This window comes from Barbus barbus (genome assembly GCF_936440315.1).
Source record: "Barbus barbus genome assembly, chromosome: 41".
Lineage (NCBI taxonomy): Eukaryota > Metazoa > Chordata > Actinopteri > Cypriniformes > Cyprinidae > Barbus > Barbus barbus.
The window spans coordinates 13,838,494-14,415,209 of NC_136719.1; the positions used below are offsets into that span (position 1 = coordinate 13,838,494).

Here is a 576,716-nt window from a genome sequence, read left to right on the forward strand (position 1 = left end):
AAACAATTGTGATTTAAAAAAAAAACTAATATTTATTACAACAAAATTTTTTCACATACAGGAAAAAGTAAAGATTTTATTACTTTTATTCAGCAACATCGCACCCAGGGTGAAAGATCATGTGACACTGAAGACCGGACTAATGGTTGCTAAATTTGGCATTGCCATTACTGGAAAAATTACATTTTAAAATATACTGAAATAGAAAACAATTATTTTAAATTGTGACCCCCCCCCCCCCCCCCCCCCTCTTTTTACATTTTATTTAAATGTCTTTTTTTTTCATTTTATAGAACATCACCCACCTCAGCTTTGAACCACTTACAGAAAATAAGAAAAGAAAACAAACAAAAAAACACATTGTAATCACAGTCATCACAAGAAGGACATTTGCAACCAAATACCATGAGTAGGTGGCACATTGACAAAACAGCATTTTACAGAATTTTTAAATAAAATAAATGCATATATACAAATACACATATAGTTGTAATAGTTGTACAAGTCCTTGAAAGCCTTTCTTTTAATTTTCCAATTACATTGCAAGTTCTAACAAAACATTCAATTGTGCAATAAAAAAATTAAATAAAAATCAAGACATACAAAACACATACTATACAAAACTTTTACAGTATACACACGTGGTCAGAATTGTTGGTACCCCTGGTAAATATGATCAAAGAAGGCTGTGAAAATAAATCTGCATTGTTAAACCTTTTGATCTATTATTTGAAAAATTCACAAAAATCTAACCTTACATTGAACTAACATAAAAAATGGGGAAAAATCTCATTATGAAATAAATGTTTTTCTCAAATACACGTTGGACACAATTATTGGTACCCCTAGAAATTCTTATGAGTAAAATATCTGTGAAGTATATTCCCATTAATATTTATAATTTTGAGCACACCAGGGTGATTATGAACATGAAATTATCCAGCCATGGCTTCCTGTTTCACAGAAATATAAATAGGAGGGAAAACAAAGGCCAAATTCCCTTAATCATCCATCACAATGAGAAAAAACAAAGAATATATTTCTGATGTGCAGCAAAAGATAATTAAGCTACATAAATTAGTGAAGTGGCTTTAAGAAAAAAGCCAGAGCAGTGAAAATTCCCATTTCCACCATCAGGGCAATAATCAAGAATTTCCAATCAACAGAAAATGTTGCAAATCTGCCTGTAAGAGGACGTGTGTCAATATTGTCCTAATTCAAGGTGAGGAGGAGAGTTTGAGTGGCTAAAGACTCTCCAAGGACCACATCTGGAGAATTTCAGAAAATAGTTGAGTCTCAGGGTCAGAAAACCTAAAAAAACAGCACCTGCATCACCACATGTTGTTTGAGAAGGTTTCAAGAAAAAAAATTCAAGAAAAGAAAATGCTCTCATCCAGACACAATCCTCAGCAGATTCAGTTATCAGACACGACTGGAACTTCAAATGGGTCTGGCTTCTATGGTCAGATGAAACTAAAAAATGAGCTTTTTAGCAGCAAACACTTGAGATGGGTTTGGTGAACACAGGGATAAAAAGTACCCCATGTGTACAATGAAATATGCTGCTCTGCTGTATTTTTGATGTTGTGGGCCTATATTTCTGCTGGAGATCCTGGACATCTTGTTTAGACACATGGCATCATGGATTCTATCAAATACCAACAGATAAAAAATCAACAAGTGACTGACTCTGTTAGAAATCTTACAATGGGCCATGTTTGTATCTTCCAACCGGACAATAATCCAAACACAAACCTCAAAAACAACACAAAAATGGGTCACTGGGCACAAAACCAAGCTTCTGCTATGGCCATTCCAGTCCTCTGACCTGAACCCTGTAGAAAATGAGTGAGGTGAACTGAAGAGAAGAAGCACCGTCATGGAGCTGGGAATCTGAAGGATCTGGAGATATTCTGGATGAAGGAATGGTCTCTGATCTCTTGTCAGGTGTTCTCTAACCTCATCAGGCATTATAGGAGAAAACTCAGAGCTGTTATTTTGGCAAATGGAGGTTTCAAAAAGTATTTAATAAAAGGGTGCCGTTAATTGTGTACAATGTGTTTTAGAGAAAAACATTTATTTCATAATGATATTTACCGCCATTTTAAATTCTTATTCTCCAATGAAAGGTTAGATTTTTGTGAAGTTTTAAAATAAAAGATCAAAAGGATTAACAATGCAGATTTATTTTCACAGCCTTCTATGATCATATTTATCATGGGTACCAACAATTCTAACCACGTGTGTATATACTGTAGGTACATTGTAGCCTTTCATTTCAGCTCCCAATGACATACCATTTGACAGCTATGTTTCGGCGCATGTTTAGTGAGGAAGGCAAAGGATTGTATTGCCTGCAATCAAAAAGATTCCATCAGCTGACACCATGGAGGACTCTCTAACGAAAGGTCATATGATTGTGTCTGTTGCCAGATTTCTAATGTGATATCATATGTATATATGTAGGGTCTTCTTTCCAACTCTTAGAAACAAGTCATGGCAAATGCCACTCAAGGTATTAATGTCACAGTCAGAACACATTCACATTTTGGTCATTTGACACAGCCGTGATGATCTGACACGTCTCTTCAGCACAGTGCTTAAAACACATGCTGCATATTACACAAGGACGTCGAAAGACAAAGACACTAGGAAACCAGATCATGAATCATAATTTTACAAAGCTAAATTGTAACTTTCCTGAATTTTAACTCGAACAGTATACTGCTTGGCAGTTAGGTCATGGGTTCGATTCCCAAAGAAAGCAAGAAATGACTAAATGTAAATGTCAACTTTGAATACAATGTAAGTTGCTTTGGATAGTATCTGGCAATTGCATAAATGTAATTTTTCAACAAATTAATCAAGAACTAACATATATTACAATGATTTCAAACTGAGCAAATAAATGGGGTCCGAGGGCATGTTTAGAGATATCAAGATTATAAATGTAGACAGTAGGATTAACTAATCTGGCCTATTTGCGAATTGCCATTAAATCATTATGATATTAAGATAACAAATCTCTCTTTATCCCATTATCTACAGAGATCTAAGCGGTGTCTCGTGCCTTCTGCTCTTCCTTCCTTCACAAGTGTCTGAACTCCATAGAGAATCAGAGGACAATCTGTAGCATATTAAATGTGAGAACCAAAGACTATGTATCAAATAACAAGTCAGTAGCACTTGGAGTCCCTTTTCTTTCACAGAAGGAATGTTATTTTAAGTCTTTCTGAATTGAGAAGTTTGCTTGACATTCAGACCAACAAAATCCACTTTGCATTCACTCTTTTAATTATTCATGACCTTTATACATTTGATTCTGGCTTCTGTGGGAAAACATTACCCCCACCAATTAACCATCACAGACCGGGCATGTTGCCCAGCGAGGTCCTACGCTATCAATTCATCAGAGCTTTTCTGAGACAGAGGGGGAAAGGCCTTGTCTAGTGAGTTTACTGCACCTGGGGCAGTGGGCTGTTTGAACGCGGGTGGGATTCTGTTTTCATCAACCAGATTAAGCCCAATAAATCCGTTTCTGGGATTAAGATTGGGATCTGTTTGGACTACTTAGCAGTAGCTAATACAGTGGTGTTTCTTCTCTAATTGTACTGCTGTTTCAGCTGCAACTATTCATTGCCTGACTTTACAATCCCTTGTAAATAGAAACGCCCAGGTCAAGTGACAGTTTTTCAACAAAGCATGGTGGCATGGCATCTCCTTTTTAGTTTTGCATGTAACAAAAGACACTGTTACAGCATTTCTTTGAGAAAAAGATCATTCAATTCACGCTTGTCTGCTCTGAAACCTTATTAAGTTTTAAAGAATGGTGCCACTATTGCTACAAATGCTAAAATGTCTTAAGTTTAAATGAAATATTTGGGCATCATGGTCTGTATGTCCAATAGTTTATTGAAAAACTATATAATCTCATCTGAGGTTTGAACACAGGACTCCTTCAGGTTATAGCAATTTTATTTTTGAGTTGTTCAATAGTGTCTTTGCAATGTAATGGCTATTTAAGACACTATCCCCCGGTTTCAGAGACAAGGCTTAAACCTAGTCCCAGACTAAAATGTAAATCTGAGCTGTTTTAACTGAAAGAAACTTGCATTGATTGATCTTAAAATATATCACTGCCTTTGTTTTGTCTCAAGATGCACACCAGTAATGTTTTTTCTAAGGCATGAAAATAAAAATTACTTGAAATAAAAAAATAATGATGTCCTAATTGAACTATGGCCTAATCCTGGTTTAATCTAGGCCCTGTCTGTGAAACTGGGCCTAAATAGTAAAAAAATCAACGCTTATAGTTGACTAACTAGGTAAGATCCTGGTCCATCTCTGCATATAAGATAAAAAAAGTAGTTCTCAACTTTTTTTACTCCCCTTTTTTCAAGACAATATTCAATTCAATGTATGATAAAAAAAAAATTCTTAGCATTTTAATTAATATTATGTTAATATAACTACATTTAAATAATTTTAATCATTTAAATTTAAATAATTTGTCCACCTGACAAAAGTGGAGGTCTGTTTTAATAATTTCTATAAAACAAAAAACAAACATCTTGTCTCTTTAATAATATAATTATTCTGCTGTGTTACACATATATATCTGACAAGCAGTGCAACATCATATATCAGCAAATGAAATAACACCAATAGTGCAAAAAGTTAATCAGAAATATACATTTACACACAAACCAACTACCAAACGCAACTTTCAGACGCCATCTTTATTTTTGTAGCTCAACCGTCACGGAATGGAACGCACAGGATTGTGGGATATCAAAGGCAGCGAAGGATACATCTATGCTGCCTTCAAAAATCTATCAGATGAAGGTATCTCATGAGACAGGAAGTGAAGCTAACTTTGGATTCGGACGTGCCTTGATGCCTTCAGTTTTCGGATGCAGCCTCGGCTTTCTCTGGGGTTGTGTAGGCTACTTCCAGAAGACCAGCTGAACAATTACCAATAACTTCCGCCAGGTATTATAGATGTCCTCCATAGATGTTTAAACCATACATTAGGCCTATGTTGCAGTTCCTAGTAAAGTCAACAACAACCATTAACTGCAAAAAATTGAGTAATATTCTGCCTGCACAGTGTAGTTGATGTCATCACATCAGTTGTGTGTAACTTACACAACCAACAGTAGCCTACATTTTTCTGTAAATACTAGGTTAAGAGACAAGTTACCTCAGGCGGGCCTACTCTTCATCCTCAGTTAGCTGACCTAAAAAGTTAGCGTACACGTCGACAGATTCTGTCAACATAGGTAAGTATTGTGAGAATGCGCCCCACTTTGTCCTGTCGTTATCTTTACCTGTGACCCAGAGGCACTAAAAAGCATTTACTGACTGCAGACAATGAGGGAATCATGACGGGCCGGTGCTCGGAGCTCATCGCTGCACGCGGGAGCAGATGACACAACAATTGTGCATTGTCTTGTGAAAGCACCTGAGCGCGCTGCGATAGCGGTCACTAGGACCTCAGCCGCTTTACTCAATCCCATTATTTACAAAAGCTTGAATGTCCTTTAAGGAGGATAGGAACTGCTCATTTCAGATTCTCAGAGGGTTTCAGTTATAGGCTTACTTGTTGATTGACTGAATTTGTGACACGAGTGTCAGGTTCCAACAAAACGTACACACAGGCTACTCAAACAAACTAAATAAATCAATTACTATTATTAATGTAAATAATGAGTAGCGTTTTCTGTTTTATTTTTCAAGTCAGGGCCTTCAACGTCTTAAAGCGAACACTTAAAAGACACACATATATATATATATATATATATATATATATATATATATATTTTTTTTTTTTTTTTTTTTTTTTTTAAATGGCAAAATACTGTTTTTCTTGAATAATTAAACATTTAATACATTTATGTGAAGTCAACTTCACCAGAAAGATCTTTGAATCTATGCATACAATCGCTCTGCAAATGTTGTTCACTGCTGGCCACAAGGTGGCAGTCGAGATTAATATTACAGCAGAAGAGACAGTGTTCACAAAGTTTCGCATTATCTGTTCCCAGTTAACATTCATCGTGTAAAATGCATTTGTAGGCTGCATGTAATAATACCACCGTGTACGTTAACCGATGTAATTCTTTGTTTTTATCAAGTTATGCATTTCGTGTAGACATTACCGTTTACTCTTAGTTCGATTACTTTAATTCCAATTACACTGAATTACATTATATATTGTTACATTAAATAAACTAATTTGATATTTTATTGTCAGCAGGCCAGAGGTGTTGCATGTCAGTTGATTTTTTTTTTTTTCCTTTTAAGTTTAGGCCTATGGCATCAGTCTTGCAAAACTCGTAGACTCACACAGAGTCTAGTTACCTATAAATCTAGTCTAGGCATTAATTTTGTGTATATACACAAAGCTCTGTGTCTTTACATTAAGTTTAAAATACAAAAAAAATAAATCCAGCCGACTTTCTCTGACTCATAAGTCTGGCTGTGGTCCACAATGTATCTCATTCAGCAGAGGGCAGACTGTGCTCCCCACTTCCAGGCCTGGGACGGATCATCAGGGAAGGGTCTCAGACCACAGCCTTCCTCTTCATGATGAGTCATTTCTGAAGCATTAAAGGTCATACAGGCAGGAATAGGATGAGTGTTATTTTTAGTTTAATAACCCACCTCCATTGTCCTATCCTGTTACAAAGATTTTGGATGACTGTGTAATATAATCCCATTTATTCTTATCAGGGACTCAGCTTTTACTACAAATTATGCTTTTGGATAAAGTACATATGGAAATTTCACAGCAGTTTAGGATTAGTGTTGAATAAACACTAAATTATATCTGTCTGAAAGGCTGTGTCTCTTTTTTGGCCTCACACATCAGTTTAGTCCCTTATCAGCTTTTCAGACAGACATGTGGCCTCCATATGTCACAAAATGTGCGGAAGCTTGTCAATTAGTAAAGTTAACAACACACAGTCATTTTTAACCCTTATAATTACTTTGGTGTGAGGTCAGGATGGTTCACTCAGGTTCTGATAATAGTTTTTACTTTAATAAAACCAGTTAATGCATATGGTACTGCACAAAAATGAATTATTATGAGATCCCACAAAGCATTTTTTTACAGACCGATGACTTATTATAACAGAAAGAATGGATGCATTAATATCAGGCAAGCCCAGGTGGGGGGCTGACAGGAAATGTGATTAAAATCCTTCCAGACAGACACACTGCATCCTCTCAACCTCCTGCATGGCTTGTGTGTTTGCTCTGAGTTAAACATACCAAGAATGATCACAGATCCATTCTCCGCTGTGGAAGTGTTTGTTAATGAGTGATCTGATGACAAAGGTCTGACAGGCCCTCTACCACACACAGACTGATGGTTCAACCTGTTTCCCTGAGGTCAACCGGGTTATCAGTGGCCACGAAACAATGGGAACCGGCAGGGCCAGGCACTGGCCAGCTCTGGCATTGACATGCTGCATGCCTACAGAACTATACAAACCAGCACTGGACACGCAGCCCTCTTCACTCACCCCGTCACTCATCATGGCTGATAACAAGAGCAGGGCTGTCACTACTCATTCATTTAGCCACGCCGTGAATGGACTTAGAGTTGCCCTCTGACCTCTCAGGTCTGCAACTATTACTCCTCACAGCCCAATCAGCTCTGGACAGAGAAACAATGACCTCTGTAAGTGCTGAATAGCACTGATGAAAGATATTACTTGGTATTCAAGATTAGCAAAGTATATTCTTATAACCAGGCCTAGATTTTGCAGATGAAGATTGTTTAGCATTTTCAGGACTGATTTTATTGGAACAGTTGTTGAATACTTTGGAAGTGATTTATAATTATACATTGTCAAATCTTGAAATATGCTTTATCAGTGGATAGTTTCTTTGTAACGACTTAATTTAAGTGAGTCTCAAGACTTCTTTGCAGTATAGGTTGATCCCTGAATGAAAACATTTCTAATGATGACAACTTTATTTATTAATGATATGAATCAATAATAATAATAAACAATATGTAAAAATGTGTAACACATTCAATTCCCCCCAAAATCTGAGAAATTTTAGAATAAATAAATAATTCTAAATATTATATATGTACATGCAGTACACGCACACATTAATAAATGACATATATAATAAATATGTAAATATATGTTTAATTTTTTATTGGCCTGTGCAGATGGATGGAAATAATTTTAATTAATTTTTATATTATACAAACGCTTTTGTAGGTTGAAAGACAGCTTGCAATAAATATAGAATATTATTCTTATGTAAGATATATCAGATACCTACTGCAAACTTTCAACTATATATGTATTCTGCTACTTTTTTTATGTCTATACAGGGCTTTTTACTCACAACTTTGTGAAACAGATTTGCACACTGATGTACATACAAAATCAAAATCACTGATGTGTTTTCCTGTTGTTGAGTGAAATGTTTAGAAATAAAGCTTTTGTAGTGCTTTCACACAGTTATAAGCCATTATGCTTTGACAGGCACTTTTGACATCATCTCTGATTCTCTTTCATGTACCTCCACAAACACACAGTCTTTAGATGGTTAAATCCCATTCTTAGACTCATCTGGGTGTGTCTTCATCCCACGCTCCACGGCTCGCACACTGCTTCTTCTGTTCTCTCCAGCCCACTGAGCATGTACAGTAGAGCCGGGTCCTGGCAGAGCAATCAGGCGAGCAGAGCATTGAGACATTACTGCTTTAGGGAGTGTTTCGTGTGCCTGTGTGCTCGGCTCTGCAGGAGTAGAGAGCAGATGACGTCAAGGCTGGAGTGGAGTCAGGATCAGACAGTAAATCACAGGGCATCCGCTCTCTCACCGCAAACACACCCGGCTCGGCCTGGGGAGGACACGTCTGGACTCACTCCTAACCCCCTTTCTCGGTTCACTCCCTTACTATGTGGCTCACAGATTGGCTGGACAGACAGAGTAATAGCCTGCTGCTGAGAGGAGTGAGTTCCGGTGCTTTCCCTGGACTTCCCCTGCAATATGCCAGGCTTCAGTCTGGGGCCTGAATAGCAACTGAGATGCTATTTGTGCTCGTGGGCTTCCAATAAATCATACTAGACGCGCCTTTTATCATTTATATGGTTTGAAATGTTTTTGGCGGCTGATGCTGTTTGAAAAATGTGCCTCTGCTGGAGCCTGAGCGAGGGGGAATTTAGAAAGTAGAACTTTCCAAACTTGTAATTGCTGTGACGGGATCATTACAGAAGGTAGAGTGTTTAACATCCAATTAAATCGCTGAATTATCAACACTCACCCTCCTCGCTTCAGTCTTCAGAATGGGACCTACAGGAGTCCAGTGTCTCAGAGGAGTTAGGGCTAAATCTTATCTTATTTGTCAGGTAAATGGCCCCAGAGCGTACAAACGCTTCCTTCTCCGGAGGAGTCTGTTTGTGTCCTTCTGATTTGGATCAGCAATTCTCTCCAATTTAGGTAAGCATCACTAGCTAATCAGTCACTGGTGACATCAGCCTAACTCCTTGCTCTTTCATAGGAAAGCAAAATTTAAGGAATAAAAAAAAAAAATCAGTCAGGAAATTTAATTGAATTATCAGCTGTGCCATATAGTATATTTGTACCACTTAATATTTCTAACAGTTTGGAAAGGAAATTTTGGCCTTATAATCAACCTCACTATTCTAAACAACAGGCTAACCAACATACTTGTTTGTTGTAAAATATTCTTTCTTTCTTTCTTTCTTTCTTTCTTTCTTTCTTTCTTTCTTTCTTTTTTTATTTAAATAATATTCTGTTGTGAATGTGTATTATGAATGATTCGATGTAACCTCAGTATAATGAGAGAGTCAGTTATGAGCTAAGTAGTGACTCTGCATGATTCACTGACTTTATGAGTCTCTGACCACTAAAGGCCTGTTCACACCACCAACTATAACAATAACGATTATAATAAACCTGAGGTGTCCTGCTATAAACACCTTACCGGACTACTCAAGGTCTTAAGTAGAGTTACAAACGACCTGCTTTTATCATCTGATTGTGGTTGTATCTCTCTATTAGTGCTACTGGATCTTAGTGCTGCGTTTGACACTATCGACCACAACATTCTTTTAAATACACTAGAAAATTATGTTGCCATTAGAGGAAGTGCACTGGCATGGTTCAAATCGTGCTTATCTGACCGCCATCAATTCCTGGCAGTAAATGAAGAATTGTCATACCAATCACAAGTGCAGTATGGAGTACCTCAAGGCTCAGTACTTGGCTCCTTACTTTTCACGCTTTACATGTTACCCTTGGGAGATATCATTAGGATACATGGTGTTAGCTTTCACTGTTATGCTGATGATACCCAGCTCTATATTTATTCGCGACCTGATGAAACTTACCAATTTGCAAAACTAACGGAATGTATAGTTGATATCAAAAACTGGATGACTAGCAATTTCTTACTGCTAAATTGAAAAACAGAGGTGTTAATTATTGGGCCAAAAACTTTTGCATGTAATAACATAGATCACTGTCTAATACTTGATGGCTGCTCTGTATATTCTTTGTCATCAGCTAGGAACCTAGGCGTACTTTTTGATAGCAATCTTTCCTTCGAAAAACATGTTTCTAGCATTTGTAAAACTGCATTTTTCCATCTTAAAAATATATCTAAATTACTACCTATGCTCTCAATGTCAAATGCAGAAACATTAATTCATACGTTCATGACCTCAAGGTTAGATTATTGTAATGCTTTATTGGGTGGTTGCTCTGCATGTTTAATAAACAAACTCCAGCTGGTTCAAAATGCAGCAGCTAGAGTTCTTATTAGAACCAGGAAGTATGACCACATTAGCCCGGTTCTGTCAACACTGCACTGGCTCCCTATTAAACATTGTATACATTTTAAGATCTTGCTAATTACCTATAAAGCCCTGAATGGTTTGGCACCTCAGTATTTGAGTGAGCTCTTATCGCATTATAGTCCTTCACGTCCGCTGCGATCTCAAATCTCTGGCCATTTGATAATACGTATAATATCAAAATCAACTGCGGGCGGGAGATCGTTTTCCTATTTAGTGCCCAAACTCTGGAACAATCTACCTAACACTGTTCGGCAAGCAGACACACTCTGTCAGTTTAAATCTAGATTAAAGACCCGTCTCTTTAACCTGGTTTACACATAATACACTATCGCATTTCTATAATTCAAATCCGTTAAAGGATTGTTAGGCTGCATTAATTAGGTCAACCGCAACTGGGAACACTTCCCAAAACACCTGATGTCTTGTTACATTGTTAGAAGAATGGCCTCTACGCTAATATTAGTCTGTTTCTTTTTTATTCCGAGGTCACCGTAGCCAACCAGATCCAGATTGTATCCAGACCAGATGGTGGATCAGCACCTAGAGATGACCTCTACATCCCTGAATGTCAGCGGAGACCAGGACAACTAGATGAGCCCCAGAGACTAATCCCCAGTGAAGACCCTGTCTCCTAGACGGCCATCGGGACAAGACCACAGGAACCAGATGAGTCCTTTGCAAAATCTGACTCTACTTTAGCCTAGATTTAAACTGGTGATTTTGTCTGGCCAGAGGAGAATGACACTATTTTGACAAACTATTTCCCCGTCTAAATACTGTAAAGCTGATATAAAGCCACCCAGCTTTATATCAAGCTGATGTAAAGCTGCTTTGACACAATTTGCATTGTTAAAAGCGCTATACAAATAATAGTGACTTGACTTGACTTCCATGCAGAGTGTTGTCCGTTTGATGTGGACACTAATATACTTATCATTCTTGATGTGAATGGACCGTAACTTACAATTCTGTGAATCTTTGAGACAGACTTTGAGATTACTGCAGGGCTTTTTCTCTTGAGAAACATCTGAGAATTAGAAGAAAAAATCTCCATTTGCTGTTGTGTAGAAGAAACAACTGAGGACTTGTTTCTTTCCTGTAGAAATCCCAGTAAACCTTTGAGCCCTACAAACCTATTCATCCAAATTAAGAAGCCTGTAAGAGGTCCTATAAAACGATATATTATTGCATGTAACTATTGAAAGATTTTTTAAAAACACCTCTGAATGTTCTAAGTTTTCTATTAGCACTAACTCTTTTCTATTGTGAGTTTGTTTGTACTTGTAAATTAAGCTTTTGAAGAGTCCTGATGTTTAGTTCTCTTGTTGAATGGCAACATTCTTCACCAGTGCTGTCAAATTACCCAGAGTTAAATGAGACCAGCAAGGTTGTAGATAAGATTTGGAGGTAAAAACAACTACATTAACATAACCAATGAGTCAATTCTTTCTTTCTCATTAAGAGCGTGGAAGAATTTGTGTCCGGGCAGCCCCATTCTCTGGACAATGAGGTGTATTCCAAGCAAGTGCTGCTGACAGGACCCTGTTCTGGAGGAGTGCTGCTCTCTGAAGGGTAATAGCCCTTATGTAGATGACGACACGGTCTGAGGCAAGAGGTTGGAGCTTATTTGCTTGAATGTTGCCATAACAGTAGGATAACAAGTAGTTGCAACCGATGTGTTGCCTTGTTTAATGAGGCACGGAAATAGGGGATAGGTCAAAGGTCAGACAGGGCTTTAAGCACTTTTCAGCCCTTTAAAGGCCACGAACATCACTCTGAGACTTTAATATACTTTAATACATGTCTCGAAACCTCTCAAGGTTATCACACCATGGTGTTCCAGACTTATGTTGGTGAATAAAAGTCCACATAGCCCTCAGAGCTGTTAATCTATGGTGTACCTCTCCAACAAGAGACAAGAACTTTTTTATACCTCTCCGCAGGAGCTCCCTGCCCCTCTCTCCCACAGCTCAATGTGGAGCTGCCCTGCTCTTTGAAGTGATATTTACTCTCTCATTCATCGCATGAGAAGAAAAAAAAAAAACAAATAGGTAAAATAAAGAGAAAGAAACACCTGCCAGACAGCAAACAGCTCCCAAGGTCCACAGCTCCTCGATAGCGATCCCCATGATGTCATCGCAGTCACATGAAGTTTTCAGCCTCTACTTCGTGATTGGCAGGCTCTTTTAGAGCAGTGCGGCTTTTGTGTAAAACTGGCTGATGGCTGTCTGTCTGTGGCTCTCAAGATTGCTGTTCGGACAAGTCATTTTTTTTTATTGCTTTAAAGGTGCCAATAATAATTTTTGATGAAGCACAAACTTGCTTTTCATCACCCAGACCTTCTCAGTCCAAACCATCTCGGATTTCTTACTAGAAGTGTGATAAATAATGTCATGTGCTTATATAAAACTCAAAATATGACTTTGCTTAAGCTTCAAAGAGATGAGAGCGAGAGTCGGTCGAAAACACAAGCTGTTAGCTTTCCACGATAGTCTCAGTTTTAATCAAACAGGGTGAGCTGCATGCTGGGATTGAAGTTTCACTCTTAGCCACCAAGAACAACACGGGCCTGCCTAAACAATGGGAAACTCAAAATAAACCTCGGCTCCTTCACTCCCTCTCCAAGCTCCCACTGAGGCCAATATGATAAGAGAGGCAGGAGCAGGACTTCAAGACATTTAGGCCTTTAATGCATTATGAGGTTCACACAGCGAAATCACATTAAATACTTTAATTCTTACTGTTGGGGTGGGGTTGCTGAGGTGAACACATAGAGGGAGGGCACTTCGCCGTTCCGCTGTGTGGTGTTCATGAACACTTTTGGTGGTGTGAGGCCCCACAATATCCGTTTATTACTCTGAAAATGACTTTCAACAGGGTTATGTCAGATTTTTTTACTTTTGAGATGATGAGGAAGATAAGAGGTGTACCTGTAGTGAACCCATAAGACTGATTTGTACATATACACATCAGTTTTGAGGGCAGCAGAGAACGGATCATGAACATCAAAGTCATACTGAATGATGTTACTAATTTGATAAAGATTTGGAATATGCACTGTGGCATTAATTAATAACCTTTATAGTATTTTGCTTTACTGTGATGGTCTGGCCTACAACATCCTTGTGACCCTACAAAGGACAAGTAGTTTCGAAAATGGTTTTATTGTTTGGTGACTCAAACTTTTATTGTTTGTACTAGCTACTAACTACTAATTGTATCAGCTGTTGTGTAGATGTGTGGTGGCCTTCAGTACTGTTTTTTACTTTTATGGTGTGGTTTTTGATTGGTGTGCTGCTATTGAGGTTAATATGTTAATTGTTTGGTGTTTATTTCTTGTTCAATGCCTACAATCATCTAACTGTCTCAAGATGTTCTTTCTTTTAGAGGTAAATTAACAAATGAAGATGTTCTTCTCACTCTATAAGACAAAACAGTGAAATACCCCTTTCATGATAAAGTTAAAAGGTGGCAAATCCAAGTTTGATACAGTGAAGCTAAATGATACTAAGACTTTTTGTTTTGCAGGCTTTAAATATTGTTCATTGATGTGCTTTATTACTCATGTAGTAGTGTTGTATTTTTTAGTCCTGCTCCTGCCAAAAATGTTTATATTTTGTCCCACTTCTGGGACAAAATACAATCCTACAATCAAAAACATTGAGAATATCCAATAATGAGCCTGTAAACCATTAATTTTCTGCAACACTTTCTGCAGCCTAAAACATCAAATACATTAGCAGTTTTTAGTTTATCTTGAGATACTTAGCCCCTGAGTCACTTATTTCACCCATTTCCTGCGCACACATCAATATCTTCCTTCTCATATCTGTTCTCAGCAAGTCAACATTTGTCCCATGATGCATTCTATTGCATCAGGTCCTGTTGATCTTTTACAGACATCATGCAGCCAGACTCTTTCCTGATCCCATTCCCACATCATTTCCTGTCCTCTCTCCACTATCTTGTCAATAAGCGTTTACATGTACAACAAAGCACTGATAACTGCCAAGCATCAGCTTGTTATAACAACCTGACAATGCAAGATTTTAAGATTTTGAAATTCTTTTCTATTTCTAATTTTAGATGTCAAAATGTGAACAGAAATGTGCACATTGAATATGTTGCCAAAATAATAGTAAAATATTTTCTGATTTCTGAAATCATGTGAAACCTTTAGCTGTAATGTTTTGTTGTTAAGCATAATCTATGGAAGGTAAAATAAACAAACTGATTAGAAGTTGGCAAAAGGCCAAAAATAATTTAAAAATACAACATAATTAAAGATCTCTGATCAATGCTGACAATAGTTTACCATCAGATGTCCCTCCCCCTCAGCTGTGAAGGACCTTGCGATTTGAGAGCCCTCCTGTGCAGTCATTCTGAGGGCCCCGGGGCCGCGTTACCCCCAAATACACAACACTCTCTCTGTCGGACCCCCTGTGAGCTCAAACCTGCTGAAACGGCTGCTGGCCATGTATGTAAATGCTATAAACTCGCGGCCTCGAGGCTCTCTGTTTGCTCTCTTCACATAACCCATGTGTCACCTCACTGCCTGTGACATCTATAGTACATTCATCCAGAGCTGCGCTAAATGAATGGATTTTATTGAGCGAGATTTGTTCCTTTTGTTCGCCTTACCATTAGTGTCTTCTCCATTTAGAGGAGCGAGTCTATGTGTATGTGTTTTCCTGAGCAGAAGCAGACACCTCCACACACGCCTCACTTCCCCGCTGCGTCACTCTTCCAGTCCGAAGCTATTTTGGAGCATATTGATGTGTCGTCCAGCTGTGCCACTGAGACTCTGCTAAATACTGACCCTAAGCCACAGGTTACAAGTCCAAATCCTGCTCATTAGAGCCCTAATTGATTGTAATGTGGCCTTTGAGAAGCACTCCCTGCTATGGGGTGGTACTACACTTACGGGTTCCCCCGCTGTCCCTTTCCTGTTGTCTGCATCGGGCGCCAGCGGGGTCTACGGTTCGGCTACAGTCGGCCTTCGCAGACGGAATCATTAAAGTGGGGGGGTGGCACGAAGCCTTTCATTGTGGCTGTTTCTGTGTACCAGCTTGAGCCCAGGACAGTGTCCACTCTGCCTTCCCAGCAGGAGAACCCCATCCTGGGCAGGACATTGTTGGGCTCTCCCCTTGACTTGCTGCCTGCTGCTTGAGATGCATGGGTTTGATTTTAATGCCAAGTCCTTGGACTAAAGCCCACCTTGCAGGGGAGCTAGGTCAATATTGGTTTTGAGAGCATGTGGAAAAATGTCAAAATGTTAAGTTCTATTCACTTTCCCCAGCGCTGTTTGTTTCTGCAGTGAAAGGCCTAGTGGGCCATTAGTGTAAACAGCGCTTTGTCTCACAGCTCAGTCTCCAGCAGGAGGGGACAGAACAAAACACAGATATAGAGATTAAAGTCTAGCCTTAAAATGGCAAAACAGCAGGACTTACAGAGACCTTAAAATGACAAAAAAAAGAGAGATAAAGAAAACAAGCTGTAATCATCCCGCTGTCAGGTGAATGAAATGCAATGCATCTTTAGAATCACTCTCCCTGTCTGAGGTCGGAGAGCATTAGGCTCTGAAAACTGAAAGAGAAAATGAAAGGCTTTGTTTGAAATGCAGGATGAATTCATTTACATTTAACACATTAGCCACGAATAATAGAATGATGTTTCAATTATGGGCACATTTAAAATGAGGACGTAAATATAAACCCTCTTAAACCTTAAAATGCACTTTTGACACTCTCACTGACACTCTTTATTTCATACAGTATAACATTGTTTTCTATACATTCTCTTAACTATCACTCATAACCAGCATTTTTTGTATTAGTGTTAAATTGTTGGAATGATGCAATACCTGTCAGACAGTCATAATCTGCAATTTATATTTTATAATGGATTCTCATATTTTAAAATTGAAAGTCTGGATTTGGGTTAAGGAGAAATGTTTCTAAGACTCATGTATATCTGATAATGTTTTTGTGGGAAAGGTCATTCAGTGGACAGGAGAGATTCGTTTCACAACAGCCCGGAGTTCATTTATATCTTAAGCCAAGCACTTGAATGACCAATGATAAAATTTCTTGACAAGTAAAAGACCAATGAACTGAGATGAACAAGACTGCAGACTGATGATCAGACAGGTTATAGTTAAGACACTACAGAGACTGTAAATAATGTGAACCACAATGTATGATTTAACATGCAGTAATTCATCATATTCTGAGTCCACTTCCCACATACTGAGTGGACAAATGACCAAACGGTGCCACCAGCACTTCTTCACAACGACAGAAATGTTTTAAACATTAAATTTACTTCCACTCAATCCAAATGACATGTTTAAGCACAAAAATCCAACATAAACAACAACTCTCAAGCTAGCCAGAGTTTCCATTTATCACGTTATTTCACTCATTTATTCATCTTCTTCTTCAAAAGCGGTATTTTGACCAATAGCTTCAATCTGTTTATGATAGACAGCAAATTGGCAGAAGAATCCTGTTTTCCATGATTCGGTCAAAACCTTATTTCTGCATTTGGGATTGTCTTTTGAAACCAGTGGACGTAAAGCTTAAAGATGGTATTTTACACATTTCGCAGAGGAATTGCAGTGACCAGTTTGGGACATTGACAATGTTGTTTAAAATCTGACATATTTCTGTATATATTCTCCAGACTGATAAACAATAGTGTTTAGGACATCCGGGCTGAAAAATACCCAACAGACCCCTTTATTACCATGAAAATCTGACTCTGCAATATAACTTTCTACTGGAAATGGATGACACTGTGAGAAAGCAGCTGTTTTACTGCAGTCCAGCCCCTTCCTCTTGCTTTGAGCTGTCCTTTCTCCTCACGGCCCTGAGGGAACGTGCCACTCTCCCTCAATGACTTCAATTAAACACGCAGCAGTAAAACTGTTCCCTCTCCACCTCCTCTTCTATTTGCTTTCACCACATTCTTCTCTTTTATTTGTCTCCTCTGCCTTTTATTGCCCAGGTAGCCTTTGTCTCATCTAGATGACATTTCTTAAAGAAATAAGGAAGAAAACAGTTGCATTTTAAAGAGAAGTGAGATGGAAAAACATGGATAACTACAACGATAAAACATTGATAACATTGACAGCAATCCTCAAGCATAAATCCTTAAATCCTTAAATTTATTGATAGCATATAGTTTTATTTCTTGTGTTTGACATATTCTGTATTGAAAAAGGAATTTTGACAACCATGGATCATGATTTAACCAGATGCAGAAGATATTGGGGGCGGGCCTTTTTCTTTCTAGAGAGTATATGATTGGACAAAAATCTGTGTGGTGCAGGATGAGTCATCAATATTTTGGTTAATTTTGGTTAAAGAAAGAATGTACTTTTCAAAATAGAAATATCTGCAAAATTTTGTCAGTGTTTAGAAGTACACTAGCATACACTTACCCTCACATCTAATAGTTTTTTAGTTATTTTGTATTTTGAAATAAAATATGCATTTAGATACAGCATTTGTTTTACAATGATTAGTATAGCTTTGTAGGTTGTAGTCAGACATCAACTAAACCATGGACAACATTAGCTGCTTCATCTCTGAGCTTCACAGTTGCTAATGGGATAATTGAGGACCCTCACACCTTGAGGAGGTGACTCTCAGACTGCGTTCACACGTTGTTGTTATTTATGGCCATGTGCGATTAGGTCTCCCACACTTCAGGTGTCGGGCATGGGCCAAGCTGACGCCTCTGTATAAACTGCCCCATACATCAGCATTACAAGGTTTACTCACACTGGCCATCCACAAACAAATAATATTTACATGGGAAGCCGTTCCACTGAGGTCTTGTTAACCACACATACTGCCTTCAGTGGTCTGTACAGACTCTTAAAGCATCTCTGCATCTGTTGGGGAGCAGGAGAGAGACAGATTTGATTTAGGCATCCAATCAACTTATGATTGGATTCACATTACCTTTGTAGGTAAATGTATTAAAGGATTAGTACACTTCCTGATAGTTTGCTCACCCCCATGTCATCCAAGATGTTCATGCAGTGGTGTAGTCTACGTGATAAGCAGGTATACGACGTATACCCAGTAGCAAAGGTCAAGGATTTCCTTACCCACTTAAAAAAGCGCGAGATACGTAACAACATCTTGTGACAGAACTTTCACACGTTCATTCATAAATTCACCCCATATGTGTTGTGATCGAAAATCACGTTGTGAGAGAGATGAGAACTCCTGGGCAGCCTTGTGGACTGAAGGTCAGGCTAGGGAAGTTAAAACAAGCACTCTTAAATGTGCATTGAAAATTGCCAGCTGATAAAACCTGTGCTCCAGGGACCATACTCAGGAAAAATTTAGCTCTTAACTGGCAGAGTTAGATGATTAACACAGTAGAAAATCAGTCCAGCCTCCCCAGCTGTAAATGTCATTGGCTGTCTTGTGTTACTTATAATAAATTGTCATGTTGATATCGCAGAAGCAGTCTTTCAGAATGCTGTCACTTACATGTAGATGCATACTGTACACATTAGTGAGTAGTGCTTATGCGTCGCTTTGGGACGGGGAAAAAAAATTACAGTATGCTCACTACAAAAAACTAGACTACATTACTGTGTTCATGTCTTTCTTTCTTCATTCGAAAATAAATTAAGGTTTTTGAGGAAAACATTGCAGGATTTTTTTCGCCATATAGTGGACTTCAAAGGACCCAATGGGTTAACGGTTCAAATTGCAGTTTCAATGCAGCTTCAAAGGGCTCTACACGATCCCAGCCCAGAAAAAGGGTTTTATGTAGTGAAATGATCGGCCATTTTCTAAAAAATAAAAAAAAATTATATACTTTTTAACCACAAATGCTTGTCTTGCACTAGCTCGACTTCAGGCATTATGTAGCCATGTTGGAAAGGTCATGTAGGTAGAAGTACCGTGCGAATGTGCAAAGAAAGTCAAACGCCCTTTACAAGAAAAGGTAAAACAAAAATGTCGGATGATTTTGAAGTTGGGGAAAAAAATGAGATGGGGTTTTTTTGCCCTACCCTACCTTTTTGAACCCTAATAATTATCTTGGATGACATGGGAGTGAGTAAATTATCAGGAATTTTTTATTCTGGAAGTGAACTTGATCCTTTAATGTGATTTTATTCAAATCATATTATTTGTCATTTACTGTATATTATTATGACATGACATGACATTATGTACAACATGGCATGCCATGTTTTTAGATATGTTTTTATAAAATATCCCAGAACAACATCTAAAGAACTGCAAGCCTCACTTGCCTCAATTAAGGTCAGTGTTCATGATTCAACAATAAGAAAGAGACAGGGCAAAAACGACATCCATGGGAAAGTTCCAAGGCAAGCGTCAATGCTGACCAAAAAACAAAAACAAAAAAAAAACACAGACTCATCTCACATTTGCCAAAAAATATCTTGATTATCCCCAAGACTTTTGGGCAAATATTCTGTGGATTGATAAGACAAAAGTTGAACTTTTTGGAAGGTGTGTGCCCCCGTTACATCTGGCGTAAAACCAAGAAAGCATTTCATAAAAAGAACGTTATACCAACAGTCAAACATGGTGGTGGTAGTGTGATGGTCTGGGGCTGCTTTGCAGCTTCAGGATCTGGATGACTTGCTATAATTGATGGAACCATGAATTCTGCTCTCTATCAGAAAATCCTGAAGGAGAATGTCCGACCGTCAGTTTGTGACCTCAAGCTCAGGCACACTTGGGTTATGCAGCAGGACAATGATCCAAAACACACCAGCAAGTCCACCTCTGAATTGCTCAAGAAAAACAAAATTAAGGTTTTGGAGTGGCCAAGTCAAAGTCCGGACTTAAATCTGATTGAGATGCTGTGGCATGACCTTAAACAGTCCATTTATGCTCGAAAACACTCCAATGTAGCTGAATTAAAGCAATTCTGCAAAGAAGAGTGGGCCAAAATTCCTCCACATCGATGTGAAAGACTCATTGCCAGTTATTGCAAACGCTTGATTGCAGTTGTTGCTGCAAAGGGTGGCACAACCAGTTATTAGATTTAGGGGCAATTACTTTTTCACGTAGGGTCAGGCAGGTTTGGACAGTTTTTTCCCTTAATAAATGAAATCCTCCATCCATTCATCCGCTATAGTCAGACCATCAGTCATGCAGTTTGATTTAAACCATTACAGTTCTCAAAAGTTACTGTTCAGCTGGCTTTGTTGTTTTATTTTCTCGCCAATGGTAATTTTACATTTGGTGCTTGGCATGTGTGAATTTTGGACCCTTATTTGGAGCCTTTTTTAATTTCAAATCTAGACAACACTCATTGTATTGCATGGCAGAGACATACAGAATACTAAAGCATACATTGCTTTGATCTCTGCTGCTCCGGCTACAGGTTTGGGTTCAGTAACTTCAGACACAGAGTCGGGTTTAGCACCACCTGCTTTCTCACGTCGGTTCTGCTCTCTCCTTGCCTTCCTCTCTCACCTTTGTCCATGGTTCATGGGAAATAAGGCCTCACAATGGGACGCAGGGCCTGTGTCTCATGTCGGTTTTGTGTGTGCTGTAGAAGCGATCAGATTACGTTGCAGACGGTTGACAATAACAACATGTAAATGAGTCTGGTTGGAGAGAGAGGGGGGCTGTCCAGTCGTGTGGAGAGAACAGATCCGTATTGGTGGAATTGATCCTGGGCTGCACTCTGGGGACGGGGCTCAGTGACTGGACACTGTTCATTCAGCTCTGCTCTGGTTTCCCACCGGGGTCAGAAACGACAGATTTTGGTGACTAACGTGCGTTTGAGAAAAAGTCCTAAACTGGATTTGTCTGGAGCATTTCTATCTATTTAGTAGCTCATCAGAAGACTGCTTTGCTGACTGGACAGTTTGCTGTGGTGCTGAGTTTGCCCTGCATAAGTGTCTTTGAAATACATCTTTGAACTATAGTTGTAAGATTACATCACTGTAATTTTTACCATTAGCATGTCTGTCAAAAGCAGACACTCCTTTGTGTAGGTAGTGCTTTTCAAGAGAAACTTACAGGTGACATGAGTCAGCCAAATCCAGTTTGACATGTGTCTGGGTGTTCTTGCAGTGACCATAAAATAGATTTGAGCTCGTGCTTGTCCGTCTGAGATGGAGCTGGTGCAGACAGACTAACTACACAGACTAGTATGTTTACATGTGCAGTTATAATCAAACCATAGAGGGTTTTTGCATAGTCTGTCTCTCTGAACTGTTAAACACGACAGTAATAGAACCTGTATGTACACATTCATTCTACAGTTCAAAAATTTTGGGTTAGTAAAATTTAAAATAACTTTTTTAAATTTTTAATTTTGTCAAAAACATAACATAATGCATAATTCAAAATATGGTAAAACGGAAAATTCTTTCATATTATCACAGTACATTGGGCCATATTTTTACAGGCTTTTCTTAGAAGTGTATATGTAATATGTATATATGTGTGTCTGTGTGTGTATGTTCTGCATATATATGCATGTATACAACTACCCATGTGCACATGTTTGTTTACGTTTGACGTCAAAACCAGAGAAAAGCACAATAATTTCAAATTTCGTCCTGTTTTCTTGCATTGTCAGGTTTTTTATAATGAGCTGCTTTTTGATGGTTATCAGAGTATTGTTGTGCATGTAAACGCTCTCAGTGTTTTACAGAGTCTCTCAACAGCACTTTTGTCCACACCTCCAGCCTTCCTGCTCTTAATCAACTGCCAGAACAACACACTCTACACATTCAAAACAATCCTTCACTGACTGTGTGCGATGCATCAATGCAAAACACAGGAAGTGTAATGAGGTTTGTAGTATAAAAAGTGCATTTCAACATTTCAAGCCTAAACTGTAAAAGGGGGAAAAACAGTCATGACCAAAGTAATGCACTGAAGTATACTGAGTTAGCTTAACAAAACTGGAAAATTGAATTTAAGACCCTCAAACAAAGCCCTGCTTCACAATAGTGACAGTGTCCGGCCTCTTCACATTTACAGGCATTGAGATACATTTGGGCAACAGAAAGAGAGAAGTGTTGTAAAATGTAGGCAATGATGAGCAGTTTTCACACTGAGGTGTCATGGATAGATACAGTACTTGTCTTTTCCATTCATACTCAACCCACGCACACACATCATCTTATCCACACACACACATCAGTTTTAAACCTTAACCGTTTGTGCACATCAAACGCATACACACCTTAATTTATTTGTCATATTATGTGTGATGTCTGTGTTTCTGATGCATATACTGAATCTAATAATGTCAGTAGTGTAGTGTCCATCAGTAACAGTTAAGTTTGAGACATTGCAGAGGTCACTTAAGACACACACAGCAAACCAATAAAAATGTAATGGGTTTTGTGGTCTCTCAGGGGAAAAATACATTTCTGGAGACCTTGACTGTGAACCAAAGGCTTTTTTTTTTTTTTTTAACTCAACATATATTTTAATACCTTCTATGACCTAATGGTGGCAGTATAGGATTTACCCCAGTGTTTGTGTAAAACCATAATTCTTGCAGTGCAAATGAATATAGCTCTAACTGTGATGCCTTGAGAAATCAAGATGTAAAATCTAGACTTCAAACAAATAAATAAAATCAAACAGAAAAATAAACTTTAAACGATATATAACATGTTGAAAATGCACAAGACATGTTTTGTACAATAAGTTAAATTGAGTTTATTTTTCTTATTCCAAGGTTTTATCTGTCTAAAAATCTATTTTTAGTAATATTTTATAACCCAACTACTTTTAATTACTGCATTAACTAACATTAACAAACGATGAGCAATACATTTGTTACAGTATTTATTCATCTTTGTTAACATTAGTTAAGAAATATAAAAATGTTCATATGTCCTTGAACTAATATTAACAACTAAAGCTTTTGATTTTATTAATGTATCAGAAAATACTGAAATTAACATTAAATTAAATTAATAAATGCTTAATAAAATATAATAAATTAATAAAAAATATTTTTAATTGTTAGTTCATGATAGCAAATATAATAAACTAATGTAAATAAATAGAACATATTGTCAAGTGATAACTTTATTTACTTTATTTACTTTTTTTTTTTTTTTTTAGGTTTATGCTTAAAACAAGAATCAATCAATCTATGAAACATAATCAGCAATATTCTTAAAACAGAAAAGAAAGAAAGAAAGAATCTGAACAGATATTTACATATAAATTCACATGAGAAATGTAGAATATGCCACAATGTTGTCGTGCCGAAATGCCACAGGTGCACTCCAACCAGCATCTACAGGGTTAACAACAATGAAACCACTCAGATTGGAATAAAGGAAGGAGGAAAAGTTCCCACACTTTGGCTCTATTTTGTTTCTCTCTTTCTTTTCTTTCTTTTCTGAATAGTGCCAAGATTGGCTGATGTAAAGCCCAATGCCATGAATGAAATAAGGGGAAGAAAAAAAGGAGTAAATTGAACACACTTGACTTCTGTAACTCACCTGTTGGTAAAAGGTTTTGTTTTGTATTCATTAGGTGGGCAGGTTGCTGGCCCCTCCCTTAACTTGTGTGAGTTTCCCAGGTAAGGCCGTGTAAAGCCGTCAGAGCGGAGATAGAGGAAGAGAGCGAGAGAAAGAGAAAGAAGGGAGGAGAGTTCCCACCACCTTCATTCGTCGTTCTCACAGGAGCCGATTGGCCAGATCTTGCCTCATCATTGTAACCTGACCTACCCAGCCATGAAGGCAGGTGTCTGCAGCCCGGAGACAAGAGGAGCAGCGTACATGTAGAGGTGGGAAAGTTAAAACAAGTTTTACCTTATATTGTTCCTTCTGTCACTCTAAAACAAACTCTACATGACCCAGTAAATACCGAATATAATACAGCTAAGCCCAACGTTACAATAGTTTGTTATATGTGCTCTTCAGATCTTCAGTAATGACCTCCTTTCCTATAGTGATTTGGCCATTCATATGATGAAATTTATATTACAACGTAAGATTGAATCTGCTTTTATATCAGCTAGCAACGTGACATTCAACCTGCCCTGAGCCATCAGACACCACAGGCTTCCTGCTTTGGGTTTCGACCAGACACGTTTCTCATGCTTAACAAAAAGTTGCACGTATGGAATTGCTACTCGATGACAAGTAGTAGACAAATATTTAACCATTTGAAGACTCCTTTGAACTGCAATACTTTGAGTCTGTTGACTGTGGCTATCTTTGCAATGGACTTTGATCTGAAGTGGTGACCATCTGAAGACCTCAGATGTTGTAACATTGATGTATGCTATCTATCTATCTATCTATCTATCTATCTATCTATCTATCTATCTATCTATCTATCTATCTATCTATCTATCTATCTATCTATCTATCTATCTATCTATCTATCTATCTATCTGTCTATCTGTCTATCTGTCTATCTGTCCATCTGTCTGTCCGTCCGTCCGTTATCCTTAAAACATCCATCCATCCATCCATCCATCCATCCATCCATCCATTATCCTTAAAACAAAATTTTCTAGGTTTTAGTTTTAAGCATAAAGATAACAAAGTTAAAGAAAAAATAAAAATATATAGATAGAAAGACAGGACCTAAATACATATTTACATTTAAATTCATATTAGAAACAAATCAATCAATCCATCCATCCATCCATCCATCCATCCATCCATCCTTAAAACAAAACATTTTCTAGTTTTTTAGTTTTCCATTGGATATCAAACAAACCATTTCTGGGGGATCTTTATAGTGGAAAAAGTATTTTTTTTAAATGGATTTATTTATTTTTAATTTTTAAAATGTTCTTCACACTATTAAAAATGGATCACTGATCACTGAAGGTTCTTTGGGCAATCAAAAAATGGTTCTTGTATGGCATAACAAACCCCCTTCGACAACCTTCATTTTTAAGAGTATAGAAAAATGTTTTATTTAAAAAAAATCTAATAAAATGTAATGAGGTTTATGCTTAAAAGTAGAAGAAAAAACTATTCACCAATACACACAATCACACACACACACACACACACACACACACACACATAGTATCAAACAAACACTCATGAGACGGCTTGTGGACACTCCTACTCCGGCAGCATGTGAGAGTGTTTACTGCAGTCTGAAGAGCTTTATCACCATTCACTGTCAGCTGCTGTGTCCCAACCACACCCATCCCACTATATACCTCACACAAAACACAATGCGTTCAGCCATTAACTAAATGACAGGGAGCAGAGGACGCTCAGCATTCAGTCCTTTAATAATATCTCCTTAATATGACCTCAGCCATGGCATGAGCTGGAGTGGATGAAAAATAGCCGAAATCGCCAACCCTCGAGTTTGTCCTTGATCATACGTGATTTGCATGTATTGTACGTGTATTGTTAACCAATCTGGACAGTTACAAAAAAGTGTATTGTAAAAATGTATATCTTTTGAAGGATGAGAGAGGTCTTTGTATTGTGTGTTTTATTAAGTGTGTGTGTTTGTCTGTGGGTGCCTCGGGCTTCCTCATCTGACTGTTAAAGTGTGTCAGCGCGAGAGGGAGGTGGAAAGCTGGCCTGTGTGCCGCTGGGAGCGTGTGTGCGTGTGCTTATGTGTGTGTGTGTGTGTGCGTAAGGCTGCTGACGGGACTTGTTACTATCAGTCCCACAAATCTCTGGCACTGGGTATGTTGACACTCTGCCCGAGGGGGAAGGAGCCGGCAGAGGTTGAGGAGAGCAGCGGTTTCCCACGGCTGAAGCTCGCCCGCCTCGGCCCTGCCTCTGCATTCCTAGGCTGCCAGCACTCTGTAAATGTTTGGACAGCCTTGAACAAATAACACACCTTGAAAGGCACAAGTACAGGCTCTTTTTCCCTTTTCTTATTCTCTCTCACACACTCCCTCTCTCCCACCTCTCCCTCGCTTACTGTTTAACTCTCCTCTGCCCACCTCCCGACCACAGACGCTGCCTCCTGCTTCTCTTTAAACTTGTCTGTCAAAGATATGACGTATAAACACGAGTCTAACATACAGGCGCACGTAAGCACGGATACACATGATACACATCACCAAGTCTGCCTTACAGAGGGTCTCTCTGTCTCTCACATACAACACATCATCATTTTGTACATTTTAAAGGGACTTTTCACCCTAAATGAAAATTCAGTCATTTATTCACCCTCATGTCGCTCTAAACCTGTGTTACATTTTTTCTTCTTCAATGGAACACAAAAGAATATGTTTTGAAAAATTTTGCAGTTTTTTTTTAATTGTATTATTTATTTATTTGCCCATACAATGGAAGTCAGTGGGGTCCAGTGTTGTTTTTGACTACCATTGTATGAAATTGTGTATGTGTGTTCTGAAAAAAAATAAAAAATAAAAATATAAATGAATGAATGAATGTTTGGAACAATATGAGGGTGATTTTTTGGGGAAACTGTTCAAGTACAGAAACTTCGGACAAAATCACAGAGCTGTGTAATGTGTCTGTGATTATGATTCTACTTTTGTTTTTTTGTTTTTTTTTACAAAATTACAAAATACAGTCTGAAAATACCTAGACAAAAATCAGTGTGTAATATGCTTATTATTTTTAAAACAATATCTTAATATGGTTATTTTAGGGTAGCAGAACGTAAATAAAATAAAATAAAAAATAATAGTAGATTCCAAAATATAGCATGAAAAGCATTAATACTAAATGAAGGTAGCAACTAATACATATCTTAACTAACTAAATAAATAAATAAATAATAGTAGATTCCAAAATATTACATGAAATGCATTAAAACTACATGAAGGTAGCAACTAAACTAAACTAAAATTACAAAATATAACTTGTGCTTTGAAAACATTAAGGTAGCAAGTTAAACTGTTTTTTAAAAAGGCTATTAAGTTGGTACATTTGTATCATTTTAATGGATCTAAATAAGTATTAGTCATCACCCTGTTGTTTTGTGTTCGATCTTTTCAGGTTTTGTTTTCAGTCACAACAAATTGTGACTAACAGTGCAGCTCTTTGCTTAAAACTGACATAAATAAGGGGAAATCTGAAGCTGCCATGATCTAAGCATAACGTGCACACTTCAAAGTCAGGCCCCTATGGGGAAAATGCAGAGCACTGAGTATGACAATCTGATGATTGGTAAGTAAGAAACTGGGAGGTAAAACACAACTAAGCATGTTGTAGTACATTTGATATGAGTGGGCGTGAAATGCGTTATGTGGGCTAACAAGAAAAGCAGCTGATAACCGAGAACTATTTATTCATGGTTTAGGCTTGTTCTGTAGAAAAGGGACTCTGGTTTAAAATGTCATGTATTTATTTTTACGTGCAAGGACAATTTGAGAAACCATGGAATTTTTCTGCTTTAAGATAAGACATGAGATTTCGTGAAATTCTAAACTGAAATGCATGGAAAACAAGTAGCATTCTGTCAACGTGATACCTCTGTGATGGAAGATTTGTATGAGAAAAAACAGGACGAACGAATGAATAACTAAATAACTAAATAAATAAATAAACATTAGATTACAAAATTACCACGTATTAATATTACAAAATAGGGCCTGCAACAGAAATATAGAGAAAATGAGGTTAAAGGTGAAATAAGGTGCTTAAAAATACAATATTAGATTACAAAATAGGGCCTGCAACAAAAAAGGAAGAAAAAAGAAATGATTAAAAATAATAATGAATTAAAAGGCCTGCAAAAACTAAGGAGGTGCTTAACCTTTAAAAAATGCTGATTGTCAAACTTTGGAGGTTTCATATGAGCTTTGTTATTATCTAATTTCTATTAAAAAAAAAATGTTTAAAATGCTATTTTTCTAGCAATAAACATTAAATACAAATTTATAAAATTACACACACACACACATATATATATATATATATATGAAGTGGAATATGTTCATTTCACACTGTTACTCATTAGGGTCTAGGTAGTAGCTAGTTTATGTAACTTTAAATATACCTACAATTATTAAATTTTCTTCTCATGTTGAAGTTTTAAGGAAAAGAAACCCAACGCCACAAACACACCCACGCACGCGCGGGTTGATGTCAGACGGCAGCTGTGGAATCCTGGAGCTCTCTCACGTCACTGATCGGAGGACACATTACACTACCGCTCTCTGGCAGAGGCCAGTCAAACGCCGCTCTGTTTTCACTGTCGGGAGGCCTCCGGCTGCATATTTCTGTAATTAGGCTTTTATGCTCAGCAGTTCTGCAGCTGTGCTGACATTTGGGTGTCGCCCCCCGGTTTCTCACGGTCCTGCTGCCAGTGCTGCTCAACCGCTGGTCACCGGCCAAGACTGAGGTCCATGTGTCAGAATGAAGGTGCTTTTTCAAAATATATTCCCGGCAATTTGATGCCATGTCAAGGTCACCTCGCAAAACAGCAGCTCGCAGAGGTGCTTTAAACAAGACGTGCTTGTAACTGTATGTGGACAAGACCATGTCAAACTGACTGTGCAAAACTCATCACCAGAATTTTGGAGTTTGTTCCAAGTCAAAAGACCCCACTTCTAAGTTTCCACAATGTTCCAGTGCCAAGACATGGCTGGGCCCTTTGCTGTGCATTTGCTATAGGGTTGCTTACTGGTCCAAATACAAAAAAGCCTATAGAAATATACCTAAATATATATAGCTCGGCTTTTCAATGTAAATCGCACACTGTGTCCTAAATGATGCAATGCAAGCAATTTGTCATTTCAAACTGCATTCTGAAACTGATGCTTGACTTAACAAAATCACATCTACTAAATATAAGATTAATGAGTCATAATTACGCCACCACAAAGTAGTAATTATGAGTCAGAAACTCAAAACTTGGCAAAATGAATTAAATCTTTTTTTTTATTTTTACACTTTACAATTACTGTAAGTTCCAATTGCTAATGTTAGTTAACTGCATTGTAGTAACACTTCTAAAATATTTCTAAAATATTTATTAATCTTATTGTTAATTTAAACATTTATTAATTGATTAAAAAAATTGAATCTGTTAATATTTCATGGAACTGCACTAACGTGAACTACAATAGATGTATTTATATTTACTAATTTTAACAAAGACGAATAAATATTATAACAAATGTATTGCTCATAATTAGTTAATGCACTGAATAATGATTCTGTTTATGGCACCTTTAATAAATTGAGGGAAAAAACACCTAATGCACATTCTTCATTCATCATTTAGAAGTAGAGTAGAGAAAAATCTTGCTGTGCTTTTTGTTTAAAATATACATTGCCATCTCGAAAAAAAGTAATCTGAATGCATTTTACATTCCAAGTTTTTTCTGGTATAAAAACAAGAAGCATGAGAACAAAAAAAAGCATGCACTGCTAGCAATCACTGCCTCGTTACAAACTTTTAATACTTATGTTTACAAGTAGCAAAAAAAAAAAAGCCATTTGAGTAACATAAACACTTCTCCTCTTTAGCTGCATGCTGACAGCTTTCTAAAATGTCCTAATAAGCCATTCCCATTGAGAGTTTACTCATTAGAGTGTAATCGCAGGACTTTAGCTGAATGACCTTTTGTGTCCCCAGAGAGCTGTTAAGCAGCAAAGCAGCACGTTGAAATGTATGTTCAGTGCACTATAATGGCACCATATGTTGCTACTTCAGGACCTGACAAAAGAGTGAAAAGCACTGCTTCCAACACAAGGCAGTTCATAAACCAAGAAAATATGTTTTAATTTCTGAAGTTATGTATAATATTGGACGTAATAGCATGCAATTATAAGACAGAAGGTTATGGGTATGAAATAAAGTGCAATTTAACCACAATAGCTGCAAAACTTGGATGAGTCAATACGGAGGTCGGGAAGGTCGGGGTGTCCCTCTGTGTCCGCAAGCGCTCAGCTGTCCTCCCGGAAACCCCGGTCCAGCTGCTGCCCATTACAGCAGGAATGTATCCTTGGGTCGGATGCCAGCAGTGTAGTAGCATATTATTAATGTGGTGACCACCAGCCTCGGCCACTTGTGAGATATTAACATTTCACACACAGATCCTTCCTATGAACACCCACCCACCCATGCCAATGTCAGAAACACCCGCAGCAACTGCTGTGCATCTCAAACTCCACCAGGGGCATCTACACAGATAATGGGAAGTGTCAACAAGTAGGATTTACTATGGAGACAGGAGACTATTTGAGTACTCTAATACATTTTTTAGGCTTTGGGCTCAGGGGTTCATTTTTATTTAGATTTTATTCTGCTCACAAGTTTGTTCAAAAGTTATAAAAACATTCTAAACTTTGAGTACTTCGTGTATCTACCAATGAGCAAACATGTCGGTGAAGAGCTTGAGATGAAATAAGATTTGTAATGTGTAAGTATTTACAATATAGGTTCCATTGTTAACTACATTAGTTAACATGAAAAATATTCCTAAAGCGATTATTAGTTAATGCTAAATTCAACATTTTATAATACATTATTGAATGTGAATACAGAAATATATAAATAAAATAATAATACAAATAATTTTTTTTATTTGTTAATATTATTTAATGGACCTGAGCTAATGTGAACTAATAATGAACAGTTGTATGTTTATTATCAAAGATCAATAAATACTGTAACAAATATATTGCTCATTATTAGTTAGTGTTTATTAATGCAACTAATGGGACCTTATTATAAAGTGTTAGAAATGTGTGAAGAAAACAAACAAAAATCATTGTAAGTCAACAATATTTTTATTGTCTAATTTTCAGTTTAGCTATAATTTGGAAAATTATGCAAGAAGTGTGAAAATACTATTAACTGAATGTATTCAAGATGCATAAAATGCAAGTTATAAATTTTGCCTTAAAAAGGGAAAAATCTGCCATTTTGTTTAAAAAATGTCAGTGTTGTCATTTCCCACAAAAATGCTTAATTTTATCATTTGAGAGATGGTGGAAATGACACTATAGCAGGAATATTCATAATTTTAAAAACTCTCTTGGGGTGCATACAGTATATGCCCGTTGTGGGTCATTGTTTGTGGACAAATTCAACAAATGAGAGTGTGAACACGTGTTGTCTGTGTGCTCTTAAAATCAACAGGTCCAAAAATGGCTATAGTTGAAGAAATGGATAATACTGTATAGTGTTGTATTACACTTTCAGGTTGCTCTTTGAGTGTGGATGTTTGAAATGTGTCTCTCTTATTTTAAAACTAACTAAATAAATAAATACATTGTTGGAAGGATAAGAGACTAAATGACAAACTAAAAGGCTTATATTTATGGTATGGTCCCCTACATGTACTAAGAAGTACAAAACAGAAGGTCTGGCCTCTTTAAACTACATTTTCAACTCCTTTAGAGACCAAGGAGCTAGACCTATATGTATAACAAGGCAAAACAGCACACCAACAATATATAACAAGCGCTGAGCAATACAGAGTTCCGCTTTAAACAATACTAAGCCATAGAGCACCTGGGCAGGGCATGCCATTTGGCCTAATGATACATTAAACAAAAAATTAATCTAGTAGACTCTTTAAATATTTTAAAGCTGCCTCCTAATTACAGCGACTGAAAAGCAAAATCAAAACGCTCGGTGCAGTAATTGGGCTCTTTTCTTTGATGCTTCTATAGATGCCATTGAATGTAGGGACCAAGCCAAACAAAACCAGTGCTTTCACTGACCCAAACCTTTCCCCCAATTACAACAGCTTTGTATAATACAGCTGTGCACCCCTTCCCCTTAGGGTCGCATCTACACACTCTCAAAATGAGGAGCGTTTCAAAGGATTTCTCCAGACGCACAGGAAGGTAGTTTGCACGCAGCCGACTATCAGAGATGACCTGATTAAATAGAGTGGCCAGTATCTGAGCAAGGCATTCTCTGGATCACAAATGAGGAACAGATTTTGCTTGTGCAATATACAAATTTGCAACAATTATTTAATGGTTTGGCCTGTTTGATTACAAGGCATTTGTTATGTTTATTTGTAATCTTTTTTTAAGTGCAGAGGTCTGTGGGGGTGGGGGGATAAGGACTGTGGGATGCACTCCAGTGAAAGTGTACTTGCATATTCACACTTGTTCTACAGGGCACATTGCAGACATGTGCCAGAACGATGGCCAGCCTTGCAGGCGACTGAACAGACAGAACAGCTCAGTCTGCGGTGATCTGGCAGTGAGTATCATGGAAACATCTCAGACAGAGTGATAACACCGCAGCAATGGGAGAAAAGACTTTAGAACAACGACCTTTCAGTTTTGTAGTTACTGTCAGGACAGATTTATATACATGTGTTACCATTAAACTAATTTATAAAAAAGTTGGCAATATTTATATTGTAAGTTATATTTATTTTATTTGTATGTTTATCATTATATTTCTATCAATAATGATTGAATTTTTAATAAAAGAATCGTTACTTTGTAAAATGATTTATTTAACACGGCTAATATTTATATTGTGATTTATATTTATATTTTAGCATTATATTTTAGTTTGTTTTACATAAAAATAATAGTTACACAAATATTCCTGTTTTCAATAATTTCGTAGTTTTCAGTAATATTTTCAGCTGATTTTATTATATATGTAATGTGTGTGTGTGTATATAATATAGTAACTTTACTAATAGCTATACTGTGAGATATTTTACAGCTAAATATCAGCTATATATTCAGTTTATAATAAAATAATAAATTTATATATATGCTGTCAATCGATTAAAACATTTAATCACATTAATCACAGTCATGGACTGTGATTAATCACAATTAATCGCAAATTTAAAATACTAGGATTTACCTGTAAATGTGCTGAAATAAAGAAATGCATGACAAACTAGTTTAAGGAAACAGAACCTTTCACACCTCCGCCAGGTATGAGACATAATCCTAACTATTCTTTTGTTTTTATTCAGTCATTATCAGCCTTTATACTGGCAATAAAACATTTACCAAGCCACATCGCTTCAATCCCAGTATACATTTACACAACTATTATCAAATATATTTCTAATTAAATACAACAAAACATTTTCTTGCGAACTTACGTGAAGTATTATGACAAAATGCATTTTGAAGAAGAATTAGACCTGTTCTGCAGGTGCATTAGAGCTAACATTAGCATCATGTTAAGTTACATAAGATCATTTATGAGATTAACAGTGCAGTTTTACTCAAACCTCACTTTAAACCACCATTGAGTGTTTGTAATAACTTCCTTTTGCTATCACATGTGGAATTTGGTCATTTACTGTTGTTAAAATATACTATTTATAGCCTCTTTTTTTAATCGCTGTACAAATGAGCATTTCAGATGTACACATTCATTATTGGTATGAAAATATCCAAATCTCAAGAAAATAACATGCAAACCATATTTGTCTGTGTTTATTATTTTATATAATCTATAGTGGCTGTTGTCATGTTTAGTTCTGCTGTGTAAAAGTCTTAACATGTATGATCTGGCTGAAAATCACATTGTTTGTGATGTTCAACCGCCTCTCAGTTTTTAAGTTGCCAGGTATACTTTCCAAGTATAATACACCATTAGTAAAAGGAGCTATTTTCATTTTTATTTATACCCAGCCTTTAATGCAGCCAATTCCAATTGTTGCTTGTTTTGGGGAGTTTCGGCCTTTACTCTCCTCTCCAGCTGGTGAAATTCATGTTCAATCAGATTTAAATCTGGAGATTGACTTGGGCAATCTAAGACTTTCCATTTCTTTGCCCTTATAAATTCCTTGGCTGAACTGGAAGGGTATTTTGGGTCATTGTCCTGATGCAATATGAAGCACTTCCCAATGAATCTGGTGGCATTTTCTTGAATATTGGTAGGCAAGATGGTTTTGTACCCTTCCAAATTCATTCTGCTACTGTCATCATACATTAAGTCATCAGTAAAGTTGAGAGGCCTGTTCCAGAGGCAGCCATGCATGCCCATGCCATGACACCACCTCCACCATGCTTTACAGATGAGGCTGTATGCTTGGGATCATTTGCAGTTCCTTTTTTTCTCCACATTTTTGCTTTCTCATCACTTAGATTAAGGTTCATCTTTGTCTCATCGGTCCATAAACACAGTTCCAAAACTCTTCTGGCTCACCTTTGTGCTTTTTTGCAAACTCTAATCTTGCCTTTCTATTTTTGGTGCTGGTCAGAGGTTTGCATCTTGCTGTGTAGCATCTGTAATTCTGTGTCAAAGTCTCCTGAGGACAGTAAATTGTCAGAGCATCACCCCAGCTTTCTGGAAGTTGTTGGTGATTTTACAGACATGTCTTTTAGGATTCATTTTCACAGCTTTTATGATTTGTCTGTCATCAACTACTGTTGTTTTCTCAGCCAATCAGGTCGTTGTTGGTTGCTGGTGGTTTCCAAACTCTTGATTTCTCCATGCCCTTTGTTTTTGCTATAGCTCTAACTGACTTCCTCTTTTCTTTTAGCATCCAAATTGCTTGCTATTTTCTCAAAGTCAGCTCCCTTGTCTTCATCCTGGTTTGTGTGTGTCATCATCGAATGCAAGATTCAGAATGCAGAAGTAATGGATATAACTGATACGACGCATTCCCTGCTTTTAATATCTGAAGAATTAATGCAACAGGACACAGCTGATCACTTAGAAAGACCTGTGAGGCAACTGTTCCAATACTTATGCTCACATCAGATAAAGGAATGAAACTCTAAAAGTGCTGAACACATAGATGTAAAAACATCTATGTGTTGAATCACCCAATAATAAAATGTGACATTCTGTAGTTTTGTCTCATATTCATCTTTTAATTATATTTGTAAATGTCTTGATTCCACAGCCAACAGAGCAATTTTGTCTTTACTGTTCCAATACTTTTGGAGGGCACTGTATATATATACATACGTGTGTGTGTTTAAAAAAATTAGAGATATAAATTATAATGTCTATTTGTCATTTAGGATGTTTTTAAGCAATTACTTTATATTTTTAGTCACAATTTAACCCCCCCCCCCCCCCAGTATTTTTCCCACCTTTTTTTATAAGGGACGCACTGAAACCATACTTTACTTTCTTATACTTTAGAATGAGGTTTCAAGACACTGCATTTTGCCCACATCCACATTTAGGATGCCACTTCCTTTAGAAAAAAGAGGAAATGGTTTAACAGTCCAGTGCAATAGCTGCTCAGTGAGAATATAGTGTGTATTCACTTTCATGAGATGAAGAGTCCAGTCATATAAGCTATTTATTTACATGGAGTGGGTCGCATCATCGGGGACGCCATGTTCAGATCACATGACCAGCCAAATTCGGTGGCCCTGCTGAAATTCAAATGACAGGATGCACCTTAAAATTTAAGATGAATGTGCACAGAAAAAGTACAAAAATGCACACAATTTCCGAGCGCACAGTGCAGCCGCACAAACTGCTTCTGTGAACAGGCCAGCTCTGTTGAAAGGCAGAGAAGTGAAGCAAATGTGCTGGTGTGTGAAGCCGGCAGAGAGGTCTAGCTGAATGTGGCTCTGCCAAACCTCTCTCAGAGGCCACGAACGGCCCCTTTCAGAGCCGGCCCAATCGCCTCTAATCTCTGACCCCATCAATAAGATGTATTCAGACTCCATCAAACAGCCGAGCTGCTGTGCAGGCGGGCAGAAACCGCTGGGGGAGAACCATGGGAAACACTCCTTTAATTGTCCCTCGACCTTTTTAAAGAATATTAAGCTGAATTAGTTGTCTATGAGCCTTTCTTTCCTGGCCTTTCTTTTGGAGAGGGCTACAGCAGCCCACTCAGCCAACAGGCCATTAAACGTGACAAGTCTTTGTGGAGAGAGGGGAAACACACGGCGGAGATGAGGCTCGGCTGCTGTGCACGAGGAGGGCAGCGAGAGGCTCTGGTTTACATCAATCCTCTCAGCCCACACGGAGGACTCCATATCTACCATGAATAATTCTGTCTGCCATAGGCTCCCGCTCAGCTGCCGCCAACACTGCGCTTCTATGCGTATCCTGAACGAGATGGACGCTAAAGAGCGTAATTGCTGTATAATGGTTACATTTCCCAGTCGCATTCTCCATGGTGAGCGTTATCGCTATTATGGATATTGCTAGAAACCTACAGCCCACTCGAGTTATTCCCCAGCGGGAGATAGGACTGTTTAAGAGAGGAATGTGATGAAGGGGTTTTTGATAGTTGCAGGATGTAGGATCTAACCTGTGGAATGCAAGCTTATTAAGAGACTAGAGTCTTAGCATGCATCACTTATTAATACTTACAAAACTAACCTGTATGATTCCTTCTCTGCTAAGTTTCTGAATGAAAATGAATAGTGCTTATGACTTCATATAAGAGCGCAATTGTATTTCTAATAATTGCAGCTTCATAATTGCAACTTAATTTCCTCATTTCAACTTTATTTCTTATAACTGTGGCTTTACACAGTATCTCAGAACTTAATTTCAACTTTCATGATTTTGGTTCTATATCTTACAGTTGTGAATATATATATTTCATTTACAACATATCAGATATGCAACATTTTATCTCACAATACAGTATATTACAACTGACACATCTCTCATAATTGCGACTGCCCCACTGTTATATCTTAGAATTCTGACTTTATATATTTCAGCTGCTCCTATACTGTATATCTAACAATGGCAACTGTTTATTTCAGTTGCAACTTTAAAACATTCCATTTAAATGTTAAATTTAAATGTAATTTAACTCATCTGCAGCTTTATATAATTTATTTTAATAACTGAATATTTCTCACAATTGCAACTTTTTTCTCACAATTATGACTTTATAACTCACAGCTGACATATTTCTCATAATTGTGACTATATCTCTTAGTTGCATCTATAGCTTATCGCAATTATAATTTCATACACTGTAAAAAATGATCGTGATTTTAACGGTAAAAAACTGTGAAAATGCTACGGTAAAAACCTGTTACATGGTTAACGGAAAGTTCCTGTAAAATTTACAGGGAAAACCTGTAAACTGACGTTCCCAGAATTCCCTGCATTCCATTTCAAATTCTGTTTAAATTTGAGTTTTTTTTCTTTGAATTAACTGTTTCTTCTTAGTTTTTTCTTATCGGTTATGTTTATTAGGGTTGTATGTTACATCTAATGTTGTTAAATTAATGTTTATAGCATATTTCAGTTTAATGAGTCTCACCATGATGGTGTTTAGTGCTTGTGTGAATGACACTGTGCACCTTCTGTATATTCTATTGTTTAAAAAGTTGCTTGTGATGGGCTTTGGCTCATCATGTAACTTTCTCATCATCACCTGCATTTGGTGGTTATCAGTGTATTTCAAAGGTACAAAACAGATTTCAGTACTTTAATAGATTGATATATTAAGATTATATCAGTTAAAGAAATTACGGTATTTAACTGTAAATTTAAGTTAAAACCGTAAAACCTAAAACATTGCTACCGTATTTTTTACGGTAGAATTCTGGTAACCACAGCTGCCAGTTTTTTTCCGTAAATTTTCCGTATTTTTTTTTTACAGTGTATGTCACAATTGTGACTTTTTATGTACAGCTGCAACCATATATCTTATAAAGGCATTTGTTTATTCCAATTGCAACTTTATATATCTCACTTGCATGACTACAAAAAATAGATTTTATTGTGAAATCTCATAACTTTATATAATTTGATTGCCACTTTATTTTTCACAATAGCAAGTTAATATTTCACAGCTGCAACTGAATATTTCTGAATTCAGAACTGAATATATCTCAGAATTGCTATTGTTTATTTCAGTTGCACATTTATATATCTCATTTGCAACAATCTCTTACAATACATGTTAAATCTCAGAATTGCAAATTTGTTCTGTACAGTTGCGACTTTTTATATCCCTATCACAACATTACAGCTCTTAATGTCAGTGTTAGATCTCACAATTGCAAATTTCTATCTATCTCCATAGCAACAGCACATCTCTCATTTTCAACATTAAATCCAACAAATGCATCTTTAAATTGTATATCTCACTTTATATCTTTATATCTTTTCACAATAATTTATAATTTTCTTATTGTACACTGTATTTTCTGCTCTGAAGCTTCCATAGCTTAGTTTAGCTCTCTTTGTCACAAAACACGCAATGATTTTTTCAATGCACATTGCTCTTTTCTGCAATTCCTGCAAAGCAGGCAATGATGAAAGGATAATTTAATGCGAAAGGACAGCAGACTCATGGGCAGATGCACCTGACAAGCATTTTGAGAGGTTAAAATTATGTTTTGCAACCTTCCTTAGTTTGGGGGGAAATTGTTATTGTGAGCTTAAACCACCCAATGAATAGCTGCATTCTGAGTAAATTATGCATCACCTCCTTTTCACGTGTAGTGTGTTAAAAAGCTTGCCTTGACCTTGTGACACCAAGCATAGAAATTCAACATAAAGCTCTTATAGAATCCCAAAATGGCATATGTTCCATTGAATGGAGGGTCCATTAATCAACAACCATTAAGCTCTAAATAGGCAGATTTTGAAGGGGACATGGCAAGAATAGCCTGTAGACACTTCTTCTTCTCTAAAGTGTTCATATGATAAAAAAAATCACCTTGTCATCTTTTAAATGACCACAGAAATGAGAGCAGAACGATGCCAGAGATGGACGGAAGGGGGGAGGGAACGAGCGAGGGTCTTTGGTGAGGTTGGGTGGGGCTCTATTTTAGCCATGACACAAAGGCGTTGCTGTGCAATCAGCTCTGTGTAAAATTGGTGCTCAATGGGGCACAAAGGCAGGGGGCTGGTGGCCCAGTCGGGAGTGCAAGGACACAGCTGTGAACAGAGCCTGCACAGCCCCGCTCAATATGGGCCCTCATCACATCTGTAGTGGTCTGGCCGCGGCTTCCGCAAGTCCGCTGCACAATGAGAGCCCTCAGCAAATCCTTTGTTGTGACTTTCAAGGCCCTTTTTAGCCAAAATCTTAAATATTTCATTAGGCCCCCTTCGCCCGCTCCCATTCTTCAGGTCTATTATGGAGAGGCGAGCTGCGCTTTACCCTGAAATCCATTCCTCTGAGGGTCAACAAAAGACTTCTTCAAATCTGTTTGAGTTCTGATGCAGTCCTGTTGCTCCTCAAACATGCCAATGTTTAAGTTTCAAACTGTGAAAAAAAGAAGCTAAACTTACATTTATCTCTTTTATGTGTTCACGTCGACTGTTCATATTGTGAATATATATGAATGAATCTTAATCAAGCTGTGACTTAAAGTTGATATTAAGAAAATATCTGCAATTTGAGATCCAAAATTGCTTTTTGATCCTAATTTGTGCTTAAAATGTACAATTATTGTTTGATTAATGTCTGAATTAACATTTACATTTTTAATAGATGACTTGAGCAAGACATAGATTTGGACAAAAGTTAACTGGATGAATCTGAATAAACTTTATATATCTCCGCTGCAACATTATATCTGTTAATTTCAACATTTAATATAAATTGTAACTTGAATTCTCCTTTATTTGTGTTTAAAATAAATTTGGTCAATAGTTAATTGGATGGATCTGAATCCTTTTCATTATTATTTTTGCAAAGAAATAAATGATTATACTTTTTAAAATAAAAAATTCAATTAAAAACATATCACTAAATTAATCAAATTATTAGGACTCAATTGTTAATAATTTTAATAATTAATTTTTACAAACAACTTGAAGACTTTGACTTAAACTGGTTTCTAAATTGAAAAAAACAACAACTTTAAATGACATACGTAATTATTAAAATTTCATAATTAATTAAACAATTACGTACTAAATCATATTCTCAGTTATTCAATAATAAAGTGTTTTTGCTGATAGTTATCATTTGCCAGCTTCGCAATCATAGACTACCAGCAGAAGATGATAAACCACTCCCATACAAATATTAAACACTTGTTAATAACTTTTGCCTCTGTGGCGCAAAGAGCTCTGTCAGCCTCGCTAAACAGGTCTGAAAAGGATTTGCCTTTATGTGAGGCCTTAAACTGCCGTGCTGATTTGGCCGATAACAATGAGCAGGCTTTTGTCGGGGTTGAGGGGGCCTTGATTTATCCAACACTTTAAGCAGCCCTAATGAATAATTCAATGTTATCATTCAACTTGCCGCTCAGTTATTATGTTTTGATTCTTTTTTTCACACGTGAGGGAACAGACTGGACAGGGGGTATCGTGCAGGGGCACCTAGGGGGAAGTAATGCACAGCATGGGACAAAACAAGAAAGGCCCCGGTGCAGGACTCTGGCTGTCAGCTTGATAAATATAATGTGTCACCAATTAAAAACTCATTGCCATTCTCTAATTCAGCCAGCGCCTTGTTAACCGCTCCCTGGCAGGGAGGCTCCCGCTCTGTCCCGGCCCCTGCTACCAGCACCCTCCATAATAGAGGGCCTGCTTTTCCCATCCTTTAAAACCACATCCCCTTTCCATTGGCATGTAAATAAGACATTCATTCAGCACCACTTTTTCCATCTGAGGCAGAAAAAAAATGACCATCAATGTCTTTGATTCAAATCTTTTTTTCTCCGGAAAACAAAGAATTCTATAGTTTCAGATTTTTTTACGACGAAAAAAACTTTTCTTGCCTTTCTTTTAGGGCATTCTCATGTTAATGGTGTTGACACAACTTTGGGCAGCGTGGGTATACAACGCATATGAACCCTAGCAGGAGTCCATTACAGAAATGCCATTTAGCAAGCTGTTTCTGTGAGAAAGTCAAACGTTTAAGAGGCTTTTTTGAAAGCGCCTAAGAATCAGTGCTTCACAGGAGCAGCGGGAGGCCTTTTCTGAGAGTTTTCCTGAAACTAAAGGCTGTCCAGGTCCCTGATGTTTGCTAACCGGAGTCAAAAGTGCCGGAATGCATAAGAATGCTGTTTATTCTAAGCGATGTGTAATGGTTTGTCCTCTAGGACTTTTGCACTCCACCGCTCCTTTCTTTTATCGCTTAGTGTTCATTCAAAGTATTCCTTTGGTCTCTGCTTTTGCCTTGAAGTGTTAGAGTCTTGTTTGTTTATTTATTTATTCATGCATTTGTTTATTTATTGTTATTAAAATTATGCCAAAGGGTTCCTAACATACAAATTAGAACAGTCAGGTTAAAGGTCAGAGGACTAATCGCAGCGATGGATCAGTTGAGTCAACGAGGTGTCAGTTTGTCAGCATTACTGCCTAAGAGAGGAAAAAAGTCTGGTTGGGGAGATTTTATCAATTCAGACAAACCAGAGAACAAACTCATCTGTAATTATTTAAGTAAACAAAAGTATTTATCAACTTATTTTAAAGCATGTCTTTGTTCTCCGATCATGAGACAATGGGATGAGATTCATATAAATATAATTTCCACATTAATTATTATCAATCGAGCTTCATTGACAAAATTTTGCTACCCATCACTGTAAACTATTTTGTTTTCATAGACTAAATGAATGCCTGTAGTAATCAACAGCTTGCAGCAGATACTTTTAACAACAGCTGAATTTGTATTTTATTCAGATTTGTCTTAAATGAAATATCATATTAAAATAATAATAAAAATGCATTGCAAAAAGTGAAAATGTGTTTTTACCTAAACCCTATAAAGCCTGACATATGAAATAACGGGAAGGGAAAAAAAAGAAAAAGAAAAAAAAGAGAAAATATGCATATATGTATGTAAATATAAGTTCATCAGTCTATCTACTAATAATATGTCTAAGATTATATTTTAATGCTTATTTTTATGATCAAAGCTTATTATTAAATATATATATTTATATATAATAATTAATAATAAATAAATATATTATATTTATATATAATATATAATGTAATGCAATATAATAATGATTGAGAGATGTACACATAATTCCTTACACGCATGATGTATCATATCTATTAAGAATTTACATAGCAAATATGTCACAGTAGGCTTTAAGGAGATATTTCCACCTGACCTGATCCAAAAACTGTTTGTTGGTGTAACCCAAAACAGGCAAAATGATTCAATCATATTGAATAACATTTTGATTTAAAACCAGTTACAATTTTCAAGGTATTCCTTTAATGCTAATCATTAACAACTTAAATAATCAATAATCATACAAAATGAAGTCTAAATGCAGTTAAATGTATTGTCTGTGCTAATCAACAACATGCCTCAGACACTCTCAAAAGAGCTTACATTTTCCCATTTTATTTTGTTGTTAATTATTATGCATAGTTTTTTTCCCATTTTATTGAATTATTTTATTTGTTAATTACTTATTATTATATTTTATTTTATTATTTTCCCAGATTATCAATTTAATATCATCTTTCTTATCAAAAGTATTGATCCAGGCTACTTTGTGTGCTATATTCGGATTGTGTGTAATATATATATATATGAAGAGTTCAGATGCAAAAGCCTTTAAGTACCATCTGAAATTTTCTTCTAAAATTAGCATTTTTATAAGGCTCCTATATTTATGTTCAGTTATTTAACTTTAATCGCATAGAAAAGGACCTATACATTGTCATTAGAGTAGAATTACTGAATGTAAACATAGGAGTCTGATAAAAATGCTAATTTTAGATGAAAATTTCAGAAGGCACTTAGAGGCTTTTACATCTGAACTCTTCATATATATATATATATATATATATATAACAGAAATGCACATAAGCACAGTGCAAAGCCTTCCGCAACAATCCCTGTTCTCCATTGATGTGTCTTCAAAGAAACTTTCACAGATTATGAGCCACTGTTTTTCACATCCGCTCTGAATCAGCATGGCCCCTGGCATGCAAAGATGAGGGGCCAGCTGTTTTTGTGCCACACAGTGCAAAGAAAGAGAGAGAGAATCACAGTGCAATATACAATGCCTGCTTGTGTCTCTTCTCAAGCCTCTCTCATACAGTCGTACAGGAATGCGGAATATTCCATTTAAAAGAGCCTAAATAAGTGTTTCCAAGCTGTTTTCAGCATTTCAAAGACTGTCTGCCAGAAGCCTTGAATTAAGGAGAGCGTGCCCCCCTCCCCAACCAAAGCCCACCCCACCTACACACCCCCCGCCCCACCAGCAGCACGGCTCAAAGCCCAGGCTCATTACTACTGTCACACCGGCAGTGAAGAGGCTTGGCACAGCCTCGTGTACTTAATTGAATTAGACATACCCGCTTGTTTAGGCATTGTGCGATGGCATGAGAATCCTGCAGCCTTTTTCCATGATAAAAACGAGAGGCCTCAGCAACACTTGTCAGCAGATCTAAGCGTTCCGAACAGAGAGCGTGAAACTCTAGAGCCAGAGGGAAGGTAGCACAACTTTCCCTGTAGACACACAAGAGCATCTTTTCACAACCTGGAGAAGTGCCCGCCAAGGAATGCTGGGAGCAGCATGTTAGGGCACTGTATCCACGCTCCGTATAATCACGCAGCAATCAGTGTCTAACTAAGATATGACCACATGTTAAGGGCCTGGGTCAATTATAATTATGTATGGAATCTGTTGCCAAAAGCATTTATTGCAGCCTTTTCTATAAAGATCATCCAATTTTAGCAGATAGATTTACGGGAATCCTGTAGGGATAAAACAATATGAATTATTCTGCAAGATAACGATAAGCCAATTATTTTAATGTTATGATTAATAAATTGTCAATATAAAATGCATATTATTTTGTCTAAAAAGATTGAACAAAAGAAAATCCATTAAACTATTTTTAAAATAATTTGTTGCTTTTGAGAAGCTGCTAAATTTATGATTACTTTTTAGTGAGCATTAAATGACAGCAAAGGTAATCTACGTGTAAAAATAGAGAAAATGAGCATACACAGAAAAGAAAATCTGATATTAGTCTATATACTACAATTGAAAAGTTTGGGGTGGGTAGGATTTATTTCTTGTTTTTGAAAGCAGTGTCTTATGCTCACCAAGGCTGCATTTATTTATAATATCAAAAACACAGTAGAAACTGTAATATTCTGAAATATAATTACAATCTAAAATAACTGTTTCTATTTTAATATATTTTAAAGGGCTCATCGGATGCCCATTTTACATAAGTTGATATGATTCTTTATGGTCTTAATGAAAAGTCTATAACATACTTTGATTAAAATTTCTCAGTGTTAGTGTAAAAAACATCTTCTTTATCCTGTCAAAATCAGCTCTGTTTTCAGAACGCTGTTCTAGTCCATATATGCTAGTGAGCTCTGCTAACTCCTCCCCTTCTCTTCCGTGGAGTGACGAGCAGACTATAGATAAGTGTAGTTTTTCATCATTATAGGATGGATGTGTACACACACATTTATGCTCAAACAACTTGTAAAGTGAATTTTGCACCCGATGACCCCTTTAAAATGTCATTTATTTCTGTGATGCAAAGTGGAATTTTCAGCATCATTACTTCAGTCTTCAGTGTCACATCAAAAATCAAACAGGAATCATTATAATGTGTTGAGTTGGTTCTACACAAATATTTTTTTATTATTATCATCAGTGTTGAAAACAGTTGTGCTGCTTAATATATATGTGGAACCGATGATACAATTTTTCAGGATTAGAAATCTTTTATTAGATTATAAATGTCAATTGTCACTTTTGATCAATTTAATGCACCCTTGCTAAATTAAAAGTATTCAGTTCTTTCAAAAAAATTAATAAAATAAAAACAAAATTTACTGACTCCAAACCTTTCTAAACTGACTATTAATAACATAAATATTTTTTTTTTTAAAGAAAAATCCTGTAATATTGACCGACAGCCAGTATGGCTCTGATATCTCTAGGATTCTCATTTTGTAAGAAAACAAAACTGTGGCTACATGATTATCTTTGTACTTTTTGTCTGAATTCACAAGTGAGGACGGATATAAAAGAAGCAAAAACGTCACTGCTAGATGACATCAGAAGCCTGAGCTCGGCCTCATGACCCACATCTCTTAACCTAACTTTAAAAGACAACAGCCTGCGTGCACTTTAGGATTTTGGAGTTTTGCTTTAAAATTCAAGGCGAAAGAGGGTGAGCAAAAGAGATAGAAAGAGCTGCCTAATGTGATTGCCCTCTGCATTTATCCCACCAGCTTTGAAGAGAGCTAAGAGGAGATGCCTCAGTGCTGTCACTACATAATGTCACCTCACTAACCTCCAGGGTCAGACCCAGACTAACGCTGTAACCCGGGGCCCTGATCCGCCTCCAGCCCCTTTAGTGGTGCATCCAGCTGTCAGTAATGCAGCCCAAACTTTATTCAATTCGAGATCAGTCAACGTGAAAGGATAATCTCTGAATAATTGGAGCCTATGGACCCTGGAGAATCTTATGCCTTTTCTTAACTTTCCCTCAATACCCCTGACTTATTTCCAAGAGGACACCCTTGTTACCCTCAATGAACAACCAGATGGGCAATTATAATTTTGCAATAATTGTTGAGAGGGTTTTCAGCGGCCATGGAGGGTTGTCAGTCAGGCTGAGAGGGCGTAAACATGGCTTCTTCTGGGCCACCAGCACTCTACAAGTGAAAGAACAGCGAACACCAGACATGCCAATGGTCTACCATCCAAATCCATTTCTCTTTCCTCTTCACATGAATAAAACACAGACAATTAAATGACTGAGACGGTCACATTCCTTCGCTTTAGCATTGAAGGGTCGCGACATTCCTGAGATGTTTCCTATTATGACCTACGGACTGTAGAGCTTTTGAAATGTCACAGACAATGCATGACATTTGGATGAAAACTTCTTCACAAACATCTAATAAATCTTCATTTCGCTCTCTCTCTGGGAAATCTGTCACTGAGATGATTTATAACGATGCAAAACCAGTTGCTATGAAGTGTTTATATTCATAATTTCACTGAGAATCAATGTCACATTCACATGCTAACACTAGTAGCATCGATAAATGAATCTGATCAAAAGAGAATGATAAAGCAACACTGTTTACAATTGAAAAGTGACCTTTCCATCAACTAAATCACACAGTGCATGAATGGATGACACAGAGAGAGCAAGCGAGCATCGGATCCTTCGTACCGTTGTGCTTTGCGTGTCTGTCTCTCTGCGGTATGGATGATCCGCTAATGGAAGCCTCTGTCACACTGGGAGGGCTAATGCAGAACACAATAAGATATGAAAATTAGCAACGCTGGTGCTGCTGCTACTATAATCAGTCATCAGACTGTCAAATTCACATCGGTTGAGCTCCATCTGGAACAAGCCAGAGGTGGTGGGATACTAGTGGAGATGGCAACCCGCCAGACCACACCTGTGAGAGCTTTCCAAAACATTTTCAGCCATATACGTCCATTATATAAGTCCATTTTTGCGTATCAATACCACGTGTTTTCGTTTTCATTTGGCGTACTATTGATACGCATTTTCATGAGACCGGGTTGTAAATAAATAAAAATGTAACTAAAAACACAAAGATGAAATGTTATATGCGTTATACATTTTTACATTGGTGGATTTATCCTCAGTGTGTGAAATCCCACCACAATTTATCTGTGGTTTCTGCGAATCCTAAAAAGTCTAAGTCCTAAAAAGGTCTTAAAAGGTCTAAAATTGAAGCAGAAATATGTTAAATGTTGCATGCACTGCAAAATGGAATTTGTCATTTTTTGTCTTGTGTACAATATATAAACATTCTTCAATAAAGATACATTTACCTAAGAGGCAAAATGGAGATATGAAGTCTTGTTTTCTGAGAAATTTAACCAAATTGAGTAAATTAATGCTTAAAACATGAACACATATCTGTCCCTTTGAATTAAGTTGAGTTCATTGGTACTTACTGGTCCCATTTTTATCATAAATTCAATGTATTTTGATAAATATATCAGAAAACAAGACTTCTTATCATATTTTTAAAAACAAATATCTATCTAGATTGATCATTTTAGATATTTGCACAGCAAAACAAGACAAAATACTGAGGAAGACCATAATTTTGTTGTGGCATGAAGTTTATTTTTTTTAATTCAAATGAATTAAAAAACAAAAGAGATCAGTTGGAAGTTGAATTTTCAAACTTTCAAGTGCTACTAATAAACGTATGAAGTTGTTTGTTCCTTAGACATTTACCTTTACAGAGCATATTGACATATTATGTTTCCTTCGATTTACAATCTAAATTATCTTATATTGGTCTTGAAAAAGCCTTTTGAAAGTCTTTAATTCCTTCATGAAACTTGCAGAAACTTATCTCAATTTCTATTCATACAATAAAATAAATGTTAAAATATAACAAAATGGCCTTTGTGCAACATGTTTTGACTTTGCTAAAGTTAAAACATGTTGACTAAAAATGATTATGACTGATTATTTTAATAGCTTGAGAGCCAGATCAGATATAAAGAGCGAATGCCGTCCTGTAAGCTGACGCAACACCAGCGACCTCATCTCATCACAGGATAAACCTTCTTGTTTAATGAAATTAATGATTATAACAACAAGAGGAAAGAGAAAGTGCACTGGGCCCAAGACAAACAGACACGCAGTACAGCCCGGCGTACTTTAACAAATCTACCGCCAACAAGTCAAGCAAAATATTTTCTCTGCTCAATCAGAGTGGCACATCACTTCCTCTTCTAGAGGAGCCATCAACCAGTGGCTCAGAACTGCCTGTTTTCCATGCCACAACTTCCTGACTGCCATCCACAAAAGGGGAAACAGAAAACAGAAAAGCTGCCCATTGTGAGAGTGATCTCAGGGCAGTCAGGGGATGGGAAACGTCTCTTTAGCAACAGCAGAGAAACTAGCACACAGACGGCTGTAAAATCAGCCAGTTTTGTGAGGTTGAAAAAATGCTGCCCAGATCTCAACTCATTAATGAGACACTGAAGAGATCAGGATTTATGGCCTAGAAGCACAGACAAGAGCACTATAAATCTGTGTCAAACTAAACATCACTATGAAATCTAACACACACACACACATGACATCTTGAAGTACAAATGTTGGATTTTGGAAGTAGGATGATTTCACAAGATGTTCAAAGGTTCAAAACATCTGACATTATTTCCCCTTGGTTGTTAGCGTTGTTATTTTTTTATGTTTCAAAGTTAAAAAGTATATATATATATATATATATATATATATATATATATATATATATATATATATATATATATATATATATATATATATATATATAAAATGTATATAATGTAATGCAATTATTATATATTTTTAGTGTTTTGTATATTTTTGTTTTAAATTATTAATTTTCTACACATTTATTTTATAATTATGCTTATTTATGTATGTATTTATTTATTTTGAAGATAAATACAAAATGACACAAAAATGACACTTCAGCAATGGTCCTCCCAAATATTTTGACATTTATGTGACAATTATACATGATTATATTCAGCCTTAGAGTAAAATGTATCTATAAATGACAAGTATCTGAATGAAAGGCTCTGTTTGCACCTCTAATCCTCTTTAATTATCCTGTTAGTGTGAAAGCCCTTGAACAGACCCTTTTAAGTGGCTAGAAATTATAAATCAATGACGGTTTGTTATTCTGTTCATTTAAACAAAGGGGGGACGCATAAAAAGCCATTAAAATGACACGTGAATTGGCAAACAAACTGTTTAATTTGTGTCTGTCCTGCGAAGGGGGCTGCGAGACAGTGACGTTGGGGCAAAGGAAATTTACATCTGATTTGAGTTTAATGGGCCGTAGCGGGCTGGTCGCCTGGTCTCCACGGAAACCAATCTTTTCTCAAGATTTTCAACAGGCCAAAATGTTCCTTTTTTGTTCATTTCAAATGTGTCATGTGATCCCAATGGGGCAGGAGCTTGTATGTATCAATTTGTTTCTGTTGCAGGGCCTGCAATAGCCCAGCAATGAATATATGGGCTATTGAGTCCAGCCACACAATGGCCACAGCTGATGCGGTTGCCACAGAGACACGCCCACACAAAGCCCAGGAATGATGACATATGGTCTCAACCTGCCTGGTCAGAAGACCCCCAATAGCCCTGACTGCATTGGATGACAAAACCCTCGAGCAGGCCATTTATCTGTGCCTACTCATTTCATGCTAAAATAAACTTTTTATAAAGTTTTTACAAAGCCACCATGTAAAGTGAAGAATTCATCATTAAGTGATTAACAAAGGCTTCGTTACCACCTGCTCCTACATTTATACGGACATTACTGACAGCTTGTTCCTTTTTAGAGTATATAGCAATAGTAATGCAAAGATTGAAAGTCTGAAATGCAACGAATGTGCTATATTTTTTACGTCATTTATTTTATAAATCTTACATAGCCATTAGTCTGGAATTCAATTTCCACCAGGGAATTTTTTTTCAGAATTGTGAGAAATAAACTCAGAATTTAAAGGGAAAAAAGTCAGAATTCTGAGTTTATATCTTGCAATTCTGTTTTTATATCTCACAATTGGTACTTTTGTCTCAGAATTGTAAGAAAAAACGGACAACTGTGAGATGTAAAAACAGAATTGCAAAAAAGTCAGAATTCCAAGTTTACATTTTATGATTCTCAGAATTACAAGAAAAAGTCAGAATTGCAAGAGACAAACTCAGATTTATGAGATTTAAACTCAGAATGCAGAGGAAAAAAGTGTATTTTAGTGTAATTGTATTTATATCTCGCAATTCTGACTTTGTTTTTCCTCAGCATTGCGAGTAATTCTGTTTTTTATATCTCACAATTCAGAATTCAGAGAGAAAAGTCAGAACTGTGAGATATAAACTCAAAATTGTAAGATGTAAACTCTGAATTGCAAGAAAAAAGTCAGAATTCTGAGATTATGTCTTAAAATTCTGTTTTTATATATATATCTTACAATTATAAGAAAAAAGTCAAGAGACAAAAAGTAGCAAATACCTTTATTTATTTATTTTTCTGTGGTGGAAACAAACTTCCATATATTTGACTGAAACTGTGACCATGTATTAAGAAACTATTCTCTGCTCCAGAAATAAACTTCTCAGATTCCTGAAACATGTCTTCTTCTGTTTCAATTCAGTCCTATACGAGTAAGTGCAGCTTGGGCAGATCAATCACAGTTATGCCAGTCTTTCCCATGGAATGATAAGACAATTGCTCAGAGACCATTAAATGCAGTGGGTGCCAAGCATCTGAATTCTTTGGATGGTTAAAGTGGAACGGTTCACCCCCTGGAGTTTGTGCAGAAACTCAATACTTTAATGGTCGCAGAGAGAGAGTGAACATACTTGTAAAAGGAAACGAGCATAACAACAACTAAAATTAGAAAATACATGTTAAAACATGGATGTGGTTACTTACTGAACTATATATATATATATATATATATATATATATATATATATATGCCATTAAATTTCTGACCCCCCAAAACACAGCTCTCTCTTGAGAACAACTGTTTACTGAATCATGACATCCTATTAGTAAAAATGCCATCGCTCAAATATAAGCTAATCAATCAAATGTACTGAGGAAGATGAGAAGTGAAACACTGATCACTTTAACAACTTCAAAATAACCTTAAGAAAAGCCAAAAGGATTTAAACGCTGTTTAAATTGACTTTGCTACTTAATTATCAATTTTAAAGTTACATTTTATTTTAGTAGTATGTGTCTGGTGATCCACAAACTTTTTAGCAAAACGAACAGTCTTACTTTCACTTTTAATATAATTTTCAAAAGAAAGTTATTTAATCTGAAACAACAAGTCACATAGATTATTTATAATTTTGTTTCCTCTTTTTGCATGGAATGGGTGCATACTCATTAATACTTGCTAGTCCTTTCAGTATTGTCGAACTTTTCAGCAGCCCCTTACCTTATTAGACTTTTAAAAAATAATTGATGTAGTATTTTTCTGTGAACTGCTCCTTTAAGGGCTCACGTGTGGCATTAACTTTGATTAGCATAATTAATCCTCTGAATTGGACAAGCAAATGAATGAGTGACAAGGTAACTGTGGTTGCACACTGACCCAGAGCTGAATGTGAAAACAACAATGGCTGAATAAATTAGCTGGCTCAAAGACAAACAGCCAAAAAGCGGATGCAGTTAATAGTTATTGACCAAAAAGGTATTTGCATTTTGCAACATTTTTTCCCAAAGACACAAACAGCAACTAGAGAAAAACACATATGAAAAGAAGAAAAAGGATGGAAATGAAGGAAAAGTAAAAGTATTGTGAGGAAGTGGCACAGTTTCGCTGCTAACTGGATTTGCGGAGATAATCTGAGTTTGAATAAGACATCTCATGAGCTGTCCCTGTGGATTACTCATTGAGAAAACTAGGTGATGTCATCACAGACTTTTGTCTCATGGGGGGCTGGGAGTGAACACTGAATAGGGATAAGAGCCCTCTTCTTAAACTCCACATGACACAATGGATAAAAAATGAATGAATGAAAAGGAAAGAAAAAAATACTGACACGCAGACTAACTATTTTTTCTCTATACATCTTCTTAAACCAAAAGTAACGTAATATTCATCACAAATTAATAAACCAATAAATGAAATTAAATGAATGTAAGTTTACAATTTTCATTGAATGTGCTTTTGTCTGTTGTTCTGGTGGGCTCCAAACATAAACAACCATACAACTTGATCAGTGTAGTGCAGGGGCCTGTTTCATAAAACACGTTTACCAAATAAACCAGGTTTATTTGGTTCAAAATAAGTCAGACGAACTGAAACAAGACTAACTTATTTGGAAAACTTGTTTTATGAAACAGGCCCCAGTTCACGAACAAATAACTATTATGAGCCGGTTCATTAAAATGAATCAAAACATAGCGCAAACAGTGTGGTCTGTTCACAAATAAATAATTTTCATGAACCGGTTCTTTTTAATGAATCATCATACAGGCCTACCAGTGTTATTTGATTTCCAACGAATTACTCTAATACGATGATTCTTTTTAGTGAATCAAAAACACAGCATGATCCAGCGTAGTCTTATTTTGAAATCTGTTACTCTAATGAGTCGATTATTTCTAGTGAATCAAATCTGCCTAGTTCTGAAACACATTCTGTTTAAGGGACTTAGAGAAAGAGATTTAGCACACTTCGATTTCTGCCTTATAACGATCATTTACAGTGCCGTGAAAAGGTTTTTGACCCCTTCCTGTTTTTTTTGTTTTTTTCTCATTTTTTGCATATTTGTCACACTTAAAAGATTCAGGTCATCAAACAAATTTTAATATTACACAAAGATAACCCGAGTAAATACAAAATACAGTTTTGAAATAATTTAAGGGAAAAAAGCTGTCCAAACCTGCCTGGCCCTGCGTGAAAAAGTAACTGCCCCTAAATCTAAGAACTGGCTGTGCCAACCTTTGCTGCAACAACTGCAATCAAGCATTTGGGATAACTGGCAATGAGTCTTTCGCATCGCAGTGGAGGAAATTTGGCCCACTCTTCTTTGCAGAATTGTTTTAATTCAGCCACATTGGAGGGTTTTCGAGCATAAATGGACTGTTTAAGGTCATGCCACAGCATCTCAATTGGATTTAAGTCCGGACTTTAACTTGGCCACTCCAAAACCTTAATTTTGTTTTTCTTGAGCCATTCAGAGGTGGACTTGCTGGTGTGTTTGGGATCATTGTCCTGCTGCATAACCCAAGTGCGCTTGAGCATCAGGTCACAAACTCTCCTTCAGGATTTTCTGATAGAGAGCAGAATTCATGGTTCCATCAATTATGGCAAGTCGTCCAGGTCCTGAAGCTGCAAAGCAGCCCCAGCCCATCACACTACCACCACCATATTTATATACTTTACTTTATATATTTTATGTATATAATGTACTTTTTATGAAATCCTGTGTTGGTTTTATGCCAGATGTAACGGGACATACACCTTCCAAAAAGTTAAACTTTTGTCTCATCAGTCTACAGAATATTTACCCAAAAGTCTCTGGAAGTCTCCCATGGATAGCGTTTTTGCCCAGTCTCTTTCTTGTTGTTGAATCATGAACACTGACCTTAATTGAGGCAAGTGTGGCCTGCTGTTCATTAGATGTTGTTCTGGGTTATTTTATGACCTCCTGGATGAGTCGTCATTGTGCTCTTGGAGTAATTTTGGTAGGCCACCCACTCTTGGGAAGGTTCACCACTGTTCCAAGTTTTCCCCATTTGTGGATAATGGCTCTGACCCTGGTTCGCTGGAGTCCCAAAGCCTTTGAAATGGCTTAATAACCCTTTCCAGACTGATACATGTTAACTATTTTGTTTCTCATCTGTTCTTGAATTTCTTTGGATTGCGGCATGATGTGTTGCTCTTTAAGCATACTTTACTTTGTCAGACAGGTTCTATTTAAGTGATTTCTTGATTCAACAGGTCTGGCAGTAATCAGGCCTGGGTTTGGCTAGTGAAATTTAACTCTTTCATGATTTAACAAGAGGGGGCAATTCATTTTTCACATAGGACCAGGTAGGGTTGGACAGCTTTTTTCCCTTAATAAATTAAATCACCATTTAAAAACTGCATTTTGTATTTACTTGCATTATCTTTGTGTAATATTAAGATTTGTTTGATGATCTGAATATTTTAAGTGTGACAAATATGCAAAAAATTAAAAACAGGAAGGGGGCAAAAACCTTTTCAAGACACTTAATCTATGCATTTTTGCACGTCCTCTATAAGCACAGTTTTTGAAGAGTGTGCATGTACAAAAATATCGAACCCTGGAGTGTGACATAAGAGGGAACCCGTGATGAAACAAACATCAACTAAAGCAATATGACAGGGAACAATAAACATTAAATTAGTCATCAGGTGTCATGTTCAATACAGCAGCAGAGGTGTCTAATTGGTTAAATAGCAGTTTAAATAGAAGTTATTCCTCCACCACATGGTTGTGACATCATTAACAATGGCCCTATATTGTTGAACTAATGTGGTTCAAACGATGGAGATGCAACCGTGTTCGGGAAACAGTCATGACTTGCTAGTTCGTTTCCACAACAATGCATCGTATTATGGTGGTTAATCAGAGAGTTATGTCGTTGTATGGGAAACGCACTCCAGAACGGTTAATGAATCAACATCTGACTCGCTCACTAAAGTGCAAATTATTATTACTTTTCCTGATGTCCCTATCAGAATTAAGCAAGTTTTGTGTTTGATAGATAGACGTAAATAAAATCTGAAGTAAGTTTTAATATAATCAGACCTGTGAGCGTAAGAAATCTTAATTCAGCAGACACAAGAACGGAAAACTGAGGTGAAGCAGAATAGCTGGGGGCCTCTTCTGCTTATTCACACTCATTCTTTATTGTCTATCCCCAGATGTTTCCTCTGCTGGACAGAAAGTCAAAGTTTCTCTAGGTTTCATGGTGTGAGGCTGAAAGAAGCGTCTTCCAAGATTTCTTTTTTTAAAGTCCACTCATTCACCAGAAATGACAATGCTCTCTAAATATGTCTTGTTAACCCTGTTCCATCCCTTTGGTTATCAGTGCTCCTGTCTACTGGATGGCCGCCTCCATTGATGGCTTCTCAATGGCCCCAGTCCCAGTCGACTCTCAACCAGCCTAAATAAGCAGGGTCAGGGACCCCAAAATGCCCTCACTGTCCCCTTGCCACACACCCCACTGGGAGCAAACAGTCCCTCAGGAAGTGACCCAATGCTGCCGTCTGACAGTTTATGTATTGATTTGTCATAAAATGTCATGGAAGACAATAGGCTGTTCAAACACGCTTTTGTCTGCATCTAAATCACACCTTTTGAAAAAATAAAAGTGCATCTAAGACTGTCTTGAATTTAATGTCCAGTCTAAAAATATTCCACAGGAAGTGCGACATTCCAGACTGATAGGCCCAGCGGTACAAAGCAGCATGCGAACAATAAACTTTCCCTAAATCGGAATCACCTCAGACATTATAGGAAGTGAGAGGCTGCAGAGGGCTGTCTTCCTCTGCTGAACTGTTGTGTCTAAGCTCGTTTGGAGCTGGCCATGAAAACATGGAGGCCGTGGCAAATGGCCACATCAAAAGAATAGGATGTTAAATGTGATAAACAGATACTGGAGAGCTGGACCCGTGAAAGATATAACAAGTGCTGATGTCAATGGACGGAAGCCATAGATCTACCAAGCAAGAGTGAGGCCAGGCAGACAGTGGATGTACTGGTCCACCTCCAAAACAGCACTTAGAGGAAGTAATCTCACATTTAAACCCAAGATTGGATCAGATACTGTAGTTTAGAGAGAGGAAAATCAACTTTATGCTGATAAAGACCCCTAAATGCGTCCCAACCGTGAACAATGAGTGTGTGTTAAAAGCAAAGCAATTCAATTGTCAAATGAGGAAAAGACGAAGTCATACCTTCGCTTTGACTGACAGCAGCACAATAAAGCATTTGACCTGAGTGATTTGTCGATGGACACAAAGAGGTATTGATTGGCTGGGGAGAAAAGGGAGGACACAATGTGGTAGTCTGCAGGATAGGTGAAACAATCAATACGGTGGTTCTGCTCCAGGGATTGTCGTCATCAGAGCATAGCTACATTGACGCAGGAACCAACAAGCAGTGCACGAATACTGATGCTCAGAGCGGAAACCCTGAGTGGTAACTCGTGTTCTCATACCCACATCCACTCCCATGCAACGCAAACAAACTGTCTCCTAACCACAAACGCAAACAAGCTTTCGCACAAGCCTTTTTCAATTCTAAGAGCACTATTGTGCCTCAAAATCTCACATTTTCACTCATGTTTTATGCTCTCATTTGGTGCTTTCTCAGTTATGACTAACACCATGCAGTTCATGCCCTTTGGTGAAGAAACTGACTGCAAGTGAAAACAAGTATCTTTAGCTTGCTAAATGTTGAGTTATTCTAGGAGTAAATGAGATACTTTAAAAAGATCTACCTTTTCGTGGAGATGCCTTCATTAATGGATGTTGCTATGTTTGTTTAGATTAATCTTGTTACTTTTATCATGGGTTTGTCCTATAATTTTGCAATATTGAAGTTCAGGCAGATACACAATAGTTAAGAGATTATTATAACATGCTTGAAGTAGATCATCAACTACACACACACACACACATACAAATATATACATATACATACATACTGTACATACACTGTAAAAAAAAAAAAAAGAAAGTTGACCCAACTTAAAATTTTAAGGCAACAAACCTCAGCAGATTCTTGAGTTTTCTCAACTTTTTGTTTTAAGTTTATACAACAAAAAGTTGAGAATCTCCTACAAAAATAAATTGAGAGAACTCAACAATTTGCAAAAAGTTGGTTGCTGTAAATTTTAAGTTGGCTCAACGTTTTTAATTTTTTTTACAGTGTACATACATAATAAAATAATATTCATATTAATAAAATAAATAAATATAATAATAATAATAATACATTTTTATTTTATTGTTTGTGCTTTTCTGTGTTTTGACTTTTTTTTTAAAAGTATAGAAATACATTTCTATCAATGACAACTCTCAGAAGATTTTAGCATGGTTATGACATTGTTGTTGTTTTTGGTCTTGGATCAATCCAAGGATCGGAATAGATCTGCAACTCTGCTGCTGCTGTTGTTTATTGCTGTGGTTGTAGATTATTGCAAAAGTGTCTGCTAAATGACTAAATGTAAATGTAAACAAGTACAGGAACTTGCTACTGCCAATACATACGGCAATGCAGTGCTGTGAGTATTTAAGACATACTGCTGCTGCACAAATATATATATATATATATATATATATATATATATATATATATATATATATATATACATACACTGAACAAAATTATAAACGCAACACTTTTGTTTTTGCCCCCATATTTCATGAGCTGAACTCAAAGATCTAAGACTTTTTCTATGTACACAAAAGGCCTATTTCTCTCAAATATTGTTCACACATCTGTCTAAATCTGTGTTAGTGAGCACTTCTCCTTTGCAGAGATAATCCATCCACCTCACAGGTGTGGCATATCAAGATGCTGATTAGACAGCATAATTATTGCACAGGTGTGCCTTAGGCTGGTCACAATAAAAGGCCACTCTAAAATGTGCCGTTTTATCACACAGCACAATGCCACAGATGTCGTAAGTTTTGAGGGAGCGTGCAATTGGCATGCTGACTGCAGGAATGTCCACCAGAGCTGTTGCCCATGAATTGAATGTTAATTTCTCTACCATAAGCCGTCTCCAAAGGTGTTTATTTTATTTAATTCACATGTGTTTCATAAACACATAATCCTTTCTGGATCACAATCCGCCATCAAAATGATACATTTAATTATTCTAGCTGCTGTGAGAAAAGGCTAAAAACTACGCATCACCAGCAGGATCCTCACATGCGATAGCCCAGTAGCCGGGAAAACTTCTTTATGTTTACAGACGTGACGTGATGGCGCAGTGCCATGCTCGAATCTCCCACGAAAACCTACCCGTACCACTCAAATTAAAAAACATTATTATAAACTAAACGTTGTGGATCAGGCTAAAGTAAGGTGATAGTTTTGAACACTGGCTGGTTATGTACTTGCTCAAATATTGATTTTGGATCATTTTTAATCAAAAAAAGTTACGGACTGCAGCTTTAAAAGTTTAAGGCAACCAGCTTCGGCAGATTTTTGCGTTTTCTCAGATTAATTTTTAGGAGATTTTTGAGTTTTCTGAAAACTCAAAGATCCACTGAAGCTGGTTGCCTTAAACTTTTTAAGTTTGCACAACTCTTCATTTTTATTTTATTTTTACAGTGCTGTAAAAAAATCTAAAATTGAGAGAACTTAAAGGGGTAATATGATGCGATTTCAAGTTTTCCTTTCTCTTTTGAGTGCTACAAGCTGTTTGTGCATATAAGATCCCTGAAGTTGCAAAGACTAAAGTCTCAAAACCAAAGAGATATTCTTTATCAGAGTTAAGACTCTGCCAAGCCCCCCTAAAACGTCTCGTTCAAACACACCCCCACATGTCTACGTCAAGATGTGGAAATATTTGCATAATGGTTTCAGTAACCACAGTAGTGTTGAAGCAGCCATGTCAGGGAGCACTGTGTGTTTCTATGTGAACGCAAAAGCACTTTATTTGGCCTTCCGAAAGTAAATGCATTTAGGAATAATTAAGATTACAACAGAACAGCAACGCATTTTCAACGCATTACCTTTGAGCCCTCTGGCATCTTGTGCCACTAGATGGCGATTTAACCCTAAATTGTTATAGGATGAAAACTTTTGCAGTCAATTCAGAAATAAATTTGCTGAATTTATTGAAATTAACCAAGGTTCAGTGGTTGATCCTCGAACACTTTAGAATGCAGTTATAAGGAATAACTCAATTTCATATGCCTCTTTCCTTCAGAAAAACCGGCACAAAAAGATAGTTGAACTGGAATCACAGCTCCAGAATCTGACTAGAGATAATCAGTTTCTCAGACAATACACTCAGTAAAATCATAGCGGTTAGGTCCGAATTCAATTCATTACTGAGATCCAGGGCAGAATTCCTGATCCAAAGATCCAGGCAGAATTCTTATTTTCAAGGGAGTAGACCAAGCCACCTTTTAGCCCTAAGATTACGCAACAATGAAAAGTTTGTTAATATTTCAGCAGTGAAATCCCAATCTGGGCTCATTATGACAGACCCAAAAGACATTAATATCGCCTTTCAGTCTTTTTACTCTAACCTCTATACTTCTTCTGCTGATGGTGACCCTGACTCTTTTGCATCTTTTCTGTCTTTTACCTAGGCTGTCAGATTCGGAGTCGGAATACCTGGCTGAACCGATCACTCTTCAGGAGCTGGAGTCAGCAATTCGATCTATGAACAAGGTGAAATTCCCAGGCATAGATGGCATTCCAATCGAATAGTATACTACTTTTTGGTCGGATTTAGGCCCCCTCATGTTAGATATGATACATTTTTCAGTTACTCAAGGCTAATTTCACCCATCCATTAATATAGCTGTTCTCTCTTGTTAAAAAAAGATAAAGATCCGACTTCCTGTTCTAGTTACCGGCCACTTTCTTTAATAGGGAGATTAGGGACTGATGTTAAATTATATGCTAAATTACTATCTCGTCGTCTAGAGAAATGTATGAATAGGCTAGTTCATCATGACCAAACAGGATTCATTAAATCTCGCTCAGCTTCGAATAACTTACACAGCTTACAGTATATAATATTATTAATTCAAATAATAGTTTGTCCTCCCCTTGCGCATTATTATCTCTAGATGCGATGAAAGCTTTTGACCAGCTAGAATGGAACTATTTATGTGCGGTTCTACAGCATCTGGGTCTAGGATCGAGTTTCATAAATATGATAAAAGTTCTGTATGCCAATCCAGCAGCCACTGTTCTCACAGGTGCTGTTAACTCTAACCCATTCTTTATACATCTAGGTACCCTTAGCTCAAGTGGTCCGACAATCTGAAATTATTTCTCCCATAAATATACGGAATACTCATCATCATATTTCTTTGTTTGCTGATGATATCTCATTGTTTTTGGAGAAGCCGTCACATTCTGTTCCTCATGTGTTGAATTTATTTGACCATTTTGGATCTCTCTCTGGGTTTAAAATTAATTGGAGTAAGTCATGTTTACTTCCCCCTCAATTCTTAAATTGATTCCATGTCCCTTTCTATATCTATTCCATTGGTTTAAAACTTTAAGTACTTGGGGATAGATGTTTTTCCTTCCCTGCAGGAAATCGTCTCAAAAAACTATAATGGTATTCTAGCCAATGTATCCTCAGATTTGGAAAATTGGTCTTGTCTTCCTACTACTTTTCAGGTCTGTATATCGGTGATTAAAATGAATGTTCTCCCACGTATCAATTTCTTTTCTTCCATGATTCCTCTCGCTCCACCGGTTGGCTACTGGAACAAACTAGATGCATGAGTTTCACGGTATATGGGATGGGAAGCGTCCTCGTATTAAACTGACTATACCTTACAATGATGTAGATTATATGGAGCTCTTTCTTTCCCTAATTTTACACTGTATGCTCAAGCCTTTTCCCTCCGCCCTTTAGCAGTTTGGTTTGATCCTGACACGCCTGTGTCTTGGAGAGCAATTGAGGAATCTATTGTTTATCCGTATAAATTGATGTATCTTGTTTTTTTGGGAGTTCCGCTTAGGCAGTGTAAATCTCGGTTTGGTCCCATTGTAACCCACCTCCTCTCCACATGGAGGGATGTTAAAAGACGTTCACAACTAGCTACAAAATGGCACAGGCATTCACCTATTTTCCACAATAATAACCTTTTGTCAGGCAGTACTCCATTTCATTGTCCGCAATGGACTCATGATAAAGTAAACACTCTGGGAGATATCTATGATGATAGTGGTTTAAAATCCTTCCAGAATCTTAAAACTGAATATAATCTGCCAGACACCTCCTTTTTTATGTATTTGCGTATTAGATTGGCCCTACGGGCATATGGGGTGCCTTGGAACTCTCAACTGCCTGTTCACCCTTTGTACAAACTAATCCTTCCTTCTGAGGAATCTCCCTCCTCTGCTTCAGTCATCTATCTCTTTCTTCTTGAGCATTTATACAAACCTTTATCTATATCTAACTGTTTGGGCTAAGGATCTTAATGAGGATGTGCATGTTTTATTTTCCAGTCAGTTATGGGGTGTTTAAATTGTCTTCTAAAAACCCTAATCACCAAATGATTCATTGGAAATTGCTGCATAGGGTTTACTTGACTCCAATTAAACATTTTTATATGAATCTGTTGTCTTCTCCTAAGTGTAATCTCTGTTCCCAAGGAGTTTTAGGCACGTTTTTGCATTTTTTTTGGGAGTGCCCCTCTCTCTCACCTTTTTGGACTCAGTTCTCACTGGACCTATCATATTTGTTGGGTACTGAGATATCTTTGACTCCTCACCATTTTTTCATGAATGACTTTTGGGCAGGGCCTGAAGTTAACTTTTTTGACCACCTGCCACAGTAACTTTTTACCAGCCAGTTTTTTTGTTTTGTTTTTTTGCCTCATAAAGGTGAAAAATAGAAATCACACAAACATTATTCTTTTACTTGTAAGAATACACATTTAAGTGCTGTCAAGTTATTAACGAAATCATTATAAGTAATAATAATTCTTAGACTATATATTTTTTAATCTTTTTATTCATTGATTTGCTGTGTCACAGACATAGTCATATGTCATAGTCACACCGGGACAGAAAAACAGGTATACACACACACACACACCGTGCTAACTCAACAGATATAAGTTAGACCTAAGTTACCGCAGCTCGTATGTAAACAAATCACACACACTGTGTTGATGGCTGATTTAGTCAGTAGACAGTTCCTGGCAACTGTTAATTACAGCCTTCAGGAACCGTTAAGCAAAACTAAATGAATATTACTGGTAAAGTTACCGGGTACCGGGCATTTTCTCACTGGTTCCCAACTCCCAACATTAATTGCTTCTAAGTTTTTAGTCCCGATTACAAAAGGATTTGACTTCGCTTTCTCTGAGCCATACATACGGCAGTCACTGCAGTACATTTCATCTGTACTGCGGTCATAAATCAGCCACTCACGAACCTTGCCGTTGTCGCCAATTGTCCACTTTGTATTAAAACGTCATCTTTTACTTTTCTTTGACTCATCCTCATCTTTTTGTTGGTTGTTCGTTTCAGCTGGCCTCTTTACCCCAGTAATGTGCCACCACATTTTGAGCTAAAATCCAACGAAATGGCAGACTTAAAAAAAAACAAAAAAACAACAACTAATGAATCACTCAATTCTCATTGGCTACCCGCCAATGTGGCAGGTAGATTGACAGTTTTACCCGCCAATTGCAAAATTCACCCGCATTTGGCGCGTGGTCGGGTGTTAATTTCAGGCCCTGCTTTTGGGACTTCACCTTGTTCCTCCAACAAAGATCTTTATTGTTAGCTGCTCTCAAAGCAGCAAAAAAATTGTTGGTCAACCGTTGGAATCCTCCTCACACAATGGACAGATGAACCTGGACTGTGTATTTGTTGGACATTATCTCGATGGATAATCTACTTCTCATATACATCTAACGTGAAAACTGTTCATTCATGGCATTCAGCTTTTAATGTTGTGTCTTCTTTTCTAAAATCTTTATTGTTATTTGTTTATCTATTAATTAATATATTTTTATTATTATTATTTATTTATTTTATTTATTTATTTATTTTTAAGTCTACCAAGGGGTGGGTTCTAAATTTGTACAGCTGCTTTTTGTTTTGTACTACTGTTCCACAGAATAAAATTCAATAAACAGTTGTTATCAAAAAAAAAAAAAAACATTTTATTTGCGTTAGAAATAACATTAGAAGTGCAAAAAGTTAGTTAGAAATATACATTTACAAACTGACCACCAAACGCCACTTTCAGGTGCCATCTTTATTTTTTTTAGCTCAACCATCTCGGGATGGAATGCACAGGCATGTGGGATCTCAAAGGCAGCAAAGGATACATCTATGCTGCCTTCAAAAATCAATCAGATGAAGGTATCATGAGACAGGAAGTGAAGCTAACTTTAGATTTGAATGTGCCTTAATGCCCTCCTACCCTGAAATGTGTTTTGGATGCAGCACAAATGTCTGAGAGTGACAGTGTGTAATAGTAGCCAATCATCTGCCTGAATTCAGTCACATCACTTTTGAAGCACATGTAGGAAAGCATTTTATGAACATGTTAAATACTAAAAATGTATCAACCTTGAACCAGTTTTTTAATATACATTTTGAAAATTTTACTCACAAGCCAGCATTCTTCAATAAATGTAACATCTCAAAATTTGCATGACAATATATATGAAAAAAAAAACTTAAGAGCTGAATCAACATTCACTAGGTCACTAGTAAGGATTAATTCACCAAGGAAACATGATGTGGAGAGTATCACCCTGTATTGTTTGTGTGTATGTGTGCCCAGCTGTGCTCTCATTTCACCCTGCCATTCACTAGCTGCTTTTGTTTGGAGTGAAGCCTTTCTCTTATTGACACTTGACTCGACTGTTTCATGCATGAGAATCAACACCATAAAATCTCCAAGTGGAAAGCACACTGCTCTGCATTTACCATAAGAAGTGAAAGGCAAACAAGATGAGTAAACTTTACCTTCCCGTCCGAATAAAAGAGAGAACAGAGATAAAAAAAAAAGAAGACAAGCACTCATAACTGTGAGCCGTCTCATCCGGACAGAGACCTGTCACAGTCTGAGTCAAGAGCCTTTAACAAGGCAGATCCACATGAGGCTGCATGATAAAGAGACGAAGAAAAACAATTTGATCTTTTGACAAGATGAGGGGAGGGAAAGTGCAGGACGAGAAAGCTCCCAGGCACCTTTTCAAAAGCTGGTAACATCTGGTGAGAGGATTTGTCTTGTAGTTTCTCTTTTATTTTTTTTTGTCACACGCACCCTAGCAACCCTGCGCCTGATAGTGCCCTGCCAGATACCAGGACATCCTGTATGAGGACAATGAGCCACACGACTGGATAAGTGGAAAGATTAGACTGCCTGTCAGTGATCTATCATAAACACACACCTAATCCTTGTGATCTGAACACAGAGAACATCAACAGATGGGTCTTTGGAGGAGAAGTGTGTCATTTTTGTGCTACTAGCGAACCTTTCAAAGAAAATATATAAAAAATAATGGGTTCGTATAAGGTATTCCTATGGAATACATACGTCATGTTTATATACTGTATATATATATATATATGCCAATTTATTGCTCCCAAAAATGTTGATTTATTATTTTATTACAAATATATTTTTAAATAACAAAAAAACAAACAAACAAAACAATAAATGCACACATCACTTTAAAAAAATAAATAAAAAGATAATGGCTATTTTTTTTAAATGTATGAATAAATAAATAAATACTTTCTTCCAAAAAGGTGGCCGATAAATGAATGAATGCATGAATGAATGAATGTGTCCCACCAAGAAATAATGAAAAACCCACACATCTTAAACCCATAAATGAATGAATGAGTGAGTGAGTGAGTGAGTGAGTGAGTGAGTGAGTGAGTGAGTGAGTGAGTGAGTGAATGAATGAATGAATGAATGAATGATGGTGTCCCACCAAGAAATAATAACAAACCTCCACACATTAAACCCATGAATGAATGAATGAATACTTTTTCCAAAAAGGTGGCCCATAAATGAATGCATGAATGAATGAATGTATCCCACCAATGAATAATAATAAAAAAAATCCAGACTTCTTAAACTTACCAGTGAGTGAGTGAATGAATGAATGAATGTGTCACAGCAAGAAATAATAAAAATCCTACATATCTGAATGAATGAAGGAAGGAAGGAAGGAAGGAAGGTGTCTCACCAAGAAATAATAAAAACACATCTCCGTAAATAAATAAATAACCCTTAAAAATGCATAAGACTTTTAAATAGGGAAGAAAAAAAACAAACAAACAACCAAAAAAATAAATAACTACAAAAAAAAAAAAAAAAAAAAATTTGTATTTATCAGGTTATCATCAAACCACCCAACAGGAAACGTACTATGCCATTAGCATTAACGTATTGTTCTGCCTTTTGTTGTTTTGTTTCTTGGCTGTGCATTAAAAGGGCAGTGAAGATCCTGTGTTTGACATGAGCACACACCACACATTCTCACAGATGGTTTGAAAGGGCTGACATGAGTCAGAGCAGTGAGCAGTTACTCTCAGGTGTCTATCTAGGGCATGTCTGGGCTTGTGGTGAGACAGCGGCTGATTCACCACCCATGCAAAGGGCAGATTTCCCACTCCCACTAACTGTGCCCTTACTGTGACCCTTACGGACACGTTACCAGCCTGGCAAAAACACGAGAACAACATTTTTCTCAAACATTAAGAGGATGTGAAAATGTATAGCAACATCTCAATCATCAACAAAGTTCAGTTAAAAATGAGCTGAAACTAAAACGCCGTTCATTGCAAAAAGTACAACTGGGACAAACAAGTGAATAAAAAACTAGACCCCACGGTTACCATTCAGCACGTAAACACCTAATGTGAACATGACTCACTGTGCTTCCTGAAACTCAACAGCAATAAAGAGTTTGCCCTAATGTATCACAGAGTTAAAGAGCACAGGAAATGCCATGCTGAGAGGACTGATTTCACTACCTCAGAACTGCATCCCACAGACATGCAAGTCTTCAGTGCACTCATTGCGAGAGAACCCACAGATCATGCCCTCTGTTTGACTTTTCAGTTCACCACCTGCCATCCACAATAATCAGAAATTAGAGTTATGTATAGGTTTGTGCCAAAATGTTTATAAAATAATGTCGAAGGATCTACTCAAAACATGTAGTCAAACAAGTAAAAGTTTCCTAGATATTGAAAAATTACACTGCATTTTGTTCAGAAATAAATATCCTAAAATCCTTTACCTGAAATTGTTAAATATTAAATATTGAGGCAGGCGAATGCAATTGTCATAGTTATTTGACAATTTAATTATACAGCGATTTTATTTATTTATTTGAGAAAATGGTTGATGATCACAGTATAATTAACAATATTAAAGTGTTATATAAAGGATCCAGCTCTGCCATATAAAATATATCCAAATAGAAAACTTGTATTTTAAAGTGTATTAGCTAATATTCCACAGTATTCAGTGCAATATACCACCTGAGAACCAAAACTAATTATTAAAAATAAAATAAAAATAAAACTTTGATTTGAAACCCAATAACATTTTCCTGATATGTTTATGACAAACAATTTGAAAATTAGTCAGATTTAAATAAAAATTGAATATTATATTTCCATAAGAGTGCTACATTTGATCAGTCATATATATATATATATATATATATATATATATATATATATATATATGCCACAGTTTTATATATGCCTTTAAGTGTCGTTTGAAATTTTCTTCTAAAATTAGCATTCTCAGGCTCCTATGTTTGTTATTTCACTTTAATGGCAATGAAAAAAACCTATTCATTGCCATTAAAGTGAAATTACTGAACTTACACATAGGAGCTTATAGGAGCATATTGTCAGTCCTTGTCTTGTGGTTCCCCTCCTCTCGTGCCCATATTTGGCCTTCCTGTTCCTGTCCTCGTTTGTCATCATTGTTTAATTAGTCCCTAGCCCTGTGTTTGATTAGTCCACACCTGTTCCTTATTTCCCTGTGTTCTTAAACCCTGTGTTTCCCTGCCTCTGTGTCCAGTCTGACCGTCAAACCCCTCTCTTCAGTTGATGTCTCCACGGTTCCTGTGATTCCTAAGTTTGCTTCATTAAAGTCTGTGTTGAAGAGAAGTTGCTCGCCTCTGCCTTTCCCTGCTCCCAGAGGGAGCGTGACACATATACAGTGCCCTCCAAAAGTATTGGAACAGATAGACTTAACAGATTAAAATGAAAAAGACTTAATATTTAGTTACAAATCCTTTGCTTTCACTAACTGCATCAAGCCTGTGACCCATTGACATCACCAAACTTTTGCATTCTTCTTTTGTGATGCTTTTCCAGGCTTTCACCGCAGCCTCTTTCGGTTTTGGGGGGTTACTCCCTTCAGTCTCTTCTTTAGCAGGTAAAATAGGGGAAGTCGTGGCCTAATGGTTAGAGAGTCGGACTAGTAATCGAAAGGTTGCGAGTTCGAGCCCCCGGCCGGCAGGAATTGTAGGTGGCGGGAGGGAATGTCCAGCGCTCTCTCCACCCTCAATACCACGACTGAGGTGCCCTTGAGCAAGACACCGAACCCCCAATTGCTCCCCGGGCGCTGCAGCATGGCTGCCCACTGCTCCGGGTGTGTGTGTGTGTGTGTGTGTGTGTGGATTTGTTCACTACTCACTGCTGTGTGTGTGCACTTGGATGGGTTAAACGCAGAGCACCAATTTCGAGTATGGGTCACCATACTTGACAATACGTCACGACTAAACGACTAAAATGCATACTCTACAGGGTTTAAGTGTGGAGATTGACTTGGCCAGTCTAAATCCTTCCACTTCTTGCCCCTGATGAACTCCTTTGTTGTTTTGGCTCTATGTTTTGAGTCATTATCTTGCTGCATTATGAAGGATCTCCCAATCAGTTTGGTTGCATCTTTCTGTAAATTGTCAGACAAAATATTTCTGTAGACTTCTGAGTTAATTTTGCTGCTGCCATCATGTGTTACATCATTAATGAAGATTAATGAGCCTGTCCCAGAAGAAGCGATGAAAGCCCAATCCATTACATTACTTGTGTAATGTGTACTATAATGTACACCTGTGTACACTGTGTTTCAGATGAGCTTGTATGTTTGGGATCATAAGCAGATCCTTTCTTTCTCCAAACTTTAGCCTTTCCATCATTTGGTCCATAAAATCAGTCCATAAAACCTTTTCCCAGAATTTTTGAGGCTCGTCTCCTATTCTTCTTGTTAATGAGTGGTTTGCATCTTCTGGTGTAGCCTCTGTTTTTTTGTTCATGAAGTCTTCTGCGAACAGTAGATTGTGATACCTTCACTCCTGCCCTCTGGAGGTTATTGCTGATGTCACTAACAGCTGACAGTTGACACGGATCTGAAACTGAGTGCAGACATTCAGTGCTATTTATTGTTTGAATAATCAATTAATAGAACACACCAGGGCAACAAAACACACCTGTCAGTCACATGTTCCAATACTTTTGGTAACATGAAAAATGGGTGGGTTCAAACAAAAGGTGCTATCTTCTAAGTTGTGTATCAGATCCAGATGAAAATATCTGTAAATAAAAGCTGAAATGTTAATCTCTCATCTCATATTCATCTTTTGATGTCAAACCCAAATGTTTACAGTCTACAGCAAAAATAAAGGAATTGGCCTTACTGTTCCAATACTTTTGGAGGGCACTGTATGTGTGTGTGTGTGTGTGTGTGTGTGTATAATCATTAACTACATAAAATCTTGAAAAAAACAATCTCTTCTCTGAAGTCTGTTTGTAATATAAAAACTTCACTCAAAATAGCCCAACAGCTGACCAGTCAGATCCTCATAAATAAATGGTCCTCAAGATGCATAAAAACATAAATAAAAAGCATGTCCAAATTTAAAGTCGGTCTTCTTCAAAGCCACCAAGGAGATGGGATTATAAATACTTGGAATGACCTCCTGACTGTCGGGGGGTGGTCCTTAACTTTCTCCAGTGGCATCTATACTATTCGCAAAGGCTTCAAAGACTGCCAAGACACCATGACTTGAAACCATAGATTGTGCTGAAAAGCAAAACCTGGACTCAGAAATATGTCCTGCAGACAAGTGACAAGGATCTGCGGACCTTGCGGCTCCTTGAGCTGTGATATCTGATAAGGGCCGGCAGTGCGTCCCTACGAGTGTCCACCCTCCCCACCACACGACTCCTGCTACTAGGGAAAGATGGTGTGTTTGCTATAAATATCAGTGGAAGAACAGATAATCCCTGTAAAAAAATAAATAAATAATAATTTAATAATAACTGTGAAAATTTCTTGATTGACATAGGTCCAGGAGATGTTTTTCATGGGATAGTTCACCCAAAGGTTTTACTAAACCTCATGTTGTTCCAAACCTGTCTGACTTTATTTCCTCTGCAGAACACATAAATGTTTTATTGATTTTCAATGTATGGTCAAAAAACTTTTTCAAAAATATTTTCTTTTGAGTTCCACTAACGAAAGTAAGTCATACAGGATTGGAATGGCATTAAAGGTGATTAAATGATAACCAAATTTAAATTTTTGGGTGAACTGTTCCGTTAAAGTCTTCCTAAATGGGTTCATGACATTCACGTGTGGAGATGTTCTGGGATGAGGATCTAAGTCTTGGTCTCCAGCACAATTTTGCTGATGACTGTCTTTCATGACTTCTTGGGCAACAGGTGCTGAAGGAGAAAGGAGTGTCAGCCTCATTTGGTTCTTTTCTGGACCACAGTGCTTCTTGCCCCCCACCTTTCTCTCACAGCGTCCATATCCAAGCATGCTGAGCTTTTCCCCCTTGTCCTCGTGAGTGTGACTTTGAACCAGAATAGATTTAGGCAGGGTTACTTATGTGTGTTAGCTTGTTTTGTTGTGAACGCAAAGGAAGAAAAAAACATACGCACACACACGTGCATTAAAATAGGCTAGATGGAATATATGGATTAAAAATGAATGTGTTCTCTATGATCCCAACATCTCTTACACATAAACCTAATTTCAAATCATTAAATTACGTGAGTAGATCTGTAGGACAACACAAGACGTTATGTTCCTCCTTGTGGTCAAAAAGGACACTACATTTGGACGCTACATTCACCACTTTGTTGACTTGTACTCTCTAGTCATAGAATCGTAATGCTAAAGTATTCTGTTGGTATAAAATATGTTAGGTGTTTGAGAAATTTCTTCTAAATTAACAGATACAAAAACTTACAGTCCACAAAAACATTCCATGAATGGAGCTGGTCGAAAGAGCCATTTTCTGCTTTATAAAATGTGTCACTCGTGTTTTTAACACTTTTATTGTGGTAGTAGTGCATCCTTTCAGATACTTTTTGAATACATTCAGAATACACTCTTTGCTCATTTTCCTTTCTTTGGTGAATGTGCAAACTGTCCAGTTTGATTTTAGGACCTGAAATATAAGAGCTGATCGTATTTCTCTGTAAGCTGATTAAAAAGAGGAGGAGTCATTCATTGTTATTTCTATATGTTAGATTGGGGTATTTTATCTTGAGACCCAAAACCGAGAGGAATGCTTGTTATGGCTGTTAATATAAACAGTCAGAAGCTAATCTTCAACTCTCAACTCTATATCAGTAGAACAACCTCTGTACCTCGTGTGTGTACCGTTTTGACTATAGAGGCAAATTTAAAACATTAGACCTATGTTTTGTAGAACAAAACAGGTCATTTGAACTTAAATCATTTTATTTTAACAGTAAATTGACACTATTGTTTTTAGTGTGCCATAGCAACACCATAAATATATTTAATTAAATAGAAAGTTGAATATTTAATTAAACAATGCAATTAAAAATGAACTGTGGTGTGTGTTTCTGTGCATTGGTGTCTTTTGTGTGCATGTATGTGTGCATGCTTGTATTTCTTTTTTTAAAGACTGTTAAGATTTTGTATGGATACATATCTACAGTAGGCCTATAAACCTATTTTCACCCTCAATTTCTGTGTAAAAGTGTGTGCAGCCCTTTCTCTTCTCTTCTCTTCTCTTCTCTTCTCTTCTCTTCTCTTCTCTTCTCTTCTCTTCTCTTCTCTTCTCTTCTCTTCTCTTCTCTTCTCTCCGTTTCCTTTCTTTGCTTGTCCTCCTACCATACTGTCTGCAATGCAATTTTTTTAAAGACTGTTAAGATTTTGTATGGATACATATCTAGGCCTATAAACCTATTTTCACCCTCAATTTCTGTCTAAAAGTGTGTGTGTATGCAGCCCATTTTAGCTGAAAATTGTGGCCCATTTTAGCTTAACCAGCCATTTTTACCTAAAATGACCTTTTTCACAAAAATCAAAGTTTCTTTTATAACTTATTTTTTTTATTTTATTTGAAAGAGCATGTCAAAACATTGTTCATAAACCTTTGCTTTGTTGGTAAGCTTAGCTACATGTAATTGCTTTAGTACCCTTATAAGTGATTAATGAAATTTTCTGTCAGGCTCAATTACCTTACAATTTCTCTGACAAGCTTCATGTAACACTCTGCCCTGCCCTCCTTAAAAAACTCAGACCAATAAAAATTGTTACATGTCAACAAGTGTTGAAGCAACAATGCAAGATCAGTTATTGTGATTTTCTGTAAAAATTTAAAGAGGTATGATGCTACAAACTTATTTGGTCCATTTTAGCTGACTTCACCCTAAAATAATAAAATATTACATAAAATGTATAATTTAGGCTATATAAAACAAATATAAATAGCTGTCCTAAACCCCACAGAAAACATGTCCTCAATATTCGAAATAGCCTACTAATAAATCAGCCAAATCATCTTTTTGCTTCAAACGCGATAATTTCAACAAGTTTATGGATTTATAAATAACACTTTTTTGTATATTTTAACAATTGCATCTAGGCCTATGAGAAGTAGCCTTCTTCCTGTTGCTTCAAAAGTCTCCGTGTTGTGGATCTGGCCAGTGCCTCTTGTAATTATTATAGTCTGGCTCAAAACTCGCATCTTGGCGGCCACGCGTGTGCGCCTCTTCACCTCCAGAGAGCTGTGCGGCCAAAGCACGACCCGGCCTGCCAGCGGGGATTTACGGATTGGCGCTCTGCCCGGCCGCAGGCAGTCTAGTTCGCTCGGTTCTCACGACCTCAGCACCACAACGGCATCTCTGAACTATTAACTCAGACACGCAGGCAGAGAGAGAAGCCGCGGAGCCCACACACTGCCAACTAGTGTTTCAGCAATGCACATGTGCGAAAACAAGCTTTTCTGTGCGATTTAGATTAGCCCCGAGGGTTTTGAACAGAGTACGAATCTTTCAATGACTTTCAGGGGGGTCTACTTTTTTCTTTTCCCCCCCCCTGTGAACAATTCTTTCACTAATTTTGTGTTTAGATTCAAACTCTGCGTAAAGATTTTTCATATCAGCCTACCTGGCCAAACGCTACTTGTGTATGATGTAGGCCTAAAAATATCACAAACTTTCTGTTTAGGCTTCCTTTTGGATTTCGTGATTTAAAAAAAAAATCCCACTTAGCGGCGAACCCTCGATGAATTGGAGTGAATTGGGTAAATCATAAAATTAAGCAGAAGCATTTATAGAATATTGAAATTACTTAGTGACGTGTTAATAAATAACTTTCCAAGCCCGTAGGTCTCAGTATTGGGTTTAACACGATGGAGTTGTTAAGTGGGAAACCCTGTGGCCGTCGGTCACCAGGGTGTGTAACCTAATCCGAAAACGAAGTGGGTCTCTGACTGCAAGTGGCAGACACACGGCCGACAGTCCGCGCAACACGTCTCGCAGTTCCGGAGCTCGCGCGCAAAGGGAAGATAAGTTTACATCCAGGGATAACATAAACGACACGGGTGGAGTTAGGCTATAGCTACTCGCCTGGGAAAGGCCTGCATGTCAAGAGAAATATATTATTTATTATTATTTTTATAGTTCTATTACATTTGAATTAGGAAAGAGGTTTGATGTTGAGGTAACTCATCAGTTTAGTCAGAAAAGAGGCGCGAAAGCACCCCACGCGCTATTCAGGTACAGCTATACAACTAAAGCGACTGGTACACAAAAGGAAGAGAGGATTCTTCCATATTCTCTTTTCACTGAGGTAATCTGTTAGTGACATTAACCCAAAGCGTATTTCTCAGACCAATGAATGGGGGTTTAGGACTTCTTAAGGATCCCGCTGCATACAGGATGAGACCCTTTTCATATGTTTAATTACCTTTTTGCAAAAGAAAAGAAAAAACCCTCTCATTGCCTTTGTCATTTCGACCTGTGACACTTAGAGTGATCTGAAAGATGATTTGTCCCTTGGCTACTCTATCCATTATAGGTGTTATAGATTTACATCAAGTAACTGATCTTAATAGAAAAAGAGATTGAACACGATAGATTTCGTTATTTTGATTTATTCAGCATCAAACATAAAACACTCATCATGAAAAAAACAAGGAAGCTTTGGCATAATACAATCTTTTACAAACTTTGTACAAAACTAAATTCTTTTATTTAAAAAAAGTACTTTATAAACATTAAGTGTTGAATTAACAACAGCATATTCATGAACAACATCCAAATATTGGAATCAGCTAACAAACATATATGCCTTGTCCAACAGAAGGTCAACAAAGTCCCTTAAAACGGAACTGAATGTATTTTCTTCATCGTGAAAAACTGTTTTAAAAGTTCGTATGGGATGAGCAAGTCTACCAAGGTCTCCACACATGTTCATTGCTATCTGCTCCGGCACTAACACCAACGGGACTGACGGCCTGTGAAACGCCCGCGAAGGAGGTCATTCCCTGCACAGGAGATGCCACCGTGGGAGCCGAGCTGGCCTGGATGGGACTGGGGTTGACAGTCACTGGGACACTTGCGTTTGCGTACAAGGGAATGACCGGGGTTGTAGCAGAAGCGAAAGCTGGGTTGGGGATAAGAAAAGCAAACTGTCCGTCGGTGGCTGGCACGAGCTGGAATCCTCCAAAAACTTTGGGTGAGACCGCTTCTGATGGACTGAGTTTGGGGCCCATTGAGGCGCTGTTGATGGGCAAAGTTGAAGGAAGCTGCACGTGAAGAGGCTGAGCCAGATGCGCCTGTTGAGCTGGGGCAGACTGAGGGTAGTTCATGGCCATCATCTGTCCCAAACAACCGGACAGGTGGTTGAGAAGTCGCGACCTAACCTCCGTATTCACTCCCTCGCAAGTAGAGAGAAACCGAGTCACCTCGTTCATGCACTCGTTGAATCCCGCGCGATACTTGCTGAGGACGTTTGTGTCAGCTGACAGGGCTGCTGCAAAGCAAAAGTAACGTTCATTAATACTGTGTACCTAGGAAATTAAATAACGTTTTTAAATGATATGCCTAAAATTAAGCATTTTAATAAATCTGACTTATAACTTACCAGTCATCTGAACACGCTGCAAATTGCGCAGGTGTTTGACAGTCATCTCAAGAATATCAGCTTTCTCCAGTTTAGAGTGTCTGGAGCTCTGTAAATGAGAAGCACAGATTAGTAATTTGTTTTAAAAATGAAGATTATTAGATTATTGACACATAAAAACAATAGCCAGATTCGTAGCTACAACTTACGTCTTTTTTAAGAGCATCAAGAATCAGGGTCTTCAGCTGTCCGAGGCTCTCGTTTATTCTCGCTCTGCGGCGTTTCTCCATGATTGGCTTTGAAGACTGCAGATGAAATGCAAAGATAATTAATTTCTATAATAAAGACGCTACTTAAAAAAATTAAAATAAAAGTTGCAAATGACAACTGACATTTATCTAAAACGAAACAAACGCAAAAAGTGCCAAAACACTAAATGATTTTACCTTTCTGTGCTCGCTGGCATTCTTTGGTTTGTCCGGAGTATGAGATCCACTGGCAGGGGCACCAGCAATAGGTGATGCGGTCTGCTTCTCCATGTTATCGGCTGGCATGATCAAAACCAAAGCTGGGTCCGGTATAAGCCAAGAAAAGTGTTTATATTCCGTGTGTGGATTTTTAAAAACAGAGACGGGTTGTTAGGATTAGATGCGGAGCGTAGCCAATATCTCTGGATGGTCACGAGAGAGAGCGTGAGTCCCTCTTATCAGCTATATGACTTATAGTCGACAGGCTGTCATATGAGGAAACGAGCGTGTGTGGCGTAGCGCTTCAGAGGGCAAGTCGAATCTCCCACTGCCACACGCCAGCGGTATTTATAGATAGATCGCATGCTCCCAGTTCGTGTGAAACCCTCTCTGCATTCTTTCCCACACTCGCTTCAGCCAATAGGCGCGCGGACTCACCCATTGGGCGCGGGCAGACTGCTGATTGGACAACACCCCCGCGGGCTGTCAGTCACGCGCTGCTCAATCAGCCCTGGAGGGACAAACAACAAAGAGGCGAGTGCAGTCGGCCTGGCTGTGAAGTGATAAGGGGAATTGGGGAAATACTCTTGCTGTTTGCCACCAACGTTTTTTCATAGCCGAATCACGTATTTCTGCATTCATGCACTGCGCGACCAGCATTCCTGTACACTTGATGTTGGAATGGTTCAGCTGACAAATAATGACATTGTATCAACATGGCAAAAACTGTCATTTTATACTAGGAAAAATAACGTATTTTATCAGGATGCGTTTTCCTCGAATTTCTATAATTTCACTAGCATTAACAGTAGGCTATTACCTGCATATTATCTTGCGAACTATCATTAAGATTATATTTAATTGCTCTGGATTTTGTTGGAAAGTTGCATTGGACATACTTGCACACTGACTCTTGCAATCTTGCACTTTTTACAGCCTACTATTTAGGGACTTGGCTATATGCATGATTCTTCGTCTTCAAATTTTTAACCCTTATTACTTTTCTGTATTTTTTTATTTTATGTTCTCTATAAAACGCATTAGACAACACATTCTACCGACTTTGTAGCACCGTGTGACATTGTGCATATGACAAATAAAAGTTGTCAGTGTCAGCATTTTATATGTATTTGTTTAACTGCGCGTGAGAATAAGTTCATATTATATAAGAAATACGACGATCCAGTCCTTTCAGAAAGAAAATAAAAGCGAAAAAACTTCGACGATCTGGTTGCGCTTCAAAGAAGAAAACAGCTGTACAGGCACGCGAGGCGGTTCGAAGCAGCACGCAGGAAACCAATGGGAAGCTGGCCGCTTTATGCAAATTAAGCGGAGTCTCGTCTTATTGGCTGGGTGAACATCTTACGCGTCAATCATTCCAGCAGTGCAAGAGGCAGAGAGCGCGCGGGGGAGGTGTTGCTACATCTGTCCGCGTGCCAACCAGTCTGCGCGCCCGCTCACTGCACCGCTGCGTCCCCTGAGCACGTGCCGCTGTTAAACTCGCAGGCTGCGGGGTTTAGAGAGCAAGTCTCGCGGCTGCTTTTTATTGCTGCTGAATTATTAACTCGTGTTTTTTTCTTGGCCGGGCTGTTTTTAAACTTGTTGGAGTTTTGTTAATGTTTGTCGGTGCGTTGCAAGAGGATAATGAAAATGCAAGAAAGTTTTAGAATTGCATCTATAAACAAATGTTTGCAGAATCAATGCAATGAACGAAATGGCAAGAAACACCAAATGCATCCCTCAACTATAAGTCTGCATATTTAAGTAAATTACTTTTTTGGAGTTCTTCAATAGGCTACTTTTATTAAAATGGATAAGACAGTAAAATGATAAAGGGAATTGGCCCACATTAATTGCAACCACTTTAAACACAAACACTAAAATCTAAATTATTTAGTGTAATTAGTTGGTGAAAATATAATTTAGCAAGAGCAATGAAGATCTAAGAGGGATGTTTCCGATGGGATACCGAGTGGGAGAATTAATTTATAGGTTTCGCGCGCCATCTATCGTCTATCTATAAAGTTTTACTAGAACTTTAAACAGTCGAGCGCGATATCATATCTGACCACGAGGCGGAGCACAGAGGTAACACAATCTATACCTCAATTCAAATGACAAAAAATTACATCAAATAATTTGCAAGTTTGAAATCTCATATTATTCACTTTTGGAGAGTCGATATATTGAGAAAGAGGAAATACTTCCTATAGTAATTACAACATTGCCAGAGTTTTGCATCCCAAAACTGTATTTATAAAACAGCAATTTTGCAATATTGCAGTGAGAATTAATAACACAGATTAATAATAATAATAATAATGACATCACCACCACTTAAATATACATTTCTTTAATTACACCAATTTAAATTAACATGAAACAGGACTGCCAGTGTAAGCAGTGCTACAAAAACGCATCTAGTTTAAGTCTGTTTTATGTATCTAATAAGGTAGAGAAATCCCATAGCAATGAGAATTTATTAAGTCTTGCTTGGCTGCTTGTTGACCATTGTTTAGGGACTCTTGTCATTTGTTGCCAAGACTAGCTGGGACATGCTTGAAGCTTGTTTGTCCAGGATCCTGAGGTCTCAGGGGCCAGCTGTGCACTCACCCCTTCATATTTGCCCTGTTTGCTTTGGGATTGAGGTATATTATATAGCCCTTAATCCTGTTTTCTGTATGTGTTATACCTCCATAATAGAGCTTCAGAGAATTATTTAGATGGCCAGGACACACATTTTATAGACTCTTTGTCCAAACATTTCTTACATATGTATTTTAGTGTTAAAATATATACACTAGCAGTCAAAAGTTTTTAACAGTAAGATTTTTTGTGTTTTTTTAAAGAAGTCTCTTCTGCTCAATAAGAGTGCATTTATTTGATCCAAAGTACAGCAAAACAGTAAAATTCTGAAATATTTTCACTATTTAAATTAAGTGTTTTCTATTTGAATATATTTTAAAATGTAATTTATTCCTGTGATTTCAAAGCATCGTTACTCCAGTCACATGATCCTTCAGAAATCATTCTAATATTCTGATTTGCTGCTCAAAAACCATTTATAATTATTATGTTGAAAACATAATGTGTATATATTTTTTCAGGCTTCTTTGATGAATAGAAAATTCAGTACAGCAGCATGTATCTGAAATAGAAATCTTTTGTAACATTATAAATGCCTTTGTCATAACTTTTGATCAATTTAGAGCATTCTAGCTAAACAAAAGTGTAAATTTCTATAATTTCTTTAAAATAAAAACATACTGACTTTAAGCTTATTAATGGTATAGTGTATAATGTTACAAAAGCTTTTTATTTCAGATAAATGTTGATCTTTGGATCTTTATATTCAAAGAATCCTGAAAAAATGTACTCAACTGTTTTAAATATTGATAATAATAATAATAATAAAAGTCTCTTGAACAGGAGGATCATGTGACACTGAGGACTGGAGTAATGATGCTGAAATTTTAGATTTGATCACAGGAATAAATTGATTACATTTTAAAATATATTCAAACAGAAAGCAGTTATTTTAAATAGTAAAAATATTTCACAATATTACTGCTTTTGCTGTATTTTGGATGAAATAAACGCAGGCTTGGTGAGCAGAAGAGAGTTATTTACTATAAAAAAAGTAATATTAAAAATATGGTTCTTGGAATTCAGATCACTGGATTAAATCCAAAATAATAAGCAGTCCAGCACATGATTGTGGGACGTGTTTTGACTTCAGCGTACAGGAGAAACTTTTAGGCTTAAAAGGAAAGCGAGATGAAAAAGATCAAGGCATTGTGTGTTTTGTAATTAGACTTAACACTGACCAGCACACTGTTGTCCAAGATCAGAGCATGCACAGTAGTTTCTTTGCACTGAAGAAACGTTCATTTGTTGTTGGGTAATGAGTCTCGGTCCCTATCCAAATCTGTTCACAGAATGCCGAAAACACAGTCAATTATGTCTGCATTAGCTGCTGTTGTCGGGCCAATCCCTTTACACGCTCTTTGATCACACTGCCCCTTGGCTCGATTCTGGTCTTGAGTTTTGCAAAGAGTCCTAAAAACAGACTGGAAGACTTTATACATTTTTGATGCAAAGAATTAAATGTTAGCCCCTGAATATTGTCATGCATGTTATGATGAAAACAGTGCATTAGATTGTAAAGTCACGTGGTCGGCATCTGGCTTAAAGCATAAAAACAAATAAGCATTTGACTTGAGTATTTTTTAATGTACTTTTTTTAAACTTTTGACTTCAATTTAGTATTTTGACTTCTAAACTTCTATTATGAGCCACGCAATACCTAAGAATTCAAAGTCACACTGACCTCAGTTTTTCCATGATGAGTTCTTTCATAATCTGAGATGCTGAAAATAAAGATGAGAATAACTAGAGACCAGTCTTCGGTCAGGTTTTTTATTTTTTTATTGGCCTCAAAAAACTACCTACGTGAATCATGAATCAAGAAAAGAAAAAAAAACAAGAAATAAAAACAGAAATACAGAAGCATTTAAAATCGGGCTTACAATATGTTTTATTGATGAAACATCCTGAAACAATCCACATTTATAAATAAAATTGCTACATTGCTTCAAGTTCCTTGGCTTCTTATTTTACTTCTGTAAGTTGTTCTTCTGGTGGAACTTTGTATCTCTCTTGGTAGCATTTCAATTTATGTCACGTAATAAAAAAAAAACATACAGGGCTTGTGCTAAGCAATAATAGATCCTGTTTTCAGTACTGACTGAGCACCTCTCAACTTTGTGTTTATACAGTTATAGAATAAGATTCTGTTCACTTATTATTTGGTGCTATAGGTTTCAGAACGTATTCTGACACTTCAGTTGACCATATCCACAATTAGAGAAAATATTGGCAAAAGATCTAAAGAGTTAGTCTTGGCAGGGAAGATATCTTAAACACACTGTTGCTAAGGATTTCTATAAACCAAACATTGTTGTATTAAAATGCTCCAATACATCTGTGTGTCAGATAATGTTGTCTGAGTCTTTCATCTTTATTACTGGCCCTGTGGGGAGTTTTGAGGTGGAATCCCACATTAATTAATTAAAATATTGATATGTCTTCCAGCATGTTTGAGGGTGGCTGCATTTAGTCCTCAGTGCTTCAAAGTAAAGTTTTAGCAGTGGTGTGATATAAAGTGTAGCATTTTTTGGATTTTTTACTTCTTTCAATTTCATTGTTCATATACCTGCAAAAACCTTGGATCAATTCAGTTTGCTTCGCCTTTCAAATGGGTCGTTGTCATTTTACCATCTGCGGACCAGCATGTCTTTTACAATGTGTGGCATTCACTGAGACTCTTTGGTGCTCTTAGCACAAGCGAGAGCATCCCCCATCCCCTAGCTTTTCTGACCAATTCATGGCTTTCTTCTCTTTTTTAAGAGGCCGTTGATGAGGTTAGCCTAATCAGATTAAGTCAACTCACATTGGTCGGTTTAGTTTGTTTTCCCTCAGAGAGCCTGCTGATATCGCCAAATACTATTTCTTTGAGCACTTTTCATCGTGGCTTCCCCCCAAAAATCTTTTGAGAGTGAGTTCCAATAGACTCTTTCATAAGCCTCAGTTCCAGACTGATATGGGTTACTTGGAATGGGTCACTTCACTGCAATGCCGGGACCAAATGCGTAAAAGCTGTGCAATGACACTTTTGATCATTCTTGCTGATGTCAATGTAAAAGGGTGGACCGAGACAGATTGTGCAAACACAAAACAGCAAATTGAATTCTGAGAATCACTGGAACCTCTAATTTAATTCCTAAATAAATGTTTGGAGGAGTTTACGGGGAGTACAATGCTAATGCAATCTTCTCTCATTTTAAAACAATGATATGGCTTCATTGCCTTTATGGCTGCTTGTAGCTCAGTTCGGCTACAATCAAGACGCTAATGTTCTATTAAACAGCGAGATGTTGATTATAAGCTCATTTAGGTTGATTAGAATTCTAAAGTTGCTATAGAATTGCTGGCAGAAGAAACCAAGACACAAGAAATGCTTGAAAAGTTTTTGTAGATAGACATGGTTGGTGGATAACATTTTTGAGGTTTCCAAAATTCTAATATTTAAGTTTCTAATATCCTGTTCAAAGCTTTGGGGTCAGTAAGACTTTATTTTTATTTTTTTATACTTTTGTTCAGAAAAGATGCATTAAGTTGATCAAGATAAAGATTAAATATGTTAAATACATTTTTACAAAAACAACTCAATTTAACATTCAATTTAATAAATTTCATTTGATTCTGTTTAATAAATGAATGCTCTTCTTTTTTACTTTCTATTCAGAAAAATGACTGTTTTGTATTACTGTTTCCACAAAACTATGAAGCAGCACAACTGCTTTCAACATTGATAAATAATGATAATACATATTTCTTGAGCAGCAAATCAGCTTATTAGAATTATTTCTGAAGGATCATATGACACTAAAGACTGGAGTAATGGCTGCTGAAAAATGAACTTTGCTATCACAGGAATAAATTACATTTTAAACGTAATAATACAAAAATACAAAACAGTTATTTGAAATAGTAATAATATATCACAATATTACTGTTTACTGTATTTTTAATCAAATAATTAGCAGCCCTGCTGAGTAAAAGAGACACGTGCACACACACAAACAAAAAAAGGCAGTATGTATGAATAAATCACACACACACACACACACACACACACATACAGAATGCAGAATATTCTCTCACATTATTTTAGGACATTTGCAATGAGCTCACGCTACTTATAAAGGAATTTAGGAGCATGAAAGCCTAGGTGAGCCCTCTTGGATCTGTTCCTGTTAAGAACTGATCTGAGATAAATACTGGTGTTACCCGGCACACCCATAGTACATAATTATTAACTTTAACAGGACTGTCATTTTGGTGCCATTAAACAAGCTCAAGAACAGTGTCTTTAGGAGAAGCTTATAATTACATCTCATTTTAAGTTGATCTGGATCCAACTCACACCCCTAACAGTCCTGCTGTCTCCCACCGCTACGTCCATTCAATCATACAGTATGAAATGTAGGCAGATATCCAATTAAGAACAGATCTTACACCTGTAAGTTCTCTGATGTCCTCATCAGCAGCTCAACATCATTTGACTCCCTGCACTAATAACAGGCTTTAGAGACAATGAGCACAATGAGTAAAGAAGAGCCCTTTTCAGAAGGTTTTAAGAAGCCTCCCTTCACATAAGGAGGCATGCTGCTTAAATAGGGACAACGGGGACATGGCAAGCTCGTAGATCTTGGGACCTGCTGCCATTATGAGGAATCGGCTGTGATTTGGGTCCCGCACACTAAGCTGTGACACACTTTCTTTCATATCTCAGTTTTAAACTGCAAATTTGTGCTAACAGATAAGGCCTTCCCCACTGCTGAGGGACATTCCACTGCTGTATGGACCCTCCCCATCCCATCTGCAAATTCCTGGAAGAGTGACGCAGATAAAACAATGCATCAAAGAGGATGGAAAAACATATGCAAGATCTAATTATTTCCAAGGCAGGTGTGCAGTGTTGTGCATGGTGCTTCTGCTTAAAATATCTCACGAGGGAGATGTGAAGTGCACTGATGGAAGAAAAAAAAAGAAAAGGAAGAAAGTAACAAGATAACGGATGCAAGACTGCAAAAGAGTAGTAAAGTTTTAGGTAAGCTTAGTTTTCAAAGGTCTAGCTGAAAGATTTCTACATAGATTATTTTTCCCAACACTAAAAAAAGTTACCTTTAACTGAGAAATGTGGACATATAATATCAGCACTGAATTAATTTATCTGATTAAATAAAATAAAACAACATAAATTTGATTTAAATTGACAAAAAATGCAAATCTGTACTTTATTTTCTAGTTTCTATGCTATTTAAATAAAAACTATATATAAATTGTTTCTTTGGGAAAATAGAAATGTCTCTTTAAAATATATTTGTGCAATCAGATAAATATACTGAATAGTGTACGGTTCTTTTATTGAAATTGTAAATAAAGCCATCAAGCACAAATGATTCATGTAAGCGAATAAGCAAGATTGTGTTGAATCCATTCTGCTTCTACACAAAACAACAAGCAAGACAAATCATTGAAACGCTTTGGTTAATGCATTTGGAAGAGTTAAAAGCTTAAAATGGACCAGAAAAAATAGCATTTGTCACTGCTTTAACATTTTGAATGCTATCATCAATCCTCTGATTTTACCGAAATCTTGCATTGTGAACGTAACAAACGGAATTATTTAAATTCATCTGGTTTTCTCTTGTGCTAAAGCACACACATTTCTCTAAAGGATTCGGCGCAAACTTTGGACACGGACAATGCACAGAATGCACAAAACCAATATTGTTCAAAGGGCCCGTTTCCAGGTTTTGGTCATTGATAACCATGCTAAAAGTGCCATTGATCTTTTTGTTCCATTCGGTTGGTTGGAGAAAATGGCCTGCATTCTGGTTCTTGAGTCCATAAAACGACTCTCTTTGTCAGGAAGCAAAATCAATGCAAATTAATCTTTTATCTATTTCCCTGTGAATAATTAAACGTCTTTCTACTTTTGTCTGCGCCAACTTGCCAAAACAAAATAAAAAAGGTAGAGAATGTGGGCATTTATTAGTTGGCTGGAGGAGTGAGCTGACCCTTCTCTCCAGTCACAAAGAAGCCTTTATGGAGGCAGCACATTGTATGGAGTGAGTTTATTCCCTTTTGACTGACCAGCACTGCGGGACACCCACCATGTGTTATCGGTGCCTCAGCCAAACCAGGACTATTTACCCCCATGAAAGGCAGGCTAAACAAACCACGAAATCCATGGACATGACCCATTCTCCTCTGGTGCTCTCTAAGACACCATGATAGACAAGATAGCAGAAGACACTGAACTTAAGAAGCCATTATTGAAGGACTAAGCATTTATATTATTCATTGACAGTACCTGAGTTTGGTACTGTCATCTTATTTTGGGCCAAACAGTGGTGGAGGAGATGGGCTGTTTCTCTCAAAACACCATGAACCCATAGGATAAAATAAACTCCTGTAAGATCAGAGCAACAAAGGCTCGGCTGGATAGAAGAGACAAAATACTCCCATTAGTCGTTCCTCTCTCCTTTTGAGGGGCTTCAGCGCAGAGATCACTGCTGTAGTGTTTACACTGGGAATACTGCGGGACTGTAAAGCCTGAGGGGTGGGGGTAACGACGAGAAGACAATTCAACACTGTTTCCGTAAACACATCGACAATCAGCATTGGAGAACATATAGACGGCACATGCACAAAATAAGCCTTTTTGCTGACAAATTGTCACTCCATCCCCCTCCACGCGGCCTTACAGTCTGCATCCCAAATCTAAATGGACTCTGTCATCTACGTTGACTCTCCCCCGGCTTAAGCCCCCTGCGAATGGCTTGACCCCGCACCCCTCGGCCTCTGGCCCCTCCTGCCTAGGGAGGCTGCAGTCGAGCTGGGGCCTTGGCTCATTAGTGTGCCCACCTGGAGGCCAGCGGGCAGCCTACGGGGTCCAGGCCCTTGATCTGTGGGCTATGAGTAACACTGGAGCCAACAGACCAGCCAAGACAACACAACACAAAACCCAGAGGCAAGTTAACATTTTAGCACTTCCAGTTCCATCATCCTTAAGTCAGTGGGGGTTTTTAAATGGGTTTTTGGTTAAATGCCTGAAAAAAGGTCTGTGGCTAACACAAGCTCGACATATTTTCACATTTTATTCATCAACATAAAAATATCTGAAATATCAGTAATACCCTTGTGATTTTTGAAGTTTTTTCTTGTCTTGGCTTTAGCACCTCTTCTTACTTTGAGATCGTTCTGAGGTTAAATACAGATTTAAAATCATAAGATGTAGTTTAATAGTTATGATACTGTTTTTTTAAATAAAATCTTTTCATAGCTATGACAGGAAATACTGGCATCTAACAATGCATTGGAGAAAATAAAGCATACACATAAATCCAAATAGGAAATAAAATGGTCATTGAATAGTCATGTGTCCTAAACTCCTGAAACATTGGTGTCTCATATTGGGAAAAGAATCAATTAAATCTGTACATGTGTGTGTGAAAATATTCAAGTGTAACCCCCTCTGTAATTGTTAACAGTTTACAAGTACAAATAAATATATTTAACAAGTAACTGTAATTTAATTACACATTTTATCTCAGTAACTGTAACAATTTAATTACAAAATAAATGTAACTGTAATCTATGTAATTCCGTAACGTGTAACTAGTTACTCCCCAACACTGTTCATAAGTAATGCTTCAAAGCATAGCTTGCCTTAGACCTTCACGGACGGAACTGTAACTTTCTAAGGATATGTAATCAATAAGTGAATAAAGGTATAAGTTAGTCAATAAAATCAACATGTTTCATTTTCATTTATAAGAGTTTCTTGCAAACTATTTTAACTCATTTTTTTTCAGGCAAGTGTTTTTTTTTTTCTTTCTTTAAGTAAAGAGTTGTTTAATGGTGGTGCTGAAGTCATGTGGTGTTGTTTGTTTATAGCCAACATTTCGATTTTTCCTTCTGCTAATCATATTGAGGCTTAAGATTATGAAGTTGTAATTCTAAAGTAGTGTTTGTTTCTGAATATTTTCATGATGAACAAAAAGTCTAAGACGTTTTGTGCATAACTTTTGTTGGACACAGAGTTTAATTTCTACAATAAGTGAAGTGACATTCAGCCAAGTATGGTGGCCCATACTCGGAATTCGTGCTCTGCATTTAACCCATCCAACGTGCACACACACAGCAGTGAATACACACACACACCGTGAACACACACCCGAGCAGTGGGCAGCCATTTATGCTGCAGCGCCCGGGAGCAGTTGGGGGTTCAGTGCCTTGCTCAAGGGCACCTCAGTCGTGGTATTGAGGGTGGAGAGAGCGCTGGACATTCACTCCCCCCACCTACAATTCCTGCTGGCCGGGGACTCGAACCCACAACCTTTTGATTACAAGGCCGACTCTCTAACCATTAGGCCACGACTTCCCAGGGGAGTCAATAATCCAAAAGCAATAATCCAATAATCCAAAAGTAACAATAATCCAAAAGCAAATGGAAAAATACTATTGGGTTTCTGTGGATAGAACCAGGATGATGCTAACTTCTGGGTTGGCCATCAAAAATATATAATCACTGCAGCACTCTGTTGAAGGATAATTTTGATACTAACAGCAATTTTAAGAATATTGTAGTTTTCTATTTATCAAATTGAAACGTTTGAGGCAAAAATGTACAAATACCATGAAACAAATAAAAAATGCATTCAAAGAATTCATAAAATTCTTTGTTAACTAATGCTGTTACCAAGATTTCCATTTTTTTATCATCTACAAAATAGCAGAGTAGAGGACTCAAGAAAATATTTTATGGTCATTTTGATGGTCTCCTTTAGTAACTTATGCACATATGCACATATATATATATAATTTTTGTAAAATTTCTGGAAAATCCAAACTTACGTTCATTTATGATTTTGTGATAAAAAAAAACTAAGTAATATGATACCCATCTTTTATTTTATTTTTTTATATCAAGATATATGATAGGGACATTAAAATGCATGGAATAACATAATTACCTATATCCTGCAGACATATATTATATCCAAATTAGGTCTTCAAAATATATAATACTTACGGTGGCCGAAAGAGCTCAACTTGCTGCAAATAGAATAACACCTGCAAATTAAGAAAACAACTTCGTCAATTTGACAACACATGCGCTGCAAATGCTCACAACACAACCAAATAAAGAAACGCACTGCATAGAAAAAAACACCTGCAAATTAAGAAAACAACTTCATCAATTTGACAGCAGGTGCTGCAAATGCGCACAACACAAACAAATAAAGAAATGCACTGCAAATACTCACAACACAACCAAACAAAGAAACACGCTGTAAATACCATTCTTTATTTGGTTGTGTTGTGAGTATTTGCAGTGCGTTTCTTTATTTGTTTGTGTTGTGAGCATTTGCAGCACCTGCTGTCAAATTGATGAAGTTGTTTTCTTGATTTGCTGGCGCTTTTTCTTTTTGCATGTGTTTTCTGAAGTTGCAGGGCGTTGAGCTCTCTCGGCCACCGTAAATACTGCTAAAACATTGCAAAAAGTGCCAGCACACTAAATCAACAAGGCCTTTAATAAAGACAAATTGTATGGATCTAACGTGGAAACTGTAAATTCATGGCATTCAGCTTTTAATGTTTTGTCTTCTTTTCTAAAATCTTTGTAAAAATTATTTTATTGTTATTTGTTTATCTATTAATATGAATTAATATGTGTTTATTATTATTATTATTATTTATTTGTATTTTTTTAAGTCTACCAAGGGGTGGGATGGGTTGGGGTAGGTTTTAAATTTGTACAGCTGCTTTTTGTTTTGTACTACTGTTCCACAAAATAAAACTCAAACAGTTGTTAACAAAAAAAATAAAGACAAATTGTTGCTTCAGTGTTCGCCATCAACTCTACATCTGCTATAAAAGGTTCTGTTTACACATTTTATCCACTTCATAAGCTACAGCTGTGCTACTTATACAAGCAGTGCATATCTATTCCATCCACTGCACTCAAAATCAGCGCTTACTATCTGGTTTTACCCTAGTTAACCTCTCAACAGGAAAACATCTCCTCAGAACAGGGTAGGCACTTTTATGAACAGATGCTAACAGTAGCTCTACACTCTCTCCTCCGAACTAACTGCATGATGACAGATTTGAATTGAAAGTAACAGCGGGCAGGAGACAATGGTGCATTTAGAAGAGCTCATGAAGCTCTCGGCCTGTTTGATGACTAAGCACGGCCTCAGGTGAAGCTCCCCGTCGACACCTCTGGGCCGTGTGCTCTCTTAGCCTCTCCCCACTGAGACAGGAGCACAACGCCTAGCTAACACTGATCAGCAATAAGTGATCCTTCAATATAGCCTAGACCTGCACAGACAAAACTGTAATCAAGTTAGAAAATAAAATGAATGTGTTTTCATTTGGGCTTTAAATATTTAACATTCACGGGTTTGAGCGTCCAGAAAAGCTATGCTAATCAAAATTATAATGAGAGGAAAGCCTTCTTATTCAGCTAAGCCAACAGTTCAAAGGAATTTAGCCGAATTTACCTTCAGGTACCTGCCACGGCCCAGCAGATCACAAAGTGGTCCATCAAAAATCCCACTGACATCACTTACTTACATACACACTCGTCACACTCATACCTGAAGTGATGGTATTTTTCAGCTTTTAAAACAATTCAAATAGATCTTCCGACTCAATGGTTCTCTCTCAATGGGTCATCTCTAGTTCAGTGATTTTCTCCATTGTTTCAAAACGGCTGAAGAAGCCTTCGGGGTAGTCTTCACGCTCCTTTAGCTAGATTAATGCTAATAATCTTTAAATAACGAGAATTTCCCATCAGTTTATACATTTGCTGCAGCCATATTTTTTTTGCATCACTATTTATTTTGATTTGTAATATATATCTTTTTTTGTGCCAACAGAAGACAAATAAAAGTGTCTTGTTTATCATTTTTGTATAGATTTGGTTTATTTAGATTTTTTGCAGTTCTTTCAAAACATGATGCACATTTAGTTCGACAAAAACTGAAAATTCTTTCATCATTTACTCACCCTCATGTCATTCCAAACCAAACATCTGACGGTAGCCATTGACTTCCATGGCATTGGAAAAAAGTACTATAAAAAAAATCAATGGCTAGCGTCAACTATTTGGTTACCTACATTCTTCAAAAATATCTTCTTTTGCATTCATCAGAAGAAAGAAATTTATAAAGGTTTGGAACAACAAGATGGATGACAGAATTTTCATGAAATAATGTGACAGTTGTTTCACTGAATTCTCATGTACGGGGCTGTGCAGGTCTCTCCTGGCTCAGTGATATTGTTGGAAGATGCTGGTGAAAGTGTCTAATGTCTGAATTGATTTAACACTGTGCGGTTGGAAAGCAGTTCTAGAACACAGCAGGTTTTCAGGCTTCTAGCGGCTCCACTCCTAATTGCGCTCAGTCAAATGTCTGACTAAGCCTAAATCATCCTGGGTAATCATTTCCTTTGGGATACAGGGCCAAGAGAATGGTTGTTTCTCATATGCACTGAATTTAAAGTGCACAAAAACAATGTGCGCTATAAACTGACCTATGATTTTCTTATAGCCTGTAAAAGATAAACGACAACTTAAAAATCCCATAGCAGCTGGATTCTGAAGATACAAATGTAGAGAAATATATTGATTAAAAAAGGTGCAAAGGTCTTCACTGTCAGCGTGGGGATATTTAATTAAAAAGAAGAGAGTTACACTACTGTGGCGGGCTTAGGTCCCTGTTGTTGAGTATATTAAAGTAAAGGGTAGGAGACCTGCCTACCTTCCTGGGAAAGTGTGCAAACCAATAATGTGTTGCTTTACCTCCTGCTGCATGAGTGATTTGGGAGATTCCTGTGCTAGAGCGGCGCATCAGGTCCCTAGCGTGCTTTGATGGCCTTTGGCTACTCTGTAACAAAATACAATATGCACACATACACACTCTCATATATACTTTGGTGCTGTTTCATTTGTTTCAGGGCTGACGCGCTTGTGGCTTTGATAGAGCACAATAGATTTTGGCACTTCTGACTTGCAGTGAGGGCCAATTGAAGATCTGACGAGATGATATCAAAAGCCTTTTGTGATGCTGGAAGACCCCAGAGTAGATATAACAGTTAGAGTTTGTAACATCCAAATAAAACAGAAAAAAAAGTGTATTAAACAACTGTTGAGCTCTGACTCTTAATACACGGAACAAAACAAGCTTCACAAGTGAAAAATAAATGTTTAGAGTTATTCATTTATTAGTATTTCTTTTTTTTTCGCCTCACAAAATGTATTATCGACAACCTGTCAGATGCAAACATTAATCGATAATGTCACATCAAATATTCATAATTATTTTATTTATAAAAGATGTTACTTGCAAATACAGCACTTGATTATGATTTGAAATGACTATCAGATGGTTTCAAACTCATTTTCAGCTTTAAATGTCACCACCACCAACAAGAAACAACATTTACCAAATAACCACACATGGATCAATTTTAGCTATCATTATCTCTAGTATTGCTAACTATGAACACTAACTACTTGAAATATTAAAATATCTAAATATCCAAGATAATTTGTCAAATTTATGAGACAGAGCTAAAAAAAATGAGAAAAAAAACAATTATTTAAAATACATACATACATATAGACAAATTACATATAAACACACTCTAAAAAATTCAGTTGCTTCCTTAATTTAAGTATAATCACACTGCTTGTTCATTTCAACATATTTAAAAAAATCTCATCTTGATAAATCTCATAACTTACAAAATGAAGTTTGTTTCCCAAGTATCATTAAGTTGCTTCAACACTAGGATTTTGTCTTGTGTTTGGGTGATTATAAATGGAATCCAGCACTTGCCAGGACACATGGATACACTTACTCATTTACTGGCAGACTACTGTTAATACATCACTTTTCCATGTCAGGCTAAACAGAGTGCACAGCACGAACATCCAAAGATTTGCAAAGCACCATCTTTAAATGTTCTATTTTATGTATATGCATTATTATTTAGATTTTTCTCTCGTGTTGGTGCACATGACCACACTATGTCACTAGCTTCATAACAACTTTTAAATACGTGCAATAAATAATTACAGATAATCTGCATGAATCATACTAATTATGTGTGTGTGTGGGAAAAAATGTAAGAGAAAGAGAGACTGTTAGAGTGTGTGAGGAAGGGCTGATCTCACCGTGACCCTATAGGGCATCAGAACACTGTGAGTAGAATTCACACCAGCTAAACAGCAAACACAGGCTGTGAGAACCCATCTCTCACTGTACAGGATGAATTCTTCACCTGCAGAATATACCCGCCATGACAAGCAGCTGTCAATTGAAACGTTGCCCCTGCATTCCTTTCAGAATGTTTACACTATATTAGCAACAATGTATACTGGATTCGTGGAAAACTGAGAAACGGTAAATCAGTGCATGCAAGTCAACGTGGGAGAGATTTTTTCCAAAAACATGTTATAGTAACAAACATTTTGGATGTTATTTTAAAAAATATCACTAAGGGAACAGGTCAGGAAAAACAATGGCATTCCAGTGAAGGTCGCACATGTGCTTTCACGCCAGGAGAAACATCCCAACACAATCAGTGATGAGTACACCAGTCCTCCATGCCTGATGCAGCACAGACGACTGGAAATGCCAGGAATGCTAGACTCCAGCCCCATGGGAGACCATGTTCCACTTATTGGCTACCAGTGTCCGCATCCACAGGAACAATGTCTGAGATGAGTTCCCACACAATAGGAAACAGGACATTTATGATGCCGATACGGTGAAAAAATAAAAGGGGTCTCATTCCCGAGCCATAGAGCTCCCTGTATCTCCGTCTGACACCCCGGGATCGGGTTGCTCAGTTAGACACCTCTAAATTTTTGAGAGGTGGACATGGAGAGAGTTTAAAGGGAGACTCCTCCTGTCCCATTTGGTTGATTTAAATGGTATGTTATTAGCTTTCCCAGGCATTGTCTCTAAAATGTGGTCACTTTCTCTGCATGAGAAAGTGACCACGGGGGTGGTGGTGGTGCAGTGGATAAGACACATGCCTTTGGTGTGAGAGACCCGGGTTCGAATCCACTGTGAGACACCAATGTGTCCCTGAGCAAGACACTTAACCCCCTAGTTGCTCCAGAGGCGTGCGACCTCTGACATATATAGCAATTGTAAGTCGCAAGCGTCAGCTAAATGAATAAATGTAAATGCATGAATGTCTGCATCGTTACTGACCACCAGTCTCAATGAAACAAGGGTTCCTATGTGGTAATATAGTAGCAATTCCACAAATGACAGATTTAAGATAGTTGCATCTCATATTTGGAAATATTTGATTGATATTCATTAATAAACAGGCTCATTTATCTGAAAGTGTTAACTGATACAGCTTAGAAATAGGTATTTTGTGAGATTCAATGCAATGCAAACAAATCACTTACTTGAGATTGACTGAATTTCTGGGTCATACTCAGAACATACTGTGTTTGCAATGCAGAAAACCATGGTAATCCAAACGTACGGTTGCACTGAAATATCAGTTGCATTGTGTGTTAGATACAAACATGTATTAACATTTCTTTAAAGGGATAGTTCACCAAAAACTGTGGAACACAAAAGAAGAAGTCATTTTGAAATTGGTTTTTATATGAAAGACAAAGGGGCTAGTTTTGTTTTTTGCAAAAATTTACAGTTTTTCTAGATCTCTTAGGTTCTAGTAAGAACAAAAATATCAAAGGGCCTGATAACATTGCAATTAATAACCAACAGACTAATAGTTAAAATAGCCGCAACCTGTAGAAAATTAAGTCCTTCCAATGAAACCATCAATTCTGGTTTATTAAAAGAAAAAGAAAAAAAAGAGAAACTAAAAGATTGTTCAATACTATGATTAATATTAATTAATACTAGACCTAAATTAGCTTGTTTTGTTTTAAAAGATTGATTATTTGGTGTCAAGCTAACTAAAATGTAATTTAGCATCATGCGTAATATTTTTTTAAATGGCCAATTATAGTGATTCACTTTGCACAAAAGCTCATTTGTCAAATAAGAACGATTAAGTCCACAAAATGTAGCAATGTTATGTTATTTATTTTAGATTTGTATTTAGTGTTTACACTTCCCATGCATCTTTATGTTATTAATCAACAATCATTACTATTTATATCCACTGATATTTAAAGTTTGACAAAATCAAAATACTTTCCAAGTATCCCCTGGAACTAAACCTAAGTGCACCTTGGGTATGTGGCCCTGGACGGGATTCACTAGGAATGATTTGGTGTAGATTGCCACCTTCTGGTAGCTAATGTTAAGTGCTGCAGTGAGAGAAACAGAGATGCCAGTGCATTGCAAAGTCCTGCCAAAGCACACACCTGCGATAAGTCCCCAAAAACCAGAAAAAAGGCTGAAATTAAGCAGAAACTAACTTAGTAACTGTGCATTAACTGGTTATTTATTCTAATAATATTTGTACTTAATTTCCAAAGAAACTAAGTAAAAGGAAATGAAACACTTTTTGTAATCAGTTTGAACTGTTATTTTAGCCTTGATTTTGTTAGGCGATGATCCTTGCTAATTAAGTTATGCAGTTTTCCTTTTTAGACATCCTTTCATACTCGTCATTCACTCAGGCCGCTAGTTAGTGCCGGCAACTCTAATCAGCTGAATATATCTGTCATCTTGGCATAGCCTTTGTGCTTGAAACCCAAATTCTAATTAGAACCATCTTCCACTTCTCTTTGGAGTTTTCTTTAAATAACGAGGGGGAAAACACCCATTTAACAAGTGTGCAGCATTCTCTAGATCTCTGGAAGTTTACCCACATCTGCACCGCTCCCTAACCCTCGCAATAGAGCAGGTCAACCAGAGGGTTAGGGGTCAGCACTTCTCCTATTGTGTGGCAGAGCCAACATGAACCTCAGTGCGACACCGTAGGAACGGGGCGGTTCAGGTTCAGGAATGAGAAATGAACAAGAGCGCTTCTTCGACACGGTTTGCCACTCGGAACGCTGAAAGGAGGAATTCTAATTAGGAGGAAAACGTATAGTCGCAAAGCTTTGCCGGCCTTTTATGTGTTATCAATGATGGGGAACAAAACAAGAATACAAGCAGAGGCCGGGACTTCACAGGTGCGCAAAGACCAATGCGAAACCGGATGAAAGGTACGCCGGGGATCGTCAGCAGGAAGAGGTCGGATCTGTCGGGAACATCACAACGGGGCTGGTTAAACAAGGAGTGGGTCAGGCCAAGGGTCTGCTCGATTATCTTAAAACGCCTCTCTCCTACTCGCGCTCATCAGTGAACGCCCCGGCCTCTCTAATTAACCTGATTCCCACAATCCACTGCCCTGTGACCACCCTTGCTGCTGAAAAATGGGCAGCATAGGTGACAGAACACTGCCCGAGCCAAAGGAGTGCCAAAGAATGTATTCTTCTAATGGTTCTGAATAGCAGCAAAACAGGCAGATCAGCATAATGGTCATGCACCCCTCCCACACATTCAGTCACACACTCTCTCCCCTCCTCCTCATCCAAACCTTGATTAACCGCCTCTTTCCCTCCCATGCACATTCACACAGGCACAATGTGCCTCAGAGGCCCTGACAGATGGGGCCAGGGCTGTTTCATGGGGGTTTCTCTGTGCAAACGGCAACCTGGTTTGGTGCTGTGTTGTCAGGCCAATGAATTGATTCCGACCACTATAGAAGATTCTCTCTGCCAGTGTGTCACAATGGCGATGAGTGTGGGGAGCTGGGAGCAAGCTTGTGGAGGCATGGAGCCCTCACTCATGAATGATGGCCCTGCGAATGACGCTCCTTTTATTGGCATTCATACCTACTTTGCTCTCATGCCGCCCATCTTAAAACATAAAGTAGTCTTTCCCCGAGACCTGCTTATTTTCTCGCATTTCCTGTCTCAGCCATTCCTAAATATATCACAGGCTTCGTGTTAGTGCCAGCTTTATAAATCAAAGGCCATTTTGGTGACTTTTCACCATCCCATCCTTAAATTAATCTGGGTGTTACGCCCACGGTGACCTCTGAGGTGACCCCAGAAAACCGAGCCGGAGCTGAGAACAATCCTTGCTCAGACTGGACAACGGGACCATCACACTCCTGCCTCATTCCATCAGTGTCAGCCACCACAACCTGGTTAATGTTTCACCAACCCTCCATTTTGTTCTCTCGCCTTGGAAAAGAAAAGGAAAGGAGAGCAGGGGAGGGCTGGTTAATCACGGAGAAAATGGAAGGCAATCGATCGACAAACAAACAGGTTGGAGGGACAATGCAAAGAGACTGAGGAGATTCTTTCCTCTGTGTATCTGCAGCACATTAATTTATCACAGTCCATTAGAACTGCAGCAAAGCATGAGGGCGCTGGATGTTTGGAGTTAAATGGTCTGTGGACAAACTGCACGCAAGGAAATTAATCAGTTGAATTCATTAATGAAATAGTTCATCAGAATCGAGCATTCAGTCACAATAGTGATGGTAAAAAAGGTTTTCATTTATAAAGCTCTAAAAACCTTACTGACTTGTGTTTTAGTGCACTTCCTGCAAATATGGAAAAAATAAAGGGTCTCAATTAAATATGTGCAGTTTCACATGATTAGTGCAAATTGTCACATGACCACAGCAGTTTATTTCCTGTTTGCACCTTGAGAAGATGATAACTGCATAAAAGCTCCAAAACAAAAGGCTAGTAAAGTATGTTAACATAAAGATATGATTTTGGTACACATTATCTTTAAGGTGTCTAGTATTAATATATGAATTCACATATATTCAGTTTTGTTAAGTGTGGTCATAGAATGAGTAAACATGTTGATGGTCAAAATAGTGACCGGTGGGATAACAGTGAACTTAGGTATACAATATAAATCCAATTGTAGTTGTTAGTGAAAATTAAACAAAAATGTTGCAATGATAAAATATTGCACTAAATTAAAAAATTCAAATGTTACAAAACAATTACAATATTGATGTTGTAATACTGGTAGCACTAAAAATTTGATGTTATATTTTACAAACAAGTAACTATTTTTAAATGTGTTGATGGTTTAATTTTTTGTCTTTTATCTCAGCGTTCCTATAAAAGTTGCATAAGGGTTTTTTATGCATAATAGTAACCTGTGATCAAACAGTTTAAAATAGCTGGGCTAAGACATAATAATTTTTATGACTGCAGAAAAATGTTAATTCAGTACACACAATATCCCACCGGTCACAATTGTGACCGACCAAAAAACACAATTTTTCACTCACTTTTCCAAAAAAAAGAAAAAAAAAATTATTGATTATTTCAAAGAGTTATGATGACACATCATTTGGATATTTTCAGGTCTGGGAAAAATTTGGGATTAAACGGGTTAAGTCACTTACTCAACTTCATGTTCATTTAAACCAAAAGTAGAAATATTAAATAATGTTCTGGTTGATTTTTTTTCCATTCAACTGAACTGAAAGCTTCAAAAAGTAAGCAAAAAGCACCATAAAAGTGACTCAAACGTCTAATCCCAAGTTTTCAGAACCCATATGATAGCTTTGTGTGAGTAACAGACTGAAAACAGTCCTTATTCAATGCTAAAATGCTTTTCAGTTGAATTCAAGTCCAATTCATGAATAAATTATTCAGACCAGTTATGTGAACAAGATTCACTGAAACGATCGGTCAAAAGAATGGACTGAAGATGATTTTTTGTGAGTAACAACTTAACTTTCATTCTGTTCCTCACAGAAAATTGACAAAGATGATTTTAGAAGACTAGAAATATAACACGCAAGTCATATACACTATTTTACGATATATTTAAAGTGCTTTTATGTCATTTTGGAGCTTGACAACCCCAGTCTTTGTTCAGTTTCATTATACTGAGTGTCAATTATATAATGACAAAAAAGTCAAGTTTAAGTTAGTTTTAGAACAACATGGTGAGCAAATAATGACATTTTAAAAGATTTTTTGGGTGAAATCCCTGGGTTTTGCATTCAGTTGAGAACTTTCCCGTCCATTTTTGCAAGACGTCATGAGATGAGAAAGGCTTCACGAGGAACCTTTATAAAAGAAGCTTCTACTCTATTGGTTCAAAAACGTAATTTGAATCTTTTATACTTGACAACAGTTTGTCGACAGTGTGACCGCAAATGATTCATAGACATAACGGAATTCGTTTTTGTTTCACTGTTATCCATATTAAGTGGTCCCATCAGGACACCATGGACTACGCATTGTGACCGAAGACCAACCCACAGAGTTTCACATTCTGTCACCCAGAACTGTACTCCTCACAGCATGTTAGCATACACAAAAGGGAATCTGAAGAACCTACAGGTAGGGCTTTGCTAACCAAAGGGCGACACACATACATAACCAACTGACAAGACGCTGTATTTGCTCGGCTCGCTCTCTTTTGTACCTCTGGAGTCTGCGTAGCAATGGCAAGTACATTTACATGCTTTAGAATGCGTTGGGGAGAAGGCTGCGGTGTGTATTGTTGAGTGGCCAGGTCCAAAAAGAAAGAGCACACGGTGGAGAAAACAGGGAGCTGACAAAAGACTTGAATGAGAATCAATTAATTTTCATTTAGCGCAATAATCAAAGGGCTGGCATTAGCATGTGTGAGGCTCATTTGATGGTGGCAGGAGGCAAGGCGGGAGAGCTCAGGCCCACATTAAGGTAATGACAGGGTCAGGCCTGCCCGGCCTCTCTTCCATTAGCACCCCAGTGTTCGCAAGCGTAATCACAAAACCCCAGTGTGGCAGGGCAGATGATTAACCATTAGTAGATTCCAGTGCCACTGAAGTCATTGTGTACATGACAGGGAAAATGAATATACGGGTAAGATTCGGAGGGATTGCACACTGTGTAAGACACTTGCAGTGTTTGAGATATGAGGTATGTTTGTATTAGAGCATTTTGGAGTACAGTGGACTCTTGCAAGGGCATTTATGGGATAAAGCGTGTTTTTAAGGTTTGTAAGTAAAATCTAATTTAGCCTTAAATGCAATAACCATTCAGACTTAAAGTTACATGTAAATCAGATTACTTTTGTTTCTGTTTAGAGCAATCACTTTTGTTGGTATGTGCCATAGTAACAACAAATGTACATAGAATCCCCAAACTTTAGCAATAGAGTGCTGCAGAAATTACATCAAATCCTAAAAAAAGAATTCGCTATGAGATTTTCCTGTGGGGTTTTCTAATATAGTTTTTAAATTTAGGAGTAAAATAAGGTCTGCGGTAAGCATAACTTGACAATACTTCAACGATTTGCTCTACAATGTAAATTACACACACTGTATGTTTGTAATAAGTTACAACATAAGAACATTTAGGGTGCAAGTGTGTGCAGTTTACATTGTAGAACAAAATATTCAAGTATCGTCAAATTATGTTTACCACAAACCTTGTTTTACTCACAAATTGAAAAACTCCATTATAAAATTCCATGGGAAAATGGGAAAAAACCCATGGCAAATTAGTCTTCCAGGTTTTGATGTCATCTCTGCGGCACTCTATGGATGTTTTCACCACTAAGGACAAAATCCAACACATTTAATCACAGAACAGCATAAAACAAATGTTTGTATCAGGACTGTAAAAACTGAATTTTATTTGTTTTATGAATGTCCAAACTACAAAATTGTGTATTTTTGTCTTTTTTTTTCAGAAGTTCAAGACAACAATAGTTGTCAATATACAAATTTGTGTAAGAGCTGCTAGCGATGTTTTGCAAAAAGACCTAATACTGGACATTTTTACACATTTTCGTTATTTTGTATGAAGCAGTGGTATTCATTTTCAAATTGGATAATATTTGGTTAATCTAAAATCAAAGAAAACCTGGGTGCCTTAGGGGTCAACCACTGTGGCAATGGGTGCACTTATACACGTGTGTGTGTGTGTGTGTGTGTGTGTGTGTGTGTGTGGTGAGAGGGTGTGTCACAGACAGGTGAAATGGGGCGGAAAGTATTTGTGAAGAAAAGAGTGTAAAGAACAGTGTGGTTACGATTGCAGACAGGGTCACATCTGTGACACTCCAGACATAGAACTATAAAGAAGTAAAAGTGTGCAGACATGCCATATTGTGAAAAGCAGCCAGCCAGCTGTTTTGGATTTCAGTCAATTAAATGGGAATGTATTTCATTCCTCACAGGGCCAGGGACAGCTTTATAGGCCCAACAAGACAGAAAGCTTTAAAGGGGATGGGTCACCTCACATTCAGCAGTAAATCAGTACCTTTATAATATTTGTAATTTTTCCAAACAGCTGACCTCTGAGTAATATAATGACAAGATTGGGATGTGTAGTGCTTTTGTCTATTTAAAATGCAAATGAAAATTCAGGAGTAAAGAAGGCTTCTTTATGAATATTTAGATCTGAATTATCGCCATTGTTAGGTAGACCAAAAAGTAGAAAGCAAAGTATCTTTTAGAATTTTGGTGGCTTTTTAAAAATTAATTCATTAAATGTGCTCATAATTTTTTATGTTCCTATGCACTGCAAAAGCAAAAGTTTTCAGTTAATTAAACCACTGTTAAAGTGAACTATTAGCAGTCACTTATTAATGTAAAGTGATAATAGTGACAAAATACTGAGTGCACTTTTAAACAGTTAATAGACATTAATGGAAATCTAAGGCTAGGTACTGATACAGTTTCCACGATTCCATTTAAGTTCACAAGCTCTTGATTTGATTCTGACTCATTCTGAAATTATAATTTCAGTTATAATGTCCAATTAGTTTACAGAAATTTTCGTCAGGCTTTTATTGTAAATTATAGAAAATATTTGATAAATTATGGAGACTTCCAAATGGCTACAAAAATCTCTTAAAAATTAATAAAATAGCTCAAACCATGAAGTTAAATTGCTATTTAGATAAATACAAAAAGAAACCAAAAACTACTCTAAACCTATTAATTCTATTAAATCAATATTTTTAACCAACCCTAATGAAATCTCATCCTAGCGTAGGTATTTGCCTTGACAGACCACAATTCCTAAGGACAACAACTATTTTAGGTTCCATAACTGATAAAGAGGCTGCAGGACTGAGATTTTTGGTGTTTTACGGGACTATCCTACAAATTTACAGACACATGGCTAAGACAATGCAGAAATGGAAATCAGTTCACTTAGTTCCTCTCTGGTCATCAGTCAGTAGAACATTTCAAATTGGACAAAAAGGTCAAAAGGAAGCAGAGAGGTGATTTGACGAAAAAGAATGGGATAAAAGAGAAGCACTAAAACACCTACTGAGCAAAAGAAAGTGAGAGAGGGTCTCTATTCATGGGTGTCCACACACTAAAGACAGGCAGCACTTGACAATACTGTACAATGCTGTTTTGCACGATTAAGTGGTGTGGAGGGCAGGGCCGAAGACAAAGCCTCCTGTGGTCTCTGGAGCTGCCAGCCCCAGTAGGTCTCTCTTTCAGCCCATATGTTTCTGCCCACTCACAGACCCCTCACGGACCGCTCTCAGTCTGCTTCTGCTGTACAGCCTCATTTTCAGCATCTGGACACACGAGAGGACAGCACTATGGTCACCTCGACAACCAGCTGTCTTAGGGTGGGGTTGGCATCCTTGGAAACTGCAATAGGATCGGGATAGAGCCCGGTGAATACAGGATCCTCGAATGAAATCCTATTCAAGAATGCATATTCTTAGACTAATAGAAGTCTAAGACCTTTTTTCTTTTAGTATTTGAAAAATTTATAAAAAAGAAATGTGATATAAAATGAAAAAAAGAAATGAGATTCTTATTTCTATATCATTAATAAATATACAAACTTAGAGTTCATTTTGAGTGGTGCTGTCGAAAGAAATGAAAGCAAAAGTTTAATTAATTTATTAAACTAACTTTATACTTAAATTGTTACATTAATTAAATAATTTGTAAAGAAAATATTACATCTGAATGGTAGTGTTTCAGCAGATTGGACAATCCATTGCACTTTTTCTGTCTCATGTCAGTGTCAAACCCAACTGCATCAAACTTCAAAATTACCTCACAATTATTATTCCGCAATCTTTTATTATTATTATTATTTTGTGTGTGTGTTAACACTGCTGTATTCTATTTTGTCAGTTCTTAAATACACAAAATTTATTTTTTGCTCTTTGTAGAAAATAAAGCAAGGCAAAAGATCTGACAGTTTCCACAGTCGTAAATACATATAGTTACTAAGTGTGTGTGTTCTGTGACTGATGGACATTGTGTTTGTGACAGTGATGGACTGTCAGGATGCTGCCAAAAGAGAGGACCTGCCTTAACTTCTTTAACACATGGACACAAAAGAACCAAAGAGACAGAAAGAGGAGAGAGAAAAAAAGGAGATGGGGGGAGTGCAAGGATGAAGGAGAAGAAGAATCACTTCTTAACAAGTGTTTACTCTCATTCTGTTCCTGAGCTGCAGAGCAGTAACCAACCATGGAGAAAGGCAGCTCCTGATCCAGGAAGAAATCTCAAAGCCCTTGAGGTCAGGGGTCACTAACTCTGCCATTGTTCCTGACAGGGCAAGCACACTCCAGCTTTCAAAGGCCTGGGTTGGGGGAGCAAAGATATGCCAAGAACAACTGGGTCAGGACCAGGGGCTTTGTGGCTACTAGGGAAGAAATAATCAGTCAGAAAAGGTTAAATGAAGAGCGAAAGGACCCTTCTGTCCAATTATGGAGGGACAAACGCTCTCTGTGACCCAGTAGGGTCAAAGTTCACTACAGCCTTTGGCAGCGGCACACTCGTGCCCTTTGTAGCTCAGATAAGATGAACCTCCACTGTGTTTATATATGTCACTCGCTGTCCAGTTTTAGGGATATAAATATTCCAAACATGAAAGCTGTCACTTAGCAGTATAATTTTATTGGTGACCATACTAGGTCGGTCAAGCCGGCCATCGTAGTAGACATACCCAACACCACTTTAAACACTCTGAAGTGGATTCCTTTTTAATTTGATGGCTTACACGACAAAAAAAAAAAAAAAAAAAGACTCTCAAACAGTGTTTCTAAACTTGCTTTGAGAGAATGGGCTTCATTGAGAATCAGAACAGCAAATAGTCTGACTCCTTAGATTCAGATGCCGTCTGATATAAAGAGGCACAAAAGCCACTCTGAAACCCAGACTCTTTCATGTCCACTGTAAGCGGATAGAAAATGCAAGCCTAGCAAATAAAAAGGAGAAACTCTTGATGAGACTGGCCTCCTACCGCCCCTCCCACTCCAAGGTCTTTGAGGTAGGCCTCCTCTCAAACCCACAACTATTGCAGGCCAGACCTGCACTTGTTGGCTAATACCTGTCCAACACAAAGGGCCTTGCTGAGTAGCACAGTGAGTGTCTTGGGCCAAGCCTGGGTGGATTAGGCCACCGGAGGTATTTCCTCCTGAATTGGGTACCACAAGATTATCTCCTAGAAGTTAGGTTAACAAGCAAGGTGCAATCATGTTACTGTGCTTAACCCTGCCTTCCTTCATCTCTTGACTCTGAAAGCACCTGTAATGCTACTGCAAAGTTGAGTTGGGCAAGCTGTCTGAGTGCTGCATGCTCTTGTCATTATCTCGGTAGTGCTGGGGATAGGGTGAGGTGGTGGCACTTTATTAAGCCCTGTGATGGATTTAACCACTCTCTGGATCAAGGCAATGGATCTGAAGTCACATTCCTACGGCTCTTTTAAGTTCTCAGACAGTGCATTCTTGAAGTTCATCAAAAAATTCAGGATTAGACATAGAGACGGGGTACCACTTAGACTGGCTCTTGAAAGTCTCACATTAATATTCTAAACCTGACTCCCAGACTTCAATGCACTGAAATGAGTTTTCCGATATTCTGGAATGAAATACCCTATGTTTCCAGTCAAGTTAGCTTACATTAAAAGTTATTCCTATAATTTTCTTCCTGGCACCACCACACTTTGGTACACTGATACATTGATTTCAAAAAGTCAAACGTGTTGTATAACACCCCCATTAATTTGAAGAGCAGGAACTTAAAACAGGAAGACTTAAAGGTCCATCGGGCCTTCCTTGAGAAATCCATTCTCCATGCATGCACCCGAATTCCTTGCGTTAGAGCCTGGAAGCAAGCCAGGCGTGGTGGGGAGGAAAGAGCTGATGGAAGGGGGTGGTAGTGGTGGATTTTCCTCTCCCTTGGATTCCTCTCTGCAGGCATCCTCCATCCCTCATGAGCCGCCCTAAGCCTGTTGGACACACATCAGGGTTAGTGTGAGCGGACTCAGCTGGAGCATGCCAGGCTTAGCTTTTCTTACCAGATGACCTATAATCATGGGATCAGGGGCCATGCATGCAGCTGGACATATCCAGGATCCTGATAACACACAAGGTCACACTTTCACAGTTGGGTCACTGTCACATGGGGCCAGGTCCGATTTATATGACGGGGTGCTTAACACAGTCAGAGTCCCACGTCTCGGTCTGTTACAAGATTTAACTATGTTAAACCGGTGCGAGGAGCCGTACTCAATGTCACTGTGGTTTAAGCATATCAGTCTTCACGTTGCACAGGACTTTGCTACTCCTTTCAGTCCAATTTTACCTCACAGAATCTCATTTACATGCCTACCAACAATTCACCAAAGACCTAAAACGTGAGACCTTGGCAGGTCTGCAAGATTTGCTTTGATGTCTGTTGTTTTATCAATGAAACTCTGTCTAGCTTGGGAACAGGTGCAACAAGTGTGAAGGTTACTTCACTGTTGTACCCATTCAAGACGTAAGGCCTGCGAGAGGGGCCTCGCTGTGTGGTAAATAAACAGTTGATCTAACAAACACTTGAAAAGATCAAAAAGGTGCTCAGTGCTCTTCAGCATCTTGAGATTCCCAGCATGGTGTCCGTACAGCACACAAACGACTGATTAGCACAGCGGCATCTATCTTGCGGACTGTTTTAAGACGCGGTGTGGGCTGACACCAGACTATGCGGAGCTCCCAGGGTGCGAATGGGGGATTTCTCTGAGGTGCTGTCAGCGGTGCTGAAAGGCCTCTCTGTCAGCCAGAGGCAGCGGGGAGCCCGAATGAGTTGACCAAATCATTGCTCAGCCACATGGCCTCACTCTGAACAGCAGTTTGTCTTGTGCTGGCATAGACTGGCTTTCTCAGTGCACGGGTTCCTCATCTCGCCTGGGATAAGGGACAACCCTCAACCCTTGCCTTTTCGGCACACAACATATGCAAACTCTCGAATGGTCTTGCTTGCTATCTCCCTTACTTTTTTCTTCTTATTTCTCATCCACCTCCCCCCTGACAAACCCTCCCTCTTACTCATACCACCAGCAAGGCGCACCCTCGTTTCTGCTTCCCACTCTTAGGCAGAAGAGGAGAAGGATGAAGAGCCAAGGTCTTTTCATCAAGAACAATCTGCCAGGGAGCTGGAAAATGAGCGGGCACTCAATTAAGAACTGCCCATTGAGGCGGTGGAGTGAGTCTGAATGAGGGCCCCTCCAAAGGAATGAAGTCCAATGAATAGATTGTGGGGCTTCATGAAATATTAAAGAGTGGACGGATTTCCCACAATATTTGTACACCTCTCTTTGTGGGGATTTCTCCCTCCATTGAGCCTGAAACTGTTAACACATCCGCTCAGAAACACGGTTCAGCCACTGTGCTAAAGGACCTGGGGGCCCAGCATCAAACACTACCCTTCTCTCTCTCGCCCTCTCTCTCTGCAGTACTGCTCATGCATAGCTTTCCTCACAGTGAGAGAAACCGTGATCTATTCATGAAGGGGATTACAGCAGTTTTAATGTCCACCTGGCCTTTCTGCTGCTCTACATTGAGAGAGTGTAAAACTCTCTGCCGGGTTCCCACTTCCTACGGCACTTGGCTGCACATGGTTGTCATGCTTTCCATCCATAATGTTACTTACTCCCATAATTACAAGCATACATGCAGCATACTTACTGACCACCAGTTTCTTTAAGATTCACAAAGGCAAAGTAAAGAAACAAACTTGCTTGTGCCTGTGCTTTGACAATACTCCAATGTTTTACACACTCCACTTTTTGTTACCTCGCTTTCTCGCTCTTTCTCTCTCTTTTATTCACCTCACCTCCCTGTTCTCTTTTTCTCTGCTCGCTTTTCCCAGCAGATCAAGTTGAACAGAGGCTCAGACACTGAGGATAAGGAGCTGGTTAAATCTACCATTAGCATTAGAATGGCTGCATATTCCTGCAGTGAACCAACATTAGTTAATGTCAGAGCTGAAGGGCTGAGGGCAGGCCAAGAAGCACAGCTCTCCTGAGTAAAGTGTGCTTGGTTGTACAGATTGTGTTGGGACTTTTGTGTTGGGACGGCGTGTGTGGCCCATTTTGTGGTGCCATTAACCAATGCATTACAGTTACAGTGAAATTCTTCAAATGGTCACTTGAAGCTAGTTTAGAGACAGCTGTTGACTGCAAAAGGTATTTTGAGTGATACTAGATCCTGACAGGACCCCACTTCATCTCTGCCCCCTGGTTTCTTATTTTGCAGAATCTCAAGTTAAATCTTGATAGACATAAAAATATTTTCAAATGTTTTTACATTTTTTGGGATGCACTGACATTAACAATGTGGCAGATACATTTAAATTTAAATGGAATATTTAGCTTTCACAAAAATAATAAAGAATAAACTGGATTAAATGGGCCATTAATACCATTTTGTTTTAGGTTTTTCAGGCTCTGATTATTTTAATTTACATTGTTTAACAACTTTAAATAACATGGGGCTGCATTATACACGTGGCCTATATTACTTATCAGACCAGTTCTTAGAAAGCCACATTTATCTGATGATACTGCTTTGACCACTGATATATTGTGCATCCATACTTATTTTACATTTTGCATCTCCATAAAAAAACAACAACAACAACAACAAAACGTAAAAACAGAAGTTTTTTTTCATTTTTAATTCACATCAGGAGTTGTGTAAATAGAAGCTTAATAACAGGTAGGGGGGCAATTTGATGGTGTTTCTTGTCGTCCTCGACAGTTTGACAGTCCAAACTAGACCCCCGGTCTTCAGTAAAATGAGAGCCGAATATATTTCATGTTTCTTTCACTCTTCATGCTGTCTTTGACAACGGTTTTAGTGTGCCTTTGCAGTAAAGCACCGACCCTTGCAGTAAGATCTCATGTCCGGCACTCTAGGAGTAGGCTCCACATTGCTGCCAGACAGTGTAGCTGCTGCTGGGGGTCCACAGTGGAGAGCAACCCCCTCAGTCTGGCCTCCATATGCTGGGGTTCTGGAGCCAGGCTGGGAATACTCTCCTAGTGCAGCAAGGGCAGTCAGGGGGCAGGGGGCCTCGGCAGGCCCCACATTGTGATGGGGGACAGGAGCCGAGCTGGGCCCAGCAGGAGAGAGAAGGCTTTTTCTTTAGAGGAGCCAACCGGAGCGTTTTCTCACAACCTGCTTTCTCTTCCTCAGCCTCTCACGTCATTCAGACCTCTGCACTCCCTCTTTCTTGGGCTCCTTACAGGCAGATTGATACATTTGTTGAAATGTGCTCTTTTTGTCATTCTCTGTGAACTGACTTTTTTATAAAACTGCCTCCTCCCCTCACCACTCACCCATTTCCAACCATTCTCTGGCAAATTAAATCAAACCATGCCTCCCATCTCTCAATCATCTTGTGTGACATCAAAGTCTTTTGCAGAAGTATGCAGCGCTTTTCCTTTTGACGACCCAGACAAATTTCCCCCGTTTTCTTGCCTCAAATCCTTCTCTTTTCAGCTTCCCATATAAAGTTGATTGCTCGCATGAATGGCGACTCTGATGGAGTGCCATCTCTATGGGTTTACGCATAAATTCCAGGCTTATGGATGCCACTCCCTCTTTGTTTTTGTGGCATCAAAGATGTCTGAGACTGGGTAAGATGGAAGGTCAACAGGTCCAAGATCTGTTTCCCTTCCACTCATGTTCACACGAGGGCCTGCAGATTAGCATGACGAAGAACATAAAGCATTTCTAAAAGTTGTTGTTTTGTTTGTGCCCCCTAAATGCAGTGAATCATTGGGACTTTTCAGGGATGTTGAAAGTAGAATGCTTATTTGTGCTCTCAAGACGTAACCGATTTATGCGTTAACAGGAAACAAATCCTTCTTGCTTAATTCGAAAATAAAGCATTCAAAGAGTTCAATTTTAGACAAATATTTAATTAAAGAGACTGTTCACTATAAAATTCTGCAATTAGGCTACTCACCCTCATGTTGTTCCATACCTGTATGACTATATATTTCTTCTATGGACCAAATTTTTTCATGGTTTTTCATAACATTCTAAAATTGTTTTAAGCACAATAAAAGTCCACATGACTTGTGCAATATACACCAAGTATTCTGAAGTAAGTTTTGTTTGTTTGTTGATGTCAAAGATAGCGATACAAATCCAATGTATTGCTTCACAAAACTTGAAATATAGCAAAGTTGGTATGGACCATTTTTTTATACCTTTGTCTCATTGCTATAATTTAAAATGGTCACTTTTTGAAATCTATTGATAATTTAGCTACTAATATGATGATCTGATTGTCATTTGAAAGTTAGAATCCATTACAAAGCTCAGAAACAGGTCAAATGACTTGAAGAAAAAAATACATTGACTAAAAAAAGGTTTTATTGAAATATCTTTTCAAGAATACTTTTGCTTCAGTCCCATCTGTTCTCATAATTAACCCTGTAAAGCCTAATGTATCATTTGATACATTTCTAAGGCCTTTACTTTATCAACATGATCTTTTCTTTTTTTCTTAAGTTGAAATACCTGTTGTTAAGAAACTAACAATAAAAAAAAAATTATTTATTTAAATAAATATTTTTTTTAATAAGTATTTTATCTAAAAGTTCAATAAATGGTTCAATAAAAAAAAAAAAAAAAAACAAAAAAAAAACTGACTATTCCTTGTCAGTGTTTACAGGGTTAAGTTTCCCAAAGAGAAATTCCAGAACAAAACAAGTGTTTTTGTTGGCAGTTCTGGTCAAGCTGGCCTGTGAATTTACACAAACACGCATCTCTGCTGCCCTCTTCTGATCTTTTGAAATGGAAAGTTGTTGACAAGTAAAACAGCAGTTACCAGGTTTTCCCAAAGAAATGGGCAACAAATCACTGCCTTTAATTGTAACAAACTTTTTACTTTACAAAATGCAAACTTTAGGTTAATTGTTTAAATCTTTAAGGAAATTATTACACCAACTTGAGTGTAAACATTTAAATTTTTAGAGACAACTAGAAAAATTTACATTGACTAAAGAAATTTAGACTTTTTATAATGTTTGTTCATTTACAGTACATGACCTTTCTAGGCATGGAAATCAACTATTCATTGACATTTTTAGGTTTTGTATGACCATGGGGAAACTTGTACATATACTAAATAATGTGTTAATGGCATGGAAATGAGGTTTTGCTTTCTGTGCTGAATCCAAAATACATATTTTGTGTACTGATGTCAGTCACATGTCATAAAACTCACACTTCATCTCTGAACTCTGATACTTTGAACTTCCCATTACTAGACCACATTTCACAAGCTCCGCTCTGGGTCTTTCAAAAAGCTGTTTAATATGCAAAGAGCACATGAGCAGGCAGACAAATCAAAACCACAATGTAAAAAGGATTTTTGAACGGCTTGTCATTTTTCTATCTGCTTTCAGGTCACTGTCAGCTTTGGCACCTTGCCACTGGTTGTCATTTTTGCCCTCACTTGAGCGTTTCACTCCCTTAATGTTAAATGACATCAGCTTGATATAAAGCTCCTATATAATTTGAGCCTGCTGCCAAGATTAGAGGACAGCCATTCAATCCATCATGCTGGAGCTAGGGTGAATGAACTCTCAGACACACTGGCAGAAGTGGAGAAGTGGCTTTATCTGACAATGTAACATTGTAAGCAAATAAACTGATTAAGGAACTGATGATTACACCATGTAAGGTTTTACTCTAAATGTACAAAGCAATCTACACTAAATGAGAATTCCTTTATGTCAAATAGTTGAAACCTCCAGTGATTGAACTATTTATTTATTTGGCTCTATATTTAATTAGCCAGTCAGCCTTTCTGAACAAGATTTTATACATATTTGCATATTCAAAATGTACTTTCATTAGCACTTGTTATTTATCAAATAATTGGATCAACTTTCCAAGCTATTTTTCTTTTCTTACAAGTAACGTTCTCTAAGTGACCACTGAAGGGCAGTGTTGCTGTCCATATTACTGAGTTTCTTAAAGGTATATTTAATCAGAATTCAAAGGTGAATTCAACAAAAGGTGAATTTTGTGAAATATTTTTTGTTTGTTTTAATAAAAGGGACACTTTTCAGCATAAAGGTAAGTAAAGGTAAAAGAGAACTAGGACTGTACAAAATAAATAAATAACATTTTATAGACAAATTTGAATTTGTTACTCAATGAAAATATTGATACATCCATAAAATATTCATATATCAACTTTTTTTTTTATATATCCAGAGATAATGTCCAATTTGTAAACAAACTGTTTGATTAAATCAAGTCTTTCTGATGAAATAATTGACCCATTACAAAACTGGTCTGAATGATTTGATCAGTTCAACTCAATGCAGTGGGAGAGTTTAACAGCTCACTGAAGGGGAAGATTAACACTGTAAAAGAGGTTAAGTTTCATTTAGTTTCTCATGCAAAGCTGTAGGACTTCAGAAGACCCGTGCAATTTGAAAAGCTTGTAATTAACCTGTTTGACCAGCAAGTGGAAGCAAAGAATGTTAAGATGTTGAACAGCCAGGCAGATAATGTGTTCAGAAGAACCTAAAGATGTTTCTTATGTTTAAGGTTTTACTCTGAGAACTCCCTTAGCTGCCATGTTTATATTCTGCCGTTCATAAGAAGCCCTAAACAAGTGTGCTCCTGCGGTCACTGATTCAAGATTTTTATTTGTCACATACTGCCAGACAGGTTTGTGATATATATAAGTGCACTGTGGCATACAGTGCAGTGTGAAAGTTGAATTAAAGATCCTCATTTTACCTGGCACTCAGACTGCCAAATTACTGCCTTACTCTTGTTCTCAGCGGTGTATAATCTCTGATTGCCTGTCTATCATTCAGAATTCTCAGAACACAATCACGACATAAATAATGACAGCACAGGGAGCATCCAGGGAGCTTTTTCTCACTGAAAACCACATCTGGACAATGAAAGCTGAAATTATTGTGCATTCCATTTAACATTTTTGTATGGCTGAACCAACAACGATTTCTCACCCTTTCATTTATGTCTTTTTTTTTTAAACTGATGACCGGGAAGTGCCAGTTCAGTCTGTGAGGTGCTGTTTGCATGGGTGCTATAAACTTAACATTGACCATCCAGTACCAACTTTTACGATGTTAGTATTTTTTCCACACAAAAATAAACCCCCAGATTTTAATTTCCTTTTTAAATAAATGATCAAATACATTCCTTGTAATAGCCTTAAGTGTGTTATTGTGTTTTAAAATACATGCGATTAATTATTACAGTGGTATAGCAGAAGAAGAAAAAAATGAATTGGAATGAAACAGAATCAATAGTGAAATAGAATTAGGGAGCAAGTAATTTAGTATCCCTTCCAGTGTTTTCCATCAGAATCTTTGTAATAGCTGAAAAGGCTTATTACTTTGATAAAGGGCAGGGACAAATAAACATGGCATGTTCATTTACTCTTTTGCTTCCCTTTCTTCAGTCACCATAAATTGTTTCATTATTTACCAATGATAATAATGCGATTATGAAAAAAAAGTAATAATCCATGAATGTTAGATTTAATAGGGTCTGTGCTAACTTTAAACGTAACCTTTTTTTGGAACCAAATGCAGGTTAATGTTTATTCTTGGCATCTCTGTTCATGTATTTTGTATTTAACGCAATAACTTTGCCGCACCGAAGATCATAAATATGGCAAATGGAGTCTTATACTTTTAATGATGATAAAGACTATTGATTTCAATGTTATCACTTGTTATCGCTATAAGGTTCTGTTGTAGAATTTCCTATTCTCATAGAATTAGAACAATTATTAAAAATATAGTTCAACCTTGGTGTGACTGTCTCAAAAGCTACAATGTACATCAGAATTTACATTTAAAAAAAAAATGGCACTACAGTGTATAGAATCCATTGGTAGGTGAATGACAACTATTGTTTCCCCTAAAATCATTTGAACAACCAGTCGGTAGCTACACTTTATTTCCATGATGCTTTGCATGTTTTAGAATCTTTGAATTAGTGCTGTTAAACAATTAATCGCATCCAAAATAAAGGTTTGTTTACATAATATATGTATGTGTACTGTGTTTATTTATTATGTATATACAAATACACACATTCAGTGCATATTTTGAAAATATTTACATGTATATATACATTTATATATTTATATTATTATATTTTATATTCTATGTAAATATATTTAATATATAAACATGACATTTGTCTTAAATATATACATAAATGCATGTGTTTGTATTTATATATACATAATACATATACACAGTACACACTTATATATTATGTAAACAAAAACTTTGTTTTGGATGTGATTAATCGCAATGAATCATTTGACAGCACTACTTGGAATGCATTTCTTTATTATCATTTTTATGCACTTTTAAGTTGTACTGTAGTTCACCGCAAAATGAAAATTCTGTTATTAGTTACTCAAGCTCATGTCATTCCAGACCTGTGTGACATTATTTCTCCTATGAAACACAAAAGATTATATTTTGAAAAATGTTGGTAACAAAACATTTTAGGTGTCATTGACTTCCAATGTATGGACAAAAAAACAAAGCAAAACAAAACAACAAACAAAATACATCAACATTTCTCAAAATATATTTTTTTAACCCTTTTCATTTTCAGTTTTGAGAGAAATTCCCATTCAGTTGGTGGTTCCATTCACTAAAAGGTGACCGTATGGTCAAACACTTTTAAACACTTTTTATGTCCTCTAAGATTTAGCACTTAAAAGTATGCATTTATATCTGCATCCCAGAACACTCACCCAGATGATAAAGAGGCAGCCATAATTCTTTTCCATACTCTGACGTGGGTGCACCGAGGGAATGTCTATAACACCTGAATGTGTGCACTGATTGACAGATTGTGGGTTAGGTGCACTGGAGCTGATGCATGGAGGGTATAGAAGTGGAATAAAGATAAGAAAAAGGGATTATTAAGAGGGAGGAACATTGCCAACTTTCCTCTTCTAGGCCTTTCGTGCGCCGAGGTGCTGAGAGAAATAGCTGGCGGCTCACTGACGCTGAGTAAGGAAATTAGAAGGCAAGAGCAAGAGGTGAAACAGCCGCTTTTTGAGCGCCGGCCATGCTGTGGCACAGGCCCCGGATACAGCTGAGGCATTTTTTACTGCTGAGACATTCAGGGCTGCAGGCGTTGTGGTCTGGCCACTGTGTGTCATTCAGAGAGCACTGCAGTGGCAGACTCGTGGAGAGAACATGCCATAACTGGCTGCTACTGCTGCTATTCTGATGGACAGACAGATGCACTGCAAAAACCATTCTCTTATTTCTTTATCTTGTTTTCCAGTGGGATAAAAAAAAACTTTTAAAACATACTTCATAACAATATTAGATTCTTGAAGAAAAACTGTACAAGACAATTAGACGTTTTAATGTATTCAACATAAAAGCTTAGTTCAAGATACAGAAAAATTCAATCTGAATATTTTGTGTCAACTTTACTCCTCCTCAGGTCATTCAACATGTAGATGAGTTTGTTTCATCATCAGAACAGATTTGGAAAAAATTAACATTACGCTCGCCAACAGATCCTCTGCAGTGAATGGGTGCCATCAGAATGAGAGTTCAAACAGCTGATAAAAACATCACAAAAGTTCACACAACTCCAGTCCATCAATTAATGTCTTGTGAGGTGAAAAGCTGTTTTTGTAATACACCAATTCATCAAGGCTTTTAAACTTTAAACCTTTGATTCTGACCACAATACAAGCCCATAATGTTTCCTGCAGTGATAATATTTATTCCCTGTTGTCCTCTCACATCAAAATCCATTCACATTTGTTTAGAATATGTAAACAGCACTTGTAAACAGTGCTTGATCTGTGCATATTTCTCTCCTGATTCAGACGAGACAATTTTTTCACTGGAGAGAACAATATTACGCATATTTTAGCTAGAAGCAAGGGTTAAAAACATCTTAATGATGAAGCTTTTCTCTTCACAAGACGTTATGATGGACTAGAGTCAATTAGAGATCCATTGGTTGCTTTTTATTGAATTATCGTAATTCTTTTATTAGCTGTTTGGACTCTCATTCTGACGGCACCCATTCACTGCAGAGGATCCACTGGTGAGCAAGTGATGTAATGCAAAATTTCTCCAAATCTGTGTCAATGAACATTTTTGATGGTTTGAGGTTAAGTAAATGTTCAGGAAATTTTCATTTTTGTGCGAACTGTCATTAAATTAATTATCAACAAGTAGACAACTGGATTAATTGAAGACAGACTCTTTGTGTTGCTCTTTTATTGAAAACAAGTCTTATTATCTTGCTCTATTTGCTTTAAGTAAATTAGTGTTTCAATAATTTTACTGCAAACAAGACAAAAATACTTATGTTCTTCAGATTCGTCTTTATTTGAGAGTTGTGTGCTAATGATAAGTACTGACATGATTCACTGTTTCCTGAGATTCATAAACATGTTGCAACAGCTGTATCTCTGTTATGGGGGAAACATATATTTGGGCAGTGCACTCCATATGATCACCTCTCTGATTTCTGCCACACCATTTCTGTCACTGCATGATGCAGCAAATCATCTGTCTACTTCACAGAAGTCTGAGAAGGACATCTGCTTCATCACAGGGCCAGCTGGTGTCAGTAGTAATCAGTCAGAAAAATCATTTCCAGCAGGCCGCATCTCTGCAATTACCTAATGAAGCACAATGGCCCATTAGCGGAGTGGGCTGTGTGGAGCTCTCAAGTTCCTCTGTCCTATTCTGACCCCACCGATTTTATTGAAGTCTCTGTCTAGTCATGCTGTTCACCCTTACAGTGATTCATGAACGACTAAAGCTAGAAGACATAAAAAGTGCAATGCTACAGCTGCTTTGACAATGTTTCACCATGTTTTTGCTTATTTTAAAATCCTGGAGTTACAGCAAACAAATGTATTTGTATATAATTGCAGTGTTTAATGGATGAATAAATTATTTCTATATGCTACAGCCTACTCCTAATTTAACCAATGTGGATTAACAGATTATTTAAGTGATCCTTTCTGCTCCTTAAATGGACTAGGTGTTGTTCGTCGACTGAAAAAGGAAGACAGGAGCAGGTCTTATCTTATCACTAATGAAGACAGTCTTTAAAAGACCAGCACTGATAACCTACAGCATTGACACTGGCCAAACTCACCGTCAAAACCAGCTGAATCATCCGAAGTGATTCCAAGATCCTTCCCAGAGCAAATCATGGTTTATGTCTTGTCTCTGTTCCCATACAGCACTATTTGTAATTGTTGAGTCAGACTATCAGAGTGCACATCATTATTTACAAGATTACACTGTGTATTAAGCACAACCTTTGTCATAGTAAAACGAACAGAGATTTTTCCCTGAGTCAATGCCTGCAGAGGCTATATGTCCATGTCTCCTGAGAGGTTTGCAGAAAGCACAAGGAGAAGAGTAGACATGATTTAGAGCTCAGATCGGTTTTATGGGGCAATTTATTAATGGAGTGTTCAAGCCGGCAGAACGTGTGCACTCAATTAGGAAATGAGTCCACTGGGGCCACTCCACTCTCTCACGCCACTGTAAATTAGCTCTAATCAAAACGTCTCCCCCTGCTGATAGTACGCTGAAAAAATGGTGCCCTTTCAGAGACATAGAAGCATAACTACAGCAGGTTTTCAGAAACTAATGCAATATAAGGATGAGCATTTTTTTTTCATTGAGAAATAAGGCGGCCCTTGTTAAAATATAGCCTACTTTTCAAACTTTCAATTATTTACTTTGCCTAGAGCAGCATCCATCAATGAAAACACAGCATTCAACTTTAATAAAATGACTGAGATTTTGTCTTGATAAGCATTTATCCAGCATTTAATGTAATGCATTCTAAATACAATTAAAAAGCATTTATGTACAATTTGACATTACAGTTTGATTGGATGTAAAATTCAAATATTGTTCATGAGATATTTTTTGATTAATCTTTGTTTTTATGTATTTCACCACAGCTCTTCGCTGACTCTGTTGTCTCCTTGATAACCAAGAATAGGCCTACTAAATGTTTTTTATTCTTATACAAATTTAAACAAATAATTTTCTTAAAATATTTAATATTAAACATTATTTATATTTAATAGGCTATTTAAATGCTCTTATTCAAATGATTAATTTACAGTTGGATTAGAAAATCAAGTATGGTCTGGGACAAATGGAAAATTAATAATAATAATAAAAACAAACAAGCAAAAAGAAAATCTCTTTAAAAAAAACTTTTCTACATAACGATAATGAAGATAATGGGCCTATGAGTCTAAACATATAGAAATAGTAAATATAAAAATCCATCATTCTGCTTTTTACATAACAAGGACTACACCCTACAAATGCTGAGAATTATTGCATTGACAAGAAAAATGGCCAGCATCATTAAACACATGGGGGAAACAAAAACACCAGTTAGCACAAATCACCATGCGCACCATAGCCTACATTACACCTACACCATAAGCATAGACATATTTTAGGAAGCTTAATGAACACGTTAACAGCAAAGAACACATTTTAAAAATGCCTTTGCTCAAGACCATTTAGTTCGCTCAGCCTGCCGCCTATAGAAAACCACACAAATCAATACAATCTCCAGTCCATCTGGTAGATTACAGTAGATGTGTATGATTATGCTCCTTTACACAGATGATCTCTTCTTGATAATCAAATAGTTTAGATTAACGACGCGTTATGATCAATAACCCAACACTAACGGAAGAAATCTACACCAGTACAAATAAATGAATGGACATCTCCAAAATCCACTCCTTCACTTGTTTTCCAGATTCTCTGGATTTCACCTGTTGCATAGCGTTAACTTCAAACAGGCTTACTAAAGTGATATTTTAAAGATGATTGGCTTGAAAAACTACCATTGATGATGACTGGTAACAAATCCGGAAGCGGGGCGATTTTAACGGAAGCAAATGACATTGTGTCATCTTCACCACTGGTGTTATTTAAAAAAGTTTCACTTTCGATACGACTGTAATCAGAACCCCATATATGGAATGCCCAGCATTGTGGAAAATGCTATCCGAGTTCAGCAATGTATTGAAATGACTATTTCACAACTGTTATTTTAGTCATCGTATGTATGTATGTTTTTTTTTTTTTTTTACACTGTGTTGTTTCCAATAATATTTAATAATGCATCAATATCATTGTAGTAATATCTAAACATCCTTGAAGTGTATTTTGGAATTGCATGTTTATGCTTAATTATTAATAATTTGTCAGTGGAATGATGACAATAAACTTAACTCATGTTTCAATACATTGCAATAGCCTAATACATTGCTTGTCAAGCACATTTGTAGTGTTTAAGGATGTTTAGATATTTTCTAGTCTAAACAAGACAATGATGTTGATTACAAAAATGGGTTTAGCAGTATTGTATTTCTCTTATAGGCATATCTGTCATTACTGTCAGTTTTATCCAGTGTTTTTCTTGTTTCATGTTCCCGTAATTTGGAAATATCATGCTTCTGGATGACAATATTTGAAAATTGCATGTGGATAAGTTTATTCATAAGATGAAACGCTCATATACAGCGGGTAAAATAAGTATTGAACACGTCACCATTTTTCCCAGTAAATATATTTCTAAAGGTGCTGTTGACATGACATTTTCACCAGATGTCAGCAACAACCAAAGTAATCCATACATACAAATAAAACAAAACAAACAATAAAATGGACACAGGGAAAAAGTATTGAACTACTGAAATGTATTTAATACTTTGTACAAAAGCCTTTGTTGGTAATGACAGCTTCAAGACACCTCCTGAATGAAGAAACTAGTCGCATGCATAGCTCAGGTGTGATTTTGTCCCATTCTTCCACAGAATCTTTAAATCTTGAAAGCTCTGTGGGCCTCTTCAATGAATCTTTAGTTCTTATTTTCTATTGGATTCAAGTCAGGTGATTGGCTGGGCCATTCTAGCAGCTGAATTTTCTTTTTCTGAAACCAATTGAGAGTTTTCTTGGCTGTGTTTGGGATCATTGCCTTGGTGAAATGTCCACCCTTGTTTCCTTCTTCATCATCCTGGTACTGTATGTGTTGGGACTGAATCCACTGACTAGGGGCAGGATTGCTTTCTAATTACTGACACATTTCAGCTGGTGTCTTGGCTTTCCATGCCTTTTTGCACCTCCCATTCTTCATGTTCAATACTTTTTCCCTGTGTCATTCCATTTTATTACAAATAACTTAATTTTTGAATTTATTTGTTTTGTTTTCTTTGTATGTATGGATTATTGGATTGTTACCGACATCTGGTGAAAATTTCAAGTCTACAGCACGTTTAGAAATATATTTACTGAGAAAAATGGTGACGTTCAATACTTATTTAACTCTCTCTCTCTCTCTCTCTCTATATACAGTATATATATATATATGGTTAGTTAAGGGAGGCAACTGGGTATGTTGTGATACATGAAGTTTTACGTATACTTTCTCAAAGTTTAATATGTGAGGTCCCAGGTTGGTTCAAAATCCCAGCCATATATGGTCTACAGTGGAGAGCCGTATTGAAGATCTCTATACGTGCACATTATATTATGGAGACTGATACTAATCAATGTGTTTATTTTGTGAAACTCTGGCTTAGCCTGACACTTTACAAGAAAATGTTACAAGGTTCAGTGGATGGCAATACATCAAGTTTGTGTTGAAGTAATGCAGGCGTGTTTACATGAGGTTGGTAAAATGTATGTGTAATGGAGTCTGAAACATGTTGGGAATGTTTTATATATATATATATAGGATGCACACAGTAAAATTTTCTGTATTGCATGGAATGCAAATCTTCTGCATGCATGAAATACCTGGATGACCTACAGTACACTACATTTGGCAAAATCATCAGTATGCAGTACAACAGAGCACACAATATTGTAGAACGGTAAGCCATACATACCATTTTATTCTAAAAGAAAACTCGGGAATGCAGTAGTGTGCTAGTACTTAATTGGCTCATTGATTTGACTTGTTTCGTGCATGCCACATGGTCAGTCTGGCCCAAACGCCCTCCAGACCACAATGCATCCAGATGGCCTGTGTTTGTCAGTTTGTTTACTGCCCTGAGAGACCACAGAAAATACTGCATCTCTACTCAAACCAATCAAACACAGAAGACCTGAGCTGGGCTTTTTGTTTTTTTGATGCACTGAATGCAGTAATTTGCTAGGGAAATAATTGCAGGAGAAATTTCTGCCAAGCAAACAACCTTACACCAGGTGTGAGAAACTGCTTCCTGTTTAGACTTGACACCTCCATGCACAACAACATCTGGCCATAAGCTGCCATCATTGTGTGTTTTGTTCTGTTCCCTCTTGGTGTTTGGCTTGCAGTACTTGGCTTTGTGTGACACAATGAAGGATTGAAACACAGCTATTTTTTCAATGATCTGTGGCTTTATTTATCACAATAAAAGTGGTCAACTTTAGCCCATGCTTTGATTCCTGTTCAGCACATTGTGTTGCTAGGCTGGAATACAACTTTTGGCCATAATTATTTACAGTCAGGAGCTAGCTGCAGAAAATCAAAGGCAGTTGACAGATTTTACAGAATGTTTTATAGTGGTACTTAAGGTTGAAAAGGGCTCTTTTAAGGTTCTTCACACTAAGAAAAAAACTGTTCTTTTAAAAGCTATTCAGGTTCTATGAGGAGCCAAAAAAGTTCCTCTGTGGCATTTGTGACCTTTATTTTTAAGAGTGTGTGTCTGATCTCTCTTGGTCATTTTGATTCAGTCCAGACTACCTGGACTTAGTTTTATTGAAAGCTGTCCTTTGTGAATATCCATGTAAGTTTACATATGGCTTTCAATCAGTGACATATAGTGCCATTGGCAGGCATATTGCTGTGATCCAGATGTCACATGTCTTCTAAGTGAGCTGTTGACTGGCATTATCACGGCGTTGGCACTGCGGGGTTGTTTTTCTGTGGCACGTCAAAGAGATTCAGGGTCGCTCACAGCTTGTTGTCAGAATGGTCAAAATATCATGTTTCACTGTCAGCTGACAGACAGTGTGTTGCTGAGATGTTTGGAGAGAACTGAAAGGATTCAAATGAAAAATAAGGATGTGATTTTATTGTCTGTACAAGGCAGTTGCGTGCAGAGAGAATAATCAGAGACTTGCATGGGAGCAATCATGTGCTTGGCCAAAACTCTTTATGGCTTACACTATTCTTCACAAAAATACACAATGTTTGAAATACTTAGGAGTTGAAAGCAAAGAGTGGCATTAAAATAGAACCCACAAAGCTTTTAAAAATCCCTAAATGAAATAAATAGACATCTGACAGACATTAATGCAGGTGCAACACACACAAGGAACAAACTATAGGCAATGTTGGAAATTAGACTGAAGAGTTTCACATTTTATTTTTTTTACATTAATAGAACTATAAATACCAAAATAATCAGAGAAAATATATATTAAAATATATAGTATTTTAGAAGATAGATTTAATTCTGTAAATGTGTAGACAATGTATTAATTTATCCTGTTGCTTTTTAAACCATTTGGTCAATTTATTGTTCTTTTATTTCATTTTCCTATATTTTTTCATTCCTTCAACAGTTTTTAAATCCTTCACAGTCATGTTAATAAATCGATGCAGACTCATTAATTATTATGCTTTCTATTGCAAAAATAACAGCAAAACAGAAAGCTCTTCTGAGTAACCCTGTTTATGCATGTATGTTTTGTAAGAACTGTTTGAATGAAGAGGCCTTTGGTAATAAAATGCGTTTTCAATAGCCCGTAGTCCAAACGCTGCAGCTGTACGTGATTCAGCAAGATCTACTGCATCTCCAGCATCACAAGCCATGAATTGTTTTCATTTTTTGCACATTAACCCACATTACAATCAATCACCGCTCTGTGAATAAAGTAAAAATCCCCCATCTTAGTGTAGCGACAAGTGGGAATGCCACCAGGGAGCTTAGGAAGCAAAATCCAAATAATAAATGACTAAAGGGAATATCGCTAAACTGAATTTAAAACAATAACTGCATCCGTCAAGTCGATTATGCTTTGACTGGAACAGTGCTGAAGAAAATGTCTCCTCTGGGTGAGCTTGTTAATACTTTTTTTTGTTTTGTTTTTTTTCGAAACCTTTTGTGGTGACATATTTGTGGGCAGGAGTGAGCTGTTGTTGTGCTGTTAAAAGCTCTCGAGCTGAGACAGAGACGCCGATGGTTTATGTTACCTGAATTTCAACAGTGGTGTCTGCGGATTACGGTGCGAGTCTTTTGCTTTCACATCAATCCACAGGCAGTATTACTCTCTTCACATTGTGAAGTGCAGCAATAGTTTTCCAAAAATGTTGAACTCCTACGCTTGTTTCAAAGTAGATGGAGTGATTTCACTGGGGTGATTTTTCAGTTTGAATGATATTTCTCAAATGAGCTTGACTGTAATGGGGTTTATGTGGGCTGACTTCATTATGTTACAGGAAAGTGAACGAGCGAGCGAGTGGGTGGTATATAGGACTCCAGTCTTAGCTGAATAGGATGAGATTTGTTTTATTGGTTGTATAAAACTTCATAGCCACCTAAAAATATAGTTCACTCAAAAATGAAAATTTGCTGAAAAGTTACTCACCCTCAGGCCATCCAAGATGTAGATGGGTTTGTTTCTTCATCAGTTTGGAGAAATTTAGCATCACTTGCTCACCATGGATCCTCTGCAGTGAATGGGTGCCATCAGAATGAGAGTTCAAACAGTTGATAAAAACATACAAATAGCCATCATTTGATGTCTTGTGAAGTGAACATATGTGTGTTTGTAAGAAATAAATTCATCATTAACACATTTTTAACTTCAAACCATTGCTTCCAGCTAAAATATGAGTCCCCTGTTCATAATATTGCTTTCTCCAGTGAAAAAGCAATCTGATCTTAGGACCATGCAACTGTTTGAACACGGAAAAAAGGTGGTTATATATCAGCTTGAAGAGCCTGTGAAGTTGATTACATTAATAATGTATTAAAATGTTAAGTTACCTACAGTGTATAAAAATATCCTTCACAGAGCAGCTGTCTGAAGTAATAATTCACACCTATTTCAAGCACTGGCAATAACAGAACCATTTCTCAAATCACAAACCTGTATTTGAAATAATATTTTAAAAACTATTGGTATTGTGGTGTAAGAATTAAGGTCCAGGACATGGTGCCATTAAAATGAGCATATTCCTACAAATATATCAATGTAACCACAGATTCCACACCCTGTCATTTTCCAGGAATAGATGGACGGGTAGTGAAATTACAGCTTTTGAAAGGGTGGAAATTTATGCACTGTCAGTTTAGAACTGGGAGCGACTGTAAGGGGTTTATCGGCTGTGTGTGTCAGAATGATGTTCGTAATAGCAACATCGTTACCCCTCGCCCTCTCTAGATGTTAAGAGGAAAGTTGGTACAACTGTTTGTGTTAAGGTTAAATGCTTTTGTTTGTTTGGTTATGCTGTCCTTTACAGTGCATTTTGCAATTGCATGAGTAAGTACCAAGTAATTTTAATGAACAACATGAGCTTAATATGTAATTATTGGCTGGGACTGCTTGTAATTGCATAGTTCTTATTAAAACGCTTGAAAGGAAAACCCACTTAACCTAGAATGCTGGCCAAATTTGACCTCATAACGCTTATTTCAATTTTTCTTACAACAAAATATGGAGGAAAAATATAAGACTTGAAGTATATAAAGTATAATATATGTAGCATGTATATATTGTGTATATATTTTATATATGTATGTTTTATACAGGTTTTTACCTTATTATATGTTTTATACAGGTTTTTACCTTATTAACTGTTAATAAGCAGCAAATTAGGAGTTCATTGAGGCAAAAGTCGTAGTTGGTTTGTTAATAGCCAGAATTGAACCTTAAAATATAATTTGACCCTCCTTCTTTTGGAAAATTGTAAATTGCTAATAGGTTTCTACATATGGACTACAACTACCATAATAATGTGAGTTTACATGCATGATAAATCCGAGTGCAGTTGTAGTCTTAATAGCGTTTTGTTAGCAATAATATTATTCTCAGAATTAAATCTTGATTAGCCTAACTCATAAATCTGGTGAAAATCCAACCAGTGGCTTTAAAATGCTAATTCTTTTAGAGGTTTTAAGACTACAAACTGAACTTCTCTGTATGTTCGAGTCTAAATGAAAGATTATTAATAGTTGAACGTTTTTTTTCTCTCACTCTATCTGTAATCCTCTGGACCGGTTCATTTGTCCGAATTGGCACAATCTCTCCAAAGGGTGGCGTTTTACACCCGCTTCTCTCCAGTGCGCTTGAAATCACCCCTCCGTCGCTCTTATCAGCAATTCAGATTGCATGCAAATGCCCTGAGAAAGGCGCGTCATTCTGAAAGGACAGCGAGTGTGCGCACGAGGGGGGTGAGCAGAGGCATTCCTCGTTCCTCTCACTATTCTTCTCTGTCTGCCGGCTGATGCTCGCGCGTTCACTCAGCGCAGATATGAGCGCAGATCGCAGTGAAGTTTGAAGAAGACAGAGAGCAGCGCGCGGTCGGATTATTATTCACATCAAACTTGCTGCAGAACTCGTCCGGCGTTTGCATTGAGAGTTCTTAACTTTCTCTAATCCGTTTGGTTTGACCATGGGCTCTTTTCGCAAAAAGGCGTTTTATTGGCCCGTTTGGTCGTTTGCTGTTGTTTTTGTGCTTTTCGGTAAGCGTTGTCATGGAAGTTGTTCAGAAAAGGAGCTGGAAAAACGAGAAGACGAGGCGAATATAGTTTTAACCGGGACTGTAGAGGAGATCTTGAACATGGATCCGGTGCACAACACTTATTCCTGCAAGGTAAGACTTTGCGCACCAGACACTCTTCAAATGCATCAAAGTGAAAGTAAAAAAGGTCAATTTGTACTTCATAACACATTGTATTACAAGTCTAAGTTTATACTTTAATGGTTACTGTGCAACTATGTTGCAATGTACATCACCTGTTAGACATAGACAAAAGCTACCAGCCCAGTATTTGAGTTGTCCTGGTCTGAAACTCGCAGCATATTTAAATGGGCAACGCAATGGGATTTGAGTCTAATAAATCATGAACACCAAGTAGCTGCAACCACATAAAAATGCATATAATTGTAAATAAAAGGACTTGTTTAAATCTCTTTCTGATGGGTTTTTGTAATGTGTGGACATTGGTTTTGCTCAGTTGATGAAAAATGTCCACAATCCCACTTTGATCCACCTGTAATTTGATATTTCATACACAAGGAACCTGAACAGCCTTTGCAGTGACTTGATGTCCTTTCAAGCTCTATTAGTGCTTCGGGTTCAATTATCTGCAATTATCATGTAATCATGGGCATACTTTGTTAGAAGTAACTGAATGCGGTCACATATATCAAAGTCTTGAAGAAACTAATCACTAGGACATAAAATGTGTGAAAAGAAGTGTAATCTGAAATTGCAGCTCTTCCTACCATCGTTTCATTGTGTTATAGAAGAGAAATGACACTGCAAAGCTTAGTCGGTAAAGTCTGATACTAATGAAAAATGCTTCTTTTTTCTTTTTCTTTTTTGTTTTGCATTTTAAACATTTACAAATATAAACATAGCAATTTGACATCTGACCAGTTCACAAGAGTCACATATTTACATAAATTTTATATGTGACCTAGGAATAGCTTAGAATCATATCTTTCCTATTCATTTTACATCATAGGTTTTAAAAAAAATATATTATCAATGTGGTCTCATGCTTTTGGACCACCACTGAGGCATATATGAATCAGAAACGCATTGTAAGTGTAGTGCAGAGTTAGATTGCAGAGTCTTATGCAGCTGGCAGTAGGTGGCTGCTTTGGAATGTGCAAGAAATTGATCTTGAGCTGCAGGAAATTATGTTTTCTTAATCTCATGTTGTCTTTCCCCTGTCTGAAGGTAAGGGTATGGCGTTACCTAAAAGGCAAGACCATGGTGAACGGAGAGGTGCTGCTGGACGGAGGAAACAAGGTGATGATCGGCGGTTTCGGAGACCCCCATATTTGTGACAATCAGGTGGCCACCGGAGATACGCGCATTTTCTTTGTCAACCTGTCCCCTGAGTACATATGGCCGAGCCACAAGAACGAATTGATGCTCAACTCGAGCCTGATGAGGATTACTCTCCGTAACTTGGAGGAGGTGGAGCACTGCGTTGAAGGTAAAAAAAACACTTTCCTGATTCAGCATAAAGCTGTAACTCACATCTTCTGGCCGTGTAGAGATTTAAGAGTTAGAAAGCTCCCGTGGTGGTGACGGAGGTCCTTATTGCAAAAGCAGGTGGTGTTTTCTGCTCTAACTGCATCTTTATTCTACCTAATGAAGCGGCTCGCATTTTGTGACATTACATTAACCATTTACATTATATTAATACAGAAATCATAGCGTTCCTAATTAAACTTTTTACCAGTTTTTTTTTGTTCTTCTCTCAACTTTTTTGTTAGGTGGCAACACTTATTGAATTTCTTGGGCCCCGGGGCCTTAAAAGCAAAGCATATCATGTGCACTGTCACTAGCAATCAGCCACTGACAGTCAGTGCTCTCGAAGGAGGGTGTGTCTGTTCGCTAACTGAGCACCTCCAGGGCCTTTGACTAACTTGAGTGAAAGTCCAAACCTCTACCTTTCCTTGAGGGAAATCATTTGTAGAGTTAGAGTGGAGATACTAAAACATAACCGCATAGCTTTAAGCTATAGGTCCCCTCACAAGGGCCCCTGTATCTGTATTATGATGGCAGTCACTGCTTATTTCCACCTTCTCAAAGCCAGACCATCAGAGCAAAGTTCGTCTCTGTGGGAAAGAACAGTTGAATGAATGAAGGCCAGACTGATGTCCAAACTTCTGTGCCTTTTCAAAGTGCTTTTGGCTTATTAATGGAAATGCGAAATAGTGTTTGTCCTTCTACTATAAATGGTGAGTTCCTTTTTCCATTTTGTAAATCAGCAGTGTTTGTAGTTTAATCCTGTTTAGTGTTCTACAATGCTGGCAGCCGTACAAGCAGAGAAAATACCCATTAGTCTGGAATACAACAGAGCATTTGAAGCTAACATCACTCTTATAGGTCTAATCGATTCTGTAAATTGGCACTCTACATCCTCTCTGTTTGGCAGGTTGAATTGTCTAGACTTTTGAATATTGACATCAACTCTGGTCCAGTTTTCAGCTTTTTCTGGCTGAGAATCAACCACTTTAATAGGAAGAGATAGCTTGATTGACTTTTAAAAGTTTGAAACCATGGTTTTTGGTGTTTTAATGTGTCATTTAGGGACAAACATCTGAAGTAGTTTACATTTATTCAATTAACAACACTAAAGTGTTGGTTAAACTCTTTGAAAATACTCTAAAACTTAGCAGAAGTGTATTTAGATGCTGTGATCTGAATAAAAAGTATGAAGTGTTGATTATTTTGCACACATAACTCTGAAATCATAAAATATACAGTTTTGTTTGAGAAGATTTTTTTGAGTAGATTCAGTTTACTTCCTGGTTAGTGTTAATGCATAATTATGTCCCTCCATTGAAATTCCATTACACCAAAATTTTAAGGTTTCAAAAAGCTCGTAGACATAGACCACAGATTTAATTTAGGCTTTTATTCACATGGACATTGACCAGCTCACTGTTGAGTGACAACTGTTGAGCTTCTGTTTCTTTTAGAATTCGTATTTTTTGGTGAACTACACCTTCAAGTAAACCAAACTGATTGGTCCTTGATATATGAAGCACGTACCAGCCATATTTGTGTCCAACATGAGACTGAGACTACATGGCAGGTGACTCACGAGCCCTCATTGGTTTCTAGTGTTCGATAGAATCAAGCACAAATCAGAACAATTTTCCTTCAGGGCACAAAACGTCCATTTTCTCTTTCTTTTTTTTTCTTCATTCTCTACTTGTTAGTGCTGTGCTTTTTGGCACAAGCCACTGCTGAGGAGAGACTGTTTTTTTGAGGCTGCTAAAATCTTAAAAGGTTTGATGAGGGGGCAATTTATTCGCACGTGGAGAGCTATGTGTAAGGCCACTAAAATAAACACTGCTCTGGCTAATGAGAGGCCATGTGCTTCATTTAACAAATGTGATTCGTTTTATATTGTTATAGGATTGGATCTTGTTTTGCACACAGGATGCTAAAGTATATGCTACAAATAGCAAACAGCTGTGCTCAGCTTGCGAATTCTAGTTCTGAGTCTATAAACAGAGACTGTGTTCAAAACATTTAGAAACAGTGGTTCTGACCTTGCTTTTGACATGGTTAGACAAGTACACTATAAACCAGGCCTTGAATAAAAAAAGTACTGCCCTGAAGGCTGAGTGACTTGGAATGGTGCCTAATGGTGTTCGTTTTGTGTTGGCTCAACTGATTTGGGAATTTGATGTTATCCATCAATTATTTAATAAAGCATGACCTTTTAGTGAAGTTTATTTTTTCTCTCCTTTGTCACTGCTTAGTATTAGACCTACAGCAAAAAAAGAGCGTGTGAGGTAGAAAGAACAAGATTGTACCTGCCAGCCTGTTGAGTGTATCCTCTCCTCTCTCCTCACCTCTGACAGTTTAGATAGCACTGAGAAATGAAGAGATTCCTAGCTGAAGTTTAGAATACTGCCGTCAAAGCCAAAGGTTTCTTAAGGGGGGGGAAAGCACTGTTTATAATGACAAGATTGGGAGGGTGAAATGTGGTAACAAGAGAGCGCAACAAGAAATTCTTGATTCAAGTGTAGACTGGAACGCTTATAGGAGAGGCCTAGAGGCATCAAGTTCTCACTCCCACCCCGTTTGCTCTTTGCTGAAACAGACCACTTGTGTTGTTATGTGAAAAAGCACTTGGGTTAATGCGTTCATTTGACAAAAATACACCAAATGCATCTGTGGAACTTGAAATGAGATGTTTAGAAGAATGTTTAGGGAATGCTGTCAAGCGAGACTTCTGAGTTCCTCACACAAACTATCTTGGAATATAGCCCACAAGTCATATTGACCACTTATGATAGTGTGACGAGTCTCCTACTCTTCCTGCAATTGCCGGCTGGTGGGAGTGGCTAGGAGACTCACCAAGAGAACGATGTCCACCTGTTCTTCCCTCTATAAAAACCTTGGCCTTGTTGGTGTGGTTATTGCTTGTTTGCTTCCGATTGGTTTTGTGTTGTTTATTTGGATTTGTTTATTAGTTGTGATACTTGTTCTGTCTGGCTTTATACCATCTTGTGTCAGACAGAAATTGTATTTATTTTTCGTTGCTTTTATATACTTTTTCTTTTTTTATGTTAATAAATATTTCTGTTGCAACCTCACCAACTCCAGTGGTTGAATCTGGAAATCTGCAAGCAGAGATACTGGCATTGTTTGTTAAATCAATGTGCGTGCGAACATGCTGCTTTTTAGTGTTTCTATGACTTTGTTTGCGTATGTGGATGCTAATTAATTAAATGCTAAACTACACAATAGTGGAAGCTTGTGTTGGACTGGAGGATAATCGTTTAAACCAAAGTGGTCCTGTTTCAAACCGTTGTGATCCTTGCAGTTCTGAACTCTGAATAGAGTGAATTAAGCTAGACTAACTATGAAAAAGAACAGCTGGAAAGCAAAAGATGTTTATCTAGAAAAATGTTATGGCTTCATGTGTTAAGCATTGCAGCAGCTTTTGAACTTGAGGAAGAAGTGATGAAACGTAAGCAAAGAGAGTGAAAGCATGAAGAAGCTTGATTTATAGTTGCAATGAGAAGTCAGATTCCTTTTGGTGAATCTGTTCTTTGCAGCGAACCTGTTCTAAAATTCTTTTGAGGTGTTACTCAAAAGTGTTTCCAATAGTCATTAAATGAAGCATTGTGGCTTCATATGTTGAGTTCATTACTGATATTATTACAAAAATCATTGTTATCATTCTTGTTCCCAAAATTATTGATACAGTAATGTTTAATTATTCAAATTCATAATTTATATTTTCAATGATAATCTCACAACCAAATCCACCCTTTACAAACCAAATCACTAAAAAAATGGTTCAAAAGAATGATTGATTTATGAATAGGTTAATGTTAATAAACTTATGTTAGAATCTCTTACCTGCAGTCATTTTTATTAAGTGTGTTTATTTCACATCAACACTGGATGCTCAAACAAATCCCTCCTCAATTTGCTTCAATATACTGTATATGTTTACATGCACTCATTTTTCTAAATTGGAATTAATCCAATGTGGTTTCAGATTCTGAAAGTTTACATGCTTCATTTATTTTTCTATTGATCAGATTATTTCAGTTCTACACCATCCCTTTCAATCCAATTAAAATTTCATTTGATCAGCCGGATCATTTGAGGTGTTTACATAAAGAGTTTTTAGTCTGATTACTATCAGTCATATTATAAACAGATTTGGGTGCCTGTTAATGTAGCTAATGAACTGCAACGTTGTCAATTTTCTTGTCTTTTTCTTTTTGTAACTTCTCCGAACTGTCCCTCTGTTTTCTGCCTGTTACGAGGGCAACGTGGTTCAAGGGGCCCAGTTCAAGTTGAGCTTTAGCCTGAGGACAGAGAGTCCAGTGCTGGTGGTCTGTCTAATAATGAGTGCAGGTCATCCATTCTAATTCTCTGGATTGCGTGTGTGTGTGTGGCAGGTTTGGGAATGAGAGTAGCAGGTCTTTGGGCACACTTCCCTTTTATTCTGGCTGTTTGTGTAAGGAGGAGGCCTGGCATGCCTCTGATTCCACATTGCACGAAGGCCAGCCTTCCTGCACTCAGCCCCGAGCAGGTAATGATTAATAGATTGAGCATAATTGAGGTGAAGGACTTCCTCCACCCCTTGTTAATGGTCTGGAATCATTGGAGAAGGGCCCTCTCAGAAAGGGGCTTTATTAAAAAAATCACCCCTGTGTTATTTCAGGCTGATCTCCCTGAGCCCAGGGATTTCCAAATGTGTTTTATGAGATTTGGGAGACCAGCCATCAGTGAATGGAGCTGAAAGCCTGTCGGCACCATAACACAAGTATCCAGGGGCCGGATGATCTATAGGAAATGGCTGTGATGCGTCACCGAATGGCTGTTTGTAATAGAGCCATTCTAGCTACGCGTGTAGATGACTAGTCTGAACAGGAAGCGGATTAAGGTTTGTAGATGCCAGAATTAGTATCTCATTTTTCTCTCAAGTTATTTAGTCTGTAATTATAGCTTTGAAGTTTTCTTAAATGCAAAGAGAACTTTGGTCTCCATTGAGGCCTTGTATAGGCTCATCACTTTATTTTATCTGTCTGTGCACAAGCACTTCTTTGTCTGGGTAGTCATGGGAAGGTGTTTTTTGCTAGGATGATTTCCAGCATGTTGTGTCACTGGGACTTTCTCTGTGCAACATGATTAGAAAATGGATTGACTGAGAGGCTAGAGAAACTGACAGCGCAAAGATAAATCAAGTAAGGAAGAGGGACCGAAGACTGAGAATTATACCTGTTAGAGTTTCCCAAGTTATTACATTTTAAGATTTTAATTAAACCCTGAAACCTCCACACTTGCTCGGAATACTAATTAAGCTTTGGGAATGAGAAAGCTGTGAAACAAAGGGATAAGAGTGTTTTGCAGCCCTCTGCTCACCTCTCTTTTCACTTTAAATTCTCCTTCTTCCTGTAGAAAGGACAATACTTTGTCTTGGCACCAAGTTTGAGTCTGTGTCTGGTTTAATCTCTTCAGCAGACATCATTGTTTAAGCAACACATGTCGACAGTCTCAAAGTCAGATTGATTTCATTACGCAGAGTTCGAAAATGTGAGGAATTCAATGTTAGATCTGTTAGATTTAAGGAAATAGAGTCAGAATGGGGCAACTGCATTTTTATTGACTGTTAAGTAATATTTTTGACATGTTACCTCTACAGGTATACAGGATGTGTTTTTTAATTATTATTTTTTTTAAGTAACATTTACATAAATTTATAGTAATATAGTAATAGTATAGTATAGTTTTTTTACCAGGCAGTTTTGCACATTTTTTACTTCCAAAAATCTTTCTTTATTTTAAAATATTTAATTTTGAGTCTTTTTTAACCTAAGATCTTGGTAGTGAGTAAATAAAAAAAAAAAAAATGGCAGTTGTTTGACATCTACTCATCCATCACTAAATGAAATGTAAAGAGTCTGTACCTTCTACTTCTGTCCTGTGCGGTAGAGGTTTGTTAATACTTTTTTAGAAACATGGTTGAGTGCTTGTTGTGAGGAGGAAACACTCAGTTGGTCACTGTGTTCTCAGGAGTTAGATGGGCCATAGACTGGAAAACCCCTCGCATTCCAAACACAATGGGTAGAATGGATAGGGAGACTTCACATGTTATGGATTCCTTGAGATCTGTGGCAACGTTTCAGACTGGTCTAAATGTGAAGCGATAGACAGCTGCTGCGGTTAATGTGGCTAATCCACCACCATTCACTGTTACAGCTAGAGATTCATCTGGCACCAGTGAGACGTGTTATCATTTAGTTACGTTTAGTCATTGGACATTGTTGTTAAACTTGTTTGAATTGACCGTTCTATATGACCTTATGATCTCAAGAGAGTAAAGAAAGTTTCTTCACCTTCTTATTTCAGGCATTAGCACTGTTTAAATGAAATTTAAGCAAGTGCTGAGGTTGAGGAAAACTTAAATTCCTTTCTCATTAGACACTGGAACCTGCTACAGACTATGATTCCTATTTAAGCTTGACTTTAATGTCAGGGTCCAGTGAAAATGAGTTCTGTGCTTGCCGGTGTGAAAAACGCATTGCTAATTGAATGGTCATGGTGTCAAACTTTTGGAAGAAAAAAAGCCTTCCAGTAGGTAGATGAAAGCAGGACTGTCATGGATGAGACATTTTGTTGAACCAGATATTGTCTCTCTGAAATTATTTTCTATAGGCAAATTAAGATTTTTGAAAAGAAAACATTAGCTGTGTTTCCATTACCCTTCAAATTGAGCAAATTGAAATTGCGAATTGAAAATATGCCCAATGGAAACATGCCAATATCGCAAAAACTCCCATATATCGCAAAAAGTTTATGGTCGCATGAGGTCATTTCACAGTAGTTTTTTTAATCAACATTTATAAAATATCGCAAAAGTTTTGCGCATATTTGTAATAGAAACGCACCTATTGTTTTGCAACACCCTGGTCATTTCTCAAACTCAGTATATTTTTAAATTAAACAAATAAAAAAAAAAGAAAACACCCAAAAGAAACCAAGCAAATTGTTTAATTTTCGATGTTTTGAGGACATCCACTTGTAGTTGATTTCTTGTTGGCCATAGATGGTGCTAGCTGATCATTAGCTGCTTCAAACTGGATATAACCATTTTAGACTAGCTATTAACAATTTTGGACCAGATTTGACTAGCTGTCTGATGTTAGATAGTCTTGGACCACCATGTTCCAAAATCTAGTTTGACTCTTTTAAGATGGTAGCTGGTTGGTTGCTGATTCAAGATCTGCCATTCTGGCCCAGCTAGAGATTCCAGTTTAAGCTTGATTTTCCATCAGAATTTGAAGCTATAGCACACAGGACAACCTCCTGTCCAGCTAAATGGTGGTCAAGAGTTCACTCAGGGCTATACAATCCACTTTTACAGTTTGTTTGCTGAGTGAAGTAACCGTGACGGAGGGGGTTCGGTACCGTTTCGTTTGCCCCTGCTGGAATGTCAGTAGTTGTAAGGTGTAAAGCACAAAGAGCACACAAAAGCCCAAATAACACATGCTAATGGAGTGCGTGCAATGTGTGCCTTCCTTGAAAAGGAAGAATCCATTCATATGGGCCAGCATCAGCATGAAATTGTCCTGCACTGACCTTGCATTGGTAAATCATTAAACTGGAGCTGCATTGCTGGTTTTCTGTCCTTCCAAGTGTACTTGAAAGGTCACAGAGGAACCTGTGCTGCTTAAATCCACAGCTGATCCTCCCGCATGCCCCCCCCACACACCCCCACAGTTCTAATAACAATTTAGCCTTTCTAGTTTTTGTTGTGTCCTATTAGCTGGCTTCAAGTTATCCCAGACTTGGCTATCACAGGATGTTAATGTCTTTTTGTTTGTTATCGCATGGTCACTTCCATGGGGATGCTGGGATACAAGCCTTTCCTGTTCTCTTTTACCTCCTCTTCGTCATTCTCGTCTAGATTGTTTCCTGCTGCTAGCATCTTGTTCTATTTTCAGCTCATTTGGTTCTCATAACGGGTTCCTCTCATCATCTGCCCAACATCAGGGCCATCCATAGCTGAATGACTTTGATGTGTTTGACCATTAAAGAAAAATGTTTAATACGTGTGAAATGGTAGCTCTTGGAAAGTGAGGTAGATGAGCCCCTAGCTTTCCCACAGTCCTCCGTATTACAGAGCCCTGTAGAGCATACCTGTAATTACACTGGAATCTGGCCTGTAAAGCTGCCAGTGTAATAACCACCAGGTGCAGACCCGAGACCTGCTGCTGAGGTGCAGCAGACCCGACCTAATTCTCTACTCAAACATGTACTTATTAAACCCAACATGGAGCGTGAGAGGGAGTAGATATGTCAGTGTACACATCCTGTAATCTAAGATCTCCTCCAAACATTTAGGTTTTTATGTGGGTCAGTGACTTTTTTTTTTTTTTTGTCTAAATCATTTTATTTATTTTTACAAATAGATTTAAAGGGATAGTTCACCCAACAATGAAAATTCTGCCATCATTTACTCTACCTCAAGTAGTTCGACCTGTACGAATGTCTTTGTTCTGCTGAACACAAAGGAAGATATTCTGAAGAAAGTTTGTTCCAAGGCTTTGGGGCACCATTGACTTCCATAGTGTTTTTTTTTTTTCTTCTACTAAGAAAGTCAATGGTGCCCCAAAGCCTTGGAACAAACTTTCTTCAGAATATCTTCCTTTGTGTTCGGCAGAACAAAGAAATTCAAACAGGTTTGGAACTAATTGAGGGTGAGTAAATGATGACAGAATTTTCATTTTTGGGTGAACTATCCCTTTAATTCATGCATAGAATAATATTATGTCTGCTATGTTGTGTATGTTGTTAAATTAAAATGGGATCAGGTGATGCAACAGTTGTGATATCATAATGAAGAAAAGAAAATATAATCTGGCATAATCTTTTTTTGTGTTATTTCTTAGAAAAAAAATCAATGGCTATTAATATTTGAATAGTATTATGAATTAAAAATTCATTATACACTACTATTCAGAAGTTTGGGGTTAATAAGAAATGAATGCTTCTATTCAGCAATATTGCATTAAATTGATCAAAAGTGATAGTAGAGATATTAAAAATGTTACAAATTATTTATATTTTAAAAAATGCTGTTATTTTCAACTTTAAAAAATAAAAATGTAAAAAATATATATTAATCGTTTTCAACATTGATAATAATAATACATATTTCTTGAGCATCAAATCGGCATATTAGAATGATTTCTGAAGGATCATGTGACATTGAAGCCTGGAGTAATGATGCTGGAAATTCAGCTTTGCCATTACAGAAATAAATTATGTTTTAAAATATATTAAAATTGTAATAATATTTCATATTATAATTTTTACTGTATATTTTGATTAAATAAATGCAGTCTTGGTGAGCACAAGATGCTTTTCAAAGACATTAAAAATCTTACCAACTCCAAACTTTCGAATGGTAAATTTATATTTAATTTTTTTATAATCACATGCATTAATGGTTCATGTTGTTTATAAGTACTTGATGATTGCACCACATGACATTACTTTTCTTGAAATCAATGTATCAATGTTTTACATAAACATGTGCGATCCGACTTTAATACAAATTAGTTTGAACTGTGCACGTTAATCTCTTGAAAGATTTTTCACTTTAGTCGTCATTGACCTCTATGTATTTTTAACATAAATTTAGCCACCTTGACTGAGCATATGTGAAAATCTCCAGGCTCCAGATCTCTTTGTTGTGAAGCAGTGTGCCACCCTGTTCGAGCGTTCTGGTCATCTGTACTCTGCTGAAGGTCGCTTAAGTCAAGATATCTGTCTGGCTCAAATGAAGTCGGCTGGTAATCCTGTTGTTTTAGCTAACAGTTGCAAGGAAGTGCTGGCTTTCAGAGGCAAACAGAGATATCTGACACTGGGCATCTCGGTTACGCACACACACAACTGCTAGCAGATATTTAAGACTCTGACACACAGTTTTAGGGACATTCACATCCACATCTCTTTCTTCCTCACTGTCCTTCTGGCTTTCCCACTCGCTTTCTCACACATGCCCATGAGAATGGCAGCCTGCTGTGCAGAGCTGTCAGTATCTGTAAACCAGTGGCCATGTGGAAAGAAAGGGCCTCATTACTACTCTGTCATTATGGAGCTGAGCATGCTGGAATGCTGCACGCTTCAAGTAAGACAGGTCTTGTAAAGAAGTTTTGGCCTTTGAAATAAATAATTTGCTTATTGTAACACCCTTGTTCATAGTTTGCAGCTTGGCAGTTATAAATGGCAGGGTTTTGGGAACTGTCAATCACACAGAGGAAATGGTGCTGTGGAAATGTGGTTTTACTCAACAACATGAAATCAGAAATGACTGCTTTTTTTAGGCTACATGTTCCCATGTTTTACTGTGAACGATTCATCTGTAAAAAATAATGATGTATTCAAAAGTAAAATAATGTGTATCCATAATGTTTCATCAGTTTAATTCCTTGCATTTTCCCTTTTGTCTGATGTCTCCAATTCTTATTTTTCAACCCCTCAGCCATTTATTTGTTTGTTTATTTGAAAAAAATAAGGAAAATATGCATTAACCAAAAATACAATATAACTTGAACATAGATAAAATTAAAAAACTTAAATTCGGCTAAATGTTTCACTGTCCCTCGTGTTATAAATTCTTAAGTAAAATCTAATGGATTTATTTACTTTCATGGAATTATAATTTTTTTGTTTATTTATTTATTGCTTCATTTTTATTTATTTCCTTATTATTGTTATTTATTTCTGTTTTTTAATATTTTGGCTGTAGTGCTTTAGTTTGTTTCACAGTAAAGTTTCTCTTATAAAAAAGTTTTAATAAAATATAAACTTTAATAAATATAAATATGAACAAACATACAAACAAACATATAACAAATATATATATTTTTTATTTACATAAATTGATCTGCTTTAAAAAGGCTTCTTTAGCTGTTATGACTTGTTTAGCTTTATGACTCATTGTAGTTCTAGTTTAGTTTCTAATTAAAACAATTCCACAAGAGTGCAGAGATCTCGAAGCATTTGCATTTCATATGGATGTTAAAGCAATATTTAAATGACCCTAAAATAATCCTGATTGTGTCTAGTTATCCTGATAGCAGCCTAAATTTTCCAGTTTCTTAGACCAGTTAGTCTAAGAATTATCCTATTGAATAGATGCTATTTCTTAGCAATGATTGTTCCATGTAGCGCATTCTCCTCTTCAAGCCATATTAGCCCAGTTTAGATTGACATGGCAGTGAGAATATAGGATAAAGAGTGGGAAGGAGGATGGGAAAGGAGGATAAAGGGTAAGGGGACAGAGAAACTGGAGCAAGGGAATGGGGCCAGCTCTTCTGCTGTGGTTTTTCGGCTCATGTTATGCACGCTGGGATTGAAGTCATGGTGAGAGCAGCCAGAGACCTTTGCTTTGCTCTGCTCTGCTCCCCATGGCTAGTGTTTTCTTTCCCTGCTTCTCTCACACACACACCATCTGGCCAGCTGGAAGGAAGTGGTTTCTACAGGTGGGATATTCCTTTATCTCTCGCTTGCTCTGTGTCTTTTCCCTTGAGAGAGAGAGCAGGGAGGCCCTCAGACTCTCTGTGTTTGTATGTACACACTAACCACACACAGACAGAACTAGCACATACACTCACCGGCACATTTATTTATTATTTTAAGCCCAGACGTTGACAGCCAAGAACAATGACTCCGATTGTCTTTCCTGAAATGAGTTTCTTCACGTCAGATTCAATCAGATTAAAAGCTTATCGGTTTGAACTACATCTGAAGTGTGAAAGTGAAGTGTCAGTGGCCTACCCTGAGGGAATAGTTTTCTAAAAACATACCAGCAGATGCTCATAAACCAGTGGTTCACTGTTTAAGTTTAAAATTCTGACAATTCTGTCATTAATTACTCACCCTAATGTCATTCCAAACCTGTAAGACCTTCGTTTATCTTCAGAACACAGATTGTTGAAAGAAGAATTGTTGAATAAAGTTGTTATTTTTGTTTTCTTTGCACACAAAAAATATTCTCGTACCTTCATATTACGTTGATCCACTGATGTCACATAGACTATTTTAATGATGTCCTTACTACCTTTCTGAGCCTTGAATGTGGTAGTTCCATTGCTTTCTATGGAATGTCAGAAAATTCTCGGATTTTATCAAAAATCTCTTTATTTGTGTTCTGAAGATGAACGAAGGCCTGAAGGGTTTGGGACGACATGAGGGTGAGTAATTAATGACAGAATTTTCATTTTGGGTGAACTATCTCTTAAAGTGCCCCTATTATGGGTTATGAAAGGTTTATATTTTGGTTTTGGGAGTCCCCAACAACGGGTTGACATGCATGCAAGGTCAAAAAACACTTTCATTGTCTGCCAAACAATTCGCACAATGATTCGTTTTTCCAAACCCCTCCTTTGCGTGACGCTAGTCTGCGGTGATTGGTCGATTTAATTTCCATTTCATCATGCCTGTAATGCCTGATAAAGCAATGTTTGTGAGCAGTGCTGCTTTGTGTACTGCCATTACCGGGGAAACAGCTATTTTACTACTCCAAAAGCAGCATCTAGTGGCAAAGAAGGAATTTGCATTTTCATTCAGACCTATGCGAAAATCTACTGATGGTCAAGTTTTCCCAGGTCTGCGTCTACAACAAGTGGCCGGGCAATATGCTAGTGTTTCATGTTAATGTCAACACGAAACGGCTTGTGATTCATTTTAAAAACGACTCGTTAAAATGATTCAGAGTCGACTCTTTCTTTTGAGAGACAATAACTTTATGATGCACTTTCAGATTTAAAACTGTGCAGGATGTTTTCATTCACTTAGAGCTGTGTTACACACTGCATGAAAGGTAATTTTCAAAAATCCATAATAGGGGCATTTTAAATTTTAAGGGGATAGTTCAACCAAAAAATTGCATTCTGTCATCATTTACTCACCTTCATGTTGTTCCTAATCCTTGACTTTTAAATTTCATACTTACTTTTTTCCATGCAATTAGGTTTCAAGCTTCAAAAATGACTTAAAAGTACCATAAATATGCATTTAGTAGTCAATATTATTTCAAGAAGGCAATTGAATTTCAAGTAGATTCAAAACTGTATTATTTGTAATTATTTGTGAAACACAAAAATACATATTTTGGAGAATTTGTAAAATCCAAATGTCAATATTGTATTGAATTTCATTGTATGAGTAAAAACAGAAGATACAGTTGATATGTTATTTCATGGAAATGGCATGAATTAACATTTTTTGGGGGGGTGATCTATTGCTTTAAAGCGTCATTTGAGTATACAGGCACTGTATAAAACGGCTGGCTCAGTCTTATTTCCAGAATGAAGCTTCATAAATGTTTTTGTTTCTCTGGGGTGCAAATGCATGAATCAGAATTTAATTGTGCAGAAAGATGAAACCAACTGGAATGAGCTCAGAGGGAAAAGTGAGATGAGTAGGAGAAGGCGAGTCATTTGCTGACTCACGTGTTGAATGGTCTGAGTCATTTCATTAACTTCAAGGGGTGAAATGTGTTAAAAAGTGGCATTTGACAATATGCAATTTGGAGTATGCTAAAATATGACTCATATGAATAAACAGGATGCTTTCATATATTGCATTTTCAAATATTTATAATTTTACATGAAGCTTAAAGGCCATGCCTGATAGGAAAGCATTTGTGCATTTATGTGAGGCAAAGCTGTGAAACGAGCTGTTAAGTATGATTTTGTGAAGTGTTTGGTAAGTGGAGGTCCAACTGGAATTTCTGTGGAATTCTCCTACTTCCCCTCTGGGCTTTAGGTGAGGTGGATAGAGCTTGTCCAGACCAATGCTATCTTTTACATCAACGTTTTTGTGTGGCTACGTGCATGTTAAGGACGCTGAAGTGTTTTCTGAGAGTTTTTAAATTGTGGCTGGAGTGCAGGTCAGATCCAGGACAGGCGAGGGAATGCGTCCATTGTTTAATGCTTATTTCCCAAAGTAGCAGCCCACCTGAGAGAGAGTGGAATTTGCTCTTGTCCTCGACTGACTACATTTTTCATTCAATTCAGCTGACAGATCAATTCTAACATCTTTGCCTAATATTTTGTATTTTTTATTTTATTTTATTTTTTCATTTAATTTGGGTCTAGTTCTACCTTGCAAATCCATGGTATTCATTCATTCATTCATTCAACAAACCTCATGATTTAAGGTATGATGCTTTATGCTATATTTTGAAAGAAGTCATAATGTAGTCATGTCAAAATTCAACTGTAGCGTTTAAAATGACAGACTTTAATTTTTAATTTGTGTATTCAAAATACTGTACACTTCCAATGTCAACCATTTATCTGTCAGAATTTTTAATATCGGTGCATCGCTAGTTAAGACTCTGTATACTTGGACTTCTAAGGAATTTTAGCACCTTATGAATTGCTGTGGTTTCTGTTTTCTCTTGTTTTCCTTCTGTCCCTCATTCCCTCTTCGGCTTTTTGTTCTCGGGGTGGCAGAAGGAATGTGCTGGGTTCATGGTTTCAATGTGAGATGGATGACCAGTCTGAGGGACTACAGGCTGACCTCATGGGGGAGGGGTGTGAAGAAACTGGCAGAGAAACCGTAAAAAAAAGTCAAATTGGTTCCCAGAACCTAGCTCTCAGAAGTTTGGAAATTATGCCGCAGTGTGCCAGCACCTGTTTCATAAAGAGTGTCCTTTTGAAGATCACTTGTTTTGTACTACAGACATCTACTGACATGTTTGAGAGATACATGTGGTGTAACGTTCATCAAACGTTTCTTTTAGTGAAAGGATGGATTGTAGATGTAAGAAGTGTGGCATTCACTTCTTTGTGGTTTCCCTAACAGAGCTCCATTTTTCCTGTTTCAACTCCCCCTCGAACTCCTTGTTTTCCGTCTTTTAGCTGGATTGTGCCTGTTGCTAGCAGAGTGCTAGTGGAATCTTGATCAGGGTGTATTTACATGGAGACAATGGAGCATGCTGAAGTGATTTCTCCCTCCTATCCCCTTTTCCCTCCCCATCCCCTCGCTTTCTTAAGATGTGATCTCTTTCCTAGGATTGCTGTGCCTTTAGAGAAAAGCATAATTGACCCTGCCTGGAGCACCCGTCTGTCTACAGTAGGGTGTCGTGAATGGAGCCCAGACTTCTTATCTGCTCGCGAGCAGCAGCCTTCTTTCGACGCCCCCTGCACATAATCATCTCCTCCACGTTCGCCCCACTGTCACTTCATCCTTCTATTCAGCGCCGGCCTGACGTGGCACACCCCATCTGTTCCCAACCACAACGTTATTCAAATGAAAAATGACCTTGCTAAATGGGGTGGCGACTGCGGCCACCTCCATGCGTCCTCGGAGCGTGCGAGGGCTGCGGAGCACGGTTGCATGATTGTGGTTGAAGTGAGGAGTGGGATTTTTGAAATTCAAAAACAAAAAGCTTTTTTCGTCTTGCTCCATATGTTGCTTCAAACACACTGAACCTCCAAATCAATGCAGAAGAGAAATTAATAATAATAATATAATTATTCTTAGTAGAATTATTTTATAGAATAGAATAAAACATTTATATAAATTATAATTATTAATAACTTATAACAAACAAAATATTTGTATTATAAATCATAACATAATAATAGAATAAATATTTTGAATAATTCTTAATAAATAACTTTTTTATATTTAAATGATAATTTATAATTAGTTGTGTGTGTATAAATGAATTATAATTATTAATTTAATACAATATAATTTATTTAATTCTTATATAAATAAATGTACTTGATATATATTTATTTAATTTTATTATTATTATTGTTTTGAATTATATATTTTAGAATTGTTTATTTATAGTTATAGTATTGTTTAAATAATTCTTAATAGATTTTTATAACAAGGAAAAATTATAAATTATTAAAACATTACATATGTATCTCTATATATATATGTGTGTGTGTGTGTGTGTGTGTGTGTGTATACAGTGCTGCTTGAAAGTTTGTGAACCCTTTAGAATTTTCTATATTTCTACATAAATATGACCCAAAACATCATCAGATTTTCATATAAGTCCTGAAAGTAGACAAAGAGAACGAATCATACAATATATGCTTTTGGTATCTGGTGTGACCCCCTTTTGCTGCAGTAACTGAAGGTAAAGTTTCTTGTAAATGCTGATCAGTCCTGCACAATAACATGTAGGAGTTTAAGCCCATTCCTTAGTGCAGAACCACTTAAACTCTGTGATGTTGGTGGGTTTCCTCCTATGAACTCCTATGAGGTCCTTCCACAACATTTTAATTGGATTAAGGTCTGGACTTTGACTCAGCCATTCCAAAACATTTACTCTGTTCTTCTTTAACCATTCTTTGGTAGAATGACTTGTGTGCTTGGGGTTGTTGTCTTGCTGCATGGCCCACGTTCTCTTGAGACTCTGTTCTTAAACAGGTGTCCTGACGTTTTCCTTTAGAATTTGCTGGTATAATTCAGAATTCATTGTTCCATCAATGATGGCAGGCTGTCCTGGCCTAGATGTAGCAAATCAGGCCCAAGCCATGATACTACCACCACCATGTTTCACAGATGGGATAAGATTCTTAAGCTGGAATGCAGTGTGTTCTTTTCTCTGAACATAATAGCTTCTTATTTGAACCAATAAGTTCTATTTTGGTTTCATCCATCCATTAAACCTTACTCCAATAGTCCTCTGGCTTGTCCACATGATCCTTAGCAAGCAATCTTCTTTTTGAAGATCTAAGCATAATGAGATTTTCCCCCATTTTCAATTTTTTTAGTTCAATGAAAGGTTAGATTTTTTTTTTTTTTTTTAAATAAAAGATCAAGAGGATTAATAATGCAGGTTTATTTTCAGAGCCTTCTTTGATCATATTTACCAAGGGAGCCAATAATTCTGACCACGACTAATATATATATATATATATATATATATATATATATATATATATTATAATCACACACACACATACATATATATATATATATATATATACACACTCACCTAAAGGATTATTAGGAACACCATACTAATACTGTGTTTGACCCCCTTTCGCCTTCAGAACTGCCTTAATTCTACGTGGCATTGATTCAACAAGGTGCTGAAAGCATTCTTTAGAAATGTTGGCCCATATTGATAGGATAGCATCTTGCAGTTGATGGAGATTTGTGGGATGCACATCCAGGGCACGAAGCTCCCGTTCCACCACATCCCAAAGATGCTCTATTGGGATGAGATCTGGTGACTGTGGGGGCCATTCTAGTACAGTGAACTCATTGTCATGTTCAAGAGACCAATTTGAAATGATTCGAGCTTTGTGACATGGTGCATTATCCTGCTGGAAGTAGCCATCAGAGGATGGGTACATGGTGGTCATAAAGGGATGGACATGGTCAGAAACAATGCTCAGGTAGGCCGTGGCATTTAAACGATGCCCAATTGGCACTAAGGGGCCTAAAGTGTGCCAAGAAAACATCCCCCACACCATTACACCACCACCACCAGCCTGCACAGTGGTAACAAGGCATGATGGATCCATGTTCTCATTCTGTTTACGCCAAATTCTGACTCTACCATCTGAATGTCTCAACAGAAATCGAGACTCATCAGACCAGGCAACATTTTTCCAGTCTTCAACCGTCCAATTTTGGTGAGCTCGTGCAAATTGTAGTCTTTTTCCTATTTGTAGTGGAGATGAGTGGTACCCGGTGGGGTCTTCTGCTGTTGTAGCCCATCCGCCTCAAGGTTGTGCGTGTTGTGGCTTCACAAATGCTTTACTGCATACCTCGGTTGTAACGAGTGGTTGTTTCAGTCAAAGTTGCTCTTCTATCAGCTTGAATCAGTCGGCCCATTCTCCTCTGACCTCTAGCATCAACAAGGCATTTTCGCTCACAGGACTGCCGCATACTGGATGTTTTTCCCTTTTCACACCATTCTTTGTAAACCCTAGAAATGATTGTGCGTGAAAATCCCAGTAACTGAGCAGATTGTGAAATACTCAGACCGGCCCGTCTGGCACCAACAACCATGCCACGCTCAAAATTGCATAAATCACCTTTCTTTCCCATTCTGACATTCAGTTTGGACTTCAGGAGATTGTCTTGACCAGGACCACACCCCTAAATGCATTGAAGCAACTGCCATGTGATTGGTTGATTAGATAATTGCATTAATGAGAAATTGAACAGGTGTTCCTAATAATCCTTTAGGTGAGTGTATATATATATATATATATATATATATATATATATATATATATATATATATGTATGTGTGTGTATGTGTGTGTGTGATTTATAAATGATCATGTATACACGATTTATGATTCGTTACATGATTTATGTATATACATTTATTTAAAAATGTAGGCTATTGAATTAATAATTGAATTATAATTCAATTTTATCAAGTATAAATTTTAGATTTATTATATTTGGTTTTCACATCCATTCTTATCTTATATCCGACCATTTTATTCAACGGATTGGTGCACAAGTATAAGTTTACACTTGCTGGATTAAATGCAGTCAGTCAGAACCAGAGAATGACGCCAAATTTATCTTTCAAATCAGATGCTGTCTGTATAAAAGCCCCACAGCCATTATTAAAAGTGGCCTTTTTTTTTACCTGACAATGACCTTTATTAGTGTTCTTCTTTGAGTATTTAATTCTGCCATTTTTTTATAAGAATGAGTGGTAAAAGGTGAGATATAAGTGCCTCTTTAGTGCCTTGTTTTGTTGAGTGAAATACAGGAATTGAAACATTGCAACAAGTTTCCCCCGGGCAAAAAGCGGATTATTTTTAGGAGTTTGATTTTGTGCCTTCTTTTTATCCTGTGACATTTACGCCATTGTTCGTGCATGACTTGGTGCGACTTGATTTTCCGCATTTACTCATCAGTGGTGGTCTGAGATGCCTTTACCTGGTTTTCTAGCAACAGAAAAAGGAAATGCGAATGCTCACAGTTTTTACGCAACCACCTAAGGGTTCCCAACAGGGCCAGAGAGCTAAGATAAAGGCCCTGCTTTGCTCCCCCTGGGCCCCTCGGTAAAGGAGGGGGGATAGTGTTGACCGTGTTCGGCAATGATGGCAGGAAGAGTGGGCTGGGAGGATTAGCTTTGGCTCCCTAGTGTAGAAACCCCAAGTTCACTTGAGGAGGTGGGTTATGGGACAGGATTAAGAGGAGGGCCTGTGGTGCTGTGGAAGAATTGGACTATTGTTGCAGCCTGTTCATCAAAGTGTGATGTGAGTCTGTGAAGCTGGAAGAGAGGAAGAAGAAGCTAGGAAGGAGTGCGAGAAATATAGGAAAAGTGTTTGGTTGCACAGGTCTTTTGGTTTGGGAAGCTCAAGCTAGACAGGCCGAAGTGACATTTATCAAGTCACTCCCACACGCTTTATTGCAAGGCCACATATCTGCTGATTATTCACAGAGATTTCCTCCTTAGTGTTTGAGGTTATTGTTCCCAAAACCTTCTAGAAATAGAATTCCTAACCAGTCTTTAAGGTTTCTTTACGTTGCTTTACATACCTTGGACTAAGAAGAGAAAATATATAATGAGGAAATCTGAAGTGGGGTATTTATTTTGTAGGTTTGATTTTATTATTATTATTAACACCATAAAAAATAAAAGCACTGCAAAAATAATAATTATTTTGTCTGTTTTTCCAGTAAAAATATCTGAACATGAACATATTTGAAACTAAATTGTATATGAGAACATAAAGTGAGATTTGTGAGTATTGCAGATATATTCCCATAAAAATAATAACACATGCACACTCTCATTTTTTTTGTCATTTATTAATAAGGTATTTCAGTGTTCAAGGTACTCATTGTATTACTTTTTTATTTACTTATTAATGATTTATATTTAGATGCTCATTTTACCTAAAGGTAGCCTATCAGTAAAGGTTTCAGTGAAATTTATTGCAGATATGGTAGGAATAATCATTAAATTAAAATATTAAACATTCTTATTTTGTGATCAGTCACTTCTCTCCACCTGTTGTCCATTCATATGAGCTGTGGATGATGAAGTCTTGTGTGTACAGATTGGGGCTGTAAATGCTTGGATATGCTGACTGTAGGGGTGGGCGATATGGAAAAAATATCATATCACAATTTTTTTTTTAGAAATATCATGATTCACGATTTTATCACGATTCTTTGTCATGTTGGTTTTACTATTTTGGTTTTACAAGTTGTCTGAGCATTACAGCCAAACTAGAAAGACAAAGCCTTTCAAGACAAAAAACAAAAAAAGACATGGCAGATATTTAGGCCAAAGTGGGCGAAGATAAAAATCTTTGTCATTATTTTATCTTTCTTATTAAAAAATAAGAACAAAGATACACATTTCAAATACACATATACAAATAAAACAAACAGTGCTTTATTTTCAGGTACAATAGGTAATCAGTAATCAGGCGCTGTTAGACAGGCTTTTTAGTGCGCGTGCTTCAAGTGTATGCGATCAGAAAAAGTGCACATCAGACCAGCGCGCGAATGAAACATTTAACCGGCAAGGCTTGTATGCAAATAATGTACTTTTGCGATCGCGAATAAGTGCAGTGTCCTGTCAGAGTAACTCTACTGCTGTATGTCGTGTTGTACAGTATATAGAGACAGAGGCGCCAGAACTGTATTTGACATAATGTGCGCTGTAGCACGATACTAGCTGACTGTCAGGCCTTCGATGTGGGCCGCACAGTTGCCCTGCGTTTAGTGGGAAAGGCAGCTCAGTGCCTGTCACCACTGACCCTTTATTTGGCTTTGTCCTGCACTGGGGATTCCATTAACATGCCTCTCTGAGACCCTGTTTGTGTTTGTTTGACTCCTATTTGAGAGATTCCAATAAGAATTGTTTGGGAAACACATCAAAGATCCTTCAAGAAGTGGTTTGTTTTTGTAATATCTTTTGATTGGGGTCCATTCTTGGCTACCCAGCAAAATACTTACAGTAGGTGCACCACTGCTATTTTCCTACTGGGAAGTATGGAAACTACACAAAAGGTTGGTGTTCTTTGATCTGTATGTTTAGTCACCTACAATTTTGGAAGGATTTGGTCTTGGATTCAGTTTGGTGTGGATAGGGACAGTTTAAACTCTACAGAAGTCACTTTAAACTGTGTAAACAGTCAAACCTTCTATTGACAATTGTTGCACCTCCGGCTGTATTTTCTCACAGGGCCCCCAGGGGTGATGGGGACAAAAGCCCCTTTAAGTGACATTTGCCCCTCCCCCTTGAACTGCTGAGAGAAGGGGCAAAAGATGGCAAACACATCCTTTTCAGATATTTGCCAGTAGTCTTTTTCATTTGATTGGTCAACAGAAAGGTGTTGTATGGAAACCATTGTGTGTGTAATTTTTGAAAGGAACAGTTCACCCCAAAATGAACATTTGCTGAAAATGTAGGCCTACTCATCCTCAGGTCATCTGAGATGTAGAGTTTTTTTCTTCTTCATCAGAACAGATTTGGAGAAACTGAGCATTACATCACTTGCAGTGAATGTAGTGAATGGGTGCCATCAGAATAAAAGTTCAAACAGCTGATAAAAGCACAATAAACCACAAATCAACACAACTTCAGTTCATCAATTTAACATCAATTAACAAAAAAGTCCTCTATTCATATTGCTTTCTCGAATAAAAAAGTCCTCTGTTCTGAATCAGGAGGGAAATATGCACAGATCAAGCACCGTTTACAAGCAAAAACAGTTCTAAACAAATATGTTGGTGGATTTTGATGTGGGAGGACAACTGGGGATGCACTTTTTCATTATTCTAGATTAATGGACTCCTATTTTGACGAGAAGCAACGGTTTAAAGTTAATGATGGATTTGTTTCTTTCTAACACAGAGCTTTTCACTTAACAAGCCATTAATTGATCAAATCGTATGAATTACTTGTGGATTATTGTGATGTTTTTATCAACTGTTTGGACTCTCATTCTGACGGCACCCATTCATTGCAAGAGGATCCATTGGTGAGCAAGTGATGTAATGCTAAATTCCTCCAATATGTTCTGATGAACAAGCTAGCCCATGTACATTTTGGATAGCCTGAGGGTGAGTACATTATGAACAAGTTTTAATTTTTGGTTGAACTATTTCTTTCATGGCAAGGCTAATTTCCAGCCCAGTGGTCTCATAGCAGCTGAACAATTTTTGACTCATTAAAACTTAACTTAAACTCAATCACCAAATTTGACACATTAATTCTTTTAAATTAGACCGGTGGAGTACTTTCCAGTGCTGAAATGAGATCGAAAAGAGTCAATGGTGTGGTAGAGAGAGAGAGAGAGAGAGAGAGAGGGAGCGAGTCAGGAAGTGTGCCTGAGACCCCTTGTGTGTTTATCTATGCTTCTTCAAAGAACCTCATCTAAGTGCTCAGTTCCTCTAAGCTGCAGATATCTACACAGAGGGAAGCATCATCCTTTTCCTCCCGACATATGCGCTGGAAGCACACTATTTAAAGCCTACATCCATACCCTGTCAGAGTTTGACGATGGGCCTGAAAATGCTCAGCCTTTTTACTGTCCGATCCTCCCCAGTGAAAAGCTTGCTTTCAGACAGGCAGCTCAAAGGCTGCCATAACAGTGACTTGGAGATGAGTGCCCTTATCGGTTTGCAGTAATCTGATTACTCTGACATCTGTGGGACAAAAGAAACACTACTCCTGCAAAATGGTGCTTGCCGAACCCTGGCAGAAAGGGATAATAAAATTCCTTTAGGTGGGCATCAATGTGAATGGATTGTGCCCTGACTCACGCCTACACGTTACCGGAGGCATATGGGCAGAAAGCTTTGTTGCAGATTCTGAAAAAAAACTGGACATTGGCAATTGGGACGTCTAGCAATTTATTGTACAACTGCAGATGCCAATGAAATGTGGGGAGGGAAGCCAAATTCAAGCACTCGATGCAGTGGTAAGAGAATGATCTGTCATTCTGCATAAATAAAACTTGAAAAATGCAAACTTCAGTGTCAGTACTAGAAAATAATTTCTAATTAAACATGAACTTTCCATAAATAACAGAGATTAAATGTATACTTTTATGTGTTTATTGAACACATACAGCATGTTTTGAAAATATAATTTGAACCTACAGATAAAAGGAATGGAATCTCCCAGCATTATTTCATTTTGTTATGCTCCATGAAGCTGGTTTTTAATACAAAAACTCTCAAACACCCCTGAAAAACACATCCAATTCGAAGACAACCAACTAATGAGTCTATTTTGAATAGACATCATTTTGCACATCCTTAGTAGATAATAAGCTCATACAAAAAGAAATCACACCCTGGACACAGAGATTTCTGACGATCTAAAAAAAAATAAAAAAAAATGGAAAAGCTGTTGAAATCATTTCCAAAGACTTTTCCATGCAGATAAATTGGAGCGAATGCAAAACCCTTGTTACTTCATCTAGGTGTGGCTCTCACTAAAATTCCAAACGTAAGGCAGATTCAATTTTACGAGGTCAAGAAGAACTAACAGCTATGGATCTGCAGGTGTCCTTTTTGTGGCTCATGTTGATTTCTATGAATGCATCATAAGAGACAAGAAGAAAACACTAAACCTAACAGAATATCTCAGGTGTATAAAGAAGCACTTTAATGATTTCTACTAGCATATTGTGCATAAACGTGAGAGAAAAGTCACAAACCTATCAATAATTATAATCAAAAATAGTCTAATATATTTTATTTTTAAACTAAAGAAGCTTATCTCAATTGTTGCTCAAGTAGACAGGAGTTTAGGCTAGTTGTTTGGGACTGTTTTGCAGACTTGATAGCAAGTAGTCACTGAGGGATTAGAACCGCACACACTTTTATTAACTAAAAGTTCATTAGTCATTATACAATGCTTAAATATGAAGTATGTAATTTGTTGTGGTTAATGGCATGAATTTGGGGATGAAATATCTTTTTGGCCGACCAATGGAAACTTTGTTATTTTGCAATTCCATTTCATGACACTAACGGCAAAGAAATTACTCACTTCACCCTTAACAAATGGGTAGTTCTTGTACATTTATATGTGATTGCATATGAAAATACGAATGAATGTTTCAAGACATGCATAACTAATGAATGTGAATTAACATTTTATTATGGATGAAATCATTTGAAATTAATTCAGGATTCCCAGGTTTCCTCTCATCACTACTTATGTATAGATGTGTATATTTGAATCTGGTTGTTCAACCATTTTTTTCTGTCCATATCCCTTTAGTCCTTCCTGTCTTGTTTCACATATTCAGTTGTCACTGTCCAGTAGCCCCACCCTGCATAAATCACAGCAGTCTGCAGGTGTGCTTCTGTTTGTGACCATCAATGGAAATCATTTTCTCTGTCTGGTTCCTTTAACAACCCCAGCATGACCTCTGGATTCACCTTTCAACCTTCCCTTGGATTCATCTTTCAACTCACTAGCTCCACCCTGGTATTAATGTCACCCTTGAGTAACCAACATCTGAAGGAAAACACTTCATAGCATCATCTCTTCTTGCATTAGCTGATATTTGCATCTTACTTCATGGTCGTGGAGGAATTCATTCTCTAGATAGTCAAATTAAACTTAATAAATCGGATTCGTAAGGCTATTTTATTTTAATTTAAATTCTTCTCTATTCAGTCCTCTGTGCTTGATGGACGTTTGGTGGAAGCTCTGAAAGAGCAGGTGTTCGTTTTTTTTTTTTGTGGTCTCCACTTCTTTATCAAAAACGAGAGATTTCATTCACCCTCTTTACCACAGAAATTCAAAGATAACTGTGTTTGTACAGTTTACTGTTAGCCTGCCTTGTTTGATGGAGTCTGTGTACTCTGAAGGTGGAATGTTAGGTGCCGAGAGGAGAGGAACCGCAAAAAGACGGCAGCAAAGTCATTTTCGCCTTTCATTCATGAGGGCTTTAAGCCTGTCCTCCACTAATGGGACTGGATCTTTTCTTCTTTCAGTCACGAGTTCAAACAAAGATTGCTGAAAGGAGTCATACAGGGACTGCATTAATTGCTACCTGCATCACAAAAGGCTTTGCAAAACATGGTGGTGTGGACACAGGTGTTTTAAGAGAATACAGAGTGGAGATAGACAGGGAAAGGGAGTGTTTTTATTTATGTCCAAGCTCAGTTTTGAGTTGTTGTGCTTATGTTCTCTTATTCCTCTGTGTCTGTCTTTTTTCTGTCTGTTGTAGCTGACAGGTCATATGCAAAGGTAAACTCTTGGCCAACAGTTCAGTGAATGGTTTGTTGAGTGTGTGATGGAGAAACTAACAAAAAAAGAGACAGCTGAAAATAACAGGGAGCTCAAACAACGCGCATGGAGGCTTTCTGCTGTTATAAACTTCCCTCGGTGTTTAGATAATTTGTTGTAGCCTGAGCCGCTGAACCAGCCTTTGTAAATGTGGAGTAGAGCATATTGCAGAATTGAACAGAAGTGCTTTTTTCTTCTGTGGATAAAAGAAACACTGTGTGTAATGAGGGAACTTGCTGTCAAAACTTTAAAGATGTTGTGGTGCTGCTCAGTGGGCTTTTACAAATCAAGGCTAATTGGTATTTGAGAGGAAATATCATGCTAGAACTGTTTTCCAATGCATTCGTAAATGCTTTTGACCTATTTGCTTTTCCTATATTGCAGCCTAGGCCTAACTGTTAAAAAAAACAAAAAAACAATCATATCAATCAGCTTTAGACACTGGTGCAATCAGACCAAAAATAAATAAACAAACAAACAAACAAATAAATACTGATCTGTTTATATAAATATAAATGATAGGCTTAATAATATAGTTTAATTGCTGCAAATCAACATCTTAAGGAAATGTGTTTTTCTTTCAGACTCGTGAGGGACGCTTTGTTGGCCAAGTACAGTGTTTAAAAGCAGACTACTCTTTATAAGAGAGTGTGATTGAGGTCGCAAGTTAGAGGTTAGTGAGTCAGTGTTTACGTGATGGGTTAGTCACCATTCGAATTCGTGAAGATGAACTTTGATTAGGGAAATGCCGGGTGAAGAAGTCATCAAGACATGCTGTTTGCAGGGAAGGGAGGGATAGGATAAATAAAATGTGCTGTCACAGGGCAAAATACAATACAGACACACTATAAGGAGTTTGGTGGTAGGCTACATACAGCATATCTACAGCAGCCAAGCATCTCATTTAGTGTATTAAGGTGTTAAGCTATCGGACAGTCTTATAGATAAGATATAGCTGTATGTACATATGTTTAAACTGTATTATCTGTATTTGAACGTGTTTAATGTTTACTGTATGCACCAAGGGTCTGAGAGTAACGCAATTTCAATTCTCTGTATGTATGCGCCGTACATGTGGAAGAATTGACAATAAAGCAGACTTGACTTGATAAGAAGCCTTGCTTGCTATTTGACTAGAACAAGTTCTCTGCAAGTTCTTTGCTCAGTCCACAAAGAACGAAGTACATGACCACATAACCATCTCATATTTCATTTATAATGTGAAGATTTTCCTGTGTCATGCTTTTTCTGTAATAATGTAGTCTGTGGGTATGAAATACTTTCAAGGCTGTTTCCCCTCTGCCGATTTGCCTAATTTAAAGTGTTTTGTTCCCCCTGTCTGTCAAGTACAGACAATGACCATATGCTTGCTCTGAAGGCCACAGATTCCTTTCTCCTGCTGAGTTCAGCTGGCTGCTCCCCTGAGAGCCCTGTAAAATAAACCATGCAAAGTGGCCCTTTCAAAACTGATCTCTTATCAGCATGCCTCTCATTTGTGAGGTGTTAAAGGTTCAGTAAGTATTTTTTTTTCCCACATCGGAAGTGTTCACGCTGAAAGAAATCAATAGTACATTGACTAATATGCTGTAATGTTGTATTCTCACATAAATTCTCACACAGGTTAGTACGATTTAGAATTTTTAATTTACATTTATTTTTATTCCATTTTCGTTTATTGTTTCTCTTATATTGTTAGTTATTCATACTTTTATGTGAAATCAAAGATTTGAGCACCCCCATGTTTCCAAAATGGCATGATCATAACACCTCTGCGAATATTCGACTGTGAGATTGGGAGTCGAATCAGGCTCCTCATATCAAAGCATCGAATCGTCGACTATTCGGGGTCACTCCTAATGCTGTAGCTATGCAGTTGCAAGTAGGGATGGGCGATATCTTATCGTTTGCGATATACCGGTAAAAATTCTCCCCACGATAAGAATTAGTCTTCCCACGATAATAATGATAAAGTCTAGTTGTTGACATAGTTCTGTGCGCGACAGTGCGGAGCGAAGGCTGGATGTGAAATTGAGGAGGAGTAAATCGCTAAATGAGGAGCTCGAGCTCCTTTTACAATCTGTAACTATTTGGTTAGGCCTGTACAGTGCACAAAAAATTTATCTGCATAAATGTAGTACAGTAGCATGTGTGTGATACAGTTTTGCATGTGTTTGAGCCTGTTTACAAACTTATTGTCCAACAAAGATATCATTTATTGATGTGCTTTTTCTCCAAATTAGCTTAATAACATAGTCGAGTGTTTGATATATTTTTTGACCAGACAGATTTTCATATTACAGAATGATAGTTTTATATACAGTGATAAAGGCAATATCGATTAGCATTGTGTTATAAAAATACTCAAGATTGAAGAACACAAATAAAAAATATATTTTGTGTAATCGTATGTTTATTGTCTTCAAGTTTCATCAGTTAAAAGTTCTCTATCTCCGTTGTGCGTTTTATTCAGCGATAACTGGATACCTTCATGGAGCTGTCAGTAGTATTAAGTCTACTATGGATATGTGGAGTTTCTGCGCAAGGGCGCCCTCCGGCTTCCAGTATGAATTAAACTGTGTACTCAGCAATGCTCCCAACACCCTATTTTGGGTAAAAATAGGAAAGATAATACTTTGCTCTAACGAAACAGGATTCCTTGAATTATCGTCATTGTTATCGTTATTACAATAAATACCAGAAATATCGTGATACATTTGTAAGCCCATATCGCCCATCCCTAGTTGCAAGTAGTAGTAGGATTAACTAGGGCCCTATGATTTCCACAATGCAGAAAATGCTGAAAAAAAATGAATTTGCTGTATAACGCGGAATTTGCTGTATAATGCGTAATTTTTAAGGTTGTTCCGATTCCGATACTAGTATCGGAAATTCCACCGATACCACAAACAATTCTGGCTTCGGTATCGGCTAGTATTTGAACCCATGTACCGATCCGATACTATTTTCTTAAACAAGACCTATAGTTATGCCCGGTAGCTTTGCTTAACGCTGCAAATCGGAAATCAATTCTTCTTCGCTGCTCAGAATGCAAACACAGGAAGTTGTACTGTGTTGCCGCAAGCAACCACTATTTAGAGCAGTGAAGAAGAAATACAAATGTGCTAGCACTTTGCAAGTAAATCACTCGCATATGCGACTAAATCTTCACCCTGTGTGACTAAATGATGTCTAATATTAGCCACTAGCTAATAAATAATCCGATTTTACTCGCCAGTGTGTGAGTTGGAGGCTATGTTTAAGTTTTGCACAGACATATTTTCACTCTCCGAACACTCTGACTAAGCGCTTGAGAGTTTCACTCTCCGTCAAGCGATCTGTGCTATTTTTCATATCATCTGAATGGATGCGCAGCGCACTAGGGATGGCTCGATACCATCATTTTGGCTTCGGTACGATACCAGAATGTAATACCTCGGTATCGATATTAAATCGATACCATAGGTGACAAATAACCAGCCTCAAAAGATTAGTCAATTTAAAACAATTTTAATAATAATAATAACAGATTCATATCTTAATACCTATGTATCAAACTGTAACAAAAAACCTACAGTGAACATAAGTTACAAAAATAGGACAAAAAAGAAAAAAAAATAGGCTAACTGAAGTAATAAGATGAAAATATATTCAAATCTTCTTATCTTTTCAGTGCAAACACATAGTGCAAACAAAATGTCTCAAAATGTAACAAATAACCTACCGGGAACATAGCTTACATTTTGACTGAAGTAACGCAGTTATTACAACAAATGTTGCTTTATTGTAAAGTGTTATTCTAACAGTCAAAGTAATATTCAAAATTACGTTATTATTTGTCTCTCTTTCAGATTGTTTTCAGATTTCAGACTCAGACAAAGAAAAAGCATTAAATCTAGTTTGAGCGACGAATGGAGCTCAAGCGTAGTTCAGGCAGACCATGGCGTGACTGCAGCATCACTCCTCCCACTACAATTAATGAGATATATAAGATCATCCGTACTCACAATTGCTATTGTCTGGCGCGCAGACATGTGCTTACCCTCCTCCATCCCCAACTCTTCCTCGTGCAGAACCATGATCACTTAACTGCTCACCCACGGAGATATATCACCTATCCTGCTCATGTTGCTCAATAGTTCAATATCATTCACAGTACAGAGTTACTCTACTCTGTTACTCTATTTTTTTAAGAAATAATCACACATTTCTTGCATGTTTTAATTTTAATAATAATAGTATTCCTTTGTTTGCTAAAAAATAAAAGTTTGTTTAATTTTCATTTGATTAAAAGATTAATGAATCAAATTAAATGAATGTTTTATGCCTTCATATGATCAATGAACCACAATATGATGAAATAAACAACACAGATTTTCAACACAGAAAAAAATTAAGGCTATTGTAAAAATATTTTTTTATAAATTAAGTTGTTTTTATGCATTCAAATAATTAGACATGCTTAAAAACAAAATTTGTAAAAAAAAAAAATGTATGAAATGTATGAAAAATAATTTCATACATTGTCAGAATGTATGAAAAATAAAAATTTTACAGGGCCCTAAATATGTAATTTTTGTTAAACCTTTAATACATTTATGTTAAATTGTATGAGTTTCATGATTTTAATTAATTAGACATGCTTTTTGATTAATACAATTTAATTTAAGGAGTCCAGAAAGATTAAAACGGGATCTAGAAAAATGAAAACAAAACAATAATTTGAAAAAATTAAATAAAACTGGATTTGGGAAAAAATATGACAGATTTCATAGGGCCCTATATTAACATATACCACTTGTGCTTGATGCCAGAAGTTTCTGCACTAATTAATTCCCGTCACACCGCAGTCAAAAACTGAATTTCAAAAACTAAGTGGAAATTCTAGTATTTCAATATTGGCAATAACAACTGAGAAATATTGCTTTTGTATCCACACCAATATGTGGCTGTATAATCATCAAGACCTCTGTAAATTTGGTTCTTTATGATGACCAAAAATGCACCTTTTAACCAACATGTGGCGTGAGTATTGAAACCTGGCTATCCCTAAATATAGCGGCAGTCTACCTTTTGCGCTTGGAGCTGAACCACTCCAGTTGACCTTGATAACTCACTAATTTCCCCACTACTGCTATTCATTACTCATTATGGTCACCCAGGGTCTTCTCAACATCGGCAACTGTGCTGTTAATGAAATGTCTACCCGTTAGCTCAGCTTCTGGGCTCTGTTCCCACCACAGTCCACTGTTAGCCTCCATGTGGCAGGAAATGCTAACTGATTGCAGTCCAAATTAGCTACCTAAACCACATACACACACTCGGCACATGCTGCGGTAGCCACCCTTCCCACTAGTTGCCTGGTAACCCTGGAAAATATCAATGCAAGATACCCCGCTAGGCACTGTTAACCTCTGTTGCCAAATATGCTACTTTTGACAACTCTGATCCGCAACCGATCCAGGAAGCAGAGCTTTCGTGGAGATGGTCTGAGGAAGACCTCGGCTCACCCCTTGCGGTCAGAATAAAAGAAAAGGAAGCCGGCTGGTTGTACATCTGGTGTCAATCACTAGATCCAGCCAGAGCTGGTACAAGTCCAAGTTCAGTGTGCAACAGGCTGGTGGTTAACTGGAAGTAATGGAAAGCAGACGTCTCCAACATATGGTCTGAATTGATAAGGCATGTCAGGAGATTTTGCATTTCCAACGAATGACAAAAAGCCTGGTGCACCTGTCACATCATTAGCTTTAAAAAAAAGATTCAATTATAACCTTATGTGGGCTGTACAGCTGGTTTTCATTTTCAGTCAACCATCACCAGTTCTTCCACCCTGTTGCGAATGATTCTTTTTCATGTCCAGAAGTGAATTATGTGGTTTGGTGGTAATAATTTTACCTTGTTACTCTAAACTGACCACTTGAATCATGAAAAGTCTCAAATTATGATACATCCTTAAAGGAATAATCCAGGTTTCATTCAAGTTAAATCAAGTTAAATTAAAAAAGGCATAAAGGTGTAGTCACATTCTGCGAATTTCACTGAGCGAAACCGAGTCATTTCAATGGGAATCAACATGACTCGTAATTGCAGCCTTAGCAACTGGTTCAAGGTTGTTACATGAATTTGTCACGCTGACCAACAGAAACTTGGTTTGGTTTGGTTTAAAGTGACTTCTATGTGAGCTGTTGTTCATATTTTGCTACACTCTTGATTATCAACCTTTTTTGCCCATTTAACCCAAATTTACACATAACCTTAATGCTTAATTACTGCAAAAAATGACTTAAACTCATGCCTTTTATTTTTTAAAAGGAGAAAAAAATTATTTTGAGTCATTATAATGTAAGTGAATGGGGCTAATTTTAGAGTATTTAAAAGCATAAACATGAAGCTTGTATTTATATAAAAGCACTTATGTTAATTACTTCATTAAAATGTGTGTATTATTTAAGCAATACGGCTGTTTAAATGATCCTTTTCATGGTGTTCCATTGTTATGAGCATTAAAATCGTGGTACCACACGTTGTTTATGTCTTGTGGCTATACTATTGAAACAGTATTTTAATGCTTACAACTTGGCTTCATTCACTTTCATTGTAACCCAGAATTTGGTAGAGAAAGTAGGGACAAGTGGACATTTTGATGGTAATTGTCATTGACACGAATGCTGTCGATTGAGATTAACTTGTACTAAACCAGGAGTATTCCTTTAAAAGCCTGTTTAAGGTGTCAGGAAACAATAAAACGCCTGCAGCGGCTCTGGCAGATGCCTGGGGTTGCAAAGAAACTGCTTTCCAGTGGCTTAGTCTGGAGGGAGATATTGCAGAATAATAAATAGCCAGGGAAAAGCTTTGCTCATGTTCACAGAAAGCTCTGTCTTTCTCTTGGGTCTCTCGACTCCTCATATCTGAACTCGGGCATATCTTCAAACGGCGTGGCCCCCGGCCAGATAAGAGAAGACAGGATGTGGAATATTACAGATTTGTCCTCCCTCTCCTTTTGTTCCCACTTTGTTTTTGAATTCTTACTTAGATTCTTTGAGAGAAGCCCTGTGTGTTGTCCTTCTCTTCTCTTCTGTCTCAGAGCTCTGGGAGGATGTGACCCTGCCGGCTGATGTCATTAGACTGGGGTGGACTGATGGGCTGTTGAGATAGACTAAGTGGGCTGCTCTCATCTTCATTCCCACAAATGATTTTACAGCTGCCGCTATGGTTTTAATTAACCTTAATCTCTTAAATGGTGAGGATATTCCCTGTACAAGAATGACTCTCACAGTACACTCTTTTGTTCCTCAATTTTCCAGGTTCATTACAAGCTAAGCTCAATCAACAGCATGTTTGACATAATAATGACTATTACAAAATAAATTAGTTTTCTTCCAAAATTTAGGTAAATCCGAGTTAAATCGAGTTAAATAGTCAAGTCAAGATTTTAACATTTTTGAGTGGGCTATTCTGTTCCAAAACATGATGCTATCGTTATGCTTCTCTGTCTACCATTTCCAAACACTGAAAACAAATTGTGCTTATACAGCCAGGGTGGAATTATGATTTCCTTCCTTTTATTGCTGTTTGATTATGGGAACAGGAAGGCTACCTCAGTGCAATAATAAAGCCTCATTAGCAAAGACAAGCACACATTATGCTAATGGAATTAGCTATTAGCTGTAATTTAAGATGTAAACTAAGGTGTTGAAAAGAGTTGAACTTTGTCTTTTCCTGTTAGACTTTGAGTTAGATCTGATTTTAAAAGAGAAAATGTGGTTCTATACATCTGAACACTAAGTTTTTTGGCACTTTTTGGAGGTAGGCATTGAAAATGGCCGATGGTGATATCCTGAATAGCATTTTGGACATATTCGAGATGATGTGTGATAGATACAGGTGGTACAGCAGTGTGTTGCAGCCACAAAATAGGATTAGGACATCAAGGAGGACTGATTTATCTATATAATATAAGGCTCTCACTCTTCCAAAGAGACAGTATCATAATTCAGAATTGCACCCAGGTAATTGTACCTTTATCTTCTGTTACACTACATTAGCCTTTGATGGAAGCAGCTGTCAAATTATATAGTATTCTGTGACAGGATGTGATAAGCATCTCAGAGAATTGACAGCTCTGTCTCCGTGGATATGAACTTAGCCTTCCCTGCTAACGGTGGATTCTGGGAGCTCACATCCCTCCAGTTTCACAAAGCTGTCTGCGGAACAATGAGGTGAGCGTCGACTGCTCCGTCTGACTCTTTCCTCTCCCTGTAAAAAAAAACAACAACCCAGAGCTGTTGGAATGAGCTAAAAACTTAAAGTTCTCTTAAAATGTTAACTAATTACTGGTAATGACATGAATCACAACAGTAGTTTGAGCTTTTACTTGGAAAATTTTTAGTGGATAACAAAGAAGGTCCCCAGTTATTTATTATTTATTCTGTCAGTGCAGAATTAATATATATAGTGTGGTATTTCAGATGTTGGCATAAAATACATTTATTTATTTATTTAAGATATACCATAATAATAATAATTATTTTATTAATTAATTTTATATTGGTAGGGATGTGCAATATATTGGTTACTGGCCAACAACAATAATAATAATAATAAGCCAATAATAATTCAGCCATCAGGGCTGGAAAAGGGGGACAACTTCATCTTCCTTCCCGTAATTAGATCACAGTGGTCACTCGCAGTCAACAGAGAATAGCATGCCTGCATACACCACGCTGCCACACAATGGATGAATGCAACTGTATCTCTCCTGGCCGGCCCTGGGAGGAGACGAGCACAAAAAGGGCTTGAAATGGAAACGCCGAGCAAATGTTGGGTGGGGGCTGGAAGTTATGCGAATGGCCCCGCTGGGAGTCCTTACACCTTTTCATAGTTGTGGTGTCTGACTATCATAAAAGAAAAAAAGAACAGAGAAAGGGAGAGTGTTGATCTCCACTTATTTTCTTTACTATGGACAGCAGATTGTGGGATAAATAGTTTGACATGGGTCAATGCGAATGTGAGTTTATAAGAACAAAGAATGGGAATAGAGAGATAGTGTAAGATAGTGTCACATCCTCCTCTTCTCTGCTTTCACACACAAACATCTCTCTGGAATGGTAAATAAAATAGTTGTGTCCTAAAATGCATTGTGAAATGTTGAAGGAATCTTGTCTAGTTTTGAAGTCATTTTAAATCCCAACTGTTGGTCGGCTCTAACAGGTGTTTGTATGTTGTAGTTTTTCCATGCTAGCCAGTACAATGCCGTCCTTATTTTCTGAATACCTGTGTCAGATTGACTCTACAGTCACTTCTCCAGAACAATGAACTCCTTTCTCATTACTCTGCCTCCCTGTACTCCTCAGTCCCGCTGGTATTTCCCTCACTTTTCTCTTGAAAGGGAAAATCTAGTGTGTTTTTGTGTGAGAAGACTCATTCGTTCTCTTTAAGTTGTGGGAGTGCAGACCTTTTTACTTCCAAGTACAAATTTCTTTTCTTCTCCTAAATCAAAGTGGATGGTGTGCCAAAGTAGAACAGAATTTCTCTCTCTCTCTTTCGCTCTCATATATAAGATGAATCGTATTATAAATTTAAACCCATAAACACATAACAATAGGGGGGTTGTTACTTTTTTGACTCACTATGTGACTGAGAGAGGGTAGAATGTTCCCAGTGCCAAAGACTTTAGTATTTATGGAGCATCTGATGTACTTCAACATTTTCTGCCCTGAATAATTAGTGCTGAAATGTATGCTCGCTCAGGCCATAACTGGCTCCAGCCCTGCATTATTAAACTGATTTATTTTAGCAGACTGCCTTCCATTGATCTTGCCTTAATAAAACTAATGGAATTGGGAGGACATATTTAGGAAGCTTTGACTTTACTTTTCATGAATAACACAGATTTGTCCTCACTTGAGGCAAGGATACTTTTAAAAAATATTGTTAAAAATGTATTAATTAAAATTAAGAAGAATTCTGGATTTAAGTTTATTCCAATTCTAATTATTTTAATAATATTTATGCATAAAATGACATGACTTCTTAGTCTTAAATAAATAAGGATCATTATTTTATGATCATTATTTATTATTTTTGCAGTTTAGGTATTCTAGTTATATTCTAGTTAACTAAAACTACAACTGAAACTACATAATTCAAAAAAATTAAATAAAAGTTTTTTATTTTAGCCAGTTGCAAGGCAACATTTGTCATTTTAATGTACTTTAAGTTGATGTACTAAAGTAACAAAAAATTAAATTGAAATAAAAATGAATAAGTACTATACTGAACACACAAAAAACCTACTAAAAATGAAAAAACATCAAAATTACAAACATTTTAACTGAAATTAATGCAAATCCAGGGCACTCGGTCTCCATGTGAGCTAAGGTTGGCATGATTGATGGTGTATTCCTGCACGTATAGTTTCCACAGGAAATCAATTAGGCCGAGGCCTTGACCCGTGCTAGAGCGTTTTGACAGGCTTCTGCTGTTCTTCGGAGATCTGCCTAAACCATCTGTGAGATGTTTCAACAGGTATCTCACAAAACCCCTTGTTGAGGTTGCCGCTGCAAGTTCTTACACATTTCCCTTTTGTGTCTCTGTTATGCCAGTGTAAACTTTGCATGTTGCAGTGCTTGCCAGTTCTTTCCATGGAGGATTTTTTTTTTTTTTTTGAAGTGCCACAAGTGAAAAAGTAACAGTTGCTGCAGATACCGTAGATGCTGACATGTGTTAGAGGGTTAACTGAAGTGATAAACACGTCTCTGTTTTCTTCAACACAACACATTCTAGATTCAGGAGAAGATAGTTGATATGTGATACAATCAGCATTTCTTTTTTTATTATTGTTTACCACTTTTAAGGTATCTGGAATAGTTGCGAGTCAGATTCGATCTTAAAATACCAACATTAGCACCACATTGGTTTGAAATGCAAGTAGTAACATTTACAGTATTTTAAATATTAGTCTCAATGTTATTTTGCTGCATTTTAGTTCTTTATTCATCTGGACTAATGTTTCTTTGTGCTGGGTGGTCTACAGTATCAAAGAATATCAATACATCACAGGGGGAAAAAAAAGAAGAAGTGAGTTGGTGAACAATGGTGTCTTTTACAGCGCCACTTCCTTTGTTTTGGCACTAGATAGCAGACTAAGTGTCTGTCTGGGTTTCATTTTTGCTGTAATGCTTAATGTCATCCTATTGTTTGTTTGCTGGATAATTGAAAATGTGAGTGCAATCTCAGAACGTTTCTGTCCTGAAGTGACCCATATTTGTTGGTCATGTGACCTGCGGCTGACTTTCTGAATGGCTGGGCAGAAACAGAGGCTATACTGTAAGGGTGTGAAAGCATGTTTGCCATGTGTGTCTTTATTGTCTGGAGTTTTTAATTTAGAAGTAACCATGGTCATATGTTGTGCCAAATGCGTCCAGAGAGGATGATTTTCATTAAGATGTTATTTAGTGTTACAGTACAGTAATTTGTTATTACTATTTTTTAAAGTACTATATAATAATAATAATGCTATATTTTATTAGAAATTTGTAATGTACTTTTCATTTTCATTTACAGTTTTTTTTTAAACATATGTCTGTTTTTTAATATACATTTGTATTCAGTTTTAGTTATTTTAGTACTTGAAGTTAAGCTAATTAAAATGAGAAATATTGGTTTGGTAACTATTTTAATTTTTTACTATATTTAAAAATATATTTTATTTTGGTTAACATTTATTTCATTAGTAATATTTTAATATTTTATTTATTTTTAGGTTTTAGTTTAGTCCCCTTCTTAGGTTAGAGCCCCCTTCTTTGTCCCTCTGCTTCCTTTCCTTACACCTTGCACTTGTTTCCAGTGCACTGGGAGGATTGTTTGGCTGAACGAGTATGGCAGTATGGGGCTCATTAGAGACAGAAGGAGATTACAGGCCTCTGTTCTCGTGACTGGGGTCAAAGGGCACACTTGAAGTAAGGGGTGGCAGGTTGTGTGGGAATATTCATTCAGACGCCCAGTGTGCAGTTGTGCAAAAGGAAGGAATAAGAGTGTAGGAAATACCTTGGTATTTTGGAATAATAAAAACAATACATCTTTCAGCGTTTGACATGTTATCACTACAACCTGCTATTCTTTGCCTTGTGACTTGTGAGAGGAAATGAGGCAAGCGTTGGAACCTGGTGTTTTGTAGACGTGACTTGGAAATGAGTCACTCGCACATAAACACTGGACCAACCGCAACTTTGTTTGGATTGTGGCATTGTGGTGCTTTACGTCAACGTAACACTCTGTTCATTGTAAATATGACACAGGATACATAAGATTACACCTGAGATTTAGTTCATTTTCTTCTCAAATAGTTCAAGGGCTGTATTGCCTTCTAACGTAAGGTAAGATGTGACAAATTCAAGTTTCCTAAAATCACCATGTTATTAAACAGCTGTGATTCTTGATTTATGATGTTTTTGCAATATGTCCCTAGGCTATCAAAACTTACACTTGCAAGCATATGGTTATAAGAACTTGCTAACAAACAGACAGACTCAGCAACTTTACGATTTTGATCATATCACTTTCTCGCTCCTATCTAAGAATAAAGTGATTGCTTTAGGAAATTGTCTCCCATATCAAAAGGCTACAGTAAAAGCTGCAATATTGATCTGGCTAGACTGTCTACTCTTAGATACGCTGACATAAATGCTACATTTATACTGCTGATATGAGTTTTTGTTGGTTTAAATCTCTGGAATAAACCTTGGATATTTTTTTTTTTTTACAATTTCGATTAAATCTTTAAATTTTGTAGAAATTCTTTTGGCTTATATACAGTCTCTGCAGATATCATGGAACCGGAGACCCACCTGACTATCCATTTCAAAGTTGTTCCTGGAAGTCAATACTGATCTTGAGAGATTACTTTAATAAATAACAGCTATCCAAAGGAAGATTACAGGTCTTTACAGACATCAGATTCTCATCTGTTTTTTTCCCCAGTCGATGTCGATATTTTCCGGTGACAGATGAATGAAAATTTTATCAACCGAAGTGAGAGTCAGAGGAGAGGAATGTCCATTCCTCAGGGTGGTAGAGATAAAGAGGTAGAGGTAGAGATAAGGGGAGGGGTGTGTGGCCAAGTATGGTGACCCATACTCAGAATTTGTGCTCTGCATTTAACCTATCCAAGTGTACACACAGTAGTGAGCATACTCCCAGAGCAGTGGGCAGCCTTTGCTGCGGCGCCCAGGGAGCAGTTGGGGGTTCGGTGCCTTGCTCAAGGGTCTCACCTCAGTCGTGGTATTGCGGGTGGAGAGAGTGTTGGTTATTTACTCCCCCACCTACAATCCCTGCCGGACCTGAGACTCAAACCCACGACCTTCGGGTTACAAGTCCAACTCTTTAACCATTAGGCCACAACTGCCCTAAGGCGCTGATGTGGACGAGGGTTTAGACAGTGACAGATTCAAATGACTCACTCGTGATTTATGAAAACACAGATGAATTGCCCCTGTCAGCCATGCAAACATAACCCTGCTCACTCAGTAAACTCATACAGTCGGTTTCTTGAATCTCTGACTCTTATTTTATCCCTGTGGTTAACTTTGGTTCAAATTCATATGTGTAATATAGTAAGCATGTCTGAAGAAGTAGATGGGGCAGGGATAAAGATGACTCTGGTAGGGGTGTAAAGGGGGCACCAGAGGTGTGAGGCTGAGGCCGGAACAGCTGGCGTGAACAGAAACACATGGCTCCTTCTGATGGATCACAGCAGCAGGGCAGTCCTAGACCATTTATTTATTTTCATTGCTCTGTCCTCAAGAAAGATGCAGCAGCTGCTGTTTAGAAACGGTAGATTAGGATATGAAACACGCAAAGGGCATTAGTGTGTATTTCACGTTTGAATATCCCCACGGGGTTCCTGTAAATTAATTTACGCTAAGCCCCATACATCATTCCTTTCTGAGTGTTATAGATCGTGACTAATGCTATGTTTTGATCCTTTCTCAGAATGTTGCATAGAATGGATTATTATAGAAAATACAAATGGATCATTCAGCTTCATGTTTTTTTTTTTTATTGTTTGGACAGTAATTATCTAGTTATCTGGTTATGTGATCACCTTCCTTATTGCAGGTCTGCCATTGATACCGTTATTGACGAGTCACTTGATACTGCTCCATTTCATCAGGACGCTGTACATCAACCTGTTTTATCTTCACTCCACACAGACCTGCACAGTCTGCTAAAGCAGACTTTTTTTTTATTAAAAAAAGGCATTTGGTTTGGTTCTTGCACATGCTTTTTATCTCCAGTGGGAAGAGAATACCATATTGAGTTTCTTGTACTACTTATTCAGCAGTGCTGCAATACAGCTGTTATTTATAGTGTGAAACAAATTGCATGAACAGTGTAGAATAAGCTGGCTCTTTTTAGTGAATCAGAAATGCACAGCGCAACCAGTGTGGCCACATTTCTGAACAAATGACTTATTAATTGGTTCTTTTAGTGAATCATACAGTATAACCAGTGTAATCTGATTCCTGAACATATACAGTGCCCTCCAAAAGTATTGGAACAGTAAAGACAAAATTGCTCTGTTGGCTGTGGAGTCAAGACATTTACAAATATGATTAAAAGATGAATATGAGGCAAAACTACAGAATGTCACATTTTATTATTGGGTGATTCAACATAGATGTTTTTACATCTATGTGTTCAGCACTTTTAGAGTTCATCCCTCTATCTGATGTGAGCATATGTATTGGAACAGTTGCCTCACAGGTCTTTCTAAGTGATCAGCTGTGTCCTGTTGCATTAATTCTTCAGATATTAAAAGCAGGGAATGTGTCGTATCAGTTATATCCATTACTTCTGCATTCTGAATCTTGTATTCGATGATGACACACACAAACCAGGATGAAGACGAGGGAGCTGACTTTGAGAGAAAAGCAATTTGGATGCTAAAAGAAAAGAGGAAGTCAGTTAGAGCTCTAGCAAAAACAAAGGGCATGGAGAAATCAAGAGTTTGGAAACCACCAGCGACCAACAACGACCTGATCGGCTGAGAAAACAACAGTAGTTGATGACAGACACATCATAAAAGCTGTGAAAATGAATCCTAAAAGACATGTCTGTAAAATCACCAATAACTTCCAGAAAGCTGGGGTGATGCTCTGACAATTTACTGTCCTCAGGAGACTTTGACACAGAATTACAGATGCTACACAGCAAGATGCAAACCTCTGACCAGCACCAAAAATAGAAAGGCAAGATTAGAGTTTGCAAAAAAGCACAAAGCTGAGCCAGAAGAGTTTTGGAACTGTGTTTATGGACCGATGAGACAAAGATGAACCTTTATCTTTAACAAGAGTCTGGTGATGTCTATGGGTCACAGACTCACTGCTGTGATTGTGCGCAAGGGATCGGCAACTAAATAATAGCTTTTAATCTTTTATATCTGCCTTATGTTCAACTGTCCAAATACATATGCTCACATCAATGAGTGGGATGAAATCTAAAAGTGCTGTTCTTTTTATTTGGTAAAACATGTATGTGTTGAAACGGCTAATAATAAAATGTGACATTCTGTAGTTTTGTCTCATATTCATCTTTTAATCATATTTGCAAATGTCTTGACTCCACAGCCAACAGAGCAATTTTGTCTTTACTGTTCCAATACTTATGGAGGGGACTGTAACTGTAATGAACCAGTTATTTTTAGTGAATCAAACATATTATGCGTCTTTTAGTGAATCAAAATCATACAGCACAGCCAGTGTTATCTGAATGTCGAATGAATAACTCAAATGAACTTGTTCTTTTTAGTGTAATCTAAATCCTTAATGAATAACTAAAACAAACTGCTTCTTTTTAGTGAATCAAATATATAGTTTTTTTTCAGTAGTATTTGATAAATATAAAAAAAAATAATTATACTTTTTTAAATACTGTTAGGATTTAGTGACATTTACAGTTGTACTGCAGAATTTCGGAGGTGATATACAGTCATTTCAATAGGAATCCTCATGATCAAGTGTTTCGTTAAGGCCGATTTTGCTCAAACAAATTTGCTGTTGACCAACAGAAAGCAGCTTACTCTGAAAGTGAGCTGTGCCTAATGCATCACTACACGTTTTCTGGCCAAATTTTGCCAATGTTTCACTAATGTGACCATAACTTCAGTATTTTTGTGTCTTGAATAGCCAGTTATTGAATTGCATTTGTTCCTCCTCTAAAAAGACTGTAAAAAGTCATTAAAAAGTCTGGTATACAAACCATTTGTAAGAATTTTGTGAAAATTATTTATTATTGGAATTATCTTGTAAGTTGGTAGTGGAATTATTACTATTTTAAATTATAGATTCTATACTGAAAGAATCATTAATGGAACCATTAAGCTGAATCTTAACAGTAATTGTAAAATTCTTTACGAATTGCATGCTGCAGATCAATGCTGCAGAAAATGCTGTTTTCTTCTGTGGACTCACCTTCCATTAAGACTGCAGCCATATGGTATATAATGCAGTACAGAGGCCGAGATCCATCCCTGGCCAGGGTATATGGCCCATTCTTCTTTTGACCAACCAAAATGGGCCGGGGGTGGATGATGAAGTTGCATTGGAACCTGCATACTTATTGCATTAAGTGCAATCAATAAATTCCTCCTTTGTGCACTGTGCTGGCACATCCCCTCCTCTGAATCTCAATAAAGTAGAGTGCTCTCCTTGTAATGAAGATTGCTGTGCAACTTGATTACTTTTAGTGCATTCAAAGTGAGCCGCCCTGCACTGCAATTTCCCTGATGGCTCAGGCTCGGTCCCCGGTTTTAAATCGCCACCTTAAAGCCACCTCGCCTTGGAAAGGATTGTGACTGGCAGACCCTTATTTTTCACAGGGGAACGAAAGTCGATTCTGTTTTTTGCAGTGAGTGTTTTTATGAGATAAACCCAGATCTTGCAACTTTGATTGATAAGCCAGTAGCAACTAAAACAAGAGATTTGAGTGATTTCCAAGATCGTTTTCCCCACTTATTTGTTTAGGCGAAAGAGTGGGCGGCAGTCTGGGAGGAAAAACACTTAAGCTATCTTAACTCTACTTTATTGCAGTCTGTCTCATATAGTGAGCTTGTTAAGATGACTTTGTACTTTTCTAGAACTACATGATCATTTAGCTTTATTTACTGTCCAATTTGGTCCCTTTTCAGACTCCTGGATGACACAAACCCTAGTTTGAAGATCTTTGAAGGACGCTTTTTGTCTGCCATCCTCACTATGTTTTGGCCACATACAAAAAAGTGCACATGCAGACCAGACATGACAAGAGTCATATTTTGTCTTGCATCTTGCTTCAACGCAGGTTATCTCTGCATCACGGCACCAGCAGCCTGATAAAGGAAGAGCATCAACCCCCTCGTTCCTCCTCCCCTTGCCCCTTCTCTCACATCGTTACACACAAAAACAGATCTTTAAACCCTCTGAAGGAGTGCTGCCCTCATGTGTGTGATCCAGTGCAAAGTACTAGTAGGCGCCTTTCAATACGTCCCCCGCAGGACTTTCTCAATTTCTCACACTTTCTCTCAGAAGAGCCCTAAGCACCTGAGTCCATTATTAACTTCCCTTTAAGCACATCGATATGCTTTGTGTTTCAGGTCAGCCCGTGCTTTACACAGGGTCAGCTTTGATGCTTAGGAGCTAAATTGCTTATTTGGCAGGGTTCCTCATCCAGAGTTTTCAAGTCAATGTGAAATTGAAATCCACTCAAATTAGTTTCATAATTCGCTGTTTTGGTGCAATTTTCCATTGTATGGTATTCCAAAGATTAAAAATGTCTTTTGTAGTCTTTCTTTAAAGACTTTCCTTTCCTAATGACATCACTAAGGCCTTGTGAGCTATTGGTTAATTTCGACCAATAGTCAAATAGCTATGTAGATTTATTTTATTAAAACTTTAGGGTTAACATTATACAGTAGATCTTACGCCTGTTTCACACTGCACGCGTAAGCAGAGCGTACCGAGTGTATTTTTGCTGCGCCTCTTACACTGAATTAAAGCCACAGTGTTGTGATCACAGTTCTTGATCAAAATTGACCCGATTAACATGAAAAATTACAAATTTCACCATAATATCATGTGATGTATTTCGTGTTTCACAATCACCATATCAAAAAATTTAATTCATGAAAACACATCACTTCCACGAGTTTTTGTCCAAACTTCAAAGGTCTATTAAATTAATAAAAGTAGAGGCATTTGTTAGCTTTAAGATTACTTTTTCAATTCAAGTATTCAATCCAATTACACTTTATTTTTGCAATTCTTTCCAAAATTTGTCTTGGATCTCACAGCTTGTACTGTCTCACATCAATTCACATCGATAATTACTAAACAAACAATACAATAGGTGCACCTTAATACAAAAAACAACAACAGTATGTACATAAACACACGGCTACAGTGCAGAAAAGTGAGTCCTTTCTATTTTCCAGCCCAGAGGACTATTTGAACCCCCAATTCTGATTTATTAATTTTACAGACTGAAATACAAAAGATCATATTCAAACTAGCATATGCAACTCTAAGCCTTCTGTTAGATGGCAAAAATGAATATTCCTCATATAAAATGTGAGAAGGGTCAGACTCGGACATAATTTTTTTTTCGTATACACATCTTGAAAACTTGGCTCAAGTTTATAGTGTAAACTACATATATATAATATAGCATGTTATTTACGTATGTGACCCTGGACCACAAAACCAGTCTTAAGTAACTGGGGTAAATTTGTAGCAATAGCCAAATATACATTGTATGGGTCAAAATGATAGATTTTTCTTTTATGCCAAAAATCATTAGGATGTTCCATGAAGATATTTTGTAAATTTCCTAATATAAATATATCAAAACTTAATATTTGATATGTAATATGCATTGCTAAGAACTTCATTTTGACAACTTTAAAGGCGATTTTCTCAATATTTTTATTTATTTGTACCATCAGATTCCAGATTTTCAAGTATCGGGCAAATATTGTCCGATCCTAACAAACCATACATCAATGGAAAGCTTATTTATCCAACTTTCAGATGATGTATAAATCTCAATTTCGAAAAATATCACATATGTGCGTGAGACAGAGGGGAGGGGGACATGGTCGCATCACAGAGTATGCTGTGTATCGTACATCAAAGCACATGGCCCAGAGTGTTCGGAGGAGAACGCTGGGAATTGGAAAATATGACAGAGATGACGATACTCATCTGGATTGCAGTACAGCTCCTGCTCTGCATACGCACCGCTTCTGCGCTGCCTCCGCACTCCTTGCGCATCCAGTGTGAAACTGCCGTTAGTGTGAGTGGATCTTTATTCAATTCCCAATTAATAAAATGTATTAAAATATCCAGTTTTACTCAAATATGTCTGCCTAGTTTTATTGCTAATGGGTTTATGAGTTTAGTATTCCTTTTTCTTTCAAAAGCAGATCATCCTTACCATTCTGGGTTTCATGTCAAGGATTTGCGAGGGAGTGTTAGTCAGGATTTGTTCCTTTATAATTTCTCTGCTTATTTTCTTCATTTCTTCTCCATTTCCTGTTTTAGAAACTATTGTAATTTGTCATGAAGCCATTCGTTTATATTCCAAGCGGGGAGCTCAAGTGTATCTCAATCTGCTTTTAAATATGCATGACAGTAAAAGGCGACTGTCCTGGTTACTGGATATTGGCTCGCGGTAGAGCCGGCTGGGGAAATTATACATGTGTCTGGTCTTGCTGTAAATATTTCAGAGAGTGTCAGAGAGTTGAAAGATGTCAGCTGAGGAAAGGATGGAGCTTGGCAGACCTCAATACACTACTATATTGAAGACATAAACTGTCAGCTGTTCAACGTTACTGTGCGGATGTATAGTTGTGCTTTTAAGCACTCTTTGTTTGATGTTGCAGCTGTGTTGCATTGCATATTCCTTCAGGGATAAAGAAAGTATCTACCTTCCCATCTACCTACATCTGAAGGAAAATTAATCTATACATCTTGATACTCCTGAGAGGTCTTGTCTGGAAGCAGCTTTGAATATTTAGCATATTATCTTAGACACTCCAAACTGGCTTGTAGAATATGACTTGTAGAATATGAAATTGAAACTGTAAAGTTTGTAAAGTTGATAATAAGAAGAAATGCTTCTTGAGTTCCATTAGAATGACTTCTGAAGGATCATGTGACACTGAATACTGGAGTAATGGCTGCTGAAAATTCAGCTTTGCCATCACAGGAAAAATTATTTTAAAATATATTAAAATATAACACTTTCTTGGAATTCATTGAGAGTTGTGTTTGTTGTAAGGGGTACTTTCGAATCCTTGCCGGTGTTGTGTTACAAAAAATTCACTTGTTGGTACCATTATGGTTAGCATACTGCTTATGTAGGCTACAGACCTCAAGGCAGCTCGCTAGGTTTTGGCACAGAGATAATAAGTTGGTTGCCAGATTTTTCTGTACTCTAACGTGACTCTTTTTTTCTCTCCTTCTCTTTCATGTTCCATCACTGGCCTTGCGGACTGCCATTTCAGGTAAGACACTTGCTGACTTTCATCATTCCTCAATAAGCCGTCATCTCTCTCGACATCACTCCTTTTTTCTTCTCTCCACATACCCGGTGCTTTCTCACATCTCCATCAGCTGTAATTGCAGCCCTCATGCTTTTCCTTCAGTCTTTCTTCCAAGACTGATCATGTTGGGGCAGGAAGTAAATATAAACAACAGTCCATGTTGTCAGACAGCAACATTATGCACGAACATGCAGTGCTAAACATGTTCATTATTCTCATTAGTGGCGCAGTCCGTTATTAATATTTATAGGTATTTCAATAGATCTTCAGTTTCATTGAGAGCAAACATTTCCCTTCTTAAAGGTACTACTATACACTACTTCTATACACTTTTTAAATTTTTTTTTTTTTTTTGAAGTCGTAAATAAAAGATAGATAGATTACTGGAGTACGTTTTACAAGAAAACACTTTCAGCTATTTTATTTCAAATTTCACATGTAATTCAGTGTTTTACGTCACATTATGATTGTTTGTGTAATTTAGCAGCTTCTGAGAGAAAATTGTTTCTGAGAAAATTTTTTGTGGATGTAGTTAGCAACATCAGAGCAAGGTGATCAAATTTCAGTTTATGTTGTTATTTCATTGTATAATTTTTCATGAAAAATGTACACTTTAAATTGGCAGCCCTAATATTTGTTATTGTGCCATTTTCTTTCCTCTGCTCTTTTCTCTCATTAGCTTACCAGCATGCCAATTATCTATGCTAATATCATAGTGTCAGTTGTGGGCTTCTCGTGTGCGCTATTTGTGTCGTTCTTGAAGTTGTTGACTATGTAGAGTTTCAAATCATTTATGTTGTTAGTTGGTTGTCATGTTTTTTGTTATTGTTTACCTCAGTAGACAGTTGTCTATACAGGCTGTAGACAGTAAGGCAGCTTACTAGCTTTTGGAACAGAGCTAATAATTTGGTTGCCAGATTTACCAGGCTGCTCCTCTCTTGAAGATGATAAGAATTATTACAGAATTTACATACAGGTCAGAGGGTGTAATTGGATGCATTTGTATTATGTTATTTGTTATTGAATATTGATAGCCACCATTTCCTTTCTTCTGTTTTCTTCAGCAGTACTTCCTTTATCCCAACCCTGTTGTAAACTGGTGTCTGCACCTGTCACGCCTTGACAGAGAAAGACAATGAGAGAATGGGATGGAATAGCAATGTGTGTGTCTGTTCTCAAGTGCTTTCATATGCAGTGTTGGCCAGTGTACAGCAGTCCTGCTGTGAACAAACAGCCCCCTCTACACCTCTCAGCCAAGCGTTTGTAACATTTGTTCAGTGTCTGCTGGGTGGATGAATCAATGCACATAAAAATGTGTCCAATGAGAGAAAACAACTGAAGAAGCCATTCAATTCCAAACAGACGCATACTAACAATATTTCACTCCAAGACACATTTTTTCCATTTGTTTCATGTAACAGAGTAGAGGCCCACCGTTTCTGGAGCATCCTGTCTTTTTTGTACTTATCCAGGAAGTTTCACATGAAAAGCAGTGCTGAGACACACACAATCGTCATTGTGAGGAAGCCGTGTGCTTTTTTTGTCAGTGGTGGGCCTGTGCTTTTAAGCCATCCTTTCTAAGGACGTCCTTTATCATGTATATTAAAAGCCGGGAGACAGTCAAAACAAGTCCTCTGTCTCATAAAGCGGACGTGAGGGAGAGGCCCTTTCATCTGCTGAAGCCCGTCCCTTCCTGTAAACCTACTAGCGCCCTTTCCAGCACCTCACTCCCCTATTTAAATGGCTCCTTTATTGGGTCCTATCTCATGGGATTGGGTGCTCGTCCAGTTACTGAGCATGTAACCCTGCTGGCATTGCACTGGCTTAGCTCATAATGAAACAATGCAGAGGGGGCAGTACAACAGAATGCTAATATTTGTCTTTGTGAATTCTTCAAAGTGAACGATGCAGTTTTTATTCTCAATCAGCTGTTTATTTTATTTGTTTTATCTTGACGTGGTGCTGCTAACTCAGCGCTAACGGGCCACTTCATTAAAGCTGAGTGCTGTAGTGTCAGATCCAAACACTGCGGCCTTTGTATTGGTTAATAGGATTTTTATGCTCCCTCTGCCCTCTGTGGTTTCGAAATGTTTTAACTACTAATTTTCCCAGAATTGTTGAAGAGCTGTGGCTGGGAAAGTTCACCTAACTGCTTTAAGTATTGCTACTGTGGGGGTATGTGTGCGTGTGTGTTAAAAATTTATATTTTACGAAGTAATAGAAAAACACGGTTATAGTGACAAAAGATGTCTTCGTTGTTCAAATTTCCAAAATGATGCATCATTAAAGACAAATAGAGTAATTTCTGCGCTGCTCAGTCAACTTATGAAAAGCCTACCTATTGTTGTTTCTGTATGTTAATTTATTTTTTTTGACAATGACAGAGACGGTCACCTTTACCAAACCGACAGACTCACCCAGACCAATGACACAGACACAGAGCCTGTAACATTTTCAGAGGACACGTCTGAAGCAGTGCTCACCTTTAAATCATGCTGATTAGGTTGTTTATTTAGGTTTCACCCTTGCATTTAACCTTGACATTTGATATTTAGCATGCTACGGTTCTGTACACCCTTTCTATGATATAGTTTGTGTAGATTGATCTTTTCTAGCATATGCCCATAAATTAACTGTGGGTATTTTATTTTTTTTATTTTATTTTATTTAAATGGTTTCAATTCTGTTTTCACTCTCACTTCATACGTATTGCTCATTACACTCACAACTCACATTCTCATGAATTCTTGCTCTCTTGGGATTGCTAGCAGGTCATGCTAAAGCGGGTCAGTTTGAACTTGTCTCCTGTCAATGGAAGACAAAACATAGTGTCAGTCTTGACACGCCGCTGACTGAAAAAACACATTCAGTCAGAGCTGACAGATATAGAAATTCTTTCCAGTCCATTTTGCAGCTTTAAAAAGCGCTTTATCTTATCCAGCTGGTGTCATTATACGCATGTTTCTCTTTGCCTGTAGTGATAGGCCATGTGTTTGACAGGTCATCCTGATCACTGGTGAAGATGCTCGTCCTCTATAGATTACAGATGAGTGGCTTCTCTTTTTCCCGTTTCTCTCGAGACTCATTCAAGAGTCTTTTGAAGTGTCCGCTGTCATAGCGAGAGAGAGGGAGAGACTAAGTGGACCAGGCCCGGGAGGGGAGGTGAAGTGGTGCAGGAATGCAGATTTCATACTCATTCAGATAATGAAGTTAGAGACGTGCCGTCTGAGGCAGGAATTCCAGAGATTCTGTTTCCACCAACAGGCCTCGGCTGATCTGCCAAGGTGCCCTGTTCTTTTTATCTCAACTTCCTCACCTCTTACCATACTTTTTCTTTCTTATTAAGGGTCTAGAAATTGTGCGAGGACAAAATAAATTTATTTTAACCCAAATGATTTGATTTCTTGACACTGCAGGTGTGCAGCCTGAAGATTGCTGGGTGTACACTTTTTAAAATGTTTTAATGATGAATGTACCCATGATTCTTGGCCTTAACGCTTGCCATAGGAATAGTTCACCAAAAGAATAAAAAAATGGTATTTACTCACCCTCATGTCATTCTGACCTTGAATTGTTTTCTCTCATTTACAATTAAAAACTGCAAAAAGGACAAAAAATATAAATAAATAAATAAATCAAAAAGTTGTACAATCTGTGAAGTTATTGCGACCAATCACACAATTGTCATGCACACATACACACACACACACACACACACACAAAGTGTAAAATGTCATGCATACACACACAAAATAAATATGGTGCATTTTATTGTTATTGTGTGACTGTAATGAGACTGTGACCAATCACACATGGTACTTTTTTTTCTTTTTTTTTGAGGCATAAATTGTCATGCTCAAAAGAGAAAAGGAATATACGACTTATTGTTATTGGCAGTATTTATTTATTTATTTTCATTCAATTCATTCATTCATTCATTTTATTTATGTATTTATTTAATTTAAATGTATTAATTTATTTTAATTGTATTTTTAAAATTCAGATATAAGTATAGAATTCTGGATATTGATTTGTTGGTGAATAGGCATTATTAAAAAAACAAAAATAACTCTTGCTTATTAGTATCAGCCAGAATCATAATGTATTGGTATATTCCTAGACATGAGGGTGCATAAATGATAAACATTTCATTTTTATGTGAACAGTTCCTTGGATGAAATTAAAAAGATATAAAAATGAATTAATTTGGGCAACACTGCAGTCGGTGATAGACTTCTTAGTAATTTTAATTTGCACATAATGACCCAACCATCTAGCTAGTGTCTGTGTGTTAGTGTGCCTGTCTTTGTATATCAGGTACACATCTTTCTCTTTGTGTGTTTAATGGCTGTGTGTCGTCTGGTGACTCTGGTAGCAGGTGGGTGTTTTTGTCTAGTACAGGTAACATGAGCGTTTTGGGTGACGGGGCTCAGCCAATCCATCCATTCACCCATAATGGAAGTTGACAAGATCCATTGTCCCACCCATTTTCCACAGCAAGGGGAAATAATATATGGAGAATGTGTCCCTTTGCCATCCAGAATGGCATCTACAAAAGCCGGAACGCACTGTTAGAATTCCTCTCCCTCATGGATGACTTCCGGCACTTTAGGTTTTCTCCTTTTTGTAACGTTAGCTCACTTTTGTCTTTTTCATCTTGTCAGCGCAAGGTGGTCAGTTACTTCACAGTCACTTCAAAAGGCGTTGCACAAAGACTAAATGTCAGCTGGGAAGGTGCTGTCTTTGTGTGGGAGTAAATGTATAGAGGAAGGGGACCTGTGTAGACGTGTCTGAGTGTTCTTGTGTTAACCTGCTCAGCATTCCTCTCAGAGGAGCTGTATGGAGGGGGAAAAGAATCCACAGCTCTGAGCTATACATTTCCAGCACTCGCACTTTATTAGCCTGTTATGTGAGAACGGGCACTGGATAAACCAGATGTCTGCCACTTTTTCCTGAATTCCTGTTGTCATTATGTAGGTAGATGTTCTCGGGTTTCGCTCTGCTTTATGTCAGACCTCGCAGAGCTATAAATAAGAATTTGTAGCTCTTCCGTTTTGTAATCTAATCAGATTTGCACCATTTGCCGCATTTTGAAATAGATTATGTCTTCATGCTTTTGAAAAAAATATGGTGGGATTCAGAATTTAGGGATGAAGTGATTTCAAAATTCCATCTGATAAGTGAATAATTATTTAATCAATATTAAAAGTCTGTATTGTAAATATAGTCAATATTACTTTTTAATTAATTAATTAATTTAGTTAGTTGTTAGTTAGTATTAAATATGCTTCCAGGGAAAATAACAATTGAAAGTATTAAATATGATTTAGATTTTCATCTGTTTTATAAATATTTTATTCAGATGTAGTCCATAATAATATTATATATATAGATTAATTGTTAACTAAATAATTGCGAACAGTAGATTGTGATACCTTCACTCCTGCCCTCTGGAGGTTGTTGTTGATGTCACTAACAGTTGTTTTAGGGTCTTTCTTTACAGCTGTCACAATGTTTCTGTCATCAACTGCAGATGTTTTCCTTGATCTACCCGTTTGAGGTGTGTTACTTAGTACACCAGTGGTTTCTTTCTTCCTCAGGAGATTCCAAATGGTTGTACTTGCTATCGCCAGTGTTTGTGCAATGGTTTGATTGATTTTTTATCTTCTCTCAGCTTCACGATTGCTTGTTTTTCACCCATAGACACCTCTCTGGTTTTCATGTTGGTTACAAGTCTAACTAACTATAAATGCAGTCTGCACGGATCTGAAACTGAACTGCTATTTATTGTTTAAATAATCAATTAATAGAACACACCAGGGCAACAAAACACACCTGTCAGTCACATGTTCCAATACTTTTGGTAACATGAAAAATGGGTGGGTTCAAACAAAAGGTGCTATCTTCTAAGTTGTGTATCAGATCCAGATGAAAATACCTGTAAATAAAAGCTGAAATGTTAATCTCTCATCTCATATTCATCTTTTGATGTCAAACCCAAATGTTTACTGTCTACAGCAAAAATAAAGGAATTGGCCTTACTGTTCCAATACTTTTGGAGGGCACTGTATATATAATATTTTTAAATGTCTAAGTAAAATTATGTATTATATAAAATATATAAGTCAGTGCGGCATGTTTCTCTGATTTGTACACTGCACCATGTTGTATGGAGCTTTTCAGCACTTTAATGAGCCTCTCTTGAGCAGAGAGAGTCAAGCCTACCCATAAGCTCCAGTCCCTATGGAAACATAAGTGGCCATTGTTTGCAGAGGGTGCGTTTGCCGAATGCAAACCAGAGACGAGCTCGAAATTCTGGGGCTAGCTGACCATGCTTGCACAGCAGGAGAGCACCCTCTTCCTCGCTCTCTTTCCATTGCTTGTTACCTCCCAACCCTTCTCTTTTTCCTGTATCCCAGTCCCAGTCTCAGCATCACTATTAAATGGATTAGCCTGGCTTTGGGATCAAGCTTCTGTGTGGGAAGAATAAATTGCATTGTTTTCTTATATATATATATATATATATATACACAATTGTGCTCATAAGTTTACATACCCCTTGCAGAATGTGCAAAATGTTAATAGTTGAAACAAAATAAGAGGGATCATGAAAATTGCATGTTATTTTTTATTTAGTACTGTCCTGAATTAGTTATTTCACATAACAGATGTTTACATATACTCCACAAGGCAAAGTAATGACTGAATTTATGAAAATTGCCCCATTTAAAAGTTTACATACCCTTGAATCTTAATACTATGTGTCATTTCCTGGATGATCCACAACTGCTTTTATGTTTTGTGATAGTTGTTCACGAGTCCCTCGTTGATCCTGAGCAGTTCAACTGCCTGCTGTTCTTCAGAAAAATCCTCCAACTCCTGCACACTCCAGCATCTTCTGCATATTTGAACCCTTTCCATCATTGACTGTATGATTTTCAAATCCATCTTTTAACACTGCGGACCATTGAGGGACTCATGCATAACTCTCAAGAAGGCCACACAATGCATTAAGAGACGGGGGGTGTAAACTTTTTAAATTGGATGATCAGGGTAAATTGTACTTATTATGTCTTCTGGGAAAAATGTCTACATAAATAATCCTGTTCAAAAGTTTACATCATCCGGCTCTTAATGCCTTGTGTTGCCTTCGTTTTTCATTTTATTTTTCATATTATTTTATATAACTATATTTAAAATTTACGTTTATCTATAGTATATTATGTGATTTGCTACTGACTTAAAGGGTTAGTTCACCCTAAAATGAAAATTTGTCCATCTTTTACTCACCCTCAAGGCATCCTAGGTGCATATGACTTTCTTCTTTCAGATGAATCCAATCGGAGTTATATTCAAAATTGTCCTGGCTCTTTCAAGCTCTATAATAACATGGGCGGGTGGTAGTGTTCAGCAGTGCAAATGTAGTCAAAAAAAGTGCACGCGTTCATATTAATATGTGGATCATATGGCTCCAGGGGTGAATAAATCAATGCGTTTTGGTAAAAAATCCATATTTAAAACAATATAAACAGTTTTGTGTAACTTCCACTATCTGTCGTACGCGTGTTCATGAGAGACTGTGGCCTCTTGAAACAAGATGTTTGTGGGAATGAAGATAAAACTTCAGTATTATTGTGTCATCATGAGTGGGTGTTGTTCTTAGATAATTTATAAGAGATTTTGCCTTGCAGGTGCTTTTGTACATAGGTTTTTTCTAATCTTGTCTGTGACACTGAAGCCCAGAACTTCTTAAATGGATATTGTCTTGGCTTCTCACAGATGTGCTATTTGTTTGTGTCCAAAGTACTTGTGTTTCCATAAATGGAAGTGCATTTGTGCTAGAAGAGTGAAACATTTCTCAGCGGTGACATCCAGGGAGAGGTTGTCCACATTCATTTTGAAAACAAATGAAGAGAAATAATTGGATCGGCTAGTCTCTTACAGGTACATTTGATACTTGTTACTTGATGTTCTGCCCTCTGAACTGGTTTGCAGACGAGCAAAAACAAATGTTTTATTGTCAAGCAATAGATTCCCTTGAATGGTCAGATGAGTACAAGGCCTCATATGGGCCAAAAAAGCTTTTCATTGTCTCAGTCTTAATGCTTCACTGCAGCAGTTAATACAAAATATGGCCCTCTGAAGTTGATGAACTCTGGCAGAGTTTAATTCATGGTCATCCTGTAGGTTCACGAAGGATGAATATTTCTAAAACTTCCAGAATTGTTGATGAAACCCAAGTTTGATATCCTCATTCCTATAGTGCATGGCCTGAAAACACAAACACACACATGTATGAATCATCTGACTCGTATGGAACAAGTGGAATTTAGTCTAGTGCTGATTCCACTGAGATAATGATACACAACTCTGTAACGTCTGTTTTCTGCCCCAGTGAACATGTTAATTGCATGCTTGTATGCTGAAATTTAATTTAGAAACCATTAAGAAGCTGATACGATTAACATTGGAGAGGGACATCTGTTTGCACGACCTTTAATATTGAAACCCAGTCATTTTCTACTTCTAGTTTTGTGTTATTCCCTGCATTATTAATAGCACAATCTATTTAGTCATTTGAAAGAAACACGCTCTGCTCAAGCAGCATCACTGAAACAAATCAAAACAGCTCTATTAACAGCACTGAGGTAAAAAAAACAAAGAATAATTTATTATATATTTACTTATTTTAATTTATTTACAAAGACCTTTTTTAAATGTGCTATTGGAGCACAATGGTATTCTTTGAAATACCCATATTTAATTTAATTTAATTTATTGTATTTAATTTATACAATTTTTTTTTTAGAAAGTTAAGATACGTTAAGTTACCTTAAATTGCGTTAAGTTACATTACGTTAATTATTATTTAATTTTAAGGACGTTTGATCAGTCTTTGCTGTAATGTGAATGCAAAGATTTCTAGTTCTTTGTAAAGGATGGATAATCATAGTTTTGATAATCATATTCATATTTCAGCAAGAAAGCAATGCCTTTCATCTTTCAAACACTATTTGTATGTTGTCAGCAAGGTTTAGGTGGGTTGAAGTCTGTGTGATTACCTACTTAGCAGAGTGACAATTCTTCTTCGGTCATTACTCAGTCTTTTAGTCCAGTCACTAAGCTTGGTGCTTTTCATGATGTTCAGTCCTTCACTCCTCTAGTATTACTGTCTAATGCTGTCATTTATTGGCGATCTTTCTTTCTCCCAGGTATGTGAAATGGCACTTTGCTGCCCTCTAAAAAGCAGCTGTATTATGCTCTGTAAAGCTGGCACTGCTTTCAGATGCCTCAGACCTTCCACTTAATCAGAGCTGAATTGACAAAGTCAGACGCAAAGAGGAAAAGTAAGCAAGTTTGTATGCAGTGCAGGTGCCAAAAAGACTATGGATTATGGACTACCGTTATCCGCTTCTTTTTGAACTTCTAAGCAGTAATGCTGACCTCAGTGGGGAGACACGGAAAGAGCAGTGCATCTTGGGAAGCTTTTCATGAGTCACTGCTTTCATTAGGTTAATGCGATGCTGAAACTGCATTACTTATAATGACCCTTAGATCTGTCAGCGGGTCGAGGGTCTTACTTTGGATTATGTCAATAAAACGGAGGGAATACACTGAAGGAAGAAGAGATACCAAGTAACAATCTCTGACAGTGCAGAAGCCCAAGCTGTTTTTGCTTGATTGGTTTTCTGTCTTCTGTCCAGTGACTGAAGCTAAAGCCCGTGTTTAATCTCCTTCTTTATTGCTAGTGAGAACACTTAGAGAGATTGCTTCTGTGGTGACTTCTATCAGAATGCTGGTGCACCTCTGGGTTTTCAATACTGTAGCGCCTCTAATGGCGCCTCTACTGGATAATGACAATTGTTTTACATGTTACATCATATCTTCACGTTATTTTCTTTTCCTATTGCGATGCAGATGATCCACCATTCTGAAAGGGGATGGAAGAGTTGGATTTTCCAATTAATGCCGCTGTATGATGGGTAAAGGTGGCTTAACCCCATTAAGCTGAACGTCATTTTACACTGTTTTCTTTAGCAGAAAATAAATAAGGTGCAGACTCCATTAATTATCATCGAAATACAAGACAAGACAAAATGATAAAGATTGATTGCAGCCTTTTTCGAGGGGCTATTTGTAGGCAGAGGAGAGAGAGACAGGAGGAGACCTCAGCTCTAATCAGGTCTGATGAACAGTGAGGCCGTTTAATCATCCTTACCTGACCTCATGCTTATGTATGCTTGGGATCTGCTGGAGATTGAGTGTTTTTTTTTTCAACTTTGATGGGCACTTTCAGCATGGCTTATTACTCAGACGATTGCAATCTTGCAATCTAGAAAAACGATATCAAAAGTTAGGTTGAAAACTTTTATTTTTAATTATATGCATTGGATTTGTGTTATCATTTATGTAGTGTGTATGCATTCAGAAGTTTAAGATGAATGTTTATTTAGCAAGAACATTAAATATAACTGTTCTTTGAACTTTCTATGTTTAACAAAAAAAATATATATATATAAATCACAATTTCCACAAAAATATTAAGTGGCATTAATATTAGCATTTTCAACATTAATAATAAGAAGAAATGTTTCTTGAGCACTAAATAAGCATATAACAATGATTTTCGAAGCATCATATATACAATATTATACATAATATTGTATCATATATACATAGATACACACACACACATATACAGTCATGGCCAAAAATTTTGGCACCCTTGGTAAATATGATCAAAGAAGGCTGTGAAAATTAATCTGCATTGTTAATCCTTTTGATTTTTTATTTTAAAAATTCACAAAAATCTAACCTTTCATTGGATAATAAGAATTTAAAATGGGGGGAAATCTCATTATGAAATAAATGTTTTTCTCAAATACACGTTGATCACAATTATTGGCACCCCTAGAAATTCTTATGAGTAAAATATCTCTGAAGTATATTCCCATTCATATTTACAATTTAGAGCAATTCAGGGTGATTATGAACATGAAATTATCCAGCCATGGCTTCCTGTTTCACAGAAATATAAATAGGAGGGAAAACAAAGCCCAAATTCCCTTAATCATCCATCACAATGAGAAAAACCAAAGAATATATTTCTGATGTGCAGCAAAATATAACTGAGCTTCACAAAATAGTGAAGTTGCTTTAACAAAAGAGCTAGAGCAGTGAAAATTACCATTTCCACCATCAGGGCAATAATTAAGAATTTTCATTCAACATTAAATGTTATGAAACTGCCTGGAAGAGGACGTGTGTCTATATCGTCCTAATGCAGGTGAGAAAGGTGAGAAGGACAGTTTGAGTGGCTAAAGACTCTCCAAGGACCACAGCTGGAGAATTGCAGAAAATAGTTGAGTCTCTGGGTCAGAAAACCTTAAAAAAAAATAGTCAAACAGCACCTACATCACCACATGTTGTTTGGGAGGGTTTCAAGAAAAAATATCCTAGCTAATGGGCCATGTTTGGATCTTCCAACCGGACAATAATCCAAACACAAACCTCAAAAGCAACACAAAAATGGGTCACTGAGCACAAAACCAAGCTTCTGCTGGCCATTCCAGTCCTCTGACCTGAATCCTATAGAACACGAGTAAGGTGAACTGAAGAGAAGCAGCACCGTCATGGAGCTGTGAATCTGAAGGATCTGGAGATATTCTGGATGAAGGAATGGTCTCTGATCTCTTGTCAGGTGTTCTCTAACCTCATCAGGCATTATAGGAGAAAATTTAGAGCTGTTAAACTGGCAAATGGAGGTTTCAAAAAGTATTGAATTAAAGGGTGCCATTAATTGTGTGTAATATGTGTATTAGAGAAAATCATTTATTTCATAATGACATTTCCCCCCATTTAAAATTTTTATTATCCAATGAAAGGTTACATTTTTGTGTTTTTTTTTTTTTTAAATAAAAGATCAAAAGGATTTACTATACAGATTAATTTTCACAGCCTTCTTTGATCATATTTATCAAGGGTGCCGATATTTTTGACCATGACTGTATATATATATATATATATATATATATATATGTATGTATGTGTATATATCATTTGTCTGTCTGTGTATATATCATATATACATATTATACAGTGTGCATACTGTAATAATTGCATTGATAATGCTAATAATCCATGATAATGCAAGTACATTGTTCAATTGGAACAGACAGTTTGAACTTAATGATGAAAATTCAATCAATATTTAAATGAGAGACACTATTAAAACATCTCTACCATTTTGCTTTTGTATTTGTGATAAAAGGCAGAATCCTGATACTAGTATAATGACACCTCTTTAGAAAACCTAAGTGGCAAATAAAAAATGCATTAAAGTTAGTCCACCAAAAATTGAAAATTGTCAATAGGTACTCTACCTCATGTCGTTCCAAACCCGTACGACATTTGATCATCTTAAAGCTGCAGTCTTAAAGTACATAAGCAGCCAGTGCTCAAAACTGTCGCCTTACTTTAGCCCGATTCACAACGGTTATCTTATAATAATATTTTATAATTTGAGTGGTACAGGTAGGTTTTCACGGGGAAATTTGAGCATGGCACTGCGTCATTACGTCACATCTGTAAACATGAAGAAGTTGTTCCGGCTACTAGGCTATCGCATGTGAGGATCCTGCAGGTGACGCATAGTTTTTAGCCTTTTCTCATACCAGCTAGAATAATTAAATGTATCATTTTGATGGCGGATTTTGTATTTTTGATTTTGTAATCCAGAAAGGATTATGTGTTTATGAAACACATGTGAATGAAATTAAATTATATTCCAGTTTTAAATGTGCTTCTGATTACAGATAGCCTGGGATTACACAATATTTGTATTTTAAAGAAAACCAGTTCAAAGGGAGCATAATTTGCTTTATGGGTTAAAATAATTTCTTAATATGAAATTCGAATGGCATGACAACTAGATTAGACTGTACAGAAATTGAAATCTACACGCTAATACACACTATACTCATAGGCACGCAATGCTGATGTTGTTAACATTAATAATTTGAGAATAAAGTATAGCAATAATAATAATTTTCACAGTTTGATATGATCTAACCGATCTTTAGATTAAATCACCATTGGTAGCGCAATTTATTTTAATGCTTTTTTTCCTCAGTTGGTCAGAACAAACGTGGCAGACTTGTTACTTACTTGTCCAGATGGCAATATACGGTGAAAATTCTTATTTGGGTCATATATTCCAAGACGTAGGCTAGAATCTGTGATTGCGAAGTACAGTAAACATCCACACCGGTGCGGTGACTGACTGCCACACATTCACCTCAAAACATTAGATTCATCCGTGCTGGAGCCGTGCCGGCGCAGAACCCACGCAAGAAAGATAATTCCACACACAGCTACAATTCCAGGTTTTCAAACAGAGATGGCGACAAAGAGGCAAAACTTACGGACTGCAGCTTTAAGTACACAAATTAAGATATTTTTGATGGTACTCTTGCAAATGTGTGTCAAAGACTGACATGAAAGAGAATAAATTGTTGAATAAAGTCATTATTTTAGATTTCTTTGCACACAGAAAGTATTTCTCGTAGCTTCAAAAAATTACGGTTGAACCACTGATGTCACGTGGACTATTTTAGCGATGTCCTTACTACCTTTCTGGGTCTTGAATGTGTCAGTTTCGTTGCTGTCTATGCAGGGTCAGAAAGTACTCGGATTTCATCAAAAATATCTTAATTTGTGTTCTGAACGAAGGTTTTACAAGTTTAGAACGACATGAGGGTGAGTAATTAATCACAGAATTGTGACCCTGGACCACAAAACCAGTCTTCAGTCGCTCGGGTATATTTGTAGCAATAGCCAAAAATACATTGTATAGGTCAATTTTTTTTTTTTATGCCAAAAATCATTAGGATATTAAGTAAAGATCATGTTCCATGAAGATATTTTGTAAATTTCCTACTGTAAATATATCAAAACTTAATTTTTGATTAGTAATATGCATTGCTAAGAACTTCATTTGGACAACTTTAAAGGCAATTTTCTCAGTATTTAGATTTTTTTTGCACCCTCAGATTCCAGATTTTCAAATAGTTGTATCTCTGCCAAATATTGTTCTATCCTAACAAACCATACGTGAATGGACAGCTTCTTTATTCAGCTTTCAGATGATGTATAAATCTCAATTCCGAAAAAATTTACCCTTATGACTGGTTTTGTGGTCTAGGCTCACAATTTTAATTTTTGGGTGAGCTTTAAATTATTGAATTTCCTAACAATTTTACATAAATGCAGCATAATAAATGTGTATGCTAAAAACATAATAGATCATAAATATTTGTTATAGCACCTACCTATAATATTGCATTTACATTTAGCAGATACTTTTGTTATCTAATGCAAAACTCGAACAGTGCAAATCAGGCCAGACATTCTTCCAGAGGTGAAAGTTTTATTGCTCCAGATGTGTTGTTAAACAGAAATGTGGCATAACTAACCATTTCCAACCTGTTCCTACATGCAATGAGAGCTACGTTAACATCCCAAAAACTCAATCTAGTTACGATCCCCAATAAGCCAGTCATCCTCAGGCTGGTGTGTGTGTGGCTGCGTTTGTATATCGCCTAGGGTCGTGCTGATTCATGCTAATACTGGGTCATGCTATGATGGCTGCTTGGACACCGAGCAGAGCTGACAGATTTGTGTGCCATTTGATTGGGAAGATTAAAAGCAGTTTGCTGGAATAGCAGGGATTTTAGTGCCATTAAATGAGTCTATTTGGTTGGAGGCATGGAGCTGCTCTCTCACAAGTGGATTCACCCTCGTTAGCGCAGCGCATTAAAAATGATTAGCGTTATAAAATCCTGCCAGGAGGCGGGGGAGAGGGAGGTCCAGGAAGAATGCAGTGTCATTGTGGGCACCTTCATTTGAGAAGGTTTAATGCTAGTGTACCCTATTGAAAACATGTCATGCAGAAAGAGGGACATTTTGTTTAAGTTGTTCAGCTTTAATTCCTCTAATTTGTGGATGTTTTTGTAGGTTTATTTGGGATTATGTCTGATTCATGCCTTAGAGGAAGTCTCACTGCTCAGTCAGCTAGTGCAGCGTGCCAATGAGAGAAATGCCCTTTAACCTTTACCTCTCATTTGACTCTGCCTCATTACCATAAAACGGAAGCTTTCAAACTTTAAAATGTTCCCAATATGATGTTCTGCTAGTGATGACTAAAATATTATGGTAACTATATATTGTCATGTATAAAGACCCATTTATTTGTAACTTAGAGTGTGTATGTATGTATGTGTGTGTGTATATATTGGTCATGTCACAATATTGGAAATATTTCTGTTTTAAACCATGAAGGCGAGCAAATGGATGTCACACAAACTTTGCGCAATATTTATGCCGGTGAACATCTTAATCTCATTAAGATAGTCAATTCACTATAACGAGAAAGTGAAAGTAAAAACGGAATGACGGAAATGGCGAAGCTTTCGACATCTGATGCGATGAGAGACGAGTCTACATCAACATATGCTTATAACGATAGGCTATAGCTGTTTTAATTTATTCCCTTAATATTTATCTTGTTGTGGCCCGTACATTAAAAAAAAAAATTAGAAGAAACGTATTTCGTGTTAAACAGGTTGTTTTTGAAAGTCAGTGCTTGAAATAAAAGTTTTTTATTTAATTGATTTTTTTATTGATGACTGCAGTGTTAATGTTTTAATTATAGGACTATAATTTATTGTATAGCTAATAGACCTGTTTTAAAATACCTTTTTTAAAAACATTTTAACTGAGGAGTAAATAGCCTAATCTTATCCTCGCAGCACGTCAGTTATGTGGTAATTATTGCGGGGCAAATAAATTGTCATTTTAATTTAATAATAAAAGTAACTTAATAATAATAGGTCTGATAAAAAATAAGAATGTAACAGGCCTACATTAATTGGAAATGCCAAATACTCTTAATATTGGCAATAATAGATGTTTTTGACAATATCTCTGGCTATCGTTGATACAAGATCATCGTCTTTCGACGCACCCCAGCAAGGGGAGGTTATCGCGGGGCAGACAGCACGATGCCTGTTACGTCGTTTGGGCTGCCTTGTTGAGTGCAGTGGCACTGAAAACATTATATTTCACACACTTTAAGCTCTTTTATTTTCCAAACGTAATAGGATTAGTCCAACGAATCGTTCAGTTTGTAATGCATACCGAACCGAAAACCTCGTACTGAACAGTTCAATACAAATACGCGTATCATTACACCCCTAATATGGTATATATATATAATTATATATATATAATTTTTTTAAACTTCATCTTATATTTGTTTCTATGTATTTTTATGTAACAATATAATATAATATAATTGCTATATAACATTATATAATACAGCAGTGGTCAGCAACAGGCGGCCCGCGGGCCAAAACTGGCCCGCCAGCAATAATAAGGCCGCAGCCAGATTATTTTAATAGCGGCTGGTTCTGAAATAGATCTGTCATGACAGCAACAGTTACTCACAATCAGAGTATGTGAGTGGAGCGGAGCGCAGAGTGGAGCAGTGTGATTTTGACTGCAACGAGGAGCGTCGTGGTTTTCACTCGCTCCAAGAGCACTCCACCACCACTCCATCCCGAGTACAATTCATGCCAACAGCCCGTAATGTATCTGCATATTTAGCAAGAATTCACATTAAACATATTTAGCTAGCTAGATAGAAAAGGATCAGTCAAATCAGAAAGAATGTGAAGGCTATGATGACTGCAGTGGATATGAGCGGGAAGTTATAGTTCTCAAGGAATTTATTTGTTCCTTCTGAATATTTTCAGCTGACAGCTGACTTTTTTTCTCTCAGAACTGCATGATATAAACTCGCAATTGTGAGGTAAAAAGTCAATTCTGAGTTATAAACTCGCAATTCTGAGAAATAAAGTCAGAACTGAAATATAAACTCGCAATTGTGACTTTTTTATTCTCTTTATTCTGAGAACATATCAGTCTTTTTCCCCCCTCAAAACTGGACTTTAACTCGCAATTCTGACTTTATAACTCTCAATTGCGAGTTTATATCTCACAATTCTGTGAAAAGAAGAATAGTCGCAATAAATAATAATAAAAAGTCGCAATGGCGGAAACGGGCTTCCATAGAAGTGTGATATTTCAAACATAGCCTGCTGAAATACTTTAGATGCGGAGCAGTGTTTCTGATATCAGTGAGAGCGGAGTGGAGTACAAATTACACTGTAACAGTCAGTCACAGGCAATTCTGGTTGCATTTTTCATTAATTAATATTTTAAATTATCCTTTGACTATGTCCATCTAGTGGTGAAATATTTTTTTGGCCTTATGCCAAACTTATTTGCCGACCCCTGTAATACAGTATAATACAACTGCCCAATATAGGTAATTTTATTTTTTATGTAATATTTCAAGTATATACTGTATTTTTACTGTGCTAATGCCAAAGCATTTTTTTTTTACAGATTTATCGATAACTTTGATGGCCCTGGAAAAAAGATAGATAGATAGATAGATAGATAGATAGATAGATAGATAGATAGATAGATAGATAGATAGATAGATAGATAGATAGATAGATAGATAGATCCTGAATGAGGAGGATCCTGGGAAATGTGTAAGCTGTCTGTCTTAACTGACTTTCCCACTGACTATAAAGAGAACAGACTCTCTCTGGCTTGTCTGTGTGTGGCATATCTATCATCACTCACAGAGGGTCAGGCTGTAGGAATCCGCCCCATGAAGCTGCCAATAACCCCGCATGATGTGCTGTGATGTGGGGAGGTTTTCACTGGAGGGCTTTAAGATGCTCCGTGTCATGACCACTGTTTGAATCTGTGTGTCTAACTCAAAATAAGTCACCCCTGGTCCTTGCTCTAGCTACTTTTAATGAGCCGAGTGTCTTGCACCAATTTATAGCTTAGAGTAAATCGAATTTGTGTTGTAGCCTCACTGAATCGATCACTTAAATTTGTATGCTGCCAGTGAGTGGGCAACTTGTCACAAAGTTAGAATTTGTGCCCAAATGCACTGATTTATGAGGATATGAAACCTCTCACATATTTAAACTGATTAAAGGCCAAGATTTTGTCTTCATGGCGCCGTGTAGACACTCATGATGCATTATTTAATCTGATCACTCTCACTAAATGAAACAAGACAGTCCTATAATGATTGCGAATTAGAGCTGTATAGCGTGAAATTACAGTATTGTGAGTATGTTCTCTGAGTGAAACAGGTCCTTTTGCGTTTCCATCCATATCATGTAGTTATACCCCCTGTTGGCTGCGAATGCAAATGAAGACGGACCTTAGAAGCAATACGCACTTTAACACTTTAGAAAACTGAGTCGGGGCCGAGTACCAAAACAAACTTGTAGCCAATCAGCAGTAAGGGGCGTGTCTACTCATGATGTGGAGGAGAGAGCGTTCGGTGCACAGGACGGACATTAGCTGAGCCGAGAGACAGAAAGATGGAGATGGCGGATAAAAAACAAAAGAGGAAAACGTCTGCGGAACGATAAGGCAAGAAGTAGGACCCATGTAAATATCAGATCAGCTTTCCAGCGCTGGAGAGAACTCAAGGAGCGGAAGGCCTGCGATCGGACGCCGAGTTTGCTTTGGTTCTTCTCGATAGTAACACCGTGTCTACACCAGACACAGCGCGTCGCAACAGCTAAAGTCTGCCTACACTGGACGCGATAAAGTGACCACTGAAAATCATTTGAAATTTGTGTCAGCACGTCATAAATAGAACGCGGCAGCAGTTTTCTGTTGGAGATTTATCACGCCGTGCAGCATCCAGTGTTGACAGCATCATTGATTATAATGACTTCTATTATAGAAGTTAAGACAACAATAGTGTTTTGGCGCGCCCCTCGCGTCCGGTGTAGACACGGTGTAACATTGGTTTTGCTTTGTTTCACAGAACTAATCATTGCCTGGTTTGCGTAGGCTATGCATGTGTGGGGTGGAGCTATGGAAATAGGGGCGAGACCCTTTTGGGCTAGGGGCGTGTTTGTTTTGGTGATTTCAAATATCAACATTGGCTACCAGAAATCGCTTACCCCACCTTTAACTCTTTATTTAAACTCAAGGCCAGATTTTCACTTTCCTTAAGTTCCAAGTATGTATGTAAATGAATTATCTTTCTATCTATCTATCTTTCTGTCTTATTTTATTTTTCTAAATTTAATATTTAGGCTTGATATTGTAATTTTTATTATCTTTCATCTGTTTATCCATCTGTCTATCCATCCGTCAGTCTGTTATTTTTCTAAATGTAATATTTGGGTCTTATATTGTCATATATATATATATATATATATATATATCATCTATGCTTCTATCCATTTGCCTGTCTGTCTGTTATCTGTCTCTCTCTGTGTCTGTCTGTCTTATTTTTATTTTTAGAAATATAATATTTGAGTTTTATATTCATTTATATTATCTTTTTGTCTATCCGTCTGGTTCTGTCTTATTTTATTATTCTAATTGTAATATTTGGGTTTTCAATTGTCATTGATGTCTGTCTGTCTGTCTTTCTGTCCATCTGTCTGTCTGTCTGTCTATCTGTCCGTCTGTCTACCTATCTCTCTGTTTGTCTATCTGTCTGTCTGTCGGTCTATCCGGCTATCTGTCTGTGTGTCTGTCTGTCCAGCTATCTGTCTATCCGCCTATATATCTGTCTGTCCATCTGTCTTTCCGTCTATCTATCTTTCTGCCAGTCTGTCTGATCTGTCTGTCTGTCTATATGTCTTTCTTATTTTTGAAATTTGATATTTAAGTTTAATATTGTCATTTATATTATCTAACTGTCTTTCTGTCTGTCTGTCTATAATTATGTCCATCTATCTGTCTGTCCACCTGTCAAACCGCTTGATCTATCAATTGTATTTGTATAGCTCTAGTCTGATGTAGTTGTTGTGTAAGAAGTATGTGTTTAAAAAGGCTGTGGCTTGTTCTTGATGTACCCATATTATGCTACCTGCTTATTCTCAAGGCCTGTTTGAGTTTAAGAGGATTTAACGGGATTGTTTGGTCACAATTACATAACGAATTTTTGCCAAGTCTGCCCCACTTGAACATAGTTGAATGGTGAATAGCTAAGCCACATGACTTCACGGCTCCGCTTAACTCAGTTATGTGATGTCAAGCCAAAAAATTAGCTGATTTACATAGAGGAAAGTCTGAAAAGTCTTAAATGCCAAGGAAATCTTATGTAGAGGGCACTTAATGTAGAATAGTTTCAGAAGTTCTCTCAAATGCAAATAAGGGTCCATGACCTTTAGCTCTGGAGTTAAGTAGTGTCAAGGCTACTGCAGGCAGAGGAGGGTCTGAAATGCATAGATAGCCCAAGTAGCATTTGAGAGTTAGCTGTGTCACAGGAAAGGGTAATTGATCCACGGTCTGTATAAATTACAGAGTTGTCTTCTCTTGTGACAGCGAGCTAATGATGTTGTTTTTGGTTCTTTCGGAAGTGAAACTTTAAGACCCCACTTGAAAAGGATTGACACTGGAAGTCTGGTTTTGGGGCATATCAAAGGTGCAGTCTTTTTTAAATTGTCATGATTTACTATTTACTAGCCCTCCGAAATTGCATGCTGTATGTACAACATTTGGTTTGAAACTTACTTTGCAATGTAAAAAAAAGTTCTATAAAGTATGAATATCATATATAAAATTCAGACCTCTGGCATATTGTCACAGTCACGTCACCTTCTGTCAGCTGTCGCTTCACTGCCATTCACAGCTCAGCAGATGTACACTTCAGAATCTCAGCGGAAGTAATACGTCATCCGGGTCATTTCACACACTATATATTGGGACATACTAATTGTCTCGCATACTGTTTTTTTTTTTATATATATATTAGAGAAGTAGGTATATTTGGATGCAGGGACTTTCTCATTTTAGAGATCATTTGCCTGGAGTGCATTTACAAAAATCTGTGTAGTTCAGGATGATTCCATCAATAATTTTGGTCTATGAAGAGGAAGACTAAATTTTAAATGTGTACATGCTCTTGAGGCTAACTTTTAGACATACACTTGCATGTAGATGACCACATGGAATAAAAGCCGCAAAACTACTATATTGTTTGCTGTAAAAAAATATTCAGATATATCCAGTTATTTCTTACTGTGGCTTTGCCAGTGTAAAAACATGGATGCAGTTGATGTTTCCAGAACATGTTTTTAGATTCCTCTGCCTCCTCCCCCTCTGTCCATGCACTCGTGTCCCTGGTCGGACCTCAGTGTTTGGGGGCCTGTTCAGGGGAAACTGGAGTTGTACTGCTCTGCGGTGATACAAATGCCCCCCTGCAAGTTCAATAAGCTCTTTGTTTTCTGTATTAATGCTGCAGTGGAGTTCAAGTGCCCTCTCTACTGTGACTCCCAAGCAACTTTTAGACTCTTTCACTTTTATTGTGACCTGCCAAACCCACTGGGCCCAGAATATTTGCCACAGACTAATTTTGATAGATGTGGGTTTGTGTTCAAAATAGCCCAAAGAAGTTCATACAGGATTCATTACAGTTTTTGAATGAGTTTACCAATCAGTATTTAAAATTAAACAGTAATAATGTTAAATTTGGTCAATTTCAACTTTATTTATTTAATTTACACTATTTCTCTCTGAATATTTCCCCAGACCTCTAGTGCTCCTTCTTTGTGGTCTAGTTTAAAAGCTTCTGGTCCACAAAAGAAGTATACAGATGCAATAAGGTTCTTCCACCGATTACGCGCACCATGTCTGCGATCTGTGACGAAAGCAGCATGCAGTGTGGAACAACGCACCCCACCTTCCTGTCTGATGGGAAGCCCCCTGCTGCGAACATATTGAAAGCTCATGTACTGTACTTATAAAGTTGCCGGATTAGAGAAGTTATAATAGTCAAGATGTTCATAAATGAGTCATTGTTTTCTTCTCCATCATTTCCTGTCAGCTCAGACTCAAGCTTACCGCTGTCTGGAAGCCTAGTGAGTCATAAACTCGACATTTCATTTGCTTATTTTCTTTTAAAAAAGTGCATTTTTTACAAACATCCTGGTCTGTCTTACACATATAATAGATTTTGTTTAGCTGAGACCTGAGATGAAACGGTGATATGAATGCAACTGTCACAGGTGTAGGTTTAAGTGAAGATTTAGTGCGTCAGAACTTGTTGTTAAAGGCTTTGTCTATGGCAGGTTCAGTAATGGCCTGTTGTGGAGTGGCGGTCTGCTTTATTTTGCGTAGGTAAATTCATTCTCGCACACACGCTCATGCTTAATAGATGAGACCTGGTTTGCAGTCGGTGTCAGTTACCCACAATCTGCATCAGAGTGGAGGTTGATATGGCGACAGCATAAATGCATGGAACAAGTATTTGTGCCTGTGTGTCAGCCAGGTGCTTCACTCACCTATTGTAGTGATCTTAAGCTGCTGGAACGTGATGATTTAGCTAGTCTTTTGTCTGGACGAGCAGCAGTGATTATCTTAAAATAAAGGATGTGTGAAAAATAATTTGATACAACATTTTGTATTTATGTATTTATTTTTATTTTGTAGTGACCTTGACATAGTTTTAATTAGATTCATTTTTTAAATTTACATTAGTTACTGATTTATTATACATTTTCTTGAATTTCTGATTGTAATCTTAGAGTTTATTAAATACTATGCAGTCAAAGATAGTAGGTATTCTGCAGATGAGAAACGTGATGGCTCAGCTTCATCAGATATTGCCTCTATCTTGAGCTTTTATGTCCCACTTCGTTCTGTCCCATTTTCATGAATCCCATGATTCTTCAGTCTCCCCAATGTTTGCTGCTTTGTCACTAACCAATGCTAACCAGTGTTTTTCTTATCTTTCTCCCTCCTTTTTGCCTCGTGAAGATCATAGAATGATTAATGCAGGTAAGCACAGCTTTTACTAACTTCTTGAATGCTTAATCTCTGGCTTGCTTAGATGTTTTACTCTTAAATCCCTTTTTTGCTGCTCTACATAGCCTGAAACTTATCTACAGCTCTATCGGTGGGATTGCTTTATAAACTTCCTCTCTTAGTGGGGCGAACAGCCAAAGATGTGTTTTGAACTTGTGTTTGCATTCCATGATGCTTTTGAATCATTCCTCCCACCCAGCATTGTTGTCACCCGTATAAAGTGAACGGTGTTATCCGCCGCTGTCCTATCTGAGGGAAAAGGCCAGGATAGAGAGCCTCTTTGAGTAGGTGGCTTGGGAGGAATCTGAAAGCCTGTGAAGAATGAGCAGGGCCTCTTTTTTTCAAAAAGTGGCTGATAGCTGTGCCAGGCTCTAATTGAAAATGGCGGTAATGAGTGTGTGAAAGATCAATGTGGTCTCTGCGCACACAATCTGCAGCCAAACCCCTGGAGTGTGGTTAAAAGATGGAAGGCCCTTCTCCGTTCACCCTGTGCACTAATAGTCCCCACTTTAGTAAACGGGAACTGGGGAATTTTTCTCTCCCAGGAGACTGAATGAGAAGAATCAATGAGTGTGTGCCATGTCCGAAAGTCAGCGCGATGAGAGGAAATAGAGATGGATAAAGGGAGAAAAAAAGAAGCCAGTGTTGAAAAGGAATGGACTCCTGTTCAAGGAGAGAGAAGTTATTCAATGAAACATAATAGCCCCTCCATAGGGTCTCACACTTTTTCTTTTTAAATGTTTGTGCGGCTATAGACAAACTACATCTGAAACAGAGCAATGTGCGACAGATATTTTTATCTATTTTTCTCAGATTTTGAAAAATATATATTTTATCAGATCAGTTTTACAATTAATTACAATTACAAAAAATTTGATTTCTATTTGTCAGATATAAATCAACTTACAAATGAGGAATGCCACAGCAAATATGATTCATGATGCATATATATAATAACAGAAAATATACTGGTCATTTTTTACCAGGAAATTCATAGTTTTTCTACTGATTTGCATTTTTAATTTGATTTTATTTTATTTTACAGTGTAATTTTGCAGATTCATTTTGCTTTAGTTTGCCGTAAAGCAAAAAGGTTATAAAAGTTTTTTTCCCCCTTTATTCTAAATGTATTTTTAATGTCACAGATAATCTATATATCAAATTCAGATGGGTTGTTTAATTCACTTAGTTCACTCTTTATATGGTGAAATTTAATTCTCTTCGAAGGTCAACAAATGAAATGCTGTATTTTTGAAGAAAATTTTTAATTTGTATAAGATATAGTATTAACATCAGGTACTGGAGTTAATATGGTTCCAAAGCCATAATTTTAATACAAAGTTCTAGAATTACTATTACAGGCTAGAACAAAGATATATTTACTGCACAGAGAAATAACGGATAATAGTATTTTTTATTTATTAATTTTAAGAATTAGTGCCTTGCTATGGGAGATTTTTTTTCTAGGCATTTTGTTAACGTCAAGAGAAATAATCTGTTAGGATAGAATTGTTAAGATCATTATGCTGCACTGAATGTGGAGGTTTGGGAAAGTGATTTTTGTGTCCGTTTCACTGATACTCCTGCGCACCCCTGAGCTGACTTTTTTGTGAACCTCTGAATTTACTGTATGTGTAAATACTCTGCTCTCACCCTGCTATCTTAATAAACTCAACAGTGTCCAGTTTATAAGTCACAGAGTCTTCGATTTAATTTGGCTTTGTAGGTTTGGTTTAGGGTGACATGAGTCTGTGTATACGTGTGGTGCCCCATATGGCGGCAGCTGTTGCCTGGAGAGCTCATTAACTGCAGAGATGTGACTTCTCTCTTCCTTCCATTACAGATATGCAAACACATAAACAACCACCTGCAGGGAGCAGCCCTGATGATGGCGCCCGGCACCTAGACACACACACACACACACACACACACACACACAAGCACACACACACATCTCAGCCACAGGCATGCTAGTGAATTACTGTTAGTTCTACAGAACAACATCCTGAATTCTCATCATTATCTGCTAGTAGCTCTTTTGTTTACTGGCTGTGATTGCTGCTCCACACATCCCATAATCCTCTAGGAGATAAAGAGACACGGTTATTAAGATTTTACTTTGAACAAAGCAAAGTTTTTATTGTTCTCCAGCAGCAGACAGGCAGTCATTTAGCCATCATTGACAGAACATGCTGTTCCTCTTAGAATGGAGGATAAAACTTTCTGAAACGCTTGTATTTTAAAAAAAAATTTTATTTTTATAATAGTTGTTTAATTGATTATTAATACATAGCTATTTTCTCATCTCTGTGATCATCTTCTTATTCTTATGATTTATCTAATCATTTATATTAGTTACATTAGTTAGATTTATATTAGTTGTTTTTCTTTTTATATGTATACATCCTGAATTATAAATTATGATTATTATTACCAAAATACTAGATGTTTTATTTTATATTACAATATTATTGTTGCAATAGCAATATATTTAGTGATGTTTCATTTTTATAATTTAAATAATAAATGAAAAATATTTATTTTCATAATAATACTAATACTAATCATTATTATTATTATTATTATTATTACTATTATTATCCTTGAAATTATTTTAAAAAATAACAAATCAATACATTTACATATTTCTATTGCAAGAGAAAATAAATGAATATTGTTTAGTCATATTGAATTGAACATTAGTGGCATCTATTTTAGTTACTGTTTTATAAATATATCTTGTTGGAGTGATTTTATTAATTGTCAAAATTAGTTGAACTTTTTTCCCATTCCCCATGTTGAAATCACTGTAGCACACAACTTCAAGTGGCTTTTCCTTTATTCTACCAACACTCTTAAAAATAAAGGTGCTTCAAAAGGTTCTTCAAGCGATGCCATAGAAGAACCATTTTTGGTTCCACAAAGAACCATTCAGTCAAAGGTTCTTTAAAGAACCATCTCTTCCTTACTTTTTTATAATCTGAAGAACCTTCTTACACCACAAAGAACCTTTTGTGAAACAGAAAAGGTTCTTCAGATGTGAAACCATTTAGAGAAAAAGGTTCTTCTATGGCATCGTGAAGCACCTTTATTTTTAAGAGTGAAGCTCACAGTGTAGTGAGTTGCTGATGGTGCCTGTAACTTCAGCGGCTTCTGAGGTTAAATGAGGCTGTTTGTTACCCAGCTCTCTCTGAGGTGTGAAAAACCCTGCCCCATTTCTTTTGTCGCCATGGCAGGGCCACATATAAACACCATCCAATAAACACTCCACCAAAGCACAGTGTGTGCCTTCAGTGACTATTGTCCCATTAGATAGATCCTCCTATTAGATAGACCCTTCCCCCCTCCAAATTTGATGTGCGTTTTCTTCTTCTTCCATCTGTCAGCCAGAATTTTTGTGTCTCACACTGAACCTCACCTAGCCTTTTGTTGCAGCCAAATGAGAAATCTCTTTTTTCCAAAGCCACAAATTTGCTGACAGACAAGTTCCTTTTTAGTAATCCCCATGTTTTTCTATCCCTCCTTCATTGCTGAGCAGCCATTCAGTCATTTCTAAGAAGCTCCATTAAAAATGCATGCAAAGGAAAATTGCATGTTTTGTCGGCAGGGCCTGCGTTAGATCGAATGCGTTCCTCAGGTAGGAGAGGAAGTCATGTACAGAACAATGTCAGATTCATTGTGCTCTTTATCTCACAGCGAGAACAGCGATAATATGTTTAATGTTGTCTCAGGCACCTGGGAGATTGCAATTATGCGCTAGTGAGGAGTGAGTCCCGTCAAGCAGCGCTTGGGCTTTGGCGCAGCCGGCAGCTAAATGTTTAGATTCATTAGTGGCTCACTGCTGTCTGTCACAATGACTGATGCTGTTTTCACTGATTCACTTGGCACTGAATCACTAAACAAATTGGAGTGTTCAGGAGTTCCTGCTGAATGCAGATTTAGGTAATTATCATGTTCTGTTGTGAGTTATTTTTTCTTATTGGAAATGGTTTGACAAAGCATTAGGTTTGTTTCAAAACCATCAAGTTTGCAAGATCTATTTTTCCCCAGTATCCTCTACGGTCCTCTTCATCCAGTCTGTCATTGCTAGGCTTTCCTTTTCCTCCCATGACCCCCCCCCCCCCCATGTTAAAGGAATTGTTAATGTAAATATGAAAATTCTGTCATCATTTGCTCATCCTCCTGTCAATTTATGCAATGATATTCTGTGGAACACAGAAGGAGATGTTATAAGGAAAAATTTAAATCATACAGGTATATGTTATTGTTCTGTAATAACATGTATTTATATTTCATTTTCAGTTGTTATTTTCTAATGAGTTCACTAGCATTTTTAGATTAAGCTTAATTTTAGTTATTAGTTAGTTATGAATTTATTTAGTTATTAGTTAGTTATTATTATTTATTAATATTTTTATATTTTCCTAGAATCGTGAAATGTGTTATCTGGAGACACTTTTATGTTTAGTACATACAGGTAATTTTTTTTTTGTTGTTGTTAGAATAAACCACTTACATCACCCCCTCGCCATCAATTATGTACTATTTGTACTACAATTGTATTTTTTTTTTCATTATAGTTTATGTTAGAAATAATAAACTTAATACAGGTTTGAAATGACATGAGAGTGAGTAAATACTAATGTAAAAATAAAATAAATATCTTTGACATAACTCTTCAGCCTATAGCTAGGCCCTATAGGTGTCTTGAGATAAGCTGTCATTGCGTGTTTCTGGCATATCAGTTAGAACTGGGCTGCGTTTTGCACACGACAGCTGCCCCAGCACACAGAGCTGAACGGGATCCCAGCGGCCCCATATCTATGCTACAGAACCTGTCGCAAACGCGCCGCATGCTTTAATTGGCTGTTTACTATTCCACACACAGTAAGTGAAAGTCTCTGGATGTGCGTGTGAGACTGGTGTATGTGGTTTAGCAGGGTATAAGAGTAATACTAAATCTAGATTGTAACTGAATATGGTGGTAAAAAAATGGAAAACTTTGACATGCCAGGACTTTCCATCCACGCAGATGATGGGTGGTGATCATAGCCTGTCAAAGCGAAACACCTGGAAAGAGGATGTGTGTAACATTATATTAGTAGATCCACATAAAAGAATGCAACAAGATATGCCTTTAGGGATCACAAAAATATTCAGTCAGAATGCTGCTTAGCTTTTTGCCTGTTTTATAATGATGTTTTCCAGCTATTGCATTTTCTGCATTATCATTACCATCTGCTGAATTGCAAACAGATGTCATATAAAATTCCATTTGTATTTTAAAGGTATAGGCCACACAAATACAAGAATCATCTTCATTTGCTTGTCATGCCAAACATGTATAAATGTCCTCCAGTTCTTAAACGAGTCGTTCAGCCTGGTTTTACTAAATGATTCAGTTGATTCATTAAAAATATTTGATTTCAAAGAACAATTTGTTCTGAGATCAGGCATTTCGGCTTTTAGAAATGATAATATGTACTCTCATGAATTTTAGTGCATCAGTTTGCATCAGGTTCTCACACAAAACTATCATATGACTTGATAAGACACAATTGATATTAAGAACTCATGATACTTTTATTGTACTTTTGTGAAGCTTTAAAGCTCCAGTAACCATTGTAATTCCACAAAAGAAAGTCAGTCATACAGGTTAGAAATGGCATGAAGGTGGATAAATAATTCAATATTGTAAACATCTTAATATTAAACTATCCCTTTAAATATTTGGCTAATTTGAAAATGCTTACAGCTGCCAGTAAAAGTATAGTTTAAGGGCTCCTTTTAACACATTATTTTTTGTGCAAATCAATTTCACCTGTGATTTTCCCCTTAAAATCAGCACAAAAATGCATTACAGAAGACATCAACACATTCCCTCTGGGCTTTCTCATTACTCAAAAGTTGCTTCCACTCATTCTCCATGTTTTCTTTAGCACCGTTCATCTGAAGGCATGCCTTATTCGGTCAAGGCCATGAAATTTAGGCTCCGGTTCTAGTTTAACGTAATTCTAAACCCAAATCTAAAAAACACCTCTCTTTTTCTCATTCACCCTCTTTTCCACACCTTTCACCATGTTTCACCATGTCTTACTGGCACTCAAATTGAAGTTTTGTAGCAGTTGTTGTCGTGGCTTGTTTAATTGGCTGAGGGCCATCCGTGAGGATCAGCATGCACTTACCAGCAGCTCCTCCTGGGGCAGCAGAGGAACGTTTAGCAGCTTACTATCTGTCAGTGTTTAGCCAAGTCTGGCTACGTTCTTAGTGTAGTGTGCAATACAAACATCCTACTGGCCTTATTGGCCTCCGCCTGTTCCACATGGTGGTTTTTCTTTTGTGAAGACCTCAAGGCTTGTTTCAGCAGGAGATAAACCATACTAGTCTGTTTTATTGTCTGTGTTGAATGTTCACTCTTGGTAATTACTGTTGTTTTGATCTTCAGGGTGAGTCAGTCAGGTTAGCAATGAAAACTCATAGGTTCTGGTATGTTTTGAAAGGCATGAGGACTTCTGCCCTACAAAAACAAAACGCAGTAATTGTAAGTAAAATTATTAGTTGTAATAATATTAATAGCAATTTAATATTTATTGCAATAATAAAAACTATTATTATTGTAGTTGTTTTAAAGCTATAATAATTTTTATATAACATGTATTATTATTATTATTATTAATGTTAATTACAATAACAATATTATAATAATTTTTGTGATATGAATTTTTTTGTTATTATTACAAAATTATTATTTAATAATAATTTTCACATTTTCTCAATCTCTGAGATTGTATAGTTACCGTTTTTGTCTTTGTAGGGCAAGTTAGATTGTTTTGTTGTTCTGTACAGAGCTCAGGGCAATAAAGTAATGCTTTAGGAATTGAATCAGTTACGTATTCCTCATTCCTGGTCATCAGAATTGCTAAATTGGCAGCATTATGATGACTACTTGGTGTTGATGTTCACCACTAAGCCTTTTGAGACCTTGCCAACCTGCCTCTTCTCGTAAGGAGTCACCACAGATTTCTCTGATTACCCACTTTTGATTAGACTAAGGCGTGATTGATTACACAAGGAGACAGATCACGTTATTAACATCCATAAATAAAGATGAGACATAAAGGTACAGGAAAATGTTAAAGGTAGCAGGTAGCTGTTTTTTTTACTCTTCTTTTTCTGATGGCATGTGTGGAGGAAACATGGCAGAATAGCCCTTACCTACTTGCACAGAACACCTTATGCCATCTGGTGGCCATTAAATGTATTGCTTCTCTTGCATGTGCACCATTTACAATCATGCTATCCTCTTTGCCATGAAGCAACTGAGATGGAACACAGTTCAGTTCAGGTTAGGCCTCTGCTAGTAGGCCTCTGCATACCTCGGATGCACTGAAATAGGATACGTGTGGACTAAACTGTGCCAAAAACCTTAAACCAGATAAATTAGAGTTTAGTGAAAGATGCATTATTAAACTGAATTGTTTATTATTGTTGACTTTATATGATTGTTAACAGATATTCCTGAGTGACATATGACAAAGCAGGCAATTTTCCTAGTAATACATAGCAAAATATTGCTAAAAAATGCTAAATTGTTTATTATTGTTGACTTTATATGATTGTTAACAGATATTCCTGAGTGACATATGACAAAGCAGGCAATTTTCCTAGTAATACATAGCAAAATATCGCTAAAAAATGCTAAAAAATGTAAGGTGGTGTTAGACATGTTGTTTTGACAAGGTGAGTGTGAGCTATACCATCTTCACACCTCCGGTTTACATACACCAAAGATTTTTTGTTGGTACTGATGGTTCCATCATGAAGGACTGTAATGGAAAGTTTCTGATGCACAAAACGCTCTTTATAGTGTTTTTTGTTTGTTTTTTTTTTAAATGTTCTTTACACTATGTAAAAATGTCTGTTCACTGAAACGTTCTGTGGCATTATCACTATAATTTTCCATGAGGTAAACTGTATTTTTAGGTGTAGGCACAAGGGGGCGCAGCTGCACCAACATCGACATTCACCGCTTATTAGCAGCTGTATTGATTTCATAGCTGTTGTAGGTACATAACAACCAGATCCTAAATCCTGTAGATGTCAACCTACAGATCCCCCTTGCACATCATAATCTATATTCCTGCCTACACTCTCAGAAAGATCATTATGTAGATGGATAACTGAATGCAATTGCTTTATGTAGCAAATGCCTCATTGATTTCATGTCTCTTTATGGTTGACGAATGGAACAATACCGTACATGGCTGTTAGAAGATGAGGCTGATTGTGTTGAGCGGATGATGAGCGATGACCCTAGAGGTCACCGTGGCTGAAATATGAATATGAGCTCAGTCTCAGTAAAAGACTGTTTAGCATTCAGGCAAGAGGCTTGAGGTTCACCCCCACCCGGTTTGGTGTTAAGTGGGGGGTCCATCTGGTGTGCAGACATCTATGATCCCCAGTGCTGTACATTAATAGAAAATCCTGGCTCCTGTCCATAATTTGCCCCCTTGATTTCTTTCCACCCTCCCTCTACTCTCATATCTGCTCCCCTGCTTAAATGTACACATTGCCAGTGTTTCCTCTGATGTGTGAGGGGAGGCTCCAGGGGGTCTGCTCAAATGGGGCTGAGGTCTCCATTAGGCTGCCTGACGGAGCCGGTCTTTCGGCAGCAGACAGGCGTGTGGGAATTGCTCACCCTGACCCTGATCCATCAGCCCCCCACCACCAGTTTGTAGCCAAAAACCAACGCCCAGTTCATCCATTCGGCCCAGCTACAAAAGACAGTGTAATAGATGCACCCAGCTAGCCCATTTTTTGTGATAAAGTTTTTATCAGACATACTGCTTTTTAACATATTTATTTGTGCCATAAAGGATATCCTGTTGTTAGCTTGTGTTTTTGTGATGTTTGTTACACGTCCTCATGCAACCTGGCACTATATTTGGCATTGCCAGCACTTTTTCTTCACGTACACTGTTTACCGATGTTTTAAAAGTGGTGTTACTGAGTGATAGATTTCAGTTATGAATTATGTTGTCTTTTTGTATTTGTATTTGTTCTGATTGCGAGCTAAAAGTCATGTATATCTTCTAAACTGGTATATGGCTGTATCAACGTTGTATTAACAACGGTTAAACATTACTGTTTCGTCTGGGTTAATTTTGTAGTAAAAACATAACAGTTACAAAAACAAAACAAACCAGACCAGACACAAAAATAAATGAGATCAAACGTTTGTTGCATTTGTATTTGTTCTGACTGCAAGCTGAAAGTCATTTAAATCCAGACAAACTATACGGTTGTATTAACAACAGTTAAACATTGCTGTTTCATCTGGGTTGTTTTTGTAGTAATAAATAACAGTTTACTACAAAAACCAAACCACTACAAAAAAACATGTTTTTATTACATAAATAAAGGCAAATACAAAAGTTTATTTTATTGCTTTTGTTTCAAGTCTATTTCAAGGTTTTTGTTTATTTGTTTGTTTTACAATGCTTTTAATTAGTAGTATAATATTAAGATGATTATACAACAGAAACAGCTTTTCTCAACATTGCTGTTTGGTTCGGATAATTTTTGGCATGTATATTGCACATCATATTTTGTTACGTTTCATTGAATGTGTTGTTGCTAGGACCTTAAATTATTGTTCTGCATTGTAACCTAACATCAACCAAAACGTAACACTGAGAAATGTGTTTTGTGCAGCAGAGCGTAGACAGCTGGGTCAAAGCTCTTCAGATTACACATTCTGTTTCTATTGTGAAGCCACTGTTAGGTAGTATTTCAATGAGTATGACTAATACTGAGGCTGCTGTTATTTTGCCCACATTTCTTTTGTGACACTGTAAATGTGTAAAAGATATCATCACTTCACAATCGCAGCATTTAAAAGAAGGAGCCCTGCCGTGAGAGAGCGTACTGTAAAAATAGGAGAGGCGTGTGGAGTTGCTGCTTAAGGATCCCGTTAGTTACCCCCCCACACACCCCTGCTTACACTTCATAATCTCAATCAGCATTTTGACACTGATTAATTCTGCTGTTGACACATTTCTGGCTGTCATGCTGACTTACCCATCATAGTTTTTAATGCTAGCACTCTTGTAAGTGTCAAAACGGAGAATGAATAGGAATCGTGACAGATATGAATAGTGAAACGCTTGAATCACTTGCTCTATTGGAATTAGGTCTTTACATATTAGCCTCATATTCCTCATGCCATTCTAAACCTTTTTGAATTTTAACACAAAAGAAAATTAAGGATATCCAGTTAGCGTTTTTCTTGTTCAAGAAGCCATTTCACTGGGATATATGTCACAGTTGAGGAAGAAAAGACAATAGTTACTTTCATTTCATGCCGACTTTAACTGTTGTAACCAAATCATTGAGTCGAGAGTTGATTTGTGAATGAATCATTTTGTGAACAACTTCATCTGATTCACTTGAATAGAGCTGGCTCTAAAAAATGTCTTGTTCATGAATCAGATGTTGCTACTTCAGTGAAATTATCTCATGTAAAGCTACGAACTAGGAACATAGTGAAAAAAAAGTATACTTTTCGGATATTTTTGAAGCTTGAAAGCTTCAGCCCCCATTCATTGTAATATAAGCATTGGAAACAGTCTTCTAAATTTCTCCTTATGTGTGCCAGAGAAGAAAAAGAAAGTAATATGAATGACATGAGGAAAATAAGCAAATGATGAAAAACTTTTTAGGTCAGCTATGCCTTTAAACATCTATATATATACACATCTTTTTTTCGAGCTCATGTGTGGAAAGTGGTTTAGAGAAGGTGCTAGCATACATATTGGAAACATTATAAACCTAATGCCAACAATAAGCAAGTTTCAAATTGAGAATCCAGGCTGCAGCCTTGTTCATTGTGTTCATTATTAATCCAGCATGCTAATATTATGGCTGAAACAATGGCTGTTATAGACAATAAACAAAAGCTGTTTGTTTGGAAAATCACTTTTGACTATTTTTTGATTTTGTAAGGAACGTGAAATCTGCGCATTCTACATCTGATTCAGCAAATTCTCCCATTATCATACAAATCAAGCCCTAATCCATTGTGAAACAAATTGGATAAATTGGTTTGGGGGTTTTATTTTTTTCAAATATACATATATAATAGATGATGCTACTGTCCCTCACGGCATGCAGTAGCACATTAAAAATCGAGGGAGAAAAAATGTCTGGATAATTGATAAGAAATGGGTGCAACAAACTATTAGCATTCCAACAAAAAGCTCAGAACTGAACAAGAGGGCTTCACTCTTAATTTATCTATCACTTAATTTAATTTTTAATTCTTTAATAGAATGAGATGTAACAAAGCAATACTGTTATCACACTCTCTCATTAATTATGTGCACTCCAGGCTAAACAATTATGTGCACTCACCACATACTGTTCTGTTCCTGCAGTGAGAATAATAAAAAGAGCCTTTCGGGGTGGTTATGACACGCTGGTCTCATAAGACGAAGGAAAATAGTGGATGAGGAAGACTGAATTTAACAGTATGTCCATTAAGAGGCTGTTTTGATATGCGTTTAGGAGCGGGGACTGATGGAGTTAATTGGTACTTTTGAATGTGTTGTCATACGGCGCTGTAATTGACTTCCTGAGGACGGAGCCGAGCTGAAGGGGGAGGCGGTGGGCCGCTGGGTGGGCATTTAACACTGCACTGCCCCTCTGAGGGCTTGAGAGAAAGAAGGTTCATCAGCACAACGCATTAAACATTTACACTAACCCTTCAACACTGGCTGGCCTCATTACTGCTGTCAGTACAGGCAAGTCCTGAACACACAGCCGCATCATCATCGTCATCATCATCTGAGCGCTATGGTGGGCTGCAGACAAAGACGAGCTGGTCTCGGGATGATTCGGGGCATCGCGGTTGTTTTCATCAGTGCTCCTTCTGGAATGAGACTACTCGACTTTTGTCACAAAGCATAGTCTCAAGGGCCACACTTTTAGTTTTAAATGAATTTTGTTTATTTCAATTAAATATGTACTGTATACTGCGGTTCAAATGTTTGGTGTCTATTATATGTTTTTGAAAAAGTCGCCTGTATTTAGGCTGCATTTATTTGATCAAAAATACCACTAAACAGTAATATTGTGATAAATTATTACAATTTAAAAATAAAAATATTACAATAGTAAAATAAAATTTAGATTTTATTTAAATTTAATATATATTTTATACTGCTGTTCAAAAGTTTGGTGTTTTTTTTTATTATTTTTCATGTTTTTTTTTAAAGTCGCCTGCATTTAGGCTGCATTTATTTGATCAAAAATACCATAAAACAGTCATATTGTTAAAAATTATTACAATTTTAAATTAAACATTATTAGAATAGTAAAATAAAATTTATATTTCATTTATTTAAATTAATTATATATAATATATATATATATACACTCACCTAAATGATTATTAGGAACACCTGTTCAATTTCTCATTAATGCAATTATCTAATCAACCAATCACATGGCAGTTGCTTCAATGCATTTAGGGGTGTGGTCCTGGTCAAGACAATCTCCTGAAGTCCAAACTGAATGTCAGAATGGGAAAGAAAGGTGATTTAAGCAATTTTGAGCGTGGCATGGTTGTTGGTGCCAGACGGGCCGGTCTGAGTATTTCACAATCTGCTCAGTTACTGGGATTTTCACGCACAACCATTTCTAGGGTTTACAAAGAATGGTGTGAAAAGGGAAAAACATCCAGTATGCGGCAGTCCTGTGGGCGAAAATGCCTTGTTGATGCTAGAGGTCAGAAGAGAATGGGCCGACTGATTCAGGCTGATAGAAGAGCAACTTTGACTGAAATAACCACTCGTTACAACCGAGGTATGCAGCAAAGGATTTTGTGAAGCCACAACACGCACAACCTTGAGGCGGATGGGCTACAACAGCAGAAGACCCCACCGGGTACCACTCATCTCCACTACAAATAGGAAAAAGAGGCTACAATTTGCACGAGTTCACCAAAATTGGACGGTTGAAGACTGGAAAAATGTTGCCTGGTCTGATGAGTCTCGATTTCTGTTGAGACATTCAGATGGTAGAGTCAGAATTTGGCGTAAACAGAATGAGAACATGGATCCATCATGCCTTGTTACCACTGTGCAGGCTGGTGGTGGTGGTGTAATGGTGTGGGGGATGTTTTCTTGGCACACTTTAGGCCCCTTAGGGCCAATTGGGCATAGTTTAAATGCCACGGCCTACCTGAGCATTGTTTCTGACCATGTCCATCCCTTTATGACCACCATGTACCCATCCTCTGATGGCTACTTCCAGCAGGATAATGCACCATGTTACAAAGCTCGAATCATTTCAAATTGGTTTCTTGAACATGACAATGAGTTCACTGTACTAAAATGGCCCCCACAGTCACCAGATCTCATCCCAATAGAGCATCTTTGGGATGTGGTGGAACGGGAGCTTCGTGCCCTGGATATGCATCCCACAAATCTCCATCAACTGCAAGATGCTATCCTATCAATATGGGCCAACATTTCTAAAGAATGCTTTCAGCACCTTGTTGAATCCTTGTTGAATGCCACGTAGAATTAAGGCAGTTCTGAAGGCGAAAGGGGGTCAAACACAGTATTAGTATGGTGTTCCTAATAATCCTTTAGGTGAGTGTATGTGTGTGTATATACTGTATATATTTATATACTGTATATATATATATATATATATATATACAGTATATAAGTTAATTAAATGAAATTTAAATGTTATTTTATTATATTATATGTCACAATTACCTACGGAGCTGAGCAAGGAAAGGGGAGACGAGGAGTAAATACAAGTCACAGTTTTTTAATCCTTCGAACAAGTCACCTTTATTTATATAGCGCTTTTAACAATACAGATTGTGTCAAAGCACTTAGAGTTAGAGTATAGAGTGTCCGTAATGTATAATAATAAGTTTAAACACTCAATTTTCAGTTAAAGGCATTTCATTATTGAATTCAGAGATGTCATTGTCTAGCTCAGTTTAGTTTAAATAATATCGGTGAAATCAAATTGACGATAATCGCTAGAAATCAAGTGTCCCCAACTGAGCAAGCCAGAGGCGACAGCGGCAAGGAACCAAAACTTCCTCTGTGACAGAATGGAGAAAAAAAACCTTGGGAGAAACCAGGCTCAGTCGGGGGGGGGCCAGTTCTCCTCTGACCAGGATATTATTCTTTACTTATTGATTTAATAAAAATTTTAAATGTATAAATGTATTATATTTCTATTTTTATATTGTTGAAATTTCTAACAATAATAGTATTATGTAGTTAAGTATTTTATTATATTTCTAGTTATTTTGTTTTATTTTTATTGTATTTTTAGTCTAGGAAATCGTCCATTGTAGATCATGGACGATAGTGACCCGACAAACACTAACTGAAAGGATAGGCTTTTATACACAGGTTAATCATTGAATTAACAATCAACATGAGGGAGAAACTGGGTCACATGGGGAGCAAAAACACAACAAAAACAGTCCACAATTCTGGCATTATACTGTATTATACTGCTTTTCAAAAGTTTGGTGTCTGTTATTATTTTTCATGTTTTCATGTCGTCTCATTATTTGTCATGTTTTGTCAAAGTCACCAAGGCTGCATTTATTTGATTAAAAATACCATAAAACAGTAATATTGTGATAATGTATCATAAATTTAAATTTACAATAAAATATTTTTACAATAGTAAAATGAAATTTATGTGATGGCAAAGATGAATTTTCACCAGCCACAATCCTTCTATCCATCTATGTATCTACAGTATATATAAACATTCTCTAATGTCATTCTTAAAGCTGTAGTCCGTAACTTTTTTTTGGTTAAAAATGATCCGAAATCAATATTTGAGCAATTACATAACCAGCCAGTGTTCAAAACTATCGCCTTACTTTAGCCCGATTCACAACGGTTAGCTTATAATAATGTTTTCTAATTTGACTGGTACAGGTAGGTTTTCACGGGAAATTCGAGCATGCTGCTGCGTCATTACGTCACGTCTGTAAACATAAAGAAGTTGTCCAGGCTAGGGCTAGTAAGCTATCGCATGTGAGGATCCTGCAGGTGGAGGATCATTTAGCATTTTCTCACAGCAGCTAGAATAATTATTAATAATTAAACTTATCATTTTGATGGCGGATTGTAAGAAAGAAAGAATTATGTGTTTATGAAACGCATGTGAATGAAATGTAATTATATTCCAGTTTTAAATGCCTCTGATTACAGATAGCCTTATTACACAAGATTTGTATTCTAAAGAAAACCAGTTCAAAGGGAGCATAGTTTGCCTTTTTGGTTAAAAGAATTTAATAATATGAAATTCGAATGGCATGACAATATTAGACTGTACAGAAATTGAAATATACACGCTAATACACACTTTACCCATAGTCACGCAATGCTGATGCTGTTAACATTAATAATTTGAGAATAAAGTATAACAATAATAATGCTTTGCACGGTTTGATGTGATATGAGCTAACCGATCTTTAGATTTAATCACCATTGGTAGCGTGATTTATGGTATTGCTTTTTTTCTCAGTTGGTCAGAACAAATGTGGCAGACTTGTTACTTACTTGTTCAAATGGCAATATACGGTGAAAATTCTTATTTACGTCATATTTCAAAGACATAGGCTAGAATCTGTGATGTGAAGTACAGTAAACATCCACACCGGTGCGGTGACTGTCAACCACGCATTCACCTCAAAACATTAGATTCAGCCGTGCCGACTCACAACCCCACGCAAGCAAGATAATTCCGCACCCAGCTACAATTCCAGGTTTTCAAACAGAGATGGCGACAAAGAGGCAAAACTTACGGACTGACTGCAGCTTTAAGTAGTTATAAATATATAATTTAGATGTAAGCCAAAATATAAAATTATTCATGAGAAATGAACCATAAGTTTCACATAAATGGTAAAAGGAAAAAGAAAAAGAATAGAAAAGAAAAGAAAAAAAAACCTTTACACTATGCAACTTTTGAGTTAAAAACAGACTCTGAAACCTAATGCATTATAAATATGTTTGGGTAAGCTGTGTTTGAAGCCAGTGTAAAGTAAGCACACCTGGGACTTCATATATGATGAATTTTATGTTTTCATCAAATTGTGATGTTGCTGTGCAACGTTAAAAACACTTACAGTGTGTTAACATCAGCCACAAGTGGAACATCAAAACATAATAGTTTCCATTCTTATCAACTAAGCTGTTTATACTGGAAGTGCTCCTCATGACACCATTTGAAGAGTAAATTATATTTTTCTTTTCAGGGATCTCAAAAATATGCATCACATATATACCATGGTATATATAAAGGGAAAAAATAACTCAAGGCCTGAATGTCTAGAACACACGGATGAGTTTTCTACCCCCAATCACATTGAACCTCATTGCAGTGTCACTTTGTATCTTGTGTTAACAAGGATTAGCATGTGTCCGGTTCTTTGTCATCCTGAGGTATTTAGAACGGGTCAGTTCATCTACAGGTTAATTCGTTTTTTCGGAACGAGCCAGAACGAAGCGCCGGAGCTGATATGAAAGCGAGGAAAATGAAAATGGGGGTCAGTGCGAAATATGCGTGAGAAAAAAAGCCAAGAAGGAGAAAAAAAATCTGACAAAGAGGAAACGAGAGAAGGTGGTAGTTTTTCTCCCACAGTCCATCATGGTCCGCTAATGTATGAATGGTGAGATGAAAACTGATTTCCAAGTGAATTATTCCAGGCTCTCAGCCTTTTTATAAGACAATAACCTTTACTAAAGTGCCACTGTCTTGAGTAAGATGAGTTCACTTGTTCAATTCACTATGCATTTTCTGTCTTTCCTGCTTTCTTCCTCTTGCATTTCACTCTCTGACGGAGTCGCTAAATAGACCTAGCAATTATAGACAGACTGTTTTGATCGATAGCGGTGGAAATGATACTGGAGTGAAGGGAGGATTATGAAATATGAGGAGCATTTGATTGTGGGCTGGAGGAAAAGGGGGCGACTATTTTCTCAGAGAATGAGTTGTTGCTGGCAGGTGGTAGACTGAGCGTCAGGTCATCTTTATTGATCCGCGTATTTGGCCAGCAGACGGGTCAGAGACAGCCGCGGTGGTCTCCCAGTTGGCCGTCCTCTGGCTGGAATGCCAGTGCTTCATCACTGTCAAACTCAGCTTGGTATTTTGACCTGGCGATGGTAAACCTCTTCCCCGAAATGTGCCACTGTGTGTGTGCTTTGTCTCGTCTTCATGTGGGCATGTTTGCGAGTATTTTGGCTCTAACCCCTGGTTCTCCCTCACTTCATTTAAGCCCAGTGGAGGATTGGTTTTGGATGGGTCACTGGCTGGCTACAGATGCATTCTGGCTGGTGTCCACAGTCAGCAGTCTGTGGTCAGCGGTCATCGTGCACAATGGAGACAGGCCGTCCCCTGTGGCTGTCAGACGGAAACGTACACATGGATCCTACCAGCTGGACTGATGGCTTGTGGGGCTCAGTTTCTTTCTGCACTTTTTCTCTCAGTCCCCCTCTGTTTCTTTTAAGTTATCTGTCAGTCTCTTTCAAATCTAGTTTGGGTTTCAATTCTTTGTAATTTCACCCTTCTGTTCCTCACTCTGCCTCGCTTTCCTGTCTGATTCACCTCTTCTTCTCTCCCCACTCACTCTAATTTTCTCTCGAGAGACTATTTTTTTTATCTGTCTGTTTTGTTCTTCCACTCCACTCTTTTGATCTCATCTTCACCTCGCACACATTCTCAGCTGTCTCCGCTTCTGTCCAGCCCAAGTGTGATTTCTACCACCGGCTCACTGGTGTACAGATGCCCCCGGCCCTCTATGGGGGGCCCCTCACGGCTATGAGCCAAAATATTGTGTTTTTTTACACTGCATATTAGCTGAATTACACCGCTGTGCACCCGATGCACGCTAATTACATTAATTACGTGTACATTAGTTTTGGATAGAACCCAAAGTCTTCAGCTTTGGTATGATACAATCTCTGATAGCTTGGTATGAACGCCAAATCAATACCAATATAGAACAATATGCATGGAAAATGTAACAATTATATCCACATATATTGTTCAAATATTCCAAAACACAAACATTTTGCAATTGAGCTGCAAAATAACAACAGTTGACTGACTTTGAAAATGTCTTGATTTAAAGAGTGATCTTTTACTTACATGCTCTGCATCTGTTGTGAAATGGTTTTGTATTGTACTGTTTTAGTAATGATCGATTATAAAATTCATAATCAGTGCATTACTTTTTCATTCTAAATTTAGGCAATCAATGCATACATTTGAATGTTAAATATCGCTTTAATGTTTAACATCCCTCTCTCTGAACTGCTAAATTGTAATTAAATGTAATTAAATCTGTGGCACTGCAGCGCTTTATTATTATGATGACTACTATCATTACTGTGGCACATTTTACCTCAATTCACACCATATTATACTGTAAATGACTATACTATTATTATTATTTTACTGTTAATATTGTTAATGTAATTGATCCACTAATAATAATAATAATAATAGTTCAACTTCTAAAATAAATAAGCTAAATGTCAATTAGCTAAAAGTGTCAAATAAGCTGAAATGTCTATATAGAGCAAATACATCCCCTTTTTTCAGTATTTCTTCCCATATCCTTTTTTTCGCTCTGTTTAGCACTGCGTCTATATTAGGGTTGTGACGGTGAGGAAATTTTTACCACCAGTCAATCGACGTGTGACAACACCAGTAATGTCAGCGGGGGCGGGGTGTTCGTGGGGGTAGTTCGCTAGATTTTTCCCTCTTTCCCGCTCTTTTCTCACTTTTAAATAGCTTGGAAATGCCAGTGCGTATTTTACTTTCACTTATACGAATTAGCGGCAATTCGGAGTCAATAGACTGTAATGGACAACAACAAAACACAATGACCACCTCACTTATATGAAACATGTTTAATTTATTTAACAAAACAAATAAAAATACGCCATGCTATAGGCCTCATATGAAATAACAAATAACCTACACAAAGTTTAAATATGAAAAAAAACCCTGAAAATTAGTCAACACGGGGGAACCAAATAAATAAAAAACGAATGTTGATAAACGGCAAAAGTCAACAGGTTTATCAAAATTCAAAATATTTTTAATACAGAAGCTTTTGCATTTCATTTCGAAACAAAATCTTCTGCCATCGTCTACCTCTCCTAACGTGATAAATGAAATCTGACTCCTCCTGCTGATGTGTGATCATGTGACTGTCGTTCAGCATGCCGCATTGAGCAGCCTCGTCCAGTTTTTAATTGTGGTGTCTGTTCTCCAACTGAACAAAATTATTAATACATTTTTTATTACTATAAAAAAAAACCCATCAAAACGACGATGGGGGACGGTGGCCAATTGACATAACTGGTATTGCGGCTTAAAACCAGTAACACTGTCAACACCAACTATCGCAGCAAGCCTAGTCTTTATATGTGCTGTATTTGTGGGCCAGTGTTATCAGCAGCATCTAGAATGCTAGTTCAGACACATGACCCCAAAAGCCTATTGAGTGAATGAAAAATGGACCTGCAATTCGCAACCAGTGTGAAAGAGTTCCTAGGGATACACTGTTTTGTTTTAAGATAGTGTTCAATGTAAATAGGTCTTCCTAGTTGGAAAGCCATCTTACACTGCTGTGGTATAAAGATGGGTCCAGGGTTGTGTATAGAGCTCCAGAGGAAACCCAAGGCTACCGAACACCTCTAATTCACCATTCCGTAATGAGTTTAATGATCTTCTTCAGTGTGCGGTTGATCGATATCCCTCTTTTCTTGTGCTTCTCTTTTTGATTCAAGCCATCCGTGCGATCAGCATGTAATTCTATTTCTCAGAGCCTCCGAGATTGTGTGTCACAAACAACCTCGGAATGAATGAGATCATCCAGTGTTCCATGTGTGTGACAGTGGATATTTCTGAGGAGTGTCACATGGCAACGGCCCTCCGGAACATGGAGCCAATTTGTTGCCTGGTGAGGGGAGTCACATGACCCCTGCGCTATCCTGAGGGAGCTGGGGGTGGGGTGGTACTTGGGTCAGATAGCCAAATGAAGGAATGATTGTCAGAAAGGGGGTTTGTAGATTATCAGAGCCGAGGAGGGGGGAGATCTTGAGTATCCTCAATCCAGCCACACGTTCACAATGTTCCCTCTAATCAGAAAATGCAATGAAGTCATCACACAGGACAGCAGCAGATGTAATTGGGAGGAAATAGGCAAGGCTGTTTTGGTGAATGGATGCCTGGGAGGGGGGCCGTGTTGTTGCGGCTGACCCGTGGCCCCTGAGTTGCTCATTAAAACACAGAGGCTTCGGTCAAAGGAAGAAGATGCGCTCTTCCTCCATCCGTGCAATGCCCTTATCACGAGCACGGACCTGTGAACACATTGGACAGGTCAGAGAAGGCAAAATTGACTTGCTTGCACAAACCAAGCCTGGTTTTTCCTTAGAACAGTGACGGAACGGACACGCTATCTAAAGGGAAGCTGTTGCAGAGCATTGGCATAAGGCTATTGTGAGGCAGAGCATTGTGGGGTCGACGCACGTCTGCGTGAGACTGTCAGACACAATGTCTGATGAGCTTAGCCTACTGTTGCAGTGTTTCACACTTGGTTTGATTACTTGGTCCAAATTTTGCTCCCCTGTTAGTGTTTAGTTGACATTGTATATTGTTCATGCTCATCTCCTATATTTTAACATAAGATTACATTTGCCCTTGTCCGAAGCACAATTAAAATCTTCTTTAACAATCTTTAAAACCATAATAGTTTAATAATATGGGAGATTTGCTAAAGATTACAATGAGTATCCATTTTCCTTATTGTGCTTTAGTATGTTTTAATGCTTTTAATTGACCTAAACATTTAAAATTTGTCATTTTAGTTTTTAATATTTTATTTTTAATTAATTTGGTCATGATAGTATTGAATTTGAATTAAGGCTCTTCCTCTTCCATCTTTTCTCACATACCCATTACTGTCATAAATAAAGGAAAAGGATAAATTCTGGTAAATTGGACCATTTTGTGTCATTGAGATGAATAATAAGTGGCACAGTTTACTTTAATTCAATTATTATTATTAATATTAACTAAATAATAATAATACTCATTGTGAATAATTAGAAGTGGCACAGTTTACTTTAATTCTATTATTATTATTGTTATTATGTTAATAATGTTAATAACCATGTTAATAATAATAATAATAATAGTAATTTAGACCTTGGACCCATAATTAAAAATGTATTTATTTGTAAAAAATAAATATATTTATCATTCGTATTCATATTGTACATATTGCATATATTACTGTGAATAATTAGAAGTGGCACAGTTTACCTTAATGAATCAGTTTACCTTTTTAATGAATCAGTTAAACCTGTTAAAACAAAAACAAAAAAAACCCGGGTCATTAGTGAATTATTGAATCATTCGGTATGATTCATCATGAAGTATAGTGCGAAATCACCCTTTGTTTCTTCCCACCGTGCTGTGTTTTTCCTTCAGTCAGTTTCTTTGGCAGCATGCTTACGTTTGCTGATTACATGCAGAACAAATGTTTGCATTGGCCAAGTCTGAGGTCATGTCCACGCCAGGCGCAGAGCATTGTTATCTTTCTCTCTTACAATCTCTCCTCCTTGTCTTCCCTCACTATCTCCCTCTTTCCTCAGGGTCCGGATAGAATCTTGGAGGAAATTCTTCGTCCACGGTTGTTATTGTGGCCGCTCTTTGTTGGTTTGCAGGTGAATAATGGATGAGGCATCTGTTATGTTTAAACGCACAGCAATCATTGGTGTACGCTTCCAAAAAACAGCTGTGTGGGTGTATTTTTGTCTCCTTTTTTCATAGTAGAGTTCGTTCTCAGATGATTGAGTCTGTTGTGTTTCATAAAGTGTAGAATTAAAGGCAAGGGAAATGCACACAACAACGGTCCGAGCAGATTTATTTAACATGCAAGGCTTTTATCAATCGGCAGCCACTAAGCATTTTTTTTTTCTTCTTCTCAAAAAGTGTAGAACTAGCTGTAGTTAGCTTTTAACGAGTTCTGGAAGAGAGAAGAAAAGAGCAGGCAGTCTCAAGGTGAGAAGAATCTATCTTGTCTTCCTGTGTTGAGTGTCTGACAGATTGTATCAGCTGATGGCACAACCCCGTTTCCCATGTCTATGGAACACCTGTGTCAAAATGACCCTGTGAGCTCCGGGACCCCAGTGCCTCCAGTGATTCAACAGGGGATTCAATGCCGCTATAGTACTAAAAAAACAGTACAATCCTGTCCTGTGTTCTCATACACACAGCGCCTGATTGCAGATACACAGCTGCATAAAGCTTCTCCCACTTTTGACAGTTACTCTCTGAAATCTGTCTGATTGATGTGAGAAGGGCTGAAAAGGCTGTTTTGTGGAAGCCGGTTTTGCAAGGCTCTTGATTTGAAATATAAATAATTGAAGCTCCTTTTTTCTTCTCGGATGGCTTGCGAGAAATGAGGCTGTATGCCAATTAAGATTCCCTTCTGCCCTCCAAGACGATCTGGCACGTTGGAGAACGAGCCGAAAGACGGAAGTATGAAAGGGTGAAGAGAAAGAGTTCATTACTGTAAATGCAAATGGAACGGTCCCTGCGTATAATAGCTTGTCACTGTCAGAATTGATAAGAGAAAAAGCTCTGTTTTGTGCGTGTGCATAATTTTGAGTGGAGTGTGTTCGGAAATGGAGCTATATAATGGTAGAACATAAGCAGTAGAGGTTATATAGTATTATTCGTATGCCTTAATGGCAATACTTCATAATAGCTGGTCTCCATATAGCATGATTTTTATTTTGTTAAGCCTCCACAAGGAAATGTAATATTCATAAAAGCGGACTGTGAAGTATTCTGCAAACATAAAACACTGGAGATATTCTTTCCTCGGTTAAACCCAAAAAAATTTGAAATATTGTAATGCTTTTGAGAATAGATTGCCCATTGCTAGGTTGAGTTTGGGTGTGGATGTTCATGTGTATGTGTGTGGAAACAGCAATCATAATAATCTGTAGATAGGAAAAAAAATGTCCAGATGGGTTGAAGAAGCGCTCCCTTTGGTCCCCAAGCACTTGCTGCTTTGCAGTGGTTGATTCATTGGAATATGCTGAGGAGCAGCTGGGTTTTGTCTATACTGTATGCGAAACAATTTCCATTTGGTCCTCCAGTGTGTTTGCTCTTCTAAAATGGGATGCTCTGCATGTCATCCAATCACTGCATCCTCTCCACCTCTGCTTAATTTATAGGTAGATGGAAAACAGGCTGAATTTGGCCTCTATTCTGCAGAGGTTAATTGTGTGAGGCGAATCTGTGCCACTATTGATAGTGAAGGATGAACCGAAAACAAGCATTGTCTCAAACGAAGATTTGCAGATAAATGGACCAGAAGTTTCCATGATGAAACTGAGCACCAGGCAGATGTTGGTGAAGGTGCTTGTTTGGAGACAGAAGCTCAGAACAGCATGCCGTTATTTTATTTTTTTCATGCGTTGAACTACTTAATGACATTTAAACGCAAAGTGCATCCTTTTATATACATTTAATAACAGCACTCGCTTATCTGTCTGACACTTACAAGTTTTGTAGCTGGAGAAGTGGTCATCTGTTCTCTATAGTGTGATGTAGGCGAGATGTAGTTCTGGTGCATCTAAAGTCTATTCAGCAGGGGAAAAATAATGCCAATGGAGTTCTTTGGAGCATTTTTTATTACAATGTTTAGAACCATAAAGTTTACAACTAACTAACTAATTAATTTAATAATAATAATAATATATGCAGTATATACATATAATTATGCATGATATATCAGTACTATAATGTTTTCAGTTGTTATTGGCTATGCAAATCCATCAAAATTGGATTTTTTAATATTTTAATAAAAAAATAAAAAACCATATTCTAACAATTATTTAACTTGCATAGTTTTTTATTATTTAATTTTTTACCTATTTTGACGAAATAGTATCGATTTTTATATTCGGCAGTTATGGGTTATAGGCCATAACATGAAAAAAAATTTTTTTATATCAGTGCATCCATAAATAATCATTATCACTTGTTATTGAAAGGAAAGGAAAGGAAAGGAAAGGAAAGGAAAGGAAAGGAAAGGAAAGGAAAGGATGTGACGTGTGGCCTAGTATGGTGGCCCATACTCACAATTTGTGCTCTGCATTTAACCCATCCAAGTGCACACACACAGCAGTGAGTAGTGAACAACCACACACACACACACCCGGAGCAGTGTATAAATATAAATATTAAATATTAATATTAAAATAAAAATATTTTGATTATTTCAAAAATATTTTAAAACATTTTAAATATTTTTATGATCTTGCATATATATTTTTTCTATTTATTATATTTTTATTTATTTTGACCAAATAGTATAGATTTTTATATTTGGCATCAGTTATAGGCCTTGATAATTATCATCATCCTATTGGTTTTTGTATTAGTGCATCCCTAAATAATCATTATCAGTTCTCATTGGATATACATATTGGCAGATATTGGATTTCTACGTATTTTAATTATTTAAAAAATGTTTTTAAAAACTTTATTTTAATGAACTTGCATAGTTTTAAATTTATTTATTTGGACAAAATAGTATAGATATTTATATTTACCATTAATCAGTAATAGGCCTTATAACTAAAATAATCATTATCATCATCTTATTGTTTTTTTAATTACATCCCTAAGTAATCATTATCAGTTCTCATTGGATGTACATATTGGCAGAAATGGGATTTTTAAGTATTTTAATAAAAAAATATAAAAAAAAACTATTAAAAAAACATGTATACTTTATTTTAATAATCTTGCATAGTTTAAATTTGTATTTTTTATTTTAACAAAATAGTGTAGATTTTTATAGTTGGCATTTATCAGTTATAGTCCATATGAAATTGCTCATCAGCTCATTGCTTTTGTAATATTGGGGCATCCTTAATCAAATCCAGTTGAGAAGCACTGCTGTGTGTTGCTCTATTTGGACCAAGCTTGCCATAGTCCTCAAGTTTAGTTCCACAGCTGCTGCTGCCACCTGCATTACCTGCAAGTTCAATCACACAGCCCCTGTCTGTCATGGATGCCAGCTCCCATGAAGCCCAGTGTCAAACACAGCCAAAGTCAAGCAAGTTTCCAAAAAACAGTCCCTCTCTGCTGGTTGTGCAGTCTCTGTTTTGGCTCATTGCTTCAGCAGCCCTTCAAAGAACCCCACCACGGTTCCAGCTCAATTGCCCCCATGAGGACCATTAAGAAAGCATCGTGGGAAATAAAGAACGAATAAAGAGTGGGGAGCCGGAGCATGGCAAGTATTAAATGCTGCAATCATTATTGTAGTTACCATGATGAGAGGGGAAAACAGCATGCTGATGAATGAGTGGCTGTAAATGCTGTTGCTGGTTAGTTCTTCTCCATTGGTACGAGAACTGCGCTCCTGCCTGTGTTCAGCAGCTTGGTCCCGGAGTGAGGAGCAGTCTGAGTGGGAGGGTAATGAGTTCGCTCTACCCAGAGCTGAACATCCAGCTGTGGGAGAAGAATCGTCCTTGCATGCACATCTTTGCTTAGGCAGGTGGTTTCGTGATGGGGAGGGAAACCGTTGGGGAATCTGGATATACATGTGATGGTCTCTTTAAATATCTCATATGTTCTCCTAGACAATCGTGAGATTAAATGGAGAGCAAATTGGCTTGAGGCTGTTTCTCAAATTTTTCTCATGAGAAAACCAACTACATAATCTCAAATAGTCTCTTCTGGAGTTTGGAATGAGATTTCAACAGTGTTTCAAACTGTGTTCACATTTGCAGGATATCAGAGTCTAAAATTTCAGTTTGAACTTCTTGTTTCTCGTCAGTTGGAGAAATTATATTCTATTCTACTCTATTCTATTCTAGAGTTGTCTCATTTGTTTATCTTTTTATTTTATTTATATTACTAATTATTAAGTTGAATTCTATACTAATTTATCGAAAAATCATTAAAATGTTAAATAAATCAAATTTATAATTTTAAATGATAAAAATTACAATATACAGATTGAATTTTTTTTTATTAATTTGAAATCTGCTAAAGTTTACATTGTTCTTATTTATTAAATTATAAGTGTTTAAATGTAAAAGTGTAAAGCTTAACTTTACCCAAAAATGAAATGTACCCATTTACTCACCCTCCACTTGTTCCAAACCTGTATGAGTTTCTTTCTTCTGGTGAACACAAAAAAAGGTAATTTGAAGAATGTTGTAATGTTTGATTACCAATGTTTTTCAGAATATCATCTTTTGTGCTCAGCAGAAAAAATAAACCCATACAGGTTTGGAACAACTTGGAGGGTGAGTAAATGATGACAGAATTTTCATTTTTGGATGAACTATCCCTTTTAATGTGTTAAATGATGGTAAAGTTAATCTAAATGTAAAAATAAGCATAAAATATTTTCATTATTGGCTGATACCGATAAATGAAATCCGTCAATATCCCATATGGAATTGATATATTGTGCATCGCTAGACAACATAACTAAAGAACCTAATTAACTTTCCTGAGCAATGAAAGAGAAACGTCTGAGTAATAAAATCTTCCTCTGGAAATGATTTATTCATTGTTTCCTTGATATATGGGAGAAGGCTGGATTTATGTGATGGTGGTTTTCATCAGTCCTAAAGCACTTAACCTGAGTGGCGGTGGGTATCCTCAACCAAAATCAATATGTGATGTACGGTATACAGCCGTGTGCTGAGCACACATCGACTAATAGGTATTAGGGTGAGGACTGGGTAAGGAAAGAAGGATTAGGGTAATTGTGTTTTATCTGCCGTGGTCTTTAGTGGATTGCACTGAGGACACACACACACACATACACATACATACACACAATAGATAGAGAGATAGAGAGACTTCTCCAGTGACCTCTACAATGTAGATAGCAGTGAAATGGAGTGGAACAGGCTCTTGCACTGTGCTAACAGATAAAGATCAGATTTGAAAATCGCATTTATGGAGCAGAACTCCTTTTGAATTATTCAAATAGAAGAATGGTCCTAAAACATCATAAAAGAGACTTTTAAATGTATTTTTTTTAGTAAAACGAAAATTAATTTTTCATACTGTACATTTATAGCAATGTGACGCCTATGTTTATTTAAACAAATGAAGTTATAATAAAATGTCAGCTGGTTGACACATTTCCCCAGTCGCATGATATCGCCTATTGTATTGCCCAGCATTAATTGCTGTCGTTTCATCAAGGTAGTATTAAACCACAGTTAAGGTAAACATAAGCTTTGAATAATAACTATCCATCCATTTCCTCCGACTTGTCTGGATTAGGATCAGTTATAGCAGAGCAGCAAAATGGACAGTTTGAATCTGGCAGATTGACAGTGATTTGATTTGGACATCTGTCAGATGAAGCCCATGGGCTGTAGGAAACCAAAAAGAACCATATGAGAGCATCTCAAAACTCGAGTTGCTGGATTGATTAACATTCAGTGGAAATCAGGATTGAAATCTCGCCATATGGTTTTTGGGTAGCCGAGTCTGTAAAAATTGACTGTAGATATTGAACGAACAGCTTCATCTGTGTGATAGCTCACACCTGGATGCATTGTCGACAGGCGGTGTGCCTCACCAAGCAGCAGGCCAGTCGGCAGATGTGTTCTCACGTTAAATTACACTGATGTCATTTCCCATGGGTAATGTCTCTGTTACAGTTACATCGGCACTCGGCAGACAGCATGAAGGAAAAATCCCCCTTTTTTGGCGGGGTGGCGTTGCTTTCTATTCTTGCGAGCGCGGTGGAGTAAGGAACTCCCAGCTGTAGGAAACCAGAGCAGATCTGGCTGGAGGTGCAGTTAGCTCATTCTCACTCATAGACTGCTGGCAGTCTCCACCTCCCTCTTTATCTCCTGCGCTGTCTCGTGTCTATTTTTCCTAACAGATTTTTTTTTTTGACTGCTTGTGCAGTGTAATGTAATGAGTTGAGCACTTGGGGGATCTGCTCATAATCAAAACAGGGTTTATTGATGATAGTCTATACAATAAGACATTCAGCCAGCTGCTGTGAAAGAAGCTCAATGTCCTAAGAGTTATTATGAGGGTTGGAGGAAACTGTTTCTCGTTTGGTTAAACCATTGTTGGTCGTCTTCACTGGGGTGCCACCTTAAGATAGTTTTGGAGATGGATGGTTGGATTCTGGGGTCGACAATATAATTGGCCCGGTGGCCCGGACGTACTTTTAAAACCGTCAGGGCCACCAGATCGCTCCAACTACTAGCCCGGTGGGGCCAGTAAAAATAATGCCTCGATTAAAAAAAAGTCTAATTTCACATTAATTACCTGTGGTTCTGTGTTTTGATTTCTGTTTAATCGTCTCGGTAACCACCGCTAACACGTTACGTGATCCCGACAGCCTTACGCTCCGTCTGCACCGCCTTGCTCGCTCCCGCCAAACGCCGGGTAAAAAAGAGAAGGCAAGGAAGAGAAAATCACCAGAGGAATTGAGGGAAAGCGAAAGGGAATACGAAAAGAAAAGGCAGAGAAAGTTTCAGCCCCAGTGGCGAGACCGCTGGAATTGGCTGGGCTTAGGGGTGTGCGATATGACGATTTTTGATCGTGGACGATAAAAATGTCTCCACGATCTGCTTTTGAAGAAATATGGTAGTATCGTGCTACAGCACACATTCTGTCAAATACAGTTCTGGTGCCTCCGTCTCTATGTACTGTACAACACGACATACAGCGGCAGAGTTACTCTGACAGGACACTGCACTTATTCGCGATCGCAAAAGTACATTATTTGCACACAAGCCTTGCTGGTTAAATGTTTAATTCGCGCGCTGGTCTGCGCTTTTTCTGAGCACATACACCTGAAGCACGCGTGCTAAAAAGCCTGTCTAACAGCTCCTGATTACTCAACTAACTTATCTTTTGCGCTAATACTGTCAAAACACACAAGGTTTACATACAGACTCAGTTGGTTATCTCTAAAATGAAAGTAAATAGTTAAGAGAGAAACGGATGCGTGCCTGTACTGTATATTAGATGCGTGCAGCTCTTAAAGGGACAGGACAATAAACATGCTGTCGACTGTCATTAAAGGGATAGTTCACCCTAAAATTTAATTTCTGTCATTATTTACTCACTCACATGTTGTCCCAAACCTCTAATAATTTCTTGTGCTGAACCCAAAATAAGATATTTTGAAGAATGAGGGTAACCAAACAGTTGCTGGTCCACATTGGCTTTGATAGGAAAGAAAAATCCTATGGAAGTCACTGTGGACCAGCAACTGTTTGGTTTTCCACCTTCTTCAAAATAGCATTTATGTTCAGCAGAAGAAAGAAACTCATTCAGGTTTAAAACAATTTGAGTAAATGATGGTATAAAAATAAAACATTATGACAGAATTGACAGACAGATGACAGAATATTTATTTTTGGGGGAACTATTCATTTAACGTTAACAAAACAACAAAACACAGAGAAAAATCACTCACTATTCTTGACTGAAAAACTTTAATACATTTGCTTTAGGAATCAGTCTATCTAGTGTTTTATTTTTATATTTGTTCATTCAATTTCATTGAATTCTCCTGCTAAATACACCTATTGTACCTGAAAATAAAGCACTGTTTGTTTTATTTGTATATTATGTGTATTTGTAATGTGTATCTTTGTTCTTATTAAAAAATAAGAAAGATAGAATGATGACAAAGATTTTTATCTTCGCCCACTTTGACCTAAATATCTGTCATGTCTTTTTTTTGTTTTTTGTTACCTTGAAAGGCTTTGTCTTTCTAGTTTGGCTGTAATGCTCAGACAACTTGTAAAACCAACATGACAAAGAATCGTCATAAAATCGTGAATCGTGATATTTCTAAAAAAAAATTGTGATATGATATTTTTCCCGTATCGCCCACCCCTAGCTGGGCTACGATCAAGAAAAAAAAGAGGTTTACTGTGAGCTCTGCAGATCAATGCCCACATATGCAGACAAGTAAGTTAGAGAAAAGTTAACGTGTATGAAACCTATGGTATGAACATAATATAATGAATTGCTGTGTGACTACGGAGAATGAATCCTATGCAATAGGTTTATTTGCACTTGTTTCATGTTTTTGCACAGTTTTGCTGCACTTTGCACTAAACCTACCTTAAAAAAAATAAATGTTATTCATGTTGTTAAAGCAAACTGTTCTTTTTCGTGATTATTGGGATCAATACCCGACGCGTTGACCTGGGCCAGTGAACTTCAAAAGACACTGGCCCGGAGGGCCAGTGGCAAATTTCCCTTATTGTCTACCCCTGGGATTGATTGGTAAGTGGAGAGAGATGGATGTTTGAATGGTTGAATGAATGAAGAGTTGAATGGATAGATGGATGTTTGAATAGTTGGATGCACAGGGAAATGTACGGGCAAGGAGATGGGTATTTGAATGAATCGATAGATAGATAGATAGATAGATAGATAGATAGATAGATAGATAGATAGATAGATAGATAGATAGATAGATAGATAGATAGATAGATAGATGGATGGATGGATGGATGGATGGATGGATGGATGGATGGATGGATGGATGGATGGATGGATTGACTTATTTTGTTCTCTGGCAAAATTTGAATCCGAAACTTCACTGAAGACACTTTAAAGTGAATATCTTTTGAATTTCTCATATCTTCCACTTTAATAACCACCACTCTTTTAAAATACATGAAGTGCCCCTCTATGATTTACTCCTATCCCTACAATCCTGAAATGAGCACACATGCGTCATACCAGAATCATGGCACAAGGAACAAGCAGAAGTCGATGAAAAGCCTTGAGGCTGCTCGTCATGAAAGTGCGGGAAGTGCAGAGTTTGTGGTTGTTTCTTAATGGAAGTTGCCAGCTGAGAGAGCACACTGAGAGAGATGTTAACCTTCTGAGATAGCATGCACATTAAAGATGCATTACAGAGCGCTTTGAAGTCAAATTAGGTCTTACTCGAGTAATGACAGAGGGTGTGTAGAATCGACCGGATGTGGCGCCCTCTTCTGTCTCCTTATTATTTGATGGGGGTTTCAGGTCATTGTAGCCCGCATGAATGTCACTAGATGCCCAGTTGTCTTTGCTAAATGCATTTCTTAGTCTACATGTCAGGCTGAAGGGAGATTAATGGCCCTGGTGGAGTGTGGGTGTTGTTTAGGGGTGCAACACCACAGCTGGTGAGTGAACCTAGAGCCCTGTGCTGGAGGCCCGGCTGACCCCGTGTTCTCTGCTATGTACATCAGGGGCTCGATTCCATGGCCCCCCTATAAAGTCAACAAATAGGCTTGTGCCCAAAGAGATAAAAGGCCCTTGTTGCGGAACAAAGTATAACCTTGTAAAAATATATATGTGACCCTGGACCACAAAACCAGTCTTAAGTCGCTGGGGTATATTTGTAGCAATAGCCAAAAATACATTGTATGGGTCAAAATAATCAATTTTTCTTTTATGCCAAAAATCATTAGGATATTAAGTAAAGATCATGTTCCATGAAGATATTTTGTAAATTTCTTACCGTAAATATATCAAAACTTCATTTTTGATTAGTAATATGCATTGCTAAGAACTTCATTTGGACAGCTTTAAAGGCGATTTTCTCAATATTTAGATTTTTTTGCACCCTCAGATTCCAGGTTTTTAAATAGTTGTATCTCGGCCAAATATTGTCCGATACTAACAAACCATACATCAATGGAAAGCTTATTTATTCAGCTTTCAGATGATGTATAAATCCCAATTTCGAAAAATTGACACTTAAGACTGGTTTTGTGGTCCAGGGTCATATATATATATGTGTGTGTGTGTGTGTGTGTGTGTGTGTGTGTGTGTGTGTGTGTGTGTGTGTGTGTGTGTGCGCGCATGGCGGGTATCCAGCGAGGGGTGGGTTAAGAAACAGAGCGTATAAATAATTGATCATATGTACTGGCTTCTTTGTGACGATGAACATCCATTGTGTATATGCCAGTCAGAATTGAAGGTGGGGTCTTTTAAAAAGAAGCAATAGCTCTGTGCTGTTGACCTCATTATGTGGCTTAGAGCATAAAATAAACATTCATAGGTGAGAAACCTAGTGAAATAATGCTATGGATTAAAAACACATTTCCCACTGATCTTGTGCCAGTATATTCATTTTCACTTCTACTGAATATTCATTTTTGCTAATTTTTGCTTTTATTTGTCACAGTGTGACAGATGAATAAAAGCATGGCATGGTGTCACGAGAAGATGAATCTTTTTCTTTTTTTTTATGTTTTTGCCTGTTGCTTCCAATTTCATTTATTTTAATTTTTTTTGGAACCATTGTTCATTCCAGTTCTGTGTTTTCTATTACTGTTGTTGTTATATATATATATATATATATATATATATATATATATATATGAAGAGTTTATTTGCAAAAACAGATAAATCTGTTTTTTAACATTTCAAAAATCATGTATTTTATTATGTTATCATGTTCTTATTGTTTTATTGTGTTAGTTAGCTGTTTTTTGTTGTTTGTTTGTTTTTACCTAGTCAAAATAACCCAACTGCAGTTTGATTGAGATTAATTGGAATGCACAATGAAAAAACATGATTTCTGAGAACTCTTAAAAACGGAGTTATCTGTTTTTGCAAATTAACTCTTCATATAGAGAGAGAGGATTTACTGTAGATGTGTGTATATGTGTGTATTTATGCATATATCCTTTTAAATGCATCAAAGTCCTATATATATATATATATATATATATATATATATATATATATATATATATATATATATATATATATATACATACATACACACACACACACACACACACACACACACACAGTATATATATGCATATATCATTTTAAATGCATCAAAGTCCTTTCCTTCAAATTGTCCTTTAAGTTTAAATTGTCTGTTTTCCTTAATAGCTCATAAAAAAATAACCAAAACCAAGAGTAAATATGTAAGATTCTGTTTTACTCACATTTTTTCCTTTCCCATTTAAACCACAAAGTTTGCAATTACAATTTAGCACAATTGTTTGCAACACTCTCCTTTAAATCACTATCAACTCAAAAGGCTTGACATGTTTTTGGTCCAATTGCCCTTTTGTGTTTTCGCTGTCGTTCCAGCCAACCCCCCCCCACACACACAAAAAAAAACACTCCCAAGTATTCCCAAAAGCTTTTATTCTCGTTTTCCCCCTCCCTCCCTCACTGCCTCCCTCTTCTCACCCCTCCCAACCCTTTGTAAGAGACAGCCCCTCATCCACTCCCCCTCTCACTGTCTTCTCCTTCATTCGAGGCAGAGAGAGGGAGTCATGAGCATCCGTGCTGTAAGGATGCAGAAAACACGCTCCGTGCATTGTTTAACCTAACGGAGAGGTGGACTAAGTGTAATCGGCCAGTTTGTTTTCTTGTTTCCTGCTTTTTTCTTCTCAGGCTCCACTCATCTGTGCATGCCGCTCCCTGGCTCTTTGGCTGAGAAGCGCTGGCTGAACGCAAGCTTGCACTCACGGAGTACCTGCAGCCTGGGGAATTTTCTGACATGAATAGCGGCGATCAGAGTATATGTTTTGGCTGGCAGTGAACACTTCCTCTGAGGCTCAGCTGGAGCGAGTTTAAGCCCAGGACACAAGGAGGTAAACCAGAAGAGGAATGGATGCTTGAGAGAGCTAAACGGACAGAGAAATAGCTTCTGACTCCAATGAAAACAAATGAGAACGGAAGAGCCACTTTTTCCAGAGCGACAAACAACTTGGCTGAGTCCACAACAGGGGCTTGTCTTGTCTCAGGAGTTATCCACTAAAAAGGACTGAGGACTAACAGCACTGTCCGAAGCAGTTGTCTAGTTTGCTTTGCGTGCTTTGCTGTGGCAATCTCAGCTGTTCCTCGTATCTAGTTTCCAGCTGCCCTGATCAAGTAGCGCGCCTCTACGCTGACAAGGAGCATCTGGGGGAAGAGTGCTCATCAGACACCACAACTTTTGACTGTACGCTTCATCCAGAGTGCTTTCCAAAAAAGAGAGGAGGTCGCTAGAGAGGACCAGTGTTGAAGGATAGAGGGGGGGGTTGAGGAAAAAGACCCTGCTGCTCTCCAGGGCATATGGTCGAGCTTGCCAAAGACAGCTGCTGACTCTCTGTGGGCTAATTATTCATTCATTCAGCCTGGGGCGAGGGGAGAAAGGTTTTGACTTTTACGACCGAATACGAGCCTAGTGTTGCAGTTCTCCGGAGGATGTGGGAAGGGGTCACTCTCCAAAAGTTTGTGCGTTTGTGTGTGTGAGAGAGAGGCTAATGACTCCAATTCCAGCTTGTGGGCAACCGAGCGTTTCCCTGGACAGACGGCTAGCATGATGCCTAGCCACACCCGCAGTGCATCCTGACACATGCCACAACTAGAGCAGCCTGGCATCTTAATGCTGCTGTCGGGCACAGACAGGTGGCAGCACGTCCTGAAAGAACGGAATTCATTGTGCCATAAAAAATTACAAGCACCCCTTAAGACAAATCAAGAGCCAATTCATTACTAATTCGCCAAGCCGTGGAGTTCTGCGCTTGCGGATTTAAAGTACAAAGTGCAGCGGGGATTGTTTGCACTCACTTGTCGTGTTGCCAATCTAGTTCAGAGGTCCAGTGGAGTTTTTTGTCAGATCCACTCGAGAGAACTCGCACTCTAACCTTTCATGACAAACCACCCCTGTGCTTTGGAGACAAATGGAGGGATTGCCGGAGGGTTGGGGACTGTAGGACCTGTACCCTTCCAGAGCGGCTGTAATTTGGGAAGAAAATGCGTTGCTTGGAGACTGGAGAAAGTATTTGTCTACGTTTTTCAGGAAGGAACTGTGATAAGAAGCACCACTGGAGTTTAAGCTGAAGTCATTTTTGGTTTTCTTTTGTCTATCCTTCTTCTGAGTCTGTTCAGAACGCTTGCAGACTTGGCGTACTTTAGGGACGGCGCGGAGTGGAGTATGACCAGTTGTCAGTACCCCACACCGCCCCCGGAGCGGGACCGCATGTACCAGCACAAAGTGTCGCTGGTCGTGCGGTACTTCATGATTCCTTGCAACATCTGTCTCATACTGCTGGCCACTTCCACGCTCGGCTTCGCTGTACTCCTCTTCCTCAATAACTGTAGGTCACAGTTAGTGAAACATGACTTGCAGCGTATGTATATATAATGTGTTTGTGTGTTCGTGATTGTGCATGACCCCGTATAGTTTTTGTGGCTTGATAAGTTACATATTAGTGGTCCTTTCCCTTGTGTGCTCTGTAGAGTTTTCTTACAGTGATGCTCAGGGAGGCAGAGAGGAGACACTTTGACGGATAGATGGTTCAATAAGGATCGATGGCAATCAAAAACTAATCCCTAATGCGTTGGCTTCGATCCCCTGCCTGACAGTGAAATGATTAAGGATGACACAGATAAACTGTCCTCATCCTACAAAGTGCTTGAACGCTTGTGTCTAAAAACACTGCTCGGTGGCGCTCTGTCATCCCTGAAGCAGTGGTATTTAGACTGCACAGTGGGATAAAGGGGGCAGATTAAATGCCTTTGGATGCGAAAGCTTGGCATTAGCATCAGTGCTTACTGTATCTGCTTGAGTGAATCTGCAAATGCTTTGGTGTCTTAGGGTGCCCCGCCAGCCGGTGTGTGTTGCCAGATAGTTTTGGCACTGTGCTTACAAAGAAAAGATTGGAGACGAAACATGAGCTCCAGAGCATGTCATAGTGCGCTTTGATGACATGGAGCAGCAGGTAATGCTGCTCTTTTCCTGTTTTAGATGTATTACTATCTCTGTCCTGTTTTATCTGCCTTTTCGCACCGTTGCATCTCAGGTTTTCTTATTCTGTGAATTCTCAGTTACATAGAAATGCATTATCTAAGACTACAGTATGATTTCGGTGCTTTTGTAAGATTTTATTAGTACGCTCTGCTAGAGAAATAAGTTTAATTGATTAGAAAATGGTCTTGCTATGCATCAGTGCTGATGTCTCATTAAATTCTTAATGATATTGAAATTTAGATGACTTTTTAACAGGAAGCTTGTGCAGCGGTTGTCAGACACACACGCATATGTATATGGTCTGTTTACACTTGAGTTCAGCGGCTGTCTTTGGCCGTTCTCCAGCATTAAGCTTGTAAGATGCCATGTGAAATTACACTCCAGACACCGGTGTATTGTTAATGGAAATATTTGACAAATTGGGTCACAAAGTACCCAACAAAATTTAAATTAGCCCTTTGGTTGGGCCTCAGGCCATCTGAATAGATATTAAAACACTGTTAAATAGTTACATAGAAGAATATATGTGACTTTGTTCTGTATAGAGACAATAATTTACTCCTTTTTAGATAGGAATTGTTTAGTATTTTTTTATTTTTTTAAAGAAAGGCCCTGGAAAGTAGAAAATAGTAAAAAAAAAAAAGAAAGAGCATTCAGCTCCATGCACCCTCTGTAAACCATTACCTATCTCATTTCTCATAATCTTGCCTGTGCCCTCACTTAAAGAGATCCACGGTGCCTCTGCATTAGATCTATATTAAAAGACCAAAAAGGGCCCTTCATGAAATTCTAAAAATGTGCCCTCTCCATCCCTCAATAAAGGAGTCTGAGTGTGAGGTTCATTTATAAGCCGACCATGTCGCAAAATCGATTTAATCCAGACAGATTCCATTAGATTTAAACATAAACTCAGTTAAAGCACTCCATCCCTGCTCCTCAAAGAAGAGTAAAAAACAGGACGGAGTGAAAGAAGTACCATTAACATGGAGAGGTGCATCATAGCGTTTGAAAGCTTGTTGGAGTGGGATACAGACCAAAGGTTAGTCATTTCCACTTTCATTTAGCAGGCACAGAGAAGAGAGGCCACACAGGACTAGAGCTGCTCAGCTCCACAACCAAATCCGTCAGCCTATACATACACATCTGCAAACTAGATAATACTGAATGAAAACATATGGCTGGCATACATATGTGCACAGATATGATAGCCTGCCTGACAGTTCAAGTTGAGATCTATTTGGGGCCACAAACTGCAGAGTGTATCTGCCTTACCATGCTTTTTACATGACTATTTAACAAATAAATGATTAATCACATGTTTGAAATGACAGTATTGATTTGAATTTACATTAAAGTGATATGTGAGACATGAATTCGCTTGATTCTATGATATTCTGATTTATGTTTAGTTATTTTGCAATCATTAACTCACTCACTTCTTTATCATGTATTCTTAATTACTTCAGTACTTGTGCAATTATATTCTTGGCTCGTTCTCAGTTAGAATTTTGGTTGAATAGAAATAATAGAGTCTGTATTGATCTAATGCTACAGTACATTTAGTCTACCAAGAACGTGGTTAATCTCCCTTTTCACAAAAATATTGCGAATTCTTGGTGTGAGAATATTAGTATTGTATAAAAAATATTACAATACTTTTCTCCTTCCTATTTTTAACAATATTTAACATTTACAGTTTTGCAAATTATAATTTAACGGAAATCATAGTGTTCATTGACTTATTGCAATTTCACCTATTTAGATTTCTCCGATTTAAATTGTGGTTAATCAGTTAATCTCCATTTTCTTGAAAATATTGTCAATTCTTGGCATGAAAATATCGCTGTAGTATCATGTATTAAAATGTTGCTTTTTTAAATCAGTATTTAACATTTGCATTTTTAAATACTAATTGACCAACTTTTTGTATAACAACCTTTAAACTGTAAAATTGTCAACTGACCCTGGCAACAATTTCCTACATAGCTGTGCTAGCATATACAACAGCTTTGAATAATTTAACATAAAGAATTGCAATATTATTGCAGTGTGACCCAAGTATCAATATAATATTGTACCACCAGGTCCCTGCCGATTCCCTTAAAGGAAAAGTTCACCCAAAAGAGATATTTCAAAGTCAGTGGAGTCCAAACAGCATTGGACTCCTTTGATTTTCATTGTATGAACTTAGACATAAACATCTTATTTTGTAAGAAAACCACAGGTTTACAACAACATAATAAATGAACAGAGATTACACAATTTTCATCTCTTTAAGTAAAGAAAATGTGCTTGAGGTGAACCTTGCGTTGAATTTCTCAGCCGCGTATCATTTACATGTGAAACAAACGTTTCCATGAGACCTGCGCAGACAGTTGTTTTGTCCTCTACTGCAACTGGACATATAAGAAAGTCGAGCTGTGCTTGGGGGCGTCACAGGGTTATGCATTACAGTGTATGAGCAGTATGTGTTTTATCTCTATGATACGCATCTGTGTGTGTGTTATTCACCCTCAGCTCTGGCGATGTTTCCCAGAGGATGAAACGGTGTAACTGTCATGATTGACTCTCGGACCAGTTCAACAGACACTTCATTATTCAAGGAGAGAAGCACAGCAAGCCGTTTCCCCCCTCTCTCTCGCTTCCTTGTTCCCCCACACTTCTGTTTTTCTGTCTCTCTCTCTCTCTCCCTCTCTCCAGTGCCGGCTCTCCAATCTTCCTAGCGCTCAGTTGTTGACAAGCAATTTGAAGTGAGCCTAAAATTAAACTCTATCCTGGCAGTTGGTGGTGCTGGTGAAGAGAGGAGCAGAGATTCCAGCTTCGGCCCTGTGTGTGGGAGAGTGTGTGTGTATAAGTGCAACCGGCTGGCTGGGCAATTGATGTGATAGTTTTGTGGAGTTGGTTTTTCCCGCCTGCAGAAGCAGGGTGTTGTAGCTGCACTTTAGCTAGATGGCTTCATGCGCGTGTTGTTGAAATGCCGGTTCTGTCAAGAGTAATAAGGTACGCGAGTTCAGTGTTTTCAAAATCACTTCGGTTTGGAGGAAAGTTAGACTGAGTGGGGTCGCTTCTAACTTCTGTGGCAGTTCTCGCTTTCAGTCGGTGCTGATTTTAATGAGTTTCAGCCCAACACTTAGGCTGGTTTTGTAGTTTGAATATTTTAGCATTTATTAGTGTAACAGCTTAAACTGATAGTTCACCCAAAAATGTAAATTCTGTCATAATTTGCTCACACTTGTGTCGTTCCAAACCTCTATGACTTTCTTCTATTGTGGAACACAAAAGAAAATATTTTGAAAAATCAATTATCCTTACTATGAAAGTCAAAGGGATTCAGTGTTGTTTTGAACCACATTGACTTTCATTGGGTCTAAAACCAGTTCAAACATTCTTCAAAGTATCTTCTTTTATAATGGACGTTTTTTGCTTATGTACGATGTATGTACAGAAGGCCTGAAGTGACAAGCATTAATGTTTTCCTGTCTTGTTTTCTTGCGATCTGTAATTTTCTTGTGACCTCAACATAAGTTGTTTTTGTGATGTTGAGTTCTCAAGCATTTTTCTATTTCCATGCAGATGTTCCATTCCCTTGAATTGGCTCAAAATGAAAATTAAAAAACACATGTTCAGAGTCTCTACAGTGTTTTAAACTATAAAGTTGTAGCTTCCTTCACGATGTCATTTAGTCAGTTAGACAGTAGAGTGCTCTATCACTGACAGACATAAAAACGTTTCAGCTTCAACGAGTTGCTGAAATAAACTCAATTTTTCTTATCCATGTTGCACATAGAACATAGAAATGCTCACGAAAAAGCAACAGAAATATTTTTTTAAGTTATTTAAATCTGAATAAAATAGTTATAATTTAAAAAATAATAAAATAATGAATAAAATAATTTTTAAAATGATGAAAGAATTAAGTTGAAATCTTGAGAAAACAACTTTTGTTGTCAAGATCTCAAGAGAATCAAGTCAATATCTCCAGAAAACAAATGTTTCATTTGTTTGTTGTTTTTTGGTATGTTTGGTGATTCATCTGTCCAACAAGACATTTGAATGTCTGACCAAGAACATTTGGTTTAGTCTAGTCTTTTTGATGCACAGCCTGTGAATGCAATTCCATATTACTAGTTCAAAAGTTTGGGGTCAGTAGTTTTATGATGTTTACAAAGACTGAATTTATTTATTTATCAAATATACAATAACATCAATATTATGAAATATTTTTAGAATTTCAGCAAGCTTTCCATTGGTGTATGGTTCGTTAGGATAGGACAATATTTGGCCGAGATACAACTATTTGAAAATGCAAAAAAAATCTAAATGTTGAGAAAATCGCCTTTAAAGCTGTCCACATGAAGTTCTTAGCAATGCATATTACTAATTAAAAATTAAGTTTTGATATATTTACAGTAGGAAATTTACAAAATATCTCAAATGGAACATGATCTGTACTTAATATCCTAATGATTTTTGGCATAAAAGAAAAATTTATCATTTTGACCCATACAATGTATTGTTGACTATTGCTACAAATATACCTGTGCTACTTATGACTGGTTTTGTGGTGCAGGGTCACATATAAAACATTGTAAATCACTTGATCACTTTTTGATATTATGTGCTCTTACTGAATAAAAAGTATTAAATTCTTTAAAAAAAAAATAATAATAATCTTACTTTATTGAAAAATTATGTTTTTAACATTTATTTCAGTGCTGTAAGTGCATTACTGCAAACAAATTTGACAGCATGCCATGCAACAGATGCTGTCGATAGAGCTCAAGTTGTATTTAACCCGCAATATTCTTTTAATCTCATATTCCAACTGATCTCTCTTAATCTATTCTTTTTGAGATTTAACCTCTCTGAAAGAGTCATGTAGTCCACTGTCCACCCACTCATTCGAAACGACTGCTGACCGCCTGAGACCGTCCGGATGTCTTCCTTTAACTAATGAGCTTCTCTCTCTCTCTCTTCTTCCTCCGCAGATAAACCTGTTCACTTCACACCGGCTCCTCCTCCTGATGGTAAGTCCCATAAGAATTCCCCTGACCGGAGTGTTTTCAACCTGCCCAGATAATGATCTCAGCTCAGGCCCGTTTGCTGTTGAAGTGGGCGTCCTCGCTGTGTCGCTTCTCACCGGCTTGTGTGTAGCCTGTTAACATGGTCAGCGAGAAGCAGGGAGGGACATCTGTTTTGATGTAGAAATCTCTTGACATCTTGATTTATCTAGACTGGTGGGATGCAGGGTAGCTGACTTCTTGGGCATGCGGCTAAAGTTTTCCCACATCCCCTTGGGACGCAGCTTCGTTTATTACTCAAGCTGATTAGCTGATTGCTTTTGCCAAGTTTATGAATATAAATCTCAATATTAAATGAGGTATTGTTTCTCTAGTTGTCACCATGCTCTGTGAGTCATTAATTATACAACAACAATTTATTGGCAAATGGCATATCTCTGCACAGATTAATTGGGAGAAACAGCTGGTTTCCCAATTCTGTTAATGAATATTTATATGCGACAACATGAAATGGGCTTTGGAGGTTACTCCTGAGTTGCTGGCAGTGGAGATGTTTCTCTTTATGAGCTGGAGGGAGCTTCATTATGGACACCGTCGTAAATACTCCAACAAAATAGCTGCGTGTGTGTGGGTGTAGTCGGTATTAATGCGCTGAAATTACATGTGGTATAATTAACTCTAGTTCACACGTGCAAACATTTTGAAAGTTTTCAGCGTGGTTGTTAGCACCGAACCAGACCTGAATGACCAAAGGAGCAGCAAACAAACGGTAATAATGCTCTGAGAACAATGCTGTGTTCATTTTTACACATTTTTATGATTTGATTATGGCTTTTGGTGAAAATGTTCTTTAAAATTAGTCAATATTTAGTCATATTTTATTGACCATTTTAGTCTGATTATGACATTTAATTTGATAGATAATCAGGGTTATTTTAGTATTATTTAATAGTTTTTAGTATTTTGAATTAGCTTTTAGATTTATATTTTTAGTTTACTTTTTAGATTTAGTAATTTGCCCTTTTGTATTTTTTTCTTTAAAAGGGTCATATAATGCTACATGCACTTTTACAAGTTGTTTGAACTGAAATGTGTGTTGGCAGTGTGTGTACACAACCACCCTATAATGATAAAAATCCACCCAGTGTTTTTTTTTTTTTATCTACTAAAATCTTTACCCCTTTCTCAAATCGAGCCGATCTCAGATGCCGGTCTGTGTGACGTCACACAGACGAAGGCCGCTCCCACGATAGTTTGATTGACAGTAGCATTTCAGCACAGACTGCACTGGTGTCTTATTTCCAGTGTTGGGGAGTAGTTAACTACAAGTAGCGACGCTACTAACTTAACTACATTTTTCAGTAGCTTGGCAGTAGCTCAGTTGCTTTTTAAACAGTGTAGCTTTTCCAGTAGCTAACTACTTTTTGCAGCAAGTAGCGGTGTAGCGCGAGCAAAAGCTACATTGCGTTTTGTCGAGCCTGCGCGAATCAGCGCGATGCAAGGATATTCTTCTTGTTAGATTACAAACTCATTTTTTGCCATTACCGCCACCTGTTGTTTAATCACGCATCTTGCGGCTAACGGTTCACTGACGTACAGAAGTGGGTTGACACACCCATATTATCCATGATGGAGCAAGACGTGGCGGCAGATTTGGAGGATGGAGAAACAACTAACGTTAATTACCCATGGCCTTATTTGTCCAAGTTCATGTCTCTCAAAGAAACGACAAGTAAAGGTTACACTTTTTGTAACAGTCTGAGATATTTGAGTGTTGTGTGTAATAAAACCATAATTAAACAGAATTGTATTGCATTGTTTTAAACACTAAATATTTTACTTAAAACATTCCTCAGACACTTATTCAGTTATTTATAATATACGTTGTTCAAAAAAATAAAAAGTAGTTTCAATGTAGCTAGCTACTTTTTGATAGTAACTTGTAGTGTAGCTAACTACTTTTCCAAAAGGGTAGCTTGACTGTAGTTTAACTACTTTAACTTACGAGTAGCTTGTAGCTTGTCAAACTACAGTTTCAGAGTAGCTTCCCCAACACTGCTTATTTCAGACCCGCCCTGAGTGAGCTGTCATCAGTTGTTTCACCGCCAGAGCAGATGTAGACAAGAATGACTCCTAAGCGACTGAGGCGTTCTGTTGTTGGATGTTATAATGAACATAGCAGTCGTCATTTACTCTCGTCATCTGCACGGCTGAAGAGGATTACGTTAGGTTCAGAAGGGAATGCACCCTCAATCTACCTAAGTGCGTCTATGTTCGCGCGAATCATTCATGATCCAGCTTCACCTCCAGAAAAAGTGAGTACAAGGTTTTTTAAATGAATCTTTGCAAATCACCTTTCCTAATAATGTGCTAATTAGCAAGTTTCACGATAAATGCGGCTAAAGTAAACAGTCCCTTAGAGAGTGGCTCGGAAGAGAGGGGCGGGGTCAGCAGAGCTCATTAACATTTAAAGGAGAATGACACAATACGGCTTGCTCTGAAAAGGTGTTTTTTACACTACCAATGAGAAATTTTAACCAAACTATGTTACAGACTTTTCATTAAAACCCTAATGAATAATATCTAATAATAGTAGACACGCCCCTTACTGCTGATTGGCTACAAGTTTGTTTTGGTACTCGGCCCCAACTCGTTTTCTAAAGCATTTTTGAAAAAATGCATACCCCACCTTTAATCATTTTAGTTAACAATATCAACACTGAACAACAATGACGAGACTAAATAAATGCAAAATTAAGCCAAATATTCAAGTATAAATATAATATATAATATGTGTATATATATTATTTGTATATATTTGTGATTAATATATATGTAATTGTGATATATATATATATATATATAAAATTGTTGACAAAAAAAAACTTTAGTAATATTTTCGAGATCACAACTGCATTTGAAGAAACGGCTCTGCTGGGTCTAGGCTCGATTTGCACAATAATTGCCCAATCACCTGCTTCATAGGATGTTCTGTCTGAGGGCTTGAGAAAAGGCTTGTGTTGAAAATCCGGGCTTTGAGATGAATTTTATTCCCCTGCAGCTACAAGACAATAGTTATTATCTCCTTGAAACACTGTCCATGCGGCACTGCTGGGTAATTATGTCTGATTGATGTTTTGATTAACCTTACTCCTTACCAAGAGATCGGAAACTCGTATAAATTTTACTTAAAATGCATACATCTGACTCGTAGAGAAATAGAGGCTTCTAACTGCTTTTTAATAGAAGTTTAATGACATTAGAGATTGCTTTGAAAACCTGCAGTTCTGAGAGATATTGCGAGGCGTCGAGTGAAGTTGCAAAACTCCATTCCCCCTTTGATGCTTTCTGAACTGTGGGCTATTGATCACACTGCACATTTTCGATACATGGATGTTTCTTCTTCCTCGCCTGTTTGTTTCCGCTCTAGCCGAGCATTTAAAAGCCGCAGCCAGCTCTTAATTACATTTCCGATTGTTCTGCGAGTTCTCAGACGGACAGTTCTTTATGTGCCAGACCTACATAAGCCTGCAGAAAAGCTCTTCTCCCGGCTATCTCATCCCCTGCCCCGCGGCCGCTGTTTTCAGAGGCCATTAAGCGTCAAGGGAGATCAGTTGTCCGAATACACTTCCTTCCCCGATCCTTCATTGCCATATTAATTCGTTACAAGACTGAGATGTACTTATATAAAAGCCTGTGCATTAGGAAAATGAGCATGAGAGGGAAAACATGTCCCCCTTTCCAAGGACGCAATGACATTCCCAGACCAAATTATCCACAGATATTTAATTAAACGGAATCACATCACAGACATCTAAGTATCCCGCTATTACAAGCACAATTGAAGTATTTCCCCTTCAAATGACAGAAACCAATCAATATTGAAGTTTCCCCCACTTTTGAAGCGTATTTGTATGTGTATCTGCCCGTTCCAACTCAATAAAAGATGTTTAATCATTAGCTGAAACTGGAAAAAGCAACAAAGCAACCTTTAATTAGCATCGTTTTGTAGGCTGTTTAAGTGGATGTCCTTCAGAGTTTTAGCCGCTTGAGTCGGCAAACCAAACGCTGCCAGATTCTCAAACTTAGGGCCGTGTTGCCCACACAAAGGTCATTCGTGTAAGATTTGGCAGAGCTTTGTCCCGTTAATTATCTCTGTGGCGGTTTAGAAAGTTGGCTTTAGGAAAACGTCTTGCTTTCGGTAAAACAAATGTTCGTTTGTTTGTAACCGGCCCACTTACGATGTTGTGTGCGCCAAGCGATAAACTTGAGGGGATTCTGTACTTGGAATGCCCTTGGTTTGGTCGCATGTTAATGTTATTTTTAGAAGGAGTCAAAGAAACAATGACTGGATTGTGTCGGGTAGTTTATAGCCATCAGATCAAATGTTTTTGACCGGTTTGAGAGTTACGTATGAGAAGATGTCGCCTGTAGCAATAGGTCACCTAGGATTCCTGCTTAAATTTGGGTCATGTTGGAAATGAGATGGCAAGATACGGACAAACCACTCCTACACATCTCGACGTGTGGTAATGAATGCACGCCATCTGAATGCAGCCTTCCGTTCGGTGTTTGTCACAGCGAGTTTCCCCCCCTCGGGGCCGAGCTGTACCTGCAAAAAAATAATAGCAGATTGAATCGAGTAGGTGGTGGGCTGTAGGACTGAGATGTTTATGTGGGCCCGAGCTGTGGACTATCTTTCAGAGACCCTGCCCTGCCAAACTTTCTTTAGCTTTGAAAAGCTCAAACGGCGTCTTCGGAAAGGGGAAACGATAATAAATAAAAGGCAGGGCTTGTGTAATTTATTCAGCCATTGCTGTGTTCTTGACAGAAGGAAGCAGAATTAATTATTACCAGTCTCTTATCTTAATTAAATCTTTTCATGTCATGGATTTCACACAAAAGAGGCCGAAAAATCATGTTCATCTCCTCTCTTTTTTTGGTTTGCAGAGAACGGCGCGTATCACGATATCAAATATGTGGCATAAATTCATCTGGGGATTAACTGTTATACCTAACTCAAGTGCTCACCGAAGTTTTCGAGTTTGACATTACGCCTGGAAGTTTTGTTGCCCTCTGTGCTGTCTGAACATAAATACAACTGTGAGAAATTCTCAAGAATGGCTCTTTGTAGTTCTGTAGAATCAGCAGTTGCTTGCATAAGCAACAAACAGAAGAGCTTGTCATGGAGAGGAAATCGGGGAGATGTGGGCAAAGCTTGTTTTGATATTAATCTGTCTAACATATTCTTGACACAACTCAGCAGTGTACAACACAGAAATGGAAGCTATTGATTTCTGGAGGAGAGAGATGGAAAGTTTACGCATCGAGGGTAAGAAAGTAGAAGTAAGATGTGGCCGGTTTGTTCCAGAGAATTGTAAGGAAAGCAATTCATATTGACATTGCATCAGTGAGGTTTTGTAACGCCTCTGGTTTTACCTGGGCTTCAGATTGAAAATATACACTCACAGTCTTTTGTGTTGAATTGGCATTTGGGTCAATGACAAGTAAGAGTGTCCACGATAAAGACAAGGAAAACGCTTAGATAGTTCCTAGAGATGTGCTCTTTGTATTTGTGTTGGTTTCATATGGTTTTAAAGAACATTTATACAATTTTCAAGATAATTTTCAATGTAATGATACTAAAACTGTCATATTGTGTAACTTTCAAGTAAATGTAGCAGGGCTCTGAACTGGTTCAGGGAATGAAAACGAAAACCGGAAACGAATGAAATTTTGACTGGAACAGAACCAGAAACAGAAACAAAATCAGATTCAGAGTCTGCAGGGATTCTTTCTGATTTAGTCTTTTCTGCTTGTTGGTTGGACAAAAATACTCCAGAAATGCCATTCATAAATCATAAATGACTTGATTTAAAAAAAATAAAAAATAAAAATGTTATATAGGCCTATCATTTATTATATAAATCAATTTTGAAGTATTTTACATTATTTATGTTATTTATTTATTCATAGGAATTTCATTCTCAGGACAGTTGTATCAACCTGACACATATTTGTTTTATATTTAATTTATGAATTTTATATTATTTACTTATACAAATTCCATTCTCAGAACATTTGAATCACCCTGATAAGTCGCGGGTTCGAATCTCAGGTCCGGCAGGGATTGTTGGTGGGGGAGTGAATGTCCAGCGCTCTCTTCCATCTTCAATACCACGACTGAGTTGAGACCCTTGAGCAAGGCACCGAACCCCCAACTGCTCCCCGGGCGCCGCAGCATAAATGGCTGCCCACTGCTCCGGGTGTGTGTTCACGGTGTGTGTGTGTTCACTGCTGTGTGTGTGCACGTTGGATGGGTTGAATGCAGAGCACGAATTCCATTTATGGGTCACCATACTTGGCCACATGTCACGTCCTTTCCTTTTCCTTTCCTATATTTTACAACTCCCTTGAATAGTAACATGAACCAAAACGGCGGCAGAATGCAGTGCACTAAAACAGTCTTTGTGAGAGGAAGACGTCTACTGATGTAGTTTTGGATTTAATAATAATAATTACAATGCATAGCAGTAATGCATTTGGGATGATGATGAAACATTGAGTACTATTTCTGAAGCATTCACAGATGCATTAGTGAGGCAGGAATACCTTGAGATGTTGTGTTGTATGATTAATGTGATCATTTGGCACATAGATCCAGGGTTCAGATGTTGTTGACAGGCTTACAAGGAAATGCGAAACGACTTGATGGGACCGTAATGCGGGGGCAATCCCTATCGGTTTTTTAATTGTTAATCGCACCCGTTAAAATTAGAACGCTCTCTAGTCTCATTATGAAACCAGTTTTTATTACACAGACTTTGACTTGTCTTTCTATTAGTATAATTTTTCAAGACTTGAGTTATGTAACAGATCCTGCAAACCATTTATCATTGTTTTATGGACGTTATACTATTATAGTGCATGAGCAAACAGTATCATTCTAAATGCCATCGTACTTGAATATAGTAATTATTTAGTGCCATAGTATATATCTAGGTACCGTCTGTTACCTTCAATATATGACATAGCCACATTTATTTGTTTGTTGGCCTTCACTTGGGCTTTTAATGGCAGCAAAAAGCATTTCTCTGCATTAATTTATAAATATAGTCTTATTATCATTACCGTTTTGTTTTATTTTTTTTTTATTTTACCGTATAGTATTCCGAGGAACATGCACTATAAATATCTAATATAATATAAAGAAATATCTGTGACTTAAAGCAATTAAAAAAGTCTGCAATACATGGACATTTCTCAATAACCATGAATTGAAAAAGAGGTTTTTATCCCTCAGAGTAAGAGGTTACAACATCTACAAATACAGGCCCATTGTTGCTATGCTAACCAGCTTATTTCTGACCCTCAATAGTACATATTTATTACGTGTTGTGCCCTATAATAGCGCCTCTCTTTTCTTAATGAAGAGACTCACTATATGTCTTGCTAGTCAGATTTTGCACAGCATTATTTTTTGATTGTCATCATAAAAGCAAATCCTCACAGCGCGAGTGCCACTGTCCTCTAAATTGTGTGTTCTCTGGCTTCTCTGTCCAGTCTAGTGTAACTGTAAGGCGAAACTGCTTTGTAATTCTATTCAAATGTTCCAGCGGCAGTAGGAGCGGCACAGTCAGTGTTTGTGCCTGGACTGCTCCTGACATGATGGAGTAGGTCTGCATGAAGAGTGCAGGAAACCATAAATCTCCCTGTTTAAACCCCCAAAACACGATCTTTCCCCTTCTCTCTCTCGCGTGCCTTCTAACAAAAACAGACAAGGTCTTTGCACCCATGGAAGCAGACCAGTCCCTTTTCCCTGTTATGCAAGACCCGATATCGCACTGGACAGTTGTTTGTGCCCAGTTGTGTGTATTTGTGCTCATCCATTGCCTCCGGTCACATATACCCAAAAGGAGTCTAACTCATTCTCATCTAATTTGTATTGTTTCCCAGACTTCCCCTTAATGGCTTGTTTGACATGTGTGCTCCGCGCCACTGCACACAATTATGACAAGGTGCTTAGACAGCCCGGCGAGGCTGGAGGCCAACATTTCTATTGACACTCACTCTTTTTACGGCAGTGGCCTGCCGAGAACCGAGAGCCAGCCGTCGCCTTGAGTGATCGTGATAGATGTGGCTATCTGTGTAGGTGTGAGCATGTGTTCATGTGCATGTAAAATAGCGTCGCTTTCCATCAAGAAGCGCATTGTTGAGTATATTGCATGCAGACACTGCTTTTGTATACTGGAAGGATATCAGTTTCAACTTCAGAAGATGAAAGGGTGAAAATGAGAGACTTTGACTGTCGTTTTGATTCTCAGTTGGGTGAATTCAGTTGAGTAGAGTCCATTGGCTGAAAGAACTTTTAATGGATATTGGACACAGCGGCTCAATAGAAATCTTTCAGAATCTCTTTACAACATCTGAAATGTTATTACCGCCATTTATGTTTTTGAAATTGTTACATATAATCATGTATATAATCATTGCTCATAATCATTAGTTTATTATTCTCACATGGCTTTACATTAAAGTTCATCAAGGTGTCAAACTACAAACACACTGCATTTAAACAATCAATGCATCACATGACAGTCACCTAAGTGTAAAAACAACACAAAGATAATTATTTTCATAAATATAATTAATAATATATTAAATATAATACATTGTAATAATATATTAAACCCAATAAATTCGAATTATTATTGTTTGGATTTACAAAGAAGGGAAAAACATATACATTAATACATATACACATCTGTATATACAAAAAACACCTTTAAATCTTAAGATAATATCATAAATTAAAACATAGATCCATAAAACAATCAAGTCAGTTACAAAAAAGGTGAAAAATCTAATTCACCATTTAAACCTGTAAACTGAGTTGCCTTCAATGTATAGATCCAGAAAGACTCTCTCTGCCTTTGTCACCATAAATAAAATAATAAATAAAAATTCCCCAAATGAAAGTGAATATGTATATTTGCATGTCATGTGTGGGGCTCCGTACGAAATGTATATTTACCTTTAAAAAAATGTATATAGTAATTGTATTTATTTATTGTTTTACATTTTGTTCTCTACATTTTAAACACATACCAACATGAATCATAATTTCTGCATGAAAATATTTTCACAGTTTTTATTGCCAAATTGTTCTTCATGTTGGGAAAGAATTGGAAGATGCCTGTAAGGAGGACGTGTTTTACCCTTCTGTTTGCTTTTAATGATACATCTTGGAATCCTTAATTGAAAGAGGACAAATAAAGGCTGTTTTGTATGCAGCCATTTGCAACTCTGCCATGCAACTCTGGAGAAGCCTGCATCGAGATCATTTGCATAATGAAAGTGATTGTATGTGTCACAGAAGGAAAAGCCAGGCAGCTGGAAAGGTGGTGATTTGGGAAGGAATTTTAACACACCTCTCTGACAGAAAGAGAGCTGGGGCAAAAAGAATCTGGAAAAAAGACAGAAGGGTAGAAAAGTCATCTGGTGCATAAACAAAGATGTGTGCAAGACCCCTTTGGTGATCTGGGAGATGCATTATGAATACATAATCAAAATACTTTGTATATATGGCAGGAAATATGCTCAAGTTACACAGCAATGCTTTTGCTTATTATTCAACCACGTCTTGAAGCATTAATCATCTTTAATCAGTCAAAAGCATTTCTTGGGCCAAAATGAGAATGCTGAAGTCATTCTAGAGTAACAAAACTAACTTTAGGTTATGCTCACATCGTTTTCCTCATATGCAACCCATTAAGCATGACGTTCCGCCCTGCAGGAGCCTGGCGAGATCTCTTCCAGCTGTTATCCTCTACTGTTTCCCAGCATGCCTCATTCTGAGGCCGTGTCTATCATGATAGGATCTGATTTGCCTCAATTAGTTCAGCCTGGACATTCAGCTCAGACTGTAGGAATGCTGGTTTTGCGGCTCCTGAAATTAATGAGCCCGTCTGAGAGGCCCTCCCAGAATCAAACCAGGCTCCAAGACTACCTACCGACCCCGGGGCTCCAACGCATCGAGGCTCCTTCAGGACCCTGCCGTGAGGACATACTCATGGCAAAGCATAATGTTCTATAAGAAGAAATGTTCTTGCGTTTTCAAGCTGCTTTTGAGAAGAGCTAGTTAGGCATCGCAGTGATGGAAACCTCATCATTAGATTCGTATCAATATTTCGGTCACACTTTGCATCGTGGGGAGATGCCAGCAGGAGGGGCGTTTCAGATGCTGCATCTTATCCCAACATGAGAAAGCATGCAGATGTCATTTGCATTTCTCTTCATGCACTGCTTGCGTCTGTGTCTAAACCATCTCACTCATAGTCATCTTCTCGAAGGGCTGCATACATCTCCCTTTCTATCAGCCAGTCTATTGCTTTGCTATTTCTTGAGAATGTCTGCCGTAGGCTCAGCTGGATGAGATTGAGGTGTCTGTCATTGATGCCTGAGGAAGGGAAGGGGGCACACACTCTGGATCGGGCCCAGCTGAGGTGAGAGCACGTCTGGATGTGCAGCAGAAATCCCTGCAGCCAGTCTTTGCTTTTTCTGAACTGTCAGTGCTCCAGTTTGGTTGTTAAAATGCAAGATGTCAGGGTCACTGTGGTCAGAAACTTTCTGTTTTTGGAAGAAGTCGTATTTCAGTTTAGTGACTCAGTTTATAGAATGGCTTTTTATGAAGATTGCACTTCTTACTGTCAAATAAATCCAGTGTCTTCAAACTTCAAATGCAAGTTAAATTTAGCTGGATTACAAAGTCTGTTCTTTTTCTATTTAAAGGATAGGGATATCACTGTCATATTGTTCCATTCCATATGAAATTAAGCAGAATGTTCACGCTGCACTTTTCCATACAGTCCCAGTGTCAAAAAAATAAATCTTGTCCATGTAGACTTGTCCATGTGATACAGCATTATGTGAGAAACAGACTGAAATACTATTATAACAACAACAAATATAATAATTATTATTATTTATTTATTATTGTTGTTATTGTCATATTGATATATAATCACAAAACTTTAGGCTAAATTGTGCAGCCGTACTGCAAACCGGTATTAATACATAAATTAAAAATAAATAAATAAATAAAGGTTTAAAAATAAATGAATATTTAATAATAATAATAACAATTTATTTATTTTTATTTAATAATTTAATAATATTTAATAACAATAAATGTGTGAATATTTATTATTTGTATCATTAAAATAAAAAATAAAAATCAGTATATAATGAGATTTTGAAAATGAATGAAAAAGCTGTTCAGTGGCTTAAGAAGCTTCTTTTTTGTGCTTTTCTGGAATTTGACAGTGTATGTCCCCCATTCACTTCCATTATGTGGAAAAGAGCACCTAGGAAATTCTGTGTAATATCTCATTTTGTTTTCCTTAGAAAAAAAGAACTCTTTCAGGAAACGACATGAGGGTAAATAGAATGATGACAGATTTGTATTTTTTGGGTAAAATGGCCCGTTCTTGTCAGCTTTCAGCCCAGCCGTCGATACATTTAACTGTATTTTATGTGGACCATTTCAGAAATGCTTAATTGTTGGTATGTTGTTTCCACTGCATTGAACGTAATATCTCACACAGGTGTTGAATATTTCAGAATGAATTTCTCTAAAGAGGCACCTATTACTATTCTTTAAAGTACCGTTTGTGCATCAATTCTTGTGTGATTAGAAACCCATAAAGCATCGCCGGTCTTTGTTTGGAAGCTCGCACGACAATCCATACTCCTTTATGCGGTGTAATTGCGCAGATCTGAGAGCTCAAGTAATCATAATCAGTTATGGATAATTTTCAGCACGATGGCTGTTGTTTGTGAAGTTTTCCTCTATTTTGTCTCCAGCAGAACACAAGTGAGCGACAGCAAACTCAAGCTCCTGTGATCCATTATACCGTCTTTGCGGTTATCCTGTAAAGCTCTCTCTGCTGCATAGTCCTTCAGACTTTTTTTATAAGATTACAGATGATGCTCAGAAATGAATTTGAGGGGTCAGTGCAGATCTATTTTCCAATCAGACAGCAGCACCTGGAAACACTGCAGTCTTATCCATCACAGAAGAGAAACAGCCACCCTCAGACAGCTGAAAAGGAAACAAGCAGTGCGTGGAAGCAGATATGGCTAGTTTAGCCCCGGCCTGTTGCGATATTGGCCATGCAGGTCTCAGCAGGAGATAGCAGATCTGGAGATCTGAGGTCTATTTCACATCACCTGGCACCTTCTAGTTTACAGTCATAATTCTAGACCACAGCGTCCTGCCGAATACATGCGGCAGGCTGTCAGATACTCGCGATTGAGGCCTCCGTCTGAGAAGAAATAACAGTCTTTGATGCAATGCCTAACAACCCGCTGCTATATCGGATCGCCTGTGCCACCTTTAGTTTAGGCTGCTTTGCTCAATGCCGAAATTGAAGTCAAGTGTTCGTTGCTCCTGGCACCTCTCGCTGCACTTTTTCCCATCAGCCAACACATCTCCGCTCATGCATACGAGATGGAACGGCCATCGCGGAGGCGTCTGGCTTTCGATGACATCATTGGGAAGGGGTGATTGTGTTGCATGTGGAAGCCTCCCAGAAAAAGAGATTATGTGCTAGAGTCGCCATATGCTCCTCTACCCCAGGTGACTACCGGCAAAACAGGAAGTGCCACCTTTTTAATAAGCGGCGCAATGCCTGCCAGCATCGTATCAGTCACCAGGGTATAACCGTCAACTGTGCGTGTCCGTTTCACTCGTCATTATTAAGTCGTTGTGTTGAGGAAAAGAACAGATTTCTTATTTTAGACCTCTGGTTTTGGCGAAGACTTTAAATGTGAATTTAAAATGGCTGTTTTTTTTCGTTTGATAAGCAGCAGAAGCTTTGGTGCTTTTTTTCTGTGTCTATCAGACTATTTTTAGAGGTGGTTAAGATTCATTATTGACATCCAGAGTTGAGGAAGATTTCAGTGAGGCTGATTGGGTGTGTGTGTGTGTGTGTGTGTGTGTATGTGTGTGAATTAGGATGAATAATTAAAAGATGATGTAATGCACTGAAGGAGAGGGGGAAGGAAAAAAATAAGTGATACAGAGTCAGTGAGAACTCATTTCGCTAATGCTATCGGAACATGCAAGTTCAAACGTACAAGCCATTTGTTTGACAGCAAGGTTTTTGCAACGTATTTTGGGATTTGTCAGTCCTCACAAGTCTACTGTGTATGTGTGTGTGTATATATGTGTGTGTGCTGTCACACCTGAGTGCAGCTCTGCTCAGATTGTCCAGCTTCTTCTAAAAGCTTTTTATGTCTGACTGAAAACACTCCATCTGTTTACCCATTTAATTAGTGACAGATGAATCAGATGATGCTTTCTGCAGTTAATGTCATTCATTTGTTCTGAGAGCATTTGGCTATCCTGTTCCTATATGGAGTGTAGGAATGTGCAAAGCGACTTGTTTTTGATACTGATTAGTCTCTAGTTTGCCTAGATGACTAATCGAGATTATAGAAATCACAAATTCGTGTCGTAAACAATTAACTAGGCTATGTTTGCATTCACCAAAACTTAATCTGACACATTTCTTAAAGGGGTAGTCCACCTAAAAATGGAAATTGTCATCATTTACTCACCCTCATGTCAATCCAATTGTCTATGACTTACTTTCTTGTCCATTACAAGATGTTATTTAAAAATATTTTAGAATGTTTTTTTTTTTTTTCTCAATACAAAGTAATAAACATAAAATGGTTCCTGTTGGCTTTCATTTTGTGGACAAAATGTTAAATATTCGTAAAAATAATGCACAGGTCAATTAAAAGAATTTTAACAATGTATTAAATGTCGGGTGAACTATCCCTTTAAGGATAACAATATAAATATATATGGGGTGAGAGAAAAAATCGATTCACCTAACTATCGTGATTCTTTTTAAAACGATTTAAAAATCGATTGGTTTACCTCAGAATCAATTTATATTTAATTATTTTACTTTTCCTAAGAGGTGGTGGGGAGAAGTTAGCACTTTGTAATTCCAACAGAGGGCGAACTGTATAGATGTGTTCGACTTGGAGCAGCACTGCGCAGACGATCAGCTTATGACATCAAAGTACCGCGAGAGCGATTCGAAAGCATGCGGAGCCATAGATATGTATACATATCTATGTGCGGAGCCGTCTGTTCTCTGTAGCTCTCGCGGTACTTTGATAACGTCATACAACGATCGTACATCAGTGCCGCTGCATTAGATGACATATACGTTTCAAGCCGGCGCGAGAAAGCAAAACCATGACAGAGGCAGAGGATCAAACCTCTTCCAGAATTCAGAATCAGAATCAGAATGAGCTTTATTGGCCAGGTATGTTTACACATACAAGGAATTTGTTGTAGTGACAGAAGCTCCACAGTGCAACAGAAAGACAGCAACAGGATAATAAAAGAATAATATACAAATATCCAAATAGGCAATGTACAAAACAGCAAAAACACAATATATAATATAGACAACAATGTATGTACAGGTCAAGTATGTGCAAATTAGAAATGAGAAAATAAAAATAAAATAAGTGAGTGTAGTGAATGGATAATGTATTATAGTTGTGTGTTCCAAGTTTATTGTTGAGTGTTCATGAGATGGATTGCCTGAGGGAAGAAACTGTTCCTGTGTCTGGTCGTTCTTGTGCTCAGAGCTCTGTAGTAGAGGGCTGCATTGGGATTGGGACCTGCCGGGTCCCGCGGGACCCAACGCAAATCTCGCGGGAGCGGGCGGTTTAAACTTTGCTGCGGGCGGGAATGGGCGGCTAAAAAAAAACACTGCGGGATCGGGAGGTAGCCTAGCGACATGATGTCATTGTCAACAAAATCAAAGTACTTGAAGTCTAAAGAAACGCGCGGTAGCCTAAGCGTTTTAGATGTCCCCGATAGCCCAGGCTATATTCATCTTCCCTACCAGTGCATCAGAATACATGCTGGTCAGGGAAAGAAACAAACACGAATCTCTTTAATAATAGCAATACAATACGTTTTTTTTTTTTTTCCTGCGGGACGGGAGAAGACACAAAATCAATGCATCTCTATTATCGTGCGGGAATAAATTCTCAGAGTTTTGCGGGTGCGGGCGGGAGTGGACATACATATTGCGGGAGCGGGTGGGAGTGTAACTCCCAATTTTAAACCATCAATTTTTTTATTTTTTTTTGTGGAAAAGTGCAAGTCCTTAGAGCTTTCTTTTGGTGGCCAAATGCACATAAGTGACCCAAACTCACAGCACAAGCAGAAATGAGATTGTGTGGAGCAGCATTTACTGCAATCCAAACAACTCTGAGACTCTGAAAACATTTGATAATGAGCCGCTCACGTATAAAGAACACAGCACCACATTTAACTCTGAAACATGCAGTACATGTAGGCTATTTAATTAAATCACAGCTTTGGTGATTTTATAATTGCAATAACCCATATTGCAATTTTGGATTTGCTTCTATTGAATCATGCAGACTTAGCAGCCATGTAAGGTTTTTAGCATGCTAACCGTCTATAGAAGCATTCAGCATTCTTATGTAGTACATGCTTGTAAAATGAATGTGTATTGTCAACCTCAATTATTGACTAATTGGATGACCGGTCAACTAGTCAGGCAGTGTATTTCACACTTTGTATTCACACAAAAAAGATTTAAATTATGATTAGCATTAATTTTCTGCTTTGAATAAGCCACTCACAGCTCACAGTTCTTATTCAGTTCTCTTGAATCACTGTAGATTACAGTCAGCAGTGTTCATACAAGACCATAGCCTTTTACCTCAGTAGTAATCAGGTGGTCTTGAACTCTTAGCATTGCTTCACTGTCCTTTTCCTTCTAAAGTGCACCATTAACCTCTCAAATAACCCTACGGGAGGTACGCAGGTGATTTCTGCTACCATATTACACTGGTAACCACGGTGACAAAAGGTTTTTGTTGTGAAACTACCTTCATGGCAGCCATTTTGGACTGCTTTATTTGTTTATGTCCCAGATTACACCGATTATACCTAATAGGCTGTGTTAACTGCTTAAACTGTGTTATTTTATCCAAGGTAAAGTCATAAAACGTTTAGGCGGAACCTGAATGTAAACACCTTTAAAAATAGGGCTTATTTTGTGTTGATTTTGATATTTATCAATGTTTTATTGTACACCTACACAGCTCAGCCTCCAAATTGCCCTTCTCAGACACCTCAGATACTGCTATACTTGCTCACCATGCCACTGTGTGCAGGACTGTTGACTGCATTAGCATGTTGTTAGAATTCTGTCATCGACTGGAGCACAAATGGATGTCATCTTCCTCAGCTTCTGCTGTGAGACTTATGTCGTGTGTTGTTCAGCTGCGAGATCTCAGTATTCCTAGGCTGCTCTCGATCATTGTTACCGTTTCTAGCATTAAGTATTTACGTTATCGATTTTAGCTTTAGATTGGTAAAATGTAATAAATACCCACATTGACTTTCAAATCAATGCATTGACAACAGAGACACATTGTGGAGGCAGTAGTCTAAGCCAGTCTCTGGAAGAGATTTGTGGGAAGAGATTAATGCAAGTGGCAAAATATGCTTAACCTTTAACAACAGAATGAGTAGCGCTTTTTAGCTAATGCCAGAAAATGCAATTATGTTGCAGCAGACGACCTTAGACAATGTCTGTGTATCAAATACAATGTGTGCTTGCACACTCAGCATGAGCGCTACCTAGCAGACGCGATTTCATTACGTTTCCGAAGTCATTTGACTTCACACACTGGTGCTTGCTTGCTAATTTAACTCGCTTCCACCTGCTGTTGGCAAAAGTATGTGTAATTGCTTTAGTTTAGAGCTGTATTTTATGATAAACACAAATGTGAGGCGGATGAATATGCATGTCCTGTTCGGGTGTCTCCAATCCATCGAGTCAGCTCACTGATGAGGCCCAGCTGGAGCTAGGAAAGACCCAGACCGGTCGGCATGGCAACCTCAGCACCAAACTGCTCATGCAACATTCATGCTGACCTTTTATTTGTCTGGCTTTGGCCCTCTCATGGCCCCTGCGCATCGCCCTCCGGCCCTGTGCAAAGTCTTAGGGCCTCATACAGGTCTGTCTCCTCTCACCTTGTCTCTCCATTCAAACCCGACTCAGCCACACACTGCCTTGTTCAGCTTTAATAAGTGTCAACATGCTACCGGCAGCAGTGCGGGGGAGGGAGAGAGAAATATGATCTGCTTTAGAGAGAGACGTATGGAGAAAATGACCTCACTGTGGAGGAAAAGAGGCTGTGTTTGTGTGTCTGACTTTGAGATGGTGGAGGAGATAATTATATCAAATCACACCTGTTACGCTAATGCTGTCACACCATTAACTGTTGTTTCTCATTCTTTTACTTTATCCTAGTTTTGTACAATAAGGTCTAAAAGTCTATATTATTTACCTGTGTATATATATATATATATATATATATATATATATACTGTATATATATATATATATATATATATATATATATATATATATATATATATGTATATATATCAGGGCTGTCAATATGGATGCTTTATGCAAATGTATGTTTATTATTATTGAAACTATAGTCAACATAGAGCATGAAGAGTAGATATGTTTCAAAGGTCATAGATGTTTTTCAAAGAATTTGTTCATGTCTATCATGACACATGAAAAAATAAATTCCAGGTTCCCATTACTTCTCTTTCTTTGCACTGAGCAATTTACTTACAAACCTGTTTACATTTTTGCAGGACAGAGCAGCTCACTTCTTCTGAACATGCAAAAGAGAGAGAGAGAGAGAGAGCGAGGTGTGTGTGCGCGCGCTGGGACAGCAAGACCTCGCGCTCGCGTGGCAGGCTCAGCGAGTCTCAGAAACTAAATAAGGTTTGGGCAAATCCTAAAGATTTGTCGCTAGGTGCTTTTTTGAAGAGAGGGGGAAAAATGTCACTAAAGGGGTCTGCAAAGTCGCTAAGTTGGCAGCTGTGCATCTCCATTTCTCCAACCACGGGCAAGGCCACGGGTCAAACAGAAAATGCGCGCTGCGTTAATCGCGCGTTAATAAAATTAGTGCCGTTAAAATGAATTTGCATTAAAGCGTTATTAACGCCAGCATCGTGGTTCCTTCCCCCCACCCCCTCTCATACGTGTACTACGGAACCCCTAAAAGGAATAAATACGAGACGGGAGGAAAAATATATATATATTTCAATACATTCTCACACAGTTATATCGTTGGGTAATTATAATGTATATAAATTTTGGGCATCAGGGAGCCGCTATTAATATGCAGGGCATTGAAACCGCTTTTGAATGTGCGCTCTCTACATTCACTTTCAAGATTCGCGATCACATGTACTCTATACTACAGATCAGCATTACATACCATACATTTTACAAGATTAGATTGCTTGTCAGTTTTACTCAGGATCTGCAAATCATTCACTATCATCCTCAGTCAACTGTTTTCCATGCCTCTCTGAATACGGATTCATGCTTCGGGCACACCCCTTACCCCGCATCCCCACACCCACCCCTGATGTCACCGTCCATCGCGATGTTTCACTGTAGACAATGTCCGATGCCAATTTGGAAGACATCACCCAACCCTAGAATAATACTGTTTGTGTCACAGAATGTAGTTTTAAGAATCTTTTGTGCGAGAATGTAGCTGTTCAGACTTCAAATATGCCGTTTTTTAATAACGATAACGTCTATTTGAACATTTTCGGAGATGTGAGCTCAGGGCATCAGCGGCCTTTCAGCGCTCATGAAGAGCAGCCTCACCTAAATAAACACACACGGGTTTTGCCTAAAACACAAGTTGTTGTTTTGCTCAATACAAACAAAAGTACTGCATTGAATATCAGCATGTCTGTGATCAGCTGCTGGCAGCTGTGAAATTGAGTTTAAGAGCACTCTTGCTTGTGTGATATGGCTTAAGTAATAATCTTTCAAGATGGTGAATGATAGTTAATTGTTCAAATTTATTAGATAACCACTGATTTCCCTGATAGCCTTTTTCTGCCACATGGAGCCATTCATCATTCAAAATGCTCAAATTTGAAAGGTCCCCACATTCAGTTCGCTTTCATCTATTTCAACATTAGCATCTATCACAAGCAATTGCTGAATGGCCATTCACTTTACCTGACTGCTAGTCTCATTAATCAATAAAAAAAGGGTAATACATTCAGTTCAAGTGCACTTAATGCAGATCACCTCAAATTATTGAATATGTGACATTTGCTGCCTAAAACAGCCCTTAACTATCTTTGCTCTGGAGTCAGCCTTTGTGGGACTGCTCACAAGCAGGATATTTTTGTACCTAATTCGCTTCAACATTATCTCTACTGGTAACTTCCCTTAATATGGCACCCTAATCAACCAAGCATATATTTAATTTTGCATAATTACTTCATCGTGCCATTGGGGAGAGGTGGGGCATGAGGAGGAGAGATCCGCCAGGATTTTTGTGACTCAGAGCACAATCCTATCTGTCATCCTTCACTACACATGCTACAAATCAGAGAGCATTTTTATACAGGCCAGGAGAAAAGAGACGAAACTGAGAGTGAAAGATGAACAAAAGGAGGGGACATTTTGAAAATTGGTTCTTTGTGTATAATTACTTTACAATTGTGTCTAAAGTCAAGCCTTGGGTTTGTGGCCCTTAGTCTGATTGCTACTCCTGAAGTACTAGAATCAAGTGAAATAAAGAAAGAGGGAGTAAACACTTCACCACAGGTGTGCTGGAATTAAACTTGATTAGGGGACCACAAACTTTTTGGTCCACAATCAGTTTTTTAGGTTCCAAAATTCTTGGGACCCCACAAATCACTATTAAGTAGTACATGAATATTACAGGTATTACACAACCTACAAATTACATTAGCACCACAAGAGTAACACCACATTTTTCATTCTACTCTTTATTAATTTTATGGTTATTGACTCTGTGACAAGTACTATAACAAATCATTTCATTGGCACTCACCCTTTCTAATGAAATGATTTGGCTTGTGTGTCGTTGCTTAGAATGACATTTGGATCAGTATTTGGTCTTCATGCAAATTTAGTTTTTGTAAAATGTAATATCAGTTTAAATGTGATTTATTTTTAGCATTTTTAATCTTTAGAGTTTTTAAATAATTATAATTATTTTAGTAATTCATTGTAATAATTTAATTTTGAAAGTATTTTTTAAAATATGTTTTACAATTATTAATTTACATTATTATAAGTAATTAAAATAAATAAAGTTATATTATTAATATAACCTAATATGATCATCAAAGCTGAATGTTTCTTTAAATAAGTCCTAAAAATTATGCCATTATTTAGATATATATACATATATTAGTCATAAGTAGAAAACGGTAGAATTAGGTGGGGTTGTTAGAATCAGAGATTGTAAACCTCTAACCTAGATTTAATGTTAAAGACAATGCCAGTATTTCTTGCACTCTGAGGGACAAGGACTTGCTTGCCGAAAGCTTTCAGGTGTGAAGTGTCTTTGGTATTAGTCCAGCAAGTTGTTTGATTGCTCAAGCTGGATTAGGGTGAAAACAGAGTGCCTGTTACCTGTTCCAGTGTCTGCACATGCCATCACATTAATGCCTGAGCTCTTGGAAAAGTCAGTTACACTATTGAACTCTGGACAATGAAGTCTGCAATGGTTTTGGCATTTGTTTTAGCTCAGTGCAAGATTTGTTCCTTCCTGTTGGATCTATTTCAGGACTAGCGTAAATCCTCCGGCAGTCCTCTTGGCCTCTTTAAACGAGTGCATGTAGGGGAGAATTTTGTGATGTAAAACCCGCTCAGTAGATGGAGGCCCAGGGGCCGACATTACGCTGGGTGGTTTGAAGCGTCAGTACCTGTTACAAGAGCCAACATTGATTCTACAGAGACCCTCGAGACCTTGTCAATCACCACCTGCCCATTCAACCTCCAGTCAATCTTCTGGAGAACTCTCCATTGGGTTTCTCTCAAAAGCTGGAGCGCTCAAGACCTCAGTCGGTCTCCTTCTCTTTCCACTCCATGTTGTCCAAACCTGTATTACTTTTATTTTTTTCTGCTGAACACAAAAGATGTTATTTTGAAGATTTTTTACTCCATATAATGAGAGTCCAAAACATGATTAGACCACTCATTATATTGATGAAAAAAACGAAAGTCATACAGATTGACACGAGGGTGAGTACAGTATCGTGAAACAATTTTCATTTTTGGTTGAACTGTCCCTTTAAGAAATGCAGTAGCTTTCACGCTGGCAACCATGAATGATGGGAGAAGCCTTGTAGTAGCATTCGCTTTATTTTGGGTGAACAAATCCATGGCTTCAGTTGCAGCGGAAGCGCATATGTTGAGCGAAAATCAGCGTCAAGAAGAGGCTTTTTAAAGCAAAGTCAGATTTTGTGGCGATGGGGTGGGTGTTAGTCTTCTCCTACTCTCGCTTTCTCTCAATCTCACTCTCTCTCACAAGTAGAGGAGAGAGAATTGCTAGTGTAACTGGTGTGATGGGGGTGTAGAACTCCATCTGTTCACTACATGATGGAAACCTGTCAGGGAATTGAGACACCACCATTCGCAGCTGCCACCGAGCCACGGACAGTGCAGTAACGTGCTGCCAAGAGCTAACGAAGGGTTGAGTTTAGGGGATGGATGCACTATGGGGTGGACGGTGAACGGGCAGTGTTTCTTCACCATAGTAATTGGCTTTAATATGCCCTGCTGGGATGTCTGCATCAAAGATCGAGCCGAGCTCTGATCTGGAGCTCATGACGCACTGGCCTTCGCCTGATGGTCTTGTTTGTCACCCTCGCTCCATTTCTTTTGCTAACAGTCGCTCAGATCGTAGCTTCTCTCCCACACTTTCACATCACAGGCACTCTTTTTTTAATGATATCATTAGCTAAATCCCCCTTCTTTTGGCAGATCCCACTCAGCAGTCCCCAGTAAAAGTGATATATGCGGGGACATTCGATGAGATGTAAGTCACGCCGGGTGGAGGAGGCAGACAAGGATTATATTAACCCTTCAAACCATGCGGGGAGCTAGGAATGGTGGACAAGTTCCCCACCTTCTCCTTTTACAATAGTTTTGGTTATATTTGTGACTCCAGACACACCAACAGACAGCTTTATCGATGCAAGGATAAATAATGGCACATAGCTATTTCAGCGTTATAAATCACGCTGCATTTATGCCTCATCATGCGGTCGTCATTGGAGGGGAAGAATTTAGCAAATTTGAGAGGAATGCAATTCAATCAGCAGATGCTGAAAATGCTTTACAGGAAAGCGGCAAGATGTATGTGACAGTTGCTACCATGCTTTTTTGTGTGGTTTTCATAGCCTCATTATCTTTTGTAAAGAGCACAGACGATCACAGAATTTCTCAGAATTCTCATCTATAATGATATGAGAATGCATTGAGTGCACAATGAGTTGGATTGAATCTCTTGAAAGAATGTGAACCAGAGTCATTGGAAACTCAAAAAGGAAATGCAGAATAGTTTCCCCTGCTCTCCATTTGGCAAAAACATACTTTTGAGGCTTAGATAAGCCACAGAACAACATAATAACAAACTGAAGGAGCAGTAATAAAAATTAGACGACTTAAAAGCTAGCAGGGGCTTTGATGATGATTCATTTCATTCTTGTTTTTATAAGGTAAAACTCTTGACCGTTGGGTTTATTCTGTGTTTTTAATGTATATTTGCCTTTTTCTAACTGTGGAGAATTATTATGTATTTAATTATTTTTCTTATAGAACAGAAGACGGGTTGAGTTTGATGAATGCGCATTACAGTTCGCTTTGATTTCAGGAAAGTAGCCCGATCGTATTCTGCACTTACCTTTTAGAGTTATAAAGTAAGAAAGGAAGAGGGAGAAGGGGAATAAAAAAGGAAAAACAATGACAGCAGCTAAAACGAGCTCTCTTATTGTGAAATACTGGGTGGCTTTTAATGGGTTTTATTTTGCACTTACTTGTTCTTTGGTTTGGAGGGCAGGTCACATTTTACCTAGGCAGCCTGCTCGTTTTCTTTCTCTCTTTCTCACCTGCCACGGCCAGCTGTAAGTGCTAGAGAAAGAAAAAGAGAAAATTAAGTGATTTGTGGAGTTATTGATCGGCAGCGAGGTTATTGATCAGGGTGTTGCGCGAGATGGAGAAGGGTGGGGTTTCGGGGGGCCGAGCAGCACTTTGTCTGGCTGGCCAGCTGGCATAGATGGGCACTCGCCAGCCCTGCTGTTAGACCAACCTCCCCTCCAGCAGGCCACAGCTTCTGACCTCCACCGTGACACAAGGGTGTGGTTATGTCCCAGCTCTGTTTATCTAAATTATGCTGATGACAAGTGGGGTTTTCAGGAATAAATTGCAGATAGACTGGCTCGGATTTGTTTAGCATTATAAAAAACAAACAAAGTGAAATCCTAATTGAAGCAATACAACATTCTAAATGGGCAGTTTTCCTCAATCAGGGGCTAAAATTGGAAGCATCTCAAACTGAGAAAAGAAAATCTCTTCCAAGAAGAAAATTATACAATGGCAGGATTTGAGGTTGATGACGATTGGCATCTGTTAAAAAATCTTATTTGAAATGGCTAAATGTATTGCAAAACATGGATGAGGAATTTACTCTAAATTAATTGTGCCTACTGATTCATTTGCACACACAGTCTGCTTTGTTAAAGCACCAGATTAAATAAAGGAATTTATGCTGTTTCAGATCAGTTTGAGTGCTAAATTGTGGAGGATGCCGTCCACCATGATCTAGCATACTTTGCCGGGACTATACAACGTTATGATCCATACAACAAATCTGCTTTTCAAAATGCAGAAAATGTGCTTGACTATACTGTGTTTGGATGAATGCCCATTATAACAAATAATATATTGCCACCATATTAGTTATTAGCCGATGTTAGTGATTTTATTTGCATTTTATGATATTTATTAATTTATTATTTATTATTTTAATGGTAATCGACCATTATAGGAATTTTCTACAATTAGGATATTTAATTAAATTTCTATGTATTTTAAAATTTTTAGTAAATTGTAATAATAATATATATTTTTTGTACGCATTAGCATAACATTTTACAGATTTTTACAAATTTTAACATCAAAATATGTTAAAAGAGGCTTGTCATTTTTATACAGAATTGATATTGGTGCATCCTTAATTTCATGAATTACTGCAGCCTTGATCAATTAAACATGTTCACAAGCATCTCATTTAAATGAAATTCTGGTTTCTGCAGGCGGTAATAGTGCAGTGTTAATTGCACTGTGCTATTTCAGTGCATTAACACCTAGTTAAACTGGATTGCCGGTGGTTAGTCAAATAAAAACAGTTTTTGCGTGTTGAAATGCCATGTTTAGTGAATTTGCCCAGATTTGTGTATAGATACTGGAGCTCTTTTGGTGTTCCTGGGGGTGCAGCATGAAGCCATCTGGCTATGGCTTGGATTTAGTCCAGAAGAGATGCCACAGACCCCCATCCCTCTCCATTATTGAACACTTCCTATGCCGCCCCCTTCACCAAGTGCAATATCTCAATGGATTTCCGGAAACATGTACTTTCACTCTTCATTTTACCCCATTTCAATATTACTTCACTCTCATCTTTTCAGTGGAAAAAAAAAGTTCCATAAGGCTGATGAGAGAGAGAGGTGGAAGAAAAGGCTGAGTGAGGGGAAAAGGGATAAATTAAGTGAATCGTTTGAACAAAAGCACATAATGTGGATGGACTGCAGGGCAGATCAGAAGGAGCACGGGGAATATGGGTACACACGGTGCAAAGGAGGATGTGCATGAAAGCATGTTCAGATGGAGAGAGAGAGGAAGACACGCTCCTCAACACACTCGCTCCGGATGACTTTAAATAATAGAATCTTGCGTACCATTACTGCCAGGCACCAGTGACTTATTCATGTATATTTCAGGAAGTTGTAATAATTTCAATGCTTGTCTGCTTTCTTTTGTGCCAGATATGAGATTGTGACAGAGTTGGTCCTGCTCTTTAATATTTCGACTTGAGAAGTGCTAGTTTTTGCCCAGACTTTTGATTACTCACTACAATCTATTGAGATTAAAAACTGCCCACTTAATGTCTGACATATGAACCGACTAACCAGTGTATCTTGTTTTTATGTGTCGTTTAGAGACAGGCGTGTATGATTCTGGTTTGGAAATATCTAGTTTACTTGCTTTTAGTTTACTTACTAACCTTTGGAGTGTTTATTCTTTAAGAAAAGGGGCCTTCCATCTATATCCTTGACCACCTTGTCATCATAGATTTAGCTGTCCAGGGCTACAGTGCCCTTTGGTAGTCCAGTGGGCTTTCCCTCCTAAAAGTGGTTGCCATAAACATGCCTGAAGAAAAACAAAATCACATTTCTGTGTATCTTCTTTTCATGTGCAGCATTTCTTCATTCTGGCTCTTTTCTCTGTCCCTTGCCCTTTGTCTGTGATGTGTGGGAGAGTTTTAACCAAGAGTCGACGCTGGTAAATAAGTTCAGCGAGGTTAAGCCGGGATCAAGGCCTCGAGCTGCGGGAATGAGCACAGAGAGAGAGGGGAATTGATTGGGCTTTTATATGTGGAAATTGAGAAAATAGAGGGTGTCTTTGGCGTGACCTGCCCTTGCCCAGTCTACTATCTATAGCTACAGAGAAACAAAATAATACCAGCTTTTATATTTGTTTTTCTTTTCCCCGACCCTTCATTTTAGTTTTTAATAAAACGTAATGAAATGGAAGGACATGGAGGAAGTGGGTGAAAGTGGATAAAATAAACAGAGTGAGAGGGAAGCCCAGCTAAGGGAAAAAAAGTTTTAAACCAGTCTAAGAAGATTTGTTGGTCTCCCACGTTGATCTGGTTTGCTGGTTTTAGAGGAGCTTTAGAGTCCCTTCAGCTGGACAGTCTGCAAAGACCTGCAAAACCAGCGGAACACCAGATAGCCAGGTTGGGAGACCAGCTAGACTAACTTAAGCCAGTTTCAGGCATGCTAGGGGAGCAGTGGTACCTCCTTAAACGAGTTTTGAGCAGGCTAGAAGAGCTTGACCAGGCTGGGGGACCAAATAGACCATTTTAAACCATCTTTGGGCAGGCTGAGAGACCAGTTATACCTTCTTAAACCAGCATTGTGGATGCTAGGAGATCTTGACTAGAAAAAGAGATAATTTAGGCCAGTTTAAACAGCTTTAGGCATGCTTGGAGACCAGTTAGTCTTGCATAAACCAGTTTTGGCCAGTTGGGAGGTCAATTATACCATCTTTTACCAGCTTTATGCAGGCTAAACAGTTATTTGCTTAAACAACCAAGGAGACCAGATATACCAGATTATATAAGCTTTGCTTAGGCTTGACCAGGATGGGGTACCAGTTAAACCACCGTAAACCAGCAGAATGGGAGACCAGCTGGACATGCTTAAACCATTTCAGGCAGGATCAGTTGTAGCATCTTAAACCAGCTTTGTAGAAACTAGGATAACTTGACCAGAATGGGAAACCAATTAGACCAGCTTAAACCATCTTTGGGCTGGCTGAGAGACCAGTTATACCTTCTTAAACCAGCATTGTGGATGCTAGGAGATCTTGACTAGAAAGAGAGATCAGTTAGACCAGTTTAAAACAGCTTTGGACATGCTGGGAGACCAGTTAGACTTGCATTAACCAAGTCTAACTGGTCTATACCAGCAGAATGAGAGACCAACTGGACATGCTTAAACCATTTTCAGGCAGGTTCAAAATGGGAGACCAGGTTGAACCATCTTTGTGTAGACTTTGAGACCAGATTTGTGCAGGCTAAGAGAGATTGAGATTGGGTTAGGAGAACAATTAGACAATCTTTGGACAAGCTGTAAGGGCAGTTAGACTAGTTTCTACCAGAAAACAGTCTGAGTTTAGATTGCAGAAAACTTAAGTCCTTAGTTCCGAACTTGCACACATATTCTCACACAGTGAATATCTGCTGAAACTCCAGTCAAATAACTACTGTTTATAACTGCAGTGCAGAGTAGTCGATAACTTTATCAGACAGTAAACAGTGAGAAATCTGTAAAGGAAGCCTCTGGGATTTACGTACACCCTGTTATACTGAAGTCTGCTTATTCTACTAGACACCAATCACTCGCTCCCTCAGTCTGTTTTTGCTATTGTAGAGCAAAACTGATGCTGTGTTTGCCTCACCGTGAGTAAATGGTCAAAGTCTCCAGAGTCTTTCTCCATTACTCATGCACAGAGCAGAGGTGTATCACACGTACCGCTGGTGGTCTTGATATAAATGAGATTTTTAGAATAATATCTCAGAAAATGGATGTCTCCCAGGAGATGAACGTGTCCTCACTGACACAAACAGGCCATTATTCCTCAGCCATTTATTTAGCAACCCAATAATGTGTTTTAATATGTGTTTTAGTATAACTTTTTGTCTTATGTACCTCCACTGGACCATCATTTTGCATTTTGCAACCAATAATGGGTCTCTTCTTCTCAAACCGAAGCAGTTGAACAAAACACAAAACCGACATTTTATGCAATGAACAAGAGACATTTATTATTGTATTTATAGAACTATAGGCTAGATATTTAGAGATTCAGTATATAGTTTCCAATTTAAGTTAATTCATAAAAAAATCCCATCCGGAAAGCACAAATATACTGTATCTGAAGCCTTGAGCTTCCATTCGCACAACTTAACGCACATCTATATGTGCGAATGGGGCCCATTGTAAAACCAACAACGTCTTTTCCCCATTGATTCTAGGGCTGTTGTCATGGCAACATGTTCCAGCGCTCATGGCTGTGGCACCACATGGCTGGAAAATGAGCGTGAAACTCAAAATGCCTAGGCTGACATCATGGCAGAAATGTGCAGCCACAGGAAGATTCTACTCGCAGTTCTACATAATGCAGGTTGTGAAAGACATGAGTACCTAATGCATATATAATGAGCAATATGTGCTGAAGGACTAGGTTTTCACTCCACACAGAATGCATAATTGCTACACTTTCAGCCAATCAGAACTAGAGATGCTTCAATAATCAAATTTTGCCTGATAATAAGCCGATATTTCTTTTTATAGTTAATAACTGATAAATTGGTGATGGTAAAATTCTATACTGTTTTCAATCAATCAATGTGAAATTAGGCATTACAACATTATAATATATAGTATGAAAAATATATTCTAATTCTAAAATAGTTTATAATTGCTTTAATTAAAGTTATGTAAATTAATTTGATGGAAATACTATTATGTGGGCTCACATAATAATCATAAAAATGGGAACCGTTTTCCAATGTTGGTGTAATGTTGGTGTATGGCATTTTAATTATTTTATTTTATTTTTACATTTTTTAAATTTTTTTAATTTTCAGGATTATTTTAGGAATAAAATTTTTTAAAGAATAGCATTTGTTTAAAATGGAAATCTTTGTAAAAATGAGCAGAAATGAGCATAAACTTATTTTGAGTATGCTGTTGTATAGTGAATATACAAAAGAGATTTACAGAAGATTTTTTCACTTATGTATTGTGTTATTTCTGGTTAGGACAAAAGTCTGGATGGAGCATCTGTGTAGATTTTGGCTGCTCGTTCATTGTGCTACAAATAAAAGAGTACTGAATATGAATTTCAACAAAGTCGCAGGTGTTGCGGGACGAATTGAACACTTGACGTGAAGTCATACAGAATGCAAAATGATTAAATGATTGATAAACTACACATATGGATGAAAATCTGTGTGGTCCGTCTCACTGGAGAATCGCATGCCATGGAAAAGCTTTACGCGTGATGGAATGGACTTCAAATTCCCTCCCCCCTTTCAAAAAGCGTTAAGAAGTAGATGTTTCATATGCATTATTAAAACATGAATATGCATCGCTTCGACACTCAGCACCTGTCACGCTCACAGCCTTTATTTAGTACGGTTGCTGCACTGTAGTGTGTTTCTCTAGGGCTCAGAGTCACAGACCGTTCAAGCGCTGACCCTAGATCCAGGTGGTCTACTCTATTATTACATCTATATTTGATAATGCTCAGCAGCCACTAGGTTTAAATGCTTGATTTCTCTGTGCAAAGCACACAGTCCACAGCCATTGATACAGAGATTTTGTGGGGAAATGTGAGTCACCGTGAGTCAACACTAACGTCTTATTTGTGGCTGTTAATATCAACACAATTAAAAGTGTTTGCATCTAAAGTTTCTAATTGCTTTAATTAAAGTTCTGTAAATTAATGAATTTGATGGAAATACTATTACGGGGCTCACATAGTAATCAGAAAGATGGGAATCGTTTTGCAAAACGATTTTGGAGGTGTAATATTGGTGTAAGGTATGTATTTTAATAAAACACTACCATAATGGTTTTCAGCCAGTAAAATATATTTTATTATTGCAATTTAAAATAGTGTTTTTCTATTTTAATATACTTTAAAATTTAATTTATTCCTGTGATGCAATGCTGTCTTCAGTGTCACATGATTCTTCAGAAGTCATTCTAATATGCTGATTTATTATCAGTGTTGGAAACAGTTTAGCTGCTTATTTTATTTATTTATTATTTTAAATTTTTCAGGATTCTTTGATGAAAAAAAGCATTTATTTAAAATTTATTTATTTTTATTTATTTTATTTATTTATTTATTTTACACAATTATCATACATAACATTAAAACATATATCTGTATTGGCCAGAATTTTAATATTACAACATTCCTAATACATATAGTAGAAATTTTCAATTTCTTTCTTGTTTTCTGAACATTAATTTATACAGTGTAGGATAATAGGAATAACACCAGCCTCTTTAATTAGTCTCAAGATACGCGACTGAAGAGCATGCCTCCAGGAAGTGCTGTCCTTTGCAGCCCAGTCCCACCGAGATCCGCAGGCTTTCACGCAGTCTCTATGACTGTGTCCTCAAGTTGTTGGTTTTGACCTGATTTACTCAGAATCAACAAAGGGCCAGGCCGCCACAGCACTGCGATGAATCTCAAACAGGCACAGAGGTGACAAGCACTGTGTAAGGAGACAACTGTGGGCAGGTGTGCATGTCGGATTGACAGCGTTTAAATGCAACTCTCCTCATGCCTCAAGCTCATGTGTGCACGCTCACGTTCCACATGTGTGATTCTGTGCAGGTAGCTGGTCACTGATTTAAAAAAAAAGAAAAAAAAAGCCCATTGCGGTTACCTGATGGCTGTCAATCAGTTTGTGGCAGCTCCATAGTGGACCTTGCCTGGGGGAATTATGGAAGTTTGTGTTTTGATGGCAGTTGTGAGACAGGAAAGCAATAGAACGAAACCGTCTCAGAGGAGTTAACACAGATGCTCACCTGTCAGTATCAGAAACGAGGAAAAGTTGTGTGTAAGTGTGTGTGTTTTCTGTGTTTGTGTGTTCTTTTATGAAGTGAAGTCAGTGATCAGGAACAGCTAGACAGATCCTGGAGCATTTCGAGTGGTCATGCCACCCTGTCTGGACCTGTTCTGGTAGTCTGTGATAAGAAAAAGTGAAAGAGCGAGTGTGTGTGTGTATTTTAAAGATCACTCATCAAAGACCAGGTCTTCTCAGCATAAACTTGTGCTTGCTTTGATTTAGAATAAGAAAATAACTGTAATGCTGTACATCTCCTTAGATCCCAAAAATGAAAATTCTTTAATATACTGGAAATCTTTTATTTCCACACACACACACACACATACATACACGTACATACACGCGCACACAAATATGCACATGTATGTATTTCCGTACATTACGGAAACTGGCTGCATGAGTGTTTCAAATACAATGACTGAGGGAGGGATGGCAGATTTGTCATCCTTCTCTCTTCTGACCAATGTAATCAATCTCTCAATATTTTTTCTTCTTTTGGAAAGTCATAGAAACGCTATTGCGGATTTTTGTGGATAGGGGCAAATGGGAAGGCAAAATTATATTTGCTGTTATTTCCATTCACCACTATAGGGGTTTAGCCAACTATGATGACTTCCAGTTCTGAGAACCCCAGAAATATGAAAATGGTCTCTGAACAAGGACTAGTTCTTCAAAATGAACATATAAGCACAATGAAAGTATTATAAATGTGGTCCATACAACTCATGCTCTATATTCTATATATAGTTGTTTGAAATAATATAATAGTGTGAGAGACAGACTGACATTTCTGAACTCAAGATCATGATTTGTGATTGAATCATTCAAACTGATTTTGTGAAAAGGAACTGATTCATTAAAAAGTTTTTACTCAAAAGAAGTCAAATTTGTGTACAAATTGGACATCGAAGCTTCTCTCATGAACTTTCATTAATGTTCCAAGGAAAACTAGAGAGCTGGTCAAGACTTTCAGTGTGTAATGAGTCAAATTCTAATCTGTTTATATGGCTTCAGAAGACTTGAGTGGCATGGGCCTCTTTTATGATGCTTTTGTGTCCTTTTTGAAGCTTGAAAGTTTGCATTCTGTGTTCCACAAAAGAATGTCATGCAGGTATAGAATGTTAAATTATGTCCGTTTGAATTTTTTGAATGAACTGTCTAAAATCAGGTCTTCCTAGCAGAGTGCTTGTGTTGAGACTGAAAAAGAAAGCAACGATAATAATGTCGTACACGTCTCTTCAGACAGGAACTCTAAAGGTCATGTGTTAACTAAAAGAGTTTTTAAACTGAGTGCTGGTTTGCATGAGCTGTTTTACAAGGGTCTTTTGTTCCGCCCTCATATGACTGTAGTCTTTTAGAACGGTGAACTTGTCACATGATTGTGGCTTTCTAAAATTGATTCTTATGTCTGTGTCTCTTTATAGGTTGCAGAGGAAAGCTGTGTGGATTTGGAGCGATGTGTGAGAGAGACCAGACTGACCCCTCTAAAGGAGAGTGTGTTTGTAAGAAGATTGTATGCACGTCTGTGGTGGCACCGGTGTGTGGATCTGACTCCTCTACCTATTCCAATGAGTGTGAGCTGGAGAAGGCCCAGTGCAATACACAGAGACGCATCAAGGTGATGCGCAAAGGCCCCTGTGGTGAGTCTAGTCATAAGCAACAATCAGTATCTATACTTGTGAGACCGCCTGGCTATTATTTTCAAATTAAAGGGAACATTCACAAAAAAAAATCATCCTTGTGTCATTCCGAACTCTCTTTTTTACTGTGGAACACAAAGAAGTTTTCTAGAAAAATATTTGGTTGCTCTTACAGTGCATTTAAACAGTGAAACAGTATTTTTCTTACACCAGAACGTTTTTTTATGCCAAGGACCCCAAAATATGATGAGGACAGCCTTCGTCAAATGTAAAGGCAGCTATACATTTTTATGTGTAAACATTATATACTGTGTAAGAAAAATGGTAAGCATGATATTATAAATACAATTTATTGTGTGTAAAATTAATAATTTAATAAAATATAAAAATTTAGCACATTCTTTTTGTCAATGAATGTGCTAAAGCAACAATTAAAATATTCATTAGTAAAATAAAAATAAAACATTATTGAAATATTCATAAACCCCCACATGGATAGATGGTCTATGGAGTGGAGAATATGAGTTTTGTGTTTTCTACACTGTTCATCATGTATATTCCAATCAGTTTCATTACATGAATGATAACTAATATGTGAAATGTGGCTCGTCATTAAGCGGGCTCTGTGGCAGTGGGCTTGGGCAGCGTGAGCCATAATTACGTGATTCGGTGGAACATGCCGTACAAAGCCTTCAAAGGGCTCTAATTAGCCACCTCGCATGCTGTCTAGCAGGAAATTATCAGTCCTGAGGAATGAGAGCTCCAGCCTACCAGTGCACTCCAGCCTCCATTGAGAAACGCATTAAAGATCACACTGTCCCGGTGTGTTAATGCAGTGGAAGTTCGGCTCCATGCTAATCGGCGCTGGCTCCGCGGCAGGGCTTTAATGGGCAGTAGCCTCCCTGCTATTGCGCTAATGAAATTGACAGTGTGGCTATCAGGGGTCATATCTCTCTCGTTCAAATGGGATCAGTGGCCATAGATAACGGACGGTTCAGTGTTTCTCCTGGGCAGAGAGGTTGAGATGGGAGATGAGAGTCAGGTTAGTCTTTTTGCCAAGTTCTACTCCAGTGGTATCCAAAATTAACCCTTGGCCTTTTTTGTTGCAATAAATATGTAATATTTTTTAGATTACATACAGTGATGGCCAAAATGATTAGAACAGAAACCTTCAAGAAACCTCCCTGCAAAGCTACCTGAAAAACTATGCACCTAGCTGCTTTAAACGCAAAGGACGGTCACACCAAATGTTGATTTAATTTAGTTAATAGAAGTTAATTGATAAAGAAAATCTGTTTATGATATTATTTTTGACAGCATCCTCATTTTACAGCATTTTTACACAAGTGCCTAAAACTTTTAACAGTACTGTAGCTTTGCAGGGAGGTTTATTTATGCATCTTGGAGACATTGCCATAGTTCTTCTGGATTTAGTCTGTCTCAGTTCTGTTCTGTTTCTTCATGTCATTCCAGACAGACTGGATGATGATCAGATCAGATCTCTGTGTGGAGCACTGGCTGCTGTCAGACTTCTTGTGCAAACAAATCTCACTGGATTATTACAATATGAATGTTTGGAAATGTCAACTGATATTTCCTACAGACACACTACAGCAAAAGATAGAAATAACTGACTTAAAACCATTCACCTGGTGAAAATACTAGCGTTCTAATCTTTTTGGCCAGCACTATTTTAGTCAATTGTGTTCTTAATATGTCATACCAGTAAATATAAAAGTTTAATGTTTTTGAAAAGTCTGTATGCTCACCAAAGCTGCATTTATTCAATCAAAAATACAGTAAAATTGTAAAATTCCACTGCCATTTAAAATACATGGTTTCTATTATAATATTTTTTTTGTTATTACTCCTGTCTTCAGTGTCACATGATCCTTCAGAAAGCATTCTAATGTGCGGATTTGCTGCTCAAGAAACATTTCATATAATCAGTATCAATGTTAAAAATGTCTGTGCTGATTGATAATTAATATTTGGAAACTGAATCAAAAGTGGCCAAAAGAAAAATGTTTATAGCTGGTAGGTTTTTTCAGTTCACACTGCATTGGCAGGTGTGGCAAAGGGTTAATTCACACCCCGGCCACAGGATAAGAGGTGATACAGAAAAAGAAATACAGAGAGGTGCCCTGTTTCTAAAGATGAGCAGGGGAGCGTGGGTGCTTGTTGAACTCCGGCGGGTAAACACATCTCCAGCTGTTTGAGTGAGTCAGTCAGTCATTCAGAGAGTCAGCGAGCAGAGGAAAGGAATGGAGTGTGTGTGGAGCTCATTTCAGAAGGGCCGTATGCTGGAACTCATCTAGATTGGCAGTGGCGCAGCTGAGCATTGGGCCAGAGTGATTGATCAATGAAAGGATTGATCATATGTGTGCAGAGCACGTCTGGAATTACTGTGATTGCCAGGAGCGCTCTCTTTTCTCACTCTGTCTTTTTTTTTTTTTTTTTACACCTTAACGTTTCTTCACCTCCAGCCTGACTCGGCTGATGAAAACCGCTTTTGAGTACCCACAGCACGGAGGAGGTAAAATCTGGGCATCAAATATTCACTCCCTAAACCAGGCCTACAACTTAAACTAGCCGCAGAGGCTGAAACTGTTGGCTTCTGTTGTCTAAATGAGGTTATTCTGCTGTACAGAAGAGCGGGGGAGGAAAAGCCTTAACCTCAGGGTATCATGGGAAGCTGCTTAATGGAGGAATCAATATGTTTGTCCCGTTATTGACGGCTGAAACTGTGTTCCTTCACTTTGGAAGTATGGCTCATTTCTCTCAGATCCTTTACCTGCTATAACTCCAGGTGTTGATACTGTTGGACACATATGGGCCGTTTTTCTCCCTCGGTTGCTTCTCACACTCTCTGTCAACTGATTCTCACGTCATGGCGCGCTACATGCGTGTTTTACTGCCCTTTAATAATGTCAAAGCTGACGTTCATCCAAGCACGTAACAGTTGCAGCAGCAGCCATGAGAGACTGTTGATTTATGATCTTTCAGCAAACACATCTTAGTCAATATTAAAGAAACTCTCTGAGTTTACCCCGAGGCTAAGTAGCATAGGGATATACTGTTTGAACGCATCATAGTAGTGATCCATCTCAGAAGAAAAGGACAGAATGTGTTCAAAGAAATGATTGATTAATAATGCTTGGATGTATATATATATATATATATATATATATATGTGTGTGTGTGTGTGTGTGTGTATGTATATATGTATATACATACACACACACACACTCATATATATATATATCCTCTAAATGCCATCTGAAATTTTCATCTAAAATTAGGATTTTTAGCAGGCTCCTATGTTTATGTTCAGTTATTTCACTTTAATCGCTTAGAAAAGGACCTATACAATGCCATTAGAGTAAAATTACTGAATCGAAACAGGAGCCTGCTAAAAATGCTCATTTTAGATGAAAATTTCAGAAGGCACTTTTGCATCTGAACTCTTTATATATATATATATATCTTTACTTTTTTACTTTACTTTATATATATATGTGTGTGTGTGTATGTATGTATGTCGCATTAGTGTCACAGAAAGTGTCATCATAGTGTCAGTTTCAGCAAAGCTTTCATATATATTTCTTATATATTTAATTATTTATTCTGAAATTATTATTTTGTTGAAGCTTGATGCTAAAAGGTGTGATGTATTGTGAGTGTTGCTTTGCAGTTTCTAGGGTTTTCTGGATGGTTGTTAGGTGATAGAGCCTGTACCTTGTATAATATTCAGGCCTATGCCTTGAACTTGTCTATGGGAATTTTTCACATTTTGTTTTATTTAATTTGTTTTATTTATATAATTTTTTGTTGTTGTTTTGTATTTTGTTTTGGTCTATGCTTTGATTTGATTTGCTTTATGTATTGCTTTATGTTTGCTTTATTTTGTTTTCAGTGCAAAAATTCAAGTTATATCACTTAAAATATATTAGTACACCTCTCTTCAACACGTGACTTGATTTTAAGAAAAGTTTATGCCTTGTCAATCTACGATCGTGCTGTTTATAGGTTTGTCTGTATTGATATTAGATGAAGTCAATGTTTAACAATGATAGATTACACTCATCAACTTTAAGGATTTGTTAATGGTTTAGGTGTGCGTAAATGCACTTTTGTCTAGAGACGCGGTGTGAAAACTAACGTCCTGTTTGGCTGATTGTTCCCCATGATGTCTCGTTATTCAGGCACAGCTCCGGTCCTGGTGTCACCTCCACGGCCACTGAGCTCGGCAGCCGCCGCCGATGGCACGTAGCCAGTCTTGCCTCGTGCAAATGAGTTTTTCGCTCACCCTGTTCCACCCCTACGTCGGCTCCCGTGCTTATGAGTGGGGACGCTCGCCACAACACATTCACCTGTCTCCGTGACAGGAGACTCAATTCACACTCATCAGCGGCTTCTCGGCTTCCTTACTCCATCTGCAGAAAAAAACCCTGCGGTTCCTCACTCTCAGACTAAATTTAGCTTGGGTTATGTCTGCTACACAGTCTGGGCCTGTCCACTGGCAAACAATTATAGCAAGATCGACAGTCTCCTTCAATAATGGAGTTCTCTAAATGAATTCTGGAAGCAGATACTCTGTGATCTAGCAACATCCATCATAGAGATGTTTTTTTTGAAAACCTCATTCAGCTAAAAACCATAGTCTTCTCATCTGTTGCAAATGTTGCTAATATGATCCAGCATGCTTCTGGTAAATAGTATTAGGAGTCTATGTGGATCTGCACAGGGCAATAAAACCTAAACATGCTCTGCAAATGTGATGCTTTGACCCAAAACAACTTTGCATTGTAATACTATTTGATTTTAAATCCTAAGTTATTGTGTTCTCAAACTTTCGGACCCCCATATTGGGTTCCATCAGGCTCAAATCTGGTATATCACATGCAGCTTTTCTTATACCAACACTTCCACAGAGCTATTCTATATTGGCTCACACAAAAACACCCAGATGTCGACGAGAATATGATCAATGCCATCACCAGAGCTTCACTCTGCTGCTTATACCCTGGAGAATGAGGATGCTTCTTATACAAATCTGTTTCTCTTGCTCTCCTCCTCTGTCTCTCTCTCTCTCTCTCTCTCTCTGCTGTCCTGCTCACTTCCGAAGGGGGAGGATGTAGTGTTGAAGTGAGATAAGGCAGATTACAGCAGGACGGGCCCATTAAAAGGCACATTTTCCACGCTCTCGCTTCTAATACCAGATGGGAGACGCTTTTTACAACTTATTCATGTATTCATGCATTTGACTGGCCTGAATAATGCATTGTTATTTTTAACCCCTACCACAATCGAGTATTGAGTGCAATAATCAGGGACTTACCAACCGTTAGAACATTTCCCTGTCCAATTTTTGGACAATAATAATTGTATTTTAAGAGCTTAATTTGCTTGACCAGAGTGCACTGAATAAAAATGTAAGAGGCTGCATAAAAATGTCTGTTTTTTAACCCAACATTTTCATCAGCTGTCGATCGATTAATTGTATTCTGTGTGGTCATGATATGGCTACTTTAATCTAATTAATATTCAAGAGCCAAGCTGATCATTGGAGCAGTAAAAATCCCATTGACTCTCTCTATAGAAAAACTTATTTCAGCAAAAACAAAATTTGAATCTCTCCTGTATATTTGTCTATTTAGTTATAAACTTCAACTTTATAGCATTTTGTACTTTGTACGTCTACGAGTAGATCTGATTCATAGACATCTGATTCTACGAATTCAGTTATGTCATTTACAAAGCTTCATGGGCTATGTAGTTCATTTACCTCTTAAAAGACGTACACAGACTTTGGCTTTTTCTCTGATTTTCAATTGTATTTTTGCTTCAAAAAGTTTGTAATGTTGTGATTCATCTCAGAGCTGGTTGGTTTGGTTCATGGCTTTTTTTATTGAAGTTTTTTTTAATCCCTATGGAGAAAATGGGAAAAATTCTGGAATCATGGCTGCTGACGAAGTGAGTGATCATTATTGCACTAATTTGAATTAAATAATATGGACACAACTAAAATATTATTTGCCCTTAAACAAGGTCCACGATCACTGGAGAACCATATTCGAGAGTTTTTAGCCATTGCTCACTATTCACTATTCAGATATAGTATATATTACCCTGTATTTACCACGTCTGTAGAGTATGTCTACCATGCGCCTTGATATTTGATGGCCGCAGTATGCTTCAGGACTTTTGAAAGTAAATCATAAAGGCATCTTAAAGAAACAATTGCAGCTGATTGGGTATGATTATATTTTACCTTTGAAAACAACGTTTGAATGCACTCCCGTACTTAAATACATGCGCTCGCTGTGCCAGATAATGATTATTGACTGTTACATTCAGCTTCCTGTTTGTGTAGCACACAGTCAGACACGCCGCCACACGCCAACAGCACAACCACTACCTTTCCCATCGTCTTCATGATAATAAGCTGCTATTTGTCCTCTTTCTTACCCTTTCCTTTTTCTACTTTCCTCACAAGACATCCTCTTCCAAACGACTAGTACCTCTAAACAAGATGAGTTCATTTCGGCCCATAATTGCATTTCCCTCCAACGATGTCCTTCTCTTCCACGACCTTTCCTGAATCACGTACACAGACCCACGCCACTTTACACTCTTGCACATTCAAGCGCGCAAGAGTACAAAGCCATTCATGAATACCTGTCTGTGTCCACTCAAGGCCATTTGCAGTAATCACAGAGGTGTCTGCCCGACCTCTCTCAGTTTAATGCAGGAGAGAGCAACCCTTCCCATCAGCCAGCAGGGTTTTGGTGACAAAGAGATTCTTCACGTGACCCTCTCTAGAGCTCTTTATGTTTCTTAGAGTCTCCACGGAGCACACAAGCGCAGGAGAGGCCAGCCACTTTGAGAGAGATTTCTTTTAAATGCTGTTCTCATTTCTTCATGATGTTGTAGAGATCAAATACTAGTCAAATTCTAATTAGTTGTTTATACAGTAAAACAAGTTGGGTAACACTTTAGAATAGGGAACACTTATTCACTATTAACTACGACTTTTCCCTCAATAAATTCCTAATTTATTAATAGTTAGTAATGCATACTAATAAGCAACTAGTTAAGAGACCCTAAAATAAAGTGTTACCACAAGTTGATCTATCTATTGCTCTGTTAGAAAATGTATTCTGAGTACTTTTTGATTACTTTTAGATTGCCTCACTCATAGAAAATACTTTCCATTCTTTGTTATCCACCTCCAGAAGTGTATTGAACATTACATTACACCAAGGTTTCCCAAACTGGGGTTCAAGATTTGATGAAAAGCTAATACTTAAATCATAAAAATGTCAAATTAAACTAGTTGTGTGCCCATTCCATTTTATGTATAATTATAGTAACCTAAATAGTGGCTGGTGTGTGCAGTTCCATAAAACTGGAAGACGTTCCAAATGTACTGCATAAGCAGTAGGATTTTTAGAAAGGAACATTTAAGAGAAATAAATAATTAGTGTGAATCAATACATAATGAATAGTTTACTGCCATTGTGTAAACATGTAATCATGTAATCTGTAAAAAAAAAAGTAACTGTAATTTGATTATGAGCTATTTAAAATGTAATATAATTAAATTACAAGTACAAAATTTTTGGAATCTGATTATGTTAACCAGATTACATGCAATCAGTTACTACCCAGCACCAAAGCTTCACGGTACGGACGTCACAATTCGGTTCATGCAGTCAGATGATGAACAGGAAAGAGCAGAAGAGGAGACGATCTACGCACCAACCATAAACAAGAACGGCGAGTTCAGATAGCACACCTGCTTGTTTTAAATCAGCAGTGTGGGAAAGTTTCAGATTCTAGAGATGCACTGGTCAACCAGCTATAAATCGGAACCGGTTTTTAGTTTTATTATGGCTGATCTCTATTCCAGAATTGCACACAAACTGCATTGCAATCATTTCCTAAAATGTAATTTGTGTGGAATTTTTATGACGTCTGTAAAGGGACCTCATAAACTGTGACCCCAAAACCAAAGTGTGTACCGAAAGTGGCACTCCTAAAATAAATAAATAAATATATATATATATATGTATATTTGCTGTTTTAATGTTTTTTTGGGTATCCACATTTTGTTGTATGGAGCTGCTAAACCACTTGAAAATCTAATTCCATCTCTCCTGACAGACTGTATATTATCAACTTGCAGAATGCATGAATACCAGCTGATAAATGTGTGTGTGTGTGTTTTAAAGGGCTTGCTTGAAGGAAAAGATAATGCTTAGCGTCAAATGTGCTTGCTGATTGTACTCAAAATTAGTTTGAAAGAAAAAAAAAAAAGCAGATACTTTTTTTTTTTTGGATATTGCTTTTAGCCAAAACAAACAATTCCATCTTTGTCATTATGTTTGAGTACTGCAGTAACAGGGAACAGTGTGGGGAAAGATCAATATGTAAGCTCTATGTAGCCTACTGTAACAGGGAGAATGAGACGTGAGACGTGTGGATCCATGTGCAAGCTTTTATTAATAAACATAGTCAAATAACAGGCAGAATTATAAAACAACAGCAAACAGGTATGGCTCGGGCAAGACACAAGAGTATTCCTAGAACAAGCGTGGGTCTTTGATCAGCGAACAATATCCAACAGGGTGAGGCAGAGAGATAATCCAGGTAAACGAGCAGTGGTCCAAGAGAGGTGCAAACAGAGTCCGAACGGCAAGGCAAAGGGTTAATCCAGAAAACGCGGGCAAGAATCAAAACACTAGAAAACACACAAGGCAAGGCAAGACTAAGACAACAAAGAGGGTTCCGTATAGCAGCTAAAACTAGGAGAGTTATAAATGCAGAACAATACTGGAACTAAACAGAAAAACACAGAATGGCTCGGTAAGGCAGCTAACACTAGGGGAGTGCTATACGCAGAACAATACTCTGCAATGACAGAGAGGAAGTCCAAGGCTTATAAAGCGTGTGTGATTGTGTGATCAGCTGTGTAATCAGAGCAATGTGAGATTGGTGACAGCTGTGTGTCGTCAGTGCAATGGAGGATGAGAAATGCAGTCCAGAGGTGACGTGTAACAGTAGTGTAGTGCAAGAGTCAATGTGGTGAGCGAGTGACCTCTGGTGGGGGAGGGACGGAGGGCAAGGTCCATGTGGAAGTGGAGAGACTGGAGACTGCCAGGGCGGAGCAGAAGATCTCCACGGCAGAGCAGGCGGAGCAGGAAAACACCATACCTGAACAGAAGACCACCAGACCTTAGCAGTAGACCACCACGTCGGAGCAGATGACCACCAGAGCCAGACAGGGCACGACAAGGATTCGCAGACGGCCTCCATAGCCGTAACAGGGCAGGACAAGGATTCGCAGACGGCCCCCATAGCCGTAACATGGCAGGACAAAGATTCACAGACGGCCTCCATAGCCGTGACAGGGCACGACAAGGATTCGCAGACGACCTCCATAGCCGTGACAGGGCAGGACGAGGATTCATAGGAGGGTACCACTGACACCTCTGGAGGTTCTGCAGCAGACGCCGCCACCTCTGGAGGTTCTGTAGTGGTAACATCAGAAAACAGGTAGAGTTCAGTAACAGGACAGGTACAGTGCTCATCAACGGTTCCTTTGACCGTGACATGACAGGCATAGAGAGTACATTGCTGGGCGCCACCACCATACAATGATCTGAAACGAGCACCGCCGCTTCGGGAGGTTCTGCAGCATGTGCCGCCACCTTTGGAGAAGCTGCAGCGGGTGCCACAGCCTGGGGCAGTTCCGAGGTGGTGTACGCAGCCCAAACGCAACATAAAGTGATCCCCATCATGGGAAGCGCTTCGGACAGGGGAATTAGTGCAGGAACAGAAGGGTTAAAGTGAGCTGGTTTGGGGATACCAGCTGCACGTGCAGACACCAGTGGTGCATCCCTCACACTGCATACCAGATTAGGATACTGAAGGACTGACCTTGAATATCTGAGTGTGACAGACAGGACGTGACAAGACTCTGGTTGATCAGCTGTGACGTGGTTCTGGATGGTTAGCAGTGACATGAAGAGTCTCTGGAAGATCCGCTGAGACGTGGTGAGACTCTGGCAGATCAGCAGAGACGTGTTGAGACTCTGGCAGATCAGCGGCAACGTGGTGAGACTCTGGCAGATCAGCGGAGACGTGGTGAGACTCTGCCAGATCAGCGGAGACGTGGTGAGACTCTGGCAGATCAGAGGATACTTGACTTGACTCATGAAGATTATCTGTGACTTGGTTGGACTCATGAATGGCAGCTGTGACATGACGGAGCGTCGTTGTGGCCGCCATTTTGTGAACGGATTCCGCTGTCGCTGCCATTATGTGAGTGCGCTTGGGTACGTCCGCCATTTCACGAGCGGGTTTAATCACTGGAGTTGTGGTCAATAAACTCGAATGTCCCAGAGCTGGTGATTGACTAAACACCGCGGCCGCCATTATCGGCATGGACGCGATGTTGCGTTCCTCCTCCGCGACACCCACGGTGAATGAGGAACCGACTGATAACAGAGCATAGTCCAGAAACTGACTGAATGTCGAGCGCGGACCCTCGTGTCTAAGCTTAGACTTGAGAGGTGGGTTAATGCCATCGCAGAAAATCTCTATCAAAATAAGGTCCGGTATTTCTGAATAGTGAGCAATGGCTAAAAACTCTCGAATATGGTTCTCCAGTGATCGTGGACCTTGTTTAAGGGCAAATAATATTTTAGTTGTGTCCATACCTGGCCAATGTCCATCTGAAAAGTTGCTGGATCCTAGTGTGGCCGAGTATTCTGTAACGGGGAGAACTAGACGTGAGACGTGCGGATCCATCGGCAAGCTTTTATTAATAAACATAGCAAATAACAGGCAGGTTTATAAAACAACAGCAAACAGGTATGGCACGGGCAAGACACAAGAGTATTCCTAGAACAAGCATGGGTCTTTGATCAGCAAACAATATCCAACAGGGTGAGGCAGAGAGATAATCCAGGTAAACGAGCAGTGGTCCAAGAGAGGTGCAAACAGAGTCCGAACGGCAAGGCAAAGGGTTAATCCAGGAAACACGGGCAAGAATCGAAACACTAGAAAACACACAAGGCAAGGCAAGACTAAAGACAACAAAGAGGGTTCCGTATAGCAGCTACGGAACTATGTATTATCGACCCACATTGTTTGTGCTACGGAAATGAATGATAAATTACACCTCCAATCTTGCAACTTTATAAGGTGTGCTGTTACTTCTGTAAGCAGCCAGATTTATGATTTTCACCTGGCATATGGAACAACAGGCAAGAATATACTATAGACTTGAACTGTTAGAGAAACCAGAGATTCGATTTAAAGATCAGAAAATGATAGAGACTGGGAATGTGCTCTTTCGACCTGATGCCACCAAGCAATGGTCTAGCAACTACCCAGAACATCCTAGCAGCTACCTACAACATCCGAGCAATACCTAACAACCAGTGCTAGACAGATTACATGTAATCTGGATTATGTAATCAGAGTCTAAAAATTAAGTACTTGTAATTAGATTATATTACATTTTAAAGTGCTCATAATCAGATTACAGTTAATTTTTTATAGATTGCATGATTACATATTATTTACTCAGTGGAAGTAAATTAATCATAATGTATTGATTCGCCCTAATTCTGTTTTTTTCCTCTTAAATTTTCCTTTCTGAAAGTTCCTTGTCTAAAGTTCCAGTACTACTTATATAAATTTGGAAACTCTTTCAGTTTTCTGGAACTGCACACACCAGCCACTAGTCAGGTCACTAAAATTACATAGAAAATGGAAAGGCCACACGGCTAGTTTAATTTGACATTTTATGATTTAATTATTAGCTTTTCACCACCTCACGAACCCCAGTTTAGGAAACCTTGGTGTAATGTAATGTTTAATGCACTTCTTGATGTTGATAACAAAGAACGAAAAGTATTTTCATATGAGTTAGGTCAAAAGTAATCTAAAAGTCATCAGAAAGTACTCAGAATACATTACCATATGTGTAATCCAACAGATTATTACTAACTACACTTTCTGTTATGTAATTTGTGATCAGTAATGGACTACAATTTGTAAGTAATCTGTCCAGCACTGCTAACATTTTTTTTCTTCTGTATACCATGTGCCACCAGTTTTCAGCTTTTTAACATTATTGTATATCACTTTTTAGCAGGCTATAGAAGCAGGGATTATGTTTGAATTCATCTTGATTGTCGTCCAGTCGTGCAGATGCATAGATTTGTGTTTTGCATACTGAATGCACACGTGCTGAATTAAATCCAGTCTTAAACTGCGATTTGAAGCCTGTGCTAGTGTTTGCACTGAATCGGGTTAATGCTCAATAAAGCTCACAGGAGATAAACCTTGCTTCTGATAGAGGTGTTTGGTAGTGTATTAAACCCGTGAGCTAACGTCGTCCTGCTGGTCTTGCCCGTGATGTTACCTCTGTGTCTTCACAGGCCTGAGGTCAGGAGTGGCTCACCTCGGTAATACTACACAAGTATGCGCACTGACAGATATCGCAGGAGAACAGGAGTGCCTGGCCTTTGAATCCAACCACAAAAAGATGTGTATTATCCATTTTTGTGCCTAATTTTCTTTATCCAAGGGCAACACTGAGGCGTGCAAAAAAAGGAAGACAGCTGCAGTCAAATAAGCCCTTTGAAGAAATACATCAAAAGAACAAATCATTTCGCCGTGTGAGGGATGACAACAGCAGAGGGTGGGACACTGGGTTTGGAGGTCATCTGTGGAGGTTCAGCTTTATTTTTTTGGTACTCTTCCAGTTTTTGCTATTGATGCATCACAGCAAATATGGCAAAAAAACACGAATGCTTGAGAATACTAATGGATAGTTTTCTCCAGGCTTTGTAGACCTTATTCTGGGTTAAGTACAAGTTAAGCTCAGCATTTGTGACATAATATTTACAGTGGTGTGAAAAAGTGTTGGCCCCCTTCCTGATTTGTTATTTTTTTGCATGTTTGTCACACTTTAATGTTTCAGATCATCACACAAATTTAAATATTAATCAAAGATAACTTCAAAATCAGAAAGGGGGCCAACACTTTTTCACACCACTGTATTATGGAAAAAAAATTACATTTAAAAACAAAATCAGTGTTAAACCGTGTGACAATAAAAGCAAATGTAGCCAATCTGTAAATGTTAAAATACTTAGTGTTTTAACTGCACAGCAACAAAATTAAGTCAAATTAAGTAGCTACAAATTATTTTCCAAATTGTGATTAGTAAGGAAAGAAAACATGTTGGTGGAGACTTGGTTTAGTTCATTGGTTATTGATTGGATGGAAGCAAATTTGAATGTGAGCTTGAGGTTGATTGTAAAAAGAGGTGGAGTTTATCTGGACAAAATCATTGGAGAACTTCAGCGTACCTCACCTGAGAGAACTGTTGTTTCGTTTGATGATCAAGCTCTATCATGACAACTCTCGGTTGATTCTCAGATTTTATCATGGTAACGGATATGACAATGTTAATGTATTTGGTCTTGGCAGAGTAGATCTGCTACGCTGCTGAATTGCAGCTGTTGTTGTTTATTGCTGTTGTTGGAGATTATTGCTGCTGCTGCTGCAAAGCAAGTACAGGAATTTGCTACTGCCAATACATATGCCGTTACAGTACTGTGAGTATTTAAGACATACTGCTGCTGCACAAGTAACATATATAATAACCCGCTGCAGATCTATACAGGTGGAGCTGGGGAAGCTGGAGGGTTTCAGAGTAACTCTGAAAGTGTGCTGCGAAATGCTCTAGTGAATGCTAACCAGCCATTTAAACATAAAGCACCAAGCTTATTGCCTGCGAATGCAACATGAACCAATCAGCTTGTGCCAACTTGTTTAACACTGTGAATATCATCAGTTTGCATTAACGATTCATCAGCCTGTGCCATCTAGAGTTTCATGACAGAACTTGGTATTTATGACATTGCTCCCAATCACTTCTGTTGTAATTGCCAAACTGTAACCTCAATTTTTGTATTTTTTTTTTCGGTGCTATTATGCCACCAAATACTGTTTATTGTGGTTCATTTGTGTTGAATCCATAATATTCAAAGGAAATGAGAGTGACACCACCCGCAGCTGTTCTCAAGCCTCTTTAACACATACGCATTCTTATATATACACATACATCTTCTGTCACGCTGGAGAGGGCGCCCGGGGCTCGCGGTGCAGGGCGGATTGTGCTGAGCCGATCCCATCAGGATCACGTAGTGGCCGTTGACAGCTCCCTGCATGCATTACATATTAATATATCCAGCACTAAAACATTATCACAGCACTGTCTGAAAGGCGGATCAGTGGATCATCCTCGCTGTCTCGACTTCCTCTCACTCTGTTTATGCCTTATTAGTTCATTGTGTAGGTCCTATTATTTCCTACTTTTCTTCCTGTCCTAACCTCTTCAGTGATAGAGGAGAGCAGTTAATTGACTGCGAGAGACATTTCCAGTTCATCAATAGGTAACTATAGACTCCTGCTCTTTCCTCAGGATACTGTATTTCTATCCTTGAAAATGAGCACTAAATCATAAGGAGGAAACGGCTCATCTCTGTTGCTACCCCAATGGTTCATAGTCTCTCGGCTTGTGACGCCAGTCACATTCTAACAGGCAATTTGCCTGCTTGTCTCAGTCTGAGAGGGCAGCTTATCTGTGCTAACACAGTGGAGAGCCGCGTACGCACCTTATACCGGAGTGGCCTTTTGCATTTTAATCAGCTCATCCTTTTCCTCGACGCTCATCAATTCTCGGCGACAATAGGTGGAAAAGCGTCGACTGTTATTTAATGGGTTCGCAGAGGCAATTCTGCGTACTGTCACAAAACAAACAGAGCGCCACTGAGAAGGAAGCTGTTTATACGGATCGTCGGACTCTTCTCAATGTGTACTTCCTGACAGAAACATCAGAACTGATTTAAAGAACCGCTTTACATCAGACTGATGAAATCAGATGTCTTAGAGGCAGGCTTTTGGGGGTGAGGCCAATCTGTCAAAGCAGAAGTAATGATTCAGAGCTCAGCTGCCATTAGTTATGACTGTGAGGATGAGGAAAGTACCGGAATGCGTCAGCCCGTCTCAAAGGCCATCATAGACTGAACAGACTTGTTTATCATTTTAGGGAAAAAATAAAACTGCATAGGCGAGAGAGGGGTTGCAATTTGCAACATGTTAGGGATGAATCATATGGCAATAAATAAATGATTTTCTAATTAAAATATATATATATATATATATTTTTTATTATATAATGCATTCAAATATTATTATATAAAATATTATAAATAGTTTTTTACATTTTTTATTTATATTTATACTAGTAGTTTTTAGCATAAAAATGTGTGTGACTTTTCTCATGTATATCTCTCAATCGCAGTCAGCTGTTTGGGACCCACTGACCCATTGACCCATTTTACCCCATTCCCCCATATTAGGTTGGTTGTCAACAATTAAGGGCCTGGGTCCATTTGGAGCCCTAATAAATCTTGAATTATTAAAATAGTATTATATTAATGGTCACACTTTATTTTAAGGTCCAATTCTCTCTATTATCAAACCATTAATTACGACTTTTGCCTCAGTAAACTTCTAATTTGCTGCTTATTAATAGTTAGTTAGGTAGTTGTTAAGTTTACGTATTAGGTAGGATTAAGGATGTAGAATATGGTCATCCAGAATACTGTATGTGCTTTATAAGTACTAATAAACAGCCAATATGTTAATAATAGGCATGCTAATAAGAAACTAGTTAATAGTGAGATTTGATCCCTATACTAAAGTGTTACCATATTAAAGCGGTCATATGACGTTGCTAAAAAGAACATTATTTTGTGTATTTGGTGCAATGCAATGTGTTTATGCGGTTTAAGGTTCAAAAAACACATTATTTTCTACATACTGTACTGTGTTTCTCCTCTATGCTCCGCCTTTCTGAAACGCATCGATTTTTACAAAGCTCATCGTTCTGCGAAGCGAGGCGTGCTCTGATTGGCCAGGTATCCAGTGCATTGTGATTGACTGAATACCTCAAGTGTGTGACGGAAATGTTACGCCCCTTACCGTATTGTTGTGCCGTGTCCCGGCACGATGACACAAAAACATAAAAACCCATTATAAACAAGGCATTTGTTGCATCCAATGGGGACATAATTAATGATTATAATGACTTCTGAGTAAATACTGTCTTTTTACACGTTACATCGCTCCACGGAAACATTACCATGTCTGCATTTGTGATCGGAGAAACAACAAACAACAAGCACTACCCTACACTGCTCAAAACTCGCATTTGAATAGTCAGTGGCAACATTTTTAAATAAGAAAACATACTTACAGGCTGTGAGTCAGAAGCGCCAGACTGTCCTTGCAAAGTTGGAATTGCCCCACTTTATAGAAACAGCCTTTGAGCAAGCCAGCAGGTTCAGGAAATAGTCCTCCGTAAAATGCGCTGCACACACTCTAATATTTGGGTTGAAGTGTTCTGAAACAGTGTTGTAAATACAACTTAAACACTGATTTCTAGTTGTGTCCTCCTTTGAAAGCCCAAACAAAGTAGTTTCGCTTTCACACCAAAACACAGCTGCTCCAGGACGTGGCGCCGGCGGCAGCAACAATACTACAGCGAGAACAAAAATCACGCCCTCTTTCTTTGCGTATACAAGGAAATGAAGGAGACGTTTTAGGTGGGCGTGGTCGAGTCTTAACTTTTATAAAGAATATCTCTTTGGTTTTGAGACTTTAGTCTTTGCAACTTCAGGGATCTTATCTATGCACAATCAGCTTGTAACACTCCAAAGAGAAAGGAAAACGTGAAATCGCATCATATGACCCCTTTAACATACTTGTAATTAAAAGGAAATTAAGTTATAAGCCTAATTTAAAACACTAAACATAGAGATGTACAGCATTTAACTGCCATTGTATGTTTGAGTTTATTTATTTTTATTACAAAAGAAGTGAAGATATGAGGACTTTTGACTGTTGTCTATTCTAGATTTTTGTATAGCAATGTATCTCTCAACTTTCCTTAATTCAGCATCGCTACAAAGTGTAAAACAGGACCTGCATGTGGCTGTTGTCTGCAGTATCAGAGGGCGTGTATTAGCACTTCCTCCACACAAACATTCACAATGAGTTTTTTGGAAGTGCGAGTGGTTGGTTAGTTAGCGAGCCCAGGCTGATGAAGTGTGAGGTTCAGACGTGCAAAGACGAGGGAGGCACAGTCATCTTTTTTTAGAGAGAGAGAGGAGGAAAAGAGAATGAACACTTTGGTCACACAACACACGGAAGCGCCACTGATCTCATCCTTACGATGCCGCTTGCCAGGTTTATCACATGCGTGTGAGTGGGTTTGTGTGTGCGTAAGTGGAGCATGGTCCTTAGAGACAGGCACAAACCTTTAATTAAACAAGTGGGTTCTCTTAACAGGTTTACACAAAGTAAAACCCACAAATGATAGAGGAAACTGGAGGCTGATATGACGCACAGCAGAGGTGAAAACAGGGACGGAGATAGTGTGAATGAATTAGAGTGAGTGGGGACAGTCGGAAATGAAACTAGCCCTCTCTGAAGCGACACAGTCCGTTCACTCTTCAGCATCTCTGTGTTTGTCAATGCCTCATGAATATGTATAATCTAAATAATAATGATAATAATCAGATGGTTCCTGTGAGTATCAGAAACAGATATGTATTCATTCCAGTTAAATCGCCCTGGTGTATTGCAAATTAAAACTTCCACCTTTCTCATTTATGTAGAATTAAGGGATTAGTTCATCATTTACTCACCCTTATGTCATTCCAAACCTGTATTTTTCTTTGTAGCATAATCAAACAGGAGAAATTTTGAAGAGTACGCTGGTCGTGGTTTTCTATGCAATTACAGTGAGTGGTAACTGAAGCTTTTAAGCTTCAAAAAGGACACTAATGAATCCAAAAAAATGGTAAAAATGGTTCAAGTCTCGTGCGTTATATTCAGAATTTCATGCGATAGCTTTCTGATGAACAGACTGAAATTTAAGTTCTTGTTAACTGTATTTTTCATCTAGTGTGGTGTTAACTGTCACTAAAATGGATTTGAGATCCAGAGTTTGTGACCAAATCATCCGTTGGTTTTGTCAGTGGCATGAACTGATTTGTCGCGGTGCTATTATTTACTAAAACAAATACAATAGTTTTTAGTTAATTGAAATCAAGCTGGAATAATACAATAAAAATATTATTATAATAAAAAAATATTAGATTAAAAACTTAAAAATTACAAATGCCAAATAAATTAAATCAAATAAGTTCAAGTAGAAGTTAAAACAAAAAATAGAAAAAAACAAAAATTATTGTTTTATTATATTATATTATTTATTACTAAAAATTAATGAACATGGCAAAAGCACAGTACTAAACTTAACATGCCAAATGAAAATATTAAAATAAAAGATGTTTAAAAAATATGATTAATTACAATATATAAGTATATAAATAAAGCTAAAATTATACAGATTCACTGGCAAAATCTGATTCAAATATTTGATTTGTTCATGCTTATAAATGTTAGTCTATTTTTCTCACAAACTTATCATATGGCTTCAATGGACTTGCACTTTAAATATAATGCATGAGTCAAATGGACCACTTATGATACTTTAAAGACACTTTTTGTCATTTTTGTCATCTTGACAGCCCCAATTCACTTTCACTATATAAAAGAGAGCAGGCAGGATTTAAGATCTATTTGTGTCAGGTTTTGAATGGCAAAAGTAAATGATGACAGAAATTTCATTTTTGCGTAAATCATTTCTTCAACTTCATTCCTGAGTGGTGGAATGTTTAATAAGAAATAGACAAAGTCTTTTTCAAAAAAAAAAAAAAAAAAGTGGCTTTCTTATTTTCAGAGTGAAAAAAGCTGATTAGGTCCCTCCAGCATAAGGACGGGTACGCTGAAGCATAGCAATTGAGAATGTTTTGTGAATGCAAAGCTTGCTTGAAATGGTCCATGGTGAATTAGAGTGACTTGTTTGTACACCCACCCAGCTGTGACCGAATATTCAAGTCTGGGGCACTGAGCTGTTCTTCATCCTGGGTTAAGCCACTTCACTCTGCCATCTGTATCGACACGGGGCACATCTGAGCCGTGTGGAGGTGCTGGGAGACCGTGCCTCATTTTAACCCAATCTTATCTCAGTAATAGCATTCATGTTTGGAGCTCACCCATGAACTCCCACCTTAAACAGACTTTATAGTTTGAACATGACAAGCAGCCAACCAATTATCCGAACACGACCAACAGTACATCATGTAATTTGTGCTAACATTAATATTAAACTTTGGCACGTAACTCTTCCTGTACCATGTGTGCTAGATGCATGAATAGGTACGAGCATACTTTATAAAACTTAAAAACCAAGCAACCATATAGCAACAAACTAAGAGCCACTTCATCTCAGATTATGTTGTCAAATGTTATTCAGGCATTTTCTACACTCACTTTCTCTTTTCCTTGTTTTCCAGCCCTGAAGGACCCATGCAGTGAGGTGACCTGTAGCTTTGGCAGCACCTGCATCCAGTCATCCGACGGTCTGTCCACCAAGTGCATGTGTCCTCTGAGTTGTGAGAACGTCCCCAAGCACGTGGTGTGCGGCAGCGACGGCCTGGACTACCAAAGTGAATGTGAGCTCAACATGAAAGCCTGCGCCACTCAGAAGAACATCCGCGTGCATCACCAAGGCCGCTGCGGTGAGTCTGTGCAGCCTTTAAATAGTCATAAGCATTACATTTATGTGATTATCACGTGTAGTTCTGTTACCATCTTGCCATTCTTCCATTGCAAATTCCTTCAAAGTGATCACAGGTCGTTTTAGCTGCTTTTAGAATGCAATTGTGGTCAGTTTTAGGGAATGTTACTTTTAAAATCCAAGTGATCCCCTTTCTAAAACAAAAATATGTATATGTGTGTGTTTTTTTATATATATATATATATATATATATGTGTGTGTGTGTGTGTGTGTGTGTGTGTGTGTGTGTGTGTGTGTGTGTGTGTGTATATATATATATATATCGCATATATTTTTGTTTAAAATAATATATATATTATTATTACTATATTACTATATTATTACTATTATTATTACAGGTTATAATAATATATGTGTATGCTGTTGATATTTTTATGTATATATAAATGCATACTCATACAGTATATATTTTGAAATTATTTCCATGTATTTCCATATATATATTCATATGAATATAATTAATATTATATATAAATATTGTATTGTATTGTATTGTACATAACATTTTTCTTGAATATATACATGCATGTGTGTGTATTTATATAATAAATATATACAGTACACACACATATATTATGTAAACAAAAACATTTATTTTGGATGCATATATATATATATATATATACAGTATATACCTGCCTATTTTATAATTATCATAATTATTAATAAGAATATAAAATAATATAATAAATTACTGTATATTTATGTGTATATGTTTGTGCATGAATATATATATATACAAAAATAAATACATTAATATTTATTAATACATTAATAATATAATTATTTTATATTATTATTAAGGAGTATTATATATTAATTATTACGTATTATTTACATAATGCTAAAACCATTACTTTACTTACTTTACTTTTACTTTTGTCATTTAGCAGACGCTTTTGTCCAAAGCGACTTACAAATAAGAAAAAGTAACTAAAACTAAAAAGTTACAACTCTATAAATACTATCTACCCACATAGTTAAGAAAATAAAGAAATTAAATAAAATTGACACATGCATATAACAACAACATTTCAATAATAAACATATCAATGAAAGAAATTAAATAAAAAGCTACTACTATCCCTTGCCGGTGTCCCTGCCCGGTGGAGTCGCACGGTAGAGTCGATGGTCTTTACACTCTTTGGTCTTCACACTAAGAGGGCTTCACACGACGACTGCCGCGACCGCTGCCGCGGTATAATAACCTTTATTATACCAAACCAACAAATGATCATTTCAATTCAGCTGGACCCACTTTCCTGTTTATCAACTACAAATGGCCAAGCAAGTGCACACACTGACAAGATACACGATGCAGTACGAGACCAAACGCGATTTATTACCATTATTAAATGATAATGATGATAATAAAATTAACAAAATAATGTATTAAATTTACATTTTTAGACTGTTTTTACTTTTTTCCCCCATGATTTGAAGCGGGTCGAAAGAAGAAAAATAACTTTTACATAATGTATTTGTAAAAAGTAATGAATAAAATAACATTTTATTAAATTAAATGTCTTGTTATATTACTTGAAAGAATTCAGAATCAGAAAGTGCTTTACTGCCAGGGAAGGGATTTTTCTTGGTAATGAAGCTTCCAGTGTATACACAAAAATACAACAACAAGAACATAATATAAAATTAGAGGATAATTAAAAAAAAAAGTATCTGATTATGCAACACATCAATTGTATTGCGTGATTTTGGGTTCTGAATGCTTGTTAAAGAGTATTATGGATGAATTTTGAGTAAAAAATTCAACAGATCAATTATTCTGCTGAAAGCTCCCGTCACATCACACTTCTCCATGCTAACTGTCTGGATTTTTGAGCTCTTCTTTGATTAAATCCTGGCTGTTTCATGTTAGTGGGGAGTTTGAGTCATGAGGACAGAGTGTCGTTCATGAAAAGCCCCCTTCCCACCCTGCACTGCCTAATGACATTTCCCTTCCATGCTGCCTGACGAGCTGTCAGATTCTTTTTTCAGCTTATTCCGCCCCTCTCTGACATTTCAGAGTTTTATTTTGATCTCTTTTATTCATCTTTGCTCCGTGATGAAGTCTGGACACATTCACATTTTTAAGAGAAGTCAATAAAGATCCCCACAGACCAGCATGTTTGGAAAGTTCCAGCAGGTTAAGCCCTGCTATCTGTCTCCGTATATTTGCTCTAGCATACCCTGCACTCTCAGAGGATGATCATTAGATCATTTTCAGTTGTTTCCTTCCGTATTTAACCTTGCCATTTTTTACCAAACATTTCTGTACTCTTGTTAAAAATGTAGGATGGTTAGATGATCAACAGCCTCTAGTCTGCAGTGCAAAAGAATCATTTTCTTAATCTGTATTTTTGTCTTGTTTTTGAGCTAAAAAGATCAAATTACTTGGAGCAAAAATGCATAAAATAGTGAGACTTGTTTTCAGAGAGTTCCTCTTAAAATTAAGTATATTTTTCTTACTTCATTGCCGTTGGAATTGTTCCAATGCACAAATCTAACAAAAGTTAGAGAGGTTTTTGCCCATGGGGCTAGAAACATAAATGTAATTGAAAATATTTTCTCTGAAAACAAGTTTCATTATCCTGTGCAGTTTCGCTTCTCAAGAGTTTTATGAATGTTGAGTTATTTTTTTTACTAAGACACAAGACAAAAATACCATTACAGAAGAGGATTTTGGCTGTATTTTTTAGACACTTTCTGAAAGCAAGTCTTGTGTCTTGTCTGGGGTGTGTGACATTGTGGTGTTTCCTGCGGCAGAGCGAGGCAGACAGACTCAGAGGGAAGTCACCTCTTGTAAATGATGGCTCTCTGGGCGGCAGGGCTGGATGAATGCCTCGGGTCCCAGAGGACGAGTGGAGTATGTTTCTCCGTGGCTCTTGGGAGAGTGTCTTTCATTTTAACCCCCTTGAGAGTGCAAAGCACCAAGGAGGACAGACAGCAACTCTAAATCTAACTTAGAGACACCATCCTTGCGGTTACTGACTCTGATTCAGTCAGCACATACAAATGGTATTTTTTATCACTGAGGGACACTCCATTGAAAATAAGAAAAAGGAAATTAAATAAGACAGAATAAGAAATCTGACCTCTAAACTGTCTATACAACAAAGGTTAAATCATGTTTCACTTCATAATCAGTTTCTTAAACTGTATTTTTGCCTTGTTTTCCAGGAAAAATATTTAAACATCCTTAAACAAGAACATTTTAACATACATTTATTTGAGAAACAGAACCACTATTTTTGTTTTGTCTTGTTTAACATCCTTAAAAGTGGATCAGTTTACTTGTGAAGCAAAAATAAACAGTATGTTATGTCTGTTTTCCTAGAAAACATTTATAAAGTTCCTTTTAAAAAGGATAAAGGGATGGTGCCTCTGCTTGGTGTTTTTTGTTGTTGTTTTTTCCAGGAAATATTTGAATATCCTAAAAACAATAACAAACAAAATTGTTTAAATAATTATTATTTTTGTCTTGTTTTCAGGAAAACATGTTTTAATATCCTTAAAATAAGACCAGTTTACTTAAGTAGCAACAGTTTACTTTTTGTTTATTTGTTTTTCAAAGAAAATATCAAAACATCCTTAAAAGAAGATCAATTTACTTAATAATCCTTATTTTTATTTATTTTATTATTATTATTATTATATTTTTAGGAAAACATTTGTAAACATGCCTAATATAGGATCAAATTTACGTTAGAAACAAAAATCATTCATTTTTATTTTGTCTTGTTTTCCAAGAAAACATCTAAACAACCTTAGAAGACAGTGTGTTTGCTAGAAAAGCAAAATATAAACACATAATCATTTTATGTAATTTTGTCTTGTGAAAACTAATCTAAACATCCTAAAAACATCATTTTGGCATCTCAAGTAAATATATTGTGCATATTTTTTCCATGAAAAATAAATGTATTATTATTTTATTTATTTATTAAATCCTGCAGTGTTGCAACACATTTTGTTTTACACAGAGAACTGAGGAACAAAACAAACAAACCCACAATCAATCGTACAGCAGGACATGGGCCACTGTTATTTCAAAGCACACTTAGACACATTTTTGGCCGGCCCTGTATACACATTCATTCCTGTAAACCACGGCTACAGCTACTGTTCCTCCAACACATGCATTAAGGTCTTGGCCAGCAACTGTCAGGCACCTAGATACAGGGTCTGGTCTAATGGAGCGGCCTCATACATACTCCCTGCTGGAGCGGGGCTCAGTGTGCCTGGCTAATTACAGCCACCCCTGCATGGCACTGTTAGGCAGCAATACACTGAATGCTGGCTCCAGCCGGCCTCTCTTAATGGGAGCTAATGGTTTCTCCAGCTGTAATGGCCGGCTTGTGTGGCGAGATGTTGTTGGAGGCGCTGCCCGCATTGCGCTGGACCCTTTTGGTCGAGCTCCATACTCCCCTCCTCTGAGAGCCGTCCTATTATTGTGTTAGTATACATCAGTCCCTGACCTGGCAGCAACACTTTCTGTCGGCCCACCTCTCTCCCTGGGCTTTTATGCTTAATGCTTGTATATTTGTTTTTTAATTCAGAGCCTTAGAACTATTGAGTTTGATTTGTGTGCAGTTAGGATGCGTTGACTTAACTTTGGCATATTTACATTTGAAACCAGACAATAAGAAATATGACTTCCAAAATCTCTATACATGTTCTAAATGCCACGTTGTACGATCTGTCACTGCAAATAATAATTTTCTAAATCTGCTCTTTTTTTCCCCCCGGGAAAATTATTTTAACATCCTAAACATAAGGTAAATTTATGTGAGGGGAAATATTATTATTATTATTGTTGTTGTCTGGTTTCAAAAATAATCATTATTGTTGTCTTGTTTCTCAGAAAACATAAAAAACATAAACATCTTTTAAAGAGTAAATAAATACTTGAGAAACAAAAATAATCTAATTTTGTTTTGTCTTGATTTAAAAGATTATTCATTTATTTATTTATTTATTTATTTATTTATTTATTTATTTATTTATTTATGCTATAACTATTGGGTGTGCATTTAGGATGGGTTAACTTAACTAACTGTAACCTTATATTATTATTTGAGATTATTAATGTTTGAGAAACAAAAATAGGCTTAATCCTTTTTTGTTTTATTTTTTATGAAAAAAACATATCTAAACATGCTTACAAGAGGATGAATTTACTTGAAAAACAACAATCATTATTTTTGATAAGTACATTTATTTTGTTGTAAAGATGCTTAGATTTTTTTCTTTTTCTTTATGTTAAACAAGACAAAAATACTAAGAATTTATTAATTAATTAATTTATTGCTGGAAGTATTGGATTTGATTTGTGTGAATTTAAGGCTGGGTTGGTAGCTGACTAGTCAATTTCTAGCCTAATTAGTTGACTAGTCATTCAGGAAAAAGCCACTGACTAGCGGATTCTGAAATATGTCGTTTTATACATCCCTAGTGTGCATGTGTCCATCTGTGTGTTATTTGCTTTCATGATGTCTCTCTATCTCTGTGGCTTTGTCTTCATTTCCCGCTTATTTGTTCTCATTTTCTTGTTCTCTTTATTCGTCTGTGTTCTTCCTCTCCTCTCATACTTTGTTTTGTTTACGTGTTTTGTCTTTCCTGTCTAATTTCCTCTGTCCTTTCTGTCTCTCTTGTCTTTTTTTCTCTCTGTCTCCATGCTTCTTTCTCTTCCACGCTTTCGAGATTGTGCGACTCGCTTGCGGCTCGGCATTGTCTTAGCATGACACCGGCTGATAAGTCCTTTGTGTCGTCTTGTTTCTGAAAAGTGTGGAGGCTGGCGAAACTGTCACACTTATTTCAATAACCATCATGGCATTTCTATTACAATTATGATCTTGTCATACAGGGCCAGGGCCTGGAGCCCCCTGCAGCCACAAAGACCCATCAGCTCCCACATCCTCATCACTCCCGTCCCGTCAGCTGTCACCCTTATCTTTTCACTTTTCAGTATTTCTTCTCAATAAATGACACGCCTCTGACAACAGCTCCATCAATAGAGCCTAGAAGATGCTTAGAAAAAGAAGAACATTCAAGTCCAAAAATGGCGTTGTTGCTGTAGGGTAGTGGATAGGGCATGTGCTCACATACCAGAAACTCTGGTCCTGGAGGTGTGCTGTCCTTAAGAGTTTAAATCCAACATTTATCAAAAAAAGTTAATCAATATTTACAGGGAAAATATACATGTACTGCTGTTCAAAACTTTGAGGTTGGTAAATGTAATGTAATACATTAATGGTTTTAATGTAATAATTACTCTTTACCCTCATGTCATCCCAAACCCGTAAGGCCTTTGTTCATCTTCAGAACACAAATATCAAAAGATATTTTTGATCAAATCTGAGATCTTTCTGACACTGCATAGACAGCAACGCAACTACATGTACCACATTCAAGGCCCAGAAAGATAGTAAGGACATTGTTAAAATAGTCCATGTGACAGCAGTGGTTCAACCGTAATGTTATGAAGCTACGAGAATACTTTTTGTGCGCAAAGAAAACAAAAATATCAACTTTATTCAACAATTCTTCTATTCTGTGTCAGTCTAGCTTCATAACATTATGGTTTCACCTTTTCTTCAAGTTTGAATCCCGGCTCAAGGACCTTTGCTAATCCCTCCCCCCTCTCCCTCTCCCACTTTGCTTCCTGTCTCATCTACACTGTCCTGTAACAATAAAGGCAAAAACGCCCAAAAAAAAGACTTTACTAAAAATAATAGTGACAAAAAGGCACAATAAATGTAATTGTGAGGTAAAAGAATGGATGCCGGTATTGTGCAAGACTGTATCCACCTTCCAAAGTATGGTATTGCATATTTAAAAAGAACATTGCTATGCTAATAGGCTAAGCTGTTAGTATGCTAACTGACGCCTAAATGAAAACACAAAGAAAGCTTTGGTGGTATTTGGTAACATTTTGGCAATATTTAGATTCAGATTATCAACATTATATCAACAAAATGCAATGAAAGTCATGAATTGCCATCTCGGTCTGACACATTTTTTCAACTCTTGTCCTCAGATCCTTGCAGTGACACTCTGAACAGCTTGAGTGTGGCCTGTCGAGTGAACCCAAAGACCTACAAGCAGTTTACCTTTGCCCCAGCCGATTCCTGCCCACCCGACAGTACGCCCATCTGCGCCAGCGACGGCCACACTTACGATAGTGAGTGTCGGATGGAGCGAACAGCCCTGCAGAACAACCTGGAGCTCAAGAAGATTTCTTTAGGCCGCTGCAAGGAGAAAGGTGAGTTCCTCCTAAAGCAGAGATGTCACAGACTCCCAGCAGCTCATGCTCGTGTCTGATAAAGGAGCCCTACGGCCGCATTTGATTTATTTTGTCATGGCTGCGGTGAGGAGGCTCTGGACAAATTAAGTCAGGTTAGCAGTACTGTCATGCCTACACGATACCAATCTCCACAAATCCAATTTGCCTGTCGGGCTCTGGCAGGTGTATTGTGGCAAGACTGTATCTTCACGGGTGATGAAAAGATCGTCCCTGCTACGCTCTGAAGCCCTGTGGCAAAGCGCAGAGAGAATGTGTGTTTAGCTGTGATAGTGCGCGAACAGTGGCTTAGTGTGTGCCTGTGTCTGAACTGTGTTTGTGCCGTGAGCGATAGCTGTGTTATTTGTGGGCCACTGTTGTCCCAGTACAGAGCAACTGTCTCTGTGTCAGTGTAACTCAAGAAATGATAGCATTTGTCTCCGATGAAAGTCTTACTTTGTTAAATACATGTCTAGCATGTTAACATGTGTTTGGGATCTGCTCTCAATACGTAAATCAAAATGTATCATTCACATCATTAGTGTTAGTGTAATGCATATTATTTGCTATTATTACCATAATTTTCTATTTCCATTTATCAAAACCTCCTCAAAGTAGATGCCAGTTGTTCTAGATGCTTCCGATCCTGATCAAATGGGTATCATGTTATTGCTAATCAAAAGAGTCTTTCTTAAACAGTTAGTAATATGATGTGCTGGTAGGCTTAGCTGCTAACCGTAGGCTAAATGAAAACAAAGAAGGATATATTTAGTCACCATTTTTAACTTTGTTAATATTTTCTTTAGCATAGCCTACTATCTTAACACAGAGCTAACTGGCTAAAAAAGGCTATATTTTTATTAGTTAGAACAAGATATTGTGATAATATGCTACATTTTTGACCAGACATTACGAAGACTTCCAGAGGGGATATGATTATGTGGGGTGGATTGATATTTACACCAGCAGCTTTTCAAGAGAGAGTACTCTATAATAAACTGAAAACTCTCTTTTAGGTCTGTTCCTGTATGAAGCACCCAGTTTTCACAGTGATTCTAGATGGAGCATGTTGTTGTTAATCAAAAGAGCATTTTAGTGCAGGTTAGCACTATGCTACGCTATAACACTAAGCTGTTAGCTTGCTAATTAAAGGATAAATGAAGCCACAAAAAAGTGGCATGTTTCCATTCAGAAATCTGGTCACCTTACATTTTTTAGCTTTGGTAAGATGTTGTTTACTAGCTACAGCTTAGCCTACTAGGATAGCACAATGCTAACTAGCTAATAAAGGCTTTTTTTGATTAGTTAGTACAAAATATTGTGATAGCTTGCTACACCTTTGATCTGACATTACAAAGTGTCACAGAGCAGGGTTATAGATATTTCACAACACCAGCAGTGTTTCAGGAGTGAAATTCTCCTCAGCAATCTTTCATAGGTCCGTTCTTATGTGGAACTCCCAGTTTTCGCAATCCAAACGATTCCCGGTGGATTAAATCTAGTCTTGCCCTAGATTTTATCTCATTAAATATTCTTTTTACTCACAAATACGTCACACTGTGGAAGCAATAGGGTTGTGAAAGCTGTTTCATGTAGTTCACGAAATTCCACTTCCATTCCTATAGCTTCTTTTGAGTCCACTTTCATCAGCATGTATGTCACATCTTTAAAGATAGGTTGGATAATGCAATCAAACATAAATCAAGCTCAGATTGTACAATAACATAATAGGTCAATTAATTTTCTCAAACAGAGGAAAGGCTGCTGTAATTACACACTGCCACGGCCCGTCTGTGACAGCTTAACACAACTCGGAGTGGAAAAAAACACCCCAAATCAATCTGAATGGAATTAGATAATTGATTAAATAATCAGGCACGGTAATTAATTCAAAACCCCTGAGTGAGTCAATATCCGATGTCTGATTGAGCGAGAGAGAAAGAGACTGGATGCCTCCAGTCAATGTTGATTAGCACTAGGATGGTTACTGCAATTCTTCACATTGTTGACGCATGTACTGTATACGTGTGTCTCTGGTCTCCAGGCGGCTGCCCAAACAGTTGTAAGTTCAATGCCATGTGTTTGCTGGAAAACGGAGAGTTTCGTTGTTCCTGCGACCCCATACAATGTGATGGCACGTACAAGCCCCTGTGCGGAATGGACGGAAAGACATACCCCAACGACTGCGAGAGGAAACTCGAAGAGTGCCGGACCAAAACAGACATCCCCGTTAAGCAACAAGGGCCCTGTGGTGAGTGTGGAGAATTGTGCAATGCGTTTCTATGTTCTTGTAATTTTATGTTAGCTAAATAGATGTTGTTTAATTAGCATTGTATGTGTGCTTGTGTTTGGTTGTGTCTTGCGGGAAATTCTTGTGGAAGGTGCTCATTCTCTTTCATTTCCATGCCGTTCTCATTCTGCCATCAGCTCTGATGATACATGAAACGCTGACTTCATGTTTCATTCATGTCCTCACCCCTCCAGTGCCAGTCGTCCACGCCAGTCCTTCCATGTTCAAATGTCTAGTCATTTCCCCCTTTGTCGTTTTATGTCCTTTTTTGGCTGTCTTTAAACTGTTTTTTCTGTTCCAGTGTGTCTCTCTGTCTGTCTTTGTCTGTGTGACGTCTGCTCAGGGCCGCCGCCGGACACACCACTCATTGCGAGCGGGGAAGAGTTCAACCTCTGACCTTTCTTATTGGAATTCTGACCTGTGGGTCTCCTTCAGGGGGGCCCTCAAAGGGCTGGTTTGATGTCTTTTTTTTCTACCTGTACCTTTTTGTCTCTGTCTCTTGTGTTTGTTTGCGTGATGGAGGATGGTTGGAGTGGCCCTCCCTGCAGCTCCAGTCCTCATGGCACTATTTGGAAGGGAAGTGAGGTCATGGAGCTTTTCTTTTTTCCGAGTGCTGTGTTTGTCTGGATGAATCACTTCCCAATCATTCTGACCCTGTTGTTGCCCCACTACTGGTTTGCATGGATGCATGCATGTAGCCTCCTTGATCGGAGCTATGTTAGTTTCTCTGTTATGCTTATGCATAGAAACAGAATCTACTCAATTACGCAGACGTAAAAACTCTGTCAAAATGTGGAAGCGAGCATTCCCGTATTTAAAGTGTCCTGGCATCACTCTGGCAGCAGAAAACCTTTGCTAGAGGGCAAGAGGGTTACTGTCAAATGTCTTGACTTTAAACTATATGCTGCCATTCAAAAATGACAATGAAAAGTACGATAGTGAAGTCGCTCAGTGAAGATTGAAGTCTGGCCATAGAAGAAGATTTTTCGGCTTGCATTGCTTGAAACGTTTGCGCACTTGTGTGGCACATCCCTTTGGCATTCTCCCTTGAGTTCTAGTGTGTACTTCGCTCCTATACAGTATATAAAAAGCAGTGTAGCGCAGGATGTCCGAATATTCAGGTGAGCAATACCTGCATGACCCACTGCATCTGCAAAGTGTGCTACCATTGATCATTTGGACACCCCATTTGGACATCCCATAAGGCCATAGGAGCTGAATATCCATGAGATTCAAAATATATATATATAAAAAAAAAAAAATGAGTCAGACATTGCTTTTTATGGCTAAATTGTACTTGTTTAACAACACAATAGTATATTTGATGCTTTTTGGTTAGTAATAGCTGAAAATCTATTCTCGTTTTTAGAGAATATCTTAAAGCTGCAGTCCGTAAGGTTTGCCTCTTTGTCGCCACCTCTGTTGAAAACCTGGTATTGCAGCCAGGTGTGGAATTATTTTTATTACGTGGGCTGTACTCTGGCACGGCTTCAGCGTGGATGAATCTAATGTTTTGAGGTGAATGAGTAGCTGTCAGTCACCGCACCGGTGTGAATCAAACACTTATTAATCACAAATTCTAGCCTACGTCTTAGAATATATGACCCAAATCAGAATTGTCATCGTATATTGCCATCTGAACAAGTAAGTAACAAGTCTGCCACGTTTGTTCTGACCAACTGAGGAAATAAATCGTGCTAACAATGGTGATTAAATCTAACAATCGGTTAGCTCATATCACATCAAACCATTCAAATTATTATTATTGTTATACTTTATTCTCAAATTATTAATGTTAACAACATCAGCATCGCGTGACTATTGGTATAGTGTGTATATTAAGCGTCTAGATTTCAATTTCTGTACAGTCTAATCTAATTGTCATGCCATTCAAATTTCATATTAAGAAATTCTTTTAACCCCAAAAAGCAAACTATGAACTATTGTACTATTGAATACAAATCTTGCGTAATAAGTCTATCTGTAATCAGAAGCATATTTAAAACTGGAATATAATTTAATTTCATTCACACGTGTTTCATTAACATATAATCCTTTCTGGATCACAATCCGCCATCAAAGTGATACATTTAATTATTCTAGCTGCTGTGAGAAGAGGCTATAAACCAGCCGTCAACTGCAGGATCCTCACATGTGATAGCCCAGTAGCCGGGAAAACTTCTTTATGTTTACAGATGTGACGTAATGACGCAGCAGCATGCTCGAATTTCCCTCAAAAACCTACCCGTACCACTCAAATTAGAAAACATTATTATAAGCTAACCGTTGTGAATCGTGCTAAAGTAAGGTGATGGTTTTGAACACTGGCTGGTTATGTACTTGCTGAAATACTGATTTCGGATCATTTTTAACCAAAAAAAGCTTTAATTCTCTTAGAAAAATAAATATATAATATCTTAAAGGTGTTTATGAATATTACATGTTTTACTTGCAAACCAGACAAAAATATGAAATGATTTTTTTGGAGTGCACACCTGGCATATCCTCCAAATGTACTGCATTAAATATCAAGAAATAAATTATATTCAATTACAGTAATTCAGAGGTAGCCTGTTTCGTGCGCCACTCTCCACTTCATACTAAAATGCATTAAACACCTCAAAATTATTGCAGCAGTTACTAAAAAAAAAAAGCTTGAAAGGGAAAAAACAGGATCTGGACAGTGTGTTAATTATGGGACGTGTATCCAGGGCTGTTTTGGCAAGGTTCAGATTTTGAGCGCATTTTAACGGTACAGAAATATCCCTATCATTTATTCTGAATGCTATGTGTGTCCTACTCCTGGCAGCACATATGTGGCAACTATAATGCTGGGATGAATCTTTCCCTTTTTTCCCTTCTTCTCTCTTCTTTATTCTCTTCCCCATCAGCCTCTATGACTCATTAGGATTGTTTTCCAGTCTTCAGCGAAAAGATGCATAAATTAGCATGTAAAGAGGTGTAGTGCTTGTGTCTTTGGCTTTATTTCATTATTTCTGACAAATTAAATGTTTTGGTCCTTTCAGGCTTTCGCTGGTGGCAAGTTACAGTATGTTTTTTCAATACATTTATTTACATTTGCATATTCCACAAACAGAACATTAATTAAACATCAAAAGCTCCATGGCGGACCTGAGCCAGGCTGACTGCCTTTCATGTCGAGGAAGATATGGAGCATTGATGAGCGAAAGTCTTGTGCTTTGGACACCTGCTCTCAGTTTGATGTAAAAATGCAGAAGAAAGTTGCTTTGCTTGGTCGTCTTGTTTTGCTTTTGTCACATTCTTTGTGTTTTCTCTGTCTCTTTTTCTGTTAAATCCATCCAGACTTTTTTAAAGGTTTTGCTTTTTAACATGTTACCATTAGATGTTGTCAATAGGAATGCTAACAGCTACAGTAGCTTCCTGCGGGTATTATAGGCCGCCTTCATACTGACAAGGGCCCAAGTGAAGTCTATGTGTTACTAAAGTGCGTTTTGTTTCTTTAGAAGACACTCAAGCGTGACAAAGCTCACCTTTCCCGCAGTGGAAAACCTCTAAATGGACCTCTTGTCACACGCAAATCAATAGCAGAGAAGCTGTGTGTGTACAAGAGTCATTTCAAACGCTGAGCATGTCAGTACTTTTTTCAGTGTCTGACATGGTTGTCTTTGGAGACAAGCAGAGCTGGGTCATTGTGTCAGCAGCTCTCGTCGAGAGACGATTCGCTCTAAAATCAAAGAAATGTGTAGTACTGAGAAAGGTCAACAAGAAACTGTAGCTCCTAAAGAAAACAGAAAACACTGTGAAAGTAGAAAGATTGAGAACAAAGGATTGAAGATACACAAGACCAGACTGTGGTTCTTCAGCTGAAAGTCTACCTACATTCTGTTGATTGAGCTTTAAAATATGGTGTTGTATAGAGAGTTCAGGTCCTATTAATGTCAGCATGGGTTTTTCAGTCTGTTGTTTGGATGTTTGAGATGAGTCTAAGAACACCTGTGTCAAGTCATTTTACGAGTGACAAAAGGAAAGAGGTACCAGACAGGAATGGGTGATTATATTGAATATTCATATTTAGTTTGCAGGGTTTTTGATGCTGATGTAAATTTGAGCAGTATTGTGATGAATGTGCTTTTTATTTAGTCATAAAGTTCATGAAGAGCATGCCATTAGTCTCCACATGGCAATTTTCATGCAAAAAATTAAAAATTAATTCTTTACATTCATTGTAACCATATTTTAATTTAATTTTTTTTAAACCTACTTATTGCATTAAACATTTCTCATTTATTTTGCAACAATGTTTTTATTCAAGTCATAGTTGTTCTGATAAAAAAAACATAAGTAGCAAGATTATTTTTTTATTTAGTTAAATCTTAATTGTTCTGATTATTATTTTCTGATTGTATTTTTTGTTTTTTTATTTATATTTTACTTTTTGTGTTATTTTATATTTTATTTTATTTTAGCCTGGCCCTTTATATATATTCTGCTGTATGTTAGCATTGTCTTAAGAGGGCAGTCACAGGAAGTTGCAGATGGTATAGTTATGGTATCACATGGTAATACCATAACATTCATATGTATATCCATATTTAAATACAGTCTATTCAGTATATGTGACCCAGGACCACAAAACCAGTCATAAGGGTCAATTTTTTAAAATGGGATTTATACATCAAGAATAAATAAGCTTTCCATTGATGTATGGTTTGTTAGGATATGACAATATTTGGCCGAGATACAGCTATTAAAAAATCTGGAATTTGAGGGTGCAAAAAAAAAAAAAAAATCCAAATACTGAGAAAATCGCCTTGAAAGTTGTGCAAATTAAGTTCTTAGTAATGCATATTACTAATTAAAAATTAAGTTTTTATATATTTACTGTAGGAAATTTACTAAATATCTTCATGGAACATATTCTTTACTTAATATCCTAATGATGTTTGGCATAAAAGAAAATGCAATAATTTTGACCTATACTATACTATTTTTGGCTATTGCTACAAATACCTGTATACCCATGCTTGGTTTTGGTTTTGTGGTCCAGGGTCACATATGGTACTGTGATGACCATGGTACTATACAGTAGAATATGGTAGTACTATGGTTCTGCGCTCGTCTTCACAATTTCCACCACACTTGTGTTATATTCTGTTTTCCAGGTTTCAATGGTTGAACGAACTCTATCCAGGTATAGGCCAGCACAATATATTTAACGGGCTATTTCTGTCCTTCACAGCCTCATTTTCGTTTACATTAAATTAAATACAGCGTCTGCTCTGACTGAAGTCTATGAGACCTTGAATGATGATCTTTGTGCATTATCATGGCTCAGCTCCATCCAATGTAATTTCAGAACTCCATAACTCGGTGGGTGTGCCAGCCGTAATGGACTCCTAATGATAAGGAAAGAAAGCAGCCCGTTTCTCTAAGCAGAGCCAGATGGATCCTGCAAATGAAGCTGACCTAAATACACAGCTGTCATTATAGCCCGTAGGATGTTTCATAGCTTGTGTGAAGTGAACAGACCCTCAGAATATACCAGCTTTCTGTCTCTGCCTGTCTGTCTCTCTGTTCCCATGGCAGTAACTCATAAAGACTAACAATGGGCTCAGACTTACTGACAATGTCATTGAGCAAGAGCTCCGTGAAAAGAGGTGCCTGGGTATCAAGGCCCCAGGTGACAAACCACTTTGATTAATATTTATCATTTGCATATTTATTTGATTAGCATCTCTTGCTGAAAACGACATAAACTTTGATTTTTTTTCCCTAATTTAAAAAAAAAAGAAACGATAACAAGTTAAGCACCCGTTGAACTTTGGAGGGCCTAGTGAGATGTGCGTAATGAATCCAATTAGACGAGTAGATTGAAGAGCCAGGGTAGCATGATTATAATTAGCATGAACCTTTGCACCTCGCTGTGTGAGGAAGGGTTGTATCTGGGTCGCTGTTGTAAGTTGGAAAGCCCTCGCCGGATTCTGTTATGTGTGTTTGTTAGGAGGCTCTTTGCAGAGCATGCTTCTGTAATGCACGTCTGCCTTCCCCCTCGTTTTCCCTCATTCCCTCGTCCTCCTCTGCTTCCCTTTCTTCTGTCATTCAGAACTGAATTATGAATGATTTCAAATTTCCAGTTCAATTCCTGAATTTGAATTGAGGTAGCAAACTGGGTGCAGAATTGTAATTTGAATTTTAAAAAAGTACAATCAAATTTTTTTTCGGTATTATTAGGATATAGGATAAAAAATCGTCATTTTATTATTATTGGTAGTAGTAGTATTAGTAGTAATTTTGTTTGTAGTAAAAAATTAGTAGTTTTGTTTGATAAAATTTTACATATAACATGATTTATATTTTATATATATATATATATGTTATTATATAATATATAATATTATATATATATTTGTTATATATCAAATATAATATTTGTAATTATTCTGTTAATATATTGTATTTATAAAATGCTGATTTATTTGTTTATCAATAATTATTTTAATGAATTGTCTCAACTGTATTTGCCATGGTGTTGGAATAAATATTTGTAATTTATAATATTTATAAATCTAATTTAAATTATATACATTTATAAATAACTATTTATCATAAAATAAATAATAATTGATCATAAATATAATTGGTAACAATGATATATTTTATATTAAAAATTAGTCAATTATTAGCTATTTTAGTAATGATGTGATTTGTTTGTTGATTTTCTTTGAATTGCAGTTAAAGCAAGTCCTTTCATTCTGAGTCAATTTCATTTGATTGCGATGCAGCCAGTTCAATTCAAATTCACACTCATAAACTGAAAGCCAATTCCTTAGTTCAGAATTTCACCAACCCTCTCTATTTTCAGTGTGTCCAACATTAGATAGCAAGCTAATCTAATTTGTTTGGCTTATTTTGTCCTCCCTTCTCTCTCCCTCTCTTTGTCTCTTGTTCTCTCGCTTCCGCTCCTCTTGCTTGTCCAGTTTCACGGTGTCTCACCTCATCCGTTTCCTCCCTTGCGGTGCGGGGAGGGCAACAGAATTAGTACCTTGGTTAAATTCTTAATGCGTGGGGAGAAAGTTTCTATGCCCTTGAAGCCATTGTTTGGTGATAAGTACTCCTTCAGAAACCAAACACCGCCTCTGGGGGGATTTCTGCTTGTGTCATGCTAATATTTTCTTCTCTCCCTTTTCCTTGCACCTTCTCCTACATGCTTATAAGCCACGGCCATATCACCCTGCAGCCCAAGACTGGTTGCCCACTGAAGCTAAGCAGGGTTGAGCCTGGTCAGTACCTGGATGGGAGACCTCCTGGGAAATTAGGTTGCTGTTGGAAGAGGTATTAGTGAGGCCAGCAGGGGGTGCTCACCCTGTGGTCTGTGTGGGTCCTAACACCCCAATATAGTGACGGGGACACTATATGTATTGGAGAGTTGTGTGTATAGTTATGTTTTATTTGTGTTTAGGTGTACATCCCAGTTTAGTTAGTGGGGGGGTTTTTGTTGGGTATTTTTTTTTGTTTTTTTTTTGTTTTGGGTGGTAATCCTGAGTGGGGGTACACTTCAGTATTCTATAGCAGTCCTGGTTATGGGATTGTTGTGGATGCTGAGTTTAGTGTTTAAAAGCCGCCCTGAGCTTGGCAAGCCACTGAAGACTAGATAGGTGTAAGGGAGTGAGTGATGTTAGTTAGGAGGTTGGGATGTACACTATTTTGAATTATATTTGTTTTGATGATTTTATGAGGGTTTTTTTAGGGGGGGGGGGATGTGACATGCTCCTGGGTCCGTTCTGCTCTAGCCGGGAAAAAAGCACCGTCTTTTGGATGAGACGCTAAACCGAGGTCCTGACTCTCTGTGGTCACTAAAAATCCCATGGCACTTCTCGTAAAGAGTAGGGGTGTAACCCCGGTGTCCTGGCCAAATTCCCTCCACTGGCCCTTATCAATCATGGCCTCCTAGTAATCCCCATCCACTTGATTGGCTCAATCACTCTCTCCTCTCCACCTGTAGCTGGTGTGTGGTGAGTGTACTGGCGCCGTTGTACTGTGGCTGCCGTCGCATCATCCAAGTGGATGCTGTACACTGGTGGTGGTTGAGGAGAGACGCCCACATGATTGTAAAGCACTTTGGGTGTACGGAAATACACAATAAAAGTGCTATATAAATGCATCATTCATTCATTCAAATAAATGTTTCCCCTCAAGCTGAAGGAGAAGGTAGGGAACGAAAGAGAGAAAGACAGAACCGAGGGGGACGTGGTGGGGGAAGTTGTTGCTTCTGATATGCAGACACACAATAAGTGAGACACGCACAGCTTGCCGAAACTTGCAAACTCCTCTCATATTGGCAAGATGCGAGGGAGTGGAGAGTTGGAGGAGACTGTTTGTATCACGATTCGCACACACCCTGTAATCCCGATACGAGGGCTGGAGATCTCCATATGCATGAGCGTGCATACAGCAGATCGTAGGAATAATTCTCAGCGTTCGCACTGTGCTAAACTCACTAACTTTGCGCCAGAGCTGAGCTGAAGGAGCTTACCGGACCCCCTGAAGTGAGTGTTGGCTGGCTGTCTGCGTTCTGACAACCCTGCAAACCAAGTTAAAGAAATATTCATTGGCTTGAGACCTGCACTTTAAATAGCACGTAACGGTGGCGAGATGTGAGTGGGAGTGTCCCTTGGGTGGGCTACGTGTCAGGATAATGGAAGCCGGCTCAATAGGAGAATCTCGTACTATGTGCTAATAGTCCATAACATCATGTTTCAGTGGCAGCAGTAATTAAACGCTACTAGAACGAATGCATAATGTAATGTAAAATTTGCAGTGTGGATGTAGAGCAGGAAGCGGAGCCACATCACACATATTATATAACACTGCAGGGGTCGGAGGTGTGCGGAGATTCTCAGGCCTGATCGCAGCAATTACTCAGCTCTTCCGAGTCCCGCTATTTCTTCACACCTTCTCATTATTAGACCCGCTTTTCCACACTCACGCTCTCACACAGGCTCCTAATTAACATCCTCCACTGCTTTCCAATGTTGCTAACGCAGCGTTCCTTTCTTTTACATACGTTAACCTCTGAAAAAAAACTTCAAATGTGCTCCTTTTTACGTGCATTGCGTCCCAGTGGCAGTCCCGTCGAGGCATATGGCTGTCATCCAGCTTACAGGAGTCCTTGAAGACTGGCACTGCAGCACAGGCCTCGGGGATGGCAGCCCACTATTTCAAAGAGGCTCTGAAAAGGGCTCATTTTTTACTGAGAGAATATGCAAGCCATCTCAATAACCAAAGTCAGGCTGCTTTTTTTTATGAAGTATGTAATTGTGGCTGCATGTAACATTATTTCTCAGAGAACTTTCTCTTCCTTGACTTATTAAATCTGCAAGTTTTTTTTCCCCTTCCCCTAGAGACGAAAAACTGAAAATGAGAAACTGAACAAGTGAACGTTTCTTTTCATATCTACTTTTTTCGTATTCTTCTTTTTTTTTTTTTTAAAGGAGCGCGATTCTTTCATCTTTGTAAGGAAACAAAGGGTGGCTTGGGACAAAGCATTATCGAAGGCTGCGGTTCGGGTTTTAGGATCCGTGCCTTTGGAAACGGGTCACTGAAGCGTTTTGAAGGCCATGAGGGCTTTACTGATGAGCCTGATCTCGTTGTCCTCCAGCCGGGCGCTTAGAAGGCACAGATGGAGAGGCGCTGAGAGAGAAGATCTGGAGGAAAAGCCCGCTTTCAAGGCCTGCAAAATTAGGCACCGATCCACTGTTTACACAGTTACGTGCCAGTTCAAGACGTATTTTAAGCTCTCGTTCTCAGCAGAGAAATCAATAGCCGGAAACGATCTCTTAGAGGAGCTTCTACTGTAGGACACTTTTAGATTGGCACAGGAACACAGCAAGTCGGGAAAGTAGCCTGCTTACTTCCCACTTCTGTTTTTATTTTCATTGGCTTAGCCGAGCAGTTGCATGTGTGGGTTTAAAAGAGATGTGTGTGGCACTGCTTGATTTCTGTCATGAAAAACATGCTTTGGAGTACTAATCATGGTCTTTTGATGCACGCTGTGCTTCATGTGTGTTTGATATGTGCTTCTCCCTGGTTGCCGCCTTCAGATGTGAGGTGGGATTATAGGTGAGCGCCAGGAAGAGGTTAGAGAAGGGTTACGTTCAAATCGTTTCCCCAGGTCTCTTGCAGTTTACTAAAGCCATGAGACTGTCTGAGGGTCTCACTCTTGCTAAGTAATATTTAAGGCACAGGCTAAGTCTTTATCTCTGTTTGTTAGTGCTATATCTAGTGAGCTGCTTTCTGTCTACATAGTCAGCTGTCTTCTAAGACAACGTCTTAACTGCCATGGAATCTTGTTATTAACCAGTTTAGAGCTTTCTATGTAGTGTACACCATAGCAATAGCACTGCACGATAATTTCAATACCGCTTTTGTTAGCATGCTGCTAAGCTAACACTGTGTAAAAATGCTTAGCACTCACAAATTTACAGCCAAATTGTTGATTTTTATTTATACTGAACTATTTTTATTTAGATTTATCAGCATTGACTTAAAATTAAGTTTATTATCAACATTCAACATCATCATATTTATTTTATTTTTACTTAGCTTGTTGAAATGCGTTCTAGGATTAACTTCTTTAGAATTTCACTGAAACTAGGTATCTAACTAGTCTTTCTCTATTACTCTTCATTAATAATAAAAAAATATATATATATTTTTGGTCAAATTATGCAGCCCTACAAACAAATCTAATGAAAATTAACCATTTTCTACATATAAACTAAAAAAAACATGGTTGCTAGTTAAACTATTGTAACTACAAATTAACCACGGTTTTACTACATAAAAATCCATGGTTATATTCATTAAACCTTGATAACCACAAATTAACAATGGTTTACTCTAACCATAGTTTAATCATGGAATTTGTAGTAAAACCGTTGTTATACAAATTGTAGTCAATACACCAAAAAGCCATGGTTACTACACTTTTACTATAATAAAACCATGGTTAATTTTCAGAAGAGACACTTAGCAAACCTGGCACATTTTTTTTGTTTGTTTGTTTTAATTGCATTTTAAATTTCATATCCCCCCCAAATTATATTGCCCTAACTAGCATTCTTGAAAATGCTGCCTCTTTAAGCAGCTCAGTGTGTTTTGGAACACAGGAAATCTCTTCTCCCTTCAAGAAGCTCAGTGATGTTAATTTTGTTTCTCATTATTTTGTTCTTATTTGTTCATATCATATTGGAAAAGAAAGTTATTTTTACTGAGAGGGACGTATTTGATTTATCTGAAGGCAGTATGATAGCTGTTTGTGTGCGATATTAAATGTATCTGAGTGTCTGTAATATTATTTGGAAACGATAGCATCTAATCCAGGAATAAATTACTGCGGTGACAACACCTTGTGTAGCATGGGTAGGGGCGCACAGACACACACACATTCTTAAAACAAACACTAAAGATGGAGGGGTTCTCATTTATATCTACATACATGTCCAAAGGCATACTCACAAAAAAACAGTCAAAAACAAGTAATCTTCTATACACACACACTCACATACACCGACCAGCATGCACCTGCAAACATTTGCCGTCACCCTGTCATTTTACCTCTCACACAATACTGAGTGTGCCTGAAGGGCTGCCCTTTATTTTGACATGTCTTTAATCTTAGTGTGAAAGTGCAAACACATCACGTTTACTCCTCTAGCATTTCTCAACCCTCAGCTATGGAGACCAAGCATACAAATGTGAAGCATGTTGTGCATTTGTTTATAAAAACAGTTAAACTAAAAACATATTTTGATTATATCAACATTTACTCATTCTCATGTCATGCCAAATCCGTTTGACTTTCTGTAGAACACAAAAAAAGATTTTAGGCACAGTGTTCACAGGTGCATTGTTCAAACTCCATTGTATGGAAAAGAGCAGTGTGAACACTCTGCTTAACATCTGCTTTTTTATATACAGAAGAAAGAACGTCACTCAGGTTTGGAATGAAAAGGATTGTCATTGCTTTTACAGAATCTCCCCTAGAAACCTCCTCCATCTTTTTTGTGCATTAATGTTTTACCTTTTCTATAAATATTCCTCCTGATTGGGCAAAATTAAGCCTTATTTGACAAAAGGTTCTCCTCTAGAGGACGGTGAGCTGTGCTGGTTCACCGCTGACCCACTTCTTCTTTCTCGCTCTCCTCTTTCTCTTTCCCTCTATGTTGGCATCAAAAACAGGGCTTGTGCTCAGTCCCACTGTCCCTCGGCCCTCTGTCTACTAACTGCAGCAGTTAATGAACTTACTGTGGAACTACTGTGGCACCACTGAGAGTCTCAGCTTCTCTCTTTCATGTTCATATTTCATATCTGTGCTGTAGCCCAGCACACTGAATTATTAACTAGAGCTCTCCCTTTTCTGAGATGATGCTTTGTGTTTTACTTGTCTGTCTTTTTTTTGCCTTCTGTCTGTTGTTGAGGGAGGCTTGGTTAGTGATGCATGAAATGAGATGTGAGTAGTTAGTGTTCTGATTGGATGCTCTAATGGGCTGCATGTTTACAACTGCAAAGTCAGAGTGCATATCTGTTTAGCAAGCAGTTCATAGAACATTTTCTCAGACCATCAGATGTTATTGGTTGGGGAAAAAGATTGTGTTTTGTGTCCAAAATAAACTTTTTCTAATAAAACATAGGTCACATACCCACTGCAGTGGTTATGGGTGTGAAATCCACATTTAAATGCAGGAGTGGATCTATTAAAATATTCTATCGTATGTGAACAGAAAACTGGAGTCACTTAAAAACCTGAAATTTTTGATATAGAGATAATCATAGCAACGGGTTGGTATCTCACAGGTGTAAAAGAGGAATGATATTTCACATGAATACTGCAGTGGTTATGGATGTGAAAACTGCAATTAAATGCAAGAGTGAATCCATTAAACTAATGTACCGTGTGTGAAAAGAAAACTGGAGTCACTCCAGATCCTGAAATGTTTGATATAGAGATAATCATAGCAGCATTTTGGTGTCTCACATGTGTAAACGCGGAACATGGATGGTGGTGGCAATTTAAATGGAGGATCCGGATGTCACTCTTTAAATAGTTAAAACACCATGTGTGGAGAATCCTGATTAAGCACTGGGAAGTGGAATGACATCTGGATTTATCAACCTTTACTCTTTCACTTCCTCCTTGTCTTTCCCATCTTCATCTGAGTAGAATGATGACTTGTTTCTCTGCTTTTTGGGGCAGATCTTAACCTGGAGAGCCCCTGCCTGAAGAAGACCTGCGAGTTCGGAGCCATTTGCGTGGTTAAGAACAGCGAGCCTGTTTGCGAATGCTCAGACGCTTGTCCGCAGGACCAAGACCCTGTTTGCGGCAGCGACGAGCACACTTACAGCAGCTCATGCCAAATGAAGGCCATGGGATGTGCCCTTCAGAAACAGATACAGATGCAGCACAAAGGACCATGTGGTGAGTCCACACACATACACACACACGCATTGATGCCACTCACTCCCTCACTGCCTTTTATCCCCGTCCACCCCCTGCACTTAAGCACTCCACCGATATTTCGAGAGAGGACTGTAATTTTCTTCCTCCGCAACATTTTTTTTGAAACTATGCACTTAAGTTAGAATTAAAGAGGGCAGCATCCTTCACAGTAATTGTTTGCATGAGTCATGGGTTTTTTGTCTGGCTTTTGTAAGCACGCTCCAGATAAGTCTGAAGAGGTCTGTTCGCCCTCCAAACAAACGCATGTTTATGTGTGTTCTTCACAAAAGGCTTGTAAATAATTTTCGATGGCTGTCTTTATGCTTGGGAGGGGAATATTAAAGGTGCTTTTTCTGCTAAACTTGGAGCCCTTTGTAAAGCCAGTCCCTTTCAGTGTCAGCTTAAGTTCAGAGAGAGTGAGGTGGAGCTATTGTGTCGACAGAAGTGTCATGTGTTTGCAGTTTATACATGTGTGTGTATTGGCTCTGCCTCCAGTGAAGAGTTAGAAATGGATGCATTTGGTAGCAGCAGAATTCATCTCAGATTGCTATAGGCCACGGTTGCCCTTTATTGCAGTGCCGCCTATCATGCTATATATGTTGCCAGATAGCAAATGACAAATGAGAGTGATATCTCTCTCCTCACAGGCTTCTAGAACATAAGCTTAACTACCCACAGATATTTAATCCACAGAAACAGGTGTGGTTGGGGCCAAACAAGTCAGTTGTCATGCATACATGGTGAAATCTTAAAACTGATGATTCAGGACTAGAAATAGAGGATTTTAGAAATGCTTGAGCTTGACAGATTTGTTTTGAAATGGCAAGCTTGATGTTCTATGTGTAGAAGGTAATAATAGGCTTGACACAATCATAGAAAACCTGTAAATAAAAGATAATGGTAACAGTTTAGTATAGGGACCAGTTCTCACTATTAACTAGTTGCTTATTTGCATGCCTGTTATTAACATATTGGCTCTTTATTATACTTATAAAGCACATATTCTGCATAACCATATTCTGCATTCCTAATCCTACCCAATAAAACTTAACAACAACCTTACTAACTATTAACTATTAATAAGCAGCACATTAGCAGTTTATTGAGGCAAAAGTCATAGTTAACAATGGTTAGTTAATAGCAAGAATCTGACCTTAAAATAAAGTGTGTCCAGGATCATTTGACCCCCCCCCCCCCCCCCCCCCCCAAAAAAAAATATATATATATATATATATATATATATATCGAAAGCAATAAACTTAAAAATATATATTTAGATAAAAAATTATTTGCTTTATATACTTTATATTTATAATTACATAAGGTCAATCATGGGAACCCCTTATATTATATATATATAATTAGAAATATGTAATTAGAAAGTAATTTTTTTTTAAATATTGAATTTATTTTATTTTATTTTACAAGCTTTATCAAATGTATTAAAATGTTTACAGTTTCATTCATTCATTGAGAAAAAACTGAAAACTAATCCAGTAAAAATTGTGGTGGTTGGTAGATGGTCCAGTTTTGTTTGGTCCAGTCTAGATGGTTAATCAGCTGAACTGCGAAATTGTGTGACTGGTTTAGACCTGCTAGATCATGCTGGACAAGCAATTTAGAGATATAGACCATCTTTTATCCAGCTGTTGTATTCTATAAACAAGCTTAACCACCCTGAACAGGATTGACCTGGTTTTTCCAGCTGGAAATAATCATTGTAGTTTGAAATTAATCCACCCATTACAGCATAACAGCAGTGTTGATGGGTCCGGCCCCTCTCTGGAGCAGGTGTCAATGGAAAGGGGCAATAAAAAGCGGCTGCAAACAGCTAACCACACAGAAGGAAATGTTGTTCATTTAGTGCTGTGTACACAGCCACACTCTCCACCACAAGTGAATTCTATTATTATCACCGTTAATTATCCAGGCCCATTCAGACCACAGCCTCTGCCTCACTAAGACCCCAGCTGTGTTTGTGTGTATTTGTTCGTGAAAGCTTGTATGTGAGTCGCTGTTGGTAGCAATGCACCCACATGAGTGGGTGTATTATGTGCTCATGGACAAATTTCATTTCATTTTCTTCACTCCGCATAGAGGGGAGACTCATAAATGCCCTTATCTTTATAGTTCAGGTGAAGTCTGATAGAGATATGACTGACGTTGTTTATTATTCTGATTTTTCCCTCACATCTGAGTGGCGGCTGACCTTGTCGCACAGCTACAGGTAAGCGTGCGGTTGTAATGGAGTATTTGATATCTGCTCCTCTGAGAACCAATACGTATATGTTTATATGCAAGGAAATGAAAGAACAGCCAACGAGTCAGCAGCAAATAAGCACTTTTTGCTGGTGATTGAAATGTTACTGGCCACAGTTGGGGAATATAGGTTGCCTGCAAGACACTGAGCTGGAAGCGGAAGAAAAATCATCAGGCTGTGGAAGGAGAGAGAGGGCAGTAAATAAAAAATAGGAGATGGAGCAGACTGATAGAGCCGGTGCCCTTGCCCAAGCACCAATCGCCAGGGAGTTTTTACGGCTATTCACAAAAACTGCTGTTCTGTACCTGACATTAACAATGTTCCTTCCTTTCTCTGGGCAAAAGAAAGCAGTTTACCACTTACCTTTAAAGGAATTGTTCACCCAAAAATGAAACTTTTGTCATCACAAAACCTGTATGACTTTTTCCTTAGAATGAAACTGAATTCTGAACATTTAAACCATTATGAATAAGTTCTGAAAACACCCATTCTAGCTTTCCTGCACTGAAAAAAGTTTGACGTAGAAACAATTTTCACGCAGAAATTGTTAGTATTTCTCAATTAATGACAAATGCAAGTAACACATTGGGTTAAAGTTGAAATTTTAAAGTAGAAAGACCTAAATGGTATTTTCTTGAAAATCATACTCCAATAATTTCCAAATCTTTTTCTTCCCCTACAAAATCTACATTACATTACTATACAAAATGTACATCTATTTTTCTACAAAATCTACATTTTTATTATAATGGAATTTAATTCTGAACATTTGAACCATTATTCACCCAAAAAATTATGAAAACATTCGTTCTAGCTTTCCCAAACGGAAAAAAGTTAATGTACAAACAATTTTCACTGAGAAATTGGTAGTATTTCACAATTAATGACAATAAGCAAATAACATATTGAATTAAAGTTAAAAAAAATATTACTAAAAAAATAAATTACAGAAATAGTGATGATGTTCTGAATTGATTGATCCAAACCGAATGATTCGTTTGCATATCAGGCTGATTCAGTTCTCAATGACTCAATGACTCAGCTCAACAATGCCTTAAATTTCAGTCTTTTTCAACACAAAGCTGTCGTATGAAGACATGTATTTGACACCCAAATGGTACAAACCTTTTTTATACCTTTATGATACTTTTGTGGTGATTTTGTGCTCTTCTTGAAGACGTAGACATGTGGAGGCGTGTTTGAATGAGCCGTTTTAGTGGGGTTTGGCCGAGTCTTAACTTATATAAAGAATATCTCTTTGGTTTTGAGACTTTAGTCTTTGCAACTTCAGGGATCTTATCTATGCACAAACAGCTTGTAACACTCAAAAGAGAAAGGAAAACTTGAAATCTCATCATATGACCCCTTTAGTAAGTTTTATGTATAATATATAATTTATTATAAAATATTAAAATGCAATTATTATATGTAATATAATTGTTTAATAATATGTGATTTTCATTACATGAAATTAACAATTATATATATATATATATATATATATATATACTGTATACTGTATGTAATTTTTTTTTTTTTTTTTTATAATACTTTATAATAGGGAACACTTATTCACTATTAACTACGACTTTTCCCTCAATAAATTCCTAATTTTCTGCTTATTAATAGTTAGTAAGGTAGTTGTTAAGTTTAGGCATTGGGTAGGATTAGGGATGTAGAATAAGGTCATGTAGAATAAGGCATTAACCCTCTGGGCCCTGAGGGTGTTTTGGGGGCCTGGAGAACTTTCGACATGCCCTGACATTTGTGCTTTTTTCAGTTGCTTATAAAAATATAAATGGCTAAAGTCTAATAACACTGTAAACAGCACAAACTGGGCTACAATGTTATGTTAGCAGCATTTGTGTACATGATTGTGTTTTTGAGAAAACAACGTTTATGCGTGGTTAGTGAAAAACTAAAATTTTGAAGTCACTGAAATAAGACCATAAAACACATACAGAACAATTGTTTACAAGACTTTTGAGAACCAGATCTTGTAGGCTAGAATATTTACTTCACAATTATGTGAAAATTATTCAGCTTACTCATTCACAGAAAACAATATATTGATTTAAATGTTTAAAGACATGTTTTGTGATCTAAAGCCAAAATGCGAGGGAGTGGTAATGGGCTTGAATATTAAGTGGTTCTCACCTGAGAGACAAAGGGCCCTCCCCTAAAGCTGCTAATGGGCCATCAGTGTGACTGTGACTGAGGCAGGTAAGAGAGTGTGAGGAGACTAAAAAAATGGGGTTTTTAAATGATTTTTATTTTATTTACAACACAGTATAATCAAAACATACATAATGAGGGTCAAAGACACATTATTGTGCACACTGATCTAACCACAGAGATGTGAACAGACTTTGAGTCGTTCCTGCAACAGATTCTGTTCAACAAGTGAAACAGATAAATCATACCTGATATTTACGTGTTATTTAAGTGTTTCTGCTACTTTCCATGGATTCAAGTAGAAACTGTTGAACTTCTGATGTTGGTGAAGCGCTCTCAGAGGAAAACAGTTGGAAGAGACTGTAAGTCAGCAGGATTCATCATCTGTGGTGCAGGTGTCTGATTCAATAAAATACAAACAACCAAAAAAAGAGAAAAAACATTTGTGAGCATGTTTATATCAGGAGCATCTATATATATATATATATATATATATATATATATATATATATATATATATATATATATATATAGGTTTTGTAGTCATAGACTCATTCATGCTTTGTATTATCGTAAAAAAAAGAGACATTTTATTTTTGAGAAACTAATTATTGTTTAGCATGCAATTATACTCTATTTTTGAACAGAGTAGGCTATTAATCATAAACATGTTCTAAACATACTTAGACTCGTAGCATTCATCATGTTACAGTGTACTCTCATATTACTTTTATTGTTTTATATGGAGCAAGAAAACATACTAGCGCCGTAAGAAATTTAAATACAATGAATTGCCCATCATATTCACAATGTTTTACTGGATTTCAAACATTTTAGTCAGGAATTATAGTTTGGGGAAAACCCAACTATGATTTTGTAGTTATATAGCCATCCTGAACATCATGTATGATTTTATAGTATAGAGGATATGATTCTGCAGTCATAGACTCACTCATGCTTTATACTATAAAAGGATGAACTTTGCACTATAAAAAATATATTTTATATCTGAGAACTAATTAGGCCACGTGGGGAAGTCGTGGCCTAATGGTTAGAGAGTTGGACTCGTGATCCAAAGGTTGCGGGTTCGAGTCTCCGGCCGGCAGGAATTGTAGGTGGGGGGAGTGAATGTCCAGCGCTCTCTCTACCCTCAATACCACGACTGAGGTGCCCTTGAGCAAGGCACCGAACCCCCAACTGCTCCCCGGGCGCTGCAGCATAAAATGGCTGCCCACTGCTCTGGGTGTATGTTCACGGTGTGTGTGTGTTCACTGCTGTGTGTGTGCACGTTGGATGGGTTAAATGCAGAGCACGAATTCCGAGTATGGGTCACCATACTTGGCTGAATGTCACTTCACTAATGTCACTAATTGTTATCGTTTAGCACGCTATTAAAATATATTTGTGAACAGATATTATTAATAATAAACATGGTCTAAACATTCTGAGATGCGTAGCATTTATCGTGTTGTAATTTAGGAACAACCCATCTAGTAATGTGTTCAAGTTTATGTCACAATAACACGTTAACTAATGCAAAACATAAACATTACTTACTTATTCATCAAACTCTTGAGGAAATCCAGCCTTTACTCAGCGTGTCTTCTTCCAGAAAGTAACAGTAGCAGCGATGAACTCTTCACTGACGCTTTGTTTATGCTCCGCGCGCGCGGGTCACGTGGTTATTTGCATGTGAACGCGAGGGGGCGGGATCTCATTAAAAATAATGAGTTAGACGGGACAGACTGAACATTGTGTTGGTTTCATACGGATTACTTCATCACAGAATATTTGTTTTCGATATGACTTACTTCATTTGAAAGTGGACACTTCAAGCTTTCTATAGAGATAACTCTCATGTCTGTGTGTTGAGTATTCGCTGAGTTTCACTTCATTTTAGTGACGCATTTCTGAAAACAGATCGCGGAGACGGAGAAGACAGAGAGCGCACCCTGTTTGTTTTCTTTATTCTTCAAAAGCACAACGTTTAGTTGTTATTATGAGTGTATACAAATAAAAGAAGACCCCTTACAGATTCGAATGGTGTATTGCTCTTATCTGAACGATCAAAAATGGCAGAGTAACTCAAGCTCATTTCTGCCTTATCAGGAAAATCTGCCCCAAAACGCGTATTCGCGTTTGTCGGGCTCAGAGGGTTAATATGTGCTTAATTACTACTAATAAATGGCTAATACCTGTATTCTAGTAATATGCATACTAATAAGCAACTAGTTAAGAGACCCTAAAATAGTGGGGGGGGTTTTTACACACACAATATATATATGCCACAGCATCTCAATAGGATTCAGGTCAGGACTTTGACTAGGCCACTCCAAAGTCTTCATTTTGTTTTTCTTCAGCCATTCAGAGGTGGATTTGCTGGTGTGTTTTGGATCACTGTCCTGCTGCAGAACCCAAGTTCGCTTCAGCTTGAGGTCACGAACAGATGGCCGGACATTGTCCTTCAGGATTTTTTGGTAGACAGCTGAATTTATGGTTCCATTTATCACAGCAAGTCTTCCAGGTCCTGAAGCAGCAAAACAGCCCCAGACCATCACACTACCACCACCATATTTTACTGTTGGTATGATGCTCTTTTTCTGAAATGCTGTGTTACTTTTACGCCAGATGTAATGGGACACACACCTTCCAAAAAGTTCAACTTTTGTCTCGTCAGTCCACAGAGTATTTTCCCAAAAGTCTTGGGGATCATCAAGATGTTTTCTGGCAAAACTGAGACGAGCCTTTATGTTCTTTTTGCTCAGCAGCGGTTTTCGTCTTGGAACTCTGCCATGCAGGCCATTTTTTCCCAGTCTCTTTCTTATGGTGGAGTCATGAACACTGACCTTAACTGAGGCAAGTGAGGCCTGCAATTCTTTAGATGTTGTTGTGGGGTCTTTTGTGACCTCTTGGATGAGTCGTCGCTGAACTCTTGGGGTAATTTTGGTCGGCCGGCCACTCCTGGGAAGGTTCACCACTGTTCCATGTTTTCGACATGATGTGTAGCTTTTGAGGATCTTTTGGTCTACTTCACTTTGTCAGGCAGGTCCTATTTAAGTGATTTCTTGATTGCGAACAGGTGTGGCAGTAATCAGGCCTGGGTGTGGCTAGAGAACTGAACTCAGGAGTTGTGTTTTAATGGAGGGGGCGGCAAACTCTTTTTCACACAGGGCCATGTGGGTTTGGATTTTGTTTTCCCTTCATAAAAAAACCCTTCATTTATAAACTGCAGGTTGTGTTTACTTGTGTTATCTTTGATTAATATTTAAATTTGTTTGGTGATCTGAAACATTAAAGTGTGACAAACATGCAAAAAAAATAAAAATCAGGAAACACAAGTGAAAACACTTTTTCACACCACTGTATATATATATATATATATAATATGTTTCTTTTTTATTTATTTTTTTAAATCATGTATTTAATTCCATATTTTTATATTAACATGAGTTGCATGCTTTTAATATATATATATATATATATATATATATATATATATATATATGTATATTCTATCATATTAATATTAGAATTAATTACTTTGTATAAAATAGCTTAATTTGGGGGTTTTCCTCAGTAAATATTGACATGTGGTTAATTAAATGCAATGTCATGTCAGGGGGGCTGTAACTGTGTCTGAAGGCACAACATCAGTTGAAATGGATGACGTTATAAGATGATCTGCTGTGCCTGCATGTAAACAGAGCAGTGTTGCTCCCATCTGCACAATGGAAGGATGCTTTAGCCCAGACTTTGCAGAGAGATTTTAATAAAGCGGACAGGCGGCCGGGCAGCTGAGGCTGATCCTATTGAGCGATGGTATGAATCTGTAGCCTGAATCTCTCCGTTGACGTCACACTTCCTTTTCAGCAGATGAGTCCTGCACCAACTGCTCGTTTGGCGCGATTTGCGATGCTCAGACTGGCCGGTGCGTGTGCCCCAAAGGGTGTTTGGAAACACTGCAGCCCGTGTGCGGCAGCGACGGGGTGACGTACGAGAACGAGTGCAAGCTGAATGTGGAAGCCTGCACTAAGCAGCTGGATCTCAGAGTGGTGGCCCATGGAGAATGTAGTGAGTACAGAAAAACACCAATCAATTCATCCATCACCTTCATACATGTTCACTCATCAGTCTGCGTTTGCTGCAAAAAAAATCATTTTCTGTAGTATTTTTGTTTTGATTTCCTGTAAAAGTTTCTTTAATTTACAATATTGTGACAAATATTACTTTTTTCTGATGTATATTGAACTAAGGTTATCTGTTTTGTTTGTTTATGCATAAATCCCATGTTTTTTAGAATTATGCTTTAAGCAAGAAAATTTACAATTTAGGAAGAAAAATAAACTTAATTCAAGATAAATTTTCTCTGAAAAACTCTTATGCAGTTTTACTTTTCAAGCAAATTATGTTTTGTTTTGTTTGTTTTTTTAAATTGTTGAATTATGTGGTACTAGAAAACAAGACAAAATACTGATGAAGAAAATGTTTTGCAGTGCCGTTTTCTTGTCAAAACACAAGAAACTGTTTTAGCACTGATTCCAAATCATGCATGCTACATGATTTTACGTGGTGCTTTTTTACATAGCAGAATCCCATGTGAATGCCTTTGGAGTTTCAGGAGGACGTTTATTGAGGTGTCAGCATGTTTCTTGCATCTCTTTGTGTCTCAACTATCCTATCCTGTGATTTGTGCGTGTTGCGTGTGTGTGATCAGAAACCTGTGGCAGCACTGTGTGTAGCTGGGGAGCGCGGTGCGTGCAGAACAAGTGTGAGTGTCAGCAGTGCACAGGTCAGCCGGTGAAACTCATGTGCGGCAGCGACGGCAACACTTACAACAACGACTGTGAGCTGCGGCTGGCCTCCTGCAAGAAACAGAGGAAGATTGAGGTGGCCAAACTTGGCGTCTGTGATGAAGGTGGGTTTATGTGTTCATGTATGCGATAAGATAAGTGAGCAGTTGAACTCCCTGTTATTTGCTGATTTTCACAGTTGTATTCAGGGCTAGCTAAGTTAATGCATTCACTCCAAACAGTTTATTGCGGCCAATTTAACCTCCTTGCATCGACTGCACTTAGTGACCCGTCATATTTGAAGCATGAAATGCAGGCATCAGTATGCGCCTTGTGTTCTCTATCTTTTCGCCGTAGGTCCCTGTTGTGTCAGTGTTTGAGATTCGGCTTTATTCTAAGCTGTTTTGATGCAGTTATAGATGGTACCATGCTTTCTACTTGTACTAACATTTAAAAGTACATATGTATATATGTAATATTCACAATATATGCGCAATAAAACACACACACACATGAATATGCTAATGAGGCGCATTGGAGTGATGTCAACTCCCCTCTTGTTGACTGATTGGCTAGAGATGGAGCTGTCAATCTAGAACTAGTGGACCAATGATGATGCTTAAACCCACCTTTACATGAAACTGCAACATTTGGAAAAGCAAGCACTAAAGGTGGAAGCAAAAGCAAAGTGAACATTATCATAAGAATACAAAAATTCAAATATGAGCAGAAAATGTCAGAGCACAAAAAACTGAAAAATATAAAAGGAAAACATGATTTTGTGTGCAAGTCAAATAATTTTGCATTAATATTTCAGTTTTGTTCAATATGTTTTAAATGTTTAAAGTTTTGATTTATGCTTATAATTTTTTTTAAATGCGTTACATTTTTTATTTTTGCTTATTAGTTTTTCGATCTATGACCATTGTTTTCTATTCTGAAAACGTTGCTTTAGTTTTTACATTTTGTGCAATATATTTTTACTTTTATTTTTACATTTTGGTTTCACGCTTATAATTGTTTTATGCGTGACTGCAATGCTTTTGGCAGAAAATTGATCCCATAAAGAATCACTGAGATTTTAAAATAAATATTTAATATATTTATTTAATATTAATTAAGTATCATTTTTGCATGTTCATGGTTCTCTGACATTGGTTAATGGTCACATGACATGCAGGTAAACAAATAACATATTTCATTTTTTTTTGTGAAAAAGTGTTTTATTTTGATTTATGTCATTTTAAAATGATTTATTTTAATTTTACATTTTTATGATTTAATTAATTATTAGCTTTTCATTAAACTCACAAACCCACTGCAGTTCCTTTACGATCCCCAGTTTGGGAAACCTTGATGTAATTAAATGTTTAATGCACTTCATGTTGTTAATTACAACAAACAATATATTTTTTTTTACTCTTTGTATTTTTACATCAATGTGGTACAAGATGATAAATGAGAAGTAATCTAAATGTAATCAAACAGTAGTCTTATTATATTACCTAAAATGTGTAATGCAGTGCATTACGTTACAAACTACAATTTTTGTCATGTAAATTGAAATCATTAACAGACATACAACTTAATCTAGAAAGTACTCTACCCAGCTCTGTATATACAACCTGAATTTCAGAAATGTTGGGACGTTTTTTAAATTTGAATAAAAATGTAATTTTTTTCACAAAAAACATAGATAACATAACAAATGTTTAAACATTTCAAATTTGATGCCTGCTACAGGTCTCAAAATAGTTGGGACTGGGGCATGTTTACCATGGTGTAGCATCTCCTCTTCTTTTCAAAACAGTTTGATGACATCTGGCCATCGAGGTTATAAGTTTCTGTAGTTTTGGTGTTGGAATTTGGTCCCATTCTTGCCTGATATAGGTTTCCAGCTGTTGAAGAATTTGTGGTCATCTTGGACGTATTTGTCGTTTAATGATGTGCCAAATGTTCTCTATATGTGAAAGATCTGGACTGCAGGCAGGCCAATTCAGCACACGGACTCTTCTACTACGAAGCCATGCTGTTCTAATAGCTGCCGTATGTGGTTTTGCATTGTCCTGCTGAAATACACGTTGTCTGGAGGGGAGCATATGTTGCTCTAAAACCTTTATATACCTTTCAGCATTCATAGTGCCTTCCAAAACATGCAAGCTACCCATAACACATGCACTTATGCACCCCATACTATCAGATATGCTGGCTTTTGAACTGAACGCTGATGACACGCTGGAAGGTCAAGTCAAGTCACTATTATTTGTATAGCGCTTTTAACAATGCAAATTGTGTCAAAGCAGCTTTACATCAGCTTGATATAAAGTTGGGTGGCTTTACGTCAGCTTTACAGTTTTTAGACGGGGAAATAGTGTATCGAAATGTGTCATTTTCCTCTGGCCAGACAAAATCACCAGGTTAAATCTAGGCTGCAACAGAGTCAGATTGTGCAAAGGACTCATCTGGTTCCTGTGGTCTTGTCCCGATGGCCGTCTAGGAGACAGGGTCTTCACTGGGGATCAGTATCTGGGGCTCATCTAGTTGTCCTGGTCTCCGCTGGCGTTCAGGGCTGTATAGGTCATCTCTAGGTGCTGATCCACCATCTGATCTGGATACAATCTGGATCTGGGTGGCTACGGTGACCTCGGTATAAGAAAGAAACAGACTAATATTAGCGTAGATGCCATTCTTCTAACGATGTAACAAGTACATCGGGTGTTTTGGGAAGTGTTCTCGCTTCTGGTTGACCTAATTAATGCAGCCTAACAATCCTTTAACAGATTTGAATTATAGAAATGCGATAGTGTATTATGTGTAAACCAGGTTAAAGAGATGGGTCTTTAATCTAGATTTAAACAATGTTAGGTAGATTGTTCCAGAGTTTGGGCACTAAATAGGAAAACGATCTCTCTCCTGCTACAGGTCTCAAAATAGACTCCCTCCTCTTTAAAAAAAGGTCTCCCTCCTCTTTAGCTCGGAGGACATGGCGTCCGTGATTTCCAACAAGAATGTCAAATTGGGACTCGCCAGACCAGAGAACACTTTTCCACTTTGAAACAGTATCCAACAAAGGTCTTCGGCCTTGTCCCTTACGCACAAAGATTTCTCCAGTTTCTCTGAATCTTTTGATGATGTTATGCACTGTAGATGATGAGATTTGCAAAGCCTTTGCAATTTGACATTGAGGAACGTTGTTTTTAAAGTATTCCACAATCTTTTTATTTCAAAGATTGGAGAGCCTCTGCCCATCTTTACTTCTGAGAGACATCCCTTTAATAGCTAATCATGTTACAGACCTGATGCCAATTAACTTAATTAGTTGCTAGATGTTCTCCTAGCTGAATCTTTTCAAAATTTCTTGATTTTTCATCCCTTTTTTGCCCCCGTGCCAACTTTTTTGAGACCTGTAGCAGGCATCAAATTTTAAATGAATAATTTTTCATTTAGTGAATAAAAGTGTAAAATGTAGAGTTTAAACATTTGTTATGTTCTCTATGCTCTATTGTGAATAAAATATTGGCTCATGTGATTTGAAAGTCTTTTAGTTTTCATTTTATTCAAATTTCAAAAATGTCCAAACTGAAATTTCCTGGCTTTTTTCATGATAACAGAGGTCTAGGGACTATGTAACTACCATATAAGTTTCAAATCAGTCAGTCCACAGTAAAGTGCACACAGCCTGCATAAAGTAGCTGTGTTTTTTCACGATCCCTTGTGACTTCCGTAAAAATGTGACATCCGATCTACTCAGTCACCATCCTGAGCACCGCCCACCCTCTTTTTGCCAAACCCCCAGACAACATCACGTCCATACCATTGCTGAGCAACAACACGGAAACATGTCAAAAAGGTTAACTTTAACGGACGAAACCAGATCGGCTGACCTGTAACGTTACACTCACTCAAAGAATGGACGATCTAACAGGATTGTTACTATGAGTGGATCACAGCTAACATGTATAGTAAAGACAAACTCACCCATGTCTATCTAGTAATGATGAAGCTGTAAATACATTTCAATTTCAACGGGCAACTATTTTTACAGCTACGTTATTATTCCAGCCACAATTAATCACAACAATGTATATACAATTACAAATGATTATATATAAATCGTCAGATTGTTGTTTTACACACATGCGCACAGACATTATTTCATACACGACAGTCGTGAGATGCTAGAAATCTTCAGCAAAAGACAAAAAACAACAAAAGACAACACTTTATTGAACCTTTTCTGATAAGAAGCGGGTGCTGCAAATGCGAGCATTTTTGACAATGGTTTCCGTCCAGACCGCTCGTTTTATCGCGTTTAACCACAGCTGTAGTCAGTTTTTTGTCTGGCAGTTGCAGCAGGTATGTGATCAAATTTCTATTTTGAGGTTGTATTACATCGATTCTGGCACCCAACATCACAACAAGATGATATTTTAAGCTCCTTATGAAGTTGAATCTGCGCTGGTTTGTTTTGCTTCCAGCATAGCGCGGTGACGTAATTGTGACGTTGGCCCTACATGACCCTACTTATCTGTGGCTGACCTAGCCGTGCGTCACTCAGGAAACAGAAGAGAGGCTCATGAATATTAATTAGACAGGCCAAATCAACCTGTTTTTACCAAAGCTCATGAGAGAAGAGCTGTAAAAATATATTGAGATGTTTTTTGGTACTTATACCGCGAATATATATTCTTAAGGACATTAAAATCTAAAATAAAACTCCAGAAAGGTGTACAATATGGGACCTTTAAAGGAATTCGGGTTGTAATAAATAGGGCTGTATACCTTAGAGAACCTGGCGATACGATACATACCTCGATACACAGGTCACGATTCGATACGTACCTCGATACAGAGCTGTCTCGATACGATTTGATACAATGTGACACGATTCGATACGATTCAATAAAAATACATGGGCCAGAGCCAATTAGTTAATGCTGAACACATTTACTCAACAAACAGAACTCTGCATTTTTCTTCAATTTATTGAAGACAAAAGTGCATTATAACAAAGTGCATTTTGCTTAAATATTTGCAACTTTAAGTGCTCTGATTAATTGTACACAAATTGTATTAATCTGGAAATTACCACAAGTCAACATTTAACTTTCCAAGGGTACAGTCTGAGCTCACACAAGTACAAAATCTTCTTCTTATTATTCTTAACTTCTTATTAAATCTTCTTATAGTTCTTTTTTGTGACACCATGTACTGCCATAACATATTTCACTATGAAATCACTTAAATGCTACATCTTGCTTTAACATTTTCCATGAGTTTTTTTAAACTCCCAAAGCCCCTAATGGCTGGGCGGAGTATCGATACTAAGGGCTAGAATATCGATACTGTATCTTTTTTTATTATATCGGTATGTATCTAAGAATCGATATTTTGAGCACACCCCTAGTAATAAACTATAATGTACCCTACCACTTTTCTGTATAGTCCTGATGTAATATCTCACTTAAGTCATTCCCAGCAGGCAGTTTGGCAGTAAAAAACAAAAAGTCACACAAGTCTCATCAGACCTTTCTTTCCAGCTCTGTAATCTGTGGAGGAGTTGCTGTTAAAGGCTGCAGGACCTGGGTCTGGTCAATAGATCCTGCCCAGAGGCCAGTGACACCTGCTGTGTCAATTTATTCTCTAGACTAGTCAACACGGCAGCGGCTAAAACACATCAGCCGGCAGGTCTTTGTATTTAGAAGAATAGTGAACGGGGTTTTAAGTTGACGAAAACTGAGCTGTTTTGTCTACCTTACATTTAGCTTTCAAACACCGCACTCCATTTGTGTGATGCCTGGTATGATTTTGCAGTTGTGGGCACAAAATATAGTGTCAAAATAAAAAATTTTCTCAGAGGGGCCAAAAGGGCTGTTTATTTACACAGAGTTGGTTTATTCATTTGTTTAGATCTGGCTTCAATACGCATGTTCATTAGTCATAAGAAAGAAATGGCAGTGTTCTCTCACTCTTTTATTTGGAGGTAATGAAAAATGACAGTGTTCCCTGCGTCTGGCCATAGCGGTGAATTTATCACCTGTTTAATTTCACACTCTGCTAGTCTGAAGTCAGCCTCATTGTAGACACAGACAAAGCGATATGAGAGAACCAAGCATCACCTTGGGGCTGAGGCCCACTTTTAATTGAATATACGTTTACTAAATAGGATTATGCACTGGAAATAGCAACATAATAGCATATGAAGCATCAGTACACGCTCCGGATCACCCACAGGAAGAGAGTTTGGGAGAGGGCAAAAAGGAGAGAGTGTGCAGTCATCCGTTACACACAAGTATCTTCTCATAAAGAACTTCTGCGGGCTGTCAGGATGCCCTATTGCTCTTTATGTTGGCAGCATTACAATTACTCTTAGCTACTGTCCAGGTCTTTCAGTAATGCCTATCTACAGGAGACAAATCACAAGTAAACAGAAAACAACCAACTAGAGCTGGGATTTATAGCTTAAAAAAGGTAACTTTTTTTAGTCAATAAATATGTTGAGATAAAGTTTTTTTTTTTTTTTTTGTTAAATGTTTTGTTCATTTAGAAAAGAAAACAAGCTATTGTAGCCAACTGAATTATTGTTATTATTTTTTGTAAATAATTCTAAAACACAGTAAACATCTAGTAAATGTATCTACACATACATAAAATATGTGAATATCTAATTAATATTATGTAGGCATATTTTCCACAGTATTCTTCATAAAAATTAACACAAAAAACCGAATATTTTATATTTTTATTAATGTTCCCCTCTATAACAATACATAGTATTAATAAGCAATATTTATCTACATGTATTTAAAATAAAAAAAAATCTGAGCACTGAATCAATTGTTGAATCAGTTTTGAATCGAATCAGTTTGAACTGATTTACATGAAATGAATCAAACTTTTTACTACTGAAGTTTAAATCTGAAGAGACTCATGAAAATTTAATCACAATTTAATCAACCTCATGTCCATCCAAACCTTTGACTTTCTTTTTTTTTGTAGAGCATGAAAGACAATATTTTTAGGAAGAATATTTTAGAAATGCCCACACAATGAATGTAAATGGCATCCAAAACTACATTAGACATCACTGACTTTTATTGGGCGTGCAAAAAACATGGAGATATTAATCAATGTATCCTTTTTTGTGTTCTGCAGAAGAAAAAAAAGAAAGTCATACAACATGAGAATGAGTAAACAAGGGTGACTTTTGTTTTTTTGGAGTAAATTATGTTTTTAATGTTCTCAGAGTCATTAAAAGGCATGTGATGCCTTTTATCAAATCAAATCAAATGTCCCAAAAAAGTCACGATATTCACAGTTTTCCTTAATTTTATCACCAGTAAAGTCATTGCACGTACAGTATATTGTGAATATTTTAGTTATTGCCCAATCCTACAACTAACCATCTAGCCGATCTTGAAGGCCAAAGGTTGTGTTTGTGTGTGTGTGTGTGTGTGTGTGTGTATGTATGTATGTGTAGATGTATACCCATAGTTTGAGATACAGAGGTCAACAACTTGTGATGAATGTGAATGTTGACTCTTGAGGGGAGAAATGAAAAAGAGTGAGGAAGAGAGAGGTAGACAAGGTGTGTGTTTGTGTGTGCGTGCCAAAGTGAAGTGTGACATTTAGAAGGTTTGTGTGTGTGTGTGTGTGTGTGTGTGTATGTGTGTGTTTTCATGGGAGTTATGCATTCACAGTAAGGCATCCCAGCCACCTGCAACAAACTAGCAGTTAAGTCTGAAGGTCACTGTCCTTGCTGCGCTCCCGCTTGACATTTTTTTCTCCCCGTTCTTCCCATATCTCTCTCCTCTCCCCGTCATCTATCTCCTCATCGGCCAGAAAAACCTTTCACCTCTTGATGGTACCATCTGTTTTTTTTCTACTGGAGTTATTCTGTGTCTGTTTATGCACTTTTCTTTCACTCTAGCTCACTTTTTATTCCTTCAGCTCTCCGTCTTAATGGAAAATGCATCGCTAAATGGACCCCGTAAGTACCTGATTGAGTTAAAGAGACGGGAAAGGGCTTTGAGGACAGTTGATATGTACATCTTGTTGTTCGCTAATTGAAAGGTTCGCATGCGGCGCGGGTGTCAGTGACATCAAAGGACCGAAACTAATTAGTACCTCCACCCCCACCCGTATCCACTCACTCCACCAGGTTTTTTTATTCACCTTTTTACGGTGCGTTTTTTTTTTCTTCTGCTAACGCACAACAGAACCGGGACCGTAAACGCTTTCATCTTGTGCTTAGCTAGCACAATTTGGCTTAGGTGGCCCGGAGAGCCTCGTATATGGAAATGATTGCTGCTGCTGCTCAGTGGTCAGGTTTATCAGAGTCAGAGTTTAGAAACCTTAATTTAAGCGTATTATTTACTGTATCGCTGATGAGAGCGTGCGTTGAATCTGTAATGGGTCTTTGGAGTGCAAAACTGCTTTGTGGCTTTGGAATTGCTTGTGGTATCAGGTCTGTTTCATACGCAAACGCAAGCAGCACATTTATTTATATGCTTAAATCACAGTTCATAGTATTTACACTGTGTATAAGCAGCACACTGCTGTGTAGAAGAAGCTCTGCTGCAAGATGAGGTTTTTTTTTTGTGCTGAGCTGATTTTTACTGTGCAAAGTGTGCTTGACTTAGCAGAAAACACTTGAAAGTGCACTATAAATTTATCAACAATCTTTTATTATCAATATAGGCTTTTATGAAGCAACATAACAATTATGCAAACTCCCTCAGAAATTGTTTTAATATGCTGATTTGGTGTTCAAGAAACATTTCTTCTTATGATATATGTTAAAAACAGTTGTGCTACTTAATATTTTTGCAGAAACTTTGACACATTGTTTTCAAGGTTCTTTAATAAATAGACATTTTAATGAAATTAATACTTTTATTCATCAGGAGTGCATTAAATTGGTCAATAATGACAGTAAAGACATTTATAATGTTGCTAAAGAGTTTTCAAATAAGATTATCATAGATCAGTCAGTTAAAATATTTCAAAAACATGTATATGTATATATATATATACACTCACTGGCCACTTTATTAGGTACACCTTGCTAGTACCCCCCTTTTGCCAAGATGGTATTCTGTATACCTTGATTGTAACGAGTGGTTATTTGAGTTACTGTTGCCTTTCTATCATCTCTAACCAGTCTGCCCATTCTCCTCTGACATCAACATGGCATTTTCGTCCACACAACAGCCACTCTGGATATTTTCTCTTTTTCAGACCATTCTCTGTAAACCCTAGAGATGGTTGTGCATGAAAATCCCAGTAGATCAGCAGTTTTTGAAATACTCAGACCAGCCCGTCTGGCACCAACAACCATTCCACGTTCAAGGTCACTTAAATCCCCTTTCTTCCCCATTGTGATGCTCGGTTTGAACTTCAGCAAGTCGTCTTCACCACATCTAGATGCCTAAATGCATTGAGTTGCTGCCATGTGATTGGCTGATTAGCAATTTGTGTTACCAAGCAATTGAACAGGTGCACCTAATAAAGTGGCCGGTGAGTGTATATATATATATATATATATATATATATTGTATATTGTTCTTATTATTGTTCTTATTATTGAGTTATTACATGTATTTGTTGTGAAAGTATGTGCAGCATGAAGCACTTTGTGCTTCAGACAGTTTGTAACTGTTTTGGCAATTGGTGTGAAAAAAAGAGAGAAAGGTTGTAATAATCATTGTCAAATTCTACATTCTTTCCCCTTGGAGTCTCTTGGCTGATTGTAACAAGACTCTGCCCTAAGGCATAAATTCAGCTGAGCTCACATTAAGCAAAATACAGAATCTCTTCATCACAGCGTCGGATCGCTAATGCTCTGAAGCAGAAACCTGATGTCTACACAGTGAGTGCATTTGCTCTCTGTATCACTGTGGCCAGGGCTTCAGGCTTGAGTGCTTTCATTGTTTCCAGGCTGGGGCTAATGAATTGAATGGCCTCCACGAGTATCGACCCTGCAAGGCTGTCAGTGTGAATTTTTGATAAGACGTATCAGTGCTGGCCAACCCCTAGCCTTTACTGTGACCGGCTTCATAAGCTGTTTAAGGAGATTTTTATGCTAAGTGGCATTTCCACCTATACGCAATCGATTTTCCCATCAGGGTGCACGAGGTTGTCCTACCCAGCTTTGCATGTGAAGAAAATAATGTGTTTAACTCACAATGGAGATGTGGGAAAGAGCATCCACAGGCATTTGGTTTTTCATCATTAATCAAATCTATCGACATACGGATTTACTGTACTTGACTACTATATATATATAGTAGTCAACATTTGAAGTGGATCAAAAAAGTTAATCAAAGTTGTCCTAAGACAAGAACGCATTTTAGTTTTACGTTTTAGGACAACTTTGATGAAAGGTCCACTTCAAATGTTGACAAGTATATATATGTATTGTGGCGGGAGGAGCAAACGACAGACACAGTGGGTGTGGCGTCAGGCCTTGGAGAGGTTTTTATTAAACAAAATAATCAAATAACGTGTCCAAAAGGGGGTAAAAGTGTCCAAAATAAACAGGGGGTCTGGTGTCCTCGTCGTGCTGCGGGGTTTATGACGGAGGGCAGTGTTCGGAAAGGAAGGGTAAGGGGCGGAGCGCGAGTGGCGACGGCTTCTTATCAGCGGCTTCGTCCATCCTCTGTCCGCGGCACTTCCGTGGGATTCGACGGCCCGGCATCCTGGCCCGTCAGCCGTCTCACGTGTGCGGTGGTCATTCCACTCTCGACTCTCTCTTCGTGGACCCACGAGGACACCAGCGTGCATGCACGGGGAAGAGACCGGTCTCCGGAGGAGAGGCGTGCTCGGCATTTAAACAGCGGCGGTGATGAGGCTCTGTTCACATCAGGTGCGCCTCATTACACGCCGCCAGCCCTAGCTATTCAGCGCCCCTCCTCTCTCACACACCCACTCCCGTCGGGAGCCTAGTGAAGGGCGGCGAATACGGGATGTGGTGGTGATGATAATAAGGGGGGAGGCAGCCGACTCCTCTCCGGGCAACTCTCCCTCTCGCACTGCGCCGGAACCGGGACAGAGAAACCAGGTATCAGTCTTCAGCCTCAACCAACCACAGGGTAAATGACAAATAGCAGGAACGTCACTTACCCCTTTGGTGGCTGGGTGGCTGTCCCCGTCGTTCCTCCATCCCCGTGCGGGTTCCACGACTTTTGCGAGCGAGAGGGGATGACGTCGTCTGGTGTTGCCCAACTGCGCTGTCTAGGCTCCGCCTTGCCCGCATTCTCCACCACTGTGACGGGAGGAGCAAACGACAGACACAGTGAATACGGGACGGGGTAGTGATGATAATAAGGGGGGAGGCAGCCGACTTGTCACAGTATATATATATATGCATATATATATATATATAGGCATAGATACAGATGCATAGATATAGAATTTTTTTCTCAGCAAATACATTTTTTCTTTCCTTAATGAAGGTAAAAACGCAGTTATGAACTGCAGCAAGTTTTACACTCTTTTTATTAGAGCTGCTCGGCAACTTTCATTAAAAATAACAAACGGTAATGCTCTGTTACAAAGAGTGGTGCTTTATATCTCCAGCAAGTCAGCTTTGTTGACTAATGAACTTTAATTCTAATTAAATAGGCTAGATAAGAGTGTGTTTAATGAGGCGACTCATCTGAAGAAAAACCCTCACGATTTCCTCACCCATAATCCCCAAAGTTTGGATCCTGGAGAGAATCGAGATTTATCCGCCAGGGTTTCACACAGAGAAACTAACCATGAACTCGCACCGAGACTAATTGCACACGACATAATGTAGTGTGATTACTGACGTCATGCAAGATGGCCGTGAAACACCCGTTTACAATGATTTCCTGTGTTAAATAACAGATTGTCAGTTATTTCACTTCTAATCGAAATGTGAGAGACACTTTGCTGGTGGCACACTGGTGTCTTGTTTAATTTATTTCGTTAGTTGCTGGGTAATTCCATTGCTGGTCATTGTCTTGTTCTTCCGGCAGTGCCTTTGCTTCAATCTTCACTCCAACGTGAAGAAAATCTCAATATTCACTGCTCCATATGCGCTGAATGTCTGAATACTTTGCCAAGCACTGTCCATTAATTCTTGGCAGCAAAAGTTAAAACAAAATGCTTGAGTACCTGGGAATATTTTTATCTTATTAGAAGACAATTTGCAGCATACTGATATGCAAATATGTGTTTGCATGAGGTCCCCAGTGCCTGCGTGTCTTATTTGTCTTTGCTTTTTGTGACTTCTAAAGTACTTACCCACTGTTATGCTCAGATCGCAGGTCTCGTGTGAGTTTGCTTGTTTGTCTCCCTGCAATCAGTGTTAGTGATTTTATTTGTTCTTTTATATTGTGTAAATTGAGGTTGTGCATGGGTTATTGCTCTTTGTGTGGACAAAGCTACATTTGGGGACCAGCCTTGTGTTTCTTATGAGGAAAACAACTGTGTATGGGTGTTTGTAAGACACAATGTGTCGGTACCTCATCATTTTTACATTTAGATTACTTTTGCTATTATCTAATGGTCATCAAAGTTCATTTTTAAAAACAGTAATAATTTAAGAACGCCTTTAAATGTAATGTTTATCAAATCTGAAAAGAAATGCAATATTTTGTTTTGATTAGCATTGAACAATTGATTTTAGTTTAGTGTTTTATTTAATTTTAAGTCAGTTAAACTAAATTAAAGTGTTAGAGTGTTTTCTTTATATTTAGACAAAATATTATAGAATTGGATGTGGCCATTTATTGGTTATAGATTATAACATAAAAAAATATTGTTTTTTTAATGTCTCAAAATTAATATCCATTTTTCATACAAAACATTATAATAATACAATTGTAATTATTAGTATTAATTTTGTTTTATTGATTTTTGCATTTATTTAGACATGGTTTGGTTATCTAATATGTTTTTTTAAACATATTTTGCATGTTGTTTATGAATATGTCAATTAAGAGATTGATTGAATATTTGTATTTTTAAAAATGTATTAATATCAGTGAAGACAAAAAATAATTAAAATGGTGAAAAACTTTTAATGTAGACAAAGATATTATGCATCAACCACCTATGAATGGACTATATAATGTTATTTTGCATTTAAAAATGCCAGACAACTAATGGTTTTGGGATAGAATTAAAAATGTATTTATCAGAGGATTTATTTAACAAACTAATGGAGAAAAAAATGTTTACATAGTTATGCCTCAGCCCCCCATAAATAGACTAAATAATCTCATTTCATACTTAAAAGTGTTTGCATTAAGGGTTTGAGTCAGAATTAGTATAATGATTGATTTACTTTATGGACAGTTCAAATCAATAAAGGGTCTATGAAGTAAACAAAGGTATTTGTGTGTGTTCCAACAGACTGTGGTTCAGGAGGCTCAGGTTCAGGATCTGAAACCTGCGAGCAGGATCGTTGTCGACGATACGGCGGATCATGGGATGACGACATGGAGGATGACCGCTGCGTGTGTGACTTCAACTGTCAGACAGTGCTGCGCAGCCCAGTATGTCCATTCACGCGCCTCGCCATTTCCATTTGAAGAGAATGCCAAAGCATTTGACTTGTTAAAATTAGTGCTACATCTTGTGGAATCCATTAATCGCGCCTAGTTAACCTCTCTGTGAACATTTGCAGGTGTGTGGCTCTGATGGGAACACATACACCAGCGAGTGTGAGCTGAAGAAGGCCAGGTGCGAGAAGCAAATGGACTTGCTGCTCCAGAGCCAAGGTCCTTGCCCAGGTAAGAGAGCACCTTTTCTTTCCTCTAATATTTATGTTTTCCTCAGTCATCTGAAGAATAACACTCCAGGAGCTCTGACAGGATGGTTGTTGGAGTCACTGCAGCAGAATGCAGTGTTTCTTTGAGCTTGTGTAGTCCAGACCTGAGCGTCTACCACAGAGAGAGGAAGAGCGTGGCTCTGTGATCAGAGCAGTGTGAGATTCCCTCAGGCTTCAAGCCTAGCTTGACTCCACTTGCATGCGCACATGCGTGCTCTTTTCTCTCTCTCTCTCTCTCTCTCTCTCTCTCTCTCTCTCTCTCTCTCTCTCTCTCTCTCTCTCTCTCTCTCTCTCTCTCTCTCCCTCTCCCTCGCTCGCTGCATCCCTCATCCTTTATCTATGGTTTTCTCGAACTCTGAGTTTTCTGCTTCAGAGCCTCATAGGCCCTCTAGCCAGATCAGTCATGCTCCTTCAATGGCTGTGGAAAATAAATCCTTTTGGAGAACTTTCAACCGGTGTGGGGAGCTGCTTCCCATTGGCTCAGCTCAGATCAATGGAAATCTCATCGGGCCCTGCATTTGACATGCACGCTGCAGTCTCTCCTTCCCCAGTTTCTGACCCGTGCCTTTGAGAGCTGACGGGCCTCCAGAGCACCTTGCTGCTTTTTGCTAATTGGAAATTAGGTTTCGGTGACCTCTAGACAACCTTGCAATGAAGATCAGAGGATGCTGTAAGCTACCTCTTGCAATTTGTTGGCTAATTGTGATGCTCAGAGGAGATACTGAGCTGGGCTAAGCAAAAAAGCTACTAAATTGATATTTATAATATTTATACTTTTGCCGTTTTCAATATGTATTTCAATATTCATGTACTTTATTTTTTTAAAGTCAGAATAACCAGCATTTCTACCAAAAAGAACCTTTGTGCCTGATTAATTTAAAAATCTTTTAATGTAAAAATGAAAAACAAGTCAAATCTAGTAATATTTATTTAGATATTTAATGTATGTAATTTGATATATAATATTATTTAATTTTATAACGTTTACCGTTTTGATTGAAGACTCAAAATAACTAGTGTTATTTTAATATTATTAATGTATTACCATAGTATTTAGCAATATTTTGAATTATCTTTTATTTTTATATTTTCAGTTTTCCTTTTAATTGTAGTCTTTTAGTAAATTTCTTCCACTTTTAGTAATTCTAATGGGCTTTTGTCATTTTTTCTTATCTTTATCTTATCAATTTTTTTTATCTATGTTACTATTTTAATTTAAGGGTGTGTTCACACTTGTAGTTCGGTTTGTTTGGTTTATTTGGTCCGGACCAAAAAGGAAAATGACACATTTGGTCCTGGGCCGCTCAACATTCACATTGGCATTTTTGACAGCGAACCTAAAGATACCGAACCTAAAAGCATAGTGATATGTTCACAACCTGACTGGTCGGGTTGAATGACGTATTCGTGACCCATCTTTTTAGCGGTCTCGGTCTGCTTGTTTGGTGCGAATCAGGGTTTGGATGGCAGCTTTCACACTTTCTCAAACGAATCGCACAAACAGAGCAATCGCACCAGAGTTTGTTTTAATCGAACCAAACATGACAAGTGTGAACACACCCTTAGTTTTAGTAATTTTAGTACTTAAACTTCAACTTATTTTATTTCATAGTATTTCCAAGATGAGTTTTAAGTGTACAATTTTTTACAATATTTGTATTTTATGTAGCTTTTTTCCAATTAACAAAATTTTGTAATAGTTTTAGTTTAACTGAAACAAAGCATTGAGTTGTTTGAGTTTGTTGAGAATTTTTTAATCTCTCATAAATTCTGAGACAATGATTTATTGAAACAAATTGTTTAAATCAGCATCAAACACATGAAAACATATGATATACAGGCAGAGGTGGGTAGAGTACCCAATGAGCTGTAAGCTCTAATCATCAAAATTAAAACAAAAAAACTTTTGAAATGTCTTACTTTACATGTTATGAATGTAAAATATATATGAAAGTTTCACTTTTTGAAATGTTACAAAAAAATGAAACGTTTTTCACGATATTCCAATTTTTTTAGATGTACCTGTATATTCAATATATCATCCAGCCCTAATATTCAGATGTTCCTCGTCTGTCTTCATTTCAATATAATGTGGTGTCGTGATTTCAATTTAGTACGGAGAAACAAACATTCCATTTTCCATAATATTGACATTGTGTTGTTCCCACAGTTTGGTAGGTGATCTTCACCCCATCTATGCCATTACTATCACCAATAACCTACGATACTTCAATAAAAATATGCTTCTAAGATGATCGGTCTCCCTTTTAGCAGCACCTTGCTGGTGTTCGAAAGGATTGTGTTGTAGAACAAACGAGTGTAGAAAGAGGATGGTGAAGAATCGCAGTGAGACGAGAAGAAAGGATCTAATTAAAAGCACCTTTGTCATAATGGACTCAGTGCAGAGAGGAGAAGTTTAATGAGGTATGGGCAGAACCCATCTCTGGAGCCACAAAATGCTGTGAAAAGCACAGTGACACATCACTATTATACCCCAGGACGTGTACGCTAACGCCGACGGCCCCCTGATTTACGACAGCCTAGTCCTTCTAGCTCCGAACTCGAAACCACAAACCTGCCACCTTGCAGCCATTCAGTTCAATGGCCTAGAGAAGAAGTGCTCGAACAGAACAAGTGTGGAAAGACTGGGAAAAAAAATTACAGCACAGATAAGACAAATAGGCACCTGCCATCTGCCTCCGGCACAACGTTATAGTTAAACACTGCAACAAACGTCCCCCCTATGTGAGCCAGGAATGCTAAAATAGTATAATTAGGTTATAGCGAGAGTGGACTGACATCAGCGCATCCTGATTTGCGCTCTTGTGCATTTGCGTCCATAAACCCGGAGTCCATAAATCTTTGTTTGACATTGCAGCGTAGGTGTAAACGGTGCTATCTGAGACGAGAACAAATGGAGAAAACAGGCCCCTGAGAATGTGTCAAATGTCACCCACCAGACATTCGACTAGAGGTCTATTGTTTGTTTTCACGGCTGGTAATAGCATAATTTTTTCCTGATTTTGAATTGGTGTCAGGAATTGTAAATAGAATTGTTATCTGGCAGCCAGATGCAGGCTCTCCCACCTCTGCTCCTTAAGCGATTCTTATTGTGCTGTACTAAATTGCATTTCAGCTTGGATTGTTTAGTTTAATTTGTCTTAAGAACGCTGTGGATCTCAATATGTCTCTCTCTCTCACCCCTGGTTGCTCTGTATCTTCTCTCTAGCTATCATATCAGCTCCTCCAGAGCTCGTCGCCTCCCAGCACTGTAGCAAAACTGTTTACGGATGTTGCCAAGACAATAAGACCGCTGCCCTTGGTGTTGGACTGGCTGGGTGTCCTAGTACGTATAACCACCATGAACCCTTATCTATCATCTATTCAGTGGCAGCTTAATTTAGTCATGTTAAATATTAGACATAAGCTAGGCCAAACACACTTCTTTAAAGAAATGACACTTTTTATTCAGCAAGGACATATTAAATTGATTAAAAGTGACAGTAAAGACCTTTATAATTTTACTAAAGATTTCTATTTTAAATAAATGTTGTTCTTTTGAACTTTTTTCTTTTGAAAAAGAAATGCATCGGAGATTCCAAAAAACTGCAACACAACTGTTTTCAACATTGATAATAGTAATAAATATTTATTGAGCTGCAAATCAGCGTATTAAAATGATTTCAGAAGGATCATGTGACACTGAAGACTGGAGTAATGACTTTGCCATCAAAGTCATCAGCTTTGCCATCACAGGAATAAATGACATTTAATATATATTACAATAGAAAATAGTTATTACAATAAATATTTCACAATCTTACTTCATTATATTATTAAATGTTTAATGTTTGTAGAGGTCTCAAACACTGTCTTAAACACATTAAATGATAAAAGCATGGACATAGGAATGATCTGACATAGGGAAAAGGAATGTTATAGGCTCATTAATATTAATAAGATGACATAACATTTCTACAATATTTGCTGAATGAAATAAGTGTGTACTGGGCATTCATTCATTTGATCCAGGCAGAGGCTTCTGCTTGATCCTGACATGTTATACAAATTTTTATCTCCACAATGCCAATTAAAACACATCTCTTGAACTATAAGCATAACAATAATAAATATTCAAAAGTAATTATTTTTAATTATGCAAAATGTGAGTGGATGAACTTTTACTTTTTCAAGTTGGGATTAACCAGTTTTAAAATTCTGGCCAATTCCAAATGCTTATTTTCTTATTATGGCCAATTATAGATAAATGGGCAATGTGCTGTTGCGGTTTGCAACCCTGACAATAGTGCTGTCAAACAATGAATTGTGATTAATCGCATCTAAAATAAAAGTTTTTGTTTACATAATATATGAGTGTGTACTGTGTATATTTATTATGTATATAAATACACACATGCATACTTATTTAAGAAAAATATTTTTGTTTATATAATATATTTATATATAATATAACTATATAAATGTATGTAAATATTTTGTATAAACATGTATAAACGTAAAAAATATATACTGCATGTGTGTGTATTTATATATACATAATAAATAAACACAGTACACATACATATATTATGTAAACGAAAACTTTTTGTATGTGATTAATCACGATTAATCGTTTGACAGCACTACCTGACAACAGTCCAAAACGTCACTTAACGTAAACTATGTTCCGACTGATTGCAATTGTTCACGATTTCTTGTCGCATCCCACATGCTGTCAATTTATAGATTGTGTCCGCTTCTTCTTTAGGTGTGTGTCAGTGTAATCATTACGGCTCATACGGAGGCACCTGCGACCCGACCACCGTCCAGTGCTCCTGTAAACCCGGCGTCGGGGGACTCAAGTGCGATCGCTGCGAGCCCGGGTTTTGGAACTTCCGAGGCATCGTTACAGAGAACATGAGTGGCTGCACACGTAAGCGTTTCTCTTATTCCTGGTGATTTGCTTTCAGGGCATTTTCTGTTAAATGTGTTAAATGTTCCTTTCTAATCCGAAATCCGAAGTGACAACCTACTCGTGTAACGTGCACTATCCTTCCGGCCTCAAATGCAATTTCTGTCAAAACAAGCGTTTCGAGTTAAGCCTCCGAGCCACCGTGGGTAATGGGAACTGCACGAGAGTGCAACGTGACTTGACCTATAAGTTCTGCCTACAGACCAATAAAGCTTTGACGCACGTATTTGTGTGTTTGTACACCGCTACAAAGCCAAGGATAGAAAAACAAACATGATTGAAACAGTTTGTGCTCTGTCCCAGGGGTCCTCGGAGCATTAGCACATTCTGTAGCCACGTTCGTTCTCACCCCAGGGCTTCTTGACCCCACTTTGAACTCTTACCAGGCTGCGGTCACTGACACAGAGTGAGCGCTATTGCTGTAGCTGTGGGGTCACAGATTGGAGCAGCTTCAGATTGCCTGCATGCATTTGGCGGATGTGTGGATGTTAGATTGTCAGAGTGAAATTGAAGAGAAAGAGACAAGGAATCTAATCAAAACTGTTCAAGCAGATAAGGCTGACACCCCTCTCTCTCTCTCCCTCTCTCTCCTCATCAGCGTGTAACTGTGATGGAGTGGGTTCGGTTCGTGACGACTGTGAGCAGATGTCAGGGCTGTGCTCATGTAAGCCTGGAGTTAAGGGCATGAAATGCAACGTGTGCCCCGACGGCAGCAAGATGGGAGCCAACGGCTGTGACAAAGGTAACGCCGGGATTTTAATTAGCACAAAACTCAGACGATCTCTCCAGGATTGCAGTTCTGTTGCAGCTAGGTTGTGACTTTATGACTTATAATAAGGTCTGTTTTTTACAATGTTGGGCATGTGTAGAAATAATAAAAAAAATTGCGGCACTGGTTAATTAATAGTCTTTGTTAATTAAAAGTGTTCTGACAAATAAGGCTTTTAGTGTCATGTCAGAACCATGTCATAGTAGTAAGATCTCAGAAGGATGTGGGTTTGAATCCGGCAGTATGATTGAGATGGTCTGGGGTATCAATTAACAATATATCTGTACCAGTTATTAATAATAATATTATTTATATTCTGTTGATACTGTAGAGTGGCCAATTTTGGATGATTATATCTGTAGAGTGGCCAATTTTGGATGATTATATGCCCAGTTTTTTATATTTTTAATCCTTAAGAACACTATAATGTAATAGCAATATTAAATGTAATATTTTGCAAGCCTAAAAATAAATATCCATTTTTATACATTATCACGTGTAGCATTAAAACTATTAATTTTAGTTTTTAATATTTATTTATTTATTTATTCAGACAAAATATTATATAAAATAATAATAATATAATTCAAACAAAATTTTATAATATATAATATTGACCATTTATCATTTATAGTGGTCGACCGATATATCGCCTTGGTATATCGCAGATATTTGCCATTTTTCAAATATCGGCATTGGCTGTTGCGTTCGGACAGTTCGGATAGACTTTTTTTTTTTGACGGTGCTGATAACGGCAGCGCCTGAGCACACAGTGCTCACATTCTCCCTCTTGTTCGCCGTCGTTGTTAACAGTTTTGTCTAATACGGATAGAAGTCTGTCTAATAATCAGATAGAACTGCTAAACAAAGGGATTAAAATGGATACAAAAACGTATTATAACGTTTGCTTTTATATTATTAGTAATAGAAAGTAAAATATTATAATAATTTCTCGTTTGCCATCAGCATTCAGCAAATACGCATTTATATCATTTAAACAAATCTTTGAATGGCTAATGAACATTTAATTTCACAAACCTTGCAAACTTAGTCGAATCCAATTGTGAGATCTTGTGAAGTGTGCATGTGTGTCCTGCATGATCGTGTGTTCTCTGCGTGACTTTCGGTGCAAATTGAATGCTTTAAACATTAAATTCATGATTTCAAATTATTTTGCGCTTTATGCATTTGCCCACTGTCATATACCTGCCATTTTCACTGTGTGCTGTATGTAAAATGAGTGTTACCTTGGCTTTATTTAAAAAAAAAAAAAAAATTGTTCCCAATGCACACAAACTTCCCAGGATACTGAGTTGGTTACAGTGTTACTTCCTTTTTAATTATATTTTTATTAAATATTTATTTATTTGTGAAAAATGCTTTGTCATCTAAAGTATAAGTATGTTTATTTTACTAATTTATTACAAATTATTTCAAATTTCTTAAATATTAATTAAAATAAATACAATTATATCAGCTTCATATCGGCCATCGGCCACCCTGCTTTCCAAGATATCGGCACCGGCTGTCAAAAAAACAATATCGGTCGACCACTAATCATTTACCATTTTCATTATGTGAAAATAACAGTTTTTTTATCTTATTTAAATATCTATTAGTATCTAATAAGATATTTTATTTAGTATCTATCATGCTAAAATAATAATTTTATTTGAATAATTGATTTCATTTTAATGATGAATTATTCATTATTATAATTATCTTAAAAGGCTGAGACTACAGTATGCTATTATATGCATTAAAAGTAGAAAGCCCATTAAAAAAAATGATTAAATTCCAAATAATTAGCTACTTTATACTAAATATTGTGGCATCAAGTATTTTCTGGTATCATTAACAAATGATTGTAAAACTATGTATTAATTTGTTCTACATTCAACTATATGCTATAATGTAATTAAATCAATGAGTTCAAAGTTGAATCTTCAAATGCCACACCAGGGGTGACAGTGAAATGCTATCCTGATGTCACCCCCTGTGTTGGCATAGTGAGTAGAATGAAGTTACCATCAGCTATTGACAGCAAGTGAAGAGCTTAATGAACTCAACAGTCCCAGCATAGAAGTGTCCATGCAGCGTTCCTGCCAGATAAAAGCTGCCACATGAAAGTGCAGAAGAGGAAGCCAGTCAATGCTGCAGGCCAGGCAGTGCAGCCCAGTGCTCTGATGTCAGAGTAAAGAGTAGACTTCTGTGGCAGGCAAGGTCCCGGCTCTGCTACTGATGCAAGTCCATCTTTATGATGAATATCTGTGGAGGAGGTTGCAGGGTTTTTATCAGAAGTGGATTAACAAGTAGCCCACAATGAAATGACCAGCATATATTGTGTTTTGTGATGCTGGTTTCCCACATGTTTGTCCATGTGTGTTAGCTTTCAGAAACCCTTAAAAGTTCAAATATCAGTTATGAATTAGCCAGAGGTCAATCTGTTCCACAGGACCTGAGGCACCCAAGTCCTGTGATGAGCTTGAGTGCCACTTTGGGGCATCATGTGTGGAGGTGAACGGACAGGCTCACTGTGAGTGCCCGTCGCCAGATTGTGATAAGAAAAACAAGACCAAGGTGAGCTTGCATAAGCCATAGATCCACACTCTACACCTACTTTAGTGATGAAGATTTCTTTTCTAATAATAGACATGGACATGTTTGTGGACAGGTATGTGGTTCTGATGGGGTCACCTATGCAGACCAATGCCAGCTGAGGACCATCGCATGCAGACAAGATAAAGAGATCACTGTGGAGCATTTAGGCCAGTGCAAAGGTGAGATTAGCCTCTAGAAATCAGATTTGTTATCTATTTTTTTGCACTAACGCATACAGACATCTAAGAAAGTGTGAGTGATAAATTATGACCCTGGACAACAAAACCAGTCATAAGTAGCACGGGTATATTTGTAGCAATAGCCAACAAAACATTGTATGGGTCAAAATTATCATATTTTTTATGCCAAAAATCATTAGGATATTAAGTAAAGATCATGTTCCATGAAGATATTTTGTAAATTTCCTACCATAAATATATCAAAACTTTTGTTTAGTAATATGCATTGCTAAAGACAACTTTAAAGGTGTTTTTCTCAGTATTTAGATTGTTTTGCTCGCTCAGATTCCAGATTTTCAAATAGTGGCCAAATATTGTCCTATCCTAACCATACATCAATGGAAAGCTTATTTATTCAGCTTTCAGATGATGCTTAAATCTTAATAATAAAAAAAAGACCTTTATGACTGGTTTTGTTGTCCAGGGTCACAATTAAGAAAGTCGTTGGCTCATGAACCTCTCTTGATTGAATTATTGTCTTTTTTCCAGTAGAATATTATAAACATGAATAAACCAAGATAAATAGGCTATTTGACAAATAAAAAGGTGTAGTATAATCTTAGATAAAAATGTTTTCAGAGAATGCATTTTGTATTTTTACTCTATTATTTTGTCCATTTCAACATATTTTTTTTCAGAGAATGTATATTTAATGTATTTTCTAAATGTCATTGTATTTCTAACATAAGTCATTGGATTTTTTCATTTTAATGTGTTTCTTAATTATTAATTTTTATTGTATTTTTTATCAAATTTAAGTTCAAGTTTAAGTTTATTATCCTTTCGGAAATTATTTTTGTTTAGTCAGAAAATTTATTTTTAAATTTATTTTAAATGTGTTTGTAACAAAATTGTGTGAGGAGATGAACAATACAATAAAAATTTAAATAAATAAAAAAAATTCCCACAATATTCTCTGAAAAAAAGAGAATCCTTAATGTAAAGCGATATTACACAAAATCGCTTTACATTAAGGATGTTTAGGTGCTTAAACTGGAAAACAAGAGAAAAATACAGATTAAGGACATTAATTTTTGCAGTTTTACAAGGTTTGTTGGGGCAAACTGCATTGCCCATATTTAGGAATGGGGTCACTGTGTGTGGGATGGGTATGGGTATGGGGGGTTTTGATGCAGGTGTTCAAGGGGACAGGAAAGCTGCCTGACAGATGCTCCCCTGTAGATAGAGCCATGCTGCTTGGCTTCAGGCTGGAGTCTTTGAATCCCCTGGAACTGGGCGACAGTTGAGCTGTTTGATTTGCATCACCCCCGTGTGGATTAGGGAGAGTTAACTGCACAGTCTGAAGGAAGCACCTTCAGTCGGGCTGCTGATGCTGTCGGGAGGCCTGCTTTGGGTAGAGCAGGCTGTGTATAGAGTTGGGCATCATTCTCTTTCTCTCTTAAATCATTCATCGGTCGCTGTGTACATGCATGGGCAAAGGGACCTGGTAGAAGGCCAAGGTTAAGACTTTCATGTCGGCTGTATGTAAGAAGCACTATGTCAGCTCACGTCAGAGCTGCTCTGAGATGGACATGGCACGTGGTGGACATCGCCAGCTGCCGAATCCTGGATCAGGGCCAATGGCAGGTGCCAGACATTTTCAGCAGCAGCCCATGCAGCCACTCTGTCAGACCTGTTAATGCCACATAAGTGCAGCTTGATCTAGCATGACTCTGTGTTGCATTGTTTTTCATAGCTATAACCAGGTCCTTATGGATTCTCTGCCAACAGAATATTAAAAAGTTCAGCACATCGCTCATTCTTTGCCTTCAACATAAAATCATTTCACATCCCTGGTGTAATTCTGAACAGTTCCTTAGTGTTATTTTAAAGAAAAAAATTGTCTTTGTTATTTTTAACCAAAATGTGAACTTGCTTTTCCTATAAAACGCTGTTCCATTTCCTCTGATGTCACTGAGGTCATTCAGGCTATTGGATAATGTTAAACAATTCTGTTTAGCCACTGTTTTTTCAAATTCCCACTTTTCTTTTTCAAATTCTCACTAGTGAAAAAACTAATTTTTCACTAGCAACAAAACAACCCTAGTAAAAAAGTAAAATACATTTATTTCATAGTAAGTATAGTTCAAATCTATTAATATATTTACTGAAATATCGCTCGAGACTTACTGATATAAAAAGTACAATTAAACTTATACTTCTACTATTTTTTAATATTAAGGCTTAAATGTATTTTAATGTCACTATTGATGAGGATTGAATGATCTTTGAATAATATCACTCTTTAAATGCAAGATATTTAAAGTGTACTTGCAATAGTTCCACTTTAGCACAATCAAATATAATTCAGCATATCTTTAGTTGAACTTCAGCCCTACTTCTGCACAATTAAAGTGCATTAAGTACAAAATTAGTTGTTACAATTTAGCAGACTTCAAGTATACCAGTTTAGTATACCAGAAGTACAATTGCAGGGTATTTATTAAGCACATAAATATGTTAATGTATTTGTAGTATATTTAGCATGAAATAAATTTAATTCAAATGTAATTTTCACTAGGGAATATATCAGCCAGGAAAATTCATATTTGGACATTTTGATGAGGCATCAGACAATAAACAATTGAGTACATACATCTGTGTGTGTGTGTGTGTGTGTATGTGTGATATATATATACTAACATTCAGATTATAGCAAGTTATCATCATCATCTGCATTTGTAGAATTTGGCAGCAGCCATTTAAACTCCATATCGTTCATATTAGTTGAATAATTTTCACCATCGAGTCAATTCTTTTTGAGAACAGCAATTCACGTTGACCGATATTTTAGTTATTTGATTACAGCTCACATTTGGCAAATTTATTCTGGACCTGGTTATGACACAACACACCGCAAACTGATGTTTAGAGATGATGATTGGACCATCATCCCTGTAGTCATTAACCAGAGCACCTCTCTGTCTTGCTCTGTTTCTTGGCATTACCTGCCTGTATGACAAGAATCCAGCTGCTCTTCTGGGTTTATTCAGGGATCTGGTAGGAAGTAAAGAGCGGGCTTAGGTTGGATCTTCACCAGCCTAGGGCGGAACTGGCAACAGCAGGACCATTTATTAATTTCTTCTCCGACATGTGGTATAAAGCGGGGCTTCAGACTGCTCGGCAGCCCTTAGGTGGAGGGTTTAGATCACAAGCTCATTTCATGTGTGACTGGATGTGAATTAGCCGAAAGCCTGCCTTTCTCTCTATATTTCTCCCGCTGATCTCTTGATGGTCTCTCATCATCAGCTCTTCTTGATGACAAACGGTGCTATGAAACGCCACACGGAGCGAGTTACTCCTCGTGTTGCCATAGCAGGCAGCAGATGAGGCAATCAGTGGCACATCTTGGTACATGACGCAGGGCGTTCAGGGTCTTGAATGGCTGAGAAACTTTTGGCTCATCAAGAGTCCAAGACTTGGCAGTTCCTTACTCTCACATATGGTGTCATCACCTGTACGATTGCTACAAATTGGCAGTCTATGCATTAGCATATGGGACGGGCAGCTTTCGCCGTAGATGTTAGTTTTGGTTATCATTTTTGTTCTAAACAATATTTTTCGGTTTCAAAACCCGTTTATCTCTGTCATACCACAGAAAAGCATTTCAAATCATCCCTCAGTGTTTAAAAATAAAAAATGTAAAATGGAACTCTACAGGGCAAGGCATAGATGTTAAAATACACAGTAGGGGAAGTCTGTTCTGATAAAATTGCTTACTAACCTTGTCTGTGCAGAGTTACATCCAATTTTTCAACTTTTCTCATTACCATGTAAAGGCGGTAAACCCTGCAAGGTACTATTTACATAGGGAAAAATCCTCCCACAAGAATTATGTCGTATAACCTGGAGTTTATCCGTCTACTACAACAGTAGTACCACTGCTATAAGGGCGTTTAAAACATACATTTTGTATGTAAGCATATTTATGTTTTAATAACAATATGAAATGAGCATTAGTGTTAATTTAATTTGATTTACCCAGTGCTTCTCAACCAGGTAGCCAGGACCCACTAGAGGCCTCAGCAAACTTCCAAGGGCAAAAACAACTCAAATCAAGATATTTCCTGTTTTAATTCATTCCCTCAAGACATTTTTTCTTTAAAGAAACAGGGTTCCTTGTAGCCTAATTTTAAGCATGATTTCTAGCATGATTTCTAGACCTTGATCCTTATCCAGTAAATCATGAACAACTGGAACAACTGCAGCTTCAAATATCGTTGTGGACATTGGGGGGACCACTGCTGTACAAAGTGATGAAGTAACATGTAAATCTTGAGATTGGATATTTTGTCAATGGCTTGGCTTCTAATTCAAAGACATTGCACTGCTATATTGCAAATAGCCCCGCCCCCATGAAATCTCATTGGTCCAAAATTCTGCTTCACATAGCTAAATATTAAGCCCCGTTCACACCAAGGACGATAACGATAAACATATAGTTGAAAAAATCTTTCTCAATCTTAAAGAATAGCAGAGTCCACACCACAACTATAAGGATAAAGGCACAGAGAAACGATATTGTTGTAATCACTTTCAGAACGATTTTTTTCCAGCAGATGAATGATACAAACATTGACATCCAATCAGAATCCATCCTGCTATAAGGAGCTAGAGAATTGTAAGTGGCAGACGCGCGTGCGCTTAGAATAAACAGATGATATTGTTCGCTGGTGTGCACGCAAATATCGTTATCTTTGTAGTTATCGTTCTTGGTGGGCTTTACACTTCAAAAATGCTGTCAGTGTGGACAGACTTGAGTCTGGAATCATAGTTATTTTCGTTAGTACAAGAGTTACAAACTGAAATGATTTTCTGTGGTGCTCTATTTGCATTAAACACATTGTTTATAAAGCTTAACTTACATTCAATCCGGAACAATCTTCTTTACCTCTTTCACTTCCTAGATTCTCTGCTTTTCTCTCACTCTTTTCTCTCTCTGCCTCTTTCAACTTCACTTCCGCCTAAAATACACACGCGAGTACAATGTTGTATGAAAAGACAGAAAGCCATCTTAATAACAGCCTTTCAAGAGTAAGTATACGGCTATGGCGACTGAAGATGACAATGATTTTTTCGTCTTCTAATTGTGCACCCTGCTTCTCTAAAAACCAAATGGAGCATTAAACTTGATTAATGCGAACTGACTGCTCCCATTGCCAGTTGTTCTCTTTCAGCATGCGTATTTGTCACAAAACCCAAAGCTGAGGCAAGCGACTCGTAGCCCACACCCCAGATCTCTCTTTCCCTCAGAGCGAACGCTATGCTGAGCTCCTGAATGACAGGTGCAGCTGAGTCGAAATAAGAAAACGCATGCCGTGACACACGGCGATAGCATCGGTGCTCTCCCGCACAAAGCTAGCGTATCTACACACTCGCTCCCTCTCGCCCAGGCTGTGACAGCCGGTCTGATAGAAGTAGTATTTCTGTAAGGTATCGTATTTCACACCTCGTCAGCTCCTCGCTGTTCAAATGCGAGATGATTAGCATGTAATTAAGAGCCTGTGCTAGCATGTTATCAGGTTCCCGACCAAGTGCAGCTAGCCTGTACACGAGGGATCCGTTAAAGTTGAGCACAAAACCACAGATGATTGGGCGTTTGGATCCCTTGGTCCCTATTGTGGTGAAATCTTCGCACCACGGTTATTATAGTCCTCTGAATCTTTTTAAATATACATATCAGAGAATATGTATCTTGAAGAAGACTCTTGCATTGGTAATGTCTTTTTTAAGTTTGAGCTCAGCTGCTGCATTGGAGAGGTTTGCGAGAGTGTTGACAAGGCTGCGGTGGTTGGAGCGTCGACGGATGCCTGCATGAAGTGAGGGCTTCCTTTGAAGCTGCAGCTAAACCCTGCTTTTCTGCCCTATTTATATCAATCATTCATCACTAGAGGCTCTGGCTGTCTGTGATTAAAGCCTCCCTACAGGAGGGCAACATCTGAATATGTATATATAATTCATATCTACAGGCACTCTCTCACATGCACAAGTGCACTCTTTCACAGATCAACCATATTCTGCAGTCTCAAACACAGAAGCGTATAAACACTTCTGGTCAAGAGTTTGTGTGATCGGGTTGAGCTTGCAGAAAACCTAGCTTTTAAAAACCTCAAAGAATCACATCAGAAAGATGCGGTGAAGCAACCTGGGTCTTCTACATGTGCAGTTCATTAAATTTGTGGGTAATTTGAAGGGATAGTGCTCTCAAAAAATGGAGATTCTGACATTTTTTTTCACTCTCTTGTCATTCCAAACCTGTGTGACTTTTAAAAGGTAAAGTTTAAAGAATGGCTGCTATTCTTCAATGTAATAATAGTGAATGAGTATTCAAACTGTGTAGCTTCAAAATGACAAAAAAAAGCATCATGAAAGTGGTTCTTCTGAAGTGAAGTCTTCTGAAGCCATAAAATAGCTTTGTGTACTGGATAAACCAAAATGTAATGAAGCTTAAGTGATATGATGGAAACACAATGCTTTTTGCAGGCAGGAGTGGGTTTATTTTCCTGGTGTTTCAATGCATCTGATTTTGATATGAATCTGTGAGGCATACAAAGCATTGCTCGGGCTAAGGACGCCCCGCTGAAACCATGCTGAGGCTTTTTTTGTTTGTTTTAATGGCAAAGAGAAATGGGTGGGAGGGTGTAGGTAGAATTAAAAGGTGAGAAAGAAGGCTTACAGAAACATTTCCATCTATGCTTACCCATCATTCCATTCCTGCTTTCTCCCAGAATCCATTGAGCTGACGGCCAAACACACCCCCTTCCCAACCACCCACCGCACCACCCCTCCCACCGCTCACGTCAAGATCACCAAACAGCGCCATGGCCACACCACCACCACCACTACTTCAAGCATTCTCGAGGATTTGGACAGCTTCGTGGTGGCGGCACTGCCTCCACCGAAGGTGGTCGAGGCAGGAAAGTACTCCAGCTCTTTCACCACCCACCGCCCCACTACACTCAACAAACCACCCCGCACCTCATCCCCACCCCTGGACTCCAGCCCTGACTTTGATGAATCGGGCAGTGGAGAGCCCAGTGGGGACGATGAGATGGTGAGCGGAATGGAGGAGAGCGGAGAAGAGCCACTTGGTAATGCATTCACCATAATCTTTCAGTCATAAAGGGTTTAGGCATAATTGTCAAGAACAGATGATAAGAGATGATGAAATTCTCCCTTGTATGGAGTGACCTTGCGTGTGAGATGACCTCGACTCGAATTGTAATGGCATATCAATTTAGCACTGCCCATTATCTCAGCGCCCATTATTATTTGAGAGGTTTTGACACCTGACATCCAACTGCTAAGTGAGCGGTTTCATTTGGAATCACTTTGGTGAATAATTCACCAAAATTACTAGTCAGTTTTTAACGTGGCCTAACCTTATGAGTAAGCCTCTTCTAAAGGCCATTTCAGATGAAGTCGATGTAACCACTGTTCCTTTCTCTCCTTGCACAGTCTGTGTTTGTCAGGAACCGAGCTCAAGACATAGACCCCATGAAATGAATCGACAGTTTTCTTTCCTATGTTAACATTTTTGCTATTGAGATTTTATTATATCCTATTTATATATATTGTAACTATTTTTGATTATATTACTGGTTGCATTTTATTATTGCCAGACCAGTTGAGAACCACAGCTACTGTAGTTATTTTCTGCTTATACCATGGAAGAAAGGAACAAAGACACTTTCAAAATGAATAATTTCCGGCTGCTACCTACAGTTCACAAGTATATTATGTTGGTTAATAAAAAAAAAAGCTATGTTAACAGACTTAAATAATCTTTAGTTGCATTACTTGCCTCTAGCAACAACAAAAAAAATAGCAATTGCAATTCTAAAATTAATTCTAAAAATGTATTTTGTTTGGCCCATTTTGCCATTTAAAAACAATGTGGATCTGTTCTTTTTGTCAATCTTCTGCACACTTCTGCAAACTAATGGACATCGACTCTAAGAGCCACAAAACTCAATTTTGTTCTCCAATAACACCGTCTCTAAAATGATAACCTCTTGGTTGACATACAAGTGACAAATCCCTCAATCCCTTTACTTGTTTTGTGTCCTTCAACACCACGATACATAAAGTAGACCAGCTATTTTTACTCAGCTAATGCTAGCTTTACAGTTTAACTGCCTGAACTGGTATAAGAGAGAGCAGCAGGGCCTCAGATTTATTCTCTTGTCACTGTTGGACCAGAGCGCTCTTTGACACAGGACACATGAAGTCTGTCTGACATCGGAGTGGGAGGCATCTCTTGGGACTCTCTGATGACTTTCTGCCTCCCAGTGAACCAATAGCCTGTAAGGCTGAAGCAGTGTGGCGGCCAGCGTGCACCTCAGGGGCAGCAGCTCATAAATTTGCCCACAGACGCGATGAAAAGATGTCCAGGGATGCTTTCCAGCTCTACGCCAAAAGTCATTTTCCACCACTCACTATTTTCACACGCTGCCTCTCTCATACTCACAGAGCCCTTGAACATCTGACGGTTTTATGGCTTGTTTGGCAAGTAGGAGATATTTTGCTCCAACCCACAGTGCTAATCTTCTGTATATATCCTTGTAGGTGTGAGGCTGGCTCTGTAGCTAAGACAGTTTTAACAAGCTATTGTTAGGGTTTGACTAAATGTGAGTTTAAAAAGTAGGAATACATCAAGAAAGATGTAAAAGTCATTTCGCAGCTACTCGCAGATTGTTTACTGCAAATCAAAGAGTCAACCATAGAGCCATCTGCCTCTGTAATTATTTACACCATAATTTTCCTTCTCTACAACTTCACATGTAATTTTTTTTTTGCAATTATACAAACATAGAGACATCAGTTTAAACTAATTGCTGCCTAGAAGCATCAAATTCTAGAAATCCTGCTCGTGTGACATCTTCATCTCTCTCTTCAGGTACAACAATAGCAACTACCACTCTTCCTACAGCCGAAGAACGGTCTTCCTGTGACAACACACCTTTCGGCTGCTGTCCCGATGGGAAGACGGCCGCCATCAGCTCTGAGAATACAAACTGCCCCTGTAAGTTCCCGCCAATCACTCTTAGATAACAGCACGTGTTCGTTATTAACTGTATGACCGGCTCTATGACTAAGCCGCCAACAGCGATTATTCTTTTTATCCTGGAAGATTGAGAGGATGGTGAGGAGGAGGGGGCCAGAGTTGTTAATGACAGGGGAAACTACTGTCTATGAGCATGTATTATAACATGCCGTATGGATGTTTATTTTGTGTGCCCAGGGTCCAAAATTAGTACTTGTCAAGCATCAAATGCTTGTAAACATTGCTTGCTACTCACCAGTTGGCTGGTGACTTTATCAGAAACTGATATATTATACATTGTTGAATTGAATTGTCTTAACTTAGTCAATTGAGTATTCCTTTCAAAAGGGAAAAAAGGTCTTACTAACCACAAACTTTTTTATGGTAGTGTATATAAACAGTTAATTTTGGACCCTGAGTATGCCAGATGCAGGGGAGCAGGTTCAGGGTCAGTAGCCGTAGCCGTAGCAAATGGAGACCAATTCTCCAAAATGTGTTCTGACTGGCATTAGACCAGATGTGTCCATACACACAAACCCTTTTCTCACACCAACCCCACCTGTTTTATAAGAGCAGAAATTACACACAATGGAGACTAATCAATACAGGACAGACAGCCAGTAGCAGGCAGATGTTTTGTGTTCTCTGTATGGGAACACTAGGTCAAGTGCTCACGTCTCTTCTCATATCCGTCAGCCGGGTCTTGTAACTCCCCACCGTTTATTGGCGATGTGTCACAGCGGCCGAGAGCGAGGGCCCTAATGTCCATTGCATTCAGTCTCTGCTGTCAGCTCGAGCTCTCCCCATGTCTCTCAAGCACTAAGGAGAACTCCCCCTCGTATTAAACTGTTTTATTGAAAGGCTGAAATTAGCAAACAGTGCAGTTTACCCCTGCTGCCTGAATGCGATTGTTATCTGGTTTTCCAATCCTCAGATTATAAACTGTAATTATACAATTAATTGTAATTATACAAAATATATATATATATATATATGAACAAATACTTATTTAAAATATATATTTCTATGCATGTATGTGTTTTTATATGTACCATATTTTTAAATATACTACAAAATACATTATCATGCTAAGTGAGAAATATTTATTTAAATTTATGTAATATTTAAAAAAATCATTTTGGACCCTGGAAAAAAAGTATTTAAAGAATAAAAGTCTTACTCTTTTACTACTGGAATCATGCTACTGTTATAGTCGCTGTTTATTGTCCTCTATTGATCTGTCTATGGATCAATTCTGAGCCTATGATTTAAACTTTGGAGTCTTAGATGCCTCTGCCCTACCCCTCTTCTTAAAAGTTAAAATGTTAGTTAAGAATGAATTTACATATCTAGTGTAAATTAAAATGATATAGCTCATTGTAGTACAGGAAGCCATCTGGACTCTTTGTAACCAAAGATAAGGACAGTTTTAATGAGTAGACGCTAGAAATGATGGACCATAGCCATATTGTGGTGGAGAATTTGGGACTTTAATTTGAATCCACATCTAAAGCCTGATTTCTCCACATGTCTTTGCGCTCCATGGGAAATTCCTGTCCTCAGATGTTTCCGATTTAGAATCTGATCGCTGTTTCCCTCCATCTCTCTTCACATTCAAATCTCCCCCATTTGCTCCTTTTTGAATGTCCCATCAGATACGAGGTGATGTGTGTCTGTGCAAAAAGACCCTTATCATGCAGTTTTAACCAGCTTCTGTCACTCACCCGTTCCTGGGATTAGAAGACAATTACGGCTATCTTTCACGATAATCATACAAGTGCTTATCCCAGTCCCAGCCAAGCTGGAGCCTGGCCGGCATGATTGATTTGGGCAATTTGTTCAGCTGATTACATGCTGCACAGAACCCAGCATCGGGCCCGCTCCCCGCTCTCCTTCAGTCGTTTATTCATTATTTATTTCTCTCCGTCATGCAAAAACGGGCCTCTGATCCTCTCTCGCTCGTTCCGCTTATTAGTGTCAATGAGAAAGGTCAGCAATAACATTAAAGGAATGTTTAATGATGACCCGGACCCTAGTCGGGACATATGAAAGTGTCTTTTAAGCTATTATCTGTGATATATTGTGTAATGTATGTCAGTGTCGCTGTCTAACCGATCTCTCTCCACTCAGTCCTCCATGCCAGCTTTTGGGAAGAGTCTCGGTCTGGTAAACTCCAGTCCATCCTTCCTTCCAGACCTTCTCCCTTTATCCATATTCTCACATACTTCCCTATACCTCCACCTCCACTGCAAACAAATCTCTCTTTCTTCACTCAGTGAACCCCACGACTAACCTCACAGAAGCTCCATCACTAACTTACAGACTGGCATTGCACCAACCACAAGTGTGTGTAGCTAAGAGTAGACTGGCATTGTGTTTCATCGAAGTGTCTTTTATATAACCATATGTGCTTCCCTGCCTTGCTCCACAGCCACCATGCGTTTCAGCGGCTTCCTTCACCTGGATAAGGTAGACGGTCAGGAGGTCATCTACACGCTTGAGATGGAAGACCCCAAGTCAGAGCTGTTTGGCGAAACGGCCCGAAGCATCGAAAGTGCTGTGAGTTATGCAGCTCAAACTTATGCTTGAGTTCACTTTCAGTTCAGCTTTGAAAAGAAGTTCAGATTTCGGTTACAGTTTCATTTTATAAAAAACTACAAAACTTTATGCTGCTTTAGTGATGCTTTATTTTTCTGTTGTGTGGCAGCTCAGTTGTTTCAAAACACTGTAGCTGTTCTAAAAAGTAGCAGAATAACTGAAACTTGATTGAAGATTAGCTTATTGTTTATTACAGATTCTTTCTTGTTTGTTTCAACCCTTTACTTCTCCATCCAGTCTCTTTTCTCTTGAGGTTGGCCCCTTGGGAATAAATGTGGAATGCATTGTGATAATTAGTGGAATTATCCAACGAAATAGGTTGAATATGCCTTTTGAAAAATATGTGTCTGGTGATCTGTCAATGTCTGGAAAGCAGTGCAGGAACATAAAAATAAAATACAGGCACTTTGTTTTGAAGTTTGTGATCAACACAAATCCCATTTTAGCAACCAGTGCTCAAAACTGTCCAGATGCTAAATATAGTCTGCTAGCACTAGTCACGATACCAACGTTTTAGTAGCACATACCGATTCTTGTGAAATTTCACATTATTTGATTCTAATTTTAAGAGTGCAGCAAAAACTAATATGCTGTTTAATTTTCAATGTGGAATATTAGTTAAATATAAACAAATTAAATCAATTAAACATTGCTTCAAATTTTAACAGTTAAATTCAGACAGTTTTTCTTTTTTTCTTGTTAATATTAGTGCTGTCAAATGATTAATTGTATCCAAAATAAAATATTTGTTTACATACTATATGTGTGTGTACTGTGTATATTTATTATGTATATATAAATACACACACATGTATGTATATATTTCAGAAAAATATGTTGTTTATATATTAAATAGATTTATATATAATATAAATTATATTAATATAAATATATACATGTAAATATTTTCCAAATATATACTGTATGTTTTTGTGTTTACATATACATAATAAAAATACACAGTACACACATATATTATGTAAACAAAAACTTTTATTTTGGATGCGATTAATCCCGATTAATCGTTTGACAGCACTAGTTAATATATATTTTTTAAATATCTATTTTTCTTGTTAATACTTTGCCAAAAATTACCTTTTGTTTTTCTCTTATTCAGTTATAATTTTTTATTCAAAGTTTTTTAAGGTACATTACAAAGACAAAAAAAAGCAGGAACGGAATATAGGAACAATACAATCAAATAGAACAATAACAACAACAAAAAACACAGTAAGATAATAATAGTAATAGTGAACAATTACAAAGAAGTTAGTTAAATAAACAAACATTTGGACCAAGAAGTGCATTTGATACATCACTGCTAGTTTAATAACCTTTTTGTCAGTATTATTCATTTATATATTTAGTTTGTTAGTTTATTTTGGTTTAGTTTTATTTCATTTCCAAAAAGCGATTATTTATCATTTTAGTTGTATTTCACGGTTTCAACACTGGCTGGTATCTTAGCCTCAATGCACCAATACTTTTGACATACTGATAGCCTAGCTTCCTTCACTGAGTTTTTCTTGCACTCTTCAGCCAAAACTGCAAACTACCTGCCGGCATCTGCCGAAGAAGCTGGCGATTTATTCTCGGCTTGTTAACCCATTTTGGGGCGTGTCTGGGAATGAAGAGCAATACTATAATGAGTTCCACTTATCACTCTAATGTTAGCTAGTGCTGTGACCGAGATTCCCGACAGGGACTAAGCGAGGATGTAATCAGCCTTTCTCTAGGAGCGCTCTACCTGACACAGAAAGCTAATCCCCCATACTTCACTCTCTCGCTCGGTGAGGTCCAAATCTCAAATGGGGCCATGGGCAGTACAGAGCCAGCAATTGAAATGGTTTCACTTGCCTTGAGCGTGCCTAATCCCGCTTCTTCATGATGTTCATGATGCCCCCAGGTTCAGCAGAGCACCCCCTCCCCTTCACGCCTCGATATCTCTACCCTGTCTTTCCCTTCACTTAATTTCAACACTGTCCGCTAGACTCTGTGTAAGCGGCTTCTGAGGATAGAGACCAGTTTCTGGGTCAGCATTTCTATCTGGCTATGCTGGGCAGCCTGGTTTTGTTGGGGGTCTCACCAGTGAGGCCGGAAGGAAGGGAGGAAGCGTCTCCTTTCAATTCTTGCCCAGCATAAAGTACAAAAGTACAATGAACTCACACAGGGTCAGCCTAGAGGCTAAAGCCATTATGTCTGCGACAACTGTGCGCTTTTCCAAATTCAAGTGCAGCTGTGAATGAAAAGAGTGAAGAAGGAAAACACAAGGCCCTTGGGTGACTTGAATGGGGTACTCGATGGACCTCCTGCTGAGTCACTCTTACAGAATGTGCACACACGTCAGAAAGCGCTAGAACCACTCACAAAGCGGTTTGTGAGTCGATCGAGTGCATCCTAATTGGAAACCACTTCCCGTTTTCTCTAGGTTTGACCTATTAGGTGCACTGAAATTAATTTGGTTTTGGTGAAATGGTCTTTGTATTCAGGGAACCAGCTGCAACTAAGCTCGTCTTACGTAATACCAAATCGGTGACAGAACTCTCCTATGTGTATCGAGGTGGAAACCGAGCCGATTCTAAACAGGCAGTATTGTAGTCTGACATTTACCACTGACTTCGAAATGTGTTCATGTAATTACTTCTGCGCTGTAGTTAAATGTCAATTTGTGCACCGAGACCCGATGGGGTTCAGTAGAGTTTTTCCTCTGACACACTTTCTCATCCTGTGGAGGAATTTGGTGTTAACAAGAACTAGATCAGCATATCAAGCTTATTACCAGTTCACACACTGCACTTGGGGCATTTACTTCTTTGTTTTTTTCTGTCTTACTTTCTTTCTGCTTTTATTTTCTCCAGCTGAATGAGTTGTTTCACAAGTCAGATGTCCGGAAAGACTTCCAGAGTGTCCGTGTGAAGAATCTGGCCCCCAGCAACTCCATAATTGTCTTTATCGAGGTTCACTTTGACCCAGGTAAAGTTACACCAAAGGTTTTCTTAAAGATTTTTTTACTCAAAAAGATCTGAATTGAAAAAAAGATCCCAATGATAATGTTTTATATTTTAATGTTTTTATACATGCTGTTTGTATCATTTCAGTGGCCAATTCACTATTACCAAATAATCTAACGCAGGGGTGCCAAATTGATCTCCTTGAGGGCCAAAGTCCTACAGAGTTTAGTTCCAACCCTGCTCCAACATACCTGTAGTTTTCAAATCGTCCTGAAGGACTTCATTAGCTAGATCATGTGCGTTTAATTAGGATTGAAGCTAAACTCAGCAGGACTGTAGCCCTTCAGGAACTGAGTTTGGCACCCTGATCTAACTGTTCAAACTCCCCCACTAAATTAACTTGTGTAACAGAGGCCAGCTAGTGGCTGTGAAGAGGTGAAAACATGCCTGCCTCCCATGCCGGTTGACGTTGGTTTGAGTCCCACTCCAAGCAGTGCGCACTGGACCAGTTACGTTGGTGCCGTGACCCGGATGGTAGTGAGGTTTAGGCGGGTGCATGTTACAAAGGCCAGCTAGTAGGTGGTGTACAGAAACCTCATTCCTCTGGCCTCAAGAAGCACATTAGTGACTGGTGCTAGGGCCTGCTGTTTTGAGTGTCCTTGTTAGCACACTTGCCTCCCATGCCGATTGACACTGGTTCAAATCTCGCAGTAGGACCGGTAACACTTGACTTGAAATTTTCAACTGAGCCTAACTAACTGCATGATTTTTACTGTACATTTCTGTCATTGTCACCACTAATAACCTACTCGTAAATATAATGTAGAAACTAACATTTTCTGTAAAGCTGCTTTGCAATGATTTGCATTGTGAAAATCGCTGTACAAACAAACTTGAATTGAATGTATAGCATGCTGCGCCACAATAGTTCCAGGCTCTTTAAAATGCAGAAAGTGTACTTAACTACAATGCACATTTGGACATATGCCTAATTATAATGCTTTTCTTCATCATTTGATCACCATTGATTAATAACTGTTGCCATTACAACAGACATCTCTTACATAAAATTGCATTTACCACCAACTTTCCATGAAAGTGCAACGTTTAATAAAATTGAAAATGAAATTAGCCTAATTTGCATAGACAATGAGGTGTGTTGCACTAACAAGAATATTTGTAAGTTAATATGAATATTTCAGTGCATTTATTTGGATTAAACTGCATTGCATGTGCTTAGTGCTTAGTTAAGACTTTTTTGTGCTACAATACAGCACAGTTTAGTGAATTTGCCCCTCAATGTTCTTTATTATCTGTCTCCCCCAGTCGTTCTGTTTTTCGTTATCCTGTTTTTATTTATTTTCTTTTTTCAAGCTGCTTCTAATTTATTTCTAAAGCAGCTCTTGTACACAAAGCACACAGTCCGACTTAAACAGTCCTCTCACATTCCCCCAGTCTGCGCTCCTTTAGAAACGTGCCTGCAGCAAGAAATAAAAAGCACATAAAAACTCCCTTGTATGTTTGAAGAAAATAATAATTCAACACAGCAGAATGAGGCATATAAGTTAAGTAAAAGAATCCCTGAAGATACGGCTCTCGTCTTTTCTGTCTGCCAGAGCAGTCAGAGAGCGTGGCCTTTTTAGCGAAGTAATTTATCAGCTTGGGCTTCTGAAAAAGCTCCTTTATTTCAGTCTCCATTGCTTCTCGTGCTTTTAAGACCCTGAGCATCACACTAGCTGATAAAAATCTCCTTCTCTATTTTCTTTTTATTGGTCCCCTTCAGTGGCACAAGAGCACAATTCTAGCACAAGCGCCTGTCATAAAGGCGGTCTGTGGTGGCCAGTAACAGGGCCATCTGTGGAAGCGTTATTAGAGTGTTTCATCCCAATGTCCCTGAAATGCATGGTGGTTCAAGAACACATTCTCCCAAGGGCCTATTACATACAGGCTTTTCTGTATATATTTGCAGTAAGTTATGTCAAGTGTGAGGGTGGTGGGGATGGTTAGTGCCAGTTCTTCACACTCTGCTGTGCAATACGTTCACCTCTGGCTCTGTTTAATGTTGTGTTCTCGTGCTACAGACACAAGGTTCAGTGTGGAGGATATTGAGGGAGCCCTTCTCAAACAGCTCAAGGCATCTAAAGACACTGGTATCGTTGTGAAGAAACCTGAGGAAGAGAACATCCGCATCGCCACCTATGGTAACCTGCTTGAAATTGCTTTTCCGTCCTTTTTCTTTTTCTCTTGTTGCCTTTTGTTGAATGTGATTGCTCTTCAAGCTGGCATTTGATAATCACGAGTGCCCACAGGACTCAAATAACTCAAAAAGATCCAGCTTATTGAACGTGAGACTGTATGTCTCAGCCTTGGTTTCATTTGTCAAGAATTATATATGTCTTCCCTGACTAAGGCCTGTTGACCTACTTTTTCCTGCTCCCCATTTTTTAGGCCTTTCAGCTGTTCCTTTCTTCACCACCACCACGACCACTGTAGCGTCAGTCACAACTCCCACTACCACTACGCTCTCTCCCACTTCTGCATTTACCACGCTCCGCCCAACCACCACCAGACGGCCCTTCACCAGCCACAGGACCACCACAGCCACACCAGCCACCACCACTCCATCCAAGGCCCCCATAACCACAGTCTCGCTGAAGAACAGACTGGCGGTCCACGGCAACAGGCCGTGTGACTCCCAGCCCTGCCGTCACGGTGGAACCTGCGAGGAGGAGGACAATGACTTTACCTGCATCTGTCCTGCAGGAAGAGGAGGAGCTGTGTGCGAGAAAAGTGAGGAGAACTACAAAAACTCGGAAAAAAAATACTACACTACACGGAAAAAATACAACACTAAAGGCTGTACAACAAATACTGCCATGAATACTTTACAGTTTTAAACATTTTAATAAATCAGTGTTTTAATAGAATTTATAATATATATTATGTATTTAAATAAAATAAATATATACTTTTTTGCATTATGCTAATGTAACTTTTTTATCATAATGAAAATAATGTCATAATGCATAAAAACTAGCATTTTGTTTTATTATAATCTTTTATTCAAGCAAACTATTGTTTCCTATTTCTTTGAATCTTTCTTTTGGTGTGAAATAAAAACCACAACAGAAGTACACTTGAATATTTCAGATATGTTTGAATATTAATTATTATTAATAATTGATTGCAATTAAATTAATTAATGAAAATTTATATTTCGGCATATTTTAATCCTTTGGAGAAAAAAAAAAGTGTTCAATGAGGATTGAATTTAAAATTGTAGCCCTGCTGTTACCCTGAAGAAATTTTAGCTCAATTCATTTTCTCTGTTGGTGGTATTGGGATATGAAACTATCTTTTGCAGCTGTGTCAGGTTATAATTGACACTAATTACATCGATGAACTTTAGTTTGTATCAAACCGCTGTGAGGTGAAAAAAGCCACTAATTAAAGGCTTGTAAGCAGCCCTCAAACACTTCCTCTGATCAATCGGGCCATTAAAGAGTGATGAAGAGAGAAGGCTTCATCAGCCTTGCATTCTCCCGAGAAAAGGATGAGAGACAGCCGAGAGAGAAAGAGAGAGAGAGGTGTTGATACATTTCTGAGCTTGGGGATTCTCTGTCTGGAATGTAAATGTCTAGCGGAGAAAGGTCCAGAGAGAACTACAGTACTCACCATTGCAGGTCTATGTTTTTTCACCCTTGGGAATATAGCAAACACAACATGAACTGCACATTACTGTAGTACTAATAGGGGTATCGGCGTTATCTGAGGGAGACACACTTAAGCACAGTTTTGTTTGTCACTCTATCAGTGGAGAGCAGACTATTAAGGGATTGAATGCCTGGTTGAGAGCCTCTGATGACCTGTTTTATCTGTCTTCTACCTTCTGCCCTACTCAGTTATAAAGTACTTCATACCATCCTTCGGTGGCAAGTCTTACCTGGCTTTCGGAACCATGAAGGCCTACCACACTGTGCGAATTGCCATGGAGTTCAGGGCTTCAGAAATGACAGGGATATTGCTGTACAATGGCCAAAAGGGCAAAAAGGACTTCTTGTCTCTGGCACTGGTTGAAGGACATGTGGAGCTCAGGTTAGTTACCCCAATTTGTTGTATACTCTAGCAGTTCTTATTCAGAGTGATTTTCATGACCATTACAGATCCACTAACCATTTTCTTTTGTGATTTTCCTCCATGAAGGTTTAACACTGGTTCTGGGACGGCTTCAGTGATCAGTAAGGTCCTGGTAAGACCGGGTCGCTGGCATCAGCTCGTAGTAATGCGTAACAGGCGTAATGCCATGCTGAGCGTGGACAATGAGCCGAGTGTTGAAGGACAAAGTCCCCCAGGAACAGATGGACTCAACCTGGACACAGACCTTTTCATCGGAGGAGTGCTTGAAGACATGATACCAGAGTAAGAGAAGCTCCAGAATGCCTCCAAATAACACTAACAAGAGCCTCTTTAGTCTTGTTAGAAGCCATAATGAAACAATATGTAGAGTAATAACCTAAACCACTGACTGTCTGAGATTGTCTGCGCATGCTTGCAGAAACCTGCCAGAACAGCTAATATGACTTAATAAGATTGAGCAGAAATAGCCAAATCAAATTAGCATCAATCAGAGATGTTGTGAAACACCACTTAAGTTCTTGTGGGTCTAATTTAATGTTTTTCCATCTGTTCTCAGTCAGGCAAAGAGTGTCTTTTCTTAATTGAGAAGAAGATGTCTTTGTTTTTTATTTAATCATTTCATGCTTTTGTTACATTTTCCATGTCATTTGCGAGTTAAGACGAGCATTAAGGAACTGACAAGAACTGATTTGTTCTTGCAGTGTAAAGGAGAGGACGTCAGTTTCAACAGGCCTGGTGGGCTGCATCCGAATGCTGGATGTCAACAACTTGTTCTATAACCTGCAAGAGAATGGCAACAGCGTTTTGTACGGCTCAGGCGTGGGCGAGTGTGGCAACAATCCGTGCATGCCAAACCCCTGCAAGAATGGAGCCTCCTGCCAGGTCAAAGAAGCCGAGATGTTCCACTGCAAATGTGTCAATGGTTTCTCTGGTAAGTGCACCTTTTGACTTTAACATATTTTCTTTGAACTCTTTCAGTGGTTACACTAGTGTTATCTCAAAAAAACAGATTGCTGTTCTGTTTGGTGCCAATGGTGGTGCAGAAATGACAACCTTCACCTTTAACTATACACTATTGAATTATAAAAGCTTCTGCAGTCACTCTCTGTTGAGTTCTGAATATCTCGACTTGACTGTATTGATGAAAGATTCAGCAGGCCAGAGGATGCTTGTCTAATCAGTTTTTGCCTTATGGGTATGTAAGAAAGATGAGTGTTTACCCAATAATATGAAGGCAGCAAGGGCAAACATGCACCGAATACAAAAAACTTCACCAGTCCTGAATATACACACCATGGATAGAAAGTGAATAGGAAAACCGTCAATGTTTTCAGAACAACAGACACAAGCTATATTTCTCACAGTTCAATAATAATAATAAAAAAAAATTGTATAAAACAAAATCAAATATTATTCAGTTAATTCAGAGCCATTTTTGAAGCACCAAACTTCAAACTGAATCTGATCTAGTCTCTCATGGACAGGCATGGTTTCTCTTGTGTCTTTGTTTATTTATTTATTTTTAATAAATGTGTTTAAATGAAATAATATGTAATAATTTGTTATATTATTATATATAAAATATTTGTAAAATTATAATATAAATAAATATACAATAATATAAAATATCTTTTTGGGAGATAAATGAAATAGGATTCATATTCTTTAAGCAAAGTATTTGGCACATCCATTAAGGCAGTTCTTAATATTTCTAGTACCAATTTATTGCTAGTATGTAATGCCAATGTGATGATGAGCATTTTCCAACGTCTGCCACACAAAGTTTGTTCAATCTTGTTCAAACAAAATTGGCTCAGGTCATCTTTAGACCAAGACTGAAAAAATGTGGATTTTTGATTTTCAAAACCACAACAAATTTGATGGTGATTATGCCAAATAGAAAGTTAAGCGGTATCTTTACTGGGCAATGTTTTTATATATATTTTTTTTATGTTACAAAGCAAAATTTATAATATTACAAAAAATTATATTACGAATAATAACAATAGTTTACAACATTACAGTTTTTATTGTATTTTTGAACAAATAAATTCAGCCTTGGTGAGCATAAAAGAAGTCTTCTTTCAAAACATCAAGAAACCATTCTAGCTGCGAACTTGGGAACAGTATATATTCCACTGGTGTGCTTGGCCCTGTAATTACTGCTTGCAGCTGTATGTTGAACTGTTTCTGGCTTTCTCCTGTATGTCCATCTTTGCTTTCTCACAGCATAAGGAACGGTAGGAATCATCCACACTGTAGAAGTTACTGTATTCTCTTTGTTCACTTTGAAGAAGCTTCTTTTTCTCTCCATCTTGCAGTGTTGCTCCAGACATTTTAAATATTGCCCGGAGTAAATTGCTCTGTTGTTCTGCTCACAAGCCTTTATTGAACAACCTTTATAATAATACAGTTCAATATCTTCCACTTTATTTCAGTGCTGCAGAATGGCTGCAATGAGGTGTGTAGGAAAATGAAGACCCTTTGAAGTAGAAGTGTACACAAAGAAATTGGCTTGAGGGATAAATATGTGGGATAACCTTTAATGTTTAAAGAGCAGGATTGTAAGTTGGAGGGTTGCTGCACTGTCTCCATGATAGAGTGGCCTTATAGTTTGAGAGCAAAAGAGAGAGACACCAAGCAGAGCATCTCAGAACGCGGCGGGGGCTTTCATTACAGCAAGCAGCAGCTGCCGTCCGTGGTGTGATCTCCTACTATGTTCTTTGTGATGATGGGAGTGTTCTGATGAGGCTAGAAGCGCTGACCTGAAGAAGCTTCAGTCTCAAACCAGGAGGGCACACAAGCACACCATACGGCATGGTGGCTTAATCTAAATTTGTAATAATTCAAAACAAAATCATATTAGAAATCCTTTACGCTCTTAAAAATAAAGCTTCTTTATTAGAATCTATGGTTCAATGAAGAACCTTTAACATCCATGGAATCTTTCCAATGAACAAAAAGTTTTTATAGTGGAAAAAAGGTTCTTATTAAAAACATGTTTCACTAAGAAAAAATTGTTAATTTAGGAACTGAAATGTTCTTTGGGGAACCAAAAATTGTTCTTCTATTGCGTCACTACGAAACCTCACTTTTGGAACCTCTATTTTTAAGAGTGTGTTTAAGTGGAAATTCAAGTCAGCTCACTCAAAGGCCATCTTTGTAACACTTCTAGGTGTCACGAATCCGGTTCATGGTCTTCCGTACACTCACCATCAGAGGTCGCCCTTCCATCATATTGACTCTTGCACCACACTACTGTTGCTCTTCACCCACTGACTACAATTCCCTTCATCCATTGCACTGTCACCAATCTCACATTGCTCTGATCACACAGCTGATTGCACTGATTACACACGCTTTATAAGCCTTGAACTTCCTCTGTCTTTGCCGAGTATGGTTTTGCGTATAACACTCGTATAAGTTTAGTTTGTTTATAGTCTCGTTTCATGTTTCCCGCCCTTGTATAGTGGATTTACCCTTGTCTCGCCATTTCGGACTCTGTGTATACCTCGTTTGGATTATTGCTCAGGTTATCGGACTACCCCTCTTCTCAAGCCCTCTGGATATTGTTCGCAGATCGAGGTCCCACACATGCCCTAGGATTACTCTTGTGTCTTGTCCGTGCCATACTCGTTTGCTGGTGATTTGACCCTGCCTGTTATTTGACTGTTTATTAATAAAAGCTTCCAAATGGATCCTCATGTCTCTCGTTTCGTCTGCTCTGTTACACTAGGCTGCTCGATTTCAATTTGTCTTCTTTAGCTCAAATCATTCTTAAAAACTGTATTTATTACAGTAATGCTATCTTTCAGCTAATGGCTAGTAAACAGACTTCATCAAAAAGGTGATTTACTTTTTTTGATTTGTAAGGCAATGCTGATTGCCGCATTATTAATTTCTCTCATTCGTTTCAGTGCAAGTAGTTCATCTCTTCCTCCTTACACTGTGATTTAACTAGTCAGTTTGTATGAGGATTGACAGGAAGTTGTTGGATTCCTCTCCAAGTGGCTGTTTTATCATCTTTTGTTTCACAGAAATATACATTTCTGTTAACAGGTCCAACCTGCGCTGACGCCCACAACCCTTGCGACCCCAATAAATGCCACCCGTCATCGCGGTGCCAGGTCCTTCCAGAGGGAGGTTACAAATGTGAATGTCCAATGGGACGTGAAGGCAAGCACTGTGAAAAAGGTACAGTACTACATCATTGTAAAAATACAGTAAATGAGAGTATCGACTGAAATAACTGCTACATCTCAGTTGTAATTTCGGTATTGATTTGTCAGGATCGATTGGTCTGACTTGGATATTGGCTGTAGAATTATCAAGGGGGAAAAAGGGCCGAGGTTATGGTGGGGTGGTAAAAGTGAGATTCTCCAGTTGGCGTCTCCAGTACTATAAAATAGGTTTTACCAGCTAGTGTAATGGAGAGTCAGCATCTGGGAGGTGATTTGAAATTATTTTCCATTTTACACTATGTCTGAGCTGCCATCCTGAACTGGAAGATCAAACATATGGTGGGTTGAGGGGGGGGGGGGGGGGGGGGGGGGGGGGGGGGGGATTACTCTCCTATGGGAGCTGGACCCTAACCAGGGAAGAGATGCTTCGTTCTTCTGCAATTTCAAAGCTTTCATTAGTACTCTCACTCTGTTGTCATTAAAAAGTTATAAACCATGAACCAAACCAAGCAGCTACGGAGTCAATCACAACATTGCATACTTTGATTTGAAGCAAAAAAGTATTTGAGAATTAGACAAAAAGACACAGGCACATGACTGTGTACTTAATGTCTTAAAGGGATAGTTTTGAAGAATGCTAGAAATACTATGGAGGTCAATAATGGGGACCATCAACTCTCCCCATTGGCTTCCATAGTATTCCTTTCCCTACAATGAAAGTCAATGGGGGCCAACAACTTTTTGGTTCATCAAAATTCTTCAAAATATGTTCTTTTGTGTTCAACATAAGAGAGAAACTTATACAGGTTTGGAATGACATGAGGGTGAATAAATGATGAACTGTTCCTTTAATGAGGAAAAGAATGATTGGTGGAGATTTGTTACAGAATTATGGGTAAAGTAGTCTCTCATAAGGATTCCCGCTGTTAAATTTATTTCAAAATAAATTTAAATACTGTGGGCTTATTCAACAAAAGCATATACAGCCGATTACTAGGGGTGAAACGATTCATCGATATGGATCGATACGATGTCTGACGATACGATACATTGATCCTACGCATAAAATATCGATATCTGTAGTATAAATAGGCACATTTATTTTGGCACTGTCCACATTTTCACATAATGTCTGTCTAAGCATTATCGCCAATGCATGCGTTCTCGTTCAAACTCACGTATCAGGACTCGATATAAGAACTGCCCGAAGGCACAAGGTGAGCATAAAAGACGCTCAGGATTGTTGACGGAACAGTCGAGCGCTGTGTGAGAAGTTTTCTGTGCATAAATCTGAAGTGCATGCACATAGACAGCTGCGTCTACACCGCGCATATACTAAATTGAGCTCTCTTCCGCTTTTTTGTGCATGGATGAATAAATACAGACAAAATTACATCAAAATATGCGTTTTGGCGAATATCCTAGTAAACACAGTCAGTTAGGCATATGTATTAACGTAAACAGTTGAGAAAGAAATTGCATGTGTATCAGTAGGCTATATTAAATCTGTGCTTTCGTGAAAGTGAAAGCAAATTAATAATAAATCTAATGCTGTCAAACAAAAATGCAAGTGCTCACTGCTCCTCCTGACTAAATAATCTTTGTAACATCAAAAATGTTTTATTTACTTTTAATTTATACAGTGAAGACTATGCAATTATTTTACATTTGATTATTACATTTCTGTAGCATACCTGGAAATTGTTTTTAGACTGAGCTGCAAAGCATTATTTATTGAACTTTGTTCTATTATATTTATTTTCTGTTATTGCTTGTAATTTGGTTATCTGTAGAAAGCATTTTTAGCCCATAATAGCAGCCAGAATTGTTTTTCCAATTGTTTATTTTCTTCATTATTAAAAAAAAAAGTGTATAGTCCTATTCTTTTGTTGTGAATGTCACAATTGAGGTATGTGAAAATTTCAGATAAAGGTTCATGTTATGCAGTATATTTTGGTTGCATTTGTGAGTTAATAAAAATGTAAATGGTTTTTAAAATAGGTAGACCTATCTAATATCGAAATATCTATCGATATACTCCTGTATCGAATTTTAATCGCATCGTAGAATTTGAGGTATCAGCAAATATCGTATCGCTGGGTACCCCTACCGATTACCAACCTTGTAGCTCACAGTAGGGTTGCCTTTAAAGGTTTATAAGTTAGTGTAAATGGAAAGGACTTTTACTTTTGGAACCCAATTGTTGCACATTGTACGGCTTCCAGCTCATTTCTGTCACCGTCAAATCTTTACTGCATTGGTCTCAAACTCAATTCCTGGAGGGCCACAGCTCTGCACAGTTTGGCTCCAACCCTAATCAAACACACCTGATTCAGCTAATCAAGGTCTTCAGGATCACTAGAAACTTCCAAGCAGGTGTGATTTGGAGCTGGTTGGAGCGAAATTCTGCAGAGCTGTGACACCTCCAGGAATTGAGTTTGAGACCACTGCTACTGATTGGTTAACTTCATTTTCAGGACTATCAGGACTCCCGGTATCAGCGATACTATTTCAGTATTTTTATTAACAATATGAAGTCACTAATAGTGGACGGGCCAATTTTTATCATTCACAAGGTACCCCAGGATTGTAGTATGTTGTTGCACACGCATGCAAGCACCTGTTCAACCCAGAACTGTCAAACGAGAGGGGCCATAGAGTCACCTTTTCTTCTAAGAAAGTCTCCATTAGCGAGTGATTAAAATAAATTGAGGTGAACCAGAATCAATGAGTTGAGCACATCCATCAGACGTGTTTTTTTTTTTTATCACTTGAATCAATGAGATGAGTAATTCTATCAGTCAGCTGCACATCATGATTAATGGGGAGTCAGTTGGGCAAAGTGTCCAGGGAGAGTGGCTCTCTCAGATAAGAGACTGTCCAGCACCGTTTGGCTCTTCTGAAATGAGTAAGTTAGAAGCAGGAGAGCGCTCCCTTCTGGACGAGGCCAGAAGATAAATACATGCAGCGTGCTGAAAGAAGGACATTTACATTACGTAACAGTCTTGTCAGGAAACACTTGACTCAGGAGATACAATATGCTTTTGTCTCTAAAGCACTGCTGGCCTAAAGAACAAAGTAATGCGTGATTCATTCATTAGCTGCCATTTTGAAATGAAGATTTTTATAATCGGTGAATATAATAGTGTTTGAAAATCAATGTGGTGTATTTTAGAGTAATAAATATATGTACTTATAATAAATATATATTTAATAAGAAAAAAGCATCCTAGGTTGCTAAACAAATGTTTAATTCTAATGCTAATTTACAATGTTTGTGCATTACAAAAGGGTCAATACTTTACACTTTTTTTTCTGCTAGTTTTGTGAAAGTGGGATGTTTAAATGTAAAATGTTGTAGTTTAATGGAATATTTCAAAATAATTTACCAAACAACAGGCCTGTCCTGCAGTCCTAAGCTGATTGCAGTACAGAAATAGAGGCCTCTCCTTCGTCACTTTCCATTTTGACTCCTCACTTCCTTGTGGTGTCTGCAAGTGTTGTGTCTTCTTATACAATAGCGACGCTGCCGCTGTGTTAAACAATAGCTAATTAGCTTCTTAATCTCAGTCTACCATCCCGGACTGAGCATGCGCTCATCCTGTGTAATTACTGCGGGATGCATGCTGGGCTGAGTGGCAGTGCTATGTGTTGATGGGTGTGAGTGTATGTGTGATCGGGTAAGCTATACACTGTCACTGTCTGGTCTCATAATTGGAGGAACATCTCAAACACATTAAGTTATCTGCAAAGCATAATGGACTTTTTCGTATTTCTCAGTGTCAGACAAGGGAGGCGCTTTCATTCCTTACTTTACTGGAGATTCTTTCCTGGAGCTCAAGGGCCTTCATCTCTACGGCCAGGATCTGAGGTATTGCATTCTATATTGGCTATTGTTTTTTGTATTTATTATTATGATGCACATAGTTGTGTTCCGTTTGTGTTTTTAATTCATTCATGTTAGTTATATTTAATGTTTTTGGGTTAAAGGCATGCTATATGTAAGGATTATTATTAAGAGGAAGAATTATATTTTATTTGAAAGTGTCTTGTATCTGTATATCAATATTGTGTTGCATATTAATAATATAATATTCATCATCATACAATAAATAATTAAATGAACAAACATATTTTGTGTATTTGTTACTGCTAACTATTGTTATTAATAATAATGTAACAGTTACTAAATATCTTTCAGACTATTCTTTTCAGACTAAATATCTTATTAATACTTGGTAAACACCACTGGTTTAATTATGCTTAATCTCACTCTTATTATTTAATGTCTCAAGTCATTTCAAGTTTATTTAGAATCAGACATGTTGAATTTGATGCATAAATTATGTTCAGTTGGTTGAGCTGTTAACTCAGTAATTAGTCCATCCATTTCCACCAATATCGATGCATATTTGCTGACTGAATGTGAACATTGTTTCTCACAATACTTTTTGCCTGTATCGAGGAAGAAAACCTCTTTTATGTATCTAATCGAGCTAAACTAATTTGTTCATAGGCAAAAGTTCAGCATGACTGTGGTTCTGTTGGCCAATGACTCCAAAGGCATGATCTTCTACAACGGTCAAAAGACTGACGGCAAAGGAGATTTCATCTCTCTCTCCCTGAATGATGGTATCTTGGAGTTTAGATATGACCTGGGCAAAGGACCAGCTGTCATTAGGTAAACACCACTGTCTATAATTATATTCAAATGGAATTAAATTCAAATTACTAGGCTGTGTTGTGTTCTATTTCAATTTATCTAACTGTAGCTTTTGGGTTTATTTTCATATTGCTATTAAGAGGGGCAAAGAAACATTTTGCCCATCTTTTTGTGTGTGTGCAACAGGAGTAAAGGAAAAATCAAGCTGAACGAATGGAGCACAGTGAATCTGGAGAGGGCCAACAGAAAAGGAGAGATCAGTATTAATGGCAAAGACCCTGTCAGAGGAGAAGCGCCGGTATGAAAACCCTCTTATGCTTCTTATCTCGCCCTATAAAGGCCACAAACATCACCCTTCTTTACAAGAACAAGTCAAACTAGCTGTTCCGCCCCTTGCCAAAAAGTACTGTGATGGTACTTCGATATACAGTGGAGTCCAAAAGCACAAATAGTTTTTGGGATATTGGAAATTTTGGATTTTATGTCACTAATCAAATAATTTGTGACACTGATAATGTGACTCTGTACAGACTGTCAGATGTTCTTCCATTCAAGCTCAAAATGTTTTTTGAATCATCTCAAATCGTGCTGGAGAACATATCATTTTTGAGGAGTTCATACAGATCCGGTGCTGCTGTCAGTAAAGCAAAAGAGTGTCAAACAAATACCAAGTTCTAAAATGTAATTTTTTTCCGAATCAACTTTTTACTCAAACTGTTATGCTAATAATGTCAACTGTTGAAATATATATTAAATTAAGATTGTAAAATACAAGCATTTTCAAAAGACTTTTAGACCCCACTGTACAACATGGTATTGCATGATTACCATATTCATGTACTATGATATTAAGATTTCAGATAATACTATGGTATTATCATGGTATATTTCAAAGAAACCATGATATTACCATGCTAAATGATATTGTCCAGAAAGTCATGCTTTGTTTGGCGCATTCTTTGAAGTTTAGTTGGCTGCTTTTCATGCAGGGCCTGGGGTGCATGTGTGGGAAGCTTTCGAAACTTCCCTCTTTTACGTCTCGTACATGTGGTCTTTTGTCTGTGCCCTCCGTTTGCTTTTAATTGCCATGTGGAAATGACTCTGTCTGTTGTGCTACGGATTCGCACCCACTCAGATCAATCCCAGCAGCCTCGTGTCAAAGCCGAAGTACGACAGCAGAACAATCGGGACGCTCTCGTACACAAATCAAGTCCGTGTAATAATCTCGAAACTCTCTCACCCTCCAGTTATTCTAAATAGTGTAATTTGTGATTAGCTTGATGTAGTCTTGCGCGTAGGTACTTAAGTGTGCCTTTTTTCGTCATTAAACCTTCCTACGTATGATAATTGTGCTTCATTTCAGCAGTAGAGGCAGGAAAATCTTATTAAAGCGAAAGCGTGAGAGGATGAGAGAGTAAAAAATGTGAAGAAACCAGAAGGGTTTTGTTCCAAAGGGGCCGTCTGCAGTGAAACCCCAAGAGAAATACTTTAATATTGCTTCGATGGCCTCAGCCGTTCCACTGAACAGACTCTAACTACACTGCCGTATCACAAAGCAAATATAAATAATGTAGGTGCAGTAGTGTAAAACATAGCGCAACTTTAATGTCATTTCTGATTTACTCTGAACATTTGCTTTCGAGGCACTGTACACACACACATATTTATTTGCTTGCGACCTGCATGCTAAGTGTCTTGCTTGAGCTACGCGTGTGAATATTTTATTCCTCAGGCTTACAGTTTACTGCATGCAGTTCTGTGTGTACTGACATCCTCTGTGTTTTCTACACTGGTAACATTTTTTTTCTTCCTTCCCCTGTGCTCTTTTTGTGTGCTGTCTGGATATAAGAAATCACGCAAGGTAATGACTGAAGTCTGAAATCGCTTTCTCGAATCAACATTCTCATTCCCACCAAAAACAACTGTCCATTTCAGCTTCATTGTCCATTAGTCAAGATCTGGTAGAGGATCAAACAAAATGAAGGGGAGGGTTTTTTTTCCCCTCTTCAAACCATTCCATATGCTGAAAGGAACGAGGCAGAGAGAGATTTGGCTTTCACCTCAGACCAGCTGGTATGGGGGCGACGAGGGAGAGAGTTATCATTTGACCACCATTGTTTCATCACCCTTCCAACAACAATGAAATGTCTTCATTAGTCTAGCGTGGGAGGGCCATTAAACCGCCTCACTGTGGATGTAGACTGCGAAAGAAATGCTGCTAGCGTGGGAGAGAAAGGGAGTGTTATCAAGAGAAGAGATGTGAGAGGAAGAGTGCGTGGTACAGAGCTAGGAGTTGTTCTTTTGGCACATTTGTTTTTGGACCCTTCAAGGGTTACTTTTTTTCTTTTTTTTTCTTTTTTGAGGTGGTACCAATGACAGTCCTGGCTCACTTGCTGCCCTAGGCAACACAAGACATGACCAAAGAGAGAGACATTCTATAAATAAGTGCGAGACATGATAGTCTAGTAAGAGAGTTTCTTTTAAGGATCCAGGGCGACTTAGATGTTCAGATGTGTAACTTTTGAACCCAAAACTTTTTGAACTTTGGGGTTAGGGTTATAGAAGTGTTCATGTTCACAAATTCTGCATTTATTTGATCAAAAATACAGTAAAAACAGTAATATTGTCAATTATTATAGCAATATAAAATAACTCTATACTATATCTATTTGAATATAGTATTATATCTACTTTTTCATACATATGCAGTCAAACCAAAATTTATTCAGACATCTTCAACCGTTTATTTGCGAGCGTTTAGAAAATGGTAATAAAATATGACAAGAACTCAAGAGTTAAACAGTGTCAGAACAAATTCATCTTGATAATGTCAGATAACTTTGATAGAAAGGTGTGTAATAAATTAGGTTGAATAGCTGTCAGCTGTTAAATTTAAGTATACAATTGGATAATACCTATTTAGGTCAACCAGTTACCAAGCAATGCTTCATTTTGTTCAGTCTGTGGTATAAAAAGGTTGCTTTAGCAATTAAAGAAAAAACTCTTAAGCAAAACATGGTCAGGTCAAAGTGTCTGAATAATTTTTGTTCCCAAATTGTTATCAGTTTTACTGGTAGTCCGAATTTTTGGGTATAATTATGTCACAGTTTACTTTATTTTGCTATCCTCACTTACATAAATGAACTATAGTGTCCTGCACCCACTAGTAAAAAAATATCAACAATTATATCTGGTTGTAACGTTATAAATGTCTTTACTGTCACTTTTGATCAATTGAATTAATTCTAGCTTAATAACATTATTCCTTTTCTCCCGACCCTGAACTTTAGAATGTTAGCATATCATTAATAAAGATACATTTTATAATTTTTTTTATTAATGTATAATATTATTGGTGATTATACGACAGCTAGTGATGATTTTCATCAACTTTGACATTTTTAAAATAATGTCATTTTAAAGTAAATGATTGACAAGGTGCAACTGTCCGCATTTCTACCAATGTGTTTTAAACAAACACCTTTTTGTATTTACCTACAACAATCATGCAGCTTAATTATCGAAGATTCTCATTTTTCTTGGAAATTGCATTCAAATTCTTGGCTCAGAAATCGGAGAGGGCACGTGCCAGTTTGAGTGGGCATGATGCTTCAAGGGCCCTTGGGGAAACTTCCTAAATAACACTGGCAGTTAGCTATTCACTTCACCCGCTCAATCTCAGTCTCAGCTCGTGTTGGCAGGGAACGGGAGAGTGAAAATGTCTCTCCCAGCCTGTGGCTGTTGGTGCATTGCAGCTTTGTGTCAAGACTTCTCATTGCACACATCTCTGACCACATGAAACAGCAGCTGGGTGAAAGCATTCCTGGCTATGCCGTCTTGGCCCAACCGCATGCTTGGACTGGCCTCCGGGTCCGTAGCCAGAGCTTTTGAAGCATTCGCCTGTATCCGTTCTTAGCTATTCTTCTTTTTATATCGCTGGAACGAGAGCTGGACCACATGTCAGAAATTGGCATTGCTGTTGATGTCCCATCTTTTTTTTTCTCCGGCAATTAACTTGCTTTTCCCCCAAGGCAATTATTGGCCTACATAAAATAAAGATTTTTAATTCTTTTTAAGTAGAGCCTCATGCAGAAAAATCCCACTGTAACTAAAGCGATTTTCACACAGGTTGGAGAAACGCTCATTTCATGGTCATCTGCGTTGTGAGCGATACACCAATTAGAGTTTACAGCTCAAGATTTTAAAGGTCTGAGGAACAATCAGGCATCCATTACATTCTTTCATTAAAAACCCATCCATATCAATCGTCCTCATTTCAATCGCTGCAATTTTCTCTCTCTTTTTTCCTACCTCTTTTCCTCCTGTCTTATACGTTAGAGTCATTTACCATTCAGGGAACTGAGCTTAAATCAATTATTTTGTAATACAACACTCACATTGATGTGGATAAGGATTAGGTGTAAAAGTTGAATCAATAAGCCTACTGATGAACAGTAAACATCCACTCTTATACTGATTGCTTTTACTGCAGTTGCTCTGCTAGATGACCCTTAAAAGTTTATAGCCATTTTGTTTGCATTAAATGATGTGACTTTTATTAAGTTTGAAGAGAAAATAGAGGACAAGGAACAGTTTGTGTGGTTTTTCACGCTCATTTTTTTTTACTCTCCAGAATCAGCACACAGATCTTAATCTGAAGGAGTCTCTATTTGTGGGCGGAGCCCCTGATTTCCGCAAAGTAGCCAGAGCTGCTGCGATCAAAGATGGCTTCAAAGGGGCCATTCAGAAGGTGAGCGCTATTACAGATGCATTAAACATCCCATTTTACTTCCATGATATTCAGTTAGAATAATCCTGAATTTACCCATTGGGAATTAAATGGATAGTAAAAAAGGGATGTTACTTACTAGAATAAAGCCAGAACTAAATGTGATTTGCTAAAACACCGCCTATATAGCTGTTTGGCTATTGGTTAACGTTGTCCTATAGCCTGTAAGGCCTTCATGACATCATCGGAAAAGCAAAGTTGTTTCAGAAGAAGCACAAGTTATTATATTTGGGTACAAAATCGCAAAGAGAACACATTTTTCCTGTTTTCTACTTTAAAATAGGAATACGGCTAAAAACATGCATTAAAAATGAAATAGTTTTGACTTAAGAAAATAATTTTGAACTAATAATTTTGACTTTAAACATCTGTTTCCCTAGATTACACTCATGGGAATTCCAATCCTGAAATCTGATAACGCCCTTCACTCCAGTGATGTGTCCATTTATCCCTACCACCCCTGCTCCAAAGATGTTTGTGAGAACGGACACCGCTGCAACCCTCTGTTGGACAGCTACGTGTGCGTCTGCCGCCATGGATTCACTGGACAGCACTGCCAGGACGGTTAGTGCCTTATTTCATCACCTTTTTTTTTTATGTAGAATCGTATTACTCAGTATGGCCTCTCCTCCAACTCCCTCACACTCCTTTAAGGCAAGATTTGCATATGTCTTTTGCATACATCAACAAATGACTTAAAAGGAAACGCTCATGGCAGCTTTAGCCAATCATATGCTCCATATGCAGATTTAGCTAAATCCACACCTCCAAACTTTCACAAATAACACCAGCCATCGTCCTTCGTTCCATTTGTATGCTTATCACAAACGCACATTGGCACAGTTGCAAGAAACCCAAGAACTTTTGCTCACCTTATTAACCTTGCTGGGTCCTACTGTTGTATCTTTAACCTTAATTAAGCCACACAAGCATGAAGCCTGTGATATATCACGCTTTCCTTCTTTGTTTTAATTAAACAGTGCTGTGTCTCACATCGATTGGTGTAATTTCACTCCATCTTCTCTCCTCCCTTCCAGCAATAATCGAGAAATCCGCTGGGGACACTGAGGCCATTGCATTCGATGGTCATACATTCATTGAATATCACAACGGAGTCACCAAGAGGTAATGTCAATGGCCTCCCCGATGATCACGATCCACCCTGAGCATCCCATCTCTATATTAGTGGTCAATGAGGGGTGATGACAAGCTAGATTACCTCCTGCCCCATTTAAGGTCCACGTGCTTCCTCGTTTTAGCTAATGCTTTGATCTTATCAATTACCACTTCCACTGGCCTGTCTCTTTGGTTTTCCGTGAACCCTGCCTGGTTCTAATTAGCGTAGCACCCGAAGGAGTCTCATGACTCAACTACGACGTACCACACTTATGCGCTGTAATGAATCTTCCTCCACCATCACTGGGATCTCAAAACCACACGTCTCCACTACCACACATATCCTAAAGCACCATGGATGGTCATGTCTTGATAATTGCTTCCTTCACTTATCAGATAATTTCTCTTCCTTTGGTTGGTCTGATGTCTCAGCGGTCCAGCAAGCACCAATTATGTGAACATTTTCTCGGTTTCTAGGAGAAAGATTGAATTTTGAAGCCCAACACAAGTGTTGTAAAAAAAGCTACTCAAATTTTAAATGAGTTAAATTACAGTGAAAATACCCTATTGAAGGTGCAGATATCTACACTAAAGATTACTAAAAGTATTTCACTACAGTGAAGCTATTTGTAAAGGCCATATATTTTAAAATAGAATACATTTGGAATGTCAATTAGGGTGACCATATTTACATTTTAATTAAAAACACTGTAATTTACACATCCTGATTCAAAAACATGATGAACAGCAGAACTTAGCTAAATATTTGACTACATTAACTCTAAATCGTTTTCTTGAACAGATTAATTTACATGAGCCATCCATTTAAAATGAATTGGTCCGTCCAGTACTTCACGGAAGGACTTTTTTAACTAGATGAACTGATTCACATGAGAGTTCACATTAGAAAAATATTAATACAACTGAGAAATGCACCTCGTACCACTTATTTCACAAACTAGCGTTCTGAAACGGGGTGAATCTCAATGTAGGACATACAGCGGCACTCATCTCTGTTATGTGTTGTGTGTGTGTGTGTGTGTGTCAATCTCTCTGTCTCTGTACACCGCTTTTGTTGTCTTTGCTCTTGTCTGTCTGTCTCATGTGAGTGTACTCTGTTGTCTTCTTTCTTCTCTCAAGCCAACTGACCAATGAGATCCCAGAGTAAGTAACCCGGAGACATTCTGGGATGGATTTGATTGAGCGAAACTAACATTTATTTAAGACAAACCTTAGACTTAACCCAACATAAGACATTAGTCTTTTCCTTAAATTTTCATTTACATCACATTCAGGAAAACATTTTTGAAAAATACAGGGCTCATCTATTATACATAAATATATATTTTTACAGAAAAGGTTGCATTTTCATCAGCTGCATCAGAAACCAATTTCAGGAATGCATGCTTGGCATGAATGATAATGAGCATTGTGATACTCTGATAGATTCCCACAGGAATCAATGCATGGAAATAAACTGACTTTGGAAATATGTCTGTATATATTCTTATGTTAAAGAAAAGAATGAAGCACCTTTTAACTGCAAGTATTATTTGACTTTTTAAAGCATGATATACATCGATACTTAGTTGGTATTTACAGCTGGGTTTAAATGGCATTTTGCCGCCCCATTAGGGAAATGTTCAATCTGTTATAGTGTTCCTTTTAGTGATTCTTATTTTAAATTATTTGTTTCCTTCTGAATGTAATTAAGTGTCTAAGTGGCTGCACTGAGCCCTTAAAAAGCTGGCAGCTTGATTAAATGGGATTATGTTATGTATTATGCTCATGAAAAGTTCCTGCCCGGCTTTTAAGACACGTCACTTTGTTTGTCAAATCGCTCCCAGTGATTTCTAATAATTGTGCCCAAGGATGAAAGCGAAAGTGGCACATTAATCAAGGATTTGTCTCTCAGAAAACTGGACACAATTAAAGAGGCTCCGTCCAGTAGAGAGAGCGAGCCACTGCTGACATCAATAACAGTTAGGGACAAGGCCCTCTTCATTGACTTTCACTCTTCTTGGGGTTTAATACGTGTCACTTCCTGTACAAATGAAGTGCCAGATTAAAATTAATCTCAACCAAGAAAGCTGACCGGCCCTTCAAAATGAGTGTCATCAATTTAACTTGATCTGGTTTTGAACAGAGCCCTTAAAGTTAATGAATTCCTCAGAGGACGCCGGCATAGTGGCGCCGTATCTGTGGGAGTAGAGTAATAGTTCTGTTAGTATTTACTGTGCTCTTCATCTGTCTTTATTCTCTCTCTTTAGCTCAGCAGCCTTGGATCAATTTACCCATTTTTAACATTTAAGAGTCCTGTTCCTTAATGCCCTTTTTTATATAATTGGCTTTTTGACAAAAAGAAGCATCTTGTATTTAGCTTATTCAAAACCTAGTGAGCTATCTTGCTGGCTCCTTAGGAAGCATAATAACTCTCATTGAACCCTTTAAATGACCAGTTTGTAATGCTTTACACAAGCAGAAAATCACACCATGTAAATAGAATCTTGACTTGCAGTTGATTTTGATGTTAGCATATTGCTAATCTAACAACACACTACTAGCATAACAACATAAAACACAGCATACTCAAATATTGTTTTTTACTACAAATACCATGGTTAAACTAGTGTAGCAAAACCATGGTTCATTTGGGGTTACCATAGTTTAACAATAGTTTGTTTTATTTATGGTTAGTTTTCATAAGGGTAGCAAACTGAGGAATTAAGTTATGATGCCTTAAAATGCTGGCTCCATAGGCAGCTCACTAGGTTTTGGAATTTGATCGAAAACGACCAGTCTTTCAAACATATACTCACTTGCTCTTTTTCTCACTTTCTTGCTCTCTTGACTGGTTGAGAATGATGGAATTGTTGAGAAATTGCAGTAACTCAACCATGTGACAGCGCAGAACAATAAAACAGCATGTCAGTACCACTGGTACCACCAATACAGTCTTCCAGTGTTATTTCTTTGCCTAGGCTGGCATAACAACTGAAAGACTAGAATAATTTAGTGAGGTCACTCCAGCTTCTTGGTGCAGGTCTTCTTGTCTGTATGTTATGCGATCCCTGTTCTTCCCCTCCACCCTTTTGCGCTTATTGCATGCCTATCATTTCTTCCCTTGCTCCTCTAAGCCCTGAGTCACTGGAGAACCCATCTGACCAGAGGTGAGTCCTCTCTGCCTGAACTTTCCAATGGCATGCCGTCTTCCCACACTCAGCCACCCTGCAGAGGCTAAAGGCCAGGGCTTTTGTCAGGTAGCACGTCGCAGCTTGTACTCTGAAATCATTTGTAATACACAAGCCTTGATAGAATATTTGGAGTTTTTGCATTTTCTAGGCTGATTTAGGGGCAAAACATGCGGAAATCTGCAGGATTATTTTTAATATGTGACATGCTCTATCATTTTGAGTTGGAGGTTGCACCTAAAATCCTAAAAAAGGAGTAGTTTTGACAGAAATATTAAACAGCACAACTGTTTTCAACATTGATGAATAAGAACCTTTTTGAGCAACAAATCAGCATATTAGAATGATTTCTGAATGATCATGTGACACTGAAGACTGGTCATTAATGGCTGTTTCAAATTGCATTTCTGTTTTTACTGTATTTTTGCTCAAATTAATGCAGCGTTGGTGAGCATGAGACGTAATAATGATAATAATAAACGACCCAGAAGGATGGAGCAGATTGCATGTGTGACCCTGGACCACAAAACCAGTCATAAGGGTAAATTTTTTTAAATTGAGATTTATACATAAAATATTGAGAAAATCGCATTTAAAGTTGTCCAAATTAAGTTCTTAGCAATGCATATTACTAATCAAATTCATTTTTGATATATTTATGGTAGGACATTTACAAAATATCTTCATTGAACATGATCTTTGCTTAATATCCTAATGATTTTTGCCATAAAAAATATTTAATTTTGACCCATGCAATGTATTTTTGGCTATTGCTGCAAATATACCCGTGCGATTCGAGACTGGTTTTGTGGTCCAGTGTCACATATGGTAACATATTAAGCATAACAAATGTGGTAATACAAAAAAAAAGCATCTAGCTTGAGTTCTGTGACTGCAGATTCTTTGTGGGTCTGCTAAGATGTTATAAACATGTACAGTATTAAATGGCTATTCCCATGTGAGCCACTGCCCCCTATAGGTGGACAGCATAAACCACTCTAATCATTTAAAAATTATTAAAAAAGAAGGCACCACCAAGATTTTTTAAAAGCAAAATACTCCAAATAGATCTGTTTCTTTGTAAATGGAATACAGCTTTAATGGGTTAAGCCCTACTTCTCTTTAGAATGTTCTAGATGCTTGAGATCCTAATGGGACGTGAGCAATAATGAGCTCAGCAGAGTGGTGTATAATCACAGTTAGCTGCCCTGATGCCGAAGCTCTGGTCTGGGGCCGTGCAAAGGGAAGGCCTGTGGAAAGAGTCCAGTCAGCACATTACACGTGTCTCATCGGGAAAGAATTCAATTACAGCGAATAATTATTCAGCTTTACGCCGTCACAGGCTCATCAACAGCATTAGCATAATGAAATTCTGTCTTTTTAATCAAACAAATTAAGATATGTTATTTCCAATTCTCAAGTCGTAAGTAAAGCTGCTAATATTGTGATTTGAAATTTGACTTGTCAGTCAGGCATAGGATCTGATTTTACGCCCGTCTTCAGATGAATCGTTCCACGAGACAACACGTATTTGTGGACTGAACTCTTTCTAGGTTAAATTCTCGAATAAAAAAATGCATCTGCGACAATCTTCACTTTGATAGGAAACACAAATACAAACAAATTCACAAATACCATCGGTGATATCACCGTTTGCACACCGTGGAGAAAGTGTTTCTATTTGCCGCGATGTGGTGTGAAGATGCGAGCACAGTCGCCATCTGCTTTCTTTTCTTCTGTGTATCGTGTCCGTTGTCTTGTTCCTCTCCGTTTTGTCTTTGTCTTGTCTGTGTCTTTATTCGTGTTGTCGGTTGTCTTACTCCTGTTTACACGTTACCTGATTTAGCAAACAAGCCCCCACACACTCGCTATTCTGTCTAACAAATAATGGCTCTCTTGATGTCACGACTGCAGGAACACCACAGAGAATGGAATTTGAACGGAAAGGAATTGTTGTAAAAATAGCGGCGTATCTGTGTGTACTTGCAAAGGGGGCAGAACGCGAGTTGTGTTGGTTTCAATCGGCTCCCCGATGACCTGAACAATAGCTCGCTCCGAGTGACACTGTCCTCCCTGAGGACAGGCAGATGTCACCTTCTATATGCCTTACAAGAAGGGAGGGCTGCATCCAGGGAACCAGATCAAAACACACATCAGACGGCAGCTGATATGGGCATCCTTCCTTAGCGCTCCCTGCACAGGAAGAGAAAATCTAGAGCTTGAAGGCAAAATAGGAAGTGTTAAAAAAGTGTCACACATACGCTCTTCCCCCATCAGTGTGGCCTAGTTTACCTAGTTTCACAGAGACCCACAACTGTTCAGTCTGCTCATTAGTTTTCAAACCCTCAGTGGGTTTTTGACTGTATCGAAGTTATGTTTTCCCCATAATTCCATCACTGTTGTTGTTAAAGTAAGTCAGGGCTTCATGCACGGCCTGCAGTTTACACGGCGTCTCTGAAACTGCAATGGATTTGTGATAGCATTTCCTGTCTCTCTTTGATCTAGTGAGAAGGCCCTGCTGGTGAATAAATTTGAACTGAGCATCAGGACTGAGGCTACTCATGGTCTGATTTTGTGGAGTGGCAAGGGAGTGGAGCGATCAGATTACATCGCCCTCGCCATTGTGGACGGCCGTGTGCAGATGACCTATGACCTCGGCTCCAAGCCTGTGGTGCTGCGCTCCTCTGTACGGGTCAACACCAACCGCTGGATACGAATCAAGGCCAGCAGGTAAAACACAGAGTTATTTCATCAATTATAACAATTATACATTTTAGATCCAAATACATTCTAAAATTGTTCATGGGTAATTTAGATTGTTTGTGATTTTATAAATTTTCAAATTTAAAATGTATGTTTTTTTATATTTAATATTTATTATAAAACAATTTTTAAGAATATAGAGTACCATTCAGAAAATTTGGTGTTGGTGGGAGTTTTTAATGTTTTTGAAAGTTTTTTTTTATTCTCACTAGGGCTGCATTTATTAAAAGCTGTAAAATTGGGAAATACTGCTACAGTTTAAAATAACTTAATTTTCTGTTTTAATATATTTTAAAATGTAATTCTTGTGATGGCAAAGCTGAATTTTCAGCAGTTATTACTCCAGTCGTGGTGTCATATGATCCTTCAAAAATGATTCTGATATACTGATTTGATGTTCAAGAAACATTTCTTATAATTGTCAATGTTGAAAGCAGTTTCTGCTTTATATTTTTTTGTAGAAATTGTGATACACTTCAGGATGCTTTTATAAACAGAAATAAAAAAAACAGCATTTATTTGAAATAGACTGTCACTGTTTAATGCATTTAATGCACTGTTTAATGCATCTTTGCTGAGTAAAAGTTTTATTTCTTTAAAAAAAAAATCTTACTTTTTAATTAAATGTTTAGTTTTCTTTGGTTAAATTTAAATCAAATTTAGAAATGCTTGAAAAATGCTGCATAACAATGCATAGAAAAACATACTGAATGGTATCATTTTCAACCAATTCCAAGTGACACTACAGTACAATGTCTATCAATCTTAAATTTCAGCAAAGCCTCCTTTATAAACAATAGTTTTACTTATAAAAATTTATTACAATTTGGAAGTTTTGTCAACTTTCCCTAAACCCTTTTACACCGACCCTGGAACAGCTGGCTATCCTTATTATTCAGCCCTTATTTACAGTATATATGACACAGTTTGCCATAGAACTGTTTGCTAGCAATGATGAACATTTTATATTTATCACAGTTTTGCGATAGAAATGTTTACCAGCAGTGGCAGTCATTCATATTTGCCTCAGGTGTGCCAGACAATTATATTTGCCACAAATTTGCTGTAGATATTTCCCAATGGCATGTTATTCAAAGCTTGCTGCAGGTTTATGACTGCAAGTGAAAAGCTGCAATCTTTTTTTTTCCACATTACTACAATTTCATTTGCCACAAATTTAGTACATATTAACCGCAAGCTTGCCAGAAGGCCAATCTTCCAGAAATGTGAGGGAAAATCACATTTTCAATGTTAATGCTGGGCTGTGACTCACTATCTTGCTTTACTTCTCTACTCTCCACAGAGCTCTCAGAGACGGCTCACTGCAGGTTGGTAATGAGGCAGCTGTCACTGGGTCATCACCCTTGGCTGCCACACAGCTGGACACAGATGGCGCTCTCTGGTTGGGTAAGTCCATCTTACGCCACTTTGCTCAATCGTAGCTCATTTACAAACCGACTACGTACCCCTGCTCCGACACACCAAATATCAACAGTCCCCACTTAGCTTGTAACATCTAATTGGATCTTCCCCCACAGTGAGTGCTTTTGAAGAGCGCTTCTCTTGTTACCCCTGAGCATCTCTCAAAAACGTCCATGTTAAGACACAATATTACTTTATTATGGTTAATTAATAATTCTAGGGTGAGTCTTTACTATAGGGTGTTTTAAAAAGTGTCTGCCTTCTCTTTCTCTTTTGACAAAGCTATAAAGATTCAATTTTAAGGGTGCAAAATCTTCTTATAAGGTTGTGAAAAGTATTTCAGCACAGGCCAACCAGTTGAACAGGTGCTGTGGATGCCCGGTGGCTAGAATACATTATCCTCAGACAGCCAGAACATCAAGAGCTCCCTCCGAAAATCCCTTCTTTCAAATGTCATTATTTATTTACTTATTCAGATGTAATTCACTTGAAATTAGCCCTGTCAATCCTCCCGTCACAAAGCATACAATCCGATTAAAGGGGAAACACGCGGGGAGGCGAAAGGAAGAGCGAAACGTGAGTGAATTGCAACAGGGGGAGACATTTTCCACCGTGCTCAAAGAGCAGGAGACGGAGCTGGATTTTCGACAGTGTCAGATCCCCGAGGGAGGCGAGCGTAATTCTCACTCGGAAAGCTGTCAGGGAACGTCCCCAGAGCCTGGCCTCCCAAAAACACTGTTTGATCTTCTCACCTGTTCCTGAGTGTTGTGTCTCTATCTTTCTTCATTCTGACACCCCCACGTTACACCTTCAGAGTCTCAGGCGTGATTAAGTTTTTAACAGTCTTCTACACAGAGTTTCCATAAGCCACAGACTGTTCATCGGCCTTTAATAATATATAGTGCTGTAGCTCGCCTGCTTGGTGGGTAAAATCTCAGGTTACATGAAAATGTGTGTTTAAACTAGGGGTCAGTGACATATATATATTATATATACTATATATATATATATATATATAGTACAGTACGAGTGTCCGTGGTTTTAAAAAAAGTACAAATTATTGTAATTGTACAACAATTGGGAGTTCTTAAGTTTCATGAAGTTTTAAGAAATGTTTATATAATGTTAAAAAAAAAACATATACACAAATATTTTCAGCACACTGAATGCATTTGAGCATACCCATCTTTAAAAATCAATATGAAAAGCATTACTTATAAATATGATAAATAAATTATAAATATAGTATAAAATATATACCATTTCACCTTTTGCCATTCAAAAATGTCCAAATTAAATGATAATAATAATTCAGAAATGGAAATCCTGCTTATCATAGAAGTCATGTATTTATGGGGAAAGAATTATCTTCATCTCATACGCAATGTGATGGCATGCATTTCTGACAACCTCTGAGTATGTTTTAAGTGATTGGATGGCTTTTTAAATCAATTTTATGCACTTGTGCTTGAATCAGTTGAAATGGTTTAAATCTGTCTATTGTGTGAACATGAAGTGCTGTGCAGTTTATCATGTACACTTGATCTGATCTTGTCCGTTCTTATCTTCAGGTGGTCTGGAGGAGCTGTCCGTAACTCGCCGGTTGCCCAAGGCTTACAGCACAGGCTTTGTTGGCTGCGTAAAAGACGTGATAGTTGACGGGGTGGAACTACATCTGGTTGAGGACGCCTTAAACAGTCCCAAAATATTACACTGTTCTGCCAAATAGTCTGGCACCACGTTCCGCCCAACACCATGTCTACTGCTGTAATTATTTTTCTATTTTTTTGTATACTTTCCTTTGCCTTTTATATTGGAAATATTACATTGTTTTAATTATAATTTTGTTTTCTGGTTTGTTTGTTTCTTTCCCCATCATTGCGTCCAACCATAATCAAGTCACCAGTCAGCGAACATGGTGTCACAAGACAAGCAAAAAGTCGTATTACATCTGTCCTGTTTCTGTAACAAACAACAGAACATGTACTTGCTCATTACTTGAACAGTGGCAGATGAGGTTGGTGCTGTTTGTGCCATCTGGATTATCTTCTCTCGGTGCCATAGCCTGCTGTCCAGAATTCACCATACATTCCTCTGAGCTGTTGCTGTGGTCCATTACTACGTTTAAAAAGGTCTAAAAATGACTCTCCACTTTATCGACACGACAGCAACTGTTAAAAACACTGAGCAAGACAATATATACGATATTCCTCATTTATGATACCATTAGCAAGGACGAAAGCTCGAAACTTGGAGTACTGATAGTAGCTGACGTAACATTTAGCATTCCTCAAAATTCGCTTTTTTTTTTTGCCCCATGCAAACATCATTGACCTGTGAGATGTAATAAATAGTAACGAAATACATGAGACTGTGAATTTTGAAGATGCTTTTTTTTTGTTGCAATCATTCGTCTCGTGTTGTGCATATCTAAAGAGCAATTATATATATAAATATACTATATGACCACTTGTTGCATGCATCTTTTTAAGCGTTGCGTTGATTTTGCCTTGGTTTTCTTGATCTTCATCATTCCATTCAGGGCAGAAATGTAGCTGACTACATTGCAATCTTGACATCTGATCATTCAAGTTGGGAGATGACTTGTGTGTGTGTGTGTGCGTGCTTGGAAGAAATGGTTGTTGCAACAACTCAACATTTGGAGGCGCTGTAACACAGGAAGAGATGAGAGACTTAAAACACATCAGGTGGACAAAAACAGCATTGACATTCTTAGCATGTTCCATCATCGAACAAAAATCATGTATTCACTGCATTTTTTTTCTCTCGTATATCAAATGAAAATGTCGCTTTAAAATGCTGCCAGCATTTGCTATAAAAAAGGGATGCTGTATGTAGAGCCCTTGCATCCTATGATTGTGGCCCCATAACAGCTGTTTATGTTCAACGGTAACCAGTGAAATAGTAATGCATGGGTTTGTCAAGTCAAAATGGTTTTTGTAACCTGTTCCAAGACAAATGCAATGCTGTGGTTCTGTTCGGTGTAAGAAGTATGAATTTGATACCAGATGCTTTGCAATATTCAATTACAAATATGCCTGTTCAGGGTAAAGTCTCATATCTTTTTTTTTTTTTTTTTTTTTTTTTTACAAACCCTGGAACATGCAGGATCGTAATTGTCATTGTGTAGGCTACAGCCCTGTGATTTTTTTTTCAAGTGTAAATTTGTTACTGAGGTTTTGTTTTAGTATTATACACTGGAAGCGAGTCTGACTTGTCTACACATGGCATATCCTGAACACAGGGTGGGATCCGGGGGAAATCGATCATTTATGTGTCTAGGGTTTGATCGGCCGTCCAGACCGAGACCGGGAGCCCTTCGTTACTGCACAAACTGTATGGACCATCCGCCCTTTTTAGTATAGCGCCCTCAACTTCACTTTCCCAGCGGACTGGATTTTTGATCACTTTTGTATTAATGGGAGTTATTTTTTGACATCCTCCTCCAGTAGCTTTGCTCTCAAGGGACGAGGCTCATGGTGAGAACCGCCATGGAAATCTGCTGTGTGAATGGAAACTGAGAAATGCCTTAAAAATCATTCACCGTTCATGGGTGACAAAAGTTCATGTCCATATTGTTCTGTGCTCTCACCTTAGCCAGTATAGTAGCCTCATTCCCATCATGTAAATTAATTCATAAATGTTAATAATTATATTAATAATGCTTATGAGAATTTCCAGAAGGCCTCAATAATAGTGGTTCTGGACAAAAATACTATTTACTGTACAAATACTATTTTCAGTATATTATTTATGTCTTAAAAGGATTCTCAGTCTGGCATTTGTAAACTACTGTTTTGATTGAACTAGATCTGATGGGCAGTGCACAGAATGAGAGGCATGATGTTACCATTACTAACTTTATTACTTGTGTCTTGTGTTCCAACCACCATAAAATAAAATGTAAAACAAACTGACCTGACTTTCTGTAATATTTACTTCTGATAATGTCTGTGAATAAATCCCTCCAGTTCCCAAATTGTCTAATCCAGAGTCTCCCTATAGTGTTATATTATATTACAAAAGTTTGGGTTTGGTAAGGTTTTTTTTTTAAGAAGTCTCATGATCACCACTGCTGCATTTATGTAATAAAAATACTGTAAAAGCAGCACCATTGTGAAATATTACAGTTTAAGATAACTGATTTATTCTATTTTATTATTTATTCTATTGATCCATTTTAATACATTTTCAATTGAAATTTGTTCCCGTGGTGACAAAATGGCTTTACTGTGTATTTTTATCCACTTTTTATCCATTTAATGCATCCTTGCTGAAAAAAGTATTTAACTATATATACATATGTATATACAGTTACATATATAACTATATGTATAGTTAAATATATATATTGAATGCACAGCCTTTTATGTCAGCAACATGGAATGTTTCTAAAGTGTTTCTCATTCTTAAACGTTTTTAAGACTATTTATTTTGTTATCTTTACTATATATTGTTATAATATTGAAGTGTCCTGAAATAACACTAAATAAGAATATTTTATGGTGTTCTTACACTAATGTCTTAATTTCTAAGAGAGATAGTGTATTATTCAGTTATGTAACAGTCATTCTCTTAAGGGGATATAAAATGTCAAGAGGCCTGACATGCTCGGGGTTGCCTGGAGACGTTGGAGAAATAGATCTTGTCAAAGAACTCTGGCGCTAGGGGTAAAAATGGTCAATGGAAAAATCCATTGGATTCCTCTGCATATAAGCATATGAAATGATCCATGCTAGATGAGCAGAGGGTTCCTTCAGTACACATGCTCACAGCAGAGCAATAAAGAGGCTTTTACTGCATGTAACAAGGCTTCAGCTGTCTGGCTACATCAGGGGATCTGTGGCTCCCATTGTTCCTCCTCATGGGGTTTTAGTTTGGACTGAAGAGTCCTCGGGCTGTAAGGTCAAGGGGCATCTTGGAACAGAGCTTGTCAGCAGCACTGGTTCTTCCTTTAGTGAATGATTTCCTTAAACCGTAATTTTCAACAGCATTATCATCAACCATTATGTCTCATTTTGTTACTAAATGCATCCCAGTTTTGAATGAATCGTTAAGTGACTGAATCAACGACTCACTCATGAATACAGTCACTTGTTTCATTCCAGTGTTTTTGAATGAGCTGAGGAATTGATTCAATAAATATATAGTGTAATTATGAATTTGAAATATATATAATTACATATATAGATACATTATGGAAGTCCATTTTCAAAAAAAAAAAATAATAAATTATATATATATATATATATATCAATCATGCTTTGGTAAATCATAATTATGACATGAAAAGTTGACTTAGTTTTTGTTAATATTTCGAATTATACAGTTTTCATTTTTATATTTCTGTTTTCATTTGATTTTTGTCTATGTACGTTTAAGTTTTAGATTTAATTTATTTAGTTCTATTTATTTTAGTAATTCAACTTAAATTAAATGAACATGAGAAATAAAATAACATTTATATTTTATGTTAATTCAGCTAATGTTTATTTTATATTACAGTACTGAAAATGTCTTTTTTCTTTTAGTTAATTTATCGTAACTCTGATACTAAGTTATAATTATGATAAAAGTCAAAATACCAAGTCATAATTGACATGCTGAGTGATAATTATGAGAGTAAAAGTTACAATTCTGACATATATGACTTAAAAAGTTGAAATCATGAGATGAGGATTAATAATTATGACATAACATATTTTAGGGGAAGTCGTGGCCTAATGGTTAGAGAGTCGGACTTGTAATCCAAAGGTTGCGGGTTCGAGTCTCCGGCCGGCAGGAATTGTAGGTGGGGGGAGTGAATGTCCAGCGCTCTCTCCACCCTCAATACCACGACTGAGGTGCCCTTGAGCAAGGCACCGAACCCCCAACTGCTCCCCGGGCGCTGCAGCATAAAATGGCTGCCCACTGCTCCGGGTGTGTGTTCACAGTGTGTGTGTGTTCACTGCTGTGTGTGTGCACGTTGGATGGGTTAAATGCAGAGCACGAATTCCGAGTATGGGTCACCATACTTGGCTGAATGTCACTTCACTTTAGAGTTAATTTGACTTTTTATATCATAATTAATCTCATAATTAAGATTGACCAAAACATACTTTTTACTAATGTGGCAGACGTAATATATAACATATAAAACATTATGAATATTGTAGTGTCATTGATATTTCCCAGTAGGCCTTCATTTGGGTGAAACGTATGAAAACAGTTACACACTGTCCTTGAGTATGAAATTACAGACACATTGTTTGCATTGGCTCTTACACTGCATAGAGAACACTCGGTCAGACTCTCTGTCTAGAGAGAGAAATCCATAGATAAAGCTCTGCATTTCAGAAAATTGCATAACCACGTCCTCGGCAGATTAATCTTCCTCAGGGCCAGTGATGTCATGGCAGCCATGGCACTGCTGCGGTGCCCACAGCTGCCACCTTCAAATCACCCCAATGCAAATGTGGTCAGGCCCAAATGGAAACTGCTGAAATGAAAGCAGAGTCAACATTGCTGTTGTGCATCTTCTATCTCCTAACAAAAATAGCAGCATTGCAGCTAACAGAGTAATAATAAACATGGCTGGAAATGAAATAAAGGTGATAATTCCATAGAAGGAACTGCTAAAATAAGACTGGAGGAAATGAAGTCAATGTACTGTGTATGTACATCACTTCATTATTTATGGGCCTTTCAGAGGTGTGTATACCTCTAAATGTCTGAAATCTCCAGGTGCCAATAGGGGCTAAAATATCTCTTACATAAAATCACATTATAATGTTTATGTAATCACATTAAATCATACACATTCTTAGTTTTCATATATTTGGTTTTAGTTATTTTAGTACTTTAACTGAAAATAACATTTTTAGTCAACTTTTTACAGTTACTAGTTATATTAGCCTACAGTAATGATTTTTAATTAATGATAATAACTGACATTAAGTCATAATTATGATATACAGTCATAATTATGAGAGTAAAAAGTATGACATATACATCATATTACTTAAAAGGTGTAAATTGTGAGATAAAAATTATATTTATGACATAAAAATAACATTGACTTGACTTTTTATGTCATAACTCATAATTATGATTTACCAATGTGTGGCAGAAATTGGCTTCCATTATATAATACATTGTTTTGTCAAGTGACCTACAAATTTTGAGAGAGATTTTTCCTGGACTGTAATTTTTAGTGCGTATATCTGCTAAATTTTTATTTTAATGTACATTTTGTTAATATTTAAGAGCGCCATTTACTGTACCAATGTTTTAGATAGATAGATAGATAGATAGATAGATAGATAGATAGATAGATAGATAGATAGATAGATAGATAGATAGATAGATAGATAGATAGATAGATGGATAGATGGATGGATGGATGGATGGATGGATGGATGGTTGGATGGATGGATGGATGGTTGGATGGATGGTTAGATGGATGGATGGTTGGATGGATGGATGGATGGATGGTTGGATGGTTGGATGGATGGTTGGATGGATGGATGGATGGATGGTTGGATGGATGGTTAGATGGATGGATAGATAGATAGATAGATAGATAGATAGATAGATAGATAGATAGATAGATAGATAGATAGATAGATAGATAGATAGATAGATAGATAGATAGATAGATAGATAGATAGATAGATAGATAGAAATGGTTAAACTAACGGTGTTGTAGCCCAACCCGTCCCCGGTCTTTATATACTGAGAAAACAAAATGAGTCTTTGTGTCAACTTCTGGCTGGTTAATCCTGTCATATGGTCCAGGGAAATGGAACGAGCTTTATAATAATTGAGTCGATTTGAACCTGCTGGATAAAGTTTTTCCAGTCAGTTGTGAGCGGTGTGTCAGTGAGAGGCGGAGAGAGTGAGTGAGAGCTGGGCGCTGTGTGACGCCCCTCGCTCGCGCTCAGCTCTGCTGCAGTGACTCGGCGAAGGCAGGATCGTTTTATTACTCTTTCCCCCTCAGTCCGCTCACACACTTTTGACATCTGACAGCTCCCAGGACGGCCATGACGTCTCGAAGGTAAGCTGAAGGCTACATTAAAACTGCAAGAGCGGGTGCTGAGGGTTACTGTTACTGTGTGAATGAATCGAGCACGACACGCAGCTCAATGAGTCGGACTCGGTCTTTACCCCAGGCTCCTGATCCTGTCTGGCCCATTATACTGTTCGCTTCGCTCATCAATTTTATACCATAGACTATTTAGGAATAGTTTCAGTCTTTTTTTCTTCTTTTTGATTTCAGTAGCATGTAGATTGTAGCCTGTGTCGCTCTCGCTACCGGATGTTGAATATGAATAATCAGCGCAAAGTCACTGTAACAGTTCTCCCTCTCTAATGCAGTATTTAAACTGTGCTTCATTAGTTTATTAGGAGACTTATGGTAATGACCTCCTACTGTATTTACAACGTCGTGTGCTAAAATGATAACTTAAAATATTAAAGGCATATTAAAGGAGAAATGTGCACACAAGCTCTAATATAGCCTAAATCTGTAGGATAAATGTAGCTGCAAAGAAAGTATTACATTAAAATTTCACTTTTGAAATAGTTTTTTTATCTTGTGACATGTTTCATATTATTCACACTTTATCCTGGGTTAGTCATTATTTATAGATTTCTATGTGTGTGTGAAACTTCAGGTTAACATCCTTATTTGCATATGAGGTTAGTAAAATTGATTGGACAAATACAGAAAGCGAACTGTTTTAATAACTGTTTGTCCAGAAATGCCGCTTTGTAGATTCTCTGGCCATCTTATGTCTTCTAATACTCAACAAAACAACTGTGGACTACTGTACAATGCACATGAATATGTAGTAAGGCATTTTATAAGTGAATGTTGGAGCAGGGTTTTAAATTTAGCCAGGGTTAAAAGTGAACAGGCCTTTAGCCTGTGTCTAAAAGACATTAACCCAAGGATAAGTGTGGTGTGAGGCTGTTTTGTTTCCTAAAGTTGGACATATGATTTATATTTCATTCTGAGTGTCATATCTGCATAAACAGAGATCTAGAGATTCCCTGGGTTAATGCACCTACACAAAGAGCTGAAGCACACATCAGTTATTGTGAGAGTTTGCACAGGTGGCCTTGGGTAAATAACATACAGCATGGGAACAACACTCAGTGTTGCTTTAAGCTTGCACTATCTACTGTGTGCACTAACTGTTAACACAATATGTTTCAGGATTCAGTGCTGGACTGCTGGTTATGTCTTTACCAGCAGCTTTCATTTGTCAGAGTAATAGTCTGTGATCCTTTGGCCTTTACTGTGCCTTTACATCATCTGTTATATAAATAGTTCTGCTGCCAACAATTACCATTGACTATTATTAGCATCATTAGATTATCATTATTGATGTCCTTCTCATCTCATTAAAGGAATAGTTCACCCAAACATGTAAACTGTCATCCTTTACTATTCCAGACTTGTGTGACTGTTTCTTCAGTTGAGCACAAAAAGAGATGTTATGGACTGGCAGCCTTAGAAACCTCACTTTCATTGCATCTTTTTCCATACAATGTAAGTGAATGTTGACCGAGACCATCATCTCCTTTTGTGCATGTTCCACTGAAGAAAAAAAGTCGTACAGGTTTAGAAGAACAGGAGCCTGAGTAAATGTTGACATGTCTCTTTAACTGTTGTGAAAACTGATTTCTCTTAACAGTACATAACAGAGGATGATCTGTCTAATATGCAAAAGTGCAGGGAGCTATACTCTACATTTAGCAGATTTGCAGTTATCTGTGCTATACGAACAGGAAACTGAAAAAAATATTTCAATATAGGATATGCATACAAATGATTTATTGTTCACAAGAGGTAAAGGATGCATAAAGGAGGATAACAGAGTTACTTAGCTCAGTGTTCATGCATATTTAACACATTGCCGTAATGAACATTTACACTGCTCCTAGTTCTGGGAAGGCCAAAAGAGATTTATTTTTATTATCTTTATGTAATGTAGAATAATTTTTCTTGGTCACTTATACCACCTGCTACTTTTTTGTTTTAATTTGGCATTATTGTTATTTCTTTCTCTCTAGATCATAAAGCATATTTTGTGTGCATGTGAGTAAGCGTGTACAGGAAAGAGGAAAAAGGAAGAGATGGCTCATTGCCAGGTTATTTTTGTGGGGTCATGAAAATATGGTGTCATGAATATTTTGGTTGCATGAAAAGTGTCACATGTTGTCACACATTTAAAAACAACCATGAGTTGACCAAAGTGCTATTCTTAAAATAACATTAAAGGCATTAAAAACAAACAAATTTGTAAACAATGCTATAAAACACTAAGTTTGTGATTCACTCATATTTTCCCTACATTTACATCCATACTAATAGGGCTGTCGCGATTCGTTGCTACTAGTCGATTATTAAAAATCGTCGACTTCATTTCATTTCGACTAACCGGCAAAATACCGGAAGTGGCGCATTTCACGGACAATAATCCATAAAACACATTTTTAGACTGTTTTCCAAGGCTGCATGATATATTAAACCCATTTAAAAATCATTATTAAGCATAATTGTGAATTCACAAACGCTATGATTTAATTAAATAATTATATGCGACGCAGTTCACACAGTATATGCGCTTTAATTATTTCCATGCGTGTAGGTTAAGCACGTGACGCACGTTCACAGCGGCTCCTTCACAGTAGCTCCTCAGAAACTGTTATCATTTATCATCATCATGTGGAGCGAATCAAACTCATCTCTGCATGCTGTTGTGAGTGTGGGTTTATTATAACCTTCATCTGGGAACGAAACGCGCGCCATTTCATCAGGTTTGTGAGGTAAATCATTTATAAATCTACACAAACAGGAGAATACATCACGATTTGAAAATAAAAGCTCAAACCCTCACTCTGAGTTTACACGGTTTGATGTCCACATATTCATTTAATTACAGCGGCTGTAGCATTTCTGTCATAAAGAAATGGCCAAATATTAAAGATTAAGTGTACGTTTGAATTAAATGGTGCTTGGTCAATATTAAACGGTAATGTGTAAAAATAATCGTCAGGCAGCTGGCGCCTCCTGCAGGCCTTTGTTGTTATGAGTAATGTACATTAGCTCTATTGTTTATAATACATTATGTATTTTAACAGTTTTGTTCAATAAAACCATATGATTTCTTGCTTTTGATACTTTAATTGAACTAATTATTATTGCATCATTGCTATTATATATGTACTTTAAGTCATTTTAAAAGCTATTGTTCACTTAAATCCATTTTTATTACCACAAAAAAAAAAAAAAAAAAAAAAAAAAAAAAAAAATATATATATATATATATATATATAATTATAGGGCACTATGAAATCCGTTTTATTTCCAAATTCAGTTTTTTTAATTTTATCAAAAAGCCTGTCTAATTAATTGAGTTTTACAGTTTTATCTGTACCAAATTCTGTTTTCCATTATTTTTTGGATTCCATTTTAATTGTTCCATTAAATTTTAATAATAAAAAGCATCTCCAATTAATTGATTTTATATATAATAAAAGTATTTTTTCAGAAATACTGCACCTAAATAAATGCACCTAAATAAATTCTGGTAAATAATATTTCTGGTAAATACTTCTAAAAAGTGTTTTTTGGTTATAATTGTATTATTATTAGACTAGAACACGTGGATATGTTGTCATTCTCACACTATAATACTGAACTGTGATTTCAGTGATTTGGACTATGAGATGGACACTTGCTTCTTGTACTCTGTTGCACTTCACGTTTGCTTTAAAAAAGGATTTCATAGAAATTTGGATTTCATTTGGTTTAATAAAATATTTGTAAGTAAAATTGTTGATTTTTTGTGGGAAATTAGTCGTTTAGATTAATCGATTAATCAAAAAATTAGTCGTTAGATTAATCAAAATAAAAATAGTCGTTAGTGGCAGCCCTACATACTAATGCTCAAAAGTTTGGTGTCAGTAAGATGTTTTTAATGTTTTTGAAAGAAGTCTTTTATGGCAACCCAAGGCAAAAATACAGTAAAGACAGTAATATTGTGAAATGGTATTTCAATTTAAAATAAGTTTTCTGTTTTCATATACAGTATTTTAAAATGTATTTTATTTCTGTGAAGAAACACTGCATTTTTAGCAGCTCTTAACCCAGTTTCAGTGTCACGTGATCCTTCAGAAATCATTCTAATATGCTAATTTGCTGCTCAAGAAACATTTCTTATCATTATCAATGTTAAAAACAATTATCTATCACAGTCATCCATTTTTAATCCTACTAAAGCACTGGGATCGTCGTAGTTTACTTTACATTTTCCTTGTGCTATTGACATTTATGTTAAAAATAAAATCAAAAGTGTGACATTTGCATAATTTTTGGGTAGTTCACATCATGACTGGCTTGAATGATTATCATTTATCATATTATAAATTAACCCTTAAAATCAGGCCAGCAGACTCACAGCATGACTCTAAAGCCACAGTATTTATTATTTAAGGAATTATTTTAAGGGATTATTATCAGATCAAATGAAGCATAGATTATACAGATTAATGTCTCCATAATCATGTATAGTTTATGGAGTCAATGTGTTGAAGTATATAGATGTTGTGCATTTCATTGTTCATATCATAAATCATCACTTTTTTTATTTTTCTCCTTGACTCCTTTAAGGATGCAAAGCCAGGTCTTGATCCCATTCCAGGAGGCTATTTCTATTGGAAGGCTTGTAATCAGCTGTCGAGAATTTGAATATGATCGTTGACGTTAGATTTTGTTTCACATGTCCTTGGGCTGTCTAACCCAGGGCGAGTTCAAAAATGGTAGCATATTTCTCCCTCAGTAAGGAGAGAGAGAGCCTGCCACCGTGTCTAGCCTTGAATGTACCATTAGTTATATGAATTGATTTGACATTACATGTATGTGCTTGGGGACTTGGGGTTAATCAGTTAACTTGGGGTTGGGGGTTAATCAATTAACTCACACTTTCAGATTCGCTGGCATAATGTCCCGTAGCTGGGCAGCACCCATACCCATATCTGACACTCTCTCTATATATATATATATATATATATATATATATATATATATATATATATATATATACATACATACATACATACATACATACATATACATATAGATACACACACACACACATACACACTGTGCTCCTGGGTCCGTTCTGCTTTAGCCGGCTGTGGGGCGGGACTTTGGGGGTAATTATCATGGGAAACACCTGCAAAGTTTTTTGGACCTCTGTCCAGCGGACAGCGTGACAACACACACACATATATGAATAAATATATGTATATTTGAATATATACTGTATGTGTGTGTGTATACAGTCAGGTCCATAAATATTGGGACATCGACACAATTCTAACATTTTTGGCTCTATACACCACCACAATGGATTTCAAATGAAATGAACAAGATGTGCTTTAACTGCAGACTGTCAGCTTTAATTTAATGAGGGTATTTACATCCAAATCAGGTGAACGGTGTAGGAATCACAACAGTTTGCATATGTGCCTCCCACTTGTTAAGGGATCAAAAGTAATGGGACAATTGGCTTCTCAGCTGTTCCATGGCCAGGTGTGTGTTATTCCCTCATTATCCCAATTACAATGAGCAGATAAAAGGTCCAGAGTTAATTTCAAGTGTGCTATTTGCATTTGGAATCTGTTGCTGTCAACTGTCAAGATGAGATCCAAAGAGCTGTCACTATCAGTGAAGCAAGCCATCATTAGGCTGAAAAAACAAAACAAACCATCAGAGAGATAGCAAAAACATTAGGCGTGGCTAAAACAACTGTTTGGAACATTCTTAAAAAGAAGGAAAGCACCAGTGAGCTCAGCAACACCAAAAGACCCGGAAGACCACGGAAAACAACTGTGGTGGATGACCGAAGAATTCTTTCCCTGGTGAAGAAAACACCCTTCACAACAGTTGGCCAGATCAAGAACACTCTCCAGGAGGTAGGTGTATGTGTGTCAAAGTCAACAATCAAGAGAAGACTTCACCAGAGTGAATACAGAGGCTTCACCACAAGATGTAAACCATTGGTGAGCCTCAAAAACAGGAAGGCCAGATTAGAGTTTGCCAAACGACATCTAAAAAAGCCTTCACAGTTCTGGAACAACATCCTATGGACAGATGAGACCAAGATCAACTTGTATCAGAGTGATGGGAAGAGAAGAGTATGGAGAAGGAAAGGAACTGCTCATGATCCTAAGCATACCACCTCATCAGTGAAGCATGGTGGTGGTAGTGTCATGGCGTGGGCATGTATGGCTGCCAGTGGAACTGGTTCTCTTGTATTTATTGATGATGTGACTGCTGACAAAAGCAGCAGGATGAATTCTGAAGTGTTTTGGGCAATATTATCTGCTCATATTCAGCCAAATGCTTCAGAACTCACTGGACGGCGCTTCACAGTGCAGATGGACAATGACCCAAAGCATACTGCAAAAGCAACCAAAGAGTTTTTGAAGGGAAAGAAGTGGACTGTTATGCAATGGCCAAGTCAATCACCTGACCTGAATCCGATTGAGCATGCATTTCACTTGCTGAAGACAAAACTGAAGGGAAAATGCCCCAAGAACAAGCAGGAACTGAAGACGGTTGCAGTAGAGGCCTGGCAGAGCATCACCAGGGATGAAACCCAGCGTCTGGTGATGTCTATGCATTCCAAACTTCAGGCTGTAATTGACTGCAAAAGATTTGCAACCAAGTAAAAAGTGAAAGTTTGATTTATGATTATTATTCTGTCCCATTACTTTTGGTTCCTTAACAAGTGGGAGGCACATATGCAAACTGTTGTAATTCCTACACCGTTCACCTGATTTGGATGTAAATACCCTCAAATTAAAGCTGACAGTCTGCAGTCTGCAGCACATCTTGTTCGTTTCATTTTAAATCCATTGTGGTGGTGTATAGAGCCAAAAATGTTAGAATTGTCGATGTCCCAATATTTATGGACCTGACTGTATATATATACATATGTTGCTATATATATATATATATATATATATATATATATATATATATATATATATATATATATATACACATACAGGTCCTTCTCAAAAAATTAGCATATTGTGATAAAGTTCATTATTTTCTGTAATGTACTGATAAACATTAGACTTTCATATATTTTAGATTCATTACAACACAACTGAAGTAGTTCAAGCCTTTTATTGTTTTAATATTGATGATTTTGGCATACAGCTCATGAAAACCCAAAATTCCTATCTCAAAAAATTAGCATATCATGAAAAGGTTCTCTAAACGAGCTATTAACCTAATCATCTGAATCAACTAATTAACTCTAAACACCTGCAAAAGATTCCTGAGGCTTTTAAAAACTCCCAGCCTGGTTCATTACTCAAAACCGCAATCATGGGTAAGACTGCCGACCTGACTGCTGTCCAGAAGGCCATCATTGACACCCTCAAGCAAGAGGGTAAGACACAGAAAGAAATTTCTGAACGAATAGGCTGTTCCCAGAGTGCTGTATCAAGGCACCTCAGTGGGAAGTCTGTGGGAAGGAAAAAGTGTGGCAGAAAACGCAGCACAACGAGAAGAGGTGACCGGACCCTGAGGAAGATTGTGGAGAAGGACCGATTCCAGACCTTGGGGGACCTGCGGAAGCAGTGGACTGAGTCTGGAGTAGAAACATCCAGAGCCACCGTGTACAGGCGTGTGCAGGAAATGGGCTACAGGTGCCGCATTCCCCAGGTCAAGCCACTTTTGAACCAGAAACCGCGGCAGAAGCGCCTGACCTGGGCTACAGAGAAGCAGCACTGGACTGTTGCTCAGTGGTCCAAAGTACTTTTTTCGGATGAAAGCAAATTTTGCATGTCATTCGGAAATCAAGGTGCCAGAGTCTGGAGGAAGACTGGGGAGAGGGAAATGCCAAAATGTCTGAAGTCCAGTGTCAAGTACCCACAGTCAGTGATGCTGGTGTTGGTCCACTGTGTTTTATCAAGGGCAGGGTCAATGCAGCTAGCTATCAGGAGATTTTGGAGCACTTCATGCTTCCATCTGCTGAAAAGCTTTATGGAGATGATTTCATTTTTCAGCACGACCTGGCACCTGCTCACAGTGCCAAAACCACTGGTAAATGGTTTACTGACCATGGTATTACTGTGCTCAATTGGCCTGCCAACTCTCCTGACCTGAACCCCATAGAGAATCTGTGGGATATTGTGAAGAGAAAGTCGAGAGACGCAAGACCCAACACTCTGGATGAGCTTAAGGCCGCTATCGAAGCATCCTGGGCCTCCATAACACCTCAGCAGTGCCACAGGCTGATTGCCTCCATGCCACGCCGCATTGAAGCAGTCATTTCTGCAAAAGGATTCCCGACCAAGTATTGAGTGCATAACTGAACATAATTATTTGAAGGTTGACTTTTTTTGTATTAAAAACACTTTTCTTTTATTGGTCGGATGAAATATGCTAATTTTTTGAGATGAGTTTTTTAAATGAGCCTTGGCCCACCGGACACGACAGCGCTTCTGGACCATGTTCACATATGGCTTCCTTTTTGCATGATAGAGCTTTAGCTGGCATCTGCAGATGGCACGGTGGCTTGTGTTTACCGACAGGGGTTTCTGGAAGTATTCCTGGGCCCATTTAGTAATGTCAATGACAGATTCATGCCAATGAGTGATGCAGTGTTGTCTGAGGACCCGAAGACCACGGGCATCCAACAAGTTTTTCTCCAGTTTTTCTAAATCTTTTGATGATATTATGCACTGTAGATGATGAGATTTGCGAAGCCTTTGCAATTTGACGTTGATAAACGTTGTTTTTGAAGTATTCCACAATCTTTTTACGCACATTTTCACAGATTGGAGAGCCTCTGCCCATATTTACTTCTGAGATACTCTGCCTCTTTAAGACATCCCTTTTATAGCTAATCATGTTACAGACCTGATGTCAATGAACTTAATTAGTTGCTAGATGTTCTCCCAGCTGAATCTTTTCAAAATCTCTTGCTTTTTCAGCCCTTTGTTGCCCCCGTGCCAACTTTTTTGAGACCTGTAGTAGGCATCAAATTTGAATTGAGCTCATTTGGTGGATAAAAGTGTAAAATTTCTCAGTTTAAACATTTGTTATGTTCTCTATGTTCTATTGTGAATAAAATGTTGGCTCGTGATTTTAAGTTTTTTAGTTTTCATTTTATTCAAATTTAAAAAATGACCCAACATTTCTGGAATTCGGGTTGTGTGTATATATATATATATATATATATATATATATATATATGGCACCAACAACCATTCCACGTTCAAAGTCACTTAAATCCCCTTTCTTCCCCATTGTGATGCTCGGTTTGAACTTCAGCAGGTCGTCTTCACCGCATCTTGGCTGATTAGCTATGTGTGTATATATATATATATATATATATATATATATTTATTTATTTTGTTTTAAAAAGTAGTAATCCTTCACAATATTACTGTTTTTACTGTACTTTTGATCAAATAAATGTAGCAATAGTAAACATAAGAGAAAATATTAAAAATAAGTTTATTATTCCAACCTTTTTTGACCAGTAGTGTGTAGATATATATATATATATATATATATATATATATATATATATATATATATATATATATATATATATATATATATATATATATATATATATATATATACTACTGCTACTATTTTACAATGAAATTTCATGTGATGAAAAATCTACATTTTCATCAGCTGTTATTACAGCATTCAGCATCATGTGGTGCTTCATCATTCAATTATTCAATCATATAAATTATTTTCAGTTGTAGGAATTTAAGAAAAAAAACTACGTAGCTAGGATGCATTAAATTGAGAAAAAGTGACAGGAAAGATATTTATATATATATATATATATATATATATATATATATATATATATATATATATATATATACAGTGTTGTGCAAGTTACTGCCAATCTGTAATACATTACAGATTACTTGTTACTGTTATTTAAAAGTAATCCCTTACCTTACAATATTACTGTCTCAGAATTGTAATGCGTTACATGACTCCTGTATTACTTTTGAGTTACTTTCACCAAAATATCTACAGAAGTAGAACTTAACATTCTAAAATGACAAAATGTACTAGAGCCCTGCCCTATTGACAAAGTGTTTATATTTCGTTCCGGCTTTTTATTAAGTTCATTTAGAAAAAACATTTGGAGCATTTTTTGTTCATCAAATAAGTTTTTTCTTTCTTAAAGTAACGACCAAGTGGTCAGCAACAGACCGGCAGGCTGATCATAGCTTATGTTTTATAAATTTAGCCTTCTCAAATCATCATGACTTGCCTAAAATAAAATCTATAGATATATTAAAACAGTTCAAGCATATAACAATGTTTAAACCTTTAAACTAAATGTGCGCTGCATCCAGTAGTTTGTGCAGAGAGTGGAAGCTAAAGCGCAGGACATGAGGCACCAGCGCAATCAATTACAATTTTTTTTTCAATGGAAACAACTTATGCCATAATTTTTGCTCATAAGAGTAATACATAATTTGTAACTGTAAAGGGTCTACTTTTATTTGTGTGCACTCACAATATTAAAAAAACGTTGTGCTTTTATCTTGAACAGGAGCGCTTCACAAAAATGAACCGAAAGACAGCGAATACATGCCTCACAGACATGATAAATATCTATATCGAAAGCTTTAAATTACTACTTAACGAAATAAATAAAAACAAAAACTATTTAATATAATCGTTATCCGTGAAGATGCACTTCTCTCTAAAGGCGCGTCTAACGAGGAGATGGCGAATCCTTACTATTTCCCCAGACACATTCATGGTAATTACTTTTGCTTTATTGTGTGTATTTGAAGGCATTTCTGTCTTCAGCTGTGCTGACGGCTCGCTGCGGGACACTAAACACTGCCAAGTCGGTCTTGACAGTCGCTGCAGCACGGACTCATGTTGCTTCCATGATGGATGTCTAAAATATAAAGAGAAGGAGAAGCCTAAAACAGCCGCGTCTGAACTATGACGTGAATATTGGCCCGAAGCCCGGCTCTATGGATATAAAAAAGTCAGAGACTGACTTTAAATTAAATAAAATAAAATCGGGGGCTAAAAGTGTGTTGTAACGCAAGCGTTACTGAACATGTACCGAGTAAAATATTACTGAAAATTGATTAGTAATGCCTTACACTACTACGTTACAGCAAAAAGTAATACGTTACTGTAATGCATTACTTTTGTAACGCGTTACTCCCAACACTGTATATATATATATATATATATATATATATGTATGTATGTATGTATGTATGTTTTAAACAAAATAAAAACTTTTTCATTATTACTTTAAAAAACAAATCCTGAAAAAATTACCAGAATTATATAAAATCATTAAACAAAATTAAGCTACTGAACAGATAAGGTAAAATGAGACAAACTACAAAACCGTGTGTGTTTGAACTGACTCACCATGTCACCGCTAGACTGACATGTGGCAGCATAATCAGCTTTTCTAAAAATATCAGTAACGGTACCAAAATCCAGCCACAGGGACCCGTCTGCCCCCAATATAGATGCGAGAGGGTCTTTGAAGCTGAGTTGGTGGTACTATGTATATCGCTTTTTGTCACCGAGCCTGCCGCTTTAAATAGCCAACTGTATTGAACTTGAGACATTATGTAAGAGGGAAGAGGCAGCTCACTGTGTGCACTTGGGCCTGTGTGTTTCCCCTGTCAGAACACTGCTGCAGCACTTTCCGCCTGATATCGCTCTCTCTCTCTCTCTCGCTCTCTCTCTCTCTCTCTCTCTCTCTCTCTCTCTCTCTATGACCCTCACTGTAAAACCCATTTGTGTCCCCGAGTTATCATAAGCAAGAGAGTCTCTGGTGTCACTCAACAGTATGTGCCAATATGTATGCGACAACAGAGGATTGTGTGGCCATTCCTGTTTTATTTATTTTGAATCTTATTTGCATGTTGGTTTCATTATTACTAAAATTGTTATATTATTTTTAAAATACATTCACTGTCTTTTGAGTTTCGTTCATCTTGTTTTTTTGTTTTGTTTTTTTGCCAGTTCATTGCTGTTTATATCAGGCTGTTTGCTGGACAATGGTTGTTAATTATTAAACCAGGGGAGAAAGTCATGCATTTATTTTATTGAAGAGGTAGCTAAAAGAACAGAAGCGCTCTTCCTTTGCATTCATTAATCTGACCATTATAGCACTAATGGCTTCAGATTACATTTATTATGTCCTTATGAGATTTTATAAGGTTTAAAGAGAAGTTACAGAGCAATATTACTTCCATGATGAAGCATTAAAGATAAATGATAAGACTTAAAGCTGAAGTGTATCATTTTTTGACCTTAAAATACTTTGTGCCCCAGTTTAAGATGTGGAGATGGCCAGAAGTGAGGCATTTGTAGGTTAATTCCTTGAAAGTCTAAACACTGACTCTTTGGCAGAAAACACTGGTGTTTTTCTGAGTACCCTGGCATAGCAACATTGGCTCAAACAGTGATGTATATTTGGAGCGCCTGAACTGTCTGTTTGTCCAACCAATGGTAGATGGCAGGGAAACCGGTCAATATTATTTTTTGCAATTATGAAAAGACAAACTTCAGCTTTAACTAAAGCTTAGGATTTAAACTCTTAATATTTTGGACTCATTATATTGTATCCAGCTCCGTTCTGGGGAAATCCGGGTGTTTTCCTGGTGATCAGTTCTGTCCTAATTCTCTCTGTCCCATAGTGACTCATGCCTAAGTTTGTCTGTAATTAGAAAAAGCTTTGTAAGCCTGAGCAGTACAATTTATTCACATGTATACCCTGTCTCTTTTAAAATCAATTACTTCATTACTTGGCAAGCATTTTTCACTTATGCAACCTACAGTAGCAGAGCATACTGTTTGCATAAGCTGGCAAGTGCATGCTAAAAGTGCTTGAGCGCAGGCACAAACCATTCTTCAAACTTCCACGTTTAAAAAAACAGTTACTGTTGTATTATAGGAGCATTATTTACTAATAAAAAGAAAAAATATATTATCTTTGTTTTGTTTACCAGTAAAAATATTGAACCATACTTAAAACACGATAACTTTACTTGAGAAGCAAAATTGTGTAAGATGCTTGAATTAAGTTTATTTTTATTAGTCAATTGCTAAATGTTTAAGCATAATTCTTATTAAATTTTGTAAGATGCATGCATAAAACAAGAAAAAAAGTTGTGACAATATGTGGGATAATAGTTAAGAAAATAGGTGAATTTAACCTTTTTTACTTTTTCTAGGAAACAGATGCTTTTATTCAAAAGTACACATTCAATTGGTCAAAAATGCCAATATAGATATTTATCATGTTGCAAAATCTTTCTATTTCAAATAAAGGCTGTTCTTTAAGCTATTTTTCATCAAAGAATCTTGGGGGGAAAACACTTCCACACTTTCCACGCCTCTTTAAACAGCACAACCATGTTCAGCTAATAATAATAATAATAATACAAATAAATTTTTCTCAAGCACCAAATTCCCAGTAAGTGATATATATATATATATATATATATATATATATATATATATATATATATATATATATATATATATATATATTAAAATTATGTAATTTGTAAAAAATATTTCAAAAATATTTACTGTATTTTTGATCAAATAAACATAGCCTTCCTGAGCATAAGAATCGTCTTTCAAAAGCATATACGCTTTTACTGATCCCAAACTTTTAAAAGTGTATTCTAATAATGCAAGAGTATATGTGCCTTGTTTTTAAGCATAGTATTTTTACTGGAAAATAAGACCAAAAGTCCTATTATCTGATGCCATAAAACAATACAAATATGAACATTTCTGTAGTTTGTCAGCTTTAGTACTCAAGCTGCTTTGAATATAATCTTGCACTGTACAATTTCATTATAATTTTTCATTTTCTTTTGCTGCCTTCATCGGTGAGTGCAGTGCTGTTTTTTTTCCCAAAAGCTGCCACTCTCCATTTAAACCTAATGGTAGCACAGATAAAGATAAGGGGTGTAAGAGTGTGTCAGGCAGCATGGCAATGCTGCGTCACGTTCAGAGAGAGAGAGAGAGAGAGGGGGGGGGGGGGGGGGGGGCAAGAGGGGATGGACAGTTGCTCAAAAGCTGATTGTACTGGCTGACTTTCCTATCAGGGCAGCTCACACGCATCCAAATCCCAGATTAAACACCCCCACCTCTCTTTCCAACCAGCAGCACTCCAACAAGTCCCTGCCCCCTCTCTTCCTCCTTGTGTAACTGTACTGAGCGTGGATTACCAAACTCTGAAGCAAAGCAGGGGCTCTGACAGGCTCCGAACAGAATGGTGAGGTAGGAACATGAGGCATTAGTTGCTGTTATCATTTTGTATCCGGACTATGCCTTTTTAACGGCCGAATTCACATGCAATAGTGCTGCGCATTTCTTTCGGTGCCGCTGCTTGTGCAGGAGTGTGTGCACACCTTGCAGGATGGTTTGTGGTTTGTTGTGGCTATGTGTGCTGTGCTGGAGGAAAGCTCCTGGAGAGCTGCTGGGAGCTCAGTGAGGCTTAGAAGTGACCTGGAGCTGTTTGTTCCTGGGTGCAGATCCTTTCCTGAATGTCTGCATCTGCAGACCTGTTCAAGTAAAGGACCTGACGGTCTCCATCACAAGAGAAACACATCCAGTTGCTGTTTTTTTGCTACATGCAATATTTATTTTTTATTATCAAGAAGCTGGGAAGTTATTGTTATCTGTTCCTATAGTTTCAGAGAACATTTTTTGTGAAGAGCTGAGAGCAGATTTGGGAACTGAAAAGAAAGGTTAAGGGGTCAGACTAAGCCCACTATCATTGTTTTATGAAAATACATAACAGTTTAGCTGGGATTAGTGTCACCTGCTGTTTTACAGAATGCAAAATGAAGATTTCATATATGTATTTTCTGATGACCCCTAAATCCCACAATTATCTACTAAGATGTTTATCAAACATGGACATAAGGAGCAGTATTAATCATATTTTGGATTTCTTTTAGTCTTTGATGTTCCAGAAATATTTTATATATATATATATATATATATATATATATATATATATATATATATATATATATATATATATATATATATATATAGTGGGTTGCATATTTTTCCATATCCTAATGAATTATTTGAAGTCTCAGTTAAATATAATAAATATTCTAAAACAGAATATTCTGGTCTTTTGCTTTAATGTTGCAGAAATGATGTAGAGTCCATGTATAATCAGCTAATGTATGATGGCATGTTTATCTATACAGCACAGACCTCATTTAATGCTATATCTTTCTTTCTGTTCTTCATTACATATAGGGCATGTTATAGATATATAAAAATATCTATTTTTTTTGTATGTCCTGTACACTGTTAAAAAAAGAAAAGAAAAAAAAAAGTCAGCTGAATTTATCAGAAATTCCCTCAAAAAATAAACTCATACAGGGTGGCAATAAATGTCATAAGGTACCCTAGTAAAAAATAAATGTACTAAAATTTATTTGAAATACATTTATTTAATGCTAAGTATACTACAAATACATTTACATAGTTATGTGTTTAATAAAAATACCCTGCAATTGTACTTTTGGCGTACTAAACTGGTATACTTAATGCCTGCTAAATTGGAACACCTTTTGTACTTAATGCACTTTAATTGTGTGGAAGTAGGGCTGAAGTCCAACTAAAGATATGCTGAAGTATATTTGGTTGTACTAAAGTGGAACTATTGCAAGCACACTTCAGCTACACTTTAAATATCTTGCATTTAAAGAGTGATATTATTGAAAGGTCATACAATCCTCATCAATAGTGACACTAAAACACACAAGTCTCGAGCAATATGTCAGTAAATATGCTAATAGATTTGAACTATACTTAGTATGAATAAATGTATATAAATGTATTACTTTTTTACTAGGGATATCATTGTGGTAATTTCATTTTTTCATCTTAAACAACTACTGTAAAACAGTGTCATTTCCAAAAACAAGAATAAACATGTATAGAAAGTGCACATTGTCATACACACACAAAATGACCAAATTACTTTACCAAAAAAAACATAACTGGTAATATTTTAATGCAAACATTCATATCTTGTCTTGATGAATATTATACATATTTTAGCATAATTTATAAGGTAATTTATCAGACAAACCCATAGTTCATTCAGTGTTTTACAGTATAATTATGTGTATTTTCTTATTAAATTGTGTTAAATATTAATATATATTGTTATTTTCACTGTATATGGTATGGTAAATCAGTTAAGTGTTTTTACATTCTTTTCTTTTACAATTACAAACCTGTACATACATTTGTGTACAAATTTGTTTCTAGGATATAGTTGCTTGGACTTCTGAAAATCACTGTCAGGAGGAAAAGTGCTGACAGAAATGTCAATGAATTATTAATCCACATACGTTTTAATATTTTTTCTTTAGTGGCAAACTTTACAAAAGATACGGAAGTTAGGAGGGGGGAATATAGACCTTCTGACAAACATAGAATCATAAGCAGTGAGTCATGACGAGGAGGAGAGAGATTCAGAACTCTCAACATCCCCTCTGACCAGTGAAACAGTGATTACTAATGCTCATAGGTAGCCTCCACGATAAGATACAACGTCAAGGGTGCTACAACACTTCCTCTGCAGTGAAGAACTGGAGGAAGTGAGTGATGCTTATTTGCTTTGCATGGAAAGATGGAGGGAGAATAATGAGTTAGAGTTTAAACTCACAGTATCAGGGTAAGATGCAATACGTTCAGTAAGGCCGTGTTCACACTTGGCGTCTTTTTCGAAGCTGCCGGCGTCTGTTTTACATTATAATCCTATGGAGTAAACCGTGTTTTCAAAAAAGTCCTGAGCGCTTTTTAAAACGCCACCGCCGGCGTCTTTTTCTGCAGCTCAGAGCGTTTTTTCGAGTTGAAAAAATTTCAACTTTTCTGAAAAAAACGCCCTACGTTAAGCGCCTTTTTGACAGCTGACCAATGACAAGCGAGTAGCGAGATCTGTCGTTTCCATAACAACAAGAAGAAAAATGGAGAAGGTGCCGGTAGATAGACTGCTCGTACTAGTTTCGGAGCACAAGGAGCTGTATGATATGAGCACAAAACTCTATCATAATATTGGTTCCTTCCCCGTATAATGTCGTGCACCTACAAACGTCGTTGTGAATCGACATTTTCTTTCCCGTTAACTTCAAAAGCCAACGCAAGAGCCAACTTTTTACTCTTTCTTGACATTTCTGCAGTACACAGCGCTAGGCTACTGTTACAGCTGTTGCTATGACAACAAAAGACGCTCTCAGCTGCTATTTGTAACAGAAGCTGCCAGCTTTGTTTTTCATTAAAAAAAACGCTCTTGTCAACTTTTTCTAGTCAAAAAAGACGCCAAGTGTGAACACGGCCTAAGACCTCAATTGCCGTTTTGTTGCCCCTTTCTGATTTCAATGTCGCCAAGGTATCTAGCTAGCTAACATATAAATAAATTTTTGAGAATTTTTTTCTGTACTGAGAGCCAGATTCTGCTTTACTTGTATTGAATCTTGAATATTCCTGTAATTCATACATACTGTAACAGAATTCACTTAAAACAATATAGATTTATATATTATTTTATTATATTCAACACTTGAGAATTAAAGGCAGATTTTTTGACAAATTATATGTTCATTATACCATTCAAAAGTTTGAAGTCAGTAAGATTTAAAAAAAAAAATTGATACTTTTGCTCAAGGACACATTCAATTTATGGAAAGTGACAGTAAAGCCATTTATAATGATACAAAAGATACAATGAAAGTAAGTGGCCCGTGTGTGGTCACTTAAAGTGAGATTAAGACATGAGGCCCCTAGCAGGCAGCCACGCTTAGAAACACAGATAAAATTACTCCTGACCCCTGGACGGCCATTCACAAAGCCTTCTCACGTGAGGGAGCCGGTGTATGAACAGACGGGCTGCAGGCAGCCAGACAGCTGGGGCCCAACACTAGCCCAGATTACACATGACCTCTCGTCCCCTTCCACCCCCGTCAACCCCAAAGGATTAGGAAATAACATTTCAAATACAGCAATCGACACAGATTAGAACTGGCATTCGCCATGAAATTGGACACAAATTTACATATGGATAATCTTACTTGATGACATCACTAAACGGGTTGGCCAAACTGCCACGGGATGCAGAAATACATATATATATATGTGCGTGTGTGTGTATGTATGTATGTGTATATATATATATATATATATATATATATATATATATATATATATATATATATATATATATATATATATATATATATATACACACACACACACACATATATATATATATATATATATATATATATATATATATATATATATATATATATATATATATATATATATATATATATATATATATATATATATACACACACATATACACCAGTAGTGTTCTAAAATGAGGAGGCAAAGTTTTTTTTTTTATCAAATGTAAAATCATGTCCCAGTCACATTTTCTTGGTTAAACAAAATTAATTACACTTTCAGAATAAAGGAATATATATATTATATATATATACAGTATTATATATATATATATATATATATATATATATATTTTTTTTTTTTTACATTAACAATGTAATATTCTTTTAATTAAATCCAAGTATGAATCTCATCACGTTTAGCGTTTTACATTCTTTCCACAATAATAACTCAAGGCAGTAACATTTTAATTTTGAACTTATGTTCAGCTATTCTTTATGGTTAACTTCTATCTATTTTTGAAATTTTCAGATCATCAGTCCTCAAAACCCAGTAAATATTGGTCACAGACACAGAGATTTACTTTAAATTTCACCAAGCTGATTATTCACTAAAAACTCCCACAGATCATGTGTTCAGGATGATTCAAGTCTTATTTTGACGTAACAAAGTGGTTATCTAAGTGTGTGAGTTGTTTACATACTTTTTTAATTAGTCTTCCCATTAACGCCATTATATTGTTCATTCAGACTGATTCGTGAATGCGGAATGTGCACAGACACAAGAGGCGGGATTTAAAGCATGAACCAATCACAGCTGATCATAACAAATCATAATCCAATCATATCGCAATGGAGGCGTTGCCTCCTCTCATGTGACTTTCCACCATTCATTCTCAATTACCCCCCACTAAACCCACTGCTCGCTTTAAAAGGTCTGTTAAAACTTAATGGGCTCAGGGGAGGCAAGCGAGTCGCAGACTCCCGCTGTAACTTTAGTGCTTTAGAAAAACGAGTGAATTATACACTTTCATATTTTATCATATTTGCACTGTTTTATTTTTGTAAATACATATATACACTATATTGCCAAAAGTATTGGGTCACCCCCTTCTAATGAACAGGTTTGACTACTTTAGTAATTTCCATGAGTACAAATCTTAATGTTTAAGCATATAGTGTTATTCTAGGGAATTGTGTGCTTCTAATTTTATTGCAACAGTTTGGACAGAACCCTTTTCTAGTCTAACATGACAGTGCCTCTGTGTATAGGGCAAGGTTCAAAAAGAAATGATTGATTCAGTCAGTGTGGAAGAACTTGACTGGTCTGCATAAAGCAAAGTCCTAATCCCAGCTGAACACCTCTGGTGTGACTTTAAATGCAGACCTTGAGCCAAAAATTATTAAAGTAGTCAAACCTGTTCATTAAAAGGGGGTGACCCAATACTTTTGTCAATATAGTGTATATTATAAACATTATACATGTCGTTACTGTCACTTTTAATCAATTCTATGCATAATTACTGAATAAAAGTAATAATTTATTTTTACTGACCCAACTTTTGAACAGTAGTGTATAAAAATTAAGCATAAAAGTTGTACTAGTAACTTTGTTAGACTTTTGCCTCCCACATTTACAAGAAGTGTTCGCATATTTTTGATCATGAGGTGCTTTCTTAGCTGTCTTGATGTCTTTGCTGAGCATGTAATTTTGCTTTAATTTCAGGTGGTTTCATCCCAACATAACTGGGATCGAGGCAGAATACCTGCTCCTGACACGGGGCGTCCATGGCAGCTTTCTAGCGAGACCCAGCAAGAGCAACCCAGGAGATTTCACTCTCTCTGTCAGGTCGGCATATTTACTGTCCTGTTGTGTGCACTCCTCCACATCTGCCCCACTGCGCTTCTCCTCTTAAATTATGTTTTTTTTCCCACAGGACTCTTATGTCGTTTGTGAAGTTGAGCATGAATTGCAAATCTCTCCTGTTAAATGTTTATCTGTGTGTTATTGATTTCTTAGAAGTGTACTTGTTTGTCTAGCTGGCTGTTTCCATGCTTGGTAAAGCATTAAAATGCTTGTTTGTGTCATAGATTTCTATGTCAAATCCATGTTTGTTTCATGCAGTGAAAACTCAAGAGATCAATTTACAAAATACAAACACAATAGGGAATATTCACTAAATAGTACATTGCAATACATTGCATTCTGTCAGAGCATATTGAAGATTACAGCAGTATTTTTATTGGGTGCTATCAGTATTAGATGCTTGAACATGGATGACAGTAATAGACAGCACTTTCCCTCCCATTTTCTAGAACCTCTGGGCTCTTAAGTTGCCCCTGGGCTGGTGCTTAAGGATTACAGTGTCAGCTTGTGGGCAGGTTTGTGAGCCATTGCAGCTGCTTGTCCGATGAGTGATTGGAGAGTCGATGGATAGGGAGAGAGAGAGAAAAACAGGCTTTCATAATAGCTTTAAGATGTGGAGGCCATGGAGCCCCAGACCTGCTGTTTGTGGTTATGGTGGTAAGCTCTCACACTGTATCTAATGTTCTCCAGAACTCAGTCCACGTGGCTCAGCTCCACCACAAGCCTTTAGGGCTGGGGCTCAGCTGCCTGTAGACTGATTTATCTTGCCAGCTGTGAAGCGATGAGGTCAGCTTTTTCTGATTATCAGATGAATGGTATATAAACAAGGTAATAGTGAAGGTTGTTGATTAGTGTATTGTTGTACACGTTTTGTGCTTTTCAGCAGCAAATTACTGGAATATACACAGACATAGCTCTGTTCCAAATTCTAGTGAGCTCCCTACTGCCTAGTGCCTACACAAGGAGTTGCTTTCGTAACTACTGTATCTTGAAACCTCATGAGTGAACAATTTGGAATGCACTGCATAGGTAGCAACTCTGTGCGGCATAGAAATAATGCTCCACAACCCTCATTTAGTTTTATTAGAGTTTGACATCAGCAGACTTTGAACTATTTTTATTTATATTTACCAGTATTAAATGCAGTCACCCACCATCTTGTTTTTTTTTTTTCAGAACTGTTGCAGCAAATTTTAGAATTGCCAACAACTTTTTTTTCAAACAATGAAATGGTATTATATTTGAAATTCCACTTGCAGAATTAATGCAGCAATTATACTCGACGTTTAAGATTTTTGCATAATATCTAATATTGTTTTTGGGCCACATTCATATTTATACAGAGATAATTTCAAAAATTGTCCAGAAAGTTGATTGCTTGATCTTTTTTTTATTGATTTATTTATTTACAGTGATTGACTCAATTGCAAAACCACCCATTTTTACTTTTATTTTACTTTTTGCTTTATAAAAATCTGGTGGTTTTACCATACTACATGCATAGAGGTAATCAAAAAAAAACATTTGGAAAATTAAAAATGATCAAGAACAGCTGAGATGGACTGACCCATATTTATTATATGGCACATATACTTCATTATGATGGGTCAGCTGCTTCATTCTGAATTTTAATATGTTTTTGTACAGTTACTGCTATAGACAATATATTTGACCGTTATTCAAATGACCGCTCCGTTACGTTATTTTTCTCTGTATTGTCACATAATCTTTTCTACCAAAAATTTATATTCATGTCAGTCCAAGATTTATTTAGAAATAATAACAAGCAGATACCATGACAAATATCAAGGCTTACAGTATGTAGACTCAGTAAAACAAATAAATACATAACATAATTTCAAATAACATTTCATAGCAAGTGTGTTTGGAATGTAGTGAGCAAATTTGTAGATAAAGAAGCATAAAATTGACCTAATGCATCAGAGTTATGCAGATATCAGCTGAAAGCAAAACAAACCCATCTCACTGCCATTCTGCCTCTCAGGACTAATGTAGGCAGATAAGACCGTAATTACAAAGTTATGAGGAAAAGTCTTCCCTTAAAATGCATTATTAGATAAAGGGAGGAGTCATATGGCCAAATGGACACCTAGGGACTCCATCGCATTATCTTCCCCTCCTCCATGCCTCTGTTTCTCTTATCTGTCTCGCACCATTTTTCCTGGGTGGAAACTATTGCTCAGTGTCGGCCCTATTGTTAACCGTTAAGTAGCAGACAGAACGCTGGGAGCCGAGTCACTGCGCTGCAGCGCAACATATGATGTGTCAGGGCCAGGTGAAATGTGTCAGGCGACGTTTCCTGTCCGGCTGTTCTGGCTATTAGGAGCAGGCCAAAGGAAGTGACCCTCTGAAACTGTTTTCACATTCACGATGCATATAGTTTGACGCACTACATTGGGTTAAACTTTCACTGTGACTGTTATTCTAGTAACAATCAATCCAGACCCAGTGTGAAGAGAATGTGAAGTGAAAATTAAGTGAAAGTCTATGGAACCATATAGAATTGTATTGTATAACCTGAGGCAGCCTTGTAGAAGATTGTTTTGCTGCCAAATGTCTATTTCACAATCCACTGGTGGCAAATGCATATTTGACAGTCTAAACACTGGTGTAATGTAAACAGAATTTGTAATCCAATTCCTTTTATATAATTTTGTCTTCATCTCTCCATCACAAAAATAATGCATGTGAAGAATCACATTATTTTGTTCATCGTATTTTTATTTTGGGAGCCTAATGTGAAAATTTTCCACATATGTGCTGCCACATGGCGTTCTAGAGAAAAAAATATCACTTCTGGTGGTACATTTCCAGGTAAAAATTGTTTTAATACTCAACAGATGTTTTCCTTAGTAGTCGATTTGTCTTGTGTTACTTACATAAGCAAGATTCGGATTATCATGCTTAAAATTAGATTTAAACCGTGTATTATGTTGCAGTTCCTAATAAAGTTACTGGTGAGTAAATCACTCATTTCATTTACTCACCCAAGTCAATTTTACTTTCATTTGGCAATTGGCAAGTGTTATTTTCGGGCCCTGTGTGCAACACTTGATTGTGTTAAGGAAGGACATGTAATATGGTAGAAAAATAGCTGAACACCTCTGCCAAATTCATCCTCGAGTTTCTCTAACGAAGAAAAATCATCATAGACACATTAATGCTCTTTATTCGTAAGCATTTGTTGCTCCAGTGACAGTGATTTTACAGTGACAGACTGCACCTTTAAGCATAGACATGTAGAGGAGCTCAATAGCTGTATTGTGTTTCTCTCTCGCTTTCTGCAGAGGCTGGCTTTAGCAGGAAAATCAATGATGAACTCATGCTCAAAGATAAAATTAGTCAGCAGGCGTCCTTGAATCTGACTGTAGCCAGAGCTCAGTCATTCTACTCTGACTCTGAACATGTTACAGCCTCATGCAAATGACTGAATCACATTCACACATTCCGAACATTTACATTTGAGTTGAAGGAATCTGACAGGGTGCTATCAGTCTATTATAAAACAGCCAATAAAAATACCAGAAGAACAGCAAGTTGGCAGTTACATTGAATATATTGCAATTAGTGCACCTGTTTAATGCAGTACCAAATAAGAAAGTTCAATGTGTTTCCTGTTTTCGATATTTGATATCTATCAAATTCAGAAAGTACATGCACATGAGAGTAAGATAAGGTCTTTGTTTGCATATATTTTAGGAGAAGTGGAGTTCAGTTGTCTCCACAATTGTCCACACAAGTTAGATCCAGAAAAAAAAGTGACATTATTTGTAAACTTAATTTAGATATAGTATTTTATTTTAATTTATTTAATGTTTTCTTATAATGTTATTTGTAGATTTACAGTATTATCATTATTATTATGAAAAACAAAAGAAGTACAGTATGACTTCATGTTGATGTAGACAAACATGTGTGTGTGTGTGTGTGTGTGTGTGATTGCATTAGTAGCCCAACCGGACCCAGAGCACAGAGCCGCTCATCTGCTGCAGTCAGCAGCCATTAGCCCCACACTGCTGAGACCGTGCTGCTCTGCCTCCTCTGTTACCTCCATAATGCAATTACACAGTGGAGAGTGCAATTTTATGAGCCAGGCCAGTGATGGATAGAGCGATGAATTCCTAGAGAAAGCCAGAAAAATTAAATGGGAGAGGAATCATGGTCTCATATTAGACGGTTGCTGTTTTTTCGCTTGATTTAGTTTTTCTGCAGTTTTATGTGTGTATGTTTGAGCTGGATTGCTGTAGTAGGTATGATCTGCTCACGAAGTGTTAAGTTGTGGTTTTGTGCCTGAGCACAGCTGATTATATCTATGCAGGTGTTCCTTTCTGCTTTTTCCATACGCTGCCATTTAAAGCTGCAGTGCAGTTTTTGACGGTTTTGATGACAGCATACCTGAGGTCTATAATGAGGGTCATTTTCCATTAAGTGTATTGTGTTTATAATTTTGGTTGCTCCAAAACACTTTGTCCCTCACTTTTTAACTTTTTTTCCCCTCCCCAAATCTCTAAGGTTGTTTGTCTAATCAGATAAGAATGTCTTCAATCGCAGTGTCTTAGCGTTTTTCTCAAATATAAATTGAGCATTATTTTCATTTTTCTGTCTTTGCTGTCTGATTGATAAAAAAGTTCAAATCAAGTTCTGTTACTTAACTAATCTGTTTTTTGCAAAGACCCATCAACACCAAACCATAGCTGTGTTCCTGTTACTACTGTATTTTTCATTTAAAAGGAACTGAATTTGATGTTCACTGCAAAAGTATACACCACGAAAAATGCTCAAAAATCCTTTAAAATGTTTTTTAATCATTACACATTGTTTTTTAAATAATAATAAAAAAATAACAGCTGCATATTTTACAGCTAAAATGTCATTTAATGATGGCTATAAAATTCTAAAAGCTTTTTATGGTAAATTTGAATTTGTTTATAATCGTCAGCTGGTTGTAATTGATACTATTATTAATCTCTCTTGCTATTTTGATGAAACCTCTTTTGTGTCTGCTAAAACTCTACCATTGTAAGATATTTCCCTCAGCATTTACCCTGCTTTAAAGTGCAAGTTTTTAATGCCAGCCTCCTAACTGTTATCTGTCTTTTCCATCTTTTCCATCCTGTCTGTCATCCCTCATGTCTTCCCTCCCTGCATTTTCCCTGTTGTGTCCCATCTGTTTGTTCTGGGCAGGAGGAACGATGAGGTCACCCATATTAAAATCCAGAACTCGGGAGACTATTATGACCTGTACGGAGGGGAGAAGTTCGCCACGCTGGCTGAATTAGTCCAGTACTACACTGAGCAGCACGACCTCCTGTGGGAACGCAATGGAGATGTTATCGAGCTGAAATACCCCCTCAACTGCAAAGACCCCACGTCTGAGAGGTATGGCAGCTCCACCCGGAGAGCTTAGAGCTTGACAGAGGTGACAGTGTGGACAGAAGAAATCCTGCCCCCTAGTGTTCAAACCCTGCAGAGGGCTGATCATTAGAAAGGAAGAGTAGCAGACTAACACATCAGGCTGTGGTTTGTTTGTCAGAACTAGACTGTGCTTATCTTGATTTCATGACTAACAGTTTGTTTTAGCGCTGTGGAACAGGTCTTTTCTTGATTCTGTTTGTGTTTGATGTTTATGCGTTAGAGGTCCAGTCTCATTTTAGTGAACTTTGTAACTTCCTTCACCTAAACATATTTGGGTTTGGTGTTTATATGGTGTCTATATGGTGCAACATCCTCTAGGTTGTGAAATCGAAGTGAAATATTTATGTACGTAAAACATTATTGATGAAAAACATTGTATTTACATTCAAAGATTATATGTGGTTCGTTTTTGTGGTTTTTCCAGTTTATGAGCGAGTGCCTCCCACACATATCCTCATATCATGAAAGCTCACAGCTTCTTTACATTTGCAAGATCTCTACGAACACCCCTGCTCACTTTCCGACCACAAACTATAGTTTACACTATAGTTTCTATAGTGAAAGTTGGAAATGTGCATTTCAAGTAAAAATGCACGTTTTTGTGGGTGATGACAAAAAGTAGGCATCCTTGTGTGTGGGCGCAGCCACTATTAATCACTTACATTACAATAAGAAGGTTTGCATATGAAACATTGCAGGAAACATATGTGTTTAGATGCAGAGATTATGATTGCTGTGTTTTTAAATGTAGTTTTCAAAGCACATAATTTATTACAGATGGAATTTATTCATGATTTCTGAAGGATCATGGCTGCTGAGAATTCAGATTTGCCATTACAGGAAAAAATAATCTCAATATTTGTATTTCTGTGCCTCATTGTTGTGTTTTACCTGTTCTCAGGTGGTATCATGGACATCTCTCAGGAAAAGATGCTGAAAAGCTCCTTACGGAGAAGGGTAAATCCGGCAGCTTCCTGGTCAGAGAAAGCCAGAGTAAACCAGGAGACTTTGTGCTTTCTGTCCTCACTAATGAAGAAAAGCATGAAAACGTAGACCGCAAGACTAAAGTTACCCATGTCATGATCCGTTTTCAGGTAAATATGGAATAAAACTTCAGCATTTTCTCAAGAAAAGAAAGCTCAGCCTTTTTAAAGAGACATTTCTTATCTGATCTGTTTCACCAGGATGGGAAATATGATGTAGGAGGAGGGGAGAGGTTTGACACTTTGACAGATTTAGTGGAGCATTATAAGAAAAACCCCATGGTTGAGAAGAGTGGAATTGTTGTACACCTTAAACAGGTGAGTAAATCAAGCCTGAAAGGGATATATTTTTTCCACAAAAACAGTGAATTACGAATGCAAAAAAATAATACATGAAATAATACGCACTACCGTTCAAAAACTTGGGGTCAGTAAGCTTTTTTGTTTAACTTTCTATTCATCAAAAATTCCTGGAAAATTGTGTTTTACAAAAATATTAAACACAACTGTTTTTAACACTGATAAATATTTCTTGAGCAGCATATCAGCATATTAGAATGATTTCTGAAAGATCATGTGACACTGAAGACTGGTTTAATGATGCTGAAAATTCAGCTTTGCCATCACAGGAATAAAATTACATTTGAAAATATATTAAAATAGAAAACAGTTATTTTAAATTGTAATATTTCACTATATAATATCAAATAAATCCAGCCTTGGTGAGCATAAGAGAATTCTTTCAAAACATTGAAAAATATTTTTTTGAACAGTGTAAATATACATTGCATTGTTTTTGAAACCTAACAAATAACATTTCTGTATAAATATTTAGTTTTAAATGTTTAGCTTGAAGTGTGTTTGTGCTTTAATCCTTTTAATTAAACGCCAGTCTTTTATCCCTCATAATTACATAATTACAATTACAAGGTCCTTTTTTTACATTTTCTTTTTGTTTTTATCTTTCTTTCTCTATGTACAAGCCATTCAATGCCACAAGGATAAATGCAGCAAACATTGAAAACAGGGTACGAGAATTAAATAAAGTAGCTGACAACTCAGAGAAACCCAAGCAAGGCTTCTGGGAAGAATTTGAGGTATTTCTGTCCATATTCATTCTTCTACTCATATTTTCTGTTCATCATGGGATGTGATGATTCAGTCCAGGTTTTGTTTGAAAGAATAGACAGCGTACTTTCCGCTGTAGTAAACCTCAGAGGAGTGTGTGATATGAGAGTTGTTTATAAAAAAGACTCTGCTCGCTGACCTCTTAAACTGCAGTTCCTGTTGGGCGATAACTGTCCAGATAAATGGGACATTCCTGCAGGGAGTGCTGACTTAACATAACATCTCATTACACAGCAAAGTTAGAATGGATTCTTTTCCAGGGTTCATTACTTGATACATGGAACCATGTTTCATTCTTACTTACTTTATCTTGTCCCTTGTGGTTCTGTAGGTTTTACAGCAGCAAGAATGTAAACTCCTTTACCCCAGGAAAGAGGGGCAGAGACCAGAAAATAAAAACAAGAACAGATATAAGAACATTCTACCATGTGAGTAACTCTCTTTTTCAGGTTTAATAATGGACAGATAAGTTTCATAATTTAATGAGAGAGCAGCAGCTGATCTCCAGGGCTCTTGTTCCTGCTTTGATCGTCATTTTCTCTGTTGCAGTTGACACCACTCGAGTGCAGATCAAGGAGGCGGATCCTGACGTGCCAGGCTCCGATTACATCAATGCTAACTATATCCGAGTAATCCCTCTCTTCGCTCATAATACTTGCATGTCAATCTAAATGTCAAGCTTTTGCTGGTTTACTGGAACTGTGATCAAACATTCTGCACATTCTTTATAATCCTGAGTGTTGTCTTTATTGTTTTTTTTTTCATTTAGAGCATAAATGAAGAAGGTCGCCATATGGATGAAGGTAAAGTGTTCATCGCCACTCAGGGTTGCCTTCAGAACACCGTCTTAGACTTCTGGAAAATGGTGTACCAGGAAAACACTCATGTTATTGTGATGACAACCAAGGAGATGGAGAGAGGACGGGTGAGGTCCAGCCCAGGGTCAAACAATGCATTTTTGTTTTTAAATATGTAGGTTGTGAGATTAAATTCATAAGATCTCACAATTCTCTCTCTGAAATGATCAAAAACATGAAATAAAAAAAAAGGAATTTAATGTCATATGTTAATATTGTATTAGTTTATTTAACATTTTAGTTTATTTGTATTCATTATTTAAAAAATAAATAAATAAAAGCAGGTGAAAAAAATGTGATTTAAAAATTTGAAAACATTCTTAATTCTTAATTTGAGAAGTAAAATATCAATAAAAATATTTCTGTTCATAACACCACTATTTAATGTACAACACAAGATCCTTTTTTGTGGGGGGGGACTAAAAACTTAATTTTTTTCTGTAGAATAAGTGTGTGCGGTACTGGCCGGACTTAAATTCAACAAAGGAGTTTGGGAAGGTGTGTGTGAAGAACATTGAGGAACACACAGCTCAGGACTACATACGGCGAGAGCTTGAAGTCACATGTCTAGACAGGGTAAGATCACTCTCATGACATTTGAGATGACGGTACTGGAGGGCTGTCATGACCTTAGACCTTTTTGTTTACAGTAACAGCTCGGAGAGAATCTTCTACATTACTTTAGTGACATGTTACATTTTTGGACATATGCAGTGTTTTTCATTAATTTTGTTTAATAATCTGATGTGTTCTTTTTCATCTGTAAAAAAGAGAGAGCCTCCTAGGTGTATCTGGCACTATCAGTACCTGAGCTGGCCTGATCACGGTGTTCCCAATGAACCTGGAGGAGTCTTGAGTTTCCTGGAGCAAGTCAACAGAACCCAGAGCGCCATTCCAGAGAGTGGACCGATAGTGGTTCACTGCAGGTATAGCACACCTCACACAGTGTAGTTTTGAGAGTGCCATACTCATAAAGAATTGCTTAACTGAGTTGATCATATCAGATGTCAACATAGTTGTTTAAAAATATAAAATTTTCCCCCATAATCTAAAGTTCCATTTGTCATTGTCATTCTAGTGCAGGGATTGGAAGAACAGGCACAATTATTGTGATTGACATCCTTATCGACATCATAAACAGACAAGGTAACTGTTTTATACAAAATTATCTCTGTTATGAATGTTATGCCTTGATGATAAAAAATAACACAACCGAACTGACTCGCTAAGGGTTGGATTGTGACATCGACATCCCAAAGACCATCCAGAGAGTGCGGCAGCAACGATCCGGTATGGTTCAGACCGAGGCCCAGTACAAGTTCATCTACATGGCTGTTCAGCAATACATTGACACGGCTCAGAAGAGACTGGAAGAGGAGCAGGTGCTTACACACTTCATTTCACCTGATAATAATGTGACAAATTCAATGACAGAATGATATATCAAAGCTTCTTTTGGATTCTGCTCTTATTTATTTTTTAGGACTATCAAAGTTAGTTAACTAAGTTAATTATTTGAAGAGTGTGATGAAACATTAAAACTTTTTTGTGCATCTTAGATAAGTAAAGAGCAATTCTGCATAAATTTAGCTTTCTCCAGTACCGTTTGATAGATACGGTATGAATATACACAACCATTCAATATATTTTGAAATGTAATTTATTTCTGTGATGGCACAGCTGAATTTTTAGCATCATTACTCAAGTCTTCAGTGCCACATGATCCTTCAGAAGTCATTCAAATATGCTGATTTGGTGCACAACAACATTTCTTATTATTATCAAAGCTGAATTGGTTGCTGCCTAATATTTTTGTGGAAACCATTCTTTTTTTTTTAGAATTTTTAGTTTTATATTCCTTGGTTTTTTCTTTTGCAGAGGAATAAAACAAAGGAGAGAGATTACTCTAACATCAAGTACCCACAGATGTCAAATGCCAGAGCCAAGCCAAACATGAGCTCGTCTCGCTCTTCATCTGTGTAAGTGCTGATTTCCTGTGTTGCACGCAATAACACACTTTGAAAAGTGGCCCACACAGTGTTCTTACTGGAAAACATTTAATGAGTTTCTTTAGGTAAACTCTACTATCTCCTACACTTCCTCAATTCTAAAGATATTTATTGCTAAGTGAATCATTTTCCGTCAAAAGAGTTCTGACGTTGCAGTGAGTCAGTTGTTCTAGAACCATAAACAGTACATCAAGTCATAAAATATGTTCATAACAGTGTCAGTTTCGATTTTCTAGCATCCCTATATCGAATAGATTCGAATAGTATTTTCATTCCTATTTATTTTAATAACACGCTTCTATTCAACTCTTCCATAGAATGAATGATGACTCCGGTGTTTATGAGAATTTGAACATCAAAAATCCAAAGGGCTCCACCAGCAGCAATACCAGGAGATAAGCCGTGTGGGCTGCTGTCTCAGGGACTCTGGGAGTATGTTTTTCCACCCTCGCTCTCACAGTGTTACACATTGCTGCAGCCATGCTTATGTGCACACACACATACACACCTGCATCAAGGCTGTTGGAGTAGGGATACAGAAACAAAATGAGTAGGAGAGAGACAGTAAGGAACAGATGGGGGTGAGAGTTGTGTCTTTGTTGCAGCCCACCATAAGAAAAATGTATTATCTTACAGAACAGCACTGTTTGCCAAATGGCCTCGAAAATAACACCATACCTCAAAGGTACCGTTTTCTAAGGTTAGCACGCTTTCTAAATACATGCTTTATAAACAAATAAATACATAAAATACAATCTATATAATAATATAGTAAAATAATAGTAAATTATAAATAATAATAATCATTTCCTGTTTAAAAAAATTATTAAATTTCTGTTCTTTTGAAATTTCTATTCAAACAAATCCTAATAATAATAAATGTTTCTTGAGCACTAAATCCGCATATTAGAATGATTTCTGAATGATCATGTGACACTGAAAACTGGAGTAATGGCTGCTGAAAATTCAGAATTGCCAACACAGGAATATATGTAAAAATAAAAATCAGTTATTTAAAAAAAAATTTTTTGCTGTATTTTTGATCAAATAAATGCAGCCATTACTCTTTTTTTTTTTTTTATGACTGTTGGGTATTTAAATAAGTACTTATTTCATAGATTTTTACTTTGGTCTTCTAAGTCCCATAATTCATAGGATTAAGAATTATGCCTAATATTAATGTTATCTATGGCTTTGTTTACACTGACAGCAAAAATCCAAATGTAGGCATAGATTGAAATCTAGTTAGTTATTTGTAGACTGAATAGCAAAAACTTCTCGAAGTCATATCCATAGAGTATGTGGTTTGTATTTTTTTTTTTCTCCTCTTTCCATCTTGACAGCTTGGCATTCAGCCTTTATAAAAGAAAGTCATTTGGCATCTTGCTGACGCCTGCATCATTACTATAGCAACCAGTGTACAGTAGATCCACCAGATAACGACTCCAATGCCTGAACTAATGCATCAGATTTGACCATTTGCAAAAGAACCAAGACATATGAAAGTGGCACACCTCTAAATGTTCTCGTCCTTTCCTTTGCAGTTCCAGCAGAGGTGCTCTGTGTTGAAGCACCTGATCATGGAGCGACACTGTATTACAGCACTGGGGGGTGGGGGCACCAGCAGTGCCTATGCTGAGGCGAAGCCGCCCAGTCGCTCGGCTAGAGATTCCACCGAAATCTCCAACAGCTCCTCTCTTCATTTCCTGACTGACTACGTCTGAGAAACTCACACTCCAAAACCAAGTGCCTCATCAGCAGCCGAAATTATTCCCACAAAGGACGCGTGATTTGGTGCTTTCTCTCCCCACTTCTTGTCTAACAAGCCTACACTGCACTTAGCTACATGATGGTTTGTACATGTGTGAAATATATATGAAATATGAATATTTACACTCAGTGACGTAACTTTGGATGAAGCTACTCTCTTTCCATGCTGTCTACGGCTGTTTCCAGACCTTGCTTTGTCTACTTGATGTCATCTACTGTAACCAAAGACCTTTGATATGTATCTCACAAGCAGTGGTTATTTGCGCTCTGCTGAGTGATGCTCGTGGCACGGTGATATAAGAAGAAGAAAAGTACACCATCCTGCCTCAAGGAGCCAACCCTTTTTTTTTCAGAGCACATGGGAGGTGATTGGTCAAAGGTCGACCAATGATTTGGATACCTTATGTAAGTAGGTGTTTTAAATGGGCTGATTTGGTACAGTGTGGCAGAATCTATACAGTATGTGCCAATTAGCAGCCTGTACATCATATTCATAAAAGCTTCTGCTTTGATGCTTTTTTTATCGAGCATTACCTCCAGGAAAATGAACTGTTGGAGGACGTCAAGTGCTACTGTCAATCATAGGCTTATCAACCAATCAGGCTGCCTCTTCATCAGCGGACTCCTCCTTCTATGCGTAGGCTTTATTGTTCTGAAAACATCAGGTGAGCCTTTATTAGGTAGGGTTTTGTTTTTTGTTACTAGTCGTTTTGTTTGCAACTATGATTCCTTTAGAGCAATTTTATCTTGTGATATTTGTGAATGTGATTATGAAATCTAGGCCTGGCATTTTTTTTATATAATTCATTTTTGACTATATTATTCCACATTTTCCTCCTAAGAGACACATTAAGCTCTTTTATCACATATAAACAGGGTATGTGTGTATTGCAGTGTTATAAATAGCCCTATAAAGCTCTTTACGTCAATAGCGGGTTGTGATTGCACTGCGGAGGCCAAACGTAAATTGAAAAGCGTGGTGTTACTAAACATCTTCAATGGAGGGGGTGCGTCAGGATGTCGAGCGAGCTGTTGACGTGAATGACATTTCGGAGGAGACTTTTGCTAAAAAGGAGGCAGGCCAGATGGCCCACAGCTAAGATTAAAGAAATAGATTTGTGTAGGGCGAAAAAAGTAATTTAAAACATGGCAGTAATCCACACGTAGCTATTATTAGGTGAGGTCAGCAGTGATGTCATAAGATGTTATATATACAATACCAGGTCAGTAAGGGTTTGGGTTCAGTAAGATTTTTTTTTTTGGTTTGTTCAAGAAATGAATACTTTTATTCAGCAGGGTTGCATAAATTTATCAAAAGCGACAATAAAGACATTTATTTTAAACGTTTTCAATTTTAAATGCTGTTATGCTGAAAAAAATGTATCAGGTTTTCCAAAAAGAATTAAGCAGCACAAACTTTTTTAACATTAGATGATGATTAAAAAATATCTTGAGCAGCTTGGAATGATTTCTGAAGGGTCAAGTGATGCTGAAGACTGAAGTAATGGCTGCTTTGCCATCAAATATATATATATATTTTTTTAAATTGCAGTATTTTCGGTTTTCTTTTGTTTTGGCTGTATTTTTGGAGGTCATACATATATGTAGCCTTTATTTGGTCATACATTCAGCTTTGGTAAAAAAGCGTAAAAAAATCTTACCGACCAAAAACTTAAAAGTAGTGTACGTCTTGGCATAGATAAAGCAGGGCATAAGATAATGTATGTGATTAATCAGCGTGAATGTGAATGTGGTGTTAGTTTTGGCTACATGAGGGGATCTGCTGTCACGATCTGAAGGGCTACTGTACGTGTTCAGAGGGAGGCCTGGGTCTGCTTTTTTTGCACTTGAATGGATGAAATGTTTGGGTTTTATTAGAGATGCACCGATTGCAATTTTGTTGGCCGATTCCGATTTCCGATTTTTTTTTGTTATTATGACCTACCGATACAGATTTTTGCCGATTCCGATTTTCTTTCTAAAAACTATAACTGACAACATATACAAACAAAAATCTATCATTTTTTTTAATTACATCATAAAAAATTATTAAACATTACAATTGCCCCAATCTGGACAACGTTACAGATGTTCTCTCACTTAAACAACTCTCAAAATAAAGTGCTCTTTGACTAGAAAAGAGGTAGAAATAACAATTAACTGAAAAGGAGTTGCTGTATACAACAATACAGATGTCATTTCCCACTATGTTTCTTAAATTGTCATTTTTTCACTAACCTTAATAAATGTGTCATCTTTCACAACAAATTCTTACATTGTTTTTAATTAATTCAGTTAGAATAATAAGAAACTGTAGGGCTGTAACCATTCAAATGAAATCAGTATCAACAAAACAAGAAGCTGCATCTGAAGTGGCATTAGATGTATTTTCACAGACTGTTTGTTGAAGCTGAGGTGCCATAAATGCATTTATACTTAAAAATTTCGAATGCCTAAAGACTTTTATAAGATTAATGTTTTAAATATTTTTTAAACATACAAATAAAAATAAAAAAATGTTGGGAAAACTGCAATGATAGTTTTAAATATGAAACCAAACCAGTAGGTGGCGTCAAATTCAATTACAACAAATACAAAAGAATTTAAAATGCTAGGGGGAGATTTGTCATTACACATTAATCACCGCTGTGCGTGGTTGGTTAGGGGTGGAGATGGGGTGGGTTTAGGGATCAGGGCGAGGAGATGGGCAGGTTTAGGTATATGTAAGGTGGGAGGAGTTGGATCTGGATCCAACCACGCCCCCTGGATCTTGTGGGCTGCAGCGAGACGCTCGGTCCGGGACGGTCATGCGGAAAACCGGCTAATTCGATCGGTGCATCTCTAGGTTTTATACTAGAGAACCAGTTTGTCAGACCGTCCAGGAAGTAAAAGCAATGGCACTGCATATGATAATCATTGTCCTTGGAATGACTGACTGACTGACAGATTGAATGAAGTAGTGATTTATGTACCTGATCATGTGACAGCATTGTACTACTGGCATCTGAAAGCTGTTTGTCTGCTGTTTAAATTTGTTTTATTTTTACCTCTGTGAAAATGGGTCAAAAAATGTAATGGCATATTAAGACTTGAAATTCAATTTGAACTGCTGCGAGGTATAGTGTCAATGGCTGTCAGAATGTCCTTTTGTTTGGAGGTATAGGTATATCATGGATATTTGTTGTTGATTTGCCATCAGTGTGGTGCTTTGCGTTATAGATCAGTCATTTATTTTTGTTTTATTGGGTCAGTTATTGCTTTGTTGTAAATTGTACATTTCATTTGTTTGTTAATACAGTGATGGAAATATTCACAGCCGTTTAGCATATTATTTTTGGACGATGTTAACATTTAATATTATTATTACTTCTACTATTACACAAAACATCAACAGTTCTGAAGCCATCTGCTTGAAGTATCACAATTTTGAAGTCTTCTTTTTAATTTTACTTGAATCTCAGTTGGTGATCAGTAGGTTTGATCTGAATTGTGTTGTGCTGATTGTCCTTGTGTGATAAAGACTGTGTTCCCTCTTGCACTGGTTCAGCCTAAAATGCCTTTTGCCCTGAAAGATACAGCTGATGTAAAGACTTGCATCTCAAATAACAATACAAGACTAGTTATTGTATAATAAAGCATACACTGGGAACTTTCAACTAATTGTCTTTGACTCATTTCACCTTGCTCCAGACAAACAGTTGCTGACCCATATTTTATTTCCTTCCCTCTCTATAATTTCTTTCTCTCTTTAGGGATTAATAACATTTGTTTTGTTTTTTTAATATAAAAACACCTGGAAGTAGGAAACTGATAATTCATCCCTACGAAGCACACACAGTGGAATAGTTTACGTTGGTGTGAGTGTGTTCAGAGCGCCCGTCGCCGCAGGGCTTAGGTTTCAGACGGTTATTCTTTGAGGCGTGTTTGTTTTAACCGTTCCAGAGCAGGAAGTGAGAAATTAGAGCCATGTGAACCTGTTTGCTTTTCCTTTCTTTTGTGCGTCGACCTGAGTTATCAGTCATATCATGAATATTGCACCTATTAAAACTGAAAAACATTTCATGACACCATTCCTTGAACTTCCTTGTGCGGTTTACAGCAACAATTATTTTATTTTTTGTAAACAAAATACTCTTCATGGAATGTAATACTATCAAAAAAAATATATACATAAATGTACAAGTAAAAAACATTGTTTTCTTTGGATTGAGTTGAGGCCACATTTACTGTTTCTCATGGGCGAAGTCCAGTCATTTCAATAGGAATATGTGCGATCTTTGTGAGTTTCTCACAAGAGTGAAAAAGTCCTCAAAACAGATTTCTCTCGTGATGTTGCTAATGCGAATTCGCAAATTGCTTTGTTTGCAAGTTTCTTTTAATCACATCATTACACTACTGACTGGACCTTTTTTGCTCGCAAATTTGCACCAAAACTTCACTAATGTGACCGTAATTTGTATCGTTTTTGCTTTTGTTTTGTAAAAATGTTGTTTTGATCAATGTTGATCCTCAATCAGTTTTGTCACGCTCTTTCACATGATCCCGATACAGTTCTTCAGGCTTTACCGCAGTCCAGCTGCTTGCCTTTAGTCCTTTAGCACCCAGCAGGCTTTGCAACTAACACCGGTCATCCTGATTTACCAAGTCCAATATCCATCTAGACGTGTCTGTCTCACTTATACATTGACTGTAGTAGTAGAAGGTGTGGTAGGAGATATCTGCATGTTCTGGGGCACACAACGCATGGAGCCGGTCGTGACGATGCACTGCAGGGGCCACAGAATGACCCCCAGCAGCAGCATCATGAGGAATATAAAGAGCAGCAAACTCTTCCAATCCATCAGTCGTTCCAGAAGCCCAAGTCGCGGTCGAGTTTGGGAAGAAGACACTGAGCTTTGTCCACTGGCCCCAATATCGACACAGATGCAGAATGCTGGCACGCCTGGAATATCTATTGGCCGTTGGTAGCACAGCCTCTCCCCGTCCATCCACACGTGCTCCTCTTGCTGCTGGTGGACGGGGAGGCGACACAGCACCTCCTGGCTGGTGGTCAATGCCGGAGGCCCATTTTTTGGGATGGTAGTGGGCTGGCGGCAGAAGGGGCAGGATATTTTAGAGTTTTGAGGGTCCATGGAGGTGGTCATAATGCGGGAGAGGCACTCGAGGCAGAAGGTGTGTGCGCAGTCCAACTGTTTTGGCGTTTTGAAGATGTTGTCGTAGGTGTTGAAGCAGATGGAGCACTCGGGATGAGAGCTCACCCTCTCCAGGTCTGTTTCTAGCGGGACCACCTGGGTGTGCCACACCACAGGACTTGGCTCCATTTCCCAGGAATTTGGTCTTCCACTCTCTTCCTCGTGTGGATTCACTGGAACAAGCAAGACAAACATCTCAAAATGAATCTAGGTTCATTCCGTAGGCTCTAAAGCAAAACTAGGGCACAGCTTATGAAGTAAACATTTACCGCCAGGTGATTTATGATTGTTTGCATGTGGACAGCACTGAGAATACACATTTGTATGTACAATGCAAATGTCTGGGGATCAAGCCCAAGCAAGAAGATGGATTCATCATCATGCCTTTGTATGATACCCTTTAAAAAAAAAATAACTGTGACTTTGAGTTGGTCATCGGTTCTACAAAAAACTTGTAACTGTGCATTCACTGTTACAAATTGTATTGCGTTGTTTTGTTTCACAACATTTGCCCTCCTGCATTTCCTTTCTTTAGACCGTTCACTCTTAAATATAAAGGTTCTTCAATGGTTCTTTGTAACCTTTTAATCGTTTTTTTTTATTATTATTATTGCCATTCAATTCTTTGGAGTTTAGTTCCTAATAGTTTTTCAGATCAATATATTGGTTTCTGGGTTGATGCACCAGTACATGGTGTTTTCAAAAGATGTATAAAATGAAAAAGATTCTTCACTGGTTCTTTGCAAACCTTTAGGTTCAGCAAAGAACCATTTTCACTGTATACACTGTGGAGTTTTTTTTAGGTTATTAAAATGTTCTTCACACAAGAAAAAATGGTTAATTTAAGAACTGGAAGGTTCTTTGAGGAATCCAAATGGTTCTTCTGTGCCATCACTGAAACCTTGGAACCTTTTTTTCAAGAGTGTATAGGGTTCTTGATTTGATATATAGTTCTTTAGAGATCAAGAGTGTTTTTTAATGTAGCATTATTGGTTCCTCAGTTCTTCATTGATTGTTTTAGTTTTTTAAAACAGCAGTACATAGATATTTTTCTGAAGAACTAAATAATAAAAAAGTTAATAAACTGTTCTTAAATAGTTCTTTGTAGCCCTTTCGGTTCAGCAAAGACTTGTCTTATCAATAGCAATTTTTTCGTTCATTTTTAGCGTCCAAATGTTCTTGTTTTTCGGAATTGATTAAATGTTTGTAAGGTTCTGTGGTGTTAAGCTGTAAAAACGTTTTGGTTCTAATTATATAATCTATTTTTAAGTAAGCACAAAAGTTTAGTAAAGGTCAAACACACATGCTTACAATGTTAGTAAGACACAGACTGCTTTGTTGTCCTTGTTCTGCCAACGTCAGCACCACTGTCCTTCAGAAACCCTTTCAGCACGCTAAGGCTCTCTAAAAGTCATCGCTCCAATAGTCCTGGCATTTGGAGCCGAGAAGAATTTTATCAACAAGGTGACTCTACAGCTCACTACATTGTATAATACAGTGAAATATTTCTCACAGCCCATCCTGAGCTAAATAATATGTGCTTCCAATCCAGCCTCTCTTTTAAGTGGTTTTGTGCCTGCACAGGTTCAGGTGGGGGTTTGGTTGATAGCAGATGGCCTGTTCACAAGCCCTGCAGGGCAGACCTATGTGTGTGTGTGTGTGTGTGTGTGTGTGTGTATGTGTGTGTTTCTTTCTCCATCCCTGCACTGCACAATGCTCCTGTTTGTTCTCCATTATATTGGTCTAGCTTTGGCATTCCTGGAGAACAGGCCGGTGCCCAGGCAGCCAGTCTCTCAGCACTGTGTAAAGCCCCCAGACTCAGAGCCATGGCCTTAAGAACACCTGCGGCCCGAGTCTATCCATCTATCTCCTTTCATGATCTACACTTCAACGCAAAACTGTTTGACCACCATTAGTGCACGAGTTCATTGTTATTCATTAACTCAACCGCCTCCGTTGATCCCCAGGCAAAACAAACTAAGCGTTGACAATGTTCTTGACCTGATTCTCCTTCCCCGTGTGCAGCAGGCCCTGATGCTTGAACTTTCACATGACGCTCTCAAATCTACAGACCCTCTGTTTGATAACAAGAGCCATTATAGGGAAGATAGGAAGGGGTTTGAAAGTAGCTCCACTAATTTGATTTAATGTCTAGGTTGAAGCCCAAGGACAAAACTGCAGTTAGCAAGCTAATGTGCAGCCTATGTGCTCTTATCTGGGAAAGGTCATAAACGGTTTAAGTGAAGCCCTGTTGACGCCTAGGTTTTGGTCTCTCTAATTTTATTTGCATATAAATGGCTTCAGCAGCATTCTGTCAGTATATTTAGTCTGGATGTCTTGTGTGCATGTCTGTTTTGACATCATTACGCAAAATAACCCTGAATTTTAAATGTATTTTTAATCTGTTGTTGTGTATTGTACTTTAACCTTTAAGTGTGCACAATATATTACTACCATATTATTTTATTTATTTATTTAAATTGATCGTTATTAGTCTACATTGAATATGCAATTGCTTGTGCACTTTAAAAACGCTAATAATTTAATGCTAAAAATAGCACTGGTTGTTTTTACCAAAAACCTAAATGAATATCTATTTTCTGTAATGTGCATTATAATGTTGAGATGCCTGAATTCACTTGTAGTATTTAAAGCAATTCGATTTTTTTACATTTGATTTATTTTTCATTTCAAATCTTAACCTTTTTTTTAGTTTATGATCACATTTTTATTGTATTGTTATGCATGTTATGCATTATACACTCTACCAGACCTCTGAGAACACTTTGTGTGCTCCAATTTGACTTGCAGTAACTTCACTTCCCTCTCCAATATTGTAAATCTTCCTCTATATTATTCTCCAGTCTTCTCAAACAAGATTAGAATCACACAATAGGCAGTTAAAGTTAACATCCCTTTGGGCATTGAGTAACCCATCCAGTTTTTCTTCAATTCAGTTCTATTTCCAAACGGCTGCCCTTCCATATATCAGCCGAAGAACCGCCACATGTGGCCGACAAGTATTGCACATGTTCTTACCTGTTCTGATAACTTGAACTCTAGTGTTATCCCTGTTCCAATGATTCCTCTTTTATGTTCTCATCACTTCGCCTCCCTAAGGACACAAATGCATTATCAGCTCTGGAGCTGTCAGCAATCCTCTTGATAATGTAATGTCCTCCTCTTAGGAGTCTGGTAAAAGTGGAGCTGAACGCAGGTGGGCTGCTGGTGCCTGCCGCGCTCCTTCTCAGTGTCTCGTGTCCACTCTCACCTGCCTCAATTTATCCACTCTCTTTCAGCACTCACCGTGGAAATGACACTGATAGGCAGGAACAATAACACAGCCTTGAGGGAGTGCCAGAGACGGGGGAGGCGGAGGATTGGGATGAAGGAAAGAATATTCATAGTATAACATTTCCATTATCTGCCCGTCCTCTTTTTTCTCTCTCTCTCTCTGTTTAGTCTTCTCCAATAATTTCCCAGCATGCTACATACTTTTATATAATCTGATTGGTTTGTATCATCATTACTTCCTGGAATTTCAGAAATACCAAAACTTAGTTACACTTGAGCACTTTACTCATTTAACATTTTAAATTAGCATTTTATCTACCATAGTCAACCCTTCATGTCAATAACTTGGGATGCTCAGTAAAATATATGAAACTACACTCTTAAAATAAGGGTTCTTTATTGGCATCAATGGTTCCACAAAGAATTATTAAAAAGTTCTTTACACTAAGAAAAAATGGTTCTTTTAAGAGCTGTTCACGGAAAGGCATCGCTGTGAAAACCACCTTTTGGAACCTTTATTTTTAAGTGTGTAGTTAGTCGGTAAGTATATTTTTAGATGTCAGTGTAGTCAGAGAAAGCTACAATAGCAGCAAATGAAACATTGTAGCCTTAGCGAAGGTTAACACATGAATGGTTATATCCTAACATTGTCTCAGATTTGTATGTGGGTTATTGTCATCATTATTACATGAACTCATCTGTAAGATATTATATTCATGAACTGAGCTTCTTAGTTTGAGTCTTTTAAGATTTTTTTTACTGGTTAGCATTAGATAAACAAACAATGCCAACAAGAAAATCACAAGGTATAATTTAGTTTTACTGTGATTTGCCACTCTGTTATAAGGAAGAGATGGAAAAATGGATAAATCATCGTTAAACTGAGCTGTTTGATTACATCTGGTTTTATGACTTTTATGAGATGGGAATTGTTAGGAATACCTGCGACTGCTGACTCTCTTGTACTGTTATTGAGCAGCTAAGCACAATATCTGTTTATGGCAAAAAGACCTGGTTAAGTTCATGTTTAGTCAGGCATGCCACACAATAAACCATTTAGTTTACATCAGCTGTCAATAACAAAACTGAAATGACAATAATAAAAACCAATCACATAGAGAGCAAAAAAGAATAATCAATACATGAACTATCTGTTACTATAATGTGAGTCGACCTGCAGGAAGTAAACAGACAATGACAACAAAGTACTTTGAGTGAGCCAAACTGATGGTAATCTGTTCATCTAATATAACCTAATCCCCAATAGTCAATATCAAGTCCTCCACTTTCAGACTCTTGTCATTCCTCTGCATCTCATTCCGCAGGAATGTGGAGAATGCATGACCGATACTTCTCTGATGGTCACACATGATCACACAGCAATGCTTGCCCAATTACCTGTGAAACACTGATGGAGCTAAATAAAGGCTCTGTAGCTGACTTCAAATCAGTCATGAGCAACATCAACACCTTAAAATGCAAGAAAATCATTTTATTTCTCAGAAATGTTTTCAGTAACATGTTGTTGTTTAAATCTTCAGTCATCCGAAACCACCTCTCTAAACGTGTTTCGAATTCAGTTTGTGGATTCTGTGTTAAATCATCTCTTTCTTAAAAAAATATTTTTGACTGTATTAGCCCCCAAATTTAATATCACGATAGTAATGATGAGATAAGATGCAGTTACCTGGAATTGAATCTAAAAATAGTCTCAAAATAGCGATCAGCTGCACTTTATGAGAAGAAAAACTGTTTGGGAAAAGCCCTTCTCACTCTGAGGATAAATGATCCTTTCCTCGTAGTCATTCATTTCACAATTAATTACCAAAATGAATTGCACTTGTTAAATATTTCCCCTGGGGTCCAAAGTTAAGAGCTCTGTTCTCCAAATGTGTTTCAGTGCGTGAGAGGTGCATGTTCGGCATGGCTTGTGATCCACTGATCCATATTATAATATAGGCCAATCTTATGATGGAGAAAATGTTATATGTGTGTGTGTGTGTGTGTGTTTGCATGATGTTTACTGAAACAGATTCTAGCCTGAGTCTTTACTGGAACAATAAAACTAACGGCTGTCACCCTGCCCCACACTACGGAAACTCTACATAATTATGGACGCCATTAAGATTTCCGTTGAGATGCCCTTGATATCCTGACAGCAGAGGACAGGTATAACCAGCACAGTGCCTCACTGGGATATCTACTGACTAGAGATGTGTGAGGACAAGGACAGCTATGAATTGCACATAGGTTTAATTGGATGTTATCAAAACACTTTCATAAAAAATAGATCAGGGTCAAAGGTTTTTTTTTTTTATAACATGCTAGCTGGAAATCATCACGTTTTGTCATATGCACTTTGACCTATATGTCTAGTATATCTCATGGACAATTAAGCCATAAATGTCTATTTACTTGTATTCTGTAAATTGTTCATTAATTAATTCATGTAATTTTTTATTTAAAATTAAACGATTTTTTGGTCCACAAAGGTCAAAGTGTTTGTATAGACTGGTCAGAATCTGATTAATTCTGAATAATTAATAAGATTAAATCTCCACTGGTTCCTTCAAGATTTAGATTTTTTGTAAACTGCACACACACCCAGTTTAATTTGTGTGAATTTTGAAGCAGTTATGTTTATTTTTTTAAATGTATGTTTGTAGCTGACAGTTTTGGGTGTGAGTGTGTGCAGTTCATGTTGTGGAACAAAATGTCAATGCACCATCAAGTTGTGTTTACCACAGACATGATTTTACTCCTAAATTGAAAACCCCTATTATAAAACCCCATAGGAAAATCTCAAAGGAACCAGCGGTGAAGTAGTCTTCTGGGTTCTTAGGTCATACCTGCACCACTCTGTTATGACTCTCCATATCCACATGTGCACCCGGAGCATTGTCAGCATTAACCAGCTTTACACCCAAAGCTCATTAACATAACTCAAACCATACTGGTCTGAGGTAAAAGGCCAAATCCAAGCAACACCCTGCTACCAAGATGTTGCTTTCAACAGAAGGAGCAGTAGATGGTATCCATTTCTGGCACAGATCTAAGACAACAAAGAGTATTCATTATTGATAAATATTAAAACCTAGAAAAAATATTTATTAACTGTTACAATCTTTTTACCTTTTTTTTATTATTGGTGAAGTAATTTTTACCTGACTTTGGTCTTTCACAAAGACTGCACAGTTACAATTACAGTATTTAAACAAACTAACTATATAAACAAAAATGGTCATGTATGCATTTCCAGTTCACTATTGCCATGGCTCATGATGTTCAAAACTGTAGCAGACTTGAAATGGTTAAGTATGTGTGAAATCGTTTTTGCAAGTTCAGTTGCACGAGTTCCAGCCAGTAGCGTAGCCAGAAACGGGACTCTGAGTGTGCATCAGAAAAACTGGGTGTGCCACATTTATTGTCAGATTAATGTGCAAAAAAATCAGATTGCGTAACATTACATATATAACTCACGCTCGCTACGTCCCCCTCCAGATTCTTCTTGTGCTCCTCGATCATCCACAGGACAGTATACTTTTATTTTTTGTGATTGCACACACTCTCAAAAAAAAATCGAAACATTAAATTACTTTCATATTACAATGACCAGAGACAGTTCTGGTTGTATTTTTCTTGCACGCCCCTACAACTCCGCTCTCACTTTTTCATGTGAAATGTTCTCGCCATATTACCGTCATTTTAGATTCCGACTTGTAAAAGCATTCACGTCCTCGTCCTTTTTATGAGAATCTTTCTCGCTCCTCAAGACAGCCACCGACAATCTTTAACTGCGCTATAGTTTCTAGTCAAACGCGCTCAAACCACTAGCCTAATCATTAACTACTAGCTACACACACATCCTAAATTACTTTTAGTCAAGTACCATTTATATTACAATATATTTTAATAAGACTGAATTTGTATTTAACATGATGATCACAGGTTTAATAAAAAAAAAGACATTTTAAATTTCTAATTATAACACGGCCAAGGTTATTCAAACAACGAACAAATTATACAGCAAGCAAAAAGAGAACATTTACATTATCAAATAATAATCACTGAGTCTAGCGCACTTTATAAAAGCTCCAGTTATAATCAGTGATGCTGAATACAATGTAAAAAACACTTTCTTGTTTTTGAATTCGCCAGAATTCAGTCAGTGAGCGCGCGCTATGACCAACACTCCAGCATTCCAGCGACAGATAACTCTTCTGAACGCCTCTGACGTGCCAACATCAACAGAATCATGTGATTGGTTATAATGCGAAACACTGTAAAAACTCTTGAAAGGAAATGCACCATGCACAGATCTAAATTTAATGCTACAACAGACTTTTCACTTAATTTTTCACTTTATTCGTGACACAGGCTCCGCAGATTTCTAAGTCATAAGTTTACATTCAACTTGCAGAATCTGCAAGATACTAATAATAAAATATATTTTAAATTGCATGTTGCATTTAGTAGGCCTACTGGGCAGAATAAGCTTTGCAGTTTAAAAGTTTACATAGCTAAGCTTGTTGTTTAAACGGTCAAATATTTTGTATTAAGAACTGTGTTTAACGAAAATAAAAGCAATTATCCTGTAAACATGTAGTCTATTGTAATATACGTTTTGAGGATTTATTAGCCTATCTGTAAGTGCTTGTTCATGTATACAAAGTAAAAACAAAGCTAGTATTTTTGTAAACAATCAAACAAGAAAGAAAGAAAGAAAAAGAAAAAAACAAAGAGAGAGAATTTGTCATTGTTCCACACTGCTGCTGTTTCAGGCATTGCCACAGCTGCCTCTTTTAGATGAATATGCACTGTATATGGCGCCCGTGCGATCCCTTGCATTTTTTTTCCTGCAAAATAACTTTTTCTGATTTATGTACACTCCCAATAACACCAAAATGTTCTGCTTTTGTAAAATAGAGAAAAAAAACAAGATGCACTTCCTTCTCGTGCAGTCTTCGTGAAATGGAGCGCGTCACAGCAATGCACGGGCTATTTGCCTCACAAAGAAATCAATAGAAAGCCTGAAATGTCTATTAAACGAACCAATAATAAAAAAAAAAAATTCTAATTAGGCATACATAGCTGGAATGAAAAGGTGCATTTCTCTATTCAAAACACGTTCATTTGGAGATGATGAGTGCAGCGTCGGCATTCGGCAACTTCATCTTTTCAGCCGACACTGACTGAGAAGAAAGCACTACTTTATTAACAAATAACTGAAATGTTTTCTTTCCTCCCAACACATTCACAATCATTACTTTTGCCGGTGCACGCTTTATGGCGCAATTGAGTGCCGAATAGGCTATAGCCTACGCCTATATGTTTAAGGATGGTTAGGTTATTATATTAATCAATTTAATATCGTGTGACTAGTTGACTAGAAAAATCTTTAGTCAGGGGCATGCCTACTTGGCACAAGGAACTGATCCAATTTTTAAAATAAAATGCTGTGACATTTCGAAAAGTGCGCCTTCTAATCATGTCACGTTATATTTCAATGCACGAGTTATGCATGCATAATGAGTTAAATATTTTATGTGTGGGGATGATATGGGGGTGCTTTGGTCTTTCTTAAGGGTGCTGGAGCACCTGCTAGAACCTCCCTGTGCCGCATGTTTATTACGATTATAAAAAACAATTCTGCATCTATTTTGATGCAAAAAATGGCTAAGCCCCTGGTTCCAGCATGCACATACAGGTACAGTTTTGACCGTTTTTATGCAAAATTCCCCACAAACTGGTCTAGGAGTTAGAGCCGCACAGGGACAGACACCACAACCACAGGTATGGCCTGTAAGGGGTGGTATAACCTGAATATCAGGACTAGTAACCAAACGGTTGTGGGTTTTCAACCCCCCAATGGATGCCTCATTACCTATTGTATCACATTTATGTTTCTGGGAAAAACTTGGGTGAGTGGCCCTTTAAGAAGTGCACACAAGTAGAATTAGACAGAATTCATTTATTAATTGAGGGGCAGAATTGGCACCCATGGCATTGATTTTCAAGCGCATTTTACACACACACAGCATATCACAATTCCTGTGAAATATGAGGGCAGAATACAGCTCGTTGGCCCCTATAATACAGCTCTCTGTATACTGTCAACCTTTACAGTACATTTCAGTTCGCTGTTTTCAGTTTTGCAGTTGCACATTTTGAAATACAGTGAAGCATTTACAGCAGGGTTCCTCAAATCTTTCCCTGGAGGGCCAGTCTGCTGCACTGAGTTTGAGGATTTGAGGATCCCTGATTTACAGAGTGTCACTTTTTGTGTAATTATTGCTCATAAACCTGGTTCATTTCTAACCCTGAGTCAGAAAGTCACTTTGCATAAAATATTCTGGTTAGTAATAATCAAGACCTTGTGTGTGAGCTGTGCACATCTTTTGCAACCTTTAATGCATGTTAAAATTCATAAATTCACCTCTATTGCAGCTGAGCAGTGCTGACTGATCATTTACAGAACTTTGGCTAATGTTTTGACAAGTTCTGTCAGTTATGAAGAAAACATTCTTCCAGCAACATAGAACTTTCATTCAATGTTATTTAGTCTTTGATAATGTTAGCACAAAAACATTATTTATACATCAGTCATGGAATGTTTTTTTCAGAAATGTTTTAGTTGGACGTTTGTCTGTTTTTTTAAACGCTACTCACTATTTGTTTCAAGAGCATTCAGAAGAGAACATTCAAAAGTAACATTGCCATCATGTTTGATAATGAAATAATGCAATGGAACATTCCCTTTATGTCTTCAAACACGTTAAAAACTGAATGTTTTAGAACTTTCAGAGCACATTCAGAAATAACGTTTTCATAACTTATTGGCTACCGAATCATTAGAATTTTTTATTTTTTTTTAGCTGGGAACTGCTCTCTCTAAGAAACATTTAGGCCTAATGGAGTGAAAATGCTTGTGTCTGCTGTTTTGTGAACAGTGAGGTCTTCTTTTGGCTCTGTATTGAAGGACAGGACGGTTTTGATTGCCAGGAAGGATTAAGATTTAGGAAAACTACTTGAGACCAATGAGTGATTGTTCCTGGATCAAATCAGTTTGGCTCAAAATGGTTAATATCATCATGGAAATATCTATCATTTGAGCAGTGGCTCTACCAACATTATATAGGCCTACATGTTTTTTGTATTTATTATTATTTCTTTCATGTTCAGTTTTCACAAGATCTTTCACGGCCTGGTGCTACATTCAAGCCAGGCTCATGAAAACAAGATGAACCGGTTTGAGTGCAGGTGTCGTTCAGTCATCTCTGAAAAGAGCAATCCAGGGCTCTGTCAGTTAGTTTAGCATCACTATCATACATTCACCTGCCATGTAAATATCTGATATTTAATCAAATTAGTATGTGGCAAGAGGCCAAACATGTGAAGGACAAACAAATAGTACAAAAATTCATCATCGTCCACAAGTCAGCAGGAATAGCCTTCTCACCTGTGTGAACACTAACAGTCAGAGCTCCCTCTGTCGGTGATGGAGCATTGATGCAGTCAAGGACTAATACAATAACTTTGATTTGACTGTAGCAATAGGGTTATTGCAATAAAGTGGTCTACTGGACACTAATAGGCTATTTCGTTTCTACAAGCCTATAACCAGCGACCATGTTATATTTTTGCGAGGTTGTTATAATATTCTGTTATCACGTTTGCACAATGGTCCTGAAAGAGAATTTCTCTGATTAATTAATACAAGGATTTACACGCTTTAATATTATGAGACATCAGATGAAGTGTGACACCTTCGTTTCATGACTGATTTCCATATAGAATATAAAATATAGGCTATTACAGGGTTTACAAGTAGACATTCTTCATACAGAAAAGTATATATATAAGTTTCGACGCCATTTTCAAAGATTTCTGTCATCACAAACGCATTAAGAATGCGCGAAACAGACATTCTCGAACAGAAGTAGGCCTACAGTAGGTTTTAGGTAACCATAGCAACAGAAGGCTAGCATGCACTTTTCTAGTTCTGGGATCAGTTTAGTTCCCCTTGTCAAAAAATCCTAAAGGATTCCAATCGGAAAATTGTACAGGATTCTAATTGGAATTTCTGTCATATTTTGGAACCATTACTATAGGATTCTGTTAGGACAAGACATAAATATCCTGTAGGATCATTCCTATAGGATTTTAATGGGATTTTAATCCAATAGGATTTTTTTCATTCTAAAGGTGCACTTTTCCACTTGCACCCTGATATAGACATTGTTCATTGTATGTTGCAATACCTGCAGTAACATTGTAAACAACATGGGAGGTGATTTGTGCAGCACAGCATTAGTGCAAAAAAACTTTCTAAGACACTGATAATTGATTGATGACACACACACACACACACACACATACAGTATGTAGATCTAGCGTCCTCCAATGCAAATTTCCACTAGACCAGTTCTAGACTCGAAAATAATTGGGGAGGAAGATATAAAGCTTATACCAGGAGACCAGAAGTTGAATATAAAAATAACACTTTACTGTAATAACAACAATAATAATAATAATAGCAAATACAATCACATCACAGAGCAATAAAACATCAAACATTAAGTAGAATTTGATATCGTAAATCAGTTTAATTTCCCTTTGAGGTGGACAATACTGTTCATTTCATGCGATAAATGTAATAAAGTTCAGTTTGTGTGTAATGTAAAAAGAGTGAGAGAAAAAAAAAACATCCAATTCAGTTAACCTGTTACCCTGCGCCCCTATTTTTGAGCATTTTGTAAAAAACGATATAACCAAATAAAAATGTCTGTAGCTCTTGAACCCTAAGGTCTATATTTAAAAATCTGGTGTTGTTTGAAACTAGACACTTGATCCTTTGTTACTCTAGAGTCATAATAACTCAAAATTAGTATAGCAATAGAGTAAAACAAGGTAAAATATACATGAAATTGACTCGCGATATGTTTTAATGAAGCTCACTAAGGGAAAAATGGATGAGACTTTCATGCCAAAGGCCTGAAAACACCATAAAGATAAAGCTGAACATCTGACCATGTTTTGATTCAAATTTGAGGATGATACTCCCAAAAATGTAGTTTCTGTAAGCTTTTATTTAAAAAAAATCTAGGCGTCCTTTCAAAAAAGCCATTTGGAGACCCCAAATAGACACTTTGTAAACAAATGTCCAAATGAGTCAAAACTACATAATACATATATGTATATCAATTCAGAACTGCTCTGCCCACCAAAACACACAATAAAAAACTATTTCTGAACAGCATTTGTAGTGCTGACTCATTTAGTCATTTGGTTAGTCTACAAATGGCATTTTTGAAAAAAAACGCCTAAATATTTCCTGAAATAAAATATGAAATAATAAATTTTTTATAGGTAAAGACTTACAGAAAGTACATCTTTATGGTATTTCATTTCAAGAAAAGCTTTGGAAAAGTCATTTGGATATTTTATTTCAAGAAAAGTCTAGGAATCCTTTCAAAAATGCTATTTAGAGACTCCATAAGACACTGCATACTACATATGTATATCAATTCAGAACTGCTCTACCAATGAAACCACAAAAAAACACAAAACTATTTCAGAATTTGAACATAACTAAACAGTCTTTATTCTGAACAATTCCAATAATGAAAACAGTGAACCAAAACAGATTTGATCATTTTTGAACTAGTGAAAACACAAAACATGCAAAATACATTGTTTTTACAACATTTGTATTTTTTATTTATTTTATATGGTGAATATTATGAATATTACTATTTTACTAATATAGTAATAGATTACTATTACTAATATTACTAAATAATAATAAAAAAAAACTATTTACAGTATTTACAGTGGAGGAAGACGCTCTAGCAGCCACTAAAATGTTTTTTTTTCTGACCATCTGGATTCACCAGACCTCTGAAAAGACAGGGAAGAGTGAGAGAAAAAGAGTGAGAAAGTGTGTAAGCAAAACAAATCAAACTTGCAACACTGTTTACATTTTGTACACACACACACACACGCGCGCACGCACACACACACAATAACCGGGACATACCCACAAACAAACACACCCACCCACCCACACGAACAAAACTCATGTAATCCCCTCATATTATCCCTCTCCGTTGTCATTTTTAGAATCTAAAACAGCTAACATGAAACAAAAGCTGCAAATACATGATAAAGACACATAAACATTCAAGAGGAGGGTGGAGACACTTACGTGCTAATGCTATCCACGCTTCCCAGCGATCTCAGCGCGTATTCGGCTACTAAATTAGCCATTTTTCTCCCCACGTCCTCCAAAACACCACCAAACGCCACAGAAACACTTCTCAAGTCGAAGATCCACGATGGAGAGATTCAGATGTGAGCTTTGGACAACATCTGTTCGCTGATAGCCAGTCTGTGTAGCGCTGCGACGCCATTATGTGTACGCTTCATGCGTAACCCGAGAGCGCACGAAAACACACGGACAATACGCCGAGCTATTCTCTAAACAATCTTACGTAAACTATTCAAACTGTCAATCACTTTAAACGTCCTTGTGGTTGGCTAACACTTCCATCCATCAAAACTGTGCTGGCGAGGCATTGGCTGGGTTCAAACACCCCTATTGTGATGTGTCCGGATTGACACCTCGCTGACCCATTCACGGACGCGCTTACTGTCCCGGGTTATAACAGCTCCTGCGATTGAAGGAGAGAGACGAGGGAGGGCTATTCTTACTCGGAAGAGACGATTCTGCTGGAAATAGATGGCGTTTCAAAGCTGGAATACGAATTATAATCGATATTTATTGGAAAATGGACGCTATCGATAACTATAACTCGAATCGCTTATGTAAACAAAGGAGGATCTATCGTGTTTTCCCCTATTTTTTCGTTGTTTTGGATTAAAAAGTGGATGCATTTTGAAGAGTGGACCCTTCTCTTGAAATGTATGCTGGTGTGTCTTGGAATAGTCTGAGCTGACCAGCGCTATTGGCGATCAAACGTGAGTACTGCGGTTCGTTTTGTTCATTTTAAATGGCCGGTCTTTCAGCATTTCTGTTAACCCTTTCCTCTCTGGTGTATTGATTTCAAAAACAAGCTCACATCGTTAATCTTGAGTGTTTTAGCTTTCAAATGATATATAGTTAATGATAATTGATTGAATATTGTTCTAAAACAAAGGTAATAAAAAGTCCGACCACGCCCGACCACGCCCTTCCGGCCCGCCCGCGGGCCGATGCGGGTTAACAGGTTAAGGAAAAACTGGGAAAAAGTATGAAAAATACTGTATCCAATATATTTCAAAGCAATCACTAATGCTCTGTCTATTGACCATATGCACAATTACTTCCTGGTTTTAATGAAGCCAGCTCAGTCAATTCCAGTCAATGGTACTGTGCTGTAAGAGGCGCGCTCTTTGTTTAGTTTCTGTACAAAATCCATTCACAATTTGAAGAAAAGTTTTGTTTATCTAAGGGGACCAAACATCCACATATACCAATTTAGGAATGACAAATGCGGGTGTTAAATATTACGTGGGTAAATCTGAAAACAATTGTTCAGGGACTCATTGCTATGATTGACATTGATAATGGTTAAATACAAAATGACATGAGACTTTGTGATTCCTGCACTTGCTATACTTTATACTTCAGTACAATAAAAGCACACAAATTTGGAGTTGAAATGGCAGCTGAGCTAATGAGTGATCCTCTGCTGCCATCTACTAGCTATAATGATAATTTAATATCATTTTCATCTTTAAAGTCTTTGTTTTTCGCTAGGAGACACATTTCTTTCATGTCATCTTCATGAATGAAAAGTATACATATAAAGTGAATTTTACTGCACAGCCATAGAGTTGAGAAGGCAAATATTAAAAGTGTTTAAAATGTGTTCATGACTATGAAGGTACGTTATTGATTATCAATAATACCATTATGATATCATTTGGGAGATAGCATCTCTAACTACCTAATGTTAAAGGCATCATCTATCATTATTGTTATGCTATCATTATTTACCATGTTGCAATTATTATTATTATTTTTCTCGATGTCTGACAAGAACGAGGCAGGAGAGGTTTCTGTAAGGGTCTCAAGAGTTTCTACCTATATAAACCACAACATTAAATCAGTTTTACCGGAAATTTATGAGCTGGCTTGTTATGAAAGGTATATAAAGGATCATTTTAAATGCAATAATCTATCTTGTATTTTTTTATTTATTTTATGTACCATATATGGTTTGTTCTTTTGAGTATATTATTTCTGGGTTTTATTTATGTTATTTTTTCGACATATGTAGTAATTAATTTGTAATCATTTGTATTTATATATTTGTTATTGTAATCAAACTTTTTCTTTTAGTTTTATGAGTTTGTTTTTGTTTTGTTTTTTCATTGTTTAGGCCTCTCCCTGCAGAAAACCCAAAAATTTCATTTTTTTTTTATTCCTCTTTTGTATCTGTTTTACTATATATAGATGTTTGTGTTTCTGTGAATTCCTACTCACATGTAATGCATTTGAACTGATTCAGACATTATGAAATGTCATACTTATTATCTTTGCCTTACTGTAATATTATGAATTTCAGTTATATTTGTGTGTATTCAGATAGGCTGGATTTTTATTGAGGGTTACAAGTACACACATTTAGTGTTACTCTTAAAAAGTAATTAATTAACAGAATCAAATACAGTGCCTTGCAAATGTATTCATACCCCTTACATTTTTTCACATTTTGTTATGTTGCTGCCTTATGTTAAACTGCTTTAAATTACTTTTTTCCCCCACATCAATCTACACTCCATACTGGTTCCCCTCAAACATGATGCTTAGACTTGAGGTTCATCAGACCAGAGAATCTTGTTTCTCACAGTCTGAGGGTCCTTTAGGTGCTTTTTTGTCAATTCCAAGTGTGTTTTCATGTGTATTCACTGAGGAGAGGATTGAGTTTGGCCACACCGCCATAAAGCCCAGATCGGTGGAGTGTTGCAGTGGTGTTTGTCCTTCTGTAGGTTTCTCCTATCTCCACATATGATCTTGGAGATCAACTCTAACCAAAGCCCTTCTCCATCAGTTGCTCAGTTTGGCCAGGAGGCCAGCTCTAAGAAGAATCCTGGTTGTTTCAAACTTCTTCCATTAAGGGTAACAGAGACTACATGCGTCTGTGACCCTTCAGTGAAGCAGAATTTTTTTCTGAACTCTTCCCCAGATGTGTGGCTTAACGCTAACCTGTTTCTGAGCTCTACGGACTGTTCTTTTGACCCCAGGGCTTGGTTTTTGCTCTGATATGCATTATCAGCTGTTGGACCTTTTATTAAGACGTGTGTGCCTTTCCAAATCATACCCATTCAATTGAATTTGCCACAGGTTACCTTCACTCAAAGTGTAGTAACACCTACAAGCAATATGAATGCTCCTGAGCTAAATTCCAACTGTCCCAGATAAGGGTATGAATACTTATGCAATGGAATCATTTAAGTTTTTTTTATTTTTAATAAATTTGCAAAGATCTTTTTTTTTTTTTTTTTTCACTTTACCATTATAGTGTATGGAGTGTAGATTGTTGTGGAAAAAAGTCATTTAAAGCAGTTTAACATAAGGCAGCAACATAAAACGTGAAAACAAATTAAGATCTTAGAAATTGCAAAAACTGTAAGATCTTACAGGACAAAGTGAATTTCCATTTAAAAATCACAATGTCCAGTATGATTCTAAGCATCAAATAAAATCCTACAGGACATAGTAAAATGCCATTAAAATCAATCAGAATGTCCAATAGGATTCTAAGAATCCAGTAAGATCCTAAAGGATAAACTAAAATTCCAATAGGATTTTTTGACAAGGGACGGGACGTCGACAAAACATAAGTTGCATCATCATTTATTAGGCTACTTTATTAAAAGTTTACTTATCACAAAAACATGTCTTGTTTTAAATGTGACCTGATAGAACTTGATCAAATTGATTAGGGCTGGTAGTGATAGACCACATTGTACACATTGTAAAACAAAAAAAAACTGACCTGTTTTTTATTAATATAAAATAATTTCCTGAAGAGACGTAGATGCTTTATCATTTTACACACAAGAACACTGCTGTAAAATTTGTAGCATTTCAACGGCAGCAAAGACAATTAAAAAGCTTTGCATCTTATTGCATCATATTGATTTGAAATTATATGTACTTTAATGTATTCACATTTAGGAAGGTTGGAGCCTCACAAAAACTCAAATCCTGAAAGTAAGGTTTTGGCATTTTTTCTCTAAGTGTATATTCACACCCTCATAGTTTTTTGTTTGTTTGTTTTCAAAGTCAAATAAATAGCTTATGCAATTATTAATTTCACCCTGTCAGTTATTTATTTATTTGTTTGTTTGTAAATGTAAAAATAGGACTGATACACCTTGTTTGACGTTTTGACTGAAACTGAAGTCTTTTAGGAGTGTCCTTTTGCTCAGTCTTTTTTGGAGAAGGCTAATGTTTTTTGGAGTAATACCTTGATTGTCCAGAATGTTTAATGTGACTTTAATTGATCTTATATAGACATATTCTTTTTGGGTTTGAATATGAATCACGAAAATATGAAAAACGTGTTTCTGCATAAACATTCTGGGAATTTTGCATTCATAAATATAAATACATAAAAGTAAACCAAAAAAAAGTAGACCTAATGTCTTCAAGCAAGAATGTGGGTATATACGTGCAATTTCAGAGTCTATAAATAGGAAAACGATCAAAACACATAGCCTATACAAGCCTATGTTTGATATATTAGGAAAGCAGAATATCACCTTAAAGTAGCATAGTGAATTTGAATACTTTGAATACTTAAAATCTGAATAATAATAAAAAAGTATGATATTTGCGGACTACGGGGTTTATTGGGTGACATGCAGATAGCCTACAAAAGAGTCAATGTAACTGAAGTACATCCAGTTCATGTCTCTATTAGCTGTTATGTCACTAGGTTCCAGAAGGAGGCGCTGTTGCTGAGTAATGACAATGACAGATCACCCTCATCTGAAAAAGTCGTCGAGACTGATACAGTAAACCAAGATGTCATCTGATGCCTGTACCAGCCCTATGTGAGTCACAGCATTCAAAGTGTTGATATGCATACACAAATCGTATTTAGCATTAGAGTAAAATAAATAAACAAATACAAACCCTGCAGCAGCAGCAGCACTTGATGAATGAGACCAAAGATAATGTCACCCAAGTGGCTCGACTGGTCATAAAGTTCGAGGATTGTGAGGATGATTTAAAACACTGTTGTGACAGATACTGAATTTAATATAACCTCCATGTAAGTCTACTATTTCCAATGTTGTTACCTGAAGCAGAGAATTATTTAGGAATACTTTGATTCTGTTAGGTGCAAACACATTTAAAAGCTAAAAGAAAAGGTGCATGATCATGAACTATTTATTTATCCATGATTGTAGGTTTAAATCTACATGTCCTATGTTTAAGGGAAAGTGCAGGGTTTATGTAGTTATTTTATTTTTTTATATATATAAAAAAATAAGTGTTGGTACTGGCTAACTTGAGGCCTAGATGAAGCATCGTTGTTTGTAGGACATGGTATTGCAGTTTTCATATAGTCCTGGGGCTCAAACTTCAACCTAATATATATTTTTAATTAACCAAGCAAACTTGCAATAAACTTGACAGATCACCCTGCATTTTTATTGTTTGGAAATGAGCCTCTTTGACATTTTGTTCCACTGAATAAAAGTCATATGAGTTTCAGGCCACATGAGGGTGGATGGATGACAGAATTTAGTGTCGAGCAAATTATCTGCAGAAGATGCGACTATATTAAACTGGCCAAATGTAGATGTGTAAATGATTGATTCCTGCTACAGGCTTTATACAAACATTTTTTTAATCAGTCAAATTAACGGTCAAAGATTTTTGTGGTTGTTGTTGTAAGTTGTATTAAAATCCAAATGCATCAGAACATTTGAATGATATTACTTCTGGAAAAGTGGTTGTTTTAGATTCTGTAATTAGTAATTCAGCTGTGCTATAATTTGTGTCTGTGTTAACTAATATAGTTCTGCAGTGACCAAAAAGTAATTTATATAGTTCACATTATGAGATCATTAAAACTGCATGCGTAGTAATTATAAAAGGATGAGAATAATGCTTAACATCTCACACTGCAAGTTAGTGCTGTCACTGCTTGATATGCCATGTCAGCTACCCTCTAATAATTCCAGTTTAACATGGTTTAATGGTGTTGTATAGTAGTCTGTGGTTCCGTGCGAACACTCGTGTTTGTGTGTGTGCATTGCTCAATAGAGCGAGCCAGAGAGGCCTGGTTTCCATAGCACAGAACCGACTGATGCAATGACTCTCACTGTCTGAAAGCCCTTATGGGACTGACTCCTAGGACAGGTGCTTATTTTATCTTCTGCTGCTCTCCCCTGATATGTCACTCCATTGTTTCCACGTACTGTGCAGAGTGCCACTTATGTCATGATGTTGAATGTAAAAGAAATATGAATTTGTGAGGGTTGTGTTTTATCCCTGAAGTAACGTGGGACTGAAGTGTATTGCCGTTCACATAAGGCAAAAAGTTCCCTTGACTGCACAAACACCTGTTCAACATCATATGGATTTTGTGGTAAAACGGGGGGTAGGTGTTTTCTTTACCTCAGCGTACACTATAATTGAGATGTCCTCCTATGGGCCATCTGTCCCGTTGTACTGATACAGATGGGCCTCGTTAACTCGGTCCACTAATAATCACGTTCTAAATGAGTCTGTAGATTAGGAGCCATTCGGGGAATCAAGCAGAAGCTCAGAGCAATCTGTGGTCAGCTTTGCTCTTAATTTCTATTGTTGTCTGCCTCACAGACCTGGTACATATTAGCAATGTGAGTAAAAAAAAAAAAAATAAAAAAAAAAAATATATATATTTATATACAGTATATATATACCACTGATGAAAATTCATTTTGAACATAGAAACAATTATATAAAGATAAACATATAAATATATATAAAGTTAATATATATATATATATAAAGATAAATATTCACATGCATTTAAGGTATAAGGAAATATGGTATTACATTTAATACATTATATTTAATACTTTGTAGCCATGTATTATATAATACATGGCTACAAAGAACCTGCAGTATAAAAGGAGTCAACTTCATCGACAACTTCAATCTTTTCTGGGGCCACAGACAACTGTTTAAACCGGATGGCCTCCACCTAAACCGACTCGGTGCAAGAGTGCTAAAAGACAATATCTATTTCTCCCTCCGTCATCCTTCAGCAGTGTGTGCCAATCTACTCGGCCTGAATGGCACACACACACCTGGACAGAATATGAGTGACCACAGGACTTCATGTCAGCTTTTGAGTCAACATGTGGTTGACACATTCCACAAGGATACTGATAACACCACGCAGCCACAACAAGCACTGCTCATGGACATCCCAGCTGAGCCCTGCCCACAGAGCTCATCACATGCAGACTGTGACATATTACAACAGCTCCAAGACTCAGCACCCAAGGACGACTTTCTGGAAAATAGCCAGGAAAGCCAGGACAACATCTCACAGCCACCGGAAACACCAGAGCCAGAGCCCTGCTCACCAGACACACTTTCCCTCTCTCCAGCATCTCCACTTCTAAGCTTCTCACAGAAAATGGAAGAACTGGTGTATGCTGGGACCAAACTCTCCCACTCTTTCGCTGCAAGCCCCCAGATATCAACTAAAAAACGGCGGGCCCCACAACCACCAAAGACTGCAGGCCCAGCTCACCCTCCTCCCCCTCCTGCGAGAGCTCTCCGGCCGCTGCCACAACGACAGGGCCCAAACTCCTCTCCATCTGGTGTAGGTGAACCAAAAACAACTGATAACAGCTCTCAGTGATATGTGTCGGGTCCCCGCTATATTAGCCACAACATTCACAAATGTTTACAGACAAAGCGGGAACCCAGTGTGCCTGTAGCCTCCTCTATTTCTGTTTTATCACGCGATAGAAAGTCTAAGGCCTTCTCAAGCCGTACGGCTGACCCATCTAACCTGCGGCCTATAATGCATCAATCTAAGATTGCTGTAGAGACTAAATGTAATTCCATCAAGTTAGCATTTTTAAACATTCGCTCACTTAAAAATAAATCATTTCTGATCAACGATTTAATAACCACAAACAACCTGGATTTTATGTTTCTAAATGAAACATGGTTAGAAGACAGCTGCAGTGCAACAGTCCTTAATGAAACAGCCCCTCCTAACTTTAATTTTATAAGTGTCTGCAGGACTGTTAGGAGAGGTGGAGGTGTAACTGCTCTGTTTAAAGATGTTTATCAGTGCAAGCAAATGTCATTTGGCCAGTATTCATCTTTTGAACACCTAGGTTTTGTGCTGAAAGGTGCTCCACGCACCCTGTTTATCATTATTTACAGGCCTCCAAAATATTCTCCAGCCTTTGTTGATGAGTTCACTGAACTGCTATCAATGATTTCCTTAGAGTTTAACTGTTTTGCTATTGCAGGGGATTTTAATATTCACTTAGATAATGCAGAAATCAAAACTACAAAAGAAATTATAACTATTTTAAACACTTTTGACCTGAGTCAGCATGTGCACGGACCCACACACAATCGTGGGCACACTCTAGATTTACTCATCAGTAGAGGTCTAAACATTTCATCCATTGTTGTTAAGGATGTAGCACTATTTGATCACTTCTGTATTTTCTTTGATATATTGATCTCAGTCACCACTGAATCTAGATCTGTCTTTATCAGTAAGAGATGCATTAACGAGAACACTAGTGCGCTATTTATGAAGGCAATATCATTAACACCAAGCATTTCTGCAGACCCTGTTGATCTTCTCCTGGAGTCATTTAACTCAAAAGTTAAGAATGTTATTGGTGATATTGCTCCGATAAAGGTCAGCAAGAAGACGGGGAAACATAAATCAATTTGGAGAAAATCAACAGCAGTTCAGAGCATGAAAAGACAATGCAGAAAAGCTGAGCGGATGTGGCGGAAGACGAAACTCGAAATTCACTATAGCATCTATAAAGACAGCCTTCATGCTTTCAATGTGGAACTAGCCACAGCTAGACAGACTTTCTTTTCAAACCTTATAAACAGTAACTTAAACAACACTCGCACTCTTTTTGCGACTGTTGAGAGACTGACAAACCCCCCAAGTCAGATTCCCAGTGAAATGCTCTCCGACAGCAAATGCAATGAGTTTGCTTCCTTCCTTTCTGAGAAGATCAATAATATCAGAAAGGAGATTGGCACATCCTCAAGTTATGCAGAGGTCACACAGATTCGACCGCAATTTCAAAAAGAAGTGACTATGTGTGTTTTAAAAAAAATTTATAACAAAATTTTGGAAGAAATAGTACAGCACCTTAAATCTTCAACCTGCTATCTTGACACACTTCCCACATCCTTTTTCAAAAATGTGCTTAACTTTTTAGAAGCTGATCTCTTAGAAGTGGTGAACGCCTCACTTCTTTCTGGGACTTTTCCAAACTCCCTTAAAACTGCAGTTGTTAAGCCCTCTCTGAAAAAGTGCAATCTTGATAACACCATGTTGAGCAACTATAGACCCATACCAAATCTTCCTTTCATAGGTAAGATTATTGAAAAGGTAGTTTTTAATCAGCCGAACAACTACTTAAACTCAAATGGGTACCTGGACAATTTTCAATCTGGTTTCCGAGCACATCACAGCACAGAGACAGCACTCATTAAGATAATAAATGATATTCGCCTCAATTCTGATTCTGGCAAAATATCAGTGCTGGTACTACTAGATCTTAGTGCTGCGTTTGACACTGTCGATCATAACATACTTCTAGAGAGACTGGAAAACTGGGTCAGGCTTTCTGGGATGGCACTCAAATGGTTCAGGTCATACTTAGAAGGGAGAGGTTATTATGTGAGTATAGGAGAGCATAAGTCTAAGTGGACGGCCATGACATGTGGAGTCCCACAAGGCTCAATTCTTGCACCGCTCTTGTTTAGCCTGTATATGCTCCCACTAAGTCAGATAATGAGGAACAACCAAATTGCCTATCACAGCTATGCTGATGATACCCAGATTTACCTAGCCTTATCTCCAAATGACTACAGCCCCATTGACTCCCTCTGCCAATGCATTGATGAAATTAACAGTTGGATGCGCCAAAACTTTCTTCAGTTAAACAAGGAGAAAACTGAAGTCATTGCATTTGGAAACAAAGATGAAGTTCTCAAGATGAATGCATACCTTGACTCTAGGGGTCAAACAACTAAAAATCAAGTCAGAAATCTTGGGGTGATTCTGGAGACAGACCTTAGTTTCAGTAGTCATGTCAAAGCAGTAACTAAATCAGCATACTATCATCTCAAAAACATTGCAAGAATTAGATGTTTTGTTTCCAGTCAAGACTTGGAGAAACTTGTTCATGCCTTTATCACCAGCAGGGTGGATTACCGTAATGGTCTCCTCACCGGCCTTCCCAAGAAGACCATTAAACAGCTGCAGCTCATCCAGAATGCTGCTGCCAGGATTCTGACTAGAAGCAGAAAATCTGAGCATATCACACCAGTCCTCAGGTCCTTACACTGGCTTCCAGTTACATTTAGGATTGATTTTAAAGTACTTTTACTCGTTTATAAGTCACTCAATGGCCTAGGACCTAAATATATTGCTGATATGCTCACTGAATATAAACCGAACAGACCACTCAGATCATTGGGAACGAGTCAGTTAGAAATACCAAGGGTTCACACAAAACAAGGGGAGTCTGCTTTTAGCTATTATGCGGCCCGCAGTTGGAACCAGCTTCCAGAAGAGATCAGATGTGCTAAAACATTAGCCACATTTAAATCAAGACTCAAAACTCATCTGTTTAACTGTGCATTTGTTGAATGAGCACTGTGCTATTTGTCCGAACTGACTGCAATGAATTTGATGTATAATCATTTTCTTTAAATTTATTTTAAATCAATTTCTATATCATTTTAAAATTCCTTGTTTTTATTATCTTTATTTCCCATGTTTTTATTGATTTTTAATGTCTATTTCACTTTCTTTTATGTAAAGCACTTTGAATTACCACTGTGTATGAAATGTGCTATATAAATAAACTTGCCTTGCCTTGCCTATTACTTTACTTAATGGTTGAGTCATTAAACATTTCTTAAAAATGGCATAAACATTTTTCAAAACCATATGAAATTAATATGAATACAAAAATGCATTTCTGAAAACTTGTCTCATGTTTTAAACTATTTTTTCCTTTTTTATCACGGACAATCTTGTTATTTGTTGTATAATATTATTATTAATAATGCTAATAATACAATTATATTTAATTTTATATTAATATTAGTATTTTCTTATAGTAGTATTTAGTATTTTTATTTATACTATTATTTATAACATTATTTTTAATTTTATTTAATTTTGGTTTTCTCTTTTATGATAAATTATAATGGTACTGTATTGCGAACTACTGTTCTTACATCTGATAGTCATGGTTGTTTTAGTAGCAGGGAAGCCAAACGGTCATGAGCAGGTGGTACAAATATATGACCTTGGTTATCAGTGCAAGTACACTCCTGTACATGGAGCTAGTGCTCTGTTCTGTTGAAGCGAGCTTTGCATGTTGGTTTGGTTACACACAGGGAGTCAGAAAAGCATCAGCCAGGCACAGAGCGCTCAGACCAAACACCATGCGCTTAGACAACCCATGCAAATGTTTTTGAATAGGAAAATAAAAGTTCAAGCTCTATTCCTCGTAAAGTTTGCCTAAGCCTTTCACTTTCTGACCTCATTTCCTGTCTAACCTTGAGTACTAGTGTGCATTTTTGGGAAGTATTAAAAGTCACACACTTTGAAAGAAAAGAATAAATAACTAGACATTTCATCTTATTCTCTCTTTTTTTGCCCACAGTTTGTGTTTGACTGACTACACTAATGGTTTTATGCAGATAATTGGTGAAATACTGGCATTTCTCTTTATACTAAATGACCACACAATAGTGATTTGCTTGTGATGCAAATGTTAACTGAAGATTTGTGGAGGCTTATGCATCAGGAAGACTCACACACATACACGTCCGAGGGAATATTTGAATTTTAACAAGCGAATGGGAAATGCAGTTGGGGGATGGGCGGCCGCCTCTGGGCGTGAGTCTTGCATGTCACCTGTTGACATATGACCCCAGTGTTTACTTTGTCATTGATTTCTCAACATTTCTCCCTTTTTTTAAAGACATATTGGTATAAATGACTATTTCCAGTGATAAAAAAAAAGGATTGATAGTGATACATGTAGTGTATTTTTAAATCAAAATAGGTTTTACTTCAAATTATCATCCTTATTCATAAGGATACTCAGCCTGATAAATGTTGATTTGATACAGACTTTGGGCAAGCTCAGGGCTTCTCTGAGCCTTGTGTGTGAAGCTAATGACAGAGTTATGGAGCAGAGTCTACCACACCGCAGCAGTCTGTGTCTCTATAGACTTTGAAGTGTGTGGTGTGTGTGTTTTTGTGCCTCAGGATACTGCGTATGTCTCGCCCTACAGATGAATAGGACCTAAGCCCTGTGCAGTCAGCAGCTGCTTCCTTTGAACACACGGAAACAAAAAGGCTCTAAATCTGCTCTGCCTCTTTCATCTGAGTATTTGATACCCGTCTTCCTCACCTTACCGCCATTCAGTGTAAACCCCACCTCCGTGTCAAGGGGTGGGGGAGTCACTGCGTGTATTTCATTCTGTAATTCTGTTTTATTTTACTTTTTCTTTTATGTATGTGTGCAGCAGAAGAAAACCGTTTTCTTTTTTCTAAATATCTGGAAGGTTTCTTCTAAAAGTTTTGGTTGTAGGAGCAACAGATTTTTACTTTGTTTCTGCATATTTGACCTGAAATACTTAAAATATTTTTCATATTTTCCAGTAAAAATGGGAAAAAATTATTTACGTCTCTCTAAAATGAAAAGTATACCTTTTTTGTTTTTTTTTGTTTTTTTTAAGAAACTGCATTTTACATCCTTTTTATGTCCTTTAATACCTCCCTTCAGCCGGTGACCTCAGACTCAGGGAGGGAATTAGTTCAAAACTAAAAATAGTACAAAAAAAGAAGCTTGTGTGATAACCTAAGTGGTGCATCCTGGGTGAGCCTGGCGGATTCCTGCTCAGCAAGGGCAATTAGGAATTTTCAAGGCAGGATTCCTTGGCCGCGTGCAGCAGGGGCCCAGCACTGTACCAGGCAAAGGTTTCCACCAAACTATTCTTGCATAACCTCCGGTGATAACACTCGTGCATTCTTCAAACCAGCCACCCTAGACGCCCAACATCATTTCCCCCACGCACATGCGGTACACCCTCTCATACAGATAGTAGATAGGTTAGCTGAGTGGAAAACTGTTGTTAACATGTTCAGAAAGTTCAGATCAGTCATCATATAGCTTTCTGGATTTTTATGTATGTAGTTTTTGTAGTACGTTGTGGTCAAGTACCATGCGACTAAGGATCTGAGCTTGAAAGGCCTTGAGTTGGAGGGCTTCTTCTGAGGTAGGTCACCTGGGGTTAAGATTTAGGAAGTTCTCGAGGAGCTCAATATGTTAGTGCTTCCTCTTTATGCTGTCAGTATTGCTGTTCATTGTTATCTTCTTTATTGTGTTGCTTTTTCTTTTGTATTAGCAACCTTTTTACTAACTATAAATGAGTGTGAATTGTAAACGATTAAATGCATAAAATTTGTATTCCTGTGTTTGAAAAATGTAAATTTGATCCTAAAGTAAGATGGAAAAATGGTTTTAGTTTATTAGTTTTAATAAAATAGAATTAATAAAAGCCAGTGGAACAGCCAGCATTGTATAAATTCATTATACTGCTTATGTAAATTCATGAAGTAGTTTTTCATTGCCATAAACTGGAATTTTATGTGCTGTGCTGTTACGATACTTGTGCTGTTACGATATTCTTACACCTTGAGAACTTGCACCTGCTTGTGATTTGCATCTGAACAGGTCTTGTTGTTTTTGCTCACATGTGTTGATGAAACTGGACCAGAATAGCCTTTCAGTCTACTTCTTTGATCTGATTTTTGTCATGATGTTAGCATGGGGGAATCCAGCATTGCCAGCAAATCCCCCCCCCCCCCCCCCCCCCCCCCTCGTATAGGGATGTTGCTGGTCTGGCACATTGTGGGGTGAGTGTGTGTGTGTGTGTATATCATTAGATTATATGCTGTGCTATTGTGATAATCGTCCTCATCCAGTGATGCCCTCATCCACATACAGCTGCTTGCTCATATGGAGAGTTTAAAAGCTATGCCAACAGCATGTAGGCACACCTTGTAAAGTTGGTCATGGCAAGGTTTTTCAACAGGAATTTGCCGTGTTGTTAGTGAAGATTACATTTAATTAGTGTACCAAGTCTATATTACTGTCATTAAAAACACAGTCTCAACCCTTGTGGTTTGGTTCCATAACATTCAGCCATAAAATTGCACTCAAAGCATTATGATAAAACATTAATTAACCAATAACTGCATTGTGGATTGTTTGGATCGTACTGGATTACTTGGAAATTAGATTCTTCATTTATGTTTTTAAATCGCAAAAAAAGCTCCAGATATTTATGTCAAGCATTTTAGTTTTCTAAAATGTCTAAGGTTTAAAGGTTCTTAAGAAGCGTGAATTTCTCTCTCTTTTGCTTTTTGTTGCAAAAGCGGACTCTTTATTGACAGACTGGCCTGCTGGGCTGTATTTGTGCAGCAATAAAACTACCCAGCCCTCTGATATTAACATGGGCAAATGTGCTGCAGTGTAACTCTCCCGTAGAGACAGTATTTGGAGAATAGTGTCAGATGGTGCTTAGAACATTGGACTTTGGTTTCTCACTATTCACAAACAAATGATTTGCATGATGTGAAGCAGGCGAACATAGATAAAGTCTGCTGTTTGGAAAATATACTTAAGAACAGCACGAGAAGCACCCTGTATCTTTGCTTGTTGTTTTGTGTTTTCTGTGTATGAATACGCTATTGGTAATATTTATGTTTATGTAAATATGTGTGTGTGCTTGTGTATACATAAATCAAACAGAATTTATAACTTACCGCTTACTGCTGGAGAAAAAAATACTTTGCACTAATTCCACTTCATGTTTTCAGTTAATTAGTAAAATAGGCACTGCAGTGACGTCCATCTTTCATTAGCTAAAGCTATTTCTGTGTGGACTGCTCAAGTTCAGAGACATCCATGCTAATTGGTTGCTCACCCATTTCCACTAAATTTTCAAAGTTTCTTGCTTAGATCACATCTATAAATCACTTTTAATTGGGCCCATCGGTTCCCTGCGCTTTTGAACAGTCTTAATCGCAGGCGGTTAAAGGGCGGGTTGAGCTGTATAAATTTCCTACACATGAAAATGACTCATCTGGTATTCTTTTTAAAAACCCGAGGCATGCTTTAGCTATGCATTTGTATGTAAATCAGGTTTTCCTTGGAGAGATTTAGTACGTTACATTCATCACATACACACAAGAGTCAAAGACACTACCCTGCGATGCTGGTTGATTTGATTCATCAATGACTCATTGATGGATTCATGCTGAGATTTATTATAACAGTCACTTATACAACAGATTTGGAGGCTGATCTGAATGGCATCAGAAAATTGTGGGAAAATTTGATTTGCCATCTGTCTATAATGTGAATCCATGTGTCAGGAGTTGTTTCTCACTGCTGGGAATATTAATATCAACCAGAGGAAAGAAGCAGCACCTCTTGGGATTTCCTCTGATTAAAGAGATCACCTTTTGTGATGTCATACAAATTCTGTTCACAGAAAAATAATAAAGGTATGTCACATACTCCTGAAAATATCTTAAGGGGTTTCAAGAACAAGGATATTCATCACTTTCATTTGGAAACGGTCTCAGACACCTGCCTTAGTGTGGATTAATAACGTTCTCTTACGTTCTCACAATTTGTGGTACTTGATATCTTTCTAAATTACCTTTTGCCATTTTATTCTAAACTTTGATATGTCTGTGAGCCTCTTTTGATCTGGGTAGGATTGATAAAATGTAACTACTGCCCGTACATCCAGCGTCCTCCATGGTAACGGTTCCAGAGGGGCCTGTGGATGAGTCTTCCTCCACATGATCAGAGCTCCCTGTGGGCAGACAGTCTCACAAACAGATCTTGCATCATTATCAGCCCTTCTGTTGCTCTTCCATCTGTGCCCACACAGATTTCACAAGCTTTTTAAGTTGAAACAAAGCATAAAGGAACATGGATGTTTGTGGCATTGACATTCACTTAGGATGAACCCTGAAATCCGATTGATTCCTTATCATTATAAATGGAGACACGCTTGCAGGATCAATGAGCAGAATGGGCTCTGATATTGTCCACAACGTTCTGTAATAATTTAATAAGCAAACACTCTCTTAAAATGATTGTGCCTGCAGGTGTGTAATAGTAGGAGTTGTTGTAATGGCTGCTCGTAACATCGTCTCCTGAAAAGCATACATTGCCTGACAATGCAGTGCGTGTCTAAAAGCTGAGCGAGCAGATGAGGCTTTTAGCCGAAACAATGGAAGAAGAGACCTGTGGGACAACAGCCAGCCTCGTTTTCCAAACAAACTCCTTCGCTCTTGTTTTTCCCTCATTATGTTAGTTGACATAAAACAGGCCCAGCACAGGTGTGTTTGATGGTCTGTTGAGGGTCATACAAGGAAAGAGAGGCTTTTTGTTGGATGTGTGCACAAAGTCAATATAATATGGAATAGGGTTGCTTTGAATCTAAAGTGATTTTTTTGCCATTTGAGGGCCGGATTATCGAATTGAACATTTGAAGGGGGCCAAGGGGGTGGAGGTCCGTCCCAATCTTTTTATGGGGGGGGGCCTATAAAATTGGAAATTAAATGCATATTCAGCAGTAAAATTAACTAATATTACCAACAGTAACATCTATAAAAGATTAACATTAGTGCTGTCTGTCAATTCAATTTTTTTTTTTTTTTAATTAATAAAAAAAAATGTGACTAAACGCATATTAATATATTTGTATTGTCTCATTTTCACACTGAACTTCTAAATTAATATAGAAGCAACATAAAGATGTTAATAAAACCTGATGCACATGACGTGGATGTGACGCATATCCAATTTTCTCCCAACTCTTTACGGTCATTTAGGATTTTATTACTAATTTAAGACTGTGTTTATGAGGTAACTCGAGTTAAAAACCATGTATTTTTACATCTTTGTGTGGTTTTGTCCATTGAAGCGCTGGCGCGCTTGTCTGAAGCGACTCCGTTTATGAGTACAGCCAAAAGTGCAGATTTTCAAAATATACTTCCTGCTTTGATAAAAATCTTTGTGCCGTGTGGTGCTATTTCTCGCCAGAAGTTATGTCCGATAACACTTACGTCTAATACTTACACTACGTCTTTAAACTTGTTTAAACTAACGTTAGAATTGTGGATATCTCATAATTCCCTCACATAAGCGCTTGTCAACGCTGCCGTCTATTGACATTGTTGTTATTGCGTCTGTCCCTTTTCTTTTTGGCTAGCCCGGGCCAGTGTTGTTACCTTTTGGACAAACTAATTAGTGCAAGAACATTTCAAGGCGAATGTACAACCTGCGTACTTATCCTCGGGCCGGATGAAGATGATTGGCGGGCCGGATTGGGCCCGCGGCCCGCCAATCGAATAGCCCTGGCCTAGACTCTTTGTTTTGGTCTTGTGTGTTTGAGTCTAAAGACAAATTCTGCATTATTGTGGCATCGTTTAGTAAATAAACTTTGAGAGAAGTCTTTACAGTAAAACTGTAATATTGTGAAGAAACATTACAGTTTAGAATAACTGTTTTCTATTTGTGTATTTTAAAATGTGATTGATTCCTGTGATGCCGGACTGAATTTTCAGCAGCCATTACTTACATCTTCAGTGTCACATGATCCTTCAGAAGTCATTCTAATATGCTGATTTGCTGCTCAAAATACATTTCAATTCTGAAAAGAGTTATGCTGCTTAATATTTTTGTGGAAACTCTACCGTGATACTTTTTTAAGGATTCTTTGATGATTAAAAAGTTCAAAAGCCCTTTTTCTGTTTAATGAGTAGTATTGTAAAATAATAAATGTAGTTATCACTTTTGATCAATTTAATGCATTAATAAAGTTATGTTAACTTTTGAATATAATATGGTTTCTCACAACAAAGGGAACAGTATTTGCCCAATGTGTCTGAGTAACAGATTTCTGTCGTTTATCCTTCTTTCTACCATTCATACATCAGGACAAAAATGACATTTGTGATGTGATATATGCTTGAAATGACATTTAAACAGTTATGCTGGAAGTCTGCTAATCTGTCTGTTTCAGTAATCTGTCCATTTAAACTTGTGAACCAGTTTTGATGAATATCCATTTGGATGGAGAGTAGCGCTTCTGTTTCTGTTTCATCTGTCCAATATGACAACATTTCTTTCGTAACATTGATCACAGACACAACGAAATGAGGCAGAATAATTGCATCAGCTCCTTCAGAACTTTGTGTTTGCCTCATACACTTTGACTGCAGACTACTTGTATCTTGTGCATCATAACCTTACATGCTCAACTAACAAAACGTGTGAAAGAGTTGTACTGGATGAATAAACTAATGCTGACGTTAATGATAAACTCTAATACTCCTTTTCCTGAAATAGTGGTAGTCATTTGTCCTGTTTTGAGTGAGTGGTCAAGCAAGGGCCAGTTTGGTGTGTTAACTAGTGTGTTGTTGTGAAACGGTGCATCATTAATTGGTGGGTCTGACTCTTTTCCCTTCACCTATGGCAACTTCTCCTTGGGGACACACATGCACTACACCCTCGGTCCCCGGAGGCCAATTACCCAATGAAGGTATTGCATGGCAAGTCAGAGCAAGGCTGTGGTTGCTTATTCGTTTGTGTCTCCCCTCAAACCTCCATCCCCTGGTGAATTTCCACAGGTGAAGAAGCTTTTCAAGATGCAGGAAGGGAAGTTACACTCAAACTGTAGACAGTAATTTGTGACATTATGTTAGGTTTTGTTATCACAGCAGGTTTATATTATGAACTGTGTAAAATATATGAACTCATTTAGTGAACAAGAGTCTTTAACCCATCTGGACTAAGCTCTCATTTTCTGCTAAGACAACACACACGACTCTATAATTACACAGGAGTCGGCCTGACCAAAAAACAAAAGCAAAGCAAATAGAGCGAGAGACACAAAGAGATAAAAACATGCAACAGGTGTTGATAGCCACGGACTGGTAAAATACACAATCACTGTGCAGCACTGCGCTTTTTCATATCAGTTTTATTTATGCTACCTTTTCTGTTTTTGCCTTTTATTATTTATAAAGAAGAGTCATAAAGTGCAATGAAAAGGATAGACAGGATAGACAAATGACGTGAGCCAGACTCAAACTCACATCACAGCATGAGCGCCTTAGGTTAATGTATCCCAAAACAGCAGTAACCACAGGTTCCTTTGCACAAAGAAATTTATTTGGAAAATTCTAAGGTCATGTAAAGTTTTTTTTTTTTTAAATCAGATGCTTTAAACATCTGTAAACATTAAAATACTCACTGTTTCGAAAATGTAGCCAAAAGACATTAACAGTGTGTATGCGAACATGATTTAAGTATAGAAAAAGTATTTACTAACCTTTTTTGTGCAAAGTTATATTATATTTTACAACTTGCCATGACAGTTTGCTCCTGAACCCCTTAAATGACTGTAAACATGTCAAAAATAACTTTATAGCTTTTTACAAAATCATCTGCTTTTATACAAAATTTTTGGATTGATTAAGTTTAGCTTGTACCAGTGTTATTTTAGTATTATTTCTATTACTAAAATATCTATATTTTTTAATTAGCTTTTATTTTTATATTTTCAGTTTTAATTTGAATTTAGGTTTGTTTTAGGTAATTTTATGTTCTTTTGTCTTTTTTTTATTATATTATATTATATATATATATATATATATTTCAGTTTTAGTCATTTTAATGAAACCTCTTTAGATATACTTATTTCAATTACCAAGGCAAGAATAAATTTTTCATGTAATATTTATATTATTTATTTATTAGTTAAGAATAACAACATTGTTCAGTTGTCCTGAATCTGGAATGTTTGATTGGTATAAGTGAGATATTCAAGTTATATCAAGAGAATGAAAGAAGTTAAACCAAGTGACTCTGTGGAGTCATTTGTTTGCCTCCAGTGAGGAGTGACTCATCCCCAGTGTTCGTTCTGGTTCCTAAATGCAAACCAGTATGGAAAACAGCACATCACTATACATTTACATTGTTTATGTTCATCTGCTGCCAATCAGGCACAGAGCATGTACAAGTGTATGCGCTTCTGCCAACGCTTACATTTTACTATTTGTCATTACCATGTCGAAGGGAAATGATTGACAAGCAGTAGAAAAAGTATGAAATGGAGCACAGATGAACATATCATCGGGATTGCTGTCGTCTTGTCGAGGGACTGTGCCTGCAGCCTGTGGCATGGATCTTCTGCAAAGGGAGCTGATGTCTGTTCCCTCCGCTAGCCTTGCGTGACAGCCATGGCTGATATCTATCTCTACCCAAATGAGTTTTGGTTGTGCCTGGCCAGTTCACTGTCAAAGCTCATTTGGAATGCAAATGAAAGAATGCTAAACAAAGCAAACCTTTTAGACAGGCCAATTTCCTTCCAGTCACACCGGGGGGCCTCTGTCACTGGACAGCCAGGGGAGAGAAGCACTGAGGAATCGGCCCACTTAATGGATATGGCCCTTTGTCCCCATTTACCTTAGTGCAGCACTTCTCTGCTCCGCTGATCAAGAAATACTGTATCAGAGGAAACATTGTATGGGAGTCAATGAGTAACTAGTTACATTCACCCTTTTTTTTTCTTTCAATGAATTATGGGTAACAGTACTTAGCATTTGTAGTTGCATCTAAAAAAGGTATGAAATTAGTAGTATGGCATGTTTTTTTTTTAGTTCATTTTCTTTTTAAGTCTGAGCACTACTAAAAAGGCTTCTATTTAGCTTTTTATTTTTTTTTATTTAATGCAGTTTTGAATTATAAATCTTATCAATACAGCAATTTGAGTGAAAATGTATTCTACAAGTTTGTGCAGATCCTAATGATCATTTTCTCCAGCATGATTTGAGAATGATCGAAAGAGCATATTTCACCCGTGCAATAGTGCAGAATATTAAATGTCATCAAATTAACTGTATTGTGTTTCTCACAAGTAAAAGTTTTGTGTTTTTGGTTCTGATTTGTGTGAAGAGATTAATGTGTCCTTGATGGCAAAGGTAAGGCAGGTCAATATGGTCCACACCTTGAAGTATCGGGTTATCATGGGAAAAACCTCAGTCTTTTGTTCTGACATGATGCTCACAGACAATCAGTGATGGCTGAGGAGTCACCTGCCCATTAAACCCCCTTCACAACATCATTAAGATATACTCCTTTGTGCCCCTGACAGTTCCTATGGCGGTAATGCTCTCATTATCCATTATATGATTACCTGAAATACAAGTCTGCTCATAGTCATGCAACTGATCGTATAGGTCATGATAAAATTATATAATATCTAGTATTTTTAGATTTGCTTGTGGTTTGTTTTTTTGTTTTTTTAAAGTATGTATATTAGGTAAATTATTTTTTTTAACCCCCAAAAAAACATTAGTTTTCACAACCAAAAATTCTCACAAACTTCCCAAAAATCACATTTCTCTTAGAGAAACTTCTAAATGCTACGAATTCTCATAAGAATGGGACAATATTTGCCCATTAGGATATCTTCTCCTGACTTTCGTTGACATTTGTCGGACATAGGATTAGTATCAAGTCAGTCCGCATTGTTTAAACTAATCCAGCTATTACGTTGGGCCCCAGCGTGTAGTCGGGCCCACCAGCCTGTAGTAGACGGTGGATTAGAGAAGTTGCCTCAAGGCCTGATGACACACAACCACAACCCTGAGTTTACCTGTGTCCCCTCGGCTCATAATGTCTAACTCATTGTTGGTGTGTTTTATATGACTGAGGTTACAGTTCAGATGGGTGTAGGAATACGAAAAGGGCAAAGGGCAGTTGCTCCTTAGTTTTACTTCTGTGGTTGTGCAGGCTGTGTTTTCTTATATGAAATTTCTCTCTGGTTTTCTGAATCAGGCGAGTCTGAATAGACGTGAATGGAGTATTTCTGTTGAAATATGAAAAGAAGGTGCAATCACGCAAAGCTGGAGATGACATCATAAACAAAAAGCAGGTTGGGCGGGAGCAGGTGGTAGGAGAGGGCTCTCCGGGGCGGGACTGACCTATCATGGAGTTTGGGACACACCTGCAAGTGCTAGAGGCTAAGGAGATTGGCTGTGGCAGGACACCTGTGGGGGTGGAGGGGGCCTGTTACATGTAAAGCAAGCGCTTTACAAATTCTGTCTCTCTTCTCAAAGAGGTTAAACAGGTAGCATCACCTCGAGCTCCCGGCAAAGAGCGTCTTTGTGGAGACAAAGACTCACCTGATTTGTGACTCGTTCGTTTCTACACCCAGCGTCGTGTTGGGAATCCGATTTCCAATCTAAAGATGGTCTCCTTCCTGGCTTTCGGGTCGCAAAAATCTAAAGGGCGTCGTTCAGCCGAAGAGAAGGATGTGCTTGTGAAGCGGCGTAACTGACGCAGTGTGGTGTGTCTGGTATCTAGTGGATCGGTTCGAGGACGGAACGGGTAACTTTTTTCAACTAAAATTATTCATGTCTTTTTATATTGCGTGGTTTGCTTGAGTTTATGTTTGCGCTCGCTGTCCCCACCCTTAGTTTTGTTCCTGTTTGCTAACAGACCATGTCATGGTAGCCACATAGTGGTTTACAGTTTTTTTTTACAGTACAAAGTAAAGAACTCATGTGTGACACAGAAAAGGAAGGGGATGTTTTTTTTTAAAGTTGGTTGGGGCCCTGATAATCTGTATCAAATGTCAATCCATTTAAACAGAAAGAAAAAGGGAACACAATAGACACAAACCGTCATTCCTTGACTGGATAGACCAGTTTGGGCAGGTAGAGGCAAACCGCCAGACTTGTCAAAGGGGATAAAGAGGGGGCTTAGGAGCCCTCTCTATTTTTGCTGAAAATACAGCTTTAGAAGGACGCTCGCTAGTGTCTAATGACTGACGAAAAGACCTTTGTTGATAAAGAAGGGTGTTGTGAATTATTTCTAATTATTAACAATATTTTAAAAGCTTTTTATAGTGGAAAAATAGCAGCATTCAGTTTGTATTTTCTTCATTCTATAAGCATGTGAAGATTAATAGCATTTGCTCTCTTGACTGCTTGTAGTAAGACTTGTCTTTGCGTGTTTTTTGGCATGATTTCAGAGAAAGCGAGACGATGATTGCTGTTTTGTCAGCTTCTGAAGCGAAACGCAAACAAGTGTCTATTAGCTTATATGCACTAAGCTGTCGTCTGCTCTTTTATCCTTCCTTTTTGATAGTCACGATCGCTGCTTTAGATTAAAAATAACTCTTCTCTTGGCGTGACAGTCTTGATATCGCATCTGAAGGCAGGCTTACTTCATGCTTTAATTTCTTTATTGCTGATAAATGCATTTTAAAACAGCTTGTCTGCTGTTAAAAGAAAATGTCGGCTGGGCAGCACAATGGATGCACAGTGAGGTGGAGGGTTTTGATTGGTGGGTGGAGGAAAATGAGTCTATTTCATTCCCTCATCTGAATGAGTCATTTGTCACAGTTCTATAACCCAGCCGATGCATTATGAGAGTTAAGCTCTCCCTGGGACAATATGGAAAGGTAACAGATCTCCATGTTTGGAGGCCGATGAAGCCTTTATTACAGAGCCGTTAGTGCTGGAAGCGGGCAGGGGTTCGTGCCGTAGTGTTTGTTCCTCCGTGTGAGGGAAGAAAATGGCGTATTAATTACCGCGTGCGGGTGAGAGGTCACGGAAGTGCGGCACATTGAACTTGTGTACTTAAGAGCAGCAATCTGCCTCAGCGCACAATAAGCATGTTCATGGGACACGTCTATAAGCAGCTGTGCATTTTTTTTTTTTTAGCTGTGTTTTGTTTTTTTACATTTAATAAAAAAATACATTTTGCATAATTATTCTGAAAGATTAAAAGGAATTCTCTGGAGATTCTGGAAAAAATACCACATATGCAAATAACCCGTATCCACTTCCTATTCCTATCAGGAAGAATTATTTTGAGCAAGGAAATATACTAGTTTTGCATGATCTCAAGGTGACTTTAAACTCAGAAACCAGGGAATATATTGACTACTTATTTCTACATTGTAGGAAACAACACATCCATTTAAACCTGAAGCGCAATTAGAGTCGTCAGAGCGAGGCCCGCCTTTATGTAAGGTTTAGGGTTTCCTCGTCTTTGTTCCTCACAAACTATTGATTAAGGCCAAGCCTAGTTTACCCCTCAGGTTGTCCATTTCAGCAAGGAGTCACATTCCAACCAGGAGGGCAGGGTTACCTGATCACACCTCACTCTCATCACAGAAACCCGTGCAGACAGCCAGGAAAGGTTAAACCTGCACCTGACGGCAGCAGAAATGTGAGGGAAAGAGAGAAAAACAGAACAGGGGAGACCTATTCTCACAGATGGACATTGACGATAGACGAGAACCCTCAAGTATGTGCTTAAAACGATTTCTGCTTCTGACTTTTTCTTTTTCCCCCCTCTCTCTTCTTCTCTTCCTCTTTTTCTTTCTTTCTCAGAAGGCCTGCTGCACTGGTTTATAATGCTGATGATTAACCAAATAGAGGCTGCGGTCTGGGAGAGCAGGTCTGCTTGGGCTTTTCATTTCATGGGTCCTGACTGAGCAAGAGGCAGCTGAAGCCTTCTCAAGCACTTGCTGGAAATTTGAGATTTTTTGTCTTTCTTTTCCCCCCTTACTTGCTTTTTTTGTTACTTTACCAGGGTCCCTTTCATGACGGTAAGGTTACAGGCTCTCTCTCTCTCTCTTTCTCTACCCTTACGTTTACACTCTCTTTCCCTCCCATTCTCTCTTCTTCTGCTCCCTCTAACACTCTCCTCATTTCTCATTTTCTCACGAGATTTATAAATTCAGTTCTTTGTCACTTTTTCGCTTTATGGGAATTGTTTTAAATAATTAGCATGATTTTGAGTTAGTTTTTCCCATTTTAGGCATTTGAAAAGCATAATCGTAACAACTACTACTACACATTCACACAGAAAGGTCTAATCTACTTTTATTTTAATCATTAAAATCGGATCATTCAGTAATTTTACCACTTCTCTCCAATATTTAGCCATTATGCTAGCATTCGTGAAAAAACCATTCGGCTATCAGTATGCCAAAGATGGAGTTTCTAACTTTGTGCACTACAGACGTTACTTGGTAAACAGGAAAGACTTTCTCGATGCCGAATTCGGTCGCAGGTCAGTCTGGAACAACATTCCTGCACGCTGTTATCACCACACAGTGTGTCAACTATCATTAGCATCCGACAACCCTACCCACACTCACAGTAATACCGTTTCTCTCACTCTTAATAAGACAACCGGGGTTTTGCGAATCTTTCGACGCCACCCAGCAAGGCCTTTGTTACTTTCAGCGCCAAGGGGTTGGGTTTGGGGGGCGCCGTTTAGCAGAAATGCATATTTTGTTGTCTCAACATTATATTGTTTAAGCGAACAGCCCTCCCAGCCTGGCCATGATGTCAAATCAGACCAGTCAGAACAGGTTTGGGCAATTATTAACTGTCTCTGTGGCCCACTCTGTGCCTCAGCTGCAGTTTTCAGATGAACAAAGCCATGTGCAGTACTAGCTCTACCTGTTTTTGAGCAGGTTATTTTGCTGGCATACCCTTTGTCTGGGACAGTTGATTGCCCTGTTGAGTCTAAGTGTAGTTTCTATGGTTGACTCCCCAAATGATGCCATTACCAATCTAACTTTAAACAAAGGAATTAGTAGCTTATAATTCTGTTAGTACTAAGTTCCAGCAATGTGTTTTGGTGTGGCATTTGATATATTTCACCAGACTGAGATTTTCCCTGCTTATTAAGATTGATTTGGGTAGTCTTCTCCATCTTACGAGGCAGCATTGGATTTCATTATTTTCTCTAATACTGCCTGGTAATGATGATGATGGCTGTCCGCGAACGTCAGATCCAGATCTTTGTGTCAATGGCCTGGAAATATTAACCCTCTCCGCTGGCGCTTAGCAGTCATCTTACCGGGCAGTGCTGGACTGTGTATCTGTTTTCTAACACTGTCTGGTAACGATGTTTGCTGGGTGACCTCATTGCTTCAAGGGTAAGTCCTCGTGTTAGTTCACTCAAGTGACAATATTATAATGCTAGTCTACTTGCATCTTACTGTACATGTCCTCGTATGTGATATGATATGGGAAAGACTCTACCATGCTGTTGTCATGGTAGCAATTCTTATCACTCCTTCGTTTGACAGCATTTGTTTTGTCTTTGTTTCCACCGTTGGGATGAGAAAGCCACATCAGAGCATGTGTTTGTTTGACAATTGGGTAAATACTGTATGCGTAAGCCATGTTTCCACAGAAGCCATAACGGCCTCTCTGCACTTCCTGGTGTAGTCTAGAACTGACGTAGGATATACGTATTATACTGTATGTTTTTATTGATGGAAAACCATTTAGAAAACAATGCAGTAGCAGTTAGAAAGTTCATAATTGTGAAATGATGCTTTAGACGAAAGCCTTTAGAAATGATCTAAGAAGAGACACGAGGGGCTTTGTTTCTTTCATGTCCTTGTCCCATTTTGTGTTTCAGACGTCTGAACCCCACCCAGCCTTAGTTAAAGAATACCAGTCGGTTGACTGTTAAACCAGACCTGCTGAAAGTTTCCTCGTCCCCCTCCCCCTCTTATGTGCAGTGTGGCTTTTGTGATAGCAGGTGAGCCGTGATTGGTCCAGCTTGTTTTACCTGCGTGGCACATCCTGCAACTGACACATGAGCTCAGCATAACCCTCATGATAAAAATAGACATAATGACATCCTCAACTCCTCCTCTTCCCATTTTTTCCTCGCCGTCTTTTATCCCTGACTATATATGTTCCCACATAAAACCATCTTGGCAGATGTCCATGTCAAACACGTCATTCAGCGGTAGAGTATCTTTATGATAGCAGGTCTTTGACACCATTTTTTTAGGAGCTTTACCTTGAGTAGTTTGATTTAACATGTGAATCTGAACTATAATGTCCTTTGCCACTTGTAAATTTATTTAGGGAACAGAAAATCCATTTTTTTTTTAATTTCTGTTATACCTTAAAGCATGATTTGGGGAAGAAGCAATGGTCGTAAAGTCATTGAAGCACTGAATGTTTGTTTAAGGTGGGTGAATTGACTCGCAAATACTGAACCGCACCCATATTTGCTTATACGGGGTACTTTTTTTTAATTCTTCGCTTATGTATGAAATGGACTCATTTGTCACTCACCATCCCCCTTTTTTGTGTTTTTATTGCCCGTATTTACATAACCACATAATCTAGGTCTCTTTTGAAATCCTAGCAGGTTCATTTTTTGGCTGTGAACTCAAACCTCAGCAAATGTTTGTTCTGAACAAAATAGTTTCATGGCATATACCAAACTGAGCACTTATTTTGTGAGTTAACATCATTTCCTCTTTAGGTGTGAGGCCACAAAGCCAGGCCTGTTGATGGGCGTCTTACCAGACACGGTTAGATCTAATAATTTGTGTCTAATACTGTCTGGTAATGCCGTCCATTACATGCTAATGTCATCTCAACCCACCGAATGAAAGAATAACTTCAGTGTGCTTGATAGAAGGATGTAGAAAATGTCATTTTCCTATCAACATATGCAAATCAAGCTCCTGTCATGCTAACTTTTATCAAGAAATGTGTCGTTAGGATGCAAACGTTGGCTATAACTCCCAACAGTCATCAAATATGTTGTTAACGGGCCGTATTTTTATATGTATAGAGAAACTGTGAAGCCTGCACTGGAAGATTGATACTTTGCAATTATCTTCCATGTGTTATGAGTCAAAGTTTCTGCAATAAACCAGCAAGAAAAGTAATTTGACCGTGGCAAGAAAGACATCTGGGACATGTACTTGAATGTATATTTCATGGTTTTGCTTCAAGGAATTACATCATAATTCTTCTGATATGTACCATAAAATGAGGCTACTACAATATGCATATTAATACAGAGTCTATTCGGGGACCAAGTAAAAAAGCTAGAAATGAAATGGGCATGATAAAAGGATTTTTGTCACATGCTGATTACCCAACACTACGATCCTCCAGTGTTACCATGGTAACTAAATTCCACATGCTAAATTCCACACAGCCCCAGTGTTCATTTTGTAACAGTAAGTTGACTAGTTTCTTTCCAACTAACTGCTGATTTGCAAATATGCGGGAGCAATGAAAGTGAATATAACATCAATTGTAGCGTGTTGAAAGGTGCAGAAATAATGCAAACGCTTCAGACTTTAACTGAGTGTGTCTGAGACATTTCTTTTGATTGTATTAGGGCAGTCAGGCATGTTTTCAGCAGTCAGATAAGGTGTATGTTAATGGCTGTCAGTAAATCTGGATCTGGCTCTGCTGCTGGCCTGGTCATTGTGTTCATGTGACTCCTCAGTGGGTCGACCGGAATGCCTGGCCTCAGAGCAAAGCCAGATCCAGTTACATGTGAACAGAGCTTCTTTTTAACTACCTCAATTTGCCCTGTTCTGCCAGGACCTCATTGTGTTGCTGTGGAAAGCACACTGCCAATGAGGCCCCTGTCATATAGTGAGGTGCAAGGACAGCAGGACAATGATATGTAAAAGAGCTTTTTACCTTTATGTACTCAAACGCAAACTGCTGTGAATGGTCATATGAATGATTCATTTGAAGTTGAAATGTAAAATGACACAATGGCTGAATAAAGTTCTGAGATAAAACCAACACAATGGCCCTTTATTTCTGTTATCTCTGAAATATTGGTCTGTCACAGAGGGTTTTGTCTGCTGCTATAATGCAGCATTTGGCACCCAACTTTAAACTATGACATAGAAGGACCTTTAAATCTCTTTTGTCACTGTTTATAGTAGTAGTAGTACCGCAACTAAACATAACCATGTTTAGGATTACAAAGGATCTTTTGTTCATTTTCTGAATGTACGTTTCTAATGTTTAGGAAAGAAGTCACTTACGCTCACAGAGACTGCATTTATTTGATCAAAAATACAGTTAAAACAGTAATACTGTGAAATAGAGTTACAATTTAAAACAACTTTTGTATTTGTGTATATATCTTAAAATGTAATTTATTCATCTGATGGCAAAGCTGAATTTTCAGCAGCCATTATTTCACCTGATCCTTCAGAAATTATACTAATATGCTGATTTGATGCTCAAGAAACATTTCTTAGTATTATCTACAGTCAAACCAAAAACTATTCAGACACCAGATATAATTTTTGATATTTTTTTCACTCGTGGTGCAGGACACTTCATTTAATTTTATGTGAGGATAGCAAAATAATGTAAACTGTGACATATTGTACCCCAAAATTCTTCATACAGTGGACTACCAGTAAAATTTATAAAAATTTGGGGCCAAAAATTATTCAGACACTTTGACCTTGCCATGTTTTGCTTAAGTGTTTTTATTTAATTGCTAATGTGACCTTTTTACACCACAGACTGAACAAAATGAAGCAAGGATTGGTTGTCCAACAAAGTATTGATAGTTGTGTAAATATTGTCATATTAACAGTTGTCTGAATAATTTTTGGTTGACTGTAATCCATTACATACCTTTCTATCGAAGCTATCTGAAGCTATCACATTATCAAGATGAATTTGTTCTGACAGTTTAACTCTGAGCTATTGCCATTTATTTTTAGCATTTTCTAAACTATAGCGAATAAACTGATGTTGTGAGAAATGTTGAAGGCATCTGAATAAATTTTGGTTTGACTATGTTGAAAACCGTTGTGCAGTTTAATATATTACTGTCACTTTTGGTCAATTTAATGCATCTGCTGAATAAAATATTAATGTGTGTGTGTGTGTGTGTGTGTGTGTGTGTGTGTGTGTGTGTGTGTGTGTGTGTGTGTGTGTGTGTGTGTGTGTGTGTGTGTGTGTGTGTGTAAATATATATACATACATACACACACACATTTGACAGAGATTAATATTTTATTCAGCAGATGCATTAAATTGACCAAAAGTGACAGTAATATATTACATATATTAAACTGCAAAAATATTAAACTGGACAACTGTTTTCAACAGTCAAACCAAAATGTATTTTTATTTTATTTATTTAAAACATGTATATATACAGATATAAAGACATAAAGATATAGATATAAATACAGTATATATATCTGTATAAATACATGAACACAAAATATTCTGTAAAAACTCATGAATATTACATTGTATTACATAATCTCAGGTATTCTGGTGTTAATGCAAATTTCCAGAGTAATCACATATTTGTGAAAAGTCACATAGCTTCAGGGTGAGATCCTGTTTGAAATCCATAATTATAATTTAAAGTCAATAGCTGAGATGCACCCAGACAGGATCTCAAATGCTGCCAAGTGCTTAGTTGACTCATTCAATTAGAAACAGTTCTTAGCAAAGGTGTTTCCCAGGTGTTTTCCTATGATCCTAATGTAAGTTACACCTTCAGTACTTCTAGTACACTTCAGTACATCAGCATTTTAATAGAAACTATTTAACCAGTTATTGGTACTAATCGGATATTCAAGCAAAGAATTGTGAATCTAATAATGTTTGTTTGCAATTAAAATAAAATGAGGTAAATAATAAAACAAAATGTTTTTGAGCATTAAACTGAGTTAAATAAGTTTAAGTGAAGGTAGCAGAAGAGCCTGCCATCGCGTGACATCACAAGAGAATTCCACATCGCCGGAAACACTGGAGAATTCCAGCACTGGTCTGTGCTTGCTCAGATGTAGTCAAACTAGATTCCAACCAACTGAGGGTGAGGTTAATCTAGGATTGCTAATGAAGTAGAACGGACTGTCAAGATGAACACGTGTTTAAACGGCTGTGATATAGCTTTAGGGTGGATAAGTATTCATACTGATATGGAACTCCCCGATTAGTTTGCAAAAGGTTTTTTATCACAACTCCTAACCACATATTCTTGATTATTAAGGTAATTCTGTTCTCAGCAGTTGCAAACACTTTAAGAAAATCCATAGTGATAATTAGATGTTTTGTTTCTGTATCTGAATTTTTAAAGGGCCTAGTGTTCCTTATCTCATTAATGGTCCTCCTTGTACAAAATAACCACGTCGCCCCTCATTTACTTCACTAATACGCCAGTTGATCAAGTTCTGATGACTGAGAAACAAGTAATTGTTGGCATAACAAGATGACATCACTCTTTCACTAACTGTTAAGGGCATAAAAATGCATTGTTTGTCCTATCCACTCCTCCACTCCTCGTGTCTCAAATTATGGTGAGTTTTAGAAGAATTCTAAAAATTCTATAAAAAGTGCACATTGGTTTACTGTACATAAACGATTCAGTACTTCCTGGTTGGTGGCAATGATGAGGAATAGTTCTGTCCTCCAAAAACAAACATACAGTCTCTCCCTCTATCACTCACACACACACACACACACACACACACATACTCATAAGCAGATAGTGAGCCAGGGGAGTTACATGGCTGTAAAACAAACCTGTTTTCTTTGTCCACCTACACAGCACTCTGTACACAGCATCTATCAGATTGCAGCTTACTGGCAAGGTGTGGCTGAAACCAGCAATGTACTAACATAACTACAAGCCATATCTGACAACATTGAGCTACTGCATTAAGAGCTTGTGGCCTGAAGTAAAAGCCAGTCGAAAACATATTCACGGGATGCAACATGCAATGTTTTTGTTTTCTTTACTTTATACAATGAAATTGTATGTTTATAAAAATTAGGAAATATAATTAAAAGTAGCATTTCTATTCACTGACCCTCATAATGAGTACTTATTCTGTTAATAAGTATAACTATACAGTTGAAGTCAAAACTTTACATACACCTTTCAGAATCTGCAAAATGTGAATTATTTTACCAAAATAAGAGGGATCCTATAAAATGCATGTTATTGTTTATTTAGTACTGACCTGAATAAAATATTTCACATAAAAGATGTTTACATATAGTCCACAAGAGAAAATAATAGTTGAATTTATAAAAATTACCCCGTTCAAAAGTTTACATCCACTTTATTCTTAATACTGTGTTGTTACCTGAACGATCCAAAGCTGTGTTTTTTTTATTTAGTGATAATTGTTCATGAGTCCCTTGTTTGTCCTGAACAATTCAACTGCCTGCTGTTCTTCAGAAAAATCCTTCAGGTCCCACAAATTCTTTGGTTTTCCAACATTTTTGTGTATTTGAACCCTTTCCAACAATGACTGTATGATTTTGACATCCATCTTTTCACACTGAGGACAACTGAGGGACTCATATGCAACTATTACAGAAAGTTCAAATGCTCACTGATGCTCCAGAAGTTAAAACCATGCACTAAGAGCAACTTTTGAACAGAATGAAGATGAGTACATTTTTCTTGTTTTGCCTAAATATCATATTTTTTTTCATTTAGTACTGCCCTTCAGTTACAAGCTACAGAAGATTCTTACATGTTTTCCAGAAGACAAATTAAGTTAAATTTACCTTGATCTTCAAATTCAAAAAGTTTTCACGACCTGGCTCTTAATGCATGGTTTTTCCTTCTGGAGCATCAGTGAGCGTTTGAACTTTCTGTAATAGTTGCATATGAGTTGCCCTCAGTGTGACCTGAAGGATTTTTCTGAAGAACAGCAGGCAGTTGAACTGTTCAGGACAAAGGGACTCATGAACAACTATAACTAAATAAAAAAAACACAGCTTTGGATCATTCAGGTAATAACACAGTATTAAAAATCAAGTGTATGTAAACTTTTGAACGGGATCATTTTTATAAATTCAACTATTATTTTCTCTTGTGGACTATATGTAAACATCTTTTATGTGAAATGTCTTATCTTAATAACATGCATTTTATATGATCCCTCTTATTTTGGTAAAATAATTTACATTTTGCAGATTCTGAAAGGTGTATGCAAAGTTTTGACTTCAACTGAATTTCTTGAAATGAGTGGTGTAGTCAGTTCTTCCCTCCAGGAATTCGTAATCACACTGGATTAATTCTACTCGTTGAGCAAGACCTAGCCGAAACTATTGGGATTGTGTGGAAGCCAAATGAGTGTCAGGAGTGCAATTACAGTTAACTGCCACTGGTGTCTGGGTGTGTCTTCCAGAGTCGGTTGTTATAAAGAGCTGTAATTTTCACACATTCTGGGAGACACCCTGAAATTTAGGATATGTGCTAAATGACTAGCACCTCTGAATATAAAACATTAATAAATATCTGCAGTATCTAAATATGCACAACAAGGTTAACATCTCTCTCCCTGCTGCAAAATGTGGAAATCAAAATCTAATTTTGACCCGGAAATAAACTGAAAGTTTTTAGAATTTTGAAAAAATAAAAATAAAAAATGATATTTCAGATTTTGCACTATTTCCATGTCAACTGTAAATTTGTGACAGAGTTGGGAGTGATGTAATGGAATTACGTACTTTAAATTAATTTAACTGTAATATGTTCTGTAATTAAATTTCAGTTACTTAAATGGTAACGATTACAAAGGGGGTTACATCTGAATATTTTCACACATATACAGATGTGATTGATTTCTTTCCCAAATTTCATTGCTTTAAAATATGAGGCGCCAATGTTTCAGGAGTTTAGGACACAGAATAGGACACATGCTTTACTGTTTTGTTTCCTATTTGGGTTTATATGCTTTGTGTTTTAAGATGAACTGTTTCTTAGGCTTTGTTAGATGCTAGTGTTTCCTGTATGCAAAGATTTGATTTAAAAAAGTATCATAGCTATTAAACTATATCTTATGATTTAAATCTGTATTTAACCTTAGAATGATCTCAAAGTAAAAACGTGTTAAATTATTATAATCTTAATTCAAGTGAAGGAGGATTTGAAAGTCTGACAGCAATGAGTGTTGAGTACTGTAAGTGTAAACCTGCCTGCTTTAAATGTTTCAAGATGATTAACAGTTGAAAACATTCATTACAAATTTAGAAAAGTAATCAGTTACATTCATTTAAAGTAACTGAAATTGTTACTCTACTTTTTACATTTTAAATAGCGTATTGTAATCTGTAACCTCATACATTTCCCTTCCCAACACTGATGCTGATAATATGTTTTCAATGCAAAAACTGTATTAAATTAGAGAAAAGTTAAATAGAATTATTATGGTATTAGACATCACTATAGTATATGCAAATACTTGTTTTTAGGAGTCTCATGCAACAATACGACCTATGAAGATCTGTTTAGCATCTGTCTTATTAGAGTAATTGCATAGAGCCAGGTGTGTTTGTGTTTGATATTTATTGAGGGTTTGTTCTTTGTTTGATGTTTTACGTTTATGGTTTGCTCATGACAACACAATCCTGAAAAAACATAAAGAGATGAATAAGCCTTTATACAAGCCAAGAAATTAAACCCACTGCCTAAGAATTTATAATAGGACATTCATCCATTTTGAAATGAAGATATTTGATGTTACAGAACAACATAAGAAAAGAACCACCAGTAAGGATTTGAGTGTCTTTTGTTTTAACCCACAATAGATCTAATTTCCCATGGCTAATGTGTTTTTACACCTAATTGAACACAATAGCTTAACAGAGATAAAACAAACGGCATCAGTGCACACAATTCATTGCATTCTCACATTACTGTAATGCCAAAACAGTGATCTGCAGACAATAATGAATGGTGTTAGGTTGGAAACGCTGGGAATCATTTCCTGGAGTGATTCTTTTGTTCTGAGATTCTAGCCTTCAGTAGCAGCTGTTGCTAAGACACCTGTTTCCTAGGTAACAAGCAGTTGTTTACATTGGCCTGGCTAGTTTGGTGAGCATTGAGTTAGCATGCTCCAAAAGTCTTTTAAGTAGCCTACATGGACTAAATAAACAATGATAGACTGTCATATCATAAACACCACCGGGTTAGCTGTTCCCAGAGGAGACAGAAACTTTTAAAAAGAGGAACGGAAGAATAAACATATTTTGTGACCTCCAAAATCAGTGTAAGTTTAATACAATTTATATTTACTAAATTCATAGCTGCTGCTTAGCTAATCTAATTTTTCCTGGTTCGCCGTAGCCAGTTAGGTACGTTAACCCGGTACTCGGTAAGTTTGTCATGTTTAAAAATGTAATTAGCTGTTTAAAACTCCTCATATGAATGTCTGCAATGCATAATTGAGTTTAGACACTTTGCAAGAATGTTTAGCGTCTGTGGTGTAAAAATGATAACGTTAGCTGCGAGACGCTGGCGAAGCGAGGGAGGGCGTGTTGCCAGATCCAGCAATTATTAGCATCTTTGGACTTGTCTTTTCTGCATAATCTGACACTTTAGAAAGCTATTAAAGCGGGATATTGAAGTTTAGAGCTTGCGATATCTTTATCATATCTTATTTACAAAATATTTGATTTAATGTCGGTTTATTGGAATTTATTTTTCGGTTTTTTAACGTTATATAGCAATATCTGGCACTTAAACTGACAGTTATCAAAAAAGTCCACGGACAGGATACCACACATTCGGTAAGGAAAACGCAAAAAAAAAACATCATTTTGTATCATCAACGCTATCAAAAACAGTAGCATTTAACACTAGTACACAGATCTGTAGAACAATATGTTAGCCTTCAGAATGAAATGTAAAATGCAAAAACTAGCATGAAGAAGTCTATGCTATTTCATTCAGGATAGTAGTTAAATTTTCACAAAACCATGTTAAAACATTCATAAAAGCACTGGACAAAGTTATCATGTATATAGCAATGGTTATTAATGAAAACTGTAGGCTAACAGTAATATGTACTGTTACATGAATAATAAACAACAGATAATATTATCCACCCTAACCTATAGTAAAGTATTAACACATTTTGATGCAATAATGATGGTATAATTTAACAATGTTCATCTCTCTAAAACAGAGAAAACATCTTTCACAAACATCTACATGTCTGTCTCTTTTAAAGTCTAGAGTTGTATTTGATGGGGTTATTATAGCACAATTCTTAATCCCACCCCAGACAAATTTTCAAAGCCTGGTTACGGCCATGTATCTAATGTGTACTATTTTATGTCTTTAATTATGGATTTTTAAATTGTATTCATTAAAAGAAATCTTTTTACCTTAATATAAATTTATTATTTTGCTAAAAATGAATGCTAGAGCTCGAATAGTTTTTTGATACTGCAGTTATTTTCTCAAGCAACCCCTCTGTTTTATTCCAGTGACCACAATAAATACCAAGCTGATACGTAGCCATGCATATCAGATGTTGCTTTTTTTCTGGATCACTGGCTTTACAGAGGTCAGTCGGGCAGTGCTGCTGGAAAAACAAATTGTTTCTCCGTAGATCGGGGCTGGTTGGAGGGGAGTGACTGTGATGTCATGTGAGAGCTGGGTTGAGCCCCTTCAGCACGAAGAAGAGCCAGGTGCTGGACAGAGACAGGACACACAGCATGTCCGTGGAGACTCAAAGCAGACGATGGACGACCAGGACCAATCAGACGAGGAGGAGAAGGGCAGTCTGCTGAATGCTGGGGTCGAGATCATGGTGCTACATGTGAATGAAGCTGGAATGGAGAAGAACAAGGAGACACAGAGGAGGAGGCAGGTCACTCACAGAGTAAAACATATAGATGGAGCCCTGCCAGGTGTGTAAGAGTGTTTGTGTTGTAGATGGGAGACAATCATGGATTCTGGACTGTAGTTTAATAGTCTATAGGGATGAGACAATGAGAAATGCAAAACAATGAAAAAATATCCATTTCTTAGGGGATACTGGTGAGTAGTGTTTGACTGATCTCAACTTGTTTGCCCCCATGAGGCAAAAAGCTCCATGTAAAACAGTTGATATTAGGACGCTGATTTGACTATATGTATGTTTTTGCACTTTTTTAGCCTTTATTTGGATAGGACTGAATACATTTTAAGTATTATTTGTTTCTTTATATCTACAACTTGTTAAATAAAAGAAAGATTACTGAGTGCAGCCATAAAACATTATAACGTGTAACTTGGAATAGAATATATGGTCTTATAATTTATGTTTACAATCATTATAAATACAAAACAACAACAGCGACAATAATAATAACTATCTTATTATTATTAAAATAAATTATGCTTGTAAAATTGATTTTGTTTTAAATTAATTTCAAATTATTTTAGTTATTAAATTATTATTATAATTGCTTGTAATTATTATGATTGTGTTATTATTATTATTATTATGTTTGTAAAATACCTTATGTTTAAAAATATTTTTAAAAATGATACTTCTGTTTAATAATTTACATAAAAACTATTTGAATATATTGTAGTATTGGTAGTATCGATAAGTTTTAAAGCTAAAATGCCACAGTAATTGTAGAATGACTTATTTAATCAGTATTGACTATTGGCTTAGTGCCAGCAAACAAACTAGACAACATGATACAGAGTTAAGTCTAGTCAGGCATGCACTCATGGGTCAGGAAGAGGAGGTGAGAGTAATTAAACACCTTCTCAGATCAGGTGTCTCCCACTACTGCAACTTCAATCTGCCCCAGCCAACACAAGTAATGACAGTCATGATTTTTACAAGGATCATTACCAATTGTCCAACCAAATTTGTCTCAGTATATAATGTAAAATACTGTCTATGTATTATTTGTATGTATTAAGAAAATGAAGATTACTTTGAATTTGTTGTGTGTACATGATCAGCGAGTGTCTCATTTGTTGAGAGGGACAGAGACGAGCGGCCTGAAGATCCAAGGGGCCCTGGACCCTTCTTCTACTTTAGGGGCCTCCATGTGAGTGGGAAAAAAAAAAAATTTGGTGTTGGATGGGACATTGATATTTATTTTTAACATATGATTTGTAATGTGTTATAAGGTGCACAAATGATACAATTTGACAATGAATTGTGGACACTGCAGTTTTGGTGTTTGTCTTGGACTTTCTTTGGCCTTTAGTCTGCAGTAGGTCCATGAGAGGCCTGCTTCTATATAATCAGTATACAGTGCCCTCCATAAGTATTGGACAGTAAAGACAAAATTGCTCTGTTGGCTGTGGAGTCGAGACATTTGCAAATATGATTAAAAGATGAATATGAGACAAAACTACAGAATGTCACATTTTATTATTAGCCGTTTCAACACAAATGTTTTACCAAATAAAAAGAACAGCACTTTTAGAGGTCATCCCACTCATTGATGTGAGCATAAGTATTGGGACAGTTGAACATAAGGCAGATATAAAAGATTAAAAGCTATTGTTTAGTTGCAGATCCCTTGCGCACAATCACAGCAGTGAGTCTGTGACCCATAGACATCACCAGACTCTTGGTCTCATCCTTTGAAATGCTTTTCCCAGCCTTTAATGCAGCCAATTCCAATTGTTGCTTGTTTTGGGGAGTTTCGGCCTTTACTCTCCTCTCCAGCTGGTGAAATTCATGTTCAATCGGATACAAATCTTGAGATTGACTTGGGCAATCTAAGACTCTTTGCCCTTATAAATTCCTTGACTGAACTTGCAGGGTGTTTTGGGTCATTGTCCTGATGCGATATGAAGCACTTCCCAGTGAATCTGGTGGCATTTTCTTGAATATTGGTAGGCAAGATGGTTTTGTGCCCTTCCAAATTCATTCTGCTACTGTCATCATACATTAAGTCATCAGTAAAGTTGAAAGGGCCTGTTCCAGAGACAGCCATGCATGCCCATGCCATGACACCACCTCCACCATGCTTTACAGATGAGGCTGTATGCTTGGGATCTTTTGCAGTTCCTTTTTTTCTCCACATTTTTGCTTTCTCATCACTTAGATAAAGGTTAATCTTTGTCTCATCGGTCCATAAAAACACAGTTCCAAAACTCTTCTGGCTCACCTTTGTGCTTTTTTGCAAACTCTAATCTTGCCTTTCTATTTTTGGTGCTGGTCAGAGGTTTGCATCTTGCTGTGCAGCATCTGTAATTCTGTGTCAAAGTCTCCTGAGGACAGTAAATTGTCAGAGCATCACCCCAGCTTTCTGGAAGTTGTTGGTGATTTTACAGACACGTCTTTTAGGGTTCATTTTCACAGCTTTTATGATTTGTCTGTCATCAACTACTGTTGTTTTCTCAGCCAATCAGGTCGTTGTTGGTTGCTGGTGTCGCTGGTGGTTTCCATACTCTTGATTTCTCCATGCCCTTTGTTTTTGCTAGAGCTCTAATTGACTTCCTCTTTTCTTTTAGCATCCAAATTGCTTGCTTTTCTCTCAAAGTCAGCTCCCTTGTCTTCATCCTGGTTTGTGTGTGTCATCATCGAATGCAAGATTCAGAATGCAGAAGTAATGGATATAACTGATACGACACATTCCCTGCTTTTAATATCTGAAGAAGTAATGCAACAGGACACAGCTGATCACTTAGAAAGACCTGTGAGGCAACTGTTCCAATACTTATGCTCACATCAGATAGAGGGATGAAACTCTAAAAGTGCTGAACTTCTTAGCTGGTAAAACATCTATGTGTTGAATCACCCAATAATAAAATGTGACATTCTGTAGTTTTGTCTCATATTCATCTTTTAATCATATTTGTAAATGTCTTGACTCCACAGCCAACAGAGCAATTTTGTCTTTACTGTTCCAATACTTTTGGAGGGCACTGTATATCAGTGGCTGATAATGAATAATGGAATTTTACAAAATAAAAAGGGATTTGGAGATTTGGCACTTCTTGAGAATTTATCAAACCATTTTTTAAAGCCTTTCAAACATGACATGGTCTGATCTGATATTTAGAGTTGTATCATATTGTGAGAGTCAAGGCTGGCAGCGCATACATGACAAGACCAGGACGGACTACAAGCTGAAATGGTGTGAAACTAAATCACCTGCTGCCTACTACAGCTTCAGAGCAGGTGATCTGTTTTGTTATGTCAGGTTCACAGCAGGTTGTCTGTTTATTTTTGTACAGGTGGCCAGTTGATTTACCAGATACCCAATAATAAGGTCCTGACCACTAAGATAGGCCTTCTGAACAGCCTGCGGGAGTATGACAGAGTCAGCAGCAAGTTCAACTATGGACGTGGAAACAGGTTATAAATGGAAAAACTTTACCAGAGTAACATAACAAAATGTGTAGACACTGCGATATTCTTCTCCGCCTTTTTTTTCATTTAATTGCTGCATCTACATACAAAATTTGTTTACATGTTGCAGGAGGATGAGGCTGGAGGATTTTTTTCCTGTCACTTTTCGTATGGATATGAAAGAGAGGCATTCTTTAATGGTATGACTACAGGTTAAATATACGGATCGATACAGTCGATAAAGAAATACTGTTTCTGTTACAAACATTTTGGGGTCCTTAAGAATTATTATAATTTTTTTTTTGTCAGTTGTTTTTGACAGTGGTCTCTTATACTAAGGTTTAGAATTTACAATTTAAAAGAAAACAGTTTAAAATATTTTTGTATTCATTTTATATTTTAAATATAATGCTGTGATGGCAAAGCTGAATTTGCAGCTGTCATTACCCCAGTCCTCAGTGTCACATTGTTAATATTTTTTAAAATTTGAAATATTTTTGTAGCATCTGTGATTCATTGTTTTTTCAGTGTTTATTTTATACAAGTATGAAATTGAATAGAAGTATGAATTTCTGTATATACACTACTGTTTCTAATGTTTTTTAAAAGAAGTGTCTTATGTTCAAAATTGTACATTTATTCAAAACAGCATTTATTAAAATAGAAATCTTTTGTAACAAACACTGGTATTCAAGCTTTTTTTATTTTTATTTTTTTTATTATTATTATTATTTATAAATGACCTTTTATTCAGCCAGGATATGTTAAGTAGATTTTTTTTTTTTACATCATTTTGAATAAAAAAGTATAAGTGAAGCCCCCCCCCCCCCCCCCCCCCCACACACAAAAAAAAAAAAGAGGTAGCACAACTGTTTTCAGCATTGAAAATAAATGAACTTATTAGAATGGTTTCTGAAGGATCATGTGACACTGAAGACTGGAGTATTGACTGCTGAAAATTCTGCTTTACCACCACAGGAATAAATTATATTTTAAAGCATATTAAATATAAAGTATATATAGATTCCTAACTTTGGAAATAAACACAGTACTGTATCTACTGAATGCAAAATTGATGTGGCCTTCAGGAACATGCAATGATAAATCCAGCATGTGGATCCGCAAGCCCACAGGCCTTAACCAAGGCCGTGGTATTTTTCTACTGCAGACACCAGAAGACATAACCACATTCAGAGAACGACTGCAGAACACAATAGAGCAGCAGTCCAACAGGAAGTCACCTTTCAATTAGCCACAAGCTCGGATTGTTCAACATTGAGTAAAGCTGACAATTTCAAAAGGTCACATGCGCTAATTATATGTAATCATGCTGTGAATCATGCCTTCAGTGCCCTATAATCCTGCCGAATCCATGGCCAATGCCACAGGCATCAATCAAAAAGAGCTTGATGTCTTCATTCTGAACTTATCATTCAGAAATCAGTCAGCATTACAAAATACAGTAGCTATGCCACAGAGGAAGCTAACAGGCATCTCCGGCTCTGCAGGGAGGCAGTGATCAGGTCATGGGCTAGTTTCTGTCATGCTAGCAAGTCAAAACTACAAAGATTTATCTTTTAATTTTGAGGATGTTAGAACAGCATGGCAAGCAATTCACTGAAATCTCCTGCAGTATTAAAGAGTGCACAAAATTAACACAAAAATTAGTAAATAAATATTTAAAAATACTAGTTAAATGAATACTAAAAGTAATTTTACTTTTATTATATATTAAATGAATATATGAATAAATAGTAAAAAATACCTGATACATATTCACATTCAATTAATTTAAACAATCATATTAAATCAGTAATAATGTTTTTTTTCAAGAACATTAAGAACCCTTTGCTACTAAAAGGCCGAAAATTTGATGTGCGGTCATATTTTCTAATTGCTTGCACCTCGCCATACATGGTGTTTTTTCATCATGGTTACATCCGATTGACATGTAACCTTTATGACCCAAAGTCAGACAATATCACAGCCCACCTGACCAATCAAGTAAGATAATGTGTATTAAAAGATTCATTATTAATAATACTGTACATAGCTTTTATTCAGGCTGTAATATACTACAATTTCTTTTTTCAGTACATGCAGAAGAAAAATCCTCTCTACAGCCTGCTTAAAGAGGAGACCGATTGGTCCATGGATCGCTTCAACACATACATTAATGAGACGTACATGCTTCCGAAGGGTCTGCCTAAAGATTGGGCTCTGGGTCCTTTTGCAGTGAGTTTGATAATTATTTTAATTATTTAAATATTTTTTATAGGTTTATATAATAAGTTATTATCAATAGTAATTAACTGATAATATCTGTTAATCTGACTTAGTAGGGATGTATCTTTAAGTAATAACTGCATGTAGATTTATTCAAATTGCTTGAAAGGATGCATTTGCACTGTTGTCATGGTAACAGTGGTTTTGGGAGTATATGAAATTTTAAAAGGGAAGCTCATCAAATATAAAAATATGAAAGATGAAACCGAATAGGAAAATTAAAATGTGCTAAATGAAGGGCAGCATTTTATCTTGGAGCATAATAACATTTTTGACAGGCAAATATCAACTCTAAAACAGATAAACGACATTTCATTTGAGGTTTCAGTAACTAAACTGCATCCTAACCAGATGTTTTGTCATCCTGCAGAAAAGGATGCAACGTATTATCATGCAGTGCTTTCAAGCTGTCAAAGCCAAGCTGGACTGCAAACTCGGTTACTTTGACCTAATTGGTTGTGACTTCTTGATTGATGAGGATTTCAAGGTGAGACACAAAAGAGTGTTTATAAGAGCGAAATGTGTGTGTATTTGAAGCCCGAAAGACTTACAGAGTCAGACACAGCAGATTTGTTTTAGAATTATCCTCTGAATGCGGTAAGAAGCATTACAAATAGTCTTTATTTATATCTTCTGTAATCTCCTTAGTTTCTTCAAGACAATTATGATACAGTTTTCTAATGCTGGCATGATTCTCTCCAAACATGATATTCAGAGGCCGGCTGTCCCCTATGGAGCATCCTAAATTCAATCCCTGCCAAGCAGTTTCCAGGCAACCTGTGTACTGTCAGTGTAAACATGCCGTCCCCAGACCAGGAACATTCTGGTCTCCAGGTTACCAGATCATTATAGATTTACACATAACAACTAACAACATTTACATTGCACAGCATTAACTCGATAATACTTGACACATCCAACTATTACAGTACCTTAAGAGTCTTGCATTAGAAACATTCAATGCTTGACATCCTTCTTCACTGAAATGTGTACATGTGATTCACACTCAAAGTCAGTGTGTAATCTTGTCATGTGTTTTCACTGTTATCTCCACAGCAATTACAAAAATGAGTATGATAAACATATTTGTAGTTTAGGCAAAATATACGTGATTACTGTCAAATAAATAGAGCTATTTGAGTAAGGTAAGACTGCCATCTGCTGGCGAACGTCTGCTGTAGGTTTTCTGTTGCTGGTACTTGTAAAGGAAGGGGTGACTAGACATGTAAATAAAGATCATGTAGTAATTATTTGGTTTCTCTTTATTTTAATGAATTAGATCAGTGCATAGTTATTTAGATTATTCACAGTAGTTCAACTGTTTTGTGCTTTTGTTGTTTTGGATGCATGCTGATATTGTCGTCAGTCACTGAGAATCGTTTGATAGTTATTCTGAACAGTGTTCATGGTTCAAATGTGTGTTGATGGCTGTTTAGTAGTATGACAGAGTAGCCTATCTTTCATAAATTATATATGATAATTTATTAATTTATTTATAAAATGAAAAGTATATTCAATGCATTTAAAAATTGTATACACTGCTGTTCAAAAGTTTTGGATCAGTAAGATCTTTAGTGTTTTTTGAGTCTTTTATGCTCATCAAGGCTGTATTTATTTGATCAAAATTACAGAAACAAACCCAGTAATATTGTGAAATATTATTGCAATTTCTAGTGTTGGTTTCCTATTTTAATATACTTTCAAATATAATTTATTTCTGTGACACAGCGCTGAATTTTCATCAGCCATTACTCCAGTCTTCAGTGTCACGTGATCCTTTAGAAATCTAATATGCTGATTTATAATCAGTGTTGAAACTGTTGTGCTGCTTAATATCTTTTTTTGGAACCTGAGATGCTTTTACCTTTGATATTTTGACGTATAAATATTTAAAAAGAACAGCATTTATTCAAAAATATCCTTGCTGAATGAAAGTATTGATTTCTTTAAAAATAAAAAAAATTGATTTGAAAATATGTCCAACTTTTGAAGAGTAGTGTATATTGTAACACAAAATTTCTATTTATTTTTTATTTATCAAATAATCCTGAAAAAAAATATCACAGGTCCCAAAAATATTAAGCAGCACAACTGTTTCCGACACTGATTATAAATCAGAATATTAGAATGAGAATTAGAATTAGAAACTTCTTTAAAAAACATAAAAAAAATTCCAATCTTTTGAACGGCAGTTTGACATTATTAATACATAGACATTATTGACCACTTAACTACAAAATGATTTCATTACAGAAATCTGGTCACTTTAAAGGGTCTCACCCTATTTTGATAGCTCCGCCCCACACATACATGGCCTACACAACCCAGACAATGATTAGTTCTGTGAAACAAAGCAAAACCAATGTTACACCGTGTCTACACCGGACGCGAGTGGCGCGCCAAAATAGTCATTATAATCAGTGATGCTGTCTACACTGGATGCTGCGCGACAAATCTCCGACAGAAAACTGCTGCCGCGGTCTATTTATGACGTGCTGACATAAATTTCAAATGATTTTCAGCGGTCACTTTATCACGTCCAGTGTAGGCAGATTTTAGCTGTTGCAGCATGGTGTGTCTGGTGTAGACACGGTGTTACTATCGAGAAGAACCAAAGCAACCTCAGCATCCAATTGCAGGCTTTCCGCTCCTTCAGTTCTCTCCAACGCTGGAAAGCTGATCCGATATTTACATGGGCCCTACTTCTTGCCTTATCGTTCCGCAGACGTTTTCCTCTTTTGTTTATTATTCGCCATCTCTATCTTTCTGTCGCTCGGCTGTTCACTGAACGCTCTCTCCTCCATATCATGAGTAGACACGACCCTTACTGCTTGGCTACAAGTTTGCTTTGGTACTCGGTTTTTTTGAAAAATTACATACCCCACCTTTAACAAAAGGCCCCTTTTATCTTCATAGCCTGGGAAGTCACTTAAATTGTGATGTGCTTGTTTTGGGCAGGTCTGGTTGCTTGAGATGAATTGTAACCCTGCCCTGCATACTCACTGTGAAGTACTGAAAGATGTGATACCAGACAGTCACCGAGGCACTTGGTGAGTTATTTGCTTAAGAAAATAACCACATATAGATCAATTATATTCAAACAAACATGTTTTAAATGTGATGTAACAGTGTAAAATATGTCATTCTAAATTAGATAAAACCTTGTAGTTTGTTTGAATAATGCATGTGTGAAAGCTATGAAAATTTGTTAGCACTTGATAAAATTAGGTGTGACAGCACTTGTTGTAGATGTGACACCCTTTCATTTCAGACCTTAGTTTGGAAATCTTCAGTAAGTCTTGCTGTGGACTGAAACTGCTTCCGCTAAACAGTCAAAGAGATTTTCTATTGCTGTATAGTGGTGAGACTGTGCCATGACCAAACAGAGACACAAAACCACCAGGCCTTTCTCAAACCTTCATCCGAACAGCAGCTCTACCCACATGAACACCTACAAAACTGTAGCCAATGCAACACAAACAAGGAAATCAACCAATAGGGCCAGCAAATATTCTGAAACTCAAGCCAAATGTCCGGTCCCTTCCACCACCGTCCTCTCTTCCTCTGCTTTGTCCAATACCATCCCACCTTCACAGCAGACTGTGGAGTTACCAATGAAAGAACCTTCACCTATATCCCAGAAGCCTCTGATATCCAAAGGTCAAGAAACAAATCAGCCTCGACCACACCACTCCAAACCCCTGCGTTCTTGTGTTGAGCTTCAGTTTAGCAAGTGCACCTGGCAACATCCTGCAGCGATATCCAACCTCAACGTGCCTCCACAACCGGTAAGAAGTGCTATCAGGTCACTGTCTACACCAGCCCTGAGCAAAGGCTCAAACACCACACAAAGACTTGGAGCTCAAGGCCGCCAGACTGACAAAATGGAGCACATGAGCTGCAACCTAAAAACATCCAAGATTCATTTGGCTGAGCCATGCTCCCTCTACACTGTGGGGACAGAAATGAAAGAGAACAAAGTAAAGGAACAGGAAGATGATGGATGATTGGTGACAAATATAATCCGATTGTTATTATAAGGACTTTTTCTCAGAATTATGAGAATTTGCTTCTGCTTATGAATAAGGCTGTTCCTCATCAACAGAAGCATCATGTCCATTCAAATGGATGCTCCTAGTTTTAATTTTTTTTAAGTTTAGCATGACTTCAAAAAAGTTATTTGTATGTTTATTAGTAAAAAATATATATTTTTAATATTTGCATGCCACCCAGACCACTTATATAATGTCCAATTGATTCACACCTTTCTCATCTATTGTGTCCTCATGTTGATCACAACTTTTGACCAAACAAGTTTTGCTTGGTTTCTCATCAAGGCTGCATTTTTTAAAACAAAAATACAGTACAACATTAATATTGTGTAAAATAATGTGTATATAATGTGTGTGTGTGTGTGTGTGTGTGTACGTATGCAGTGCCTTGCGAAAGTATTCTTACCCCTTCATTTTATTCACGTTTTATGTTGCTGCCTTATGTTAAACTACTTTAAATTACTTTTTTCCCACATCAGTCTACACTCCACACACCATAATGACAAAGAAAAAACTGAATTGTCACAATTTCGTAAATTGAAATAAAAAATTAAAAAAATGAAATAAATGCCTTGCATAAGTATTCATCCCCTCAGTACTTAGCTGAAGCATCTTTACAGCCTCAAGTCTTTTTAGGTATGATGCAACAAGCTTTTCATATCAGCATTTGGAAATTATCTGCTATTCTTCTCCTCTTCACCTCTCAAGCTCTGTCAGGTCGGATGGGGGCAGATGCAAATTTTCCAGAAATATTTGACATTCACAGAGTTGTCTATAAGCCACTCTTGCTGTGTGCTTAGGGTCATTGTCCTGTTGGAAGGTGAACCTTCTGCCCAGTCTGAGGTTCTGAATGCTCTGGACCAGGTTTTCATTAAGGCTATCTCAATATTTTGGTGAATTGAGCTTTTCTTCTACTCTGACGAATCCTTCAGTCCCTGCCGCTGAAAAACAGCACACCAGCACACTTTACTTTTGGGATGGTACTCTGCAGGTGACGAGCAGTGCCTGCTTTCTTTCAAACATGATGCTTAGATTTGAGGTTCTTCAGACCAGAGAATATTGTTTTTCACAGTCTGAGGGTCCTTTAGGTGTTTTTTTTTTGCAAATGCCAAGTGTGTTTTCATGTGTCTTCACTGAGGAGAAGATTGAGTTTGGCCACACCACCATAAAGCCCAGATCGGTGGAGTGTTGAAGTGATGTTTGTCACACATTTGTCTCCACATATGATCTTGGTCACCAGGTGTCAGTCGGGTTCTTGGTCACCATTCTAACCAAAGCTCTTCTCCATCAGTTACCCATTTTGGCCAGGAGGCCAGCTCTAGGAAGAGTCCTGGTTGTTTCAAACTTCTTCCATTAAGGTTAACAGAGACTACATGCTTCTGTGAACCTTCAGTGTGAAGCAGAATTTTTCTGAACTCTTCCCCAGATGTGTGGCTTGATGCAATCCTGTTTCTGAGCTCTAAAAGCAGTTTTTCTTAACTCAGGGCTTGGTTTTTTTTTATTAAGACGTGTGTGCCTTTCCAGATCATATCCATTCAATTGAATTTGCCACAGGTTAACTTAACTCAAAGTACAGTAGCATCTACAAGCAATATGAATGCTCCTGTGTTAAATTTCAACTGTCCCAGATAAGGGTACAAATACTTATGCAATGGAATAATTTAAGTTTTTTACTACATTTTATTTTTTCTACATTTTTTTGCTTTGTCAGTATGGTGTGTGGAGTGTAGATTGATATGGGGAAAAAATAATTTAAAGCAGTTTAACATAAGGCAGCAACATAACAAAATGTGAAAAAACAAAGGGAAGTATGAATACTTCCGGAAGACACTGTTTATATGTGTGTGTGTGTGTATATATATTGGACCCCCTTTTGCCTTCAGAACTGCTTTAATTCTTCATGGCATAGGCATAATTCTGTGGGAAGTCGTGGCCTAATGGTTAGAGAGTCGGATTTGTAATCCAAAAGTTGCGGGTTCGAGTCTCAGGCCGGCAGGGATTGTAGGTGGGTCCAGCGCTCTCTCCACCCTCAATACCACGACTGAGGTGCCCTTGAGCAAGGCACTGAACCCCCAACTGCTCCCCGGGCGCCGCAGCATAAATGGCTGCCCACTGCTGTGTGTGTGTGTTCACGGTGTGTGTGTGCACGTTGGATGGGTTAAATGCAGAGCACGAATTCCGAGTATGGGTAACCATACTTGGCAGTATGTCACTTCATAGATTCAGCAAGGTGTTGGAAACATTCCTTATCAGTGTTGGGAGTAACGCGTAACGTATTACTTTTTGATGTAAGGCAGTAGTATAAGGCATTACTTATAAATTTTCAGTAATATTTTACTCGGTACATGTTCAGTAACGCTTGCGTTACAACACACTTTTAGCCCCAATTTTTTATTTTATTTATTTTTTAAATTTAATTTAAAGTCGGGCTCCTACTTTTTTATGTCCTTATAGGGCCGGGCTTCGGGCCAATCTTCACGTCATAGTTCAGACGCGGGCCGGTCCTCGGGCCTGTTTTATTTCACTTCTCCTTATCTTTATATTTTAGACATCCATCAATTATTAATGAAAAAAAATTGCCGCGCTGGTGGAAATAACATGAGTCCGTGCTGCCGTGACTGTCAAGAGCCGTCAGCACAGCTGAAGAGTTCTGCTTCAAATACACCAATAAAGCAAAACCCCCAGCAAAAATAATTACCACGAATGTGTCCGGGGGAAATAGTAAGGATTCGCCATCTCCTCCTTAGACGCGCCTTTAGAGAGAAGTGCATCTTCACGGATAATGATTATATTAAATAGTTTTTGTTTTTGTTTTTATTTATTTCGTTAAGTAGTAATTTAAAGCTTTCTATAGATATATTTATCATGTCTGTGAGGCATGTATTCGCTGTCTTTCGGTTCATTTTTGTGAAGCGCTCCTGTTCAAGATAAAAGCACGACGTTTTGTTGACATTGTGAGTGCATACAAATAAAAGACCCTTTACAGTTACGAATGATGTATTACTCTTACCTTTATGAGCAAAAATTATGGCGTAAGTTGTTTCCATTGAAAAGAAATTGTAATTGATTGCACTGGCGCCTCCATGTCCTGCGCTTTAGCTTCCACTCTCCACACAAACTGGATGCTGCGCACATTTATCTAGGTTTAACGTTTAAACATTGTTATATGCTTGAACTGTTTTAGTATATCTATAGATTTTATTTTAGGCAAGTCATGATGATTTGAGAAGGCTAAATTGATCAAACATAAGCTATGATCAGCCTGCCAGTCTGCTGCTGGCCGCTTGGTCGTTACTTTAAGAAAGAAAAAACTTATTTAATGAACAAAAAATGCTCCAAACGTTTTTTCTAAATGAACTTAATAAAAAGCCGGAACGAAATATAAACACTTTGCCATTAGGGCAAGGCTCTAGTACATTTAGTCATTTTAGAATGTTAAGTTTACTTCTGTAGATATTTTGGTGAAAGTAACTCATGTAATGCATTGCAATTCTGAGACAGTAATATTGTAAGGTAAGGGATTACTTTTAAATAACAGTAACAAGTATTCTGTAATGTATTACAGTTTGGAAGTAACTTGCACAACACTGTTCCTCAGAGATTTTGGTCCATATTAACACGATAGCATCACACAGTTGCTGCAGATCTGTCGGCTGCACATCCATGATGTGAATCTCCCGTTCCACCACATCCCAAAGGTGCTCTATTGGATTGAAATCTGGTGACTGTGGAGGCCATTTGAGTAAAGTGAACTCATCGTCGTGTTCAAGAAACCAGTCTGAGATGATTTGAGCTTTGTGACATGGTGCATTATCCTGCTGGAAGTAGCCATGGAGATGGGTACACAGTAGTCATAAAGGGATAGACATGGTCAGCAGCAATACTCAGGTAGGCTGTGGCATTTAAACAATGCTCAATTGGTACTAAGGGGCCCAAAATGTGCCAAGAAAATATCTCCCACACCATTACACCACCACCACCAACCTGAACCGTTGAGACAAGGCAGGAAGGATCCATGCTTTCATGTTCTTTAAGCCAAATTCTGACCCTACCTTCTGAATGTCGGGACTCATCAGACCAGGCAACGTTTTTCCAATCATCTATTGTTAAATTTTGGTGAGCCTGTGCGAATTGTAGCCTCCGTTTTCTGTTCTTAGCGGCACTCGGTGTGGTCTTCTGCTGCTGTAGCCCATCTGCTTCAGGGTTCGACGTGTTGTGCGTTTAGAGATGGTATTCTGCATACCTTGGTTGTAACGAGTGGTTATTTGAGTTACTGTTGCCTTTCTATCATCTCTAACCAGTCTGCCCATTCTCCTCTGACATCAACAAGGCATTTTCGTCCACACAACTGCTGCTCTCTGGATATTTTCTCTTTTTCGGACCATTCTCTGTAAACCCTAGAGATGGTTGTGCGTAAAAATCCCAGTAGATCAGCAGTTTTTGAAATCTCAGACCAGCCCGTCTGGCACCACCAACCATTCCTCGTTCAAGGTCACTTAAATCCCCTTTCTTCCCCATTCTGATGCTCGGTTTAAAATTCAGCAAGTCGTCTTCACCACATCTAGATTCCTAAATGCATTGAGTTGCTGCCATATGATTGGCTGATTAGCAATTTGTGTTACCAAGCAATTGAACAGGTGTACCTTATAAAGTTGCCGGTGAGTGTGTGTGTGTGTGTGTATATATATATATATATATATATATATATATATATATATATATATATATATATATATATATATATATATATATATATATATATATATATATATATATAGCCTATATATCATTTTTTTAAATATACATTTCATATATTAATAATGTTTTTAAAATAATTTATTCCTGTGGTGGCAGAGTTGAATTTTCAGCAGCCATTCCTAGTCTTCAGTGTCACATAATTCTTGAGAAATCATGCTGATTATTGATAAATGTTACTATTATCAATGCTGAAAACTGTTGTGCTGCTTAATATTTTATGTAAACTGTGATTCTATGTTTTGTTTTTTCAGGAGTCTCTGATGATTACAAAGCTCAAAAGAACATTTATACATGGCACAACAACATTTATTTGAAATATATTTTTTGTAACATTGTCATTTTTGGTCAGTTTAATGTGTCCTTGCTTTATAAAAATAAAATTTAAAAAAGTATATTTTGGGTGGTAGGGGAAGGGTGTGAGGTTATGTTTTATCTCACAACTCAATAAAATATGATGCTTCTGCTTATCACCATCAGCTGTGTTTTAACCAAATTACCATAACTTCTTCAATGAAGTAAATTTTGAATGTTCTCTTTGAGTTCAGACAATCACCCGGGTTTTTGTGTGTTGTGTTGCAACCACAGGACCCTCCTTCTTCCTCCATCTGTGGCACATGCGACAAAACAAACACCAGATTAGACCTCTTTACACACTAACATGCTCCTCACTACCAGTAAACACACGTCTCCCACTCACCTGTGGCTTTTTTGTTGTGACTACTTTTTGCCTACTTTTGTGTGTTGACTTCATGAGGTGTAATCATCTTAAGTGGGTTTTGCTTTATTGATGCTACTAGCGTCCCCCTTGTGTAAAATCAAAGTCGAAAACAAACCCTTCAGTACTTTCAAGCTCACTCGCAGATGAAACTGAGTGAAGTGAGGAAGTTGTGTTGGCCGCTGCTGCGTCACCACTGATAGCAACAGGAAGAAATAGTTCAGTATTTGTGTGTAACTGCTGTGCTTGAAAGTTTCATACACCTCTCTTGCTCCTCTTCATTCGCTTGACTTTGTCGGCTTCTGTCCAATGTCTTTTCCAATGTCTGGCTTCTGTGTAACTCATTCTTGAACCCTGCTTATAGTCTGTCGGCGTGTGGGGGTGACCAGATGGCCCTCAGTGTGTAGTTTAGAGGAGAAGCCATTGGATACGTTTTTGTGGAAAGGAGAGGTAAGGTGTAGACAAGCTATGGGATGCTGCAGTGTGACCCAGAGGCATACAGGGACTGATGAAGTGGGCCCAGATGAGCTTGAACTCCTGGAAATCAACAATGCAGGGTAAGAGCTTCTTTGCAAATGCAGTTTAGTAGGAACCAGGCTCTTTGGCGGTCAGAATTTACTTAGTAGCAAAACTTCCTTCTTTCAGAGTGTTAGGTAATGTTTGATAACATTTCAAAAACCGCAAGAGGTTTTGAAAGAAGTAAGTAGGATAGTTGTTCATAATCATTTGTATGTTAAAACAGAAGTGGCTGTCCACTAGCATTGTCAATGTTTGTTGGGTTTGTTTCTTAGTGTATATATTTTAAGACTAATGGTCTTTGTAGTAAGAAAACATGTGACAGTTTAAGTTTCAGCCAAGTTATTTCTAGAAAAGGACACCTTTTTCAAGCATCAAACTGTTCTGCTTCAATTGTGTGAAACATATTGAGCTTCTTGTGTAAGTCTGTGTTGTTTTACACCCCTCAATGGTGCTGTTTACCGTGGATGGGCAGCAGACTTGCAGCTACAGATCTCATTAGAGCCTCTCATACACCAAATAAGGCAGTACTAATGCAACTAGTATAGCTAATTAAAGGAGCCAAGTGTGTTTGAGCAGTCTGGTGTCTTACTCCAAGCTGGAAGCCTCAATCCTCTCATTAGGTGACTGTAGGGATTAGAGTGGGAGTTAATCAGAGCTCATAAGCTTTATGTGGCCAAACTAGCAGAAAAACGGGGATCAGACAACGGCCAATCTGTGGAAATACACACAGGTTGTTAATATGCATCAGAGGTGAAAACATTGTCTGTTTAGGGTAATAATAAAGTTAAATTACTCATTTAAGTGGGCAGCGCTCTTGCAATATACCTGTTGAAGTGTTTTGTGGGTGTATTTTAAAGAGTCAAGCACATTAAGGGTCAGATGGCGGGTGTCTGCTTGTCATTCACCACCCACAGTAAGCTGCTTATGTCTGGGCACTTCCCCAGCAAGCAGCATGGGTAAAAGCAGCGGGAACAGAGGGTCTGGGGATGAAATAAGCAACAAAAGGAACAAGCCACATAAAAAGTATTTGTTAAAGTGCACTGATAAATCATTTTGTAATAAAAGCAATGGCTTCAGGCTGACTATAGGGTGATTATTTGTTATTTGTGGTATCTAAATGGATGTAATAGACTGATGATCTTCATGGTCATTTTTACTAATGGAACACTATATACACATGCTAAAATATAGATAATAGCTGTCACATGAAGGAGATTCCACCTGATCTGAACCTTAAAATTACTTTTATTGGTATAACCCAATATTTCTTGATATTAGTAATACCAACTAATCTTTTTAAATTTTACCGCAAAACAAATATATACAAATAATTAATACTTTTTAATCAGATAAATTAATAATTAAATAACAACAATGATAAATCATTGTTCCATGTTACTTCCATATTACTTTTTTTTTTTTTTTACAAACCAAAACTTTTTTCTTTTTTTTTTCTAGCATGCTTAACCTTAAAGTGCATTAACCTTCACATGCAAAGTATGATTCTTGTATAGAACAGCCATGACCAAAATTCTGTCCCGCTAAATCTATCACAAAGTGCAGAGCACAACGATTTGCATTCCATTTCTTAAATCCTCATCTGCTATGCTGCAAGATAAAGTGATTTGACAGTGTTTAGCCATCTGTTGTTTCAGAATCTGGAGTCTTGCTGAAAGCAGGCTCCAAATTTCCACAAGGAATGGCACAAATGAAGGTCCTCATCGCTGTCCCTCTGTGAGGCACCTGAAGCAGGAGGTAAGTCAGTAAACAGGAAGTGGCAAAGGGCGTAGCTATGTTTCCCCAAAAGACATTAACAAAGACAAATAGAAAACAAAACAATGGCCACAGTGCACAGTGGCCACAAAAGAAAAAAAAACATTCAGGTTTTGACACCTGAAAATCAAAATATCAAACCGTCTGGCATTTATTTGAAAGAAAATAGCATCATCGGTATACAGATGCCACTTGGTTTTATATCTTGTATAATGAAGTAACATTCTGGGGTGTTTAGCTTAAGTGCATTAAAGTATCAAAAAAGTAATGGGGCCACTGTGTTAATATACTTCTAGATTAATACAATGTCTGCAGTGATGCTTTGACCAGCTTTATCTGCATTTCTACATCTGTGTCTTGCGTAAGCACCCAGATCCTGACTCTGTGGCTGTGAAGGACACAACAAAACACAGCAATTCACAAGTATGTCTTTATCAGCTTAAAAAAAATAAAAATAATAATAAATATGATGATCTATGCATTTATCAACATTACATGCTCTTCGTATTACATAAAGTAGAGTGATATTATTCATGTTTGTCAGCTGGTGATTTGGGGCTTGACAAAAAAGGAGCTCCATCATCGGCTATACACTCAACCTATCAGAGAATGGGAAGGACAGGCACCACACACCTATGGAGACATTATCCACTCATCTTCAATGTATTTACACAGTGGATTCACAAAGGTAACAATTCAACTAAATTGTTTTATACTATACCGTTCATGTGCCAATCTGCCACTGACTGAAAAAGATGTCCTTTGATTTTACTCAATGTTTGGAGCCAAATTAATACTTTTAATGCGTATTTCCAATTTATGGTTTCTGTTTGCAGGCTATGAGTGAAAAATACCTGGTTTTATTTTCCTTCCATCTGTTAATCCTCGCTTTGGACAGCTCTAATAATGATTTTATTTATGAGGTAAGACTCTTATAAGTATTATCAAATATTTAATAGCATGAGCTTCACTCTAAACTGATATCTGTGTTTCGTTGCAGGGCATTCTTCCTCTCTCAGCCATTGATGTGCGTCTGATCTCACAGCAGGACCCCAGTTCTCCACATATGTTTGAGATTAGCGGTAAGAGCAAAAGAAATCACTTAATTAAACCTGAATATGAAAATTTGGAGGTCACAAAATGTTTTGATTATAATACACTTATATTTATGATATACTCTAGGGCCTATGGTGGACTCAAAGATCTTCGTTTGTGCTACTGCTGCTGAAACAAAAGCCTGGATGGAGAACATCGAGGACAGGAGATACAAATCCCTAAGGCAACAGCTGAGCCCCTCCCATAGTGCTCTCTCATACCTGGTAGATCTTATTCAGTCTTGTACTGAAATATATATCCTATATAGAACTCACAAAAACATTGGCAATTTTAAAATAAAGTTGCTCCCATATTTTATTTTCACTGTTACAGGTGCCTTGTAATGAAAACTGGAAGAGGGAGGAACTTAAAAGGTACTTACTGCGGTCTCCCATCTTGCAATGGGAGGGGACGCCCATTCAGCACATGGGCTATCCCAGATACCTTTCACTGGTGCGCATCAGCAACGTATACACACAGGTAAGATTATAAATTCTTGGGGAATAACAGTTAAAACCCATGGACCAGGTATGATGAACAAAACCAGGAGTCAGATTGCGATTAAAGAAATTTACTGAAGAAATAGTTTGCAGTTTCATCCGCAGAAGGCAGCTTTAACACTCGCGATGGAGTTCGTAGGCCGACCTGCTTTACAATTCAAAAACACCAGCAATTATACCCTAACAGATGTTGCTAATTGCGTCAATGCATAAGTCATCAAAATTCTGATTGGTTCTAAAACCTAGATAAACTTAGACAATTTCCACATATGGACGCAAGCTTGATGCATATCTTCTGAAGACTATTGTAGTGACAAGTGATCAGGTCCCACGCAATACGTCTCTCCAGAGACGTATATCTGACACGCTGGGCAGCGGAACGTTTGTCCTGGACTGTCTGAGCTTCTCCCTGTACAGACAGATACTAACACACATACACAGAGAAACACTTATCTTACTTCAAGGTTGCCTCAGTCCTAAACCTTATCGGGCATGGTTACACACACAATGAGAGCAGCTTCTTAGAGAGTAGAAAGGCAGACTAAAGTCATAATCAACTTATTCTCTAACGTGCATAAATGTAACTTTGATTAATAATTATTCAAGAAATATTATAATTAATATTATTATGAAAGCCATTGTAGATCTGCGATCCACTCCTTCAAAATAGATCTATAAATAGAGTGTGTTGTCCATGTAATTCAGGATGGTACTAAACTGACCTTTCTCAAATAACAGGACCGGCGTTTCCTGGGACCTCAGGAGCGTTTGCTTGTGCTCTTCCCATGTGACCTCCTCATTCTGTCTCTCGACTGTCATGGTGTACGTGTGAAATATGAAGTAAGCTGATTTTGCTGACTAAACAATGAGCTCTACAGAACACTGCATTATCAGTAGTATGTGTGCTACTGTCAGCCATTATAATGTATTTTCCAACCTCAATTGGTGAACCCTATTTGATTTGAAAAATAAACTTAGTTAATGTCACAAAGTGCTGACAGTGGGGTTTAAACATACTGTTCCTTTAAGAAGAGAGTGGGTAACGTTCCTTTATCAAATGCATCTTCATGAAAGACCTTCTGGCCAGAATCATTATCATTTGACCTTAATTTAAGTGACAATAAACAATGTTTGTGCAACATCAAAGCACTTACTGAGTTGTATTGTTTTATACTGAAGGGCCGTCTGCCACTAAAGAGCATTAAAGCCATGGAAAGATCTGCATTACCTGGCAGATTGGAGTTTGAACTCACAGGTATGTATGTTTTTTAACAGCTTTATTATTGCAAAATTACCCTTGTTAAAAGAAGTGTGCTTAATTGTATTTAATGTGCACTTGCAGTGTACTTAAAGGGCATATTCCAGGTTAGAGACTCCAGTGAGTCAATTTATAGAAAAATTATGTAGGAACTAGATTTTCTTTCAAATATACTTGAAAATATGCTATTAAGGCTTCTGGAGTCGTTTTTGTGAGAGAATTTTACTTCCGCATCTGAAAACCGCCAAAACTGGAAGTGACGTAACGAGAGGGAGAGCGGTCCATTTTAACCATAGGATGGTTACAATGGATCACAATGACAGTTCGGATGCTGAGGAAACTTTAAATGTTTATTTACACTCGTATGACAGACCACAGATACAATTATGATCCTGTTATGCAACCAAGAGAGCAGGGGCAGGCCAGGATTAGACAGAACAACGGTCAGAGGAGACCAATTGAGTTGATGTGTGAGGAGAACAGGCAGGTGTCTTGGTGAGAGACCAGTGTCACCTTACAGATATACACACGTTAGCTAACGATATTTAATCAGGCAATAGCAAAGCTAGTATTGGTCATCTACTTACCAGTAACAGAAACTAATAAGCGTTGATCAGGCGTGGCACACTCGTTAATATCCGACACTAACGTTACGTGATATAGCGGTTTCTCATCACCGCAGGAGAGAGAGAGATATACACATTTTTGTTTCATTAAGTGTTTGTGTGGTAAATGCGAGACAATGGTCACAGCTGAGGAAAGTCAGTGCTGCAGGGAGTTGGATGCATACTGGGTCTTAGTGGAGAATGTGTTCCCCACATTAGATGTGCAGTGTCTGAGTCTGCACCCAGGCTTTGAGGCTTGCTGTCTGAACCCATATGTGCTACAGATAGCCTATGTGCACTTCAGACAGGAGCATGGACCTCTCCAGGCCAGCAGACATGAGTGTGTTTAGGGCAGAGATCATCACTTTAAAAATCTATTTTTAAAATCTACTTGCAGATAATCCAATTCTGTAAAACACAAAGTGCACTTTGAAATAATGTCAAATTAAACGTTTAACATTAAAGCATATTTTAAATCATTAAGTTTTAATCTTGTTGAGCTTTAAAGACACATCTCTTCCATCTTTATTTGACCCTCTATCTCTAGCACTCTCTAATCTAATTCTGTTTTATCTATCTGTCTTATTTTTATTTAAAAAAACACACACACTCTTGTCCCTCTATCAATTGCATATTTATTCTCTAACTGCTAGCTTTTCTTTTCTATTCTATCTACTTGTATTCTTTAAAAAAACAACCTTGCTACGTGTACTGCTTTAGGCTAACCGACTCTTGTCATAGAACTTGCATGTTATTGCTCTTTTGTTGGTTTTGATTGCTTCTATTGTCCTCAAATGTAATGACTAAATGTAAATGTATAGAAATTTGTTGTTGACTTATATACTAAAGCACATGTAAAGTATTTTATTTTTATTTTAAATGTTGTGTGTTGTTTGATATTACATTTAAAGTTAATATTAAATCATTACAGCATGAAATAAATATATTTAGACAGAAATAAAATTACAATATATTTTAGTTTACAAATTTGTCAGTACACTTTAACCATACTGTATTTCAAAGACAAGTAATTATGAAATAAAGATGTATACTGTGAAATATGATTTTTCAAAGGTGCAAAGCAAAGATTATTCAAGTAAGTTTTGCAAGACATTGCTATTTCAGTTATTCTACTTAAAAATGTAAAGTTTAATTCAATGTGTTACTTGCTTATTCTGTGTAACTGTTTGTGAAATTTACTAGCAAATTCTGAGTGAAAATTGTTTCAACACCAAAAAACACTCTTAAGTTCAGATAACTGCAATTGACTAAAAATGTTATGCAGTTTGAACTTTGCAAATTAGTATATCATTTCTGTATTATTGCATAATAAACACTTTTTAAAAGTATACTTCTTTTTCACAAGGGAACACTTGGACATAATCTGTAATTTGTATATAAATTAATATGTATAAAATCAAATGAAGTTATATGGAGCCAGTAATTCTAACCACAGACCTTCGTAGGGGGACAGAAAAATATTCTGTCCTGTTTTGGCCTGAATATTTAGCTATATATTGTCACTTTGTGGTAACGTTTTTACATCAAACGCTGCACCTCAGTGGAGGATGTGGTAATGGGCTCTACTTTCTTTAAGCACATATCTGTGCTTTGTTTATCTGCCATATCAGTCATTTCACTATGAATTGTCATGAGAACCTAAGAAATAACTATTGCGTAATGCCAGACTATTGGGGTTACTCATTAGTTGTGCAGTTTATCTCATTAGTTTGCTGGAGGTAATTTAGGATATACTATATTTATGATATATTGATCTTTTGTATACCCCAAGAAAGTCAAAGTTAGATACATTTCATGTTTTGAGATAAGAGTCAGAAATCAAGTGATCTGTGGTAGTCATACAGAAGCTTGTGACTCAGCTCCAGAATATAGCCATGTGATGATAAATACTCTCAGACTGGATTCTCAGTGTTCACTTGAATTTTGTTGAAACTTTTAAAGAGGCAATTCATTTGAAATGGCACCAAGTTATATAAATATCTAGTAAATTACCTTTAAAGGAATTTTTTAATTAAAATTATGGGATATGATTCATGTCGCTTCATAGCTTCTGAGCACCTTTCTGATAGATTCCAAGCCGCATACCAACTTCAACGTCAAGTGTGTTTTCTAAACTGCTGTAATCAGTGCTTGAAGTGGAAAAAAGTTTTTTTTAAAAGTTCCGGTGCTCACCTGACCCCTATACTTTTATACTTTTTAATAATTCACAATGTATGTATAGTGCCACAATCAATCAATCAATAATTTAATAAAAGTTTTCAATACAAATTAGCACAAGTCAAGCTGCAATACCAAACATGACCACAGGGAGATGCAGAAGACCACTAAATCGCCTGCCTTTAATATACGGATCCATTCAGAATCGCTAAATCTCTGACCACCGCATAATCAGCGTTCATTATAAAACACTCTTGCTTTTAAGCCAAATACACGCTGAAAATAATAATTCTACTGCCATCTGGACGTAAGTCACTATTCTCTCCGTAAACGCTGATGAAATCGGCCGTGTTTTCTCTGCATTAGCGCTGTTTTGAGCTTACTGTTTGAATTCGTTCACTGAATCCTTGGACTTTCCAGGAGTTTACGGTTTAAAATGATGTGATTGCTAAAGCCTGCTTCTTTTCATTTTAAGATGTGATTTTCGTTATAAAGTACGGATTCAAATTAGTAATAAATAATTAATTATTATTCTGCTACTCCGCGGGCCTCCCCTGACATGCTCTCGCGCACCACACAATGAAGTAGACCGACTCTGCTTGCGTTCATTCACGTGATTGGTCGAGATGAGAGGTGATCCCGCCTGGGTAGTGTGATTTACATAGTTTCTATATCATTTCTAATCATATATGGGATCATATAGCCTAATCACCCAGACCCTGACGATTTTACTCTGAGTACCGGCAAAATGTCAGAAGTGCCAGTACGCACAAAAAAGTGCAGGTACTCTAAAGGCTAAAATATATAGAAGTGCATACCAGCCCACTTCACTGGTTGTAATCTTCATGCTGATATAAAGTGATGTGTTTTCCAGGTGAACTGATGGAGCCTCTGCTTGTCTCCTGTACTTACCCTGAGGACTATCAAAGCTGGATCTTCCAGTTACAACAGGCAAGACTTCAGTCGTTGCATTTTAGCTATTGATCATTATAGCAAAACAAATAACTTCAGTGTTCACCACAGTTTACAAGATGTAAATGGGCCTACATCCTAAACATTACTGATAGGCCTACAATACATTTAAATATTTTTTTTTCCATCTCCCACAGCCTGATAAAGTGGCAGATTCTTTGCCACATCACACCCCTCCACCTCTGATACCAAAGAAGCGCAGAAGCTGAGGATGTGCCAGATGGAAATTAAAATGGCTGTGAACTCCATATATTGTGCTCAATGAAAGCTGCTGATGACAAATGAACATTTTACCGTTGCATTTTACTCCTAAGTAACAAATCTCATCACAGCTTGTGAGGAAATATATTCAATAGCTAGGAAACTTACAGATTTAGACAGAACAGTCTGCTCCATAATAATCTGTTTTGAGGTGGGGAGTGGAAATGTATAGCCTACAAATATGAATACAAATGTTTAAATGTGATGTAATAAATAGTTTTAATTAGTAATTAATTCCAGGGTCTCATATCTCTGAGCCAAGTCTTTTTTTTTCTTTCTTTCTTTTCTTCAAAGACACCAAACAACATATGAGTGATTTGTAATGACTTAGTTTAATAGCAGTTTAAATCTAGGCTAAAGCAGAATCAGATTGTGCAAAGGACTCATCTGGTTCCTGTGGTCTTGTCCCGATGGCCGTCTTGGAGACAGGGTCTTCACTGGGGATCAGTCTCTGGGGCTCATCTAGGTGTCCTGGCTGTATAGGTCATCTTTAGGTGCTGATCCACCGTCTGATCTGGATACAATCTAGATCTGGGTGGCTACGGTGACCTCGGAATAAGAAAGAAACAGACTAATATTAGCGTAGATGCCATTCTTCTAACGATGTAACAAGTACATCAGGTGTTTTGGGAAGTGTTCCCGGTTCCGGTTGACCTAATTAATGCAGCCTAACAATCCTTTAACGGATTTGAATTATAGAAATGCGATAGTGTGTTATGTGTTAGCCAGGTTAAAGAGATGGGTCTTTAATCTAGATTTAAACTGACAGAGTGTGTCTGCTTCCCGAACAGTGTTAGGTAGATTGTTCTAGAGTTTGGGCGCTAAATAGGAAAACGATCTCCTGCCTGCAGTTGATTTTGATATTCTAGGTATTATCAAATGGCCAGAGTTTTGAGATCGCAGCGGACATGAAGGACTATAACGCGATAAGAGCTCACTCAAATACTGAGGTGCCAAACCATTCAGGGCCTTATAGGTAATTAGCAAGATCTTAAAATGTATTCGATGTGTAATAGGGAGCCAGTGCAGTGTTGACAGAACCGGGCTAATGTGGTCATACATCCTGGTTCTAGTAAGAACTCTAGCTGCTGCATTTTGAACCAGCTGGATTTTATTTATTAAACATGCAGAGCAACCACCCAATAAAGCATTACAATAATCTAGCCTCGAGGTCATGAATGCATGAATTAATGTTTCTGCATTTGACATTGAGAGCATAGGTAGTAATTTAGATATATTTTTAAGATGGAAAAATTCAGTTTAACAAATGCTAGAAACATGTTTTTCGAAGGAAAGATTGTATCAAAAAGTACGTATCATCTATCAAAAAGTACGCCTAGGTTCCTAACTGATGTGATACTGTGGCTGACAGCTGCATGGTTACAATTTTATCTCTAATTGTTTCGATCTTGGAAGTAAAGTAGTTCATAAAGTCAATACTACTGTGCTGCTGGGTAATGTCTGCACCTGCTGATGTTATATTTTTTGTTAATTTAGCCACTGTATTAAGTAAATACTTGGGGTTGTGTTTGTTTTCTTCTAAAAGAGATGTAAAGTAAGCCGATCTAGCAGTTTTTAATGCTTTTCTGTAGGATAGGGTACTTTCCTGCCAAGCAATACGAAATACCTCTAATTTTATTTTTCTCCAGCTGCACTCCATTTTCTGGGCTGCTCTCTTTAGGGCCTGAGTGTGCTCGTTATACCACGGTGTTGGACACTTTTCCTTAATCTTCCTTAAGCGTGAAGGAGCAACCGGTATCTAAAGTGCTAAAAAAGTCAGAGTCAATAGTTTCTGTTACATCATCAAGTTGTTCTGAGCTATTGGATATGCTGAGGAATTGAGATAAGTCAGGAAGATTATTTATAAAGTAGACTTTTGTAGTAGAAGTGATGGTTCTACCATAATTGTAACAAGGAGTTGGCTTTACAGCTTTAGCTATATGGAATATACACGAAACTAGATAATGATCTGAGATATCATTGCTCTGCTGCAATATTTCAACGCCACTGACATCAATTCCATATGACAGTATTAAATCTAGAGTATGATTTCAGCAATGAGTAGGTCCTGAAACGTGTTGTTTAACACCAATGGAGTTTAGAATATCTATAAATGCTGATCCCAATGAATCTCTTTCATTATCAACATGGATATTTAAATCACCAGCAATTAGGACTTTATCTGCAGCCAGCACTACCTCAGATAGAAAATCAGCAAATTCTTTAATAAAGTCTGTATGGTGCCCTGGTGGCCTGTATACAGTAGCCAGTACAAACATCGCAGGGGATTTATCATTAACACTTGTTTCTTTGGATAACGTTATATGAAGCACCATTACTTCGAACGAATTATACTTGAAACCCGACCTCTGAGAAATACTGAAAATATTGCTATAAATTGTGGCAACACCTCCCCCTTTACTGTAATCTTGGGGTGTAGTAGTAAGTTTAAAGTAATGTAATCATCTGGTTTTAGCCAGGTTTCTGTCAAACAAAGCACATCTAGTTTATGGTCAGTGAACATATCATTTACAAAAAGTGCTTTTGTAGAAAGGGATCTAATATTCAATAAGCCAAGCTTTATCATTTGTTTGTCTGTATTACATCTGTTTTTTATATGTTGAACGTCAATTAAATTGTTACTCTTACTTTGGTTTGGATGTTTTCTGTATTTTCTAGTTCAGGGAACAGACACAATCTCTATAGTGTGATATCTAGGTGAAAGAGTCTCTATGTGCTGAGAATTAACTGACTTCTGTGTCATGAGGCGGCTAGCAGACGGTCGGTTTAGCCAGTCTGTCTGCTTCCTGACCTGGGCCCCAGTTAGTCAAGTATGAACTCTAAGACTATGTGCCATATTTCTAGAGTGATCTTGTGAAGTCGAACATCATTAGCGCCGACGTGAATTAACAATCTTACTGAATTTACGTTTAGCATTAGCCAGCACTTTTAAATTTGCCAATATGTCAGGCGCTCTGGTTCCAGGTAAACACTGGATTATGGTGGCTGTGTCTCTATTTACACGTTCCGTACAATAAACAATAACTAGAGCACTTTCATCAGGTTTCTCAGTGGGTGCATCACTGAGTGGGGAGAACCTGTTTGATGTTTTGATCGGAACGGAAGAGTGGTGTTTTGACCCGCGACTAGGCCGCTTCACAGTCACCCAGTTGCCCTGCTGCACACGCACTACCGGAACCGAACAATGTACAGGACTCCCTGAGCTAGTCGCATCCAAAGCAGTATCTACAGCCCTCACATTCTTACTGTCCTCAACTAAAGTTTGGATGCGTGTCTCTAATTCTGAAATCTTCTCTGTCAGCCTAACTATTTCCTTGCATTTATCACATGTGAATCCCAGAGAGAGATAAACTGTACATGTGGCAAACAGTGCAAACAGCAATAGCAGGAGAAGAAGCCATTACTCACTGTGATTGAAGAAATGATTAGCTTACCACTGTTGTTTGATGAACTTGTGAAAAACGGAGCGAGAAAAAAGAAAACGCTCTTGGTTACTTACATAACCTTGGTTCCTCGAAATGAGGGAACGAGACATTGCAATGGTAAATACATTTTCCTCGAATCCTACTGAAGCCTTATTGAATCACGCCAGTGAAACTGGCCAATGGCGTTCAAGCGCGCGAAATATGAGTGGGAATCCCACTCTATATAAGGCAGTGCTTGTACGTCATCCATTCAGAATCTTTGACTGAAACAACTTGCATTCTAAGATCCTGAGCTCGGTGACACGGCAATAAGAGCAATGTCTCATTCCCTCATTTCAGGGAACCGAGGTTACGTAAGTAACAGAGCGTTTCCCTTCAATTCGGTCACTCTACATTGCTATGGGAACGTATAAAATGAGCGTGAAAAGCTGTTATAGTGGCCACATACACTTTCAATGTTGATGGCATACGACCACTATCAAATCGCTCTTGGAGGAAGGCAAGAATTATTGGTATTGGGCAGCTGATTGGGTCTTCATCCCGCGATATGCACCAACTTGAAAAATGTTTCCATTTATGTGCGTAAAGATGCCTAGTGGAAGGAGCCCTAGCCTCAGAGATAGTGTTCAACATGCGCTGAGGAAGTGCATCTGTTACTGGCAAGCTCCGTCGAACTCCATGACTCTGGATTTGGGTGCCATATCGTTCCTTGTGCTTGAGAGAGGAGGTCTCTCTTCAGTGGGATAATCCACCGGGGGGCTACCAGCATCTCCGCCAGTTCTGGGAACCACGGCTGATTGGGCCATTTCGGTGCCACTAACAGAACAGATTCCTTTTCCTCTCTGATTTTGCAAAGCATGTGAGGCGTGCTAGTGTGTCAGTGAATAAAACAGCGGGCAGTGAGTGTTCTCCGCTGATGCGAAGAGATCCACCTCCGCCCTGCCGAATACACTCCAAATCATTTTGACTGTCAGAGGGTGTAATCTCCACTCCCCGTGGATTACCGCCCCTCGACAGAAAGCACTCGAGCGCTAGGTGTACAGCACGGATCTCCAGACAGTTTATGTGCCATGGCTTCTCCGTTTCTGACCATGTCCCGAAGGCTGGTCTGCCATCGCATACGGCTCCCCAGCCCGTGCTCGATGCATCTGTCGTAACATTCTTTCTCCTGATCACTTGGCCAATACGAACACCCCGGCGATACATACCAAGGGGTCAGCGTATGCAAACAGTCGCGCGTCACTTTAATGCGCAAGGTGCCCGTGCGCCATGCGTTCTGTGTCACCCGGCTCTTTAGCCAGAGCTGAAGCGGTCGCATATGTAGGAGCCCTAGATTGCACACTGTCGAGGCAGCAGCTATCTGGCCGAGCGTCCTCTGAAAGCATTTTAGCGGGGAAGAACGACCTAATTTGAAGACTGCGAGAGAGCTGATCAGTTTTTGTGAGCGCTCCTCCGACAGACACACTCGCATATTGATTGAGTTCAGTTCCACTCCTAAAAAGGAGATGTTCTGGCTTGGTACCAGCATGCTCTTTTGCATATTTACAATAAGCCCTAAGCTCTGAATATGAGCGAGGAGTCTGAGTTTGTCGCTGAGCAGCGTACTCTCTGATTGGGCTAAGACTAGCCAGTCGTCGAGGTAGTTCAGGATGCGCATTCCGCTCTGCTTCAGAGGAGAGAGAGCAGCATCCCTATATTTCGTAAACGTGCAAGGGGCTAGACCAGAGACTTGAGCAACTTGGCCTTATATACCTGGAGTATCGACATCACATGCAGTGCTGAAGCTGCTTGGCCCGCCACGGAGAAAGCCTTGCCGACGAGGTTTTCAGTGGCACGGCAAGGTTTAGAGGGGAGAGACGCGTTGTTTCTCACTCTCCAGTTCGCCGCAGCTGAAGGACAGAGATGGGCAGTGACGGCTTCTTCCACGGGGGGGGTTGACATACCCTACTTGGTCAGCTCTGTCCACAGAAGACAGGAGGGAGGATCCCAGATTATGCACCCGATAATCTCTCCACAACTTTTTTATCTCTTTGTGCACCTCGGGGAAAAAGGGTCCGGGTCTCCGCGGGGTGTCTTTTCGGCCGCGATCCGGCTGGAGGTACCACTCGTCCAGACGGCTTCTGTCCGGCTCGGCAGCAGGTGCCTACTCCAAACCGAGCCCATCCACTGCCTTGGACAGGACGCTTAGGAGCTCGACATCACTGTGATGGAGGTCCCCCACATCGCTGCTGTGGGGCGCAGTGTAATCCAGCGGGCTGTTAGACCACTCCTCTCTCGCAGACGCTGCCACCGAAATGGCATCATCCTCCTCGTCAGCGCCCACCATGGCACCGAAACACACATCTTGAGCGTCGGGGGAGGGGCACAGCGTCAGCTCGTCACCTGATCCTGACAGATCCACATCAGAAACTCGCGGCACTTTCCTCATTGGCTCGAAAGAGGTTGCAGAGGAAGAGCGAGGCAGAGTTAGTTGGGCGAGTTCATCGCCTTGGATGATGGCCACACGGAGCCTGAGAGTCCGGAGACTCATATCCCCGCAGTGGGGGCAGTCCGACCCCCCAAGCGCCGCCTCTGTATGGGCGTGACCCAGGCAGAAGACACACGATTCGTGGCCATCAGAAGATTCAATTGGCTCCGCACAGGAGAGGCAATCGCGAGTCATCTTTGCTTCTGAAGCTCACGGAACACAGCAGGGGAAGAGAAGGCATGTCTGCTGCAGCATATAGATCACGGTGAGTAGTCTTGTTGATAGACTTCTTGCTTCTCGTAGAAGGTTGGCTGAAGAAAAAGATTCTGAATGGATGACGTACAAGCCCTCCCACTCATATTTCTCGCGCTTGAACACCATTGGCCAGTTTCACTGGCGTGATTCAATAAAGCTTCAGTAGTAGTCGAGGAAAATGTATTTTCCATAGCAATGTAGAGTGACCAAATTGAAGGGGAACAATAATAGGCGCGAATGGAACCGCCAGTGACAAGCTAACCGGCTAACGCGCTGCACTTGCGGTTTTTAAAAGCGAACGATCAAATTAGTTTGATAGATAATACCAGAAATATGGTGGGAATTAAGTTATATATTATCACTTTAAACAACAGAAAGTGAAAGTAAGATAGAGATTCAACAGAAAAGCAAAGCTACACGGAGCTACAATTGCAAACCTCTCAGCGGCACGACAGACAGAAGCAATCGATCAGCAATCAACATGTTTTTATTTATTTTTTTGTCTTGTATAAAGATGGGTCAGTAGTTTTCCATTGTTAAACAACACCTTAAAAACCTAGAATCGAAACCCAGTGTTTAACAACATAAGACAATTTCCCAACAACCTGTTCAAACAAATATATCACTTTTTGTTTTTCCTTCAGGCATGAGTTTTTCACAAGCCATTTAAAATATAGCAAATTTTTCACAAGCAAGCATATTTTTCCTTTAAACTTTATGCAAAGTTTAACTAAATATAACTAGCATTTCTTAAAAGCAGCTTCTGACAGGCACAAAGAACATTTCATGGGGGAAAAATCGTTACATAAACATATTTTGTTGACAGCAGCCAATAACACAAAACACCTCATGAGGGACATGACCGAAATCAACAGGTTCATATGAAAATCCTCAATTATGACAGCTGTAACAAATTCCAGAAAACAAATTCAACAGAAAGATACACTGTATTTTTAACACCTCATTGAGTTGAATTAACCATATCCAGAGGAATTCAGGTAATTACAATCATGATGCTTGTTTAAACAGATCCATAGTAACAAACATGAATACATTCATCGATAACTAATGCTCCAACCTGACATTAGAAGTATCCATTACAGTGTAACAATGCTGCCGTTGTCCTTATCGTTTCTATCACAAAAACATGGCTAAAGCTTAAAGCTATGGTCTACGGTCGATTTCAAAGATTGTTCATTAATAACCTCGTTTAGATGCTGGTTATGGTTCTACAGTACAATCCTAATAATATGAAGAGAAAAAAGAATGAAAAAAATCCATTCACTCTATTGGGTGTACACCCGAAGAGAAATTGACCAATGTAAGCTGTCCGGCCGGACAGCTTACATTGGTTAACTGCTCTCATCCAATCCCCTGCTCCACTCGCGTCTCCACCCACCGCACCCCACTCCGCCCCCGCCCCCTCCTGCAACATGAAATTTCGCGCGAAAGTAGGCAGTATCAACTCAGCAATGGAGAAAAACCAACAAACAGACAGCAGCAAGCGGCCCCTGCTCGCACCAACAGTCAAGGTTGGAAGAAAGAGAAAGTCAATTGAGGAAAGAGCAGAGATTAAAAAAAAATGTGAAGAACGCCGGACTCAAAGCCGAATCAATATAGGGTCCACCATTGCCCGTTGGAGGAAGCTTCAGAGAAACCTTGGACTTAAAACCGACGCCGACATGGCTGACTTTTTGTTGAGCAGGTAAACATTTATTTATACTTTTATGGTGTGGTGTATTACACAAATAGCTTTTTATCAGTCTGACAACATGATCATGCTACCGGTCGGCATTGGAATGTTAGCCGTTCAGCATCGCCTATCACGGGTCAAAGTTATTATATTTCTTGAAGTGCTTGACTATTTCAGTAGGCCTAACGTTAGCGGTTTTCTGTTCGAGCCGATAGAACATTGCATGTGTTGCTAATCTTGCGTGTGCGTGACCTCAAACGTGTGCCTCTGAGCTATTTTCCATGTTTACTCCTACTTGACTGAGTGACGTTGTTCAGGTCGTTTCCCGGTGGGAGGGATCAGGTAGCACAGAGGGGAGGGGTGTGCGTGTGGAGGGGCGGGATGAGTTTTTTTTTAAAATTCTGGCTTTCTCGACTGATTTTCAACATCGTAGACTACAACTTTAAGATCAAACAAAACTACAACTGCTCCATACAAAATAATTACAATGTACAAGCTGTACTACAATGTACCAGTCATATATGGAATCACTGGGCTATAATCAAAAACCTGGAAGTAATTTAACATTTGCACTATCATTTGAGACAGTGACCATAGATTCTCACACTGAACAAAACTAAACATTTATGTATGGAGTTAAAATTATATTAAAAATACACATAAAATGCTCAAATATTCACACTCAGCAACGTCTCATGATAATTTCGCAGTTTTTGTGCAAGCAAAATGTGCATGCATTTGTGGACTGTATCAAGTTTACAAGAAGCCGGATACATGTGCACTTTGACGCATACATTTGTGTGAGGTTGTGACTCCATATATTTTGACCAAAAAGCATTTCACATTTTCAAAAATAATTCCTGAATATCATGAAATTATAAATAGTGGGTTACAGTCTGTTAACCTCTCCTTAAGAACATTAACCATGGTTTTACTACAAAAAAATAAGATAAGAAAAATCTGTTAACCACAAATCAACCATGGTTTTAAACTAAACTATAGTTTAACCATGGTATTTGTAGTAAAATTGTGGTTATACAAATGGTAGCCTATTTAATTTGCCAAAAATATGTTTACTACACTTTAACTACTATAAAAACGTGGTTAATTTTTGTAAGGGTATCATAGATGAGGGAGTTGAAAAATAGTTCAAATAGGATGGGTTATCAAGTTCAACCCTACGATATTCTCAAGCTGTTACCTTGGCCTGGGAGGCTTTCTGTGTAGTTGCAGGTTACTGTCAGCAGAGGGCAATAGTGTTGTGTATTTACAATCAGACAAGAAGGGCACAAAATACCGTAATCATTCAAATGGCATCATACCACATGACATGCATCCCAGTAGGGTACAATAGCTTTGTAAATAATTGTGTAAGGATTCTGTATTGTTCTGGCATCTTGCGGTGTTCGATTTAATGGAAAAATATTACAAGATGAGGAAACAAAATATACCTGCATGTAGCAATTACGTAGCCACAATGAACCCTTTCGTCTATAAGCCTACATAGCACTCAGTGAGATGCAGAGCAACAACAGCAGAGGTACAACTTCAGCATCACCCAAGGCAGGACTTGAACTTTTAACCTTTTAACTGCCAGACAAAATTTGTACCCACTCCAGACACTTCTTTGGTGTGTTGCCAACTGCTGTTGTAATTCAAAAAGACAGATTCAATTAAAAATGGTTGACATGCAATATGCCAGAAATATGGTTATCATGCAAATAATCCAAAGACAGCAGAGTTATGAATCTGGGCCTTATATGATCAGCTCTAAAGCAGATATCCTTAGGACACAGTAGCATTGCAAATTATGAAATTTCATTTTGATACACATACGTTGAGAAGATTCAGCCTTATTTCCCTTTAGACACTGGCACTGGTATTGTTATTTCCAAAAATGCCCCTTAAGACTCAAAAATCCATTCAATAACTTTCATATGGTTTGGTCAGAAGATCGTCTAGTGACTTTATTGAAGATTGGACATTGGACTCATAAGAGAAGCAGTTTTTTTTTTTTTTTTTAATATAGGGCATTGACATATTTTCTTCTTCAGGCTAGTAGGGCCCTTAAAGTCAGCATGACATGAAAATCTATTTTCTAAATGCATTTTATCGATCTTATTGTCAACAATTCATTCACGCATATGACAGTCTCTGTGGTGACGTTTGATGCACTTCATTTAGTTCGCTTTAACCCTGTCCATTTCTTACTATAGACTACAAGCTCGCATTAATATCTGCCTGCATCCAATCAACAGCAATGAATAGAACCAAGTCTCTCCCTATATACTCTCATGTGAAAAAGTTAGGACACCCTAATTAATTCCATGTTTTTCTGTATCAGGAGATAAAAAAATTATCTGGTCCTTGGAAAGTCTTATAATTTGGAAAAAGCCTCAGATGAACAATATCATATGACATATCACACCGTGTCATTATTTGATTAACAAAAACTGAAAGATTAATGGAAAAGCCATGTGTGACAAAGTTAGGACACCCTATGATTCAATTCCCTGTAGATCCACTTTTAGCAGCAAAAACTTGAAGTAATCATTTTCTGTATGAATTTATCAGTCTCTCACATCATTCTGGCCCACTCTTCTTTACAACGTTGCTCCAGTTTATTGAGGTTTGTGGACATTTGCTTATACACAGTTCTCACCACTCGATTTCAGTCAGGATGAGATCTGGACTGACTTGGCTATTGCAGAACCTTGATTATTTTATTTTCAGCCGTTATGTTGTAGATTTGTTGGTGTGCTAGGGATCACTTTCCTGTTGCATGACCCAAGCTTTAGCTGTTGGACGGATGGCCTCACGTTTGACTCTAGAATACTTTGGTTTACAGAGGAGTTCATTGTTGACTCAATGACTGTGAGGTGCCCAGGTCCTGTGGTTACAAAACGCTGGTTACGTATGTCAAGTCAAGTCACCTTTATTTATATAGCGCTTTTAACAATACAGATTGTCAAAGCACTTAACAGTATCAAATTGGAGGATAGAGTGTCAGTAATGTATAAAAATTAGATTAAACACTCAATTTTCAGTTAAAGGCATTTCATTATTGAATTCAGAGATGTCATTGTCTAGCTCAGTTTAGTTTAAATAGTATCTGCGAAATCAAATTGACGATAATCACTAGAAATTAAGTGTCCCCAACTGAGCAAGCCAGAGGCGACAGCGGCAAGGAACCAAAACTCCCTCTGTGACAGAATGAAGGGAAAAAAAAAACCTTGGGAGAAACCAGGCTCAGTTGGGGGGCCAGCTCACCTCTGGCCATGAGATAATTGTTTATTTATTGTTTACTTATTGTTTTAATTAAAATTTTAAATGCATTTATTTCTATTTTATATTATTGCAATTTATAACAATAATAGTATTATGTAGTTAGGTATTTTATTATATTTTTAGTTATTTTCTTTTCTTTGTATTTTTATTGTATTTAAGTCGAGGTCTTCACTGGGTATATGTCCCTGGGGCTCATCCAGGTGTCTCGGCCTCCAACGACAATTGGGGAGACATCATCTCCCGGCGCCGATCCACCATCTGATCCGGACACGGACTGAGAAACAGAATAAGAAAGAAACAGACAATATTAGCGTAGATGCCATTCTTCTTACGATGTAACGAGTACGTTGTGTGTTATGGGGAGCGTTCCCGTTTCCGGTCTAATTAATGCAGCCTAACAATCCTTTACTGGATTTGAATAATAGAAGTGTATTAGTGTGTTATGCGTAAGCCAGGTTAAAGAAATGTGTCTTTAATCTAGATTTAAACTGACAGAGTGTGTCTGCCTCCCGAACAGTGAGTTTGGGTGCTAAATATGAAAAGGATCTGCCGCCCGCAGTCGATTTTGATATTCTAGGTATTATCAAACCAGAGTTTTGAGAACGCAGCGGACGTGGAGGACTATAATGTGATTAGAGCTCGCTCAGGTACTGAGGAGCTAAGCCATTTAGGGCTTTATAAGTAGTTAAGATTTTAAAGACAGAAAAATTTAAAGATTTTTGACAGAACCAGGCTAATATGGTCATGCTTCCTGGTTCTAGTGAGAACTCTAGCTGCTTCATTTTGGACCAGCTGTAGTTTGTTGATCAAGCGTGCAGAACAACCACCCAATAAAGCATTACAATAGTCTAACCTTGAGGTCATAGGTCGCAATTTAGATATGTTTTTGAGATGGAAAAACGCACTTTTACAAATGCTAGAAACACGGCTTTCAAATGAAAGATTGCTATCAAACAGCACACCTAGGTTCCTAACTGATGAAGAAGAAATGACAGAGCAGCCATCAAGTGTTAGATAGTGTTCTAGGTTATTACATATGGGACCTCTATTTTTTCAGAATTTAGCAGTAAGAAGTTACTCGTAATCCAGTTTTTTATATCGACTATGCATTCCGTTAGTTTCTCAATTTGGTGTGTTTCACCGGGCCGCGAAGAAATATAGAGCTGAGTATCATCAGCATAACAGTGAATGCTAACACCATGTCTCCTGACAATATAGGGTAACATGTAAAGCGTGAAAAGTAACGGCCCTAGTACTGAGCCTTGAGGTACTCCGTACTGCACTTGTGATCTATATGATACCTCTAAAGGGAGATTTGAGATCGTTGGGTACTTTCAATTGGGAGATGGTTGTCATGAACCTTAACCACTTAATTTAAATTATGGAAATTATATTAAAAACATTTTTGCATTTATATTCCATAGTTTTTTTTAAATATATATTTTTGATTAAAAAAAAGAAAGTGAAGTTCATAAAAAAAAAAATTACTTTATATTTTCTTTGTAAATGATGAAAATGCAAAAATGCCAAAAAAAAAACAAATGTGTCCCACATTTTCATCTCACTACCGAAACAGTGTATGTTTTAGTCCATTGGCTGAGACCGATTTTAACTACACTCCTACATTTATGATCAGGAAATATTCCTGTGTTCCTCTCTCTCTTGTAACTACATGGTGTGAGTAGATAGGCCCCATCATTTTGAGGTGAATTATTTTCAAATCTGTGTGTAACTTTAAGGAACATCACTACCGAGCACCTTTTTCCTGCAATTAACTTTTTGAACGCCGTTTCATAACATTTAGTTTTTATGTGCTTTCTACTGGTCAGAACTGTGCTAGGTAACCACGTGCTGATTAGCATCTTTGAGCTTGGGTCAAAATCTAAAATGGTCACTACCAAAAGAGTCACAACAGAAAAGTGGTGAAGTTTTGGTTGTGACGTGTTTTTTTTTGTTTTTTGGGGGGTGGGGTGTTATTCTATCAAATTTAATTTTTATGTGTGTACAACTGTTCAGAACTGTGCTAGCTAACCATGTGCTGATTAGCATCTAGGTACGGTGGCCGAGAGAGCTCAATGCACTGCAACTTCAGAAAACACATGCAAATAGAAAAAACACCAGCAAATCAAGAAAGCATCTTCATAAATTTGACAGCAGGTGCTGCAAATGCTCATTGAATTATCAACTGAAATGTTATGATAGTATTTGGTTCAATTATATACATTCAAACTAATGAATCTTTAACTTTGAAATCAGTATGATCAACTTTTTGCCTTTTAGAAAAGAAAGATTGGATTCAAAATACAACAAATCTCATAAATTATAATTAAAAAATGTTAAAATTGTAACTGTTATACCTCTGAAAACCTTTTAATAAAATAGCAAAAACATTTACAAGGTAGATGCAAGCAAAATCTTAACAGGTCAATATAACCCTTCTAATTAAATGCTATATTACTCTGTTTCAGTATGTGTGTGTGTGTGTGTTACTACTGTTTCAATTGCTAAAGAGGCTAGATACAGTGGCTAATTATTGCTGCAAACCTGCAGCAGACATTAATTTAACCTGCATGGATGCATTTTGCTACTTTGCTACTAAAACTGTAAGTACAGTCCATTATGTAAAATTGATACGAAATGTTTCACTGTGATAAATGGCTTTAATTAGAAATGCATTCCTGGGTCTCTGCAGCCCGTCTCTTATCGGTCTCTAACTGCAGCTTCTTTTCTGCAGCCTTTCACCTCTGATTTACAGCAGTTGGAAACCATTCAAGGTTCTTAGAACAGCTGTGACAAAGAAACTATTCCGTTTACCTGCTACCCGGCTGCTTTATTGCCCTATGGGATATGAGGTGAGCCTGGAATGAAACTGATGTTTATGAGGCATGCTTTGTTGTAGCTGTGTGCATACGTGGCTGGGAATCCTGGTTACAGTAAGGTTAACTTTACACACACTTTTTTTTGTTATTGGTCTCATACAGACCCTTGAGACACTTTCTGCTAGAATATGTGCATTTTATTTATTTACAAAGTCAGCATAAAGGATTATATTTCAAATATGATTTAACATGCTCAGGATATCAGTACTCCACAATGAAATTGCCCAAAAAATCTGCCTTACCAAAACAACAAATATACAAACAGCAGTATCACTGACATAAATAATGGTCATTATTTGAAAGAACACTTCTTGTTATTATGCCAGTACTATTTAGTAAATGATTATCTACAGAGGACTAGTGGCATAAACTAATATTTATGTTGCAACGTCATTCAAAAAAAAAAGAGAAAACTAATTTGGTTCCAATTTTTCACTAGTAAAAGCGAGCGTTTATCTTTACTGTGTGAATGTTCAGTGAATCTGCTAACAACAAGACATCTCATCACAGAGAGTGAAATGGCTGCTATACCACCTAAAACTAACCTAGCTAAACATTTTAACCGCTGACATGTCCAGATTTCATCCACCCACATGGTGAGACTGGGACAGCTGTATTTTGAGTAGTGTGCATCTATGGACTGTCAGAAAGCGCAGCACCATTTGCTACATGCAGTAACAACACATGCATTTCTTTGCAAGCGAGCCATAGAAAGTAACCAAGGTAATATCGCTTGAAGAGCTAGGGATACTTAAAACCTGAAGTGCAAAACTCTTAATTGATTAAGGAGGACTGGTAGCATCAAATAAGGATGAAATCAATAATTCATTAAAATGAAAATAGATATGTAAAACTATTTTTTTTATTAATTTGTAAAATTGAATTATACAATAACTTTTTTTTTTTATATGCATCATAATTTTATCTTAATATTCAACCATGATTTTAATGATTAATTAAATGTTTGTAAAAACTTTGCAAAGTTATTTATTTGCATTTTTATTTTCAGTTTAATAAATTAATTGTGTTTTTTTATTTTTTATGTGGCACTTCTTGTCCTCCATAGATGCAATGCATAGTTTAGATTTTTACAGCATACCTTAATAATGCGAAAATGTTAGCCATGGAATATTCACACAAATTTGCAGTGATGTACAAAGTTACTCTGGATTGCTAAAGCAGATGCAAGAAGCTTAAAACAATGTCCCATACTTCAAGGTCTCAGAGAGTCACTCCCTCTAATTTTTGTGAGACATATTTAATGCGAATGTTTTCACGGAGGTTTCGCAAACGAGCACTGCGGCTTGTGATCTCCTCCACGTACGTTTTGGGGAACCAGCCCCGCTCTCCATCCGACAACCGGATCCCCTCTACCCACCCTGTGAATTGAAAACATAAAAGGTCATTTATCTCTTCTTTGCAGTCCTCCAGCTTCTCTTCTTCAAAGGGAAAAATGGAGTGTAGCCAGAGGAAGGGAAATGATTTTCCTTACCATCACTTGTAATTGTTACAGCTTGAAGGATGTCTGCCTTCTCCAGCGTTAACTCATCATGCTCCTGAGACTGGTAGCTCTTGATGCACTGGACTTGAGAAAGATCTGTGCAGACATGTAAATATGTCACAATTTATTTTAAGGTCCAATTATCGCCATTAACAAACAATTAACTAATTTTGCAACAAACTCCTAATTGGCTACTAATTAATAGTTAGTAAGGTTGTCAAGTTTAGGTATTGGGTAGGATTAGGGATGTAGAATATGGTCATGCAGAATATGTGCTATATAAGTTCTAATAAACAGCCAATATGTTAATAATAGTCATGCTAATAAGCAACGAGTTAATAGTGAAAATTGCTCTCTATACTAAAGTGTTATCAATATTTTGTATTAAAACATAAGTCTTAGCATCACAAGGCAGACTGTACACAAAAAGTTAGGGGTAATAATGAGGACTGATAACTGGATTTGCTGTCCTTCATCATATGGAATCTAAGACATTAAAGGAATACTCCACCACAAAATCATTAATCATCATTTACTCAATCTGTTGATGCTATTATTTTTTTATGTGAAACACAAAAATCAATATTTATTTATTGTATGTTCCATTTAAAGACATTTTTGTTCAACAGAAGAAATATGGTCATACAGGTTTGGAAAGACATGAGATTTGGAAAGTAAATGAGGCCATTTCCATTTTTGGAATTTCCAACTATTCCTTTTAGAGTTTTATTTGAGGTACTTAGTTCACAAGTAAACAGGATATTCTTGAGCAGAACTGTATAATCCACTTTGTTTTCAATGTTATGTCAGATAAATAACTGATGACTTTGTATGTTATGCAGAACAGTCCAAACTGCTTATTTTAACACAGCCAAACTTTTGACTTTCATCATAAAGTAACTGGTCCACACAGCAGCTTAACTTGGCGATTATCCACATAATGCTACCAGCCACAATTCACTTTTTACACACCATTTAAATAAAATGATTTAAATTTGAAATGTAGTTAAATCTGAAATGCATGACAAGATGTGAGACAAAGAAAGTACACACCATCATTATCACTGGTCTGCTCAATAGCTGTCTTTGGATTGGAGGGAAACATGGCTGTTATCCACCTCTGTTTGCTGCTCCTACATATAAAACAAAATGTTCTTGACTCAGTTTTAAACTTAGTTTTATGCATCCTGTGAGGACACAACCAAAACCAATGTGGCTAATTTTCTAGGAACACTCAGATCTGTTTGTCAGTGACATGATTTTGGATGTTAATATTTGAGAATGATGTGAATGTACTCACTCTGTGGGTGACTTGAGCAGAATCTGGTGTTTTAGCTGTTGCCCCTCACATAACTGCAGATAGAAGATGAAGCCTGAGATTCCCTGAAGTTTCTGGCTTAGATCTTTCACCTTGAGGTCTTCAATCTTTGCATGTACAAACACCATGAACTTCCATGTGCTGTGACAAGGTAGAGAGGGGGTTCAGCTGTGTTTGCTTCAGGAACCAGATACTACATTGGACATTAAAGGACACACTTGCTATTTTTCTCATTTTATTTGTCTCTCTTTCCCATTAGACTTACTCCTTCCTTCGGGACAGCAGAAGACAGTCATTAAACAGGTGAAGGTACACAGGCCGAGTGGAAAGTTTAAACTTGGACCCAGAAATACTCAAGTTCTGTGTGTCCACTTCTAGCAGTTCACCATGTTTGACCAACCAGCGAGACTGAGAGATGAGAGGAAAAATCTAAAATAAAAGAAAACACATAAACTGACAAGCCAGTAATATGAAAACATGGTGCCAGAAGTGTCATGCTTATTCAAACTGATTTTTGAATGCAACTTCCAAAAGCAATTATTTATTTTGTATACTTGATAACTATTGTAAGTAAAATCTTTAATTAAATTTAGTCATGTGATATTTATTGTGTGACATTTAGACCCTCAAAATGCCCCTGTCAGTTACTAACTCTTTATGGAAAGAACTAAGTGGTCCAAAATATTTTTCCCCTATTGGTCACGTCATACTTGGCGAATGGCACAAAATGAGCCAGGGCTGCCACAAATTAAAATTGGTTCATGATGCCCCTGCATGATACACAGTAAGCATGTAATTAAACATTAAAATGAATGCTAAATGTTATACCTTGCCCTCAAAGTGAATTTTCTTGTTTAGATGAATTAGTTCCTCCATCCTCTTCATGGACTGCACACTGGAGTTACATTCCTTTATTATCTAGTGAAACAGACCAGATTTAGTTTTCATTTTCATATTCTCCAAAATGGTCCTCTCTTACTTTACTCACCTTTTTGAGCTCATTAAGTGCTTTGGTGGCAGTGTCCTCATCTCGTGATCCAGGCATTGTTCTCTTTAGGATATTCTATAATGGACACAGTTCATTACCACAAGATAATTTAATTGATGAACTTTGTAAGCCTTGTTCTAAAGCTTGATAATATTTTTTAACTTTTAAGACAGCTTTGCAAAATATAAAAGATAGAGACTGTGCCCTCTATCACTATCACATTTGGATGTGCGTGATGGAATACCTCCACTAGCATTTTGAGGCGCGTGATCCTTTGAAAAGGAAGGATAAGGAATGATGTAAGAGGCAGCCTCTGGCATATTGGGTCCTCTTCCAGGCGGGCAAGGATTCCAGGAAAACGGGGATTCTCTTGTCTAAGAAAACACCCCAAAGCAAATGAATAAACCTCTTTAAAAGCAATAATGCAATACGCAACATACATATTGTTATGCTTGTTTGATAACAGTTTTACAGTAAAAGACTGCTTACAGTAGCCGCTGATAGGTCTGTTCCTGATAGGCTTGATTGGTGACGTAAGGCAGATAAACCCTCCGCAGTGCAGGACAGTGGTCATGGACAATGTCACACACATCAAAACGCAGAATGTCTCCTTCTAACCTATGCTCCAAATCTTGAAGAAATCTGTGGACATGAGGATAATTGAAACAGGGATAGTGTACATCTCTGAAGAAGGCTTTTACTCTTTCAAAAATAGCAAAGTTGTAGTTATTCTTTATTCACCTCTCACTGACTTCTTTCACATCAGGCAGTTTGGAGAAGAGCCACTGCCTCTCCTGTGTCCCAAGACACTCACACAGCTCAGGAGACATCATGAAATGGTCAATTGCAATAGACAAGCTGCGTATGTATGAGGCCTCTGACGTCACCAATTCAAACTTGGCCTGAAATGAGAAAACAAGTCAAGATAAAATTAATTGTTTCATTCTCAGCAAAATGTGCTGGTTGACAAAAAAACAAAAAAAAACAAATAGTCACCTCCTGCAGTTTACGCTCTTCATTGCTGAAGTTGTCAAGTTGTCCACTGGACCGAACATCAGGAATATCTTGCCAAAGGGAAAAGGCGGAGCCTCGAGAAGAGCGGAATGAACTGGATGGAGACAGGTTGCCAGAGGACACAGAGTCTCCTCTTTCTTCATCAGTTCCTGGCTCCGCCCCCTGCTGCCTTTGTATCTCTCTGTTGATAGCAACGTCACTGTATTCCTGATACAAAATCACTGAGAGAGAGGAAGAGAAAACTGGTAAAATAATACTTGTATATACAGGTATATATATATACACATATATATATATACATATACACACACATATATACACATATATATATATATATATACACATAGCCCTCCAAAAGTATTGTAACAGTAAAGACAAAATTGCTCTATTGGCTGTTGAGTCAAGACATTTACAAATATGATTAAAAGTTGAATATGCGACAAAACTACAGAATGTCACATTTTATTATTGGGTGATTCAACACAGATGTTTTGCCAGCTAAGTAGTTCAGCACTTTTAGAGTTTCATCCCTCTATCTGATGTGAGCATAAGTATTGGAACAGTTGCCTCACAGGTCTTTCTAAGTGATCAGCTGTGTCCTGTTGCATTAATTCTTCAGATATTAAAAGCAGGGAATGTGTCATATCAGTTATATCAATTACTTCTGCATTCTGAATCTTGCATTTGATGATGACACACACAAACCAGGATGAAGACGAGGGAGCTGACTTTGAGAGAAAAGCAAGCAATTTGGATGCTAAGAGAAAAGAGGAAGTCAGTTAGGAGCTCTAGCAAAAACAAAGGGCATGGAGAAATCAAGAGTTTGGAAACCACCAGCAACCAACAACGACCTGATTGGCTGAGAAAACAACAGTGGTTGATGACAGACAAATCATAAAAGCTGTGAAAATGAATCCTAAAAGAAGTGTCTGTAAAATCACCAACAAATTTCAGAAAGCTGGGGTGATGCTCTGACAATGTACTGTCCTCAGGAGACTTTGACACAGAATTACAGATGCTACACAGCAAGATGCAAACCTCTGACCTGCACCAAAAATAGAAAGGCAAGATTATAGTTTGCAAAAAAGCACAAAGGTGAGCCAGAAGAGTTTTGTAATTGTTTATGGACCGATGAGACAAAGATGAACCTTTATCTAAGTGATGGGAAAGCAAAAATGTGGAGAAAAAAAAAGGGAACTGCAATGATCCCAAGCATACAGCCTCATCTGTAAAACATGGTGGAGGTGGTGTCATGGCATGGGCATGCATGGCTGTCTCTGGAACAGGCCCTCTCAACTTTACTGATGACTTAATGTATGATGACAGTAGCAGAATGAATTTGGAAGGGTACAAAACCATCTTGCCTACCAATATTCAAGAAAATGCCACCGGATTCATTGGGAAGTGCTTCATATCGCATCAGGACAATGACCCAAAACACCCTGCCAGTTCAGTCAAGGAATTTATAAGGGCAAATAAATGTAAAGATTGCCAAAGTCAATCTCCAGATTTAAATCCGATTGAACATGAATTTCACCAGCTGGAGAGGAGAGTAAAGGCAGAAACTCCCCAAAACAAGCAACAATTGGAAATGGCTGCATTAAAGGCTGTGAAAAGCATTTCAAAGGATGAGACCAAGAGTCTGGTGATGTCTATGGGTCACAGACTCACTGCTGTGATTGTGGGCAAGGGATCTGCAACTAAACAATAGCTTTTAATCTTTTATATCTGCCTTATGTTCAACTGTCCCAATACTTATGCTCACATCAATGAGTGGGATGAACTCTAAAAGTGCTGTTCTTTTTATTTGGTAAAACATTTGTGTTGAAATGGCTAATAATAAAATGTGACATTCTGTAGTTTTGTCTCATATTCATCTTTTAATCATATTTGCAAATGTCTTGACTCCACAGCCAACAGAGCAATTTTGTCTTTACTGTCCAATTATATATATATATATATATATATATATATATATATATATATATATATATATATATATATATATATTATACACACACATGAAAAAATTCCAGATTTGTTGTTTTTTGGACTTACAGTTTGGCAAGAAGCGTGACAGGCGTTTAGAGCTACTGGGAGGACTGTCTCCATCCTCATCAACGGAACCCTTTCTCATACTGTGAAAAAACAGCAGAAGTGTTAATTGTTAAAACAGAATGTGTGATATTCTACACACTGCTTTTGATCTCTAGCTGAGTTCTAGAGCCACCTTTGCTTGGAACTCCTCCTTTGCTGTGGCAGATTACATTCAGCAGAGGGCAGAGTTGGTGCAGACCCCACCGGACTATGTGTTACATTGTCACTTGATCCCCCTGAGAAGCAAGGTTTGGAGCTGGGTTTGTCTACAAATAGACAAGGGAGGGAGAAGGTATACAAAAGGAATAGAGCTGAAAATATAGAGCTAAAGTGTGATAATGACATCACAGCAAATGACTTTCACAATAAAGTCTTTCATTAGGCTAATCAGTCCTGATGAGTCACTTACAGTCTGAGCTGAGGTTTCCAGACAGGTGACGGTCCCGGAAGGCCACACGAGCAGAAAGAGACTTGCCCAGCTTAAGGGTAAAAGAGTTTTTCCTCTGGGAGAGTTGTAGACGAGAGATGAGCTCAGAGGCAGAGAAGCGCCGGCGCTCATTGTCTGCTGAGCGAGAATGGGACAGAGGCAGCGAGGTCCCACTGTTAAGGGCAGGGCCTTCCAGAGCCCCACAGTCCTCCAGGCCCAACCTCTGCCTCCCCCCATCATTTACACCCCCCTCCAATCTGGCACCCTCCTGAAGGGGATCTAAGAAAGGTTTCGGAGGCGTTGGTAAGGCAAGAAGAGAAAGGTCCTCATCTACCTCTGGGAGAGAGCTGAAACTATTGGATGTGGGTATGGTAGAACCCACCATGCCAATGCCTCCTTCTACGCACGATTTGAAGGATGTTGGAAGCAGGTAATCACACTCCACGCCTGGGCTGCTGAGAGACCCATCATTCATAGTGTCTGGAGAGTACACCCTCATCTTACGCCCTATTAACAACAAGGCATATTGAATGGAACCATCCACTTGTACATTCATCTCTAGTTTTAACAGACACAATCACTTTAGCACAATAGGTCCCAGGCTTGTTGCTGGAGACCTGTCAGCAGCACAGATTTTGGACTTATCATATAAACTTGTTTAATTCATCAACCTTTTAGTAGAGACTCCCACATCCAAAATGTATACTGAATTTAGGAGCCCCCAGAGAGCAGCAGAATCATCTATCAGAAAGCTCTTGCACAGTTTCCAGAGGTGAAAGTAACCCTGCACTATAACAAACTATTTGTTGTTTAAGGCAGGAATGTAGTAACAACGTGTCAAGGCTTAAATGAGAGAGGCACTTACTTATGGACTTCTCCTTTATGGATCCCAAAGATGTGCGTCTTTGAAGGCGAAATGGGTCCGAACTCTGGAACTCTAAGGGGGAAGAGGGGGAGCTCTGCTGCTGAGGCTCCAAAGAGTTCCTTTTCTCGGGCACATATGTAGAGGACAGAGGCAGAAACAAGTCTCGAGAACTGAGTCCTTTAACTCCTGGTTCAGGTTTTTCATAAACTGTTTCAGGTAAGGCCGTAATGGATGTCCACGTCTGGTCTTGAACCTCTTCCACATTATTGCTATCCTGGGTCAAATAATTGTCCAGTGTTGTGTCTGTACTCCCATTCTTGGCAAAATCCGATGGACTGCTTCCATTGCATCTGACAGGCTTGGAGCAAAGAGAGGAACTACAGTTTTCCGGTGTGCATGATTGGAAACCATTAACACTTGGCTCTTGTAGGTCAATGAAGGCCAACGTCTCTTGCTGACACACGGCGATGTGTTGATGCTGTCGCAGGAGAGGCCTACCTTCCCGAGAGTCACTCAGAGCCTGGGTCTCAACTGAGCCTGGGAACCACATGTCAGAGCTCTCGCCTCTGCAATGGAACGCTTGGAGGTGAGGCTGGAAATCAAGGAGAGGAGAGAATCCATAGCCAGGGAGCATGGCTCAGGAGGCACATGGGTACTGCAAAGAAATTGGGAAACAAAAATAGAAAGAAAAAATGTAAAGTATTATAACTCATGAACCCACATACTATTGTCTTAAGACAGATGCTGCATCTCCAAATTTGAGCATAGTGGAGTAGATCCCTCTGGCCAATGTTTTTGTTGTGCCAGCACAGATTTATGCACAGTAAAGCTTGGCTCATCTCTGTAGTTCTTAGTGGATTTGGTGTTCCACTGGGTAAAGTTAAGTCTCTCTGAACAGGCTCTGCTCTTCCCCCCGTGGCAGACTTGGCTCAGTCGCTGCCGCTGCATCTTCCTGTTCTAATTAAAGAGCGCAGCATGCAGCCCTCATCCTCTATACTTATCTACATCATTTACAGCTGGATCCCTTACTCAAAACTGCTTCTGTAGTGCAGCTTCTGCATGAAGATGTCAAGGCAGTCACATGAGGACACTTCAGTCTCTCCAACTATGATAATGGGCAAGTGTCTAGTCTTGCTTGCAGCTTATACCTGAGATGGAATGCTTCACGAAAAAGACCCTGACTGAGAAGGTCATCTTGGAAGAGTTATATATTTCCCATGTCTCCAAACAGCTCTCTATTTACCCAAACAAATCTGGGTCATGGGAGAAGCAACGCTTATTAGTATTCAGTGTCTTGCCCTGAGGGACAGATAGCTTGAGCTATGACATTTCCTGGGCTATTAAAGCAATGAAGGCTCAGCAAACTGTCAGTCCTGATGACCCACATCTGCCTTATTCACTGACCCATGAAATTAAGAGAGATGTTTTCTAAACTTGGAGATGAAATCCACCCAAGGGTGCTAGTTGGGTTGCACCTAGGTGGCTTAAACTATACCTTGCAAGCAATTTAGGTGTCTGCATGTCATCAACCAAAAATATAATGTAAAACTTAATAAATCATTGTTTAATGTGATAGTTTTGAAAATATCTATTACTAATCTTCGAAACCCTCAAACAATATCTGTAGTATATCTTTTGTATTTTTTTTTTTGAGAGGACACAAAAGAACCTGAGCCCCCCCCCCCATCTCAATTTCTCTTTTAAGCTGAATGTACATGCAGCTAAATCCAACTGCACGATTCAACATGATCCACAAGCAAACATACTCACAAAAACACAATCTGACCCTCAGTACTGATAAAACCTATACCCACAACTGTACAACAAACACATTACACAAATGGTTACCTGTACCCTATACTCTAAACAAAGGTCTCTTTATTTCTCTAGATAGAGAATGCTGTTATGTGCACAGGACATGTGAGATTTAAGCAACGAATCTGGATTCTTTACATGCACACACAGAAATAAAAGTCAGTTGGTCAGTAGGTATTCTTTGTTTAACGTCTTCGTAATCTGTAATCAAAATATAATTACTTTATTTCCTTCCCGGAAATGACTTTTCTTTTCTGCTCATGTAATGGATAATGTAAGCCAATAGCCAAAGAGCTATTAAGGCAATGCTTTAACAAACTCACATTTGCCCTACGGTATTTCTCGCTAAATATCCCATGTCACTTAGAAATGTGTCAAATCATGCAAGCAAAACTTGGGAACCATTGTAAAAACCCTTTACTGTGCTACACAAATTAAAATGTAATGTACAAATAGCAGGAGTAATTTTGTGAATGCTGTGCATAGCTATTACTATAAAACAAATTCAATAATACACTACATTACAGCCCATTACAACACAGCTATTCCATACATTCAGTTTGATGTCTTACTCATTTGACAATTTTTAGTAAAATCCATGTAATTTTCCATGTTCTCAACATGTTATTTCCTTATGTTTTGGTCTTTGTCATATACATTCTCCCTGTAATTTTGGGGGGTTCCTGTAAGTCAAGGCGTCAACAAAGTAAGCCAATAGAAAACTGCCATCTTCTTCATTGTAGGTATATGATTAAAGAAAACAATATTACAAAAGCCCATGGAAGCTGATAGCAACCACATGAATCCACAAATATGCACATATTAATCAATGTCAGCAATAACAATGAGGACAAATATTTTGTATTTTGAATAAAGCAAGTCCTCTTGTAAAATAAATTTTTATAAATGACTACACAAATGTAGACCACAAATAAACTTTCCCCTCTTAATTTCTAGAATGTTTTGCTTGTTTGAGCACAGGGTCTAACAGTGTGGTGCCATAGGCTTATATTTGCATGTTATATTGCTCTGAAGCAGGCTGACACCACTGGTCTAATTGGCCTGTGACAGAGATCCAGGGTGCATCATGGCATCTGCCTTTAACACTCAAACACCTCAGCTCATTTTCAGCTGCTGCAACTTGATAGCAATATGCAAGGGGTAACAAAAAATGGCACAATTAGTCAAATATTAAAGGGATAGCTCACTGAAGATATTTACTTAGCATTACTTCATCAGGTTTTGATCATTTTGGTCAAAAGTTTGGACGTTCCCAACCTAAATGTTTTGATGATAAAATTGTAGTTTTAAAAAGTACAGAAAATAACTGTGTAATAGTTATTTAAAAAGTCTCAGTTTATGTTCCATGGAAAAAGAACCGAATAAAGGTTTAGTAAAATATGATGAGTAAATAATGACAGAATTTTCACTTTCAACTGAACTATATCTTTAATAGTTTAGTGGCATGACGTGGCCTTAAAATATACAGCAATTTTATTGTAAAAGGTTAATACTTAACTTTTAAAGCTAGACAGACTGTGGACCTACTTTTAAGCAACTCTGTTTGCCGCTCCAAGACGGGTCTAATTTGACTCTTCACTTTTATAATTCACTTTAAATAATATAATGAATTACTTTATAATGGACACCTAATTTGTGAAAGTATTTTTTCAAAAAAAAAAAAAAAAAAGAGATTATCATCTCATTGTAGTGAGAGAAATTCCGATGGGGTGAGTGAGAACATCTGGAGGTGAAAAACGCTTCTTTGTTTGTGTTTGGTGTGGGGCCTGATCCCTCAAAGTGCCCGAGGCCTTCCTCTACCAACTCCATCAAGACAGACCCCGAAATCCCTTTATACGTTCACAAAGCATTGACATTGCTCTCAACTCCAACACAACAGAGAGAGAAGCCCAAAGGTGTAACAATGCCTGGTTTTACTCTATCAAGCGGAGCTTCTTTAGACCACCTTGAACCCCACGGTCTCATCTTAAAGAAAAATGTTGCCACTTCTTTAGGACATCTGTGCACTCACCTTCTTTCAACATTAACACCTCCCATACTAGACACACCCAGTCAAATACGTTATGCACACAAGCACTAGTGCTGAGTGTGGAAACAAAGAACTATTATTACATTGATTTAGTTATGATTGAATAACACTTCTGTAGGATATTTAAGTAGGTGCTTTACATTAAAGTCCAGCATAGGTTTGGTTAGGCACTTGCTTAGTCCAAAATATATTAGCGCTTTCAAATCTCTTTTAAGGTTTATTTATAGACACTTATGTTCATTTAATAGAAAACAATTTTCAACAGGGCCTTTACATTAATTTACTGATCTACAAATCAACAAATATCCCAAAAAGCATCAACTAAGAAAGAAAATAAAAGCAAATTTCATTAAGAAAAGTGCTTAAAATCAAATTGACCCAAACTGCATGTTCTTTGTGTCATTGTGAGCAATTGCTTAGTGCATGCTATTCCAAAGACAAAATAGTTTGTCGTCTTAATCTTTAAGTCGAAACATAATAACTTACTCTTCTTCTGAAAATATTTTGCTTGTCCATCGACGTTAGTACTTAGGCATTGTTTTAGCTAACTCGCATTAGGTCTGTCTCCATTCTGATGTGTAACGCCTACTTTTGGAGATCCAATCAATTCCCAGTGGATAAAATCAAGTCCAGCCCTACAGTTCACACTTGAAAATACATCAGATTATGAAAGTAAAATGGGTTGCAAACATCTCTTTGTCAGGTCACAGTATCATGATTTACAACTAAAATTGACATATGACACTAACTAGCCCTGCTCATGTTTGCAAGATTTAATACAGCTCATTCTGTTATTTAATGTGCCGTTAAATTTGTCAAATTTCAAAGATGACCTACTTTCACCGTTCCAGTCACATCACACTCATTCCTGTTTTCTTTCACTCACAGCTCGGGAGGTGAACCGAGCCAGGCGAACGCTCCCCCTCCCTCTGCTTTATTATATGGACAGGAAAAGACTAGTCTCTAAGAGCAGCTTGTTTTGAAATGTGATCGTTACACTGCTTACACTTTGAGAATGACCATGCAGCAGAATGAAATTAATGTTTGTGACATTTTAATATGCAGATATAACAATTTTAATGCAAAGGTGGTGCAGTATAAATAGTCTAAAGTGTTTTTAAAAAAATGTAATACTAAAAATAAAATATAGTTAATGCATGAATATTATACTAAATAAATTAGCTAAAATTATGATTCATTTAATTTACTAAAAACAAAAACAGTGTGCTAAACTAAATTTTATTGAAATATTTTTTTAAACTTTAAACTTAAAAGAAAATCATTGGAAATCTCCACATAATACCTGCAAGATTATTATGAGATTCTCTCTTACAGACTGTATTCAGGTCAATCCATGTAATAAAACACAAATTGTTTCATTCACATTAGGTCCAAGCCAGCCTGAAAAAGCCTGCAGGCTGCGTAGCTAAACAGGTGTGTGCAGAGCCAAAGAAAAGCCTTTTACACATACCTGTAGGGCTTGGCTTTTTCAGGATCACTTTTCATAGACAAACACAAACATGTGCACCGTGCAGAAAAACAAAACTAATTTACTCCTGCACTGACACACATTTGTACAAGAATAAAGTGCACAAAAGTATGTCAAGATATCTGCGCCTCCTGTCATTAAGAATTGTTTAGCTTTTTATAGACAAATGTTCCTGTCTTTAAAGCATAAAAAGTTCCTTCAAATGACAAATAAAAAATGCTAGTGCCTTCCAACACATTACAACATTCATAACCTGTTTCTTTTATAGTATAGTCTTGAAATCCAATGGCCTTTTGTAAAAGCAAAATGAGGACACAATAAAAATGGTTAACCATTAAGCCTTTTGTGAGCCGAAGAAAAGCAAGTTCATTATCATGATCGACCCCCACTCCCAATAAAGATCTCTGACACTTTCCACATTCCCCAAATAACTGTGCTTCTGTCATTCCACTTAAATTGCTCAGTAAGCTATACCAGGGTACAAACAAAGAGTCTGGTTTGTCTGAGCTCACGCAACAAGAACAGGCCTTATTTGTGTGTCTGCATCCTATCTGTGCTGACCATTGGGGGAGGCACTAATAGCGTGCAGTCACACAAACAAGGTCTGTTCTTATTGCTCCCCAAACCTCCTCCGTCACCATCTGTTCATTCTGCAGGTGAGCTCTGCGTTTTTTTAGCCCTTACAAGCCCTTTAAGGCCAGTCAGACTAATAGAGTTGAGTGAAGGGGCTTTAGACACCCATTCCACCTCGCATGGCCCGGTTGACCTGAATTCGGCAAGCTAAAAGAGGGTAAGTGAGGAGAGAAAGTTTTTGCACGCGAAGAGGGAGGACGGAGTATTACTGGGTGTGGCATGGCGTCCTTTTCCCCAGACTGCAACTCTGGTACATGTAGGTGCAAATACAGAATCAGCCTGTTGCCTCCAACTGACAGGTGATGGGGCAGGTGCTCCGTACGCAGGATAGACCATGGGAGGAGTTAGAGAGCGCTTTATAGGATAAAATGAACTGCAAAGTCTCAGAAATTGCATGCATTCAAGTCAAACGATACAAATACTATTTCTGATGACAGTGACAAAAAGTACCGCAGTTGTACCATGGTGATTGAATACCATGGAAATCATGGAACTGAATGATTACCATATTTATATAACATGGCATGGGGGTCAATGGCGTAAAAGAACGATAAAGTAAAAATGTCTCTAAAACTGTCATGTGGTGTAACCATTAAAAATTATTAAATTTATGACCAAGTAAAAAGCATATTTTGGTTACACCTTGAACACATAAGTGTATTTTAATTATTATTTTAAAATTATATACATATATAAAGAATCTTTTTTTATTTTGTATTTAAATGTAATTTGTGCTGCCGGGTACTTTGCTTTGATGGATTGATAAATAAGCAGGTTAATATATATTTATTTATTTTTTATTAATTTATTTTACATTTACAAAATATTTCTAAGAAATACTACCATTACATGTATAACATATACTATATTTATTTAGTTTTATTGTATTTACAAAAAATTCTAACATTAACAAAAAAATTTAATTGTACATATACACACACACACACACACACACACAAACTGTATACACTGTATACTTTCATAAACGGATCAGAAATCTAATAAAAAAAAAAAAAATTCCTTTGATATAATACTCGGCCACTTACATCACCCTGACATTTACTTTATGTCCTAAAAAATATCTAGGTGAATTTTCATTCAGAAATTACATACATGCTCATCATAGAAGATGTGTACTCATTGCAATGCATTTCTGAATCAATTAATCGGACACAAAAATGACACCTTGTCATTGACCTTAAATAGCAAAAAACAGTGTATTTTCCTTGTACACATGCCAGTTCAGTTGTATTGTTACCAAACATTCTGTGCCATATATTGCTCCCTCCAGTCTGTTCTTATTACTACCAGCATATAAGAGCAATCCAGAGCTGCTGAGAACTATGAGAATGCAATGAGTCATGCAAACACACATAGACTGGCACGGCTGAGCTGGAGGAGCGGCAAGCCACAGGTTATGATAGACATTCCAAGGGTCTGGCTGCCCCCACTCTCTCTCTGATCTTCATATCTGCCAACATGTTAACTAAAGTAAAGAACCATCAAACCACACCCTGTGGGATCCATCCATGCTCAAACACACATCTTAAAAGCTCACCCCTCTTACAAATTCACTGTCTTCACGGGTCTTTAATCAGTGGAGATGAAGGTAGCAAAAATCACCTGATCTCATTCCATTCAAAAAGAACCCATATTTGAGGGATATAGTCACTCTAATACTAAAAGGATATCTCTTACACATCCAACGGTGTTAGGAAGCAAATGTAGACAATGGATTCTGAGGCTATACAGGATGAGAATGAATAAGGCAGGGAGATTTTATTGTGACATGATACTTTTTTATTTACCCCACATCCTCATGTGGGCATTCACTCATGAGTCATGACTCGTGTTAAAAGGATCTCTCAGTTTCCAGGCAAATTACCTAAACTTGGACTTTATGAAGCCAGTTTAAGCTGCGAGGTTTCTGCTTTTTAATAATTTCGTCTGGGCAGCCGGGATAATTGCTATTCCCGCACAGCAGTGTAGCAGAGAACATAAACCCTTCCATCAGACAGGTGCTAGGTCATAAAGAGGACGTCTCACCCTCCCGTTCAGAAACAAAAGAAAACACTCTACAAAACACATGCTCCACACATGACATGAAACAATCAGTCTATATGACCTTATATGAAAACAGACAGATAAGTCACAGACACATTAATAGACACACAAAATGACGACGCAACAGCACTTATAGTCCAGATTTATGACACCTGAGTAAATAATCAAGCAAGTGGACAGATCTCCTGATGTGGAAGACCTATTGATTTTACTGGAAGAACTGCCATGTTATTATCAAAACTTCCCATTAGTGTTGTTTTTGTTAAACACATACAAGTTTCTTTCAGGAAACACTATATTAAATTAAACTAAAATAAATATTAAATCCTATCAATATGAACGCAAACATTCCTTATCAAACTCTTCCAAGTGCAATTTATCTGGACTTTGCTATCCACAATTATTTTATAGCTTTTTACTCTCTTGCTGCACATCAACAATGATCTCATTTGTCTTTTTTTATTTTTTATTATTCTCCTAAGAAATCGATCTGGGACAAAGTTAATGTGTAAATGATACATAACCTGGAACTTCGTTAGGTTTCATGAGCTCTTAACATAACATGCCTTCATTCCTGTCAAACACACAATTCACTATATATATATATATATATATATATATATATATATATATATATATATGTATGAAGAGTTTATTTGCAAAAACAGATGACTTTTTTTTTTTTTTTTTCAAAAATCATGTTTTTTACCATGTTATTGTGTTTTTATTGTGGTTTGAGTTAGTTAGCTGTTATTTTAGTTATTTTTTAACCTAGTCAAAACCCAACTGCAGTTTGATTGAGATTAATTGGAATGCAAAATGAAAAAACATGATTTTTGAAAACTGTTAAAAACGGAGTTATCAAATGAACTCTTCATATAAGTAAACATTTCTATATTGCTTCACACAGTACAGCACTCTGACATTGAGTTCACGACTGTGCTGCCATCTACTCATGTGCAGTTCTTTTACAGTGTGTTCCAGACATGCAGTCACCTGCCCCTCACATCAACAGAAGCTCACGCATGCACACACTTACCATCTCTGCTCCCTGCAGCAGTAGAATGTTCAGGGCTCATATCCTGCTCAGTCTATCGCACTATTATGCATGCAACATTAAGATTTACGATCGGTAGCATGGCCATATTTGCATCTGATTTGATGTCTGTTAGGAGGGCTGGAGGGCAGTGTTTCTGCTTGCACTACCAGGATTTTATAAACTGGACCATATCCCAGGCGTATCATGAGATTAGTCTATGCAGGTGATGAGTGGCAAATCAAAACATTATACTTCATGCATGAGCATCTGTTCAAGCAAGAAAAAAAAGTGTCTGGCAGTGCAACCCAGCAGGACAGATATAAATCATGATAATATGTTTAGTGACCGCAAACATTCACCATGTTACACAGTAAACAAGAAGCCATAAGATTACAATGTCGAGAAGTAACAGTAGGCAAAATAAACCAGCAGCCACTTCTTTAAACAGCTAACAACCAGGAAGAATCAAAAACAGACTAGTGACAAGGTTTTAATTAAAAAACAAAACAAAAAAAAACATTTAAAGTTTACTTTTGTTATATAGTAAAAATACAAACATATGTATAAACTTAATTTAAATGCATTTCATTTATTATGAATATTTTCATATGAACAACCATTTATGTGAACTTGAATTGAAAAAATGATTTGAATTTCATACTTTCTTAGTATGACAGCAGCACACAAGCTGCATGAATCCACAGGTTTGGTCATGTTTTCCAAAGATGATCTAAACAGATTCTTGAGCTTCAGTGGAAGCAAGAACATCTGACTCTCTGTACAAAGTAGTTCACATGATCAAAGCTACAAATTTACTTGATTAGCGACCAAGAAATCAGAATCTGAAATGTTTCTTCTTCATTGCATTCTTTCTTTCTTTTCAAAATCCTAAAACCTTTCATTTATTTCCTAGAGTAAATTAGATCCTGAATCCAAGATTTTCAGTGTGGTCTCAAGACTGTTGGTCCACTGCATAGTGTAACACAACATACAGTCTTTCCCCAAAACACCATCTAAAATGCAGCAGATCTCACCAGATTTAGGAAAAAAAACAAAAAAGAAAAAAAAAAAAAAACAGTACCTCATTTGTATCAGTGGACTGTGGGCTGGATGGGGTCCAACTCTAGTGTGCAAATCCAAGTCATCCAGGATTGTGGCTGAGGTGTTATAGTGTCCATGACTGCCTTGTGTTCCTCTCGGTAACTTTGTTTCCCCTCAGCTGCACTCAAACTCAATCAACAATGCTGCAGTTTGAGCCCAGATGATCCGAGTGTTCTCTTCAATCCCCTTCACACACAAAAATACAGTTGACAGCAGACAAATAAAAAACCCTAATAATTGTTCTAGCTACTCAAAAATCAAAGATTTCTCCTCCATATCGTTCCTTTTCCCTCACATTTCTCCCGCAACAAATGAAGACAGACATTTGTCCTGCTCTCTCGCGCTGTCTCTGGCTCCCTCTTGCACTTATTTATGGTTTTATTTCTAACACCAGCCAGCAGAGGAAAAGGAGAGAGGTGCAAGCTGTTGTCTGGTTCAGAGGAGAGTCCTTCCTGCCAAGGAGGGAGAAAGTTCATGAGTGTGTGTGTGTGGGTCTGGATTCCTATGTGCCAACAGCAGTAAGTGGATAGTAGGCGGTCAATTAGGAGGGTTAGTTTGGTGGGGGCGTGAGATAGAGGGAGGGAAGAAGACTGTATGTGAATATCCATGTATGCGAGTGTGTGTATAATTAGGTAAGTATCAGTTTGAAGATAGCAAGAAGCTGAGAGGGCATGCCGAAACTCACTCAGATATGCTCTTTAAATCTTCTTTAACTCCTCTCCCTTTTACACACCTCATTTATTCACATTAGAGGAACTGAAAGAGTTGTTTATCAGGCAAGCACGTGTGAAAATCTAGAAGATCAGCAAAAAAAAAATAATTGAACTCTTTGGTAAACAAAACCTATTCATGTTAATCTCCAGCCAATTATTGATGTGTTTGCACTGACAAATTAGTTTATTCAGGAGTGAAAGCACATTAAAGTGTCGGTTTTGTAGGTCACTCCTGCAGGTGAAGAACATGCAGTCCGTTATTAATTAATAAGCAAAAGGGCTGCTGTCCACGTTGCATACTTTAGTAGCTTGACATGTACCAACCAACCCTTCCTGCAGGCTGAACGGCGTAGGAACGCACAGCAATCATAACAATCAAAAAAATGAAGTAGAGGAGGAGAGAGAGAGAGAAGTCAAAGAGCCTGGGGCGATGGAGATTATTTTTTCATTTTTTGAGTGGGTGGGGTTAAAGACAAATCATTATCAGAACACCTGTCTGCTTCTGACTTTAATAAATCAGAGTTGCTTGATCCATTCCAGCAAAAAATTAGTGGAAGTCATAAGGGCAGGTTGCTCTCAAAAAGCTTGACGGTTTGATCAAATTAAATGGAATGTGAGAACCAGAGATCTTCTGCAGAAAGTAGAGCTGAAAAGTGGGGCAGAAGTTGCCTATATGGACGTGTTAACCAAAGATTAAGGATCTGAAGCATTTGCCAGCTGGCATTGGCTCTCGGCTCTGGAACACAGAACTTCAATGGCTAAGCATTAGTGTTGTCTTGTTCACCTTTCTAACTTGTTCAAGCATATCATTTTCATTCTTGTTCAAGCGAACCATTTTTGCACAATTAGCCATTGTTCGACAGGACAGGCGTAACTATAGGAATTAAAAAGGGTAGTATGGCCAAAAATCACATTCTGTGACCATTTACTCTGCCTTATATTATTCCACCTTATATTATTCCAAACTTAACCTTTTTTTCTTCTATGGGATAATAATGGAGATGTTTGGAAGAATGGTCAAGCTGCTGTTTTCCATACAATGAAAGTGAATGGTGACCACAAAACAGCGGCCACAAAATTTTCAGTGACTCGTGATTTACATTACATTACACAACCTATAAGGAGTAGGACTGCACAATTAAAAAAAGCTACTAAATAAATATATGCACTATGCATTTCAAAGTGAAGCACATCACTGAGCAGCTCATGATTCAGTAATTCTAGTGCAGGAAATTCTGATCTACACAAACTCTTGCATTTAGGATCGCAACTTGTGCCAACCATCTTTCCAAATCTGTAATGAGAAGCGCTCATAAGGCAGTTTAAGACATGGTCATATTGATAATTGCTTATTTTTTATAATCTTTTTGCCAAATTGTGCAGTTCTACACACAAGCACAGCAAACCTTGAGTTTTTTTTTTTTTTTTTTTTTTTTTTTAAAGGTTGCAATTATTATTATTATTAAAAGTTTGCAATTATTTCATTAATTTTTTTTTTTTAAATCAGAAATAAATTGCAATTGCATTTTTTGCCCAAATAATGCAGCCCTATTCAAAAGATAAGGAATATAATGCACAAGTCTTATGGACCACTTATCTTTTTTTTTTCCAGTGCTTATTTGAAGCTTGACAGTCCCTGATCATCATCAACTTTCATTATTCAAAAGAGACTAGTGTTAACATTAGTCAACACATTTCCTTTTGAGTTCCACGGAACAAAGGAAGTCATATTTATTTGCAATGACGTGCGTTTTTAACTTCTGGCTGAACTATCCTTTTAAATCCTGTCCTCCAGCATGTAAACACTTCATTGGTTTTTGAACGGTTATTGAAACTAGCTTTATTTTAAAACATAATTCCTTAAACAGCCCAGAGATAGACATGACAAATGCAAATATATTAAGGTATTATTCAGAGAAGCATTTCACACTAGCACAATGTAGAATAGGCTTCTTAATGTCTTCCACAATTTTCATTTTGTCAGTAGTACAAATATATACTTTAGTATTAATGTAGAAAAGCAAACCTCCCTGTCCTCCCTCTAAATCCGAACAAGGATATATCATTTATCGGAAAGGCAGAGAGAGTGAGATGTGTAGGTGATCACGTCTTATATATAGTTGGAGCTAGAGGAAGTCATATGTAAACAGCCGTTTGTTAAAGTAGAGGTGGTAGTGTACAATTTTGGCATAGACCTCTACATTTTGAAATGCATGCTCACACACACTCAATGAACCACCACAAAACCAAGCCAAGTTTCAGTCCAAGTGCATTTTTTCCCCCAAAACAAGTCCGTCTTGGATCACTTCTAAGGGTGTAAAGTGTTTTCTTAGCGACTATGCCCCCTTCTGGAGAAGCCCCTGCCCTGCAGGTCAGTCTCATGTAGCGAGGCGCTTCGCTTGCTTCAAGGACCAGCATATAAGGAGAAAAGCAGAGAAATAAGAAGAAAAAAAGTACATTGTTTAGAGGCATCCTTAATTAGTCACAAAATTTTATTAAAGGGATGGTTCACCACAAATTTACCAAACCTGTATGAGTTTCTTTCTTCTGCTGAACACAGAAGTATTATGAAGAATTTTGGTAACCAGATGGTTGATGGTAGCCACTGAGTTTCATGGTATTTTTTTTTTCCAGTCAATGGGTACCGGCAACTGTTTGGTTACCAGCATTCTTCAGAATATCTTCTTTTGTCCTCAACAGACCAAAGAAACTATTAGGTGTAGAACAATTTGAGTAAATGATGACAAGCATGTTTAATTATAAATTTAATAATTTTTAAATTATACATTTTTAATTTATTGAGAGACAGGTCTGTTTCTAAACTATTAAAGTAAGTAAAATTTTAAAGGGATAGTTCACCCGAAAATGAAAATTCTGTCGCTACTTGCTCACCCTCATGTCGTTCCAAACCCGTAAGATCTCCATTCATCGTCAGAACACAAATTAATATATTTTTGATAGACAGCAAGGATACTACCACGGTTACTACTAAGTCCAGAAACGTAGCTAGGACATCGTTAAAATAATCCATGTTACATCAGCGATTCAAAAGTAATTTTACGAAGCTACGAGAATACTTTTTATGTGCAACGAAAACAAAAAGATTTTATTCAACAATTCGTCTCCTCCGCATCACCCTGGTGCCATTTTGGAGAGTATCCACTGAACATAAACAACGTATGCTGTTCTGTGTCAGCGGTGCCACGTGGATACGCTGTTTTCGTTCAGATCAAAGCGTAAACAACGAATTGTTGAATAAAGTCATTATTTTTGTGTTCTTTGCACATAAAAAGTATTCTCGTAGCTTTGTAAAGTGACGTTTGAACCGCTGATGTCACATGGATTATATTAAGGATGTCCTAGCTACGTTTCTGGACTTTAACTGTGGTAGTATCCTTGCTGTCTATGGGAGGGTCAGAGTTCATCAAAAATATCTTAATTTGCGTTCTGAAGATGAACGGAGGTCTTACGGGTTTGGAACGACATGAGGGTGAGTAATTTAATTACAGAATTTTCATTTTTGGGTGAACTAACCCTTTAAATACAACTTAAAAACAATATACCCTACAACAGGGCCATAACCAGCACAAACATTTCAGTGGCAGACTCTTAAACTTTTACATTTAGTTCCCCATAACCTTGAATATTGTATTACGTCACTGTTCAGAATCCAGTCCACATAGCCAAATATACAGTCTGACCTTAAAGAAGCAGAAGCATCATCCTAACACATATTTTCCAGAAAAGTGGGTTGAAAATGTTTTGATCTTTTTCCCCCCCTCTACTCTACAGAATATGTGAAGTACATAAACCAGGGCAGTAAAAAAGTAACGGTAATTCCAAGGTCTTTGCTCCACTTTTACTAGAGTGCTGGAACTGTGTCACACATTAATTTCACTTTTTTTAAAATATATTTTTGTGAAAATGGAGATGAATAGAAATAAAAAGAAATAGCAAGGATATTAAAGGAAAATAGCATTCAATTTATCATTACATTTATTTAAATGAGTGAATTTAAAATTTTGGGATTGTTAAGATATGTTAATGTTTTTGAAAGACGTCTCTTATTCTCATCAAGGCTGCATTTATTTGTTCAAAAATACAGTAAAACAGTAACATTGTGAAATATTAGTACAATACGAAACACCTGTTTTCTGTTGCAAAATTTAGCAAAAATTGCTAAATTAAAAATATTTGAACGGTAGTGTATATTTCAAAGCCTTTTCTGCTTTTTTGGTCATGACACAAGGCCAACCGCTGAGGCTCTGCTCTAGGTCGAACAACATGAAGACTTGTTAATATTCCTCAGTAATAAAATCTCAGGCTGCATCTGAAAACAAAAGAATGCATTCTGAAGTACGGAGGCATCAAGGTGTGTCTGAATCCAATGTTAGCTTCACTTGTTTCCAGATATGGCTTCATCTGATTTTTGAAGGCAGCATAGATGCATCCTTTGCTGTGCATTCAATTCTATGACACCTGAGCTAAAAAATAAAAATGGTGTCCAAAAGTTGTGATTGGTGGTCAGTTTGTGCGTAAATGTAGGTTTTGACCAAATTAGTATTGAAGTAAATGAATATTTGCTCACCAAATCAAGTTCTCTCTCTTTTGTTGTAGATAAATAAACTGTTCTGAGAAGTCGGTCTGAAATTAATTTTGTGAGGTACCTATCAGGCAGTGAAGCATCAGGTCAGCTGCCTAAGCTTTCGGACGCAGCCTCAGTCTGAGAGTTCTCTGGTGTGAGTGGTAATAAGAACAAGCATGGCTCACGGTGAGTGGGCACTGGAAGGTGTGGACGTCACTATGTGCACTAACATCACCTAAAGCTACTCACCAGCAGGGCCTCCTGGTTATCAGCCAAAGCCTCCTTAGCGAGGTAACGCTCCCGCTTGATCCTCAGCTCCAAGGACTCAGGGATGTCGGGAACCATCCAGTCAATGACACGCAGGACGACGAACACCACATGCTGAGGAGTACACACACTTTATTAAGATGACCAGAGAACAGAAATAATTATTAGATAATAATAAAGAGACTGTAAACAATCAGGTCATTATATAGAAAGCGTAAATTGCCATCAGCAACGCATCATAATGCGAGATATTTCTGGGTAGAACATAATATTCAGAAATCCTACTCACATTTTTAGGTCACAGACTGATTTTTTAAATCTCTTTATTTCAGTAATAATGAAAAATGGATAGATTCTTGATATATAAAGATCTGATATAAATATAAGAAAGATTTTGGTGATATTTATATGGCTTAAAGCACTTTTATCCACTTCACTTATCAATGCTTTCCATTATATTTGATTTGTTCGTTCATTTACTAATGTATTTTTTTATTTACTATTTTTTTTTAAATCTATTTAATAATATTATATACATTATTTCAACTAGTTTATGTATCTTTTTTCCTTGTGTGTGTGAGATGCTCTTTACTGTCAAATGTGTTTGTACAATATCATTTCTGTTTATTTAATTAAAAAATAAAGGCTGGAACTTTAATGAAAAGTTGACATTATCTACCAGAGTAAATAGGGTTCATTTTGATTTCATGTTGACTTCCCAGTACAGACCAATTTAAAGGAAGAATATGACTGATGTGGTTTGCAGGAGGAAGATCAATGATCACCTCAAAGGCAATGATAAATCCCAGTCTTACAGCCAGAAGCTCCCAATACACCAGCGTATATTTTCCATTTTCATCCCGAAATGCTTTATATCTGAAAACAAGAAAATAAAAAAAAATGACCACAAGAGAAGAAAATCGAACAGTGCTGACAGCTACAATTTTACAGTTCACTGCTTTGATTAACAATTTTCCCCTCTACTGCAAAACTGTCCAACAGCCAGGAAACTCCTGAGAAACAAGATTAATACAATAATACAAAATACAATAAATCCAGATTATTTTATTTTTTTTAAATCCTGAAATAACAGAAAATTTATTTTTTTGCAAGTTTACATTGCAAAACTGATATATTCAGATTTCTTGCACTATAAAACAGCATTAGCAATGTTACCTGCACACAGTATGACTGGAGTAGTTATAACTGGGTGGAGAGTAAGCCAGCGTGAAGTTGACATATCCATGCAGGTCATTGTTAAACTTGTACTGGTACAACAGGCGAGGCAGAAAATCTGAGGTAAATGCAATGAGGAAAGCCTGTGGGGAAAAAAAATTATAAAAAAATAAAAAATCACGAGCAAATCTGAAACCTTGCAAGATGTTCAAAATAATGTTGGATTAATGTAATGTAACAAGACAAGTCATTTATGTATGTCACAAACCAAAAATGACCAATATCACACTAAATGTGCAGACATTAACTGCAACTCTGTGAAATTTTATTATTTTAAAGTTATTTTAGTTAGAATCTGCCCGATCAAGAGTACTTGTGAAAACATTCCCCATGCTTATTTTGCTTTCAATTTGGTTATGTGAATTTATCGTGCTGACCATGAGAAAGCGGCTTCATATTTGTGTGAGCACATCACTATTAACAATGGAGTATTTTTTACTGCAAAATTTCAGAAAATTTGAAAAATATTACTCGTTTTTGTAGGCACTCACATTGACTATGACAGACACATGAGACAGAGCCTCCAGTATGATGAACCACACACCGATGTGCTGGGCTCGCTCTGCCACAGGTCTCCGGTATTCACACACAAACTTATAAGCATCCAGCCTAACTTCCACCCAGTTATTCAGCAGAGCGAAGAGAGGAGCCAGAGGAAAGGCCGCCACAAAAATGGTGATGAAGCCAAACTGCAGGACTGGCAGCAATGAAGATCAAATATTGTAAGTTCATTACAAGCATAGCAAGAGCATCTGTACAGAAATGTAACATCAATTTAAAGTTTATAATAAGTTGCATGATTACTTTAGGTAAAAATATGCTACATTAGCAGAAATGACTATGACAAGCAGTTCCGTATTATAAATACTGCTGTTGAGAAGTTTTGGGTTACTAACACCAAACTTTTGACTGGTAGTGTACTTACTCTTATATAACGATCTTGGCTGTTAGAAAAGTTTTTTATTTGTCATGTCTTATCTTGTCTAGTACACCAAGTGAACCAGGACTGCCACTGGTGCCCCTCAAGAAATAAGGTCCATGATATTCCAGTGTCAGTAGCTACACATTTTTTGACAGAAACTTGCAACAAAAGTCTCATTAAAAAGTGAAATATTATCATCTTACCAATCTCCAGATACTCGTCAAAAAGCCCCTCACATGGAATCAACTCATAGTCCTGCTCCCAGCGCTTGGGCTCCTCTGCCTTCTGGGCCTTTTTGACAGATGATAAGGCCCGTTTCTGTCTCCAAGCCTTTATTTTACTGAAAAGCAGAAAGAGGGAAAGAATGAGACAACCAAAGCAATAGGCACGGTGTTCAGTTGATGATTGCTCTTCTGAGGTTATTTCTAGGTCTAAAATAGAACTGTGCTCATTTGGAAGATCCGGTATTGCCTGAGTTTGACTCCGGTGATGAATAATTGATAAGGGAGTGCTAAAAGCTTTTCCTGTGTGACATTTATTCTGCTAAACTGCTAGAACAGCAGCCTTAGAGGAGAGACATGCTGCAGTATTGGCAGTGATACAGTCATCTGTCTGCTCATTGCACCCTACAGTGATATCTGCAAATGAATCAATATACAAAATCAATCAGTAAAAACAGCTATTCTTGCTCACATTTACACATTTTTATTCTCGCACTGCTGCATGATGAGCCCATCTATGATTGTAGGGACTTATACTGACTTCTATTGTTGTATAAATAAAATTATATTTTCAATCCTCTACCCGTAAATCTAACCCTCACAGACATGCTTTTGCAGTTTAAGAATGTTCATTAGAATGTTTATTAATTATTCAATATGTTCTCCATAATGTAGGCTAAGCCTGACCCACACATCCACCTCCACAGAAGATTGCTGCGCCAACCCTGCAGCACTGACCTACACTGCTGACTTGCTTTTCTCAGAGGACCAAATCAAATCATTTTGATTCTGCAGTGCTGAGACTCAAGGAGTCTTCTAGTGTGGTTTCCTCTACAATATAATAAGCTTTTATTTGCAGCTCCAAAAAATATGACTAGTCAGGCTCTGAGGGAGAAACGTACGGGATGACAAACTCCTGAACGTTGTTGATAAGTTGTTTTCCCACCATGATGATGCAGAGCTGCTCAGCCAGTTCTATCAGACAACCTCCAGGTCCGCACTGCAACCACACATGCACAATCATTAATATTTTTTTTAATAAATCTCTTATGCTTACAGAGGCTACATTTATTTAGTTAGAACAATTAAATAAACAAAAAACTATTAAAATATTAAACACCTGTTTTCTATTTTAATATATTTTAAATGTAATTTATTCCTGTGATTCAGGGCTGAATTTTCAGCAGCCATTACTTCAGGTTTCAGTGTCACATGATCCTTCAGAAATTATTCTCAAAGGCTGATTTGATGCTCAAGAAACATTTCTTGTTATTATCAATGCTGAAGATGAATTGAAAGTTCAAATAAACAAATAAAAATATTCATTGGAAATTACTGTAACTTTTGCGCTATTTAATGCCTTGCTGAATAAAGGTATTATTTTCTTAAAAAAGAAATATTACTGACACCAAATGTCTTTCCAAATGGAAAACTACTTCTGTTTTGAAAAAGCAACAAATACAGTGCAACCTATTGTGGATGTTTTGCCTTTATTACAAGGCTGTCTGGAATTCATGACTCTGATTTGCTATCTTTTTACAAAATATAGTTGTCTGAAATAAAATATGATAAAATAAAATAAAAACTGATTATATGTAATCATAAAACTGCAGGCAAAGCACTCACATCCTCATTCCGCATCCCAAACAGTGTGCCATAATGACCAGGATAGCCCACAAATCTGCAATAAAAGTGCACTGAAAGCTTTGTTCTGGAAAATTATGGCACAAAAGATTGCTTTGTTCTGGTAGGCTAATTTAAAAGGTTACCTGCCCTTGAAGAAGGCTACATAGAAGGGCGACGAATAAAAGTTGACAAACTGGAAGATGAAGACTTTGAATGTAAAGGCATCTTCATATTGTGTCTGTGTTCTGTGCATTTCTGTAGGGAAAAATGTTTCAGGAAGAGCTTTATTTGGGGAAACAAGAAATTAGACTTATTTGATGGCATGTATGTGTCTCAAAGCTTTATTGAAACTGCCACAGAAAGTAGGACTAAGGACTAGAGTCCCAATGGCGTACTGATTCTCAAAGCAAGCCTGAACCACACAAAATGGCAACACTGGTCTGATTTGATTTAAAGCCCTGGGCATGGGAACTGATGTGTGCAGAAAGCCTACCCCATTTAGTGAGCTGTTCTGCCAGGGCTGTGTAGACCTGCCCCATCAGCAAGATCAAAGCCAGGTTCACCAAACTGCTGGAGATATTGGCAATATTCCCAGCCTGGAAAAAAAATGTGCGCGCAGAATGGATTCAGAGTTCAAGAGCTACTGCAGGTGCGGAGGAGATAAATGAAATGGTGCAGCATGGTAAGTTAGCTCATACTTTAATTTAATGCAGATCGATGGGGTGCCTACCTGAGTACGCAGAACAGAACTCCCAGTTTCAAACATCATTACACTCACTATACTACGGTATATGATCACTGTGACCAAGAAGATCATCACTACACACAGCTGGGAAAACAAGGTGAGAGAAAGAGAAACAATTACGGGTGACAATTATGACATCTCTCTCTTCTAACTGGCCAATTCAAATTTTGTAGACCCATTAAAACTCTGACAACTCCAGTGGGTCTCACCATTATAACAATGACCATAGAGCCAGTCAGCATGCGTGAAATCCGGGCTTTTTCTGGAAAGTAGGGTTCCTTTACTCCTGTCACTGGGTTTTCCTCCATTGCAGGGGCCATGGCAACAAACTCAGGACGTGGTGGTTCCTGTTCATTAAAAAAAAAATAAGAAGCTATTTTTACCATTTCTGATATACATAGTCAATCTATTAAAACCCACAATGCTAGAAATAATTTTTTTAAATAATATATATATATAATAGATGAACCTGTCTGCACTCCTCACTCACAATGTTTTTTATTTCCTGCTATTTGCACATTCCCTTGCACATTTCTACCTCCGGATGCCGTGAAGGTCATTGGCCATACATATGCTACTTACATACCTCTCTTTATAATGCACCTTCTGTTTATATTCCTTGCAACCTAAATCGTATGTACAGTCATTTGCACTGAGCTAGTCTCTCCCCATCAACCTCATAACTTGCACTATATGTCATAAAACAATGTATATACACATTTTTTTTATATCTATTTATAAACCTGTTATTTGCACTTCTGGTTAGATGCTAACTGCATTTCATTGGCTCTGTACTTGTACTCTGCACAGTGACAATAAAGTTGAATCTAATTATACATACACATACAGTGGGTCAAATAAGTATTTGATGCCGATTTTTCAAGTTTTCCCACTTACAAAGAATGGAGAGATCTGTAATTTTCATCGTAGGTACACCTCAACTGTGAGAGGCAGAATCTAAAAAATCCAGAAAATCACATTGTATGATTTTTAAATAATTAACTTCCATTTTATTGCATGAAATAAGTATTTGATCACCTACCAACCAGCAAGAATTCTGGCTCTCACAGACCTGTTAGTTTGTCTTTAAGAAGCCCTCCTATCCTCCACCTGTATTAATTGCACCTGTTTGAACTTGTTACCTGTATAAAAGACACCTGTTCACACACTCAATCAATCAGACTCCAACCTCTCCACTATGGGCAAGACCAATGAGCTGTCTAAGGACACTAGGGACAAAATTGTAGACCTGCACAAGGCTGGGATGGGCTACAGGACAATAGGCAAACAGCTTGGTGAGAAGGCAACAACTGTTGGCGCAATTATTAGAAAATGGAAGAAATTCAAGATGACTGTCAATCTCCCTCGGACTGGGGCTCCATGCAAGATCTCGCCTCGTGGAGTATCAATGATCCTGAGAAAGGTGAGGGATCAGCCTAGAACTACATGGAAAGACCTGGTCAATGACCTGAAGAGAGCTGGGACCAGTCTCAACGGTTACCATTAGTAACACACTACACCGTTATGGATTAAAATCCTGCAGCGCACGCAAGGTCACCCTGCTCAAGCCAGCACATGTCCAGGCCCATCTGAAGTTTGCCAAAGACCATCTGGATGATCCAGAGGAGGCATGGGAGAAGGTCATGTGGTCAGATGAGACCAAAATAGAACTTTTTGGTATAAACTCCACTCGCCGTGTTTGGAGGAAGAAGGATGAGTACAATCCCAAGAACCCCATCCCAACCGTGAAGCATGGGGGTGGAAACATCATGCTTTGGGGGTGCTTTTCTGCAAAGGGGACAGGACGACTGCACCGTATTGAGGGGAGGATGGATGGGGCCATGTATCGTGAGATTTTGGGCAACAACCTCCTTCCCTCGGTAAGAGCATTGAAGATGGGTCGTGGCTGGGTCTTCCAGCATGACAATGACCCCAAACACACAGCAAGGGCAACTAAGGAGTGGCTCCGTAAGAAGCATTTCAAGGTCCTGGAGTGGCCTAGCCAGTCTCCAGACCTGAAACCAAAAGAAAATCTATGGAGAGAGCTGAAACTCTGTGTTGCCCAGCGACAGCCCCAAAACCTGAAAGATCTGGAGAAGACCTGTATGGAGGAGTGGGCCAAAATCCCTGCTGCAGTGTGTGCAAACCTGGTCAAGAACTACAGGAAACGTCTGACCTCTGTAATTGTAAACAAAGGTTTCTGTACCAAATATTAAGTTCTATTTTTCTATTGTATCAAATACTTATTTCATGCAATAAAATGGAAGTTAATCATTCAAAAATCATACAATGTGATTTTCTGGATGTTTTTTTATATTCTGTCTCTCACCGTTGAGGTTTACCTAACATGAAAATTACAGATCTTTCCATTCTTTGTAAGTGGGAAAACTTGAAAAATCGGCAGTGTACCAAATACTTATTTGCCCCACTGTATACACACACACGTGTTTTTGTCGAGTTTTTGAGTAAAAATCTAAACATCCCAAATTTTTCTAAATGTTGAGGCTAAATACCTAACATGTTTGTTTCATAACGACAGTGCCTTCTTGTATTTTTTTGCTGTGAAAGGGGAAAAAAAAAAAATCCAATAATCAAAAACACATCAAACCTCCTCTTCGTGGAAATTCATGCAGTCCCAGTGGTGAGCGAGAGTGGCATTCTTGCGTTTCCAGTATTCCAGGAACGTGACGGCCCACAAAGACATGAACACACTGAAGAAGACAGTGCCGGGATGATCAAACAGATAGCCCACCTAAAGATGAGTTGAGATTAACCATGATATGTTTTTATATCACTATTGACCATACAACATTTCAAAAATTACATGACAAAACAACTACATTGCCATTCAAAAGTTTGGGATCAGAATGATTTTTCATGTTTTTTTTAATGGATACTCATCAAGGCTGTATTTGTTTGATTAAAAATACAAAAAAACTAATATTGTAAAATATAATTGCAATTCTAATATTGTTTTCCTATTTTAATACACTTTAAAATATAATTTTCATCAGCCATTATAGTCTTCAGTGTCACATAATCCTTTAGAAATCATTCTAATATGCGGATTTATTATCAGTGTGGAAACTGTTGTGCTGCTTAATTTTTTTTGGAACCTGTGATACGTTTTACTTTGATTGTTTGATGAATAAAACGTTTTTAAAAACAGCATTTATTTAAAATAGAAATCCTTTCTAACAATATTAGTCTTTACTATCACTTTTTATCTATTTAACACATCCTTGCTGAAAAAATTACTGACCCCAAACTTTTTAATAGTAGTGCGTTTTATAACACAAAATTTATATTTTAAATAAACACTGTTCTTTTTAACTTTTTATTTTCCAAAGAATCCTGAAAAAAAACATCACAGGTCCCACAGCCCAACTGTTTCCAACATGGACTATAAATCAGCTTTTTATAATGATTTATGTAGGATCATGTGACACAGAAGACTGGAGTAACCCTTCACAGGAATACATTAGAAGTATATTAAAATAGAAAACTGTTATTTTAAATTGCAATGATATTTCACAAATGTACAGTTTTTCTGTATTTTTGATCAAATAAATACAGCCTTGATGAGCATAAGAAACTTCTTTAAAAAAACATAAAAATTCTTACTGATCCCAAAATTTGAAACAGCAACGTATATTTTACATAAAGTCAGTATGTACTCCATACACAATCATAAACTACTGTATACAAACATATCAAATGCTTCACATGTGTCTTTCACATACAGACAATACTTGACTCATCTGATTACCTTGGCCATGGGACAGATGTCTGATATATTCCAGGGTTTACAGGTTTCACACAGAGGACACATTAGATAAAGTCCTCCACTCTCGCAGATTTCCTTCCTGTAGATGGCAAATGCAAACAGGGAACAATGGTAGAGCTAAAATGAAAGCAAACATACAGCCTGTGTTTTTGAAGTGCATTCTCCTGGTGAAATTGTGTTGATAAAACAGAAGAAAATATTAGAAACTTGGTAGGAATGTAATAAGAGTGTGTTTACTAGAAACAATAGTATAGTTTTATGTTAAGAACAATAGACCAAGGAGGAAAAATATACAAATTAATGCTTCTAGGATATTAGATGCACATAAAGTTCTTCTAATTTTGTATCGCTTTAAAGTCTCTTGCTCTCCGATTCTCGTTATTTTGCTTGCTTATTCTGAGGTATAAACTGCAGCAAATATTTCCAACTCATCGCTATTAGCCCTTCAAGTGCATGCGGTCAACAGTTGCTATAGTAACAAATAAAAGTCATAAAGCCCATTGATATGACATTATTTCTGATAGCAGCGAAATAGCTTAGAGGAGCACTAAATGTGTGAGTCATGTAGAGCAGAAAGAAGTTCAGTGCAGCAGCTGAAACACTAGTAATCGATAATATAGGAGACACTTACGCTGGGGTATTGGATCCCATTGTCAAAATACCCGAAACAAAGACGCACGTCCCAACCAATGCAGCAGGCAAAAGCCAGGCTGTGTAAAATCCTGTGAACAGTAGAATTTGGTCATTATTGGTTATTATAATTGGTAATATATTGACAGTGCTTGTTTTTGTGGTTTGCAACATTAGCAATGCCTAGGCAATGGGTTTCAAAACCTATAGCATTAAAAAAAAAAAAAAATTGATAACAAATATATAAAAACAATATATATAAAATATTAAAGCATAAAAAAATGTGTCTGTATTATGCATTATGCATATGCAAATATGAATAGTATCTATGGTACCTACTCACCCAACCATGCAAAATAAAGCGCAATCTTCTCTCCAAAGTATTCACGGATGTGATCTAGAGGCTGGTACTTATACCATTTTAACCAGTTGGACCAATAGTGGTACAGTACCTGCCTCTTGTTCAACTGAACAGGCTGCATGTCACAACCTGGGAGCTCAAATGGGCCCTTTAAAAAAAAAAAAAAAAAGCTGACAGTGTATGAAGTTGTACTTTTAATAAGACATACATGTTTTAAGTGCATCGCTGTTCTTTTAATAAGACACGTTTGAGGCACATTGCAGTATATGGTGTGTTGTGCCTAACCTCATGCAGAGGGAATGCACCCGTAAAAGCCCCCTCATTCAGAAGACGAGCGACTCCAACTTCTGCACGCTTCCTCCTGCCATACACAGTCCTTGCTAAGATTTCATACACCTGCGATGAGCACAGTTATTATTATATACACTTATTCCATCATATACACTACCATTCAAAACTTTTAAGTCACTAAGATTTAAGAAATCAACACTTTTATACATCAAGGATACATTAAATTTATCAAGTCACAATAAAGACTTTTACATTGTTACAAAAACAAAATATTTTAAATAAAAGCTGCACATTCTATTCATAAAAGAATTCTGAAAAATATGTATGAAGGTTTCCTCAAAAATATTTAAGTGCCACAACAACTGTTTTCAACATTGATAAGAAGAAATGTTACTTGAGCATCAAATCAGAATATTAAAATGATTTCTGAAGGATCATGTGACACTGAAGAAATTGCTGCAGAAAATTCAGCTTTGCCATCATATGAATATATTAAATTTAAAAATATATATATTAAAAAATAAAAATGTTATTTTGATCAAATGCATGCAGCCTTGGTGAGCAAAAGAGACTTATTTGGAAAAAAAAAAAAAAAAAAAAAACAAACCTTACCAACCCTAAACTTTTGAACGCTAGTGTTTATAATCGTTTATTACACTATTGCATCTATGTGATACCCAATTCTGCTTTTCTCATGGCTGTTTACTGCACACTCACGATGCGGTGTCTTTGTGTGTTGGTGAAGTAATTTTCACGGTCATCAGAGCCCAGAAATCTGAAAATCAAAGTAAATAGCTATATTTACACATCTGTTTCTGCAAGTACAGTAGATGATCATCTTGTACACTTCTTGAAAAAAAGAAAAAAAAAAAGCCTAACTTTTCCATTTTGGACTTGCGGAAGGCACATGTGTAGTAGTCCACAGGACGGTTGGGGACTGAGTCTTTCATGATGTTCGGCACCCAGAGCTTCTGAAGAACTCGAGCAGAAGTATTGAAGTCTGGGTGCAGCTGTGCCTTTCAATAAACATATACAACTCATATCAGAGCTCACTTCACTTGATTCTAGTGTTATTTTAAGCTCTCAGTATTTGTGTTGGGAAGGTGAACATGAAAAGATGGCTCTAACCTGCAGAGGTGCTCTAAGACATAACTCCTCAGCGTAGTACACTAACACATCCCACGGAGCATGGAGCTTCAGATAGTGTATAGTCTTTTTTACACTGGATGATTCCTCCTGATAATAAAGAGAAAACTATTAGAAACAACACAGTAAGTACCATAAATGGCACTGCACTGAGAAAATTAACCTAATAGCTTAACCTTTTCCATCAGCAGTCCAGCACTCGGGAGGTTCTGGATGAATTTGTCCCTCCATCGGGCCAGCTGAGCTTTTCTTTTCTCTGACCTGCTCTCCACCTGTGCTGCTTCTACTGCTTCCTCTGTAGCCTCTCCTTGCAACTGTCCCCGACTTCGACGCTTGCGACGCACCTTCACCTCCCACACCAGCACAAAGTCTGGGGCAAGAACGAATTTGACTACTTGGGCAACAAAGCAGTTGGCATATTTATAGTGTTTTAATCAAACCATTACCTATTTTTGTTTGGCCGTCTCTGAAGTAGTTGCCTGAGGGGTGAACAGGTGGGCTTGAGGTCTGCTCACAATGAACATATATGGGGTCATCATCCTCATCATTAGCCGCAGTATTCAACTGTTAGGACAACATGAATATATTTAAGCAACACAGAGCAAAGGAGCTGTTGTTCTGTCTTTTTTTGTGTGTTAGCAAAAATAGTATTAAGTGGAAAATCAGAGCTGAAAATCATGTGTGGGCCACATTACATTTACATTTAGTCATTTGGCAGATGCTTTTATCCAAAGCGACATACAATTGGGGAATACAAAAAGCGATTCATCTTGAAGAGGCAATCAGACAGAGGAAGTGCTCGTAACACCAAGTCTCAGTCACTGTTCAAATAAGTACAAGCTAGTAAGGGAGGGAGAGAAAGATAGAGGGAGAGAGTGAGTTTTTTTTTTTTTTTTTTTAAGAGTTTAGGATGAAGTCAAGTACTGCCGAAAGAGATGAGTTTTCAGTTGTTGCTTGAAGATTGACAGGGATCCAGTATTCCGGATAGGGGTGGGAAGATTATTCCCATTATTATATATATATAAGATTATTATGGTGAACGAGAATGTTCTGGAGAGTGATTTTGAGCCTCTCTGTGATGGTACCACAAGCCATCGCTCACTAGCAGATCTCAGACTTCTGGAGGGGATGTAGGTTCGTAATAGTGAGTGGAAGTAGGAGGGTGCTGAGCCTGTGGTAGTTCTGTATGCAAGCATCAGTGTCTTGAACTTGATGCGAGCTGCCACTGGTAGCCAGTGCAAGGAGATGAAGAGAGGTGTAAAATGCGCTCTTTTGGGCTCGTTGAAGATCAGTCGTGCCGCTACATTCTGAATCATTTGTAGAGGTTCGATTGTGTTTGATGGCAGACCGAAAAGTGCCTGGACAAGAAGTAACTTCTAACACAAGTAAAACACAACTTCTAACAGCGCTTCTCTCAGGCTGCGTCTTCGTTGCGATCCGATTTAAGGCTTTTGTCGGTAAACTACCTTAAAGGAATAGTTCTCACAAAATTTCTGAAAATGTACCCATCCTCAGACCATCCAAGATGCAGAGGAGTTATTTGTTAATCGAAACAGATTTTGAGAAACTAAGCATTAAATCACTTGCTCACCAGTGGATCCTCTGCAGTGAATGGGTGCCGTTAGAATGAGACTTCAAACAGCTGATAAAAACCTATAAATAATCCACAAGTAATTTGCATGACTCTGGTCCATCAACTATGCCTTGTGAAGTAAAAACCTGCATGTTTGTAAGAAACAAATCCATCATTTTAACTTTTTGCTTCTGGCCAAAGTAGTCCAATAACTCTTCCACCAGTGGAAAAAGCCTATCCCCTGTTGTCCTGTCAAATCAAAATCCACCAATATATATATTTTTTTAATTTGTTCAGAACTGTTTTCACTTGTAAACAGTGCTTGGTCATATTTCTCTCCTGATTCAGATGAGATGACTTTCTCACTGGAGAAAGCAATACTATGGATAGGACTCTTATTTTAACTGGAAATAAAACATGTTAAAGATGAATTTATTGCAAACATGTAGATTTTCGCTTCACAGTTAATTATTGTAATATTTTTATCAGCTGTTTCAACTCATTTTGATCTCTCATCAAGTCAAGTCAAGTCTGCTTTATTGTCAATTCTTCCACATGTACGGCACATACATACAGAGAATTGAAATTGCATTACGCTCAGACCCTTGGTGCATACAGTTAACATTTAAGACACTGACAGTAGACGTTCAAATACAGATAAATACAGCTTAACATATGTACATACAACTATACAGATATACAAATGAGGACATTGTAGAAAAATAAAGAAAGAGATAGATAAAGTGGCATAAGGCACATGGCAATTAGAGTGCAAACCAGTTAAATAAAACAAAACTGTGCAGACATTAGTGTGCATTTAAGCAATAAATGTTCATATATTTTCTCTGTAACAGTTTTATTTATACTTTTATATATAGGCTATGCACAAATTAAACGACTGGTTTTGTGACTCAATCCTTTATAAAGAACCAGGAATCACTGTACTATATTAGACCCACTGATTTTAGATTTTTAGTAGGCTAGTTATTATATCTTTAATAAATAAAAAAATATTAAAATCACAGAGATGGTCTCTTTTACTCATTAAAAGTGCTCACGTATATTTCACAGATTTACAGCTCCGAGTGATTTAATATTCGATAGTTATGCAGGTCTATGTGGCTACAATGATCGAGTGTTAATGAATATAAATTCATCCCGTACACAGATTAGAACAGGCACACACAATGAGGGTGTGGATACAGAAATATTTTGCGTATAAACTCCCAATTTAGTGCTGATCCATGGCCTGCCGATCCTCAAGGAAATATGAATGAAGCGCTATTCAGCCTGAAGAACCAGGAGGTGCTGTCAAGAGTTTATTTGTAAACAATGACTTCATCTGACTAAAATTACCATGGAGATAGGCCTATAATACTAGTTAGCACATAATATTTCTGTAATATGGCCAAATCAATTACAAAATCGTACACAAAGGAATGCGCATGCTCGGGTCTACACCAATAAGATTTGCCGTGTTATAAACCAATGGAATTGGGGGTGTGTCGCCCCACCCCAATCGTCCAGACTGCACTCTGGAGTACTTGACATTTTCAGCAATTTTTTTTTTTTTATGTGAACTATTCCTTTGACTGTCAGTGAGTGTAGAATCAGGGCTGAAATCATGTGGAAGGCAGCATTACCAGATAAATATTTCTCGGGCAATTGCGATGCATCATCACTCAGATTGTCTTTGAACATTCACACATACCATTAACTGTTGATGAGTGGAAAATCAGGGTTAGTAGTTTGCGGGAAGCACCAAATATTTTGACTTATTTGCGAATCGACCATCAGTATAAAGTGTGTTCTGACTGGAAATAACATCAAATGACGATAAACAGTTGTGTAATGTGAAATGAATGAATGAAAAGAATTAAATGAATCAGTGTTTTTGACAGAACAGGTTGAGTGAATGATTTAAATGACTCTAAATGATTATTAATAAAGGCTGTCACTTGTCGCCACCTACTGGTGTAATGTTGTAACCTACAGAAAGAGTCGATGGAAAAATCTCCACCACTAACGCACAGACTGACAGGCTCGTCTAGAATGCACAAACACTGACAAGCAGAGTGATATAAAGTGAAAAGTCTAGCAGTTGGACCTCTGCTCGGCCAATCAAATTCAAGGATGGGAATTTGTGAACTGACTGTTGTAAAAGAGAATCTGACAAAAATTACAACTATACTGGGTTTTATTGAAATAAAACCGGTAAAAGCAATAAAGGATTTAACCCATTAGCAAAAATATAATTAATAAACCCTTAATAAATATGTCTAAATACTGAATTAATATAACAAACCACCAGGTTGTCAAATCAGCAAAGTCATGTGCTAATTAGACAGCAATTTTAGCACTCAACCGAACAGCTCTGCAATGAGTTAGACACAGCAACTAGAACTCTTGCTTTGATGAACAAATGTATCTCGTAAAGTATGCATCAGTACATACTGCCATACAACACAGATCAGTACACTCACATATCTGGGAGGGATGAAGTCCCCATTTTGCAGGCTTCCATAACTGTCTGGACCATGAGTCTCGCCGCTGTAGTCCAGATCCAGCAGAACCTCCCGGTCCATCAGCACCTCAGGGTTCCTCTTCTTCAGCATGATAATCAGAGACAGCCAGAATCAAATGCTGAGGTGGAGCTAGAAGAGAGTAGGTCGCTCAACTCTCATTCAGAGCTTTAGTAAAACTGATCTATGAACACAGTCCCATGTTCCAGTCCAGGCACTCCTGCAGAACATAAGCGTCCAATAAATTATGCACATAAATTAAATTTGAGATAAAAGTATAAGTGCATTTCCTGCCCCCAAAGAAGTGCTGCAGGAGAGGAGACAAGAGGAAATGCGCTAAGTGCCTCTATAAGCGGATGAGACAAAACAAGGGCAGAAGTGGGTCTGCAGCATCTCTGCACTCTCTCTCTCTCTCTCTCATTCACTGCATCCCTCTGTCTCCTCAGCACTCTAGAGGGCCACTTACCGTAAATCCTCTGGCATACGAGCCTATCCTTTCATCTTCAGCAAGGAAAAACACATGTAAATACACTTTACAAAAAGAACGCATATATCCTGTTTCCTGTTAAAGACAGATGCAAAACGCAGTATCATATACAGGTAGACAAACCACTATACATCTGAGACTCTTGAGGTGATGATCAAATTTTTAATGCATTAGGATTCCACATAAATTCGGTCTCAGATACATTATAGACTAAATTGCGTGTTTTAGAAGGAGCATAAATCTTATTGCCTAAGGATGTACATAATCTATTGGAAGGAAGGACAGACCAAAACCCTTCGGTGCAAAGAGGTAAAACGTTGCATTGCATGGATATTGAAACATTGCCACCTGAAAGTTAGAAAGAGTCAGAGAGGAATACTGCTTTACATTGCTTTAGTTGCATTGCCATTATTTGCATAGTGCATATTTATGTCTTGCACTAATCATTAGCACTTAACAGCAATTAAAGTCTGCCATTAGCCGTTTGAATGGTATTTGCAGACTTCTGGGTCAGTCTAAAGTGCTGCATGCTTGGCTGAGAGCCACAAATAGCTCATATTTCTCACTATTCAAGTGCAAGAGCTTTGTGAGATATATAAACATTTAGAGTACAAGTGATTGGCATGTTCTCAAAAAAAACAAAAACAAATCTCTGTATGTACCATGCAATTCTTTTTGCTTGATATGTCCCCATCACAGCCCACCCCACCCCAATCTCTGTGGTGTGTTAATATTTTGATGTTACTGCAGCAGTGCAGACAGAGGGGGGAGAAAAATAAAGAAAAGGGGTTGGGCAGTTAAAGTGAGAGGGAGGAGGGTTTGAGTACCTTCTGTGCATTGAGTACAGAGGCAAGGATGACTGGAAATGCAGCAATGCCACCTGACTGCAGAAATTTACCACTATATGAGGAAAGCAACATCAGAATTGGAAACGTGGGTCCAAATTATGCAGAATAATTTTCATAATAAAAACATTTTTTTTTAGATGTTTCCCATTATCACTGGATCTGCCAGTCTCTATAAATGTTTCTGCACATGCATGGAAAGTAGCACTAGATATTTTGGGGTTTCCTAAGAAAGAGGTTGATGAAAAAATTACTGTGAAACAAGCTAGAATAGGATACCTTCATATTGTGAACAAACCTATTTAGGTCGTTTAGTCTATAGAACTTGATCAAATGTTTCTGCATGTGGAAAACAAAAACTATATATGAAGCAACAAGAGGACTTTAGTTCTATAGCACTGATTTGTTCAATTTTGGTCAGAATTAAATACAACTAATGTGCAATAATGTCACAGAACATAAGAGTAGTTTGTCAAGTTCAATACCATTAGATGGCACCATTAAGTCTTTGTGTAGATTCTAGTTCACCTATGAAGTAGATATTTCTTAAAGGGATATTGCACTATTTTCATCATTTCTCACCCTCAAGTTGTTCCAAACCTGTATGAGTTTATTTCTTCTGTTTAACACAAAATAATTTATTTTGAAGAATGTTGGTAACCAAACAGCTGCTGGTTGCCATTGACTTCCATATTAAGGAAAAAATACTATGGAAGTCAATGGCTACCAGCCAACATTCTTCAGAATATATTATTTTATGATCAGCAGAAGAAAAAAAAAAAAAAAAAAAAAAAAACATACAGGTTTGGAACAACATTAGGGTGAGTAAATGATGAAAAATGTTAATTTTGCAGTGAACTATCCCTTTAACACCCGTTTTAAATAATCTATTTAAATGCCAATATTGGGATTATTTGTATTTATCCTTATTTCTCTGAAATTCTATTTTCTACTATACAATATTCTGTTTGAAAAGATTCACTTAATGACCACAGGTTTTTACCTCTTTTAATGTCAATGTCATTACAAATGCAAATATATTAGGTCATTATTCATACTTTTTCACCATTAAAAAAAAAAAAAAAAAAAAGTCATTTTTATTTATATTTGTTATGTTATGACATCTTCCAAAATGTACATGCAGCATTTAGTGTATCCGAGACATTAGTGTTAGAACAACATAATTGACTACTGTAGGTCACTCCCATTTAAAACAAAAATTAAAAACAAACAAACAACAAAAAAAAACATTTCAATTGTTAATGAATATGGAATTGTATTCCATCATTGTCCAGCAATGCATTTAAAATCACTGTTGACAGGAACAAACTTCAACATACCTGAGATTCCGCTTCCATTTATCACAGCCTGTCACAGATCCACATTACTCAAGTCTGCTTTCTTTAAAACCACTCTACATTCAACTTTACAGTGTTTCACTGGAAATGGTATATTATACCACTGAGTGAGAAACTGGGAATGGATTTGATATTTAAGCTAAAACTTGATCAGGGTTTTAAAAAAAAAAGCGGTTAACACCTTTTGAACCGTTTGACTTTAAACCAATGCTTGATTGACTGCATTCAATCGCAAAAAAAGAAAAGAAAAAAGTTTTCAAAATCAAAAATAGTTGTGAATGCTTATGCATGTTTGGAAATCATTTTAATGCCAATAAAAAAAGATCTTTTAACAAAAGTAAAAAAAACACAAAAAAACACCAATGAATGTGCAATTCTGAACCTTGTGCAATTCTACTGTAATCAACTCCTTCACTTCTAAACTGTCATTTTAGTTGCAAGAGCCTTAATATCTTCAACTAATGATATTTTAGAATTGTATGACCCTATTACAGTATCTCAATGCCATCTGATCCTAACAAATGACTTCAGTCCAATATAACAGCGATTACATGCTGGTACCGTACCATCACTGTTAGCAGTGCTGAATGATATTAGATGTCTAAATTAAACCTGGACCAATTCCCCTTTTTCTCTCTCTGTGCGTTTTGAGTGTCTGTGCCAAGCTGCCATGCAAACCATTACTTTCAAATAGTTAACTTAAAGCAGCCAGCTAATACCAATGGTGTAAACATAAATAAAATTATTTCGCAAGTGCTCACAAAGCAGTTTGTACCTCTTTATATAGTACAGGCATGTACAGTATCTGTCCATAGACTTTGTACAAGGAGGGAAGGATTAAAAAAAACACGAGTTATTACACTATGTATTTACACTCTACATAGTCTGTTCACATGTAATAGAAGAGAACTGCTAGATCTCTGTCTTTTTGATTTCCTGTTGCAGACTTCCACTTGTAAAAGCCAAAGCCTTAATCATAACTCCTTAAATATTTGTGCAAGGCAAGTGTAAACAAAGTCAGGCCTCATTACTGGAAGATAAATATCATATGAGCCCATGTTATTCAATATCGTCTCTGGTCTGGAGAGCTCACAGAGTCTGCTTGTACCTACATAAACAGTAGGCTGGTGAGCTGACTCCCCCATGCTGTCTTGTTTAATCCTGGGCTCATTGTAGTGATGGACAGGTTGTCAGCACCATGGTTCTCTCTCTGATCGTCCTCTGTGTAGGCTGTCACTCCTCTGCCATGCACTCTTCATCAGCTCCAGCGCTTCCCTACACCTCTTCTGCACCGACGGGTCTGACACCCGCTTACGAGGTAGGCTTACCTGGACACACATATGAGGAAATTCATGCTGTAGATCAATTAAATAAATAATATTAAAGGGATAGTTCACCCAAAAATTCAAATTTGATGTTTATCTGTTAACCCCCAGGGCATCAAAGATGTAGGTGACTTTGTTTCTTCAGTAGAACACAAATGAAGATTTTTAACTCAAACCGTTGCAGTTTGTCAGTCATATAATGGCAGTCAACAGGACCCACGCCTTTGAGAATATCTTGGATGCCCCGGGGGTAAGCAGATAAACATCACATTTTCATTTTTGGGTGAACTATCCCTTTAATAAGTAGTAAGAAGTTTCTTATGCTCACCAAGGTTATTTATGTGATCAAGAATACAGTAAAAACAGCAATGTTACTAAATTACATTTTTAATTACATTTTAATTCCTGTGATAAAAAAGCAGAATTTTTAGCATCAATTTAGCATTAATTGTTCATTTAAGTGCCACATGATCTTTGAGAAATCATTCTAATATGCTGATTCGGTGCTCAAGAAATATTTCTTATTATCAATGTTGATAGTTGTGCTACTTAAAATTGAGATATTTTTTGCAAGAATATTTGATTAATTTATTTTAAATAAAAAAACTTTTGGAACTAAATATTTTACTGTCACTTTCGATCAAATTTAATATGCATTTGCTGATTTTTTTTTTCTTTTTTTTGACTATAAACTGTCAGTTTTATCAGAAATCCATTATGAGAATACAGTCCAGCAAAAGCGTCTGACTCCTTTCAAAAAACATCAAATAAACATGCAAATTAGAGTGGAACTGAAATACAGAAAAGGATGATGAGCCTCCTATGCTAAATATTAGCATACAGAAATCATAAAAAAAAAAAAAAGATTTGCTGCATATGAAAAAAGTAGTTTTCTTGCCTGGTAAACAGCAGCCCAAGCTTGACTCAATTCTGCTAGTAGCCGATCCCGCTCCTCACATGCACTAAAATACAAAACCCAGGGTGGGAGAAACTGAGCACGATCTTCTGCAAATTCCTGCAGACATAAAGGGTGATTAGTGCACTTAGTGTTCATAAAAAATAAAAATACTTTTAACAGCAAACATCTGTTAAAAACACTTGACGCACAACAATCTGAATGAACTCTTACAATGACACAGTATTCTTTATCCCCTTCCAGGCAAACAGCTGTGACATCGTTCAGATCAGCTCCTCCTAGAGAACGGAAAAAACTGGTCTGGCAATCCTGGTGACATGTGAGCAACTTCCTGTCTGTGAGTACAAGGCAACATGGAATACAGGGTGCAGGAGCTACTCCCTGTGGAATAATCTGAGAAACAAAAATACACAATAGTGGTCAACATCTGGGAAACATTCTGGTTAATTCTGGACAGGCTGTACTAAGAAAACATCTATAGCATCCACTCTGAGCTGGAATACACTCGACAAATATTTCTCAGATTTCTTGCCCCACTTTATAGTCTAGAAGAGTCAATGCTAGTTGCTGGAAGTCAGAGCTAGTATTTCAGCCATACAATGCAAATGTTGGCATGTCTGCAACTGATGAGGAACAACAACACATTGTCATGTGGTGACTGTGAAAGCATTTAAAATGCAGACTCCCACATTTTTCTCAAACACCACCAGCTCAGAAAAAAGAAAGTAGATTTGAATGGAAAGTGTGAAACAGTGCATTTAATCACACTTCCCAAAAATTGCAGAGCTCTTGTCTTAAAATGCTTTGCAAGAACTTGCAAAAATGCTAATGTGTGTATAATTGCAGCTCACCCCTTTAGAAACAGACTGGCAGAGCAGCTGCATCCAGTCGGCCATTTCCAGTTCGTTTTCTGCACTGAGCTCTAATGGAGGATGTCCTGTCAGAATCACTTGAAAAGCATGAGGCTTCTCTGAGCTGTTTGAACGTCTACAGCCTCCACAGTGCCCTCCCCTACAACATAAACACAATCACATGCAAACATACAGTAAATGTGTGGCATCTTTCATATTGAAAAGAACATTTATATTGAGTTTCTAAAAGTGAAATCTATGAACTGGAACAATGGCTTACCCCATGGTAACAGACATCAAAGGTGTAACATCTGTTCTCTCTGCATACTGATACAGGATGCCGTTGCTGCCAGGTGAACAGGAGATTTAGATTCAGGACACATGAACAGCTTGCTGAAACTCTGTCGAATAGCTTAAAAGCACCAAACCCTTCTGTACCTGAGAACCAAGTAACAGCTTTTCCACACTTCCTTCCCCAAATAAGTGCTCCCAGCACGGTACAACAGTGCCCCCTCTTTAGTGCTACTGGATTCTCTGGAGCCAGACGGAGATGTTGGTGAAGCCACCGCTGCATCCATTGGGTCCTCCCAGTGAACCAGAGAATACAGGTGGATGCTCATCTCGGATAACTACACAAACACAGTTAGCACAAGGTCAGCAGGACAGATTTGCTTTGTACAACATTAGGAAAATCAGGCCCTTTCTTTCAGAACATGCTACACAACTTGTTCAAGCTCTTGTTCCATTTAGGCTGGACTACTACATTGCTCTCTTACCAGGTCTTCCAGCCAGTTCTAAACATCTACAACTAAATCCAGAATGTGGCCGCAAGATTAATCTTTAACGAGCCGAAAAGAATGACCGTCACACCGCTGTTCATCAATTTGCATTGGCTCCCAATAGCTGCTCACATAAATTTCAAGGCATTGATGTTTGCCTACAAAACCACCACTGATGCTGCACCGCTTTACGTAAATGCACTACTTCAGAATTAACTGTTCCCTGCTGGTGGAAGGACCAGCTCAATCAGAGCAGCTGAATCTTATCCATCTTCAAAAAACAGCTAAAAACACATCTCTTCCTCTAACACTAGCACTCTCTATTTCTATTTTACTTGTTTCCTTTTTACATTTACATTTAGTCATTTGGCAAACGCTTTTATCCAAAGCGACTTACAATTGGGGAATACAAAAAGCAATTCATCTTGAAGAGGCAATCAGACAGAGGAAGTGCTCGTAACACCAAGTCTCAGTCATTGTTCAAATAAGTACAAGCTAGTAAGGGAGGGAGAGAAAGATAGAGGGAAAGACTAAGGATTTTTTGAGTTTAGGATGAAGTCAAGTACTGCCGAAAGAGATGAGTTTTCAGTTGTTGCTTGAAGATTGACAGGGATCCAGCATTCCGGATAGGGGTGGGAAGATTATTCCCCAGCCAGGAATGGTGAACGAGAATGTTCTGGAGAGTGATTTTGAGCCTCTGTGATGGTACCACAAGGAGTCGCTCACTAGCAGATCTCAGACTTCTGGAGGGGATGTAGGTTCGTAATAGTGAGTGGAAGTAGGAGGGTGCTGAGCCTGTGGTAGTTCTGTATGCAAGCATCAGTGTCTTGAACTTGATGCGAGCTGCCGCTGGTAGCCAGTGCAAGGAGATGAAGAGAGGTGTGACATGCGCTCTTCTTGGGCTCGTTGAAGACCAGTCGTGCCGCTGCATTTTTTTATTTAAAAAAATAAAAATCGACCCTCTAACATTAGTGTTCTCTATTATTTTTCTATTCTATCTACTTGCTTTATTTTTCTTTATTATGAAAGAATTAACCTATAAAACTCACATTCTCTATTCTTTTTTTTCTATTCTTTTGACTTTTCTTTTTATTTATTTAAAACAAACTGACCCTCTATCTCTAGCGTTCTCTATCTACTTTTCTTTTTATTTATAAAAATAAAAACAACAACCTTGCTACGTGTACTGTGTTAGACTAACCAAGAGTCACAGCACTTGCATATTATTGCTCTTTTTTTGGTTTTGATTGCTTCTATTGCCCTCATTTGTCACTTTGGAAAATTTAAAATTACTAAATGTATATGCAAGTCCTAGCATGTGTATTTAATTGACTATTTGATGCACCAAGTACTTTTCAAAAGTCTTTCTTTCAAAGATAGGTTGGTTAAACAAACAGAGGTTTTTAGACATTTTTCATAAAAAGTGACGTTTATCTTTAATCTTTAGATAATTCATTCATAATTCATGCATCAAAGGGATAATATATTGTAGAAGAAGAAGAATTCCATAAGTACTGTGCCTACTTTAAAATCATATCAGTCCAAACAATTTGCTATAATTATGACAAAGCCGCTTGTTTTTAATAAACAGAAATTGGGGGGTGGGGACAATAGTTACTGAGGGGAGGGAAATAAATATAAAAAAAAAAAAAAAAAAAAAATATATATATATATATATATATATATAATTAAATATATATATATATATATAATTAAAATAGTTATAGTATAAAAGTATAATGTCTTAATATAATTAATATAAATTGTATTAATAATAATCTATTAATTTTAATCATTTTAAGTCATTCTGCACCCCCCTTGGAAGTTTGCTGAGGCCCCCTGGTTGAGATCCACTGGTCTAAACTGTATGATCATTATAAATGGTTTAATTGTAAATGCATTTCAGAAAGAGTCAGCATGAAGAACCAAGATTATCAAAGTGAGCCACTGTCTGACAACTCTCATGAATTATTTACGGTGATAGATCTCCCCCATTTACCTCACAGTGAGTCTCTTGGCATACAAACTTAGAAAGAGCCAGTTTCTCCATGGTGGCATCAGTGAGAACAGAGGGGTAGGGAGGCTCCCTACAGCCATTTTCCAAGGCCACCTTCAGCACAGTCAGAAACCAGCTGAGGAAAGAACATGAACAGATCCTCTTCAAAGACATGCATACTAATCAACCCCATGGATACGCTTTAATTTAAAAAATACTTACACAGTCAGAGATGAGTCGGCTGTGTCCAAAAGGAACTGCCGTCTTCTGTTAGTGCACACCAGAGTGATAGTCTGCTGGTGAAATCCAACCTAAGGCACAAACAAGGGCTCTAATCTCTCTGCAGCATGTCAAACTGATTATTTAGGCTTCAGGTTGTTTACTCACTGATATATAGTCCAGCTCATTATAAGATACCGCCTCCTCAACACTATAAGGCTTCTCTGCTGCCCCTGAAAATCAATGGGACACAACAACAAATGCAAACAAGCACTTTTGCAGACGTATAAACAATGTCCTGCTCGTCCACTGAAAGCTTGCTGACCTTTTCGCAAGAGGTAAATGTAGCAATCCGTCAACAGTAGATACAGAGGCTGCAAATCTCCTTCCATGTGGCCTGTGCTCATTCTTACCATCTGAAATAAAATGTACAAATGCAAATCAATCAATAGGATAGCACCAGTTTACAATACAGGTTTACATTAACTACAGGTAATTACAACTGCAATGCTCACGACATGTACACTATAACTGAACATCTTTTTTTTCAAATAGGATGCATTAAGATGATGAAAAGAGATAGTATAGTAAAGACATTTAACACATTACAAAAGATTTCTATTTAAAAATGCTGCTCTTTTCAACTTTCTATTAATTAAAGAATCCTGTAAAAAAGTATTACAGTTTCCACAAAAAATATTCAGCAGCACAACTGTTTTTAACATTAATAATAATAATAATAATAATAATAATAATAATAATACAACATTCTTCTTGAGCACCAAATAAGCATATTAGAATGATTTCTAGAGAATCATGTGACAATCAGTTTTGCGTCATGGGAATAAATTACATTTTAAAATAGACAAAATTATTTTAAATTGTAATACATATTTCACAATATTACTGTTTTTACTGTATTTTTGATCAAATAAATGCATTCTTGGTGAGCATAAGACACTTTCAAAAAGATATTTAAAAAAAATCTTACAGACCCCAAACTTCTGAAAAAAATAGAATGTGACCGCTTTTGATTTTTTCATCTGACTTCCATTAAAAATACAGTAGCTCAAAATAAAAAGTACAGCATTTGTTTTGACGCAGAAGGTGGACTTTCAATGTTGTTGGGAATACATCAGTGATGCGGTCACTTCTGATCACCTCTGAATGTGGATTGAGTGATTTTATCAAAAAAATGGTACTATAAATGAGTACAACGAGTAAATAGGGGGTTGGGTATCTTGCACTAGTACGCTGCAGCATAGACACAATGTAAATAAAAAGTTATCCATTCAGTGATGTTAAATCAAACAGAGTTTCACCTTAAAGAGCTGTTCTTCATTCTCCCTGAAAACATGAATCATGAGCAGCAGAAGGTGATTGTTATCCACCCTGTACAACAAACAAATACCTTAACCTCATAATAAATCACATATTGTGTCAAAAGAGCACGAATTAGTCACTGATTACAATCAGTTTACAATCTCACTTAAACTCTGCAGCATGGGAGCTCTGTACTGCGTGGTCTTTATCCTCCTCCTGCTGCTTTTCTTCTTTACGCTGTTCCTCCTCAGCTGATGTCTCTACGGGGATGGAGGGATCTTGCCCTGTAGCTGGTGTCTCTGCTTCTCCCTCATCTTCATCGCCAACAGGAACATCCTGCGACTCGCCATTCCATGCAGAGTCATTGTGCCCACCACACGAGGCAGCAGGGACTGGACTCTGGGAGGTAAAGCAGTAGAAGTCCGCAGGTGGCAGGGGGGCCTGCAGGAAGCTACGACTTGGGTCCGGAGGTTCACCGCCTGAGTCCTCTCGAAAGGGCTGCTGATGAGGGGGTCCATCATGACTAGTGCAAGTTCCATCCTCTCCCTCCTCACCTTCACTCCGCTGCCAGTGCTCCCCATCCAGAGGACCGTTCAGTCTGTCCATGACGTCACGCAGGGGTTCGCCCACACTGTCCATAGAAGTGTCCGTCATTTCAGGAAGCCTCAGCCCTGCCTCCGGGTCTTCATCTTCTCCTTCTGGTCTCCCATTCCTCACAGACTCTGAGCCAGGACCATTTGGCCCCTCCAGAGGACCCCGACTGTCCATATTAATGTTATTAACTACAATGTCTCTCTCAACTACAATCTGAAGGCATTCCTCAGTGTCAGCTGTGTCTGCAGAGATGACATTATGTTCGCTGCTCACAGAGTCTGTCGACCCTCTTCCCCGTCGTTTCTTCCCAGGCCTTCTGTGCTTTGCCATTCTGTAGCACAAAGCAAACAGAAAAATAAATTAATCTGACAATGCTAAATAGTTTTAACAGTAAGTATTGTAACATAATAAACAAGAACATTATATTTAAGTGGAGCTGGAAGGTCAAGTGGGTCATTTCAGTGCCATTAGAGGTACCAAATAGTATTGCAGATTATTATTATCTTTTATTGATGGCCATTCTGATTAAATACATTCATTCGAGCAAACTACAAAATTTTAAATATACTTTATTAAATGTTTTTTTAATGTAAAGATGTTTTGCCAGTGACTGTTTGTTTTGGAGGGCTCTTAAACCATAAACTGGACTTCCTCCAGGATACTGTAGTTGAGTAACTGCCATAAAGATAAATGGGAATGCTAACAGATGTTTTTTTTTCCAAGTATTACAGATTTAATTGGTTTAGACAAGCTCATACCACTGGTTGAGCTACAAACTGACATCTCAAACTGCTCAAAGGCTTTTTTTTAAATGCCGGTGTCTACAGCCTTTGAGAAGTTGACCTACTACAAACCAAAAGAGAAGTATTGTAACGCGCACACAAAAAAATTATACACTTCACCAGTTCAACTAATAATGTGCGATTGATGATACTACAATCCTACAACATTAGATCTAATGCTCAAGACACACCTAATGACTTCCAGCTCAGAGTTGGTGATCTCAGCATCGTCTCCTGTTGTTGAAGCATGACGGCTAGCCATGTGCACTGGGGTGACGTCAGCTGAAGTGTTAGTGTCTGAGTCCTCATTGAAGGGATTGAGCCGAAATGTAGGGCTTCGCGACAGAGATGTGGTCCTGATGATTCCTGCAGAGGCCCTCACTACAACACAGTCACTGACAACAGTCTGAGGGTCTGATCCTGAGGAGCGAGGCCCACTGACTGGATCGGTCAAGTCTCCCTCTGTCAGAAAACAAGAGCAAGAAGGGAAAATGCCTTAGACGTGCAGGTATTAGGAGCTCATTGTAGTATTATGGCAGACACTGAATCATGCATAGAGACATTCAACAAACATAAGCTGTTTTGAAACAAACGCTTAGCTTTCTAGCAACTTCCATCTCATTCTTTTATGCATCTAAATTTCTGGCAAATAATCACAAACAGGGCAATCTCAATTTCCCCAAATTTGCCTCTAAATATTTGAACATCAGTTTCCATGCATTTAGATTAGTAATGCATATCTGGAAAGAAAAAAACTATTTATATTCTTGCCACAAACCTGAGATGTGATTATATATAAAATACATTTAAAAAAAACCTGTAGGACAACTTTTTGCTTAACATTTTTATGGAAACCATGAAACATTTTTAAGGATTCTTTGATGAATAGAAACCTTCTGTAACATTATGAATATCTTTGTCACTATTAATCGATTTAATTTTTTTTAGACAGTAGTATATAGTGAAAATAATGCAGTTTTGAAGACAGAAGCATGTGCAATGGCTCTGACTATTCCAGCTGTTTTTTAGAAAGAAATTGAACATAATTTTGCATAATAAATGCTTCATTAAGTACTGCAAGTGATGTTTCTGAATTAAATACATTAAATTAATCTATACAGTTATCTCATGACTTTTGTCAGCCCTACAAAGAATACTTTAATATCATTCAAGCAAAAATATGTCTATATTTTAAAGACTCCTATTTGATTATTACCGTCACCATTTCATAAACATTAAGTTAAGAATATTTGCCACTGAATGTAAAGCTTTGAAAGCAACAAACATGCAAACCAGCTGCCACACCACCGCAGCTGCAATGGCAGAAAACACAATCAGACAACAAACAGCAAGTTCCAGCTGCATCAGGCACTGTGTATGTTTTAGTATCATCCCATGCAAACCCTGCATTAGCAGAGGGTTTGGTTCCGTTTAGTCTAATACAGACCATATTCACCAGTAACCCATCTATATACTCATCACAAGCACACTGCCTATATCAGCTTTTGTGCATGAAAACAAACATGCACTGATTGAAATGGCCATGCGTTGCTGGTTAGTAGGTTTGTACCGATGGATTGGTTGGGGTTGCAAATGTTAGATCGGGGGAGGGGGAAATAACCATGTCCCACCTTCCCAGTCTGCACTTGGCAATGACTGCAACACAGGGAAGATGTCACCAAAATCATAATCTAAAAAAGGAAAAATGAGATCATCAATAGGCAGGAAGGAATGATGAAGTGAATGAAAGAAGAACAGAAACTGAAAGAGATTAAAAGTGAATGTGAAACTGGGCATATGAGGAACTAATACATGACTAATACACTGACAACCAAAAGAGACATTGTGACATAATGAGCAGTGAAATGTGTCATTGAATGAAATGAAAGCATTGATGTGTGATCATGTACTGTCACTAAGATTTCTGACCACTCATTACTCTTATCTTGGTACAGAATAAACAATTGTATCAAGTTAAAAATGCCAACTTGGAAAAGAAAGAAGAAAACTGAAATATATAAAGGTGTGAAAATAAGAAACAGAAGCTGGAATAGTAATAGACAGAGAGAAATCAAGGAAATAAATGGTAAATCGAAGCCAAGCAGCTCACCTTCACTGGATGGGGCAATAGCGCTGTCGTCCCACTCAAGGTTAGTGGAGGTGAGGGATGTGAAAGAGTGCAAAGACAGGCTATCAGAGCTTGGCAACCTCTCCTCAAAATCCAACAGATTATGGGGTTTGTAGTATTCTGGCATGTAAGGAGCAACATCCAGATATGGCACATCCTATCACAAATTTAAAAAAATAAGGATTAGGCAGTGGAAATATTGAAATCTTCCATTATCCAGAGTGAGCAAAAGGGCTGGCAAAATCACTCTGGACCCCTCACATCCAGCACACTCCCTCTTTGAACCGTTACTGTCTGGTCGACGCTACAGAGCTCCAAGAACCAGAACGACCAGACACAGAAACAGTTTCTTCCCTCAGGCAATCCATCTCATGAACACTTGACACTAAACGTGGAACACACAACACTATTATACATTATTTATTCACCACACATACTTATTTTTTTATTTAAAATTTGCACATATCAGACCTGTACACACATAATTGTCTATATTATATATTGTGCATTGCCTATTTGTATATCATTCTTTTATTATCTGTGTCCTGTCCTGTTGCTGTCTTTGTGTTGCACTGTGGAGCTTCTGTCACTACAACAAATTCCTCGTATATGTAAACATACCTGGCCAATAAAGCTCATTCTGATTCTGATAAAGAAGATATAGAACAGTATAAAGTGTAATAACGGAAGAGCAGTATTTTTAAGTTAGTAGTTGACATAAACATTTGGTAAGTGTATATGGCATTCAATACTCCATCTAAACCATTTTAAATAGTTTTGCTAGTTAATTTATAATTATACAACCTTCTCATTTTTTAAACAGCTTGTAAATAGGGATGTAATGATTCACTCAACTCACGATTCGATTTTCTAACAATTTTTTTTAACAAAATGAGATTGAAGACATTATACAGTAAATGAGGTGTCCTTTTATTAGGCTATTGCTGCACGTTTCTTTATGAAATTGAAATATAACAAAACTAAATTGAAATTTTAAAACAAACCTCAACTCAAATAAGCAAGGTAAAAAAATAAATCTCTTCATATAAACAAACTAAGGATTTGTCTGTGCTCTTTCCATTTAAAATAAGAGGCAGCCATTGCATTTTAATCATCATCCAAACAAAGTTGCTGCATACATGCAGCATGAGCAGTTATCATCTAAAATGTATAATTTCGAAATCTGAAGCAAAAACAGAATGGTCTGACTTTAGTTTTGTGAAACTACACTACATAAAACAACGCAACGCAAACAACGCAAATTCAATTTTATGAACAGTAATGACAGTGTTTCCTGGGTTACCGCTGTTAACAAAGTAGAGCTGCGCTTATGAACACTACTTTAATTTGCATCATTCAGAGGCAAGATGAAAAGAAAATACCACGTAAACCTTTCTAAAGACAATCAGTTCCCCTCAGAGATACATTCATATAAACTCCTACTCCAACTGTATCGCGATTTGTTTGGCATCTCAACCGATTTGTATTGTCACATTTTAATCGATTTTCAACCGGCTCACGGTTAATCGTGACATCCATACTTGTAAAGAGAAGTCAGTTGTTTGGCACTAAGCTGCATAACATATGTTCTGTATGAGACACATCAGGTCTAGGACACACAATTCTAGACAGGAGAAATCAATGAAGGTCATACCAATTCGAGGTCAAAGCGAATAAACTCCAGGCCAGAGACAAGCGTAAGAAACAGAGTGAGATGGTCATGACTGCAAACCAGTGCATTTCTGTAAAGGAGGAAATAGCTTTCACACATCACAAAAATCAGATAACTGCTGAAAGGAAGTGGTTTGAAACTACAGAAGAACAACAACATCTATTATTTCAAAGTCACTCACTTGTAATAGTATTTCTGGAGCAGACCTTGATTCTCTTGAAAAAGTCGGAGGTAGCTTTCTAAAGAACTTTCACTGAGTGCCAAGTAGAGCCAAGCACGACCTGTGGAACAACAACATAGCAGTCATAGTTAACAACATGAAAAAGTCCACACAGTGCTACAATATTCAGCATCTGTATATATCTGCAAACACTTCATATTTACATTTCAAAAGTTTGGGGTCAGTAAGATGTTTTCATTTTTTTGAAAGAGGTCTCATGCTCACCATTAGATCAAAAACAGAAGAAAAACGGTCACTATTACAATTTAAAATAAATGTCTCTCTTTTAATAATCTGTTTTAATTTTAAAATATAATTTATTCATTTGATGACAAAGCCAAAATTCTCTTCAACAGCCATTACTCCAGTCTTTAGTGTCACATGATCCTTCAGAAATCATTCTAATATGCTGATTTGATGCTCAAGAAACAATTCTTACTATCAATATTGAAAACAGTTGCTGCTTAACTGTGATACAACTTTTTTGGGATTCTTTAATAAATGGATAGTTCAAAAGAACAGCACTTATTTGAAATTACATTTTTGTAATATTATAAATATATTTACTTGAATATCTTACTGTCTCTAAACTTCTGAATGGTACTGTACTTTTCAACAATTATTAAGCACATCAACAAGTCATCATAGGTGGCAAAGGTTTGATCTTACTTCTGCCAAGATTGGTAGCTATGTGCTGAAGCTCATCAATCTGTCGGACAGCCTCTCGTCGTGTGAAGTGTAATACGAGTACCCAGTAACCCGATGAGATGTCTTGCAGCCTTCGAGATGTAGAGAAAAGAGAAGATTGGTAAGCCTACAAATGTCTACTTAAAAAGAATTTCAGTTTTGAAAGGCCCTGGTGCAGTTTGTCTAACCCATAAAGCAGAGCATGATCCAGGTGTTCACACAGCCGCTGAAGAACCCGGTCGTGATTCCTGATGGCTGGCGTCTCATCCTCACAGGCGGCAAAGTAACTCTGCAACTGTGGATTAAATGTTGAAAAATTTTAAAAAGGAATCACTTGAATGTGAATGAAAACTGCATGTCCTTATCTGGTAAATTTCTGATGTGCACACAGCCACGAAATTCCAAGCAATCCTTTTCATTCTAGACGAACAACCTTTTTGCATTTTCAGAATTTTCAGAATTGACGGTTCTGTGGTTCACTGATGAAAGCAGAGCTTTTTGTTGTGGAAGTCCATCACAAAATCATGAGAAATCAAATGATTTCAAGCTGCTAATATTCAGAATAATACTCAGCAAAAGACAGCTCAAGAAAGAAAGAACAAGCATTCTGATGTTGCAAACAGTAAAGATTCAGTAAATTACTGCAAAACAAAAAGACCATACAAAGACGGGATGTCCTGGGATAGCCCATAAAATAAGTAGTAAGCTCTGTTTGCCCTATTTATAGCATCTCATTTAATAACAGGACTTGTTTACAGGACATCTGTCACTGTTTGATGTGTCCATGATGCAGTAAACGGTGTTTACTCGTTTACTTGACTCATGCCTAAATAAAATGACTTTTTCTTTTGCATGTTATTTTACGATAAACCAGTATTAATTACGCTATGTACACAATATAAACTACAATAACTCAATATAGTGCACTGACAGCTGTCTGTCTAACCTGGTATTTATTAAATTCGGATATATAAGCAACACTGGATGTTATTTCTTAAGATGTCAAAGGCGTTTGTCTTCAAAACACAGCAGGAGGGGGAGGCCCAACTATTTTGATAGCGTAAACCGCAAAAACCTCAAACTATCCTTCAAAATATAAACTAGAGAAGGTTGATGCATACCCTCGCAGCATGTATAGAGGTTTCTTACCTTCTTGACGGAGAGAGAGATGTTTTCGAGGATCCTGTCTTTGACTTTGATTTGATCCATGTTTGGCTGTGCTCTCTCTGCGGATGTCAGCTGACGCGCGCTCCCGACTCGCGCTAGTGTTCACAGGCCAATAGTTGTTTAGTGATGACGTAAATTTGTAGGCCAACCCTGTATTCGCCATGGGTTTCCGACAAAAGCTCTGTGCTTAACATTACTTAACATTACTTTCAAGTTTCTTCAACAACGTAAATTATAAATAGTCATAGCTCAAACTCTATTTTTTTAAAAAGCTGTCCGTTTTAAGAAAACTAATTGCCAGTCGCCAGGTAAGGACTACAGCTGGTGTCGGTTTAATTCTACGTCATTCGTCGAGCAGAAACTTTCACATCTTTTTGAACAAATAAAAAAAATCATTATTGTCTTGAACGTTCCTTATTAAGATTTCCTTAATAAAACAACAAGTATTAAAAATACAACAAAATATATAGATGAAATGACTATTAGAAGTTAAATTTACATTCAAGGCAGAAGGATTATCTAGATTTGTTTTTTCAGATTGTCTGTCAAAGCATGCAAAGATTTTTTAAATCATTTGGATCATACAAAATTGAAGAAAACTGCTCTTGCAAATAACACGTTAAATTTATACTGTATACAGTAGGGAAAAATTATGTACACTACAGTTTAAACGTTTGGGGTCAGTAAGATAAGGATAAAATATATACGGTACCTCACAAAAGTGAGTACACCCCTCACATTTTGGCAACCATTTTAGTATATCATCTTAAGAGACAATACTATAGAAATGAAACTTATATATTATATATATTTTAGAGTAGTCAATGTGCAACTTGTATAGCAGTAAAGATTTACTGTTCTCTGAAAATAACTCAACATACAGCCATTATTGTCAAAAATATGTGGTAGCAACATGGTCAGGGGCTGCATGAGTGCTGCTGGTACTGGGGAGCTGCGGTTCACATGGATTCCAACATGTACTGTGACATTCTGAAGCAGAACATGATGCCCTCCCTTCAGAAACTGGGCCGAACGGCAGTTTTCCAACATAATAATGACCCCAAACACACCGCCAAGTTAATAACTGCCTTGCTGATGAAGCTGAAGGTGATGGAGTGGCCAAGTGTGTCTCCAGACCTGAACCCTATTAACCACATGTGGGGCATCCTTAAGTGGAAGGTAGAGAAGCACTATGTGTCTAACATCCAGCAGCTCTGTGATGTCATTATGGAGGAGTGGAAGAGGATCCCAGCAACAACCTGTGCAGGTCTTGACTACTCTAAAATATATCCAAGTTGTATTTGTGCCGTATTGTCCCTTGAGAAAATGTACTAATTTTTTTATTTTTTTTTTGAGGGGTGTATTCAGTTTTGTGAGATACTGTATATAAATACAGCTACTGACAAATGTCTAAAATGATAATGCTTTACTATCCGTGTATATAAGGTTGGTATATATAAACACAATGTAAAGTGTTGGTTCTATTGTCACACATTCATACTATTTCCATCACATGTATTCAATGAAAACCCACAAATAATAAAAAAAAATGCTTGCCCATGTAGTTTACATTTATGAGATGAGGTTCTGTGTAAACTGAGGTTCTGTATAAATCTGTATATAAATAGAATCAGACACTTTCAAATTTGATGCAACTGAACAACAAAGAGGACAAAAAGTTTAGTGGTGGAATGATAAAACTTTACTGTCTTCAGGTATTTCAACCACATTTTGAGAATCCATTCCTCTTTTTATAAATGGTTATTTCAAAACAAAATTTTCATAGCCAAAACATCAGTGCATGTTGTATCATAAAGCCAATTCATGTTGCCTTTTGTACAAATAAAACATGAAGTGTACCCCATATCACTTTAAATTACCAGATAGCAAACCAGAAAACAAAAACATGTCTTTTGTTAGACTACCCAACCCCCCTTCAAAAAATGTACAAACATTGATTTTAGTTGTAATGTCACAACCTCCAACTCACCAAAACAAGCCCATACCAACATATTTCAGATCTCTATTCATCATGACTGCCAGAGGTCTGAAGACCATTTTTGTTTTAAAAAATTTTTTGCACTCTTCACCGATTCTCATTTTAATCAGACTTCTCTTTTTCTCTCATATGTAGAAAGACGATACTGAAAACAAAGAGTCCTGCCATCATAGAGAAGGCACTGGCATAATATGGAAAGGCAGAGGGGATGAAGCGCTCATATTGGGTATGCTGCAAAGGGCGGACAGAAACCTGTGAAACAACAGAAGAATCAGTAAATATATCAAGAATCTGAGAAAATCACTATGGAATTTTTGGAGCATGAGCAAGTTTTACAATGAATTCTGAATTTCACCTGGGTTGAAGAGTAAAGGTGTGTGTAGCCAAGTCTGTTGTAGTCTACTTTGAACTGGAAAACTCCATAAACATCTGGAAGCTTGAATTGTACACTGTATTTTCCACCTAAACAACCAGCAGTCACATGTTTTAATAGCATAAATCATTAACATACACAACCATTTAAAATTTTAATTTAAAGTCATTTTAAAACATTCAAAAACATTGTGGGTTTTCAGCAGCCATTACTCTTCAGTGTCCCAATATCCTTCAAATTTTTTTTCAGAATTATAGAAAGAAATGATTTTATTAGAAATCTTTTGTAAAATTATAAATGTCTTTGTGGCAATTTAATGCATCCTTGCTGAACACTGACCCCAAGCTTTTGAACAGTAGCATGCATGCATTTGAGAACTTCTGTTAATTAAACAGAATATAATAACACACCATTTTTCTTGAGGTAGGTTCTAACAAATGGATCAATTCTGACAAATTCCAGCTGAATGTCATCTCCATCAAATGGCACCCACTTTCCACCAGACAACATCTCAATCACAATGCTGTATTCCTGTAGGGACAATCCAAGCAGGGGGTAGTAAGCCAAAAAAAAAAACTAACCAAGACATTCTTCAGAATAGTCACAAATCACGTGTAAACTGTTAAATGAACTATAATGCCTTTATAAATAATACATGCCATGTCTCACCACAAGGTCAGTGATGGTGTAGGCAGCAGGGGGAGAGCTCTCTCCAACTGGATGATGGGTAACAGCCCCAACCCTGAGAACACCAGCCTCCTTAAACACCCAGCGAGACAGGGCCTCAGCCAGTTCCTGGTTACCAGTCTGTTCATACCTAAGACGAATATACACATCATGCATCAAACCATCTCTAAACAAATAGAGGTTATATCTTGCATACTGTCAACGTTAGTTTTGTTAGCGGCCTGAACTTCATAGTTGATCAAACATAAAAGAATCCATATGATTTCAACCTAATACCACAATGCATTTTAATGTCTGAATACACAGTTACATAACAGACCTCTTTGACCCAGGGGAAGCCTTCTGCACAGGGGAGTTGAAGAAAGCATCACTGAAGAAGTGCAGTGACCCGCTGAAAACCACACGTGCATTGTTTCTTGCCTGCAGACCAGCGATCAGGAGGGTGTTCTTTCCAACTGCATGAGGATACTGAAAAGCAAAATGGAGATTGAGGTGAATGTGAATTAATTTGACAAAAAAAAAAAAAGAACATTGAAATATTTACCTGCGTGACGGGGCGATCTGGAAAGTAGGAGTAAGAGGTGGAGGATCCTGTCAGAATGTCCAGCACCAGAGAGTTATCTGGATCAGCCACCATGCTGAAAAAAGCAAGGCAACTCATAATTTGCTAAACAGTAAATTTTGCAAAAGAAGCAGAGATCGGGGAATCAAGAGACCACTTACCCAACACCTTTGAACATGACTGGTTTATCAGTGGGCTTGCCAACTATAGTTGGGGCTTTAAGAAGATTCTCTGGACCTGCAACAATCAGGGTGTGCTGTAAAAAACACAAAGACAACTTAAATGTACATGACCAAGCTTCAAACTATGATTTGAAATGATGGTGTAAACGTACAGAGAATGTGTTTAAAAAACATAAGTTGTAGAATATAACACAATATGGATTCAACATGAAATGGAAACTCTACAGTAGTTCATCTACTGTTATTTGCTATTCTTTATATAATCTTATTTACATTAAAGGGATAGTCCAACCAAAAACTAGTTTCTTTTCTTTTACGAAAATCTGCTTCACTTGGCTGTACCTAACATTATGGAAGAAAAGATTTGTTGGTACTTCCTAGGGCTGTAACAATGAACCGCGAGCTGGTTGAAAATCGATTCAAATTTGTGACGATTCAAATCGGTTGAGATGCCAAACAAATCACGATTCAATTAGGGGTAGATGCAGGTGACGCTTAAAGCGTTTCCTTGGTTTCCGCTGTGAACAAAGCAGTGCTGCACTTATGAATTTTAATATGCATTATACAGAAGCAAGATGAAAAGAAAAAATACCATCTAAACTTGTCTAAAGACGTTAAGTTCCCCTCAGACATACATTCATATAAACTCCTACCCCTAATTGAATCGCGATTTGTTTGGCATCTCAACCGATTTGAATCGTCACAAATTTGAATCGATTTTCAACCAGCTCGCGGTTAATTGGACACATTTAATTTATAATTTGTCTTAAATCTCATTTTGTAAAAAAAAAAAAGAAAGAAAGAAAGTGAAATCAAAGTCGAATCAAATCGAATCGTGAGTTGAGTGAATTGTTACATCCCCAGTATTTCCATTACATTGTAACTAAGTAAATAAATATAGGATCAATTTTAATTTCATGTTGACTAAGTATTTAATTCTTCACTTCATAAATTCTCTAAGCTGTATTTTTTCCTCCATCCATTACTTACCTCACCAGGATCAGAAACGTCATAGTTATGGTGATCAATAACAGCAGTTTTCTCCTCATCAAATTCAATCCCACATTCACTGCCTAGCTCTCTCAGAGGATCACCTGCCAGAGTCAAAGTCATAGTGATATTATTAATGTCAACAGGCCAATACGTGTGCGCTTATGCAAAACCAATACAACACTCACCAATATCAGAGCTGGCAGCAACAAGAACATTTCCTCCACCATCAATGAAGGCTGTAATAGTCTCTACATTGATGTTGCCCCCAAAATCTGTTCCGTTGGAAACATGTAAACGTGGATATTCAAACATAAAAATGGCAGAATTACATAAAATCTGTTCACTATAACAAGACTCACCTTCCACTGATGGAGAGAAAATGATGAGATGGTCATAGAGGAACTGGCCATACTTGATCAAAGAGAGACCAGGATCATCAGCAGTCTTGAAGGTAAGGTCAAATCCACGATCTGAGAACAAGAATTTAATTGTGAATTGAAATATTTACAAAGAAATTCTGCGCAGGTATGTTGGTGCAATTACTCAATCAGATTCACAATGCATCTTCTATTC

The 576,716-nt window shown here is 37.6% G+C and overlaps 9 protein-coding genes and 1 pseudogene across 17 annotated transcripts in view; 4 read left to right on the forward strand and 6 right to left on the reverse strand.

The window, feature by feature from the left end:
* Positions 1-73,238: 73,238 nt before the first annotated feature.
* Positions 73,239-75,223, reverse strand: LOC306860605 (transcription factor HES-4-B-like). The gene is made up of 4 exons (XM_079402381.1): positions 74,675-75,223; positions 74,438-74,533; positions 74,250-74,337; positions 73,239-74,138 (listed from the first exon to the last, which is right to left on the reverse strand). The coding sequence occupies exons 1-4, from the start codon at positions 74,780-74,782 to the stop codon at positions 73,555-73,557; spliced, it is 876 nt and encodes a 291-aa protein (XP_079258507.1). The 5' UTR covers positions 74,783-75,223; the 3' UTR covers positions 73,239-73,554.
* A 46,867-nt stretch (positions 75,224-122,090) lies between these two features.
* Positions 122,091-384,762, forward strand: LOC306860844 (agrin-like). Of its 4 annotated transcripts, XM_079402800.1 has the most exons (37): positions 122,091-122,445; positions 123,541-123,802; positions 233,463-233,501; positions 265,313-265,528; positions 285,049-285,273; positions 292,369-292,593; positions 294,656-294,862; positions 308,139-308,360; positions 316,687-316,887; positions 317,531-317,731; positions 330,993-331,135; positions 331,267-331,372; positions 334,640-334,756; positions 336,179-336,343; positions 336,981-337,124; positions 339,607-339,731; positions 339,826-339,931; positions 346,720-347,082; positions 348,891-349,016; positions 351,469-351,596; positions 354,494-354,608; positions 356,668-356,787; positions 357,035-357,376; positions 358,489-358,681; positions 358,790-359,005; positions 359,425-359,654; positions 362,783-362,917; positions 366,685-366,775; positions 367,421-367,585; positions 367,754-367,865; positions 372,201-372,317; positions 372,737-372,920; positions 373,394-373,481; positions 379,169-379,393; positions 380,730-380,833; positions 382,420-382,615; positions 382,748-382,842. In XM_079402800.1, the coding sequence occupies exons 1-36, from the start codon at positions 122,245-122,247 to the stop codon at positions 382,575-382,577; spliced, it is 6,117 nt and encodes a 2,038-aa protein (XP_079258926.1). In that variant the 5' UTR covers positions 122,091-122,244; the 3' UTR covers positions 382,578-382,615; positions 382,748-382,842. The 4 variants fall into 4 exon arrangements, with proteins under 4 accessions (XP_079258926.1, XP_079258925.1, XP_079258928.1 ...); XM_079402799.1 differs by having other exon boundaries at positions 382,420-384,762; XM_079402802.1 differs by lacking the exons at positions 122,091-122,445; positions 123,541-123,802 and adding an exon at positions 225,987-227,821 and having other exon boundaries at positions 382,420-384,762.
* A 3,948-nt stretch (positions 384,763-388,710) lies between these two features.
* On the forward strand, positions 388,711-421,690 carry LOC306860425 (tyrosine-protein phosphatase non-receptor type 11-like). Of its 2 annotated transcripts, none has more exons than XM_079402139.1 (16): positions 388,711-388,904; positions 408,882-409,004; positions 414,228-414,422; positions 415,360-415,552; positions 415,643-415,759; positions 416,425-416,538; positions 416,901-416,997; positions 417,119-417,198; positions 417,339-417,494; positions 417,871-418,002; positions 418,198-418,352; positions 418,505-418,572; positions 418,657-418,808; positions 419,305-419,405; positions 419,753-419,867; positions 420,980-421,690. In XM_079402139.1, exons 1-15 carry the CDS (start codon positions 388,891-388,893, stop codon positions 419,832-419,834), a joined length of 1,779 nt encoding a protein of 592 aa, XP_079258265.1. In that variant the 5' UTR covers positions 388,711-388,890; the 3' UTR covers positions 419,835-419,867; positions 420,980-421,690. The 2 variants fall into 2 exon arrangements, with proteins under 2 accessions (XP_079258265.1, XP_079258266.1); XM_079402140.1 differs by lacking the exon at positions 388,711-388,904 and adding an exon at positions 403,150-403,214.
* A 3,591-nt stretch (positions 421,691-425,281) lies between these two features.
* Positions 425,282-429,712, reverse strand: LOC306860426 (RING finger protein 223-like). Its single transcript, XM_079402141.1, has 2 exons — positions 429,437-429,712; positions 425,282-426,570 (listed from the first exon to the last, which is right to left on the reverse strand). The coding sequence occupies exon 2, from the start codon at positions 426,524-426,526 to the stop codon at positions 425,882-425,884; it is 645 nt and encodes a 214-aa protein (XP_079258267.1). The 5' UTR covers positions 426,527-426,570; positions 429,437-429,712; the 3' UTR covers positions 425,282-425,881.
* Positions 429,713-476,297: 46,585 nt separating this feature from the next.
* Positions 476,298-486,265, forward strand: LOC306860522 (protein polyglycylase TTLL10-like; annotated as a pseudogene). Its single transcript has 11 exons — positions 476,298-476,568; positions 477,623-477,715; positions 479,685-479,801; positions 479,858-479,978; positions 480,103-480,172; positions 481,061-481,246; positions 481,786-481,976; positions 482,067-482,207; positions 482,629-482,745; positions 485,217-485,308; positions 485,530-486,265. The product of its transcript is annotated as a protein polyglycylase TTLL10-like (transcript).
* Positions 486,266-491,975: 5,710 nt separating this feature from the next.
* LOC306860161 (putative pleckstrin homology domain-containing family N member 1) lies at positions 491,976-503,591 on the forward strand. Its single transcript, XM_079401717.1, has 12 exons — positions 491,976-492,340; positions 493,958-494,057; positions 494,442-494,498; positions 494,620-494,763; positions 494,912-494,998; positions 495,076-495,157; positions 495,258-495,394; positions 495,504-495,650; positions 496,409-496,510; positions 496,850-496,925; positions 500,586-500,662; positions 500,821-503,591. Exons 1-12 carry the CDS (start codon positions 492,252-492,254, stop codon positions 500,890-500,892), a joined length of 1,170 nt encoding a protein of 389 aa, XP_079257843.1. The 5' UTR covers positions 491,976-492,251; the 3' UTR covers positions 500,893-503,591.
* Positions 503,592-512,249: 8,658 nt separating this feature from the next.
* LOC306860192 (rho guanine nucleotide exchange factor 19-like) lies at positions 512,250-533,893 on the reverse strand. Of its 3 annotated transcripts, none has more exons than XM_079401762.1 (17): positions 533,354-533,724; positions 523,183-523,837; positions 522,300-522,824; positions 522,024-522,156; positions 521,852-521,931; positions 519,776-520,014; positions 519,521-519,681; positions 519,269-519,421; positions 519,024-519,153; positions 518,780-518,854; positions 518,620-518,709; positions 518,057-518,220; positions 517,774-517,932; positions 517,527-517,606; positions 516,465-516,569; positions 516,297-516,351; positions 512,250-512,367 (listed from the first exon to the last, which is right to left on the reverse strand). In XM_079401762.1, exons 2-17 carry the CDS (start codon positions 523,814-523,816, stop codon positions 512,286-512,288), a joined length of 2,865 nt encoding a protein of 954 aa, XP_079257888.1. In that variant the 5' UTR covers positions 523,817-523,837; positions 533,354-533,724; the 3' UTR covers positions 512,250-512,285. The 3 variants fall into 3 exon arrangements, with proteins under 3 accessions (XP_079257888.1, XP_079257887.1, XP_079257886.1); XM_079401761.1 differs by lacking the exon at positions 512,250-512,367 and having other exon boundaries at positions 514,054-516,351; positions 533,354-533,559; positions 533,669-533,853; XM_079401760.1 differs by lacking the exon at positions 512,250-512,367 and having other exon boundaries at positions 514,054-516,351; positions 533,354-533,893.
* A 1,632-nt stretch (positions 533,894-535,525) lies between these two features.
* Positions 535,526-554,091, reverse strand: LOC306860118 (anoctamin-7-like; the record flags this gene model as incomplete). The annotated part of the gene is made up of 23 exons (XM_079401658.1): positions 535,526-536,488; positions 538,921-539,052; positions 539,724-539,814; positions 540,115-540,257; positions 540,666-540,871; positions 541,300-541,436; positions 542,220-542,317; positions 542,944-542,998; positions 543,087-543,198; positions 543,437-543,539; positions 543,674-543,772; positions 543,898-544,035; positions 546,297-546,440; positions 547,458-547,554; positions 548,107-548,197; positions 548,449-548,614; positions 548,752-548,862; positions 549,475-549,532; positions 549,637-549,773; positions 549,886-549,993; positions 550,080-550,273; positions 550,350-550,467; positions 553,960-554,091. 23 exons carry the CDS (start codon positions 554,089-554,091, stop codon positions 536,465-536,467), a joined length of 2,694 nt encoding a protein of 897 aa, XP_079257784.1. The 3' UTR covers positions 535,526-536,464.
* Positions 554,092-556,322: 2,231 nt separating this feature from the next.
* On the reverse strand, positions 556,323-571,461 carry LOC306860423 (pleckstrin homology domain-containing family M member 2-like). Of its 2 annotated transcripts, XM_079402136.1 has the most exons (20): positions 571,330-571,438; positions 570,369-570,475; positions 570,163-570,272; positions 569,455-569,554; positions 569,256-569,343; positions 567,584-567,758; positions 567,105-567,164; positions 565,665-565,935; positions 564,264-565,022; positions 564,097-564,166; positions 563,100-563,190; positions 562,943-563,007; positions 562,778-562,866; positions 562,559-562,691; positions 560,219-560,409; positions 560,061-560,126; positions 559,781-559,940; positions 559,143-559,322; positions 558,912-559,028; positions 556,323-558,016 (listed from the first exon to the last, which is right to left on the reverse strand). In XM_079402136.1, the coding sequence occupies exons 1-20, from the start codon at positions 571,387-571,389 to the stop codon at positions 557,879-557,881; spliced, it is 3,030 nt and encodes a 1,009-aa protein (XP_079258262.1). In that variant the 5' UTR covers positions 571,390-571,438; the 3' UTR covers positions 556,323-557,878. The 2 variants fall into 2 exon arrangements, with proteins under 2 accessions (XP_079258262.1, XP_079258263.1); XM_079402137.1 differs by lacking the exon at positions 567,105-567,164 and having other exon boundaries at positions 571,330-571,461.
* Positions 571,462-572,760: 1,299 nt separating this feature from the next.
* The window catches only part of LOC306860111 (dolichyl-diphosphooligosaccharide--protein glycosyltransferase 48 kDa subunit-like), a 4,317-nt gene continuing 361 nt past the window's right edge, over positions 572,761-576,716 (reverse strand). Inside the window, exons 2-11 of the mRNA XM_079401649.1 lie at positions 576,503-576,613; positions 576,329-576,415; positions 576,141-576,244; positions 575,130-575,224; positions 574,951-575,044; positions 574,726-574,874; positions 574,389-574,536; positions 574,130-574,250; positions 573,702-573,808; positions 572,761-573,598 (exon numbers count right to left, since the gene is read on the reverse strand). Of these exons, the coding sequence (XP_079257775.1) occupies positions 573,449-573,598; positions 573,702-573,808; positions 574,130-574,250; positions 574,389-574,536; positions 574,726-574,874; positions 574,951-575,044; positions 575,130-575,224; positions 576,141-576,244; positions 576,329-576,415; positions 576,503-576,613 (1,166 nt within the window). The 3' untranslated portion in view covers positions 572,761-573,448. The remainder of the gene's footprint in view (positions 573,599-573,701; positions 573,809-574,129; positions 574,251-574,388; positions 574,537-574,725; positions 574,875-574,950; positions 575,045-575,129; positions 575,225-576,140; positions 576,245-576,328; positions 576,416-576,502; positions 576,614-576,716) is intronic.

Bases quoted from the DNA above. Each gene is read 5' to 3' on its own strand.
- LOC306860192 (XM_079401760.1), bottom strand. From the start codon at position 523,816: ATGCTCCCTGGCTATGGATTCTCTCCTCTCCTTGATTTCCAGCCTCAC. The intron at 520,015-521,851 runs GTAAGTCCAAAA...CCTCTCTCTCAG, and splicing joins GTCACGCTTCTTGCCAAACT to TGATTTTGTATCAGGAATAC. The intron at 519,682-519,775 runs GTGACTATTTGT...TTCTCATTTCAG, and splicing joins AAGAGCGTAAACTGCAGGAG to GCCAAGTTTGAATTGGTGAC.
- LOC306860425 (XM_079402139.1), top strand. The intron at 415,553-415,642 runs GTAAATATGGAA...CTGTTTCACCAG, and splicing joins ATGTCATGATCCGTTTTCAG to GATGGGAAATATGATGTAGG. The intron at 418,003-418,197 runs GTAAGATCACTC...TCTGTAAAAAAG, and splicing joins AAGTCACATGTCTAGACAGG to AGAGAGCCTCCTAGGTGTAT.
- LOC306860844 (XM_079402799.1), top strand. From the start codon at position 122,245: ATGGGCTCTTTTCGCAAAAAGGCGTTTTATTGGCCCGTTTGGTCGTTT. The intron at 285,274-292,368 runs GTGAGTCTGTGC...TCTTGTCCTCAG, and splicing joins GCATCACCAAGGCCGCTGCG to ATCCTTGCAGTGACACTCTG. The intron at 362,918-366,684 runs GTACAGTACTAC...CGTATTTCTCAG, and splicing joins AGGCAAGCACTGTGAAAAAG to TGTCAGACAAGGGAGGCGCT.
- LOC306860161 (XM_079401717.1), top strand. From the start codon at position 492,252: ATGGGATGCTGCAGTGTGACCCAGAGGCATACAGGGACTGATGAAGTG. The intron at 494,764-494,911 runs GTAACAATTCAA...TTCTGTTTGCAG, and splicing joins TACACAGTGGATTCACAAAG to GCTATGAGTGAAAAATACCT. The intron at 496,511-496,849 runs GTAAGCTGATTT...TTTATACTGAAG, and splicing joins GTGTACGTGTGAAATATGAA to GGCCGTCTGCCACTAAAGAG.
- LOC306860605 (XM_079402381.1), bottom strand. From the start codon at position 74,782: ATGCCAGCCGATAACATGGAGAAGCAGACCGCATCACCTATTGCTGGT. The intron at 74,338-74,437 runs GTAAGTTGTAGC...TCTCATTTACAG, and splicing joins TTGATGCTCTTAAAAAAGAC to AGCTCCAGACACTCTAAACT. The intron at 74,139-74,249 runs GTAAGTTATAAG...TTTGCTTTGCAG, and splicing joins GCAGCGTGTTCAGATGACTG to CAGCCCTGTCAGCTGACACA.
- LOC306860426 (XM_079402141.1), bottom strand. From the start codon at position 426,526: ATGGAGCCAAGTCCTGTGGTGTGGCACACCCAGGTGGTCCCGCTAGAA.
- LOC306860423 (XM_079402136.1), bottom strand. From the start codon at position 571,389: ATGGATCAAATCAAAGTCAAAGACAGGATCCTCGAAAACATCTCTCTC. The intron at 570,476-571,329 runs GTAAGAAACCTC...TTTAATCCACAG, and splicing joins TCTCTCTCTCCGTCAAGAAG to TTGCAGAGTTACTTTGCCGC. The intron at 565,936-567,104 runs GTGGGACATGGT...GTTTTCTGACAG, and splicing joins GCCAAGTGCAGACTGGGAAG to AGGGAGACTTGACCGATCCA.